At 44.1% G+C, this 461258-nt stretch overlaps 30 protein-coding genes, 2 long non-coding RNA genes and 1 other non-coding gene across 80 annotated transcripts; 19 read left to right on the top strand and 14 right to left on the bottom strand.

Annotated features, from left to right (window-relative positions):
* Positions 1-22783: 22783 nt before the first annotated feature.
* On the top strand, positions 22784-26426 carry LOC135488666 (placenta-specific gene 8 protein-like). The gene is made up of 4 exons (XM_064773322.1): positions 22784-22851; positions 24594-24688; positions 24974-25113; positions 25731-26426. The coding sequence occupies exons 2-4, from the start codon at positions 24595-24597 to the stop codon at positions 25821-25823; spliced, it is 327 nt and encodes a 108-aa protein (XP_064629392.1). The 5' UTR covers positions 22784-22851; position 24594; the 3' UTR covers positions 25824-26426.
* Positions 26427-28136: 1710 nt separating this feature from the next.
* Positions 28137-47491, top strand: LOC135488253 (biotin--protein ligase-like). The gene is made up of 12 exons (XM_064772784.1): positions 28137-28339; positions 29021-29117; positions 29347-29500; positions 39469-39639; positions 40091-40244; positions 41961-43000; positions 43372-43551; positions 43922-44190; positions 44420-44487; positions 45609-45884; positions 46161-46374; positions 46874-47491. The coding sequence occupies exons 2-12, from the start codon at positions 29038-29040 to the stop codon at positions 47040-47042; spliced, it is 2775 nt and encodes a 924-aa protein (XP_064628854.1). The 5' UTR covers positions 28137-28339; positions 29021-29037; the 3' UTR covers positions 47043-47491.
* A 380-nt stretch (positions 47492-47871) lies between these two features.
* LOC135487640 (putative ankyrin repeat protein RF_0381) lies at positions 47872-51816 on the bottom strand. Of its 3 annotated transcripts, none has more exons than XM_064771660.1 (2): positions 51677-51816; positions 47872-50232 (listed from the first exon to the last, which is right to left on the bottom strand). In XM_064771660.1, exon 2 carries the CDS (start codon positions 50143-50145, stop codon positions 49102-49104), a length of 1044 nt encoding a protein of 347 aa, XP_064627730.1. In that variant the 5' UTR covers positions 50146-50232; positions 51677-51816; the 3' UTR covers positions 47872-49101. The 3 variants fall into 3 exon arrangements, with proteins under 3 accessions (XP_064627730.1, XP_064627731.1, XP_064627733.1); XM_064771661.1 differs by lacking the exon at positions 51677-51816 and adding an exon at positions 50622-50694; XM_064771663.1 differs by lacking the exon at positions 51677-51816 and adding an exon at positions 50505-50606.
* Positions 51817-51886: 70 nt separating this feature from the next.
* LOC135487641 (8-oxo-dGDP phosphatase NUDT18-like) lies at positions 51887-60537 on the top strand. Of its 2 annotated transcripts, none has more exons than XM_064771665.1 (8): positions 51887-52014; positions 52599-52855; positions 53095-53258; positions 56534-56654; positions 56836-56935; positions 57439-57579; positions 59580-59691; positions 60051-60537. In XM_064771665.1, exons 2-8 carry the CDS (start codon positions 52714-52716, stop codon positions 60309-60311), a joined length of 1041 nt encoding a protein of 346 aa, XP_064627735.1. In that variant the 5' UTR covers positions 51887-52014; positions 52599-52713; the 3' UTR covers positions 60312-60537. The 2 variants fall into 2 exon arrangements, with proteins under 2 accessions (XP_064627735.1, XP_064627734.1); XM_064771664.1 differs by having other exon boundaries at positions 51887-52068.
* Positions 53508-55816, bottom strand: LOC135487637 (poly [ADP-ribose] polymerase tankyrase-2-like). Its single transcript, XM_064771654.1, has 2 exons — positions 55612-55816; positions 53508-55242 (listed from the first exon to the last, which is right to left on the bottom strand). Exons 1-2 carry the CDS (start codon positions 55663-55665, stop codon positions 54061-54063), a joined length of 1236 nt encoding a protein of 411 aa, XP_064627724.1. The 5' UTR covers positions 55666-55816; the 3' UTR covers positions 53508-54060.
* A 3144-nt stretch (positions 60538-63681) lies between the features above and the next one.
* Positions 63682-66593, top strand: LOC135487642 (uncharacterized). The gene is made up of 5 exons (XM_064771666.1): positions 63682-63754; positions 64413-64522; positions 64758-64988; positions 65307-65491; positions 65999-66593. The coding sequence occupies exons 1-5, from the start codon at positions 63728-63730 to the stop codon at positions 66235-66237; spliced, it is 792 nt and encodes a 263-aa protein (XP_064627736.1). The 5' UTR covers positions 63682-63727; the 3' UTR covers positions 66238-66593.
* A 1703-nt stretch (positions 66594-68296) lies between these two features.
* Positions 68297-77428, bottom strand: LOC135487632 (peptidyl-prolyl cis-trans isomerase-like 4). The gene is made up of 13 exons (XM_064771646.1): positions 77263-77428; positions 76010-76077; positions 75587-75651; positions 75160-75277; positions 74660-74805; positions 74411-74507; positions 74003-74119; positions 73697-73821; positions 73460-73526; positions 72071-72182; positions 71599-71680; positions 71126-71249; positions 68297-70606 (listed from the first exon to the last, which is right to left on the bottom strand). Exons 1-13 carry the CDS (start codon positions 77330-77332, stop codon positions 70217-70219), a joined length of 1581 nt encoding a protein of 526 aa, XP_064627716.1. The 5' UTR covers positions 77333-77428; the 3' UTR covers positions 68297-70216.
* A 2265-nt stretch (positions 77429-79693) lies between these two features.
* On the top strand, positions 79694-96612 carry LOC135487631 (X-linked retinitis pigmentosa GTPase regulator-like). 3 transcript variants are annotated; one of them, XM_064771643.1, is made up of 20 exons: positions 79694-79738; positions 81352-81477; positions 81913-82005; positions 82306-82368; positions 82660-82809; positions 83220-83372; positions 83739-83894; positions 84622-84780; positions 86027-86151; positions 86542-86739; positions 87026-87164; positions 87392-87459; positions 87981-88115; positions 88320-88430; positions 88573-88635; positions 88855-88966; positions 91472-91582; positions 92347-92447; positions 93605-93790; positions 94261-96612. In XM_064771643.1, the coding sequence occupies exons 1-20, from the start codon at positions 79705-79707 to the stop codon at positions 94282-94284; spliced, it is 2307 nt and encodes a 768-aa protein (XP_064627713.1). In that variant the 5' UTR covers positions 79694-79704; the 3' UTR covers positions 94285-96612. The 3 variants fall into 3 exon arrangements, with proteins under 3 accessions (XP_064627713.1, XP_064627712.1, XP_064627714.1); XM_064771642.1 differs by having other exon boundaries at positions 82657-82809; XM_064771644.1 differs by lacking the exons at positions 91472-91582; positions 92347-92447; positions 93605-93790; positions 94261-96612 and adding an exon at positions 89135-89234 and having other exon boundaries at positions 82657-82809.
* A 94-nt stretch (positions 96613-96706) lies between these two features.
* Positions 96707-102198, bottom strand: LOC135487635 (lanC-like protein 3). The gene is made up of 4 exons (XM_064771653.1): positions 101539-102198; positions 101018-101156; positions 100506-100724; positions 96707-97478 (listed from the first exon to the last, which is right to left on the bottom strand). Exons 1-4 carry the CDS (start codon positions 102082-102084, stop codon positions 97114-97116), a joined length of 1269 nt encoding a protein of 422 aa, XP_064627723.1. The 5' UTR covers positions 102085-102198; the 3' UTR covers positions 96707-97113.
* A 651-nt stretch (positions 102199-102849) lies between these two features.
* LOC135487634 (creatinase-like) lies at positions 102850-112358 on the bottom strand. 4 transcript variants are annotated; one of them, XM_064771649.1, is made up of 6 exons: positions 112278-112358; positions 107221-107385; positions 106011-106620; positions 105700-105814; positions 104850-105094; positions 102850-104307 (listed from the first exon to the last, which is right to left on the bottom strand). In XM_064771649.1, the coding sequence occupies exons 1-6, from the start codon at positions 112278-112280 to the stop codon at positions 104108-104110; spliced, it is 1338 nt and encodes a 445-aa protein (XP_064627719.1). In that variant the 5' UTR covers positions 112281-112358; the 3' UTR covers positions 102850-104107. The 4 variants fall into 4 exon arrangements, with proteins under 4 accessions (XP_064627719.1, XP_064627722.1, XP_064627720.1 ...); XM_064771652.1 differs by lacking the exon at positions 112278-112358 and adding an exon at positions 111512-111587; XM_064771650.1 differs by lacking the exon at positions 112278-112358 and adding an exon at positions 109874-109988.
* Positions 112359-116566: 4208 nt separating this feature from the next.
* Positions 116567-121137, top strand: LOC135487646 (novel acetylcholine receptor chaperone-like). The gene is made up of 3 exons (XM_064771674.1): positions 116567-116741; positions 118041-118176; positions 119309-121137. The coding sequence occupies exons 1-3, from the start codon at positions 116628-116630 to the stop codon at positions 119596-119598; spliced, it is 540 nt and encodes a 179-aa protein (XP_064627744.1). The 5' UTR covers positions 116567-116627; the 3' UTR covers positions 119599-121137.
* A 2104-nt stretch (positions 121138-123241) lies between these two features.
* Positions 123242-125917, bottom strand: LOC135487648 (mitochondrial import inner membrane translocase subunit Tim13-like). Its single transcript, XM_064771677.1, has 3 exons — positions 125710-125917; positions 124770-124838; positions 123242-124620 (listed from the first exon to the last, which is right to left on the bottom strand). Exons 1-3 carry the CDS (start codon positions 125821-125823, stop codon positions 124519-124521), a joined length of 285 nt encoding a protein of 94 aa, XP_064627747.1. The 5' UTR covers positions 125824-125917; the 3' UTR covers positions 123242-124518.
* A 483-nt stretch (positions 125918-126400) lies between these two features.
* Positions 126401-164965, top strand: LOC135487625 (protein dopey-1-like). 8 transcript variants are annotated; one of them, XM_064771608.1, is made up of 29 exons: positions 126401-126529; positions 126850-127020; positions 128133-128485; positions 132002-132191; positions 133069-133878; positions 134211-134829; positions 135033-135176; positions 136296-136322; positions 142406-142659; positions 142807-142959; positions 143141-143397; positions 143702-145531; positions 145775-146000; positions 146230-146412; positions 146634-146900; positions 147104-147264; positions 147707-147773; positions 150925-150954; positions 152520-152679; positions 152902-153115; positions 153412-153623; positions 153916-154068; positions 154228-154364; positions 154675-154730; positions 155529-155573; positions 158170-158196; positions 160947-161108; positions 161290-161401; positions 161632-164965. In XM_064771608.1, the coding sequence occupies exons 2-29, from the start codon at positions 126874-126876 to the stop codon at positions 161947-161949; spliced, it is 7314 nt and encodes a 2437-aa protein (XP_064627678.1). In that variant the 5' UTR covers positions 126401-126529; positions 126850-126873; the 3' UTR covers positions 161950-164965. The 8 variants fall into 8 exon arrangements, with proteins under 8 accessions (XP_064627678.1, XP_064627677.1, XP_064627679.1 ...); XM_064771607.1 differs by having other exon boundaries at positions 147707-147794; XM_064771609.1 differs by lacking the exon at positions 136296-136322 and having other exon boundaries at positions 147707-147794.
* A 2087-nt stretch (positions 164966-167052) lies between these two features.
* Positions 167053-170870, top strand: LOC135487645 (PEST proteolytic signal-containing nuclear protein-like). The gene is made up of 5 exons (XM_064771673.1): positions 167053-167107; positions 167749-168074; positions 168420-168500; positions 168758-168813; positions 169137-170870. The coding sequence occupies exons 1-5, from the start codon at positions 167059-167061 to the stop codon at positions 169243-169245; spliced, it is 621 nt and encodes a 206-aa protein (XP_064627743.1). The 5' UTR covers positions 167053-167058; the 3' UTR covers positions 169246-170870.
* A 1211-nt stretch (positions 170871-172081) lies between these two features.
* Positions 172082-179642, bottom strand: LOC135487638 (reticulon-4-interacting protein 1 homolog, mitochondrial-like). 4 transcript variants are annotated; one of them, XM_064771656.1, is made up of 9 exons: positions 179516-179642; positions 177487-177745; positions 176970-177121; positions 176518-176717; positions 175967-176152; positions 175207-175393; positions 174949-175041; positions 174470-174579; positions 172082-172816 (listed from the first exon to the last, which is right to left on the bottom strand). In XM_064771656.1, the coding sequence occupies exons 2-9, from the start codon at positions 177740-177742 to the stop codon at positions 172810-172812; spliced, it is 1191 nt and encodes a 396-aa protein (XP_064627726.1). In that variant the 5' UTR covers positions 177743-177745; positions 179516-179642; the 3' UTR covers positions 172082-172809. The 4 variants fall into 4 exon arrangements, with proteins under 4 accessions (XP_064627726.1, XP_064627727.1, XP_064627725.1 ...); XM_064771657.1 differs by lacking the exon at positions 179516-179642 and adding an exon at positions 179178-179227; XM_064771655.1 differs by lacking the exon at positions 179516-179642 and adding an exon at positions 178094-178170.
* A 1329-nt stretch (positions 179643-180971) lies between these two features.
* LOC135487639 (protein FAM76B-like) lies at positions 180972-191437 on the bottom strand. The gene is made up of 9 exons (XM_064771659.1): positions 191295-191437; positions 189596-189660; positions 187942-188002; positions 186831-186986; positions 184574-184833; positions 184197-184301; positions 183835-183970; positions 183429-183530; positions 180972-183252 (listed from the first exon to the last, which is right to left on the bottom strand). Exons 1-9 carry the CDS (start codon positions 191376-191378, stop codon positions 183166-183168), a joined length of 1056 nt encoding a protein of 351 aa, XP_064627729.1. The 5' UTR covers positions 191379-191437; the 3' UTR covers positions 180972-183165.
* Positions 191438-192583: 1146 nt separating this feature from the next.
* On the top strand, positions 192584-198243 carry LOC135487633 (centrosomal protein of 57 kDa-like). Of its 2 annotated transcripts, none has more exons than XM_064771648.1 (8): positions 192584-192870; positions 193560-193764; positions 194025-194204; positions 194413-194654; positions 194966-195214; positions 195474-195685; positions 195941-196085; positions 196654-198243. In XM_064771648.1, the coding sequence occupies exons 1-8, from the start codon at positions 192835-192837 to the stop codon at positions 196897-196899; spliced, it is 1515 nt and encodes a 504-aa protein (XP_064627718.1). In that variant the 5' UTR covers positions 192584-192834; the 3' UTR covers positions 196900-198243. The 2 variants fall into 2 exon arrangements, with proteins under 2 accessions (XP_064627718.1, XP_064627717.1); XM_064771647.1 differs by having other exon boundaries at positions 193560-193776.
* Positions 198244-201154: 2911 nt separating this feature from the next.
* LOC135487630 (sine oculis-binding protein homolog) lies at positions 201155-249993 on the top strand. Of its 2 annotated transcripts, none has more exons than XM_064771640.1 (4): positions 201155-201351; positions 219035-219326; positions 220581-220661; positions 243993-249993. In XM_064771640.1, exons 1-4 carry the CDS (start codon positions 201259-201261, stop codon positions 246239-246241), a joined length of 2715 nt encoding a protein of 904 aa, XP_064627710.1. In that variant the 5' UTR covers positions 201155-201258; the 3' UTR covers positions 246242-249993. The 2 variants fall into 2 exon arrangements, with proteins under 2 accessions (XP_064627710.1, XP_064627711.1); XM_064771641.1 differs by lacking the exon at positions 201155-201351 and adding an exon at positions 208609-208739.
* A 590-nt stretch (positions 249994-250583) lies between these two features.
* Positions 250584-254959, bottom strand: LOC135488637 (uncharacterized). Its single transcript, XM_064773281.1, has 5 exons — positions 254761-254959; positions 253606-253672; positions 253347-253469; positions 252952-253045; positions 250584-252283 (listed from the first exon to the last, which is right to left on the bottom strand). Exons 1-5 carry the CDS (start codon positions 254957-254959, stop codon positions 251948-251950), a joined length of 819 nt encoding a protein of 272 aa, XP_064629351.1. The 3' UTR covers positions 250584-251947.
* Positions 254960-258034: 3075 nt separating this feature from the next.
* Positions 258035-262115, top strand: LOC135488636 (uncharacterized protein K02A2.6-like). Its single transcript, XM_064773280.1, has 2 exons — positions 258035-258737; positions 258943-262115. Exons 1-2 carry the CDS (start codon positions 258035-258037, stop codon positions 262113-262115), a joined length of 3876 nt encoding a protein of 1291 aa, XP_064629350.1.
* A 2687-nt stretch (positions 262116-264802) lies between these two features.
* On the top strand, positions 264803-267248 carry LOC135487647 (uncharacterized). Its single transcript, XM_064771676.1, has 4 exons — positions 264803-265444; positions 265897-266078; positions 266330-266402; positions 266681-267248. Exons 1-4 carry the CDS (start codon positions 264803-264805, stop codon positions 266840-266842), a joined length of 1059 nt encoding a protein of 352 aa, XP_064627746.1. The 3' UTR covers positions 266843-267248.
* Positions 267249-271682: 4434 nt separating this feature from the next.
* LOC135487629 (glutamate receptor ionotropic, NMDA 1-like) lies at positions 271683-292106 on the top strand. 16 transcript variants are annotated; one of them, XM_064771626.1, is made up of 20 exons: positions 271683-271718; positions 272213-272619; positions 273199-273375; positions 273697-273741; positions 274009-274103; positions 274711-274823; positions 275177-275351; positions 275492-275639; positions 275996-276203; positions 278672-278799; positions 281552-281593; positions 283237-283398; positions 284600-284834; positions 285100-285248; positions 285519-285676; positions 286125-286297; positions 286592-286696; positions 287699-287844; positions 288629-288685; positions 290938-292106. In XM_064771626.1, the coding sequence occupies exons 2-20, from the start codon at positions 272227-272229 to the stop codon at positions 291157-291159; spliced, it is 2931 nt and encodes a 976-aa protein (XP_064627696.1). In that variant the 5' UTR covers positions 271683-271718; positions 272213-272226; the 3' UTR covers positions 291160-292106. The 16 variants fall into 16 exon arrangements, with proteins under 16 accessions (XP_064627696.1, XP_064627692.1, XP_064627698.1 ...); XM_064771622.1 differs by lacking the exon at positions 271683-271718 and adding an exon at positions 271721-271825; XM_064771628.1 differs by lacking the exons at positions 271683-271718; positions 278672-278799 and adding exons at positions 271721-271825; positions 277122-277246.
* Positions 292107-301048: 8942 nt separating this feature from the next.
* Positions 301049-314869, top strand: LOC135487627 (uncharacterized). 3 transcript variants are annotated; one of them, XM_064771619.1, is made up of 12 exons: positions 301049-301195; positions 301381-301576; positions 306122-306258; positions 306485-308038; positions 308420-308568; positions 308968-309055; positions 309615-309863; positions 310206-310320; positions 312275-312405; positions 312638-312712; positions 313117-313287; positions 313467-314869. In XM_064771619.1, exons 1-12 carry the CDS (start codon positions 301193-301195, stop codon positions 313830-313832), a joined length of 3234 nt encoding a protein of 1077 aa, XP_064627689.1. In that variant the 5' UTR covers positions 301049-301192; the 3' UTR covers positions 313833-314869. The 3 variants fall into 3 exon arrangements, with proteins under 3 accessions (XP_064627689.1, XP_064627691.1, XP_064627690.1); XM_064771620.1 differs by lacking the exons at positions 301049-301195; positions 301381-301576 and adding an exon at positions 305221-305771 and having other exon boundaries at positions 313467-314868; XM_064771621.1 differs by lacking the exons at positions 312638-312712; positions 313117-313287; positions 313467-314869 and adding an exon at positions 312519-312626.
* A 4303-nt stretch (positions 314870-319172) lies between these two features.
* LOC135487649 (ankyrin repeat domain-containing protein 29-like) lies at positions 319173-320208 on the bottom strand. Its single transcript, XM_064771678.1, has one exon. The coding sequence runs from the start codon at positions 320204-320206 to the stop codon at positions 319487-319489; it is 720 nt and encodes a 239-aa protein (XP_064627748.1). The 5' UTR covers positions 320207-320208; the 3' UTR covers positions 319173-319486.
* Positions 320209-320552: 344 nt separating this feature from the next.
* Positions 320553-329053, bottom strand: LOC135487626 (serine/threonine-protein phosphatase 6 regulatory ankyrin repeat subunit B-like). 3 transcript variants are annotated; one of them, XM_064771617.1, is made up of 11 exons: positions 328925-329053; positions 328455-328573; positions 328099-328347; positions 327166-327337; positions 326915-327030; positions 326376-326531; positions 325060-325595; positions 324699-324824; positions 324211-324399; positions 320931-323870; positions 320553-320732 (listed from the first exon to the last, which is right to left on the bottom strand). In XM_064771617.1, the coding sequence occupies exons 2-11, from the start codon at positions 328504-328506 to the stop codon at positions 320553-320555; spliced, it is 4716 nt and encodes a 1571-aa protein (XP_064627687.1). In that variant the 5' UTR covers positions 328507-328573; positions 328925-329053. The 3 variants fall into 3 exon arrangements, with proteins under 3 accessions (XP_064627687.1, XP_064627688.1, XP_064627686.1); XM_064771618.1 differs by having other exon boundaries at positions 320553-321029; positions 321525-323870; XM_064771616.1 differs by having other exon boundaries at positions 320553-323870.
* On the top strand, positions 328962-343500 carry LOC135487643 (uncharacterized). 6 transcript variants are annotated; one of them, XM_064771669.1, is made up of 4 exons: positions 329037-329080; positions 338739-338836; positions 339341-339585; positions 340920-343500. In XM_064771669.1, the coding sequence occupies exons 3-4, from the start codon at positions 339368-339370 to the stop codon at positions 341404-341406; spliced, it is 705 nt and encodes a 234-aa protein (XP_064627739.1). In that variant the 5' UTR covers positions 329037-329080; positions 338739-338836; positions 339341-339367; the 3' UTR covers positions 341407-343500. The 6 variants fall into 6 exon arrangements, with proteins under 6 accessions (XP_064627742.1, XP_064627739.1, XP_064627738.1 ...); XM_064771668.1 differs by lacking the exon at positions 329037-329080 and adding an exon at positions 330171-331925; XM_064771670.1 differs by lacking the exon at positions 329037-329080 and adding an exon at positions 335329-335346.
* A 13109-nt stretch (positions 343501-356609) lies between these two features.
* Positions 356610-359517, bottom strand: LOC135488742 (uncharacterized). Its single transcript, XR_010447033.1, has 4 exons — positions 359435-359517; positions 358751-358820; positions 357023-357047; positions 356610-356838 (listed from the first exon to the last, which is right to left on the bottom strand). It is a non-coding gene; the product is annotated as an uncharacterized LOC135488742 (long non-coding RNA).
* Positions 359518-395167: 35650 nt separating this feature from the next.
* On the top strand, positions 395168-397000 carry LOC135488740 (uncharacterized). 2 transcript variants are annotated; one of them, XR_010447029.1, is made up of 4 exons: positions 395168-395194; positions 395877-395946; positions 396579-396603; positions 396788-397000. It is a non-coding gene; the product is annotated as an uncharacterized LOC135488740 (long non-coding RNA). The 2 variants fall into 2 exon arrangements; XR_010447028.1 differs by having other exon boundaries at positions 395168-395224.
* A 5202-nt stretch (positions 397001-402202) lies between these two features.
* On the top strand, positions 402203-402274 carry Trnad-guc (transfer RNA aspartic acid (anticodon GUC)). The gene has a single exon. It is a non-coding gene; the product is annotated as a tRNA-Asp (tRNA).
* A 6026-nt stretch (positions 402275-408300) lies between these two features.
* On the top strand, positions 408301-414173 carry LOC135488635 (uncharacterized). The gene is made up of 12 exons (XM_064773278.1): positions 408301-408309; positions 408504-408672; positions 408778-408947; positions 409369-409474; positions 409728-409828; positions 410041-410202; positions 410837-410930; positions 411585-412138; positions 412333-412390; positions 412754-412968; positions 413143-413351; positions 413972-414173. The coding sequence occupies exons 1-12, from the start codon at positions 408301-408303 to the stop codon at positions 414171-414173; spliced, it is 2049 nt and encodes a 682-aa protein (XP_064629348.1).
* Positions 414174-425271: 11098 nt separating this feature from the next.
* Positions 425272-429263, bottom strand: LOC135488146 (uncharacterized). Its single transcript, XM_064772617.1, has 5 exons — positions 429190-429263; positions 427292-428744; positions 426802-427058; positions 426392-426535; positions 425272-426143 (listed from the first exon to the last, which is right to left on the bottom strand). Exons 2-5 carry the CDS (start codon positions 428679-428681, stop codon positions 425646-425648), a joined length of 2289 nt encoding a protein of 762 aa, XP_064628687.1. The 5' UTR covers positions 428682-428744; positions 429190-429263; the 3' UTR covers positions 425272-425645.
* A 2746-nt stretch (positions 429264-432009) lies between these two features.
* Positions 432010-437872, top strand: LOC135487739 (V-type proton ATPase subunit E-like). The gene is made up of 9 exons (XM_064771809.1): positions 432010-432141; positions 432718-432783; positions 433098-433207; positions 433456-433522; positions 433667-433756; positions 436181-436249; positions 436590-436684; positions 437107-437194; positions 437747-437872. Exons 1-9 carry the CDS (start codon positions 432109-432111, stop codon positions 437807-437809), a joined length of 681 nt encoding a protein of 226 aa, XP_064627879.1. The 5' UTR covers positions 432010-432108; the 3' UTR covers positions 437810-437872.
* A 1881-nt stretch (positions 437873-439753) lies between these two features.
* Positions 439754-457509, bottom strand: LOC135488846 (mitochondrial glutamate carrier 1-like). Of its 3 annotated transcripts, none has more exons than XM_064773773.1 (10): positions 457422-457509; positions 456469-456580; positions 456035-456169; positions 455676-455731; positions 450486-450576; positions 449092-449225; positions 444539-444771; positions 443976-444078; positions 443106-443181; positions 439754-442892 (listed from the first exon to the last, which is right to left on the bottom strand). In XM_064773773.1, the coding sequence occupies exons 2-10, from the start codon at positions 456483-456485 to the stop codon at positions 442748-442750; spliced, it is 990 nt and encodes a 329-aa protein (XP_064629843.1). In that variant the 5' UTR covers positions 456486-456580; positions 457422-457509; the 3' UTR covers positions 439754-442747. The 3 variants fall into 3 exon arrangements, with proteins under 3 accessions (XP_064629843.1, XP_064629844.1, XP_064629845.1); XM_064773774.1 differs by having other exon boundaries at positions 444539-444750; XM_064773775.1 differs by lacking the exons at positions 456469-456580; positions 457422-457509 and having other exon boundaries at positions 450486-453245; positions 456035-456096.
* Positions 457510-461258: the final 3749 nt, after the last annotated feature.

The raw sequence follows: 461258 nt of genomic DNA, 5'->3' as shown, positions 1-461258 counted from the left end.
TTTGGGACGGGATTGAGGGAGGGTTAGTAGTTTGGACCAATTTCCTGACACGGTATCTATTTGCGGAGCACTGGTGAACCTTTACCCATTCATATAACTTCAAAACCCAATCCCATTCAAATATTATCCTCGACCAAATCTTGTTCGTTCAAATCATTACCCGACATAATTTTAAACACAAGGTCACTCATTTTCGCCATTATTATTGTCCGCAACGCGAACGTCGTAGGTTTTTCTCTGCATCGCTTGTGAGTGCTTCATTAGTGATGCCAAATCCTGCTCGGTTCGTGCACCCAAGTTCATTTGCATGAGAAGCGACACGATAGACTTTCGCATCATGGTACAACTAGTACGAATATTTCGGCCACCGGCAATGATCAGTTCTCGTGTAATAACGTTGGCAATTTCAGATTGTGACATTTGCCGGCCATTCCATGTTGCGAAAACAGCCTCTTTATCCAAATTCGGTGCCGGTACACGTGAACGAATGTCTCAATATAGGCACGTAATAATTTATAATCGTCTACCGATAATGAAATTTGAGCCGTACCGTATTTCTGTTCCGTTTTGTGGACGAGAACATTAATGACACAACGACCGTTGTGAACATTATCTTTCGCATTCTCCACATCTTTGATCTTTAAGTTGATTATAGGACCTGCCCGAGTGGCGTTTGCTAAAATTAGGTAACAAGACAAGGAAGAAGAAAAAAAGAAGAAAAAAAATCGGCAGATTCACCGGGGGTCGAACCCGTGACCTGCCGATTCCACAGTCAAACACCTTCAGCGCTGAGGCTTTCATGTTGAAATGGAGATTTTATTCGCCTCTTATATGCGGTATGCAAACGAGCGCGCCACAATAGTGACAAGGTCGCGCAGGTGGCAAAGTGATTAGCCGAAATAGTTCCAAGTAATCGTATATTTCGATAGTTGTACAGATTTTTCTCAACATATCGTATGTATATACCTCAGTGATATAAAAGATTATCTTTGCAGTTGATTTAACGTTTGAATGACCTTTTTTTAAAAGTTTTTTGAAATCGAGGTCAGCAGGGTCAGACACAATCATTTATTGTTTTGAAAGACTCCGGCAGGGTCAAAAGAAACAGTTGTTGGCAACGATGATGTCAGCAATATGGCGAATTTCCGCCCCACCCGTGAGATTTGCTCTCGTCACGTCATGAGCACATTGAACTGCTAGTGAACCGTGCTCAATATGTACCGGCTACCGCTCTCTCCATCATCAACGACGATATATGTCGGTGCCGGCCGTGCGAGGTTGTTTCAATAAAAAAGACGCACGCCACTGCCGTACCCGTTCCTGAGAAAACTTGCCGTTTTAGGCAGATTTGCGATGATTGAAACAATACATCTACCTCCTAATTCATGTACTAGAACGCCCGGAATCAGTATGTGCTGGAGTTTGAAAAGTTTGGGTGCGGGCTATGATAATGATGATAATGAAAATGTTTACATCTGTACATGGACGATTAGATAACAAGACAAGGAAGAAGAAAAAAAGAAAAAACAATTCGGCAGATTCACCGGGGGTCGAACCCGTGACCTGCCGATCCACAGTCAAACACCTTCAGCGCTGAACCGTCAAGGCTTTCATGTTGAAATGGAGATTTTATTCGCCTCTTATATGCGGTATGCAAACGAGCGCGCCACAATAGTGACAAGGTCGCGCAGGTGGCAAAGTGATTAGCCGAAATAGTTCCAAGTAATCGTATATTTCGATAGTTGTACAGATTTTTCTCAACATATCGTATGTATATACCTCAGTGATATAAAAGATTATCTTTGCAGTTGATTTAACGTTTGAATGACCTTTTTTAAAAAGTTTTTCAAAATCGAGGTCAGCAGGGTCAGACACAATCATTTATTGTTTTGAAAGACTCCGGCAGGGTCAAAAGAAACAGTTGTTGGCAACGATGATGTCAGCAATATGGCGAATTTCCGCCCCACCCGTGAGATTTGCTCTCGTCACGTCATGAGCACATTGAACTGCTAGTGAACCGTGCTCAATATGTACCGGCTACCGCTCTCTCCATCAACGACGATATATGTCCCTGGAGTGCTCGACAACCTGGAATCAGTGTGTACTTCAGCTTGAAAAGTTCGCGGGTAAAGGGGTTTTCTTCATGATGATATTGATAATGATAATAATGATGATGGTTTAAGAGCGCTGGCGGATCCAGGAACTGAAAGAAGAGGGAGCGTGCACTGCATTTCTCATCAAAATTGCTGCACTACAGGTGTGTTCCAAAATTTCATGGTCAATTTCAAAGATTCTATAGCAATCAGGGGCGTGCCTCTGGCGCATCCCTTGGATACGCGCCTGATAAAACGTTCATCGATGAAAGTAGAAAGAAAGTTTTAAAAAAAACGATATAAGATTCGCCAGGGTTTGAATCTAATTCGAATCCGCGCCTGATAAACGTTCATGGATGAAAAATGGAAATATTGTTCTCTACAAAGGCTGACATGAACTGGATGTGGAGCTCCCTATTCAGGTTGTCTCAAAGAGAGAAGGTGTTTCTCTTCAAAGGATGAGATTAAATGGATGAGGAGCTAGCTATTCAGGTTGTTTCAAAGACAGTAGGTTGTTCTCTTCAAAGGGTGAGGTGTACTGGATCAGGAGCTAGCTATTCAAGATGTCACAAAGACAGTAGGTTGTTCTCTTCAAAGGGTGAGATGTACTGGATCAGGAGCTAGCTATTCAAGGTGTCGCAAAGACAGTAGGTTGTTCTCTTCAAAGGGTGAGGTGTACTGGATCAGGAGCTAGCTATTCAAGGTGTCACAAAGACAGTAGGTTGTTCTCTTCAAAGGGTGAGATGTACTGGATCAGGAGCTAGCTATTCAAGGTGTCGCAAAGACAGTAGGTTGTTCTCTTCAAAGGGTGAGGTGTACTGGATCAGGAGCTAGCTATTCAAGGTGTCACAAAGACAGTAGGTTGTTCTCTTCAAAGGGTGAGATGTACTGGATGAGGAGCTAGCTATTCAAGGTGTCACAAAGACAGTAGGTTGTTCTCTTCAAAGGGTGAGATGTACTGGATCAGGAGCTAGCTATTCAAGGTGTCACAAAGACAGTAGGTTGTTCTCTTCAAAGGGTGAGATGTACTGGATCAGGAGCTAGCTATTCAAGGTGTCACAAAGACAGTAGGTTGTTCTCTTCAAAGGGTGAGATGTACTGGATGAGGAGCTAGCTATTCAAGGTGTCTCAAAGACCGTAGGTTGTTCTCTTCAAAGGGTGAGATGTACTGGATCAGGAGCTTGCTATTCAAGGTGTCGCAAAGACAGTAGGTTGTTCTCTTCAAAGGGTGAGATGTACTGGATCAGGAGCTTGCTATTCAAGGTGACTCAAAGACCGTAGGATGTTCTCTTCAAAGGGTGAGATGTACTGGATGAGGAGCTAGCTATTCAAGGTGTCTCAAAGACCGTAGGTTGTTCTCTTCAAAGGGTGAGATGTACTGGATGTGGAGCTCTCTATTCAGGTTGTCTCAAAGACCGTAGGTTGTTCTCTTCAAAGGGTGAGATGTACTGGATGTGGAGCTAGCTATTCAAGGTGTTTCAATGGATGTTGTCTTCAAAGGCTGAGATGTACTCGATTAGGAGCTAGCTATTGAAGGCGTCTTAAAGACAATAGGTTGTTCTCTAGAAAGACTGAGATGTACTGGATGAGGAGCTAGCTATTGAAGGTGTCTCAAATAAGACAATAGGTTGTTCTCTTCAAAGGGTGAGATGCACTGGATGTGGAGCTCCCTATCCAGGTTGTCTCAATGACAATAGGTTGTCCTCTTCAAAGGGTAAGATGTACTGGATGAGGAGCTAGCTATTCATGGTGTCTCAAAGCAGTGGGTTGTTCTCTTCAAAGGCTGACATGCACTGGATGAGTGGCTCGCTAATTAAGGTGTTTCAAAGACAGAAGTTTGTTCTCTTCAAAGGCTCTGGATGTGGAGCTCCCTATTCAGGTTGTCTCAAAGACAGTAGGTTGTTCTCTCCAAAGGGTGGCATGCACTGGATGTGGAGCTAGCTATTCAGGTTGTGTCAAAGACAGTAGGAGGTTGTCTTGAAAGGCTGAGATGTACTCGTTAAAGACAATAGGTTGTTCTCTAGAAAGACTGAGGTGTACTGGATGAGGAGCTAGCTATTCAAGGTGTCTCAAAGATAGTAGGTTGTTCTCTTCAAAGGGTGAGATGTACTGGATGAGGAGCTAGCTATTCATGGTGTCTCAAAGGCAATAGATTGTTTTCTTCAGAGGTTGAGATGTACTGGATAAGGAGCTAGCTATTCATGGTGTCTCAAAGGCAATAGATTGTTTTCTTCAAAGGGTGAGATGTACTGGATCAGGAGCTAGCTATTCAATGGATCTCAAAGACAATAGGTTGTTCTCTTCAAAAGGTGAGATTTATAGGAAGAGCCTTTGAAGTATCAGACGAAAACTGTCAATTTACAGAATTTCTCGAATGCAAGGCCTTTCTTTGCTTTCGAGGAAGAAACGACATGCTTTCTTTCATTTATAGGAAGAAACGACTGCCTTTCTTTGCATTTCAGGAGGAAACGAGTGGTTTTCTCTCATTTCTCGAATGCAACGAAAGATTTTCTTTGCTTTCGAGGAAGAAACGACATGCTTTCTTTCATTTATAGGCAGAAACGACTGCCTTGTGTTTTAGGAAGAAACGTGAGGTTTCTCTCTCTTTTCCCGAAGGAAGCGACTGCCTTTCTTTGCTTTCGAGGAAGAAACGACATGCTATCTTTCATTTATAGGAAGAAACGACTCCCTTTCTTTGCATTTCAGGAAGAAACGAGAAGTTTTCTCTCAATTCTCGATTGAAACGACTGTCTTTTTTTGCTTTCGAGGAAGAAACGACATGCTTTCTTTCATATATAGGAAGAAACGACTGCCTTTCTTTGCAATTTAGGTAGAAACGTGAGGTTTCTCTCATATCCCGAAGGAAACGACTGCTTGGGAGAGTTCAATACAACTTTTCCGGGAGTTAAAGCAGGGTTTAGTGGTCGAGGGAGTTGATGAAGAAGCTGCCCCGTTAGCCAGAAAGAGAGGAAGACGGCCATCGACGTCAAGGTCTGATCACCGAATCTCTGGCCAACCGAGAGGCGGACTGGGAAGCGGCGGACTTTGACTTTTTTAAGCATTATAAGGAGCATTGATTTTATTCACATGTTTTTGACTGTCTGTCTTTTATTTACAATAAACATATATGAAATATCACATAGATTTCATTTAGATCTGGCACTGTCATAAATCTGAACACAAAAACTACTTCCTCTAAATACCCTTTATAACTAAAGGAAAGGCTGCAGGAAATCCCCTAATTCGTAGTTCCTCTAATTCGAGTACCAGAAATCTAAATTAAAGACGTTTAGCAACGAATTCCTAGCACGATCTAACTCGCCACCAAAGTGTGGTCAGCCATACCTTATCTTTATCCCGTTTGCTTCAAAAGCATGTGACGGTAGGTGAACAACTGAAAAAAAACCAAGTACGCTCTTTTTGTGACCCTAATGCAACGGCCTTTGATGTCAGAATCGTAGTCGGACTCATTACAATGCTAAACCTCTCTATTGCTCTGGTTACAACGCGTTTCCATGTTTCCATGACAATTTAATGTCAATGCGATATATACATAGGACGGAGTGGGACAAAAGCTTTCAATGAAGTATCCCGGCCAGTTGTGCCTTCCAAGTAAAGAAGGAGAAAGGATTCGTCACTCGTGGCACGATCATTTGTCCATTTGAAAGTGCAGTGGAGAGTTTTATCACTGCTCAAGCATAACACAGAGGTAGCGCATCATTGACTCCTACTCCAACTTCAACATTGAGGGGTGAATTACAGTCGCCTGAAAAACAGTCGTCTTCCAAGTGGCGGTGATGGCCTACGACTCGTTATATTCGTCTTGTGCAGAGGTCCAATTTGGAATTTCAATTTGTAAAGATGCAGGTGTATGGGCAGTTATTACCGCAAATAAAGACAAACCAAAGCAAAGACACTTGTGTAGCATATCAAGGACACGTAGATTGATACTTCTATGTGTGCCACATCAAAGACATCTGGGATGGACAGTTGTTTTCATGAGCCATACACAGCACAGATAAGACATGAAGGCAATACCTCTCTGGACCATGATACACCACGTCAAAGATAACGATGCGAAGTCAACAGACGGCGCCACCGTCTTGGGAAAAGTAAAACGTTGAAGGAGGTTGACACAGTTTTCTAACTTATCTCTATCCATGGTTATGATATACTAGTATGATTGATGATGTTGAAAAGAAAGGGGATCTCAAAATACGACAGTCTACTACGAATAGATGCAATAGTGACATAACAACACATGTGCATTTTCCCGCTAGTCGCTTATATCCCGCTAGTCGCTTATATCGATGTCGTTTTTACTTTTCCCAAGACGGTGGCGCCGTCTGTTGACTTCGCATCGTTAGATGTCTTTGATGTGGCACACACAGGAGTATCAATCTACGTGTCCTTGATATGCTACACAAGTGTCTTTGCTTTGGTTTGTCTTTATTTGCGGTAATAACCGCCCATACAGGTGGATGAAAACGTCCGTCAATTAAATCTAATTGAACATATCACTAGATTACTGTAGTTTAGCCTCAAGGATGAAGTCGAAGGTGGGTGGCGATAGGGGGCAAAATCTCTACATCTAATGACTGCACGAACACCGGAACACAAGAAATGCTCACATATCGGCTGTACAAGCAAACAGGTGGCATAATAACACGCAAGGACACACAACACCAGATTTTCATCCCCGAATGTCACTGCAATCGGCCAGTGGCATGGTAATACGCCAGGACACACAACACTAGGTTTGCATCCCGGAATGTCACTGCTATCGGCCAGTTCACGCTCGGTGGTTACTCTGGAACACCAAGATGATCCAACTCTCTCGATGTCTGGCACTCGAAGCACGCTCCACAGAACATCGCCACGCAGTAATCATGGCAAAGTGTTCCCTGCAAGTGAAAAACAAGAAACATAAAAAACGGTGGCTTTGGAAGAATGAATACACCAACTCATCAATAAGGATTTGGTTAATCTGCTGCAGATCAATGAGAAGATACAGAAACATTATGTGGTGATCATGCTCCTCAGCTTGAGGCCGAAGGCAACACTGCTCGCGCCGCAACAGCCAACACACGGATGCTCCCCGAGTCATACTTACCCTAATACCGTACATGGTCCTCAGCTTGAGACGGAGGGCAACACTGCTCGCGCCGCAACTGCCAACACACGGATGCTCCCCGAGTCATACTTACCCTAATATCGTACATGGTCCTCAGCTTGAGGCCGAAGGCAACACTGCTCGCGCCGCAACTGCCAACACACGGATGCTCCCCGAGTCATACTTACCCTAATACCGTACATGGTCCTCAGCTTGAGACGGAGGGCAACACTGCTCGCGCCGCAACAGCCAACACACGGATGCTCCCCGAGTCATACTTACCCTAATACCGTACATGGTCCTCAGCTTGAGACGAAGGGCAACACTGCTCGCGCCGCAGCAGCCAACTGACGGATGCTCCCCGAGTCATACTTACCCTAATACCGTACATGGTCCTCAGCTTGAGACGGAGGGCAACACTGCTCGCGCCGCAACAGCCAACACACGGATGCTCCCCGAGTCATACTTACCCTAATACCGTACATGGTCCTCAGCTTGAGACGGAAGGGCAACACTGCTCGCGCCGCAACAGCCAACAGACGGATGCTCCCCGAGTCATACTTACCCTAATACCGTACATGGTCCTCAGCTTGAGACGGAGAGCAACACTGCTCGCGCCGCAACAGCCAACACACGGATGCTCCCCGAGTCATACTCACCCTAATACCGTACATGGTCCTCAGCTTGAGACGGAGGGCAACACTGCTCGCGCCGCAACAGCCAGCACACGGATGCTCCCCGGGTCATACTTACCCTAATACCGTACATGGTCCTCAGCTTGAGACGGAGGGCAACACTGCTCGCGCCGCAACAGCCAACACACGGATGCTCCCCGAGTCATACTTACCCTAATACCGTACATGGTCCTCAGCTTGAGACGGAGGGCAACACTGCTCGCGCCGCAACACCCAACACACGGATGCTCCCCGAGTCATACTTACCCTAATACCGTACATGGTCCTCAACTTGAGACGGAGGGCAACACTGCTCGCGCCGCAACAGCCAACACACGGATGCTCCCCGAGTCATACTTACCCTAATACCGTACATGGTCCTCAGCTTGAGACGGAGGGCAACACTGCTCGCGCCGCAACACCCAACACACGGATGCTCCCCGAGTCATACTTACCCTAATACCGTACATGGTCCTCAGCTTGAGACGGAGGGCAACACTGCTCGCGCCGCAGCAGCAAACACACGGATGCTCCCCGAGTCATACTTACCCTAATACCGTACATGGTCCTCAGCTTGAGACGGAGGGCAACACTGCTCGCGCCGCAACAGCCAGCACACGGATGCTCCCCGAGTCATACTTACCCTAATACCGTACATGGTCCTCAGCTTGAGACGGAGGGCAACACTGCTCGCGCCGCAGCAGCAAACACACGGATGCTCATCGAGTCATACTTACCCTAATACCGTACATGGTCCTCAGCTTGAGACGGAGGGCAACACTGCTCGCGCCGCAACTGCCAACACACGGATGCTCCCCGAGTCATACTTACCCTAATACCGTACATGGTCCTCAGCTTGAGACGGAGGGCAACACTGCTCGCGCCGCAGCAGCAAACACACGGATGCTCATCGAGTCATACTTACCCTAATACCGTACATGGTCCTCAGCTTGAGACGGAGGGCAACACTGCTCGCGCCGCAACAGCCAACACACGGATGCTCCCCGAGTCATACTTACCCTAATACCGTACATGGTCCTCAGCTTGAGACGGAGGGCAACACTGCTCGCGCCGCAACAGCCAGCACACGGATGCTCCCCGAGTCATACTTACCCTAATACCGTACATGGTCCTCAGCTTGAGACGGAGGGCAACACTGCTCGCGCCGCAGCAGCAAACACACGGATGCTCATCGAGTCATACTTACCCTAATACCGTACATGGTCCTCAGCTTGAGACGGAGGGCAACACTGCTCGCGCCGCAACTGCCAACACACGGATGCTCCCCGAGTCATACTTACCCTAATACCGTACATGGTCCTCAGCTTGAGACGGAGGGCAACACTGCTCGCGCCGCAGCAGCAAACACACGGATGCTCATCGAGTCATACTTACCCTAATACCGTACATGGTCCTCAGCTTGAGACGGAGGGCAACACTGCTCGCGCCGCAACAGCCAACACACGGATGCTCCCCGAGTCATACTTACCCTAATACCGTACATGGTCCTCAGCTTGAGACGGAGGGCAACACTGCTCGCGCCGCAGCAGCAAACACACGGATGCTCCCCGAGACGCTTGGCGTTCTTCATCATGAGGCAGGGCAGACAAAAGTAGCCCAGACAGCCTGTAATCACACAAATACGCATCAGGTACAAGCTGCTTATTACTGCTTATTCAAGCTTTCTGTAATTAAGCTCGGGAATTCTCTTCCCCGTCCCTTATGTTTGAGCACGAGTATATATCGAAACAAATTACAAAAAAGTTCAGCATTAAGCTTCAATTGCAAGATAAGATAGAAGGCTTACAAGCTTTGACATCTGAACAACAGTTTAGGAGACCTGTTGACATTTCTTTCGTTGGTGGCGGTGTCAGCGCACCGGGTTGTTGAGTCACTGCAGCCATCCTGGAAAAACAAACGCAATAATGACTAAATTGGTTCGCCAAGGCTACAAGCATGCGCGCATTCGATCCGGGGCATAAAAGAAATGGGCTTAAGATTGGCTGCACGAGCTGGCAAAATCACACAGTTGATAAGACGCCTGGATGATGCTTCTGATGAGATTATGATGGTGGTGGTGGTGGTGGTGGTGGTGGTGATGATGATGATGATGATGATCGAATTTCATTCTGTCGCATTTAACGCTAGTCCCTTTATAACCCACCATGTCTAGCTAACCTGGGCCCATTTCTAGTTATCTCATGTCTAACTAAGTCTTGGCCATTTCTAATTATGTTTGTTTTCAGTGAAGGGGGCTAAAGGTGACTTGCCAACGATTTTGTTATCTCAGCAAACGTTTTCGCATAAACTGAGAGAAAAATTCCTGTAAAGTTGTGTTAAATCAATGTTGTTGATCCTTACAGCTAATTGTCAATATTTTTACAAACATAAAATCACATATGCCGGTAAACTGACCGTTATTTGGCTGTCATTGTGTAACATTTTATTACGACCGTGCCCGAGCGACCGTGCTGACAATCTTCGTCAAATTGGAATTTTGTCCTACAGACACCTCGTTAGCAGGACGTTAACCTTACAAGCTGTCGGCTCTTTCTTGTACATGTCATGCGTTCAAGCAACATGAATTAGCAATACAATTAAAATTAGCCGTGATTTGGCTGTAGACGTCACAACCAAGCAAACCATTTGAAAATAATAATGTAGCTGTAAGACTTTATCAGGCTCACAAAGAAGAACTCACTATCAACTCACAACTAATTCTGGCGTATATCATGCCTTAGCACCATTTAAGGTTACTGAAGTATTCAATAAAAACAGAATGCCAGAATGGACATAAAGGCTTGGAGAACCCTGTCACTGATCAGATTTGACGTCCCTGTCCCCTGTAACATAAAGAGTGTAATCCTGTTGGGCTTGCCCCTGTGTAATGGGCGAGTTGCCCGGTATGCGGTAAAAATTCGAACGGAAAAAAATCCCAACGGTAAAAATCCCAAATTTTAGCATTTTTCATTATTTTGAGGAGAGCAGAAACAGAAGAAACCCTTGGCTTGGAGCCTACTCGACATTTTATATCCATTCTTTCTAAATGCACATCTAATTTCTTCACATATTCATCAAAAATATTTGTTAAGAAGTTGAATTAAATTAATTCATGCACTCAAAATAATGTTTTAAACATTACAACAGAAATCAGATTTTATGCAAACTTGAAGAAAGAATTAACTCCCTTTTTGACAAGGGATGGAGATCTTGTGGTCATCTGCCTCCAGAAATTAACATCCTGTTGAAAACTCCACAAGGCCTACAAATCATTCATGATTTTTTTACCAAAGAAAATTTTTTTTTAAAATGTTGAACGAACACATTCAAAAATGAATAAAAAATGGCAAAAATATTTCAAAAAACAAAAAGATTCTGAAAAATTTATGAATTTTCGGATTTTTACCTACCTAAACATTTTTGGGATTTTTCCCGTTCGGATTTTTACAGTTAGGATTTTTTCCGGAATGTTTTTTTACCTACATTCGAGTTCCCCATTGGGTCGTTGTAACACAGTCTAATTCTGCCCCTGACTGGCGAGTTCCGCCGTTACACACATATTTTCCGAACGTCATGAAAGCTTAGATCATCAGCTGATGCATTATAAATGACCATGTCAACAAGGCCACAAGATATAGGGTCCCCAACTGAAAGCCACCACAAAAATGCATTAGTCTTTAAACTTTGCCACAGAACTTCGCTGCGATGGAAACTGCCGTTTTCCGTGCGTCACGTCAGCAAGACGTTTGGATATGAGCCTAGTTTAAAATGTTGAGTCTTCTGATATCGAAATAATAATATTCGTATTGAACCTGAGGTAATAATACCATGTTCCGAAGCCTGCCTCAGAAATTCAGTTCTCGAATTTAAATACGTTTTAGGTTGTAAACGTTCAGTTCAATACTACCACAAAGGGGGTTCACAGGTAAACGTTCAGTTCAATACTACCACAAAGGGGGTTCACAGGTAAACGTTCAGTGCAATACTACCACAAAGGGGGTTCACAGGTTGTAAATGTTCAGTGCAATACTACCACAAAGGGGGTTCACAGGTAAACGTTCAGTTCAATACTACCACAAAGGGGGTTCACAGGTAAACGTTCAGTGCAATACTACCACAAAGGGGGTTCACAGGTAAACGTTCAGTTCAATACTACCACAAAGGGGGTTCACAGGTAAACGTTCAGTTCAATACTACCACAAAGGGGGTTCACAGGTAAACGTTCAGTGCAATACTACCACAAAGGGGGTTCACAGGTAAACGTTCAGTTCAATACTACCACAAAGGGGGTTCACAGGTAAACGTTCAGTTCAATACTACCACAAAGGGGATTCACAGGTAAACGTTCAGTTCAATACTACCACAAAGGGGGTTCACAGGTTGTAAATGTTCAGTGCAGTACTACCACAAAGGGGGTTCACAGAGGTGATCGTAGATCAGAATTATGGGCGTAGATTCTAAAAAGATGACTCTTGAAGAATGTATATACCAGCAGTCACAGCTAAAACTCAGCCCTTCGAATAATATCTGCAAGGGTTATTTTTCTGTAACACCGATACCGAGAAAAGAAAGCTCAAAAATGCCAAACGTTTCTTCCACCTACCTGTTAATGTGTAACACTTCAGTCTTCGCCTACTAGACGCCTTCAACGCAACCTCAAAATGTGACTTGCGCAAACTCCAATTTCCTTTTATATTTTTGGCAAAAACCTTGACGTCACAGCGGTCGACATTTTCAATTGGTGAAAATCTTCCTTCAATGCAAAAAACAAACAAAATTTTGCATACTTGGTCACTTTGCAGGTGCCGTTTTCTTGGCCGAGGGTTTATTTTAATATTTTGTTGGTTTCTCAAACATCAACATAGTTTGAAAGGAAACACTGAACAGGTCATAGAAATTGCCTGAGGGTTTGGCCGTGTTGACTTTACAGTCAAGCAAACACGCATAGTGAAAACATACTTGGCGCAAGTCGACTCTGCTCGCAGAAATTGTCGCTTTAGATTTCGCCCTCTTTCCTCCTACAACCCTTGCGACTCTCAACGGCATGCGGGAGCTACACATATGCCCTTTTTATGATAAATTTGCCGTGGTTTACATGAAATTGTGTGGCCCTCAAATTCCACCACTCAATTCCTGAATGTTATGGCCACAATATTTTCGGCGCTGGAGCGCGAACTGGTGGTCAGATGTCTTGGAAGTTCGGTTTTTATTGATCCAGGGTTCAAAACCCAACAGATTTATAAAAGGTTTTGTGGCCATGGCAACGAAATAAGCTTTTTGCATGCGTTAGTGTATATGGCCTATCCAGTTGACCTCCAAAATGACCGTAAGGCTCCGCTAAAGAACCTATTTATTTCTGTCAGTTCTGACAATCCTGTACACCTAAAATCCTGTATGGTTTCGAGATCAATAAAAACAAAACTTTAAAGAAATCCTACAAGTTTGCGGTCCGGAGCCTCAAACGAAGCGGACATAACATGAACACACATGACTTTGAAAACAATAAAGGTCCCCAATCAGGTAAAGGCTAATGAAATGCGTGGGGAACCTGTTCCAGTCAAATCTCAACCCAGGCTCGAGCAAGATCATCATGACGACTTTGAATTGCGCTGATTTTCACGTATGTCTTATAAGTTCACGACGGCAGTTTTTATGGTGACCCCAGAATCTACCACTGGGCGTGTAGGGTTCACATCAGACCCCAGAATCGACCACTGGGTGGGTAGGGGTTCACATCAGACCCCAGAATCGACCACTGGGCGGGTAGGGGTTCACATTAGACCCCAGAATCGACCACTGGGTGGGTAGGGGTTCACATCAGACCTCAGAATCGACCACTGGGTGGGTAGGTGTTCACATCAGACCTCAGAATCGACCACTGGGCAGGTAAGGGTTCACATCAGACCTCTGAATCGACTGCTGGGAGGATAAGGGTTCACACGGCAGACCTCAGAATCGACCACAGGGTGGGTAAGGGTTCACAGCAGACTTCAGAATCGACTACTGGGTGGGTAGGGGTTCACATCAGACACCAGAATCGACCATTGGGCGGGTAAGGGTTCACAGCAGACCTCAGAATCGACCATTGGTTTGGTAGGGGTTCACATCAGACCCCAGAATCGACCACTGGGTGGGTAGGGGTTCACGTCAGACACCAGAATCGACCATTGGGCGGGTAAGGGTTCACAGCAGACCTCAGAATCGACCAGGTGGGTAGGGGTTCACAGCAGACCTCAGAATCGACCACTGGGTGGGTAGGGTTTCACAGCAGACCTCAGAATCGACCACTGGTTTGGTAGGGGTTTTCATCAGACCCCAGAATCGACCACTGGGCGGGTAAGGGTTCACATCAGACCTCTGAATCGACTGCTGGGAGGATAAGGGTTCACACGGCAGACCTCAGAATCGACCACAGGGTGGGTAAGGGTTCACAGCAGACTTCAGAATCGACTACTGGGTGGGTAGGGGTTCACATCAGACATCTGAATCGACCACTGGGCGGGTTAGGGTTCACATCAGACCTCTGAATCGACTACTGGGAGGGTAAGGGTTCACACGGCAGACCTCACAATCGACCACAGGGAGGGTAAGGGTTCACAGCAGATCTCGGAATCGACCACTTGTCGGGTAAGGGTCCACATCAGACCTCATAATCGACCACTAGGCGGGTAAGGGTTCACAGCAGACCTCAGAATCGACCGCAGGGAGGGTAAGGGTTCACAGCAGACCTCAATATCGACCGCTCGGTAGGTAAGGGTTCACAGCAGACCTAATCTAATTATGATATAACGCAGGCCTACAGATAGGTAAAACTCCCTACGAAAATCAAAGATTAAAAGATTATTGATATACATATGTAGTTTTGTAAAGGCCTACAAGGCGTAGATCTTGACTATTTCGTCACTATATCCCATGGTAGGGTCCATGTGTCAAATACTAAGAAGTATAAGTCATTGGATCCGGGGGGCAGTTGAGATTTCGCTTGATACACATTCAAACCAGCAGTTGAAGGAATCATCACAGACTCGGCCAGCATTGGACCAGGAAGAAAGGATAAGCCTACTCTTAAAGATGACTAAAGTAACCGCTGATGGCAACCCCAAACTCTTTCACAGGTATATACTTATTTTCCAAGCTGATCACTTCATTTTATAATAAGGCATCCATTGTTTTATGCTGCACGTTCCTATTTTAAAGCTTTTATGCCACTGTATTTCGTAGTATGAACTTCTGATTCGAGCCAGATAAAAAGAAAGCTGACTGTTTTTAAGACACCCTTTACTTTTATTTCAATGAAGGGTTTGGTTTGGTTTAACGCAGGAGAATATAGATCCTGGATGGCACCCTGGCCTTCCCCCATCCACGGTTACTTCGTCCTCCTCAGGGTTCGGCCCGAGATGTTACCCATGAGAAGCTGCGTGGTGATGCGACGACTTTCACAGGCGCCCTCACCCCATCTCCACTCCATGCCCTCCGCCATGAATTCCCTGTCTCTGAGTGCACGGAGGATCATCAATCCCCGTTGTGAGGCTACCGAAAGCTTCCACTCTTCCAGCCAGCCAGCCAGCCTGCGTTTCATTGTATCCGGGGATGTAGATCACTTCAGATTGGAGGACGGGGAAGCAAGTCTTCTTGATCTGGCCCATGTTCAGCTTGCTCACTAAGCCATTGAGTCGGTCAGTATGACGATGTGGTCCCTCTTGGAAGAATTGGCTTGGACCCACTCATGCATAATCTATGGCCTCCGAATCCACCCTGTTGGAGCTTGGACAAAATGATGCTGATGTTGCATAATCATTTCTGACTTAACCAGATAATGCGTAAGGATGTGATATACAGCATCTCAATACGGTTTATAAATTGGCAGGTCGCCCTGATAGCCCTCCAAGCTATTTGCCAGCATATTTTATGACAAACTGACATCACCAATTAGTATCAGGGTTTTTGTTTGATTAAATCATATTGATGTTCATGTAATTAAGTCAGCATTGATATCCTGCTGACACACGGATGTGGTATGAGTAACTTTCAATTCACAAAATCAAAACTCATCGTAACTGGTCATGGTAATTTTTCACAAATTATACATTAAATACAAAATTTGTTTAAAAATATAGTCCTACAAACCAAAAGCCAATAATTGTTTTCGTTTTTTTATTACGGTATATAACACACCAGCCAGGGCGTGTTAAACCTAGTGACTCGGTCCCTCTAAAAGAGGTGGCCCGATATTGTGATTAGAAAACAAACTAAGGGTTCCGCTGAGGGTCAAGCTAACGAGTTCTGGTCAGGACACACTGACCACTATACTTCAATTCGGGCATGTTTCATGTTCTGATATGTATTCAAACCCATTCAAACAATCATTGTTTACATACTGGAATAGCCGGCGGGCAGAAAATGCATGCTGCATACCGTCTGCAGACTGGGGGTTTTCTCATGAGTCAATAGAATCTAAGGTTTGGAATTAGGGGACCATATCAGTAGTTGCTTTGCGCCAACTTTTTTTCAAAGTTTGTTTTCTTATATTTGAATTACCTGTGAACCCGGGCCTGTGAATCATCTTGCAGGAAGATTTTTTTTGGGTGTGCATGACAGATAACGTACTTAATACAGAACATGTATATTGTATCGGCCTGTTGTGCCTCGTGCGCCTGGTTGATTGGCCGGCAAGGTTGGGTTCGTTTCAAAGGCAGCATTTCGTGATAAAAAGTGCTGAATGACATGGGTAAATATAATTAAAGATAACAGAATGAAGAAACCCAGGGAACAGAAAACCATTGTATATCAAACACCCACCTTGACAGTTTTCCTCTGTCTCTTGATGTTAAGTGAAAATACCGGCCTCTTTGACATTCTAAACAGGTGTTGTTAGGCCAAATAAAAAATGTTTTCAGGCAAATGTTTATTACTACAGTCCTGGTCACAAGATACATCCTAGCTGATTAGCATCATGTAGGCCCTACGTGCTAAATGCGTGCGAGTCACACATACATGTAGCGTGCCAGTGGATGCACTTGGTTCACAGTTAAAGGAATTTAGGCCTACACCCCAACTCGTGGTGTATCGCAAAGCCTGTTTGCACAACGGCCTAGATAATCTTTGTTCTACCGTTTGGCATATACCTGAAATGGCCTCTTATTTTTTAGTGTGAAAATCACATGGCAACTGTTGAGATGGTCCCCTAATTCCAGATCTTAATTTTAATACAGAAGTTGGCTGAAAGCAACTGCTGATATGGTCCCCTAATTCCAGACCTTAGATTCTATTGACTCATGAGAAAACCCCCAGTCTGCAGACGGTATGCAGCATGCATTTTCTGCCCGCCGCTGGATTAGCTGGATGTTGTTTACTTATTCTGTAGTATATATAGCCTTTTTACTACGTCACCCGGTCACCATACGATCGAATTATCATTCCATTACTTTTTCTCATTTGATAATGTCCGCCATCGAGATCTCTCCTTGGCAAAGGTCATCTCATACAACTTCTAATTAAAGAATAAACTAATATAATCGCAAGCGAGTGATGGTTTCCAACAATGATACTTGGTCCATTTCACAAAAGCTTATATTCAATCTGCCACTTCAAAGTCCGAAGTATCTGAAAATATTTACTTTACCAGAATTGGACAAAGCATTTCAAAGAACGAGCAATTTCAAGCAAACTGAAAACGTTTTCCAAGACATTTTAGACTTATTTTGCGTTCAGTCCATTACAGTTTTCGTGAAATAAAGTATATAATCTGTTCGAAGGCGGAGTCATTTATCCAATAACCCCATGACGGTGGTCTCACGCAATATACTCACAAAAGTGAACAGACAATCCACTCAAATCTATTTCAATATTTTCCAGCAAGACGATCACCCAGCAACCTATCACGCCACCCCAAGCCCGGCAGATGACGACAGGGGTCGGTGACTGCTGTGACGATTGTGGAGCATGTAAGCTATTGACTATTTGATAAAACCACTGAAGCTTTGGATGAACGCACTTTTTGGAATAATAAGTCCTGGTGGAATCACTCAGTAAACCAGAGATAATCGACGGACACATAGTTTTTCGTAAGACATACTTATCAAGCAAGAAAACAGCCACATAAGGGATGATATGTAGCTTAGTCCAAATCGGTGTCGATGTAAGTGATAGCTTCACGAGAGTTAAACCTGTCTGTCTCTGAATGCCAACAACCCCAAGCTAATTCAATTCCGCTATCGGGATAATATAAGTCCTGTCCGAGGCCAACAAACACTCAATCAGCGTCTACAAAGCTAACAACCCTTTCCTTTTTCAGGCTGCAAATCATGCTTTTGCCTCCCATGTCTAATGGCCAACAACGCACGCCGTCTTGGAGAGCGACCGAGTGCCTGTTGTTGCCCCTTTAGCAGTATCGCTCTCAGAGCCAAGTTACGGGCCCAGTACGGCATCACGGTAAGAATAAAATGTAAATGCATGACCATACTGCACGGCCGCTCGAGTGCCCGTTGTTGCCCCTTCAGCAGTATCGCTCTCAGAGCCAAGTAACAGGCCCAGTAGGCCTACGGCATCACGGTAAGAATAAAACGTAAATGCATGACCATACTGCACGGCCGCTTGAGTGCCCGTTGTTGCCCCTTCAGCAGTATCGCTCTCAGAGCCAAGTTACGGGCCCAGTACGGCATCACGGTAAGAATAAAACGTAAATGCATGACCATACTGCACGGCCGCTTGAGTGCCCGTTGGTGCCCCTTCAGCAGCATCGCTCTCATAGCCAAGTAACAGGCCCAGTAGGCCTACGGCATCACGGTAAGAATTAGTCTTCAGTAGGGAGTTTTCGCAAAACCCCCGAACCGCCAACGTGAACGCCTATGTTACATATTATTCGATATCCTGATAACAATGTTGAACAATGGGATAGACTTTCACGTTGGCATTTCGGGGGCTTTGCGAAAACTCCCTACCACCCCCGCAAAGTTGCTCGAGCTCCAGGCCTGTTGTTGTCCCTTCAGCAGTATCGCCATGCAACCGCTCAGGCATACAAAGGACTAATAGAGTACGTGTGCATGTAGTTGCTGTTGGCCAATCGGTCCCGGTGTAGAAGTTTAAAATGTGCTAGGATAAAATGTCCGGGAACAAAGGATTCTATTATGCGCTTCAATCTCAGAGCTATTGACGGTCAGGGTCTCTATAGAACCATATTGCAGAATACAATAGGGCCGGACACTTTTTCCAGGGGGGACACTTTTTACTTTTACACCGGGCCACAGAAAAAACTCCATGGAAACAAACTACGTTTTTGTACGGAAGCGCAATGGGATAAGTGCCCTCTTACGGGAAAGACATGCCTTTCTGACAGGCTTGCACGTTAGACCAATTGCCACTCCTTACCACCGGCCGCCTCTCCCCCGGAGAGAAGGTACATGCTCCGCCCGTAAAGGTTTCACCCGGAAGGTTTGATGATTATTTTCATGTCTATACCTTTCAGGGCTCACTGTGCCAAGACTTCTGTCACGCCTGCTGTTGCACTGCTTGCTTTGAGTGCCAGACGTCACGCGAGTTAGATATGGTTGGGCTATGACAAGATGTGACGTCAGGGAGAGGTTTTCGGTCAGGCCTGCTGTTGCACTGCTTGCTTTGAGTGCCAGACGTCACGCGAGTTAGATGGTTGGGCTATGACAAGATGTGACGTCAGGGAGAGGACTTCGGTAACTCCTGCTGTTGCACTGCTTGCTTTGAGTGCCAGACGTCACGCGAGTTAGATATGGTTGGGCTATGACAAGATGTGACGTCAGGGAGAGGTTTTCGGTCACGCCTGCTGTTGCACAGCTTGCTTTGAGTGCCAGACGTCACGCGAGTTAGATGGTTGGGCTATGACAAGATGTGACGTCAGGGAGAGGACTTCGGTAACTCCTGCTGTTGCACTGCTTGCTTTGAGTGCCAGACGTCACGCGAGTTAGATATGGTTGGGCTATGACAAGATGTGACGTCAGGGAGAGGTTTTCGGTCACGCCTGCTGTTGCACAGCTTGCTTTGAGTGCCAGACGTCACGCGAGTTAGATATGGTTGGGCTATGACAAGATGTGACGTCAGGGAGAGGTTTTCTGTCACGCCTGCTGTTGCACTGCTTGCTTTGAGTGCCAGACGTCACGCGAGTTAGATATGGTTGGGCTATGACAAGATGTGACGTCAGGGAGAGGTTTTCGGTCACGCCTGCTGTTGCACAGCTTGCTTTGAGTGCCAGACGTCACGTGAGTTAGATATGGTTGGGCTATGACAAGATGTGACGTCAGGGAGAGGACTTCGGTAACTCCTGCTGTTGCACTGCTTGCTTTGAGTGCCAGACGTCACGCGAGTTAGATATGGTTGGGCTATGCCAAGATGTGACGTCAGGGAGAGGACTTCGGTAACTCCTGCTGTTGCACTGCTTGCTTTGAGTGCCAGACGTCACGCGAGTTAGATATGGTTGGGCTATGACAAGATGTGACGTCAGGGAGAGGTTTTCGGTCACGCCTGCTGTTGCACAGCTTGCTTTGAGTGCCAGACGTCACGCGAGTTAGATATGGTTGGGCTATGACAAGATGTGACGTCAGGGAGAGGTTTTCGGTCACGCCTGCTGTTGCACTGCTTGCTTTGAGTGCCAGACGTCACGCGAGTTAGATATGGTTGGGCTATGACAGGATGTGACGTCAGGGAGAGGACTTCGGTAACTCCTGCTGTTGTACTGTTTGCTTTGAGTGCCAGACGTCACGCGAGTTAGATATGGTTGGGCTATGACAGGATGTGAGGTCAGGGAGAGGTTTTCGGTCACGCCTGCTGTTGCACTGTTTGCTTTGAGTGCCAGATGTCACGTGAGTTAGATGGTTGGGCTATGAAAGGATGTGACGTCAGGGAGAGGTCTTCTGTCACGCATCAGAAGATATGCACTGTTAGTATACACGGGAATAATGCGAGAATTCGAGAGTCCCCGTGTAGTCACTTCGGTTTACGGTGGTTTGTTCAAGGGTTGAATTTGGTTCACACGCCCTTTCAGTTACATGATAACTATATGTTACAATGCATAACTCAAGCGAGGTAAATTCGACTAACTTGTGCAAACAGTAACTTTTATATTGGAGATTATCAAACGTCCTAGGTCAAAGTATTCTCTGGTTATGTAACGTCTGTTTATACGTTTTTGCGGAGAACCATTAAAAATCTTTCGCGTGTTGACTTTCGCTATTTGCCTTCCTATTTAACGTGGACATGTTGACCGAGTATCATCGACTGGTATTAAAGGGACAACTTGATTATGATGTACATGTATGCTGGTTTTCAGCCAGAGTTGGCCTCAAGCCTCAAATCAATAAGCTGCAATGAACACTTTACTGGAACGGCAAGTAAGTGTAAGCCTACCTAAAATTGGCAAGCCATTTTCAAAACTGGGCTCGTAACACCATGTAGGTATTATTACTAACCCCATGGTAACACTTACGCAAATCATCATTAGAGAACTGCATCAGTGCGGGGCTACATGATTGTGGCGGCGCATGGCGGCGATTTTATAGGCACCTTATCTTCCCGGCAACATACATTGTACTTAGATCCCACACCCAAATTGTCCCTTTAATCATCATCATCGTCAAACTTGCAGCTAACATGAAGAGAGTCTGGCCAATGTGCTGTTAATTGCTAAAACCATGATGATTAGCTGAGACCCGGTGTAGAAGTTTGACATGTCCTAGGGATAGAATGTCCGGAGAAGAAAGGATTCATTTATGCACTTTAATCTGAGCTACTGACGGTCATGGCCTCTAGGCCTATAGTCCGTCAGAAAACAATAGTGCTAGACACTTTCCCAGGGGAACATTTTCAACTTCTTCCTGTCTTGCAACATCTTGATTGTCGAGCTTCATAAAATCGAGAGGAAGTTGAACAACTATGCGCTGACAAAACGAGTTGATCTTATAATGGCATCCTCATCGAAGACCTCCACCCAACTGGCTTCCTTCTTTGACGAAATGAAACTCGTCATGTCAGGGCCGTATTTAGAGGGGGGGGCAGGGGGGGCAGCTGCCCCCCTGTGCAATAAATGTTGAAAAAAAATTTTCAGACAGTAATAAAAAGACAAACTAATCTTAGCCATAGCTTTACCAGCATGATAGCAGCATATGGATAGCAGATGTTATCAACTCAGGTGCAACCCTTATAATCTGACCAGTCGAGTGCCCTGACCCTTGTCTTCTATGGTTATACACAATGATGCAACATTAGGTAAAGACTGGCTATGAAAAACTATGAAAATTAACATTTTCTGTCCAAATGTGGTATTTTCGTAAAATACTTCATAAAAGTGGTCCTTTTTTAGAGTAAAAATACTATTGATTCACACTTCCAAATGCCAGGAAAATGCCATTTCAGACCTTTTATTTTCAAATTTTTCTGGGGGAGGGCCCCCAGAGCCCCCCCGTTCGGATGCGCCTGTGGCGCATGCAGATCGCCTTCGGCGATCTATCCCACTGCCCCCCCTGGACAAAAAAGTTAAATACGGCCCTGCATGTGTGCACAGCTCTAAAACCACATATCGAGACAAGAGTTTTGGCTTCATATGTTTATATCAGTTTGACAATCAACATACGGGAACAGCATTCATAACGTAAAAACGCTAATTGTGTCAAACCTTATGCAATTGATGTTTCAGTTAGGTTGACTTACTTCATACGTACACGCCACGACCCCGACATGACTACAGATAATCTGTCCTTCGTGAGATGATCTAATCTTTCGATATCATCCATGCCGCTATCAGGTCCTTTATCAGCGTTTCATGAGGTAAAAGTCAACTTTGACCACCCATATTTGATATTATACCATGTCTAATATTGATCAGATATGTTTAGGTGTTACCATTGGTTACCTGATAACCAAATGACCGGATAAGATATTTGCGGCATTCCAGAGTTTTTACTGAGAAGAAGCGGAATCGTTTCCAGACTGAGGAGACAAAAAAACTCAAGTAAGTGGCATTGAGAAATTCACAGATAGGACTTTTTAAAAACGTTTTTAGGTTTTTCTTTGATTGACAACAAAACATTTTTGATCAAATACAACACACATTGGACCATCTGACACTTACATGAGGAGAGTGGTCCTTTCGGCTAACCCCGGTCCTGAGTAAACCAGGGTTAGTATAGTTCGTTTCTCCGGCCATGTGTGTGAATAAACCCCTGATTTACTCGGGGTGGGTGTATGGTTGCTTGTTTGCCATATTTCAGTGTTTCCATACAATAAATCGCTGTCGATAAACACGCTGATTTTCCAGCGGCGGAGATAAAATTGGAAAATGAGTCAAGCTGTCTTTCAGCAGGTTCAAAAACAATGAAAAGGACAATGAAACATTCTCCGGGATGAACAAAAACATACCGATAGACCATTTTGGGAGGGCCCGAAAGTTGCGGCAAGATTGGCCGAGTATCAGGAATCGGGATTTGGCCTTTTTAATAACGGGAAGTCGGCACAGGTCAACCCTCCCTTTCCCTCTCTATATCAAAGAAGCCCGGCGTGGGCAGCGAAGGAAACCGGGCAGATGGCACAGGTCACCCCTCCCTTCCCCTTTCTATATCAGATATGCCCGGCGTGGGCAGCGAAGGAAACTGGGAAGTCGGCACAGGCCCACCCTCCCTTCCCCTTTCTATATCAGAGATGCCCGGCGTGGGCAGTGAAGGAAACCGGGAAGTCGGCACAGGCCCTCTCCCTTCCCCTTTCTATATCAGAGATGCCCGGCGTGGGCAGCGAAGGAAACCGGGAAGTCGGCACAGGCCAACCCTCCCTTCCCCTCCTATATCAGAGATGCCCGGCGTGGGCAGAGAAGGAAACCGGGAAGACGGCACAGGCCAACCCTCCCTTCCCCAGCGAAGGAAACCGGGAAGTCGGCACAGGCCAACCCTCCCTTCCCCCTCCTATTTCAAAGAAGCCCGGCGTGGGCAGCGAAGGAAACCGGGAAGTCGGCACAGGCCAACCCTCCCTTCCCCTTTCTATATCAAAGAAGCCCGGCATGGGCAGCGAAGGAAACCGGGAAGACGGCACAGGCCAACCCTCCCTTCCCCCTCCTATATCAGAGATGCCCGGCGTGGGCAGCGAAGGAAACCGGGAAGTCAGCACAGGCCAACCCTCCCTTCCCCTCCTATATCAGAGATGCCCGGCGTGGGCAGCGAAGGAAACCGGGAAGTCAGCACAGGCCAGCCCTCCCTTCCCCCTCCTATATCAGAGATGCCCGGCGTGGGCAGCGAAGGAAACCGGGAAGTCAGCACAGGCCAACCTTCCCTTCCCCCTCCTATATCAAAGAAGCCCGGCGTGGGCAGCGACGGAAACCGGGAAGTCGGCACAGGCCAACCCTCCCTTCCCCTTTCTATATCAAAGAAACCCGACGTGGGCAGCGAAGGAAACCGGGCAGTTGGCACTGGTCACCCCTCCCTTCCCCTTCATATATCAAAGAAGCCCGGCGTGGGCAGTGAAAGAAACCAGGAAGTTGGCAAAGGTCACCCCTCTCTTCCCTTCCTATCAGAGATGCCGTGTGCAGCGAAGAAAACCCCTCCTATAAATTTGACCAGAAAGCAAGACCGTGTTTGACTCTACTGAGGTTCAGTCTTTCAAGCAATGTTCATGTACGAAGGCTGTAGGCCTACTTAACATTTGAGATATGTCTCCAATCCATATGTGAATCTCAACATGATGTGGTTATATCATATTTTCTATTAGGATGTCGGTCATCACTAGCCAACCAGGACATGTGCAGCAGGGCACACGGGAAATGTCCTCAGGACTGTTTGGATGTTTGGGAGATATCAAGTCATGTAAGTGATCACCCATTCTCGCAGCTTATTCATTAATGTCAGCAGAAAGCGTACTTTCTCGATGTAATGTTGGAGAAGATGCGCAGCCTTCCAACTTCTGACCAAACTTCAACTTGGAAAGAAACAGACAATGAAATGTCGATATGTTTGACCTAAACCAGTTGTACAACCTCTACAGGTGAACACTGCTTCCTCGAGCATCAGTAAGTGACGCTCAAACCATAAAGCCTCCATGAAAATTCACCTTTTTCCGTAGGCCTATATGAGAGTTTACTTTTCCTTCAGGTTGCTATGGTTATTTCTGTATGCCCTGTCTGATGTGCAGCAACGCCAGTCGTTTGGGTGAGCATCAGTGCGTTTCTATCTGCTGTCCGGGAGGACAAGTGGCCCTAAGGACCAAGCTGAGAACACAATACGGAATCCAGGTACGTTCTTTCAAGATGTGGTCGTCTTTTCCCGCTACAACAATATTCAGGAAACGTCTATTTTGGGCTTTGATAACAATCCCCCCTCCTCTTTATCAATAAAGTTCCTTTCCTGAGCCCATGAGCCCATGTTGGGATGAAACACGGTTATCAGTTATTTGATACTGATTTGAGAGCAGAACAACATGACTCAATTTCACGAAAAAATAGAAATCTGATTTTTGAAAATGAAACATTTATTTCATCTGAAACTTCAAAGTTCGGACAGAGCCTGACTAAGATCGAAGTGAAAGACTGACGGCCTTCACCATCCAAAATAGCATTGTTTTGCGTGCAGTATCAATGTTTCGTAAAATGGAGCATGGAACATTATTAGCTCTGTAAACAATTAGGCGATTTGTAATGTGAAGAAGGATGATACAGGAGAGCCAAGAGGAAACCTACGCAGTCGAAGAGAGTCGCCGTCTCTATCAAACGAGTACTGATTCAGTGATTTCTAATCATGTACAATCCTGTGAGAGCAGTATTGAATGAGTGTCCTGCTTGGACCGGTCCACTCAAATTGTTTCACTTATATTCATATATATATATATACTCGGTTCTGTTTTTTATTTCAGGGTTCCATCTGCAGCGATTCGTGCGCTGTTGCCTTCTGCGGAGCCTGTTTTGAATGCCAGACCGCCAGAGAGCTAGACCACGTCGGACTGTAAAACGCGCCACGAATTAGAGGTTTTGGAACAGTCACTGATGCAATAATGACAGCTCTCTCGTCAAACAGTGGAACCTCTCTTAGCGGAAACCCCGTGTCTGGAAGCAGGGCACACTCCCTTCGACCACACTGATTTGGTCGCAGATTGGACATATTCATTCACAATTTGACCTCTGTTTAAAGGACAGTTCTCTGTAAAGAACAGCAACTCCCAGTCCCAAGGGTGTCCCTGATAAAGAGGTTCTACTGTAGTTAACGTGGCTTTTTTACTGTCCAATAATTATATGCACACATGGTCTGCATCGAACAATATGAAGAGAGCTCTTTCCCAATACAATCGTTTAGAATGTTGTACAGCATTCAAGTACAAATTATGTGATATTTATTCCTCTACTGTCTCTCATTTAGTCATTGTTGCAAGGTCTCCTAAACAATTCACCTTTGCTATTCATTAATGAAGTAAGTTTTCAGTGTTGACTCTAAAGCGCTTCATTGTGTTTTGAGTATTAAGATGACTTTTACCTGGTTACAAACACCGAGTGGTCGTATAAATAAATGTATTATTTTTTTCATTTTCCTACTCATCGAATAAATAATCGTATTTGTCAAAGCCTTGTTTTCGCTCAAGCTTTCTAATGCTGCTCATCTCAGACGTCACTCAGTGGTTCATTTCATGGTCAGGCGTATAGGTGTAAAATTGTCTGAGGACATGCAACAATATATACCGGTGATCATGTTGAGACAACGTCTATAATTGGTTTGGGAAAATGGCTGATAAGAATAGAGTCTAGCAAATGCTTTTACTGCAATTTTGTACAGAAAGGCCTAGCGTAAAATATGAACATGGAGATTTTGGTAAAAGCATTTGCTAGTCTCTACCCATATCACCTAATGCAACAACGTCTCCAGCCAAGAGAACGTTACAACCATGTCGGGGCTGGTAACAGCAAGTACACTGTAGTTGCTTATGTGAGGACAATGCGACTGCGACAGCTACATTGGTTGGTGCCGTCAATGTAACGACAATGTCATCGGTTTTGTGCGAACATTGCGACACCCGCATGGGGGACAGGACAAATATCTATATCGTCACAACCATGGGGACAACATCCTTAAGAACTCTTCACCTGGCTCAGCAAGGTAGACTCCCGGGGCGGGCAGTCCATTGCGTCAGTCCTAATTGGATCTCTGGCGACAGAATAAGTCAAATAAAAGTTTCAGAGAAAGGAACGAAATTAGCGCCTCTAGAGTCAACAATATTGTACAACAAAGATAATTGCTATAGTCCAGTTCAGCTATGTCGCATGGTTTGGATCCCTGGAGGGCTTGGGTTTACTGATCCTTGTCTCAAAACCAAACAGGATTTTAGGGGTTCAGTATTCTCTGCGCAGAATTTTTTAAAAGGGTCCCTTGAATATAGGCCATATTTTCTTTCTGGATATTTTTCATTCATGAGGCCTATAGGCACATGAGTAGATGTACACAAAAAGTGGTACCCTTTACATTTTAACCAGATTGGTAGAGAAATAAACCGTACAGAGCGGAAAATGTCCTAATTCAATGCACTAAAAAATGCAATGAAAAAAATTATTTCGTAACCATAGTTATATTACTTAAATGAAAGAATCGGTTTGGTTTTTTAAGTGAACACCAATAAAAACCGAACTTCAAAGAAACCCGCCCGCCAGTTGTTCAAGTGACTTTCCCAAGATTATTTTCAACCACATGTCTATAAAGGGAGACGAAAAGGAAGGAGCTATCATGGGGGGGGGGGGGGGCTTATACCGGCAATGACCAAAGTCAAACTTCAGATGATTAATCATTTGATGACGAAGACAAAAAAACAATTAAGTGATCTCTCATGATCTTTATAGCGACCCAAGATGACCAATGAATAAACATACGCCTACATGTCTTGCTCAAAATCACACCCAAATTGGGAAAGAACAATTTACTTGGGTCACCTGATAAGTTACTAGCACAAGGTCTCATTGTAGTCTAAATGCGACCCCACAGACAGTTGATGTGTCAAAAGAAGGATGCTTGTGACTGATGTCAAAATAACTCCGGCCCAATATCTCATTGATAGACTTCGCCAAGGATACTCTTAATGACCGATGAATGATAACGAAAGACAAGTGGCCTGCCAAAGATCACATAGCAGATGACCAAACGATTCCTTCTTCCTGGAAAGCACATCTACTTTGACACTTGTAGTTTCCCGGGGTATCCCCATCAAGAAGTCCCAGGGAGCGAAACGACTTCGATTTGGAGCGAAGCGACTTCAACTTGAGGCGAAACGACTGGGGGCGAAAAGGTCAGGAAGCGAAACAACCGCAGTTTTCATGATTTTTGCTGCAAAATTCCCGATTGTCGATCTTTGGATGAATTAGGCTATTGATGAATCCGAAAGATATCCTAGCCAAGTGTAGGGAGAACATACGACCACGATTATGAATCTGGCAGGGTTAGAAATTGAAACGCGATTGAAATGGCCAGAGTTTATATAGCTACAGGGTGAGCCAAAAAAGAAGTGCATGATGAGATGAGTGATGATGACGGCCTAACCTCGCCGTCCCCAGCATGCAGCCCCTCTACATAGATTCATGAACTTGATTGGGAACAACGTTTACATAGTGTTGGCCGTCGTCACGTCACGATGCATTGTAACCCCGACGGTTTTACATTACTGTAACGTGACGTGACGTGACGTCTTCGTAAACATTGTTCCCTGCCAATCATAAGTGCATGAATCTATAGAATGGAACAGGCTGTGTCGTGGGGTCATCTTGACCCTCAAAACTCCGCCGACCCGAACTCTGTTAGTTACACCAATGGGAAGGGGGTATAGATGGACCAGCGTTGATGGTTCAGAATGTGGTGGGTTTTGGTAGGGATATATATTCAGTTGGACGGTATTGGAATCGGCATGCATCACCAAGCCCTAGGCCAAAGGAGCTAGTGCCCGATGTCTATATAGTATACGAGTTGGCTGAAATCTGTATTCATGGTGTTTGTATTACCAGATAGGCCTACTCCTGTACCACCTACGGTTAGAACACTAAGCCATCTTTAAAATAGGTTTTCACAGTCAAAGACGCCAAAACATGCCTCTCAAGCCATTGTCTCACTGGAACACACAGTAGGTTCTCCACAAAAAAAGATTCAAAGAAAGTTCCTGCTTTTTTTCTTTTCCAGTTGAATCGTCTGAAACCATGTTACTCACACTGACGTATGCTTTCCTGACCTACTTCTTGCAGCTGAAGGAGAAGTGGAGAATGAATCGCTGCTTCAGGTAAACAACCCTGGATGATGAAGTTTTTAAAAACCCCATCTCAAATCCTGGAGGACTGTTAGTGTTGACAGAAAAGGCAGAAGTGAAAATTAAGATGCCCACTGATAAAGGATAAAAACAATCACAAACATTGCATAAAGATCAATATTCTCTATAGATTTGCAACCCCCCCCCCCTCACGCATCCAAATTGCCATTTTTATTTTTGCTCAATGGATTTCTTTCTCCAGGTTCCTCACCAGCAATATAAAGACAAGCAGTATAATCTTCAGGAGAGATGGATTAAAGAACCCAAGGGGTCTGCTGGAGAATGTCACTGATCTTCCCCAAGAGGAGTTGATCACGAGGGGCAGAGATGTAGAGATGTTGGCCTCTAAACCAAAGGTAGTTGACCCCATAGAACGATAAGTCGTAATATTCTTGGACCGTTGGTTAGTTTTGCAGGCTCCAAGTCCCAGTTTTGATGATCGCACCATGAGACAATCAGATTGTGGGAGATAAGTGGGAGAATGTACAGTCCAGCTTATGCAGGAATGTCTATATGAACATTATTATTACAATGAAATGCATTATTGTGTTCATTATCTAATCTACCTTTTGAAAATGGTCGACTTAATGTTGGGTTTTTTTGTGAAGAATACCATATCATTCCTTTCAGCTCTCAATGGAAATGGCTGTGTGGGCTTGCTGCCTGGACAGCCAGTACCATATCATTCCTTTCAGCTCTCAATCGAAATGGCTGTGTGGGCTTGCTGCCTGGACAGCCAGTACCATATCATTCCTTTCAGCTCTCAATCGAAATGGCTGTGTGGACTTGCTGCCTGGACAGCCAGTACCATATCATTCCTTTCAGCTCTCAATCGAAATGGCTGTGTGGGCTTGCTGCCTGGACAGCCAGTACCATATCATTCCTTTCAGCTCTCAATCGAAATGGCTGTGTGGGCTTGCTGCCTGGACAGCCAGTACCATATCATTCCTTTCAGCTCTCAATCGAAATGGCTGTGTGGGCTTGCTGCCTGGACAGCCAGTACCATATCATTCCTTTCAGCTCTCAATCGAAATGGCTGTGTGGACTTGCTGCCTGGACAGCCAGTACCATATCATTCCTTTCAGCTCTCAATCGAAATGGCTGTGTGGGCTTGCTGCCTGGACAGCCAGTACCATATCATTCCTTTCAGCTCTCAATCGAAATGGCTGTGTGGACTTGCTGCCTGGACAGCCAGTACCATATCATTCCTTTCAGCTCTCAATCGAAATGGCTGTGTGGGCTTGCTGCCTGGACAGCCAGTACCATATCATTCCTTTCAGCTCTCAATCGAAATGGCTGGGTGGGCTTGCTGCCTGGACAGCCAGTACCATATCATTCCTTTCAGCTCTCAATCGAAATGGCTGTGTGGGCTTGCTGCCTGGACAGCCAGTACCATATCATTCCTTTCAGCTCTCAATCGAAATGGCTGGGTGGGCTTGCTGCCTGGACAGCCAGTACTGGATAGGAGTTAATAGTTTCCCAGTTGGATGTGACTGTCTTCGGCTCACATCCGGCTGGTGCGGACTTGGTCCGCGGGGGTCGAATGGCGCGCTGAAGGAGAAGGACGGAGATCGAATTTTGTAGCAAAGAATTCCTGAATAAAGCGGAAGAACTGTTATGTTTTATATCGTCTAAGAGTCTAATATCCAAGTGGTAGCAGAGCGTAGTTATCAATATAGTATAGAGACTTTAAAGCATAGAGTTCCGAAAAAATGAGTAAAGATCGAGCCGACCTCCCGCGCCCTGGCCGCTCGCAGGACGCGCCATCAGAACAAGACATGCAAGTTGCACGTGTTGATGTACACGATGCACGTGGCGATGTACACGATGTACGTAGCGAAGGCACGCATACAGAAGACGGTGAACAGGATGAGTATAACCTCAATGGATTGCATGCTGATGATGATGATGAGCGTGAGAAATGTTCTGAGAAAGAGGTGAGAGAATGGAAAGCACAGAAAGCTGTAGATAAAGCAGGTTTTACAAAGACAAGAAGAAAACTGGCGTCGTTGCTGGACGATGTGTTGGAAGAGTTAGGCCTAGACACCGATAGGGATACATCCTTGAGTGAAGATGCCCGTAATCAAATAGAAGCAGCTGCCAAGAAGGTTGATGATGCTCAAGAGAGGGCGATGAGAACCATGTCGAAGCTGACCTACGCGTATTTAGACAATGGAAAACTTGAAGATTTCGACAAAATCTCTGATGAGATGGAGAAGATTGCGCAAGAGTATGACGACATAAGCAAGAAACTCGAGGAGTTTTATGTATCAACGAAGAAAAAGCGTGTTGAGGAAACGCCAGTAGTAACCAGCAGTCCAAGAAGGCCGCCCCCTAGTGTTACCACTGCCAGTGGTACCAGTGACACTATCACCAGTCGTGGTACTACCACTACTAGCAGCAGTAGTACCAGCCCAAGCTCAAGACCAGTTGCTGCAGCGGTCACGACCAGCAGTTCCCGTAGAGTCTCATCCGGAAGTTCCAGTTCTCAGGCGGTTGAGTTTGATCCTATAAGGCATTTAACCCGCGTTACTATCCCCAAGTTTAGTGGTGATAAGAGAAACTACTCAGCATGGAAGGCTGCCTTCACTAGTTGCGTCGATGAAACCACTATCACTGCAGAGTACAAGCTGTTGAGACTTAGAGAATGCCTTACTGGTGAAGCTCTGAAAGTTGTTGATGGGTTGGGGTATTCAGCGTCTGCATATGAAGTTGCTAAGGATCGCCTGGAGAGAAAATACGGAGGCCAGAGGAGGCAGCTTATCCTGAGACTGGATGAGTTAGAGAAGTTCAAGCAAGTCCGTGATGGGAATGCAAAGGATTTAGAGAAATTGGCAGAACTATTAGATGTCATCACAGTTAATTTGAAGGATGCGCACCAGGAATCTGAATTGGGCAGTGGCAGTTTGTTTCTGTCAATACAGCGGAAACTGAGTGAGCTTCTCCTTGCACGCTACCACAGATGGGCCTATGATAAAGCAAAAGAGAAAACTGTGATGTCCCTTCGAGAATTTGTAAATGAAGAAACAGAGTTTCAAGTCAACGCTATGGAAGCCATCAATGGTGTGAGGGATTTTCCCAAGAAAGACCCAAGAAAAGATAGGAGCTTTGTCACGTCACAAAGTAGCACAGACCGTCAATCACAGTCACACTCCGGAGCCATGGGAAAATACACCAGATCATGCAATGTATGCGGTTCAGAGCATGGAGCATGGGAATGTGACAGCTTCAAGGCGATGTCAGTGGACCTGCGGTGGAAAACAGCCAAAGAAAAGAAACTTTGCTACAGATGTCTTAGCGGTAATGGTCACAGAGCAGAAAAGTGCCCAAGGACACGTCAATGCAAGATAGATGGCTGCAAACAGACACACCACCGGTTGCTGCATGGAAAAGCGAAGAGAGCTGAGAGTCGTCGACCCATGGAAGGGAGTGGTAACTACCAAGACTCAGATGAGAGCACAATGGCAACAGTGACACTGGCTGCAAAGAACTCGAGTGAAATCGCGCTGAGAACCGTTCCAGTCATAATAAAGCATGGTGGAAAAAGAATAAAGACTAACGCCTTGCTAGATGATGCGAGTACATCGACCTACATAGATGCAAACTTAGCTGCAGAACTCGGAGTGCAAGGGAAAATTGAACAAACCACAGTTAACGTCCTAAATGGAAAGCTGAAGACATTCACCACCATGCCAGTTGAAGTGGGAATAGAAAGTTTGAATCGACGAGTAGATATGAAGATTTGGGCAAAGACAGTGGATAAAGTCACGGGTGATTTAAAAGCAACAGATTGGTCTTTGAAGCAGGATCAATATAGCCATTTGAAAGATATCCAGTTTCCAAAGATTGGTAAGAGAACCTCAGTGGATCTCCTGATAGGTGCAGATTACAGTGAGCTACATCAAAGCATTCGAGACGTCATTGGTCGACCTGGTGAACCAACAGCGAGAGAGACAAGACTGGGATGGACGTGTATCGGTCCGGTAGGGACTCCCTCGGGCCAAAAGAGGGAGGCAACCAACATGGCTTACAGCTTCTTCACCAAGGAGTCGCCATTGCTGCATGAAATCAATGATAACCTGAGAGCATTTTGGGAGATAGAGAGCATCAGCAAAGTGAATGAAGGACAAACCCCCTTGAATGAGAGTGATCGGAAAGTGCTGCAGAATGCCAGATCGTCAGTCAAGATAGTAGAGGACAGATATCAAGTGGCCGTACCATGGAAGGGAAACCACCACCCAGCAATGCTAGATAGCCGGGAGATGGCTGAGAAACGGCTGATATCAACAGAGACCAAACTGCAGAAAAATCCAGAGCTTGGAAAAAGTTACTCCCGAGTCATTCAGCAATACCAAGAAAAGGGTTACATTAAGAAGATCAAGGATGATGAGAGAAATAGTCATCAGTGGTACCTACCACACTTCCCTGTGGTCCGTCCTGACAAGAGCACAACAAAAACAAGGATAGTTTTCGATGCCTCGGCGAAAGTTGAAAGTTTGAATGACAATATAAATACAGGACCGAAGATCCAAAACGAGCTGTTCGAGGTATTACTGCGCTTTAGGAGGTACCCAGTTGCTATTGTTTGCGACATAGCGGAGATGTACCTGCAGATATCCTTAGAAGAAGAAGATAAAAGGTATCACCGATTTCTGTGGCGGGACCTAGAAGACAGGACAAGAGATCCAGAGACGTTTGAGTTCCAGCGACTTGTTTTTGGAATCAACAGCTCACCGTTTTTGGCACAGTTGGTTTCTCAAGAGCATGCAAGAGCCCACCAGACACAGTGCCCTAGAGCAGCAGAGGCAATTTTGAAGTCAACTTACATGGACGACACTCTTGACTCAGTGAACGATGATGAACAGGGAAAAAAGCTGTACAGAGAGTTATCAGCATTGTGGAAAGGAGCTGGGATGCATGCCAGAAAATGGTTGTCCAACTCACCCGAAGTTTTAGCCATCATACCAGATGAAGATAGAGCTTCAGAGATTAATATGGAGGAGGGATATTTGCCATCAGTAAAGGCCCTTGGAGTGCTGTGGAAGGCGGAAGAAGACGCGTTCTGTTATCGGCTGACACCCCCTGCTGCTGATCTCAAGCTTACGAAGAGGAGCCTACTGCGAAGAATAGCAACCATTTTTGATCCCCTTGGGTTGATGTCGCCATATGTTATACAAGGAAAAATCATCATGCAGGATGTATGGATGTGTGGCGTGGAATGGGATGAAGAATTGCCAGAGGAGATTGAAAAGAAAGCTTGGGATTGGATAGTTGAAATCACAGGGTTGGCCCAAGCCAGGATCCCTAGATGCCTACAACTTGCTGAGGAGATGACAAGTTTCCAACTTCACACCTTTGGTGATGCCTCAAAAGATGCATATGGGACTGTGGTGTATGCAAGAAGCACCTATGCCAGTGGAATGGTAGCCACAAGGATTGTAGCGTCCAAGACCAAGGTTGCACCGTTAACCTCAGTGAGCATCCCGAGACTAGAGATGATGGCGGCGGTCCTAGGACTTCAACTCAGTCTGAGCATTGTAGCAGCATTGGCCACCAATGTCAAGGAGGTGGTGTTTTGGAGTGATAGTCAAAACGTTCTCTGGTGGATAAAGCGACCTAGCAGAAAACTGAAATCTTTCGTTGCCAACCGAGTAGGCCTGATACAGCAACATACAGACCCTCAACAGTGGAGATATGTGCCAACCAAAGAAAACCCAGCAGACCTGCCTTCAAGAGGTGTAAGAGCAAAAGACCTAGCAGAGTCCAGCCTATGGTGGGACGGCCCAGAGTTTTTACAAAGGGATTCTTCAGAGTGGCCAGAGAGAGTTGTTGGACAGGGAGATGAAGTCCAGGATGAAATGAAAAATGAGAGCAGTTACCTCAGCTTGGAAGAAAAGAACAGTCTAAAACAAGTGATGAACCTTGCAGATACAAGACTAGACCCTTCCCGATTCTCCAGCTGGCAGAGATTGACACGTGTTCATGCATGGGTGCAGCGGTTTATCGGAAATTGTCAGGCAGCCCCCACTGAGAGGAAACAAGGAGAACTAGAAGTTGAGGAAGTAAAAGCGACTGAGTTACTCTTGATTAGACAGTGCCAAAAAGAAGCCTTTGCAGAGGAGTATAGCGCGTTATGCCATGGAAGGGAGCTGCCCAAGTCCAGTCAAATAGCTGGCCTGACGCCAAAATTAGATGCCGACTTCTTACTTCGTAGCAACAGTCGTCTAGCTTATGCTGATAATCTGTCCTATGAAGCCAAGTGCCCGATAATACTACCGAGAAAACACCACGTGACCCAGTTACTGGTGAGATTCTACCATGAAAGAGAGAATCATGTAGCTGGGACAAACAAGATCTTGTCAGAGATGTCAGCCAAGTATTGGATTATTAGAGGTCGAGAGGAGATCCGGGATTGGGAGGCTAAGTGCGCAGCCTGTGAACGTAAGAAGGCAAGAGTAACGTCACAATTGATGGCCCCCCTGCCAAGAACAAGAGTGAGTCCACCAATGAGAGCCTTCTCAGTTTCTTCAGTCGACTATGCTGGACCGTTTCTTACTAAGCAAGGACGAGGGAGAGTACAAACTAAGAGATACCTGTGCCTATTTACTTGCCATGCCTCGAGGGCGGTACACTTGGAGATGGCATATGCTTTAGATACCAACTCGTTCCTGAATGCCTTCAACAGATTTACTCACCGTAGAGGCGTCCCAGTAGAAGTTACTTCAGATAATGGCACGAACTTCGTTGGGGCTAACCGAGAATTGATGGAATTGGTCACCCAGCTGGACCAAGTGAGAGTAACTAGAGATGGAGCAGCGCGAGGAATAAAATGGAGGTTTAATCCGCCACATGGACCTCACTTTGGTGGAATTCATGAAAGTCTGGTGAAGAGTGCAAAGAAGGCGATATATGCTGTACTTCAGAAAGCAGACATCACAGATGAAGAGCTGAGCACTGCATTCACTGGAGCTGAAGCCCTGCTCAATTCCAGGCCGTTGTCTTACCAGTCAGCAGATTCCAAGGATGCTCCCCCTATAACACCTAACCACTTTCTATTTGGTCAGTGCGGCGGACAGTTTGCCCCAGAAGAGATAGATAGCTCAGATTTCAACCCAAGACGACGATGGAGGAGAGTTCAGGAGCTACTGAAGGAATTTTGGTCCCGGTGGTTAAAGGAGTGGCTCCCTCTGTTGCGTCAGCGCCACAAGTGGAGAGATGTCAAGAAGGATTTAGAAGTAGGAGACGTTGTACTGGTGGCAGATCCTGGATCAGTGAGAGGAGATTGGCCAATGGGACGAGTAACAGAAGTGTTTACCGGCAGAGATGGTCATCGTCGAGTTGTCAAAGTCCAGGTTGGCGAGAAGACTATGATAAGGCCAATCGTCAGGTTGTGCCCCCTGCAGTGCTGACATGTTTGCTTGCTGTCATTTTATTGGTGCGTGGTGCCCAGGCCACGCTTGCTGTTGTTTATTGGTGCGTGGTGCCCAGGCCACGCTTGCTGTTGTTTATTGGTGCGTGGTGCCCAGGCCACGCTTGCTGTTGTTTATTGGTGCGTGGTGCCCAGGCCACGCTTGCTGTTGTTTATTGGTGCGTGGTGCCCAGGCCACGCTTGCTGTCGCTTATTGGTGCATGGTGCCCAGTCCATGCTTGCTGTCGTTATTGGTGCGTGGTGCCCAAGCCATGCTGGTCGCAGATCGTTCGTGGTGCATGGTGCCCAAGCCATGTTAACCATCATCGAGAAGTGCCTTGCTCGAGGACAGTGACATTTAATAGACTTATCATTATGGATATCCTTTTTGTGAAATGGACACTTGGATACGTGTAGGGACCTTTTTGAAATAGTGCTTATCAGTCACTATCCGGACAATGGTGAACTTAATGAAACAACAGAAATTCTGAATGCTAACAATCAGTTTGTTTAGACTTAATCAAAATGGGTTGATAATTAGAATTGGGAGCAAAAATTGCTTGGGGTTACTTGTTTTTCATTAAACCATATCAACCAACACGTTACAGTTTTTTGTGGATGACAGTATTCAGAGTTTCAACCGTTTCATTCTTTGTGCATAATTGTGGAAGTTGAGAATTCTGTGTTCCATAACAGATGGACAGACGGACAAAAATTGGCATGTTCAAAGAGTATAGATGGAATAGTGATTCACTATTGGATATATTCTATAGACAGTTGATCTGCATTAGTCAAGCTGAACCTACTGTAAAGTCAGTCAGGATACGTTACCGGAAATTATTATGGACTGTCATTTTATGAATATTCCGGGTTCAGCTGGTATTTGTTAACAAAACGTCATTTCACTTTAAACTCGGCATAAGCCTTTTAAGCATAGTTTTTGAACAACTGTGAGTCCAGTACTCAATAGGTTAAATTTGGGGTTCTATCAGTTGGGACATTGATTATCAATAGTATACACATGTACATAAGTTTAATAGATTTGATTACCGTTAAGGTTTTAACGGGGAAAGGAGGATGGATAGGAGTTAATAGTTTCCCAGTTGGATGTGACTGTCTTCGGCTCACATCCGGCTGGTGCGGACTTGGTCCGCGGGGGTCGAATGGCGCGCTGAAGGAGAAGGACGGAGATCGAATTTTGTAGCAAAGAATTCCTGAATAAAGCGGAAGAACTGTTATGTTTTATATCGTCTAAGAGTCTAATATCCAAGTACCATATCATTCCTTTCAGCTCTCAATCGAAATGGCTGTGTGGACTTGCTGCCTGGACAGCCAGTACCTTATCACTACTATCAGCTCTCAATCGAAATGGCTGGGTGGGCTTGCTGCCTGGACAGCCAGTACCATATCATTCCTTTCAGCTCTCAATCGAAATGGCTGTGTGGACTTGCTGCCTGGACAGCCAATACCATATCATTCCTTTCAGCTCTCAATCGAAATGGCTGGGTGGGCTTGCTGCCTGGACAGCCAGTACCATATCATTCCTTTCAGCTCTCAATCGAAATGGCTGTGTGGACTTGCTGCCTGGACAGCCAGTACCATATCATTCCTTTCAGCTCTCAATCGAAATGGCTGTGTGGACTTGCTGCCTGGACAGCCAGTACCATATCATTCCTTTCAGCTCTCAATCGAAATGGCTGTGTGGGCTTGCTGCCTGGACAGCCAATACCATATCATTCCTTTCAGCTCTCAATCGAAATGGCTGTGTGGACTTGCTGCCTGGACAGCCAGTACCATATCATTCCTTTCAGCTCTCAATCGAAATGGCTGGGTGGGCTTGCTGCCTGGACAGCCAATACCATATCATTCCTTTCAGCTCTCAATCGAAATGGCTGGGTGGGCTTGCTGCCTGGACAGCCAATACCATATCATTCCTTTCAGCTCTCAATCGAAATGGCTGGGTGGGCTTGCTGCCTGGACAGCCAGTACCATATCATTCCTTTCAGCTCTCAATCGAAATGGCTGGGTGGACTTGCTGCCTGGACAGCCAGTACCATATCATTCCTTTCAGCTCTCAATCGAAATGGCTGTGTGGGCTTGCTGCCTGGACAGCCAATACCATATCATTCCTTTCAGCTCTCAATCGAAATGGCTGTGTGGACTTGCTGCCTGGACAGCCAGTACCATATCATTCCTTTCAGCTCTCAATCGAAATGGCTGGGTGGGCTTGCTGCCTGGACAGCCAGTACCATATCATTCCTTTCAGCTCTCAATCGAAATGGCTGGGTGGGCTTGCTGCCTGGACAGCCAATACCATATCATTCCTTTCAGCTCTCAATCGAAATGGCTGGGTGGGCTTGCTGCCTGGACAGCCAGTACCTTATCATTACTATCAGCTCTCAATCGAAATGGCTGGGTGGGCTTGCTGCCTGGACAGCCAGTACCATATCATTCCTTTCAGCTCTCAATCGAAATGGCTGTGTGGGCTTGCTGCCTGGACAGCCAATACCATATCATTCCTTTCAGCTCTCAATCGAAATGGCTGGGTGGGCTTGCTGCCTGGACAGCCAGTACCATATCATTCCTTTCAGCTCTCAATCGAAATGGCTGGGTGGGCTTGCTGCCTGGACAGCCAATACCATATCATTCCTTTCAGCTCTCAATCGAAATGGCTGTGTGGACTTGCTGCCTGGACAGCCAGTACCATATCATTCCTTTCAGCTCTCAATCGAAATGGCTGTGTGGACTTGCTGCCTGGACAGCCAATACCATATCATTCCTTTCAGCTCTCAATCGAAATGGCTGTGTGGACTTGCTGCCTGGACAGCCAGTACCTTATCATTACTATCAGCTCTCAATCGAAATGGCTGTGTGGACTTGCTGCCTGGACAGCCAGTACCATATCATTCCTTTCAGCTCTCAATCGAAATGGCTGGGTGGGCTTGCTGCCTGGACAGCCAGTACCACACTCCACACTACATGACTGATGAAGACTATGTCTGTGTACTCCTCGAGGCCAAGTTACCGACCGACACCAACGACTATCTGGCCTGGTCCTTTTCTGTGCCGATGAATAAAAGAATCCAGGTAAGCCTTGATGGTTCATAGTTCTATTGGAGCGCTAGTTGTTACAGTGCATACTCATGAATGAGGCACGGTAGCTTTGATAGCCAACACTTATGCTTGTGACCTTAGACAAGTCACTTTCATATCCTGGGTTCCTTGTATGGCATGCCAAACATAGACTTAATATCAAACTGAGGTTGTGTTTAGAATCTTCTGAAATACAGTTTACGTTTTAGACACACTCTGGCATTTGTATAACTCCTTCAAGGGACAGATGTCCTGTTGCCAAAAAATGTTGGTGAAGAGAATGTCATACGATGTTAAATCAGACTGGGCACTGGGTTGACCCCAGTGCAGCAGGCATGAAGTAACAGACTATCTTCTGATGTCAAACAATGTAAACGATGGCCTTCAATCCACTAATCATACTCTTCAGGCCCGATATCAAGGTTAACATTACCTTTATTTGTAGGTTTCGAGCTTGTCTACTCCCCTGGCTTGGAAGTCTGGTGATCCATTTAGTATCCTGATGGAGTGTTCAGCTGAGAACTACATGGCCCTTGGTACAGCTTTCATGAACGGATATCTAGTAACTGATGAAGTTCTTGAGATAAAACAGCTCGTTTGTAAGTATTTGACTTCTCACCCAAGAAGTCCATGCCATCATTTGTAAATATCCTTGTTTTCATGTGGATGAAGAGCCACACTAACAGTTGTCTGCTAGAAAGATGCCCTCTCATGAAGGACAGCAAGTCTGGGTCATTGGCTTTTTAGCTCACCTCTTAGCAGAGGTGAGCTTATCCCATACCGTGGCGTCCGTCGTCCGTCGTCGTCGTCGTCGTCGTCGTCGTCGTCGTCGTCGTCCGTCGTCGTCCGTCGTCCGTTAGCAGGGCACGTTTCGTAACTGTTAGAGCTATTGAGTTGAAACTTGGTACACATGTACCCTTATGTAATGACACCTGGGAGACCAAGTTTCGGTCCGATTCGTTTCATGGTTTGGCCACCAGGGGGCCAAACGTTAAAAGTGAAAATATGCAATATCTCCCTTAATAGTAGTCGGGAAATTTTGAAAAAAATATGGTAGGTACTTCTGGCAAAGGTGCATCATATATCCTCCGGGTTTTTGATTTGACCTCCTTTTCAAGGTCACAGAGGTCAAATGGTGTAAATTGGCCGTTAGGATGTAACGATGGCACGTTTCTAAACTGCAATGACTATTGATACCAAATTTGGTACACATTTACCCCTTAGTCAGGTGATCTTAGGGACCGAAGTTTGGTCCAATATGATTCACCACTTGACCACCAGGGGGCAAAATCCAAAAACCTTAAAAATGTGATTATTCCTTAACTTCTTGCCCGATTGCCACCAATTTGATATCATGGGTACGTCTAACCACCATACAGTATATGTCACACAGGTTTTTAATTTGACCTTCTTGTCAAGGTCACAGAGGTCAAATGGCGTAAATTCGCCGTCAGGCCGTAACTATGGCACATTTCTTAACTGCAATGACTATTGATCACAAATTAAGTACACATGTACCCCTTGGTCAGGTGATCTTAGGTACCCAAGTTTGGTGCGATCTGATTTGCCGTTTGGCCTCCAGGGAGAGGGCCAAATCCTAAATTCTTCAAAATGCCATTATTCCTAGTAATGACTTGCCCGATTGGCACCAATTTTATATCATAGGTACATCTAATTCTAACAACCATTCAATGTGTCACCCGGGTCTTCTTTGATTTGACCTACTTTTCAAGGTCACAGAGGTCGAATGTACTGTAAATTGGCCATTTTGGGGAAATTGTTATTGCTTGGACCTACATCAAACCTAACACTACATGACACAATACCATGCTCTTTATCCATCTTTCCTCCACATGAGGTGAGCACAATGGCCCTGGCCATTTCATTTGTTCAGTTTGACCTCTAGTCAGGACACCTCCCTGTTATGGACATGCCCCGCATTAATCGGTCCCAAAGATATCCTAAATATAGAGCTTCTGCAGTAGGCCTACATTGTGTCAATAAATGTATGCAGTTGGCCAACTGTGGCGAGTGCGTTCAAGTGTCAATCTGAAGTGCTGTTTATGCAAGAACTGTGAATTATAGAACATGGCTGGCCCATCAGTGTATTGACGTATCAGGCCATTTCACCTAATACAGACTTGTGTGTCGGATGGAGTCATTTTGTTGTTCGTGTATGCAGGAGGATGGCCCACCAGTCGCTCCCACCTATCTTTTATAGAGAGAGTGGCTTCTGTCTCTTTAAAAAGTTCCATAGGTGACTTAACATTCTCACCCATGTCTTGCATCTTGAAAATTGATATTGCTATTTTCAGCGGTGGATGTTGTCGGGAAACCTATTGGCCTGCTAAGGACAGACAGTCAGTGCGAGGCGGTACCAGTTTTCATGTCACCGATGACATCAAAGTGTTCGTCATTAGAGAACATCAGTGAAATACAGATGCCTGATTTTCATGTACCAAGGCTGTCGATTCCAATGGAACACCTAGAGTTGGATATCGTAGATTCGAATGAGTCTACGGCATCAACATCTGATGCCGGAGATATTTGTGACAACATTCAACCTGATATCGATCATTTTGGATCGGGTGGTCAGGAAAGGATCGCAGAGTTTACAGACGTGAACCACACCCTGCTGAAAAGAATGGACGGCATTGCTGACGATTTGAAAGAAAATACAGAATTGTCAGGATTGGATGCACCGTCTGCCATGTATAAAATCACACCAGACAGCCATGACACTGGATTCTTATCTGAATCTGACATCTCCTCTCCAAGCCCTGACAAGGAGAACTTGGATAGTAATTTGAACAGATCTTCAGGTTTTTACCAACCTGAATCGAGAGGTGGAGAAATGTCTTGTAAACCACCAAACGTACTCATCTATTCGGGGAAGAAAGATTCGGTGAGAATTTTTGAGGATATCAAGTGTGTGGTAGGCAAGTGCATTAATGCCAACAGTTATACTCTCTACCATCTCAAGCATGACCAAGTGAACACCACACCCTGGAGCGACAATACGGCCCTTCTTATCATCTGTGTGGAAAATCTGTATGATCATGTGGACCAAACTTTTATATCCTATTTCAAAAATGGTGGAAAGGTTGTTAGCTTCTGTAGCTGTTTGGACCAGCATTTCGCTCAGCGTGAAAAAGGACAGACTCAAAGTTTAGGTATTGTGTCTCTGTCTTATAAATCTTGGAGAAAGGTTCATGTTATCTCGAGCAGATATGTTTACTCCGGCGAGGACTTAGCGGAGAATGTGCGAGTGCTGGCGTTGGATTCCGTGGCAAATAAACCTGTGATCATGTCGGTGAAAGATGAAGCGAGTGACGGTGCAATGTTGCTCACTCAGGTAGGGTAAGACAGGCTACATGACAATTACAGTGGAACCTTGTTAGGATGAACACTTCGTAATGAGGTTCAGGTGTTTGCACACAATGGACATTTCATCTCCCCAAGCCTGTGAGAAAATTGGCTAGGGACTGAGATAGTACTTTTCACCTGAAAGTGGCAGCATATTTCATGCCTTATGTTTTAATCATGACCCATTCAATTAAAAAGAAGATTTTCAGCTGAATGCTAGTATTTTTTCCAATGAATTAAAGGCCGCATTCCCAATTGGACACAATTGCCAGTGTTGTGACTATGCTAGTGTGCTATGCTAGTTTGCTATGCTGGTGTGCTGTGCTATGTTTATAAACCGCTTTCACTTTGATGTTTCAGGTATATCTTGAGAAGAACCCAAGTCAGATGGCGATCAGCACCGAGATATTTTCCCTCCTCAAACAATCAAATGAGAACAAGTTTGAAATCCTCCGTGACCTCTTTGCCGATCTTGGCATCAATTCGGTCAAGGAAGAGGTGCCTGGTGTCACTCCGATATTCCTTCACAGTTCAGACAAGGTGAGTTACCCAGGGAAGAGGTGCCTGGTGTCACTCCGATATTCCTTCACAGTTCAGACAAGGTGAGTTACCCAAGGAAGAGGTGCCTGGTGTCACTCCGATATTCCTTCACAGTTCAGACGAGGTGAGTTACCCAGGGAAGAGGTGCCTGGTGTCACTCCGATATTCCTTCACAGTTCAGACAAGGTGAGTTACCCAAGGAAGAGGTGCCTGGTGTCACTCCGATATTCCTTCACAGTTCAGACAAGGTGAGTTACCCAAGGAAGAGGTGCCTGGTGTCACTCCGATATTCCTTCACAGTTCAGACAACGTGAGTTACCCAAGAAAGATAACAAAACCCCTGACTGCTTCTATAAATGCCTCTTTTTAGGAAATGTTGTCTCAATTCTGGTCATCAATCGAGCCAAGACTTCAAAACAACAAACTGACAACCCGCAACGGCAGCCTGACATTCCTGAATGACCCACATGATCTTCCAGAGACGGTCTCGCCGTCAGATACCCCGGTGTTACACGGGGAAAACCTCGAAATCCTCAAGATAGACCTGAGGAAATATGAAGAGAATCTTGGGACTTCAACCCTTGGACGTGTCGTGTTCTATGCAGACGTTATGAAGAGTACGCAGGACGTTTTAGATGGGTACGTGCAATATCTCAATGACGTTACGCTTCAGGTGATTTTTCAGAGCAACCAGATCTCGAGGCTCCTTTGTTGATTGTTGCTATAGTGAGCCTTTGTACACCTGACATATTCATGCTCTGTTTCAAACAGTATGAAAATTAGCCAACAGTGTTGCCCACAAGAGCCATCAGCTAAGCAATAAACATAAAACAATGCAAACTATGAACTTAATGGGTCTTTTTTACAGGTTTATGCTGAACATTCCCAAGGAAGCTGGTGTCATTGCTATTGCTTGTAGGCAGACAGCTGGCAAAGGTGAGGTGTTCTAAACAGTGAGATCTGAATTTTTGATTTCTATGTACAGGATGAATAGCCGTGAAGGATGTGCCTTATTCTCTCTCAATGTCTTCTCTTCCTATAGGCCGGGGGGAAATGCCTGGCTGAGCCGTGAAGGATGTGCCTTATTCTCTCTCATTGTCTTCTCTTCCTATAGGCCGGGGGGAAATGCCTGGCTGAGCCCTGAAGGATGTGCCTTATTCTCTCTCATTGTCTTCTCTTCCTATAGGCCGGGGGGGAATGCCTGGCTGAGCCCTGAAGGATGTGCCTTATTCTCTCTCATTGTCTTCTCTTCCTATAGGCCGGGGGGGAAATGCCTGGCTGAGCCCTGAAGGATGTGCCTTATTCTCTCTCATTGTCTTCTCTTCCTATAGGCCAAGGGGGAAATGCCTGGCTGAGCCGTGAAGGATGTGCCTTATTCTCTCTCATTGTCTTCTCTTCCTATAGGCCGGGGGGGAATGCCTGGCTGAGCCCTGAAGGATGTGCCTTATTCTCTCTCATTGTCTTCTCTTCCTATAGGCCGGGGGGGAATGCCTGGCTGAGCCCTGAAGGATGTGCCTTATTCTCTCTCATTGTCTTCTCTTCCTATAGGCCGGGGGGGAAATGCCTGGCTGAGCCCTGAAGGATGTGCCTTATTCTCTCTCATTGTCTTCTCTTCCTATAGGCCGGGGGGGAATGCCTGGCTGAGCCCTGAAGGATGTGCCTTATTCTCTCTCATTGTCTTCTCTTCCTATAGGCCGGGGGGGAAATGCCTGGCTGAGCCCTGAAGGATGTGCCTTATTCTCTCTCAATGTCTTCTCTTCCTATAGGCCGGGGGGGAAATGCCTGGCTGAGCCCTGAAGGATGTGCCTTATTCTCTCTCAATGTCTTCTCTTCCTATAGGCCGGGGGGAAATGCCTGGCTGAGCCGTGAAGGATGTGCCTTATTCTCTCTCATTGTCTTCTCTTCCTATAGGCCGAGGGGGAAATGTCTGGCTGAGCCCTGAAGGATGTGCCTTATTCTCTCTCAATGTCTTCTCTTCCTATAGGCCGAGGGGGAAATGTCTGGCTGAGCCCTGAAGGATGTGCCTTATTCTCTCTCATTGTCTTCTCTTCCTATAGGCCGAGGGGGAAATGCCTGGCTGAGCCCTGAAGGATGTGCCTTATTCTCTCTCAATGTCCAGTTCTCTCTCAACTCGAACCTGGGCCACAGGCTCCCATTTCTCCAACACATTGCGTCCTTGGCCGTCGTCCTAGCTGTCCGCTCGCTGCCAGGATATGAAGAGCTAGCCGTCCGGTTGAAGTGGCCAAATGATATCTATTACGGTCGCACAGTGAAGATGGGTGGTGTCCTTGTCAGCTCGTCGATAATGAAGGACCAGGTTCATGCAATCATAGGTACAACCCTCTATTCTTTACCTCACTCAGTTAAAAGATATTCAAATCCAGCCTGTCTATTCCAAAGGCAGAGGAAGAAGAAGAAATCAAATGGAACAGAATTCACCAATTGAAAAGAAAGGTCTGCATGCCTGTATATTGTCAACTGTAGTCTTGATCAGCACTTCAGGAGATAAGTATTCTATTTCTTTCCAGTGATGACTGGCCAACAGAAGTTGATCACAGCCCCTCTAGTGCATCTAATCTATTCTGCTTATCAATGTTCTCATATTGCAGGCTGTGGATTCAACGTCAACAACAAGGATCCCACAATCTGTGTCAACGACATCATTGACCAATACAACCATGAACACGGAGCAGCATTGATGCCATTTTCCATCGAGCAGCTGATTGGACGAACTGTGACACAGATTGAATCGCTGATCGATGAGTTTCAGTCTCATGGACCCGACATATTCCTCAAGTTATATTATCAGCATTGGCTTCATGGGTAAGCAATCTCTCATTATCAGCACTGGCTTCATGGGTAAGCAATATCTCATTATCAGCATTGGCTTCATGGGTAAGCAATATTTCTGTATCAGCATTGGCTTCATGGGTAAGCAATACCTCAGTATCAGCATTTGGCTTCATGGGTAAGCAATATCTCATTATCAGCATTGGCTTCATGGGTAAGCAATATCTCAGTAACAGCATTGACTTCATGGGTAAGCAATATCTCAGTATCAACATTGGCTTCATGGGTAAGCAATACCTACAAGCAAAAAGCTCCTGAACCATTAACATTGATTTAGTCCTTAATCAATCTGTGAAGGAATATCCTTAAGTCATATCCGAGATATTTGCAGTCTGTCAAAGAAATCAATTTATAGGAAATACTTCCATATTTTATTTCAACTGAGGAATTGAACTGAAACATTTCCCCCAGCAGAAGGTTGCAGCTGATTTACACAAGTGGAAATTTGTGACTCCATTTTGTTTCCTTGCAGGGATGCCAAAGTATGCCTTGAGAGTGAGAGTGAGGGTGTTACAGTGCAAGGCCTCGATGAGAATGGATTCCTCCAAGTCAAGACGCCGAGCGGGTGCATGCTGAGTGTACAACCCGATGGCAACAGCTTCGATATGATGAAGAACTTGATCTGTATGAAGACGAGGTAAACCCGTACTGCAGTGTAAGAGAGAAACCGAGGTGCCAGAAGGGCACTGTTTGAGTGCGTTCATGCTCTATCACATGAGGAAGTAGTCTGACTGAGACTTGAACTTGACTTGTAGTAAACTGACTCTCTGTTGGTGTGACTAAGTGCAAAGCCTGCGCTAATAGTGCGGCATGAGGTAGGGGTCTGACCAAACTTTTCTTGAAGGAGACGGAACCACTGTTTGGCCTCTTGCGGCCCATAGAGTCTTCAGCCCATAGAGTCTTCAGCCCGAAGTCCTCAGATGGTCAGTTGTACTTGCATCTATTTGAACTGTGTTGTGGTTGTACTAAGAGTATAAATAACAATTTTCACACCAAGTCCGAGTTTGTTTATTTGCTACATGTATTGGTTGTACATGTATATTGTTTATTTCTTTATATGGTGAGTGGATCACCTAAATAAAAACCTGCTTGCAAATTGCTTGTTTCTCCATCTCTTAGAAAAGAAATGTTCATATACATGTAATACCAACCGAGTAAACTTACTTCAAGAGGATTTTGCTACATGTATGTCGAAGGTCGGACACATTGGTCTCAGAAGTGAGGTCTTTCACAGCCAGAGGATCAGAGCTAGAAGTCTGATCTGAACTATGACGCTCGTTCCCAATTTCCACAGATGTTCTCAGAACACCAAAACATCCTCAAAAGGCCACCTAGAACTTTAAAAAGTTTGAGCCCCACGCAGAAACCTGGTATGGCACAACCGAATTGCACTGTCCTGCCATGATGCTGATGATGTCCATTTCAGCCAGTAGTTGTGATGCGACATGACATCCCACAACCTGTTCCGATTCTCTTCAGAGGGATTTGGTTTACATGAACATGTGCATGTCTTGTATGTTGTTCTTTGGTTGTAGTACACCATTGCTTGTCTTCGGAATGTTCAAGAACTTGTCAGGCAGATGATTATTCAACAATCTTATCATTCAAAAGCACTGGTGACTTGGTGAGAGAGCAGAGCTAACCCGAACCCTCATCAAATGAATTGAGAGCTACAAAACACCGAGTCACCAGGCATCAACTCAATCCCACCCTGAAGCCAACAAAACAGACTAAAATATTTTAGGTCAGTGAGCAGTTTGTTTATTTTTCTTTGCAATTACCATAACACAAGGTACAAATACACACAAGACCACTAAAAGCAGGCCTCACGCTGAGCTAATAGTGTTGTATCACAGAAATGCCTAAGTACGTATGTAGGTTGGACCAAGTGCAGTGGTCACCTCTACCATTCTCAACACGGGGACAAGAAACATCACATTTAGAGAGCCTTGATGCAGAAATGGACGACTGCCCTTTCCTGGCTCCACCTGCTGATAGGCAGGTCACCTGCCTATCAGTTCCATGGTTACAAGACATCTCAAATGGTTAGATTGTCAAAACACGCAGTACATTTTGGAAGAGCACATTTGACAACAAAGCTACAGATTCCTGGGTAAACGATGGTGAATGTGGAGTGCACGATGATGAACCTAAAACAGAGGTCGAGTATTGCATTCTGCAATATGCACACTTCAACTTAGGCCATACTGCAGAGGTTAGCCATTCAGTGGTGGACCATTCAGTAGTTACCAGGGGATGCAATGAGATCACACAACATCACATAAAGATGCCAATAATCTCTCGCAACAGGGATAGTAACTTGGGATTGATGTACATGTGCATGCACATCACTATGTAAATACATTGTCAATGTGTTAGGTTGAGGTGTGTCTGTTACACATAGGCCTTTTGTACAGGTGCCACTCAACTGGCACAGCAAATGCATTGTTATATGGTATATCCTTGTTTGAGCAATCACATTGAGAACAAAACACAGGACTTCATCAGACCATGGAATCATGTCCTACATGTACTGATAGGAATAGTTTTAATGGCACCCTAGCACTTATACTGACAGTCTTCAGTCCTAATGAATTAGCTTTACACTGACTGACACTCATTTTTAAAGTGTGTATAAATTGTAGGTCCAGCAATGAACACACGCAGACAAACTTCACAACTTTTTCAAAATCCCTCTTTTCAAATATGATCTAAATGGACATAATGCTTCAACACATTTGGAAGGGGCAGCTGATTTGTTCTACATCTCACACCAAGTCCAACACCATTCGATGCAACTCTTAACACGTCTCGAATTTTCAAACAAGTCTGTAACTTGAGACTTTGAGGTGTTTTATGACAAGTCTTTAGCCATGCATGGAGATCTGGGTATTCCTGGAGAATCCTTGGGGTACTGGGTCCGTCTGCTAGAACTGCATTCGTCACTTGAGCACCTGCTTCAACTAGAGCTTCAATGATCTTGGGATCTCTGGCACGTTTCAGTGTCGTATAGATGGGTGTAACTGAGCCATGATCATTATAAGCTCGATGATTTGGGTCGGCACCATAACTTATGAGTGACTTGAGTGTCATGTAATCACTGGCAAAAAACAGAGGACTGCCTCCCTGGCACTGCTCCAGATCAACAACGGCCTTCTTTCTCAAAAGAAGAGTCACAATATCTGGCTTTGCATGGATTACAGCTATATGCAGTGGAGACAACCCATACAAGTCCTGTGCATTAATATCACATTTTTTCATGCGTGCAATACTGGTGATAATCTCAATGTTTTCAGTGTCGATCGCGTGAGATAGAGCACACATCTTATCTCTGCACTCCAAGTTCACATTTGCACCTGCCTCGGTCAGAATCTCAACGATCTCAACACTCTCTGTACAAATAGAATAAAACAAACAAGTCTGTGTCAAATCCTCCACACATTTATCAAGTCGATATGATGTCGAGTTTGGGGTAATGATCTTCTTGACGCCATAGTTCACGTCACATCCATGCTTGATGAGCAACTTCACCACATCTGCATTCTTCTCAGATGTGGCGACCTGGAGGAGCGTTTTACCAAGTGCATCAGCATTCTTCTCACTTGTAAAGACATGATTGGGGCTCAGTCCTGCCTTGAAGAAGCCCTCCAGTTTGGGTATATCTGGTTTCTTTACAGCCTGGTACAAATCGTCAGCAAGGAAATTATCCATGCCGCTCAGAGATTCTTGTAGAGGGAAACTCATACCATAGCTTGAAATCGGTGATTACGTTAATGGCATCATCATGTGACATCTGTGAAGACCTATCCGAACCCTCTCAATCGATTCAATCTGAAATGAGGAACAAATTGTTACAAAATGACTTCTCCAATAACGGGTAACTAAAATCCATTTCATCCAAAGTCAATTACATTATTTAATGTAAACATGCTATCTCCAACTGTCATAGACAACGAGTCAAATGACAAATCTGGCTTTCTGCCAAGGCCCAAGTCAAGTACCAGGCTGCATCCAGGGTCCAGGCCTCAGCCGTCCGGCTCAGTCATAAAAAATTATGATTTCATTTATTAACGGCATGGGCCGTGGCATGGCAAATGTCTCACCTCTCTCGCCACAACCTCCTTAATAAAGGGATACGATACCCAGGACACCCTTGTAGCTATTATGGCCCTATGCCATCCGATCATAAAGTTACATACATAAGGCCTACTAACACTTACAGTACAAGGTGCATTTGTACACGGTTTTTGACTCCGTTGTCAGTATGAGTTGAGCATGTTGACATCGACATTGGGTGATTTCAAAGTTGGTTTTGGTTTTAGAGTTGGGTGTTGGTGTCAGTTTTATTCTTAATTTCTACCCCTAAAAACCTATGTCTGGATAAGATCAATTCGAGGTTTTAGTTTAACACCAACACCTGGTTTTATCTAAACACCTAAAACCTGGGCTGAAACTAAGAAGAGGTTTTATTCTGCAGGTAAAACTAACACCAAGATGGACAGAGATAAAACCTTGGAAAAACCAAACACGCATGTGTTTCGGGTGTTTCCCTATTGAAACCGATTCCGATCTATATAAATTTGGTCTTCTTCTTTCACGTCCATCATCATTCCTATCAGCGTTCAAAATACCAGCAACTACTTCTTGAAATGGTACGAACAACATGATTTTTTTTTCTGAACACCAACACCAACTTTGAAATCCACTCGGTGTTAATGCCCAAGGTGTTAGTTTTATTGGTAATACAAAATGCACTACAAATCTTCCAAATATAACACCGAGCTGGGATTACGATCAGACCTTGGTGTTCCAATTGGTTTCAGTGTGAAACTAAAACCTAATTTGAAATAGGATAATGCTAAAACTGAGTGTCAAAACTAACACCAGAACTGATTTCATTTCTGGTGTTGTGGAGAGTTTTAGTTTTAGTCCCGGTGTTAGTTTTTGACACTAAAACCATCCCTTAGTTTTAAGCTTAAACCGGACATAATGCTAAAACCAACAAACACCGACTTTGAAAAAGGATGAAACTAAAACCCACTTCATTTCAATGCTGGTTTAATCAAGGGTTTTAGTGTTCCATTTAGTTTTAAAACTAAATCTAAAAACTGACTTTGAAATCACCCATTGTAATGTTGAGTCAGTGAGTGACATGGCCATTTTTTAACAGCTCTAAGAACCATCTTTGAATTAAGATACTGAACCAATCAGATGATCTGCATATTCTATATGACAAATATTTATGGAGAACTTTAAAGGTATTCAAGAAAATTACCAAAACATCTCAAAAAAGCACTTTTTAGACGGAAGGTCACAAGAGATAATGGTTTGTTGTCAAATCGTGGTACTTCTGCAAGTAGCATCTCATGAGAATTTGATAACGAATTTTCGTTGAAATAATCGAATTCTGCAATAGAAGACAATACTATTTTCATGTAACAAACAGTGTAAACAACCGTAGACATATCGTTGATACTTTTCTATATTTTTAAATGTTCATTGTGCCCCATAACATGAATTAGGCTCAGAAATACGAGCCAATTCGGCTAAAATTTACAATCCCCGATCGGAAATGACGTAGTTTGATCGCATTCAACTATGCAGTTTGATGAAGTATGCACGTTGTCACTTTCTTGTAACTTTTGATTGAATGGCACTCATACTATGGTAGGATGTAGATGCATGAATGGTTTTTCTGAGGCAGATACACTGCACTGATGTATAAAACGGGGGTGGATCCAGGGTTATTAGATAGAAAGGGGGCCAGGGGAGGGGGTTACTGAGTTGGGGCAGAGCATGAACACCGTCCTTAGAGCACCGTTTTTTCAGCAACTCTCTCACTAGAAAAACCTTTTTTTCAAGTCGGCAGAAGGGGGGGGGCCAGGGTCAGGTTGCCCCCCCCCCCCCCCCCCCCCCCACTGAAATCTGCCCCTCGCTAACCTGAGCATGAGATCAGCATGCAGCGGCAAAGTTCATAAATAAGTCCATTTTTAGCTCAGCTGCTCTGCGTGATTGATCTGATCATTATAACTTCCATAGTTCTGCCAGTCAGGATCACATGAGTTGATCACATGACATGCATGATGTGTCATCTTGCCGGCCCCCTTGGTGGCTTGGTGGAGCATGCATGGTACATCTCAACAGTTGCACCTCATTGACAGCGATACCAACCATACTAATCTGATCTGTTTTTTCAGAAAACATTTTAAAAGGGCATCTGATGAACTCGTGGCATTCTGAGATGAAAATTTGATTGAACCAATCAGAAAATTGACTCGAACAACAAAGGATGTCATGAAATAGAACGTGACCATGGCATCAAATACCCTCTCAGAACACTCATCAGACACTGTGGGAGATTTTACTGCCGTTGAGGCTGATCTTGGCTCTCTCCTGGCTGGAAGAATTCCACTGAAAACAGCTCATTGTCTGGTGGATGTCACATCTCAAAGTCGTAAGTCGAATAGAACATCAATTCTCTGTATACTATTACTAGCTCTGACTTAACAAGATAACTACTTTTGATTTGGGGAGATGAGTATGCTCTGTGGACCCGAAGCATTTGTATTTGGCTCGGCCATGTCCATGGATACAGATACGGATATGGATACGGTACCCCTTCTTCGGATTGTGAGTGTAAAATATGCTTGTGTACAATGTCCAATTCCCATTGTCCAATTCCCATTTTTCTAGAAGATGAGTTCCATCCTATCACCAAGCATTCTGTGTGTTACATCGTGGCAGGGATCGTCATCAATGATGCTGGGGATGTCCTCTTCATGCAGGAGGCCAAGGAATCGTGTCGGGGGAAGTGGTACCTACCTGCCGGCAGGATGGAACCCGATGAAACTATTATCGTAAGTGGGAATTTAGTGAAGTTAGTAGCATGACATACGCGCAGTGTTACTATATGGTGGGCACAACAAATAACATTTAAAACTCTATGTACTTATTTGGAAGAGTGTTCAGATGCACCTTTACTGAGGCATCCAATAAGTAATCCACTACACGGGAACTGGCCCACTTCATCTTCAAGTGTACTCGTCAAAATCTCAAGGAAGCAAGCAGACCCTGGAGTGATTGGAATGAAGCACTCAGATTAGATATTGAACAAATAAAGAGACATTTTATTCCTGAAAAAATTAAAATTCAGAGGTGACTGTATTTTTCAAAATGGGTCTTCTTCAACGACAAGTCCTGACAATGAAGGGATCCATCAAGAAATGTCCTCAAACATTCTACAAAATGTTGTCTACACTTATTGATGATTTTAACCGTATGTCAGTTTTTGCAGTGACAGTCTTCTCATTACTTTATTGTTCTGTCTTTGGGCAGCACCATATATATTAACTTCCTAACTGTACACAAGCACCAGTTTGCAGGAATAATCATGCTTCCAGGATCCATTCTGGCTTATTTCAGTTGATATACAATGACTAATGAAATCTGTCTTCCGGGACCAGCAGCAGCCTGTCACACTCAAAGAACAAAATCAACATGAAACATGCTAAGCCAGGAATGTTCCTCAGGACTTTCGTGCGATTCATGTGACACCTTCTGTAAGGTGGACCCATAGTGCCTGTATAAAGCCTGATTATGCCTCTGCTCTGGTAGCAACAGCACTGTCTTGTCCGTTTGAACCAAGGTTTGTTCTTATCATTATGACTTGATAAGATATTCACGCAGGTTCAGTGGCAATTCCAGTTCTTCTGTGAAGACATTCAGCATCAGCGGTGGGTGTAGGACCTGCCGGACTCTAGTTCCACACAATTCCTTCAGGCTACGACAGTTTCGCTGTCTGGACTTTAACCAAGCGACGATGACGCGTTTCTCGATCGATTCTCTTATCTCCATGATGAATCTCCTTACAAACACTTCTCGTGGCTTCCCCAGGGCTAAGTCAATGGCTTTCAAGACCTTTTTGAATTCCTGCAGACATGCTTTATTGGGTGAATCAGAATCTTGATGTTGTAGATAAGCATCCAGTAGAAACCCGTACAGATCCTCCTCTCCATTAGCAGGATTGGCGTAGATTTTCAAGTTGCTGCCAGCCTGGACCATGTTGTAGAAATTCCTGAAGTGTTTTTGCAATGTTTCTGTCACATTTTCGCTGAGAATTTTACAGTTTAGGATATGTTCAATTTCAGCTAGTGTACGATCCAATGGCGTCTGCCCAAACATGTTGTGAGCATTGACGTCTGCTCCATGTTGAAGTAAACAATGAAGAATTTCTGGTGCCGTTGGTAGGATGCGTTTGTTGTAGTGCTGATAAGACAACCAGGGTCGTGGACACGCCGTGATATGCAAGGGTGTTTCTTTAGCTTGGTTGGCCGCATGCAAGTTGGCGCCATGCAACAATAACTTTTGAACAATTTCAAAATGTTGTGCTCGGCATGCTTCAATAAGTACTGTGTTTTGTTCATAGGGGGCACTCATGCATTCTAATTGTGCCTGGTTCATCCTCTGACTGTTAAAAGGCCATTTGACAAACTCGTAATCAATTCTTTGGTCAACGTTTGCCTTCCAGGTAAGGAGTAAATCAAAGATTTCCATGTTGCCGCTCCGAGCTGCAAGCACAAGAGGTGGGACGCCAAAGTTGTCTTCGCCATCCACAGCAGCACCATGCTCCAACAATAATCTCACAATGTTCTTATTGCCCAGTTTACAAGCATTCATGAGGGGGGATGGTTTACATAAGTTCTTGCTCGTGCTGTTTGCTAGGACACCATTCTCGAGCAGAACACGTGTGATCTCTGTTAGACCAAGTCTGATGGCATCGTTGATGATCCATGAGAAGCCGGGGTCTCGCAGATCAGGGCAGTTGGTCATTACCTCAGACACCTGCAAGAGAGAAAATGGTTGCATTGGTTGTTGTTGACATTCAGTTACATGTATTGCTGTTTAGTGCTGAATGAACAGTGTGAATGAATGTGTGGAGTACATGTACTTCATTTGTTTGCGAAAGTGAAAGTCTTTTGTTTGCAAGTTCCCCAACTGTAAACCGGCTTTTTATTGGGTTTTAAAATTGGCAGAGTCATCCCTTACAGAATTTATGTTTGTCAAGTCTAGTAATGACTGATTGTGTCTGAACACAAAATGCACTGGTATTAGAACTGTAAAATCAAACATTTTCACTTCAGTTTTGTAGTAGTACAGCATTTGACCTGTGTGATCTGTCAGATGGACAGCTCTTGTGAGCCCAAGCCCTACCTTGCCTATATCATTGCTCCTGACAGCTCTTTCAAGTTCTTCAAACGCATCCATGTTCCTTTGAAGACAGAGTTTGTCCACCAGATGCCCAGATCAGTGCAATGAATGATTGCCAGTGGATCAGTTTAACATGCCATCCCTTGTCAAGGCTGACCTGGTGACCTATGGTGTCACACAACCAGCTGATACCAGGTCAACAACTGAGTTCATACTTGTGACATAATGTCACTGTAAGCACATAATCAAATATCCTAACTAAGCTTTGGTTTAAGATAACAACTTATTCAACATTCTCATGTCCTTTGTGGTGACCCTTCATTCTTTGCTCCAAATTTCAACCCAAATGAATTTGATTAGTTCTTACCTGAAGTGACTACAGCAAGGTCAAGTGGACGAACTGAATTTTAAGGCCAATTTAAAACTTTGTTATGAAGTTGAACTTTTGTTTAAACAATGTGTTGGTGATTGTGTCACTTAATCGGTTATTATATTATATCATATGAGATGATTTTATAATGTTACTAAACACAGACAACGCTTGTGACTAAATGTACGGTAATAGTGGTCTCTATCAGATGTGTCCAGATGTGGACATAGTAAGCTTTCTCAAAGAAAAGTTTCACCAGACTCATTACGGCTGGCCACATGGCTGTCTTCAACTTGAGTTCCAGTATAAGCTTGAATGTCTCTGAAGCAGAGGCATGAAGCCAGACAGGGTTACCCAGATGCATAGACATCTAGTTTCCATGTAGTTGGCCAATGCAGAGGCTTAAGCCAATGAATTGTTAAGCCGATGGTGAAAATTTCATGAGTCTTGATCTGATAGTAGAAAGTCTTTTGCACTGTGCTTTCATATTAAGGACCTTTTAGTTCGAGGCCCACAATGACATATGATAGCACCTGGTGTTCTTTCTGCTTGCAGGAAGGTGCAAAGAGGGAAGTTCTCGAGGAAACTGGACTAGAATTTGAACCCGATACATTACTCTGTGTGGAGATTGGTACCTGTACATGGTTCAGGTTCACATTTATAGGACATGTGACAGGTAAGACATGACTCTGTGTGGAGATTGGTACCTGGACATGGTTCAGATTCACATGTTGTGACAGGTAAGACTGGAGCCCAGTGGTAACACTGCCAAGCATCTGCTGAGAGTGCCAAAGGAAGCATCATGTGAATTGGTGACGGCTATAACAAATGTAAAGATGAGTGTTTCTCATTCACAGGTGGAAGGTTGAAAACATTAGCCGATAGTGATGGGGAATCTTTGCAGGCAAGATGGATGTCAAAGGTGGATTTGAGCAATTCAAAAGCATATCCTCTCCGGTAAGGTTAAAGGAAAACTACACAGGCAATTGTGCTCAACATAGATCTTATGTCGGCTAGCTCCAACATAACTTTCATATTCGAAAATTCATGTAAAAAATAACTTTTTTTCAAAAATTGATAAAAAACTGATAGATATGCATTTTGAACAAAAAAAAATTATTTCTTAATTTTTTCAGAATTTTTTTTTATTTCGGGGAAAAAAATCTTATCTCAAATTTTCATGACAAAGTCAAGAGATTGAGAAAATAATTTTTTTTTAATATTCTTTAGAAAATTTGGGGGGGGGGTAAAAAATTCGTATCTCAAGTTTTCAGGACCAACTCAAGAGATTCAGAAGAAATATTTTTGAAATCTTATATTTTCGAATTTTTGAGAGAAAAATTCCAACACAGAATCTGGGTTGCTTCATTGCAATCCAAAACTTCACATCCCCCAGACTTACCAAGTTTCAAGCCACTTGCTTGATGATCTATTATTCATCATGTTTATTCCCATCCTAGGGCACCCGATGTGATGAGACTGGTTATGCTTGCTCAGAATTATCGCTCGAGACATGCCAATGTTCGGCATCCGCCATTACTGCCAGTGATCAACGGACATCAACAGCTGCTGATGCGACTTGTTATTACAAACAAATCAGGGTAAGCTGGTAAATGTGACCAAGGATCTGATCGTCACAAACTTGAGATGTTTATCATCATGACATGCGATCATGATTGTGACGTCCAACCCTTGTTTACACATTCTGCCTGTGTGGAGGAGATTTAAAACTCGGCACATCTGTCTGGTGTTATTTCGATAACTGAGATATCAGTCGAATGTTAAACTTCATAATGATGCAACACATGGCAACTCTCTGAAGATTTCAATGGCTCAAATTAGAAAAATGTTATGTAATAAAGGTCCACCATGTGGACAAAGTGAACTACCATACTGCTAGAGCACAAAACAAGGCTGGAGCAGAGCCCCCATACTGCTAGAGCACAAAACAAGGCTGGAGCAGAGCCCCCATACTGCTAGAGCACAAAACAAGGCTGGAGCAGAGCCCCCATACTGCTAGAGCACAAAACAAGGCTGGAGCAGAGCCCCCATACTGCTAGAGCACAAAACAAGGCTGGAGCAGAGCCCTCATACTGCTAGAGCACAAAACAAGGCTGGAGCAGAGCCCTCATACTGCTAGAGCACAAAACAAGGCTGGAGCAGAGCCCCCATACTGCTAGAGCACAAAACCAGGCTGGAGCAGAGCCCCCATACTGCTAGAGCACAAAACAAGGCTGGAGCAGAGCCCCCATACTGCTAGAGCACAAAACAAGGCTGGAGCAGAGCCCTCATACTGCTAGAGCACAAAACAAGGCTGAAGCAGAGCCCCCATACTGCTAGAGCACAAAACAAGGCTGGAGCAGAGCCCCCATACTGCTAGAGCACAAAATAAGGCTGGAGCAGAGCCCCCATACTGCTAGAGCACAAAAACGATGCTGGAGCAGAGCCCCCATACTGCTAGAGCACAAAATAAGGCTGGAGCAGAGCCCATACTGCTACAGCACAAAACGATGCTGAAGCAGAGCCCCCATACTGCTAGAGCACAAAATAAGGCTGGAGCAGAGCCCCCATACTGCTAGAGCACAAAACAAGGCTGGAGCAGAGCCCCCATACTGCTAGAGCACAAAACAAGGCTGGAGCAGAGCCCTCATACTGCTAGAGCACAAAACAAGGCTGGAGCAGAGCCCTCGTACTGCTAGAGCACAAAACGATGCTGGAGCAGAGCCCTCGTACTGCTAGAGCACAAAACAAGGCTGGAGCAGAGCCCCCATACTGCTAGAGCACAAAACAAGGCTGGAGCAGAGCCCCCATACTGCTAGAGCACAAAACAAGGCTGGAGCAGAGCCCTCGTACTGCTAGAGCACAAGACGATGCTGGAGCAGAGCCCTCGTACTGCTAGAGCACAAAACGATGCTGGAGCAGAGCCCCCATACTGCTAGAGCACAAAACCAGGCTGGAGCAGAGCCCCCATACTGCTAGAGCACAAAACCAGGCTGGAGCAGAGCCCCCATACTGCTAGAGCACAAAACAAGGCTGGAGCAGAGCCCTCATACTGCTAGAGCACAAAACAAGGCTGGAGCAGAGCCCTCGTACTGCTAGAGCACAAAACAAGGCTGGAGCAGAGCCCTCATACTGCTAGAGCACAAAACAAGGCTGGAGCAGAGCCCTCGTACTGCTAGAGCACAAAACAAGGCTGGAGCAGAGCCCTCGTACTGCTAGAGCACAAAACAAGGCTGGAGCAGAGCCCCCATACTGCTAGAGCACAAAACAAGGCTGGAGCAGAGCCCTCGTACTGCTAGAGCACAAAACAAGGCTGGAGCAACACAACAAATCAACGTTGTACGGTTTAATCGAAAAATGTATGTAGTATCTGAAATGTATATACATGTAACAATATAACACAAGTGACTATAATGTACATGTAGTATCTCAAATGTACATATGATATATAACAATATACCACACAAGTGACTATATACATGTAGTATCTCAAATGTATATAACATATACATACCACAAGTGACTATATACATGTAGTATCTCAAATGTATATAACATATACATGACACAAGTGACTATAGTATCTGAAATGTATTTTCAGTGATGACGCGTTCGTGTTGATGAATACTCGAGATGTGCCTCACTTCCCCTCTATGGTGCTCAATCCATTTATTCACAGGAGTATGAAGGACTGTTTCATCGAAGTTTTAAAGGTACATGTAGCCATCCCTATAGTTCAGTACATGTTAGAGTCTGAAGCTAACGAGTCAGACTTAGGCCCAATCGAAGTGAACTGTCTGGTCCTGCCATATAACTGGGGGTATAGTACACTGGTCACAAGCGATTTGTCAGTGACAGGGTTCATGCCCATGATGTTTGAACCAGACAGTTCACTTCGATTGTTATATGCCTGTGATCTCCTGTATGTTGTGCTTTGCCAGTACAAACAACTGAAGCCTCGCTGATGTGAGAAACACAATGGATTCCACCACCCACCCTCAAGAGTCACAAATTTCACAGTTGACAGTAATATGTTGCAAGTTTTGTTATCAATCTTTCCCTCTTATTTAAGCAACCCTTTGGGACACCGACGGACAGTGACAATCTAGATGTTGTGGGTCTCTTATCAATAGAGCATCATGGGAAACCACAGGCAGTCAACGATGGTTTCGGCATAACGTTCCTGTTATCATTCCCGGACAATGGCATCTTGCCAAAGATTTGTCATAAAGCAGAGGAGACATACTCGTGGCATAAACTCGCAGAATCTGAACTGAAGAACAACCTCATGAAAAGACTTATCCCAGGCATGTGTGTACCTGCAATACTCTAAACCTTGACAAATCGTTGCAAACACAAATCATCTCATATAGAATCGGGGATGCTCAGGATCATTTGGATGCAACTGTGATCAGTAGATGAAGTTTCTAACTCAAATGTAATTGTCAAAAATAAAAAAGTGTACGTTAACGAACCTTTCTGTAAGGGCGAAAGTCCAGTTTTTGTGTGGAAATCGTTTATTATGAATGATGTTTTAATAAAATGTTATCATTATCGAACCAGACTTGATGTCTCATCTGACCAAGATGCCTCAAGGAAGTAAGATTCTGTTCACATCATCACAGACTTCATGGTCAGGGAATATGGGCAATGAAGACCAACAAGAGACAGTCACATATCTGGTGGTGTCTTCTCACGTTTATATGGGGAATATGGGCAATGAAGACCAACAAGAGACAGTCAGATATCTGGTGGTGTCTCCTCACGTTTATATGGGGAATATGGGCAATGAAGACCAACAAGAGACAGTCAGATGTCTGGTGGCGTCTCCTCACGTTTATATGGGGAATATGGGCAATGAAGACCAGCAAGAGACAGTCACATGTCTGGTGGCGTCTCCTCACGTTTATTTGGGGAATATGGGCAATGAAGACCAACAAGAGACAGTCAGATGTCTGGTGGTGTCTTCTCATGTTTATATGGGGAATATGGGCAATGAAGACCAACAAGAGACAGTCAGATGTCTGGTGGTGTCTCCTCATGTTTATATGGGGAATATGGGCAATGAAGACCAACAAGAGACAGTCACATGTCTGGTGGCGTCTCCTCATGTTTATATGGGGAATATGGGCAATGAAGACCAACAAGAGACAGTCAGATGTCTGGTGGTGTCTCCTCACGTTTATATGGGGAATATGGGCAATGAAGACCAGCAAGAGACAGTCAGATATCTGGTGGTGTCTCCTCACGTTTATATGGGGAATATGGGCAATGAAGACCAACAAGAGACAGTCACATGTCTGGTGGCGTCTCCTCACGTTTATATGGGGAATATGGGCAATGAAGACCAACAAGAGACAGTCACATGTCTGGTGGCGTCTCCTCATGTTTATATGGGGAATATGGGCAATGAAGACCAACAAGAGACAGTCAGATGTCTGGTGGTGTCTCCTCACGTTTATATGGGGAATATGGGCAATGAAGACCAACAAGAGACAGTCACATGTCTGGTGGCGTCTCCTCATGTTTATATGGGGAATATGGGCAATGAAGACCAACAAGAGACAGTCAGATGTCTGGTGGTGTCTCCTCACGTTTATATGGGGAATATGGGCAATGAAGACCAACAAGAGACAGTCAGATGTCTGGTGGTGTCTCCTCATGTTTATATGGGGAATATGGGCAATGAAGACCAACAAGAGACAGTCAGATGTCTGGTGGTGTCTCCTCATGTTTATATGGGGAATATGGGCAATGAAGACCAACAAGAGACAGTCACATGTCTGGTGGCGTCTCCTCACGTTTATATGGGGAATATGGGCAATGAAGACCAACAAGAGACAGTCACATGTCTGGTGGCGTCTCCTCACGTTTATATGGGCAATGAAGACCAGCAAGAGACAGTCACATGTCTGGTGGCGTCTCCTCACGTTTATATGGGGAATGAAGACCAGCAAGAGACGATCACGTCTGGTGGCGTCTCCTCATGTTTATATGGGGAATATGGGCAATGAAGACCAACAAGAGACAGTCACATGTCTGGTGGCGTCTCCTCATGTTTATATGGGGAATATGGGCAATGAAGACCAACAAGAGACAGTCACATGTCTGGTGGCGTCTCCTCACGTTTATATGGGCAATGAAGACCAGCAAGAGACAGTCACATGTCTGGTGGCGTCTCCTCACGTTTATATGGGGAATGAAGACCAGCAAGAGACGATCACGTCTGGTGGCGTCTCCTCACGTTCATATGGGGAATATGGGTGTTGAAGACCAAGAGATAGTCACATGTCTGGTGGTGTGCTCCTGGCCCGTTCACAAGTCCAGGTGTCTTGTCTGGGTCTGCTGGGATATCACCAGACTTGGAAATCTCATCAGGTAGAGCTTAACCCAGGTTCCCTGGCATTAAGCCCTTAACTGTCAATTTAATATGGGAGTCTTGTCAGCACCCTCTGTGAATCACTTGGGATTCAACCTCAACTGAGTGAGAGCACATACTTATCTGACGGAAGGATCAAATACCAGGGGCAGGCAGTGCCAATGTCAAATGAATCAGATAACGAAATCAATTTTGGTTCTTGTCATATTTAATTTTTTACAAGTTTTTGTACGAAGAGTTGCAGAAGAATTTTTGTCTTTGCATATACATACATCTGTAACTTTTTTTCAAGCTACAGTACAGTCATATATACTGCAGTACCTAATTAATGAAACGGCCAGGGGCCATTGTGCTCACCGTATAGATATTTGGTGCTTTGGAATTCATTCAGATTAAGAAACATTGTACATGTATAGTATATAGGTCAAACCAAAGTCGGTATGACATGTGATGTATCATTGCTTGGAGTAAGTACCATAAGAATATCATCAAAAACAAGTCCCTAATGCCGTGTTCACACTAGCGTTTTATTCCGCACTAAAGGCGTACTAAAGCCTTAATTCGGAATAAGAGGTCACCCTAGAAGCCAGTTAGTCCGGATTGAATGCGAATTAACAAGTACGGTTCTTAATCCGTGCTAGCTAGTGCGCACCAGCTTATTCCGCATTAACATTGGCAGTGTGAACAGTTTAATTCGGATCAGCGCAGTCGCTACCTGTTCACCCATGCGCAGTGGTTATTGGCCTACTTCCTTCCGTTTTATTCTGTCATGCACATGTGTTTATCACGCTGTCATTCCTGCATTTTTCCAAGTGATTTTCATTGTTGTTTTATTGTACGAAATGGCTGCCAATCTACAAAGAAGTCCTGCTTGGTCACGCGATGAGCGACTGGCCTTGTTAAGGATATGGAGAGATGAAGATATTGAGGGCCAATTGCAGGGGAATCACCGCAATTCCCATGTATACAGCCGGATCGCTGAGCTTCTGAAACTAGAAGGCTACGATCGTACGACTGACCAGTGTCGTAACAAACTAAAATCAATGAAGGGAGATTGGGTCAAGGCCCGTAACAACTTGGGTCGATCAGGTACCTCAGGACGGAACGGCTTTGGGGACGAAGAACTTGAAATTTTGGATGAAGTCCTCGGGACCCGACCGATCCACAATCCTCGCCACATCGTGGATACAATAGGGAACTTTCGCCACGCCGTCCGAGATCCAAATCTCCGAGAACGGGCCAAAAATGTGAATGACGTCATCAGTATTTGGGTATCAGATTGCGATCCCGAAACCGGATGCCGTGAATCAGGCGATATATCTCGAGTGGCTTTTCCGGGAACGGCTGCGCGGCTATCAAAAATTATTCAAATGGCAAACCTGTGGGATACTCTCGCGGTATGTACAAAATGAGGACGAATATGGGTGCAAAACATTCTTGAGTTGATAGTGAAGCCATCCTGCACGATTTTAATTTGTTTTTCATGCTGTAAACATGGTAAAACAGTGCCAATTCTAAGGCGCAGAAATGTAGGCCTACATCAGCAGTGTACATTAACATGTAAATGTACTGTGTGTCAGAACCGTAGGCCTAATAATGTATGTAGGGATGGCTCTCTCATCTCTTGTCTGATGAATGAATGATAGGCCTTTTCGTCAAGGGCTCCCGAAGGGCTTAATCCCATTGTTCCGTAGGCCAACAATGGGGCTCTGTCCGAGGCTCGAACAATGGGATGAAGCCCTCTGCCTGAGTCTGGGAGCCCCTTGTCGAAAAGGCCCTATACATTGACCGGCCTGATTGACTGAGTCAGTGATTGATTCTTCATTCAGGGCATGTAACATGGCTACTGACACCCCTGGCCAATGTTTGACTGGAGGCGGCCTTTACTAGTTAGAATCTTTGGAAGGCGACTTGTCAGACTCGCCTCTGAAGGCATTCGAAGGCCCCTAAGGTCAACGAATAAAAGAGTGGCCTCTTAGTCACCTGTCTTTGATACTGGTTGGTAGGCTAGCTACTGGTCCTAATTTTTTTTTCATTGTCACTTTCACGTTTCAGGAGATGAGGTTTGAACCTGGCAGTGGTGATGAGGAAACTGGTCCCGGACCCAATGATGGCGGCAGTGGGGATGCACCACCAAAAAACCCCAAAAGTACAGGCAAGGCAGGGTATGTATCCATGCTTTCTCCATGAAGGCCTGTGGGCCAGCCCTGTAGATGTTCGCCATAAACCCATAATTGTTGAAAATTCAGGGTGGGTATGCACAGATTCAGAAGACGTTTTTTGAAGGAACCCCCTCTTGATCCTCCCAGATCCCTCAAAATGGCAAACTATAATAATCATAGTACTTTGATCTGGTAACTAATCATCTGCTAATGTACAATTCTTTTCTGCTTTTTCTAGGGCCAAGACGATAAGGTATAACCCGTCCTTCGATGTTACACTTCTGCGAGAAATCAGAGCTCGAAACCCATACGAAGATGCAGATAGATGGGCAGTAATAACCCAGAACTTCAATTCTGCTATGTTGAAGATAAAGCCCGGAGCTGTTCCGGTTAATGACCGATCGGTGAAGGAGAGGGTAGACCGATTAATTAACGCATTCAAAACACAGCAGATGGCTGCACTAAGAAAGTAAGTTTTGTTGCATTGATGTCTCGGACAAAATTCAGTGTTAATTTAATAATTATAAATTTTGAGACAAGATAAAAAAATAGTTTCTAGCAACTTAGATGTAGGCTTAGGGTAATTTTTACCTTGCCTTTTGACTTCCCTATGACCTATGAATTTACAATAACCTGCATATTTTCAAATTCTTTTCTCTTTGCTTCAATCCATGGGTCGTTGGTAGAATATCCCATCATTTTTAAGGTTTTCTTCAGTCCTCTGTGAACAGTAATAAAGTACTTTGATTTCCAAGCAAAAATGTTCATGCCAATTATACTCTTTCAGATCTGGCACTGCTGAGGAATATGAAGAGCGGGAAATCCTCCTTCAAGAGATCCTCACCATGAAGTCTGATTCCCATGAAAGAAAGAAGACCGCATCAACCAGTTCAAACAAAAACGACAAGAGATTGATTGAAGCGGGGACTGAAATAAGGAAACGCGCGATGGAAACCCTGATTGGTGATAAAGGTAAGAATACGTACTGAAACAAATTTCTGATTTTTGTCCACTTGATCCCATAAATTTAGGTGGCAAAAATCTGATGTGGCCCTGGATAATTGCTACCCATTTCCCTCAAAAAGATATCACTGAGAAAAGACTGTCCTTCAGTTGGGGGGGGGGGGGGGGGGTGATGTCATTAGGGGGGCATAGAATGTCTAGGAGGGGCAAATGTCAGGGGTGAGGGAGGGAAACTCATGATTCCCATTCACATGCTTTGGTCCCATTTCTCTCCAAAGGGAGGGTTAATACACTAGCTAGGCCTAAGTCGAACCTGTTGGGATCAGAGATTTTTCTTCGACTTTTAAGACAAGGTTCAACTAAGGTGAGGATTATTAAAAAGAAAAGCATAAGTCAGAATTCGACTTATGCAAGACTGACTTGGGCAAGTTTGACTGTGATTCTGCAATTGAGGTTTCATTTGACTACTGCATGTTTTAGTAACCTCCATAGTTATACTTCTCTTTTACATTGCAGATGAAAACAAGGCTCCTTCCAACACCCCAAGAAAGAAAAAGAAAGAGGTGATGACTGACTACACTAAAATGAAACAGGAGGAAATTAACCTAAAAAATGAAGAACTGGCATTCAAACGGGAACAATTTGAACTTGAAAAAGAGGAGAGGCGCCATAGAATGGAATTAGAAAAGACAAAAGAACAACAGTTTTCAGCAATATTTCAACAATTTATTGAGAGTCAACAACTCAAGAAATAGACTTTGAAATTATCAGTACGTCTACTGTAGAATCCCCTCTGTCTCGACACTTCTGTGGTGACTTGAATAAATGAATGAATGGTTTTCCCCCGTGTTTTCCTAGCATATTTTTGGGGGGGGTATTCCCATTGTTTCTCTACGCACAAAATGAAATATATCGATGTTTAAAACCGGCTTCTGTGAGGTGTTTGAGAAACAAGGGTCAAGATTGGAAGTGTCGAGACAGAGAGGATTTTACAGTATGTTATTCATGTCAAAGTATTGTGTGCGAGTTAAGTTAGTATTTGATTGTTTTTTAAAAGATGTTGCAATGTTACAGAGTTTATTGATATAGAAATAAATGTTGGTTATTTTGATTTAATATCTTTGTATCAATTCAATTTTATGCCTTAGGCTACATCTGTGAAGAAAGAGCGTATACATCTGAGATCACAACCTATCACGATGCTCTGCAATGCTGGATTAAGCTTTTGTGTGAGAGAAGGCCATCCCCTGGAAGCCATTCAATTCACCCAGGCAATTATCAGGATTTCAAGAATGGACTTGTTAGCATGGTTAGCTTACAGGGATGAGTGCCAGTCAGATGTTACTCCCAGCTACCATGGCTTCATTATGGTAACCCCACTCCACCCCAACCCCCTGGGAATCGGCAAACATTGGCCTCGCATTCGATTTATTATGGTATATTGGAAAAGAATGCATACTAAAGTAAACCGTTTCATGGAGACACTGCTGCAAAGTACTGTAGAATCCCCTCTGTCTCAACACTTCTCGGTTTTGACTGGTCTGATCTTGAAGTAATTATATTGTCAATATAATTACTTCAAGGAAGATGAAAATAAAAATGTCGTTTCTCTTGATGGACTAAGACCATTCCCAACTTAACGTGGAAGAGAAACGAGTCATCTTCAGTTTTTTTTATATCTGGGGGGGGGGGGGGGTCAAGCAGCAGCAAGTTCGAGAAGGTCCCAAAAAATACACAATTCCAGTCATTTGGGAAATAGCGATCGCGCTGCCATCTTGTGTTGCAGTCAAGAACAGCAAAATCAATTGACCGCCCGCGCTAAATTTGAAATTCACTGAGACCGGAGGCGCGCTGCGGGGATGCGCGCACAGAACCAGAAAACCGTTACGTTCATTTACTAGTCCAAAATGCCAACATAATCCTCCAAAGTTGGTGGGTCAAGTTCGAAGTAACCGCCCGTCAAGGAACCTCTCAGACACGTGTGGATATTGGTCAGCAAGCCTGCAAGCAGGTAATACTTTGCCACAGGCTGCAAAAATACCTTCAGGTCTTTTTTGAAATCTACAAATGCCCAGTACTGTAAGATCTTGCCAAATGTCCATTCAACAGATGTTCTTGGGGCCGCCATCGCAGTATTGAATGCCTGTTGATGCTCGTTTAGCCCAAGCGCGCCTGCCCTAAATGGAGAAATCATCCACGGTCGAACAGGATAAGCAGGATCCCCATAAACGTAGTAACTTTCACCGTTTTCGGTCCGTGGCAGACGATCCAGCTGGTCGTGAAGGCCACTGTCCGCTAAGATGCCAGCGTCATGCCGTCTCCCTTCAACTGGTCCCCAGAGATTGGCGAGGATGCCATTTGGTAGGACCATGGACTGAAATTTTAGAGAGTGTACGCGCTTGTGTCCATTGAATACTGATCGTTGACCTCTTATTGGTCGACAAATTGGTCTTACCGTTCCATCGATGAAGCCAAAGCAGTTATCCAAGGGTGCGCCAGACTCATGTATAGCATCCGCGTAGACACGAAGATGTTCTTCATTTAGCCATGACTGATCTAACTGGTGTAGGAGGTGTCCATGAGTTTGGTAAATGTAATCGACGGTTTCATTGATTGCGAACGATATGACAGAAGTCGGCCTTCCGAAAACATCTTCACTTTGACTGAGCCTATTGGGATACGCCATCCGTCTCAGAGTCATGCAGAGGGCGTCAAGACCCTTAACCTCACAGCGATTCCGACACTGAACCACATTTGGAATGCGTAACACATTTGCAATCAATGATTTCATCTTTGTAGAATCTGAATTGTTCCTTGCTTTGTGCGTCAGTCAGTCGATTCAAGTCGAATCTTGGCCAGTTGGGATTAAACGTGCTCTCCTTATCTTGGGCGTCAGCAAAAAATAAATGTTCATGCATAACCTGCATCAATTCGTCATCTTCGAAAGCAAAATTTCCTAGCCGTCTGAGATCAGCCGCCATTTTGACAGAATCACCATAGCAACGAGCTGCAGGTGACGTAAAAAAATACCCGTCCTCGGAACGGCGTGGCGAATGCGCGCAACGTACTTTCCGGGAACGGGATCGAGAACGAGATCCGTTCTCGGCGGATCGGATCTCGGACGGCGTGGCGAAAGTTCTCTAATGTTTGATCGGCCCGGGGCTGAACAACATGATGGCGATGGCCGCGATCTAGTCCGGATTGTGTCTGAATGCAGTTAGTGCGGATTGAGATTCGAATTAACCCAGTGTGAACTCATCATTTTTATCCCGCACTAACTAGTCCGAATTCCGGAGTGCGCACTACGGAATTCGGTTTAAATACGCATTAGGTGTGAACGTAGCATAATAAACGAGATGTTGCACGTTTTACCTATTTTTGTTTTGGCCTCCTGGTGGCCGAGCCGAGTACCAGATCAGATCGAAATTCGGTGTCCGAGGTTACATGACGTAGGGAGTCATGTGTATCAAATTTCAAGTTCAAAGCTTTAGTGGTTAAGAAACGTGCCATAGTAACAATCAAACGACCAATTTACGCCATTTGACCTCTGTGACCTTGAAAAGCAGGTCAGATCAAAAACTCATATGATATGTGATGCTTCTTTGCTAGGAGAACCTACCATGAAAATGTTATTGAAAACGAATCACTAAAAATAAGCAAGATATTGCACTTCTTACTTTTTCCATTATGGACCCCTGGTGGCCGAATAAAGAATCAGATCGGGCCAAAATTCGGCATCAGAGGTTATCTGATGTAGGGGGTTATATGCACCAAGTTTCAAGTTCATAGCTTTACTGGTTAAGAAACATGCCATAGTTTACACTCTCACGGCCAATTTACGCCATATGACCTCTGTGACCTTGAAAAGTAGGTCAAATTGAAAACCCGTAAGATATGTGATGTATTCTTCCGAAGAGTACCTACCATAAAAATTTTATCGAAAACAAGTCACTTATAAGCGAGATATCACACTTTTTAGATTTCCACTTTTGGCCCCCTGGTGGCAAAGTTGAAAATCAGATCAAACTGAAATTCAGCACCAGAGGCTATGTGATATAGGGGGCTATCTGTACCAAGTTTCAAGTTCATAGCTTTAGTGGTTAAGAAACGTGCCATAGTTAACACTCTAACAGCCAATTTACGCCATATGACCTTTGTGACCTTGAAAAGTAGGTCAAATTAAAAACCCGTATGATATAAGATGTATATTTGCTATGAGTACCTACAACAAAAGTTTCATCGAAAACAAGTCACTAATAAGCGAGATATCACACTTTTTAGATATCGACATTTGGCCCCCTGGTGGCCAAGTTGAAAATCAGATCGGACCGAAATTCAGTGTCAGAGGTCACCTGACCTAGGGGGTGCTGTGTACAAAGTTTCAAGTTCATAGCTCTAGCGGTTAAGAAACGTGCCACTGTTTCTGAAACAGGATACGACGGACGACGACGACGACGACGACAACGAGGACGCCGCCGCCGACGGACACAGCGCTATCGTATAGACTCCCCTTACGGTGAGCCAAAAATGTGAAAATATAACAGGTAAAAAGTGATGAAAATGAATGCAAAATGTTTTCTTACATGTTCAGTATTGACATTAATAATGAGAAATTGACCCACCGTTCATGACCTATGGTGGTCACGCTATCGACACCACTACTACATAACCATGATATTTGGGGTGCTTCAGATGGAGAACTGTAGGAATAAAACTCGTTCTCTCCAACCCTAGTTATCTGCTGTCTCGTTCCCGCCTCTTATCTTTCACTTGAGGTCGATCAGAATCCCGCGATCTCTCATAATCCCACTCCCGCGATCTCTCATGATCTCGTGATTGCTCCCGCTTATCCCGATATTTATCTTTTTTCTCATAACTGTCCCTTTCTCGTGACCTGGAGCGATCGTGCCGCCAGTGCTTTTCCTTTCGCCTCTCTTTGCTGGATGGACTCGGCGACCTTTCCAACGGACTGCGAGAACGCACACGTTTAGATTTTTCAAGCCTCGTGGGACTTCTTGATATGGACCTCTTTAACCTCTTAGGACTAATTATACTTGACCTCTTTGATCCTTTAGGTGGACTGTTTGACCTTGAAGAAGACTTCTTGGAATGCTTGCTCTTTTTCTGAAATATAAAAAAATATATGTACATGTAAAATGTTTCTCATTGACCCATAACACAAACTTACGTCTTTCCGAAAATGGTCTTCTAATCTATGCACATGTAGGATAAGGGGAAATACATTCTTTGCAAAAGTGATCCGAGCCCTGCAATCTAGTTGATGAGGAAAATCAAACTTGATGGGCAAGGAATGACCATGAATCAATTCGGGTTTTATTGCATGCCAGTAAACAGTCTTCAAGGAACACTTGAGAAAACTGTCGTGGGCAGTCCTCTTCTCTATACAAACTCTTGACACAGACAAATTCAACTCAACAAAACAATGCTTCACACCTTAAGATCTGGAGCCAATTAGTCCCAGATCAATAGAACCCAACAGGCCTTAGGGTACAGAGACCAGGCTTTTCAATTTAACCAGAAATTGGTAGGCATATTCAAAACTTAAGGCCATCCAGTGTAAAGAACTATGAGAATATACATGCAAGTAGGAGTTGACCTTGACAGAACACCGGGATACTACACCTTATGTTTCTCTTTGCTGCTGCTACGACTTCGACTGCCTTTGTGCTTATGCTTCTTCTTCTTCTTCTTGTTTCCTTTCAACGAGTCACTTTCTTCCCGTGGTTCAAACACAAGGTCATAGTTTCTGATGAGATGTCAAGGACGACATACCTGCACATGCTCCACATACTTCTGACAAGAACGAACTTCTAATGATGCACGACAGAACGGATGGTCATAACATGTTTAGAATACCCTCAAAGTCGATTTTCCTTGAGGAGCCATGCTCCTGATCAATTTCTGAGTATACTGTTTTTTTCCTGATTAAGGCTATGTTAAGATAATGCTTCTTTTTACTTTAACCATACACAATCATCTCAAACCACTCAAACTGGTTTAAGATTGGATTTGCTTACAACTCCAGTATTGCCTTCACACTGAGCTCATTTGAAGAGACCTCATTGCTTGTTATTGAATATTCAAGTCAAGGATACTCTCCCCGGTGTGACTTGTCCTTAACAGCATACTCTGGACGCTTGTACTCTTTCTGCTCGTTGGGATGCTCCACACCTTTCCCTGAAGCAAAACAAGCATGGCTATAATTATAGAAATCTATATTGACAGAGGAATGGTTTGCACTGAAAGGCCTTTACAGGTATGATCACTGTACAAGCAGCGGAGGCCACACTGAGGAGCAGATTGTACACACTTTGATCCCTGAGGTCATCTTGTCTTGTACATGTAATGCATGCAGGTGTGCTAAGTCACTGCAGTGACAAAACATGCGAGCCTACCACCGATGACAAACGTGGAGTTTTGAGCTGAGAAATACAGTGCACGATCTGTCTATCTCTGATAGACGCACATACTTCTACATGCATGTCTATGCTGATGTTAACAGAAGCCCTTAATCTCAAACCAATAACAAAGAATTTCATATTCTGATAATCTAAGAACTGAAATGACCTTTCCCTTTCCATTTGACCTTGGCCACAGACTGACTGAAGTCAACATGAATACGCCGATCATCTATGAGCACATTATCCATCTTGAAGTAGGCATTCTCACACTCACTCGGCTGAAATGAGTAAACATGTGAGGTTGCATTCATCACAAAGACTCGTCTTGGTCAACACAAAAGGGGTAAGATGCTAAGATGACTAGAATAGAACTGAGAAATTGTCTATCGGCAAATTTGAGTCCAGCATCAGTGTAAGTAGTGCTTGGAGACTGTAGAATGGTGAAGAGAGCTCTAAAAGTGGTCAAACTACTAATTACAGTTGTTCTACAGCAGGAACACCAGTGAAACACGTCCGTTTACTCGAAACTGGTTGAAATGGTGCCCCGTATAGGCCTACGTTGATCTAGGCCTACCGCGGGGACCCTAATATGGCACAAAATCGCTAAAAGGTGCACTAATGACGGCAGGTACAACCATCTAAGCGCTTGATACAGCATCTCAAGGTCATGCATGCATGTTAGGGGGGGGTGCACTAAATTATTATTTTGGCGTAATTGTTGCATATTTGGGCTTTATTTGGGGGATGAATTTACCTTCCGGCCCTAGATAGACATGTGATAGACATGTAAACGAGCTGAGGAGTCACAGCATTTTATTGTTTTGTCAATCTCGTACACATTGAACATTGCTATGAAAATGGAATTTTGCCTTGCTTGTAAAATCAATACATCCAGCACCGTAATGATGATGATGATGATGTCATGCCATACACAATACATCCAGCACCGTAATGATGATGATGATGATGTCATGCCATACACAGGAGTTAGTTACAATACACTGATTATTATCAATTATATTACAAGCAGGGTACAATACATCCGTTATAGGGGGCACGACACATCCTTATTACATACAGGGTACAATATATCCGTCATAGGGGGCACGACACATCCTTATTACATACAGGGTACAATACATCCGTCATAGGGGGCACGACACATCCTTATTACATACAGGGTACAATATATCCGTCATAGGGGGCACGACACATCCTTATTACATACAGGGTACAATACATCCGTCATAGGGGGCACGACACATCCTTATTACATACAGGGTACAATACATCCGTCATAGGGGGCACGACACATCCTTATTACATACAGGGTACAATACATCCGTCATAGGGGGCACGACACATCCTTATTACATACAGGGTACAATATATCCGTCATAGGGGGCACGACACATCCTTATTACATACAGGGTACAATACATCCGTCATAGGGGGCACGACACATCCTTATTACAAGCAGGGTACAATACATCCGTCATAGGGGGCACGACACATCCTTATTACATACAGGGTACAATATATCCTTATCACAAACCTTCTCAAACTCTATAAATCCATATTGTAGAGATTCCCCCGACTTTTGATCCTTAATCACTTCACAACTGAAAAGATAAAGTGACACTGTGAGATCCTCTTCCAGGCACACAGTATCCAGATGAAAAGGAATGAAATGGTCTTCGTCCTCCTCTGACAGTACCATTTGAATGTGGATATCTTTTTCAAGCAAATGCATGTATCTTTGAAGAACAGCCCAAGAATTTGCTTCTTTTACCTGAGAATTTTGCCAAACCTTGAGAAAATGATTTCCAGATCTTCATCAGTGGTGACCGGGTTCAGTTTACACACGAATAATACTGTGTCTGGGGCTTGGACATCAACTGTTGGCAGATCACCAATCTGAAATCAACATTTGAGTGGAGAAGTGAGAGGGAAGGTTTCAGCTAAGCCGATGGAGATTATATACTTGGGCTTATTTCTAAACTTTACTGACAACAGAGGCACATTTACAGCCATCATTTGAAGAGGCATATTGCACCTTAATCAGGAGGATGAACGGAATGCACAGAGCTGCACTTACGATTTCCAAGAACTGTGCATTAGCCTTGGCCTCCTTCTCTTTTTCTGCCTCCTCAATTTCTTCCACTGTTTTTCCCTTTGTGTCGTCTATTTCTTCGTCTACTCCTATTCTACCACTCTGGAAGAAAAATGACACTAATGACGTCCACTTTTATACAATTATGTAACGACCAAAGCTCTTTACACCCAACAGTCAATACCACCATGCAGAGGCTCAACAGAAGTACCAAGGATTTTGTCAAAACATGAAAGGCTTGAAACAAATCACACGTCATTACAGAGTTTGAACTTTGTCGCCTCTGAGGTGATGGGTTTGATTTTTAGGAAGTAACACTTGATACCATAGGTTTTCCTCTGAGGGCTGAAGTTTCTTTTGGGCGTTGGAGGCAGAGAAGACTTGTTCGCTTACTTCCAGTTGCTCCTTGGTGAGTTGAGGAGACCTGTCTGGTACGATGAGATCATCTGGGTCATCAAACGGGTCGTCAAGAATAACAGTATGGTAGATCCTGTAGGAGAGACATGATCTACTGTCTTTATTTTGCACACGAGTACAAGATAGAGAAATCTATCTTTTCCTCTGTTGAAATTTTGAAATATCCCTCTTAAAAGCAAACTGATGCTTATTCTAACAGAAATTGGAGTAACTCTCTTCATTTACCTTATGTCTATATAGGGCTGATGGTTCTCCTTGTCCACAATGGCTTCATTGATTTGATCCAAGACATCAAAGCCCTCAGCAACCTCTCCAAACACAGTATGGACACCATCGAGGTAGTCAAGGTCGTCACCGAGGGTAACGAAGAACTGGGCGAAAAACTAAATATTTGATTACATTTGATTCCACTGTATTCTTCACAGATTATGAGAGCTGATAGAATGATGGGCAGGTCTTATAGTGCTAATAGGGGATACTCCAATGACATATTGCACAGCTCCACCAACTATAAACTACAGAATCGAGAATGATGGCATCGTTGAAGCTGTGGCCAATGACTGAAAGAATGCCCAACTTCTATTAATATTGACAAGATTTTAATAAGTATCAAATCTCTCCTGACCTGAGCGATTAAGTAAAAGGACCACATATTATGAATAATGCTATTCAAATGACATTGAAAAAAAGAGTAGGCAAGCCTGAAACAGACCAATGTCACTCACCTGTGATCCATGCATATCATGTCCGTTGTTCACCATGGAGATCAACCCTCGCTTCTTGTGCTTGATGCGGGGTTTTGTTTCCATTTCAAAGTAGCGTGCCTGGTCTCCATACAGCTTCCTGGTGAAAGAGAAATTAAGAGATTCTTCATCTTAGGAAGAAACTTGCACATTTATCTATCATTGAATACTGACTACCGATTTTGATTTCTTGCCCCTGGTGCCGATGAGAGGGCAAAAGAAAGATGCCATTCAAGAGGACAGAAGAATAAGCTTGTGATGGACCCATCCTCCTAAGCAAAACAGGTTACTACCATGCCCAAATGCAGTGGCACACATAAAACACTGATTCGACCCATAGGGGACCTTTCTCCCCAGCTTGAGTAGGTGGAGACGAAAGTGTTTCAAGCAGACGTCAGGCAGTACTTACTCAAACATTGAGGCACCACCACGACCAGTGCCTGTCGGGTCTCCTGTCTGGGCAACAAGATTATGCTGAAAGTAAAGAAAGCTTTACACAATAGCCAATGAGTATGGGTAGAAATGCTACACAATAGCCAAATAGCCAATGAGGTTTAGCCAATTAGCACGATACAATGTACAGTTTCTTAGCTGTCATCTTAAAACAAATCAGTCTGAATCGTATGATTTATAAACCAATTTCTTACAGCATAAGAGGATCACTTCAATGGAAAAAAGTCAATTATTGCTGGAATTGGCAAAAAACGTTTTTGACATTTTTCAACCTGTACTGTGGAGCAGTAAGGTGTATTGAAATTTCAACAAAAATCGGCCACATCTGCACTTTAGCAGATTACTGAAGTATATTCCAGTCGTTTCCTTGGTTACTCACCTGGACCGAGTGGAAGAGACAGAAATTGTAATACTTGATCTTACAAAGTTTCAAAAAATTGAGGCAACCTGAAAGAAGGTAAATGTTCTATGAAAATTCCTGGGGAAGAACAAAAAACGTGTTGGACATGATCGACACAGTTGTTTTTTGGCTGACATGGTCATATATCATGACATGTAAAGGCCTGCCTACCATACATCATGACATGTAAAGGCCTGCCTACCATACATCATGACATGTAAAGGCCTGCCTACCATACATCATGACATGTAAAGGCCTGCCTACCATACATCATGACATGTAAAGGCCTGCCTACCATACATCATGACATGTAAAGGCCTGCCTACCATACATCATGACATGTAAAGGCCTGCCTACCATACATCATGACATGTAAAGGCCTGCCTACCATACATCATGACATGTAAGGCCTGCCTACCATACATCATGACATGACATGTAAAGGCCTGCCTACCATACATCATGACATGTAAAGGCCTGCCTACCATACATCATGACATGTAAAGGCCTGCCTACCATACATCATGACATTTCAAGGCCTGCCTACCATACATCATGACATGTAAAGGCCTGTCTACCATACATCATGACATGTAAGGCCTGCCTACCACACAAAGTACTTCGAATGTTGTCAATATCATGCTTTGTACATGTAGCATAGCCTTCTGACGTGTTCCGAGTGTGCACATTTGATTAGTTTGGGCTCTGATTGTCTTTGTTGAATTGAAGGCCTATTGTAGCTTGAAGGAGTGTCCATTCCATAAAATTCTGTTGCAATCTTTAAAACAGCATTATGGTTATAAGGACTTGTATAAATTGCCTATTCATTCCAGAAGGTGATTTTTTTAAAGAAGTTTTCCATTTTTATTAAAGTGGAACTATACTATTTTTTCTCCATGTGATTGTGATGTGCGCGTGCATGATAAGTATACAATACAAGGAGTGAAGGACCCAATGCTATATGTTCGTGTTCCTCGCGGTTTACACCGTGACTGCCAAGACTGGTTTTGGCATCGCCACAAAAAGATTTTAACCCTATATTTTATAGGATGGCGCATGGACCGCCCAGGAAGTCTACCACCACATCATGACATGGCCACCATACATAATTGTATTTGAATTTGAATTTGTGATAGGCCTACATCACTCATGACGTCGCATACACCCATGCATGCACCGCTGCATGTATGATAAACAACAAACTGTCTGTGCAGTCAATCAAATCGGCTCACATCTTGGTCTTTCATCACTGTACATGTCGACAGTTATGTCACCTAGGGAAGTTTCTAAAATGACAGCCATGATGTTCTTTATATTCACAAGAAAACGAGGACTAATTTCGGTTATCTTCTCGACAAAAATTTCAGATTCAATTTCCACATGTTCACGCCAAGTCAGCTCTTTCGCTCCCTGACGTTTTCGCCCCAAGTCGTTTCGCTCCCCTGGACTTAGGACTGAGAAAGTACCCCGGGAAAGTACAAGTGGCAAAGTGCTTTCTCGGGTTGTCAGATCTACAAAGAAGGAATCTGCGCCACAGGATCATTTCTACTACTACACCACTCGGTATGACTATTCCAACTATTACACCGCTATACGGGATCGGCTCTACTGTTACACGGCTCTCCGCGTCCTCTATCGGTAGATTAATAAACTATCGCGGCAGCCAGTGTACGCTAGGGTAATTCACTGCATGACGTCGAGGTGTCTCACACTCAGGTTGTCATGATAGTCAACACAATAATGTCGGGAAGATGGGAGACAGAGCTGCCAATAAACACAAGAATCTTTCAATCATACAAGACTCATACTGAAGAAGACATACATTATAACTGTATTCTGTAGAAGGGTCGATCTCGTCCTACTATTTGCGCCGGTGTAGGTCGTGCCTGGTCGTTTCAATGAAAAAGACGCACGCCACTGCCGTACCGATACCTGAGAAAACGTGCCGTTTTAGGCAGATTTGCGATGATTGAAAAAATACATCTACCTCATAGTTTGTGTATTCTCATATGACAAGACCAGTGGACTCATAGCCTGAACTAACATGCTGCGATCGGGAAAACTTATACACGCACCACTAATTGTATACAGATTGCGCTCTAGTGTGTGATTGACTATTGGAGTCGATTGGCGTTAGAAGCCGCAACTCGATATAATTGGACCAACAGTAAATATACGTCCACGACCGGCGTACCCCTTTAACCATCCAGGCACCAGTGGTTTTCAATATCCTCCGCCTCTCGATATGACGAAGGTGTATAAAAAGCCTGAAGCTCAGGATACCCTTTGACTCCTTTCTGATTGGAAAACTCACGCTCCGACACTGATACTTTTTTGCCCCAATGTATCATCGAAAATCGCAGCTGCCGATTTGAACCATCCTCGGTAGTACTCGAACGCCCGGAATCAGTATTTGCTGCAGTTTGAAAAGTTTGGGTGCGGGGTATGATAATGATAATAATGAAAATTTTGACATCTGTGCATGGATGATCAGATAACGAGATAAGGGTGAAGAAAAAAAAGGAGAAAAATGCGGGGGATTCACCGGGAGTCGAACTCGTGACCAGCCGATCCACAGTCATGCACTCTTGGCGATGAACCGTCAAGGCTTTCATGCTGAAACGAAGGTTTTGTTTGCCTCTTATATGCGATATGCAAACGAGCGCGCCGCAATTGTGACAAGGTCGCGCAGGTGGCGAAGTGATTGTCCGAAATAGATCCAAGTAATCGTATATTTCGATAGTTGTACAGATTTTTCTCAACATATCGTATCTATATACCTCAGTGATATAAAAGATTATCTTTGCAGTTGATTTAACGTTTGAATGGCCTTTGTTAAAAGTTTTAAAAAATCGAGGTAGGCAGAGTCAGAGTCAATCAATGCATTGTTTTGAAAAAGACTCTGGCAGGGTCAAAAGAAATAGTTGTTGGCGCCGATGATGTCAGCAATATGGCGTATTTCCGCCCCACCCGTGAGATTTGCTCTCGTCACGTCATGAGCACATTGAACTGCAGGTGAACCGTTCTGAATTTGTACCAGCTAGCGCTCTCTCCCTCATCACCAACGATGTGTGCCGGTGTAAGTCGTGCGTGGTCATCGTGTGATGCAGTTTGTGTTCGTTGGATTCAGGTCTGGTTGTGACAGCATTATGCTGTATTATCAGGTCTGGTTATGGTATGGTTGTTGCAGTATCTGCTGTCTCTTCAGGTTTGGTGTTCTGATTTCATGCAATCCCTTTATGAAAATGATCAGGTATTCACCATGTGAAAATGAGACACATTTTTCCTAAGGGTGGAGACAAGGTCAACTTTGTAGAAACATGGTGCACATTACGTTGGGAGAGTACACATCTAGATCAGACAGAGTACACACAGTGAAGGGGCATGGCACACTCTATCTCTCGCTGGTACTCTCTGGCAAGGGAGGGCACATCCAGAAGAGATAGGCCTATGGTGCACTACTGTCTCATTGACCGATAAATCAAGCCCAAAATATCTACTTTAACTGTCATCTTGTCATCCACCTTGAGGCTTGCATGGGTACGACCATAATCAGGGGGCGAAACGACCGGATACCCAATACAAAGTGTAGACCACGTGCGTTTATTTACATCACATGACCTGCAATCGTGGATTGAAAATAACATTAATCGTAGGGTTGTTTTGGTGTAAACATGGCAGCCGACGACGACGATCAAGACATTCCAGGTGTGAAAAATCGCCAAAATTCGTCCTCATGCACCCTTTGGCTCATAGTGTTTGGCTTATATTGAAATAGGGCACACAATTGATTGTTATTACACGAGAAGTCATTTCGTTTGCTCACAAACAACAGTCGCTTTAATTACTGTAGGCTATGGTAATGGTTCTGGTAAAATACAGGGATTTCATGATAGTGTATACTATGTACAGTCTAAGAGTGTACATTTTTACATGTTCTTTGTATGGTAGAAACTTGCCCTCAATTGCCCCCCCCCCCGGCCCCAGCCTAGCCATGCCAGAGCATGCAGCATGCAGAAAGTTATTGTTTGTGTGGACAGTCATGCTCCACTTGAGTGGAGACGGAGTGCAGAGAGGAACTTTGTTGTTTCTGATAACTGTCAGTGTCATGTCCGTGTCAGTAGACCGTGCGTATGGCATATCCGTATGCGAAAATAAATTTCGGTCATCTTTTCACAGGCAGCGTAAGTTTACCATGACATAAAAATCACGTTTTTTATCAAATCTTAACCAAAAGCATTTAAAATATCATGAACATTGAATGGCATTGACAACTTGAAGTAACTTGCTTGAATAAGCTTTTATATTTTTACTTGCCACCTTGCCAGCCTGTGAAAAAGGTCATTTTGAAATTGCCAAAATTTATTTTCGCAGGGTGTCCATTGCAATATTAGCCCATGGATGACATTATACAAATAGTGGATGTTTGGGAGTCCGATATGGAATTTTGATGGACGAAGAAATGTCATGGCGGACGAGGCTTTGCGAGTCCGCCATGACATTTCTGAGTCCAGCAAAATTCCATATTGGACGACCTTAAACATCCACTATTTGCTATATTATGCAACCAAAGAAATCAATCCAAACGACCATCCAAGATCATTTGTAAACTTCATTTTGATTGGATTAAAACCTTTTAGGATCCGTTACGACATTTTTTTGGATCCGTTATTGCTTTTTTGGATCCGATACGATGTGATGACTTGAAATCACATGATGTGAATCGAGTTACGCTATTGGCCAAGAACATTTGGTAGCATAATATAGGCCTGTAGTCTGTCTGTAGCTGCTGATATTGTAGGGAACACGTTACTGGTGGTGGAGTGGTGTAGCGTAGGGCTAGGCAGTGGTGGCGGTCATCCTGAACAGTGTCAACCAGGTTTATAGTCAGGTATTAAATCTTCAAAATAAAATATAGTAACCATTAACGAAATAAGTACACCATAAAACACATTTCCTGCAAATTTCATGACATTTGGGTGTAAGATAAGGGAGATGTTGTCTAAAATCACAAGGCTCCTGTAGTATTGGGAAGCCCTATCATTTCCTCCAAGTCAGATCCAACAAGGCCGCCGACTGGGTGGTGGACGCTGGTACATCTTAGACAACAACTCGCTAATCTAGCACACAAATGTCATGAAACGTTCAGGAAATGGGGAAAATGTCCTGCTTATTTCATTTATGACCATTAGATTTTATTTTGATAACTTTAAATATGCTTTTAAACCTGGTGGACGCTGTTTAGTATGACCCGACAGCGGTGTAGGACACCATCAGTCTTTCTTTTTCACTTGTTCATCAACATCTTCTTGATCATTCAGAAACCGGAGGTGTGTTCACCTTTGGCAAGTCTAAGTTTGCTGAGAATGTACCAAGCAAGTTCTGGATACGAAATGATCACTTTCTGCAGGTGGCATGTGGAGATGAGCACACTGCCCTCATCGCTGGTAAGGAAATTCTTATTTTCAACTTCTTCAGTTTTGCTGGAAGGAATATTGGAGCAATCGAATGTAATGTGGTGTGACACTGGAATAGAGGGCCACAGTAATCTCATCTGAGACAGCTAACCGTTCACGTGGTCACATGTTTGAAGAAGAAAAATGCCCTTTCCTTATGGATGGCAATTGTTTATTGTCATATTGACGCAACAGAACCATACTTTAGTTGGACATCCTGACATAACCAGCGCCATCTTTCAAACCCCTGATGAAATCCATGCCCTTATGACTGATTGTAGCAGTAGAAAAAAAAACGTGCCGAATCAGAGCATTGCTCAGCCTCCTGTTTTAATAATATTTGTCGAGTTTACTGTTGATTCTCATTCAACTGTTTGCAATGAGCAGGATTAGAAATCATCATGTAGTTTTGTCTTGTTTTTCCAGACAGCGGCAGAGTTTTCTCATTTGGAACCAATGATTGGGGTCAGCTTGGGATTGGAACGAAACGAGCATCAACAAAACCAACATGTATCAAATGTAAGTATTGACAGCTGAGGCCTGATATGGAAACTAGAGAGGAGAGAAATCCCACCAGATGAACTGTCTGCTGCTGAGTCCAACAATTAAGGAAACCAATTTGAAAAAAGAGAGATTGCAGAATGTAATCTCTCCCATTTTAGACAAAGTCATTTGCCTTTCGTTTAGTGGGATCCCATCTTGGACAAGCACTCGCGATGACTCTGCCACTGATTAAGACCAGAGGCTGGAACCAGTGCACAAGCGTATGAGTGCAGGAACGGGGTCACTGTATTTACACCAACTTGTTGTTTGTTTCAGCATTAAAAGGTGAAAAGGGGACGTTTGTGGCATGCGGTAAAAACCATACATTAGTTGCCACAGGTAAGCTGGATTCATTGACACTTTTATATCTTGATTATAACGGGGCATGTCCTGACTCTTTAAATGATGTTACTGAAAGAGCATTTTGGGCTGGAGCAGTACAGGGGCTCACTTTGTCCGCACAGTGGACCCACATAACAATATAGTGCCAAACTACATACATGTATAGTTATTTTAACTAGAAGGTTGACCAGAATACAGTGTTAGAAATGTAGAGATAGTTTGTCTTGCATCACTGGTACCACAGGATTCATCACATTCCCCATGTATAATTGCTGTCTCTTCTAGCAGGAGGACGACTGTACGCATTCGGTGCCAACAATGAAGGACAACTGGGTGTGGAGACAGATGAAGTGTTAATACCCATAGTGATTGATACCCTCGATGACATGGAGTACAAAATGATCTCGGCAGGGTCGGAGCATTCAGCTGCAGTCACAGGTATGCAATTGAATACAATCAAAGCTCACTCCATATTCAGGGCTACCAGGAGAACATACTCATTTCATGGGGCAAGTTCTGTGTACTGTAAACGCTGCCTACCAAGCCTGCAATGAGAACAGTAGAAGACACGTATTTGATGAGGTAGGTTCTGTGTAAATGCTGCATACCAAGGACAGAGCAGTGCCCATGAAGTTGTAACATTAATAATGGGGTATTACTTATCAACAGTTGGTGCGGCAGTAGCGGAGTAGAAGAGTGCCAGCCTCATGAATGATAGATTGGATGGTTACTTGGTACGAGAGCAGGAAGTGTCTGAGGAGACCGGATTAGCACTTTGTCGCAAACAGGGACCAGCTGTGTAATCTCCTCCCAATGACTGCCAGTCAAAAAGTAGTTTTCTCTTCCAGTGGATGGTCGCCTGTTTATCTGGGGCGGAGGTAGTGAAGGCCAGTTAGGCCTTGGAGAAGACAAACAAGAGTGTCCAGAACCAACAGAAATCATATTTGATGAGAAAGTGACGTGCGTATCATGCGGGTATTATCATACAGCGGTGGTTACAGGTAAGATGCAAGCTAATGACTTACTATGTAGCTGTTGCTGACGAAGTGATTTGTTATTGTTAGCCGTTTTCTGACCTTGATTGAGTAATGGCCCCCATGTAGAAACGGATTCCTAAGCATGCTTGTGGTGAAATAAGAAGACTTCTTTTTGGATGCCTTAGAAAGGAGTCTCGTGGACAATGTGTGTTTTAGAGACAGTCTGGTGTGTGAATGTGCTTTGAAAGGGTCAAATCAGTTGCAAGCATCAATCAACTCTTGTAACCAGTTCTTTAAAAGAAATGACAAATAAAAGTGAGCTAAGTTATGTTTGCTTGTTCTTGCCTTGTCTGAGATCACTGATTTGCATGCTGTTTTTCTGTATTTCAGAGGATGGAAAGTTATATACATTTGGTGAAAAGGATTCTGGGAAGTTAGGCCTTGGTGATGATATCGAAGACAATTATACTCCTCAACATGTTGAATTAATTCGGGAAAAGGTCAAAAGTGTTTCATGTGGAGGCTCGCATACGGCAGTTGTGACAGGTGAGTTGAAATCAGAATATTCTCCATTGTCTTCTCCTGTTCTGGTGGCAAATGGTGGCTCTGGTGGCTCATTTCCATCTAAACCCGAGATAAATCTGACATAAAGTGGCAAGTTGCCATGTAGTGATATGGGTCGGAATGAGTGACAGCTTTTGGTGGCCCGGCTCCTTTCCAAGCTCTTACCACCGTTTGATTTCTCTCGAACTCATGTCTATGCAAGGCCAGGACCAGCTGTTAGGGGTTTGGTGATAAGAATCAAGATTTACTACAATGAAAGCGGAAACCCTCAATTTCAGTCCCTGGTGCTGTACTGACCCAGTGACAGAAGTCCTTGTGAACTATCCATAGTCCCTGGTGCTGTACTGACCCAGTGACAGAAGTCCTTGTGAACTATCCATAGTCCCTGGTGCTGTACTGACCCAGTGACAGAAGTCCTTGTGAACTATCCATAGTCCCTGGTGCTGTACTGACCCAGTGACAGAAGTCCTTGTGAACTATCCATAGTCCCTGGTGCTGTACTGACCCAGTGACAGAAGTCCTTGTGAACTATCCATAGTCCCTGGTGCTGTACTGACCCAGTGACAGAAGTCCTTGTGAACTATCCAAGTGGAAAGCAATATCTGATGTATATGAACAAGTATGGCGGCACACGTGTCAAAGTGAAAAGCCGAACCTATGTTTCCTTATATAAACTTATTACAGTATTTTCCACGTTGTCACATTTTAGAGGATGGTAAGGTGTATACGTTTGGTGACGGTAACAATGGGCAGCTTGGACACGGGACCACAGTCCTCCAGTCATCATCGCCTCAGGTGGTCAACACTCTCATCAAATCCAAGGTCAGGAATGTTTTATGTGGAGAGAACCATACTGCTGTCATCACAGGTAAGATATACAGCTGTATGTGATATTCAGCCCAAAATCAAGTCATGACATGAATCAGACCATCAGAAAGACCCAATGGTCATGTCTTACACTTTCAAGTTCAATGTTTCCCCTCTCCTGAATTCTGCTTGTCCGTTTGCCATCCCTTGGGCAGTTAGGTCACAAGAAGAAACTAGTCCAGTCAGCTATATTCACATATTCACATGCATTTGGATGTGGTTCCATTCCCAGCAATATCATTGCTCTTCTGACCAAAGTAGTTTTCTCGAAACATGACTGTTTACTTTATGGCTCAGTGCCTCAATGAATTAGTATGTTGTGGAAGGCCTTGGGGAGAATCCAATGCTTATCTTTGGTAGCATTGTGCCTCTGGTCATTGAGACTCGGTGTTATTGCAACTTCCTTGAGTGATCTTGTGGATTGGTTTAGAATATTTCGGCTGTATATATATATATGGTACTTCATTGCTATTCTAAGCTGGAGCCTGCTGGTGCACTGGTTAAGGTGTCTGGCTTACAGTCCTAGCGTGGCATCCTTGCAGTGTAAATGGCCTCCATAATATCCATATGTGATAACTTGTGGAGCCTGCTGGTGCACTGGTTAAGGTGTCTGGCATCCTTGCAGTGTAAATGGCCTCCATAATATCCATATGTGATAACTTGTGGAGCCTGCTGGTGCACTGGTTAAGGTGTCTGGCTTACAGTCCTAGCGTGGCATCCTTGCAGTGTGAATGGCCTCCATAATATCCATATGTGATAACTTGTGGAGCCTGCTGGTGCACTGGTTAAGGTGTCTGGCTCACAGTCCTAGCGTGGCATCCTTGCAGTGTGAATGGCCTCCATAATATCCATATGTGATAACTTGTGGAGCCTGCTGGTGCACTGGTTAAGGTGTCTGGCATCCTTGCAGTGTGAATGGCCTCCATAATATCCATATGTGATAACTTGTGGAGCCTGCTGGTGCACTGGTTAAGGTGTCTGGCTTACAGTCCTAGCTTGGCATCCTTGCAGTGTAAATGGCCTCCATAATATCCATATGTGATAACTTGTGGAGCCTGCTGGTGCACTGGTTAAGGTGTCTGGCTTACAGTCCTAGCGTCATTGATTTGAATCCAAGTTGCCACTTCTTCCTGTCAGGTGTGGAGATCCAGTGATTGAGATGGGCTGCTTCTTAATGATAAGAATGTGGCATGATGCTAGTACTGTACTTTTCTCACGTCTTATATAAAAAATCTGCATATTTTCAGAAAAAAATCAACTCTTTACCTTTGGTGATGGTCGACACGGAAAGTTAGGTCTCGGTGAAGAAAATTTTGCTAACCAATTCCGCCCATTTAAAGTTTCAAGATTTTCTAAGTTTGATGTTGACCAGGTAAGAAGTCTCAATGTCTCGCCTAGACTTCCTTCTTTGACGGCAAATCGTCTGCTGCTTTATGTCTTGTTGATGGAGGAATATCATTGGCTTAGAGCTTCATGTCAGGAATCACCGCTGCTCATCTCTGGGCCGTTGAGCGAGTGAGGGTTTGTTAAGCCTCCATTGCTTCTCTCATCCAGAACTATAAGTCTTGACAGCAGTCAGCCTGTGATGGACCCCTGGCCCATCCGGAGCGATACACCTTTGTCGCTTTATGCTCGGGATTCTGGGATGAGCTCTGGAATGAAGTGCTCTGGTAAAAGCCCAGTTGTCATTAACTTGATTAAGATAAAGCCTGATTGATTGAATAACCTGAATATGATTGAACAACTGATTTTACTTGTTCAGGTGGCATGCGGTGGTTGTCATATGGTGGCACTGGCCAAGAAGAGGGTGGGAATCGGCAACGGGGATCAGGCAAGTTCAGATGAGGAGGAAGAGGAGGTGAACCCCCTACGATTATCGACACCGCACTTCCTGACAACACGAGGGTCAAGCGAGGATGCTGAGTTAACCATAACGCCACGAGGGAGGCGCCATAAAGACGTAAGTCAAACATTCCATCAAAGCTTTTTCTGAGCTTTTTTGTGTGTTACGAAGGATTTACAAATATAGAGTTTACATGTATATATACCCTATGTGGTAAAATGATTATCTATGGTCTCAGTTGTTGAAACAAGGTGTGTGAAAAATGTGACTTTGACTTGGACTTTGGTGTAATCTCATTCAGTTGAGCTCAGTGTACAAACAGGCCCTGGACACCATGGCTTCAACAAATGATAAGATTCATGTACCAGCAATGCACCTTTATGTCACTTCTTTCTTGTTGCAGTCTGACAAATCTCCCATGTTAAATCGCACGCTTCCAGCCCTGAAGCCAACCATGAGATCACAAGCACTAGCCCCTCTCTCACAGACGATAGGACCAACACCTCTAGCCAGAAACAGACTGCCACTAACATCAAAACAAGGTACATTTGGTGGTTAGGAAATATCTTGAGCAGGGGAGGGCAGTTTGGTTCAGTAGCAGGAAACTTTGGAGCAGGTTTAGATGAATGTCTTTGTGGCAAACAACAGGGTCTAATAATCCCTGGCTTCTGAAGTGCTGTGCAACAAATGCTAATTTAAGAGCAAATGCAAACAATCAGAAAATAGTCTTTTATCATCATGGTGCTCCAACTTCTCATTTCTATTTCAGAACCTATTCCATCAAAACCTAAAATGGAGTCTGAGAGTGAAGAAGACTCTGAAGAAGACAATGAAAAAGTAGGTAAAGGTTTCACAATAATCGTATCACTTTTTGGTGCATTCATTGACGCTGGCTGATGAACTGGTTTTCCCTTGAGTTGTGAGTCATGGTGTCAGCAAACTCTTATTGTTGTGCAGGAGACATGTTACTGTGGTCAAGGCCACACTCGAGATGGATGACGTTAGCCAGGGAGATCGCACTACTCTACTTTGTTAATGATGCCAAGGACAGGTTTCCATGCATGGTTTGCACCAAAGACACGACACACACCACTCGGCAGTTGTGAGGCAGTTGAGGAGGATTGGTGATTGAATGTCATCTGGTGAGGAATCCAACTCAACAACATGACTGATTGATGTTTTGAGTGTCTCTTAACTTTGTTGGCTGTCTCCACTACCATGTATAAAGATTATATTCACCGCATTGTTTTGAATATTACAATGTGTTACTCTTCCAAGTGTTGTATTGTGCATTAAAGAGCAGCGTTGAAGAACATTGCCTCAATCACATTTGTTCACAGTCTGGTCATCCCTTGTAGGTAACCAAGAAACCTCAGCCACGACCACGCAGACAAATTGAGAACGATGACATGGTTGTAGAAGAGACGATAGCAGCTGTGGCAGCCGCCCCTGTGGCATCTGCCCCTCCGATGCTTGCTCCAATCCCTGCCAAGGTAAGGTAGATCAGGTGGGCTGGGGGCATTAATCGCTTTGATTTCTTCGGATGCACTTTGGTAGAGGTAGTTTCTGAGACATCACACCAAAAGACTTAGGTTACACTTGTAATTGATGTTGGCCATTCCTTTGTCCATTGAGCAGTCATCAGGAGTTAGAACAGAGGATTTAATCATCTTAATATTTGTTCCTTTTCTTTCTAGAAAGATGTAACGAAGGGTAAAGAGGAGTCAGAAGGGGAATCTGAGGAGGAGGAAGAGATTGATTCAGAGGAGGAGGCTGCACTCACCGCCAAGGAGAAGGCAAAGTTAAAAGTAAGATTTACCACCAGACATGGCTTGTTTCAAATGTTCCTCAAATGAGACCTAAAACCAGTCTTTCACAGCAAATTTTAAGAGCTACATTTAGTTATTTTATGTTAAAGTTGTTGATATGTTCTTACTGATTTGTTTGCAGAAAGAAAAAGAGAAAGCAGATAAAAAGAAGAAGGGAAAGGGAAAAGACAAGAAGAGGAAGAAGGTCAGCAATACCAGCATCGCTGGCTGTGTTTCCTCTGTTTCATAAGTCGCAGAAAGAGTGTCGTACACATGAGTGACTGGCTGTTCAAGTTGACATCTTGTGATATTCAACACTGGTACCTCGCTTGACATCTTGTTAGACTGATGTCGATCCAACTTCAGTAGTTTGATTGTCCCTATGTATGTCTTGTCAAAGTCTGCCCTTTATTCCCCTCATCAGGGTGAAGATACTGAAGATGAAGAAGAAGATGAGGAGGAGGATGAGGAGAGCGAAGGGGACACCAAGAAGAAAAAAGATAAAGACAAGAAAAAGGAGAAGAAGAAAGGAAAAGGTATGTTGACTTTGCCCTGTATGAGAGAACGTGCTTCACATTGTCACCCTTCATTAAAACACTCGGTTTCTCTGATTTATTTTCAGTCCCTTTCATTTTTGATTTGACAGCAAAATTTACTTCATTTAAACCTCCCCTTTCCATTGCACCATATATATCAAAATGAAGGGTCACAATGAAATGCAGTCTGCGTAGCAGCATGGGAGTGGTGTGGATGGCTGGCGTGGCAGCATGGGAGTGGTGTGGATGGCTGGCGTGGCAGCCTGGGAGTGGTGTGGATGGCTGGCGTGGCAGCCTGGGAGTGGTGTGGATGGCTGGCGTGGCAGCCTGGGAGTGGTGTGGATGGCTGGCGTGGCAGCCTGGGAGTGGTGTGGATGGCTGGCGTGGCAGCCTGGGAGTGGTGTGGATGGCTGGCGTGGCAGCCTGGGAGTGGTGTGGATGGCTGGCGTGGCAGCATGGGAGTGGTGTGGATGGCTGGCGTGGCAGCATGGGAGTGGTGTGGATGGCTGGCGTGGCAGCGTGGGAGTGGTGTGGATGGCTGGCGTGGCAGCGTGGGAGTGGTGTGGATGGCTGGCGTGGCAGCGTGGGAGTGGTGTGGATGGCTGGCGTGGTAGCGTGGGAGTGGTGTGGATGGCTGGCGTGGCAGCCTGGGAGTGGTGTGGATGGCTGGCGTGGCAGCCTGGGAGTGGTGTGGATGGCTGGCGTGGCAGCATGGGAGTGGTGTGGATGGCTGGCGTGGCAGCCTGGGAGTGGTGTGGATGGCTGGCGTGGCAGCCTGGGAGTGGTGTGGATGGCTGGCGTGGCAGCCTGGGAGTGGTGTGGATGGCTGGCGTGGCAGCCTGGGAGTGGTGTGGATGGCTGGCGTGGCAGCCTGGGAGTGGTGTGGATGGCTGGCGTGGCAGCATGGGAGTGGTGTGGATGGCTGGCGTGGCAGCCTGGGAGTGGTGTGGATGGCTGGCGTGGCAGCATGGGAGTGGTGTGGATGGCTGGCGTGGCAGCCTGGGAGTGGTGTGGATGGCTGGCGTGGCAGCATGGGAGTGGTGTGGATGGCTGGCGTGGCAGCCTGGGAGTGGTGTGGATGGCTGGCGTGGCAGCGTGGGAGTGGTGTGGATGGCTGGCGTGGCAGCGTGGGAGTGGTGTGGATGGCTGGCGTGGCAGCCTGGGAGTGGTGTGGATGGCTGGCGTGGCAGCATGGGAGTGGTGTGGATGGCTGGCGTGGCAGCCTGGGAGTGGTGTGGATGACTGGCGTGGCAGCGTGGGAGTGGTGTGGATGGCTGGCGTGGCAGCCTGGGAGTGGTGTGGATGGCTGGCGTGGCAGCATGGGAGTGGTGTGGATGGCTGGCGTGGCAGCCTGGGAGTGGTGTGGATGACTGGCGTGGCAGCGTGGGAGTGGTGTGGATGGCTGGCGTGGCAGCCTGGGAGTGGTGTGGATGGCTGGCGTGGCAGCATGGGAGTGGTGTGGATGGCTGGCGTGGCAGCCTGGGAGTGGTGTGGATGGCTGGCGTGGCAGCATGGGAGTGGTGTGGATGGCTGGCGTGGCAGCGTGGGAGTGGTGTGGATGGCTGGCGTGGCAGCGTGGGAGTGGTGTGGATGGCTGGCGTGGCAGCCTGGGAGTGGTGTGGATGGCTGGCGTGGCAGCATGGGAGTGGTGTGGATGGCTGGCGTGGCAGCCTGGGAGTGGTGTGGATGGCTGGCGTGGCAGCGTGGGAGTGGTGTGGATGGCTGGCGTGGCAGCCTGGGAGTGGTGTGGATGGCTGGCGTGGCAGCATGGGAGTGGTGTGGATGGCTGGCGTGGCAGCCTGGGAGTGGTGTGGATGACTGGCGTGGCAGCGTGGGAGTGGTGTGGATGGCTGGCGTGGCAGCCTGGGAGTGGTGTGGATGGCTGGCGTGGCAGCATGGGAGTGGTGTGGATGGCTGGCGTGGCAGCCTGGGAGTGGTGTGGATGGCTGGCGTGGCAGCATGGGAGTGGTGTGGATGGCTGGCGTGGCAGCGTGGGAGTGGTGTGGATTTTTATAAGCAGTGTTTGTGACCATTCAAGTCCAACCAATTATTGAAGCACTGGTAACACTTTCATACAGGTCTAGTTCAGCTTTAGTATGAATGAAGAGCTGAGAGTTAGTTTGGTTGTTCCAGCTCTCTGCTCTTCAAATATTTCTAACATTTAACTGGCAAAATAAGGTGTCGAAATTGTATGATTGTGATTTCTATTCTTGCAGTTGTCGTGTTATTTTTGGATGTGTACATGTAGAAATGAAGTGCAACTTGGATAGCTTGGTTTTGTGAATTGTGCGTGTTTGCCAATGTGAAAGGAAGTCAAGTCCCCTCAGGAGAAAAGTCATATCTCATTGTTCAATGATTATTACAGGATTTATGGCAAGAAATATCAAAAATTAGATCATGGTATGAGAGTTGAGTTGAATGCTTTTTATTCAGAATTCTTCACCGTTTCAACACAGCTCATGCTCACTGATTTCTGCTTATTTAGCCAATTCGTCCTGTTTTCAGACAAGAAGAAAAAGGGTGGTATTTTTGGGAAGAAGAAGAAGGGTGACGACTCTGAAGAAGATGATGAAGATGAGGATGAGGATGAAGACGAGGATACTGAAGAGGAAGCAAGTGAGTTACCATGGTTACCACAACACCAAAAGGAAGATAGTGACTGTTGTAAAACCTGACATAGACATGAAATTTATCAAATTTTAAAAACCGACCTGATTTGGCGAAAAAAATTGATAAAAATGTGTTTTTTTGCCCAAAATTTTTTTCTTGGAATGTTTTAAAATTTTCCTCCGAAAAAACTTTTTTTTCTCAAATTTCATGAACAAACAAGAAATAACAAAAAAAATTGGAATTCTTCATAATATTTCGGAAAAAGTACTTTTTTATCCAATAACGATGATTCTGAAATTTTCATGAAAAGACAAGAAATACAGTAGAAATTTTTTTGGAATTTTTCATTATTTGGTGATTTTTGAGAGGAAATCTCCAACACAGAAAACTCTTGTTGCTCCAAGATTCTAAGCTTAATGTCATTTATATTTGGCACATTTGCCTGTGTAGCGGCGCGCTGATTTGAACCGCTCATCTGAATGCTCCCGAAGGGTTTCAGGATAGATCAGGGTTGTGTATACAAACTTGTCTTTATCTCCCCTGTCAGACGCAAGTCATCCAGTGTTCAGTGCGGTATACACCTCTCACCCCAAGGCAAATGAGGAGCTCACAAGACTGGAGGTCCAGTGCTGGCAGATTCAGTCTAGGTTTGAGTTGGTCAAAGTTAGCGCGGTATCACTGATTCACCAGCTGTTGTTTCTGAACACCACCGATATTGAAATGATCTTGTGATTAAAGCACTTTTTGATATTTGTTTGTTTGTGTTGCAGGTAAGAAGAAGGGTAAGGCGGGTAAGAAGGAGGACAAGAAGAAGAAAGGAAAGGAGAAAGATAAGAAGAATGACAAGAAAGGCAAGAAGAAGAAAGAGGAGGTAAGACCATAGATGAGGGATATAAAAATACAATAGTTTGGGTTAAGTCTGACTGGTGGAAAGGTAGTCTTGGTGACTGGCAGTTGAACATGGTGAGGTGACCCACCCTGACCTGAACCCAATGAAGGTCAAACACAATGGCACATGGCCATCAGGCTCTACAACGTATCTCATGTCATGGTGAGGTGTCACACCCTGACCTGAACCCAATGAAGGTCAAACACAATGGCACATGGCCATCAGGCTCTACAACGTATCTCATGTCATGGTGAGGTGACCCACCCTGACCTGAACCCAATGAAGGTCAAACACAATGGCACATGGCCATCAGGCTCTACAACGTATCTCATGTCATGGTGAGGTGACCCACCCTGACCTGAACCCAATGAAGGTCAAACACAATGGCACATGGCCATCAGGCTCTACAACGTATCTCATGTCATGGTGAGGTGACACACCCTGACCTGAACCCAATGAAGGTCAAACACAATGGCACATGGCCATCAGGCTCTACAACGTATCTCATGTCATGGTGAGGTGACACACCCTGACCTGAACCCAATGAAGGTCAAACACAATGGCACATGGCCATCAGGCTCTACAACGTATCTCATGTCATGGTGAGGTGACACACCCTGACCTGAACCCAATGAAGGTCAAACACAATGGCACATGGCCATCAGGCTCTACAACGTATCTCATGTCATGGTGAGGTGACACACCCTGACCTGAACCCAATGAAGGTCAAACACAATGGCACATGGCCATCAGGCTCTACAACGTATCTCATGTCATGGTGAGGTGACACACCCTGACCTGAACCCAATGAAGGTCAAACACAATGGCACATGGCCATCAGGCTCTTCAACGTATCTCATGTCATGGTGAGGTGACACACCCTGACTTGAACCCAATGAAGGTCAAACACAATGGCACATGGCCATCAGGCTCTACAACGTATCTCATGTCATGGTGAGGTGACACACCCTGACTTGAACCCAATGAAGGTCAAACACAATGGCACATGGCCATCAGGCTCTTCAACGTATCTCATGTCATGAATGTATTTCTTCCAATTGAAACTGGTTGAGGACATCCGTAGCAGAACAAGTATTCAGGTGAACGGTGCATGTGAATTGTTGGTTATTTTGCTTCAGTCTGAGGAAGAAGATGAAGATTCTGAAGAAGAAGAAGAGAAACCCTCAAAGATCAAGGAGAAAGAGAAGGAGGAGGAGGAGAGAAAGAAGAAAGAAGAAGAGGACGCCAAGAAGAAGGAAGAGGAAGAAGCTGCCAAGAAGAAAGAGGAAGAAGCGAAGAAGTTGGCGGCTGAAAAACCCAAGAAGGTGAGTAAGATAAGTCTGACTTCTGTCGTGTTCAGGTCCGATAAATCGCCACACACATACTTCCTCATCTCATTTACAGCATAATTCCTCTTTTGCGGCTTCAGTAAAGTGAGTGACAATGCATCTTTGTCATACCCAATGGTACGTTTCCCGCTAGGTGACAACTAGAAGAAAGGAGAGACCAGCTGAATGCCAGCTACATGCCTTACTGCCTAAGAGTGGAAGAAGCTATGGGGTGATATGAATAAAGACTAGTAAATGATTTTACTTCAGTTTTGTACAGAAAGGCCTAGTGTAAATGTACATGGGGTTTTCAGTAAAAGCAATTGCTAGTCTTTATTCATATCACCCAATATTGTCAGAAAAGAAGCACTCATTATTTTGGGTGAACAATGAATTGCCTCGGCTGTCGAGACTTGGTTGTTCTACTTGCTCCCCGTATTGACTAAAGTATATCATTCGTTTTTCAGTCCAAACTCTGTGTGATATTATAAGGAACTTAAGTGAAGTAATGCGTGGAAATCTCATTCCCTACACCAGATGGCGGCAGATGTTTTGGTGCTTTGAGCAGAACTTTGTTTGCAAGGAGTGAGCTGATACACCTGGAACTCACCCTAGTTCTGTAAACAGTCAAATTTTAGCGCATATCTCTTTTGGGATTCCTGAAAATTTCAAAAAGAATTCAAAATTTCACGATTCTCATTTTAGTGGATTGCAAATTCCATAAAGATAAAATGCCCAAGAAAATTTGGTGGTTTCCAGTGGTGATATTGTAGTGACTTGTGTGGGTGGCGTGTAGGAGATTACACTTTGTCCGTTTTAAACCACATTTGCTCATAGTGGTCTACTTGTGTTGGCAGATACATGTACTGTTGTTCAAAAGAAGTTATGTCACTGAACTTGGCCTTAACTTAAACGTGGCACTATCTCCTTCAGTTGAGCTCATTAGACTTACAACCAAGGTCAAATATAATGTCAAGGTAATGGCCACATGTTTTGAACAAATCGGCTGAGTGTATTAGCATCTTATTGGTGTTAGTTGAAATCGGCTGAGTGTATTAGCATCTTATTGGTGTTAGTTGAAATCGGCTGAGTGTATTAGCATCTTATTGGTGTTAGTTGCAGCTACTGCAAAGACACCATGGTTGACACATACATGTAAGGGGGGGGACTTTTGAATGCTGTACATGCAGGTATGACATGATCAAGAATGATTTTTTTTGGTTGAAGACAACATGTCTCTGCCAGGTTCCACCCTTGGTTGGTGTTTTTAATCGTTGGTTTTAAGAGTAAGAATACATTGCAAGTTCCGTCCCAATATTTAGTTGATTGTGCAGTGTATATAATACATGTCTTATTTTCGTAGTCTCAGCTAACATGATTGTAGTTGATTTAGGTTGTTATTTTGAAATGTTTATGATTTAGGGGACAGAATTTGTAAGTACTTTGTCCACATGTTGTCACCCGGAAGAATGCTTAAATAAGTGTACTTTCACTGAATGTGCTTTATGGCAAATTTTACTCAGATGTTTCTTGTCAGGCTTCATCCATGTTGATATCACGATGCAAAACCGTCCCAGGAATCTAATCAGTAATGAGTAGTGCCTGGCCCCATGATGCTACAGTAATGAGTAGTGCCTGGCCCCATGATGCTACAGTAATGAGTAGTGCCTGGCCCCATGATGCTACAGTAATGAGTAGTGCCTGTCCCCATGATGCTACAGTAATGAGCAGTACCTGGCCCCATGATGCTACAGTAATGAGTAGTGCCTGGCCCCATGATGCTACAGTAATGAGCAGTGCCTGGCCCCATGATGCTACAGTAATGAGTAGTGCCTGGCCCCATGATGCTACAGTAATGAGCAGTGCCTGGCCCCATGATGCTACAGTAATGAGTAGTGCCTGTCCCCATGATGCTACAGTAATGAGTAGTGCCTGGCCCCATGATGCTACGAGTCATCATGATTTGAAGAGATTCTGTGTGCTGTTTTATTTCTTCATAAGAGTCATCCAAGAATGCAAACTGTTCTCTTATATGATTTGGAAAGACATACGCACCGTCCACTGCTTTGAGAACTTTGATTTTGCGTTAGCTCAGACTCGGGGTAGCTTCTGATGGTCCTCTTTCATTGCAAATGGTGGCTTGACCAAGTTGGTTTAAAGTACACACGTCTGACTTAACACTTCCATTTCTGATGGAGGTCATGTACGGAAATTGTAAGTTGAGATGTTGATGCTTTTTCAGATAGTAGAGTGTGGTAGAGTGTGTTTCCATAGCAACAAGTTGATGGAAACCTGTAAATTGTACATACATTGGTGTGTCATTGTATGCTAGATTCTGCTCAACTGTTTGGATCATGAAACAGACTGTAGATGGAACATAAAGCTACCCACTAATGATAATTATTGTTACCATGATAGTCATTTGTTACTGTATCTATTTATTTATTAAAATTCTTTGTGAAGATAACTTCATTGGCATCTTTATAAAAAACTAGTTCGGAGAAAATATATAAAAAATAAACTGACATCTTTTACATCTAATAAATAGTTCAACTTGGTTTATTCTTCAGTGTGAATTAGAATTTGAATTGACCCTACACAATGTTGACGAAAGACTGGACCAACCTTATCATTAAAACGGAATTGAATTAAAAAGGAAGATTTGCTACAGGTTTTGCTACATGGTCACTAACCGAGAAGTATTGTTATCAGCAGGATGGAAAGGAACGTATCAGGATGCAATACATCCCGTAGTCGAATAGAGCCTCTGCAGAAGACATCACAGAAAAAGCCACCAAATCGGATGGTCTAACTGATGTCAACTTGCAATCCGGACCTATGGTCGAAATGCTGGTCAAAAGGGATGTCAGTGCACAAGTTCAACAGTGTGAATGGTTAAGAGATAAGACTTCATTTCAAATTCATAGGATTTATTTGAAGCAAAAGTTTCATGGAATTAACACTTCTCTGCCTTGACCTTTGACCTCTGAATGAGAGACAAACATTAACAGCTCTTAAACAAACAAAAGCAGTCAGGAACGAAAAGGAAATTGAGCACATTACAATAATGGCAAACTAGCACCAGTCTAACATTTTTTCTCACTGGTGTTCAACATGAATAAAGATCTGCTTAATGTAAGTGAGCAGGGCACACTAAAAGCCTGGCTTGCAATACTTGAAACAATATACCATAACCTATAAAACTTACACTACCGGTATATTCAACACAATACATGTTATTTGAAACCAAATGAACACAGATCAATTTAAAGCTGTGATATTACAAAAGGCCCATAAAACATCAACTACCACACTGGGTCTTAGAAGACGTCAAAAAATGGAAAAGCTGCCTTGTGCGGCTCGAGCAAGTCCGTCAAGAAACACACTGTGCCAGCTAGACCTTCATAAAGACTGTATGGGGAATCTGGTGTCCGTGCACCACCTTTAAACTCATCCGTCATCATGAACTCAGCAAATCTGACCGCTCTGTGTAGGTATTTTGGATCATGTGTAAGACGGTAGAGGAGAAGAAAGACATATCCACTCCCGGCGACACCATGACAGATGCCAGGGCCCTTCTTGAGGAGACCTTTCCTCCATGTGACCTCAGCACACTGCTTGCAGGCATCCAGGTATTTCTCCTCATGCCAGACTAGGTAGGCTTTGGCAAACAGGTACACTACACCTGCAAATTAGAAAGGACTACTTAAAGAAATGTCATATATGGTGTGAAGATGACGGCAGAACCTGCCATATCATGGAACACCTATTGGGTGAAGATGACGGCAGAACCTGCCACATCATGGAGCACCTATTGGGTGAAGATGACGGCAGAACCTGCCACGTCATGGAACACCTATTGGGTGAAGATGACGGCAGAACCTGCCACGTCATGGAGCACCTATTGGGTGAAGATGACGGCAGAACCTGCCACGTCATGGAGCACCTATTGGGTGAAGATGACGGCAGAACCTGCCACATCATGGAGCACCTATTGGGTGAAGATGACGGCAGAACCTGCCACGTCATGGAGCACCTATTGGGTGAAGATGACGGCAGAACCTGCCATGTCATGGAACACCTATTGGGTGAAGATGACGGCAGAACCTGCCATGTCATGGAGCACCTATTGGGTGAAGATGACGGCAGAACCTGCCATGTCATGGAGCACCTATTGGGTGAAGATGACGGCAGAACCTGCCATGTCATGGAACACCTATTGGGTGAAGATGACGGCAGAACCTGCCATGTCATGGAGCACCTATTGGGTGAAGATGACGGCAGAACCTGCCATGTCATGGAACACCTATTGGGTGAAGATGACGGCAGAACCTGCCATATCATGGAACACCTATTGGGTGAAGATGACGGCAGAACCTGCCATGTCATGGAGCACCTATTGGGTGAAGATGACGGCAGAACCTGCCATGTCATGGAACACCTATTGGGTGAAGATGACGGCAGAACCTGCCATGTCATGGAGCACCTATTGGGTGAAGATGACGGCAGAACCTGCCATGTCATGGAGCACCTATTGGGTGAAGATGACGGCAGAACCTGCCATGTCATGGAACACCTATTGGGTGAAGATGACGGCAGAACCTGCCATGTCATGGAGCACCTATTGGGTGAAGATGACGGCAGAACCTGCCATGTCATGGAACACCTATTGGGTGAAGATGACGGCAGAACCTGCCATGTCATGGAGCACCTATTGGGTGAAGATGACGGCAGAACCTGCCATGTCATGGAGCACCTATTGGGTGAAGATGACGGCAGAACCTGCCATGTCATGGAACACCTATTGGGTGAAGATGACGGCAGAACCTGCCATGTCATGGAACACCTATTGGGTGAAGATGACGGCAGAACCTGCCATGTCATGGAACACCTATTGGGTGAAGATGACGGCAGAACCTGCCATGTCATGGAGCACCTATTGGGTGAAGATGACGGCAGAACCTGCCATGTCATGGAGCACCTATTGGGTGAAGATGACGGCAGAACCTGCCATATCATGGAACACCTATTGGGTGAAGATGACGGCAGAACCTGCCATATCATGGAACACCTATTGGGTGAAGATGACGGCAGAACCTGCCATGTCATGGAACACCTATTGGGTGAAGATGACGGCAGAACCTGCCATGTCATGGAGCACCTATTGGGTGAAGATGACGGCAGAACCTGCCATATCATGGAACACCTATTGGGTGAAGATGACGGCAGAACCTGCCATATCATGGAGCACCTATTGGGTGAAGATGACGGCAGAACCTGCCATGTCATGGAACACCTATTGGGTGAAGATGACGGCAGAACCTGCCATGTCATGGAGCACCTATTGGGTGAAGTTGACGGCAGAACCTGCCATGTCATGGAACACCTATTGGGTGAAGATGACGGCAGAACCTGCCATGTCATGGAACACCTATTGGGTGAAGATGACGGCAGAACCTGCCATGTCATGCAACACCTATTGGGTGAAGATGACGGCAGAACCTGCCATGTCATGGAGCACCTATTGGGTGAAGATGACGGCAGAACCTGCCATGTCATGGAACACCTATTGGGTGAAGATGACGGCAGAACCTGCCATGTCATGGAGCACCTATTGGGTGAAGATGACGGCAGAACCTGCCATATCATGGAGCACCTATTGGGTGAAGATGACGGCAGAACCTGCCATGTCATGGAGCACCTATTGGGTGAAGATGACGGCAGAACCTGCCATGTCATGGAACACCTATTGGGTGAAGATGACGGCAGAACCTGCCATGTCATGGAACACCTATTGGGTGAAGATGACGGCAGAACCTGCCATGTCATGGAACACCTATTGGGTGAAGATGACGGCAGAACCTGCCATGTCATGGAACACCTATTGGGTGAAGATGACGGCAGAACCTGCCATGTCATGGAGCACCTATTGGGTGAAGATGACGGCAGAACCTGCCATGTCATGGAGCACCTATTGGGTGAAGATGACGGCAGAACCTGCCATGTCATGGAGCACCTATTGGGTGAAGATGACGGCAGAACCTGCCATGTCATGGAACACCTATTGGGTGAAGATGACGGCAGAACCTGCCATGTCATGGAGCACCTATTGGGTGAAGACGACGACAGAACCTGCCATGTCATGGAGCACCTATTGGGTGAAGACGACGGCAGAACCTGCCATGTCATGGAACACCTATTGGGTGAAGACGACGGCAGAACCTGCCATGTCATGGAACACCTATTGGGTGAAGACGACGGCAGAACCTGCCATGTCATGGAGCACCTATTGGGTGAAGATGACGGCAGAACCTGCCATGTCATGGAACACCTATTGGGTGAAGATGACGGCAGAACCTGCCATGTCATGGAGCACCTATTGGGTGAAGATGACGGCAGAACCTGCCATGTCATGGAGCACCTATTGGGTGAAGATGACGGCAGAACCTGCCATGTCATGGAACACCTATTGGGTGAAGACGACGACAGAACCTGCCATATCATGGAACACCTATTGGGTGAAGATGACGGCAGAACCTGCCATGTCATGGAGCACCTATTGGGTGAAGATGACGGCAGAACCTGCCATGTCATGGAACACCTATTGGGTGAAGATGACGGCAGAACCTGCCATATCATGGAGCACCTATTGGGTGAAGATGACGGCAGAACCTGCCATATCATGGAGCACCTATTGGGTCAGTTGTCTTACCTGGAGCGCCATGACACCAATGGATGAGCGTTTCATCCTCATGACGTCTCATCACACCAACTTCGTCCATAGCAGGAGCGATATTGCCATCTTTTCCTCGGATTGCCATCATGAAGTCGACAGCTTGGTGGAGACACTCTTCAATGCTATAGTTTGATTTGTAATAGTCAGGGAAGTGTAGCAGCATCTGAAGGATGGCGGATAAACCATGGGCTGCACCTGGAAAACACATCAAATACAGGGACATCAGCAAGCGCATTTATCTTCAGATAGTAGAGACTGTCGCAAGATCAACTAGATTTTGACATCACACATGTCGTATATCGTGACCAACTATGAAGGAGCACTGACAGCAATGTTGAGAATGTCCGAAGTAAATCTGTGCTCCAGACACAAGCCACATGAAAGACTGCTAAACACTGTCTCTTGAGATTTTGGAGGCAACAATCAGGTGTTGTGACCTCACGACACTGTCAAATGTACTTGTTTTCTGGATGATAGGGAATTCTTACCCAAATATTCTGTATCATAGTATGCATACATCAACGGACACGGCAGATCTGGCGTAGAGTAACGATGGTGATCAGCCCCTGAACGACCAGATGTTACCATGGCTTCACAGATTTCATGAAGTGAAGTGCTGTCAATAACCTGAAATATCATCACAACAAAATATGATAAGTGGCAGATGCTGATGATGTTCCCAGCATCATTTTCACAACCCAAGTTTTCCTACAGAATGACAAGAACGTCACAAAAGCATTGTATTGGATGTCTCTGCTTCTACTTAAGACTCCAAGCTTGAATAAAATTCAATAATCACTTGAATCTTGAAGAACAGTAAATCAGTTAATGACAGAATCGCTGGTAACAATACATTAACAACAATGTTATATAAGGAATGAAAATAGTTTATAGAGCTGGTGTGTCTCGTGGTTGTGAGTCTTTGTCTTTGGAAGTCTTTGTGCAGTGGCACGAGGGATTAAGAACTAATACAGTAACTAACAGAGAATGTCACTTGACATCTGCATACCTGTGTTTGATGGGTTCTGGTCAGAGCTAAAGCACCACAGAGATAACCAGCTCTTCCGACAAATAGTTCATCCGAGCCACAGCGAAGGAAGTTCAATGGCACAACCTTCTTGGCCAGCCGTGCATAATCATTCACAAGTTTAGTCGCCACATCCTGTTGTCCCAATGCTTTGAATATAATGCTCCCCACAGCATAGGCTCCAGCTCCACCAAGTAGGAAGGAATGTTCATCATGCTTCTCTACTACAGCAGATTCTAAAGCAACTTCAATATAGTCACGAGCAGTGTTCAGATAATCATATCTTTCAGAGCTAAACACTTCACACTGAGCCACATAGTAGTACATGTAAGCGACCCCAGCTACACCCACATACAGGCCTCCATCACCACCACTCCCAGGCTTCCGTGGAGGCTGTCCTTTCAGGATCGTGTCAACAGTGGATTTGATGATCTTCTTCCAATATGACCTATCAATGTCTCCTTCAACTTCATGGGCTGACCTGCCACAAACAAAGTCACCCAGATTATTCTTAAAGTAACGCACCATTTCTAAATTTCACGCTCTGAATGTATTTTTGAAGGATTTATGAAGCAACAGGGAATGTTTCAGGTGTGCACTTGATTTAGAAATTGGAGAAATTGGGAAGGAAGCGCAGAATTGCGGTCCTTTCGCCCCATGACCTCTTCGCCCCAGTCTTTTCGCTCCTTGGGCCATTAATAGCGCGTTCGATTTCTAGCGCCGCGCTTCGGTAACAAAAAGGACGCACTGGCGCTTACTCGTGCTGGTAATCGAACACGCTAAGGTCTCATTGGGGACTTTTTTGTATTCATGCGCGGCCAAGCCCTAACCGTAGTTCCTAAAAACATTGATTTCTCGGTCCTCACAGTACGTCAGTGTTGATTCAGCAGTTGTTTTGGCAAAGACATGTTTTTTTGAGTTTCTAAAACCTAGAGCGCTACTCAATAGGCAACTAACAAGAAACTACGCATTTAATGTTGTTGCCGACGTATGTGTACATTGAACTTGGGATGTGCGTCGGCCCCGTGTTGAAATGCCGTCCAGTGCCAGTTGGTGCAATTTTCGCTGATTTGTGCAAAATTCAACATATCTCAAAAGTTCAATGCATGGTTGACCTTCGAACCATGTATTCTGGCATAGTTCTTATAACTGTATGAGGTAATCACCAATTTGATAATGTGAAGGAGAAGGACCGATTTCTAAATTACGAAACGAATATTGTCCTTGATTCCTTCCAATATCTTCCTTGGGACTGGTTAACTGTTCATGCGAAAGTCGAACTCGAAATCAATGTGAAATTCTGTATACTATATCGATATTTTATTCCGAAATTTATAAGATGACCGTCTTGGTCAATCGCTTGAACTAATCTCTCTAAATTCTAGTCTGACACGAGGTACGAAACAACCGATTCTAAGAATATTATGACTAATTGAATAAAAAACATACTAAGGTACGCTACTAACACTAACAGGAGGATGGTCATCTTTAAAGAGACAAACAATTCTCGGAAAGTTCAAAGGCATGTCCGGTCGTCACACTAAAGATGTTGGTACGTTGGTGATGACCCTAAAAACTAAACTTGAAAAAGTATTTTTCTCCTCAACATACCCCCTCACTGATGAAACCTAGGGGAGCATCAGCTGCACACCGTATAACTATCAAACATTTCGATGACGATAGTTGAAAAATTAAAAGATTGTATGTGTAAAATCATACAAGTTGACCTAAACTATAGGTAAATCAATCACATTCAAACAAACTGTATTTCAGATTAAACATCCGTTCCAATATACACTGTGGAATTTCGTAGCATCAAATATGGAGTAAACATGCACATGTCTGCATCCAAGAAAAGTGTCCTCGATAGTTTACCAATGAGCCGGTAAACAAGAAACATTCATAGTCCTGATTTCAATTTATATATTGTCTCTTTACTTAGTTATTTTTACTACGTTTAGCTGGTCTAAATAATGACTGGTGCCACGAATGGATCTCTTTAAATGATGCGCTTTCAATGGAAACCGGCCGATCAAAGGATTGACCAGGCGCTAGCAGGTGGGGTTGGCTGACATAATCGATTGATCATACACTGAAAACATGACTCCACTTGATAAGTTTATTGATACACACAAGTTACTTCCGGCGATGACGTTTTACATGTCAAAGGATAGAATGTCGGCCGGTAAACAAAGGATTCTGTTATGCGGTTATGCAGCAATGTACCATAATCCGCCAGAAAGGAATAACGCTGGACACTTTCCAGGGGGAAATGTTCGCCTACTACACATGACCTGTGTCATTTCTGGCAGTTGACACATGTCCTGTGTAGAGGTCAAACTGTCCGACCAGAGGGCAACACATACGGTTCCCAATGACCGTCAATAGCTCAGCGCATAATAGAATCCTTTGTTCCCGGACATTTTATCCTAGGACATTTTAAACTTCTACACCGGCCCTAGAAACCAGAATGACAGTTGCCATATTCAACATTGACGATAACTCGAATTCCAGCTCCTATTCGCAAAAGATACAAATGATTGCGACCCACTCATGCTTTGATGATAAGTTTCTCCGGTCCAAAGGGAAACTTTGTGATATTCTCCGCGCCGTCTTCCTTCACGATGAGAATGTCGTGTTCCCTGTACCCGCCGGCTCCCGGCTGACCCTCAGGGATCATCACCATCGGTACCATCGCCATCACCATGTTAGGTGCCAGCACGGTGTCGATGTGTTCCCTCAGCTCCAAACCTGTAAAAAACAAAATCGTATACAGCCTCCGCATTATGTCATCCTGTGCATGGGTCTTTATGTGAAGTGGCAATGCATTATGACAATGTAGTAAAACCTTCTAAGCCTAGATTCATTATGACATCAATTATAAGCATTACGTTAGTTTGCCCCATACCTTGCAGTTAAAAGAATTACGGCTCTGTTGTCTTTAAACAAAGCCCGCTCGCACCTAGGCCTAAGTTTCTATTGTTCTACTGTCTTATCAAAGAGTTATCAGGGCAATCCTAATAAGATCGACCCCCACGGAACAGCCATTCATGAGAGTCGATAGGTCTGAATCGGCAAGAGAGTAAACGTAATCATGACGTTTAGATATTCAACCGCGTGTTGGCATAGCTCGAACGAGCTCCATCGAACAGATTGATCAGGTTATACCGTGGCACCTCCTAGTAGCATGGTCGAATCGAGTGACTTCGACGTATGTCAGCCCCATTAGGCAACAACTCGCAAGACGGCTGACCTTGCCAAGACTGTCAAGGTCGAAAAGAATATAGCCTTACCACCCTCTCGCCCGTAGTAATGGGACAGCACGCCAAACGAGTGGCCATAGCCAAAGCTTCTGTACTTCAGGAGGCCGACCTGCCTGTAAATGTCGTTCAGTTCGTGGGCGATCTCGGAACACTTGGCTCCTGGGCGGATCAGCTCAAGGCCTCTTCGATGAACCTGGCAGTTTTTTTCCCAGATATCGATATTCTCGTCGGTGGCGTGGTTCAGGAATAGGGTGCGCTCAAGGGCGGTGTAGTACCTGGAAGAGGGCAAATGTGGTGAGACGTGCTTGAAGCGTTTGATTAAGTGAATCTCTCTGTTGGTTATGCCTTACGCTCTACAATGCCAATGATGTAACAACATGATTTCCACATCCCAAGTTCCAGGTGTAACGACTTTGGTTATTCCCCATATATGAGTGCTTCCATACAATAGACAAGACATTGGAGACAAGACATCTCGAGAGACAGTGACTTCTCAGTATGGGAAAACCTGGAGAACCATGCCAACCTGTGTTTTAGCGTTCCCCATTAACAATGAGGCCGGGAACAGCCAAAAGCGCTATACCGGCATTGTACGAAACGGCACAACCATGGACTATTCCAGGACATCGCAGAGAGATGATGGGGGGGGATACCTTTTCTGGTGGCAAAAAACGGGAGTTTGAAGAGAAAACATCGCAACAGCTGTCGACAGGACTTTGAGAGCGACATGAAAATCATGAGCTACTTTTGGCACGAACTCGAGATGATCACCAAAGACAGTGAAAGCCCTTGGTGTGTTGGGATAGAGGTGGTCACGCTCTCAGAAGAGCGGATGTGGGGTCAAGTGAAAAGTATGTGTTGTTGGTTATATTTCACTTACCCTTGAATCATCGGGAAGCAGCTAAGACTGAGGATGTCTCCCTTCTGGACCCTCCGTGATGTCACAGGGTTGTGGGCACCATCTGTGTTGATGCCAGACTGGAACCAGGTCCATGCTGAAAGTGATAACATGTATGTCAACGAGGTGTTAGTCCTTCAGCAGTATCACTTAACAGGTGGTGCAATGCATATCAACCAATGGAAATTTTCGATTTAGATCTTGGGAAGGAAGCCTGAGAAAACAACTCTTTAATTACAAAGACGTGCTGTTAGTTAATATTTGCAAAATGTGACATCAACAGGCCAACTTACTGTCGAGCAATTCGCTGTTAGGATACGTCTTGGCAATCTCTCTCACCATAGCCCTAGTGGAAGCAAGAGCAACCTCATGCTCTGGAACATCCTCCTTTAAAGCCTCAACTATTGCAGCGCCACCTATATCACAAATCCGCGCCCCCTGCCGGATGATATCAATCTCTTCTGCAGACTTGATCATGCGCATCTTCTGCGTTGGGAGGCCAACGTCAACTTTTGGGTTATCAGGCAGAGTATTGTCCAATCTCTTGTAGTTGTCAAGGTTCACGTGGTCGAACTCGATGCCGATTTTCCCCTTGACGCCTTCGAGAAGTTTCTTGACGCAGAAGTAGTAGTTATCATTCCGCCAATCAGTGTATGTGATGCAGTCGCCATATGAACGTCGCCACGGCTGACCGCCATCAATACCGGCTGAGACAGTCGTAACCTTATCGGGAGTGATCACTAACCCGTAGTCACGCCCAAAATAACAGAATTGAAATCCGCCGCTAAAGTAGTTGATGTTGGGATATGACGTCATCACGCATGCGCCGATCTCATTCTGCGCCATGTAGGCCCGGAGTTTCCCAAGGCGATTCTCGACTTCGGACTTCGAGAACAAACTCACCTGAAGACCACCAAGTGGTATATATTAGCCGTTGCCTCTTTTTGGGGTGCAGCAGTGAGTGAATAAATATGTTGTTATGCTAGAGGGAGACATGAGAGTATGGCTAATTGTTTAACTCATCACCATCATCATCATCAAAGAAGGTATCTTGGTCCAAAATTGGACCCTTGCCTTATAGAATATGCTGAGCGGCGCATGGGGTCAGCTATTTGGTGGAGATAAAGCTCCGTTGAGTTTTCCCAAGTAATAGTTATAGTGCAGTAACATATCGCAGTGGGTGCAGTGGTGCAGTCAAGAGAGGTGATGCTGTGTATTATAATGAACGTGTGTGTTGGTAGGGTTTCGCATGGGAGCCAGAACATTTACCACAAAAATTGGAGCGCATATTAGGATAGTACAGTGGTGGTTCGCTCTATTGAGCATGAACACCTTACCCAAAAACGTGATTTGTATTGTATACCGATTTCCTTGTTGGTCAGATGTCCGGCGTTTGGTTTGGTGTATCTTAGGTCTCTTGGAGTGTCCTTGAGCTATACGAAGTATTTGAGATTAAATGAGTAGTAGATGATAACTGTTTGATTGAAGCACAATGCTACTCACCTTTTCTCCTTGACACATGTTCTGGGTCCTTGGACGATCATCACTGGAAGCTGCAGCAGCCCTTAGAGGTGTGGTCCGCATTCCACGACGAGGTGCCAAGCCTCGAACTGTGGACGAGGCAAGCCTTCCGAATCTGATGAGGGCCATGGTTACCTGTAGCTGGACCTGCCGATGAAACAAACACTCTCGTATACTTTGTAAAGATTCTTGTACTTTGATAGTATGTGCCCGTGAAACACACCCGGAAACCTTTTTTCAAATAGACGAATTCGAAGAAGACGAATCAGTACCAAAAAAATCAAATGCGCACACTCAGAACTCGACAGAAGGCCTTAGTGGACTTCGGACAATGCCTAGAGACACGGCTGTAAAGTATACCTCCGGGATATAGCAAATATCGGCCCTTTAATTTCTGCATGCTGCGATATCGGACTATTGGACAGCAATCTTTGTACATTTTTAATTGGATAATAACTGAATTACATGTAGTTATTATGTTGTTAACGTGGTGTATCGAATGATTTAGTATCATTCAGCGGAAATAATTTTGTCGGGGATGCGCGATTTCGTGCCTAAGAGTGTCTATTGAGAAGCAGTCAATTTTGTTCCGTATAGTTTACTATAATTTTAATGGGGTTAGGGAAGATATTTGCTGTCCAAATTGTCCGATCATGAAAAATTGCTTATTCATACCATGCGAATAGTTTCATAATTTTGTAATTGCATGCAGTTAGGAAATTTGTATTTAATACTGATGCCTTTGCTTGATTAAACAGTTTTGAGAAAGATTTTGGAAATGTTTCGGCTTTGACTACGTCCTTGTAATCAAATCGTGGTAACCCCACGTAGCCTGGAAGAAGGCAGAAGTAATCGAGTTGTGGAAAAGGAACGAGAACTTTTCACGGCGACCCTTCGTTCATTGTGAAACGCAGTGGTCTGCAGTGCCAAAACAAACTTCTTCTAATTTGTCTGTAGTGTAAGCCTTTACAGAAGATCCAGAAGTATTAAGGTAGCAGGAAGGGGTGGGCGTTTGTGGTTTCTGAGTGTGAGGGGGTATTGTGGTGTCGTTATATGTATAATGTAAATAAACAGTTATGCCAGGATGGACAAAATATGTACAGTGGCCAGCGCTTGCTCTTTGTTTTATTCTTTACTGACTGATGTTGTCAGTTTGAATTGCGTTCTGCATCTCTCCATGCGCCTGGCTTTGGTCCGACAGTGGCATTGGGTACGGGAGTGGGTAGGTGATATGCCTAATATGTGAGGGCCTTATTTGGAACGGGACCTGCTGTCACTGGTCTCAATGCATTGTGCAAAATAGCGTACTCCAATCAATCTATTGGGGGTTGCATGTAGATAGCAGCAATAAGTCCCTAAATGCAGTTAATTTCGTGTTTAACCTTTAATAAAACTTCAGTAACGTTAGAAATTTAATGTAGCTCAATCATCGTGCCCATTTAACTAATGTATAATACATTTCAACTTTGCCCGCTCCATGGGTATATGCTTATGTATAATGTAAGCAATTTTCGTCAGGTCCGTCATTTGTAATGACCAAGTAGCTTCTAGAGTGACTCAACCACTCTCTTGATTGCAGCGGCCGCCTCAGCGCCACCACGCGGGGCCTAATGGTACTAGGCTAAGTAGCTTCGCGCGATATGCACCATTCTGGGAAAACTCAATGAGGAAGTATGCTCATTAGCATAATCTATTCTTAGCTCCAGTTCGAGGTAATCTTGCGCAGGGTTTCTGCGGCCCAGATACATTGTGGTGGAAAACGTCTAGTACAAAGAACACCTGGCTTGCGCCAGACTAATAAGTGAAGAAGGTCTGGCTGCGCGAGACTACGGTGGTAAAAATTACCCTTGCAGAGACTCTGTGACGCAGGCAATTAAAAATGCTCTCAAAACACGATAAAAAAAGATTATTTATTAACATTTCCTGAACTATATACCTTCTAATTATCACTTTACATAAATAGGTTGGCGTTAGGTCGCGTGCTTTTCTTTCCTACTAAGTATTACTTGTAATTTTGTTGTTGCTTGGAGTATACTCCAATGTTGTTGAGAAGTACAAAAGGAAACTAATCAAAGTAGACTCTATTTTTAAACACTGTGAGCTATTATTGCTCTTTCCATATACTACCCACCTACTGGATTGGCCTAATCTCTACCATGGCAACACTCATTACTTATTCATGTGGGTGTACCACTAGCGGCACAACACAACAGAACCATTGCCTCAAAATTGGTCTCAGTTGAAAAAACAGCCGTACATATAACGCAACATGGTGATGAATTGCTTAACTGAAAGACTAAGAAGTAAATGCCATTGGGTAGTAGAGAGCAAATGCAGCTCAGTGGTGTAAGAACCATCTAAATCGGTAGACTGGTGCCTGATCTGCAGCTGCCGAAATAAAGGCTATGTAACTGGTTTTTAAGTTAAAGGTTTTTTGGAACTAATCCGGCTTTGGTATTATGTAAGCTGTAACAAGTAAGGGAAGCCTATCAAATCGAAGTTTTTGAAAAAAAAATCAACTTTCAAAGTCAAACTGCCATCACATCGAACACTATATTATTTTGACCGGACCGGTTTTTGGACGTTTAAGCACCTTAACCAACTATTCCTAAATGACAACAAGCCTCGCTCTTACCATTCAAATGTACATTTAGGTTGTTTATGGGCGATGTTTGAAGGAAAGAAAAAGACTCATCTACTGAATCGTGGCTGCCGTGGAGCAAGATGACTACACCCCATGTTGATTATTGTTGCCAAGTCTCACTCTGTTCAGCCCATATATCATTATAGGCCTATTGTAGCCTCGATCCGCGACGGTCGGTGGCAGATTCAAGGGGGTCATTGCGCACGGGAATGCCATGAATGGACGCCGGTCTGTACGGATTGGGGATCATCTCATACAGCTTACTTGATTACATAGCAAATAGCATTCTGTTGATTATTGTTGCCAAGTCTCGCTCTGTTTAGCCCATTATATCATTATATTATAGCCTCGATTCGCGACGGTCAGTGTCAGATTCAAGGGGGTCATTGCGCACGGGTGATCACTTGATTACATAGCAAATAGTATTCTGTTGATTATTGTTGCCAAGACTCACTCTGTTTAGCCCATTATATCATTACCAGCATTGTACCCGTAGCCCAGGCAGGTTCAAATGGGCTATACCTAATTGAATAGATTGAATTGCAATGAAAATCTAATGTCGGCCTCCAAATGGCTCGAACCAATTGCACTATCAGTCACTACTATAACTTTAAAATGCGTGCTCCTCCTACATGTAGCAAGGTCTCGGACAAGGCACTTACTCGACAGGCAAGCTAGAAGTTCAGCACCGTGAGCAGCTCCTTGATAAGGCCATGCCAAGTTCAGAGTGCCTCTTCAGATACATCAAGTATTGAAAGCTGTGGTGAGCACATAAACAGACCATGGTAACCTTCATTTGAAAATCCCTTCATAATCAAGGGCTAGCTCTGGCTAACACAGCACCCATAGACAATAGACCACCAATTTGATCCCAGCTCCTTACTGCGGGAAAACCCAAGTCAAGCAACCAAAAGTACCAAAAATACATTTTTGTTGACATTTGAACTGGACACATACGTTTGTTTACAATTTCTTTCCCCGCGAAATCTCGAAGATCAGGTGACCTGCAATCGTGGATTGAAAATAACATTAACCTTGGTTCAGCAGGTCAACAGGTACAGGCTGTTCCAATCATCCCCCTACAGCCAGCTGTTCAACAGGTAGTGTTACTCACCCCACAGGGAGTGCAGGTAATTGATTAATCCCCTGCATAACTAAACAGCAATGGCTTGGCTTCTGTGAGTGGTAAGGAGAATTGACAGTGTCCGATTAAAAATCCCTCATTACTGCTCCGCTGAAGTAAATTTCCGAAAATAAACATAACGTTGCATCAGGATACACCTGCAAACGTGCAAATTTTCGAGACGAAACACTACCCCCAAATGGCACTTTATCGAGCCGCCTTATAGTATTATGATATTGATAATGTGATTTAGAATTTCTGTTCTTAGCATACAATGTTTTAATGGACTTACACCAAAATACCTTGACGACCTTTTGGTTGCCCACCAGCCAGCACGAACTTTACGTTCCTCGTCAATGGGGCTGATCGTTACTCCTCGTTACAAAACACAGTTCTACGGTGCTAGGGCATACTCAGTCGCCGCTCCCCTTCTGTGGAACGATCTCCCCTACACATCAGGGTGTGCTGGTTCGGTGAACAGCTTCAAGGTCGCGGTTAAAACCCACCTTTTTAAATCCTTTTAAATGTTGTTTTAAAAATGTTTTAAAATCAATAATGTTTTCTATTGTAAAGCGCACTGAGGTTTCATTGAAACTTAGTGCGCTATATCAGCACTTATTATTATTATTATTATCCTCTACGGTCAACCAATCATTTTCACATGTAATACTTGTAATCTCGTTGTTGAGAGTACAACAGGAAACTAATCAAAGTATATTCTATTTTTAAACACTGTGAGCTATTGTTGCTAATTTCCATATACTACCCACCTACTGGATTGGCCTAATCTCTACCATGGCAACACTCATTACTTATTCATGTGGGTGTACCACTAGCGGCACAACACAACAGAACCATTGCCTCAAAATTGGTCTCAGTTGAAAAAACAGCCGTACATATAACGCAACATGGTGATGAATTGCCTAACTGAAAGACTAAGAAGTAAATGCCATTGGGTAGTAGAGAGCAAATGCAGCTCAGTGGTGTAAGAACCATCTACATTGGTAGACTGGTGCCTGATCTACAGCTGCCGAAATAAAGGCTATGTAACTGGTTTTTAAGTTAAAGGTTTTTTGGAACTAATCCGGCTTTGGTATTATGTAAGCTGTAACAAGTAAGGGAAGCCTATCAAATCGAAGTTTTTGAAAAAAATCAACTTTCAATGTCAAACTGCCATCACGTCGAACACTACGATTATTTGACCGGACCGGTTTTTGGACGTTTAAGCACCTTAACCAACTATTCCTAAATGACTACAAGCATCGATCTTACCATTCAAATATACTTTTAGGTTGTTTCTGGGCGATGTTTGAAGGAAAGAAAAAGACTCATGTACTGAATCGTGGCTGCCGTGGAGCAGGTTCGGAGAGCGCGATCGCTGCTGGGAACCTTTTGGTTGCTCGTGGGACCCGCTTTGATGATCGCCGCCCAGACCCTCACGTGACCAATTCTCCATTTAAGATGCTGCTACTGCGCATGCGTTATCTATGTGTGGAGCATGGTCAGGCGGTGCATCTACATGACGGCAATCTTATTTGAATATTCTATTAATAGATAAATTTAACCCCTTCGTGGTATTTACGCGCTCAACTTGGCCAGGGTGAGATCGGGTGAGATGGATCGAGTTGCGCGACTGGGTCTTCGTCAGTGGCGCCGGGATCTGTGGTTTCTTGTGATCTTGAGCTGTTATTATTATGAACTAACATGTAGACTACTATCTTCACTGTACTGCTGACATCAGGTTACTAGTAAGACCCCCTTTAGGAGGGGCTCTTAAGATACACGTGTGTGCGGGAGTAGATAATGTAAATGAATGATGAGAAATAAAGAGAGTATTGTATATCCTACAAACAATTTTTTTTGGTATTTTTCTGAATTAACTCCGTTGAGTTTACCGATTTCTCCGCGATCTTCCGGTGGTGGTTGCTATCCCATTGGTTGAAATTAATTTAAATTAAATTTAAATTAATTAAAATCTTCATGGGAATTCGCTACATCATATGCCTAAGAAATTGGCCAATTATATTAATATTTTTATTAGAGAAATATCCGTCCTAAATAATGACAGAAAAGGGTGGTTTATTTCAATTTTGTGTCGACATGGTCGAGGTCACGTGACATAAAAACAAAACAATCGCACACACCCGTCCAAAAAAGGCACTTTAAGAAAAACAAATACGTTTTTCCAGCTTAAAACCACACTGACGACTAAGTTATATTGGTCTACTGCCCAAATCTGAAGTATCAAATTGAATCACAAACTAGAACTAGCTCTATTTAGCTATAGTTGCGTGAAAAATTCGGGTGAGCGACGTACATTCTGTACCCTAGCCAATAGAATAATTAAACTACTTTCAGCCGTCTGCTCCGGTCTCGTTAGGGAGTTTTTCCCAAATGTACGCGATGATGACGTGCCCCATTAACGGGACGTAACATCTATTTTAAAATGCGTTTCCAAAGTGAATGCATGAGGACATCCCATTTATTTGTGTCGTATATCACTGGAAACGCCCGATTCCCGTGAATAAGGACAATCACAATGTATTACATTACCAGAACAAAAATGCGTCGGAAGGAACTATATGGATGGTCCCATCGCAACCCCCCCCCTCCAGCAGTATGACACAGAAGGGCTAGTTGACTGTCCACCGGGGGGGTTTCCCCCCAACGCACTGGTAAAAACCTATGTCGACGGAGGGGGTTTGGGGGGTGTCCCCCCATTGTAACAGCTGTAGTTGTTAGAGCTTGCACTTAACACATGCTCGTAGGGGGGTTCGGGGGAGCTCCCCCGACCTAAAGGGGGCTCACTAAGTCCTTGACTTTACATATTATTATCGTGCTTGCCCTCTTGTAGTAGGCCTATGGACTTTTCATTTAAGCACTAAAATTATTGAATTTTTCTCTGCAATCTACTGTGGCTGGGAAAGGACATCGAAAAAAAAAATTCTCGGCGGGACGACTTATTAAGTCGGGGGGACGACTTATTATGTCGGGGGGGGGGACGACTTAATGGGTGATATGAATAAAGACCAGCAAATGCTTTTATCTAAATCTCCATGTACGTTTACACTAGGCCTTCCTCTACAAAACCGGAGTAAAAGCATTTGCTAGTCTTTATTCATATCACCCATTATCTCGGGGGACGACTTAGTAAGTCGGGGGGACGACTTAGTAAGTCGGGAGGACGACTTAGTAAGTCGGGGGGACGACTTATTATCTTGGGGGGACGACTTATTAAGTCGGGGGGACGACTTATTATGTCGGGGGGACGACTTATTATGTCGGGGGGACGACTTAGTAAGTCGGGGGGACGACTTAGTAAGTCGGGGGGACGACTTATTATCTCGGGGGGGGGGGACGACTTATTAAGTCGGGGGGACGACGAATTATGACAGCGAGGGCGATGCCTGGCTGTGACTCTCTCATCTCTCTCACCGTGTAGACAACTTGGCAGAGCAGCCAAGACTGATTTGGCCTGGCTGTGACTGTCTCATCTCTCTCGCCCTATCAATAACTAGGCAGTGCGGCGAAGACTGATGCGGCCTAGCTGTGACTGTCTCATCACTCTCATCATGTTGTCAACACGGTGGAGCAGCCAGGACTGATTCGGCCTAGCTGTGACTTCCTAATCTCTGTCATCATGTTGTCAACACGGTGGAGCAGCCAGGACTGATTCGGCCTGGCTGTGACTTCCTCATCTCTCTCACCATGTTGACAACTTGGCAGAGCAGCCAAGACTGATTTGGCCTGGCTGTGACTGTCTCATCTCTCTCAGTATAATTATTGTCAACTACGTTGTAAACATAATGCTCAAAATTAATTCATGAAAAAGGCAGTAGGGCAATATTATTATTAAGTTGTCAAATGGTGAGAGAGATGAGGAAGTCACAGCCAGGCCAAATCAGTCCTGGCTGCTCTGCCAAGTTGTCTACATGGTGAGAGAGATGAGACAGTCACAGCCATCTATTAACACGCGGGTCACGTGAGGGTCTGGGCGGCGATCATCAAAGTGGGTCCCACGAGCGACCAAAAGGTTCCCAGTAGCGATCGCGCTCTCCGAATGCATATGGATCATTGCGCACGGGTATGCTATAAATGGACGTCTGTACGGATGGGGGATCATCGCATACAGCTTACTTGATTACATAGCAAATAGTATTATGTTTTTAAAAATATATTTACTTTATTTCTTACCACCATCTGTCATACATGTATATTTTTGATAAATCTTATTTATCTTTGTGATGAACCCTATCTAATAGATGCTGGAGCATCCGAAAAGACTTCACCTTGACAACTGCTTTATTTCTTTGCACCAACCATCTAATAGATCCTCGACCAACAGACCAACTTCAAAGGCAAATTAAGATATTTTAAAAACAACAAAAAACATGGCCGCTGGAAGGAAATTTTGGCAAAAGGAACTTCGAAAGCAAGCAAAATTTTCTTCCAGCGGCCAATGTTTTTTGTTGTTGACGTTTTGAGAGGTGTTCAGAAAATTCGTGATATTTCTTTAATTATCGTAATTATCAATTGTTTGTTGACATATTCATAATCTTTGTATCACCCTTCATATAATAAACTTAATCTGTTATTTAAAAAAGGTTTTTAAAAATGTCTTTATTTGCCTTTGAAGTTGGTCTGTTTTTTCTTATTTAGAATTCTGAGAATTACAGACTTTTATTTCTTCAAAATCAAGGTACTAAAATTTTTTCCAAAAATTTTTTCTGAGCATATGCGGAAACAGTTGAAGCGGGTCCAATATCACTTTAGATTTTATGAAAATCTCCACTAATAAAAAAGTGAGAGCCAAAAAACGAGGTCTGTAAAGTCTTTGGTCTGCAGAATAGACCCTGCCCTAGGTCTCGTTAGGGAGTTTTTCCAAAATGTACGCGATGATGACGTGCCCCATTAATAAGACGTGACATCTATTTCAAAATGCGTTTCCAAAAAGAATGCATGAGGACAACCCATTTGTGTCGTATATCACTGGAAACGCCCGATTCCCCTGATTCCGCAGCATGTTAAATCGGGTCTGTTACTTCTTTAAATAAATCATAAGCGTCGCATTTGCTCCTAGCTCTGTTCACCATCCCAAATGGCAATATTGCCAATTGGGCCGGACAATCACAAAAAACCCAAATATTATACATTTCTTCCTGAATAATTCTTACAGTGACCATTCTCCCATGAAAGACAGTTGGTTACGCTACACTTAAACAAAATAAAAAACGAGGGTCAACCATTGAACTTTTGAGATATGTTGAATTTTGCACACAACTGGCACTGGACGGGATTTCAACACGGGGCCGACGCACATTCCAAGTTCAGTGTACACATACGTCGGCAACAACAGTAAATGCGTAGTTTCTTGTAAGTTGCCTATTGAGTAGCGTTCTAGGTTTCAGAAACTCCATAAAAACATGTCTTTGCCAAAACAACTGCTGAATCAACACTGACCTACTGTGAGGACCGAGAAATCAATGATTTTAGGAACTACGGTAAGGGCTTGGCCGCGCATGAATAAAAAAAACCTCCCTGATGAGACCTCAACGGGTGTATGTAATTTTCGTCATTACGGACCGAAGTCCGGGAGATTTCGTATAATTCTCTTAGGAAAAAATGTCTACCAAGACAGTTTTGACGATTTTGGGTCTCACTTTAGGCTTCTTTTTCATCTTTATGGGAACAATAAAACTGACCCCGATTTTCAATGAAGATATCTATAGACAAATGGTATGTTTTGTAACTATAGATGTGTTATTTGATGACCAAGTGAGGTTGCGTATTGTGTGTTCCTACATTTTAGCCTTGATTTGTGGGTTATTTGTGTACATCATGGAATGGATCATCTAGGCTACATCAATGTACAACGGGTGTACAACTACAAGGGGTGTAATCTAGACACAAGTGCAGCACTGGTCACAATAAACATACCCACATGTTTTCGCATTTGTTTTGTTTGGGCTCTGATCTGTCTCTGTCAAATTAAAGGTCGGGGGGGGGCCAAAAATCAACTATAGTCTTGTCCAAGATGTTGTTGAGAAATCTTGAAAATCGCTCTCATTTTCACAATTGCTCTCGTCTCGGATTTTCATCAAACCTACCTCAAACTGCACATTACAGCATGTCCCTGCGTTTTAATCCATTCAAAAGTTTATTCCGACCACAACCGCTTGAGAAAATGATGATTTTGTGCTGCATATGAGCCCCAGATGCGTACGTGTCAAACACGCGGGTCATCATGTCGCTACCTGCAACAGAGCGTCTGGAGCTTGTCGAACATCATTTTTCATTGCATTTCTTCAATGGCGCAAAACCCTGTGGCAAATTGTGTGTACTAAAATTTCCTATGCTGGAACATCAGGCCATTTTCTGGAGCGGTTGTGGTAGGATTCAAAGAAATAACTTTTGAATGGATAAAAATGCAGGAACATGCTGTAACAATCAATTTGAGGTAGCTTTGATGAAAATCCGAGGAACATTGTGAAAATAAGAGCGATTTTAGAGATTTCTGAACATCTTGATCCCAAATTATAGTCCCTAGCCCGGGACTATAGTTTTGTCCAAGATATATTCTGGCTTGTATATATTGTATATAGTGACTAGGAAAGCCTGGCTAGCCTACAGTCGGGCAAACTATAAGGATTTACTGAAAGTGCTGCCCAGACTTTGAGATTCACAGCTTGGGACTAGTCATCTTGAAAAAATTGTTTTCGACCCCTTAAGGTTGTCAATTACTATACACAGCTGGCATCCACACCACCTGACAGGACTTCACTTGGCAGTGCTTTCATAGTGACCCCACTGATCACAGAGTTTGATTACCATGTTTTGGATGTCTCCTGGGGCCAATGATGAAAGGGTTTTTTCCATCATTGACATTGTCAGCGAGACAGAAGCTTTGGCTACACAAGACCTGCGAGTATTGATGTTGACAGTCCTGACCAGTTTACACTTCACTGTACAGGTCACAATTGACATTCCCCTCACTCTCACGCTGGTCATCACTTACATGTTTCTTTATCCTTTCAGAGAAAAATGTTCATCAGGGAAACAAAGGTGTTTCCATTTTCTGGCATGACTGGCTGGAAACCAGATCCTCATGTCTACAGGAAGTGTGTTGGCTGTTTAGAGGTTGTCTGTGGAGTAACCATGGCATTCATACCAGGTGGGTAGTGGTCTGATTATTGGTGTTTCAAACAGAGGTTGTCTGTGGAGTAACCATGGCAGTCATACCAGGTGGGTAGTGGTCTGATTATTGGCTGTTCAAACAGAGGTTGTCTGTGGAGTAACCATGGCAGTCATACCAGGTGGGTAGTGGTCTGATTATTGGCTGTTCAAACAGAGGTTGTCTGTGGAGTAACCATGGCATTCATACCAGGTGGGTAGTGGTCTGATTATTGGCTGTTCAAACAGAGGTTGTCTGTGGAGTAACCATGGCATTCATACCAGGTGGGTAGTGGTCTGATTATTGGTGTTTCAAACAGAGGTTGTTTGTGGAGTAACCATGGCATTCATACCAGGTGGGAAGTGGTCTGATTATTGGCTGTTCAAACAGAGGTTGTCTGTGGAGTAACCATGGCATTCATACCAGGTGGGTAGTGGTCTGATTATTGGCTGTTCAAACAGAGGTTGTCTGTGGAGTAACCATGGCATTTATACCAGGTGGGTAGTGGTCTGATTATTGGCTGTTCAAACAGAGGTTGTCTGTGGAGTAACCATGGCATTTATACCAGGTAGGTAGTGGTCTGATTATTGGCTGTTCAAACAGAGGTTGTCTGTGGAGTAACCATGGCATTCATACCAGGTGGGTAGTGGTCTGATTATTGGCTGTTCAAACAGAGGTTGTCTGTGGAGTAACCATGGCATTTATACCAGGTAGGTAGTGGTCTGATTATTGGCTGTTCAAACAGAGGTTGTCTGTGGAGTAACCATGGCAGTCATACCAGGTAGGTAGTGGTCTGATTATTGGCTGTTCAAACAGAGGTTGTCTGTGGAGTAACCATGGCATTCATACCAGGTGGGTAGTGGTCTGATTATTGGCTGTTCAAACAGAGGTTGTCTGTGGAGTAACCATGGCATTTATAGTCATGTTTACACGGTGCAGGTTCAAGCTGGATCGAGACGAGTTCAGGTACCAGCTAGTTTATTTTCCCTCGTGTAAAAACGAAGCAACCGTCCTGAACCCTCCTGCTCCAAGGCGGGTTCCAATTGCCAGTCTTGGGTCGGTGCAGACCGGTTGTGATTCCACAGTCATATAGATTTATACAATTTTAAGTGTTACATATTTTTGTCTTCAGGAGTGGTGAAGAATATAGCGAACATTCTGCTGTTTATAGAAATGATTGGAGCAGCTTATACACACTGGGCACTTGAGGAACCCTTCGACAGACTCACACCATCCCTTATATTTGGTATGCTCCTCGCATGTCGATTCATCATGAATAAACAATACTTGGACCGGATGGAGAATGAGGAAAAAGAGATGGCTGGACTGCGATCAAAAAAAGCAGCGGCTGAGGACAGATATGAAGAACTAGTGAGAAAAATAGGTGAAGAGGAGGAAAATGAGGTGAAGAAGAAGAAGTAGTAAATATAATCCCAACTGTGTGTTTTTTGGCGTTGAAACATCGAGCGTAATGTATTGTTCGTTGCTATCTTCCTGTTTTGGTGTCTATCATGAAATAATAGCTGTTCTAGTGTCTATCATGAAATAATAGTTATCACTGATCAAACAGGGTTCCATCTTCCTGTTCTAGTGTCTATCATGAAATAATAGCTGTTCTAGTGTCTATCATGAAATAATAGTTATCATTGATCAAACAGGGTTCCATCTTCCTGTTCTGGTGTCTGTCATGAAATAATCATTGATCAAACAGGGTTCCATCTTCCTGTTCTGGTGTCTATCATGAAATAATAGCTGTTCTAGTGTCTATCATGAAATAATAGTTATCATTGATCAAACAGGGTTCCATCTTCCTGTTCTAGTGTCTATCATGAAATAATAGTTATCATTGATCAAACAGGGTTCCATCTTCCTGTTCTGGTGTCTATCATGAAATAATAGCTGTTCTAGTGTCTATCATGAAATAATAGTTATCATTGATCAAACAGGGTTCCATCTTCCTGTTCTAGTGTCTGTCATGAAATAATCATTGATCAAACAGGGTTCACAACAAAATGCTTGAAAGGGATTTTATCTCTTCCGTATGATCTGTACAAGTACATAAGCCTTATCTTTTTGGAATTAATGAAACTGGGCTCTCCCTATGTGTATCATGTTTATGGCAAACACAACATTTATGTTGGGCACATTGGCCTCTGTAGCAAAACCTGCAGATGAAGTGAATATTGATTCAGGCCATTTCAACACTCTTTATCTGCAACTAGTAATGTACATTGATCAGAGACCAAAAAAATCATTCTTGGATAGTGATCTACTGAAAGTAAGATTGAGATTATGCCTGCTTGTGATTCCCTGCAAAACTTCTGGGTGATTTTCAGTGGTGGTGGATCATGTTTCGGCCTCAAAAGACATGTTTTCGGTGAAGGAAATACTTCCCTGAAAAGGTACCAATGGATTGAAGGGGGAGATATGGCTGCAGAATCAAGGTGGGTTGGGTGGCTGTCTTGATGCCTTATTCATCACTGAATAGCTCGAAGAAAATAAGCATTCTACTAAGGAGATTTAATTTAAAACTGTTTCTTATACCAATGATAATGCATTTCATTGTTTGTAGAGCTTGTACATTTCTAGTCGGAGTCTTTATTTATTGGTCTATCGATATTTTCGCATTCTACTACAGCGTGTCGTTGATATCTGAATGAAATACATGTACAGGTCATTTTAGGGCGACTAGGTGAGTAGACCTTCGAGAGTATCTTCAGGTACTTGTCTCTGATCATCAAATGCAGTTGTTCTATACATTATGCTCTGGTAGATTGAAGTATTTGTACTTGTAGACAAATTTTGCTGATATACCAATGTCCATAGCATTTTACTGCCATATTCTTCACGTTGTACATTTTGTGTAAGATGTAAATGAGTCTCCTTATGGGGGGTGATATATTGACCTGTCTTTTTGTGCTTTATTTAAACTGTTTATATGAAAATAAAGTTTTAAAAACATTTTTAGTTTAGTCTTAGTTGAGGGAAATGAGCCAAAAGTGCTTGGCTCATCATCAGGAGGTCATGGGTTTGACTCTTGGAAGGATCACCTCGGTTTCGTCTCCCGAGACTTTGAGAAAGTATAACCCAACAAAGGAATATTGTCTATACCAGTTTTGACATCCCAAATGTGGTTGGTGTCGAGACAACTACGTACACTGTCTTTTGACTGAATGACATTGAAATCCCTGCAGTGTTAACCACACTTATAGCTCCTCCATGACGACCACACGTGACATGTCAGCCAGACAAGGGACAGTGTAGCTCCTCCAGGACAACCACACTTGACATGTCAGCCAGACAAGGGACAGTGTGCTCCTCCAGGACAACCACACTTGACATGTCAGCCAGACAAGGGACAGTGTAGCTCCTCCAGGACAACCACACTTGACATGTCAGCCAAGGGACAGTGTAGCTCCTCCAGGACAACCACACTTGACATGTCAGCCAAGGGACAGTGTAGCTCCTCCAGGACAACCACACTTGACATGTCAGCCAAGGGACAGTGTAGCTCCTCCAGGACAACCACACTTGACATGTCAGCCAGACAAGGGACAGTGTGCTCCTCCAGGACAACCACACTTGACATGTCAGCCAGACAAGGGACAGTGTAGCTCCTCCAGGACAACCACACTTGACATGTCAGCCAGACAAGGGACAGTGTGCTCCTCCAGGACAACCACACTTGACATGTCAGCCAGACAAGGGACAGTGTGCTCCTCCAGGACAACCACACTTGACATGTCAGCCAGACAAGGGACAGTGTAGCTCCTCCAGGACAACCACACTTGACATGTCAGCCAGACAAGGGGCAGTGTAGCTCCTCCAGGACAACCACACTTGACATGTCAGCCAGACAAGGGGCAGTGTGCTCCTCCAGGACAACCACACTTGACATGTCAGCCAGACAAGGGACAGTGTAGCTCCTCCAGGACAACCACACTTGACATGTCAGCCAGACAAGGGACAGTGTAGCTCCTCCAGGACAACCACACTTGACATGTCAGCCAGACAAGGGACAGTGTAGCTCCTCCAGGACAACCACACTTGACATGTCAGCCAGACAAGGGACAGTGTGCTCCTCCAGGACAACCACACTTGACATGTCAGCCAGACAAGGGACAGTGTAGCTCCTCCAGGACAACCACACTTGACATGTCAGCCAGACAAGGGACAGTGTAGCTCCTCCAGGACAACCACACTTGACATGTCAGCCAGACAAGGGACAGTGTAGCTCCTCCAGGACAACCACACTTGACATGTCAGCCAGACAAGGGACAGTGTAGCTCCTCCAGGACAACCACACTTGACATGTCAGCCAGACAAGGGACAGTGTAGCTCCTCCAGGACAACCACACTTGACATGTCAGCCAGACAAGGGACAGTGTAGCTCCTCCAGGACAACCACACTTGACATGTCAGCCAGACAAGGGACAGTGTAGCTCCTCCAGGACAACCACACTTGACATGTCAGCCAGACAAGGGACAGTGTAGCTCCTCCAGGACAACCACACTTGACATGTCAGCCAGACAAGGGACAGTGTAGCTCCTCCAGGACAACCACACTTGACATGTCAGCCAGACAAGGGACAGTGTAGCTCCTCCAGGACAACCACACTTGACATGTCAGCCAGACAAGGGACAGTGTGCTCCTCCAGGACAACCACACTTGACATGTCAGCCAGACAAGGGACAGTGTAGCTCCTCCAGGACAACCACACTTGACATGTCAGCCAGACAAGGGGCAGTGTAGCTCCTCCAGGACAACCACACTTGACATGTCAGCCAGACAAGGGACAGTGTAGCTCCTCCAGGACAACCACACTTGACATGTCAGCCAGACAAGGGGCAGTGTAGCTCTCCAAGACAACCACACTTGACATGACTTTGTCCCAAGTGTCTGTCGGCCAACACAAGACTGTGGCATGATAAGCCAATATAAAAACATCTTGAATTTCAAGGCTTTCACTTGGAACTTGCAACCCAAGGGGGTGGGGCATATGATGGAGAGGCTCCAGATTAGAGATTAGACACCCTGGGGGGTCATATATCGAGAACAATCTGCAAAACATCACATGTAAATCATATTTATTAACAAAAGCATATTACTATCATACAGACACGCATACTACAGTGTTATAACCCGATCATGTGTTCAAACTGAATTGAACAGACATCTAAATATTGGTCTCAGAGAATCCGAATGCCTTTTTTTAAAGAGAGCCAGTCATGGCACAAGTCTTTTCGACTAGCTGAATGTTCTGAAAATAACTGAACTAGTGATGACTTCTTCTGCAGCTCATCGGCTACATAATCAACTACATGAGAGGAACTAGAAACTGCTAACATTTATCAATGGAAGCTTAAGCAGTGTTCACACTAGAGCCTTATAACGATTTGAAAAAGTTCCAGCGAGTTATAACGATATATCTTTTCACACATGAGGCCTCTTATAAAGATTTGAAATCGTTGGGGCTAAATGGCCAAGTTTAGCATTGTCTGGCCCGCGTTCCAGTTCAATCGATACAGCTCCTAACGGTGTAGCATTATCCGGGCCGCGTTCCAGTTCAATCGATACAGCTCCTAACGGTGTAGCATTATCCGGCCCGTGTTCCAGTTCAATCGATACAGCTCCTAACGGTGTAGCATTATCCGGCCCGCGTTCCAGTTCAATCGATACAGCTCCTAACGGTGTAGCATTGTCCCGCGTTCCAGTTCAATCGATACAGCTCCTAACGGTGTAGCATTGTCCCGCGTTCCAGTTCAATCGATACAGCTCCTAACGGTGTAGCATTGTCCCGCGTTCCAGTTCAATCGATACAGCTCCTAACGGTGTAGCATTGCGTGTGAACGGCAAAAGCTACAGGTAGAACACTTAGGGTCACTCGTGTTCTGTATTTCACCTGTCAATGTGATGGAGTGTCCGAGTTTCTCTACGCTTTCCTGGATTTTGTACCCTTGGAGTTATGACTGGAACCAGGGCAGGGGGCCGACTTGGGGCCCGAACGAGACTCGCTCTCGCAGAAATTTGGAGGGACGAGGATGTTGAGGCCCAATTAGAAGGGGGAAGGAGGAACCTGCCCAATTCCTTCTCATTATTCTTCTTTCCAATATGTTCCATGGGCACAGCCATCTTGGAAGGGATGACCTTGAGCTTTATCTTTGATTGGTTAATGCAAGGCACACTCAAGTCAGGTGTCAGGTTTCGACAAAACCTCTATCTGATTTCCCAGTACCATTCCCTGTGATCTCTTTCTCCCCAAAGCCATGATCTCTTGTTTCTTCCTGGCCATTCCACTGCTGATCTTGTATCTTTGATTACCTAATTAAATGTTTTCAGAGTTAACTCATCCGTGATCTTTCCTTTGATAAACGTGTTTGGTATGTTGTTGAGACTAGATTCCATGCGTCCATATATCTATCCATACACATGGCTATACATTTCTGAAAAGAGTTGAGAGATTGTTATAAAACCTTGGAAGGGGAGAAAGAGACATTATTGGAAGCTGTACTTGAACTCAAAGGTTTACTGATTTCATACCAAGAGAGTCTAAAATGTCTAAAGCAGTAGGAGGGGAGTATTCGTAGCTTACCGTTTCACTATTGTCTAAAGATGAGCCTGGTTTATTAATACACTTCTTGAAGCATTTATCTGTCATTTTCTGAAATCAAACAAATAGACATTGGATAGTACCCATGTACGGCAGGCAGACAAGTGGCATAATGTTTTAGCGCGAGCTCCTAATTAGGAGGTTGTTGTTTCAACTCTCAGAAGGCATAGCACAGGGACGATTGATGATCTATTGTAAAGATGGTTTGTTAGTCTGACCTAGGTTGTACCAGCGTTTCTCGAAAATGCCCTATAGTATAGGGTGTTGAGTTAGGCGACTGGCGAAATTCAGTTCAACAAGGTCTTGAGCACATTTTGCTAAACATTCGCATTATTTGCCCTTTTGGGGGTCATTTCAGTTTGAGAAATGTTAGAATTCGGATATCTGATTCTGAATCAGATACCCATATCAGAATTCAGATACTAAGGTATCAGAATTCATAGGGCCAGATTTTCACAATTATGTCCATGGGGGGGGGGGGACATAAATAGGGCAGCAGTTTATGTTTGCATGATTTAGTAAAAAATGTGCACAATACTGTCACTGTACATTTCCCTGTGCATCATATGTGTACATTATTTGTACTGAAGAATTCGGTAGGCCTACTTCCTATAATCCTAAGAGTGCAAATAATAATGGGGCCCAAAATCTGGGGTCAGCTTCAGAAATGGAAGCAAGAATACCTCCAAGTCTAACATCTGTCTTCACAAACTTAAGGTGGTAGCCCTGGGTGGGTAGTGGGCGTATCCTTCAGTTAAGCCCTTTACTAATAAGTTAGGGGTAGGCCTATCCGAATTATGCATTGTATGGGGTAGCTGAATTCTGTATGCCAAGTGCATGTGTGTAGGTGTGTAGGTGTATCTGAATTCCGATACGTATCCGAATTCTAACATTTCGCGAATTGATTTGGCAAAAAACAAACCTGCAACAATTCTTGAGCATTTGCGACAGCTATTTGTTGTTTGACTTGACTCATCAATGCCTCTCGTTGTGAGGAATCTAATTTACCTCCAGCACCTGCTGTTGAAAAGTCCATTTTTGCTGCAGAGACGAATTTACAAAATCTTTGCACGTGCGACACTTGAAGTGTAGTGAATTTTCGGTTGTTTCGTTCCCTGACCTTTTCGCCCCCAGACGTTTCGCTCCCAGGGTGGCAATGTAGATGTGAGCTTTCTAGAGTCGTCAAGTCTACAACGAAGGAATCGTTTGGCCATCGGTAAACCGGATTAATCGTTCCCATGGCCTAAGCATTTCGTGATATCATGGAGGTAATACCTCCATGGTGATATGTTTCCCAGTAATTAAGTGCCTTGACGAAGCGAAGGTACTCCTCAATCAAGCCATATTGATAAGCAAAGATTTCAATATGCTTAAACATGAGCAACAGTTAAAGAAACGGAAATTGATACAAATAATCAATTCACAAGCCTGAGCCAAGCCTTCTAAACAATAAAAAAATCCAAAACGTAAACAACAACACGTGAGTATGACCTTAAAATAGATACTGACACGTTAATGAACGGAATTCCACGCTATGACGTCATTTGCACCAACGAAAGGCCATGTTTGATTTCCCAAAGAAATTGGTGGACATCGAAACTTCAGGGAAATTGCTTATGGCTGACGTGAATCGAGAAAATATTTTTGTCGCTTTCTTCTATTCATGGATGTTTTCAGTGTGTATTTCATCCTTGATGAGGAATCCGTGATCGGGATCCATTGAAAGGACTTATTTTCTATTGGTAAAGTATATTTGAATGATCGTTTACACTGCATGTAAACAGTCATATAGTGTCAAAGTCATGTTGTCATAATCATTTTGTTATTTGGAAAAGTCACTAGGCCTAGGCCCAGGGAGGGTTCACAGAGATTCTTCAGACAAACTCACACCAGGAACTAGGGGAACTGGCATCGACTCTTTTGTTGACAAGTGTTCCATGATCTTTAAACTTTGAGGGCACCTAATGCAAGCGGCGGGTAAGCCAGGTCGGACAGGTGCTGCCAAATGGTAGCTCTGCTCATACTCGCAACATTCAGGAACATAATATTTGACATTTTGCAGGTTTGTTGTGTGTAGAGAGAAGCCATGTCCACTCTGACAGTTGAGGAGTGTGAGCTGCTGAGTGACTCCAAGTACAGAGCGTACATCTCCCAGGTGGAGAAGGCATTGAGGAGTTTTGAGAATACGAGCGAGTGGGCTGATCTGATCTCTGCTTTGGGTAAACTCAATAAGGTAAGGATGATTACTGTTGATCAGTGACAGTTTGTCATTCATTCAATTTCAATGACCACAGTCGGTGAGTGAGTGAGTCAGTGACACCATTGACAGTCTGCTGTTGGTGCCAAGAAATCCTATCAAATACTTGGATGGAACAGACAGAATCACTGGTCTATTTGAAATGTTTGATGCCAACAAGAAGTATCGCTGTCAACAAAATAAGCCTTTTCAAATCTGTTGCTTACTCATTGCGATAAAAGACTTGGCAATCTGTGTATACATGTACTACAAGTACATACACAATGGAAGCCATTTTTAGCCACCAGTCAACTGAGTGAGGGCCATGATGTCACATTTCGGTGTTTCGATTTTGGAGTGACGATCAACACAATGTCATCAGGTTATTATATCACAGACATGTTAGCATAATATATTGACAGGTTTTGTACAAGATTCTTTTTATTGACCTCTGTTCGTCTGTAACTGGGGTTCCACCCAAAAATCAATACCACTTTGTTTGTGAGTGGGCTTGCACCTATGCAGACATGAACATAATGATCTGCTGTTTGTGGTTTCCAGGATATATCATTGCCTTTCATCCTTAGAAAAACATGACAAGCTATTCCTAAGGTGAAAATCAAACTTTAAAATCAGAGGATGTGGTCTTAATATAAGTGCCAAAAAACAATTGCTGAAATCAAGATTTTAAATGTGATAATGATATTGATAAAAGGTTAAATATTTGAAAGTGAATGTTCACTAAAGATTTTAGAGTTGTCATACAATGTTTTCCTTGACTCCTGTTACAGACACTATTTGTTTTGTTCAGGGTGACAGCCCAATGTATTAGCTCTTACTAAGCTCAAAAAGACATCCAGAACTCACCAACTTCTTTCTCTTTGTCTGTTGATCTCCATTCACCTGTGACCAGGCTCCATGAATACAAATCTGTAGACGATTGGATTAAAGACAATTGGCTCGGACAGAGAATTTCTTTGCAAATCGTAATCTCAAAAGTGATGTGGTCATGGGGGGGGGAGAGATTCAACTTTTGTCAGTGCCTTCAGGTGGCATTCACTTGTTGAGGAACATTTCCACACTATACAAGACACTGAATTCACTTCCAGGTTTTACTCAGTCATGTGAAATACCCAGTCGTCCCAAAGAAGGTAACGATTGGGAAACGGTTGGCACAATGCCTTCATCCAGCATTACCTAGTGGGGTCCATCTGAAGGCCTTAGAGACGTATGAGATCATCTTCAAGTGCATCGGTCCAAAACGACTCGGTCAGGATCTGTTCACATACAGCGCTGGCTTGTTCCCTCTCCTAGCGTACGCTGCCATGAATGTGAAACCAACGTTGCTGAAACTCTATGAGACTCACTTTGTGCCTTTGAGTAAAGCAGTTAAGCCTGGATTAACTGGATTACTGCTTGGATTATTGCCTGGATTAGAGGAGGGATCCGAATATTATGACAGGTAAGTTGTTCACTCATTTTTGGGTAATGGTTAACACCGCTTGCTACAGCGCAATAGGGCCCGGGGAGAACCCACGATTGTATTTCTGGATGAACCGGCGTGGGTCTGAAACTAAAATTCCTGGCTCTTCACAACACGTATCTACAACGACATGAAATACTCGTGGGTCTGTCGGATGAGACTAAAAGCTGTGGTCCTTTGTTCCTGAGTGTCTATGCCAGGGCAAGTAAAAGATCACACATTGGTAGACAGTAGCCTTTAGTGGACTCCATACCTCTGGCAAAAATCCAATAGGCTTATGACGCCGGTAGATGATATGATACTTGATAGTTCAGGCTACATTGGAGGTCCATCCTCACCGTAAGGGTCTTGCTAGGCAGAGGGTAACAGGAGGGCAACCCACTGCTGAGATTAAAATGTTTTCTTGTATGAAACAAAAGCAATATTGCAACATGATGCATTGTTGGTCAGCTTTGCTGAAAAAATAATGTGGATCCAATACTGGCAATAGATCAATTTCATGAATCATTTCATTTAGCAAGCACTATCGATCAAGTGGCAACAGCTGATACCAAGATCTAACTGATACACTGTCCTTACAGAAACATGATCCATTTGACCATCGTGCATGAGAACTGAGATCAAGAGAAACACAATAGGTGGCACAAAATCTATACCACAGCACCTGTGACAGCCAAACACAATAGAGGCTTGTTTTTAGATCCCTCATTCATCATCATTGAAGTACACTCGTGCAATCTTTGTGTGTGAGCATTGTACACTTGTACTGCCTACTGGGTTTAGACATTACTCTCACAGTAATGAGCTGATCTAGATCTACATGGAGAGATGGGAGCAATGGAAGTGTCCAGACAAATCCTTTATATAGTCTCCACAAGGGTTATGACCTCCTCCAAGATCGTACACTGATCAAACCAAACACGGTTAACTTACAGGAGGTGCCTGTTCACTGACTCTTCCCTATGAGCCAGTCTTGCCGATTTCACTACTGGTAGACTGGTATTGCCAGACCGACATGCGAAGACGCACGCTACGGTTGACTTGAAAATACCGGTCTGATGATGTCATGGTGCAATATGTACTATGATGCACTGTAAAATGCATGATGTTCCATCACAGCGAGTACAACTGCTTTTAGAAGCACCGAACAATGAGGTCTGTCATGAGGTTAAATCAATAACTAACAGGCCTAATCGATTTCTTCCATTGGTCTTCAGTCATTGTTGTCATCCATTTGATGAAAATTCTAGCTTGCACAAAGGAAAACACTGTTCAACCCTTGACTACTGGTCATGTCAAATGTCATCAAATATCTGTGAATTTCATTCAAACGATTGTGTTACATTCTGTTTTTACTGTAGTATAGTACATATTTTACACAGAATGTTTTGTTCAAAAATGAAAGTTGAGGTTGAAAAGAATAATTTGGTGACCCTTGTAGGATTCGTGGTAATGATGCCTTGTGTTCGCCTTTTTAAACTGACCTTGACAAACACACCATGCTGTACAACTACCGATGCACTGTGTTATAATCACTACCCAGTGTTATACCCTATCAATAGACAAACACACCATGCTGTACAACTACCGATGCACTGTGTTATAATCACTACCCAGTGTTATACCCTATCAATAGACAAACACACCATGCTGTACAACTACCGATGCACTGTGTTATAATCACTAACCCAATGTTATACCCTATCAATAGACAAACACACCATGCTGTACAACTACCGATGCACTGTGTTATAATCACTAACCCAGTGTTATACCCTATCAATAGACAAACACACCATGCTGTACAACTACCGATGCACTGTGTTATAATCACTACCCAATGTTATACCCTATCAATAGACAAACACACCATGCTGTACAACTACCGATGCACTGTGTTATAAGCTGCGCTTACACCACGAAATATTGGTGGACCAATTGCACTTACACCACCACATTGCCGCGACCAATTGGTTCGGCAATCCATTGCCGATACAAATTGCCGAGCGAATTTGTCCCACCAAGCTTGATGGTCCAAATTCGCCCGGCTTGTTAAAAGCTCGGCTTTGTCGTGGTGTACGCGCAAATGGATCGGCAATTAGCTAGTTAGATGGTTCGGCTCCAGGCGGCGCTTTCGAAATGGCGCTTTCTGCCAAGGCTTTCTGCGTTCTGCTTATTGTTTGCGCGCCATCTGTAGCCGGATTTTATAACTAGCTGCAGCGCTGGTGTAAGCGCTTGGTGGATTTTTGATGGTGCGGCATTGGTTCCCGAACCAAGATTGGTGGTCCATTTTCAGGTGGTGTAAGTGCGGCTATAATCACTACCCAATGTTATACCCTATCAATAGACAAACACACCATGCAGTACAACTACCGATGCACTGTGTTATAATCACTACCCAGTGTTATACCCTATCAATAGACAAACACACCATGCTGTACAACTACCGATGCACTGTGTTATAATCACTACCCAGTGTTATACCCTATCAATAGACAAACACACCATGCTGTACAACTACCGATGCACTGTGTTATAATCACTAACCCAATGTTATACCCTATCAATAGACAAACACACCATGCTGTACAACCATCGCAGCAGGCAACATGCGGACAAATTATCATATAATTTGTTGCTCTATGGCATGTCGATGTATGACATGAGTATGAAGCATTACTTCATAGAATTATTTAGATATCAGTTTGTATTAAATACAAGTACATTGTGTCCTCCCTACATGTACATGTATCAACTAGGACACCTTATGCCGGGAACGGTGTCCCAAGCACAAAAATGACAGAAGTCAGTTTGAAGGAAGATATGGCCTTGCCATGCCGGTTGTCCTACATGTAGAGGTGTTTTTTGACTAGCCCATGAGATTCCTCGGCATACACACTGTAACACATACATGTATTGTCATCCAGCTGCTAGTCTCCCCATACACTGACACCCTCACCGGGAACAGATGGTCACAACAAGTGGTCTGATGTGCAGGCATCAAGTCTTCTGCATAAATAATGTGACAGTTTTCATTGAAAATTATCTGTCTGTCCTGTATCGAGATAGAACATTTGAAATTGAGTCATTTAAATCATTAGGCGCAATCTTGGATTGAGCACATCTTGCTATGAGGTTTTGGTAGGGGGTTGCGGCTGATTGTTTGGGGGAGTTGTGTTATAGTTTATAATTAAAAAAAAGTTATATATATGAAATGAAGACTTTGATTTGTGAATTGAAAGTTTCAGTTGTTAACATTGAGGTGTTCTTTTCCTTCATTGAAAGTAGCTGGAGTGGTCTAGTGGCTTGGGTGTGAAGGCTAGTTGTCAAGACGTCTCTGGTTCAGACTTCACTGTGGCATGAGACTTGGGCAGGTCTCTTTGTCTTCACCTTTTCTGTGGAGTTCTCAGTATGTTTCAGTGCGAGGCTCTTCCGTGACTGTCTGTATATGACCAAGTATGTGTCAGGTTGTCTATGATTCTCTCTATCTTCCAGGACCAACACCTTACTTCAGGAGTTCTGTGTTTCCGCTCAGCCGACTTTCTTCTACGGCTGCCTGTGGGAGTGTGTGCTGATATCGCCAAGCGTCCGTCTGGCAGCAATCACGTTCACCCTCGCTCATTTCAACAGGAAACAATCGATGGAAGATCAGCTGCACTTCATCGGAACAAACATTGACACCATGGTAAGGAAGGAGCACTTGCAGAGATGTTTTCAAAACCTGCAGACTTACAGATTAGATTGATGGCGGCTAGAAAACCTGTTTCCCCGGCCAATGAACAAAGAAGCTATTGTAACTACATGCCTGAACATGTAGCATACCCATAATGCATGTGTGAAATGCCACACACGACCCGTCCGAGTGATCAGAGATGGGGTAGGCGCTGATCTTTTACCAGTGCTGGAAGCATTCCTCACTGAGTGATATGTAGTTACTGGCCTAAGTAGATTCCATGTTTATCATCCTCTACAGCATGTTATATGACTGGTGTCCATGGTGAGTGCTCGAGGGCCATGGCTGTAATTGGTGCAGTATTTGCGGACAATAACATAGTCAACAAATAGATTGTGCTATTGATTTCTGCTGAATTGGTTATTACACAGTACATGTGACTGCTTGTCTCCACATGATCGATGTACATGTACCTGATAGGTTAACCCTTGTTATTACACAGTACATGTGACTGCTTGTCTCCACATGATCGATGTACATGTACCTGATAGGTTAACCCTTGTTATTACACAGTACATGTGACTGCTTGTCTCCACATGATCGATGTACATGTACCTGATACGTTAACCCTTGTTATTACACAGTACATGTGACTGCTTGTCTCCACATGATCGATGTACATGTACCTGATAGGTTAACCCTTGTTATTACACAGTACATGTGACTGCTTGTCTCCACATGATCGATGTACATGTACCTGATAGGTTAACCCTTGTTATTACACAGTACATGTGACTGCTTGTCTCCACATGGATCGATGTACATGTACCTGATAGGTTAACCCTTGTTATTACACAGTACATGTGACTGCATTCATGTGTATTTGCAGGTGAATGCCTTGTGCAGCGCCGTCCAGGATACGAGCGTCCTCGTCCAGCGGAGTTTCCTCGACTTCTTACTCTTCGGTTTCCCCATGCACAACAGTCAGCTGACCAAAGATGATATGACCAAGATCGTCGTCTCCGCAGTCCATGTGGTGTTACGTCGTGACATGTCGCTAAATCGTAGACTATTTGCTTGGTTATTGGGAACAAGTGCAAACGGATTAGCGATGTCTGGAGTCGGTGGAGTGAGGGATGATGTGGCAGATAGTCCAGAACATAAATTCTCTGTTTATTTCAATAAATATTCCCGTGACCTTCTTATTCATGCTGTGCGACAATCATTGCGAGATATTCCGCTAATCGACGTGAAAACGTCGGCGAAACCATCCAATTTAAAACCGTTTAGAATGTTAATCAGCTTGTTAGACAAACCTGAAATCGGGCCTGTGATAATCGAGGATGTGTTAGTGGATGTGTTCCGGTGTTTGTACCGAGAGTGTATGCCATTCTTACAGAAAGGGGGCGACATGGAAGTAGAGCGTCGCAATTCCATCGGGAGTAAAAATGGTAAAAACGGAAAAGGGAAGGATGAGCGTAGCTATGAAGAAAAGACTGCCACAGAGCTTATCAAGACAGCTAATCTCTTATTCACCACGTTTGAGCCGTATTTTTTGTGGGATTTTGTGTCTCGGAAGTTTGAGGAGGTGTGTGCTGAGACACGGAGCCGGTCTCGACGCCGGCTCGGAGGGAGAAAACAACTGGTGGTGAAAGAATTATGTGAACTTGTCGACTTTCTCCTAGAGACCGTGTCAGTGGTAGGTATTACAGTTCACCGAGGGAAGATTACGACTCTGTGGTCATTTAGTGGCCTCCTTATATCATTTATACTATCCTCACAATATTAAAGAAAAACATTCTTTAAAAAAAATATTTGGAATTCGAATTGAAAGAAGTAATGAAAGCCTTTTTATTAAGGTCTGAATGACATTAAATGCCTTGCATAGGTCTGTTTTTAGAAAGTCTATGCCGTGGTAACTGCAGTGTCATAGATGTATGTACGGGGCCAAACTGTAGAAGTTTCAAAGACCTTGTCTTACTCTTGGGTTGAAAGTCTCCTTCAAAATGCAAGATTTGCTTGTTTTTCCAGGAAACCTACACAGAGACTCAGACAGAATACCTGCCCGATCTGCTGCGTAAGATCACGACCAGCCTCACTCTCAACTGTGACACGTTAGAATATGATGAGCTCACAGCGTGTTTAGAACTTTGCAATAAGATCCTGACCAAGGTGCAGCCGTCCATGACGATGGTCGACGACTCAGATGACGATTCTGTGAGGACGAGTTTGGAGGGGAAACAAGAACAAAAAGAGGCCAGGAAAACAGTTGAGAAAACATTAAACCCTAGTCGAGATGAACGGGAGGCGAGTCCTGACTTTGTTGATAGTGAAATCAGTGAGCCGTATGTTAGTGCTGAGAGTGATTTAGATTCAGAGTACTCAAAGTCTCCTTTGAAGAAAATTGGAACGCCAGGCCGACGCATGGCAGGAAGTGAAATGGCATCACCAACCACGTTGATTCAGGCGTGTGTGCAAAGTTTCCAGACATTTTATTATACGTTTGTAACGAAGCGTGTTTTTAGTAGTGAGGAGGTCGTGAAGACATCGATGGAACGTTTATTGATGTCTTCAGATGTTCTTCTGGAACGGCAGACGGAGGGATCAGAAGACTCAGCCGTTTATTCCGGCTCAGAGAATTATGACTCAGGTAAGATGAATCTGATAGTATCGTCACTAATCTGATTGAGATTGAAGAGAAAACAGTTTAGTCTCACTGCTGCCTGACTGGGCCCAGTAGCCTTGTCGATCTTGGTACCAAATGCCAACGCCCACCACCAACCAAGCTATTCTTGAATTCGTAGCTGTCACCATAGGCTAATCACCTCACCATCCCCCGTATCTTATCTTCAGATAAGCGTTACTTGGAGATGCTGTGTGTCAGTCGTGATTGTTGCGACGCCTACACCAAGGCCTCACAACTTCTCGTTGAGTTCTCTACTTTCCCGATGTACTGTACGGAACATTACCGTCTACTCGACCACACCCGCAGGAAGGGTAAGTAACAAAGATTTATCCTCATCTGATGTGTGATTTTACTAATTTAGCAAACCGTCTCTATAATTGTCTTACTTCTGTGTCTTAAGTGGATGACCTCCCTCTTGTGAACGAAAAGTTTGATTGCAGCGCATGCTTTGCTTTCGGTTTCATCCCTGCGGAACGAGGCTCTAATTACGTTACCATAAAAATTGAAATTTTTCAGAAACTATTTTCATTCAACTAAATTGCCATACTTTTGTGAGGGTGGGTTATTTACTCGCCACCACACAGAAAACTCAAAGTAACAACTGACATACAAATTCAAGTTCATTTCAAAAATTCTTATTTTCATTTTGGTGACGACTGATTATAAATGGTTCTTGAAGGGTTGAAATGTTGTTGTTGTTGTTAAAGATTATCTGTAGTTGTGAGGTTTGTTTGTGCCTTAATCGTGCTGTTGTAATGCACCGCTTTGTACTAACTGGAGATGGCGAGAGACCAGGCATCGCCATGCCAACAGTAAATAACACAGGCACCTTGAAGCAGTGGAGTAACACATGTAACAGAATAACTGTTAGGTGCATGTAGGATGCAGGACTTGAGGTCGAGCATTCAGTTAGACCTGTGGGACATACCCATGATGCAAGAGACGAATGATTGTTTTTGATGAATTAGTTAGCTGGCATGTAGTATGTTGTTTCTGGGTCAACCAGTCGCCCTCGGTCTAAAAATCGCTCAACTTTGGTCAGGCTGAATGTGCCAACCTCGTCTATATAAACAAAACTACCCAATCGACTGGTTGGTTGGATGCCTCTGATACCAGTGAGTATGACACAACAGTACCCGCGGTACCAGTGAGTATGACACAACAGTACCCGCGGTACCAGTGAGTATGACACAACAGTACCCGCGGTACCAGTGAGTATGACACAACAGTACCCGCGGTACCAGTGAGTATGACACAACAGTACCCGCGGTACCAGTGAGTATGACACAACAGTACCCGCGGTACCAGTGAGTATGACACAACAGTACCCGCGGTACCAGTGAGTATGACACAACAGTACCCGCGGTACCAGTGAGTATGACACACCAGTACCCGCGGGAAATGTTCTAACCATCTCTTGTCACTTTCAGGTTATTTTCATGTCAAACTTCCCAATGGTAAGACCTGTAATGTACAAATGAGCCTTAACCAGTTCCAGCACTATTATCTGTCACAAGACCTACGCTAGCATTGCCGCTTGGCTCTCGACCTAGAGTAACTAACCATTACAACCCCATGTGATGGAAGAGTCTAAACAGGGAAATAAGGGCCAACTAACCATTACAACCCCATGTGATGGAAGAGTCTAAACAGGGAAATAAGGGCCAACTAACCATTACAACCCCATGTGATAGAAGAGTCTAAACAGGGAAATAAGGGCCAACTAACCATTACACCCAATTTTCCTGAACAGATTCTTCCTATGATGGAAGATTCTGAACTTGGAAATGAAGGTGAAAGTCCAACCCACACCACATTCCATCCCAGTCAATTTGAACCAAAGGAAAAACAGTTAATATACCACACAGGAAAATAATCCCCCCTTGCAAAATTAGAACACCTGTTTGTGAGGAGTCAAATTGCTGTTGTGCCTAATTGAGGCAAGGTGGACAAAGGAGTTAGCAGAGACCATTGTATGCAACAGTGTGTACACTGTGGGTCTCCAAGAATGCCATAACTAAACAATGGAGCAAATCCCTCAAATATGTATTCACAGTTGGGTTGAAGTTGACTGGGACATGTAATTATATACTTGATGAAGTATACTGGCCACTTGTTATGTGGCCAATGATAAATGGGGCACTTGGCACTTTTAACTTCAAATGTGAATTGAAGGAACTGCAACTGCACAAATCAGACTTGTGAAGTTTTAAGTGGTCAGTGCTTCAGTTGTGGAGCACATGACACTTGGTCTTTTATAAAACCCTCAACCGAGGAACGTGTGAAATGTTAATTGAAGCACTGAGATTAACTGAAACTGCACAAGTCCTTCTGTAATCCCATGGATTGGTGCGGTTTAAGTTCTTAATAGTACATGTGTTCGGAGATCAATAGATGCTCTGGGGCTCATCATTTCCAATAATAACATAAATCATTCTAATTGAACAGATGGTGGTAACTAATGTTCTCTTGACATTATTTCCGTCTATTGGTTCATCTGACAAATGTCAAAAAGCCAACTGAGTCTGTTTGTAAGAAGAAGCCAGAATTTTAAATTGGACTTGAAAATCCATGATTCAATACGGCACTTTCGTACAAGGCCTGATTGCAGTGTCGAAAAATTGTATTTTGAAGTCGATAAACTTCTGATCAGTAGCAAATCTAGTATTGCATGTTGTCGTGGGTTACATCAGACACATCACCTCCAAAGTACAACGTGCCTGTCATCATGACATCTGAAGTAACCTTCCATCAATAACTTCTTGCTAATACTAACATCTCTCTGTAACTTCAAGTTGCATTCCAGCCATTCCCGGCCGTAACTATCACATGGGGGGGGCTCTTGGTCTGTCTATGAGTGCGGTTCACCTCTAATTAGTGTGTCTCTCCTTAGTTCAAGAATGGAGCTCACTACTTTTATGGTTAGAGTATCTGTGTGATTTACAAGCTCCAGTTTCTAGGTTGAACAATTGTCTAATCTATAATTGCTCCGCTCTACCTTGTTGAGCTGGTAGGGAGTCCTCATATCAAGGTGGTGCATACAGCATAGGGCTTCACCAATGGCCCCATTTCACATCTTGATGGTCAGGCCCTCATCTTTTTCTTGTGACCACAGAAGAAGAATTAATTAGCATTGATTACTTGTCTTCAATCAGATTAGTTGCTCTGTCATAGAGCTACAAGTGTTCTCAATTTAGCATCCTGTGTGGTCCTACTTTACCTCTTAGTTGTGATAGTTGTCAGCTTGTCATAAATACTCTCTGGGCTTATTTACATTTAGTCTGTATAGAGATATTCAGTAGGTGGTTGACATATTGAATGTTTATGGAATCTATCCCAGCCGCAGCTGGGTCAATAGTACTGTAATCCTCTACTTCATTCATAGCCTTTCAATCAAGCAGTCGAAGCTGCTGCATAACATGATCTAATAATTGCCACAGTATATGATTTGATAAATGAACGGTTCCAAATCTGCCGCACTCTGTACGAAGATAAGTACTGCTCGATCGATAGTGTTCATGCCATCAGAATATTGATAAAGAGTTCTTGTCGATCGATCGTCTTCTGCCATATGCATCTGGTAGCGACAATCTGCTTAATTGAATAACAATTTATCCTCACATGATATTTATGAATAATTTCGAGTCAGATTGAATCCACTTTTCATTGAATAAGCTTGTGTATCTTCCCTGTGGGAGATGGCAGAGTTTGTGGTCTGTTCCGTTCTGCAGGTAATCACTGCGAATGCATAGGTAGGGGGAGCCTTGTGCATGCTCTGTTCAGGGGAGCCTTGTGGCCCAGTGCGGGATAACTCTGCTGGGCTCCACCATATCAGAAGAGAATGCAAACTCACTCCAACTCCAACACCTCTGTAGTGGATACAGGTCTTACTATGACCAAATTCAGTTGAGACAATTGCTAACAGATAACACCCTTGTCAGTTAAGCTAATATCTGTCTTGGTGAGGAAAAGGTTTCAGTCACAACTTGCTGTAACAACCTTTAACCCTGGTTTGTTCATAACACATTCTGTGGTGAAGGCGCTCTAATAATCATGCCCGTTTCGATTTATTTCAGAAGCTTCACGACAGCAAAGATGTTTTCTCTATGACACTTTCCCAACCACACAAAGGTCATGCTTTTGACCTTGAGCTCGGTGGTCTGACCATGACCTTCAGCCCGGTGGATTCTGATCTGAGAGTTTCTGTTTCAGATATCAGAAATGTTACTCATCAGTCCAATTTCCATGTACGGTCTTGATGATATAAAGTAAAGAGCAAATACTCCAATAAAGGGGGGTTTCATCAGAAAGCAGAGTTCTCATGTCTGCTCAATGATTGTTTAAAATCACGAGTCTGCACCAATTGACCAACTTTCCGATGAAAGTGACAAATGTTTCACTCTGCTCGAAAACCTATATAGGTCAAGTTTCTACAGTATGATAGAGGTGGGTTACTTTGTGAAAAATAAGACAAATGTTGAACATGGAGAAAAATTGTCTGCTCTTAAGTTTTGATCAAGACTGTACATGAAGTGATTCTGTTTGTAATGGTAGTCCTCATTTTGTGCCCTTCAGATCTCACTGCCGATCATCGACCGCGGGTCATGCTAACTCGACCTGCAAGGTTGCCAGGTACACTCATAGATGGCGCTTAATCTGCTAATACTCGTGTTTTAATGGAAATGGGGCTTGTTTTGATTCAAGTCTTTACCAGAGCTTTTGGGTGAATAAGTTTGGGGTTGAAGGTTTAGTGAAGGAAAAGGCCTCTCATATCGTTTTGCAATCCAGTGACTTAATTTTTGTAAATTGCTGATAAAAAACAAACATGTTATTTGGTATGGCGAACTGACAAAAGTTTCTCATAAGCGTCGCACAAACAAGGGATTTTAGTGACCAGCGATCTTGCCATGACAACATGATGTTTGTGGTTGGAAACCGGCCGCACAATCATCATGGCTCTACCACAGGTTGCAGTGAATCCCTTTCTGTGCAACTCTTCACCTCTGGTAAGGACTTTGAGTGTTCGGCTTGCAGTTTGCCTACTCTGAAACAATAACACCAAATCAACAGTGTCCAAGTGTGCTTTGGCTTTCAGCTTCTTTAACAAGCAATCCATGGCATACAACAGGCCTCTCTATGACATAAGTTTACTGCATTTAATGTCATAATGAACACGCCCTGCACCCAAACAAGGGGTGAGTCCCCGAATGATCCCCTCTGAAGCGGTTTTTAGCAAGTCATAAAAATGAAAGAAGATAGCTGTTTTTGGTGTGATATCTTGAGAAGCCATATAATATTTCTCATGGTCTGTATGCCTTTTGGCATCAGAAAAACACAAAAAAACCATGCCAAACCCTGGTTGGAGATCAGTGTGAAGAAACATGGTGACCAGCTTGACACAGCTTTGCATTTTCAACTTGCTTTTGAACGAGGTAGAGCTTTTTCATTAACAGTTGCTGCACTTTTGCAATAACAACATTTAATGACATTTGCCCAGATTTGCAGATGATTTTAGCAGGATTTGGTGGTTCATCAATACTTTTCACTTTCATGTGACAATACACAATTTATATATCAGAGTTTGTTTATGGTCATTTCATTTGATTAACTTGTATTTTAGCTTCAAACAGATAAATCGCAATACAGATTCTAGTTCAATGCATGGGTGGTGGGGTCATGGAGTGTGATCTTTATGATGTGTGATTTCTCGACCAGTGATTTGCATGTCAGGTCATTTCAATTTAGGTTTGAAACATTTATTAATGACATAAAGAGCTTCACGTCAATAAGTATTTTACAGTAAGAGACATGTACAATATATTACAAAAAAAGATCCTCAGTCCTCCTCGGCTGAGAGAGGCAACTGCATGTTTGCGTGTCTTGCTCAAGGAGACTAAACCGTTGTGTTATGACATGGTGAGGCCAATGTGTCAACCTTTAATCCACTGATTACCTATAAAGCAGAACCTCCTTCTTGTCAAACTCTTACGTCACTTTACATGCAATAATGTTAGGGGCAGGCTTGCAGAAGCCCAAGATATGTACAAGGCCACGAACACAAGCTAACTTGTGTTCTGTCGATCAGATCGGAAGAGACCTCGATTACCTGTAGATTTTGTAGAGAAGTTTATGTGAAGACATGGAAAGACTGATGACCGACACCAACTTACAACCTTAACTGTGTGTTCATTGTTCTGTTTTCTCTGTCAGATATTCGCAGTATTGGTTATGATAAGCCAGGTCTGTGTTGTTTTACCAATATGCATTGCATGTGACACACAAGCTTCCTCTCTCATTTCAAGTTGGCTTGAATCTCTTATACATAGTGTGCCGTCTATAAGCAAGTATAGATCGATGATAATGTCAAAGTCATGTTGTGCCATGAGTGCATCTCTCTCTCACAACATGAGATGTATATTGCACGCTCGAGGATCATACAACTTTAAAGGCTGCGGATTGTATGAAAACTGCACAATAAGCATGTGAAATTCTTCAATCAAGGTAACTAAACAAACTGTACAGGATCGCTTTGCCTTTAATATTTCAGATTGAATCCTACACTACATGCAATCAGATTGCGTGATGAATCCTACACTACATGCAATCAGATTGCGTGATGAATCCTACACTACATGCAATCAGATTGCGTGATGAATCCTACACTACATGCAATCAGATTGCATGATGAATCCTACACTACATGCAATCAGATTGCGTGATGAATCCTACACTACATGCAATCAGATTGCATGATGGCATGTCTTTATGTTGTGTGGCGTATTTGCATGTGATCATTGGACCGTTGGGATGTCACAGTGATCTGTCTAATGATCCATTTTAATCAGTTCATTATTAGAAGCTGTGATGAAAGTGATTGGACACCAAAAAGTCAAAAGTTAGTTTCAATATAAAAGCTCTTTGTCAGAAGTTGACATAATCAAAAGTATGTTCAGGAACCATTTTTTCAATCAGAGTTTATTGCATGTCATATAAAACTGTCCACTCAGTCCAAATCCTCCCTCCACCTTCATTGATTTGCATTGAAGCATGGCAAACCCAAGGGTTTACATTGTATGTTCTTAATCTTATAAATAGTCACTGTACAGAACATTTTATTTCAGCAATTGTGGATTTTTTTGCAATCATACTGATTTCAGCAATAATCAGCCGTGTTTATACTCTCAACAAGGGAGTGCTGTAATAATGAATCTAATGTTGACATGTTGCCACTTTCCAATCCATATGTGACAATACATGTTGGTACCTTCACTGGCCACAGCTGTCCCCTATCATCCTCCCATCCATGGTGATCACACTGCTGAGCCTTTTCTTATTGTCATTCTAATCTTATCTCGCAGTGATCAATCACTTGCCCGACTGGTGACATACAATATGAATATCCATTGAGCAAGAATCGACTTGTAGTCGGACTTCTCTTTCATGGGGGGATTAAAAATGCAGATTGCATGTACATGTTATGTCACAAGAATCTAGCTCAGTTGCTATTGGTCTGTTTCTTCATGTTTCTGATCTGTTTTAGGTGAGGTGTTATCATTCCCGCCATGGCTCCAGGCTCTCCTCACCTGCTGCTCCTATGTCAATCACTTCGAGCTACAGACCTCATCTGTCTCAACGATGCTCGACCTCATCTGTCTCACGCAGTCGGTCATCGGCGAGGCAGATGAACAAGGCCGTCCTCGCAACACAGGCATGGGCACGATATCAGTGGTGATCATGCCGTCACTCTCTCCACAGATGTTAGGCTACCTCAATGACCAGACATATTTCTACAAGGTGAGTCGTTCCTGAACTTGATGAGGGGTTACAGACCTGTGTAGGGAGGGACACAAGTACAGCAGTAATGTAGGTTAGACGTCATTGGTCACATTAGCTTCATTGGCTTTATTGAATGTGCATGTCATTGCCTCTCTCCTGTTTCAGATTGTGGCGACCAGACTATGGAACTACCTGAGTGACCAGACTCCCCACTACCACCAGAAAGCTGTTGAGTTGTTATACCAGCTCCACCAGCTTGCCCCTAGCACATGGACCTGTGAGGATGTGATTGGTGCTGCCCTGGTTTTAGATGACTTGGTAAGGAATGAAACCAATTGTACATTCAGATCATAATTGTGTGAGAGACCAGTGCACTAATGGTCAAAAACTGCCAGAATTATCCAGTGTTTCATTTGGCCTGTGATGGGTGGAGCTTGCACAGAGGTAGTGGGCCAATTTTATGAAGCAACTACATCAGAGATTTCTCATTCATTTCCAGTCCAAACGTATAGAAGCGTACAAGAAGTTTGCAGTGCTGTGGCACCTGACGAGAAGTCAGAAGCCCAAGTCCGGCCTGGGCCTACCTGCCAGGACCTTCGACCGGTCCATGTTCGTGTTGTTAGACAGCCTGCAGGTGGACACAAGCGCCACCAAAGCATTGACGCATACGTGGATGACGCATGCCATCCAGCGGGGAGATATAGCTAGGATACTGGAGCCGGTACTGCTCATGCTGCTGCACCCTGATACAGCTAGGTAAGTCATGTGATTCTCTCGATGTCTTGGGCTCTTCCGAGAAAATTCCAGTAAATGTGTATTTTACCCCAACAGTGAATGAATTATCGTGCAGATGATGCTATCTGAAAGTGTTTGTTGAGAGCTATCCAAACTTGGCTCTTGTCGGTAGGTTTGACTCTTCTCAACTTTATGGCAATTTCTGTGTCGTAGATGTGCTCATTGGTCTTCAGATATTTGGCCAACAGATAGAACTATGCTGTGAACACACACATCTTTGCTGTTGATTGTCAGACCTCGAACAGTTTCTTACAATCTGTTCCAGAATTTCCATCCAACACGTGAACATTCACCAGCCACGGAAGGTGACGTTGCCGTCTGATGACCCACTGGATGAGACATCATCAGAGGCAAAGATCTATGCAATCAGCAGCGAGGGTGGCAACATCATTTACCATGTCAGCGGCGCTGAGGGTGGCAAGAATATAAACAAGAAAAACGCTGATGAACTTCGTGTGATCGCCATGACAAGTGTCTGTGATACAAAATCAGGGTCAAATAAAATAGCGTCCACTTCAACACAGCAACATCTTGAAACAGATTTACCTTTTGAGAAAGTTGATCCGTCGAATTTGAAATTGCGAGTGAATCCATTTGGATCAGAGTCTTCTCTGGATAAGATTATATTTGACGGGTATGAGTTGCCGAAAGGGGACTTGCCGAATGTGAGAAGTGCAACACGATTGGATAAGGAGACTTGCAAGAAAGAGGGGATCAGTTTTGATGACGAGGATAGTGGAGAGGATGCTGAGACTGAGGATATCGACGATGACGATGTGCTCGACCATGATTCACCAGAAGCCATCGTCCATAGTATCCTGGAGGACATCCTACAGGCAGCGTTCCAGCGAGCTGAGTCAAGGGAGCAGATTGAACTGCAGGTCTCAGAAAGCATGAATGAAATACGCGACAAACGGCGGTCATTTAGCACAACGTCCAAGGAGGATGTTGACGAGGATATCTTGGGGGCGATTGAGCAGCATATGAAAGCGTCAGAGATTGATTCACCAGATTGCAGTGACTCGGAAGGGAAAACTTCATCCCATAAAGAGAAAGAAATGACAGACATTCCGGGGATTCACCCCCTGCATACACACATCCTGCTGTACTTTCAGAAATATGACTGCCAGAGAACTTTATACGCCTTATCCACGCTCAAAGCTATTCTCACTGCCAACCCCCGCCTCGTGATTTGTGCCATGGCGACGACCACCATAAACAGCGTGCGCACACCGCACTTGCATCAGTTACAGGACTTGTTGTGTCGCCATCGTAAGTCCATCTTCGGCAAGAACTTCTACAGTGATTTAACGAATGAAGCCATGTCTACATACCGCAGCACCATGTATGCAGAGATCCTCATCTCGCTGTGTCTTTACTTCATCCGTAGCTACTACCCTAATCTCATGATGAGCAACCTATCAGAGGACCAGCTGAATGCCAATAAGGAAGTGCAGATCTTGAGTACAGAGATCCTCACCATGTTGCTCTCAGAGCTGGTCAGCCTAGCAAGAGACAGCGGCAAAGCCTTTGCAATATTTCTCAGTGACCTGTTGTCACGTTGCAAAGTCCAAAAGGCAACCCTGCATTGTATTCTAGCGAGTGTTTACAATTCACGCCAGAAGCATGTTGATCCGTTGTCGAATAACATCACAGAAGCAATAATCAGTTTCAACGAGGAAAACATGGATGCGAATACGAATGAGACGTTCCAGATGCGGATGCTGAATCTCATCAACGTCTTGATCATACTCGAAGATCAGATCAAGCAACAGAAAGGTGACGTGGAGCCTCTCCCAGCAGGAAACCCAGACTGGGATCGCCCTAAGGTCAACTTCACGCCCCAGTTGTCATCATTCAAGTACACGCATGCTCAACCTGTCGCCTACCAAGGCATGTTGTTGTCAGCTGTGCTGAGCGCTCTCCGCCAGCAGCATCTCTGCCACATGCATAGACACTGGATCAACATGATCATGTTAGTCATGCCCTACCTTAGCCGTAGCCTCGGTAACATTGTGATGGCCGTCGTCAACCAGATATGTCGGAACCTGGAGTTACTGGCAACGGAATATGAAGCTGGCACCATGACAAGGCAGTGAGTACCTGGCCAGTTCTAGAAAGTTTCAGAAGATACTTCATTGATTGAATAATATCAGTCGAGGATGATCGAGCATGGCAGTCAGCTTTCAAACAATTGAGTTTGACAGTAATGGTAACTTGGGGCTATTTCTGTTGTGTGGACTGGCAGTACTCGGTAACAGACCTTACTTTCAGACAAAGAGAGCTTAGCCATTTTTTCAGTAACCCATAAATACAATTGTGAATTTCATATTTGCAGGACGTTTCACCAGCCACACAGCGTGCCACCAGACCACATTGTGACCATGTTGGAGGGCATCACCACACTCTGTCACTATTGTCTCCTGGACAATGTCTCCCAAGTGTCTGTCGGACAGCCGGTGCCTCTCCACAGCAGTGTGGGAACCTACGATCATACCAACAGTGGCTCAGGACAGATATTCAGCAACCTTATCCATGTGTTCACTCCAAGTGCAGGCAGCAGGGTAAGTCGGTCATTTGTCCAAGTGCCATCAGTGACCAACCTGGAATCAAACCCGATACCTCAGAGGTGGCAGCCCGATCTGGTCCTGACTCAAGACTTTGCTGATATACAAAATGGCATCAGAACAAAAGCTGAACTTGATATAATATCTTTCATCCAATAATAGAGTTCTTGGAAAGTAACATCATCAACTGCGCAACATTTCCTATAGTCTTCTTGTGTGGTTTCAGGAACCGAGCCCCCAGAAAGACTTTGGTGACCCTCCCCCGGTGATCATGGCAAGACGAGGCCTGCTGAGTATACTGCCCCGCATCATTGCCAGCCTGAGCTCCATCTGGAAGGCCATCTACGTGTCAGAGCTCAAGCAGAAAGACAATCAAGAACAAGCCTCATGGACCATGGGATTCCCAAAGGTAAATGTCGCCACATTGGGATCAGTCAAGTAATGGTTACAGTATGAGTTTGAAACAGCTGGATTGGATCCCCCAACCTTCAGGATATAGGTACAGTTCAAGCGATTTCCGTACTGACTTCTTTAGTCCTTGTCATTCTGGCCAGACAACACAACCATTTCATGCACGTGATAGAGTTTATTCTTTTGCGTACCAATAATGTATTTCTTTGAATATTGCAGACTGTTCGACAGCATATCCTGGAGTTCCTCAGTCCCATATCTGTCCACCACAATGTCAACCTGTTGGCAGCTGTGGCCGTCGTCTGGAATGACCGCAGGAAACGAGAGTCGTATACGTATAAGCGAGTGATCCCCAGCATCTGTGAGGACCAGTTGCTGCTGGTCGATCTCGTTAGCTCAATCAAGGTTCTACCAACAGATACGCTCGTGCAGACTGTCAAACAAGTCATCAAACAACCGCCCCCTACCAGTCAGGATAGGAACAAGGTACAGTGAGGTCATCACTACATTTGGGTGCCAGTAGGTCAGGTCAGGGAGTCCATCACACGTTATTGTCCACTTGAATTGCATCTTCTACTTGGGGTAGACATCAAGGACAAGGAATCCCAGTTTCTTCCCTTTTTCAAGGGTCATTGTAAACAAAGTTGATGTCACTCATCTCAGTTCAACTCTCTTGATCTTGTTTGCAGAAACGCACACCCCTTGAGGTTAGCATGCTACAGTTCTTCTACGCATACGTGCAGCAGACCACCTCAATGCAGCTCCTCGACTCGTGGCCATCACTGCTCTCCCTGCTCAAGGAAGGATTACAGATCAACCTCAGCGCTCCAGGACAGTTTCTTCTTCTGGCGTAAGTTGAATGAAAAACCGATATTGTGATCTGTCTCTGTAGATGTCAGTACGGCCAGCTGGTATCATCTTCATATCAACAGGAACCAACAGCAATGAAGCCAGCAACACAAGATTATGGTTGATTATCAGACCTGATTGATTGGAGCTGTTGTACAGTTTGAGGCACCAGCTTGGTTTGTGGCTGGCTTCCCCTCACTCATGGCCCAAGAGGGAGACATCGGCACTGATGACCCGTGACTATGATCATAGCCGAAAATCAACAAATCCTGGAGGTCGGCATCCTCCTCCTCCATCAGTCTGTTTACTGCAGAAGTCCTCAGAGTAATGATGAAGTATTTCCAAGGTGAATTCTCTCTTGCCTTTGACAGGATAACCTTTGTTATCACCTCATTGATGAATCTTCTTGGCTATGACATTCACTTCCCGATTTCATGTTTCAGCATCCTGAATGAATTTGTTCAGAAGATGCCACCTTTTGAGGATAAGAAGGACCATAAGGACGTGCAGGTAATTCATGCTAGCCGACATGTAAGGAGATCTTTCATACTCTGCCCCCCCGCATGGAGGAGCATGTAGTGTTGTGCATTGTGACGTCTAATCATTGCTTTCAATGTGTCGGACAAGGCCATTCTGTTTTATAACTCTTTATATGAAAATAAAAGTTAAGAGCTGACGTTAACTAGGACATATTTGCTCAGTGAACAATATAGGCCTATTGTAATGTAGGAGGAAACCGGAGACCCAAGAGGAAAGTTATGCTCTTGATGGGAGTTACCCTCACCAGTAATTGAGGAAGTGGTCTGACCGGGGGTCTGAAGCGTGAGGAGGTGACAGGCTGTAGAGTTTGAACATTGGTCTTCCAATGTGTCACTCTGAAAGCCTTGTCTTGTTTGGCTGATCTTGATTTTACTCAGGTTCAGAACAGATGGTTTTGTCAATGAGAAGAGCAAATCTTTTGAGGTCTGTAAAGTTTTGCCTGAGAATCAAACCACATAAAAGAGAATGGTCTTGTCAGTAGATCTTTTGTTGTAAAGTGGTAAACTTCACCAAGTTTGTTATATAACTACACCCAAATCCCTATCCTATCCCACACACACGCATAGACTTCAACTATCCTATCCCACACACACGCATAGACTTCAACTATCCTATCCCACACACACGCATAGACTTCAACTATCCTATCCCACACACACGCATAGACTTCAACTATCCTATCCTATCCCACACACACGCATAGACTTCAACTATCCTATCCCACACACACGCATAGACTTCAAATCCCTATCCTATCCCACACACACGCATAGACTTCAACTATCCTATCCCACACACACGCATAGACTTCAAATCCCTATCCTATCCCACACACACGCATAGACTTCAAATCCCTATCCTATCCCACACACACGCATAGACTTCAACTATCCTATCCCACACACACGCATAGACTTCAACTATCCTATCCCACACACACGCATAGACTTCAACTATCCTATCCCACACACACGCATAGACTTCAACTATCCTATCCCACACACACGCATAGACTTCAACTATCCTATCCCACACACACGCATAGACTTCAACTATCCTATCCCACACACACGCATAGACTTCAAATCCCTATCCTATCCCACACACACGCATAGACTTCAACTATCCTATCCCACACACACACGCATAGACTTCAAATCCCTATCCTATCCCACACACACGCATAGACTTCAACTATCCTATCCCACACACACGCATAGACTTCAACTATCCTATCCCACACACACGCATAGACTTCAACTATCCTATCCCACACACACGCATAGACTTCAACTATCCTATCCCACACACACGCATAGACTTCAACTATCCTATCCCACACACACGCATAGACTTCAACTATCCTATCCCACACACACGCATAGACTTCAACTATCCTATCCCACACACACGCATAGACTTCAAATCCCTATCCTATCCCACACACACACGCATAGACTTCAAATCCCTATCCTATCCCACACACACGCATAGACTTCAAATCCCTATCCTATCCCACACACACGCATAGACTTCAAATCCCTATCCTATCCCACACACACGCATAGACTTCAACTATCCTATCCCACACACACGCATAGACTTCAACTATCCTATCCCACACACACGCATAGACTTCAACTATCCTATCCCACACACACGCATAGACTTCAACTATCCTATCCCACACACACGCATAGACTTCAACTATCCTATCCCACACACACGCATAGACTTCAACTATCCTATCCCACACACACGCATAGACTTCAACTATCCTATCCCACACACACGCATAGACTTCAACTATCCTATCCCACACACACGCATAGACTTCAACTATCCTATCCCACACACACGCATAGACTTCAACTATCCTATCCCACACACACGCATAGACTTCAAAGACCTAATTCAATTGTTGAGGACTGTACATTCATAATTGGTGAGTAAGTGTCAACCAGCTTCAAGTAATCTCTGCGAAACATGATTGAGCATGCTTCACTAACTATGACTAACATCCCGACAATGGCCTCTTGTCTTTGTCCAACAAAAAGCCGATGACCTCATCTCTTGTTTCAGTCGATTGTAGTGCAGATGTTGTGTGTTTTGATGTATTGCATTTGATGTGTTTAGTTCTCATGTAAGCGGTTGTGATCTTTGGAGTTCATAAGATGCCGGTGTATCTCTTACCAACATTTGTCTTGTCTAATAATTTGTATTTTTTTGTCTATAACGCATGATATTATTCAGTTTACTATCTCATGAGTTTTAAACTTCTGCACAAATACTTCAATTTGATTCATAAGGCTGTCATAACTTTTTCAGAGAGTTTTTAACATTCTTAATCACAAAGTAAGGGCCATAGAGAATTTTTTCCTTCCGCTGTCTGTCTGTGATGTATTTGAAACAACGTATTCTGGTGTCAGATGATTGTGTCATGACTGGAAATGATGCACACGCTCACCCATAGAGCACCTGTCTGCTACATCTGCATTGATATATTGCCTTGTCTTTATCTGCACATGGATTAACCTAATCCACACTCAGATCAGCTAATCTGCACACAGATCATCCACATCTGCATCTGGACTATCTGTACAGTACTGTGCACCGTGACATTGGCCACTTCAAAGCATGTGCAAGGTGAGACAAGAATCACACTCAAAACTATGGCACATAGCATTCATTATGATTTCCCAAGTCTGCCATCAATTCTTGGGTCTCAAACTTTGTTTATCATCATCATAAAAAATGCCACTCATCACTTGAAACACAATCTATCATACACCTCTATCTATCAAAATTCATCACAAATTGAAAAACTAGAATCACAGCTACTTTTCTCCATCTTTTATTGGGGCCACTGCCTTGACTCTGCTGCACTTCAGTCTCACCATAGCTTTGTGCCTGTTAAGTTGTGAGCAGTGAGTGTCTTACTCTGAGAAGATGGCTTCATGTGGGTTTGTTATTGGGAGCTAAATATCTCTTGCACTCTTAGCTAACGCTTGCGCTTGCAGTCAGTTTCAATTTCAGACTTGGGCCAAGTGATTTATGAACCCAGCACTCTGTCAAACCACTTTTTCCAAATGATCAATTTCATCAATGTTTTCCCCCCAAGGTTCACGTGATTCCAACAGAAAAGTTCAAGGTTTGCTCAAGCTTTTATACACAGTTATCAGCTGAGATAACAAGAAATCATAACCTCTGTTCTCCATGCATCATGTTTCTTTAGGCAGTGTTCACCCATGCTGAGACTACTGGTCATGATCATGTGGACAATGTTCAAGTTCTGGAAACTTGTGTGCATCCAGGCCTTCATTAGCCTTCCCAAGCTCCCATTCAAAACTTGTAGTGCAGTTACACAGTTGTGATTGTGTCACTTCAAGCTTTGGAAAGTTGGACATGCTCATTGTATTCCAATTGAAACATGGCAGCACACTTTTGTGGGTTTATGATTCTGATTTGAGGAAGCATGGTGCATGACTAATACTGTGGCCATGTCTTATTGACCGAATGTGCTGAGTGGATGTAAATATACTGTAACACTTGTATACAGGTTCACAGTCGAATACTAATATGCTTGTGTGAAAATGACTGACATACTCCTACTAGGTAATGAATGTATCTCATCAGACTGTGGGTTGAAGACATCTGAGTCCCAATCGCATTAAACTTCCCTCCGGAGGACTGCGAATTAAACTATCAGAACCAGAACATGTTGACTGTTCAACAAGTTCATGCCGTAGACTACTGATTGCCAACAGCTCAGAGTTGTGTTGGCTTGAATATTTGGAACGAATTTACAATCCCCCCCCCCGATTGCGGCCCAATAAAGTTCATCAATTGATGAAGTAAGTGCCACTGTTCAATGGATTCATCATTGAAGGCGATCTAACTACGTCATTGACCGGGGATAGTAAATTTTAACCAAACATTTCAGTATGCTTTGCTTTGTAATTCATCTCTTACATATGTCTTTCAATACCATAATGCATGCATTATATGATATGCTTTCAACACTCCACAGTGTGGCTGCAAATGTCAACAACTTTAACACATCCTTTTTCTCTTGTGTAAATAACGTGTCTGCGTCTGTAACTGTAATAATGACAGGTTTAGTTTTCAACTAATCCATTTCATGCAGTCTTTATCTTCATCAATTCATGTCTTTATTGTAGTAGATTTTGATCCAAAACAAAAGATAAGAATTAAGGTCAATTCTGAAAATTATTGAATTGGTGGACGTTCTGTTCATTGTCTCATTGTTACTTCAAACCTACGGAGTGTTTTGATGGTCAGCCATGTCGGAGGACAGAACACCTGAGTTAATTGAATCAAATGCTGTCATGGTCAGCTGGGCTTGCTTTCTTAGGTGGTCTGTCCCTCCAGCATGGCAGGTGATGACCTCACGTGAACCACTCTTATTGGTAAAAAAATACAAACCCAATATTGCATCATTAATCCTTTGATTAAAAAAGTCTTTGGTTCCGTCCACCCATGGAAAATAATGGTTGTATGACACAATTGACCTGATTCAGAAAAAAGGAGCAAATTCATCAAAGCCTTCAGCAGACACTCGTACCTTGGCTGAGGTCAAGTTGTGTATAGATCTATGACATAATATGATCTCGCTTGAGAGACTGGCTGCGAGATTGGGCCTCTTCAACAAAATATATACTGGTTATTTCATCTGATGGTATGTGTGATTTTCAGGAGATCACTCAGAAACTTCTGGAAGCGTGCAGTGTCATTGCTGGCTCCTCACTCGAGCAGACGACATGGTTCAGACGTAACCTGGCGGTCAAGTCCAGTCTGCAGACGGACCTCCATGAGCTTCATATGCACATGGATGACCATGAAGATGAAACAGAGTGTAAGTATTCAGGCGATGGTACTTAGCTCAATTAGATTGGTTTGAATTGGTTTTGTACAGACTGGTTTCAGATCCAAGATGGAACAAAGGAGGCCTCACCAGACCCTTGGTTTCACAATCTCTTCCAAAGTCTGCATTTCAGACTCCATTTCATAGGTTCTCCCGCCTGATGTTCCACGTGCTCCCCGCCTCAACGATTCTCATTTTTTCGTTGATTTTTAGTGGGAGAACAAGCCCCTGAGTCGAGCACCAAGATGTCTGATGCCAAGACGATAATGACCAACGCTCAATACAGCGTGCATGCCCTGGTCCTCCTGGCTGAGCTGACTGCTCCCCTGCTTGATGTCGTCTACGGCAGTGATGAGAAAGAGAAGGTGGTCCCATTCCTGACCACGGCCATCATGTATAATGTCTTCCCTTATCTCAAGCATCACACGTGAGTAGAAAAGTCATTACCTTTACCATCACCCTTCCGCCCGAGTCAGAACCAGCCTTGCCATACCCCATGTCTACAGCTGGAGACCTCACGACTCGATCGACCAGATATTCGGTAGCACAACTGCCTTTTTAGCAGTAATGATGCGATGCCATGCATTCTCGTGTTTCGCGTCATGACTTCATGAGACCGGCTTTTAATCAATCTATGCAATGACCCACCGGACGGAAATATTGGGCAAGTGTAGGGAAGCAGTTGAGAAAACAGTTTAAGAATTGTAAACTCCATATTTGCAGCACCAAGAACCTGCCTAGTTTCCGCGCGTGCTCCCAGATCCTTGCGAGCTTGAGTGGCTACCAGTACACGAGGAAGGCGTGGAAGAAGGAAGCGTTTGACCTGCTCATGGACGTGAGCTTCTTCCGCATGAATCTCACGTGTATCGGATTCTGGCGCACAATTATTGACAACTTAATGACTCATGATAAGACCACGTTCAAGGACCTCATGAGTAAGTCAGATGAAGTTTTGGTCATGACTTGGTCTTATTTGGAATTAGTTTTGGTGATTTCGTTGTCTATAAATAGTATTTGAGAGGATGATGAGTCGAGCATCAGAGCATTGTTTTAGCACTTAGTTACAAATACCTTATGGTTTGGAGCCATTATTCATTGAATCCACTCAAGTGGGGTGACATGCCAGTGCTGCTCCCTTGGCTGGGCCTTGCAAGGCTCTCACTGCATCGTTGTAAAAGTCGCGTGTAGAAATCTTCTATAATCTGACGGGACCTCTCTCTCCTCCAGCACGTGTGACGACGGCACAGAGCGGCTCCCTTCATCTCTTCAGCAACAGAGAGGCTGAGTTCGAGCAGCGGGCTCAGCTCCTCAAGAAGCTCTCGTTCGTGATATTCTGTAGTGAGACTGACCAGTATCAGCGATACATGCCCGAAATACAAGGTAAGAAAGCCACACTCTTGTATAGCTCAGGATTAGAGACTCTTGTATAGTTCACAATGCCAGCCCTTTGGACTCTTGTATAGTTCACAACTTAGGAGACTTGTATAATTCGTGAAAACAGGTTCATCTGTATCATGGTATCGTTTGTTCCTGTTACAGAGCGTCTCGCAGACAGCCTCAAGTTACCCCAGGTGCCTGGTATCCAAGCTCAGGTCTTCCTCTGCTTCCGGGTCCTCACTCTAAGGATCTCACCACAGCATCTCACATCACTCTGGCCAACAATCATCACTGAATTGGTAAGTTGTGTGTGATCTCATTGTGAGATATCTTAACTTTAAGATCCGGTGCATGAATCAACAGTCTGGACTTCTGGGTTTGTGTTGTAGCTAGCATCGAGAAGTGAATTGGTTATAAAAAGGTGATCCGCAGTGGAAGTCTTCTGTGTAGTATCCATTAGTTTGTGGGTGCTGAGCTCACTAATTATGACCAAAGTCTCCTTCCCCATGTTCAAGGTCATCCGAGCTTGTGAGTCCCTGAACAGTGCTTGTAAGTGGGTGGTTTTGTTGATTTGAATAAGTGACTTGATTGTGTTTGTCTTCTCAACAGGTGCATGTGTTCCTCCAGATCGAGCAAGAGATGTCCCCCGACGGAGAAGACTGCAAGTAAGTAGTCCTTTGGCCACTAGCTGGCATGCTAGTGATCGCCCTTCTGCTCACCATGCTTAACCTTAAACACGTGCAGGTCTGACAGATGGCAAACCTCAGTCACGGAAACATGTCTCAGGCGTTGACCATCCAAGATAATTGTTATATGTTTGGTTTTTGATGGTGCCATTGGGGAACTCCACCATCTGTTCACTGGCACCAACCAATCAAAACCAGCAAGAGTTTGTTGTGTCTCGCGATGGTTGTGCTTTATACAGAGTGTCGTTCGAGTGAGCAGTGACCTGTCTCATCTCTCCAAGGAGAGATGCACCACTGCTTTAAACAACTGCTTATAATAGTTCCCTAATAGGAAGAGAAAAACCCATTGCTGAGGTTTGCTGGGCTGTCTCCACTGCACTTTATATTAGACACCAAGTTTAGACTCACAAAGCATTTTAACAGTATATAGCCTGTGAATATATAGTGTTGTTTGTTGTGTCGAGATTTCACCGACTGACTGTCGGAACTTCCTGTTTTATCTCGCCGTAGTTATGGTCAACGTGTGGAACACATCGATGTACATACATTGTAAGTTTCTTCTATGGCGGGCTCTGTTCTGTCGCTAACTGTGACTAACCATAGGCCTATGACTGGGCTTAGTCCAACTGCAGAGACAGCTACAGGGGTCAGTAGAGGACAGCAAGATGCAGTACATGACTGATCAAGAAACGTGATCCCCTGTCACTAACAACACATTATGATAATCTAGTGTAGGCCTTGATGCTAATGCTGTGCTAATATCTCTTGTAATAATAGATCGTCATCTGGTTCGAGTGTGCTATATTCTGCTGAAGCTGAGAGGTAAGGAATAACACATTGTCCGATGGAGAGGCATAGTGCATTGTCTGGTGGAAGTGGGATTGATACTAGGCCCTATATATCACCCCCCCTCCCCATCTTGGTGGTGGTCTATTTAGTGCCATAGTAGGAACGACAATCCCTTCCTATGGTAACCTTGAGCAAAGTTTTGCATGGTACTCTCAGGCTGCTGACATAACTGAAACTCCTCTTCTGTCTTCCTGCCCCCATGAGCTCTTACTCAACAATAGATTGTGAGGATGGAAAGTTTGTGACTTGAACTAAAGTTACTGAGCAGGCACCCCTATTGTCTGTCAGAGTATGATCTACAGTGGACTGTGGACTTGAACCAAAGTTACTGAGCAGGCACCCCTATTGTCTGTCAGAGCATGATCTACAGTGGGCTGTGGACTTGAACTAAAGTTACTGAGCAGGCACCCCTATTGTCTGTCAGAGCATGATCTACAGTTGGCTGTGGACTTGAACCAAAGTTACTGAGCAGGCACCCCTATTGTCTGTCAGAGCATGATCTACAGTGGACTGTGGACTTGAACCAAAGTTACTGAGCAGGCACCCCTATTGTCTGTCAGAGCATGATCTACAGTTGGCTGTGGACTTGAACCAAAGTTACTGAGCAGGCACCCCTATTGTCTGTCAGAGTATGATCTACAGTTGGCTGTGGACTTGAACCAAAGTTACTGAGCAGGCACCCCTATTGTCTGTCAGAGCATGATCTACAGTGGACTGTGGACTTGAACCAAAGTTACTGAGCAGGCACCCCTATTGTCTGTCAGAGCATGATCTACAGTGGACTGTGGACTTGAACCAAAGTTACTGAGCAGGCACCCCTATTGTCTGTCAGAGTATGATCTACAGTGGACTGTGGACTTGAACCAAAGTTACTGAGCAGGCACCCCTATTGTCTGTCAGAGTATGATCTACAGTGGACTGTGGACTTGAACCAAAGTTACTGAGCAGGCACCCCTATTGTCTGTCAGAGTATGATCTACAGTGGACTGTGGACTTGAACCAAAGTTACTGAGCAGGCACCCCTATTGTCTGTCAGAGTATGATCTACAGTGGACTGTGGACTTGAACCAAAGTTACTGAGCAGGCACCCCTATTGTCTGTCAGAGTATGATCTACAGTTGGCTGTGGACTTGAACCAAAGTTACTGAGCAGGCACCCCTATTGTCTGTCAGAGTATGATCTACAGTGGACTGTGGACTTGAACCAAAGTTACTGAGCAGGCACCCCTATTGTCTGTCAGAGCATGATCTACAGTGGGCTGTGGACTTGAACTAAAGTTACTGAGCAGGCACCCCTATTGTCTGTCAGAGCATGATCTACAGTGGGCTGTGGACTTGAACCAAAGTTACTGAGCAGGCACCCCTATTGTCTGTCAGAGCATGATCTACAGTGGACTGTGGACTTGAACCAAAGTTACTGAGCAGGCACCCCTATTGTCTGTCAGAGCATGATCTACAGTTGGCTGTGGACTTGAACCAAAGTTACTGAGCAGGCACCCCTATTGTCTGTCAGAGCATGATCTACAGTTGGCTGTGGATGGTGGCTCTTATTGTGTCGCTTTAGCTGGAACTCTACCTGGTCACAACAGTTCACACCTATCTCTAAACAATACCTCACCTATCTTTGGACAATACCTGAAAACACTGTGGTCTAATCCCTTTAACACTGTGGTCTAATCCCTTTAGTGTAAAGGTGACAACATCATAGTATTAGTGCTACTTGTGGGTCTATTGTTGGTGGAGGAATAGATCAAATGCCTAATAGCTGTATTATGCTGGCTCATGTTGACAGTATGCCAGTGTTGTGATTGAATAGTAGTATTGCAGCCTTGCAAGCCCTTTAGTCCTGAGAATTCTTTGTTAGTGCCCGGTGACATGAGCACAAGGCATGTTTAAGAGCAACTGTTATTGTCTGTCAATGTTTGATAACTCATGATTTAGTCATCCGAGTGTGCTTTCACCCCTGCTTCCTTTGATAGACTCTTCTTGTCAGTGCAATAGAAAAGTCCATTCTGGAAAACGGGGGTAGAAAACATTAATGCTAGCTGTAAAATGTTCTCTTCAAGCTTGACCATCGGGAAGCAAAAAGGCCAAAGGTAGAAATGTGTAATCTGCCGCGTTGATTCACTGCTGTCATTGTATTTGAGAGATAAGATGTTTCCATTCAAACAAAGAGTTAAATCTGTTGGTGCAGAAGAGTCTCTTTGCCAGTTGAAGGCCTCCTTTAATATTCACTCAAATGGCCAACTTTTGGTGTTGACTCAAATGGCCACAACATCTTTTTCAGTGTCCACTCAAATGGCCAACACCATCTATCGGTGTCCACTCAAATGGCCAACACCATCTTTCGGTGTCCATTCAAATGGCCAACATCTTGAGCTCAGATTGTCAGCACCATTTCTCCGTCTCCGCTCAAATGGCCAACATTGATAAACCTAGTAAACGTTTTGGGAAGTGGTCCACTGATCTCTCTCCATACAATACAATACAGCTTCAGACTTCTCATTTACTTTATTTAGAAACAAATTTAACACACGTTACTAAATCTTTGATTTTTTTTACACATCTAGAGTCCCAGGACAGTGGAACTTAATCAGGTAGTGATTAGGCCTCCTTCCCAGACCACCCCCCCCTCCTTATTAGTTGGCGAGTGCTCAGGCTTCCTTGGCCCAGCCCTGCAAGCCCACCTTCTATCAGTGAAATGTCGGCCCGCCCTTGACACAACCCCTCCCCATTCGAACTTTGGTATAGCCAATCTATTGAACCTCTCCTACATAATCAGAGGAGCTTCCGGTTTAGGCCTCAACCCAGTGCAAGGACAGCTTAGGTGCCAATTCAACTAACCTTTCAGCTTGGAAGAGAATTCCCCGTACTACTAGAAACCCGATCATCTCTTGTCTGAAGGCATGCTGCTGACAGTTCTATTTTCTCAGGACACTATGCAAACCAAAAACTCTCAAGTTTCACATCTTTTTCATATGTGCGACTGTGTGCTTGAGGTTTTCTACTGCTTACAGAAATACCCAGGGTTTTGTTACTTTCAAACTCCAATCTATGCTTTTATTTCAAAAATGCAAATAATGCAATATTTCCTCGCCAAAATGATTTTTCGAATGAAATGAAATGTCCTATTATTGATTTAACTCCATGTTATAATTCCTCCACCCACTCCACCAGGACAAGGTAACATTTAAATGTCGTTATCAAATCCTCTTATTTCTCATTCAATCATTTGGTTATGGCATTTATTTTTCATTGTGCTGTTTTAAATTGAGTCCATTCAAGGAACATGTCAATATCATTTGTGTATGGGTAAAGATTGCTAGTAGGCCCAGATATTAAAACAAGCATACGTGTTGTTGAAGGTTTAAAACCATATTCCAGTGTCCTTGCTTGTGACTGAATCTGCAGAGCTGACAACACCAGGTACCATGCAGGAAACTGAGAAATCATTCAGTTCTGGAGCCAACTTCCCTCCCTTTGTTTCTCCATCTCTCTCCAGTTGTTAGCATATGGGAAGACGGCGACCAAAACATAACCTCTTATTGTCTGAAAGTTACTTTGAAATTCTTATCGAGTTGTGTGCACGACTTACATTTGAGCTGGCTGCAGACGCGTGATTTTGAATCAAGAAAAATTCGCTGGCGATGTCAGTAAATCAGCGTCCCCGGTGGCATTGGTCTTGTCCCCGGTGGCATTGGTCTTGTCCCCGGTGGCATTGGTCTTGTCCCCGGTGGCATTGGTCTTGTCCCCGGTGGCATTGGTCTTGTCCCCGGTGGCATTGGTCTTGTCCCCGGTGGCATTGGTCTTGTCCCCGGTGGCATTGGTCTTGTCCCCGGTGGCATTGGTCTTGTCCCCGGTGGCATTGGTCTTGTCCCCGGTGGCATTGGTCTTGTCCCCGGTGGCATTGGTCTTGTCCCCGGTGGCATTGGTCTTGTCCCCGGTGGCATTGGTCTTGTCCCCGGTGGCATTGGTCGTCCCCGGTGGCATTGGTCGTCCCCGGTGGCATTGCTCTTGTCCCCGGTGGCATTGGTCGTCCCCGGTGGCATTGGTCTTGTCCCCGGTGGCATTGGTCTTGTCCCCGGTGGCATTGGTCTTGTCCCCGGTGGCATTGGTCTTGTCCCCGGTGGCATTGGTCTTGTCCCCGGTGGCATTGGTCTTGTCCCCGGTGGCATTGGTCTTGTTCTGTATGTGACCTGTGAGCAGCAGTTCGTGAAGGCGTCATGCCTCTTGATCAGCGTGTCGACAGTAGGCTGTAGCGTCCATTCCTCGCTTCCAGCTTCCATCCCATAGATAGTTAGCCGACCGTCCTACAGGAGAATATTAGAAACCGGATAGTATGAAATTTTGGGAGGTCATTTGCAGTGGAATCAATGAATACCATTTCTCTTTTGATTTCAAGAATATTTGAGGTTCGATGGTTGCGTTGATTTTTACTGATATTTTTTCTCTATAAACATTTCTTTCTTCAGGTGTTGATTTATTTCATCTGTTTCAATTCATTTATCAACAATATGTGTATGTGTTATCATTCGCAGAGTTGGATGTTTCTATTTTCAAATTGTTTATTTCACATCATAAACATGTCATTCTTCGGTGGATTCTCCTAATTATATGATTATTTAACTCCTTACACTCATATGTGAATGTATTTCATTTGAATAGACAATATACATGTATGTGATCTCTATCTTCATATGATCATATTGATATGTATGAATATCAGAAATCTATCACCATTGATTGTTCAACTTGTTCTGTCCAGGTTTGACTGGCCAGCTGAGAATCCCCAAAGGTCAGTTTGAAACTGGGCTGCCTTTAGAGCTAATGTAGCACATTGTGACAACAAGCTTTGCAGGTGTTGGACATGGACATAATCACCAGAGAAAGAAGTTCTTTCAAACAATCTTGCTTACCTGGGTAGTACAGAGTGGTTATGTGACGTCATCACCTGCCATGCTGGAGGGATAGACAAAAGAAATCCAGCCCAAATGACCGTGACAGCATTTGATTCAGTTAAGTCAGGCTTGACAAATCATTGTTCTTCCCTCCAACATGGCTGACCGTGAAAACACTCTTTAGGTTTCTGATTGGGAAAGGGTAACAAAGTAGTGAAGTTAACAATAGGTAGTGTTATTGGAAGAATTAATTGACTCAAGGGCATTGCTGAGTTCAAGAGGGAGCATGGTCATGCCATTGTATTCAAAAGAAATTCCCCTGGTCCATCACATTGATTTACCTGTTGTTTAGTTCACTGCTATAAAGTTAGTATAGAAATGATTTGAGGTATGTGATGCCTCTGTCCATTTCACTTCACCCCAGCTGACCCTGACTTGTCATATTTCAGGATGCAGTTACAGCGTATCGCCGCCCTCGATGCAAGCTGGGCCTACAACAATGGTTTAAACGCCCACAACAACCCGGCCTGGTTGAAACTCTACCTCTCAGCCTGTAAACTCCTTGACCTAGCTCTAGTCATGCCAGCTGATGCACTGCCACAGTTTCAGTTGTAAGTACTCCTCTGCCTCTAGTTCGTCTCGTAGATTCGGCTTGCCTTTTGAGAGTGAAAGTCGACGTTCCGTATAACTCTTATTTCAAGCCACTGCTTTATTCAGATTTTAAAACCTGTTCCCTTTTCTCATGCGTTGATGGCCAATGTTTTCAATTTCCTTTGTGTCATTTTCGATTAGGTACCGTTGGGCTTTCATAGGTGACACTAGCGATGAGGGTAAGAGGAAGAAATCAGAGGAGCCGTCATTCATCCCTCACTGCATCAGGATCGCTCGCCTTCTCAATAAAAGGGTAAGTGATGTTCAGCCTGCCATGCTACATACCTCCTTCTCATTTCTGTTGGTCTTCTTTCTATCATGGATGGTTCATTCAGGTTCAGTTTAGAGGACGTTGTAGTTCTACTTGTCAAATTTGGCAAACAAGTGTTTGTGAGGTATCAAAGCTACCACTTAACATGTCATGGCTCGGGGGGGGGGGGGGGGTGTTTATATTTATGTCTTTATCGATATCTTCCTCTCCAGGTTGAACATGATCCTCCTGTCATTAACCGACCGACGGGATACCCCATGTTGACCGTCTCAAACATCAGGACGCTCGACGACCTTCACGGCTTCTTCAACACACTCTACCAGGCTGACCTATCAGAAAAGAGCATCCCTGCCAGCAGCCAATCAGATCTAAGACCAAGCATGTCGGCAATGCACAAGTCAAAGTCAGCACCAGAAATAACCGATTTGGCTTCGAATGACGCGTTATACGAAACTAAGGCAAAGACATGGAAAGACTATGTTGAGGAAATCATTGAGCGAGACTTTCTTGATCCTGTGCCAAAGAACTAAAGCATCGGCATTACTGATTCATCTAACCACTAGTATGCTCACGCTGTGCTTTCAGTTGTTAACAAATGAGAAATATTCCTCTCTTGTTTGATTGTTGGTGTTGTCTCTGTGGTGCCTATGCTCTATGAATCATATTAACACTAGTGAGCAGTTCTGTTAAGGAAGCTTTCTGCTTGGGCCTCAACATCTAGTCAAAGACTGCATTTCACATTGTTTGAGAGGAGCGCTTGAAGCCTCAGATCCTGTGATGTCACAGGATAGGTTACATGCTCAGGTAACTGAGCATTCTGTGATGGGGTGTGGGGGGGGCGGACATTATGAGTGCTGCCTTGAGGCTTTTAGCGATTTGGTTTGGGGTGAATTTTCTTATAAACATGTAATTGTCAAGTCGGGGTACATTTCCCAAAATACAAGCTGAGCTTGACCTTATCTTGAGTTGACAAGGACATTTGTAAATATATAGCGTGTAGTCAGGGAGAGAAGTCCTCTGTATGTCACAGACTCTCTATGCCTTATTTTTGTGTCTGGGAATGCGGTTCGTTAAGTTTCAAAGAAAACTCAGTAATAAATTACCCTCAAAACACCTTCACTTCTGTAAATAAACCGGTCATCTTGTATATTTATTTGATTTACATCTATTAACTTTCCTACAATCAAAATGTAAATAAACTTTTGGCTGCAGTCTTTTACTTGGAATGAGTTCCATATGACACTGTCAAATGGTGGTCAGGGCAGCAAATTGCTTGTCTCATCTATATTTTTTATTGTCGCTTATTTTTGGGTGCAAAATGTTTTGAAATTGGATTCTTTTGCTGTAAGAGATTGCAAATGGTTTTAGGTATTCAATAAACGTCATCTCGGCTCCCTGAAAATCATTCGAGTTGGAAAACCTGTAATGGCGTGCAAGTGTTTGGTTCTGTCATCAACATAAATGTGCTTTTGATCATAAGTTAGGCATCCAGTTTAGTTGGTAAAAGACAATTATTTATTGGAAAGAAGTCGATATATACTAGGGTGAAAAATAACAAATTCACCTATTTAAGGAAGGCTTGGGGCCAAAGCCATGAGTCAGTTTCCTATAATGGCTGTGTCATACGTGTACTTGTAATTGCACATTTGTTTTGTATTATAATCTTACGTATAAATTACATGTTCAAGAAAAGCATTTGAACATGTTTTGCATAAATCTGTTTTATCTCTGCATGAGGCTATTTATTTCTGTTAGATCTTATGAACCGTTAAACAATTGAAAATAATTTGGTTTGGTTGCAGCCTGGGGATCAGAATGCACAAATCCGAATGAAAGGAGCAGTAAAAGTTCTGTGCGCTGTGCACATTGATGTGCTGTGCACATTGATGCGCTGTGCACATTGATGCGCTGTGCACATTGATGCGCTGTGCACATTGATGCGCTGTGCACCTTGATGCGCTGTGCACCTTGATGCGCTGTGCACCTTGATGCGCTGTGCACCTTGATGCGCTGTGCACATTGATGCGCTGTGCACATTGATGCGCTGTGCACATTGGTGCGCTGTGCACATTGATACATTGAATTGTTTTTTATTTCAGTTCCTCGGTGGAAATAGTAGATTTTCATGGCAACAAGTTCTAGCCTTTTTTGTGTTAATCATGTCTTCTTCAGTATTTATTACTGTTTAAAAAGCAATAAATTCAATTAAAATCTGTGATTCTTTGACAAAAACAAACTGAAATAAGATTGGCAGTTTTATACAAAGAAAGGGCAAGATGATGTCAAAATCCAATATTTCATTTCATTCCAAGAAAACGCCTCAAAGTTGCCAAGGAACATTATAACCTACACAACGCATCTGTTGTTTGTACCAGAGCGACCTACACAACGCATCTGTACAGTTTGTACCAGAGCGACCTGCACAACGCATCTGTACAGTTTGTACCAGAGCGACCTACACAACGCATCTGTAGTTTGTACCAGAGCGACCTACACAACGCATCTGTACAGTTTGTACCAGAGCGACCTACACAACGCATCTGTACAGTTTGTACCAGAGCGACCTACACAACGCATCTGTACAGTTTGTACCAGAGCGACCTGCACAACCCATCTGTACAGTTTGTACCAGAGCGACCTGCACAACCCATCTGTACAGTTTGTACCAGAGCACACAAAGGTTCATTGGTTCCTACATAAAGTAGTCGTTACTAGTAAAGTAATCGTGGTGTTTTCTTCATTGTGTGGGAACAAGTTGTTCTCTTTTGTTACCTGTAATCAGTTTTAGTTGTGATTTTGATGTGTCAAACATGCCAAATATTCCTGTAAACATTAAGTAGTGTTAATAAGAGTGTTCCTGTGCCTGATTAGTAAGTAGTCCTGGTTTCTACAGCAATGTTTCTGGATCAAGTTGGGGAATAAATGTATTGAGCACTTTCAGAGTTGCTATATAAGAACTTCAGTTCATGTTTTCATTAGAGGTTGTTTGAAATGCTTGGTGTTAATGGCGTCTTGGTGATATAAACATTTCTTTCTAATGAGGTCTACATTCACTTGGTCGATGTTGTTATGAATGTCTGGGCTCCATGTGATTTAATCATTGCTTTTCAATGATCTTCTGTAGGAAAAAGTGATTATGTAAGGAATATGAAACCATATTACTGGCGAGTTTCAGCAAATCAAAAGTAGCTCGCATATGTGGAAATCATTATAACATGGTAGCAATTTTCAGCTTCACCGTAAGTCTGTACAACTGGTGACTTGCTTATCTATAGAGTGGACTGTAAATCCACCGATCACTAGCTTACTCTTGCACTGTGCAAGCAACTGCTATCTGGGAGCTTATCTATAGAGTGGACTGTAAATCCACCGATCACTGGCTTACTCTTGCACTGTGCAAGCAACTGCTATCTGGGAGCTTATTTATAGAGTGGACTGTAAATCCACCGATCACTGGCTTACTCTTGCACTGTGCAAGCAACTGCTATCTGGGAGTGGGTCAATCGTCTTTCAACGAGAAAATAAAATTCTATATTTTTCTCAAGATCACGTGTTCTCATCATTTCTTCTTCAGTGTTGATAATGTGTGTTGTGATGGTTTACTTGCGCATGTATTGACACTCGCTGGTGCACCTGGAGCTCTCTAACAGAACTCTCGCACAGCCGTCTTCGCCACTGGAAAACAGACAATCTGTCTGGAAGAAGAACTGGTGTAAGTCTTCTTGAGCATTGAGAATTTCAAGATGGATGCTCGTCAGTCCATGTTTGGTAATGTAGTTGGCTGCTCCCAAGGAGTTCTGCCATGGGGCCCTCAGTGGTGTCCTTTGGCCAGTATCAAGGTTGTGGCGAGTAAATTCTTAGGTCGCCATAGTCTGGTTACCCCATGTCACAATCACCCTGAAGACAGTCACAACCCTCGACGTGACACTGCAAATTGTATTTTGCTTAAGCATTGACTCATCCTGAGCGATTTGGCCAGATGTTCTACAGGACCAGCAACTGACCAATCTTGACCCGAGATCAAGACATCTTGACCTGGCCACAGAGAAGACAGGTCATCACCCTGTCTGTCACTGGGATAGATTGTGATGTGAGACACTGAGACGTACACCACGCACCATACCTCCAATCTGAGACATCAAGCACCCAAGTACTCGACAACGAGACCTGGTCATAGAAAAGACGGTGCACCAGCCTGGTTGTAACTAGGACAAAGTTATAGCCTGGCTCGAATGGAAGGAGGGTAAAACGGCCCAGCCCCAGGGCAAGGCCAAAAATGCAGAGAGAAGACAAGTCACCACCTAGGCTGTCACTAGGATTAGGTTTCAACCAAGCCTGATAACTCTAAGGCTGAACTGATCACAGCAGTACTATAGTAGCATCGAGGAAGGACAGAACTTAGTGTGACTGTCTCACAGTCATTGAACCACGCCACTGAATTGTGCCACGCCCACTATGTTTACATTTTAAGGTCTCATTAGGCACCTATTCCATAGAGCTATACCCTATACTATACTATACGCGAACAATAGTTTCATGGTCATGCACCCTTTGTGAAGCCATTGTTCGCGTATAGTGTAGTATACCGTATACCTCTATGGAATAGGTGTCTGCTCTATGGAATAGGTGCCTGCGGCACCTATTCCATAGAGCTATACCCTATACTATACTATACGCGAACAATAGTTTCATGGTCATGCACCCTTTGTGAAGCCATTGTTCGCGTATAGTGTAGTATACCGTATACCTCTATGGAATAGGTGCCTTAGGCACCTATTCCATAGAGCTATACCCTATACTATACTATACGCGAACAATAGTTTCATGGTCATGCACCCTTTGTGAAGCCATTGTTCGCGTATAGTGTAGTATACCGTATACCTCTATGGAATAGGTGCCTTAGGGACCGTAGTTCCTAAAAGATCATTGATTTCTTGGTCCTCACAGTACGCCAGTGTTGATTCAGCAGTTGTTTTGGCAAAGACACGGTTTTTTTTGAGTTTCTGAAACCTGGAGCGCTACTCAATAGGCGGCTAACAAGAAACTACGCAATTTACTATTGTTGCCGGCGTATGTGTACACTGAAGTTGGGATGTGCGTCGGCCCCGTGTTGATATGCCGTCCAGATCCAGTTGGTGCGTTTTTCGCCGATTTGTGCAAAATTCAACATAATCTCAAAAGTTCAATGGTTGACCCTCGATTTTTTTTTTATTTTTGTGTAGCATAAGCAACTGTCTTTCACGGGAGAATGGTCACTGTAAGAATTATTTGGAAGAAATGTATAATATTTGGGGTTTTTCGTGATTGTCCGGCCCAATTGGCAATATTGCCATTATGGGATGGTGAAGAGAGCTAGGAGAAAAATGTGACGCTTATGATTTATTTAAAAAAATAAAATGCCCGATTTAACATCCTGCAGAATCAGGGGAATTGGGCGTTTCCAGTGATATACGACACAAATGGGTTGTCCTCATGCAATCACTTTGGAAACGCATTTTAAAATATATGTTACGTCCTGTTAGCGGGACACGTCATCATCGCGTACATTTGGGAAAAACTCCATAACGAGACCTAAAGTAGCCACGTGGTTTTCACGACGGGTGTATAGCACACCTACTTTTCCTCAGAACGAGGTCAACATGGCGGATGATGGATCAGTTTTTCAGAATTCTTCTCATCAAAAACAAGGTTTCTAATCACATCAGAGTTTCAAATTATTGATCAGTCAGTCCATCACCTATATATTAAAATCTAAACTTCAATTTCATATGCGGAAATCATATGTTGTTTGCTTGGTCTGGGTAGAAAATTGCCACTTTCAACAAAAACTCTCCCACTAAAATTTTCTGAATGACAGAATGAATGAGAAAAATACATGCGGAATCAACATTACCCACATGCTCGCCCTCAGGTAGGTGGAAGCTAAATGAAATGTACATCACTTGGTATGGACTAATGGCCCCCAAGTCCTGGATCAAGGCCATATCTACCTATCATACCAACCAGTGTTCCATTTCATTCACCCTGCACCTGGCCTGAGTGAGGTGGCTGTGTGTGGCAAGTTTGGAGACAAATCAGTTATTATCTCAATGAGCTAAAATCTTAACTTCCTGGTAATGTTCTGCATTGACATGTTCAGATTGGATCGAGTGGTTGTTTCTTTTGATTTTTCACACATTTCCTTTCCCCCACAAAGTCCTTATTCTGTTCTTATTTTAAAAGGGCGCTGGTCAACCATTGAATTGACATTGGCGATAAGTCGAGTAAAGAAGGGGTGGTTTTCCATTTAGTACTAGTATTATGAAGGTTTTTGGATCTTCATTGAGCAGGCTACAACAAGAATGCAGACGACCAGTGGGGGGCAGTTTACAAGCAGCAGTCATCATGGAGCAAAGTGGACGAGACAGACAACACTCACGACCAGTTGACCTACACAGAGGCTGCTCTCACGGAGCGGGGAACAAAACGACGGTCAAAAGAGCATGAGGAGGATCAGCCAGAGAAGAAGAAAGCATCAGTCGGCTTTTCCATTGGGCAGAAGCCATCGAATTTGAATGTGTCATCTGGAGCAACCAGTGGGGGATCGTTGTCGTTAATGGTTAAAAAGTCACCAGTGACTCCAGTGTCCCCAATCAAAATGTCACTGGGAACTCAGGCAAGTCTTGCTTACACTTTTGATAGTTTGGAGTTAATGGTCAGATATGAACTAGGTTTGTATCATCTGACTTCACGGTTTAACCCGATCTATCCGGAAACTCAAGTAGACCTAGGATGAGCTGCTCAACCACCGCCGCAATTGGAGCATTTCAATAACCATTAGTACAACTGGATGGAGTAAGCCAACTCAGACAAAGCTACCTGCCTAGAGTCTCATGATGACTGGGGTTTGAACCAGGGACCTCTTGATAGCTTGTCTGGTCTGAGCCACCGGACGACAACAGGCTACTCTGAACTGTCATTTAATAGATCACCTATGTGAATCCATGACAACTTCTTTCAGAAACCAAAGAGTGAGCCAGTCCCTCTCAAGAAGAAGTCAAGTGCTGCGGTAGCTCAAGCCTTTGCTGAATCATCTGATGAAGTGAGTGAGGTGGTTTTACTTGTAGCTTTTACACAGGAGTTCTTTTTATGTCCCAGTTATTGGAACCTCTGACTGATGAAGGACTTCCATGGAAGCAACGGAGATCTTTACTCCACAAAATGTTGCCAAGGTCACTATCAAGCAGATCAGACCAGCTGTTTAATAACCCATGTAGATGGTGGTGGAGGGTAGCAAAAAGTTGTAGCTGGAAACTTCTTTAGTGTGTAGGTGGTGTCTTATTTTGTAACCTTTTTCAGAGTGACCCAGAAGAAATGCCACCAGAGGCCAAAATGAGGATGCGGAATATAGGAAGGTGAGGCAATGAATGCTTGCAGTTTGATCTTCCATGGAATCAGTAGATTCGTTGATCAGAAGTGATATAAAACATGAATTAATCAAAGCATCCCAATTATTGCCAGCTTCGTTGTCTGAGATGCTCCTGGAATGTGACCCAAGCAGGCTCTGTCCGCTGTGGCAGAATATTCACTGGTGTTTGCTATTCATCAGTTCTGTTATTCATTTGGCTCTCCATGGCAGCGTTATGAACCAGCCCACCAAGGATTCCCCCTGTTTTGTACGTCATGGAACCCAAGTTCACACATTGGTTGTGCTTTGAGAATACTGTCTATATTTCAGAGACACACCGACCGCGGCTGGACCGAACTCTTACGGCAAGGGCAGGCTTGGTTTCTGTGACAGACAGAAGATAATAGAACGACAACTGAAGAAGGTTGTCGACAAGTGATGTTTGAGTTTTTAGATTCTAACATTAGTTTAAATTATTCATTGAACATTTTACTGCCATTATATTGTAAATATAGTTCAGTCTGTTCTCATTGAATGAGATTTTGAATGGTTTCCTTAGCAATGGTGTGTGTGTTGCCTGGCAACAATACTCCCAACTTAGTTGTTGCTAAGCAACTATAAGTGTGCATTTTGGTGGTAATCTTGGTAACATGTAACTGGTGCTTGGCAACACACAGATTGTTGCTGCTGTCTGCAGTTCAGGCTGGCTTATGGTACAGGGTAACATTTGTCGGAGTTGAGAAGTCATTTCAAGACAGCATCTGGTTAGAATAATTGGATAATGCCCATCAATCAATCTTACCTATGGTAGGTCTCTCATAGGCCTATTTGGTAACCATTGAACCAAACATTTCTGTGCGGTTTTCTTGTGAATTAGAATGAAGTTTCATTTGTTGTGTTTTATATTATATTCCTATTAGAATGGATTGAGATCTTTTTATTGTGAATGTTTCCACGAACGGATAGACAGAAACCAAGTTGGCATACCTTGCGCACATCGTGGTTGGTATCGTACAAGCTTGGCCTTGACATCAAGCAGTGGTACTACAGTGCAACTTCTACATAACAAACCCCTCCGTTACATTTTGCTTGGATCTCTAGGAGTTTGTTATGGCGAGAGTGTACTGTGCATGCACCAGCTTCTTGGCGCTGTGACAATTCTTGATGATGCGACATAATAGCCTGAGATGCAGTATCTGTTTGTAAAACAGCCTGGATGCCACAGATCATGATAAAATCATGCAGCTTGGCTTTTGTTTTCATGCATGCAGTTCTTTTATGATTAGTTCAGAGGTTAAAATGTGCATAATTTCTTCATATGGGTAACAAAATACCAGAAGTTTACAGTTATATATGCTAGTATTATGATATTTAATGTTGGATATGTTATCTCCTCTGCTTTTCTCGCAGTGAAATCATTGATGTTATGTATTATGAAGGACTGCCAATATTGGGTGAATTGTGGCATAATGTAGAAAGACCAGGAGACTCCGGGGAAACCTACGTTGTCAAGAGGGAGCTGACCTCTGTTGATGTGGCTCATTCAATCGACTAGGTGGCGCGGCCCTCATGTAGCTTTTCAGGCCTCATGAGGAGATCAGTTTTAATACCAGAAAAACAAAGCAATGAAAATAACACTGGGAAAAACCAATCACGTCTTGCAAGATTCAATGTCTTTGCTGGCTCAGTACCACAAGGTCATCAGCCGTTGGAATTGTCAATGTAATATTCGCACTGGCCTTGAGAAGGTACATGCCTGACTGCGCCATCTGTAAAGATTAATCGAAAGTCTGCCACCCCATTGAGGAAATGCACCGAATCAGACCTGAACCCACGACCGGCACCGATATTACTTTTCAAAATCAGAGTTGTTGCTTTGCCACTCTTGACAGCCCATCTATGCAGGTTGTACATAACTATGTATACATTAGTGATCAACTGGATGCAGTCACAATCAAGACCCTTGAAATGAAAGTGTCACATACACTATTGTACTATTCAGTCATTTTATCTATTCTTCGTTCTGAATCTCATTGGAGTGCGACAAGATTGATTGTTGTAAATAAAATTGTCTATAAATATCCTGGTTGTTCTTCCTTCAGACTGGAGAGGGAACAATCCCATCATTAAAAGTGCCGTGTGCCACAGACACGACCAAACAGCGACACCGTCAAGATATGTAGGGCTACGCAAGCATCATCAGTACCCTCCAAATACAGGTACTGACCTTCCCCTTGTAATGGCTCTAGGACAGTCCTCGACTTTTGGCCTGAATTTAAAGTTGTTGAAGAAGACCACCTGAAGTTCACTCCAGATTGGCTTGAACATGGCATTAGCAAGTTCTGACTGATGTAAATGTATAGTTGCCTGCATAACCAGTTCCCAATTCACATATCCCAGTAATACACCAACGGAAATCCAATGTGTTATGCATGGAACTGGCGGATGCCTTGGAACTGCATGTCTAGTCAAAATATGCCGAGTGCATGCACTATTGCTACGTGTACTAATACACATGTATATGACTCGAGATAATCCATGGATTAAGTCACAACCACGTCACCTACAGGGGCATGTAATGTCCGTCGGTGAAGAACCCAAACATCAGTCAGATTGGCTACATCAAGGAGCACTGAAGAAGACAAAGCTAGCACAGGAGCTGTCAGAAGACAAGACTTTCTGGCCAGATTGAAGTGAACGTTTGAGTCAGGGACAATATCACAAGGAGTTTTTATTGAATGACTTTATCAAGGGCAGTTCAGGAGTGCAGACCCCATGTTACTGTCAGACTACCCAAGAGGTTCACATGGGGTGGAACAAAACAAAGAAGACGTTTTCTTATCTCATGGAGAGAGGTAGCAAACTGCCCCGGTGGAGACCCGGATAGTGCTGAAGCGCTCTGGTACAGACCACGGTCTATTAAAAGAGGTAGCAAACTGCCCCGGTGGAGACCCGGATAGTGCTGAAGCGCTCTGGTACAGACCACGGTCTATTAAAAGAGGTAGCAAACTGCCCCGGTGGAGACCCGGATAGTGCTGAAGCGCTTTGGTACAGACCACGGTCTATTAAGAGGTAGCAAACTGCCCCGGTGGAGACCCAGATAGTGCTGAAGCGCTCTGGTACAGACCACGGTCTATTAAAAGCGCTTTATAAAATCCACCTTAATTATCATTATTTGATCATCTTCTCTGCAACACCAAAACTTACCTCCTGGCAGTTGGAATCCATTTTCCTCTCAGTTGCCTGAACACATCAAGAAGGCCAACAACATCACAGTAGTTTCGATACATCACCATAGGTTTTATTTGCAGTGAGCATTTGATTTATACATTTACAAATTTGCCATTCTGATAAATAAGCAAGCATTTTCAGTCAAACTGAACATCTAATCATATACATTTATTGTATAACTGTGAAACATATCACAAGCTGTCCAGGGAGCACAACTGTTGTCCCGACACACACACTGCTGGCTCAGTCACAACAGCACAACTGTTGTCCCGACATACACACTGCTGGCTCAGTCACAACAGCACAACTGTTGTCCCGACATACACACTGCTGGCTCAGTCACAACAGCACAACTGTTGTCCCGACATACACACTGCTGGCTCAGTCACAACAGCACAACTGTTGTCCAGACACACACACTGCTGGCTCAGTCACAACAGCACAACTGTCCCGGCAGCAAAAAAGATTGCCAACAGGACTTCAACGAGTATGCCTAACAGTTCTTGCAGGCAGTGCAATTACAGCAAACATTGCTTCAGTCTGCCAAATCATCTAGAAGGCCTATGAGCAACAAAATGAATTCCATATATCAATTCTCTGCAAAAGCACCTAATAAGTTCTTGAATATCAATATGACTTCTTTGTCACTTTGAATTATACAATACAAACACGACATCCTGTATTCAAAGGACATAAATAGCACCTTCAACTCTTTTACCTGCCATACCTTCCTTTGCAGCAAATGGACACACAACACATAGTACTGGTTACGTTATTCACTGGAAAGAAGAAAAACACCATCAGCATCTACACACAAAATTAGTATCTACAGTTGAAATATTAAAAAAAGTTCCGGCCTCACACGTACCATCATCGTGTACGATGAAAATAGAATTTATGACAGTGGACTGCATGCCTTGGATGAATAGAGCCGCACTCTATGCCTGGCTGTCCCGATGACACCACTCCAAGCAAGGAGTGTTACGCACTGCAGCACATACAGGGCCGCTCTCTGTCTGTGCCATACTGTCCCGATGACACCACTCCAAGCAAGGAGTGTTACGCACTGCAGCACATACAGGGCCGCTCTCTGTCTGTGCCATACTGTCCCGATGACACCACTCCAAGCAAGGAGTGTTACGCACTGCAGCACATACAGGGCCGCTCTCTGTCTGTGCCATACTGTCCCGATGACACCACTCCAAGCAAGGAGTGTTACGCACTGCAGCACATACAGGGCCGCTCTCTGTCTGTGCCATACTGTCCCGATGACACCACTCCAAGCAAGGAGTGTTACGCACTGCAGCACATACAGGGCCGCTCTCTGTCTGTGCCATACTGTCCCGATGACACCACTCCAAGCAAGGAGTGTTACGCACTGCAGCACATACAGGGCCGCTCTCTGTCTGTGCCATACTGTCCCGATGACACCACTCCAAGCAAGGAGTGTTACGCACTGCAGCACATACAGGGCCGCTCTCTGTCTGTGCCATACTGTCCCGATGACACCACTCCAAGCAAGGAGTGTTACGCACTGCAGCACATACAGGGCCGCTCTCTGTCTGTGCCATACTGTCCCGATGACACCACTCCAAGCAAGGAGTGTTACGCACTGCAGCACATACAGGGCCGCTCTCTGTCTGTGCCATACTGTCCCGATGACACCACTCCAAGCAAGGAGTGTTACGCACTGCAGCACATACAGGGCCGCTCTCTGTCTGTGCCATACTGTCCCGATGACACCACTCCAAGCAAGGAGTGTTACGCACTGCAGCACATACAGGGCCGCTCTCTGTCTGTGCCATACTGTCCCGATGACACCACTCCAAGCAAGGAGTGTTACACACTGCAGCACATACATGTAGCATTCACACTGGAGACGAAGGCTGATCCAACGTTTCATTTCATTGGTGAAATTTCTGGCAGTCAAGTCATACCATGTACTGGTAGTTTGCTCCCCGAAGTGTTGTTTTTCTTCAACACTGACAATATATTGCACTTTTTACATTAGAAACCACTGAAGGGGGGATACAGCCATGCATGCAGAGAAGCATTGCAGATGAATTGAACAGCAATGCCACTTTAGCCAGTCCCATCAGAATTGTATGGCGACTGATCTTGTGGGCATGGCGAAGGTTGTTAATGATAGTGCAGCAGGTACACAGCAATAGGGATGGTGAATAAAACTTCAAGTCACTTACCTACAGTGATTACTAAAGATAACAATAACTAGAACTGGCAGATGATTTTTGTAGCACATGCTGGCAAAGAAGCCACCAACACACACACTGGTCCTATAGGTCGCCTGATGGGAAAATCAAGAAGTGACAAAAGTCAATCACACACACAATCACCATTACACCATTTCTTACTTATGACGCAAAAAAACGTCATTGGCTTTTTTGGGGGCAAAGTCAATGATGTAAGTTTACTTTGATTTCACATCGATCACCGTCTTCCCTCTTAAATGGCGTAGTTCTAGTTTCTTATAAGCGTCTTTGATGTGCTGGAACGGGAATACACCCTCCACAACTGGCTTTATCTGAAGGGAGAAAGTGAGAACTGCAATGAGCCTGCGTAGGCCATGCACAATCATCAATTGAGCTATTGAGTTATGAAGTCCACAAATGAATGAGGGGAAACTTCGACTGGTACATGTAACTGATAAACTTGTGAAGGTCCTTGTCGTGTAACAATTGATGCACAAGAGCTCTCGCCAGTGCCAAAGAATTTTGTGCTCAGCCCATCAAGAGTGACGCCCACAGAGTTAGAGTCCTTGTGTTGTCTTGAACTAGACACTGGTGCGGTTGCAGGAGAAGCTTGAGGTGATTGAGGGATTCAATACAAAAGTGGTGGATAGCGTTTCATTGGGTATTTGAGAATTACATAGATTTTAAACACTGTTACATACTTTCTGTTCATCGACCAGTTTGGTCAACTCCCTCAGCCTCCTCACGTTTGGAGTAAAGAACGACCACCGCACATGGACACCGGTCTTAAACCCCTGAAATGGCAAGATCAACATTTGATAACCAATACCGATGTATGTCCATGTGTTGTCTGATCCATACCATATCCAGATCTGATCGCACATTCTCAAATTGGCAGCACAGACCAGCAGGACATCTGATGTGTCGTCAAAGTGGATAAAGCAATAATGACCACTGACCTGCAGTATATTCTGGCTTAGATCAAGACCTGACGATGCTAAGCCCATCACTGGTCCATAGCTGTCGAAGTTTCGCACCAGGGGAGTCACTGTTGTCACAAATACTGAGTTCTGCCATGGTTTTAGCACGTCGATGGCTATGTCTCTTGAATGTTTGTCACCAGTTGTGTCAAGCGCAAGATCGAACCTGAAATATTCATTCATTGTGTTCGTTTGCTGAAGATCAGAAGATCAAGCCTGAAGGAAGGTTAAAAATGTATCTTCATAATGCGGGACTATCATCAATAATATAGATCGAGCTTGAATTTTCCATTTTTAAAATCAGCCGTGAAGCAACTTCCGGATTGAAACTGAAGCTAAGTAGGAAACAGATCGCTGAATTGAATGTGAAAATGGGGAGCAAAGTTAGTCAATTATCATTGATGTTGATGTCACTAAACCTGAACCAGTTGACTGAAAGTTTGTCAGTTAGTAGTACACCCAGAACAGGCATGACAGAACAGGATGATGTGTGAAGCTGGTGAAGACCTGCAGCGAACACCCAATGTTGGTCCGGCACATGACCTGAGGATATGAGATCATAATATAAGAGAATTTATGATATCAGAATGGTGACCGACTGTTGTGCACATCGCCAACTAAACCTGAAACTGTTCATTTGAAGTTTGTCAGGTTACTTTTTATGATACAGAAATCCTTGAGGAATGACGGCGTCTCTTCTACTAACTTGAAGACAAACAAGAACTTAATGTTAACTGACCCTCGTATGCCCTTAAGATCAACAATCATGTCCTGCGATCTATAATCAAAAACATGATCAGCACCGAGATCTTTCACCATATCGACGGCATCTGTGCTACACGTGGCCGTCACTTCCACACCCCATGACTTCAAGAGCTGGACCGCTATGGATCCAACACCGCCTGATCCGCCGAGAACAAGTGCCCTGAAAGAGATGAGATGGTGACATATTTTAGGAAACACCCATTATAAGTTTGAGGAATTGGTACTGAACTGGAGGGATTAGTTGCCTCTCTTTCTTGTGCCATGGTGCTATGTCACCAATGAAATTTGGAGAATTTGTTTTTTTAACCGAAGAACTTCAAGGAGACATACATTTGAGAGCAACTGGCCAATATGAAGAGAAATCCCATTCTTGGAATGTGAAGAAAATATGTCAGATTTATTTCAACTACAAATGTCATTTTTGGTCGTCTTATGGTCATTTTTACTCATTTTGTCCATGGCAAAAACTAGAATCGAAGTCCTACTTGCTGGTGTCCCTCTTAGCTATGTTTGCTTCCTACATACCTAATGTTTTTCGATTCAGCGATCTCCCTTGTCAATCCTCCGTTCCTCTGGATGGCATTCCAAGCAGTCAAGCCAACGTATGGCATACTGGCAGCATGCACGTGGTCTAATGACTTTGGTTTCAAGGCACATTCAGTAGCTACGGTGACGGCATACTCGGCATGGGTTCCCTGGCGGTAGAGGTCCAAAGCTCCCCACACCTAGAAACGAAGGACAGTAAATGTCAAGTACTTTAAATTTAAGAACTCAATATTAAGTTGCAAAGAACAACTGATCATCTGTCACACCAACGACTGCTAGACAATTCATGTTGACGACCAAGACCCAATTGCCATATCTGCTCGTAAACTTATTTACTATTATACATAATGGTACACTACAGAAATATTTGCTGGAATGCTCCCCTTACATACAAGCTACAGTCAGAGGACGCACGATCAACTTGAACCTACCTCATCTCCAGGTTTAAAATTTCCAACTTTTTTTCCTGTCTCAATGACAACACCAGAGAAATCTCGGCCAAGCGTCAATGGGAACTCTGAGCCACGTTGGAACGAGCCGCACTGCTTCCTTCGGATGTTGATAACTTTACTGCCATAACCACCTGTCGAGGATGAATTGGCAACTTAAAATTGCCATTCGGACCTAGGCCCTGCAAGTGCCCACACCGCAGTAATCGAAGACAACATTGCGACAGATACATTGTATGAAGTGTACAAAAAGATGGGGAGTATAGACCGACTGTGCACACTCGTGTTTTTCTCAATGAACTGTCATAGCTTACAAGGCCAGGGCAACCAGCAATTCTTATTGAAGTTCACAAAAGATGAAGCAATGAAATAAGCAGCCAGCTCAGGTTTGCTAGAGAGCATGGCAGTGCCAGGCATTGAGTGCTATCTACCGATTACCATAAGGCTGAGTCGGAGAACTCAAGACCATGCCACTGCTCTAGTGCCTACGTTATCTCACCTCTCATAGCGACATCCACAGGGTTCATTGACGCCGCATGAACCTCGACGAGGACCTCGTACGGATCACGGATCACCGGAATCTTGCTCGTCTCGGACAACCTCAACACCTCATTGTCACCATATTCGTTGATCTCCCATTTTGCCATTGTACCAACGGAACGTGAACCAGACAAACATTTCGTCCAAGTTGAACGCAGCTTTCCAGGTCCTGCCCGTTGGCCGAGACATTTCAAACAGTGAACTGGACGGGACATGATCTAAAATGGAGAGCCGATATAAATGCTTATTCTAGTGCCCTTTTTACCTTTGTATGAATGAACAAACTCCATAATTGACCTGGTACTGGTGGAGGGTGCCATGTAATTATACTTGTCAAGTATAATTCCTCCAAGGTGTATGTTAACACAAATTTGAAAAAATTCACCTTTACTGGTTTAGGCCCAGGCCCATACCTAATAATACTAGTCTAATGCTACTTTACTAGGGCCTATAACTTCAAGATCAAGTCAAGATTATACACATCTACTCATCACCTAGAGAAAGCCAACTGACAACTATTTCAATATTTTATACAAAAATAGGCTAACGTTGCGGCTTTTGTTTACCTTGTCCTTGATAACATGTGCAATGTCACAGGAACCAGACTTGGCCGATATCAAAATCCTGTTGAGCTAAAAATAGCGGGCCTAATGGTAATGCGGGTAGTTGTAAAACAAGAAACACAGAAACGAAACAGAAACACAGAAACGAAACGCAGAAACCAGTCTTGTGGCGAATTCTGGTCTGCAAACTCCATCTTGTTGCCATGGTTGTGGCCGCGAACGCGGGTGTAACTAAAACTGGTATTCAGTCGGAATGGAAGGAGGAATGCTCATTTCCCAATACCCCTTTTAGCCTCATCAACGTGCGCGCAGATTGGCAGCATCCGGCCTGATCGTGCCAATACACTACATGTATGTACTACACGGCGTAAATAGAAAATAGTCCTTCGAATAGCGAGTCCTGTTCTTTTGTACATTCCATGGCCTGTGCACGACACTTGGCTGAACTTCCCTACTGCAACCTCATTAACATAAACAGATATTTAAAGGGACTATTTAAAGGCAGCAGCTGGGCAGGCAAGATTGAGTTACTCCAAGTCCAAGTCTGGTGCCCGCCCCCCCCCCACTTTACTCTATTCTAGTCGCCAAAATTGGTCTCTCACGTCTCACATAACGTCGAAATGATTCACCCATGTACTGGTACCGTACCTTGCATTTAGTGCTGCATCAGACGGGATTTGTAGGATGATCCTGGTACTTCATGTAAATTGAACACTACAAGGCAAGATGTTGCACTGCACCTTCATTTAAAATAACATGCTGTAGGAATCGTATCGAACCTACCAAAGTACTACACCACCACCTCAAAAGACTTCAACCATATCGTGCCCCCCTCCCCCAAGTTGCTCCATGTATCCCCTCAACAACTCTATTGCATTCCGGCTGGCCGCAACCCACCAACCTCAGATTTTACTTTTAAACGACAATAACAACGGATTGGGCAAGGAAAGTATCGGCGTGCCGCTTGATTCCAACTTTTATGAAAACCCGTTTGATTTTCGTTTCTGCGTTTCGTTTCTGCGTTTCTGTGTTTCTGTTTCGTTTCTGTGTTTCTTGTTTTACAACTACCCTGCGGGGACTTGCTCACCACGGAAAGTGCACAGAAGTCTGAGAAGAGACTGGTATTTTCCTCTAATAATCGTCAGAGCGGTATCAGGCTCTGACGGTTTACTACCCCTTCACAAACATCACGAAATATCTACGACATTTAAAATTTGAACAAGTAGCAATAGGGATAGAGCAGGCCTATCTATATCCATGTTAATCACTCGAGATTGAAGAACTAGTTTTGTGGCAGGGTACAATCCGACCTGATCACCACTGGCTAACACCATTGTACATGTAATGCACTACGGCCCTTTCCCTTTGATGAAAAAGGGCACACAAGTTGAGAACTCAATCGAAACAATCGGCAGAAACACACACCTTAAATTATAATCTATTTCGCCCTCGTAATCTTTAACACCTCTTTTTCCTTTATTCATCAGATTACGCGAGGAAAACCCAAATTAAGCGATAACTTCCAAGTTTTCAAAGTTTGAAAAGGTATGCAGTGTACGCGATAATGAGCTCGTAATGATATGCAGTGACGTCATAGCGCAGAGAGAATTACGCGGAAATGGGGGCGCGGCCAACTGACTGCGAGAGAAGTCAAAAGTGAGATCGACGTGATCGCACGTGGTCACTCTTGTGCAGGCAAGTTCGTCCTTGATTGAATGACACGTGACAAGTGTGAATACATTCAAATAACTTTCAAACTAATTAATATTCATATTCATCAATACTGCGACCAGAAATAAATTGGTGAAATTATTTTCCTGGAAGCAATGGCGTTCTCTGCGGTTGAGAAGGTTGAGATCCACTTAAGTCTTTTCTTTTTACCTATGAAATAATCTCAATGTGTTTCAGTGTGTGTCAACAAGCAGAGCAATCAACCTTCAGCTTTCAGACAGAACATGATGTTGATATTGATTTCAAATATTGACTTGACTGAGTTGTGTCATGTCAGTGACGATCGGTTACTACAGAGAATATTCAACTGTTCAAACATACCTCAAAAGGATTGGAGACAACTCCTTGTTTGAAATGTTGGGCACACTGGAGATTGTAGTGGTGAAGTGGTCCATGTCCCCCTATCGGTAAAAGTGGCGTTAAAGGCTGGATGTAAAGTCTTTGGTCTGTAGAATAGACCCTGCCCTCGTTTCCAGGTGAGTGAAGCCTAGGTTCAGGTTGATGGCGCGAAATTAAACTGTGGGAAAATGTCCCCGAGTCTGATGGATGTGACTTTGCCCAATCTACATTAAACCTTTTAAAATTGGTTATGATAATGTGACAAGGGGGGGGGGGGGGGGCGGCAGAAGATCCTCGGGGGAGCAAACCCTTTTTTAGCTTCTTCTTGTCAGGGCTGGCAGGTATTGGCCTTCTACATACAGCAAAGAAATATTTGGGACACTTATTCTACAAGTTGAAAGCATCGATCCTGAGCCCTCAATCATTGTGATAATGTCTCTGCAATGTCAATGGGACAGGATAACACAGAAGCAAAATTTGAGCTGTCCCAGACTAAGAGCCTCCGATCGCCAAGGCAGCCAGTCTCTAAATACATGTATCATATCTGGGACAACAAAGAGTAAACCTGCATTTGTTTTTCATTAATACATGTATTTGAAGGATTGTCTCATTATTTTTTCAATATTCTGGGAAACAATCTCAGACAACAATGATTTTGAAATGACTCCAAGCAAGACTCCAAGCATAGTTGGCCCTGGCTGCTTTCGTAAACTGTAACTCCATGGTTTCTACCACTTTCACCCACACTCAAGGAAAAAGCTTGTCACTTGTTTGGAGAACCAAGAAGAAGAAAGACAAAAACACCATTTATTCATGAAGACATTTATCATTTATTACGCTTTACAGGTGGAGAGCTGAGAGCCACTGAAGATTAAAAACACACCACTTTCTTACGAAGAACCAGCAGAACCATGTGGTGGTGAACCTGTATATTACACTATGAACAAATTGGCCAAGAAAAATGCTGTTTCACTTTCAAACACTCATTAATCAAAACTGAATCTTTTTTCATCAGCATCATGCAATCTTCTTTACTCCAAATTATTTCCAAATATTACTTTTATCAATGAAAATAAGTTGAATCACCATGACAACGAATGAGGAACGAGAATCGTGTCGGCAATGTATTACTTTAAAACAAATTAACCACTTACCATTGCGTGTGGGAATATTGGCTAGTGTGGTCTTATACATGTAGTTAGGTCGTACTAAACTAACAAGTAAAATCACCACATCTCAGGTGTGCGACATTTTCCACAATGACCTTAATTACTACATTATGTATATGATAATTATTCCTATAAATAATTGAATATGATTACCTTAAACACACTAATTACTACAAAACTGTACACTTTTTCTTTATTTTTTTATTTTTTTACATAAAAATATGCTTTATTTTCAATTTTTGAGTGAAATTTTTATATACAGAGTTAAAAGTCATCCTGACATTTAAAATGCTAATATCCATTCATTTGAGTGCAAAGGAGCGGACCAAAAGTTTAAAATATTTCCAGTCCTTGGTAAAAATTGAACATATCAAGCCATCGTTCAGATTAAATATAATACAGATAAACTACAGAACTTACTCCAAGCACTTTAACAGCCCCCCCCCCCCCCCTGTATATAATGCTTGCACGGCCCCTAACGGAGTTGGAATTAACTGTACAATCTGGAGAATCAAAGAAAACTGGCAGTGAAAATGCGAACGATGGTATGTTATTTATAACTGGGTCTGGAGTTGTTTTAACACCTGGCCCTGGAAAAGACTGCCGAATTATCTTGAAAACCAGATATATACCTTTTTCACTAATTTCATGAATCTAACTCTACTACAGAACACACAGTATGACCCTGTTCTAACGAAACAGAGATCTACAAATATTTGAACCTTTGTACAAACTGCAATCATATATATAGCAGAGACAGAGTACACATACATGTATGGCTAACTTTAAAAGACTCCGAATCCCAACCTTCTCTATTTGATCAGACAGGCATTGAAATGAGGTAACACATACTTCATATTGATTGTATTCCAACATGAACTTGGAATCATAAAACATTACAAAAAGACCTAACACCTCCACTGAGATTTTGACCTGTATAATTCGAATATAACTTTTCTGGTTAATAAATTTCAAAGACAGTGCTGTTTTTGTCAGATCCATCAAGCTGCACAGTGAGAAAATGAACATGTACACAGTACATGTAAATACAGGTGGGTGAGTACATGGGAAGCTTATACTGTACATAATGTAGATCACACTGCTGTGTGGGGTTCCTCTATGCAGTGATATGTACATCATGTCCAGTGCAAGCTGCCTGTGGATGAGTGTGTACAGAAAGCAATGTGCAAGTGCTTTTCAAGGCATGAGAAGTAGAATCTGAGATTAGAACATAATTTTGGACATCACTTCTAAAAAACATCAAATCATGAAAAGTGATGTTCTTGTTGGTCAAGAATGATATGTTACACCAAAAACCTAAGTTGAACACCAAATACTGCACAATAGAAAACAAGACTATATTACAGTGAATTTGATGAAAAATGTTATTTCGTGTAGCTAAAATAAGTAGGAGGCCATACAATTCTTTTTCCATCAATATATTTATCAAAAAGGCTACGGATATCAAAATACGAAATGTGGGGCACTTTGTACAGAGGACATTATCAAGGTTTTACACAGGAATGAGTGTTATTGTGTTCAAGCCAAACGTAGGACCTCCAATCCAGATCAACCAATGCTACGTTGGTACTATTCACGCAGTCAACATCCAACTTGTCCCAAGAAGTGAAGGATCATCTTTCACGTTTAACCAGGAGTAGGAGTTTGAGTCAGGATGGTGTGCACTCTCTCCACCAACAACATGGAACGAAACAATCTAGAAGTAGTCAACTTTAGAACTAGTATTGCCGTATTGATAACTAAGTTTTTACATGATTGAGAAGAGTTAAAACATGAATACAATAATCTCTTGAACCCGACAGAAGAATGAGATGGTCAGGTTGGACTCTGACTGCTCGCTTGTTTCTTGTCTTTGCCCTTTGACAAACTTGCCACTTGTTTCTGTAATGCCCGATTCTTGGTCTGAAAAGAGCAAACACATGTTCATTGAATTATGCATATCACACATGAAGCAGAATCCAACTTCATTGGTTTTCAATATTCAATTTACAACAAGCATCTAGGATGTAGCCAGAGACTACAATAAGGTAAGTTTCTATGCCCCATATGTGTGCAATGCTCCAGTAGACACGACTCACCTGTAATTCATCTAACTGCCTTTTGTAATCCTTCTCTATTGCCTGTTTCTTATCTCTCATCTCCTTCTCAAGCTCATAATGCTTCGCTTTTAACTCTGTCAGCTGAAATTCAAAGTTTGGGAATATTTGACAAAAGACACAGGCTTCCTATGCTTCAACTTTGTAGGACATGTGCTCCGCTGTATATCAAAGTGAACCAGACTTCACCTAATCTTTGGTTTGTGTTTATTGTATAAGATGAGTGGTCACTTTCCAGTGCGGTGTTGAATGAAGTGAGTTACATGCCTCTTTTTTGTGGTCATCTTTTCAGCATTAAAACTTGGGTGGTAGTGTGTATCACTGCAGTTTTTGCAAAGCACCACTTTGGGGCGATGTTTGGGGTCATTCATTTCATTTCCAAAAGTACCTTCTTCTCCTTCTCAATGAGTCCCTGGTCTTTCTCTTTGAGTTGCTTCTTCAGCTTCTCAACCTCGTCCCGGAGCTGCGTGATCGCAATCACGTGATCGGTGCTGCTTGGGTCCACAAACGTCTGCTCAACAGATCTGGAATAAGATTAGGAAATGCAGTGACAATCTGTACTGTGACAGGTATGCACTGCCGCAGAGATATTAGTGGACGAGTGTCATATCTCCACAGTAAAGGTTGGGTTAGAACACATCTCCTACTTCTCTTCCAGACTCAAGTCTACAGAGTGACACCATCGCGGCTGACCAACAGGACCACTGCTACCAACTGCTTCATTCCCAGTGATGTCTAACTACCACGCACCTGGATGGTGTAAAACCGTTTGAGGTAGATTTGGATTCCATCTTTGGTCGCTTACAGCCGTCTTCGCCCTCCTTCCTGTGGTGCCGATTGTGATGATGATGTTTCCTGAAAATTATAGACATTCGGTCATTTCCATCGGAATTTTCGTTAGGTTACCATTGTGCTTTCTCTTTACTATGATTAGGGTAATTTACACTAACGAAGACACAATGGTATTTACGCAAAACCACAAAGATCAGCAGTTATTTCTGTTGCACTTCACAATCTATGACATTAGTAGGAAGTTGCGTTCCACCTTCTGAAGGAATATGGATCTGTGTAGTCATGCAGAATGGTGAACGAGGTGCTGTAGACAAGAAGAGATGGCACCAACTTACTTGTGTTCGCCATGCTCTGTCCTCTCCTCATCGCTGTGGTTCTCCGTGCGAGAATGCGCCCTCTTGTGGCCATGTTTCTCACCACTCTTACTGTTACGTTGATGGTTGTGATGTTTAGGTTTGTGTTGCTTCTGTTCATCACTGCTCACACTCGACTGGCCTGACTTCTCCGTCTTCTGACTGTCGTCTTTACGGCTTGTGCGAGCTAGGACACGACGGTAGGCCAGACTACATAACCAACACAACAGCTTGCCATCAACCTGGAACAAGTGAGCGACATTTGTCATGTTCCTGGATAAAATGATTCTGACATCAACTCAAGCTTAGATGTCAAGGAACAGAAGATGATGTGAACCTCAATTGCCAAGTCTTGGTCGTGAAGCCTGACAGGATGATGAAGATTCAACCAATCATAAACTGTAATCCGATGGAACGCAATGTCAGACACTTCACAATGAGCACGGAGCAAAGAACCAATAAGTCATGAATAACTAATTTTAAATTAATTTAAAATTTAATTTAGAATAAAAACAAACATGAAAAACATCAACCAATTTTGCTTAGCAAGACATCACAACAAATGCCAACAACTGAATGATTGGTTCCATACCAGTGAACTGTACCAAGCACCGAATTCCTCAAAGTCCTATGAGAAAGTAAAGCAAGGCCACATTTATACAATGTTTGAATGAAAGAAGTTCACATTCAATCATGTCTCACGAGATACACACCATCATCAATTGGATGTCTTGCGCATTTTACGCCATTTGTATTCTGGAACACACTATATCTTCTTTGTACATTTCCATGTTGTAGCATGTGACATCTCACCGCTACATCACAAAATGGTTGCCAAATGTGGCGGAGTCAATTGCTGGCCCCATGAGCTGTGATGGAGAGCTTCTCGAGTACTTCACAGAGACATCATCATGGCCACATAAACAGTATAACTTTTCATCATCACGACAAAAGCAACTTGTTGCTCGGAGTAAGATCTTTATCATGTTTGCTCTGAGCAACAACTTGCTGTAAACATTACAAAGGTATACATGTACATGTACAGCAGTACAAAGGTATACATGTACATGTACAGCAGCATAAAGGTATACATGTACATGTACAGCAGTACAAAGGTATACATGTACATGTACAGCAGCATAAAGGTATACATGTACATGTACAGCAGCATAAAGGTATACATGTACATGTACAGCAACATAAAGGTATACATGTACATGTACAGCAGCATAAAGGTATACATGTACATGTACAGCAGTACAAAGGTATACATGTACATGTACAGCAGCATAAAGCACACCTAGCACCTTAAAAACAAGGTCAACTTCGATCTGGCGAAAACCACACAATCAAAATAAGATACACGATGAAACCGTCTTGTCTGATCTCTCATATGAACATCATAAACCTAGCACCAGCAAAATGTCTCCTTGCTCATGTATATTACCTACCTTCCTAGCGCAAATGCACAGTACATGCAGGTCATCACCATGCATTGATATCAGCATAATACCAAGGCATGAGCAGATGAAGCTTGGGTACTTAGCCAAGGCTTCCCAATGCTGCACCTGATATTGGCCGGCAGCAAATATCAATAGTACATCTCATTAGCCCTTAGAATCATGTGTGCTGTCACCACAAGATTGAGTCTCATCCCAAATACACACTTGTCTTCATAAATGACTCAAATAATGTGCAATATTGCAAACTGTTCCTGCAATTTCTGTAAGTACTGATCATCAAAGACGACCATATACCTCTGTCTGGGCAGATGCAGGTCATGTGGATGCCCATAACTGACTTATGTCACGAGAACTGACCAATCGGTTGGGAGATTAGGAAGTGAACGCGTGACGTCACAACCTGACAACTGCCTTCTAAGGTTCAGGCAACTTGACACTCGATACCGGCTGACTGCTCAAGGGAAGCAGGTGACATCATGTGCTGGATGCTGCACATGCCACATCAGAGATAACTCGTTGTGTGTCATTTTGCAAGAGAACTAAATTCAACCAGAATGACTCCACAGGAGTAATCTGGTGGACTGTCTGATCTTTTATATGCTTGGTCCATCCAGCAAGGGGCTTCATCACCAACCACATCACACCTGTTGTCATTTGGAAGGACTCTTTATTACTTACCTTTATAACCAAACCTGAACGTTTAGGTCCTGCCAACAAGGGGACTCTCACCCCATGAAATCACCCCAATGTGTGATTTGGCAGACACAGATACTCACTTTCTTACGACTCTCCTCCGAGCGATCAAACGCACATTTCTGCTTGCACTGCTCACAAGTCTGCGGTGGGCCGTACTTCTTCTCAGAGTTGGTACACCGCTGACACTTGTTGCCGATGAAGGCAGCGATGATGTTGCAGTACTCACAAGCCGTCGGCTGGAAGGAAAGATGAGAAGAGATTAGATCATGACTTACGGGATGATTCCAGGTAGAGATTCACTGCACAGGACACCATTAAGACTCGTGCTGTCATCCATACCGTTTCATATTCTGCCTTTGTTCTTTGGTGGTTTAGTAACTTGTAACACTGCAGTTGTTAGCGAGCCACCATAGGGCCAGTCAGACTGACTCAACACTTTCCAGCATACATGTGCTTGCCTCAATTCAGTAACTAGACACTGATATGCCACATAAAATATGCTTTCAGTGTTCTCCTGTCTTTGCTGCATGTCTCATAGTGACAATTTTTTTTTTGGGGGGGGGGTATTTTTGTCGATTTTGCAAGAAACTATTACCCTAACAAAAAAATTTTTTTTATTTTCTTCCAAAGTAAAAATTGTAAAAATTTTCAGAAATGTTTTTACGCATCACAAAAGAAAGGACAAAATGTGGCCGTTTTCAATATGTAACACAATGAGGTTTATGGCTACGATTTGCCACATCCGATAGAGATAAGACAACAATGATCTCTAGCATGGAAACCGTATCATATCAAAGCTCCTTCAAGCTTGACATGTTTGTATGCACCCTCCAATCTGCTGCCCTTGAGTTCAAGACAAATTGTTGGTAACGGAGCTTGCATCGGAGGCCACCCAACAGACACATCATCTCTGATGCACTCGATGGCCGATAATCTGGCAGCCATTGCTCACTCCGAGGTCAAAGGAAGAGGACTGATCTGATGACCTTGCATGCACCAAACGCTATCACTGGCAGCGATTGCACTCTGACATGTATGAGTATAGCCAACAGGTGACTGGGCTGGTTTCAGACAGTATCTGATCTCATACAACCTCAGATTATGCCATTAGTAGTTTCTTGCAGTCAGCAGCAGTCAGCTGTCACATTGATGACTGTTTCTCTGATTTCCACCTCCTCCCTGTATACATACTTTTCCATAAACCTTGACGTTCTGAGCGCACTTCTTGCAGACCGAGTTGGTACTTCCTTTGCTGAAGAGAAGAAAAGACTCGATGAATACAGGAATGAAACAAGAGAGTACAGCAGCAAGATTTGAGTTCATCAGTAAAGTCAGTAGACATTGGTTCCCAATTGATGACATACATGTACTCATGCATGAGGTGACCTGTCACGCCAGCTATGCTGGTGATGTCCTGCTGACACTATCATGTCACCAGCATGCTTACCAGTCAAGAGGTTTTCCACCAAGTAATTCATCATGCTTCGGCCATTTACCATTCATAGGCACCTGGTCTCTCCAGCACACTTTGACTCGTCTTGCCCATCGGAAAACAATCTCCAGATACTTATTTCTCAAAGCCATTTTCCTCTTATTCTTAGGCTGCCCTTAACAAACGGTTTTTGATGTAACCCTGACGACTCAGGAAAAGAGTCAGGAAAGAAGAAAAATTGTCATGTTCGTTTTGTTGTTGAGGAAACTTTATCTACTACATGTATGTAAATGTACCTTTACAATTACGTATACCTCCTCCATCGTTTCTGGAGATGTATGTTACATCAAACACTTTGTGAGGACAACCTTAGTTAGCTTATAAATTACTTACAAGCTATCACCGCAGGTAAAGCGTACATTTGTAACAAGTGAACGTCAATTCAAGAGACAAGTAAAATCCCTGCTGGACAGACCACAAAGCCATAGAGAGAAGGAATATGTTTCTGCCCTGATTATAAACACTTTCAGCCAGGTCAGCCTGAAGACATGAGTACATATCCCTATTTCACGCCATCAATGATTTGCTAAAGTTTGGGAATGCATGAACATACATAATGAGATAAGTCGTAAGAGGAGCAATACAAGACAACTAATACATGTAGTAGGCCTAGTAATATTCATAGTTCATGTGAGAGATCAAACACAACTTTATCAGTAAAAATATATTATCAACCTTCAAAAATGATCACCATTAAACAGTGAAAACATTGGTAATGGTATTGCCAGATCGAAGTTAACCCAGTTTTTTTAATGCGGACCATTGGAACTTGACATAGGACATGGTTGTTATGTGCCTTTGAGATTTTATATTGAATCTGGATTGATAAAAAAGATGGTCAACTTCTTGTGACTTATGACAACCACACCTTCTGTCAGATTCCCATGATCAATATTCAATAAAACTTCGTGCTGAAATGCGAAAACATTCACATGAAGCCTGATGATGCAGATTCCTTCCATTTGTCATACAGTTGAATACATAAAGCAGAGTGGATGACTTGGAGGAGATGGAAATCTTGGTCTATGAACTGAATAATCGATGTATGTATGTAAAGTTCAAAAGAGAAACAAACAAACCCAAGATAATCTGTGAGGGTTTCCCTGGCAAGAGACCATTCAAATGGATCTTTCTTACCTGATATTGATATCGGCAAGGACAAATTCTCAATATACCCCGGACCCACAGCAAAATCAAGACTTTTCAATTCACCATGTTCGAATACTGCTAAGCAATTTGTCTTAAAGATGCCAGTTGCCAAGCATTAGTTGTGCAAACCCACATGATTATGGATTGATCACGCCTAGATTTCCTTCCTCCAAATGCAAAATGTGAATAGTAAATAGGACTTACTCTTCTTGCTGGAACTCGCCCCGGCAGTAGGTGCACTTCACGACCGGGAAGTTGTTCCGACATTCCTGAAACGAGCGAAGGGAATGGGACACAAAGTTAGAAGGTTAAAACACTGATGAGTTTAATGCTTGTCCTACAGGTTTATCTCACATCTTATCATGTTACAGGTAACAACAGGGCTTGCTCTACATCTGTATGCTTTGAAATTTCATAGTCAAATCCATCATCGATGATGTTTACCATTCTCTCCCTTCACAATTGTGCTTCCATCGCCCTCCCATTAACTTGCTAGGGATGCCCTGCATGTATCAAAGGAAGATGGACAGACTAAGCATAGTTCTTAGTGAACCATCCTCGTCGTGAGAGAATAGAATTGGGGCAGGAGGTGATGCTCCGGACCTCAAACCAAACTACCGACCATCATCAAGATTGAGAGGGCAGTCAGGACACCAAGGAACCACAAAGCTCCGTGACATGGTACCCTAGCTATCTCTGTTGACTTCCAAGACCACTTTCAACAGTTGACCTGACATATGTGCTATCCTTTCTGATAATTGGATTCCAGCCATTGCCAAGTCCGTACGTCTCATCCAGTGCGTGTACAAGAACAGCAAAGTTGCAGTACTTGCCGATGGTAAGAGCCTGACTGGTTTCAAGTAACAGAATATCAAGGATGTATCTGGTGCCCCCTACAGTTACCCCCCCCCCTACTCTTTGGTGTACTGATAGAAATCATGTGTACTCATCAATGGTCGGATGCCAACCAGAGATGAATTCTGTTGAAGAACTATGTACATGTGTACTCTTCAAGGCATTGAACCCGCCGAGTACATGGCCAACAGCGATTTGGCAGATGATGTGAATCTCCTTCACTCCATGACAATGGCTGGAGGGGAAGTTGAAATCCGTCTCTCTATCTCAAAATCAAGAACCATAGGAATAGGTATTGGCGATAGGCAGATATTCACCCAGTTCTAGATAGAGAACAAGTTGACTCGAGTCAACGAGTGTACACATCCTACCATTTATTTGCACTGCAAGCCTTAATTGAATGGACGATGATGGACCTTGCCATCTTCTGATCACATCAATTTCAGCCTGGATCCAGGCCTAACAATTACAAATACACGCCTATCGGTGTATGGCACATGCACACTGGCAGAAATATTTTGGTCGCGGCTATTATTATGACTCCTAACCCTAGGCCTAGGCCTAACGGTGACTCTGACCCTTACTCCTAGCACTAACACCAACCCTTCCCTTACACTTCACTAGCCTTATCTCCCTAATCCTCAGTTTAATCTCTGAAATCGCATAAATCCTAAGTTACAACTAGTCGTAAGAATAGGCTAGCCACTTTCAATATTTTTACAAGAAAAATTCCAATGTTCCATGTTGATTTTACCAGGACGTCCAGGTAGGCAGGGTATAAAACAAGTCAGACTCAGACAGAGGAAAAACAGCAGTCAGAAAATATTGTCTTGCTTTAAACGTTATGATTGTCTTCAACCTCTAACAATCACCAGTTTGTGCTGCAGCTGAATTGTTTAATCATTATTGAAAAGAAGCCAGTGTGTGCAGTGAACGGACAAAGCACTACAAAAAACTGCAGTCCATTTCACACACCGTGATTTCTACGAGAAAAAACTGAAGTTTACAATCAATCAATCAATGGTGAATACTCATTGGGATTACTCACTTTACACAATTGTTCGCTTTGAGATAATTCCTCAAATGGGTGTCTTTTATGACACCGAGTACATGAAAATAAAGCTGCCATCATTTGGCAGAAAGTTTGATATTTTGAAGACAAACTTTTGAAAATCCAAATGTTTGAGCGGAAGTTCTATTTTTATGCGACACATGCGCAGACGAATTGCGGTTCTTTCGCTTCCTGACCTCATCGCCCCCAGTTTTTCGCTCCAAATCGAAGTCGTTTCGCTCCCCTGGACTTATGTTGGGGATTGAGAAAGTATCCCGGGAAAGTACAATTAGTGACAAAGTAGATGTACTATATACCTGACAACTCTTTAAGTACAACTTAAGTACTACTTGGGACCACAGTCGTCTTAGAAGACTGGTGAATCCTCCCAAAGTCCTTTCTCTCATGCAGAACGTGCCACCAAAAATACATTAATAAAGCCAGGTCAGGACCAGGCTTGGGCCAGGGTGGCTAACTGACCTTGGGCAGCCAGGTGTGGGCCAAGTTCCTAAGGGTGGAGACAAGGTCCACCCTGTAGAATCACGGTGCACATCTAGATCAGACAGAGTACGCACAGTGAAGGGGTAGGCCCGTTTGGGTGGAAAACAGAAATGTCCTCGTATTCACTTTCGCTCTACATGTCTTTTCTTGTGTAGCTGGCAGGTTCTGCCATAAGAGAATGGAACCACGCGATTAACAGATTAACTAAAATAAAAAATTACCCGTCATAGGGTGGAAATGTTCCCCCTTTTTACCTGGTACCTCTAGATCAGACAGAGTACGCATAGTGAAGGGGCATATATTTTTTTAAAAGTTTAAAATTTCCCACGTGGTTTACATTTTGGACATTTTGATATTTTCTAGTAATGATACCTGTTACTTCCTCGAGTTGTCAAATATACAAAGAAGGAATCGTTTGGTCATCTGCTGTGTGATCTTTGGAAGGCCACTTGTCGTTCATTCTCTATCATTCGTCGGTCATCAAGAGTGTGATCCTGGATAAGTCCATCTTCTTTTGGCAGTCATATCATGAGTGAGATATATGACTTATTTTGGGAGTTATTTTGGCATCTAGACATCAGTCATAAGCATCCATCTTTTGAAAAAATTAAGACAACCCTGGAAAGCACATATTCTTTGACACTTGACTTCTATGAATTTTAACAAGTCTTAATTCATTGTACCGGGGTACTTTCTCGATCCCAATAAAAAGGCACTGGGAGCGAAACGACTTCGATTTGGAGCGAAACAACTGGGGGCGAAAAGTTTAGGGATCGAAACGACTGGATATCGCCCAGACTTTAGTGAATTCGGTTAAAAGCTGACAGGCCTAAATGCAATTATATTTAAAATAAAGCATTAAATTTAAGCCCCTTCCGTGTCTGTTAATATATATCAATAAAATCTTATTCAAGTTTGATTAGAAAATCCAAGCGGAAAAAATACCCGGATGTGTCAACAGTTTTGAAACTTTTCAACCTTCGAATATATTTGACCTCGATAAAAAGCCGTTTTACCCAATATTTCTTTGCTTTAAATGCTTTCATTAAAAACTAATCGTTTATTTGATTCGGTGAGTATATTTTGCAATTCCATCTTTTGTTGTGATTCGCTTAGATTTTGTAGTTAATTGGTCACAAATCGTGGTCGTGGTGCTGTGCCTGTATAGTGTATGAATATAATGGTATGTGCAGCATGCACTTGAAGTATGCAGCACGTCACTACGACACTAGGCCTACACTACATGCACTAATAGCTGTACATCCTACCTTGGAGGTATTTTAAAATGATACCTCCATGATCCATGATGTAGCTTGTATGCTAAGCATGGACTAATTATTGTGTTGTTGTGGATGTGCAATCCATCAAGCATCGATAGATTTGAGTTTGACAACATTGTAACTCTTGTCTTGAAATCTGACATTTTCTGAATCTGTTTCAAATCAATGTTTGTTGTTATCACTTCGGATCTTCGGTCCCGGATGTGACGATGTTACAACATTGTACGGTTTGAGAAGTCTCGCGTGTATGCATATTACCTTTAATGCCTATCTCCTTCAAAGAAAACACTGCATTGGGCTCAACTGCAAATGATGCATAAATATCACTGTTATATATTCTGGGCTAGTTTTTTTGGGAAATGTGAGAGTCGTAGGGAGTCTTAATTCGGACTCAGGAGTCGGAATAAAGACTCATCCAGAAGTGATATGAAATAATCAGGTGGACATGAGGTAGATTTGTAGTCACAATTATTCTTTTCAGTTTGGTATGTCTGGTGGAGCTACAGCACAAACCAGCACAACCAGTCCTCGGTTTGGACGCCTCGATCCCTCCCTTACAAAAGACATGGAGGAAGACAGTTTGTCCTCGCGTTATGTCTACCCAAGAACTACACCCTTCATCAATTCTGATTACCGGAAACATGACGATTCACCTTTGTCTTCATTCCCGGAGCATAACAGACGAGGTACTGGACCGGGTAAATGAGAAGAATATTATTGCTGGATCTAAGTGTACTTTGGTGGTGGCATGCCGGCGGGCAATAATTTGTTTCCATTGTCTAACATGTTCTATCTGTAGGGTTATGGTTGTTGTGTTGACCGCTGTTGACATCAAGGAATTAATCTGTTTTTATAATCTAACAGTTCATGCACTACTGTCTAAGGCAGGGTGTGTTTTCAAATAGTCTGCATTTTGATGTCCATTGCTTCTTGATAAATTTTCCAGCCGTTATGACAGCCCTGAAAAATCTCCAAGAGAAGATCCGCCGTCTAGAAGTGGATCGCTCTGCCGCAGAGGGGAATCTCCGCTCCCTCACAACTGAAACATCTAAATTCCGAGATATGTGGAGCCAGGAGTTAAACAAGAAAGAGACAAAGCAGTCCGAGATCTCCAAGGAAACGCAAGGTGAACAAAGTTGATTGTTGGAGTATTTTAGAGGTTGGTTATTGCAGCATAATGTTGTGGTGTCAAAAAGAACGAGAGACTGGGTGACATTACTGGTTAAGAGTATGTATTTAATTTGCATATTCTGGAATAGGGAGATATGAAAATGCGTTGATTGGATTGCAAATGGAACCTCACTAACCTCATCAAGTGCATTTTGTTTTTCCAGAGTTAGAATCTCAGCTGAATTCGTATGAAAGTCGTTGCAGCCTTCTCGAGAAGCAATTGGAGTACATGAGGAAACTGGTGACCAATGCGGAGAAAGATAAACAGGAGATCATGCAACGCCAGTACACCAAGAACCGTGAACATTCCGCTGCAACCGAGACAGAGATTAAAGATCACATGGATAAGATATCAGAACTTGAGCGGGAACAACTCAAGTTGACAGCGACGCAAACAGTTGCTCAGGTATGATCTGAACACTGGTACCTCACTCAGTAGACCTCTGTAATGAGGACACCTCTCTGTTCAGGACAGCTTTTGTTCATCTCTAGGGTCTTTTTATCAATCTTGATCTCATATTAATAAGTCATATTGTACTTTTCCAGGGAAAAAATGAATGAAAAACACTGTTGAGTGGAAATGAATTCCTTTGAAAGTGATGGAACGTTTACATGATTTCTTCTTCAAGCTGGGCTTTTTCTTTCGTTCTCAACTCTCTTTTTGTTGTGAACTGTTTATTTCTAAGTGATATTTCATCTTGAATATCTTTTCTTCAGAATAAGATCCGTGAACTAGAAGATAAACTCAGGAAGGAGAAACAACATCGGAAAGTAATGCAAGAAAAAACCGCCGAGATAGAAACAGCTGCTGCTGCTAATCGGATCTTACTCTCATCTGACGGTGGGAGGAAACCTACGACCAAAAAGAAGAAAACAGCTGAACGAGCCAAATCTGCACGATCAACTCGAGGACCTCATGATCATTATCATCTGAACTTAGCGGAAATACCATTTCTGCAATCCAAGGTAGGCAGGTTTCACTGATGAGATTTGGATACTGAGGATGAGTAGATGGTGCACATTATAACTGTGTCACCCAACTAGTGTCAAAAAAATATCATTGTCAGATGAGTAAGTGGCATTTTAAACAGTTCAGCAAAACGTTGGCTGTTTTGGAATGGTTGCAATAGTTAAGCCCTTATTGGCAGAAACTATACAACCATGTGTCTTGTGTAACTGGCATTGTTATTTTTCATGTCTCTGAATGTCTGCCTCCCGTTTCCAGTCAACGAGTCCGAGCCATCACGTCGGAGCGAATGTTCAAAAGGTGCTGCAGATGCTCAAGTCTCACAACACACAGATGTGTGGTGGCCCTCCCCAACCCACGAGGAAAACGGTGAAAACGTGCCGTTCGTCTATCTCATCTCAGGATAGTGAAGAAAGTGATCTGACTGACTTACTATTACAACTGCATGATGAGTTTGCATCCATGAGCTTGTGAGTAAATTGCTTGTTTGCTGCTAAAACTACTTTAAATCACTTATTTTTGCATTCCAATCCCATATTACATGTATTCTTTGCGAGGCCTAACATCCCATCAAGAAGCAGTCGGCTTTGGTGGAGAAATATCTCAAATTGACATGTATTCCAGTTATTTAGTAAACTATTAAATAAGGAGGAGGAAGAAAACCCTCTTTCTTGAATCCCTGAACTATGATCTGCAGTCAGATTTCAAGTTTTGTTCCTTTCCAGTGAACACCAAGAATTGACGAAACAAATCCATGAAGCTGGTGAGGATAACCTTCGAGACGATCTTGAGCGAGAACTGGAGGCGCTAGTGGGTCGTATGGAGGCCAAGGGTGAGCAGATCGGCAGGTTGAAACGCCATCAGCAAGGGGTAGGTAGTCAGGCCTTTCCCGAGGGAATAGAATCCTGGTTGGACTTTCCCTGGTGGTCTGCTTGCATACTATACTACTGATAATATCAGTTAGTCGTATGGAGACCAAGTAATCTATCAGTTTTCTGAATCTATTCAATACTTCCCACTGATGACCAACAAAATCTTGAATAAAGGAACCTACTGGTTCCAGGTGGTACACCTCCCTGCAAACATTTTTCCACACACTGACCCCATCCTACTCTCCACCTCATTCTATCATTTCACATTAAGACTTGCAACCTATGAAGCCAGCTTTTCCTTGTCTCGCTTCTGTTTCTCTCGTGCCCAGGGCAGCTTATTGTGGTTGCTCTCTTATAGATTATGAGATCTAAAGGCCATGGCAGAGAAAATGCAAGCATTGATAAACAGTTTGAAATTGTTATCCAGAGTCTCTCAACATTAATGGCTCTCCTTTGGTTGTTAATGGTGCATAGAATAATCATTGTTCAGTAGAAAACAGTCAATCAACTGTTGTATTTTTCGGTTTATTTTGAAATAATCTGCTTCCAATCATGACCTCTTTCAGTTACAAGACAAAAAGAAAAAGCGTAAGCCCAAGGCAAAGAAAGTGCGAGCGAAGACGGCAGTCCGACATTATTGTCCTAATAATGAAAATGGTGGAGAGGTTCAAGTGACAACAACGATAAAAACAAAGGGTCAGAGTGTCCAGCAGCTGAGGATGTCCTCTCGCGATTCCAACTTGAAGATGCTCAAGGACATGAAAAAGTTACAGACAACATTACGCATGGATGACTTGTCATGGGATTGTTGAAACAGAGAGACTTGTGATCTGGTGAAAACTGCCATGAAGATTTCCAGAATATCTTCTTGTACTGTAAATCAAGAATTCAATCTTCATTGAACAAAAAAATTCTTCTTTAATTGGTTGCCTTCTTCTACCAGTCATTGGCTGGTTCTACTCATCAACATTCAATAGGCAGAGGAAAACCCATCACCAGTCATTGGCTGGTTCTACTCATCAACATTCAATAGGCAGAGGAAAACCCATCACCAGTCATTGGCTGGTTCTACTCATCAACATTCAATAGGCAGAGGAAAACCCATCACCAGTCATTGGCTGGTTCTACTCATCAACATTCAATAGGCAGAGGAAAACCCATCACCTTTGAACATTTACTATTGACAACTCTGTAGTGTAATAACTGAAAGGAGTGGATTTTCATTCTGGAAAAGTATTTTCGTTGCTCGTGCCAGTGACATTTGTGATGAGCACTATTTCAGTGGCAATTTTACCATCTGAGCTCAGTAAATATCATTACTTTGACTTGTCGATTTTGGTTGTGCTGGCAGGAATTGACACCCAATCTTGCCTTTGCCTACATGAACGGGTTGGCTGCTGTTCCAATGAACTTGATATGTGATTCAGCCATAATGGATGATAATATTGTTGCTTTGAGGTGCTTCCACAAGATAAGCAAGTTGTATGTGACCTTTACAAACTGAGCCTTGCTGGAAGATCTCTACTAAGGATTTGGTGTCTGCGATATTCTTGAGAGAATGGTTTGATAGTGTGCTTTGTAAGAATTTAGTTGATGATAGTTGTACTTTACACTTACAGCTCAGTAGTTTATTTATTTTTCTCTCTATTATATCATAAGATTTGGTAATTAGATGTCAAGATGGAATTTTTTCAAAATTCATTTAACGAGACAGACTTTGTCAGAGGTGCAGATTCATGCTATGATGTGTGAAGCAAATGTTAGTAATGATTCAAATGGGATAAAAGTTTCCAGGTATTCTTGGAAATAAATCGGAGTATAAAACTTATTTCACTGTTTTTTGTTTGATAGGATCCACGATATTGAGTGTAAAGGTATGGTTTTAGGCAGCAGTACATCATTTAACAGACATCTGGTTTAGATAACTAAGATCACGAGGTGGGGTTGCTACATTTACATGACAGTGGATTTTCGTTATTGTTAAAACTTCTCGGCCAAAGTTGAATTTGAAGAGGTGAGTCTGCTGCAGTAAAGAACAGAGTGTTGTCCCGGACAGTAGCTGAGGGAAGATCACGCTAGTTATGGTACATACAGACATGTGTGTTTAGTATCTGTAGTCTTCCAGAACTAATTAAATATTTATAGTTTTATATCAATTTCTTGCTTTGACTTGGTTTCCATTTACTTTATTATGAACTGAAAAGAACCCGAGCCCCTGTCGAATGTTCTTCTTCAGAAGACCCGATGACATCTGTCGTCATGGAAGTTGGAGATCATGTATCCAGGCAACTTGCATGTTAAACCACCAACCTGGCCAGCAGCTCAACCACCAACACAAGGTGGGAGGAATTCTGCGGATGACTAAAGGAGGGAATGAGGCTCGTGCCAGAGTTTTAACACTCCAATATGACTACCATTGCTTTGGGGAAAGGCTGCAATGATTCAACCACTGTACGTTGAATCTGCTATAGATCCGATCCGAGCTGGGCCTGGCTGTGACTGTCTCATCTCTCTCATCATGTTGTCAACACGGTGGAGCAGCCAGGACTGATTTCGCCTGGCTGTGACTGCCTCATCTCTCTCACCATGTCAACACGGTGGAGCAGCCAGAACTGATTCGGCCTGGCTGTGACTGTCTCATCTCCCTCATCATGTTGTCAACACGGTGGAGCAGCCAGAACTGATTCGGCCTGGCTGTGACTGCCTCATCTCTCTCACCATGTTGACAACTTGGCAGAGCAGCCAAGACTGATTCGGCCTGGCTGTGACTGCCTCATCTCTCTCATGTTGTCAGCACGGTGGAGCTGCCAGGACTGATTCGGCCTGGCTGTGACTGCCTCATCTCTCTCACCATGTTGACAACTTGGCAGAGCAGCCAAGACTGATTCGGCCTGGTTGTGACTGCCCCATCTCTCTCATGTTGTCAACACGGTGGAGCTGCCAGGACTGATTCGGCCTGGCTGTGACTGCCTCATCTCTCTCACCATGTTGACAACTTGGCAGAGCAGCCAAGACTGATTCGGCCTGACTGTGACTGCCTCATCTCTCTCACCATGTTGACAACTTGGCAGAGCAGCCAAGACTGATTCGGCCTGGCTGTGACTGCCTCATCTCTCTCACCATGTTGACAACTTGGCAGAGCAGCCAAGACTGATTCGGCCTGGCTGTGACTGCCTCATCTCTCTCACCATGTTGACAACTTGGCAGAGCAGCAAAGACTGATTCGGCCTGGCTGTGACTGCCTCATCTCTCTCACCATGTTGACAACTTGGCAGAGCAGCCAAGACTGATTCGGCCTGGCTGTGACTGCCTCATCTCTCTCATCATGTTGTCAACACGGTGGAGCAGCCAAGACTGATTCGGCCTGGCTGTGACTGTCTCATCTCTCTCATCATGTTGTCAGCACGGTGGAGCAGCCAGGACTGATTTGGCCTGGCTGTGACTGTCTCATCTCTCTCACCATGTAGACAACTTGGCAGAGCAGCAAAGACTGATTCGGCCTGGCTGTGACTGCCTCATCTCTCTCACCATGTAGACAACTTGGCAGAGCAGCCAAGACTGATTCGGCCTGACTGTGACTTCCTCATCTCTCTCATCATGTTGTCAACACGGTGGAGCAGCCAGGACTGATTTGGCCTGGCTGTGACTGCCTCATCTCTCTCACCATGTTGTCAACACGGTGGAGCTGCCAGAACTGATTCGGCCTGGCTGTGACTGTCTCATCTCTCTCATCATGTTGTCAGCACAGTGGAGCAGCCAGGACTGATTTGGCCTGGCTGTGACTGTCTCATCTCTCTCACCATGTAGCAGCCAAGACTGATTCGGCCTGGCTGTGACTGCCTCATCTCTCTCATCATGTTGTCAGCACGGTGGAGCAGCCAGGACTGATTTGGCCTGGCTGTGACTGTCTCATCTCTCTCACCATGTTGACAACCCCCTGTCCTTCTGACATGTTTAGCCAGTGCATTGGGGGTTTGGGAAACATGTGTAAGGGGGAGTCATTTTGTGTCTCTGGGTCTTGAAACTCACAAAGTCAAAATCTTCGAAATCTGGATACATAATAATTGATTTATCGCTAACGAAACCGCCTTAGCTGATTTGTGATGCGAGTTGGGTCATAGAAATGTTGATGCTACAAGATGTATATTGTGGTCCTTTAAATCGTCTCAGAAGGACTTATTGTGGGGGGAGGGGGAGTTAAAAATGCTCCAGCATGATGCATGATGCATGATGCCTGAGCAGAAATCCCCCTTCAAGCAGCCTAACAGCAACTTCGGGGACCAGAGTTAGATGTGATATTCCTGATATTTGTGCTTTCAACCAACAGATGGCAACAGAAGACGTTGGAAGGTTCTAACGAAGGCTCCTGTTCTTATGATGTAATGTTGCAGAAATCACTTATAGGAGGGAGGTTCTAACGAAGGCTCCTGCTCTTATGATGTAATGTTGCAGAAATCACTTATAGGCCGATCCACCGTCGTTATGCGTATATGATGACTTTAGGACTGATATTCACCGCCGATAAGTCGGCATGCTTATAGCCCCCACTTGTCCGTACGGTATATAGAATCACTAAACTTGTGATAATCACGTTATCAGACCGCCCCCACCTAGAAACATCCGCCAGCTGGTAATCAGGGTTAAAGTCGGCTAGGGGACAGCGCCGGAGAAGCGAACATTTAACCCCTGATTTCCTCAGGATGGTTAGGGGAAAGAGTTAGGACACATTATCATAAAAATTATACAACCTCGTGTTGCCAAAGAGATTCTGTCGTGTTACATTACTGGCATGGTTCCATTCATCCTTAATATATATATAAGTCTTACAAGACAAAGTCACAAACCAGACAGCCGGGATAAGATCGCTTTAAACGCAAAAACGGACAACCAAGGGGCGTGATCTTTATCTCATTGAAATAAAACACAATCCGAAGTTGAATTGCGGCATAAAACCGCATCCTCATTCAAAACAGCATGACGTCTGCTCGCAAAGTGACAGGCAGGCCACGCCCCCTCGCGACAGGCTGGCGTGCCGACAAGTATGTTTCCTGTAGCCTATAACTCAATATGGCGTGTCGGGTTGCAAGCGAGCTCCGATTCCATGTCAATATACCCCGGTTTGCCGAGATATTATCCATTCACTTGAAACATCGGTTGGGTACGGAGGCAGGATGGAGTCGGAGCAGGTTAGCGAGGTGACGGATAGTAAAACAGAGGCGGAATCGGGAATAAAAGTGAAAACGGAGCCTCCGGATGAGATTAAGGTAGGACCACGTTGTCTTGGTAACTTTACTGGTCGCCTAGAGCTTCGTCACGGGCTAGTAGACGTTTGTAGTTTCAACGTTATATTTGGGTATTCGGGCCTGTCAATTCCTGGGTCCATGTATATGTATATATATATTAAGTCTTTAACACCTCATCTCCATCATGATCCTCCTCTTATCTTGCAAACAGGGCCTACAGCACGACTACTCCTTTAGGCCTACTCATAGGTATGTATCTAGTGAAACAGCCTGGCATTCAATTGTCAGGATGACCTCGATCATCTCGTGCTTTGCCGCCTGTGAGTGCTCCAGTAAAGTCATGATCATGTTTATCATAAAGAGTGGCCAATGAGGGTTTTCAGGTAAATCCAACAGTTCGAGTTGAAAACTACTTGCTAACCAATGATTTGTGTAATTCCTCATGATCAATGGGTAAAAGTTAAGTTTGATTTTCTGTCTTGAGTTCACACAATGATTTGTCACTGATTGTGACAAGCATATTGGTGTGACAACGATGTGTCCTAACTCTTACCCATGTGATTCCCCCTAACCCTGCACCATGCATCTGCACATGCTGTCTTACTCAAATTTAAAACTTTTTCCCAGCTCTTTCTCATGCGGAAGTGTCTGATTTTGGAACCACATGCATTTGAGTTAGACACATCCGACTATTGAGGGGGACTATAGTAGGAACAAGGTAGGCAAGATGAATCACTGAATCAAACATAACCAAGTTCCCAAACTGTGCACATGCTTGAGGGCCGCCAATTTGACCCCCTAGCTCCTGCCTATACTCCCCCTTTAAAGTGATCTTCTATTGGTATAATGATAAATTGTTGCAGTTCACATGCCTGCTGTGCTGTACCATATTCTGTCGATGATGACGTGATGGTGATCAGATTCTAGGCCTATTTATTCCTTTATACAACTGTTATGTTGGAACGTGACATTGAAGAAGTGACCAGGATACACAGACAATATTCCCTCATCAACCTATGGATGGCTGTGGTAGACTTCATGATGTTTATCATTGATCTCCCTTCATAGATTCTATGTTTGGAGCTAAGTTTATTTTGATAAGGTCATATCAGTAAAAGCATTGCACAAGTTATGCTTGATTCACAATGATGACTGTTTCAAATGAGCAACCAGTTAGTCTGAAGTTGTAAGCACATTTATATTAGCCAGCATACATAATATGTCACTTGGGAAACAAGTTCCATGTGTATTCTCCTCCCCTATTGCTCACGTGTTTCAACCTGCTAGGATTGACTTTGGATGGTCTCCTCATTTCGCAGGATTCAAGTGTGAAATTTGAAACATCTAATGGAGGCTGGGTGGATAAAAATATCCTTCCTTTGTTGTGTCCAATGTCAGCAGGACTTTAACCCCATCAGGGCCAACGTCAACTGTGGAAGAGTAATGGTGAAACAAAGCTTGAGAAAGATAGGTTGAGTGTCTTTTGAAGCTGGTGGATTTTTTGAATTCGAAGAAGGCAAAACCGAATAGAACCTCTCTAGAAAAGACACCCTGGGTACTGAGAATTATGTCCTTGATATAGAGGTGTTCTGATTACCGAGGTACCCGATTTACAGAATAGCCCCGAGTACTGGCCACCCCTTGTTTTTTTGGCTCCTCTGTGGATGCCCATGGGTTCTCTCTTTCCTAGCGTGGTAGTGCAGCATGTTTCAGACCAGACACTCTACTGTTGGTTTCACCCTAAGCATACTCGATTCCTCAGTACATTCATATAGAGCTGCCTTTGCATGAGCTTTAGTACAAATGACCAGGATGGCCTGATTGCAATAATGGTCTTGTGGTCTTTGTGGTTTTGATTTTCATCTTGATTGTAGGACTAGTTTGAACCTCATATCGAGTAGTCGTTTGTCAATATACACACACTATTCTTGCTATACTAAAGGTGCCCTTTATGACCCCTGAAATGAGGTTGTGCATTTATCTTCTGCTCTTGCAGTTGGCTTAAAAACTGCATTCAAGTGAGTCTCACCTCCAGGCCACATACACCCCTATACACAGGTGTATGCTTGCATTTGATGAAATTGTCCTTTATGACCCCTGGGACAAGGTTCCTTTATCATCTGCTTTTCCATTTGAGGAGTAAATCAATAGTTGGAATCGGACACTTATGTACACTATTCCATTAGGTAAACACCGAGTGAGTGCTTATCGCCACGGCACCAATTCCCATGGTGTCCGTTTTCTTGCACAAAAAACGACCATTTTTTCTTACTTTCAGTTTTGGATGTCAGGTTTTTGTCCGTTTGTAAATGATCATGCATCAGAATGATGTCTCTCTTCTCGAGTTACTCTCACTCATCCAAAATGTCATGCTTCATGAATGCCACTCAAATTGACCAACTGGCTTAGTTGAAAACATAAATATTAGATTCTTTTATAGTAAATAATATTGTGGATTCGGTTTGAGCAGCTTTTTGTGGGATTTACCTTTCTTTGTGTTTTCTCCGCTGAGTGATATCAGTTGACGCATCTCGGAGAAGATTTCGGCAGCTGCTTATCACATGAACTATTGGAAATCTTATATGTCTGATGTCTGAATTCAAGACCAATTTTGAATTTTCCTAAAACCTATACTGGTGTTTTTTAATCAGAGACAGGTCATGGATGACTGTATACTGACTTCAATAAAAGACAGAGTGGATGGCTGGATGTACAGAGAGTATGATGCAGCATCCCTCCTTACTGGATAGCACAAGCTCGTCTGCTGAGTGGGCCTCTCGTCTGTCACTATAATCCAAGCTATCATGATTAGGAGATGTCGCCTGATGTTATTTTTCCTGGACACCCATCCACTTCTCCACAGCTCTTAATGTCAATGCTTGGCCTGAGCATATCAGTCACAGCTCCAGAGGAAAGTCTTCAGAGTGGATCAGTGGACATCTCTTATACTTTTGGGGAAAATTGTTGAGCCTCACTCATGAGGAGAATGGTAACATTGCAGGTCCAATTTTCTTCAGTTCAAAGATGTGTAGCCCAAAAAGGTATCTGACTGTTAGATGTGTCAACTTACTTAGCAGGAGGTCAGTGGTAACTTAATAAGTGCCCCAGGGTCATAATCATGATTTGTCTATTGGACGGATCAGCTTGGTTGAGACGACCGCCAAGGCTAAGCAGCCAACTGAGTTCCACCACTGTGACAGTTTGTTGCCTGCGTTACAGCTGAGCTGTGGAGTGGCTGTAGACTGTCTGCGGCCACCTCTCCAAGCCTGCATTACAGCTGAGCTGTGGAGTGGCTGTAGACTGTCTGCGGACAACCTCCTCTCCAAGCCTGCGTTACAGCTGAGCTGTGGAGTGGCTGTAGACTGTCTGCGGCCTCCTCTCCAAGCCTGCGTTACAGCTGAGCTGTGGAGTGGCTGTAGACTGTCTGCGGCCTCCTCTCCAAGCCTGCATTACAGCTGAGCTGTGGAGTGGCTGTAGACTGTCTGCGGACAACCTCTTTTCCAAGCCTGCATTACAGCTGAGCTGTGGAGTGGCTGTAGACTGTCTGCGGCCTCCTCTCCAAGCCTGCGTTACAGCTGAGCTGTGGAGTGGCTGTAGACTGTCTGCGGCCTCCTCTCCAAGCCTGCATTACAGCTGAGCTGTGGAGTGGCTGTAGACTGTCTGCGGACAACCTCTTTTCCAAGCCTGCGTTACAGCTGAGCTGTGGAGTGGCTGTAGACTGTCTGCGGCCTCCTCTCCAAGCCTGCGTTACAGCTGAGCTGTGGAGTGGCTGTAGACTGTCTGCGGCCTCCTCTCCAAGCCTGCATTACAGCTGAGCTGTGGAGTGGCTGTAGACTGTCTGCGGACAACCTCCTCTCCAAGCCTGCGTTACAGCTGAGCTGTGGAGTGGCTGTAGACTGTCTGCGGCCTCCTCTCCAAGCCTGCGTTACAGCTGAGCTGTGGAGTGGCTGTAGACTGTCTGCGGACAACCTCCTCTCTAAGCTGTGATGAACAATCAGATCCCAATCAAGATAAATAGGTTGGAAGAAATAATTATTGCTGGGCAGCGGGAGTATAAAGTAGGGGGGCGCTGCCTTTGATGGACGTGTGTGTTGTATTTCAGTGTAATGTAATCTCAACGTCTTGTATTATAATCAAGTTACTATCAAAGGATGAACAGGGGTCCCCAGAAAGTACTGTTGCTGAACAAAATATTGAGTGGTATAAGGGCTGGGTGTCGCAAAAAACGTAAAGTACATAAATTTGCCAAATACAAGCTGATTAATTCATTTGTAGAGGGATTGTCGCAGGGTCAATAGAGCTGAAGTGTCAAGAAGAATCCTGTCCCGAAGTCTGGTTGGAGAAAATGGCATTGGTATCTTTCTTTGGCAAGGTTCTAAAGTGGCTTTATTGAACATTTGCTGCAGATATACGTCTTGAAGACAATAAAGCATTGGCTCGCCGTCATAAAGTGACATGACACGATGTCATTAGGGAACCGACTCTGACTGAATATCATTGAGTCTCTTTATTCACTAGCAGTGCTCAAATAAGAAACTAAGGTAGCGATGTATGAAACTATGGAAGGTTCAGACTGTCTTAGAATGAATTGGTCATCTGTACCTGAGGTGTAAATGTTGAGATAATTGAAGTAACTCGGATAGAGCAATTGGTTCAGCCTAAGTTTGGTTCAGCCTTTGTATATTTCAGGTGCTGAAGGTGAACAAATCAACTACCAACTTGCTTTAAAATGAAAATGAAACAAGCAGCTATATTTTGAAAGGTTTAACCTAAGTAGACTTTCATCTTGTGTATTCTCATTATGCTGGGTCACAGCAAACTCTCTCCAACTTGATTTGAAATAGAAAAGTAACAAGTTGCTGATATAGCGTTATACCTGAAATTCTGCTCACCAGACTGGCACCTCTTCTCGTTAACATTTCAGAGATCTGGGGCTAATTAGTCCTGGCATGTTGTGAGATATTCTGTCCTCGTTAATTAGCATTGTTGTTCATAATTGCTATTGAAACCAGTTCATGATTTTGAATGAAACTCCTCCATGCAGCGTGATATATTTGGTATGACCACTGCTAATCACATATATCACCTCTGACTATAGACCTGTCTATAGACCTCTGACTTCAGATGCATCATAACTTTGTTTTCTTCCCCGACTTCATGTGACATTGACTGCATCTTACACTCCTCACACTCACTTTAACCCTGACTGTGAATTTACGACCCTCAAACCCTCGACTGCCATTTGACACATCTCACCCTAACTCTTGCTGACCAGTTTACATTCCTTACCCTAGTTTGCATCTCTGATGGCCTTCATAAATAAAAAAATTCCCTGTGATGACTCGAACTCTTTGATTTCAAAATCATTTTAAATGTGACACCAAACAAGCATGGTTTCTATTGAGGTTTCCCCAATACCCTCCTCCGTGTGGTGCTAGGTACATGGAGCATCAAGCCCACTCTGATAGGCTTTTCAATTTTCGTATAGTATGGCAAGTTGAAATTCGATTAGTCTCATTGTTTGCCTTATAAAAAGGTTTCAGGTTCAACGGGTGGGGTTTTGAATCGTGATCATGTGGTTAGACAGTGAAATCAATTTCAAAATAGGTAGAACTTTATATTGTTCTCATGTTTTATTGTGAAACCAATTTAGATGAAGTGACTACATCGGTGGGGGTTGAGGTTGCAGAAAGTTTTATGTGTTTTTTAAATCGAATAAGTGTAAAATATAACTGACCTTTCAGACTGCCAGTTAGAATGTAGGAAGTTACCTAAGGATGCAGGGCTTTTCTTTGGGGTCTCTAGTTTCCCCCTACACTGACTGGTTCCTCGGCCGGCACGCTTGGCCTGGTCTGCAAAATCAGTAAAAATGATTGCTACAAACCTTTTTGCGGTTCCGGCAACTGAATGTTATTGAGCTTGAGGTGGGTATCAACCGGGCTCTGGGAGGCGACTTTACTCAGATCAGGTCCCGAATGGTTTCCTCTCTAATTACCATTACAAGGCCCCCTGTAACACGACCACCCTGGTACACAGACCACGACCACTGGACCAAATTCACCCCTCTAACCCGACCAAAGGGCCTAATTGCTGTAATCGGTCGCAACCGTGTCTCCAATTAACCCAGCAATTAACACGTCGGCACAAAGCTCTCTTCATTATTTTAACACCACGGACAGTGACTATCCTGAGAATCCATATGAAAACTTTTGTACAGGCAGTTACTATCAGTTTGTTTTTTTCTGCTCAAAATGAAGAATTATCATCAGTCCCAAAAAAATTTGGCTTTGAAAATTTTTCAGAATTTTGAACTTATGAAAAAATTCAACCCTGAAAGATGAAAAAATTTCTGAATCCAAATATTTTTTTCACTTGTTTTTTTCTGCTCAAATTAAAGAAACATCATCAGCCCCAAAAAATGTTTGGCTTTGAAATTTGTTCAAAATTTTGAGCTTAAGAAGAAAATATTCAACTCTGAAGGATGAAAAAATTTCTGAGCCAAATATTTTTTTCACTTGTTTTTTTTCTGCTCAAAATGAAGAAACATCATCACCCCCCCCAAAATTTTGGCATGAAATTTTTCAGAATTTTGAACTTACGAATAAGTTCAAAAATTTTTGTAGGAAAACCTAATTATTCATTTTGTCCCCGGATTTTCAACTTCACCGGTAACGCGACTATTCAACCTCGGTCCCATGAGTGGTCGCGATACCAGGGTTCCACTGTACTTTTACTTGGCTCATATCTTGCTTATGATCCTATAAATTGGAGGTTGTGAGTGTGTATATCTGTGCGTGTATGGCAAGTCATTCGTCCAATAACTAATACCCAGTTTTGAGGAAACCCTGTCTGTTTTCACAAACCCTGGCATGGTCGTTAGAGGTGCGGGGGGGGGGGGTTGGCGAAGACTTAATTTCCCTTGGCCTGATTCTCTAACCACTCTACCCAGACCAGCACTCAGGTTACAGCTATGCCTGGCATGGTCGTTAGAGGTGCGGGGGGGGGGGTTGGCGAAGACTTAATTTCCCTTGGCCTGATTCTCTAACCACTCTACCCAGACCAGCACTCAGGTTACAGCTATGCCTGGCATGGATTTATCTCTCAGAAAAGAAAATGGAACTCGCCTGAAGAATGCGAGAAAAAAGCTCTTGTGTAAAACTAGTAGTAACTTTGAGCGTAATGTGTGTTTGGAAGTTAACGTTGATAGCTGCGTAATACCTCGCTACCATCGGTATGCTAGTACGAACGTAAATAAGACTCAGGTGCAAGCACTAGCAAGCTAATATTGATACTTTCTTATCATGATCACTGGCGGACCCTCGCCTCATTCAGACGAAGAAAGTCGAGTGGAAGTGAGCGGATAGTATTCTTTCTGGATCTAGCGTCTTTCTTTCAAAGTCTCGATGCAGGTGAGAATTGCTTTGTTTTCATATTTTTCCCGCCGGGTTTTATTTTGTTTCACAATCTTGTATTCATTTCTTGGCAGGTAGTCAATTAACACTAATCTTCTCCTGAAGATTAATCACTACAACAAGTCAGAACTCTTCAATTCCAGGGATGGTCTCACGCGGGAATTAGCCCAGAGTTTCTCCTAAAACATTTACATACAGGCAGCATATATCAAGGCTAGTCTTTCTCCAAGGAGACAGTCCTTTAACTGAAATAGACAAAATGCAACCAACCATGCAACTCTTGGGATTAGCCATAAACTAATAACAATAGGTTAGGTCTCTGACTTGAGGGCTGAATAAGGAGGCCATAATGACCTCTTTATCAGGACAATATCAGTCTTCAGTCTATTGATTGAATTGAATTGAATCTAAATGTGTTATAGTATTGTTGTGTTGACTTCACTTCGTGTGTAATACAGGCTTGCCTCTTTCATCATGGCCCAACCAAAGTGGCACCAATAACTCTTTGCACAGGAAAAATGTATCATATGTCCAAAGTTTATTGATGGCATTGTTGTCCGGCGGGGGGGGGGGGGGGTTGTAGATGCCAATCTGACTGGGGCGTCTTTGGCCATGGAGGCAGTTTAGAATGGTAAAGTATTGCCCTGAATCCAGCCGATCACTGAACTATTTCGTATCATTGACTGGTGTTCAGGCCATGTATCGCAGACACTGCTATATGTGGAACGCATCGAGTGAAGTGTTCTATCAGCGAGGTTCGATTACCTTAGGAATGTGTGCAAACCTGATCTGGGCTCGCCAATACAAAACTTCACTCCACAACGTGACATTGGTACTTGGTATGTTCAGGCTGTGCTTCTTGTGCCGTTTTTCACAATCCAAGTATCATGGATTCGATATCTTGCACTGTGCTCACTGCTAGTTGCCTTGGAAAAGTCAGTTCACTTCATTTGCCTTATAAAAATGCAATGTGAATCAGTGATGTCCTTGTGTTGATGCCAGAGTGGATCGCCCTCAACCAAGTAAAGGAATAGCGGTAGTTTGCAGCATACTTCTTTGGTGGCAAACATGGTCATTTGGCCAATAACCCCAAAAGACAAATAGAGTACTGGCCAGACAGTGGAAGTGGCTATGCTAGTGGAGTGCTTGTCACTTCGGTGTTGTTGTGACAGTTTTCACAGAGTTTGGATGTCTTTTTCACTTGTGTAAGATAAAAAAGACTGTTGCCAGGACAGACAAATTCCTTTAAAAAAGGGTTAACCAGACCTGTCACTGCGGCACACAATTTTAAAATCCCGCAAATGAAAAAAGAAAATGAAAAAGGTGCCATGGCATGTCATTAGGGTTGCCTTTGTGAGGCGGAGGAATTGTGACGAAGAGCCACAGAACCTGACCCATTGTCAATTTATACAGGTGAAATTGGAGCCACAATGCCTGTTTTCCTACCAATTTTTCCCTAACACAAAAGCTAATTTGAGCCTGAATGTGCCAATCGAGGTAACGGGATCCTCCCAAACACCTCACCTATGGAGGGAAGAAAGAGAGGGGGCCGCACCAAATGTGGACCTGCCGCACTTGGTCAGGCTACGACAATGGCCACAGGACACCATCATGGTAGCCAACACTGCATGTGAATGCCAACCATATTGTGTTACAGAGTTTAATAAAGTGGTTAAATTTGACTCCACTGCTGCTGTAGTATTGCTAACTGATTATCGCAGAAATTGGAAAATTGATGCCTGTGTCGAAACCAGAAACCAGAGATTCTTTGGAGAGTTGAACCCACGACCTCCTGATTATGAGCCTGGCACTCTAACCGCTGTGCCACTTTGGCACTATATTGATTGCTGGGTAAATCAGGAGCAGATGAAGAAATGAACGCCATACAGAAGGAACACCATCTCTTTCATCTTCACCAAACAAGATAAAACCATCATTATAATTTAAACAGAAAAAACCCACCTCCAGTCTCTTTCTAAACTTTGAAAGGATATTTCGTTGCTCAAGTTGGGAGATCAAATCTCTGATACAAATCTGTCGAGCTTATCTAAATGGATTTCGGGTGTGTGAAACATAATCCATGGTTAACCGCGGTGAGAGACACTCGTGGACAGTGTGATATCACGTGCGTTATAATTCCTCATCTCAAAAGCAGCATTTCTAATCATACACAAGGGCATATTGGGTGAACGAAAGTTGCTATTTTTAAAAAATCCCTGAAATTTCTTTGTTGCCATTTCACCTCGGAGGCAAAATTAAGGATTTTATTTCTGTTTTTATGTGAGAATGAGAGATTGACATGAATGTTATCTTTTCTCTGATCTGGCCACTTCTTGTGTGGAGAATGTCTCGGCACTTTCTCTAGACATGGAGGCTCGTCGGTGTATCATTAGTCTGGGTAGGGTTACGGGGGCTGTATAGCTGCATCCCCCGGTGAAGGAGTCACCGGTAACCCAAGACCTTGGCGTGTCTCATACACAGATGGAGCCCCTCTGGCCAGTTGATGGTCACAAGGAGACACCAGGATATGGTCGGCTCTGGTGGGTCACAAGTATGATGCAGTCTGGTCGTTTTTCGAAATCAGAAGTATGCTATCTTTCTTATGTCACCTAGTATAAACAGAGAAACTCTGACACCATTAGATTCTTTGACAAAGTGTTGAAAGAAGCCTATAAAATCAAGGAAGGCCACCTATTTTAGCCCTTAAAGCCAAGATGTTTTCCTCTTGTTGTCTCAACTGTCCATTTACCAAGCTGGAATCATGTCGCCACACATACTGACTTCCTTTCCATTCCTTCAAGGTGTGACTCCTATAAGTGACTTAATCACTCACTGAAAGTGCTGCCGGCATCTTCGCGTTCACATAACACTTGAAACCTGGCACACATCGTCGGCTAGGAGGCATCAGATCCAGTTCCATACTGATAGACCGCATGACTATGGCAACATGAGACTTGGCTCGGCTGAAAAAGGAGTAAAATGGCCACAAAATGCATCCATTATTGTCTTAAGGGAAAGAAAAGAAGATATCTAGGCCAAGTGAAGATGTAGGTTAGGTTGACGGCCCAAATACTTATCAAAGATGACCTTTACATTCATTTTCAACAACATTGGGCAAAATGATCAAAATTTGACAAATTGAGTAAAAGTACTCCCACGCTCAGTGATTAACAATGAAGCCATGACAAAATTCAAGACCAAATTTCTGTAAAGGGTTAAAGATACTTCTGGCTTTTGTTCATAAACTAGTTATACATTTCTTTGCAGACAATGAATTTAAGTAATTATCTTTCATGACATGAAACTGAACAAAATTACCATTTCGTGTCACAATGCTGATATAAAACCAGGTCACTTATGTTAATACTTTCAAATATTGTTATCGATACTGGTTTCTTTCTCCAATCCTCACAAAGCCCAGCCTCCTTAGGTATTCTGATGCAGTTAAAGATATAAAGAGTTCATCTCATCTCATGTGGGTCCTGACTCTTGTACATTTACGTGCACTCTTCTTTACAATATCGGGTCGTCATCTCATGAAACCAACAACAGGCGAACATGACGCACAAGCTGGTGAAAAAACCCGAGAATTATCCTACGACAATCGTGTCCCCCTTGGGTAGAAGCGAATCTTCGCACATCAGTAATTAGCATGTTAACATGAGCCTTATTAGTACTGTGTTACTTGTTTCGTGTTACACTATATTCATGCCTTAGCTCCCTGATTCTGCATCAGGTTTTAAATTAATCAGCCACGCACAAAATACATTTTCATGTCGGTCGGCTCATCTTGCCCGAGTTGTTGATGGCAATGCGCTAAAGTTACAACCCTGTGAATCGTAAGGCGAGAATACCATTCCAATGAGAGTTTGTTTTTGTGCGTCCCTTCAGGGGAGGGAGACCACTTTACACCAACGGTATTCTGTCGCCTGGTGGTTGTAATATGCGACTCAACCGGTGCCGTTTTTCAGCAGTGTCGGATTCGTAACATGCATGTTATTTGTATGGAATGAAAGCGGCCATTTTGCTTTTACCTGTGGGTTAGTATAAAAAATGAGAGCTTAGTTCCAGGTAACATTAACCGATCATCTTATCACCTGATCATCCACCCGAATGTGCTTTTTTGAGACGCGGAGTCTGTTTCTCGAATCCAATATGGTTGATTTTATTCAAAAGATGACACGTTCTAATGTGTTGCACGATGAAAAAAAGTTGCAAATCTTTGAAAGTTTTGTTTTAAAAAGTTTAGGATGTGAAAGGGGAACTAGATCTGTGGGATGATCATTTTCATGTGGAGAAAAGTTGGTAGGAACGACATCATTTATGAGATCACTCAGATTCCCATCTCGCTCAAATATCGGGATGCGTTTTTGTGACATTTGCAGATATATGAAGAATATACAGGATGTCTCGAAAATGAAACGTGAACTAACTTTTATTATTTGCGACACTCTAAAGGTTTTTAACTCACTGGCAGAAGTAGTGAAGGTCAGCAATGTTTCTCGGTGCGCTGAGGTGGATATTATCATTAGCAACAGTATAGTTGGTGGTGAATTCTTGTCATCTCAGATGGTCAAGTTTGGCTCAGCAATATGAAGGTCATAGGTTCAATCTCCAGTCTTGTCATCACCTTATCCTCCCAAGGTTGAGCTCAAGTTAGGGTTGCATTCCCAGCATTTTCATGTATAGAACACGTATTTGTATATCAATATTGTTGTAAGTGCCATTGGAATTCATATTCAATGCATATTTTTCACAATAGGATATTTTAAACTCAAATTTTTTGAATGATCAGAGTAGGCCTTTTACAGTTGAGGGCATATTTCAGGATTGTTTGTAAATCGAACTTGGCTCTATTCTGTCTTAGAGAGTTATGCGTGAGTTATTGATATTCCATCGCTGAAGTTGAAGACTGCTCTGCATACATATGTTACCATTAACAAAGGTAACTCGATATACTGGTTTAAAGTCCTCATGGGAACAGAGAGTTTCAACGACTCAAAATTAGTTTTTCGATTTCGTGAAAACGTGCCATTTGCTGGCATAATGATCAACTGGGTTCCAGTGAAGTGAATTCCATTTAGGAATTCAATCTGGCTATCCGAGACAAATTCAATATGAATACAACTTGAGTACCCGGTGGTCTGTTCGTGATGCCAACGGGCATAGCATCTGAGACGTGTTTGCCTCGGTGGATGTTGTTTCACTGCTGTCAAATTTCAATCCATTAGGCCACGTTCAGATTAAATTCTTTGCCGCTGCATAATTATTGCGCTGAAATTCGCGCATATATAGATTGTGGGTGTCTCTTGTTGCTCACTCAGACGTTCCTCATTTGGATTCCGTTTCATTCCCTCTCGGTGATCATCTTTAATCTCTCTCAGTTTGGCAATATTCAATCACAGATCTGTCAGTTCTGTGATATATTATTTGTAGGTTTTGTTCAGATTTCAATCTGTAGAGAAACCACTTCAACCCAACTCCATGAAATTAGTTTTTATCACATTTGATTTTTAATCAAAACTAAATCATAAGTAGAACTTATTATAATGTAATTTATCCTGGGCAGTTGAAGTAAAATTAGACACGAAAATGATATGATATTTTTTCCCAATTATTTCCCAAGTGTAACCCAATCGGTTTCATATGATGATAGGCTATAATGATACTGCAATCATCAGTACGGAATCATCTAGAAATAAAATCAGTTTTTGTAACCACATTGATTTTTTGTGCAGTCTGTGGCTGTGGTAGTTGGCTAACATAGCATGTCTTGATGGCTTTCACGAAGATGTTAATGATTGGGTGGGAAGGGATTATTATGGTCACACCCTACTGCACTTTCAGGCAGTTCAGCTGTAAGGATTTTGTTATAAACCCGTTTAGATGTTTATGTTGGGTGACCTGATCCATTTAACTTTCTGACAAACAGCTCATCAGATTCTACCTGAAGCTATTGTAGCCTTGAAGGTGAAATGTTACAATAGGGCTAGACACCTGAGAGTGAAGTGATCCTCTTACTAGTCGTCTCCACTCAAGCATGTCATCCAATCAGAACAAGGACAAGAGGTGTCATCAGTGTGGACACTGTCTCTCAGGAGTCATTGTGCTGAGACAAGACCCACACACGCTAGGGACAGTTGGTGTTGCATTCTGGCAGTCGATGTTCATGTCTTCTACATAATGCAACACTTGGATGTTATTACTATTAACCAGTACTGTATGTTGCAGTTAGCTTGTCACAGTCTCCCCGGTGATCATGACTGCTCACCTTGTGAGATCAACGGGGATTCTCCGAACATTCAATTGTTTCAAAGTTCGAAATCTTCATTTTTCTGAATTTCTCAAAAATCGTCATTTGAATTTGCATCTTCATTCTGAAGTTCTTATTCCCAGTACTTAAAGGGTTAGAGACTTGATTATTTTTCCAGCCGACTACATACAAGCAGGTTGTAATGGATCTGAGCATTGAAGTTCAGGTGTGCGATGCCTCTCTTGTAAAATAAGCCCCCAAGGCATCATCTGTCAAAGATCTATTTCAAAATACATGTATCACAGTCTCGGGTTGCGTCATTCGAAACTCTGTTAGATTTCTTTCCATCGCGGAGAAGGTTAAAATAGAAGCAGCGCTGAAAAAAGAAATGTTACCCGCAGACACACCTTCCATCATTGGAGTGAGAAGGTGAAATACAGCTTGTCACGTAAAAATATCAGCAAGATCAATTCAATCATGAACGCTTTAAAAATGGGAAATTTTGAATGACCCTTTCGATGAGCAGAGGTAGGATGCGATTTCATTTAGTAAATCTTAGCAGTTTCAAGTGCCCCACATTTCACTAAGCTGTCATCTTGAACAGATTCGGAATGTTTAAGATTTACAATGTGACATGAATTGATGTGATCAGGTTTCCCCAATGAGAGCTCCAGGGATGGCCCTCATTCATCATTGGGTAGGCCTACAATGGGCAGCTGAATGCCGTATGTCAGTTAATGTACTTGGCCTTTAAGTGACGATTGGTCCCATTGACGCTGAGACCTTTCGAGAACGCCGCGTCCATTATTGGGTTAACTGAACCAATAGAAAATACTATTCCAGTTGAGCTAGGGTGTATTTAATCTTTCTCACATTACCCATTATTACAAGAGCTCGTGTTTCAAAGTGATCTCACCTTACCCAGAGAGAGGCTTGGTGTATTTTCCATGCGGTCCTTGTAATATCGGCTGTTCTTGCGATTGAGTGGATGTTAACCCATTCTCTGTCTTCATGTGGGTCAAGGTTTGGTGGAGCTTTGTGGGGGCCGTTCACAGATCGGTTAATGCTTGCAATAAACCGGCTATCTTAGGTGAGACTGTTTTTATTCCTTGGTTAGTGTGCCTGCTGCTAGAATTCATTTTGTCATGTGGCAAGCCCGCCACACCCAAAATTGCCGAAAAGTCGAGAAAAAAAATTAGTTTTGTCATGCAGCAAGCCCCGCCACACCCAAAATTGCCGAAAAGCCGGAATTTTCTTTTTTTGTCATTTAGCAAGCCCTGTGTGCCTGTCTAATGTTTTTCAACAGTTTTGTTGTTTTGCCTGTCTGGTCCCTGAGAGCATACTTTACCTTTGTGGAAAGATTTGAGGGAGACCACACTTAGACCTTCAGTAAACAAAGCTACCAGACGTCATGGGAGTGTTATTGTGCTGAGATTGTGCAGGTAGATTCTCTTTAGAAACAGGAGGCCAGTCGGTTCACCCTGTGGAATCAGCAACAATCTCTCTGAGGGTCTCCCACTCTCTTGAGTCAAAGCCCACCACCTGAGTTCACCTCTGACTAGGGCTCTTGTATGGACAGTACATTCAACTTCTCTCGCTGTGGTGAGGCTATGCCAGGAGACCCAAGGAGCCATGTCCAAGCTCTCTACAGAGGTTGGTGAGGCTATGCCAGGAGACCCAAGGAGCCATGTCCAAGCTCTCTACAGAGGTTGGTGAGGCTATGCCAGGAGACCCAAGGAGCCATGTCCAAGCTCTCTACAGAGGTTGGTGAGGCTATGCCAGGAGACCCAAGGAGCCATGTCCAAGCTCTCTACAGAGGTTGGTGCGGCTATGCCAGGAGACCCAAGGAGCCTTGTCCAAGCTCTCTACAGAGGTTGGTGCGGCTATGCCAGGAGACCCAAGGAGCCTTATCCAAGCTCTCTACAGAGGTTGGTGCGGCTATGCCGGGAGACCCAAGGGGCAATGTCCAAGCTCTCTACAGAGGTTGGTGTGGCTATGCCAGGAGACCCAAGGAGCCTTGGCCAAGCTCTCTACAGAGGTTGGTGGGGCTATGCCAGAAGACCCAAGGAGCCATGTCCAAGCTCTCTACAGAGGTTGTTGAAGCTATGCCAGGAGACCCAAGGAGCCTTGGCCAAGCTCTCTACAGAGGTTGTTGAGGCTATGCCAGGAGACCCAAGGAACCTTGGCCAAGCTCTCTACAGAGGTTGGTGGGGCTATGCCAGGAGACCCAAGGAGCCATGTCCAAGCTCTCTACAGAGGTTGTTGAGGCTATGCCAGGAGACCAAAGGAGCCTTGGCCAAGCTCTCTACAGAGGTTGGTGCGGCTATGCCAGGAGACCCAAGGAGACTGAAGGAGCCATGAATGAAAACATTTGGAATCAGATGTATGCTTGATTTCTCCTCTACGACGCCTGATAGTTGCTCATAAATAATGATGAGGAAAAACTCCTCAGCACTTCTCCCTTTCTTCCAAGTTTCGTAAGGCATGAAAATGAGGACTTGTTATTCTAAAATCCGGATCTATTTCACTGAAGCTTATTTCAAGTGAAATAGAAACGCCTAAAAGGTTTGCCTCAGGTTAAATAGCAGCGATGTTATTTCAAACTTCGCCAATGCATTCAATGGGTTACATGTAATTTTAGGCTGTGTATTTTTTGAGGCGGGCTTTTAAGTGCATTGTTTTTCTTCTAAGGAGAGAAATGAGTTGTTAAATGATGAAAGTGACACTTGCCAGCCATGAGTGTGATTTCTAAAACATGGATTCCTGCAGAACCCGTTAGGTGTTGTATGAAGCAATAGGTGGGTGGGGAGCTGGATTTACTGATGTCAAAGAAGTTCATTGATGACTTGATAGTTTGGGGGAGAGAATTATAGGCTAGGTCTGTAACAGTTGCACAAATTTGATTAGACACACAATATATCAACAAAAAAGTCAGATAAGTTTATTACATCTCGGGCAATTGTTGGGTGATTTGCTCTACTAATGCCTCTTAACAATCGTCGATGAGAGGGAGACGAAACTCTGTTAGATTTCTTGTAATTCATCAAGTTACTCGTACACAAGATCAATCGTGGAATATTGGTCGACGTTTGTTAATCTCCACCATCTCAAAGAGAGGCTCCGATGATCTAGAACACATGAACCAACGAGATGCCATCCGTCATTGTATACCGTTGACAAACAACAAAGAAACCGACAAAAAAAGTTGTTGAATCAAACGGCACCTTGAGAGAGTGTCCTGACAAGATAGCGTTCCATGATAATACACTGAAACCCATACCGCCATTTTTCCCCACGTTATCGGCCTGACAAAACTGAGAAGATATCGGAGTACACGATCCAAGAATCATTAGTTATAGAGCCAATTTCATCTCCGATGACATCATATGATACAGAATACCCAGGCCCTCCCAGATAATGCCTTGATCAAACCCAGCTACTCATCTTTTACAAGGCTCGCAACCGTTTTTTCACAAAGTATAAATGATGTATTGGTGTCATTGAAGCTGGTGATCGCGTTGTTAAGAGTATCTATAGTCTGGGGGATAGCGTAACATTTGAAATGGTAGCCAAGGTGTACCTACAGGAAGCCTTTTGAAGAGGAGACATCATGATATGGTCGTGTCTGATTCCATGTTAGATCCTGGCAAGCGTTGTGTTGCAATCGTAGGTCATTGCTTCATTCTGTCTTGACAGGAGACGATGGAATAGTATCATTTGTTGGAATTGGCTGTCAAGAACCCAATGAGAAAACATCCTCCCCTCTGCAGGCATTTGGACCACACCGAATATAAACTCAGAGTGAGTGTATTGTAGAAACTATGAAAAGGTCTGCTGTGCGAGGATGTGCCAAAGTGATGTTATGCTGACTGGTCAGTATTTTTGGTGAAAATATGTGGTCAACTCCAAAGATGTTCATGCTACACCTCTCTCTGGCTCCGCCACTGAACACAACCGAGAGAACCATTGACATTGTGAAATAATCCAGGATTAACTCAGCAGTCTCGATATAAATATGATCATATTTTGTTTTTTGCAGGATTACGCCGAAGATACGATGAATGAACTCCTCGGTTTATATGGGTATGGGAAACTTGATCATGAAGAAACCGAGCGGTTAAAACTACAGAAGTACACAGAATCCGAGAAGAAGAAACGCAATGCATCTGACGATGATGATGATGATGATGATGATGATGATGATGATGACTTTGATATTGAGGTTGACGGGAGTGATGATGATGATATGGATGATGATGACCTCGATTTACATGACGAACGGGAGGATGGTGATAGTGATGGACCGTACGTGAGGAAGACACGAAGTCCAGGTGAGCTTCTGGTAACCTTTTGGCGAGCATTGGAGAACATCATGGCTTAATAACAAGGCCAAGGCTGATCTCTCTACCCTTTGAACATATTGATCAGGCGCGGTTGTTCAAAACTGGTTTGTCACCAATGCTGGCATTTTCTGCTATCTTCTTAATAACCTGTAGGAGGAGACATGTTCGTTGAGAAGATGACACCGTCAATGACATCACGATTATCTCTCTAATATTAGGTTTAAGTGAATGGTCATTTCACAGAGCAGAAAGTTCATGATGTTACGTCAGGTTAATATGTTCATTATGTGTAGTATTATGTTATAACTTGTCAATCAAAGTGAGCATGCCTTTTTGCTGAGAAAGTTCTTCTTCGTGTTGTGTTGTGAATACCTTCTTTACAGGGCAAGAGACATATTGTTAGTCCTTTGGTTGAAATTAGAATGATTCATACAAGGACAAGTGAGAGATGAACTTAATAGAGACACCTCATGGGGTCCCCCTGTATCTGGCTGACCTGGCTCCTGCATAATAATTCCCTTTTAAAACACATCTTAAATCCATCAACACTTTCTAAAGTACAGCGATAGTCAGCTGTAAATGTCCTAGGAGAGCAAATTGAAACCCTGGCATCACATTACCACCATTTTTGCATGGACTAAAATGATTTTCTCTGGCCGCGTTTCTGACAAGATGGCCCGCTCACGTTTCCCTCAGGGTGCCTATTATAGCCGTGTTTGAAACAGTAGCCAGAACATTAAGTGTCTATTATCAGTTACATATATAGTCATGATCGTGCGGTCATATGATGTTTGTTTGTGCGATAGGATACGCCAGTCGACGCAGTACGCCATTGATCTCATGAGGTGGGAGCTGAATGGAGCTGATGATCCCTCCCATGATATGTGAGATGATGATAGAGTCAGGTGTCTCATCAAATGTTATGTTTGCTCATATAATGTCATAATATCAACCCCTCCCTGTGCCTGACCCTTAAAGGTACAGTGTGGTCACTTTGCTGATGTTGAGATCGCTGATATAAGCATCAGCATATCTCCTCCTTTTTCAGGGTGAGGGTAAGGGTTAGCAGAAAAAAGTCACAATTTTGAAAAATTTTCAAAGTCAAAAAAGTTTTGGGACTGATGATTTTGGGTCATTTTGAGCAGGAAAAAAAACCAGTGAAAATTTTGTTTTGATTTGGGATGTTACCTGGGTTCACTGTATATCAATATAAAGGCTAAGATTGTATCAATCTGTTTTTAGGCTCCGAGGTGAGTGAGACGTCGCTTGCCTCCCAGTATCAGACGATCGCCTCCGCACTCAAAGATGGAACTAAACCTTTAGGTAGGTTTGCCTTTGCTGTTTCTGTGCTGTTTGTTGCATCAAGGCAATATTTATGGTTGCCTTGCCATTTGCTCTCGAGGAAGAATCAGCACTATAGATGGCGCCAGGATGTGAGGTCATCCCATCACAGTGTTGTTCGCATATCAAGTCAATGATGTCATGGCCTCAGTCACAAGGAACTGACTTCACTGTATCTTTGGTCTGTGGACATTCTCCCTGTGTAAATCCAATGATTGACTCCCCTCTTCACACATCGAGCTCCAACGAATCCTCGTGCATGGGTATTAGATTCCAATCTGACTAAATAAGTTAGAAATGTGATGCGTGTTTGATGAGAGGGCTACATTGTTAATCACCTTCCTTCTTGATGAACAGAATATCAGTGGTAGTCAGCCTGATCAAGCAGGCAGGGGAGTAGTTGAGGGTGTGTGGCAGGTCCTCATTGATGAGTTGATCAGCATGCCCTTATGATGAGATGGATATGGCAGAGGCTATCATGAGAATCCATATGAAAACTTTCAACTCTGAAGGATGAAAACATTTCTAAGTACAAATATTTTTTTCACTTGTTTTTCTGCTCAAAATGAAGAAACATCATCAGCCCCAACCAATTTTTGGCTTTGAAAATTTTTCAGAATTTTAAACTTATGAATAAGTTCACTTATTTTGGCGGGAAAACCTAATCATGCATTTTGTCCCCGGATTTTCAACTTCACTAACGCGACCACCCCGGTAACACGACCACCCTGGTAACACGACCAACAGTATGTAATGCATTTTCAAGTTAATGTGATTTTGACTGCTTCTGTACTTTGCACCAACTTCATGCTTCACATTCTGTTTAGGTGCAGCAATGAAATTGTTGGGGAATCTAAAGACTTCTGAAAAGCAAACTATATTTTGCCCTGCAATAAAGTTCCTACCTAAAAACTGATGCAGCACCGCAAAAGTAGCGCCACTTTCCCAGACAGAAAGGCCGCATCTCGCGTTGCGGACAAGGTGTTCTGGAAGCAAACTGACGGTGAAGCGCTCATCCAAGAACAAACGTGGTGAATGTAAGAAAGCCATCACGGTGAGAGCATGGAGATTATGTGACTCTGATGTCCTTAATAGACACGTCTTTGTAGTATGACGCCACCAACCTAGATAGGGAAGTTGACGCGGAGCACTCGTGCCCACAAAGCATATGTTAGATGATCACACTTTCTCCCAAGAAAACTTTATGAATTTTGGTATTTACAGCGGAAGACAGCAGTGACCAGTCCCCGATTTTTCTCTGAAATCAGATGCGCTTAACGTCCAAAAGGCGTCTTATGGAAGAAGCTTTATGGGGGATTGTATATGAAAATGGAGCGGCGAGCTCTGGTTACTAATATGGATAATGGGAGTATGGATTATAAAAACACTTATGGCACAGTATCGTGTACACTAAAGTCGGGGTTCGTCTCTGGTTTATCTGATAGCCAAGAGCTATGCATCGCAGAGTCACATGAACAGCACCTTAAATCTGATTGGCGCAAGATAAAGTTACCCTTTACGCAGCTCGATACTTCCCATTTTATAAAAAACTAAGGTTAAGAAAACGTATTCTGTCCATTGGGGTAACTCTATATGTGAACATTCGCTTTCACAGCTGGTTCAACTCGAGGCTTTTTACGTTATAAACACCATTTCAAAGAGCCGGGGAATTTTTTCACTTCCGCAACTCGCACTTGGAATCCAAGAGAGAAATTCGACCAATTTTGTTGAATCTGTGTTCAAAAGTCTCAAATGTCGAAAGCAGCTAAGAATGGAGTGATTTACACTCCGAAACGTTGGGGTGTGCAGATCTGGTTACAGAATAATTTTCTGAAGTGAATCCTGGGTAATAAGACGTCTGCTACTCGATCCAAAAGATATCCTCAGCCTCAGTTGGGCGTAAAGAAACCAACAGCTTTCCATCGCGGATACCTGTACGTTTTGATTCGCAAACCACCAACGAAAACAGAGTCTCAATCAAGTGCTCTGAAGGTTTTTTGAATTCTTTATCAGTTTCACTGAAAGTTTATAGTGGTTTCTTCTACAGTACACATACTGTAAAGGATTTTGCCAGGTGGAGTGGTTATCTTGGACAGTATCAATGCCCCTTCCAAATTCATATTGAAGTCCTGACCAGAAAAGATAGAGGCTATTAAAGACCAATAAGATATGTGATGAAAACCATGATTCACAAACGGCCTCGATTCATTTGACAAGAACCGTTCACCTCATATGATGGCTAGGCCTCGATTCATTTGACAAGAACCGTTCACCTCATACGATGGCTAGGCCTCGATTCATTTGACAAGAACCATTCACCTCATACGATGGCTAGGCCTCGATTCATTTGACAAGAACCGTTCACCTCATACGATGGCTAGGCCTCGATTCATTTGACAAGAACCGTTCACCTCATACGATGGCTAGGCCTCGATTCATTTGACAAGAACCGTTCACCTCATACGATGGCTAGGCCTCGATTCATTTGACAAGAACCGTTCACCTCATACGATGGCTAGGCCTCGATTCATTTGACAAGAACCGTTCACCTCATACGATGGCTAGGCATCGATTCATTTGACAAGAACCGTTCACCTCATACGATGGCTAGGCCTCGATTCATTTGACAAGAACCGTTCACCTCATACGATGGCTAGGCCTCGATTCATTTGACAAGAACCGTTCACCTCATACGATGGCTAGGCCTCGATTCATTTGACAAGAACCGTTCACCTCATACGATGGCTAGGCCTCGATTCATTTGACAAGAACCGTTCACCTCATACGATGGCTAGGCCTCGATTCATTTGACAAGAACCGTTCACCTCATACGATGGCTAGGCCTCGATTCATTTGACAAGAACCGTTCACCTCATACGATGGCTAGGCATCGATTCATTTGACAAGAACCGTTCACCTCATACGATGGCTAGGCCTCGATTCATTTGACAAGAACCGTTCACCTCATACGATGGCTAGGCCTCGATTCATTTGACAAGAACCGTTCACCTCATACGATGGCTAGGCCTCGATTCATTTGACAAGAACCGTTCACCTCATACGATGGCTAGGCCTCGATTCATTTGACAAGAACCGTTCACCTCATACGATGGCTAGGCCTCGATTCATTTGACAAGAACCGTTCACCTCATACGATGGCTAGGCCTCGATTCATTTGACAAGAACCGTTCACCTCATACGATGGCTAGGCCTTGATTCATTTGACAAGAACCGTTCACCTCATACGATGGCTAATTGATAACTTGAAAATGAGGGCCGTATTATCAAACGGAAGGAAGTGTTCCTGTGGATGATGATGCTAAAAAGATATGAGATTCATTGAAATGGAATTTGATCGAGGGACAAAACCTGGCTCAGTTTGAGAAAGTAGCTGGCCTTAAAAGGTAATATGTTTGGTCAGTTGAGACAGGGGAATCTGCTCAGGTAAAGAAGTTGTCCTTAATGATCATTGTAGGGCTAATCACCACGACAAACACTCCAAATAAAGCATCATTTCTTTCAACTCTGGTGTCATCCTGCACGACTTCAAAGACTGGCTGAGAAAAAAAGGTGCAACACTTTGGTAAGCGGAGACGCACGCCTGAGAAAAAACACAATCCGCTCTTTGAAAAGCGAACCAAATAGGACAGAGGATCCCCTGGATGTAGCTTGAGTCGATTACTATACACTGGAGGCTCGAACAGGAGAGCTCGCTTTGTAGAAAAAAATTAAAAGTTTGTCGGATATCGAGTGGCGGATTTTGATCATGGTGATAAGGCAGACGAGAGGCCTTTGAAGGTGGTCTATATCTGCTTGCAGGCTGCGTCATCTGACTGACATGCGAGAACTTGATAAATATCATGGAATAACACAAGTTGGAGGCTTGGTGCTGATGAAATGACACCCGTCTCTAGGCACCACTGTGAAGCTGATGCACCACCAGGAGAGTTGTTCATGCCATTCTTCCGTTTCTAAGTCTTGTAAAAGTACTTCCTCATGAAAACCAAGTTCATCATGTTTGAGGTGCTGACGTTGCAAAGGGAGCACAAAGATGATCTTGTGTATGATCAGGTAGTCGAGCTGCACCAAGCTGGTTGAGCCATGACCTGACAGTGGGTATGGTTATAGTCGAGCTGCACCAAGCTGGTTGAGCCATGACCTGACAGTGGGTATGGTTGTAGTCGAGCTGCACCAAGCTGGTTGAGCCATGACCTGACAGTGGGTATGGTTGTAGTCGAGCTGCACCAAGCTGGTTGAGCCATGACCTGACAGTGGGTATGGTTTTAGTCGGGCTGCACCAAGCTGGTTGAGCCATGACCTGACAGTGGGTATGGTTGTAGTCGAGCTGCACCAAGCTGGTTGAGCCATGACCTGACAGTGGGTATGGTTGTAGACGAGCTGCACCAAGCTGGTTGAGCCATGACCTGACAGTGGGTATGGTTGTAGTCGGGCTGCACCAAGCTGGTTGAGCCATGACCTGACAGTGGGTATGGTTGTAGTCGAGCTGCACCAAGCTGGTTGAGCCATGACCTGACAGTGGGTATGGTTGTAGTCGAGCTGCACCAAGCTGGTTGAGCCATGACCTGACAGTGGGTATGGTTGTAGTCAGGTCAGCTTTAGTCCAAAACAAATTGGTATTGGTGTTCTGCTGTCCTACAGTGTCCATCCGCTGTTGTTGATCCTCGTCAGTCCATCCACTATCACATCATTCTTGTCAGAACATCTCCTTGTTTCTTTGGGACGTCCTGCTGTTCGCTTTCCATCTGCTTTCCAACGTCAAACATTACTGATGTCCTTGTAATCCTGTCGGGTTCACACTACAGACATGGCTGATCCTCATTCAACATCCTTAAACAGTTTAAGTGATATTTGTTCCTCATGTCATCCTTATATCATATTCTAAAATGCTTAATGAAACTTTGCAATAAAAACAGAACGAATAATTTGAGACTCAAAAGTTAATCTTGCTGTTGGTTCCTCCGGAGATTTGTAGGTTTACCAGAGGTATTCATTTACAGCAATCCTAGCTGGGGCCGCTAACAGATAGCATGTCAACCCATTCACTCGTTGATGAAATTATGAAATTCAACGCCACGTAGCGTGCAATGGTGGCATCAGATTTCAAATTATCATGTTAGATTGAATGTTTGAGTTTGGTTGGTGTCGACTTACGTTGTGCCAGGAAGACAGATGGGGATAGGAGGCAACTCTCTGATGAGGAGTTGGAAAGATGATATGTAATTGTGAAGAAGTCATTAGTATTGTGAATATAGATACATATGGTGGTTATTGTAGTCACACGCGCTGCAATAGAGCTTGGTGGTCTTGGGGAGAGGAGTTGGCCAATGTTTCTCTGCGAAGGCTGAGGTATTAAAAACATGGGCCAACTGGAGGAGCGACTGACTCTTGTTTCACAGGAATGTCAACTTTAAATCCAAGACCTATCAGCTGTCTTCTGATAGAGCGTGACTTGCCATATGTCTCCTGAGAGATCCCAGTCCAGAGCAATCAGGTTTACGGACCGCGAGGCCTCCTAGAGGCGTACAGACCACGAGGCCTCCTAGAGGCGTACAGACCACGAGGCCTCCTAGAGGCGTACAGACCACGAGGCCTCCTAGAGGCGTACAGACCACGAGGCTTCCTAGAGGCGTACTGACCGCGAGGCTTCCCAGAGGCGTACAGACCACGAGGCCTCCTAGAGGTGTACAGACCGCGAGGCCTCCTAGAGGCGTACAGACTGCGAGGCCTCCTAGAGGTGTACAGACCACAAGGCCTCCTAGAGGCGTACAGACCATGAGGCCTCCTAGAGGTGTACAGACCACGAGGCCTCCTAGAGGTGTACAGACCGCGAGGCCTCCTAGAGGCGTACAGACCGCGAGGCCTCCTAGAGGTGTACAGACCACGAGGCCTCCTAGAGGCGTAGACCATGAGGCCTCCTAGAGGTGTACAGACCACGAGGCCTCCTAGAGGCGTACAGACCATGAGGCCTCCTAGAGGTGTACAGACCACGAGGCCTCCTAGAGGTGTACAGACCACAAGGCCTCCTGGAGGTGTACAGACCACGAGGCCTCCTAGAGGCGTACAGACCATGAGGCCTCCTAGAGGTGTACAGACCACGAGGCCTCCTAGAGGTGTACAGACCACGAGGCTGAGATTCCATGAAACAACAGAGTCAGTTGGTACAATATTGTTAACTGGGTAAAGTTGAATTTGCTTACAGTTCAACTTTCACTTTCGTTGGTAAGATGTTTAGTTCTTACAGTGAAGTTATATGCCATGAGATAAATATCCCTCCATCTATCTCCCCTTTAACAATTACCAACGAAACTTCTCAAACAACTTTATTTAAAACTTATTAACGGTTTCTAACCTGAGCCGTCCATCAGTCCCGGCGAGAGGCTCACCTATCCTGAGCCGAGTCAACAATCGAGTGCTCGGAACAACTGTCTCCAGCGAATAATACGATGATACTTCCTTCATGAAACTGTTTGAAATCGGATCATGAAAATTCTGTCAGTTGCCAATCATGTTTGGGAAGTGATTCTGATTCCACTAGCGCTTACCAGGGCCTCCTCATGGATTACTGTACATTCATGAACACGATTCGTATAAGTGAGGTGAAACCAGCTCTGTTTTGCCCTGAAAGTTAGTTCATTAGTCTTCATTTTAAGTTCTATACTTTAACCACATGTTTTTTTCCTTAAAACTATAATTCTAGAGCAGCTTATTTACAATTTTCCTCATTCGATTTCATCTATCGACATTGTATGATTGTTTAGACAACCTTGGTATTTCATAGTAGATTCAGAACAGGAACACCATTCGTTGTCATATCTTTTATGGAATTTAGCTGGATATCCACACTAGTTCATTGTACATTGGCCGGAGCCTGTTGTACATTGAATGATGACAAACTTTGTGGCGAAATTCAGAATTGTCCTGAGATTAGGAAAATGGTGTAATTTTACAGCAATTAGGCCCTTTGGTCGGGTTAGAGGGGTAAATTTGGAAATTGGAACCACCCAATCCAGTGGTCGTGGTCTGGGTACCGGGGTGGTCGTGTTACCGGGGGCCTTGTAATGGTAATTAGAGAGGAAACTATTCGGGACCGGCGATTCTTGGTCGTCATAGCGGGGTGGTCGCCGACCGGGGTTCCACTGTTCTTATTATTAAAGGCGAATATAATGATGAACATTTGATGCGCCATTTTTATTGCATGGGAGAGTCGTTGTTGATTGATTAACCCAGTACCCTCGAAGCAGCGTACAGATAAGCTGAAGTGAGACGAGAAGTCCCCATTTATGATATCGCATACCACCAAAACTTCTTGAGAAGTCCCGGAATGTATCGCGTTGCAAATTTGATCACACATTGGAATGAAACTTGATCTAAAGTTACTCAAATCTGAGTTTGTTTTGTAAAATGTGTTCCTGGGTTGTTTATTTGGGGGTAAATTGAGCTCTTGCACTAAAATATAGTAATACAGTATTTGAGGAGTGTCAGGCAGCCGTGCATTCACGGATACTGAATACTGTCTAAACACTTGAGTAGATTAATGGATATGGTGATTATGGCGGTCCATTCAGGGGCAGAGTCTGGCGTGGGGGTCAAGAGTGACCATTCAAATGAGGTTTGAGTTGATATACTGGAGCTCAGAGAGGATTTAGTGGCTACACCCCTCCCCACTTCCCAAGGCAGAGAGTCTTAGATGTGATACCACTGGGATTGTTCACCAAATCAGCATCTGCACATTTTGAGGCAAGTCCAAGTAATGATCATGTGGTCTTCCTGAGTGTTGAGTCTCTGGGTTGCATGTCTCAGAGAAAATTCACCCATGATTCCTTCAATGCGGCTCACTTATTGGTTATATAATCACCTGCTTTGTCCACGAAGAGGTAATTAAAAGAAAAGTGTAACAAAACTCGAGGAACATGATATTCAATCAAATCCCAATTCAGGCATTTGTGAAAGCCTGGTCCAATAAAGGATGCAGGGAACATAATCGTAGTCATCGAGTGATACCGATATGATCGTATTGTAATATCAAAGAAGGTGGCGTCGGTGTTGATTACGTGATTGATGTCAGCGGTCTAATGAGGGACTGATGACATATAAAGGCAACACATCACAATCAAGATCAGAATTGATGTGATATGATGTGAGGTTCAAGTCAATTCAGCCAGCAGTCTCAGAATTCAAGTCTTTCAGGACAGGTGGCGTCATGATCGGTCATCTGCTGAGCGTGATCAGTGTTCACTTTGCTGCCTCTTAGGCCTGGTTGTCTCACTTGTCGTGTATTACAGCTGGTTGTCCTCCGATCTAGAGGATCCATTGTGGACTTGTGGTTTGGACTCAAAAAACGTTAGTAAACCGCAGTTTATTAGTTTTCAACTGTACAAAACTTTTCATATGGATTCTCATGATAGTCACTGTCCGTGGTGTTATAGTAATCAAGAGAGCTTTGTGCCGACGTGTTAATTGCCGAGTTAATTGGGACCGTCTGATCCAGTGGTCGTGGTCTGGGTACCGGGGTGGTCATGTTACCGAGGGCCTTGTAATGGTAATTAGAGAGGAAACCATTTGGGACCGGCGATTCTTGGTCGTCATAGCGGGGTGGTCGCTGACTGGGGTTCCACTGTACTATCACGCTGCCCCTACCACCACCAGCCTAGCCAGCCAACCCTCCTCTATTGGGAAAAAATCCCAGCCACATAGGGAGATTTTTCTCGTGTTTCCTATTCTAATTATATTGATGTTATTCATAGAATTTTGATGAAAGCTTTATTGGAAAGTTCTGAGGGCTTCTTTGGTTTCTTGCGGTTCAATATGGAGTTTGAAATTTCATCTACTGCCGTAAGAAAATATGCCAGTGCGGTTTGAAAAACGTTCCGTGTCAATCACTTGGAGTTATTTCAATAATTATTTTGTATGAAACGTTTTAAAGTTGAGTATGAGTGGTTTCCATGTGGCAGGAAACATTCTAGTCGATAAGGGTGTAGCGTAGTGGTTTTGTTCGTACTGGTGAGTCCTAGTCAGTCGATACCATTTTGAGATAGTTTGAAATCTTTACAACTGGTCGAAGGAATACCAAAAGGTGAATATATTTGAAACCAGATCTGTTACACTGCTAGCATGATGACCTTGAACTGTCCAGACCTTTGAGGAAACATTCTGATCTTTCTATGTCTGATCACAAGTTGTCTGGCTTAAATATCCACGCAGATGGATAGAACCTCTCTAGAAGTCTCTTCCTCTTCTTCTCCAGTGATCACTCTCCACTTGGAGTTCTCCAGGGAGTATTCCTCCTCTACATGAACCTCTCTAGAAGTCTCTTCCTCTTCTTCTCCAGTGATCACTCTCCACTTGGAGTTCTCCAGGGAGTATTCCTCCTCTACATGAACCTCTCTAGAAGTCTCTTCCTCTTCCTCTCCAGTGATCACTCTCCACTTGGAGTTCTCCAGGGAGTATTCCTCCTCTACATGAACCTCTCTAGAAGTCTCTTCCTCTTCCTCTCCAGTGTTCACTCTCCACTTGGAGACCTCCAGGGAGTATTCCTCCTCTACATGAACCTCTCTAGAAGTCTCTTCCTCTTCTTCTCCAGTGATCACTCTCCACTTGGAGTTCTCCAGGGAGTATTCCTCCTCTACATGAACCTCTCTAGAAGTCTCTTCCTCTTCCTCTCCAGTGTTCACTCTCCACTTGGAGTTCTCCAGGGAGTATTCCTCCTCTACATGAACCTCTCTAGAAGTCTCTTCCTCTTCTTCTCCAGTGATCACTCTCCACTTGGAGTTCTACAGGGAGTATTCCTCCTCTACATGAACCTCTCTAGAAGTCTCTTCCTCTTCCTCTCCAGTGTTCACTCTCCACTTGGAGTTCTCCAGGGAGTATTCCTCCTCTACATGAACCTCTCTAGAAGTCTCTTCCTCTTCCTCTCCAGTGTTCACTCTCCACTTGGAGTTCTCCAGGGAGTATTCCTCCTCTACATGAACCTCTCTAGAAGTCTCTTCCTCTTCCTCTCCAGTGTTCACTCTCCACTTGGGGTTCTCCAGGGAGTATTCCTCCTCTACATGAACCTCTCTAGAAGTCTCTTCCTCTTCCTCTCCAGTGTTCACTCTCCACTTGGGGTTCTCCAGGGAGTATTCCTCCTCTACATGAACCTCTCTAGAAGTCTCTTCCTCTTCCTCTCCAGTGTTCACTCTCCACTTGGAGATCTCCAGGGAGTATTCCTCCTCTACATGAACCTCTCTAGAAGTCTCTTTCTCTTCCTCTCCAGTGTTCACTCTCCACTTGGAGTTCTCCAGGGAGTATTCCTCCTCTACATGAACCTCTCTAGAAGTCTCTTCCTCTTCCTCTCCAGTGTTCACTCTCCACTTGGAGTTCTCCAGGGAGTATTCCTCCTCTGCATGAACCTCTCTAGAAGTCTCTTCCTCTTCCTCTCCAGTGTTCACTCTCCACTTGGAGATCTCCAGGGAGTATTCCTCCTCTACATGCCTCTATGGTCATGCACCAGTTGAGGTTATTGGCCGAGGTGATTCACACTTCAGCCTCTAGAAGTGTAGATTTGATAGACTTGAATTCAAAGGACCAAGTTGGCACCAAAACCAGACTGTTTTAAAAGAGAGTTGTTGTGTTATAACAGAGATATTATTAAAGATGTTCCAATCTCCTTAATGGAACATGTATCTTTTGGGAAAAAATCTTCTTGGATGACACCGACAATTAGTTCGTACAATATGCCTGGCATAATGTCATCATAAAACTTTTACCCGGTGAGTGCAACTTCAGATCCTTCGGCTGACCATATTAGATTACCCATCATGCAATTGGTTGGTCGACAATCAGGCGAACTAATGGCGTCTCACAAATGGTATCCAGGGTATACTGCGGCTTGTTTTTCCATGGGTGTTGTCTTACATGTTTTTGACAAACGTTGGCAACCCATCAACGCATCCGATATCATTTCTCGTCTAATTCTCGTTAGATCGTGCTCATAATGACTCCATATATAGATTTCAATCAACGAGAAGGAAACGCATCGCACTCACTGATGGTTACATTTAATGGCGTACATATCGTATTCTTTCCTGCTTTTACGCGACGAAATTATCTCGCCGGTTATGTTACCACTTGTTGGCGAGTTGTCTGGTTGGTTTTCTATTCTTTCTTACCTCGTTATATGAAGAGCTCCGACATTTGAATCCAATTGTGTTAGCGAGTTGGTTGAGGAATTCGTTGCACTTTAATTATATTGTTGATATTAAGTTGGAGGAGAGAGGGACTATGATATGATCATGATGTTGGCTTAATGGATTGGTCTCGATGACGTGTTCCATTAAGATCTCCTACGATACCCTTACCTCTCCATCCAGGGCATCAAGAAGCAGCTCATACAGCGCTATCTTGTGTTTAAACTGTGAGGTACAAAGTGACGGTCAGACCGGGGTTGAACCCATGAGAGTCAGTCTCCCTAACCAGTGCACCAACACGTGCTAGATCACTAGAGCTGCTCAATGTATTTCGTTCATCTCTTGAGAAGTCAAAACTATGAGGTAATGCCTGTTATCTGAAGTAGGCCATTCCATCAAAACTACCAACGGCAGGTTATAGTATCTAGATCAGTCCTTCTTTTCCACCGAAACCGAGGAAGGTCTTTCGCCTCTGGCATGATCCTGCAAACTTCCCTCTAATTCTGCATGTCTCCATCTCCAGTTTCGGGTGCTCAGGATGCTCATTTTCACATCCAATTTCAGGATCTCAAGAATGCACTCGATAACAGGACCCATTACCACATTTCAGGCTGAGAGTAGCCATCTCTCCGAGTCGAGGCTAACCATGCCGTCTCAGATCAAAGGCTATCTTTATAACTTGCTGCTTGAATGGACTGCATGTCCACTTTACAGTCTCCTTGTTGTGGTGTGGCTCGGCCAGGACATCCTGGGAGCTACAATGAGGTTTTCAAACTGATGTTGTATCTTGGTCTTCAATGTTTGAATGAAAACAGTTCTGATGTAAGCTTTGATTCCTCTCATGCAGCCCCAACCGCATCAGTCGATGATTGAAGTTGGCATACTTCAAGCTTTGATTCCTCTCATGCAGCCCCAACCGCATCAGTCGATGATTGAAGTTGGCATACTTCAAGCTTTGATTCCTCTCATGCAGCCCCAACCGCATCAGTCGATGATTGAAGTTGGCATACTTCAAGCTTTGATTCCTCTCATGCAGCCCCAACCGCATCAGTCGATGATTGAAGTTGGCATACTTCAAGCTTTGATTCCTCTCATGCAGCCCCAACCGCATCAGTCGATGATTGAAGTTGGCATACTTCAAGCTTTGATTCCTCTCATGCAGCCCCAACCGCATCAGTCGATGATTGAAGTTGGCATACTTCAAGCTTTGATTCCTCTCATGCAGCCCCAACCGCATCTGTCGATGATTGAAGTTGGCATACTTCAAGCTTTGATTCCTCTCATGCAGCCCCAACCGCATCAGTCGATGATTGAAGTTGGCATACTTCAAGCTTTGATTCCTCTCATGCAGCCCCAACCGCATCAGTCGATGATTGAAGTTGGCATACTTCAAGCTTTGATTCCTCTCATGCAGCCCCAACCGCATCAGTCGATGATTGAAGTTGGCATACTTCAAGCTTTGATTCCTCTCATGCAGCCCCAACCGCATCAGTCGATGATTGAAGTTGGCATACTTCAAGCTTTGATTCCTCTCATGCAGCCCCAACCGCATCAGTCGATGATTGAAGTTGGCATACTTCAAGCTTTGATTCCTCTCATGCAGCCCCAACCGCATCAGTCGATGATTGAAGTTGGCATACTTCAAGCTTTGATTCCTCTCATGCAGCCCCAACCGCATCAGTCGATGATTGAAGTTGGCATACTTCAAGCTTTGATTCCTCTCATGCAGCCCCAACCGCATCTGTCGATGATTGAAGTTGGCATACTTCAAGCTTTGATTCCTCTCATGCAGCCCCAACCGCATCAGTCGATGATTGAAGTTGGCATACTTCAAGCTTTGATTCCTCTCATGCAGCCCCAACCGCATCAGTCGATGATTGAAGTTGGCATACTTCAAGCTTTGATTCCTCTCATGCAGCCCCAACCGCATCTGTCGATGATTGAAGTTGGCATACTTGAAGCTTTGATTCCTCTCATGCAGCCCCAACCGCATCAGTCGATGATTGAAGTTGGCATACTTCAAGCTTTGATTCCTCTCATGCAGCCCCAACCGCATCTGTCGATGATGAAGTTGGCATACTTCAAGCATTGATTCCTCTCATGCAGCCCCAACCGCATCTGTGGATGATGAAGTTGGCATACTTGAAGCTTTGATTCCTCTCATGCAGCCCCAACCGCATCAGTCGATGATTGAAGTTGGCATACTTCAAGCATTGATTCCTCTCATGCAGCCCCAACCGCATCTGTGGATGATGAAGTTGGCATACTTGAAGCTTTGATTCCTCTCATGCAGCCCCAACCGCATCAGTCGATGACTGAAGTTGGCATACTTCAAGCTTTGATTCCTCTCATGCAGCCCCAACCGCATCAGTCGATGACTGAAGTTGGCATACTTCAAGCTTTGATTCCTCTCATGCAGCCCCAACCGCATCAGTCGATGATTGAAGTTGGCATACTTCAAGCTTTGATTCCTCTCATGCAGCCCCAACCGCATCAGTCGATGATTGAAGTTGGCATACTTCAAGCATTGATTCCTCTCATGCAGCCCCAACCGCATCTGTCGATGATGAAGTTGGCATACTTGAAGCATTGATTCCTCTCATGCAGCCCCAACCGCATCAGTCGATGATTGAAGTTGGCATACTTGAAGCTTTGATTCCTCTCATGCAGCCCCAACCGCATCTGTCGATGATGAAGTTGGCATACTTCAAGCTTTGATTCCTCTCATGCAGCCCCAACCGCATCTGTCGATGATTGAAGTTGGCATACTTCAAGCATTGATTCCTCTCATGCAGCCCAAACCGCATCTGTCGATGATGAAGTTGGCATACTTGAAGCTTTGATTCCTCTCATGCAGCCCCAACCGCATCAGTCGATGATTGAAGTTGGCATACTTCAAGCATTGATTCCTCTCATGCAGCCCCAACCGCATCTGTCGATGATGAAGTTGGCATACTTCAAGCTTTGATTCCTCTCATGCAGCCCCAACCGCATCTGTCGATGATGAAGTTGGCATACTTGAAGCTTTGATTCCTCTCATGCAGCCCCAACCGCATCAGTCGATGATTGAAGTTGGCATACTTCAAGCTTTGATTCCTCTCATGCAGCCCCAACCGCCTCAGTCGATGATTGAAGTTGGCATACTTCAAGCATTGATTCCTCTCATGCAGCCCCAACCGCATCTGTCGATGATGAAGTTGGCATACTTGAAGCTTTGATTCCTCTCATGCAGCCCCAACCGCCTCAGTCGATGATTGAAGTTGGCATACTTGAAGCTTTGATTCCTCTCATGCAGCCCCAACCGCATCAGTCGATGATTGAAGTTGGCATACTTCAAGCTTTGATTCCTCTCATGCAGCCCCAACCGCCTCAGTCGATGATTGAAGTTGGCATACTTCAAGCATTGATTCCTCTCATGCAGCCCAAACCGCATCAGTCGATGATTGAAGTTGGCATACTTCAAGCTTTGATTCCTCTCATGCAGCCCCAACCGCATCTGTCGATGATTGAAGTTGGCATACTTCAAGCATTGATTCCTCTCATGCAGCCCCAACCACCTCAGTCGATGATTGAAGTTGGCATACTTCAAGCTTTGATTCCTCTCATGCAGCCCCAACCGCATCAGTCGATGATTGAAGTTGGCATACTTCAAGCATTGATTCCTCTCATGCAGCCCCAACCACCTCAGTCGATGATTGAAGTTGGCATACTTCAAGCTTTGATTCCTCTCATGCAGCCCCAACCGCATCTGTCGATGATGAAGTTGGCATACTTCAAGCTTTGATTCCTCTCATGCAGCCCCAACCGCATCTGTCGATGATGAAGTTGGCATACTTCAAGCTTTGATTCCTCTCATGCAGCCCCAACCGCCTCAGTCGATAATTGAAGTTGGCATACTTCAATCATCTGCGGCTCCAAAATGCTGTGGTGGAACTGGCCTTGACATAGATGTCTCTAGTTTGGTCCAATTGTTCTTGACCCAAATAAAACCTCTCTAACTTGCAGGAAGCATCCATGAGTCGACGATACTATTGATATTGATACCAGTAACTAATTCTAAAGGCTTAGTCACGAATTCTTCCCAGTGTCACTGTAAAGATCATCTCACATTCCACATAAGCTTTCTTTGCCATTTGTAGATATGCTAGCTCACTTTGCGTTGGGTGTCGTCATTGACAAACACTTCTAGAAAAGCATTATCTAAAACGTGGGATCTTAGGCAATATCGTGAAATGTCACCCAGCCTTGTGCTTTGATACATAACATGAGTGGTGAGGTTGCTTTTGATGCCTCTCCATAATCTGATCACACGAGCTCCAAGTCCCGGGTTCTGATTAGAAAAAACGCATTGCCAAGAGAGGATCGGGTGAGCGAATGGTGATCGCTAACAGGCACGGAGGGAAAGATGAGATAGGAAAGAAAGCGATACAATGAAACTAATATGAATAGGTATATGCCGCGTTTCAGATTGCCGAGGAATCGGAGCCTGTCATGCCATTTTACCATGGATACTCGGTGTTTTCTTTAAAGCCTCTAGGTTGTTGCATATCAGGTTTGCTAGTGTTGTAAGGGACGTTGTAGGTTTTGGTGAGTTAGCTCCTCGAGGGAGATGCATCATGTGAGCAGACGTTATGAGGGTGTCTATACAATAACACAGTAGTGTGGAGGATTAGTCAGTAGAATCAGGAGACACAGTATGGGTCAGAAGTAACCTCTCTTCTCGCGCTAAACGTTTGTACTGCGCTTTACTGTCTCGTGATGTCATATCCAAAATGTTGGAGAAGCAGTGATTATGTACCTCTGATACAGGGTTGACGCTTTGTGCCAAGCAATATGGCGGAACTAACATCATCGCTAGCCAACCATGACAGGTAGGCTATCGTTGTAGATGTACCCCACATCTAATCGCATATCAAGTTTTTGAGCCAAGCAGGTACAACTCAAAAATATCGTAAAGAACTTCACAATCTCTCATTTGCGTAAACGGGCTAATTTCGGCGCAGGTAACTCACTATGAAGGTATTTGGAGCCAAGAGTGCGGTAGTTATTTTGCAACGATTCACATTCCTCTGTAGCTCGTTATGTGAATGAATCGCATCAGTGTCAATACCAATCGCCAAAGTCCGCACCTAAAACATCTGTAAGCCATCTTGTAACACGATCATTACTCATAATATACCTGAAATACTATATGGTGATTTGATCAGGCACAACATGAATCCAAGTTGAGACAGATCTCATTTCAGATTTGGTTTGATACCAGTAAACACTTCAAAACACCTCCAAGAATTCATCAATGGTGCTTCAGTTGGTCCTAAAAAAGAGAGAGCAAGGTCACTGAGACATGATTGGTTAAAGGAATGAACCAAAGAGAACGATAAAAGCCGGGGACACGCAATCATAATTTCAACCTATCATAATCAAACAGTTGGTTGAATGTCTGTGTACATTTTCTGATTGATCCAATATCTGCCCTCTATCATGTCTATAGAGAATCTACTAGTATCAGAACCTGATTAGTGATGGCCTGCTATTATCTCAGACACTTCTCCTTCAAGTTAAACAGCTGGTATTCTGGACAATCAATACTCTCATCTTAAGTCTAACCAAGGTCATCAGCATGCCCCTCCCCTTGCTCAAGCATAATACTGAGACAGAAATGGCCTTTTAGGACGCCCTGACCCTAAATATCCGATATTGCGAGAAAAAAGCTGCTATCGACCAGAAGTTGATCACTGTGAATGTTGAATGTGTATGGGAAGTCGTGTCCAGTCTGATCCCGGAGTGAAAAGACGTGGCAATAATTCCTGATATGTAAGAATGGCATTAAAAGAGAAAATTGATCACTCGCGATGAGAGATGACCTGCATATCTCTCAGACATCATTATGATCTGTATGATGTAGCCCGAGATGCCAGTTCATCATGGCAAGCTCATTAACCATGTAATTCTATAATCGGGGAAAAAAACCAGGCCGGGTATTATCACGGATACTTCCATATCGCGAGGACTCCGCTTGATGGGGGCAAAATGGCCGCCTCAAGAGAGTGACCGGCCGACTATCTTGTAGGTTGGGTTACCGAGATGTTTTCTTGTTCACGGAGGAAAGAATAGGCGTCGAAATGTCAGAGTTTCATGAGTAGCTTGATGTTCCAGAACGACTGAGTTTTGTGTCTGAGGTGCAGCTGTGGTCAGAAGGTGATCAGAGATGTTGCATGTGAAAACCTTTTTGACTCGAAATAAAGAGCATTTACTGTGCTATTGCTCGTCAGAAGGGAAGACATAGTCACTCTGTGAGGATTTGAACTCTTTGTATTATACGCGCCGGTCACCGATCCAAAGGTTGACCGCACTCAACGTTGCTTATCTTCCACTCTGGGGCCAACGCGCCAACCACTGGGCCATAAAGGAATTCCCTCATGGCCGGCGGGTTAAGCCGTGCCATATACCTGGGGTACTATACATCATTCCCCCCTTCGGACAGAGATGGATCGTCCGCGATCCTACTTAGCGCTTCATGCGTCTCAGTACCGAACTACAAATCCAGAGCTCGCATCGCGTGGGAAGGTCTGCCAGATGTATTATACGCGCCGGTCACCGATCCAAAGGTTGACCGCACTCAACGTTGCTTAACTTCCACTCTGGGGCCAACGCGCCAACCACTGGGCCATAAAGGAATTCCCTCATGGCCGGCGGGTTAAGCCGTGCCATATACCTGGGGTACTGTACCCTCTTTACCTCTTGGTTAGCACTCCGGTCTTTGGCGCTACCATGCAAACTATGGCTCTTCATTCCATGAAGAAGGTTTCATCAGATTTATCCAGATTTCTGGATGTTTTGTTCAGGTAAAAACATATCATATATTAGAACAGTTTTCCCACACATCCATTGCCACACATCACAAATCAGGAGAACAGCCCCTTTCAAGATTGTTTTCTTCCAGGTCACTCTCATCCCTTCATTCAAAACGGAACTAATGATCTCCAATCGACATTCACTTTTCACAGTCCATTTCAAATCTTCTCCAGAAACATTGCATAACCACCAGCATGATCAGAAGCATGACCTAACAAGTAACTTAATCTCGTCCAAGAAAAAAGTCAACTCCTCAAGGGACCGTACTTTTCAATCATTTGATAGCCCAGAAAATCTGAACTATGTATCAAATGTTGACCCAAGATAGGCCACGGAGACCATATTAGGCTAAGTGTCTGCAAGTGTGTAAACTATAGCATCATTGCGCTAAACTCGGGCAATCTGGTCATGCCATTGGATATCGGGAGGGACAACGTCTTATCAACATTCAATGCTGCCGGCAACACGAGACCTGCATCTAAAGTCGACCTGGGTCAAATTCTCTGGGTCGTATTTCGCAATATTGATCTGCTGGTCTCCCCTGACATGTGGTAATTACGAAATCCAATCGCGCTGAAGCGATTTGCCTTTTCGATCCAACCATCTAGGATTTCAGAGTCCGGATAGAGTTCTAATAAGAACTGTGTTTGTTTTTGACAATTAGTCATTACTACAGCACCAGGCCTTAATGAATTCACAGAATCAATTTTCATGTTGGACTTGAAGTTTATCTCTCATGGAGAGAAGTGATGGTGGGATATGGGAGTTGGAATTGGTTTGCTTGTGGATAACTATCGGTCCAACTTTGCCACATCTGTCAGAATGGTCCAAGCAGAGGACCATGGCAGGCACTCAGAGAGGTGTGGCCCGGGTTTTGGTTAGAGGTCTGTGATCAAAACCCCATCGCAGCTTGGTAGATGCCCAAGATGAAAGGGTTAATCCGTACAGGTGAATTTAATGCAAAAAGGCCAACTTGTCACTATGTTCTACACCAGCATCCTGATGTGGACATGGGCACTTGATGTGATGTTTACATGAGACTGGCTGATTGACAACAACTCCATGCGGGGAACACATCTGGAGAATCTGATAAAAGGGATTGAATTCTCAGTTTCAGTTGCAAGTGAAGCTTTCAGGGTAGCTACAATCTCAAGACAAGCTTTAAATGTCTGATTCTGTCGATACTGGCAAGTCTTTGTATCATTGGTGCAGTAGAGGTTGTGCAGTGTGCTAGTTTCATGGGAGAATGATTCTTAACTGGGATTGGTCCATTTGTATTGTCGGCCACATAGTCCCTTAAACATCATCTTTCTGTTCCAGTCTTCGGACAAACATCAGTAACGTAGACCCTTTAATATTCTCCTCTCTAATGTTGTTCGTTCCACAGACAGACAGCTGCGTCAGGCTCCGTCATTGTCAACTGTCGTTTCTTCACACAGACACGAGGTACATCGTCCCTCTAACTTATTCATCTTTCACCTTCGTGATCCTTCTCCAGCCACAAGAGTGAAAACGCACACTCTACTATAATCATACATATCAAGTTTTAAACGAACCAACTGTTTAAAAACTTCTTCAACATCCGCAGTAAACAAAACTAGATATCCTTCAAACGACCTCAGCTATTTGAACAGTAAAAAAATGCCGATATTCGATATGAGCGATTCTCATTTTGAGCATTTTAGGTGGCGGGTGTGCTATAGCCCCGGCTCTGGGAGTTCACCTGGATGCATTCGAGCTCATCTCAATCATTTGAATCAATAAAATCAAACTATTCAACCGGAGTTCTAAATAGGTGGGTTTTAGGGAATGTTTTTCAGCAGTGTTGAGGAGTACGTAGACATTTGTCAGAGACTAGAGAACCATTGGTGCCTGCAACAAGAATCACTGTGTAAGACCTGCGATAGATCTTAGAAATTCAACTGCAGATATCAAAGAGGTAAAATAAAGATGAATTTGGTTGGAATGGTTGAGGAAAGGCAAGACTGGCAGAGACTTGTTTATATGGGCCTACCAACAATGATATAACTGGAATGCCTGCAGATTCACTCGGAGTTAGACAAGGAGTTATAAACAATAAAATATCATGAATTGAATTCTTGGGGAAGTAGCAGGCCATCGGTTTACAAAGGTGAAGTCATGTGTTGAGTAATCAATAGGCCTAGGTTCAAACAAGAACTACAGTGTGTCGTAAAAAACAGTATTTATTATTGCTTTTAGGGTGGGATCATGCCATTTGAAATTAAATTCGATAAACTCCTTTGATATGGTATATCAGTATAGGTCAGAATTGGAAAAATATTTTTGAAGAAAACTGAAACCTATGATTATTCAAATATCACAATTTTATTTTCAATACTGTCTAATGTCATTGGCCTTTTGTACGAGTAATAGTACTGTAGTGTGATGCTCGGGTGATGTGATGTGATCGGCCATCACAGATCACACACAGAGATGAAACTCACGATGAATCCAACAGTGGGCTTTGTGCAGACTCTTCATTAAGAACATTGAAGATAAAAGTGAAACAGTCTTGATATTTTTGTACACCAAGATACGATTTCAATACAGATTCACCACCATACGATTATAATTCCCCAGGATAAAACAGTAGGAATCTTCAGAAGTTCGATACTAAGAATTTTTTCCCACAATCCTTTGAAATTGAATGTTCTTATTATTTACAAACGTCAATATCAAAGTGTATTATAAATATATGGGAAATATTCAACTAAAAATACATTTAGGACGACTAAGGTAAAGACCTTTCATATTCTTGCCATAGAAGACAGTTGTATATCAGAAGGTTTCATATATCGAGATGTGTCAAGAACAAGGGTCTCAGATGAACACACACACTTCCTTTGTAATTATCAAGCCATCGCAGTCAGCTGATGCGCACAAAACGATCTGCTCCTTTTGAAGTCGAGTTCCGACATGTCCCAGGTTCAGGTTATCAATATGATTACATTTGTATATAACATAGTTACGGAGATTATTTCATAATGATTGCCCGAACTCGAGTTGTGTACAAAGGTGAACGGTCAGTTATTTATTTTGGATCCAATATATCGGAGAGATTATGATATTCCTTTTCATAAAGTTGCAGGATTTGCGTAGGCTACTCTGTCATTATTAGGTGTTGAAAGGTCAAAGGTGACACCTTCGGTTTAGTAACGTAACCTTGGATCTCAGGTTTGTGATTGGCATCATATCATAAGGTTTGGGTTTTGGGCATAGTTAACCCAGTATCTTTATCATTTGTTGTCTCAGGCCTGGTCATAAATCCAAAATCTCCCTGTTCACAATTAAGATTGGTCAACTCGGAGGCTGTGAGATTTTAGCATGGTGACCCAATGAGGGCAATGATTCCAAGAACAGTTGCGGTGAATTCTATTCTGTAAATACTGTCGTTTTAATGCCATTTGGATCAATAAACAGCTTTCAAAACCGTGTGCACGCATCTCATTGACGTAAAAACAGTAAAAACATGACCATGATTACAGCTGAAGTAAGGTTAGAAAATTCTTCTGGTTCAAATTTGAAAATGAAACCGGCGCAACTGAGTCGACTGGTTCGTTTCCTAATCGCATCTCCAGGCTCGAGCGCAGAGCTACAGATCTGTTTACTTGCACTTTACTACTCTCTGTTCAAAACGAACATGCTTGGCAAGCATCTGTTGGCCCCCTAGTTGCTGGCCAATAACCGCATGGGAGATCAGGAGGGGCTGCCTTCTGAAGTGCAGTGATCACCAACGCTTGGATCCAATTTTGGTCTGAACCCAAGCATGTTTGGACCTTCCAGAAGTGGGGGCTCCTGCCAGCATAGCCCTTAGGGTGAGAGGGACACCCCGGCAAGGTCAGGACCTTCGAGGACTGGGGGCTCCTGCCAGCATAGCCCTTAGGGTGAGAGGGACACCCCGGCAAGGTCAGGACCTTCGAGGACTGGGGGCTCCTGCCAGCATAGCCCTTAGGGTCAGAGGGACACCCCGGCAAGGTCAGGACTCACAACATCTGTTTATAGTAGCCATACAACCTAAAACCCCTTAGAAGTTTCTGTGTCATTTCCTCTGTGACTACAGTAATGAAGTGTCGTAAAGTTCCAATCTGCCGACTCATCAAAGATCTCTGAAAGTCTTTTTCTTTTGAAGAAGAAGATTCGCATATCAAAATGAGTTGTTGTTGTGTGTCCACGTTGGGGGCCAATTTAGCGATTCCTTCTCTCAAGTGTTTTTCTGACTCAAGGATTTTTGAACACCCAGTAGTTTCACGTTACTCAGCTGGATAGTTACGGAAGCAAGGCTTCTATCATTTAAACCAAATTTCCACTTCCGTTTTAATGTCAGTAATTCAAGACGGCTTGTGAAAAAACTTGGATGATTTGAGTTCCTGGAGCAGATGGTTGGAAACTCAATCTGGTGGAAAAAGAGTTCTGATGTTTTGGTGAAAGGATTGAATTCACAGACTTATACTGCTGGTGGATTTGTAAAAAGATGAACAGTATACCCACAGAGCAAGTGGTTGGGTGGAGAAGTTTTTAGATCGTTTGCCGTTGGTCAGGATAGATGTGCCAATTGCTGCTAAAAACTGGTGAATGTTTTCCTTCTAAAGGTTGCCTCTGTAAAAAAAGCCTCAGAGCAAATAAGATGCAAAGATTTGTGTTGAGTATTGTAGGTGGTTGAGTAAAGATCTGTGAACTATGCCACCACACAGAGGACAAGCATACCTTCTCTTTGGCGAGCATCCCTTGTCTTTTCATTCTGACAGTGTCATCTTGATAACTTCTTTCCAAGTAAAAAAAATATGTGAAAGAGTACAAAAGATGTGAAAAAAGATAAAAGTGTCACCAGATAGGTTGAGAGACCTGAGACGTGGATTAGATATATGAATAGACGGTGCTTTGATGCCTCACTTTGAAATGTGATGATGAGACATGGTTCAGGTTACATTTGGTGGTGCAGGGAGCAGGATGGCGACTCTGGGTAATAAAGGAATGGTCCACTTGTAAGGAGTGTTCATTGGTTGTCGGGGCTGATGCATTGTGGTCAATCAACAAAGAGGCCACTGGATTTCTCTCAGATTAGCCAGTTTTTGTTTTGAGTCTACTGGTATGTCTGGTATTGGATGCTCAAGTTGGAAATAAGAGATCCTCAGGTCTGACTCTGAAATGTTGAATCATATTGGAATATCTTGGTCAGATGTCAGCTACAGTTGTGACATAAAATTCTTGTGTCAGTTGTATGCTATATGTATCATGTTTCATGTCTTTCCAGATAAACCCAACAGTTCAGGGAAAACCCCCGCCCAGTGCGCCTGGTGCCAAAAACCTGGGTCGAAACAGTACCAGTTGAAAACTCCGTCAGGCAACAAGACATTCTGTAGTGAAGTCTGCTTCACACAGTGCAGACGCGCTTCATTCAAACGGAATAAGATCTGTGACTGGTGCAAACATGTTCGGCACACGGTCAACTACGTCGATTTCCAAGATGGCGAACAACAATTGCAGTTCTGCAGCGACAAGTGCTTGAATCAGTACAAGATGAACATCTTCTGTAAAGAGACACAGGAGCACCTGCAACAGATCCGCGTTGATCCAAAGGGTCCGCCGAAGGGACCCAATAACCAAATTCTGATTACCCCTGAATTATGGATGCACCCTGATAGTAGCTCGAGTGATAAACCGCTGGACCTGCAGTCGAAAGGTGCTGAGAAACCTCCTGGTAGTCCAATAAGTGATTCTGGATCTGAAGATGGTGAGAAAGGTGATATTGAAAAAACGGAGCGTATCAGTATCCGTATCCCTGCTGATGATGTGAAGGTGTCTAGCGCTGATTCGAGTCATGGACGCAGTAACCAGCGGAAACCGTGCTACCCGAAACAGATTTCCATTTCACCAAACTCATCGTCCTCTCAGATGTCGGCAACGCCAAGTTTAGCCGGGTCTTTGTCACCAGTTGTTTCAAGGTCGACTGACTCGTTGAGCCTGTCACCCAGGCGGGACTCTTCTGGACCAACTCACAGCACCCACGTGGCTCATGGAATCATGCCAATCATATTGCCAAAGCATACGTCTGTGCCTGTGAAGAATATTCAAAGCAGCCGGAGCACAGAAACACGAGAGAGAGGGCACTCGCCTTCAGGGACCAGCCCAGGACAAGCAAGACCTAATTCACGTCCAGTCAGCTCTGCTGCACCTTCAGCACCCCCTGCTCATCCTCACCCACACTTTCAACCACCTCCAGGCCTGATGCCGCCTCTTCACCTTCTACCCCCTCACATGATGCCTCTCCTTCCTCCCCCTCCTCCTTACATCCCCGGTGCTGGACCCATCCCACCACTCACCCCTCCTGTTACTATCCTAGTCCCCATCCCCATACCCATACCCATACCTATACCGATACCCATACCAGTACCAGTGCCTCCAGGCTTCATGAAATTCTTTGAGAAAAAGGAGCCTGCTACCCCAGACCCTAAACCGTCGGCTGTTCCATCTCGCAGCAGCAGTAACTCATCAAACCATACCAACCATAACAGCCAACTAGAACTTAAACTTAAGACTGAAGGTCATCAGGATGAAGGTCAGGGTAATCAAGAAGGTCGAGGTCATCACCATGAAGGTCGTGGGCATCAGGATAAAGGTCAGGGTCCTCACCGAGAAGGACAAGGCCACTGTGAAGATCGGAGTCATCAAGACGAACGTCGAGGTAATCATCGTGAAAGTCAGGGTCGTCAGCATGAAGGTCAGCGAGAAGGTCGGGGTCATCTAGATGAAGGTCAGGGTCATCACCATGAGGGGCGTGTAAATCATCGTGAAGGTCAAGGACATCGTCGTGAAAGTCCTGGTAATCATCGTGGACGTGAAGGTCATCGTCATGACAATGGAAAAGAAGCTGTTACAAATAATCTGAGCCATTTGTGTAAAGAATCTGTGAAGGAGAACATTAAACGTGAGCGCCAGTCACCTGACAGAGATTGTATCTATTGTGCATCATGTCAGTCGGGTCAAAACCACGAACGGGTTCTTTGTACTGCTAATAAGAGGTCACCACGACCTTGGAGTTCACCGTCAAGTTATTCAATATCAGTGACGCCAACTCTAGCGATTTCACCACATGGTAATCTAATGACGTCAATGAGTATGGACGCTGATCTGGAAGGGGTCGCCATCGACCTGTCGACAGACAAATCTAAAAATAAACACACTGCCTTACGAAAGCTTACGCCACCACCATTGTCCTCACCGCATAGCAATGGTTCATCTGATGGAGCACTGCCACTGACACCAAAAATAAACATTGCAGTTGCCAAGCTTCCGCCACTAGCTAGTCAGGTGACCAGTTCAAACAATGTGCCACTCACCCCAGATTCAGGTAACCCATATTCATCGCGGAGAGGGCGGATCTTAGACTCACCGAATGCACCAATTGGAAAGAAGCGTAGTCCTTCACCAGAGACACATAGGTCACGTGGCCTCTTAGACTATAAACGCCGATGTTTGCGAACTAGGATTAAGACAAAGTAGTCGCAGATGATGTTGTGGATTATTTTAGATATGTTGGTGTTTCAGTTTGTGATCTTCTCGTCTTAATCAAGTTGTGAATCTGATGAGTTTGTAAATATTGTGATTCATTTGAAAATTGAAAGTCGCTAAACATTTATGATGAAGATAGATTTAAACCAGTGAATCTGAATAATCAGTATAGACTCTTTCTATAAAGGACACCCTTTTGATGCTGTCATTAAAAGAGAGGTGTCCTGATTACAGAGGTCAGACTGAAGGCAAATGACCAATTCTCCTCCTTCCCGATTAGCACACATGGCAGTGGAGCGACTGCAAACTCGGCCAGGGTCCGCCGCTGTTAACAATAGTGTCATGTTACAGTTTTAGTGGCCTGATGTGGCCCCAACTCACCAATGTTTAGCCACTCCACCACCAGGTGTGCTGATTTGAAAGAAGAAGGTTTCAGCGTTGTTACAGAGTGATTTAAGAGATGTTGTCGCGACGTTGTCCAGGATTGTTGGAGACAATGAGTAGTCGCTAGGAACAGTAGCTGCAGGAAGTAACTTTCCAGTTTGTGATGCTTGTAAAGTGTATATTTAGAACCTATTTGTGTTCACTGACGGATTAATTTAGTTATATCTGGTGAAGTGTGTTGTCACGGATATTTTTAACTTTTATATTCTACACATGCTGATTATGAATAAAAGTAACACAGAGTTGGGCCCTGATACTGGTCAATGAGAAATAGAAGGAGTAACACAGGGTTGGCCCCTGATGCTGGTCAATGAGAAATAGATGGAGTAACACAGGGTTGGCTTCTAAAAGACAAGAGAATGTTGACGCAGTGACCTACAGCTATTATTGCTGTGATTGGCAATAAAGAGATCTCTTGCGGTTAAAACAAGTTGGCCTAATCGCTTTGTTGGATATTAATTGCAAGTTAAAGCAATGACTGATCCTTGTTGCCGGCTCCTGCGATGACCCCCCCCCCACATGCAAACATGCAATAAACATCGCAGGATGCAGCAACAATCTCTTGTTTTTCGTTTGCCTCAATTTGATCTTCACTTTGATCTTATGTTGAGTCTTATCCAAGACTTGACAACTGCCTGGTTTCCCTCTGAGTGATATTTCAAACAAAATGGATGAAAACTATAAAACACTAACAGTCGTGCCCAACATAAAGGGACAGACTCCTGCTGAATCTTCTACTTCCATTGAGTTGAAGAGCTTTGGTAAAATACAATTCGTACAGCTGCTAAAACAAGTGACATTTGACACTGAAGTGCATTTGTAAATAGCTCACTTTAAATTCTATGAATTAATTAAATTTGTTTGACTGATAGTGCATCAAACTTTCTTTCTTTTTGCTGTTATTGTTGTTGATGTAAGTTGTTTACTTTGAGACCAGGAAAAGTGTTTTGTCTCATTAGGGATTCTAGACCGGGATTTTTATAAAACCACAGACGATTTGATAAGCTCCACAGAACTCTTTCTATCTCTAACTGTTTATCATTGTTCTATAATTGTTTATCCAGCGAAATACAACATTTAATTCATTGTTCAGTTTATTGAAGGTATTTTTGGAGAGCTAATACAATCACATTGAAGTTGTTCATGACGGTTTGGATAACTCAGATTCATTTGTATTGGAATTTCAAATGTATTTGAATGAATCTGATTTATTGAGATACAGCCCCTTACAAAAATGTCACACTTGTCAAATTACACTTATTTCATCGATGTAAGTCATCATTTTGCATGTGGGAAACACATCCATGTGTAAAATATTCACCAGTGTGAATGTATCTATCAAGCTTGCAAAATATTTTTTTACACCTTTAACAGGCAAATCTCACATGCCAAGACAAGTAGTGTGTAAAGTGATCAGAACTTCACACAATACGAATAAAAGATTTCAACGGGTGACATTTTTGTAAGGAATAGATGGTTGATGAAGTGCATATTGTCCTCTGGTTGGTACCTTAAATACTTCCATAGCCAGGCCTTCAACTGGGAAGTTTGACTTGACAACTAAAGTCTTTACACTTCTACTCCTAGGGTGCCAGATATAAAGTTTAAGAACTTTACTTCTGGCCATCACTGTATAGTAAACAATATTTCTGCACATAACTAGCTGGGACTGTGCTGATGAACACTAGATACTTCCACACCTATCGCTATTAAAAAAGATAATGTCGCTAGAAAGTGTGATGCAAGGGGATGAATTCTTGTAACCAGATAACGTTCTTTGAGAAATGTACCTTTAACCCTTTACTTCTGCCACTGCTGTTTATAAACATTTCAACAGAATTGGATTTATCAATGTTTCACACAAGTCGTTGGGAGTATCTCACTAACTCTCACCATAACAGTACCGATATCATGTTTATCTTTTTGTCTTGCTATGCTTGGAACATGGGTCCAAACTTTGTCCTACCTTAATGGCATTAAATATTCTGTCCTCAATGTCATAACCTAACTATCATCAGCTCAACTCGAGGGGGCGTATCTGATTTGTCCTCGTACCATCTGAAGTAAACAGTTGACTGGGTCCAGTCTCTGTAAACGTTAGTGGCAAGTGCCAGCCTCAGCTCAACTAGGCCCTATCTCCTTCAGTAAGTTTCGTCTACAATAGCAGCGTCAGCACACCAACATTGCTGCTGGCCACGCCCAGGTCTTAACACCCAAAAGAACCGGACCAATCAAACATGGTCCTTTTTACTCTCCTCATAAACTTCCTGCCAAATGCTTGTTATTCATCATTATATCAACTACATGTATTGTCTGATGACAGACAAAGCATCCTCTGTTTCTGTCACCACTGATTACATAAACCAACTAACGACAGCCTAGAATGTGATTCCCCTATAACCACTTTCATCGTAAAGGGTCACTATGGACATAGTCACTGTTGGACTGCAGCAGCCTGACTTTTGTCGTTCACTGAGGCTGGATGTCCAACATCTGAACACATGTTCTACATGAAACCACTTACTGGGAATAGACCTCCAGTAACAATTGACCCGCCCGATCTTTTGTGAGAAGTGACATAGAGGGGTTATAGTGCATAACACCGATCTATACTTTGTGTGAGAAAAGATCAGGTGTGTACGCTGTTGCTGGAAATCTATTCCCCACACAATACGGTTATGGGCACGTTGTGATGGCTGAGCGGTCTATAACATGAGTTGACCAAGTAACCTGGATGACAATACGGTTATGGGCACGTTGTGATGGCTGAGCGGTCTATAACACGAGTTGACCAAGTCACCTGCATGACAATACGGTTATGGGCACGTTGTGATGGCTGAGCGGTCTATAACACGAGTTGACCAAGTCACCTGCATGACAATACGGTTATGGGCACGTTGTGATGGCTGAGCGGTCTATAACACGAGTTGACCAACTCACCTGGATGATAGTTGGTCTGGGGAGGTTGCCTGTAGGAACAAAGGATGTGACACTTCCACCTCAGTCTAAACCACTTCCTGCCAATTTCACAGAAGTACACTTATACAGAAAAGTATATTTTGCTGAAGTTCTGTTCCATAGGCCAAGGATACTACTATGAATTGGCTGGTTGCTGTGAAGACTTGGTGACCTTGCCTTCATCTATGTGGTTGCTGGGAACCTTACAGTTTTGACGTAATGAAGATATCCTGTTATTGTTGACGAGTAACTTTATGTATAGATGGCATAGAACAAGATAACTATTGTAAAAAACAAAATGTATAAAATAGATATATTATTATATTTTTGTAATATATTTGCATGGAATTATTGAACTTTGTCTTCATGTTCTCCTTTATAACCTGGGCCATTAAAGAGCCCTTTGCCTCGCCATGGGTCACATGTCCTCCCACGCAGAGATAGGTTCATCAGTCACAACCTGGTTATGTTTTCAAGTCTGAAGATGCCTGGAGTGCTATATGGGAAATGCACCGACCAGCTGATTTGTGGTGTCTCCTCCAGACTGTGACAGACGGCTTGAACCGTCTCATGATGTGACTGTCTCTTGGTTGCATTCTTGCCTCGTGAGTAGACAAGAGTTCTCTTGATTGTGACTGTCCACTACAAGTTGTGACCCTCACCAGGAGACATCAAAACAGACCTGACATGAGACATGGAAGAGGCCCTGTTTTTGCACTATCCAAGAGACCAAGGTTGTCGAGCCAAATAGTCACTGAAGGTTTGTTGGAATGCCGATATGATAGGTTGCGACAGTATACTCCACTGGTCATTGAAAGTTGTTTACGTCCAAAACATGAGTTATACATCGTCACCCTCCTACGAGAATTGCCGAACTCATTTTAGCTACTTTTGAGAAAACAAGAAAAACCTAATTCAAATCTCACTGGGAACTTATTTATTTACTTTTTGTTGGAAAATGGTACATGATAATATGACAATTAAGATACAATGAACATAGAGAGTCAAGGCGGTTACATAAAAGGTGCACATGACTTAGGCAAAGATACAAATATCAGCAGGTGAGTTAGGCACTTTGATTCAACACATAACTGACTTGGGCAATTTTATCCGAGATCATTTTATGGCAGAGTAACACATCCCCTGGAATTTATAATTGCAAATAGCTTCGTTAGATAAGATTAGGAACCTTTTATAATGCTGTCCGCCATCTTGGTTTTTTGGTATAGAAATGCCCAACTCATAATATTTTCCGAGTTAGGCAATTTGACTTTGTGTGTTAATTAGCCTATAACCAATGGGAACGTCCAGTAAGCCAAGCAAAGGTTCATTTTGTATGTGGTGTGACGCAAGGTCACAGATAAGTATGGAAGTGGGAAAAACTGCACAAATAAACAGCCGGAGATATCGACAGTTGCACCAGTGTTCACTCCCTCAGGATCGCTGTGACATCGTATCACATCTACCAGGGGACTGCGCCATATCTAATAATTAGTAGTCAGCTGGCAGGTGGGATAGTTCAGTGCTGCCATCTGTGAGTGATATAAACTACCTTTTCAGTAGAGATTAGCGAGTTTCCCTTCACCGAAACAGCCTGGTCTACATTCTCCATCTAACATATAAATGGTTCACGAGTTTTGTATTGTTTTGATTATGTCCTCAACACTCATATACATAAGTGAATTGCATTTCACTTGTATGAATCCAGCCTTATTACCATCTATAGTTCTTCAAACAAAATAGTTTTTATATAAAAAATGCCACAGTATTGACGAGTCCTTAGAGGATCAGCCAAGACTAGCGCAGCCACTCTAGCTAGATACCACCAGTGCCAAGACTACCGCAGCCACCCTAGCAAGATACGACCAGTGCCAAGACTACCGCAGCCACTCTAGCTAGATACGACCAGTGTCAAGACTACCGCAGCCACTCTAGCTAGATACGACCAGTGCCAAGACTAGCGCAGCCACTCTAGCTAGATACGACCAGTGCCAAGACTAACGCAGCCACTCTAGCTAGATACGACCAGTGCCAAGACTACCACAGCCACTCCAGCTAGATACGACCAGTGCCAAGACTAGCGCAGCCACTCTAGCTAGATACGACCAGTGCCAAGACTACCACAGCCACTCTAGCTAGATACGACCAGTGCCAAGACTACCGCAGCCACTCTAGCGAGATACGACCAGTGCCAAGACTACCGCAGCCACTCTAGCTAGATACGACCAGTGCCAAGACTACCGCAGCCACTCTAGCTAGATACGACCAGTGCCAAGACTACCGCAGCCACTCTAGCTAGATACGACCAGGGCGACTCTTCTTATTCATCAGTTTCTTGATCTCAGAGTTACTGTGTTTCCTCTTCGAAGAGTTATTACCAACTTGTGGCATCACAACAGTGCCATCGTCTTTTGGTGAATTATTTTTTGGTTCAGATTTCGACAGATCCAACCGCCCGTGTTCGAATATTGGCATTTCTCTGCGCTCATGCTTCCCATTGCCCATGCGACTGCCTTCAGCGAGCTTGTTCATGTAGGATCCACTGTCTGACTGGTACTGACTAGTTGATATTCCTGCTGAGCCCTCCAGAACGCTGATCCGTTCATTCAGGGTGAGGACAACTGTTTGTGTCTGAAAGAAGAAATGAATCAGCTCACATAAGGCAGATTGTATTTGTGAGACAGCGTATGAGTAGCTCCTTGATGCGCCAGTGCCTCTTGTGAGACAGGGTATGAGTAGCTCCTTGATGCACCAGTGCCACTTGTGAGACAGCGTATGAGTAGCTCCTTGATGCACCAGTGCCTCTTGTGAGACAGGGTATGAGTAGCCCCTTGATGCACCAGTGCCTCTTGTGAGACAGCGTATGAGTAGCTCCTTGATGCACCAGTGCCTCTTGTGAGACAGCGTATGAGTAGCCCCTTGATGCACCAGTGCCTCTTGTGAGACAGGGTATGAGTAGCTCCTTGATGCACCAGTGCCTCTTGTGAGACAGGGTATGAGTAGCCCCTTGATGCACCAGTGCCTCTTGTGAGACAGGGTACGAGTAGCCCCTTGATGCACCAGTGCCTCTTGTGAGACAGCGTATGAGTAGCTCCTTGATGCACCAGTGCCTCTTGTGAGACAGCGTATGAGTAGCTACTGGATGCACCAGTGCCTCTTGTGAGACAGCGTATGAGTAGCTCCTTGATGCACCAGTGCCTCTTGTGAGACAGCGTATGAGTAGCTCCTTGATGCACCAGTGCCTCTTGTGAATTCAAATTACATCCAAACCATCAACATTCATCATGATGAAAACTCACCTTGTGTAACTTCTCCAGCAGGTCTCTGATCGAGGGAAACGTTGCCATCCAGCCATCAACGTCAGTCGGGCTTTCGCTGCTTCCAAGCTGGTAGCTAGGCGAAAAAAATTAGAAATTTGATGAACCCACCATTCTTTTCCTTTAAGAAGGGAATGCCCGGTGATGATCAGACTGCCCGTGGCACCGGAGATTTCATGAATTGTGTATTGCAGGAGTGTTCAGTCGGCTCTTCACTTGGCCCAGCAATTCATTTCTGTCATTTGTCAGCAGGGGTTGAGAGCAAAAATAAGTTATAGAAACAGTCATAGAAGCTTGGCATGTCATGATTCTGACATTACCAATAGACAAATGAGCCTTGAGAGGCTGGTCTGTCCAATGTTGGAAAGCTTTCTTACCTGGAGACAGTCTCTGCCAGTAAAGTGTAGAGATCCCTCAGCTGGTCGAGATGTCTCGGGGTGGTCGTGTACATCCGGCCAAGCTGCCGGCCACACTTCTTACATTTCAACTGGTAGTAGGTACTGGAACACAACGGATTAAAGTGAACCAAACTTGTAAGTGTTTGTAGCATGCCTATGGTCACTTCCATGACAAAGGTTTAGGTTTTTAGAATTAGTGACTCCATCTTTGAGTCCCAAGCTGTTACCCTGAACGTACCTTCCCAAGTCATATTCATCACAGGACGTCAGCATCTTCGGGGACTTCACCACTTCATCGGTAACACCTGAGGAAAACATAGACTAATTTTATGAGGGCTATCACTATCAGACCACATCACATCAATATGATTAAAACATTATTTGATGTCCTGTTTTTGCAGAGGAATCGATATACTACAATCAAGATGTACAGACCGGGGGAGCTGGCTGTACGTACCCATAAGTCTTTGCGGTAGTGTCGCGCGTACCGGATATAACCCATCAAGCTTTTCTCCTTCAGAGAAATACTGCGTTGCGCTCAAGTGCCTTATAAGGCTGTGAACAAAATACTACAATCAAGATGAACAGACCGGGGGAGCTGGCTGTACGTACCCATAAGTCTTTGCGGTAGTCTCGCGCGTACCGGATATAACCCATCAAGCTTTTCTCCTTCAGAGAAATACTGCGTTGCGCTCAAGTGCCTTATAAGGCTGTGAACAAAATTGACGTTCGACCAATGAGAAAGCCACATTACCCTGCATACGAGGTTGGACGCGTGATCACTAAATGACAAGTAAAAATAGAATCAGACCACATGTTTCTATATGTCAGAATGCTGCCGTTTGCGCTGTAGTACACGTGTGTTGTCCAAATTTTCGATTTCAAGCAAGTTTAAGGCCAACCTCGTGTCCACCAGACTAATGCATAATTGGCAGTTGAGCGCAACGCAGTATTTCTCTGAAGGAGAAAAGCTTGATAGGTTATATCCGGTACGCGCGAGACTACCGCAAAGACTTATGGGTACGTACAGCCAGCTCCCCCGGTCTGTACATCTTGATTGTCGTATTATTTCCAAAAAATATGTGTCAATAAGACAAGATGATATTGGCGACTATAGGATCTGTGACATTTGGCAGTCCAAGTCAGAACCGGTAGAGCAACACTGCCAACAGGCAACTGAGGTGTGGTATGGTATGCCGGGGGGGGTACCTGCGTATTTAGAATTCTACAGTGTCAGTTATGACCGTGATGACGGCAGGGCCGAAATGGCATCATACATCAACATTATTTTCCATTCTTCCATAGCTAGCCCATTTGTGAACAACACTTTTCCTGCTTTGCTCCTTTACAATTTTTGACAAAAGTTTTGTTGTGAATGGCGCTCCATACTTACTTTTCAAGGTGAAAGATCGCAAATCCCGGTCTACACAGACCCAGGAAAGCGAATCCCCAACAATGGCTTGACATTCTTTACACTGGAATACTAAAGGGATATCTTGATGTCCTTCTTCGTCTAGTGTGGACTGATCACTCACCACACTGGTCGATTTTTCAGTGGTTGTCAAACTTCGATTCTGATCATTTGCCGCCATATTGCAAAAATGAAAATAGTCCGCGATACAGCTAATATTTTTTTCAATACAAGTGTTAAACTACGGAAGCGTATTAGTGCCAACAAAAAAAAATTAAAAACTATCTCATACGTACGACTAATTAAGTCGTTCGTTCGAGTTAGTATCGCATTCGTTCGACTTTCTATCTCATTCGTTCGACTTTCTATCTCATTCGTTTGAGTTAGTATCTCATACATATGAGATAATAACTCATACGTACGACTTATCATCGCATACGTACGACTTATTATCTCATACGTATGAGATATTATCTCATACGTATGAGTTATTATCTCATACGTATGACTTATCATCTATGAGTTATTATCTCATACGTATGAGATAATATCTCATACGTACGACTTATCATCTCATACGTACGACTTATTATCTCATACGTATAAGATAGTATCTCATACGTATGAGTTATTATCTCAATATGTACGACTTATTATCTCATACGTACGACTTATTATCTCATACGTACGACTTATTATCTCATACGTATGAGTTATTATCTTATACGTATGAGTTATTATCTCATACGTACGACTTATTATCTCATACGAATGAGTTATTATCTCATACGTATGAGTTATTATCTCATACGTAGTTGAATACATGTGGACTCTCAGTCTCGCCACCAGAGGGCCTCCGCTACGCTACGCGTATAGCCGCCATTTTGATTCTCACCACGTGCGCACCGATTTTTGCTTGTCCTGTCGATCGGCTCTGATTAGCTCAGCATCTGTACAGTTTGGTAGGTATTGTCAGTCCAGATGGCCAGGTCAATATGAAGAGAACGCCCAATATTAATATTGTCTCTCAGATACCTGGGAAACGCACGAGATTGAGAGCATCTCAGTTTCAAATTTTTTGTGGAGGAGGTCCCCCATTAGGCCTAGACCCCCCGCCAAAGTTCGCGCCTGCGGTGCTCACATATTCGGGCTTCGCCCTCAATAGAGCCCCCCCCCCGTCCAGCTACGCTGGATCCGCCCCTGTAGTCTGTACAAACGATGTCTCTTATAGGCCTAGGCCGATCATATCTTGATGAGGATCATGGAATGAAGTGACACAACTGTGTAGTTATAAATCTCAAGCCTCAAGAACCGACACACTCTCGTCTTTTATTCAACATATATAGGGCCTATATTTATATTCAATATTCTGAGTTTGAAAATATATATATCGAAGTTGGCGGTGCGGGTTACTGATCAAGATTGTATAGGCCTACGTTTATTGTTTCAGGTGATGGCCGGAGAGGAGAAAAACAAACTGAGGTGTCGAGTGTGGCTACGTTCCGCCTACTCTCAAGTTTGCTCAGGTGAAGCCTCTGATAAAGAAACCATCTCTTGATAAAGACATCCTCAGCAATTATCGGCCAGTTTCCAATCGCACCTTTGTATCAAAGCTCGTTGAAAAGGTGGTGGCTTGTCGTTTGCATGAGCACATGTCGTCGAATGGTCTGTTTGATACCAATCAGTCTGCATACCGTAAGTGCCATAGCACCGAGACAGTTCTACTGAAGATTACGGATGACATTCTTACAGGCATGGACAATGGAAATGAGGCAATTCTTGTCCTTCTTGATCTCTCTGCCGCATTCGATACTGTCGACCACAGTATTCTCATTGACAGGTTGCAGCAGATGTAACAGAATACCTTATTATTATGTTATGCTACAACAGAGACATCTCGTGTTAAGTAATGTATCTAACCTAATGTATTCATCTGATTAGCATATCAACATGGATGCTATTACTTGATACATCATCAAGGAGGATACCGCGGTGACGTCACGGCTTTTCCAAGATGGCGCTGCATATTGTAAACAAACTCGATCCACGGCCAAGGGAAAATCAAGTCATCAAAAAAGTTAGATTTTTTGCATCAAATCAGAGTTATTAGTACTTTTCTGCTATGAAATAAGTCTTCAGACAATAAGCTATCATTTGAATAATGAAAAGTGCTGTTTTGATGGGGAAAAATAGGGTTTTTTAAACCAAATAGCCGGCACCGATCTTCCAAAATTAGCGATGGTTTCAAAACAGTCTCCCAGATATGGGGCAATCTCTTCATTATCATAATGGGATTTGGAGGCATGTTTACAGATTTTACAAGTTCGAGACCTGTAATACCTAAAACTCGCATAGATCCCCATAGATCCCCTCTATTTGTCGAGTTAGCGCCCCTGTAAGATCATGCATTTTCGGACACTAGAACGAAATCTTCCTGCGGATATCGCGGTTTCGGTGATGATTAAGGAGAAATTGACTGTTCTTAGAGTTGTATGGGACAGAAATGAGTTCATACTTCATGAATACATGAATATATTATGATATGGGCGGGCTTCTAAGTCAAAACAATAACAAACTCAACTGCATCTCTACCGTGTATCGCGTAGTGCATTGCCTAGTGTATTTCGTAGTGTATTTTAGCGGAGACATTATTTCCCATTATTTCCGCACTTTGGCCACGCGAAACGTCTTTTTTATTTGTGGAAGTTAATCTGCTCTGTAAATTTTATTCTACACAGGAAGAATCCATACTAGGTATTGCAATATTTCATGTCTATTGGTGTTTTTGTGTACAGGAGCGCACCAGACAGTGAGACGTGGAGATGTGTTCAGTGCTGGTGCTGTCAGTAGACTGAATCTGATTGGCCATAGCGATCACTAATATGGGTCGGGATCACGTGATGTGACGTCACCGCGGTATCCTCCTTGATACATCATACAGAACTTTGTACTATTTAGATTATCAATATATACTTTATAGGAACTTCTATTCTATTCCATTCTATTCTAACAACGAGACGACGTTGTTGACATGGTGTCAGAAGTGCAGAAAGAATCCAAGTCTGCAGGTAATCTAGGAACTTTTGTGCCACAAACTTTCGCTATCCTGAGAGGATTCTGCATCCCCAGCATCCCTGTATATAGTATGTACGAATGCACTAAGGGGCGGATCTGTGTACAAAATGCACTAAGGGGCGTATCGTGTACATTTTCCTGTGTATTTCTCTGTGCTTAACTAGTGTGGAGTGCATGAACAATGGCTGTTGCCTTAGCCAACCTCAATCAAGGTCCGACTATTGACTGGGATTGTGGGCCTGAACTTTATTCGAGGTATCGGAAATGGCGTCAAAAATGCCAAATGATCTTCGACGGTCCTTTACAAGACACTGCAGAAGCGGTTAAGTGCAAGTATCTTCTGATATGGGCAGGAGATAGAGGACTTGATTTGTTCAATTCATGGGGGTTAACCGCCGATGAACAGAAACTTTTAGAGAACTACTGGAAAAAGTTCGAAGAATTCGTTAACCCACATGCCAATTACCTAGTTCATAGATTCAAACTACGCCGAACTATTCAGAATGATCGTCCATTCGAGGAGTTTCTGACGGAACTCAGGCTGCTTGTTGCAGACTGTGGTTATACGGGAGACACAAAGGCAGAAATGCTAAGAGATTCCATCGTATTCGGTGTCCGTGAGGAAAAGGTTCGATCAAAATGCATCGAGAAAGGAAATACTCTCACATTGAATCTAGCCATCGAATATGCGCGTGTTGCAGAAGCAACCAAACTGAAATCTAAAGAAATGGACCCAACCAAGGAAGTCCATGCTTTTCGCAAAGGAGGACACAAATCTCATAGTCACGGCAAATTCTTCCAGAAGGACACGAAAAACCACGATTCAAGAAAATCTGAAGGATTCAGGAAACCAGCCGGACGGGGCCAGATGTGTTACTTTTGTGGTAATCAGCGCCATGAAAGTCGAAGTCAATGCCCAGCGCGTAACTCTCAATGTGCCAAATGTTCAAAAAATCGGACATTTTGCATCTGTGTGTCACTCAGCGTCAAACCCTCACAAATCGAAACAAAACCCAAGACGTCACCGCAATAAAGTTCATGAGTTAGATACGGATGAAACCACTGATTCTTTCAATGATCTTTTTGTAGGATCAATCGAAACCCAGTCCGATAAAAAACCAGTGGATAGTGTTCATGCAGCATCCGAGATAATCCGAAAATTCGCAGTCACTACAAAGCCATTCCACAAACAGTATGCATCCATTCAGTGTAAGCTCGATACTGGTGCTGCAACCAATGTGATACCAAAGTCAGAGTATCGCAGACTATTCCCGCCAAATCATAACCTGACTCCGCCAACCGCAAAACTTGTTGCTTATGGAGGCACAGAAATCGCAAATCATGGTTCATGTACGCTTTACCTGAGACACAATGGCAAGAAGGAACCTATCATCTTTGATGTAACTGATTCAGGTGGGACTATAATCGGTCTCAAGGCTTGCCAGACCCTTGACCTTATACGTGTCACTTGCGAAATCAAACCGAAACATCACAAACCACTCACAAAGGAATATGTTGTAACTGACTACAAAGATGTATTCACCGGGATCGGTTCATTTCCTGGTGAACCTTATCATATCGAACTAAAGGACAGTGCTACACCAACCATACACCCGCCACGCGCTGTTGGAATTCATCTTCAAGATGGATTCAAATCTGAGCTGGAGAGAATGGAATCTCTCGACGTACTAGCAAAGGTAGAGGAACCGACCGAATGGGTCAACTCATTTGTCATCGTCGACAAAGGTCACGGAAAAGGCCTACGAATCTGCCTTGATCCGCGCGATCTTAATGAAGCAATCAAGCGTGAACATTACTACACTCGTACGATAGACGACATAGCACCTAAACTTGCCGGTGCCACCCATTTCTCAGTCGTTGATGCCCGTTCAGGGTATTGGATGGTACGATTGGACGAGCAATCATCGCTGCTGACTACTTTCAGCACACCTTTTGGTCGCTATCGCTATAAACGCCTTCCTTTTGGCCTCATTGTAAGCCAAGACATTTTTCAGAGGAAAATGGATGAGCCCTTTGGTGACTTAGCGGGCGTAACAGGTATCGCCGACGATATCTTTGTGTTCGGAGCTGGTGAAAAGGGACATGATAACAACTTCATTGAACTGTTAGAATGTGCCAGAGAGAACAATGTCAAATTCAATCTGGATAAACTGCAATTCAAGATTCCAGAGACCAAATTCTTCGGTCACCAGTGGACAGCTACTGGTATGAAGCCTGATCCAGCGAAAGTCCGCGCAATCACCGAAATGTCGCCGCCAACATGCATACAAGACCTACAATCATACTTAGGTCTAGTAAACTACCTAAATCGTTTCAATGCTAGTATCGCAACCATTGCTGCTCCACTTCGCGATTTGACTAAGAAAGAAATCAGCTGGCAATGGAACCCTGAGCATCAAGCCGCCTTTGATAAACTCAAGGGCATCATCATTTCTGCTGATGCTTTAGCATACTTCGATCCGAAGAAGCCAAGTGTGCTGCAAACAGACGCATCACTCCGTGGGCTAGGTGCTGTGTTGATGCAGGATGAAAAGCCTGTATGTTATGCGTCCAGGACACTTTCAGAGACTGAACAAAATTACAGTAACATCGAACGAGAACTACTCGGGGTAGTGTGGTCTTTAGAAAGATTCAACCATTATGTGTACGGCAAACATGTAATCGTCCAAACGGACCATAAACCAATCGTTGCCGCTGCAAAGAAGCCGATATCGAAATGTAGTCCACGACTACAACGGTTACTTTTGCGCATGTCAAAGTATGACGTAGCAGTTGAATATCTTCCTGGAAAGAAAAACGTGATCGCTGACCCCCTATCAAGGGTTGATCCAAACCGTGAGTTGAATTCGCCAGATTTCAAGGAAATTCCCGATATACCGGTTAATCTCATTACGCGAAACCATAATGCGACAGACACTGACAATCTAGAAAAAATTCGCCACCATACTAAATCTGACAACAACCTTCAAATCCTGAAAGCCCTTGTTGTAGAAGGATGGCCTGAAACCAGAGATGGTTGCCCAGCAGAGGCAATTGACTATTTCAACTATCGTGAAGATGTTAGTGTTGAAGACGGACTTCTATTCAAATGCGATCGAATCATTATACCGAACTCTCTCCGAAAGGACATTCTGAAAGCAGTCCACCAAGGACATCAAGGCATTGAAAAATGCATTCTCCGCGCGAAACAATCAGTGTTTTGGCCCGGACTGACAAATGAAATCAAGCAACTAGTGTCACAGTGTAGCATTTGCCAAGCGCATCAGAACAAGCAACAACGTGAGCCATTGAAACCGCATAGTATCGCACAATATCCCTGGCAGAGGCTTGCTTCAGATTTGTTTGAGCACAATCAAGTGCATTACTTGCTATACGTGGACTACTATTCCAAGTTTCCAGTGGTAAGACGACTAGGAAAGTCACTTAGTTCAGAGACAGTAATCGCATTTACCAAGTCTGTAATTTGCGAATACGGAATACCAGAAGAACTTGTGTCTGACAATGGTCCACAATATGATAGCTACGCATTCAAATCATTCTGCGCTTCTTACGGAATAAAACACACAACAAGCAGTCCTCACTATGCCCAGAGCAACGGCATGGTAGAAAAGTGTGTACAGACTGTGAAAAAACTCATCCTTAAAGCACTAGATGCAGGTGAAGACGCTAATATCGCCTTACTGAACTATAGAACAACACCCGTCTCGAGTAACATCGCTAGTCCTGCGAAACTACTCATGAGCCGGGAGCCGAGAACGACATTGCCGATGAAGAGATCACTCCATCAGTGTAGACCTACTGATAATGACAGTACTAAGGAGGCTTTACAGCACCGACAGGATCTACAGAAACACTACTACGACCAAAGAGCCAGAGCAGAACCGTTTCCTGAGCTACAAACCGGACAAAATATTCGCGTCCAAGACCCCAAGTCAGGAGTCTGGAACCCTGGTTATGTAACTGAGAAACTGTCAGAACCACGTTCATATACTGTGAAAACTGATAAGGGTACATACCGCCGCAACAGAAAATATTTGCGTGCAACCAATGAGCGATTCACAGATGAACAATTAAGTGAACCTGAGAACTTTGACATTGAAACCAATGAGTATCCGGGTGATATCACACCTCCAACTCAGCCTAAGAACACTGCTGAAAGCACTGATACTGGTAGTGGTGATAAGGTCTATCAGACTAGATCTGGTCGTTCAATTCGCAAACCAAGCAGATATGATAATTAAATTGTAAGATCAAATTGAGAACAATCAGAGACATTCTCAATCAGAGATAATGTTTTAGACAATTTTAGACTTTAGTAATGAAACAATTATATATATAATCATTCATTCAATTAACGGTGTAAGATAGAATTAAACTGTTTTCTTATTTGCATAATATGTAATTCCATGCAATTTATACATGATGATGCCAAATGGCCACTTTATTTTGCTGGTATATTATCTTCTTCAGAGTTATGCCAGAATACTATTTCATATACTGTTATATACTATAATTGTTGTTACGACCAAGCATTCAGCAGATCTGGACTGATCACCCAACTGTGTGAAACTTTGCTTTTTATATTTTTATATTCATAATTGTACTTAGCTATAGGATAATCAACTTCAAGTCAATCATCCCATTTCCAAGGAGGGAGATGTAACAGAATACCTTATTATTATGTTATGCTACAACAGAGACATCTCGTGTTAAGTAATGTATCTAACCTAATGTATTCATCTGATTAGCATATCAACATGGATGCTATTACTTGATACATCATACAGAACTTTGTACTATTTAGATTATCAATATATACTTTATAGGAACTTCTATTCTATTCCATTCTATTCTAACAACGAGACGACGTTGTTGACAGCAGAGACTTGGTCTAAAAGACACTGTGTTGAGGTGGTTTTCATCCTATCTCCATGGCAGGACACTGTCGGTTGCTGTTGGTGGTTGTTGCTCTGAGCCGATCTCCCTTCACTTCGGTGTGCCTCAGGGCTCTGTGTTGGGACCCATTCTCTTCACCATCTACAACTTGCCACTTGGTGATGTCATGCGGAACTGGACCATTCCTTTTCAATTGTACGCTGACGACAACCAACTTATAAATTTCATGAGGTGTGGTGATGTTGGAGAGTGGTGTGGTTGTTTCCCGCACTGAGGATTGCATATCGGGGGTTGGGGATTGGCTTGTTGCAAACAAACTTGCTTTAAATGCTCCAAAGACGGATATGCTGAACATTGTATCGCTAAGAAGGACAGGTTCAGTTCAAGGTATCACTGTAAATGGAGTCTGGGTCCCTAAGTCAAGCATGTGAAGGATCTTGGTGTTTGGCTGGATGAGGGCATGAGCATGCAAGCTCAGATAAAAAATGTTTGCAAGGCCGCCAATTTTAGCTTATATAAGATAGGTAGGATCAGAAAGTATCTTAATCAGCCTTGTACTGAGCGGCTTGTTCATGCCCTTGTCACGTCAAAACTTGATTACAATAACGGGCTACTATACGGATTGCCTAAAAGATCCCTTGTTCCTCTCCAACTGTTACAGAATCGAGCTGCGAGGCTGGTCAGTAGAAAACGGAAGCGTGAGCATATCACACCCGTGCTAAAAGAACTGCACTGGCTTCCGATTGAGGCACGTGTTCAGTTCAAGGTGCTACTTCACTGTTTCAAGGTGCTCCACGGACTGGCCCCTGGTTATCTCCATCTACCTCTCGAAAAAACTGTTCGTCATACGAGGTCCTCATCTAGTGTCAGGTTGCTAGCAAAACGCACCAGGACCTCGTATGGCGACAGAGCCTTTTCTGCATGTGCCCCCTTCCTATGGAACCAGCTCCCCTCTGAAATCAAATCAATCCAAAGTACCAATATTTTCTCCTTCAAGCGTCAGCTGAAGGCATGGCTATTCCGTGGAGCTTTTTGAGGAGTAGCGCCTTGAACACGTTTTTTCACGGTGGTAAGGCGCTCTATATAAATTTTACATCACATTACAAGGCCGTTTTGTATGCACTTCAAGTGCATGAACTTGTAACCATGAAGTTTCCCTGCCGCCTCCAAATCTTTCATTATAAACAAAGCAACGTCAAGTATGTCAGCCTTATTCTTGCGTCTGCATAAGCCAGACTTGGAGAGGATCCGGTTCAAGGTCCGGAGACTGAGTATGATGCCGTCGACATGAGCTAGTGTTTTTATAATCTCTTTGTAATTGAGCCCCAGATAGAAATAGACGCGCACCTTGTCACCAACGGCGTCCGCCATTTTAGAATTCGACAGAACCAGATCCGTATGGCGTATAGTAACTGGTACGTATGAGATAACAAGTCGTACGTATGAGATAACAAGTAGTACGTGTGAGATAACAAGTCGTACGTATGAGATAACAAGTCGTACGTATGAGATAATAAGTCGTACGTATAAGATGATAAGTCGTACGTATAAGATAATAAGTCGTACGTCTGAGATAATAAGTCGTACGTATGAGATAACAAGTCGTACGTATGAGATAATAAGTCGTACGTATGAGATAACAAGTCGTACGTATGGGATGATAAGTCGTACGTATGAGATAAAAGTCGTACGTATAAGATAATAAGTCGTACGTATGAGATAACAAGTCGTACGTATGAGTCAATAAGTCAAACGAATGCGATAATAAGCCGTACGTATGAGTTAGTTTTTTATTTTTTTTGTTGGCACTAATACGCTTCCGTATTAAACAACTTAAGAGTTCTCTAAAAATAATTAAATATAGAAGAAATAAAGTCTCTGTTGGAAGAAAATTTGCTGATTTTGTCTTTAAAGGGTTGAATTTAAATATTTAAAAAAATACCAACTCGGGCTGAAGATCAAAGGACCTTTGGAGCGGAACGACTGGGGGCGAAAAGGTCAGGGAGCGAAACAACCGCAATTCGAATCTAACATGGTGGTCACGAAACAAACTTTCATATTTTGCAGCCAAAAACTGCCAATTTCCATCAAATATTCGTCATTTTTGCCTGTCAGACGCAGGTTATATAGCAGCATTATATCATACCATGTAACTAAACCGAAACAACTTGTATCCAAATATCAGGTGTTGAAAAAAAGTACATTTTGTACTGATGATGGCCTTCAACCCGCGTACAACAACAAATGTACACCAGGTCCAGGGACAGGGAGTTCGTGTAACGTTACATCCATCAGACAGCAGTGTGCTTTTTCCAGTGGCTGCTTATCTATTCACCATCCCAACGAGAAAAGTTACAAGTTTGTCAGTGCTGACCGAAATAGGTTTCCAGTTCCACTCAAATTTAATCAAAATACAGATGTGAATACTTCGAACCTCTTTTTAGACAAATCCAACTTAAAGTTCAAGGACATAAGAGAACACTGCTTGATTGTTTTGGGTCAGCATGTTCGCAGATACAGCACTGTCGTTCTGTGCAGTGCAAGCATATCTTGCGGTGGTGCTGCCTCGTCTCTTCTCCAAGGTGATGCTTCACTAAATCTGGATGTTCCAAGGAGGCACAAGGCAAGATCAAAACAAGGCAAAGTGAAGAAGGGAGAAAAAAATCAAGATGAGGTTATTATCTTTTGTATGGATCTCATTGGTCTTATCACATTCTCTATTGGTTACATTTTCTATGCTGAAAAGGACTGAACGGCTGACTGAGTGTGTCACATGCTTCATCTAAATCAAATCAATTTGGTGTGGCTCGTTTCGATTTATGCATAAATTGCTCTCAATAGCCATATTCACTATAAAATTGACACGTCGGAGTGAGAGAAAGAAACTCCAAGGTGAGTATTTTTCAGTGAACATGGCTATAGAGACTAGTGCCTGTTTGAATAGCTAGAGATCAATCAGAGCTCACTGTTTTCCGATTGCATAATCAAATTTCATTAAAAAAACTTTTGTTGGTTGGAAATTGGACATTTCCTGAGATATGATGACACAGAAAACTTCATCAGATTTGGCAAGATGAAGTCGAAGTTTAAAAAGCTAAGATTGAATATTTCCTGATACTTTTCCAGGAAGATGAAGACGAAGAGGAAGAAGAGGAAGAAGAAGGGGACGAAGATTCTGACACTGAAGCTGATGATGAATATCTACAAGAAGATAACAAGTTCAGCCCCAAATTCAAAGATGTCACTACACACATCAAGTCATTGAGAGTTGATGCCGTGGTTGGTGCAGGCTTGAACATATCAAGGAGGTATTTTGAAAGCACAATTGGTCCATTTATTCAGGCTTTCAGTACTTATTATTATTTTGTTCATGGATGGTTTCCTTTAAAGATTGGGTTTGGACCAACACACCTTTGGAGTTGGTGAGAGAGTAGGAGGCATTCTTTATTTCCAGTGCATAAGAAGACATTAGTCTTTATTAGGGAAAAAAAGAATCGAGATGCAAGCAAGGGTGTTGTCACTGCATTAGGATTGTAAATGGTCATATTTTTTATTTCAGTAAAGTTGAGGATCAATTCTTGGGGAGCAAACTTCGGCTGAATGGAGAAAAGTTGCTGAAAAAAGGTGTTAAGGTTGGTAAGAGTGTGGTCACCCTGTTGAACAGGCATAACGGTTGGTCTAGCAGCCGTCCTCTTGAGAAACCTGGAGAGCAATATGGCTTCTTGAATTCGAAGCATTTTTTCCTATTCTTTGAAATGGGGTTGTTTACATTAGAATGTAACATAACAGGGCCAAGAACTTTGGTTGACTGTTTGAAACCTGGAAAACGTCTGAAAAAGTGTTTAATCAAGTGAATATATGCAAGATAATGACACAACCAAAGCTGCATGGAATAATTTTTGTCTTTCAGATGGAATCTGGTGATATAGCTGACCTTGTGGTGAGTCATGTTGATGGGAATATGGATGTGAAACGAGTACGCTTGGTTTCAGTAGATGATGGCAAGACAAGAAAGGACCGGATTAAGGTGAAGATACGAGCGTGGAGAGGCACTGTCACCATTGAAGAGTAGGATTACACCTATCACATCGTCTCAAGTTGAAAACTAAAGTTGTTGTAGCACAAATCATTTTGGGCCAGCACCGATGCATGACCCTCAAAGGAGGTGGATAGGAGTGACTGCAGCCGGCAATGAGGAATATTGCACAAATGAAGGAGGATACTCAGCTTGGTGTTTTGAAACAAGGAGAGCTATTAATCTTTGTTGATTTTTGTCTTTGATACTCGAGATATCCGTGGAGTTAGTTTGCCAAGTCAATTGGTCTTTATGTGCCCTGTGGGCATAACATGTAACTGGACTGGAAACCACCTTAGCAACATCGGGCAAGTCCCTGCAAAATAAAGTGATTTATTCAATGTATGTGGAATGTTTTCAAAATAAAAGGTACACGAAAATAAAAAGTTTATAAATGATCTGAGTACCTGGATGTGACATGTTGTCTTGATTTCCCAGGACCAGTGTGGCTGCACAGGCCATTGTTTCACTGGCCCCAGTACTGGTTGTGACATGTTATCTTGATTTCCCAGGACCAGTGTGGCTGCACAGGCCGATGTTTCACTGGCCCCAGTACTGGATGTGACATGTTGTCTTGATTTCCCAGGACCAGTGTGGCAGCACAGGCCGATGTTTCACTGGCCCCAGTACCGGTTGTGACATGTTATCTTGATTTCCCAGGACCAGTGTGGCTGCACAGGCCGATGTTTCACTGGCCCCAGTACTGGATGTGACATGTTGTCTTGATTTCCCAGGACCAGTGTGGCTGCACAGGCCATTGTTTCACTGGCCCCAGTACTGGTTGTGACTTGTTGTCTTGATTTCCCAGGACCAGTGTGGCTGCACAGGCCGATGTTTCACTGGCCCCAGTACTGGATGTGACATGTTGTCTTGATTTCCCAGGACCAGTGTGGCTGCACAGGCCATTGTTTCACTGGCCCCAGTACTGGTTGTGACTTGTTGTCTTGATTTCCCAGGACCAGTGTGGCTGCACAGGCCGATGTTTCACTGGCCCCAGTACTGGATGTGACATGTTGTCTTGATTTCCCAGGACCAGTGTGGCTGCACAGGCCATTGTTTCACTGGCCCCAGTACTGGATGTGACATGTTGTCTTGATTTCCAAGGACCAGTGTGGCTGCACAGGCAGATGTTTCACTGGCCCCAGTACTGGTTGTGACATGCCCTGTGAAAAGCCTGAAGTTAAGGATACCCTATTGACTCCTTCCGATTGGAAAACTCACGCTCCGACACTGATACTTTTTTGCCCCAAAGTATCCTCGAAAATCCCAGCTGCCAATTCGAACCATCCTCGGTAGTACTCGAACAGCCGGAATCAGTATGTGCTGCAGTTTGAAAAGTTTGGGTGCGGGGTATGATAATGATAATAATGAAAATTTTGACATCTGTGCATGGATGATTAGATAACGAGATAAGGGTGAAGAAAAAAAAAGAGAAAAGTGCAGGGGATTCACCGGGAGTCGAACCCGTGACCAGCCGATCCACAGTCATACACTCTTAGCGCTGAACCGTCAAGGCTTTCATGCTGAAATGAAGGTTTTGTTTGCCTCTTATATGCAATAAACGAGCGCGCCGCAATTGTGACAAGGTCGCGCAGGTGGCGAAGTGATTGTCCGAAATAGATCCAAGTAATCGTATATTTCGATAGTTGTACAGATTTTTCTCAACATATCGTATCTATATATCTCAGTGATATAAAAGATTATCTTTGCAGTTGATTTAACGTTTGAATGGCCATTTTAAAAAGTTTTTAAAAGTCGAGGTCAGCAGGGTCAGAGTCAATCAATGCATTGTTTGGAAAAAGACACTGGCAGGGTCAAAAGAAATAGTTGTTGGCGCCGATGATGTCAGCAATATGTCGAATTTCCGCCCCACCCGTGAGATTTGCTCTCGTCACGTCATGAGCACATTGAACTGCAAGTGAACCGTGCTGAATTTGTACCGGCTACCGCTCTCTCCATCATCACCAACGATTTGTGCCGGTGTAGATCGTGCGTGGTCCTTTCAATAAAAAAGACGCACGCCACTGCCGTACCGGTACCTGAGAAAACGTGCCGTTTTAGGCAGATTTGCGATGACTAAAACAATACATCTACCTCATAGTTCGTGTATTCTCATATGACTAGCTCAGTGGACTCATAGCCTGAACTAACATGCTGGGATCGGGAAAACTCATACACGCACCAATTGTATACAGATTGTGCTCTAGTGTGTGACTGACTATTGGAGTCGATTGGCGTAGGAGTAGCAACTCGATATATCTGGACCAACAGTAAATATACGTCAACGACCGGCGTACCCCTTTAACCATCCAGTCACCAGTGGTTTTCAATATCCTCCGCCTCTCGATATGACGAAGGTGAAAGCCTGAAGCTCAGGATACCCTTTGACTCCTTCTGATTGGAAAACTCACGCTCCGCCCAGGCCGAATCAGTCCTGGCTGCTCCACCGTGTTGACAACATGATGAGAGTGATGAGACAGTCACAGCCAGGCCGCATCAATCTTCGCCGCACTGCCTAGTTGTTAATATGGCGAGAGAGATGAGACAATCACAGCCAGGCCAAATCAGTCTCGGCTGCTCTGCCAAGTTGTCTACATGGTGAGAGAGATGAGAGACAGTCACAGCCAGGCCAAATCAGTCTTGGCTGCTCTGCCAAGTTGTCTATATGGTGAGAGAGATGAGACAGTCACAGCCAGGCGGCATCAGTCTTCGCCGCACTGCCTAGTTGTTAATATGGTGAGAGAGATGAGACAGTCACAGCCAGGCCAAATTAGTCTTGGCTGCTCCACCGTGTTGACAACATGATGCATGTGATGAGACAGTCACAGCCAGGCCGCATCAATCTTCGCCGCACTGCGCCTAGTTGTTAATAAGGCGAGAGAGATGAGACAGTCAGAGCCAGGCCGAATCAGTTCTGCATGGCTGCTCCACCGTGTTGACAATAATTATGGTGAAAGAGATGAGACAGTCACAGCCAGGCCAAATCAGTCTTGGCTGCTCTGCCAAGTTGTCAACATGGTGAGAGAGATGAGGCAGTCACAGCCAGGCCGAATCAGTCCTGGCTGCTCCACCGTGTTGACAACATGATGAGAGAGATGAGGAAGTCACAGCCAGGCCGAATCAATCCTGGCTGCTCCACCGTACTGACAACATGATGCGAGTGATGAGACAGTCACAGCCAGGCCACATCAACCTTCGCCGCACTGTCTAGTTGTTAATATGGCGAGAGAGATGAGACAGTCACAGCCAGACGGAATCAGTTCTGGCTGCTCCACCGTGTTGACAATAATTATGGTGAGAGAGATGAGACAGTCACAGCCAGGCCAAATCAGTCTTGGCTGCTCTGCCAAGTTGTCAACATGGTGAGAGAGATGAGGAAGTCACAGCCAGGCCGAATCAGTCCTGGCTGCTCCACCGTGTTGACAACATGATGAGAGAGATGAGGAAGTCACCGGACACCCTTGATACTTTTTTGCCCCAAAGTATCCTCGAAAATCCCAGCTGCCGATTCGAACCATCCTCGGTAGTACTCGAACGCCCGGAATCAGTATGTGCTGCAGTTTGAAAAGTTTGGGTGCGGGGTATGATAATGATAATAATGAAAATTTTGATATCTGTGCATGGATGATTAGATAACGAGATAAGGGTGAAGAAAAAAAAAGAGGAAAGCGCGGGGATTCACCGGGAGTCGAACCCGTGACCAGCCGATCCACAGTCATGCACTCTTAGCGCTGAACCGTCAAGGCTTTCATGCTGAAATGAAGGTTTTGTTTGCCTCTTATATGCAATAAACGAGCGCGCCGCAATTGTGACAAGGTCGCGCAGGTGGCGAAGTGATTGTCCGAAATAGATCCAAGTAATCGTATATTTCGATAGTTGTACAGATTTTTCTCAACATATCGTATCTATATACCTCAGTGATATAAAATATTATCTTTGCAGTTGATTTTTACGTTTGAATGGCCATTTTAAAAAGGTTTTAAAAATCGAGGTCAGCAGGGTCGGAGTCAATCAATGCATTGTTTTGAAAGACACTGGCAGGGTCAGAAGAAATAGTTGTTGGCGCCGATGATGTCAGCAATATGTCGAATTTCCGCCCCACCCGTGAGATTTGCTCTCGTCACGTCACTAGCACATTGAACTTCTAGTACCAATAGTAATACTTTTTTGTCCCAAAGTGTCCTCGAAAATACCAGCTGCTGATTCGAACCATCCTCGGTGGTACTCGAACACCCGGAATCAGTATGTGCTGTAGTTTGAAAAGTTTGGGTGCGGGGTATGATAATGATAATAATGAAAATTTCGACATGTCTACATGGGTGATTAGATAACAAGATAAAGTAGAAAAAAAGAGAAAAATGCGTGGGATTCACCGGGAGTCGAACCCGTGACCAGCCGATCCGCAGTCATACACTCTTAGCGCTGAACCGTTGAGGCTTTCATGCTGTAATGGAGATTTTATTTGTCTCGTATATCTTGACCACCAGTTCTTGCATCTTCCTAAGATCTGGTCTTCATAGACCATGGACGGTTCTGCTGACACAGCCTGGTCTATAGCTCATTGGGCATCCTGAGAAAATATGGGGATTGCCTATTGGTAGCCCAAGACCCGGGCCGATCATTCTACATTGATGGCCTGGCAGCCCTACAATATGACAAGTGACCAGTCCAGAACTTTCCTTATATTTTCCCAATCTCCCAGGCGCAAAACCACCCCGAAGTCCCAGGGTGCGAAACGACAACGATTTGGAGCGAAACCACTGGGGGCGAAAAGGTCATGAAGGAAGACGACTCTGCCAACAGTGGCAGAGTCAGTAGGCCTGGCCGCAATGATCAACATTGTCGACGCTTGGAGAATGGCGAGGAAATAGAGGTGACTTCCGGTTGGATGCAAAAATGATGGAGATGAAAATGTTGATGAGAAAGTGACTGCAGCTGCGGAGATCCTGTCTTCACTTCTGCTTTTGAGGTGTTAAATAGGTAGAGGATATCAAAGTGAAAATGTACATGTGTATTTCATGTGCACTCAGTTCGTGTGGTGTGAGATTGCAGGCATACATTTTGGGTCGTAATTTTGCAAAATATGATAATCATTATGATCATTGATTATATTGAAGGGTTGACCATGTCCATGCATGGACATACAGTAGAACCTCTCTATTAAGGACACCCTCGGGACTGACAAGTGCTGTCCTTAATAGAGAGGTGTCCTGATTAGAGAGGTCAAATTAAATAGAAACTACCAATTTGGGACCAAAACTAGTGTCCTTTATAGAGAGGTTGTCCGTAATAGAGAGGTGTCCGCTAAGGGAGGTTCCACTGTATATAGCTGGTGCCTGGAAGGTCATGTATTTTCTGTATTTTCAGTGTCAACTAATATAATGGATAACAAGTTTGTCTTCCTATTCGCTCTGACATTCTGTGCTGAACTTGCACTCAGCAAAAATCCCACAACTATCACAATAGGTGGCGTCCTGAGCTCAAAACGTTATGTTGATGAGTTTCATGATGCGGTGAGGGCGTTGAATACCCAAGACGAAACACGGCTTACGAATGTCGTGTATAATTCAACAGGAATTGTTATGGAGGACAATCAGATCCGATCAGCAATGGCGATATGTAAAGATCTCATCCCGCAGAAGGTGTTTGCCGTCGTTGTCAGTCATCCGCCAAACTCATTTGACCAAGCGCCATTTTCTGTGTCGTACACGTGCGGCTTCTACAAGATCCCTGTGATTGGCATTACCGCTCGAGACAGCGTCTTCTCAGATATGGTAGGTTGGAGAGTACTGTTGTCTTCTTATAGGGGGACTATGGGTCGGAGCTAGAAGGGTCAGATTGGAAGCTTGCTGGACCGAGTTGCTCATTAGGCACTAAAAAGACATCTCAGGATCCTTAAGATATTATCTCTTTCACTTTAACCCATTCTATTCATTTAAAGCTATTAATACATGGTTTTGAATCGCCCAGTCCTTGGTGGTGTTTGAGACGAGTTAGTGAGACTCCTCATTGAGTGTGATTGGTGTTGATGTACTGTGAGATAAGATCTAGAGCTCTATTGGTGACTTCATATGATTGGATCAGACCCACCTGACACCTGTCTGTAGTCGCCCTAATCCTTTGATTTATGAGCGTGTTTGATGTGGCCACTACTTGTGGTGATAGGAGTCGGAACATAACATGTTTCTTAAGCCAGAGCAAAAAGAACATCCTGGTCTGTGGCACAGTGGTTTATCAGATCTGAGAATAACGTCCTGGACTGTAGCCCAGTGGTTTATCACAACTGACAATATGCTGTCCATTTGGTGGTTTTTTTAAAAACAGAAAGGAAATATAACATTTCTTGATTTCAGAATCTTCACGAGTCATATCTGCGGACAGTGCCGCCATATTCCGACCAAGCGTCAGTCTGGGTGGACTTGATTCGTCACTTCAAATGGAAGAGCGTTGTCATTATGCACAGTGCTGACCAGAATGGCCGGGCCTTGGTCGCCAGATTCCAGAATGAATTAGATATTCGGGAAGAAATGGTATGTGTTTACCCCCAGTTTCTGGAATGGACTCTTCTGTTGCATTGATCAGAAGAGTCCATACAGAGAAATGTGGGTGAAAAAGTTACCTACAGTTGAACCCTGGTTGGCTACTTCCTCAGTAACATAACCACCTGTCCTTGACAACAAAATATCTCTCCTCCTGAATGGTGTCCGCTATGACCACCCTGGTAACTAGACTGCAACAACTTGTGCGGTCGGTCCCTATCAGCAAATTGACCCCGCTAAGAAAAGGGAACCCCTGGGTCTAATCACCGTAATTGAGCGCAAGCAATTAGAATTCTGTCTTTTTCATTTCAGTACGGAAGTAAAAACACAGCCACAAGAGAAAAAGAAAAAATCACGGTGAGTAGATGCAGAGTGCAGCTTGCTCTCTTTAGAGTTGTCTGCAAGAGGATGAAAGTAAGATGTGGTGTTTCTGACATGGTGATCAGGGAACGATTGTGCTTATTCTTCAAGACTGTAAAGAGAGCGGTGACTACTCGGGTGGAAGTGGCTGACTTGATCAAAAACAAGACAAAGCCAGTCTGGATTTAGGCAGTAGTCAAGCTGGTAACATCGTGGAAGGGCGATGAGGCAGAGCTGATGATAATGATTGTCATGTTTTTGCAGATATCCAAACTGATTGATTTCAAACGAGGTGAGATGAACTTCTTTGAACAGCTGACCTTCAATACAGATACTAGAGTGATACTGCTCAGTTCTTCGTAAGTCTGTGTTTTACATCATTCCTCCTTCCACATTGCCTTGCAGCTGTTTCTAGGATACCTATCAGCCCTGTTTGTCACGTTCTCAGTGTACAGACATCGCACATTGCAGGTATACCAGTTCACCAAGTTTGCCATATTTTCCTCGGAGCCTGCTGTTAAAGAAACTACTCAAAATCGTTGAATTAAGATTTTAGAGTTTCATTATGTATCACAAGCAAGGGGAAATTGACCTTGAGTATTCTTCAAATAAACGGAATATTTCATGAGTGTAATTGCTGACTGAGGTCACCTTACAAAGTGTTAGATGAATTGTCCACATGGACAATTCACCTTAAAGGTGAACTTCCTCTGGAAGATAAAGAAACTCTAAAATCTTATCAAAAACCAGGCTGTTGTGGATCAATCCTGGGAATGACTGCTTTGCCATGAATGTTACTTCAATGAAACCAACATCAGTTCATTGAGGTAATACAAGTCTTGGTTCTCGGTAAATGCTAATAGGGGCACTCTCACAGCCAATCCATGCAACATTTTTTACCCTCCTAACTCCTACCTTGGATAGTTTTGAAAACACGCAAAATCATTAGCTTGGTTTGTGTTTCAGTGGTGAAGATGCGGAGAGTATATTCCGAGATGCAGCGACCATGAACATGACAGAGGGTGACTTTGTTTGGATTGTGACTGAGCAGGTGTTGGAGGCCAAGAATGTACCAGCAGGTGTGTAAACGGTTGACTGCTTGCTGAAGAATCATCAGATGTCCTTTGTCGAATACGGCAACAGTCTGAGCATAGATGGGTGGTCCCCGTACTTGTCCTTGCTTTGAACTTTATGTCTCGTTACCCATGCAATACCATACTTGTCCTTGCTTTGGACTCCATGTCACATCACTGATGCTTTACCGGATGAATAATCCACTCCAGGGAAACTGAAATGATGGATGTGACAGTTCGATACTGACACAGATCATTGCAATTGTATCATTAAAAGTTGTCTATGACATTGTTGTGGAAGCCCTTTGAAAAACGCGGCGTTTTGTTGTGAAGTGTTGATGTACGAGTTGATATTGCAGGTACGATTGGTGTCCAGTTGAAGAGTAGTCGCGAGGAGAGTTATCACATCAAGGATGCGGTGAGAATCATCGGCAATGCGTACAACAAGGCGTTCAAGGTTAACAACATTACAGATCCCCCTAGTGGCTGTGAAGATAAGCATAGTGTATGGCCGGAGGGATCAACTCTTTACCAGTAAGTCAAACAATCACACTGTATAATGAACATTTCTCTCGTGTCTATTTTTCAGTGAAGTATCATGAACTTTTTTGTGAATTTGTGGTGTACTTGAATCTTGAAAGTTTTGCGCCTTACACAGTCTTCTCTGTTTCTAGGTCATTGATTGATGAGAAGCTGGACGATGGTCTGACGGGCAAGGTACGCTTCAATGATCTCGGCGATCGCCTGATGCCCATTTATGAAATCATCAACGTTGAAGCTGGTAACAAGAAGGTGGTGGTCGGGACGTATGCGAACAACTCAGTGAGTAACCTTGGCTGAAATGATGACTGCAAAGTGGCTCATCATTGGTATCCAAACTCAACATTACTCGTACTTCAAACTGTTTTGGTTCAACAAGCACTGCTGTGGATAACAGCGATGGTTAAGATTTAAAACCTCAGCTGTTGTCATCCGTCAGGTTGACAGTTCCTGGTGAGACAGACGATTTGATGAACAGGACAACTCATCCTGTCCGCTTCGGTCACATTCAAAATAAGACCTATGAATTTGGGTGCTGTAAACTCATGCTCTTGAAAGTTTGATCAAGAATTGTATGAGTAATCCATGGAATACGAACCAATTTCTGACTGTTCGTTTACTTTGCACATTATTATCAGGATCGGAAAGTGCTCCAAATGAACGCAGACACTCCAGTAGTTTGGCCGGATGGCAGCACTGTCGTACCGAAGGGGATCAAGATCACCACCCATCTGCGAGTTGTCACCATCGAGAGTGTTCCATTTGTGTTCAATCGGTCTGTCAATAGTAAGGAAGACTGTCAGCCTAATGAGATCTTCTGCCCCCGACCTAATGGAACGGATCCAGGTAAGCCTACTCAAGTTCCATAGAAAACGTATTTGAAAACTTGACAGAGGTCTTAGCATTTGGGCCAGAAACCAGCCAACCACCTAAAAGGAGAACTGGTCTTCAGTAACATTGCAAATAGCAACGGCCTTGGGTCACATGAAAAAAAATCTCAAAACAATTTAGATAACGTCCCATTTCTTTTCCAAATACGCGATGCAGGATGATGTCTTCATGATTTCATGGCTCTAGAGTTCTAGTGCTTATTGTTGTTGTTGTTGTCACTTGTCAACCTTTAAACCAATTGCAGCTGAACTTAAGACGTTGTGTCATGGAAATGACAATTTATTGATTGAATGATTAATTATTATTGTAAGAGCTGTCAGATCTTACCCAGGCCCTTATACCTTGTACATGGCTCACAAATACACATGAATGATTACTCAATCACACAAAGTTGTATGAATGTGCACTCTATTCAACCTTTATACAGAGAGACTATCAAGTCTACAACTTTGAATGTTGAGTTAAAAAGGATGGCCGAATACCCTGAGTCCATTGTACAGAGCTGAAGACACCCAACCCAGTTACATCATGGGATTAACCAAATATATACACATAGACAAAGGTGACAAGCACAACGAGCTTCACTGCCCATATATTTGTGGGCAGTGGGCAATGGGCATATATTATAATACATGGTCAGTTTCACAACAGCCATAGACAATGGTGACATGGGGTTAATACAGGGCCTACTGATGGTATATGTTTCTATAACAACTCCATTGTTGTGAATTAAAAAACGGAATCATTCCCAGTTCAAACTTTACAAATGCATATTATGAAATGGCCAACTCTTTGATGTTGATGTTCAAAGGGGGCATGGGGGTCATTATTTGGGGTCTATCCTAAATTCATTTTCCCTTCTCTCTCCTCCAGAGTCTGAAGTTCCATTTTGCTGTCAGGGCTATTGTATCGATATGCTCAGGAAGCTGAGCAGTGCGGTCAACTTTACTTATGAAGTCCAACTTGTCGAGGATGGCCAGTTTGGTTTCTTTGAGAAGGTAGCAGCCGCATTCTTGACAACCTGCATCCACCCAGTGTAGTGGTGCAATCACTCCTTCTCCTCATCCAGCCAGGCAGCTTCAGAAGCTGGCTAAATGTTTGGTCCTAGATAATGAGGCAGTGGTTGATCCAATCACTAGGTGGTGCTGCCACTCATGTACTTCATCAGGGTCATGAGGAAGGCGATTTTTGAATTGCTTCAAAACAAACAAGGTGAAACGACGAATGGCGATACCGATGAAATCCAATAAAAAATGCATCGCTGTTCAACATTTGCTGGCCCTGTTAGCTGACTCAGTGACGTCATACAGCATGATGTCGTATGACGTCAATAATGTCATCAGCAGCTGACGGTGCATTGTGATGTTGGCACCAGTGGGTACAATCACAGATTCTGAAGCTGCCTGAGAATGACTCCACCTCAGTGGATTATAGTCCTTGGTTTCTAGTCTCCTGTTAATTATTCATAGCATTAGATTCTTAGCTTGATTTCAGCTGCGGTTCCTGTTTATTTCTTATCCAGACAGCATTTTACATTTGCATTTTCTTTATATTTATTGATTCAGTACATGACTGTGACTGCAAACTGGGAAAGTTTGTGACACCAGAACTTGGTGAACTTGATCTTTCTCAACTGTGAGTTGACACAATTTTGTGTGTTTGCTCTCAATGTTTAATGGTTGATGCATCGGAGTAGAAATTGTCTCCCATCTTTTATGTTAACGTTTGTCTCGAAAACCATGAAAATGAAAGAGATGGAAGCAACCTTTCCCTGTCTGCAGTATGTCACTTGTACTGAATGGGCAAGTGTTAGTTATTGATGAAATGAGCGAATGCTTTAGGAATCTAATGATTTAGTTTATCAAGTGAGGATTCCAGCACAGTTGCCCCGCACTACTAACAGCTTGTTTTCTTGATTTCTAGTAGGCATGGCTCTCCTGCTGCTTGTACATCATAATGCAGGTGATCGACTGGCTTCTTGATGCATCCCCATCATATTACATCTAAATTTGTCAAGATCAACCTTGTCAAGGATCGGAGGACCACCCTGTAACTTGCGAAAAAGTGCAGGTGATGCACCCTGTGACCTTGTTTATGCCAAGAAGTTGCAGACGATTGATTGCTGACACATACTTTCAGCCATGTTCTCGACTCATTTTAATCCCAGTTCAAACACGTCACATGTTTGTTGGGAACAAGGTTTGGTCATGGCGCATTGTGTCCTTTGAACTCATTCCCAATATCTCCCAGTGGATCACTGCAACACAAAAGACAGCAAGCAAGCAAGCAGCCGAGCAAACAGATGGATTCTTTGCATTATTTCACCTTCTGTTTCTTTCCTTAGGTTTAGGCAGTCATGACAGTGGGAAAATGGAGAAGCCAGCTGTCGTATTTTGATTTGTTTTGTCCTGTTTTTCTTCTAGCCGTAGAGGATGCGATCTGTTGTTCAGGCTACTGCATAGATATGCTTAGAAAAATAGCAGAAAAGGTCAACTTTACTTATGATGTGCACCTTGTCTCCGATGGCCAGTTCGGCTCTCCGTTGGATAAGGCAAGTTGGATGTGTTTTGTTAAATGTGGTACAATTTGAACTATTGGTGTTGAGGCTGTTTTCGTGTATCTTGAATCAAATGTGATGATATCCACTCTCTGTGAAGACTGACTCATTGTGAACCTGTCTACTGAACCAGTTCTTGGTGCCATCTACAGACTGATGTACTCCTCCTCAGTTGGTAGACGTGATGACCAGCTGCCTGAGGGGATCAGGTCAGGTGAATCACGTTCGCCAGCTGCCTGAGGGGATCAGGTCAGGTGAATCACGTTCGCCAGCTGCATGGGGGAAAAGAGTTAAACTATGCGAAAGATTCGTATATCGCCAGAGTTTTGACCTGATTATGATACTGTTTTGTGGAAAAAGACAAATTGAAACTTTGCTTGAAAATGTGTGATTCTGAAGAATGTTTCTCTTTTCATGTCCCTCAACTATTTTTAACCTTTTCACCCTCATTCCCCTGAATAGACACTTCCAGTTATTGCATGAGAAGAGTCCATTGAGGAAACTGGGGGTGTGCATGAAAAAGCAGCCTGCCTATTATTTTAGCCTTTTCACCCTCTTTCCCTGGGTAGACTCTTCCAGTTATTGCATGAGAAGAGTCCATTGAGGAAACTGGGGGTGTGCATGAAGAAGCAACCTGCCTATCATTTTAGCCTTTTCACCCTCTTTCCCTGGGTAGACTCTTCCAGTTATTGCATGAGAAGAGTCCATTGAGGAAACTGGGGGTGTGCATGAAGAAGCAACCTGCCTATCATTTTAGCCTTTTCACCCTCTTTCCCTGGGTAGACTCTTCCAGTTATTGCATGAGAAGAGTCCATTGAGGAAACTGGGGGTGTGCATGAAGAAGCAACCTGCCTATCATTTTAGCCTTTTCACCCTCTTTCCCTGGGTAGACTCTTCCAGTTATTGCATGAGAAGAGTCCATTGAGGAAACTGGGGGTGTGCATGAAGAAGCAACCTGCCTATCATTTTAGCCTTTTCACCCTCTTTCCCTGGGTAGACTCTTCCAGTTATTGCATGAGAAGAGTCCATTGAGGAAACTGGGGGTGTGCATGAAGAAGCAACCTGCCTATCATTTTAGCCTTTTCACCCTCTTTCCCTGGGTAGACTCTTCCAGTTATTGCATGAGAAGAGTCCATTAAGGAAACTGGGGGTGTGCATGAAAAAGCAGCCTGCCTATCATTTTAGCCTTTTCACCCTCTTTCCCTGGGTAGACTCTTCCAGTTAATGCATGAGAAGAGTCCATTTAGGAAAGTTGGGGGTGTGGAGGTTAACAAACTTGTAGCTTCTCTTGGCCTTTAACTGTCACTTGAACTGTTACTGTAGCAGCATTTGAGGTCTTTACTTATTATTGATCTGTGATAGAATCGACATGGCAACAAAATGGCCACAGCATGACATCACATGAAGAACCTTTGACTGCTTTAGACTCCTCACCAACTATGACATCACATGAAGAACCTTTGACTGCTTTAGACTCCTCACCAACTATGACATCACGTGAAGAACCTTTGACTGCTTTAGACTCCTCACCAACTATGACATCACGTGAAGAACCTTTGACTGCTTTAGACTCCTCACCAACTATCCTATGTGCTACTTACCACCTCTGATTGTCTTCTCCAACGCCTCCCTTTCTGCTTGTAACTTCTTGTTATTCATTCTTTTTATACTTGCAACTTCTTCATTTCTGCTTGTAACTTTCCTCAGTAACTCTTCCTGAACTGCTATCTGAGTGGACCTTCCCTGGCTATTGTTGTCAAGGATGATAAGTTCACTTTCAAAAAAGTCTATTTTGATGCCACGCTATTAAGGTTGAAACAGCTACAGACGTTGAGTTTTTGGTGGCAGAGGCAGAATGGAGGTGACATGTACCACCAAATAGTGCAGAACTTGAATCCCTGATCATTCATAGCCAGCAGGTACTAACCGCTTGTAACTTCTCCCTAAGTACTTGTTAACTTCTGTAATAAGAACTGGAGTCAAGAACGTTAGATTGTCTCATATTACCAGGCCACTGATCTTATCTGGAGCTACACATGCAATGGGAGGAGCTTGAGAATGACCTGTTATAAAGGATACGTGTCATCAGCAGTGAGGTAACTCATTCAAATAGATGAAGTTCTGAAGTATTAAGGCTGTCATGTGCCATTGGTAGTCATTGCTCCTCCATCCTCACTGCCACCCCGGATGCCTCCAATACTGAGGTTCAAAACCCTCTTCTTTGGCTGTACCAGATCAGTAGATTTCTCTGAGCTGTTGTATAAAAGCTTGTGTTAGGTGCTTTACACCAATATCAATGAGGGACCAACACATGAATAGTGTTCACAGATGACATCTTCACTCGTTATGTTTGGTGGTGTAGATGATGATCCCAAGAACAGATCACATGACAGTTTGTGATTCATAACTAACTGCTGATTACTGGCCACTAATACTGGCATTGTTTGAGCCAAGAACAGTGTTTGGAATTCATCTTCATTATTCAATTCCGTATGTACGTAATGAATATGATGTGTGTGAGATAAGTGTGGTGATTCTGATTAGTATTGGCTATGAGCTCACTGGAAATAGTCATTAGACTTCACAGAATCCTATGTCAGATGGCCTTAAAGAAGGGTTGACAGAGGTCCTCCTGTCTGTTTCTTCTGACCCTTGGTTTCAACTCTCGTGGCCCGTATCCGCTACAATTTGAATCGCCACACCTGAGTGAGCTGCCTCCCCTAACACATCAATTTGTCTTTTAAAGGACTCGTACATTACCGGTAGTTCTTCTGCTAAATCAAGCCGTGTATGTATAACCACTTGTCTCAGTCTGTGTGTCTAATTATTAATTGGTCAATAGCTGCTTGCTTACAGAATACATCCTGGAGAATAAGTTTCCTAGCTTGCCAAGAATCATATGGGTTTCTCAGCCTAATACCAAGGTGGGGTACCCTAGGAAAGTGGTAACAAATAGGTTGCTGGAGTTTTTGAAGTGATATGTAATCGTGTGGTATTTGGTTTATGAACATAATTTGTGTCGATGATTGCCAAATCTTTGGCAGTTTAGGAAACTGATTCTCCAGGTTTGATGCCGATGGTGAATAAATGGAGGTTTGACTGCTGGTGTTATGAACATGACCTGATGAGCTCACAGCTTGGCCAATGTCTGCCATTGCCTGTGTGTCTGTGGTGGCATGCTTACTCACCATCAAGCTGAGAAACCTCAAACTTGGTGTGAAGTTGTTTGAAAACCTTCTCAGCGGTATTGCTACTTGTACAGGTCAAGTTGAGATAGAGTTGTGCAGCCATGTTTTGGCTTGACACACTTGGGTCCACCAGACTTGAGAAGTAGTCAGACCTGCATAAGATTCATATTCCAGCAGCTATGAATGTGCTGATATTGTCATGTCCTTCAATTTAACTGCTTCAGAACTATGCATGGATGGGTTCTGGTTCAGTTAGGCAGCAGACTTATCATAAATAAGTGCCTTTACATGGCGCGGCAAGTCGCATACCGCTAGCTATCACAATGTGGTACAGGTCAATGAATGAATGTCACTCTTGGTAGCATTGCAGGGACAAGGCTAATGCTTCCTGCAGCTTTCTGTCTGATAACAACTCCACCTCTTTCATCGGCTACGACAAGGATAATGATATTTCATGAACGATGTTGTAAGATCTGGTCCACGTGATGGTCTGTTGATGTATTGGTGCATGTACAAATACAGAATCAGCTGAACAATCTTCTCCTTGGCTGTAGTCCACAGCCTATTACGCATATTGGATTAAAGGATTGGGAAAAAGTCCACAATCAGAACTGATATTGGATTCTAACAATGACTTGTTTCTTCTTCGCATGTCTATGTAGTCTTGTCTTGCGGTGCAAGTTGTCTGGTGATGGTGCTACATTTTACTTGTCATTGATTGTCTCATCTTTAGATATATTGGTGTTAGAAGTCAATCATTTTTCAACCGTTTTTGAGTTAATGGTTTCCAGTTGGTGGGATACAACTTTTGTTTGCATGGATACCATGAATGCATGCTTTATAACGATCCCACTTTCGGCACTTGGCTACAACAGTCCTACAGGAAAGTCATCTATTGTCTTGGTTGATGTGCTTGCCACAGTTGCAATCCAATTGCTTTTACCCCAAACTCCACCACGGACATGAACCATGAAGTTACTAGGACTGTCTTTGTGTAGACACAATTCAAAGCTGAGTTCTTGACAAATAAGTGTTGAAAGTGAGGGGTGTTCTATTTCTTTCCATTTCAGTGCCCGTTGCCCAAGGCATCACACACTTTTGCATTGTAAACATCCTTGCAAATTTCTTCCTAGTTTTAACAGAAGTACTGCGAACCAAAAGCCATGTTACTTCAACATTCCCATTCCTTCCCTTTTTGCCCCAAGATGTTTTGGATATATATATGATCGTTCCTTCCTGACAGCACAACAACAACAAGAAGGCCTGGAATGGTATGATGGGAGAAGTCCTCACGAATATGGCTGACCTGATCGTCGCCCCTATGACAATCACGCCAGAACGCGCGAGAGATATCGACTTCACCAAGCCGTTCAAGTACCAGGGTTTGACCATCTTGGTCAGAAAGGTGAGATATGATTTTGAGATACAATTGGTGCCTTACTATGGATTTTCTGATGCGGAGGTGACCTGGGAACGTTTGCATACTTGTGACACGTGTCACAAGGTAAATGACCGAGCTGGTCCACATTCAACATGTTCAAAGCATACACAGCCTAAAGCCACTAAAGGATAATGTGACTAATCCCATCATATGCTCATTCAAGCCTACATGAGATCAAGTGGCCACTGGGCTCCTCCTGAGAGTCATTCAATATGCTCCTTCAAGCCTACATGAGATCAAGTGGCCACTGGGCTCCTCCTGAGAGTCATTCAATATGCTCCTTCAAGCCTACATGAGATCAAGTGGCCACTGGGCTCCTCCTGAGAGTCATTCAATATGCTCATTCAAGCCTACATGAGATCAAGTGGTCACTGGGCTCCTCCTGAGAGTCATTCAATATGCTCCTTCAAGCCTACATGAGATCAAGTGGCCACTGGGCTCCTCCTGAGAGTCATTCAATATGCTCCTTCAAGCCTACATGAGATCAAGTGGCCACTGGGCTCCTCCTGAGAGTCATTCAATATGCTCCTTCAAGCCTACATGAGATCAAGTGGCCACTGGGCTCCTCCTGAGAGTCTTCAAGCCTACATGAGATCAAGTGACCACTGGGCTCCTCCTGAGAGTCATTCAATATGCTCCTACAAGCCTACATGAGATCAAGTGGCCACTGGGCTCCTCCTGAGAGTCTTCAAGCCTACATGAGATCAAGTGGCCACTGGGCTCCTCCTGAGAGTCTTCAAGCCTACATGAGATCAAGTGGCCACTGGGCTCCTCCTGAGAGTCTTCAAGCCTACATGAGATCAAGTGGTCACTGGGCTCCTCCTGAGAGTCATTCAATATGCTCCTTCAAGCCTACATGAGATCAAGTGGCCACTGGGCTCCTCCTGAGAGTCATTCAATATGCTCCTTCAAGCCTACATGAGATCAAGTGACCCTCCTGAGAGTCATTCAATATGCTCCTTCAAGCCTACATGAGATCAAGTGGCCACTGGGCTCCTCCTGAGAGTCATTCAATATGCTCCTTCAAGCCTACATGAGATCAAGTGGCCACTGGGCTCCTCCTGAGAGTCATTCAATATGCTCCTTCAAGCCTACATGAGATCAAGTGGCCACTGGGCTCCAAGAGTCATTCAATACATAATGTTTTCATGTTTTGTCTCTGTAGGAAGAGAAGAACTCGAACCTGGCCTCATTCCTGCAGCCGTTTCAAGATACGCTCTGGATCCTCGTCGGTCTCTCCGTGCACGTGGTTGCCCTCGTGCTCTACCTGTTGGACAGGTTCAGCCCGTTCGGGCGATTCAAGCTCGCACGCAGCAGTGACACAGAGGAGGATGCGCTTAACCTGTCAAGTGCGATGTGGTTTGCGTGGGGAGTGCTCCTCAACAGTGGCATTGGCGAGGGTGAGTCATTGGCTTCTTTTCTTACACCCGCGCCCGGGGTGAAGGTATGAATAGAACTTCTCGTGACAGTCAGAAACATGATTGGCAAGTTCGTGCCTTCAGACATGTAAGTACTTATGACATTGAGATGTCATTGCAGCCATTCTGTGATACTACAAGAAGACTTCACCAACTGGTTGAAAGATATCCTTCAGTTGGGGGAGCTTTGGGACACACATAATGAGGTGAGTGTGGAACCTGTAAGACTTTGTGCCTTCTCTTTCAGGTACCCCTCGCAGTTTCAGTGCGCGTGTGTTGGGCATGGTGTGGGCAGGTTTTGCCATGATCATCGTCGCATCCTATACGGCCAACTTGGCTGCCTTCCTTGTGTTGGATCGGCCGGAAGCTTCCATCAGCGGCATTGATGATGCCAGGGTAAGGTTGTGGTGGTGTCGTGCTAATTCCTTCAACCCATGTGTTAATAGTCTACTCTGATGAGAGTATTGAATGGGCAAGTGCAGCAATCACAGTCAGTCAAGGACCTTTTTAAGGCCTAAACGATCTGAGGACAACGTCTAGAGCTGGTGATGGTGTTTAGTCTGATGATGTCGGAGAGGAGGTTTCATTATGATCAGCTAACAGAGCAAGCAATCGTTACAACAATGGTAGTGATCTGTTATATCACGTCACTGTCTTTCTTTCCAGCTGAGAAACCCGCAGGATGAATTCCGTTATGCCACGATCAAGAACAGTGCAGTTGAGTTGTATTTCAAACGCCAGGTGGAGCTGTCAACCATGTATCGTACCATGGAGGAGTTTGAGTATAAACGGCCGGAGGACGCTATCAAGGATGTGAAGGATAAGTAAGTCACGTCAACATGACTTCTGTTACGAGCAGCGCAGTATGGTACGATTACGTCAAGAACATTTTCTTGTCGGCCGAGAAAATCATACCCTTTATGTGCTGATATTCAAATAAGTGCCTCTCTGTGAGCCCAACGTTGCGCTCTGTTGAAATTGGAACGCAAACAAAATCATCCATACTATGACTGTGTCACAAGGAGAGTCTGAGAGATGGTGTTATGTCCTCTGGTTATGATTTCCATTGATCATATTCAATTTGGCCATGGTGGCACTAGCATCATGTGGAGAATTACTAATTTCTTTATCTCGGCTAGCCATGTCACTTGTTTGCTGTTTTGACCTTAAACATGAACTTTGGACATTCATCAAGATGAGTAAATGCAGATGAAACCAGGCAGTATTCCCGACTCATGGTCTTGAATAAAGTTTGACTCTCCTTATCTCCAGGAAGCTGCAGGCGTTCATATGGGATTCCTCACGTCTTGAGTACGAGGCAGCCAGGGACTGTGACCTGGTGACGGCTGGCGAGATGTTCGGCAGATCAGGCTTCGGTATCGGCATGAGGAAAGAGAGCCCATGGCTCAATGAGATATCACTAGAAATCCTTAGCTTACATGAGAGTAAGTGGAGAGAGTTTGTTTATTATTGTGTCACTGATGAAAGGGCCAGCTATGCAGCTTATGAGGCTCTCCTCACTTCCAAACCTCTACTGCCAGGCGTCTATGTCTCATGCTAAATATAATGGCACGCAACAAATGCAAAGAGCAAATGCAACAGTAGAGTTATGGGTGCCAGCGGTGAACTCATTTCAAATATTGCCCTTGTTTGCACCAGAACAGCAGATGTATCATTTTCCTGATTTCAGCATCTTTTGCATTTTCTTTATGTGTAAAGTCTTCACGTTGTTTCTTCAGCTGGGTTCATGGAGAAGCTGGACACCAAGTGGATCTTAGTGCCTGCACCAGACTGCCCTCAGAATGACCAGTCGCCAGCCACACTGGGTTTGACCAACATGGCTGGTAAGTCATAGTATGTTGTAGGCCAAACACCTGTCCCCAATCTGTTGCCCGCCAAGTAATGAATAGAAAAGGTTTCATTTGCCTCTTGAAGGAACGGAACTGATTCAGGATGTGTGTCCGAGGCAGAGGCCTGTGGTGTGTCGTTGTTCAGTGTCGCTGGCGTCACTGGCGTCACTGGCATCACTGGCATCACTGGTGTCACTGGTGTCTGGTGTCACTGGTGTCACTGGTGCATCTTCAAAGGCCTTTGTTTCAAACTCTGTCATGATTAGTGATGGTGGTGATCCCATGGGTGAAGCTAATGGGAGATAACTTACCAACTGAACCACCATAACAAGGGTATCAGTTGAACTGCTCAAGCCCTCCCTGAAAAGAGACAATGGCCTTTTCATACCAAGAGCTTATGATCATATAATTAACTGTGAGCATTGAGCTGTTCTGTGTGTGATGTAACACCTGTTTGTACTGTATGTGCTTGGGACAATGGATTATTCAGGCACTTGCCAATGCACAGTGTAGACTGACTGAAACATGGTGAACCAAAGGATAGAGTATTGAATAGTGATATGAACTGCAGTGGAACCTTCCTTATGGCAGCCCCCTCTCTATTAAGGACAACCTCTCTATAGAGATTAAACACCAGGACACTAGTTTCGGTCTGAAAGTGGTTGTTTACATTCAATTTGAGCTGTCCAATCTCTATTAGGGACAGCACCTGCCAGTCTCGAGGGTGTCCTTGATAGAGAGGTTCTACAAATGTGCCGGTCACCGATCCAAAGGTTGACCGCGCTCAACGTTGCTTAACTTCCACTCTGGGGCCAACGCGCCAACCACTGGGCCATAAAGGAATTCCCTTATGGCGGGCGGGTTAAGCCGTGCCATATACCTGGGGGTACTATACAGTATGGCTGACCCTAACCAAGATGTCTCCTTGGAACATCAGTGAGGGCTTCTGCAATGAAGCCGCTCTGTGCCTCGTCCTGAAAGAAGCTCTTATTGCAGGTGTGTTCATGTTGGTGGCTGGTGGCATCTTGACCGGTGTCTTCCTCATCTTCGTGGAGATTCTCTACAAGCGACACCGCGGCCTCAAGGAGAAGGAGCTGGAGCTAGCTAGGAATGCTGCTGATAGGTGGCGCGGCAATATTGAGGTAAGCGTACAAGTAACAACTGCAATTTTGAAGATTTGAATTTTGAATTCCAATCTTCTGATTTTGCTGCGAACAGTCAATATGTCAGTTCATACAAGTTTATCTCATCATGGGCCCAAAAATGGATTTCCGATCGGGTATTGTATATTCTAACCTATCAGTTAGTTGGTTTCAAAAGTTGTTGTAAATTATGGATGTTTATTTCTTCATCCATTTTCTACTTCCTCTTGGAGTGAGATATTCCTTGCCCATGTGCCATGGGTAGAGTGGCACTTGAAAAGATTGTGAAGATACAGTATACACATCATAAGTGAAAACCATGTTATGAAATCATATGACAACATTGTACCTCTGTGCTAATCATGCTAAGCCTCCATAAAGAGGTAAGTCTCTTTAAACACTTGTTTGCCTCAGATGTTTAGGCAGGGCTTTCTAAAGCCACGGAGCACATACATGGAATGCTTTGTCACTTTTGGCATTCTGAGGCCACGGAGCACATGGAAATATCACCAACTGTAACGTCAACTGTGTCACTGTCTGTCTTGTTGTCCTGTCACAACATGGACAAATGCTTGTAACTGTATGAATTGTTCGGACATACCTCACTCAGGAGGCACTGATTTCACCAAACCAGTGTTTTTTATGGTGACATGTTTGTGAAACTGGCGAGTGTATGTCACATTGTCATTTCACTGGCGTAGTCTGCAATATTTTCACATCCATGCTCACAGTCATTTTCTTCACTTTCTATTTTACTAATCAGTATTTGATTTCCTCTATGTAGATCAGAAGAGCGCGTCGTGCCATGTGGTCCAAGTTCTGTAAGGAGGGTCATGCCCAGGCAAGCCAAGTCTTCCCCAAGTTGCCTCCTAAAACACCTCATGCACCTCTTAAGGGCCTACCCAATGCTAAAAAAGCCAAGGTGAAGGTCCCTAAGACTTCACGTTCTGCCAAGGCCCTCCCTCCTGCTCTCTCGAGGGACGCGGAAGTAGTCGGTGGTGGTGTGCTGCCACCTATCAACAATGATATATGGGTGCGACAGGATGGCTTATATTGTACGTCAAGCGATGAGATTTGCATGACAGAGTTGCAGTTGGAATGCTTGAAACTAACCTGGCCAAATATACTTTTGAACTGTTTATCATAACACCTTCAATGAGAAGAAACAAAAGACACTGCCTTTTTTGCGCTTATAAACAATCAAACAAACAAACCACCGTATGAATGGACTGTGTGACTCATATTAGAACTCTTGGTGACCACAGCTTCAGTTACTCATCTAAGACGTCTTGGTTTCAGTGTGAGAGTACGTCAGCCTCACAGCAAGCTGCCATCACTACACCCTCTATGAAGTAGTGTATCAGTATCCCGATAGGTAGCACTGACCGATTTGAGGACACTTCTCAGTCACAACAGTGTCGTACCCTAGTTGAGTGACAGTCAGTATCACGTCCTGGCGGCTGTAGTGTTGCTGGGGACCTTATTCCCTTGACCATCTTGAATAGTTGCCCTTCCTTCATCTTGCGGTGCTTAGAATATTGGGAAACCTCCTGTTTTCATTCAATACTAATCTCGGCCTGCCTTCAACTCCTGCCTGTTGGTACCTTTGATCTCCCTGTCCCTGTTAGCTTACGTTTGGAGTGTTTCAGCTATTGAACTATTGACCTGCCTTAACCTGGAATGGTATTTCTTTGGCAGTTCAGGCCTTTGCTGTTTGTGTACATTTTGTTTTCGTTACCATACATTATGTGAACCAGCCAGCGTCCAAGGAACTTATTTCCTGGTTCTTTACATCATGAAATATTGGTGAGCACAACGGCAATGTTAAGTGCACTTTTAAACAAGTGAAAAAATCTCGAATTAAATTTTGCGACTCCATATTTTGAACTGAGAGCGGAGGTCTTCAAGATGATATAACTAACTATTACTTTCATTTTCAGAAATAGTTTTCACTTCACGTAGTGTGTATTTGGAATGTCTTTAACTAACAAGCATTTCATGCCTTGTACACATTATACCATTTCTGGCATATCCCCAGCCCTCGCACTCTGTCTATCAGTCCAGTAATTGATGAGAAAGACCATCACTCACTGGGCGATTCATGCATTTCACTAGATCTTGTATAAGTTGAATCAACCCCTGTTTATCTCACTAATTGCTAGTCATTCAAGAAGAGATGCTATTGCCCAGCTGAATGCCTCTGTCCACCTATGGACTGTAAATGCCGTGAGGAGGCGAGGCAGAGATTGAATCCTCAAGAACCGATGTAAAACATGTAAGGCTTGTAATCTATGCCTGGGCCGTGGTTTAAAGGCTTCCTGGGGTCCAGGGCTCCAAAAGTGAAGGAGATGCATCTGGTTGTGAGGATGTTAGGGTGATGGTAGGTACAGCATCGTAAAGGTTAGAGCGGGTACCTTGACGGAAGTGAGAGAGACGGTTATTGGGATATGTCCGTTTGGAATGCTCAGCTATCTCTCAAAGCTGATAATGACTGGCAGGGACTAGGTCTAAATCAAGGGTGCAAATATTACACACGAAGTGAGTGCCATATATCTTGTTTTGAGGTATATTTGGTCTGATGGTGTTTATGAGTGAGCTACGTTAGCTCTCGTTGGGAAAGCTTCATGATGCTAATCGGTTGCAATGATGTATTTCAGAAATCTAGGGCAGTTCTGACTTCCATGAAGTATTTGTGTGGATCATTTGGGACCATCTGGTCTCTGTCCACTGTAAGAGGTGAACCATTCCTCAACTGTGGGTTGTACACTCCGTCTGAGAAACTGGTCCACTGGTTAGGTGTGAGAGCATGCACTGGTAAAGGTGCTGATTACATCAGAATCGAGGTTTTCCTTTGGAACTAATTGTATGCAGAGCATGTTATAACAAGACTGCATGGTGTGCAACCTCATCCTGTTGGTTCTATTGAATAATAAGCATTTTCTTTCCAGACACTGTGTACTGTTTTAAAACCTCACCCATAGTTGATACCAGACTTAAACCTAAACTTTGACGTAACTTTTGATGTCCAGTTCATAGCGATTTTCGGTGACATTTTTATCTGATTGGTAATTTCTACACTTGGACTTTCTTCAGAAGCGTAAGACGTTACGTCGCACACTGCTGGAGAACAATCCGACGTACCAACCGAACGGACGCACAGACAGAACATCAACAAGTCAGAAGAGTGCCGATCGTAAAGAGCTCATGGGGATACAGACGTCGATTGGTGGCGGGCCGTCGGCATACCATCGCACATCACCAACAGTTCGACATAATCCAGCGTATGATCCGGATCACATTAACGAAACTGTTTAAAAACATTTTAAAATGTCATCTTTGTGGACTTAGACTTTTAGCAGATGCACATTTGAACATTAGTCAACTTTGAACAACCTGGTCGAGGACAAGTCCGCCTCATAAGCTTGAGGAGGCGTGAGCACCAGGTACTCGATCATACTGGCATTTATGAGTTTATGTTACGGTGGAGCATGATATGTTCACATAAAATGTACTCTCACGGTATAAATTAGTGTGTAGTTGCCTTTAGGTTGGAAGGTTTAGCATGTTTAAACATTGTCTCATATTGTTCCTCCATATTTATTGTTATGTATTCATTGGGAGCTGGAACACTGGAGGATAGATGTAGTGCCATAAATCTCTCATCACCTCTAGTCATTTTCTTTAGAGTCTCTTATCATATTGTACACGGCTTGCATACCTGACATGTGATGTCAGATGACAACATCGGAGATCACATGATCAAAATGAGTCGGTTGGATGGCATGATGTGGGTACTCCTTAGTTGGGTGGTCTGATCTGGCAGTTCACTCTAAAAGGACAAGGTTTCCTTGAATGAGGTAAAGTTGAACAGTCATTGTAGATGTACATTACCAATGTCCCACAGAGTGAAGACTGTGGTGTATGAATTGTTATCTCACTTTTAGAACCACGAGAAGATCTATGTATAACATCGGAGTAGTTTGCTGATGTTGGTGGGGGTGTGATATCTCATCAGTTCTTGAAAGTGTTAATTATGCTGTATTTGGTAATTGTATTTTAGTTCCGCAACCCTTGACTGGGCAATCTCTTGTCTGTAACCATGGTTACTAGGCCTACACTTGCTATATTTCACTGTTTTACAACTCTTCTGTTTTCCAAAGAGCTTTATTTCTTCCTTGCATTTGACCATTTTTGTTATATTCAAATATTATAAATACTTTGTTATAAAAGTTGAAAGGTTATCATGAATAAAATTGTATTCATCAAAATCTGTTGTTGTGGTCTTTGGGTTGTGACTGTCTCCAGGCGACCACACCTTTCTCCAGGTTGTGACTGTCTCCAGGCGACCACACCTTCCTCCAGGTTGTGACTGTCTCCAGGCGACCACACCTTCCTCCAGGTTGTGACTGTCTCCAGGCGACCACACCTTTCTCCAGGTTGTGACTGTCTCCAGGCGACCACACCTTCCTCCAGGTCGTGACTGTCTCCAGGCGACCACACCTTCCTCCAGGTTGTGACTGTCTCCAGGCGACCACTCCTTTCTCCAGGTTGTGACTGTCTCCAGGCGACCACACCTTCCTCCAGGTTGTGACTGTCTCCAGGCGACCACACCTTTCTCCAGGTCGTGACTGTCTCCAGGCGACCACACCTTTCTCCAGGTCGTGACTGTCTCCAGGCATCTATGTCTCCTCCAGGTCATGACTGTGTCTAGGCATCCATGCCTTCCTCCAGGTTGTGACTGTCTCCAGGCATCCATGCCTTTCTCCAGGTTGTGACTGTCTCCAGGCGACCACACCTTCCTCCAGGTTGTGACTGTCTCCAGGCGACCACACCTTTCTCCAGGTCGTGACTGTCTCCAGGCGACCACACCTTTCTCCAGGTCGTGACTGTCTCCAGGCATCTATGTCTCCTCCAGGTCATGACTGTGTCTAGGCATCCATGCCTTCCTCCAGGTTGTGACTGTCTCCAGGCATCCATGCCTTCCTCCAGGTTGTGACTGTCTCCAGGCGACCACACCTTTCTCCAGGTTGTGACTGTCTCCAGGCGACCACACCTTTCTCCAGGTTGTGACTGTCTCCAGGCATCTATGTCTCCTCCAGGTCGTGACTGTCTCCAGGCATCCATGCCTTCCTCCGGGTTGTGACTGTCTCTACCGCCGGCATCCATGCCTTCCTCCAGGTTGTGACTGTCTCTACCTACTTGATGACTCAACCGGAAACTGACCTCACTGAGAGGAGATAGGTCACCACCCTGGCTGACACTGGGACAGAGTTACAACCAGGCCTGTCTGAGGGCAAGATACCTCATCTAAACCTGACTACACAGAAGACAGGATACCACCCTGGTTGCGGATAAGACATCTCAACCTGACCATAGAGAAGACAGGTCACCACCCTGGCTCTCACTGGGATAGAGTAACAACCTGGCCTGACTGAGGGCAAGACATCCTTATCATAAACTTATATATACTGCCCTGTCTTATTACTTGACATCAATACACATCTAAAAAAAGTCTTCATGCCTGATTGTGTTCACCATATTCACCTCTAAACTAAGCATGATCCTGCCTACTAAAAGATGTATACGGTGAGCACAATGGCCCCTGGCCGTTTCATTTTGTTGAAAAATAGTTTTTTTTCTCCAGTGTGAATATCAGCATCGCACCACATGGCTTGCACGGACATGGTCAGTGGCAAGTATACATGGGATCACATGTGAAGTTGGCCTAGTGTTTTCACACCCTGTTTATACCATAAAATAATATCAGGTCCTCTGAGTGGGATGATATTCTGTCACATAATATCATTCTGTGTTGATTGAAATCAAAATCTTATGAAATTATATCATGGATAACCTGGAAGAGGAGATTGGAAAGACTTTGTTTTTTTCAAGTTATTGTTGATTTGACTGAAATCCCTCTACCTGTCCCTCCAGCATCACAGGTCCTTCTGTTCCAAAATGCTCAGTCTTTCATCACTGAAATCCAAGATTGTGACTTTGTCCCACACAGAGCTCTGTTGATCATAACCTGAATGTGACTTGGTCCGAATGCTCCCCAAGGTTGTGACTTTGTCCAACACAGAGCTCTGTTGGTCATAACCTGAATGACCTTGTGCAAATGCTCCCCAAGGTTGTGACTTTGTCCCACACAGAGCTCTGTTGGTCATAACCTGAATGACCTTGTGCAAATGCTCCCCAAGGTTGTGACTTTGTCCCACACAGAGCTCTGTTGGTCATAACCTGAATGACCTTGTGCAAATGCTCCCCAAGGTTGTGACTTTGTCCCACACAGAGCTCTGTTGGTCATAACCTGAATGACCTTGTGCAAATGCTCCCCAAGGTTGTGACTTTGTCCCACACAGAGCTCAGTTGGTCATAACCTGAATGTGACTTTGTCCAAATGCAATCCGACTCCAAGGTTGTGACTTTGTCCCACACAGAGCTCTGTTGGTCATAACCTGAATGTGACTTTGTCCAAATGCAATCCGACTCCAAGGTTGTGACTTTGTCCCACACAGAGCTCAGTTGGTCATAACCTGAATGTGACTTTGTCCAAATGCAATCCGACTCCAAGGTTGTGACTTTGTCCCACACAGAGCTCAGTTGGTCATAACCTGAATGTGACTTTGTCCAAATGCAATCCGACTCCAAGGTTGTGACTTTGTCCCACACAGAGCTCAGTTGGTCATAACCTGAATGTGACTTTGTCCAAATGCAATCCGACTCCAAGGTTGTGACTTTGTCCCACACAGAGCTGTGTTGGTCACAACGGGAATGTGACTTTGTCCGACTGCTTGTTTGGAGATGGTTGTGTCTTGGAACTAGAAAGGTTCACCCTTGGAGGACACTGCCTTCAACTCAGTCGTGTCAACTTGAAGGTCAACTGTCTCGAAAAGGACATTCTCTTTTTTAGATTCCATCTTTAATGTATTATTATTATTTTCAGGTCGAGTATGGGCTACATATTGGAAACGTTGGTTGGTGAGGTGAATACGCATGGCCGGCTTGGAGTATTGGTTTTCTTTACAACTGGTTCATAGTGTACAAGTAGGTAAAAGGCCACCTGATATACCAAGCTTCTTCTTCTTACGCGTTTATCAAAACAGTTCAGTTTTTGAATATTTGATGTATTTTGCATTGCAATGGAGTATGTTATCTAAAAGCTGAAATGTTGGCTGCTTGCTGAGAAACACAAAGTAATCTATAGTTGACTGATATGTGGAGGTGATGCACCATTTGAGGGAATGAGTAAACTCACCCTAGCTGTGCATGTTTGAACAAATCGCTCTCAAATCGCTCTCAAAACTAGTTTTTTATGTGGCCGATGATGCAGAGCCCGCTGAACGTTACTGTAGCTGCTATACATGAACGGGTTCTATTGCGTCATCTACACGCCAGTTGTACGGATTTCTAAAAATATATTTCAAAGTCGGCCGAGAAGAGATCGGGCAAAATCCTCACTGAAGTCTAAATGGAGTTGATCAAGGTAGAGTGAAAGATGTGTTTTATTGGGGCAGTTCATCATTGTTGTCAGTATTATATGTTCTATACTCTCTAAGTTTCAGAGGATGAACTGTCTCTTTTGCTGTGTTATGTGAAGCAACCTCCCATAGCAGGACTTGGTATCATTTCAAAGGATGCAAAGACATGCTACTGGAGGATGGTCAATATGGGCAATGAAAATCAATATTTCACCCAAAATTTGAAGAATATTGTTGAAGACATTTTTAATGGGGCTTTTAGAGCTTGAAAGATAGTCAAGACTAGCTCAGTGGCAACCCATAGAAAACAAAAAACTTGCCAAATTCAAAATAATTGAGATTGGGTCTGAGCAGATTTTCATTATCCCAACCATCAAACATGCTAACTTTGCCATCCTATCAGGAGGAAATTCCTTTATGAAAACACCCCTTGGTATTAATGTTCCTTATTTGTCTTTTTGGATATTTTGGCCAAGTTGGTGTGTTTCTGCTACTTCTCTCCCAACCCATATTCACCTAGGCTTACTTTGAAGGGAGAGCATATGTTGCACCTTTGACTATGTCTTGTCTTGTTTCTATTGTATTCCTCTTTGTGCGTTGTATTGTAATATATTACCCTGCATAACTTGCCATCAGAAATGGATAATGACAATGCCCTTGTTTCATTATCATGGGGATGCTCTTCCCTTTACCACACCCACTTCACGCGCGCTGGGCTGTGGATACGGATTACGAGATGGGGGGTAGGCCTATTTTTTTCTCACCTCCCAGCACTTGCCCTGAACTCCTGAGGCTGAATAAAATCATGATATGAAAACTATAGATGAACCTCCCATTGAAGGAAGGACTGAAGGAAGGACGGATCATCGATCAAACCCCTGCCAAATATGGTGGTCTGGTTCATCAACCAGTGTCATGTGAGAAGCAGAATCCAGTCCTGAGATGTCAGTTTATCGAATTGACATCACAGAGTTTGGTTTTGCTTTGAATGTTTTTCAGGTATGGTATCGACACCAATGAATTTTCAGAGATGTATTTTCATCTCGCTGTTTGCGTCGGGAATTTTCAGAGATGTATTTTTCACCTCGCTGTTTGCGTCGGTAATTTTCGGAGAGGTACTTTTCATCTCGCTGTTTGCGCCGGGAATTTTTCGAGATGTATTTTCATCTCGCTGTTTGCATCGGGAATTTTCAGAGATGTATTTTTTACCTAGCTGTTTGCGTCAGGAATTTTCAGAGATGTATTTTTCACCTCGCTGTTTGCGTCGGAAATTTTCAGAGATGTATTTTTCATCTCGCTGTTTGCGTCGGAAATTTTCAGAGATGTATTTTTCTGAAACCAGCAAATTGCAGTTCAGTTCAACAACAGGGTAGAAAGGTTTTCATAAAGCAGTGTTTGTGAGTTCAAAGGGCCATGTCCTTAAGAGTGGTTTCACTATCTATGCCACCTTTCATGGTCCGTAGCACACTACCATTTCTTCATCACTATTTTTTGAAAATTTGTCAAACGGATGTTTTAATTTTGAGGAGCTAAAAGATTGGTGTTGAAAGAAAAGCGAGTGGTTTATTATCACTATTCAATTATCACTATTCACTATTTCTGGAGTCAAATGTCCCACCAAAAATAAGCATTTTATACAAATATGGTGGCATGTATAAGAATATAGAACTGTTTAATCGTCTTGTTTCGTTGTTTCAGATGGCGTCATTGATAGGAGACCTCCTCGTGGTGGCGCCGGGGGAAAGTTTTGAGAACTGCAGTGCTCTTCATAGCGGTTGTGAGGCAAAATTCACATTTGTATGGCACTTTCCACATTTGGCTTTGGGGATTATTCTTAATACATATTTGATTGGAGGGGTTGAGATTGTAAATATGCACTGTATAATGTCTCGAAACTTTCTGCAGACATCCTATCTTTATAGAACTAAGCAATTCCAATAAGTGCCTGTGAACAAGCGTCGGCTTGAAGTGGGTGCTATAGAAATGTGGTATGTATATATTGTAGTGCTGATTTTCCCTTTACAGTTTCAGATGCTCCTTGGAGCTTGGGCTAGTGATGCTGTGCTATACGACGCGATGCTCCTGGCTGGCTCACTGCGAGAGAAAGCCAAACCTTTGTTTCAACAGATTTGCTTGCCATTTTACATTTAAAGATGGCATTCAGTTTTGTTGTCACACAGGACTTGGACTAAACCGACTACCTGAGCATGGATCAACTTACACTCCGGAGGCAGTGGACCGGCCTTGTTCTGTCCCCATCAGGAGATCCAATTAGGATGATGCAATGGACTGCCCTGGGATGGCCACTTGACAAACAGAGATAGGACTATTAGTAACCGATCTAAGACCGGTTCATTAACTTGAGACATGACTGCTCCCAGTAAGATATTCATTGAACAGGCCACTACTACTTCTGTCAGTGGTTATGGTATGGTGAATCAGTTTCCCTGTCTGTATCCTAGGTCAATTTGTCAACGATCTTCAATAAAAGAAATCGCATTGATAGTTAAGTGAAATACGAAATACCCAAAAAAGAACCTCTCTATTAAGGACACCCTCGAGACTGACAAGTACAGTCCTTTATAGAGTGCTGTGGTCTGGTTGTGACGAGTCCCGCGGTGGGAAAAGATTCCATTGTCTTTGAATATACAGTCGTGGGACCTCCCTTGGCAGACACCTCTTTATCATGGTGACTGCCTCCCTGATCGAGGCGCACTGTGGGGCAGGCATGTCCCCTCCTGTGGTCTGGTTGTGACGAGTCCCGCGGTGGGAATAGATTCCATTGTTTTTGAATATACAGTCATGGGACCTCCCTTGGCGGACACCTCTTTATCATGGTGACTGCCTCCCTGATCGAGGCGCACTGTGGGGCAGGCATGTCCCCTCCTGTGGTCTGGTTGTGACGAGTCCCGCGGTGGGAATAGATTCCATGTCTTTGAATATACAGTCATGGGACCTCCCTTGGCGGACACCTCTTTATCATGGTGACTGCCTCCCTGATCGAGTCGCACTGTGGGGCAGGCATGTCCCCTCCTGTGGTCTGGTTGTGACGAGTCCCGCGGTGGGAATAGATTCCATTGTCTTTGAATATACAGTCATGGGACCTCCCTTGGCAGACACCTCTTTATCATGGTGACTGCCTCCCTGATCGAGTCGCACTGTGGGGCAGGCATGTCCCCTCCTGTGGTCTGGTTGTGACGAGTCCCGCGGTGGGAATAGATTCCATTGTCTTTGAATATACAGTCGTGGGACCTCCCTTGGCGGACACCTCTTTATCATGGTGACTGCCTCCCTGATCGAGGCACACTGTGGGGCAGGCATGTCCCCTCCTGTGGTCTGGTTGTGACGAGTCCCGCGGTGGGAATAGATTCCATTGTCTTTGAATATACAGTCGTGGGACCTCCCTTGGCGGACACCTCTTTATCATGGTGACTGCCTCCCTGATCGAGGCGCACTGTGGGGCAGGCATGTCCCCTCCTGTGGTCTGGTTGTGACGAGTCCCGCGGTGGGAATAGATTCCATTGTCTTTGAATATACAGTCGTGGGACCTCCCTCGGCAGACACCTCTTTATCATGGTGACTGCCTCCCTGATCGAGGCGCACTGTGGGGCAGGCATGTCCCCTCCTGTGGTCTGGTTGTGACGAGTCCCGCGGTGGGAATAGATTCCATTGTCTTTGAATATACAGTCGTGGGACCTCCCTTGGCAGACACCTCTTTATCATGGTGACTGCCTCCCTGATCGAGTCGCACTGTGGGGCAGGCATGTCCCCTCCTGTGGTCTGGTTGTGACGAGTCCCGCGGTGGGAATAGATTCCATTGTCTTTGAATATACAGTCATGGGACCTCCCTTGGCAGACACCTCTTTATCATGGTGACTGCCTCCCTGATCGAGGCGCACTGTGGGGCAGGCATGTCCCCTCCTGTGGTCTGGTTGTGACGAGTCCCGCGGTGGGAATAGATTCCATTGTCTTTGAATATACAGTCATGGGACCTCCCTTGGCGGACACCTCTTTATCATGGTGACTTCCTCCCTGATCGAGGCGCACTGTGGGGCAGGCATGTCCCCTCCTGTGGTCTGGTTGTGACGAGTCCCGCGGTGGGAATAGATTCCATTGTCTTTGAATATACAGTCATGGGACCTCCCTTGGCAGACACCTCTTTATCATGGTGACTGCCTCCCTGATCGAGGCGCACTGTGGGGCAGGCATGTCCCCTCCTGTGGTCTGGTTGTGACGAGTCCCGCGGTGGGAATAGATTCTATTGTCTTTGAAAAGTCGTGGACACTCCTTGCGTTTTCTCTCGATTCTCGAATGAAACGACTGTCTTTTTTTTTCTTTCGAGAAAGAAACGAATGCCTTTCTTTCATTTATAGGAAGAAACAACTCCCTTTCTTTGCATTTCGTGAAGAAACGAGGTTTTCTCTCATTTCTCGAATGAAACGGCAGCCTTTCTTTGTTTTCGAGGAAGGAACGACATGCTTTCTTTCGTTTATAGGAAGAAACGACTGCTTTTCTTTGCATTTTAGGAAGAAATGAGAGGTTTTGTTTGTGTCACACGTTTGCAGAGCCATACATGTATCTGTTTTACTCAAGTTGTAATAGCTTTACCGAGGCGCATGGTCAGCAGCCATGTCGCTTTGGCTTCATTGTGACAGTCTTTGTATGTCGGACGGCGGAACGGAAATATCTGCTTCTTGAGTCATTTTGTGGCTATCTCATTGTGTCACACGGAGGAGCAGTTATGTCCCTTTTGCTCTGGTTGTGACAGTTTCACCGCGGCGTAACCGGCATGTCCCTCTTACTTTGGTTGGCCGGGACAGTCTCATCGCGGTGCAGCCGGCATGCATGTCTCGTTTGGTCTGGTTGTGACTGTCTCGCCTTGTCTCGGGATGTAACATCTTGAGGCAGGTGTGTTCCTTTTTAATATTGCTCATGTTGTGACAGTCGCACCGTGTCACAAGGTGACGGAACCAGTACAACCACTGGTTGTAACAGGTCGTGACGCAGTGGACCAACCATGCGCCCGTCGTCTGTCTGCCAATAGCGCCGATACTGCCACTCCCGGACCTAAGGAAGCAAGGTTGCTCCATCGGGACACGTTGAGACTCTGTCTTAACCAGACCATAGGGGGATACTACACAGCCAGACTGGATGGGACAGGCGCTGCAGATATACATGTACATCGGAATAGGGGCACAACCACATGTCAACAATTCCTGATTGCAGAGCCTCCCCCCCGAGCTTCTTTATTGCCGGGGCGACATTGCCACACGATATCATCTAAAGGCTGTCTCCTCGTTCAGTGTTGACACTGATCGAATATTTCACTTACACTAAAATATAGCCTCGTTTAAAATTAGTCTGCGGACAAATTTCCCCACACACCTGGTTGTTATTTGGAGACGAGGCCTTTCACGGTCTAAAGGATTCGTTGAATGTAGGCATGAATCATATCATGTTATACATGAAATTATGAAGAGGTCTTTCTCTCGACAGTTGTTCGGACTGCGATAGCCACATGTATAGAAACTTCACACAATGAGAAAACTAGGTTAACTTTTATAAGACTTTCTCATAGTCGCCGAAGAACCGTTGTCGCCAGTTCCAAGCGGGACTATTAATGACAATAAACAAGATTTATCAAGTCGCTTTTACACAAGACGTGTTCGATAAGTCCAGTTTATATCGCATGTACGATATCGACAACAAAAAGAATAAGTACTAAGCGATAATGTGCCCTGCCGGCATGTTGATTGTTGCAACGCAAACCGACTTATTTGAATTAATTTTCATCTTGCTTTCGATAGTTGGTATTGATCCTCTGCAGAAGCGGAGACAATCTCTTTTCAAGACTTTCTGAGTACAGAATGGTAAGCATTATCCTTTCCCGGTATTCTGGTTGTGACTGTCCTAAACTTGGCAATGAGAAGGATGACTGCGGCTTTCTGTCATAGCTGAGGTCGCAATGGGTCCATCTTATATTAAATATCTAAATTATAGAAACCGTTAAAAAGTCTGAGAAAGCCTCCTGCTAATGTATCCATCACATCTTCAGGAGGTAGTAATGGAAGGAGGCCGCCATCCAGGTTCTGATAGCGATGATCAACTCATTGAGTTGGAGGGTGGGAGCAGGGATGATGACCACCTCCTCCTCGAGGAGCCTCCCCACGAACAGCCCAGCAGAACCTGCCCAAAAGAACGCCACATGCTCTGGATTCGCTGGATGTGCAGGCGGCCAAAGACTATGTTTGGTGAGGAACACTTTTCAACCTTACTTTAGCAAAAAAAGGTGCACATCGGTCTGGTTGCATTACATCCGCGGTGTTGTAGATGACTCAGTCTGGTTGCATTACATCCGTGGTGTTGTAGATGACTCAGTCTGGTTGCATTACATCCGCGGTGTTGTAGATGACTCAGTCTGGTTGCATTACATCCGCGGTGTTGTAGATGACTCAGTCTGGTGGCATTACATCCGTGGTGTGGTAGATGACTCAGTCTGGTTGCATTACATCCACGGTGTTGTAGATGACTCAGTCTGGTTGCATTACATCCGTTGTGTGGTAGATGACTCAGTCTGGTTGCATTACATCCGTTGTGTGGTAGATGACTCAGTCTGGTTGCATTACATCCGTTGTGTGGTAGATGACTCAGTCTGGTTGCATTACATCCGTGGTGTGGTAGATGACTCAGTCTGGTTGCATTACATCTGTGGTGTGGTAGATGACTCAGTCTGGTTGCATTACATCCGTTGTGTGGTAGATGACTCAGTCTGGTTGCATTACATCCGTGGTGTAGTAGATGACTCAGTCTGGTTGCATTACATCCGTTGTGTTGTAGATGACTCAGTCTGGTTGCATTACATCCGTGGTGTGGTAGATGACTCAGTCTGGTTGCATCACATCCGTTGTGTGGTAGATGACTCAGTCTGGTTGCATTACATCCGTTGTGTAATAGATGACTCAGTCTGGTTGCATTACATCCGTGGCGTGGTAGATGACTCAGTCTGGTTGCATTACATCCGTGGTGTGGTAGATGACTCAGTCTGGTTGCATTACATCCGTTGTGTTGTAGATGACTCAGTCTGGTTGCATTACATCCGTTGTGTTGTAGATGACTCAGTCTGGTTGCATTACATCCGTGGTGTGGTAGATGACTCAGTCTGGTTGCATCACATCCGTTGTGTGGTAGATGACTCAGTCTGGTTGCATTACATCCGTTGTTAAATAGATGACTCAGTCTGGTTGCATTACATCCGTGGCGTGGTAGATGACTCAGTCTGGTTGCATTACATCCGTGGTGTGGTAGATGACTCAGTCTGGTTGCATTACATCCGTGGTGTGGTAGATGACTCAGTCCGTAACGTACGTTCTTGGAGATCCGGTCCAGTTCTATGTAATCGTTTCTGTAACAACCGGTTGTGAATAGAAACGATGAGTAAAGATTCAGTAGACCTGAACCGGATCGATTAGAACTTAAGTTACGCCTATTGTCCAGACATTGGAGATAGATGATATGATGTACCATGCAAACGCATAACTTACACTGGTCCTCCGGATAGACTCTAGAAAATCATAGCACGCCACAGTGAGATAATTGGTTAACATCCTATTATCTCCCTGTACATTCACATTCATCATTCACAGTAAACATGAGAAAAATGATTTACACTATTTGGGTTAAGATTGTCCTACGGTAACCCTTTCGCTGCCGGCAGAATGCAAAACTTGCTTGTTGTTGGGATAGTTGCGACACAAGTATGCAAAAAAGTGGCATATATTTACGTATTGCCTTGTTGAGGTCTCGATCGGCAATCAACACGACGCCGCCATCTCTGCCAGCTTTTTAAACAGTATCTCATCAGTCTCGCATCTGTTATGGTGTCTCATGCAAGGTGTTCCTCGGCCTTCCTCTGTTTCTTTTCCCTTGTGGATACCAAGTCTTGCCTGGTGATGTTTGAAGTGGGCTTCCTCAAGGTGTTGCCGATACGTCTCCACTTGCCTGTGAGGATCTCCTCCCGGATTGTGGCTTGGTGTGGCTGATACGTCTCCACTTGCCTGTGAGGATCTCCTCCCGGATTGTGGCTTGGTGTGGCCAATACGTCTCCACTTGCCTGTGAGGATCTCCTCCCGGGTTGTGGCTTGGTGTGGCCAATACGTCTCCACTTTCCTGTGAGGATCTCCTCCCAGATTGGGGCTTGGTGTGGCCGATACGTCTCCACTTGCCTGTGAAGATCTCCTCCCGGATTGTGGCTTGGTGTGGCCAATACGTCTCCACTTGCCTGTGAGGATCTCCTCCCGGATTGTGGCTTGGTGTGGCTGATACGTCTCCACTTGCCTGTGAGGATCTCCTCGCGGATTGTGGCTTGGTGTGGCTGATACGTCTCCACTTTCCTGTGAGGATCTCCTCCCAGATTGTGGCTTGGTGTGGCCAATACGTCTCCACTTGCCTGTGAGGATCTCCTCCCGGATTGTGGCTTGGTGTGGCCAATACGTCTCCACTTTCCTGTGAGGATCTCCTCCCGGATTGTGGCTTGGTGTGGCCAATACGTCTCCACTTGCCTGTGAGGATCTCCTCCCAGATTGTGGCTTGGTGTGGCCGATACGTCTCCACTTTCCTGTGAGGATCTCCTCCCGGATTGTGGCTTGGTGTGGCCGATACGTCTCCACTTGCCTGTGAGGATCTCCTCCCGGATTGTGGCTTGGTGTGGCCAATACGTCTCCACTTTCCTGTGAGGATCTCCTCCCGGATTGTGGCTTGGTGTGGCCGATACGTCTCCACTTGCCTGTGAGGATCTCCTCCCGGATTGTGGCTTGGTGTGGCCAATACGTCTCCACTTGCCTGTGAGGATCTCCTCCCGGATTGTGGCTTGGTGTGGCCGATACGTCTCCACTTTCCTGTGAGGATCTCCTCCCGGATTGTGGCTTGGTGTGGCCGATACGTCTCCACTTGCCTGTGAGGATCTCCTCCCGGATTGTGGCTTGGTGTGGCTGATACGTCTCCACTTGCCTGTGAGGATCTCCTCCCGGATTGTGGCTTGGTGTGGCCGATACGTCTCCACTTGCCTGTGAGGATCTCCTCCCGGATTGTGGCTTGGTGTGGCCGATACGTCTCCACTTTCCTGTGAGGATCTCCTCCCGGATTGTGGCTTGGTGTGGCCGATACGTCTCCACTTTCCTGTGAGGATCTCCTCCCGGATTGTGGCTTGGTGTGGCCGATACGTCTCCACTTGCCTGTGAGGATCTCCTCCCGGATTGTGGCTTGGTGTGGCCGATACGTCTCCACTTTCCTGTGAGGATCTCCTCCCGGATTGTGGCTTGGTGTGGCCAATACGTCTCCACTTGCCTGTGAGGATCTCCTCCCGGATTGTGGCTTGGTGTGGCCAATACGTCTCCACTTTCCTGTGAGGATCTCCTCCCGGATTGTGGCTTGGTGTGGCCGATACGTCTCCACTTTCCAGTGAGGATCTCCTCCCGGATTGTGGCTTGGTGTGGCCAATACGTCTCCACTTGCCTGTGAGGATCTCCTCCCGGATTGTGGCTTGGTGTGGCTGATACGTCTCCACTTGCCTGTGAGGATCTCCTCCCGGATTGTGGCTTGGTGTGGCCGATACGTCTCCACTTTCCTGTGAGGATCTCCTCCCGGATTGTGGCTTGGTGTGGCCGATACGTCTCCACTTTCCTGTGAGGATCTCCTCCCGGATTGTGGCTTGGTGTGGCCGATACGTCTCCACTTTCCTGTGAGGATCTCCTCCCGGATTGGGGCTTGTTAAGCTCTCGTTGTCCGAGGTTTGACACATGTTGCTGCCAGTATATGTGGGGATTCTTCGACGACAGTAGTTGACAAAATGTTACGATCTTCTTCATCATCTTTTTTGTCACTTGCCATGTTTCTCAGCCATAGAGTAGGACTGACTTGACCTTTGAAATGAAGATTCAGGTCTCTGTGCGAGTAGAATACAACCTACTCCTTTCATTGTCCTTGCCGATTCTTGCCTGAACCACACTCCTTGTTGATGATGATACTGCCTCAGTAGATGAAGGAGTGAACTTCTTCCAGAGCTCTACCGCCAAGACTATATAATATCAGTGTTTGCAGTAGCCTGCACTGTCTGCAGTGTGGTCTTGCCGCTACCATGTTGGTGGTGATTCCAGGCAGGGTGCTGGCCTGAAAGGAGAAAGGGGGCGAGGTCATCTGCCAAGTCACGGTAGTCTAGCTGTACTCAGAGTGTCCATTTATCCGATTTCTTCTTCCTTATGTGGCACGCTTAATGCTCAAGTTGAGCTCCTGTCTTCACTTCTAAACTCAAAAGTAAGCTGTATGACAAGTATGACGACTCTCAACTTTCTCTCACAAGAAGAATCCCTTAGCAGTCATGGAGCTTCCGTAGTCCGTCTCGATCAACACTATCAAAGGCTTTCTTGTCGTCGACGAAGGTGATGAACAAAGGCGAGTTCTATTCCATGTCTGTTCCACTAAGATGCGGAGGGTGTGCACACGAACAATCCTTAAGCCTGCCTGCTCATCTGGGAGCTACTCATCCGCGGCTTCCTTAAGTCTCTCTGGGGTGATCCCGTCGAGTATCCGTGGCAGTGCAAGGAGCACGATCCCCGATGGTTCTTGCAGTCTCGTAGGTTTCAAACCAAGCATCTTCTTCCAGTCCTTTGTAGCCCATCAGTCTCCCAGATATTCCATGGTACCCCGAACATCATTACTGTTGATGTGTCCAAGTCGGGTTTGAGGGCCACATCCGGGATCTCGGCACATCATGACCACTACCACTATTTTCCTGTTTGCAGCAATAACAGCTTCTCTCCACATGATCGTAGTTATTGTCAGCCTCGTTCTGTACCTGAGCGGATATGACGTCATCCACCTCGTGGTCAAGAGCTTTCCAATTTACGACCTGAATGATGTCATGTACACGAGATTCCTGGTAGGTTCATAATCTGCCAAGATGAAATTCTTTTCAGTCAAGATTTCTCTGTATTTATGTGATCCTGAAACTATTCTCTTTTAAACACACTAATCAATGCTACATTATGTCTTAAATTCAAGATGGTCACCGAAATCCTAAATGGCCGTTTAACTTAATCAGTGTGCCAAGCAGTTGCCCAGAAAGATCATGACGTTGTTCAATAAGGTGCTTGTTCTTTCTACAGGCCTGGACCCAAAAAGATCCAAAGGGAGCGTTCTACATCCGAGTCCAAGATTTGTATCCGAAAAAACGGAGGAGGCGAAGCGTTCATGACAACAACCACCCCGACCATGATATGGATTTCGTCGCACCTTATCATGACAGCAATGTTTACTTCAAAGCTCGACAGTTTTCTCCAGCTCACATGGGAGAATCTCTTGGTCGCTATCACGATTTGATGTTTAGTGACGTTATACATCGACCATATTCACCAGATTCACCATTTGCATTTGATTTATTCGAACCTGATGCCGCCAACTCGTTTGCTGCGCAACATCCGTTTGTCGTAAACCAATCAAATTTAAGATCACGCTCAGCGCATGCTCGGATGAAGCGTTCCGATGTAAACAAATGTGGTAAATGGTGGTGGTTCAGTCAATCGTCTGATCTGATTTACGACACGGATGCTGAAGTTAAAAACATCCTCATTCCCACATATTTAAAAACAATTCAGAAATTTGAGACAGAATTATTGAAAGAGTTTAACGACAAAATGGAGGGGAATAACCGCGTTTGCATTTACCAAAATCCGAGAAAAGCGTCGGTTTTGGATGTCTTTGAGAACGACCTAATCCACATTCGCAAAAATGTGACATCGGATTTCTTCCTGGCGAAATCGGGTAGTATAAACCCTGTGACGATGCTTCCAACGTCTCATATCACAAGATCATACTTTAGAGTGCATACTAATGCGACAACATTCCTTCCACTCGTGTCATGGGGACGCGAATTCTTAAAGCGAGCAGATCAACTAAGCGACAAAATCCTCAAACCAAAAGGAATAACTCTTTCATATTTCAACTTTAATCTCTACACGGATACGATCTTTAAAACAATCTTAGGAAGTGATCTCTACCTCTTCTGTGGCAGTGTTCTGTTTATTTTCGCTTTCATGTGGCTTCAAACCGGTTCGTTCTGGATAACATTCTTTGGCATCTCCAGCATCCTGACCAGCATCCTCGCCGCCAACCTCGTCTACAACTGCGTCATCGGCTTCAAATACCTCGGCATCTTCAACCTGCTGTCATTGTTTGTTGTCCTTGGAATTGGAGCAGACGACATCTTCATCTTTGTTGACACTTGGAAATGGCTTGATGGAAAATGCGACCAACAGGAAGAAAGAATCTCAATGTGCTTCAAGAAAGCAGGCGTGGCAATGTTTAGTACGTCACTCACAACAATGGTGGCGTTCTTCGTGAGTTCCTTCTCCTCGTTACTCACTCTTTGCTCATTCGGGACATTATCTGGTCTAGTTGTACTCATTAATTACATATCTGTGATGACCTTCTTCCCAACTGTGATTCTAGCCCATGAAAACATATTCGGCAAATCGAGATTGGCTTTAAGAAGAGACTGCACGAAAGGGATTCATAAATACATTTTGAAGTTTTTTGGCGGGATGTATTTTGACGTGATTACGCACAGATATGGGAGGTTCGTGATTATAGCAGCGTTTGTGATCTTCACAGGAGGGATGAGCCTGTCTTTGGCTGATTTGAGAGTTGAAGACTCTGCAACGGTAAGCATCCATGAAAGGATAGTCGATGGGCTGACCAACCATTTCGCCCATATCCTTGTCCTTCGGCCTGCGTCATTTCGAGTTTAAGCTGCGGTTGACAGAGTGCTGCAAGCGATGGACCTGCGATATGGATGAAATCCAATGAAAAAGTCAGATCGGCAGATGATCGGCCATCGGACCATCGAGGATTTTAGTCTTACTGGTGAAGGATGAATTACTCTTACCATATTTGATGACGAATCGCTACACAACGATTAAAATATTTGAAAACCTTTATCAATGACTAGGACCTTGCCGTCTAAGATCGCTTCACACCAGCACGAATACTATATACTCCTCCGATCACATCACATTAATATGTCAATCGTTGACATTTTCCAGAGTCAGATTTTACGATCCAACAGCCCGTTTGAACAGGGACGACTGAAGGCGTCGAAGGAGTTCAAACAGAACGCGTACGACCTCAAGATGAAGGTGTTCCTTGTTTGGGGTTTCAAACCTCGCGACATGTCCTCATGCAACAAGTTAAGGTAGGCTGATAATCGCAAACGAGCTACAAAATCCTGGGCTACTCCTGGCGACAATAGCTAAACAATTGCGCTACTAACTGTTGACATCTCTCGCTGGTTAGTGCATTTCCTTTAGGCAGTCGCCAATAATCCTTTTATCGTCGCTCGTATGCGGCAGCAGGAAAAGAAGAGGATCCTTTCGGTCACACAATGTCGAAGGAAGTTGTAGCAACTGTTATTATCAAAGTACGAACTTCACATGTTGGAGGAGATTTTCTATACGATTTTGGATGTAAGAACTTTAGCGTCGATGTCCTATGACAGGCGTTCGAGGTTCGTTTGTTCCTGTGTCGCGTTTGACATCAGTTCAGTAAGAGAGGGTTGGTATTTTATGAAATCTTGCAATTCCTTGTCGTTTAGATATGACTACCTAAAGCCTTGTCCCGGGGAGGAGGCGATGGACGACCAATTCTTGCTCGAGTCTCCTCGAAACCAGATGGCTCTTCTCGTAAGTGGATTCCATGTGACATTTCTAGGACGACTTTGGGATCAATTATTGGTAGAGTTGTTGTCTATCCTCTTGCAACTCTCTCAGTTAGGAGAGTCCTATTACATGCCACATGACAGAGTCCTAGGACTGTTCAATGACCATGGCAGTCTAGTCACAACCGTTTCAGTCATGATGCGTATTGTTCCTGCGCCTTTTCAATGATTGAGACAGTTGGACTAGTAGACGTAATCCAGATACTTTTAGAACTGAGGCCAATGATATGTAGTTATCGAGGGTCGTCTGCATGCAGGGGTCACTTTCCTTGCCGAACATGAGTACAATCCAACTGTGGTGATGTGATTATGGCACTTGTGGCAAAAGCATGTTTCCTCGTCGTATTGATTTGGGAAAACATTGGGAAATGCTGTTGTCTTTTCAGAGTTTAACCTTGCATCTTTTCATTAACTAGGTGGAATTCACTCCATCAACACGTGTCTGCTGCTAAACATCATCGTTGTTCCTCAGTCCCACTGGCTAACAGAACTCGACAAGTCCTACGTAATGTTTTATTTTCCAGGACGTGTGCCGATCGTTGAGCAATGCCAATTCCTCCATGATCGACGAACTTGGTTTGAGTGAAAATCGTTCGACGAGGGTTTATTGTATGATGGAGGCCTTCGACATGTATCTGCGCGGTCTGTCGAATAAATTCATGATCAACCTCACCCTGCCTCTAACGAAGGAGAGGTTACAGTCCTTCCTGCCATTGGTGAAGTTGGCTGGAGGGCTGGATATTGACATTGACAAGGTCACAACACCATTTCAGGTAAGGCCAGTATGCCAAAGGTGGCTGCGAATAAGATGATATAATAGGATCATTTATTTTTTGAAAGCTCAGATTTGATCTCAATGAGATGTTCATCTGTTGCTCGTTTTCAGCGAGTAGGACCATTCATCTCAGGCCGTGCGCCCTCAATACTGATCCGATGATGATGTAGTTAGTTGTGCCGTCTGAACACAGCAACCTTAATCAAATTGCAAAGGTTCAATCTGTGCCAGGTAAACGTGCTGTGCCAGGTAAACGTACGCACTTTCCAGGGCGGCGACGGTGTTCATGTATATATCTTCGCCTCGATGAAGCTGAAGCTCTTATCACTTGCTTTTTCAGACAATGCTCTGGATTTTTGTGGAGAAGACTGCTTACGGTAGGAAGCTGAAGCAACTTGCGGGCTTCAAGAATCTTACAGACAAGGAGTTGAATGAGACCATCGGCTCATACAACGGTGCGTCATTCAAGTCACGGTTGACATTATTACTCAATGCCTTGTCGATACCTAGCAGCATAATAGGCCATCAACAAATAAAGCTCCGCCAACTTTTCGATTCCTCTCCAACTGTATACCATCAGTTTCGCATCTGCTTTGCTGTCTCACTGCCAGGTGTTCCTCGACCAGCCTTCCTCTGTTTCTTTTCCAGGTCCTAGTCTTGCCTGGTGATGCTTCCTCAAGGTGTGGTCGATACATCTCCCCTCGCGTGTGAGGATCTTCTCCGTTGGGCTTGCTGAGCTCTCTCCCACTGTCATTGGTTCGACACATGCTGCAGCCAGGATGGAGGATTCTTCGCAGACAGTTGTTGACAACTGTTTGGATCTTCTTTATCATCTTCTTTGTCACTTGCCATGATTCTGATCGAGATTCGGTTCTTGGGGTGAGTGGAATACTCCCTTGAGGTCTAAACCTTCGCCAGCATTTGGAACATTGGTCATGAGTGTCGATTCTTGCAATGACGTTGTAATCGGAATCTCTACTCGCCCTTCTTGTCGATGACTCTGCCCAAGTAGATGAAGAAGTTGACTTCCTCCAGCTCTTCTACCAATTGTGGCAGTGTGTCAAGTAGCATTTCATTGTGGCAGTGTGTCTGGTAGTATTTCCCTGTCAACAGTTTGACCTGGCCGTCATCCATGAATCTTTAGCCCTGTTGGAGATGATTCCTGTTCTAGAATGTTGGTCCTGTCCTGCATCTGTCTCTGCCTGTGAGAACGGAGGGCGAGGTCATCTGCCTAGTCATGGTCGTCTAGCTGTACCCTTGCAGGTGTCCATTGCATCCCTGTTATTCCTCTTTCTGTGGTACACTCCATCCAGTCGATCACAATTAGAAAAAAGAATGGGGACAGTAAGCCGCCTTGGCGGACACCTGTTTTGACTTCGAAGCCCTCAGTAAGCTGTCCGTCATGTATGACTCTGCATAAATTTCTCTCGTAGGTTTTCTTGATGAGGTTGATCCATGGTGGTTTAGGCGCTTTCATAGCACGTCTCGGTCAACACTATCAAAGGCCTTCTCTTCGTCGATGAAGGCGATGAAAAAGGCAAGTTCCATTCGATGGACTGTTCCACTATGATGCGGATCTGCTCTGCAGCGATCTGGTTCACAACAAGATCTGTTCGGAAGGCTAACTGCTCGCCTCGGAGCTTCTAATCGACGGCCTTCTTGAGTCTCTCTTGGATGATCCGTTTAGTATCTTCCCTAGCAGTGAAAGGAGTTTGATCTCCCAACCCTTACTCTTACTGCCTCCCACTCTGCTTCTGACAGGTCCACTCTGCTTCTGACAGGTCATCTTGAACGTGTCTCTCAATGCTGGTCTCGGAGTCCATGTATTGCGTGTTTTGAGGCTTCTGATCTTAACCGATCTTCCAATTTTCAATTCAATTTAACTTTTGCTGCAGATTGGTCCGAGGCTACGTCGGCTCCTCTCCTCACTCTTACACCCAGAAGTGACCTTCGGAATCTCTTTCTAATGCAGATATGCTCAATATGGTTCTCTTTCCTCTGGTCTCTGGTTACCCCCAAGTTGCCTTGTCTATTCTTGTGGGACTATCGTACCGACGATTATCAGGTTGTTCATTTGGCATAAATCGACATTATATTTAAGGATATTTGCTACACTAAGTTAGAATGTGGGACGAGTGACATGTCTCAGAATCTTCACTATTATTTTCCAACTTCTGTCCACCCGGGACTATGACAGAGCGGGCAGAGATGGTCACAGAATGATGTTGAAGTTTAACTTGAACACGATCGTGCCTGCTTCTGGGATTGATGATACTCAACGAGAGTGGAGCCTGAGTCATTTATGTAAAGGGAATAGGTAGGGATGGGAAGCGGTTTGAGGGTTGCAGCCAAGTGCAACAGGCTTTGGCACTATGGAAATCTCATCATTTGTATGTCTTCCTTTTTCAGGGGAACCATTGTATAACCGTCACCTCCGCTATATGGGCATGGTGGTACCGACCTCCAAATCCATCATGGCCATTGGTATAGATGAGGGAATCAAGCTCATGAACAACTGGGAAACCTACATGGACAATAAGGTAAATAGAAATAACTTCTCAGATTGATACTATCCGGCTGACTTATTGTGAATCATTTCTTTCACATGACCCTTTTGTCATAATGCTAATGGTATCAGTGTGTGTGTTTTCAGCGCAACCAGAGACTGGTTCTGAACAAGAGGCAGACAGCAAAGTGTCAGTTCAGCTTTAAGGCAGGCTCTTAATCTCAGATCAAGATGATCTGCTATGGATACAACTGATCTCGTTTCAGGTGTCCACCTTGCCCGAGGGCCTGAAAGGAGGCTTCCAAGTGGCCGAGAATTGGTTCTTATTAAACCTGAAAAGGGTAAGCGTATACGACCAAGGCCTCGGTACCCGTGATGAAAGTCGGCCTCCTCAAGGGCTGATGTGAATATGTATCCGAATGCCCAGTCAGCCAGTGAGAAGAATCGGACGTATCTGTCCGAATGCAATTTTCATCCTCCTCGCTGAGCTTTTTTCATTCCCTAAAATTGAAAGAAAACGGCACTTGAGCATATTTTTTGTAGTTGCACTGTCAGATGATAAGTAATGCTGGGTCTGGGTGAAAAACATACATATGGATGAAGTAGAGCCGCCACTTTCACTTTCCCTCGGTAGGCCTTCTCCTTGACATCACCAAGAAGGCTCAGGCCTGCGGCTTCTTTAGACTTCTAATGTTGTTCACGCTGGTGTTATGGAGACTTTACTTGTGATTCCTGTAAATTGCAGCGACTAGTGCTGAATGCAGTGACGGGTGTTGGCGTATCGCTGGCCCTGGCGTTCACCCTCCTGCTGGTGACCACCAGAAACATCATCCTGGCTGTGATATCTCTCATCACGCTGAGTGGCAATGTGGTGTGTGTGATCGGTCTCATGCCGCTGATGGACTGGGAGCTCGGGGTGAGTATGACTAGAGTCGCCCTCTGACTATGAACCCGATTCTCACTAGGTTTTTGACACAAATACATAAGGTTCTCTTTCTTCAACGCAGTTCTATGAACAAGTAAGTGATGAGCTCTTAGTTATTTAGCCGAAGTGTAACGAGCGTTACATGTTCATTCGCCTCATCTTTATTTCAGCCCCTAGTCGCCCTCAACATGTGTTTCGTGGCCGGGCTAGCCGTCGACTACATCGTACACGTGATCGAAGGCTTCCAGCTCTCCGACTACCATACCCGCCATGATCGGATACAAGAGTGTTTACGTCATGTGGGAATCTCCGTCATTTCCGGTGCCATCACTACCCTGGGCTCCTCATTCTTCATGCTGTTTGCGCAGATCAACTTCTTCATGCAGTTTGGAACGTTTATCTTTTGCACTATCGGCATCGCATTGTTATTTTCGTTATTTTTCTTGCCGGCGTTGCTGAGTGTGATAGGTCCCTCTGGAAATCAGGGGTCACTCATGGCCTGGTGCAGGCGGAGAAGGGAAGTACTGGCGAGATAATACATTAGTTTATAGCATAAAGTCCGGGAACCCGTTGTGACAGTTTTAAAAGTCATATGATAGAATGTCCCAGGGACAAAGGATTGTACTATGTTCTTTGATTCTTTGAAATGCATGCCAGCAGGACAGGTGGCCGTCTCATAGCACTGAACGCAGGAACAAATCTGAAACTTCCGCCCCACCCGTGGGTTTTGCTTGCGACACATCATGAGCACATTGAACTGCTGAACCGTGCTGAATATGTACCGGCTACCGCTCTCTCGATTCCAATTGTACTTCGGTAGCTCAGTGGTCTTGGGCGATGAACCAATTGTTTTTTCTTCTTGCGCTGGTTCGAATGCCACCGAATCCGTGATAAATAAAATTTATCACGCTGTGATAAATATAGTTCTTTCCGCATCCGCTAGAGGGCTGAGATAACTAATAACTGTTTAGTGGCATCGTGGGAGAAATAAAATAAATAAATTAAAACGCCCTGTCATGCCAAAATACTGCCTTGAATGGTCTGACGTGAAGATTCACTGCCACCACAAAATAGTACCAACCCCAAACCAATAAAGGAGTAAGTCACTAGGGCATGGGCCGTATCACCAGTCGGCAACCAAAACGCTGACCGTCAGCATCGGCATCGGCACTGGCAGCCGAAACATACAACGTCATCCAGCCAAGAGGAATCGTAGATTGCCCGAGCGTTTCCGATACATACCGAATGAAACCTGTCTGGTGTCGATGCCGGTGATGCCGATGCTGTTCATATGTCGTCATCCGTCAAGGGGGTTGCCTGATTGTTTCCGATCATTACCGAATTGAATCATCTCCGATGTGATACGTGGCGGTACCGGTGATGCCGACGCTGTTTCATGCCGTCCATCCCCAAAGAGAATCGGATATTTCCCGAACTTAATGCAGGGCCGTGTTTACTACCTGTGAGATATTTCTGACCCCGTAAAATCTAGAAAAGGAGTTCCCGAGCTAGCAAGAACATGTCGGCCACGACCACGTGCCGATACTGGCAGCCGATATCGGCCCAATGTCGTTCGGTTCATCGGCGCGATATTGGACCGATATTGGCCAAGTTGTGCCAAGAATAGGATGGGCCTGGAGAATATAGGGCCGCTCTGGAATTTGGTCTAACATTCTTTCATTTAGATGATCTGATTAGGTTACCCTTTCTTTCTTCTCCGCAAGTCTCTCAGTGAGACCCAGGGAGATGGTGGGAGATGGTTGGGCATGGTGAAGGGTAACCCTCCCCAGGGTAGTCAAAAAGCCCACAGTCGTCTACACTGCCTATGTGAAGTGGCTTGAAGTCTTCAAAGAGCTCAGTGAGACCATGGGAGATGGTGGGAGATGGTGGGGCATGGTGAAGGGTAACCCTCCCCAGGGTAGTCAAAAAGCCCACAGTCGTCTACACTGCCTATGTGAAGTGGCTTGTAGTCTTCCAACAGTCCTCCATGGATGACTATCGCCAGTCGCCATAACCTAATCTCTATGTCAGCTGGTCGCAGTCGAATTTATCTTTTATAGGGCCGTCAAGATGATAGACATTCCACTTTTTTGTCGCATCAACCGTCCTGGTCTTAGCCAATTGATCAGCACATAAGAAACGTTAAAAACGTAGGGATGGGTTGTTCAAAACGGACGTTAGTTTAACAAAGTCGTCCAGTCTTAACGTGAAACATTTTGTTTGGATTAACTGAAAGAACTAACTTCTTTGAAAATACATGGATTTTTCATGGATATTTATTTATATGCGTATACATATATACATAACGTCCTGATTCATCATTTCAAACACTCATGTATGCACAGTTTACAATCTGTCGTCTACAACAACAAGGTCCCCAATCATACGACTATTTTGTTAGATGAGTCCAGCGCTATGACTTACACTTTCAAAGAGGGATAGATGAGTACAGCGCTATGACTTACACTTTCAAAGGGGGATAGATGAGTACAGCGCTATGACTTACACTTTCAAAGGGGGATAGATGAGTACAGCGCTATGACTTACACTTTCAAAGGGGGATAGATGAGTACAGCGCTATGACTTACACTTTCAAAGGGGGATAGATGAGTACAGCGCTATGACTTACACTTTCAAAGGGGGATAGTTGAGTACAGCGCTATGACTTACACTTTCAAAGGGGGATAGCTGAGTACAGCGCTATGACTTACACTTTCAAAGTGGGATAGATGAGTACAGCGCTATGACTTACACTTTCAAAGGGGGATAGATGAGTACAGCGCTATGACTTACACTTTCAAAGGGGGATAGATGAGTACAGCGCTATGACTTACACTTTCAAAGGGGGATAGATGAGTACAGCGCTATGACTTACACTTTCAAAGGGGGATAGATGAGTACAGCGCTATGACTTACACTTTCAAAGGGGGATAGATGAGTACAGCGCTATGACTTACACTTTCAAAGGGGGATAGATGAGTACAGCGCTATGACTTACACTTTCAAAGGGGGATAGATGAGTACAGCGCTATGACTTACACTTTCAAAGGGGGATAGATGAGTACAGCGCTATGACTTACACTTTCAAAGGGGGATAGATGAGTACAGCGCTATGACTTATACTCGGAAGAGAGGTTGTATGCACAGCTCGGGGCTTGCCACACTTAAGAATCTCACTTTGTTGTTAAAGTATTTATTTCACCCTTTTTATCAAAATGACATTTTCAGGTGTGAGCAAGTTACATTACAAACAGGTAATTCAACATTCGTTGTTTGTATGGTATGAACAAAAATGTTATATTATTATTTGATTTTTTTTGAATAAGGAACAAAAACACTATGTACACTTGATAGCACATGAAGAATATAAATATATACAACGATTGACAGCTCTGTGACGTATTTACTAGATTTAAGATGATTTGATTACATGTTTGTACAGTTAAAAAGCCTGAATGGATTAAATAGTACATTACCAAGCAACTGAAAATACTACTAAGACTTTAGAATTGGTGCCTCAAATGAACTCTAGACTCTTATAAAATGAGCAGGTAACTACTTGGATCTCAACAGTTCTCACCGGTTCTCAAATGCTAAGAAGAATCTTACTTAACCAACAAGAATCTTACCAAAAACCCAGTTTATATACATTCCCAACAGTGTAAGAACACAATAATTTCAATAGAAAAGGAGGTGAACATCCCAACTAGTCCTAGCCCAAAATATAGTTCTGTTACATTAATTCAGATTACTACACAGTCACATCAAAACAAGACCCAGGCACCGAATCTAGGAAATAAAGGTACAGGAAAAAAAGGTACAGGAAATAAAAGTACCGGAAATATTAGTAGAGGAAATAAAAGTAACGGAAATAAAGGTAACGGAAAAGTAGGTACTGGAAAAATAGGTACACAAAATGGCATAAATAGGTAAAAAAGGCACACAATTTTTTTGGGGAATATTGTTTGAATTCTCTCTTTTTCTATTCATAACTTTAACTTTATTTGTTGCATAGGCATTGCATAGGCCTTAGAAATAGGTATATCAAATTTCGAGTATACCGTTATGGTTTTCAATAGTGAAAACACGGCTATCAAGATCATGATGATTGTAAAGATTCTAGGACAATTCCCTCGGCAAAAGGGTTAACTGATAACTTCAAATTCAAATTCACTCCGTAACAAAATTGTCCGCAATGTATTAAACTATTTAAAGGCACCACCTTAGTCACAGATGAAGAAAAATGGGCAAGACATAGGCCGAGTCTAAACCAGTTGAAGAGAATAATATTCTAAGAAAAATGTGTAACTTTTTTTACCTATATATGCCATTTTGTGTACCTTTATTTGCAGTACTTTTATTTCCTGTACCTTTTTTCCTGTACCTTTTTTACCGTACCTTTTTCCATACCTTTTTTCCTGTACCTTTATTACCTAGATTCATTGTACCCAATGAAACAGTAATCTGCCCCCTGATCCGGCAACTACTAGCTGACCAGGCCAACAGCGCTAGTGTTCCCTTTGTTCTAAAAATAGCCACCCATTACCTGTAGCTGAACCAGCCTTCATATACATTTGCCCTGTATATTACAATATATCATTACATTTAGGCCTTATCAAAATAATTTCCACCTCAAAAGAAGAGACAGTATATACAGTATATATGCCTCTTTAATTAGATGAATAACTTTCAGTGGAGATTTTAAATTCAAAGCGGGTGATTTCCTGCTTTTAGTAACCAAAATGCCATAATGTCACAATTGCCATTTTTCAGACCCCCATGTTACTATAAAAGTTTTAACCAACCCATCAAAAAATATATCAGTATAAAGGGTAGCACACAGCGTCATCCAAACTATACTGTTTTCATGAAAACGCCAAATTTGATCGTACGAGAGGCGAAAATGGCTCCCAAATTTCACTAATACCACGTAACCATAAAAGTTTTATCAAAATCGCTCAAAATTTAGCACGAATGTAGCTAGGTACACAGGGTATCGAACCTGATATTCGTAAAATGCGTCACTGCACAACTCCACCTGACATTAACATTAATGCTTTGCCAGCAGTAGCCAGCAATACATTTTCTATTAGCTTGTTTGGGGCAGCTAATCTCTGATATTACGCATGCGCATTGGACTCAGGTCGGGATTTCTGGTGTTGGAACGGTAGGCATTTTTTTCTGCACCTTAGAGGCATAGTCACGTGACATAGTTATAAAAATAGATACACACGTGGCACTGTTTATCTGTCACATTTTTCGCGGGAGTTCAAAATGGCGGAAGAGCCTGTCATTCAGCCTCAGTGGCAGGTTGTCTAAGTAGAAAATATGAAATAAATCAGTCTCAAGTTGGTAAATTACCTGGCAATTCCTTTCAATATGATCTCTGTAATCATCGAAGTCACCTCTGTATTTATTACAGCATTTATCAGTTATAAGGGTTAGTTCTAAGGTCCAATTGTTGGCCTCTAAGTCTTAGGATTTTTCTTTGCAAAATCAAAGGCACTTGAACCAGAACTTATTGTAGTAAACAATATGTTTTTTGAATCTCTGTTAAAATATCTGTTGGGATTGTTCATTAATAAATGTTAAATAGAGAGAGGAATATTTTTTATTGTTTGTTCTATATTTGTTCTTCGCCTTGGAACAAAGGGCCCAAAGAATATTGGTGAACAACATACATGTATATGAACTGAGTGCTCCCCATCATGGGACCTTACACTTTCACCAAGGACTATCATGTTATAAACAGGAACTTTACTTTTGAATTGCCCCCCCCCCGCGTATTATACTCGAAGGGCTGTACAAAGCCCTGTAATAATAGTGTGGACTGAGAACTGCCCCCCCCCCCCCTCCTCCCTGAGACCTCATGTTTTCCATGTAGATTTGGGAAAAGAGGGGTGTGGCTCTCCCCCCCCCCCTCATCATGGCCCTGGACCAATGGACCATGATATACGGACCATAATATACAATCCAAAACATTCATTTTGTTACATTCATTATGGTTTACCCTGTACTAAATGTTTCTGAACTGTTATTGCGCTAAGCACGTGTTTTTGTTGCCGGAAGACTTATCATCGATGCTCATTCGTCGAGCCTTATTTGGAAGAACCAATGAAAATTGAGAATGACGTCATGAATATAAATTAGTATGAATATTAATCGACTATGCCTCTAAGGTGCAGCCTTCTCATGTCCATTTTGAGATGCTGGTTACGGAGGGAGGAAGCTTCTCAATATCTGCACCACTGTCCAACAATAGTTGGACAACCTTCTCATGGCCCTCTTGAGATGCTACGTAGAGAGGAGAAGAAGAATGGTTCCTTCTCTCAATTTTTATACCTCTATCCAACAATAGTTGGACAACCTTCTCATGGCCATTTTGAGATGCTACGTAGAGAGGAGAAGCCCGCTCGTCTGTCTCACTTTCAATATATGCACCTCTATCCAACAATAGTTGGACAACCTTCTCATGGCCATTTTGAGATGCTGCGTAGAGAGGAGTAGCCGACTTGTCTGTCTTACTTCCAATATCTGCACCACTATCCAACAATAGCTGGACAACCTTCTCATGGCCCCCTTGAGATGCTACGTAGAGAGGAGAAGAAAAATGGTTCCTTCTCTCAATTTTTGCACCTCCACCCAACAATAGTTGGAGAACCTTCTCATGGCCATTTTGAGATGCTGCGTAGAGATGAGAAGCGAATGGGTTCGTCGATTTCTCAATTTTTGCACCTCTATCCAACAATAGTTGGACAACCTTCTCATGGCAATTTTTAGATGCTACGTAGAGAGGAGTAGCCCACTTGTCTGTCCCAAATGCAAGATATGCACCTCTTACCAACCTTCGTTGGACAACCTTCTCTTGGCTATTTTTAGATGCTTCGTAGAAGTGAGAAGCTCCCAACATCGCCTTACTCTCAATACATGCACCTCCATCCAACAACAGCTGGACAACCTTCTCATGGCCATTTTGAGATGCAACGTAGAGAGGAGAAGCCCACTTGTCTCTCTTACTTTCAATATATGCATGTTTATCCAACAATAGCTGGACAACCTTCTCATGTCCATTTTGAGATGCAACGTAGAGAGGAGGAGCCCACTTGTCTCTCTTACTTTCAATATATGCATGTTTATCCAACAATAGCTGGACAACCTTCTCATGTCCATTTTGAGATGCTGGTTACAGAGGGAGGAAGCTTCTCAATATCTGCACCACTGTCCAACAATAGTTGGACAACCTTCTCATGGCCCTCTTAAGATGCTACGTAGAGAGGAGAAGAAGAATGGTTCCTTCTCTCACTTTTTATACCTCTATCCAACAATAGTTGGACAACCTTCTTATGGCCATTTTGAGATGCTACGTAGAGAGGAGAAGCCCGCTCGTCTGTCTCACTTTCAATATATGCACCTCTATCCAACAATAGTTGGACAACCTTCTCATGGCCATTTTGAGCTGCTGCGTAGAGAGGAGAAGCCCACTTGTTTGTCTTACTTCCAATATATGCACCTCTATCCAACAACAGCTGGACAACCTTCTTATGGCCATTTTGAGATGCTGCGTAGAGAGGAGTAGCCAACTTGTCTGTCCTACTTTCAATATCTGCACCTCTATCCAACAATAGCTGGACAACCTTCTCATGGCCATTTTGAGATGCTGCGTAGAGAGGAGAAGCCCGCTCGTCTGTCTCACTTTCAATATCTGCACCTCTATCCAACAATAGCTGGACAACCTTCTCATGGCCATTTTGAGATGCTACGTAGAGAGGAGTAGCCAACTTGTCTGTCTTACTTTCAATATCTGCACCTCTATCCAACAATAGCTGGACAACCTTCTCATGGCCATTTTGAGATGCTACGTAGAGAGGAGAAGCCCACTCGTCTGTCTTACTTCCAATATCTGCACCTCTATCCAACAATAGTTGGACAACCTTCTCATGGCCATTTTGAGATGCTACGTAGAGAGGAGTAGCCAACTTGTCTGTCTTACTTTCAATATCTGCACCTCTATCCAACAATAGTTGGACAACCTTCTCATGGCCATTTTGAGATGCTACGTAGAGAGGAGAAAACCACTCGTCTGTCTTACTTTCAATATATGCACCTCTATCCAACAATAGTTGGACAACCTTCTCATGGCCATTTTGAGATGCTACGTAGAGAGGAGAAGCCCACTTGTATGTCTTACTTTCAATATATGCACCTCTATCCAACAATAGCTGGACAACCTTCTCATGGCCATTTTGAGATGCTGCGTAGAGAGGAGAAGCCCGCTCGTCTGTCTCACTTTCAATATCTGCACCTCTATCCAACAATAGCTGGACAACCTTCTCATGGCCATTTTGAGATGCTGCGTAGAGAGGAGAAGCCCGCTCGTCTGTCTCACTTTCAATATCTGCACCTCTATCCAACAATAGTTGGACAACCTTCTCATGGCCATTTTGAGATGCTACGTAGAGAGGAGAAGCCCGCTCGTCTGTCTCACTTTCAATATCTGCACCTCTATCCAACAATAGCTGGACAACCTTCTCATGGCCATTTTGAGATGCTACGTAGAGAGGAGAAGCCCGCTCGTCTGTCTCACTTTCAATATCTGCACCTCTAGCCAACAATAGCTGGACAACCTTCTCATGGCCATTTTGAGATGCTGCGTAGAGAGGAGAAGCCCCCTTGTATGTCTTACTTTCAATATATGCACCTCTATCCAACAACAGCTGGACAACCTTCTCATGGCCATTTTGAGATGCTACGTAGAGAGGAGTAGCCCACTTGTATGTCTCACTTTCAATATCTGCACCTCTATCCAACAACAGCTGGACAACCTTCTCATGGCCATTTTGAGATGCTACGTAGAGAGGAGTAGCCCGCTTGTCTGTCTTACTTTCAATATCTGCACCTCTATCCAACAACAGCTGGACAACCTTCTCATGGCCATTTTGAGATGCTACGTAGAGAGGAGTAGCCCGCTTGTCTGTCTTACTTCCAATATATGCACCTCTATCCAACAACAGCTGGACAACCTTCTCATGGCCATTTTGAGATGCTACGTAGAGAGGAGTAGCCCACTTGTATGTCTCACTTTCAATATCTGCACCTCTATCCAACAACAGCTGGACAACCTTCTCATGGCCATTTTGAGATGCTACGTAGAGAGGAGAAGCCCGCTCGTCTGTCTCACTTTCAATATATGCACCTCTATCCAACAATAGCTGGACAACCTTCTCATGGCCATTTTGAGATGCTACGTAGAGAGGAGAAGCCCGCTCGTCTGTCTCACTTTCAATATATGCACCTCTATCCAACAATAGCTGGACAACCTTCTCATGGCCATTTTGAGATGCTACGTAGAGAGGAGAAGCCCGCTCGTCTGTCTCACTTTCAATATCTGCACCTCTATCCAACAATAGCTGGACAACCTTCTCATGGCCATTTTGAGATGCTACGTAGAGAGGAGAAGCCCCCTTGCATGTCTTACTTCCAATATCTGCACCTCTATCCAACAATAGCTGGACAACCTTCTCATGGCCATTTTGAGATGCTACGTAGAGAGGAGAAAACCACTCGTCTGTCTTACTTCCAATATATGCACCTCTATCCAACAATAGCTGGACAACCTTCTTATGGCCATTTTGAGATGCTACGTAGAGAGGAGAAGCCCACTTGTTTGTCTTACTTCCAATATATGCACCTCTATCCAACAATAGTTGGACAACCTTCTCTTGGCCATTTTGAGATGCTACGTAGAGAGGAGAAGCCCACTTGTTTGTCTTACTTCCAATATATGCACCTCTATCCAACAATAGTTGGACAACCTTCTCATGGCCATTTTGAGATGCTACGTAGAGAGGAGAAGCCCACTTGTTTGTCTCACTCTCGATACATGCACCTCTTTCCAACAACAGCCGGACAACCTTCTCATGGCCATTTTCAGATGCTACGTAGAGAGGAGAAGCCCACTCGTCTGTCTTACTTTCAATATATGCATCTTTATCCAACAACGGTTGGACAACCTTCTCATGGCCATTTTGAGATGCTACGTAGAGAGGAGAAGCCCACCTGTCTGTCTTACTTTCAATATATGCACCTCTATCCAACAACAGCTGGACAACCTTCTCATGGCCATTTTGAGATGCTACGTAGAGAGGAGTAGCCCACTTGTCTGTCTTACTTTCAATATATGCATCTTTATCCAACAATAGCTGGACAACCTTCTCATGGCCATTTTGGGATGCTATGTAGACAGCGGTTGTGCCTGTTTGGGTCTGGCTCTCAACATTTGCACCTCTGTTCAACAACAGTGTTACAATATCCTCGTGCCCTTCTTCACATGCAATGTGAATAGTATACCACCCATCACTGTTCATTGTTTCAGCACTTGCCTTGCACTCTAACAATAGCTGGACAATACCTAAATGTCCTCTATGACTTGCTAAGCTCAGTAGAGTGTTACCGTCTTGGTCCCTTGTCTCAATGTTGGCACCTTCACTCAACAATCTCTCTACTTTGTTCTTGCTGCCGTCCAATGTTGCGTTGATCAAGCGTTCTGTCACTTGGTGGGACTCTTCTGGGCTGCCCTGCAGATGAAATCAGGAAAATAAATTTCTGGGCTGTCGGGAATTATAAATAATGAATTTCTGTTTTGGTTTTTGTGGACTACTAACCCTGGGACTGCTATCCCTGCCACATCAGTACACTCAAGCATAGTACAGCTCTCAAATCAAGATAACAAAATGAACCAATTTAATTTTTCGATAGCAACTAAAGTTACGATAATGTCTGAAACATGGAACCTGTCTTTATTTACCTTGAGAATGAAAAATTGCCATGACACTATTTGTCTTCCGCCATGTTTGCTCTCACAGTTTATATTAATATACCGAAACACGACAAATTGTCCTACAACTACATACATACCGTTGGCACTGCACATTCAGTCAAAGGAAGTTCAACCACTACGCTGCCGTTTTGTTCTAAAATTAGAATATCTTCAAACATCGAATCAGCTTGAGCCATGTGGGCCGAACCTGAACCGTCTGCAACAGCTATTTGAAGATATACTGGCATCTCGGCAAGATTTTGGATGTGTTCCTGCTGGAGAACCTCCTAAAACGAAAGCAATTATCTTTCAGCTGCAAATGACACCATACAAATTTGATAGCATATATTGCTGTCGTGTACGACACCGAGGTTTATCGCAAACCTAACACCAACTTTGACATATCAACTACCGGTTTGCAATAGCCATTCTCTCGTATCTTGGAGTTGCAACTGATGCACTGATGCTCAGGTTGGTGGGGGTTGGTCGCCATGTCTCGAAGCTGCGTAGACAGGGAGGGATCGGACAGTACTTAACATAATGTGACACTGCCAGGCAAAATTATATTCCTTTATTATATTCGTACCGTTTTAGTATGTTGTACCGATTTCTCGATGGAACGTCTCACCCAGATCACGCTGACATCGCTGCTCGGATCAAGATACAAACATGTCGCGCTTTCAACGTTGATCGATTTGTGAAGGACAAGTTCCTGCAAATGAACGGGCAAACGTTACCGGGTTCTCGAAATTTGCAAATTGTTGATCAGAGAAGTTAACTAAATAATATAAGTACATATATTCTTTATTCATGTAAATAAGTGATATTTACATTGTTTATTAGTGGATGGTGCGAAAGTGAGAAGGCGTTTAAATTTTACAGGTCATAAGTTTGTCATAAGATGAATAAACATATATATTTAGCTCTGGCAGTAATATTCCACTCACCTGACTAAAGCTGTAGTCGTTAATCGTGAAGAATATCTGAACTTCATTCCCAACACTTTCTACACGGCCTGCATTCACTGGACGACTCTGAGCCATGACACGAACGTTCAGTGGAAGTAAGTCAGACGAAACTGGCATCCCGAGAACGTAGCTTGAAAAGTGGTTCAATGGAACACTTGTGGTGAAGTTGTTCTTTGAGTCTGCATCATAGAAGCATGAACCAGCCGGTTTCCATTCAGCATTTCCATCAGCCTTGCTGTAGACACCCATGGATTTTGTTGAGTTAAATGGCTTGCTTAAATCCTTCACCGTGAGCCTCACCGGGATTTTGAAATCGACATCCGAAGGACCTAGACGAACTGGGATTGAATACTTTGCAATTTCATCCAAACCTGGGACCAGTCCATTTTCCGACTTCACTGAGAACTGGGGGCCGTCATATAGTCCAACTAACATCCAGAACAAACTCTGTTTGTTAACAGCTTCTGCTGGCACCTCTAGTTTGACTGAGCCATTGTCAAGGCGGAGCTCACCACCTGAAATACAAACAAGATTTACCAATTGACATTTCAGTGATTTGTGCTTTTCTTTGTTCTTCCATGGTACATCGCGCGAAACGCTGTTGATAAAATTAAAAGGTCTGGACAGAATGTTGAAGTGAAGAAATTTTTACCGAACTGGAGGTATTGGTTATTTCACTAACCGCCGTGGGGGTGTGGAGCTCAAATAAAGGCCAACACCGAGATGGCAGCTGAGATTTGAAGATTGCAACAACGAGCATATCACCGGCCCTTCCGTATGACGCGTTAGATTTTCATTCAAAAAATTCATCAAAATAAAAGATTCATCCAGAAATAAGCAGTGCAGAAGATGATAATAAAGAAATATTTCGTAGCCATGGTCTCTAACGTGAAAATCCTCTTGGGTCCCAAAATCAGATTTAAGAAAGAAGGAACTCGGAAGAAATCGTCGGCCCAGTTATTTTCGCACCAACATCACAGCAGTTTCACCACGCAGCAGCGTTCTGAACTCACCAAATGACACCTTTACCAAAATTGCAATGTCCCATGTCAAACTGCGTAACCTTGGCACCCTAACATTATATTTGGTTCGTTATCAAGAGTTTATTCAGAAATGAAATATTAGACGGGACTAAGTATAATAATAACAACTGGATTTCCCTCGATCAGTCATTTCTTACTAACATCTTTCAACTTCTTTCCTCCCTTTAATTTAATCTAAAACCAGCAAACTGGTTTGGATTATCACTAATTTTGAGAAGATTGAGTATATCCAATAGAATTGCACCGGCCTACCTTCCTCTCCAATGTTGCCTATCACTGCATTCCTAAATACTACCCCAGGACAACCATCATCGAGAGCGTTCCGGAAAACGACATCCTTTTGTCTTGTCAACTCTTCAATGGATTTTACAAGAATGTCATATCGTATCCATCCATCATATCTACCATCTGAAAGAATAAGTCATACGACTTTGACAGAAACTACTTCCTTGGGCAATTCTGTGTTGTTTTCTGCCTTAGTGTAGTTGCTATGGGATTTTGGTCATTCAGTTCAGCTGTAATATCGAGGATGCAAAGCATTGAAATCACAAGGCCCTCTGGCTCATTTTCAGGTATTTCTGAAGGAAAAAAAAGTGGGATCAGTTCTGGTGGAGTGAGAGAACTCTGCATCCTGGACCAAATCAGAAAGGCTCTGTTTTTCTCTCGGAAATGGGTGAATATATATATACATACCCGGAGTGCTCATGGAACAATTCCACCCTCCCAAGGCTATTTAGAACATGGACATATACTGAGTGATCATATCAAAAATTCTCACTAATAATTTATACCTTCACTGTTCATTTTCTCCTTAAACTCTTTGATAACCTGCAGATGGCTTATCGCTTGGATGGACCGCAAAGCTTTTTCCAGTATACCATATCTGCCTGGGCTGATCTCTCCTCTCCTGAAAAAAATAGGGTGTATCCGTTATCGTAAAAGAACGCTGAACGGATTCGGCTCGACCATTAACATGAAATGGCTCTGACTTTTTGCTCGAATCTGAACAGGGAAAAAGGAGAGCATTCCTATATAAACATACCGTTTTAACTCCCTCCACATGTCGTGGAAGCTGTTGATTTCATCCATTTCTCCTTCCTCGAATATTTCTTCAAAGAACAGTTTCAAGGACCCTAACTGCTTTTTGGTGATAATGCGTTCCAATTCAACCGCCAGGTCAGCGTGTAGCGGTCTGATCTTGCTGTTGTATTCTTCTGAAAAGTACACAGTTGTCTACCAATGAACACAATGATGAATGACATGTATCTGATTTGACCAAGTACCATCTTGCAATCACACTGGACCTACATACTGCCACAGACTCTGCCAAAATTCTAACTGCTTTTTGGTGATAATGCGTTCCAATTCAACCGCCAGGTCAGCGTGTAGCGGTCTGATCTTGCTGTTGTATTCTTCTGAAAAGTACACAGTTGTCTACAAATGAACACAATGATGAATGACATGTATCTGATTTGACCAAGTACCATCTTGCAATCACACTGGACCTACATACTGCCACAGACTCTGCCAAAATTCTTTCAATGGCCTGTGGTCAAACTTCCTTTACAGGGGGAGAAGAGCACCTTGGCTTCCATTCAGATTTGTTCGAGGAAAGAACTTTGACCGAGGCCAGTGTTCGTAGGCCCTGTATGACAATGCAAAACCGAGAGGGTTGTGGAACTTCTCGAATTGAACTCGGGGTCGTTCCCTCGCTTCACGGACCTCACCGTAGGCAATTCGATGTTTAACCTAACATCCACGTGTCACATCAGGTCATAAGGAACCGGCTCCAGAACACTCAAAAAGATAATTGTTCACTTTCGGCATAATATTTTGTTAGATACAACTCACTTCCGAGAGTTATTAGATAAAGTGCCTTATGGGAGCCTGCGACGATCTAGCCGCCCGATTAAAACAACGACTTACAAAGCTTGATTCTACACCAGTGGAATTCACTTATTAATCATTGAGTTACCTTGTTCGGAGTCATCGGCATCAGTAATAGCAGACGTGGCCGGTCCACTGGATCCACTGGCTTGATTGGGCAGAGGCCCGTTAACTTGCCCGGGAATGTTGTAGTTGATGGTTCTATGAACCTGGGTGATATTAAGTTGTCCCCCATTGGCCATGTTGACATTTTGGATGTGTCCTGTGCCTTCGGCACTCCCCTCAAAATTGAACCGAGGCCTGGGTCCGTGGCTGTTGTCGTTCATTGTCACAGCCCCTGTCAAAATCGAAAGTAAATATTAGTGATACATAAACTTGACTATTGCCAATAGGAATTAATACGCCCCTCGTTGGTGGCAATAGCAATGTAATGTGCAAACTCACCGTCTCTCTGGGCCACGGCGATTTCCGTCGACGGTTCAAGTGCTCCCTCCATTTTCTCCTTCGATCGCTTGACCCTCGACTAACTAGGTACAATCAAACCCATCGTCGCACTCTTACACCTGAAAGACGAAAAAAGCAAGTGTCAATGATGCTCTGGCCTTTCTGCTTCAGCTGGTCAATCCTCCTTCATGTTTCCATCAATTTTGGCAAATTCTTCGATCGTAGTTGAGCGTAGATCTTGGATTTGGATAGTTAAATATTAATTCATTCCTCAGTACTACCATAACGATGTCCTTGAACCCTCGTTCATGTAGCTTAATACATAATTCGCAGTGTTCAGTGCTTGCGTTGTCCGCGACCATCTCGGATGGGTTCCATGACCTACTTTTCCACTATCATTTCGGATAATATTTTCGTGGGTTTGTCTTACCCTGTAATAGAAGCTACCTACTGGATTCACTTTTACTTACAAGAACTTCATGAAGCCTGTTTCTACACTGTGTTCATCGGCAATAAACTCCTTTCTCAGTCACTCGAACACAGAAAGCGAAACTGACTCTATGGCGCATTGGTGCTCCCTTCCACCTTTACTATTCGTGATGATAGCGAGGAATGACGTATTTTAGGTATGTTTTTATTTATGTTCATTCAGATCATTGATCGCAACGTCACTAATGACCTAGTTTAAGTTGAATGTCTCCAATTCAAGACATTATCATATATCCGAATACGGCACGAGTATGTGTCATAGCATGTATTGTCGGTTCACTTTACAGGCACATACCATCACCTATAACATGATATCTCCTAAACTATTTAAACCAATTTCAATACGGTTTGCACAGGGTTGTAATAAATGTTCCTGTCTCTGTCAGATGCCAATAATTGAAGTATTGAAGTCTGATAAATTATAAGACCCCTTGCAAATGAAACCATCTTTTCATCGTCTACGACAGTTCACAGTCCCCAGCAATTCGTTTCTCATTATGTTTATTTCCGTTTGCCGGGTAAGGCCTATCGACCTCCATAAAAGCTGTTTCGTGGGGGTCGATGTTATCACAATTTGCACTGGTAACTCTTTGACAAGACTGTAGAACAATGGGAATTAAGGCTTTAGTGCGAGCGGGCTTTGTTTAAAGACAACAAGTCGTGTATAAAGGGCCAGGCCTGAATTCCTTTAGTTGCGAGGTGGGCAAAATGACAAAGTGCTGGCCATACACCTATTGGTGTCTCTTGTAATGCCATGTTCAATGACAACCCTGCACGGTACGATTGACAATTTCACTATTCCCCAACACGCACACTGAAATAAAGAACAAACAGTTATATTTATCGCATCTCTCCAGCAATCTATTATTTCATCTTTAATTTGATCGGAAACTTCTATATTTGTGTATGAAACCTACCGTCTGCGTCCGCGGGCGTCGCGATCGATAATTACTCCGTGCTGAGAGGGAGTTTGAGCATTAATGTACCAGATTAAATATTGAAATCTGCAAGCTGTTTTCATTAAGGAGGTTAATGCGGCTCTGGCGACGGGAGTACCATCACCAAACTCGTCGCTCTTTTCGTCGAACTGTGGCAACATTATTCAGTTTGGGGATAAATAGTAAGTTCAGGGTTATTGACTGCAGTTGCGTTGGAAGGAAAAAGGTGGACAAGCCACTACTTAATTACAAGAAGAGAGTACGTTGACTCATGCGACAGGAGCACATCATTCGCCATCAGTGGTCGGACGCTTCTCAGGCTCTTTGCCAACTTAAAGTAGACTCCACAGAATTCAATGTAAGGATTAGATAGTTAGTTCAGGGGAGCTGTACAGTCGCCTCGGACAAATGAGCGGGCTCGTTCTTTCATTAATTTACCAGTATACCAGTATTTACCAGTATCAACAGGCCGTTGAACCAGTGTATTATATGTTGGGACACCAGGACAGCCAGGGAAGATCACAAAACCAGTCGAAGCACACACACAGGGTTTGGGGAAATACTCTTGAATGTTGATTGATACAACCAATAATAAAGGAATACGGTATATAGTTACATTGGGATAGCTACATTACCAAGAGGACCAGGGAGCCTGAACTAACGGTGTTCATCTTTTTATTCCAGAGGCGCTGGATTGGTAACAGGAATATCGAAGTTTGTGTGATCTTTGATGGAATGATGACATCATAAAGGATACAGTTACGTCTGTCACTATGCTAATGATATTCGTGTGTTTAGACAACAACGAACCCTGGATGATGTACTAGAGAGTGGAGAAGCAAATACATGGAATTGATGATAATTGTTCGCATCTGAACACGGCCAACATTCATCACTTAGTTTACTCGTTAAACTTCGCAACATACGTGATCATTATTAATTTAGGGAAGCAATGAGATATATTCCTACTCGGCATCGATCCCGCTGCATTATAAATCTGTTCGGATATTTACCATTGCCATGGTCAAGTCAATCCTTCAAAAGGGTTACAGTAATATCTAGCAGAACTTCACCGTCAGTTACAATCGCAGTTGGCCACTTTTTTCTTCGACACGGAATATTTTCTTTGACATTATGTATTTATTGAAAATAATCAATAACAAAAAAGGGAAAATAGTTATAATAGGTCAGCTCTTATCCCTGATCGACAAATATCACTGGACTCCCGAGGTCGTTGTCTTCCTTCGAAGCCGACTATTACTGACATCATCGATCTAAAAAGAGAAACATTTGTGTCGGATAACATCGCAGTTGCTACCAATCCCAGTTGGACAAACAGCATCGAGCCCCAAAGCGGTCTACTCCATTCGTAACGTAGTATTGTCTTTGGCATAAGTTGCCAAGTATGAAAAGGTTCTGTTGCACTGTGGGGAGCTGGTTTCCGGAGCAAATGGGTTTGTATTGGTCTTGATTCACGTTGACAACGGACTAATATCAATGTTGGATTGCTTCTCAGTGATATCAATCCTAGCTGGACATCAGACGCCAGAAGTCACGTTCTTCCTTCGAAACGGAGTACATGTAATTCCTTGGCATTATAGCGATTGGATTATTGGACCCGGACCCCAGGCTTGACTTAAATTTGAACGGACGCACAGTTTGGCCATCAAGGTGGCATCTCGGAGTAGCTTTCACTCATCTTGAGCGGATTTTCGGTCCTTTTGACGAAAATACAACTCCCGCGAGTGAAACAAATGGATTTATCGCGGTCATCATATGGAATTGGTTGATGCAGTGATCGCTCTTCTGACTGATCGCTATTCTTACTTGGTCCCTTGTAATGATTCTGCTGGGGTTTTATTGAGCAGATGGTATTTCTGACAACGGACGCAGCGGTAATCATGATGAATAAGCAAAGGAAACATATGTTTCCTTAAGGTATACATCTGGTGGAAGAAGCAACTTTATGAAGAGACTCGTGACTGACTGCAACAGGTGGACATTGATTATGATCCTTGTGTCAAACAGTGGACTCAAGCCAAAGGTAAGAAAGACCCTCCATACCATCCAAATAAAACACATCCCTGTCACCTTATTTCCTTATCTGAGTTTCTTGTGAATCATCTGTATCAACAAATCGGGTACCCCCCCCGTCATAATTTTTGCCTCGTGTTATTTGAATGCCAAATTATCTGATAATCCCCAAGAACAAATACAGAGTATCTTTAACCCTGAAGAACTCAATGCAATACTTGAATTCTCAATAAATATCCTATTCATGCTTGGTTCTCGCTGCAAGTACTGTAGCAGATGCTTTGCGGTATTATCATGGCATTAGCAACAAATGCTAGTAGGTTCGAAACTGTGGCCATAGGGTATAAAATTTCTGCTCAGCATGACCCTATTACTGGCTAGTATTAATGCTCGATTCTAATTATATACTGTTGGTCATGTTGTTTTCGACCTATACATCTTTCATCTGTGGTGTTTTAGGCTCCATAATGCTCGTATCCAAAGCACTATGATTAGTTTGGGAGAAGAATTGACTATGTTACGTCATAGGTCTGGTCGTTTTCATGGAAACGATGATATTGGCCTGTCACGCAGAGGACAGGGCACCAAATATTGTGTAAACAAGCGTTGTCGGCATGTGTAGTATGGCTACTGTTAAACAAATGTTATATTTTATAATAATGAGTTGAACAAACTGGAAAAAAGACAACTTTTCGTAAAAGATGCTAATCATTTAACTTCACTAAATTGAACAATAGTCTAATGGTGCGAGTTCTTTTCCAAAATAAGTCTTAAGTCTATTAGTGAAATTAATGATATACAATGTATACCTTTACTTTTGCAATGTCATACACACAACACAAGGGTAACAAAAAGAAAGCACTTTATGAATTGATATTCTTTTTTTTCTGAACAGAATTGGCCATTAGCTTATCTCTCCCTTGATCACAAGCTGATCGCCATATTCTACATGTCTTCTATTACGTCAAGATATTATTTCTAAAATTCTCGAAAGCAATTAGTAACCATGGTTACCGGCGACCTCGCGTGCGCGGTAACGCGGTGCAGGGGGTCTATGCATCCCTTGCATCAAGTTGTATTTACTGATTTCTGTTGTACATGTTGTTACCAATTGGGGCATTTTCGTCGCAACAAATAAGCCTCAGCAACAAATGGTCGAGTATCTTTTTAAAAAAATTTGGTAATTTTCTAATTTTCTGTCCTGAAACCAAATCTGTGTAAGGTGAAATATTTTTTGACGAATACACGTTTTCTGAATCCATGGCATATTAAATTTGTTACCATGGTGAAATTGAAATAATGATCCATCTCACTGGATAATAAAATAATATATTTTGACAACTATTGGGAAGGCAACATATGCTACTGGCCCCAGTAATCACTGGCTCATTACCAATTTATTGCCGAAGCACATGGGTTCCTAAATCAAATTTATTTAGTTCACTAATAATGTGATTGTAATAATCACCGATTTGGTATCATTTCATTGCAAACGCAAGCCATTTGGTTCTGTTTAATGCTGAAGCACATTCAGACAGTCATGATAATCAAGTATTTCGTGCCATTTTATTGCCGACACACCTGGCTTAGGAAACCATAGTTGTGTTTTTGCAATACTCAAGTCTCCATTCGTCAGAACCATTCGTAATTTCCTCTGAGCGAATTAATCGCGGTGAATTTAATAAGGGGAGGCCCGATGTATTATTCTGTCTGGGTTATTGCATCTCTTTCATAGGTTTATTAATCAAATAGTCATAGAGTCCGCAGTTGCGTTTAATGTCTTTATTCGAGTTTATTAAACTATTCTGTGTTTGCCAACCTGGATCGCTAAAGGGGGGGGGGGGGGGGGGGTATCCACTTAACGACTTAACGTCCAAGCATGCCTGCAGATTATCAATTTTTATCTGATAGATCTGTGTGAAAATTTAATTTTTCGTTTCAAATCGACTTTTAGAAAATAGTCTTTTTCTTGTCTAACTTGACGCCATTGAATGGTTTTGCGTCCAAACACATTTCTTATTGTTGGATTGGCTCATATATCGATATTTAGCTCTTGAATGGGGCATTCGTTTTCCTGTCCGTATAAAGTGACCACGTCTTGGGCAAGATAATGGATTCCATCTGAAGTTTCTGTCAGTTTCCTGAAGCATTTCCTCACACGTCGATCAGATCAGTCACAACCTTGCATGCCGATTATTCCTACATATTTTTCATCACGAATGACATTATTGAATGACATAAATCGCTCAGTGCCGATTCTGAACCTGTTTATTATTGTGCCGGATTAGTAGAATCGATATCACTTTCCTCTGACAGCACCTCACACGCACGTCCTCCTCTGGCTTATTGAAGGTAGCATCTTGATCGGTTCAATAACAGAGTCTCCCGCTCTCCATATTCCAGTAGATTTAGGCGAGACCAACCTAGCCTATATAAAGCTCTGTACACACTGACAACATTTTGGGAAACATGTTGGCCAACATGTTGTCCAGGTGCGATGTTATCGAAAATGTTGGCAGTGTGTACAGTTCGGAAACATTCGGTAACATGTTGGCCAAATGTTGCAAACGTCTTCTTCGCCGTCTTTCAATCAGGATACTAAAATTATGGCAGAGCCACCGACAATACATCTTCTTCTCTTGAAATCTTCCATTGTTTATGAATTTCCCTCCAAAATATTCCCTCCAAAATCCTCATTTCTCGGAAACATTCGACAACAAGTTGCCCAACATGTTGTCGAATGTTGTCATGTGTATACAGGGCCAAATTTTCGATAACATCGCACCTGGACAACATGTTGGCCAACATGTTTCCCAAAATGTTGTCAGTGTGTACAGAGCTTAACTCTCTCTAGACTCCCTGCGCATTTGCGTAACTACGTCGTTATGTGACTGCCAATACAGGCCACTCCTCAAAAAGCAACGTTTTCAACAGTTTCTTGAATTTGTCAAGGTTTGTCTCGTCTGCTCGAATTAGGACTTGGGCCGCAGCTCGAAAACTGCGGACGTCATACATGCTTTTAGTTCTTCGAGATGTTAGTACGTTGACACTAGCTAGACAGGATGTCCTAGTGACCTTGGTTTGTGCCCCGGGAGTCTCTCGTACAAGAGTTCGCGGGGCCCAGTCCAAAGATTTGCTCCGATGATCCTTTGATAAGACTGAAGAACAATGGGAATTTAGGACGAGGTGCGACCGGTCGTAGAGGATGTCCCAGTGACCCTGGTTTGTGCCCCGGGAGTCTCTCGTACAAGTGTTCTTTGAGATATGCGGGACCGAGTCCAAAGGTTTGCTCTGATGACCCTTTGATAAGACTGAAGAACAATGGGAATTTAGTCCGAGGTGCGACCGGTCATTGTTTAAAGACAATAGAACGTGTATTGGGCTCGGCCTGAATTCTTTTAACTGCGAGGTTAAGGGCAAAGTGACGTAATGTATGAATGCTTCGAAATTTCAGCCCCATTTCCATGATTTTATATAGGCCGGGTCTATTTGGCAAGCCGCTCGCCGAACAGGCATCTTTTTGTGTCCTGTTTGGAGAGCCGCTTGCCAAACAGCACTAAAAAGCCACCCTGTTCGGCCAGCCGGGCTTGCCAAACAGGTAAAAAATCTACCCTGTTTGGCGAGCTGGAGACTTTACTTTAATATTAATGAGTTCGGCTCTCCATTCAGGACAAGAAAAAGTCGCTGTTTGGTAAGCCGGGCTTGCCAAATACACTTCCTTTTATATTTACATTCAAAGAAGGGTGTGATCGAGAGCATTCATCGCATCATAGGCCGTTCATGTTTTCTATCATGTCGTTGTTACGTCGTTTCAATGTAAACACGATCATTTGATTCGGCAATGCTTCGCTGCATCCTAGCTTTAATTTGTAGGAGTTTACCTTGTTTTATTTTCATATGCTGAGTGCATTTTCCAGTCGCACGGCAACCAGTTGAGAGCAGACAATGATGTATGGCTGTTTCTTCAATGTGATAAGTTGCAGTTTGTGTTCGAAACATTCTATCAATGGTGCTTGCGAATTAATTGACTTTGTTATTCTATTTTGGTAAACAAAGCCAAGAGTTGTGTCAGACATGACGTGCTCCTGGGTGAATCAGAATGATAATACAATAGAAATCAATTATTATTTTGCGGTTGACATATATACCTATATACATACTAATGGGGTATGTCAAAGTGTTGTTTTATTGACTACATGCCCACAACTCCTACTCAGAAGTCCATGCAAAACAAAAAAAACATCTGCACTGCTTTTTTCAAAGTCAGGCGATTGGAGATAAACCAGCGGCTGAAATAGCCGGCTCAGCATGTGTATGGAAGACTTCATTGATTAGTTGGTTAAGAGCTGCCTGATGTGTTTATTTTGCGCTGATGAGACTCTCCACGGGTCGTAATTGACCGCGGAGAAGACACAAATAGATCCGGAGACGACTTCGATTCAATCAGCATCGATTTTTTTAAAGGAAAATGACTGTGAAGGTAAAGCTAGCTACGATTAACTGTCTCCTCCCACAGCCTACCCACTCGTGGGTTCTCGCCATCAATGGGGCCGAAATGTGCCACGCCTTGACCATCAACTATATTTCACTCTCTGACAACATTTATGTCTCTGGACTATTTATAAGCAATGGCAATGTCTCACTCATGTTCCAGTGCTTCCATACAATAGACAGCAATGGCAATGTCTCACTCATGTTCCAGTGCTTCCATACAATAGACAGCAATGGCAATGTCTCCCTCATGTTCCAGTGCTTCCATACAATAGACAGCAATGGCAATGTCTCACTCATGTTCCAGTGCTTCCATACAATAGACAGCAACGACAATGTCTCACTCATGTTCCAGTGCTTCCATACAATAGACAGCAATGGCAATGTCTCACTCATGTTCCAGTGCTTCCATACAATAGACAGCAATGGCAATGTCTCCCTCATGTTCCAGTGCTTCCATACAATAGACAGCAATGGCAATGTCTCACTCATGTTCCAGTGCTTCCATACAATAGACAGCAATGGCAATGTCTCCCTCATGTTCCAGTGCTTCCATACAATAGACAGCAATGGCAATGTCTCACTCATGTTCCAGTGCTTCCATACAATAGACAGCAACGACAATGTCTCACTCATGTTCCAGTGCTTCCATACAATAGACAGCAATGGCAATGTCTCACTCATGTTCCAGTGCTTCCATACAATAGACAGCAATGGCAATGTCTCACTCATGTTCCAGTGCTTCCATACAATAGACAGCAATGGCAATGTCTCACTCATGTTCCAGTGCTTCCATACAATAGACAGCAATGGCAATGTCTCCCTCATGTTCCAGTGCTTCCATACAATAGACAGCAATGGCAATGTCTCACTCATGTTCCAGTGTTTCCATACAATAGACAGCAACGACAATGTCTCACTCATGTTCCAGTGCTTCCATACAATAGACAGCAATGGCAATGTCTCACTCATGTTCCAGTGCTTCCATACAATAGACAGCAATGGCAATGTCTCCCTCATGTTCCAGTGCTTCCATACAATAGACAGCAATGGCAATGTCTCACTCATGTTCCAGTGCTTCCATACAATAGACAGCAATGGCAATGTCTCCCTCATGTTCCAGTGCTTCCATACAATAGACAGCAATGGCAATGTCTCACTCATGTTCCAGTGCTTCCATACAATAGACAGCAATGGCAATGTCTCACTCATGTTCCAGTGCTTCCATACAATAGACAGCAATGGCAATGTCTCACTCATGTTCCAGTGCTTCCATACAATAGACAGCAATGGCAATGTCTCACTCATGTTCCAGTGCTTCCATACAATAGACAGCAACGACAATGTCTCACTCATGTTCCAGTGCTTCCAAACAATAGACAGAGACTACGACTTGTCAAAAGGGATTTGGAACCAATTCGGAATCCCCAGAGCTGAGTCCGAACACTTTCGTCTTTGTATCTGTCCAGTTTATTTTGTTACAACACGACGGTGACACCACAGCCCAACTGGCCGGACACACATAAGAACATACGTGCCCAGCGGGCTAACTACTAAAATACAACACGCTATTCAAACCAATGTAATCCATGTACTGAATACAATAGAACTATAGTCGGTCTTGGAGAAAGGATGAAACAAAGACAAACGTGTTAATCTAACACACCAGTTGCCCCTCTGAGATGGCCTGCATTATAGTTCCACCCTCACGACGTTTGGTGAGACAATCAATACTTCCAGTTCAGTCTCAATTCCTTAAACATTTGGGCGCGATGACATTCAGGAATGCTTTCTTCACAGCAATATCATATCTCTTGTTGCGTACCCCAGTTCGGCTGGTCGGGAAAGACACCGGCAAATGGTCCTCAAATACACCCATGTTCACACAAGAAATCTGTGAATATGGATCCCGCCAACGGACGTGTCTTCATCAGGAATATCTTTTAAAACGAATATTTACTTAAACAAAGCTCCCATTGATCTCTCAGGGAATATTTCTCTGCTGACTTTTTCAGGGTATCTTGTACTCAAAAAGCAACCGATATGACCATTGGGCTTCCTGTCTGCGCATATTTTCATACATTGTATGAAAATGGAGCTTTCCACTGGACGTAACCCCATCAGTAATATTGTTTAAATTGAATGTTTACCTGAGTTAATAAAGCGCCTAATGGTCTCCCAGGGAACCATTCACTCCTAGTTTCCTTCTCATCATGACTGTGTCAACCTTTGCTTTGGTTCAGCCTATTATTAAAGCAAACAGCGACCGAGCCTGCCGCTTTCATGGCTAATTATGCCAGGATTAAAGCCACTAATACCTTTCTGACTTCAGAATGTGGTTTAAGTGATAGTATTCTGCGGATAGAACGTTATCAGGTGCCCCACTGCGTCCGTTGATGATCGAATCGGAGCGTTGATATACTAGACAAGGTACAAGATCCATTCCATGATCAGTTGTAATGTCCCAAAGGTTAAATCATCATTCTGTTATTGTGCCGAAACCTTGCAAGACGGGAAATGAAATCAACTCCGAAGCCGTTGGTGACACATCATCTGACTCTTCAAACCAAGATATTCATAGATACCAAAAACCAGCCACCGCCCATCCTCGGCACCCAGTGGTTTTCCATATGCTCCAGCTCTCCTGAAGCTCAGGATGGCCACCGCCGTGCTCCTGTGACTGGTGCTATCTCCCTCTTGCCTCTCATGTACACAGGCGAAGTACACCTTGGCATACACCAGACAACCCCGGCGACCGACATAAAAACCACCTGGTTGATGAATTCGATGAATTAACGGACATCCCCCGTTCCACACTGTGTGTTGGTCATTCTACATTGCAATCGAGTTGTGTTACAATTGGTGACTACACTGGCCCCAATACACTTAATTCATTTCATTCCTTACCTAGGCATATCACGATTATATTTCCAGAGTAAAAGATGAGGTCACGCCCTGAACATGGGATGCAAATCCAGTAAGAGCACGAGGGTGGAAAGCATGCACGGGAAGCAGCAGCAGACGCAAGAGGAACCCTGTCCCAAGTTGACAGACTTTCAGCTGGATATCGTCAGCTGCACGTGGCCTCTCCTGTCACGCGACTTGATGAGGAGTGGATCTAAAATACTCATCTACGTCTTCGAGGCGGCGCCTCATATGAAACAGCTGTTTTCGTTTAGGTAGGTTCTGCGTAGCGTATAGAGTTCCCGTTTTCACATGTAACGTGGCACTTTCCATGCGTTACATGAAGAACGAACAAATCATTTCCAAAGAGCGGCCTACATACGATTCACGAGGTCACTTTTCACCCTTACGTCGTGTTTTCAAGCCTAATTCAGTGAACTCGTGACAAATGAATCATGACAAATGACAACGTGAACCCTATATAACTCCTGCCGAATGCACACAAGCAACGGATATAGGTCACTATCCGCGCGGACCTGATAATAGTTGACAGATGATTACATCATGTTCCTTGCCTTGGTATTCTTAGGGTAAGACCATCGCATTATGACCATTTTATACCTGATTCGTACGAGGTCGCAAGAGTTGTGTCGAAGTGAACCCTCAATAGAACGCTGCCCTTCAGAAGGTCTAGGCAGCCTGAGTGCATTAGTCCACATTATCACCGGTTACTAGTAACCCTTTCTAAAATGTGACCCGCTCTACCAAAACTAGGCGCTTGTCGCATCTGAACTTGACAGGTTGATACGGACTTGTTGTTCATTTCCCTATTGTAGACCTTTTGTGAAATCTATTACAAACTGATTTGGTTACATTTCACCAAAGGTCTACAATAGGGAAATGAACAACAAGTCCGTATCAACCTGTCAAGTTCAGATGCGACAAGCGCCTAGTTTTGGTAGAGCGAGTCACAAATGAGAAGCTTGAGAAAGATGGTACTTTGGTAGTTGACTGAACTATTGATGTGTTAGGATATTCTCTCTCAGATGAATGGCCTCATCCAGGTAGCACATCGTGTCAGTGACACACGTCGTTCAGGAAATCTTCGCCATTAAATTAATTTTTATAGGTGATGAATCATTGAATTTTAGACCACCTGCTGTGACAATTATCTCCGATTACGGGCCTTGGTCGGCATTAGCAGCCAACTTGATACCAGAGGAGGCGAATGTCGTCCTTAATTCTCATTGGCTCATATGTCGCCAAGCATGGTTCTACCCTGGCGCATGCGTTGCTCGGTCAAAGATGGTGGTCGTTGCCGACGCTTCTTCCTTCTCTCTTAACGGGTCTGCTATGCAGTCTTCAGAATCAACTGGATTCTGATTTGCATCAGGTTGTTGGCATTTTCTGGCGGGAATTGAAAACCTCATCTATTTCGACATTGTTTTGTTTTAGATTACGAGGGTTGTGAAGAAGTTAGAGAAAGTGAGGAATTTCGACATTGCTTTGTTTTAAAAAGCTATAGAAAATGTTGATGTTTTTTATATCGCAGGACTGAAATACCGTCTTTAAAATGTTGCTTATTTACAATTCTTGCCCTTTCTTTCAGGGATGTGAGAAACGAGCGCTTATCCGAGAACGAGATCTTCCAAAGACACGCCATGAACTTCATCAGCATAATAGAGGAGGTGGTGGATAATCTGGAGAGCCTGGAGTCGGGCCCTATCGGTCAGAAACTCATGATACTGGGTGCGAAACATGCCATGATCCCAGGCTTCGACAACGCCTACTTCGCCATATTCAAGAAGAGCGTACTTTATACCTGGGAGATGATTCTGAGTGAAGAATTCACGCAGGAAGTGAATGACGTCTGGGAATGGGTCATGGATTTTATTATTGACAAAATGGGCGAGGGTTATACCTATTCTGTGATGGACGCGCTCAGGAGGCAGAACGCGAGCCGAGCAAGCGAGACGTGCTATAGTGAAAGTGTCAGTGATATTAATTTAAGCGGCCCGTCGCTTACGCAAATAAATTCCGATACAGCCAATGGGAAGCCTGCAAATGGCCATGCAAATCAGGAGAATCAAACTTAATCTGATTGGCTGATACATTAACGACTTCCTGATGTAAATATTTTCACTTTGTCCTTATACTTTCTCATTCATCATCATTAATAAATGCATTTAAGACATCCATTTAGGAATTGGGAGTATCATTTGGACGATTCAGATTCTTATTGGCCCGTGTTTTCGCTCCGTGTTTGTCATTTTCACATTTGGCGCAATCTTGGTTTGTGATTAACCTGAGCAGAAGTGCTGAGTCGGATGAACACAGCGATTTTGCGCATCGGGTAAACCATGATGACGACCAGCACAAACGAGTGAATAAGTGCAGCAGGTGCATGTATGCATGTACATGTATCATAAACAGGTATAATTGCGCATTTTTCTTGGGCGTTTTCCTTTTAATGCTTTTCATTGGAGAGACATTTACCTAGAACCCAAACTGAATAAAAGATACTGTAGTTCAAATTACATGACTGTGTGTGTGCCTCATCAGGGAACTTTTAATACAAAATGCAGGTTTTAACTGTATGTCTAAACCAAAAGCATGTATTTCCTCCACGACCGGGTCACTTTTGACTTCCTTGTTTAGAGAAAATGTGGAGATATGTGAGGAGTGATCATTCTGCACCACCACTGATAGCGAAGACCAATCACCAATGGTGGTTTGTCATACCGCTGACTACCTACTGCCAGGTTATGCTGGAGACACCTTCATTTCAGATTGCTCCTTCTAGACGAGTCATAATGCACCGCCATTGATGACCAAGAACCAGTCGATTCGAATGACGGCAGTTTATTAGCTAACTGTAGTATACTATAGCGGCTTCTAATATAAGTCCTAATGGATACCGTTGACAGATCAATACAAACCTCGATCACCTTGGTGACCAACCTCAGATAAGAATGCGAACAGGACCGATTTCAACTGGTCAATATTGCTACTTCTAGCAACTAGTATTGATATTCTAACACTGATGACATGAGACGGTAAGACTGAAAGCTGGGTAAGCTGGTTTTTGATCTCGACTGGTTACTGGTCATTGTTTAAAGCGCTGCTGGGTGTGGCGGAGAAATGGGTAATACGGGGCCTTCAAACTCACCGTTACAAGTAATACATAACTACAATATTCGTCACGTGAATCCACCAGCCGTCCGCCTTGTTCGTTGCCTGGTAGAAAATGTACATTGCCATGTTCATCTCTCGGGACATTTACACGAAATTTCAACAAAGCGCAGTTAATCAAAACTAAGATGGATGGCGGCCGGCTAATTTGATGAACATGTCATCATCGTTTAACCACTACCGCTCAACATGGAGAAAGGTTCTTAGTCATCCAGCCTCGTACCCAACCATTTCAGATCCTCGTCAATTCCTGACACAAGGTTTGGTTGTTGTTTTGTGTGCGATCGACCACCCAAATATCACGAGATCTCGCAGGGAGGTGGATCAACTCGACCAACGAGGACCCTGTCGCGTTCCGCCAAGAACCAGTAGGAAAAGTGAAGAAGTCTCCCTATCTAGAAAGCCTAGGACAACACCACCAGGCATGATGCACTCTGGGAGAATCCGCAGAAGGCAGACGACGTCCAGGCAGGCCAAGGAAGACATGATGGCGACGATCGACAGAACATGGGGATGAACTGGACCCAAGTTGAGTGAGCTGGCGACCTATGCTCCACTACTTGCAGGCGCAGCATTGGGCGTGTCTGAGGTGTATAAGTGGCTAAGACTGTGTCATCGTTAAAGTAGCATCACGAACATGTCATGTTATGGTTAGCTGACACTTATTTAACAGTGAAACTGTATATACGTGTTTAACAGATTGTGGCGATGGGTAACTGGTGATAAGATTGTTTCATCACCGCTGTGGCAAGTGAATAGGGATCGGCATACTAATAGAGGTTCTTCACGTGACGTCACGACGTGACGTCATTGAAGAACCTCTACATAGGTGGCGCTGATTATTACTAGGGTATGAATCAAAATTACGTCAAAACGACAAAATTGACCACAGGTCTCAATCTCCAAGCCTACTGTTCCAGCGATGTTGATTGTCTTTCACGAGGCAACTTTAATGTCGCATTATGATTTGAAAAAGGTATCGAATATCCATGCAATACTTGTCGCTACATTTTTAATAAAGTTTACTGTTAACTCTTTTCTCTTGAAAAGGCTTTTTAAGTGTTTTACGTTTGTAACGTCGCATGTGTGTTTCCTATTCTGAGTGTTTTCTCTTATTATTTAGACAGGCTGAACGGCAGAATGACACGTTTTTCTCTGTATTCCCATATCCATGGTCTCTCTAGCTATTTATACAGAAACAGTGAAATATGGTGAACAAAACCGTTACACCGATTTTATCATATCACACTATAGTACTCTATGAATCGTACGTCTCATCACATCATTCAATTTATTATCACGCAATATATACCCGGAAAAGTAACATTAAAACACAATTAAATTTTGAAAAAAGTAATCATTACAGCGTCGATCATTGTCGCTGATAGTCAGTCTTTATTTGACACCGGTGTAGAAGTTTGAATTGTCCTTCATGGACAGGATGTCCAAGAAACAAAGGAATTTACTGTCCTTTAACTTCATAGCTATAGACGGTAATTGACTATAGACCCAGATACCATAATCCGTCAGAATACAATAGGGCCGGATACCATAATCCGGCAGAATACGATAGGGCCGGATACTTTCTCCCGGGACAATACTTTGAAATAAACTCTGACCAGTTGTGATCAGACAGTAACAGGGAAATGAAAGTCCGAGACATCCTAACTGAGTCGTGCTGACTAGTTGGCGGGCAGGACATCCTAACTGAGTCGTGCTGACTAGTTGGCGGGCAGTGCGTAGTTCATCGGTAGGAAGGTAAGTGAAGCTGGCGTATAGAACACCGATTATTGTACTCGGCGACCATTGATTGAAAGAGTTTGAATGTCTTGGTGGATCTTACACAACGGACCGATATGAGGCGGGTGGAAAAGCAGAAGAGAACGCGTATGGAGATGGTGGTACCATTGAGGCCTGATCATCCACGACAATAATGTTGGAATGGTTGTGTCTGCGAAAGGGATGCGACAACACACTTTGTCCTGATTGTTCTTACAGGAACCGCTTGTTACAGACAAAGTCAAGACACGTACTTGGCGTTACTTCCTGAGGCTAACGCCCGAGTTAACAGACATCATCAACGAGCTGTTGCAATTTGAACAATCGGGCACATGAAGGACGTGTCAAATATTTTCCTGGATTATGAACGGACACCAATGATGAAATGTACAAACAACCACTAAGATTGTGAAACTGTTCATTCTTTATTTGATAAGTTTAGGACAAATTCAAATGTTCGACTACAACTGTTATCTTCATCTGTCGATATGTAAAAATCACTAATGGGTTTTACAAAAAGATATCACTAACACAAATCTATGAAGGCACCACATGTGGGAACAGGTGGCGCTCCAGTTTGGTAGGATTCGGATCCACTGTAACAGCATGGAGTGACCACTGGAAACAGTGACCGTCCCTATTGGTTGGTGACTATACTGAGACTTGGCCCAGAGTTTTTTTCCTGTCGTCTTCATGGAGGTCTTGTCACGGAGGGATGAGTTGTTCTATGACCCTGAAAATGAAAAGGTACATCCATATCATATGGAGCGTCTTAGAAGCTCAATTGTAATGCTATAAGGACCGGTCGCGATCTAGTTTTGTGCGTTTCTTGCGTGCTACTACGATTCTGCATAAATTGCAGTTATAACCCTGGGATGTCGATCCGAAGAGTCCGTACTGAACTTTCAGCGCTATTGCCACCGTAGCCTCCGCCCTTAAGCGCGTCGTCTCGAAGCTGAGCGATGTCAATACATTGAGGGTCAAGATGGAAGAGACCATCACTTCATGTTTCTCATGTTGAAGGTTTTGTCAGCCTGCACTGGATATACGATCATATGCATCAGGTGCAATTGGCTCTGAGTCGTATTTTTCATAAATGAAGTGGTCATAGAAGCATTCTCTGAAAGCTTGGTTACACAAGTTCTGCATCCTACCTGCTTTAGAGGGGGCAAAATGGTACTGTTTAGGCAAGGAGTCTCTCCAACAGCCTCAAAGAATATTGGATAGAACGTCACTGTACTGGGTCCCAGTAATAAATATTGCCATAAAGACATATGATATTGTTTTTGGACTTATGTAAGATTAGTTCTCTCCGCCAAACCCAAGACTGAAAAGTTAACAGCTTGTGTTTAACCTGCTTTCCTTTCGGATTCAATTCATTAGTTACCACTGTATGCCTTAGAGGGGGCAGAATGGTACTGTTTGGACAAGAAGCCTCTCCAACAGCCCCAGGAATATTGGATAGAACGTCACTGTACTGGATCCCAGTAATAAATATTGCCATAAAGACATATGATATTGTTTTTGGACTTATGTAAGATTAGTTCTCTCCGCCAAACCCAAGACTGAAGAGTTAACAGCTTGTGTTTAACCTGCTTTCCTTTCGGATTCAATTCATTAGTTACCACTGTATGCCTTAGAGGGGGCAGAATGGTACTGTTTGGACAAGAAGCCTCTCCAACAGCCCCAGGAATATTGGATAGAACGTCACTGTACTGGGTCCCAATAATAAATATTGCAACAAGGACATATGATATTGTTTTGGGACTTATGTAAGATTAGTTCTCTCCGCCAAACCCAAGACTGAAGAATTAACACATTGTGTTTAACCTGCTTTCATTTCGCAGTCAATTCATTAGTTACCAACATATGCCTTAGAGGGGCAGAATGGCACTGTTTAGACAAGAAGCCTCTCCAACAGCCCCAGGAATATTGGATAGGACGGCACTGTACTGGGTCCCAATAATAAATATTGCCATAAAGACATATGATATTGTTTTGGGACTTATGTAAGATTAGTTCTCCCGCCAAACCCAAGACTGAAGGATTGAAATCTTGTGTTTATAGGCTAACAAATGCAAACACTTCCAAGTGAACCCCCTACAAGAGACGAGTGGCTCTTCGTCTCTCCGACTTTGACACCCTATTACGAACATATCAATAGATCAGCCAGCGGTCCTCGGTGTCGCCGCGTGGGTTACGTCCAGTGAAATTGTTTGCAAAGGTCAGGGAACCACGATCTGACATCCATAACCAGCGTATTCCCTTTTCATGCCAGTTATAGTCGGGTGCTACACCACAGTCGGGATAGTGGCCGCCAAATAAATGGTTGTTGAATTTAAAACTGTTAACTGTTTCCATCTTTCAAATGATATGACGACACACAAAGTCACAACGCCCTCCAGAGTGCACATACACAAGTCCTGCCGTACGAAACATAATGACTTTATTATTATAATTTTTTTAATGTCTGGGATCTTGTTTTTTTAACCCTCAACATATTTCATGAGTATCAAGCATGTTTTCAAACCTTGATATATGGCCTTTAAAGGGAAAGTCTCACTGATTTGACTTCAGTGAAAGCTACCCTCCATGAATATGTCCAATTAGACAAAACTTCATGAATTCAGGTTTCCACATAACAGGATAGAACAAAAGTGATGGCATCACGCAGATATCGGCCGTGTGAACTAACTTTGATCACTTCTAGGCCATCTTCACCATCATGACTTGGACGTGCGCCTTTAGTTGGTTTTGACGAATGGTATTTGATAAGAGATAGCAATTGGTATCGCCGTTGAACATGTACATAAAGTACAATGATGTACATAATTCGTAACGCCTCGTCTGGCTTGAAATTTAAACTGCGCAGTTCATTCCCTCCTCGATTGTATGAGTATTTCTACAATAAAAAGCCATTGAAACCAATCCATACCATCATCAGGAATAGCTAATTGGCCCTACCTTCTGCTGCAGCTGTTTTGACTTGATTTGGGAAATAATGAAGGCATTTTAACGTTTGAAATCGGAGAAAGTGTTCCCGCGATGTTCTACGCAGTTCACCCACCAATAGACTGGCGTTCAAATCAACCGCGACCGATCTTGACCAAAGACAATAGCATCCGGGCACTTCTCCTCTACCCCTCAAGTAAGGCCGGCTTAGCAGTTATATCAGCCGAAAAGAGTCTTTTGTTCTGTCAATGGATCAATTGACAGGCATTGTCAAAATGTGGGATTGGTTTTAGCATACATAGGCTACTTGTGATGAGCTGTGGAAAAACATTAGGGAGGTTTCGCAAGCTTTACAAAGAGCTACAAAGGACGATATAAATGCATTTTATCGACGATTTTTCAAGTCTCCTGATTTCTCCCACAACCAAGCATATTCTTTATTGCACTCTGCAAGCTTTTCTACGATGGGGAATCTGTAAGCACCAGTGGCAAAAAATCTGACGGCAAAATCATACATATTGGGAGGCATTATGGTTTGACAGAAATTCTTCTTCTCACCGTTGGTTATACTTAGTAGAAACAAACGGGAAATAAATGACTAATTCCTTCCTTTGTTGTCGTATACTATGGTCCTTAAGGAAACCCATCACGAAACAATTATAAAAATGGGGAGTTTCGAACGGCCTTGTTTAAACCTAAGGCGGGAATTAGCTTCCATTGATAAATCTTAGCAGTTTCGAGTTCCCCTCAGGTAGTTAGTTTTCCACAACAGGTGTCTGCAAAGTGTTCTGGCCAAGAATAATCTCCAACGAAGATCCCGGTGGGAAGACGCAGACAGAGGACCTCGTCGACGTTATCAGACGCCGCAGACTAAGATGGCTTGTACATCTCCCGCTCCGGATGAACCCAAGCACCATACCAAAGACTGCCCTGCATTGGACCCCCCCCCCGGAAAGAGAAAACGAGGCCGACCCAAAGTCACCCGGAGGAGGACTCTGTCGTCATGGGGCTAACATGGGACGAGGCACAACGGGAAGCAAGAGACCGAAAATGCTGGAGGTTGTGTTGTAGTCTTCTGCCACTAGGGACGAAGAGCCCTAAGTAGGTCAGGTACCTAAGTAGGTCAGGTAGTTGATAATGTGAGCTGGGCATATGGGTAACATTACATAACGTTGCATAACATTACTGACTACGTTCAGCTAGTCTAAATACAAAATGTTGTGCCACGACTGGATCTCTTTCATCATAACCACCTCTTGGCAAAATTCTCACCACAGGCATTGCATCCAGCGAGGTGATTAATTAGAGACCGCGTATACCCTTGCAATTAGCACGTATATAATTACACCTAACAAACACGAATTCCACACCACTTCAATGTCTTTTGCCTAGATTAATTCTCATCTTTTGTCCTATCGGCTTATTTACTCTATACATGTACATTGAGACCTGTTGACAGTGGATTGAATATACTGTAGACACGTACACTTCAGTACCTATTCACTGGTAGTAGCTCTTGGTAAAAAAAGAAGATATATGAAAAAAATTCTTGACTCGCGAAAATATTATGCCGCGATTATGTCCGTCTCCGGTATATGACTCTCTTCCACATCCTGAAGAAATCTGGCGTTAGTGTTCGCTTAATGTTCGTTAAAGCGGGCCATTCCAAGGCCCCAGCAACACACAGATGCCTCTTGCAATACCAACAACCGTTGTACCATTTCATACAAGATTTCATCAGATGCATTCTAGCGAGGATTTGATTTTAGCAAGTGAAGCAAGAAATACGTGCCAAACAGTAAAGATCATCTGGAGCTTATTTCTGGTGATCTATAGTTTAACAGGTCCATGGCAACCACAGTCTAGCCTCGGGCACCGACGAGGTGTCCGCAAAGGGCCACTCAGGCTGACCACTCCCGCATGACCGGACCCGCGACAGGAGGTGACCAGCAAGGCTCAGATATCACTGCTTGACCAGCGGAGGTTTACAGTTTGGGGAAGTGACCAGAAGGCGGTGATTTCACGGCTTGATTACAGACACAGTATCTGGTGCCGGGATACATTCCTATGGCCGCGTGCACCTGCAGCATTGAGTGGGTAAGATATTTTGGGGGAGCCACAGGGTAAATCTGTCCTTCCATCTTTATTTAGGCACTTGTTGGTCAAAAATAGATCAGTCTAGTTATGGTTATTTTCTCGCTAATGAAGGGCAGTGAAAAGCTGACAACCTGTGTAACTCACTAGATACACCATAAATTATGTAGCAAGATACAATACATAAAGGAAGCTTATATGTATGATGTATTCCCATTAATGGAGCTCTTCGCTATTCGAAGGGAATAAATCTTTTATTTCTTTTGTTTCCGTGAGCAGACGACAGAAAATGCGTCGCTTTGACAGAAACTGCCTCGTTTTCGTGGGATGTATGGTCCCAGCCCCTAACCCGTGTACTAGTTGTTAGATAGGCTCACATACAGACAATGACAGAGCCTCGCTATGTAGCCATCATATGTACACGATACGTGCATGGAAAGCTTTAGAATATTCGTAGGCATGCCAAGTGCCCTCAACCTTCCATCTGCATTGCGCAACCATCACAGGTACACCCAAGTTGATGTGCGGATGTACATGTATCGGATCGATCCAAACTGACAATGTACATGAATGCGAGTGCACTGTTATAGCATGGCCGGGCCCGTAAAGGACAACTCAGACTGACCAGCTCGCACGGTCGGACCTGCAAAGGACAACTCAGACTTACCATCCCAGCACGACCGGACCTGCAAAGGACCACCCAGACCGACCACCCCGCACTGCCGGGCCTGCAAAGGGCCACCCAGACCGACTACCCCGCACTGCCGGGCCTGCAAAGGGCCACCCAGACCGACTACCCCGCACTGCCGGGCCTGCAAAGGGCCACTCAGACCGACTACCCCGCACTGCCGGGCCTGCAAAGGGCCACTCAGACCGACTACCCCGCACTGCCGGGCCTGCAAAGGGCCACCCAGACCGACTACCCCCACTGCCGGTGTGACAGCGGATATAGTCCCCCTGGAGTCATAGTCCGGTAGCATTGTATTTGACCAATTAAGCAGCATGATCTATTGTACCGCTAACCCTAACCAAAACATTTAGCAATGCGGGCTATTGTTACACGGACTATCAGCCCTAGGACTACTATCCCCGCCACACCGGGCCTGCAAAGGGCCACTCAGACCGACCACCCCGCACTGCCGGGCCTGCAAAGGGCCACTCAGACCGACTACCCCGCACTGCCGGGCCCGCAAAGGGCCACTCAGACTGACCACTCTATCATCATGGCTGGTGACCCTCAAAGGGACCTTCCTGGCCCTCAGTTGGCTAATCCACTGATAGCCCTGTGCAGTGGAGCTCATACACAATTTGAGATGGCTTTCTGTTTTTTTAAGATCTAGAACAAATCTCTTGATTTCCTCCGGTGTACTACATTCAAATTACAAGATACGCAGTGCAGCCAGTACATTAGTAGTGTTTATGATGAGGAGATACGCAGTGCAGCCAGTACATTAGTAGTGTTTATGATGAGGAGATACGCAGTGCAGCCAGTACATTAGTAGTGTTTATGATGAGGAGATACGCAGTGCAGCCAGTACATTAGTAGCGTTTATGATGAGGAGATACGCAGTGCAGCCAGTACATTAGTAGTGTTTATGATGAGGAGATACGCAGTGCAGCCAGTACATTAGTAGTGTTTATGATGAGGAGATACGCAGTGCAGCCAGTACATTAGTAGTGTTTATGATGAGGAGATACGCAGTGCAGCCAGTACATTAGTAGTGTTTATGATGAGGAGATACGCAGTGCAGCCAGTACATTAGTAGTGTTTATGATGAGGAGATACGCAGTGCAGCCAGTACATTAGTAGTGTTTATGATGAGGAGATACGCAGTGCAGCCAGTACATGAGTAATGTTTATGATGAGGAGATGACTGGTGCAAACTGTGGACAGACAACTTTACAAGTAAATGCCTTCAAAGTCTCGACATCCTTAGATTCGGCACCAATGGGCATCGGTCAGATCCGCTTCTCTTCGTATATACCACTAAGAAATACGTGTCATTTTTCTGTATATTGAGTGTGTCATGGTTCACGTGCACCTCACCGAAATTTGAGTTGATTCTGCCGCAAGCAATCTACACTATCTCTATGCGGTAAATAAAGCAGCATGGTGAACCTGTTTTTCATAGACCTCATAGACCTCATTTTCCATGGCTACTGCGCTGTTAGTATGAGTTGGATTTTAAAATATCTTCATAGGGTTTGCCCTGAGTCCATGTTGTGTTCAGAGGACCAGGCTTCATTCGGGAAATTCGCGGACTTGAAAGCAGTCCTGAAAATGTACGCATCACATCATCGTGGTCCGGGTGGGAGAATCATGATCCACTCAAATCAGCTGTGCGGTTTCCATTGCCGGGGACAGTTCATGTTACCGTCTGGCCCTGCACGTGCAACTGCCACGGGTTGTTTCGGCAACAAGGGAGTTGCGAGAGATAGCATAAATGAGTTTTCATGTTCCGAGGCACTAAAAGTTAAAGGCACTTGCTCCATCAAAATCAGTGACCGCAACTAGCGGCACCATCATCACTTCTAGTTCTCGCGGGATCTGTCACCTGGTGGCGAGATTTGCGTCAACAGAAGAAAATTTTCCCAGTTGTAATAATTAATCCATTTCGTCAAATCATCGACAGCTAAATTCCGCCCATGGGGCCCCTCGATCTATAAAACAGGCCTCTCATAAACTTCTTAGATGTTTCCGCCGAGTGACCTGGCGTGCCAGTGTTATTCTAACCATAGCTAATAGGCTCCAGCTTTAAATCATGTTTGTAGACGCCAAAGAGCAACTGATAACCTGCCTCAGGGCGCGGTCTGAAAGATGAGACCCCCACAACAAACACAATTACCATAAATGGATAGCAGATTATCTCTAACAAAGATTGTGGATGGTTTGTTCGTACCAAGATCAAGAAATCAGGGGTCGGGTTCCGTATCAATTTCAGTAAAGATATCATAACCAGGTGATGGTTGGGGATGGGTTGTGATGGCCCTTCTTCAGGCTTGGCGGGGCTGCGGGGTCCTGTCAAACTCGACCCTTCTTTGACGTCTCCTGTGCATATCATCAGTTTCACGAAAGATTTTCTAACCAAACCGCAATGTTTGCCAACGTGCCACTCGGGTGACAAATCGGGCGGATCTATGGCACTGACACGCTGTGCAAAGTGACATTGTGATTGTGATGACTGCCCAAAAAATGGTCATCCCTTGTTAACATCGTGGTTTGCTGGATATCTGACGTAACTTGTTCACATTATGTAACTATTGGCGCGTTGACCACTTGTCTGTCGAAGCTCTTCTTTTCGAGGCGCCGTCTTTCCCTCTTCTCATGCCACTACTACACGTAGTTTGGTATTCTAAAAACACCCGAGTGAGAATATTTCATTTTCATAATGGATAGTGTATATAGCCTCGTTTTCACCACAGAGGTTTGGGTGAGACAGCGACAACCGCTTGGGTTGGTGCAAAATGTGGAAGCATTTCAAAATCATTTAAACCACATTATTCGATATTTTAAGTTGAGATGTTTTAGAATAGAAATTGATAGCTCACTGTTGGTATTGATTGTCTCACCCAAACCGCTTGGGCGGAGCTAAAATATTGGCCACATTTTAGCTCCGCCCAAGCGGTTTGGGTGAGACAATCAATACCGACAGCGAGGTATCAACTCCATAAGTTGTAATCGAATGGTTGACGTCTTATCATTTGGACTTGTTATTGCTGACCACGCCAACAGGCTTCAATCTGATCGTAAATGTCTTCAGGTCTATATCACAATCGGACAAAGGGAAATGCGCACAATGTTGTTTTTTCTTCTCTTTGTGGCAGACCACTACTTTCCACTGTTGCTGTGCTTGGTAAACCATACATAGCAAGAACTACTGATTTGGCAAATAAAAGTACCAATTGGTCTGGTAGACCGATTTGGGTCAGTCCATGACTATACCTCATCCTGCAACTCGTCGACATATCATTTTCATTTTTTCATGCTCCTTCCTTCTTCTCTCTTTCTTGTCTTGCTGCCACCATATCAACCCCAACAAAGGTTCATCCATGCCGACACTTATCGGTATTTGCCGGCCCTCCTTTCAGCCGCCACCACTGGCCATTTGAGCGCCAATTCCGACAATGGTATCAACAGCACAACGGATCATTAAGAGATCAAAATACCATTAAGAATAGTTTCACTTTGAGGTGTGGCGATCATCAGAAAGCCTTAATTAGAGACAGGATGTTCATATTGCCCACAAGTCATCCTCATCCAATAATAATGCATGCACAATGGGAGTAAACCTTTCCAAATCGGCCGCGCTGCGATATCAAGATAAATTAAACGGAATTTAATTGAAAGGTAGGAAGTTCTCTCTGTGGAGGTATTCCGGATAGTTTTGTATTAATCCATCCTAATCTTCTAAATGGTGATATGGTGGGGTTGAAATGTGATGGTAATCCTCAATGAAGATGTTAACATCTCGGACAATCTAGCAGCTAGAATATAAAATCTCCAAATGATGAAATAATGATATGTTGGTGACTAGTTGACATCTCCTTCTCGTTGTGGATAGCGTTTAATCCGTACTGGATTGTTCTGTGTTTATTTCTATCCGATGGCATTTAGTTGGAACACAAAATGAGAGAGTAAACTGTCATACGGTCACACTATCTGTGGTGTCCTCAGTGAAGGCAACTCTTGCATAGAGTTCGCTCCTGCGGTTTTTTGGCGCCGATTCGGGCTATGTGGTTTCTCTCTCTGTTTCGTCATCGTTATATCTAGTTTGGCGCCGTTTGCGGTTATTAGCCAAGAGACACCGTCCAAAGAAGATGGGTCACCTGTCATCAGTCGCATATGCTTATGATTTGTAGTCGGTCGTTTGGCTGCACAATGCACATAGGAACAAGGTACAATCAATCACCATCTAAGCACAGTTTTACCTGATAATATATGATGAAAGGTAAAGTTTTCGTTTTCACGACATACGACATGACTTTTCCTATAATGTGCACACGAGATTTATAGGTTAACAGAGACAACGTGACATAAAAACATTCCTCCGGTGTCGGTTGTATGGGGAACTATTGTGACCCTGGATTGACACGCGCTCATCCCACGATCGCCTGGCCGCCAAACAATGAACGCCTTGCTGCTTCCGCGTCCTGGTCCATTCCTTTATCGTCTAGCTCGGTTGTGGAGGCATCCCGGCAGCTATGGAATACGTCACGGTCGGCTTGTTTTCATGCAGGGAGCAGATGAGATCGGCACTAATTACACAGCGGCGGAATTCACAGGAAATCAGCCGAGTTTATGTGTCATGGCTGAGGTTTTGACAATCATATTTCATGGGGGACGATACGAAGCTCTCAACGCGAGAAAGTGCTTTATGATTTATTGATGTTTGATTGTTTGGCTTTGAGAATCTGGAAAGAGGATTGGGTTGAAACAGTACGCATTTCGAAGTTTGATTATATCAATGGCTTTTTCTGACAGAACTGGTCTTGATGGGAAACTCTTCGAATGTTCGACGGGTGATCTCATTTACCGCACTGAAAGTTGGGGAAGTGGTTGTCAGGCTACCTGGCACCTTTCTGCCAGTCGAATGCTTCGTGTAGAACATTCAGCGACGACTTGCACCTCCTACTCTCCAGAACATTAGGATGCCAGCATTTTAGTAGGAGACTCTTCACAACTTTTAATCGCATCTTGAGCAAAATCACACCGCCCAAGGGACCATGACCCCCCCCCCCCATGCTCCCAAGATCGACTCGTCCGTACACCTCGTGGCCCAAGAGGATTTGAATTCATTCGGGTGTTTTATGACTGCATCCGCCCCTTTAATTGTTCAAATGTCTTCCCATCCAATTTTCAAGAGATATAAAACATGCAGTTGGTTCATTCCCCGGCTCTGTTCCCTTCCATCTCCACCCTTTCCCTACTTCCCTTCATCAGGCCTTTTGCAAGTAACTCTATTGTTCTTCCACATCTGGTAATTTCCAATGTTATAATTAAAAGGAACTACAGCCTCGCTGATCACATTCATTCTAATCTTTTTACAATTACCGAACAGGCTCAGGGCGTGCGCCACGCGAATTGAACATTTTCTCCTTAAAATATCACTGATTGGACCTCATTTGAACTGAAAGCTCATCGGAATGGGGGCATAAAATGTGACTGTGAGAAAATAGCAAAGTTCAAAAGACGTTCCCTGGCGTATTGTTCCAGTAAAAGATTGTGAACGCGCGACGAATACGGGCAAGACAATCTCAGAATCGACACCATGGTGAGGCACGTGCGTTGTGAAGTCATGATAAGGACTGGAGTGACGACTTGTAAAGACTTCACTGTTGTGTTGACCAAAAATGGTGAGACCTGTGGGAATGCGTGGTGGACCAGCGCCGTGGGAATGAGGCTATGGTCAGAATGATGCTGGATGGAGCCGCTCAGCTGACGCGTGCCAAACATCTCTCAAAACTTCCCGGGGCAGGGGACCAGAGAGGCTAATCCGAGGAGGCTGGGCTCCACCTGCTTATGAGCAAACACCCCGGCATCGGCCTGCAGCATCCCTGATATCCATCCGTCTGCTCATGAGACGCTGGATACACAGAGGGACGGCACACGAGCTCACAACATCAACACACCTACCATACCCAGCGGAGAAGACGTACTTTACACAGCCGACACGAACAAACTGCAAAAAGTGAGCGATGACAATCACTGCGGCAACAATGAGATGTATCATCTTCATTTTCCCGCCAAATTGTTAGGTCGTCTGGTGTGAGCGCGCGTGTCACCTGCTCGCTTTCATTGTCTGGAGAGACTTGTCATCATTCCGATGAACCGTCGAAACCTTCTTCCATTCCGTTCACTGTAACAAGTATATTCTGGCATGTCTGGCCCACTCCAACTCCGGACGGCTCAGTATACGTATCCACAAGAAAAAAGGAGCCCGGGATCGACGAATGCTATTTGACCGTTGAAGCGGGCATGGGCCATTGGTTGATTGTGGCTTCCAAGACAGTGCGAATGGCAGTTGACCGTTGAAGCGGGCTTGGGCCATTGGTTGATTGTGGCTTCCAAGACAATGCGAATGGCAGTTGACCGTTGAAGCGGGCATGGGCCATGGGGTTGATTTTGGCTTCCAAGACAATGCGAATGGCAGTTGACCGTTGATGCGGGCTTGGGCCATGGGTTGATTTTGGCTTCCAAGACAATGCGAATGGCAGTTGACCGGTGAAGCGGGCATTGGCCACCCTACTCTTTGCAAAGAAAGAAATAACACCAAAAGATGGATTGCCTAGTGACAACGTTTTCTTTCAATTTCACAGTCGATAGAACGGGCAGACGGTCTGCTGCATCGAAAATGATATGCCAGGGCTCCAGATGCAGCTAATCTCCCTACTTGAGTTCGTCGCAAACTGTGTTTTTTGGTTCGCATAGCTGACCGGCCCAAGGCCAGTCACAACACTTATATCCTCCATTGCAAGCAGAAGAGGATTTGCAAAATGTATTTCTTATTTGCCTGAAAAAGAGACAATAATTAAGTAGCCGTCCTGGCCCTCACTTACATCCTTCACCTGTATGTTCAAGTCTTTGATAAAAATAATCAACCAATGAAAGCATCTTTCGATGGAAGAAAAGGTGACGGTGAACGAACCCTTTTGAAAACACCCAAATCCTGGAACTCCCAGACAAGAAATTCTTACCTCTCTAACTTGAAGTTCTTCGAATCTGAAAGAGAAGTTTTAATTATTTCAAGTTATTGGGAAAATTGATCACCAAGATATACAACATATGTTTTTCAGTTTGGCTTTTTTTCATGGGAGGCTAATCCGAGCACCAACCATCAAAAAACGGGTTCGCCATATAATGAGCGCCAAAGACACACATTCATTTGACCTCTCGCGCCAGCTAGGTATTCAGTAAAACGACTTTCTCAAGGCCGCAAGCGACACAATGACGGGCAACGTAATAGCGATGTGGTGGTATTGACCGCCCCGTCATAAATGGTGCGTTTGTCACCACCTGTCTTCCGGCCGATACCACGGTCACCATGGAATTATTATTGGTGAATCATGGATCGACCAGCTCATCCCTCTTAAGATTTTCACACAAACTTCAGATCGCGTACGAAATGGTGTCTAATTATCATCAACGATGTGTGTACGTATGGAAACTTAGGTGGGTCAGACAAGTATTCAGAAAAACATTGGCTAAGAATGGTTTGATATATAGATCTACTTTTTAGCAAGGCGGCACATCAGAGCACATTATCAATATAAATACAGTGGAACCCCGGTAACACGACCACTCATGGGACCGTGGTCGGAGTGGTCGTGTTACCGGGGTGGTCGTGTTAGCGAGGTTGGGAATCCCCAGACGAAATACATGATTATTTTTCCCGCCAAAATTGCCGACTGCATGGTGTGTATATGCTGTACTACCATAGCAACGCTGCCTGATTGAGATGATGCACGCTCCAAAGTTTTGTTATCATGCCTCGCAAGAACAGTTCGTCGATAAAATTACATGTTACATTCTCAGAATGAGTTAGAAAAGGTAATTTTGTAACTCATTTTATCCACAAAGTTTCATTATCTGCCCGACGTGACGCATTTGCGGGCAATTTGGTGAATCATCATCCATGTACCCGACTGTTTGTGACGATTGAAGTAAACTTGTCGTATGATTCCACGTGAATGATGAGTTGAGTAATGCTACAGTTTTAATCAAATCTATTTTCAGTCAAAATATTTAAAGAGATATAAAATGATACTGTAGTAAATCAACCAAGTTCTCCGTATCATAAAACATTCAAACGTCTCGCAAGCTTGTTATTGTCATAAGTGTGGTCTTCAAACTACTCGCCGTTTATTATAAGTTCATATGCAAATCACGCAAATCACATGATTTTGCTGCTGCTGAGTGCGCATGTCTGGTACTGAACTGGCTCAGTAATGAAAACAAACCATGAAAACGTTAGAAAAGGAAAGTTTATTTATTCATTTACACTTATACAATTGATCATACCTGCAAAATCACATTGTATTTTTTGTTTTCATATGTATTCCTAGGCCATTGTCCCCGTCTCAACAAAGCTTGGCAGCGAGGTGCTAATTACTATGCCGCGGTCGCGACCGATTACGGCAATTAGGCCTGGTAGTCGGGTTAGCGGGGTTGATTTTCAGTTTGGGACCGGCCAAGCCAGTGGTCGCGGTCGGGGTACCAAGGTGGTCGTCTTAGCGGGGGTCTCTTAATGGTAATTAGAGAGGAAACCATTCGGGACCGGAGAATCGTGGTCGCGTTAGCGGGGTGGTCGCGTTACCGGGTTGGTCGCCAACCGGGGTTCCACTGTATCACGATATTCAGGCTAATCCATCGTCCTGAACGCGACGTGTGAAAACCTTGGAGAAGACAATATATAATATGCTTACCTGCAGCTGGGAAGCCAACTGCTATCACAACGACAAGTAGGATCAGGATGGCTTGCTTCATTTTAGAACGCTGAAACAGAGAGTTACAATCAATACGCATCACCAAGTTCATGATGAAGGGGCCACAAAGATATGAATACCACTTTAACGGAATACAAGCCTAACGGCGTCAGGTTCACAATGGGATTTGTTAGGCAACAGGCCACTGGAACTTAGGTAATATCTGATATATCGAGGGCCGCAGACCTGAGTGAGGTCAAAAGGACAGCGCAGCAGAGCAACTCCCTTCTTAAATTCCCCCTCAGAATGACCCGGTGAGTGCCCCGAAAACTTAGAATATTTCTGTGTAGGAAAAAATTAAATTTAATGATTCTGAGGCGGAGCAGAACTGGGGTCTACCGTGTGACTGGCAGAGAGTGTGGCCATGTCACTAGGCCACCGACGCAGCTTGCCGACTAGCAACAAACTAGTATACATACACGTATATACGAAGACAACAGCTAGTATTCACCCGAACGTTTACTTCCGCTTGCTTCGCGATTGAAAGTTTGGCAGAACATTATTCGAGAAAAACAAACATGTTAAAGAACCTTTGCTTACCAACTGGAAATTTTTGACGACAAATTAAAAGAAAAAAGAGTCACAGTGTCAGTGTCAAAAAAGTCAAGTAAAGCATTTACCAACCTGCAAATATTCTCTGGATAAAGTGAATACCTTCTCCTAAGCTCGCTCTGAACAAAGAGTGAATGATAAGAAGCGTGTAGAACATGGGACTGATATATACCATTCAGTAAATCTCAGCAAGCAATTCGTCACTGGCAGCTGTCGTTTCGAGACCACTTGGCGGCTTCAAGCCGAAAGAGAAGTCACGCGTTTATCGTATCACCCAAACACCACAACAAGCTTTTGTGAATTACACTCCGAACGCAGTGGACCGGCCTCTCCCCCCGCCAGTAAAAATATGATGACGAAAAAGACTGCCCCGGGACTGTGAATAATGATGCTCGATCCTCGATTTGCGAGTTGTCTCGTATTCAGAGGGACTTTCGCCCTTCAAACGACATATATGCCCGTAGAATCCATGCAATGCGCCTCTCATGCCAAAATCGTATCCGCCGACGGTTTATATACGAGTGTATATTTTTAGCCCACCTCTTAGCAGAGGTGAGCTTATCCCATACCGTGGCGTCCGTCGTCCGTCGTCGTCGTCGTCGTCGTCGTCGTCGTCGTCGTCGTCGTCGTCGTCGTCGTCGTCGTCGTCGTCCGTCGTCCGTTAGCAGGGCACGTTTCGTAACTGTTAGAGCTATTGAGTTGAAACTTGGTACACATGTACCCTTATGTAATGACACCTTGGAGACCAAGTTTCGGTCCGATTCGTTTCATGGTTTGGCCACCAGGGGGCCAAACGTTAAAAGTGAAAATATGCAATATCTCCCTTGATAGTAGTCGGGAAATTTTGAAAAAAATATGGTAGGTACTTCTAGCAAAGGTGCATCATATATCCTCCGGGTTTTTGATTTGATCTCCTTTTCAAGGTCACAGAGGTCAAATGGTGTAAATTGGCCGTTAGGATGTAACGATGGCACGTTTCTAAACTGCAATGACTATTGATACCAAATTTGGTACTCATTTACCCCTTAGTCAGGTGATCTCAGGGACCGAAGTTTGGTCCAATATGATTCACCACTTGACCACCAGGGGGCAAAATCCAAAAACCTTAAAAATGTGATTATTCCTTAACTTCTTGCCCGATTGCCACCAATTTGATATCATGGGTACATCTAACCACCATACAGTATATGTCACACAGGTTTTTAATTTGACCTTCTTGTCAAGGTCACAGAGGTCAAATGGCGTAAATTCGCCGTCAGGCCGTAACTATGGCACGTTTCTTAACCGCAATGACTATTGATCACAAATTAAGTACACATGTACCCCTTGGTCAGGTGATCTTAGGTACCGAAGTTTGGTGCGATCTGATTTGCCGTTTGGCCTCCAGGGAGGGGGCCAAATCCTAAATTCTTCAAAATGCCATTATTTCTAGTAATGACTTGCCCGATTGGCACCAATTTTATATCATAGGTACATCTAATTCTAACAACCATTCAATGTGTCACCCGGGTCTTCTTTGATTTGACCTACTTTTCAAGGTCACAGAGGTCGAATGTACTGTAAATTTGCCATTTTGGGGAAATTGTAATTGCTTGGACCTACATCAAACCTAACACTACATGACACAATACCATGCTCTTTATCCATCTTTCCTCCACATGAGGTGAGCACAATGGCCCTGGCCATTTCATCTAAAAATCTGCGCAAGTCTTTGTTGATTTCATTGATGAACTCCCAATTTTCTCTATCAATTGCTTGAACACTCGACAGTTGGGGAGATTTAGCGATGGCACATTTCTGCAAAATGTTATACATTTGACCACGTGCGGACGCCGTCTAGTATCTCCATGGCATAGTATAGTTGAATGAGAGAGTTTCGATGGCGACAACTCGCAAAACGGGCATCCTTTCCCTGATCGTGCACGTATTACCGTTCGATCGTAAAATCGATGACGATTATCAGATGCAAATCTTTGATTCGACTTGGCTGTGCAGTGACTATTCTAAGATTTAAGAAGCTATGTCTCTCTATGCATGTTGGTCATCATTATACTACTGGGGTGATGATCAGTGAGCACACAGAGGCACTGACATGTACGAATATCCTTGGCTTGACGGCGCACCTATACCGTTCGATCGTAAAATCGATGACGATTATCATGACCTTCATTGTTCAAAGGGCCAGCTGCAAATCTTTGATTCGACATGGCTGTGCAGTGACTATTCTAAAATTTAAAAAGCTATATGTCTCTCTATGCATGTTGGTCATCATTATACTACTGGGGTGATGATCAGTGAGCACACAGAGGCACTGACATGTACGAATATCCTTGGCTTGACGGCGCACCTATACCGTTCGATCGTAAAATCGATGACGATTATCATGACCTTCATTGTTCAAAGGGCCAGCTGCAAATCTTTGATTCGACATGGCTGTGCAGTAACTATTCTAAAATTTAAGAAGCTATGTCTCTCTATGCATGTTCGTCATCATTATACTACTGGGGTGATGATCAGTGAGCACACAGAGGCACTGTCTGGACAAATTGTTGACATCATGAGTAAAGGGACTCCGCCCATTGGACCACGCTCCCTTCCAAGAGCGACTCGTCTGTTCAACCTTGATGGCTTGAGAGGATTCGAAGTCATTTGACAGGTTTTTTATTACCTTTTTCTGCAGTTTCAACTTTCAAATGATATACAACGTACAGCTGGTTCATTTCCTTCAATTTCCATCTCAAACTTCCCTTCATCTTCCGGTCCCCGACAAGTGTCGAAGGTACTCGAAAAAGTAGTGGCTGCTAGGGTAAATGCATACATGGACTTACATGACCTCCATGATGTAATGCAGTCTGCTTACAAACCAAGGCACAGCACGGACACTGCACTGCTCCGCGTTCAGAACGACATTCGCTGCATGTTAGACAAAGGAGGTGCTGCTATTCTTGTGCTTCTCGACCTGAGTGCGGCATTCGACAACATCATTCTCCTGGATCGAATGAAGTGCATATAGGTATCGACGGCTCAGCTCTAGAGTGGTTTAAATCGTACCTCTCGGGCAGGATTCAGTACGTGACCATACAAGGAAACCGATCAACTCCTCGTCCACTCAAGTGCGGCGTTCCGCAAGGTTCTGTGCTTGGACCTCTCTTGTTTCTGATTTACGTGCTCCCACTCGGCCGCTTGATACAATCACATGACCTAGACAGACATGGGTTAGCTGATGACAACCAGTTGTATACAGCAATACAAAGAATACACGACGCCATCGCGGTACGGTCTGAGTGTCGAAGGATCGAGGTCTGCCTTGTTTCCATACGGGCCTGGCTGACAAGGAACTTTCTGAAGGGTAACCCAACCAAAACGGAGATCCAACTGTTCGGTACACCACAGCGCTTGATTGCACTATGCACCGAATTCCTGTCGATTGACGGAGTCGAGGTTAAGGTGGCAAACGGCCCGGTGCGGAATCTTGGAGTCATGTTCGACTCTGTGTTGTCTATGACCTCACACGTGAATAGCATTGTGAGCTCAGGTAATTTCCATCTCAGAAACATCGCGCAGGCTCGAAACATGTTAACACGAGACGCGACAAGAACTCTCGTTCAGGCTCTTGTGTTGTCCAGGCTGGATTACTGCAACAGCCTATTGTTCAATATATCCAGTGAACTCTTATCAAAACTACAAATGGTGCAAAACAACGCCGCACGTCTGGTGACTCGCACTCGCAAACGGGACCATATCACACCAGCACTTCGAGACCTGCACTGGTTACCCATACGAGCGCGGATTGAGTTTAAAATCCTAACAGTTGTCTACAAATGTTATCGCCAACTGGCCCCGAAATATCTGGAGGAACTGTTAGTGCCGTACGCACCAAAGCGTGCACTTAGATCTGCGGACAAGAACCTTCTCGTCACCCCACGGTTCCAAAGCTCGAGTTTTGGCGGGAGAGCTTTCAGCTCAGCGGCCGCATTGGCTTGGAACTCTCTCGGCCAAGGCCTACGCCAGAAGGACACTCTGAACAAGTTCAGGAAGGCTCTAAAAAGTGAGCTTTTCAGAAAACATTTCTCACGCAACTAATGACTGTCAACTATAGTGGGGAGCGCTTTTGAACATTTTCAAATGGAAACAGCACTTTATAAATTTAACTTTATTATTATTATAAGTGACATATTCAACAAACGTACCATTTATGACCGAGTTTATCATAAAAAGAACTACGAACTCGCTTCCCCACTGATCACATTCATTCTTTTCTAATCTGTTTACAATTACCGAACAGCCTCGGGGCGTGTGCCACGCGAGTTGAACATTTTCTCCTAAACGTATCACTGATTGGACCTCATTCGAATAGAAAGCTCATCGGAATGGCGGCATAAAACGCAACTGTGAGAAAATCTCGAATTTCAAAAGACGTTTCCTGGAGTATTGTTCCAGTAAAAGATTGTGAACGCGCGACGAATACGGGCAAGACAATCTCAGAATCGACACTTGTGAAGTCATGATAAGGACTGGAGTGACGACTTGTAAAGACTTCACTGTTGTGTTGACCAAAAACGGTGAGTCCTGTGGGAATGCGTGGTGGACCAGCGCCGTGGGAATGAGGCTATGGTCAGAATGATGCTGGATGGAGCCGCTCAGCTGACGCGTGCCAAACATCTCTCAAAGCTTCCCGGGGCAGGGGACCAGAGAGGCTAATCCGAGGAGGCTGGGCTCCACCTGCTTATGAGCAAACACCCCGGCATCGGCCTGCAGCATCCCTGATATCCATCCGTCTGCTCATGAGATGCTGGATACACAGAGGGACGGCACACGAGCTCACAACATCAACACACCTACCATACCCAGCGGGAGAGACGTACTTTACACAGCCGACTCGAACAAACTGCAAAAAGTGAGCGAAGTCAATCACTGCAGCAACAATGGGATGAATCATCTTCATTTTCCCGCCAAATTGTTAGGTCGTCTGGTGTGAGCGCGCGTGTCACCTGCTCGCTTTCATTGTCTGGAGAGACTTGTCATCATTCCGATGAACAATTGAAACCTTCTGTTATTCCGTTCACTGTGGCAAGTATATTCTGGCCCCCGTCACCAGGACAATCCAACATGTTTTATATATATGATTCAACAGGACAATCCAAATGTTCAATGTTGGCCTGATGACAGACGGGTGACAATGGATGAGGTTGACATTGCATGATTTGGCGGATTAGATGGCTCAAGGAGATGCGGCGGTAAGCCTCGGGAGGATTGTCTCTCGAGACCACTTGCCAGTCTGTTACGGAATGTGCCTGGTTGACACATATGTCGAGAGACGGGCCGCTAAAGTCGGTATCCCAAGGAAGGAAGGACGGACATAGCGCGATCCTGGATTGATGGTTAAACCATTTTGGATCAGTTTGAATATTATTTACTAGTTAGAGTACATTTACCCAGGCAACGTTGCTGTTTCGACGGTTAAAACAGTGTTATTATGCTTAAACGATGCTCCACAATATTATCGTTGTCTTCTGCGCCCTTTGAATCGTGTCGTCTGCTCGCCTCACACATCAACAGATGATGCCATTCAAGCCCCCACATGTCAATTACGCCAACTGTGCGAACATGACCGCGCGCCCTCCATTTCAAATCAGGGAATACCTCTTTAAGGATGATGTCATCTATACCACCAGCTTCCTGATTGGCTGATGGTCAACAAGATATTAACTGCTGAGCAGTGCCGCAGAATCGATGAAATTGACACCTCATTGGTTTGTGTTATTTTGATTGGGGCTTTATAGGAATTAGGTGGTGACATGTCCGTTGGACTGTGAGGTGGTCATTTTCTAATTAGCACTTCTTTGAGGGGTTGATTAGCACCCAGTCTCGGGAGGGGTCGGCGGGGGGCGGTTATACATCCAGGTCAAGGTTGACGAGGAGCCATCCTCGGCGACGTGTTACACTGCCACTGTCACTGCATCCTGTTTGTGTTTTTCATCTGTTGTATCACGAAATGTGTATATCGCAGTTTAGCTTTAAACCTTGGTTTCCACCAAGTAAACAGCTTTTACTCGACTCTCACTTATTGTCTAAATAAGCATTATCTCCTTATTTCCCATCTCCACTTCCGCTTTAGCCGTCTGTCGAGATGAGTTTGAATGGTCTGACCAGCGGCCATGATGGTTATCGTCCACTTGTAAACACTAGACACAGATAATCCCTTCATAATCTCCTCATTCCAAGTCATCAGTGGATCATCCAGTTGGACCTTGCACAAGGTGGACAGGAAGTCCCGGAGGCCGGGCCGGGTCACCTCTCGCCATGACCTCTGCGAGACTTGACCTCCTCGACAGGTGACAGGTGAAAGATGACCAAAAAAGGGGGACCAAGTTGTAAGATCGTATGTATAATGCTAGCTTTATTTCTTTGGTGAATAAAGCATCTTTTGTCTTGTTTCGGCAAATTGTGATTTAAGTGAAGCAAACATGTTTTTATAAACTTGTGATGGGAGGAAATTGAATGCTTGACATCATAATGAAATGTTGATTAACCAAGGCCCGTGTACTTGGACCCATATTTTATGGTCCTACCTTGGGCTCCAGGGGCAGGCACCCCTGACAAGCATTCCCATGGTGAGGGCTTGGGGAGGAGACCGCTGGGTCAGGTTGGCGGTGCTCTCACGGCGGCTTTAGCAAGCCGGGTATTGTAGACCACGGGAAGATCCCCGGGCAGTCCACACAACTCGAGGCTTCCTCGGACAATCTGAAGGGAGCACGGGTCACCCCGGGCATCTTGCCTCACCCGTCAGCGATATGGCCCCGGGCTGTTTCACAACTGAAAATCGTCATGTTTGCTTCTAAACGTGTTGATTGTGAATCAGAATGTCGACTGTGTGATCACAATAACCTCATCAAAGACGGTTTTTAAAACCAATGCAGGGTCCTCGTGGGTTAGGTCTTGCTCCGGGCATCGTCGGTTAAACAAACCCTCAAACACCCGAGACACAAGGAATGTCAGTTTGGCCCTTTTCATGGAGAATATTGCAATTTTCCGGTTTCCTTATGCGACATAATTACTTTGATAATAATTTTTTTTCAAAAATTTGAAAATCATTTTCAACAACTCGTGAGAAGATGTGGCGGCCATGCTACACGTGAGGTTAACTGGATTAGGCTCTGCGGGTTCAACATCACGTGACATCACAGTCGCCTTCTCATTCTTTGTCGTGGGTAAATAATAAGCAAGTTTAAAAACGTAACGATCACTTTGGATTAGCTCAGAGTCTTAGAGATGGGAATCAAAAATTAAAAGCCGTTTATCGATTGTCGACAATTTCGGGTAGTACATCATGTTTTTTAAAACATGTTTTTTCTTGCCCTGTTATATTGCACGTAGCTTGCATCACGCTTTCATCACCCAGCGGTATTTAAAAATGTGTTTGTAAAAAGATGCCTGCTTCACCCGAGTAAAGGTCAGACTGACTCCCGCGGGCCCTGCTCAAGCTCCCCACGTAACTATTGACACATCAAAGGATTACGCCACAATTGTCCACGGTCATAATAGGAAGAATGGCGTTACGCAGTTCTCGCTAATTAACTCATTTAGTAATAATTAACTAAAATTACCAGCGAAAACACGCCTTTTAGTGACCCCTAATAATAAAGAGGTGGACTTTCGCAAGAACGATTCACAATGCACCATAATCTGTAAAGATTTGGAGCTCAGATTTGCTGGGACTATAATCATGATTATGGACCCGGTTATATGGGTCAGGATCATTTCCAAGTTTAAATCATATCTGTACGTAAATACACAACTCCTCGCTCTAGCTGCTATGTAGGTTTCAGAGGAATATCGAGATGCATTGCTCTCTGGGAATGTGAAAAGGCGCTTCACCCGACTGAGCCCGAAGAAAGGATGAACTCTCGGAATCTCGCCCGAGTCTGATTCGTATGCAAATGAGCTCCAGGGCCGCGTGCGGTGATGGACCAGTTCCGCGTCAAGTCTGTGTCTCACTACCTCTTCCTCATCACTGTATCATTCCACAGGGTCGGACATTTGGTTGCCGTTTTGGTGTCCCGGTTTTGGTTGGAGAATGACTTTGATACTTCGGTTCGAAAAATGATATAATGAGCACCGACTCTCATCGCACGCGCGTTTGAAAAGGAAATCAGTGACCTTTTTAATCCCTCATCTCTCACTTCACTTTCAAGGTCACACTGAGTCGATTTCATCATTGTCTGTGTGTCAGTTTGACCTTGACCTTGAATAGTTGATCTGTTGGCGTTGTGTCGTCTGCTTGCTCAACTTCTGACAATAATTTGTACGAATCAGAGAATAACTTTATGAAAGGGAAATCACCTCGAACATGTTTGATGTAATTATAAAACTTAGGTGCTATCTTCGCCATCAACATGTTCCAATTTCAATGGCAAACATCTGAGAACAATCGAGTTTTTCCAAGAGACGCCCCAGCTCGCGCAGTCTTTGTTGAAATGTCAGAAAATTTAGCCAGAGATTCGGCAACCATCATCAAATTCGGATTTCTGTTTCGACGTGTCAAAATAGAGCTTTTTTCAAAATCAACGTCTTCTTGACAATATTTTCAAACTTTGGAATGTTTTCCCCAAAGTTAAACTCATTACAGACGCTCGAATTGTGGTTTTGTCAATGCGATTCTGATAATCAACATGACTGTTCACGACAAAAAGTGGTCCACTCAACGATGCATGCAGGCCTAGGGCGTGAGATGAGTAAAAGGAAGGCCTAGGGCATATGTATGGGGGTGGAGGAGGAGTCATTTGATTGACTTGGTTTCCGAATGTATCAGAAGAAGATGGTTAAATCTTTCATCCTTGAGGTGTGACAGTCTCATCCACCTTTACCTAACTTCGTGTAAACATGTCAATTGGACTCGTCTGCAGACTAGTAAAACGCTGCTCGTTGATTATAATGTCCTCCATGAGTTAACTATGGTCTAACACCCTTTTATGTTTCGCTCTCTAGTCGAGACTGACGATGACAGAGTTGCTTTTAAAGACGTTTTCCATTCTGGCTCGATTTTACTTCAGGATGATCGACGACGTTGTGCTAATCTCAGCCAAACGACGGAACTGCTACGCCAGTGACTGAGTCACATTATGAAGTGGGTATAGTATGGACTTTGTTCGACATCTTGGATTATCAAGTCCTGCTTGGGCTAATCCTACATATTCTGTCAACTCATTCAGCATAACCTAAATCCACTAGTCAAAAGGGTTTAACCCTCAAGCTAACTGTGGGGTCATCCCTGACCCCTTGCAATCAGTAGGGGGTCGCTTTTGGAGCTTTTAGTGGGTTATACCTGCAAGAATAAAGATGAGGCGAACACAAATAATTAGCCAACCTATAAAATTGTTTCATTTAAAAACCTCTTCATATTCCTCGGACACTTTTGACTGGAAAAATTATAGTCACCGAGATTTGAATTAGGGTAAGGAAAGTGGTTTATTGTGGAAACAGTCTGATTGTAACGTGAGATAATCTCAGTAAAGCGTTCCGTCCCACCCACACAACGAATGTGTCCTGAGTCATCTACAATGTAAGACGCTGGATCGGATCAAATGATTAACTGAACGTAAACAGGTTCTTAGGTTGGATCTGACACAGGTTTATCTGGGGATAGGGTTCTATCTTTCTACTTATTGTCATCTGATCTCATAGGGATGACCCGTAGAAAGTCACAGCCAGCCTATTGATTTCTTACACTCATAATGGTCAACTTTACGCTCCGCATACTTGACATCATATGGCTGTCTCCCAACGGCTCTCTCTTTCCCGTCCATCAAGTAACCAAGGAAGAAGTCTGCAAGGGGAAGACATCGAGATTATGTTTTCCCAGGAATTGGGACCTTGAATTAGCATAGAATTCCACATAACTGCTGTTCCAGGGCGATCAATGTTCGAAGGATGGCCGTAGGTTTCTAAATAGATAGAGTCCGATTATGGAAGCTTAAAAATCACACTAATGCAATGCACCTCGGATCCGTCGTCGTTCGTTTAAGCAAAATCTACATGGTGCATGATGATGGCTTTTGTGATCGCCGCTTTGATTATGTTACACCAAATTGCAGTCGAGATTCCTATAGTACTTCTGATGATGCCCGTGGCCGAATCGGCTGGGTAAATGAATAATCTCCTATCACATTTTCCACCATCCCAGTTAGTTCATTTGCACATCGATAGCTGGCAGACGACCACTGTTCAGGCATGTTGATCGCACGTGTCACGTGGACGCGTGGACGCGTGTGGGAGGGAGAAACACATGAAGCATCTGTCGACTCGCTTTGGTTGCAGCCTGCATAATTTATACTTTTTGATGCATGTATTCTGATCGTAGCTAAAAGATTTTTTGTCCCCGGAAGATCCTGACGTCTGGCCTCTGATGAAAATTTCGCATGGAAAATTATCTTTTTTGCAATGACTGAGAGTCATCGTTACTATAATTATTCTTGATACTGTCGTCTTGGGTAATGTCTCAACTACACCTCAAACAGTCGTAACTTGAGTCTCAGTTCAGCTTTAAGGGATCATCATCCTTCAGCTTTAAATGTGTTATCGACTTCTGGTTTCCCACGAAAGTGCGACCCTGGCGGATTGATCTGTTCTAGGAGTGATGTGGCTGCAGTAGGTAATTGTTGCCGCACAAAGATTGAAATGATCCAGCTACGTTCACGTCACTGGTGTGAAGTCATTGGACGTTTTCTCTGTCGTTAAATATCGGGGCGTCCAGATTGCGACGTGTGCGCGTTGCTAGTAAATGCTTTACCGCGGTTTAAGGTCGAATAAGCGCGGATCGCAGAAATAACAAAGAAGGAAGAGGAATGATGAAGATATGGTCATAGAAATGCAGCCTTTGCGAAGAGTAAAGAATGCACTTATTCAATGATAGACTCTGTTTTATTCTTACGTCTATCTCATACGTTACACAGCTATGGTTAAATGCTCCAATCGATGTCCTTCATCTTAACCATTAGGCAAAAAGGGAAAAAATAACACTTTCTCATAATCGCTTTGCTATACATCGTCGTCATTTTGATTAGTTCCCAATCGGATCATAGACCATGCTGTATAGTGTTAACATGTTTTCTCCTCTATGACATTCCCCGACTTCCTTGTTGCCGGGAATCTCTCCATGTGGATTGTTGACGGGGAGAACAAAACAAGTCAAGAATACACCTCTGCTCGAGTGAGGAGAGCAGCTGTTTTAGGCTGTCACCTGCGGCTCGTATCACTGATTCAAGCTGTGGGTGGAATAAAAAGGCTCGTGCCAGTTTAGGACCCTGGACGTAAGACACCAATTGATGAATTCAGAGGGAATTCCTTTAGTCATTTTAGTCAGTAATATACAGGTTGGAAAAATAGGTGACCTCGATGTTAGCATCTGCCGTCTCGCGTGAGTGGCAACTGTTCCGTGGGTGGAAGCCCTTGTTTGTGATGATGGGGTGTGTACAGTTGGCGGTGAGCAGATTTTCGCTAGTTGAAATGTATCGAGTTGACCAAGCTGCAAGAAACAGTTTTACAAGAATATTTTATCTGGTCCAATGTTGAATTTTACCGCCACAGAAAGTGACTGACTGACATTACTGCCTCAGCGGTGGATGAAATCTACCGTGGATGGAGAACCCGAAGGGTTTTAAATTGAAGTGTTGTTTAAGTGAACTTACGGTCTTCATTGTTATTGAGTCTTTCACGAGCAAATCCACTGAGCGCTTATAGTTTTCTTCGTCAGAAGTATTTGTAAATTTTGATGGCTGACTAAACTGTTCATGGTCAAGGGCTAAGATGTCAAACCGATGTCCAAACCTAGGCGCACACGTGTGCTTGGTCCAACACTTGGTCACCAAGGAAAAAATCCACCTGAGCACTTTTATGGAAATCTCTCCGACTAGGAGCTAGTTAAATTCTCTGCTTTACTTAAGTTTTATTTATCATTGTTAGTGTGACACCAGAAAGTAAGCCTACTAGTATTTGGATTTTTTGTAAACAAGTACACGCACTGATCACGTGCCCGACAACGCGTGCTTCACTTGGAAACGGATTGCGCGGAAACTAAGTGCCATGGCCGCATCTCCGCCAGAACAGTAATGGCAGCCACGAAATGTCGTCCATGCCCCCCAAGTGTTTGCATTGAGACACGTGGGCGCTGACAACAGTTGGATCATTAAGAGACGCGTGTCATCTCTAGATATTCTTTTAACTCATCATTTAGTTCCCAGGGCGAGAAACGCTTGATTAATCTGGCAAGCAATGGAATTCACTAAATCCGTGGGCAGGCGACAAAGGCTAGGTCAGAGGTCGCGCGTGGAGGTTGAGGAGCGCCTAGCCCCGGGTTCGTCTTGTATTTGAAGCTTCGTTTTTTGTTGACATACAGTTTCTTTCTCGACTGATGCCGATATGGCCGCGGGATTCGATTATGATAAGGGGAATGAAAACGTCTAATTATTACAGATTCATATCTGCAGCTGCTGTTTTGTATTTAGTTACTCTGGAAGTGTCTACTGAGTGGCTCGCGGCTATTCTCAGATTTATGATATCAAATTAAAAGGAAATTCTTGCAACATTATGTCTTTGAGCAATTGCTGAGTAATTCTGGCATATTGTTAACGTAGAGGGATTGCCTTTTTGTGTAACGACCACCAGAGGAAGACTGGTATCAGGTTACTGAAGACCGACCACGAAAAACCTTCTCCTCGCTGCGGAGGTTTCATTTTCACAGGAGGATCTCTCTGATTCAGCTTTTGGTATCATTAAGTCGCGGACACAACCACCTGAAGAAGATAAATCCTGTGTCCATAACCAAATGTGTTAGGCCTGATAGTCTATTCTTGTGCGGCTCAGAAACAGCGAGTAGGGTGTTGAATCCAGCCCCCGCAAAACCTCCGCTAAGCAAGCCTACTTACAGCGGCCCGTGAAGAGGTAACGCAGCTCAATGAACAGGACACTGAACAAGTGGGCACTATAAAGGGGCCTCTCACGTCTCACAACCATCATTGCGACTCCCGATCGACATCAACTACTAGTATTCTGGCGACATAACTGGTAGGTCTTTCATCGCCAGGCCGTTCTGACGACTTGACTGGTAAGTCTTTCATCGCCAGGCCGTTCTGACGACTTGACTGGTAAGTCTTTCATCGCCAGGCCGTTCTGACGACTTGACTGGTAAGTCTTTCATCGCCAGGCCATTCTGGCGACATAACTGGTAGGTCTTTCATCGCCAGGCCATTCTGGCGACTTGACTGGTAAGTCTTTCTTCTTCAGGCCGTTCTGGCGACATAACTGGTAGGTCTTTCATCGCCAGGCCATTCTGGCGACTTGACTGGTAGGTCTTTCATCGCCAGGCCATTCTGGCGACTTGACTGGTAAGTCTTTCATCGCCAGGCCGTTCTGGTGACTTGACTGGTAAGTATTTCATCGCCAGGCCATTCTGACGACTTGACTGGTAGGTCTTTCATCGCCAGGCCGTTCTGGCGACTTGACTGGTAAGTCTTTCATCGCCAGGCCATTCTGACGACTTGACTGGTAGGTCTTTCATCGCCAGGCCGTTCTGGCGACTTGACTGGTAAGTCTTTCTTCTTCAGGCCTTTCTGGCGACATAACTGGTAGGTCTTTCATCGCCAGGCCATTCTGGCGACTTGACTTGTAGGTCTTTCATCGCCAGGCCGTTCTGGCGACATGACTGGTAAGTCTTTCTTCTTCAGGCCGTTCTGGCGACATGACTGGTAGGTCTTTCATCGCCAGGCCGTTCTGGTGACTTGACTGGTAAGTCTTTCATCGCCAGGCCAACCTGACGACTTGACTGGTAAGTCTTTCATCGCCAGGCCGTTCTGGCGACTTGACTGGTAGGTCTTTCTTCTTCAGGCCGTTCTGGCGACATAACTGGTAGGTCTTTCATCGCCAGGCCATTCTGGCGACTTGACTGGTAAGTCTTTCTTCTTCAGGCCGTTCTGGCGACATGACTGGTAGGTCTTTCATCGCCAGGCCATTCTGGTGACTTGACTGGTAAGTCTTTCATCGCCAGGCCATTCTGGCGACATAACTGGTAGGTCTTTCATCGCCAGGCCATTCTGGCGACATAACTGGTAGGTCTTTCATCGCCAGGCCGTTCTGGCGACATAACTGGTAGGTCTTTCATCGCCAGGCCATTCTGGTGACTTGACTGGTAAGTCTTTCATCGCCAGGCCATTCTGGCGACATAACTGGTAGGTCTTTCATCGCCAGGCCATTCTGACGACTTGACTGGTAAGTCTTTCATCGCCAGGCCGTTCTGGCGACATAACTGGTAGGTCTTTCATCGCCAGGCCATTCTGACGACTTGACTGGTAGGTCTTTCATCGCCAGGCCGTTCTGGCGACTTGACTGGTAAGTCTTTCATCGCCAGGCCATTCTGGCGACATAACTGGTAGGTCTTTCATCGCCAGGCCATTTTGACGACTTGACTGGTAAGTCTTTCATCGCCAGGCCATTCTGGCGACTTGACTGGTAAGTCTTTCTTCTTCAGGCTGTTCTGGCGACATGACTGGTAGGTCTTTCATCGCCAGGCCATTCTGACGACTTGACTGGTAAGTCTTTCATCGCCAGGCCATTCTGACGACTTGACTGGTAAGTCTTTCATCGCCAGGCCATTCTGACGACTTGACTGGTAAGTCTTTCATCGCCAGGCCATTCTGGCGACTTGACTGGTAAGTCTTTCTTCTTCAGGCCGTTCTGGCGACATGACTGGTAGGTCTTTCATCGCCAGGCCATTCTGACGACTTGACTGGTAAGTCTTTCATCGCCAGGCCGTTCTGACGACTTGACTGGTAAGTCTTTCATCGCCAGGCCATTCCGGCGACTTGACTGGTAAGTCTTTCTTCTTCAGGCCGTTCTGGCGACATGACTGGTAGGTCTTTCATCGCCAGGCCGTTCTGGCGACATGACTGGTAAGTCTTTCATCGCCAGGCCATTCTGACGACTTGACTGGTAGGTTTTTCATCGCCAGGCCATTCTGGCGACATGACTGGTAGGTATTTCTTCTTCAGGCCGTTCTGGCGAATTTCTTCATCAGGCGATTCTGGCGACTTCCAATCGACGCCGAGATAAGCAACTCCTTACATCTCCATGCGAGTATAACGGTATAAGGTACATGGGTACATGGTGTGACCTATGCCTGTAAAACAACAACAACATTGGACAAACGCAGTCAAAATGTTGACTAAGTAATTAAGCTTGCAGCGTTCATTGAATTACCTAATAATAAGCTTCATTTCAAACAGTGGCGTCTTCAGGCGGTCGTCGTCGTATTTATGTTTTCTATTAACAATGACTCTGCACGTGTACAATATATAAAGGATAATGACTGAAACAAGAAAAAGGAGATGATGGCCAGGGTTTATCAAAATATTATGAAACGGAAGAGTGATTCTAGGGCGTCGTCTGCCCGAGGTGCCACTTTAGAAACAGGTAACTTGACCTTTGAGACCACAAACCTTGCCCTAGGAAACCGGGAAGGTCATCAGGGAAGGCACAGACATGACAGATCTGCCATATGGCTGGATAAGCTAATTTACATGGAATATCTTGTCATCGATGTGCAGTTTCGTGTTGGTGATACTGAGGGTAATGGCTACTCTCTACACCATCGGCATCCCCATAGGGGGCGCTGATTTTCAGTAGGTATGCCTCAACATGACGTCATGACTCTGAGAAATTGACGTCACGACTCGATCATAACAGTGTTATGCTCTGTGTAGTTTTGCTTCTCTATTGACGCTTAGTTTATGTAGAAATAGGTCTTTAGGATCCTTCAGACTGGGTAGAGTCCGACCAGTCTTTGGCTCAAGTGACGCTTTGTAGGGAGGTATCTGGGGTACGAGGACCGGGGCTGGATCATTCGTCATTGAGTGACATTTGATCTCTCTGCGTGGCTGTGATAAACACGATAATATCACTAAGAATATCGTAAATCCCAAAAAGCAGACAACAACAGATGTACTATTATAAAATTTATTTACAAATTATATCTTTCTGTTCAATAATTTTTAAAATGTACAAAAATAAATGCACATATGGCGAGAACTAAAATGGTGGTTGAAATATTATTCATATTTACAGTTCGTATTCACATTTTAAATGCATAGACTGGCAGTGTCTTTCTATTTACATTTTAAATGCATAGACTGGCAGTGTCTTTCTATTTACAGTGTTAAATGCATAGACTGGCAGTGTCTTTCTATTTACAGTGTTAAATGCATAGACTGGCAGTGTCTTTCTATTTACAGTGTTAAATGCATTATTACTAGTACATGCCTATAAAATATTATATTAACATAACAGATGCATAGTTGAGGGCAATTAAAAACAATGCCCAAAATGGAGTATGTCTTCATACAGTGTGTCCCAAGAAAGAATTAATCACAAACGAATTTTCATGTCACTTTGACTGAAGCATAAAGGAACTAAAATTAGGCACTGCTGTTTCCGTGGGACACCCCGTATGAGCTTAGCCTATTGGCTGGGAGCACAAGATGAGAGCACTTACCAACACACTGGGCAGATAGCCTAAACCAATGTTAGCTATGGTTCCAAACTGCCACCCCAGTGCGTTTTCTTCTTTAGAATATGGAAGGAAATCGTCAAATATGTCAATTATTAACCCTTGGGAAGACATGAAACATATCAGATAGGCCAATCTTTGGACAAATCGTTATGATAAATAGTTAGTGTTTATAGTGGAATCACTAGACACCGTTAGTGACGGACGCCAGAAGACGTATGGTAGCGAGGTCCATCTAGGCCTTGAACAAAGCACAGGAAGTGAACGTCTGTCACTTCTCACAAGTGTTATGAGACGCGACCGAAGTGGGCGGAACGCGATCTGGAGTGGTGTCCAAAACGTGAGGAGAATAACATAATGAACAGTTCAGCAATACTGGAGAGTCTTGGTGATAAGACAGAGACATAGTTTACCATTAAATACGGGGCACATAACGTGAGCGTATAAGGTCAGTGAGTGTCTACTGACTTCACGGACATGACCGACACGGACCTTTTTTCACCGCCGACCGTCGCCCCAGATGTGGAGTCGCCCGTGTGCGGTGGACTTCAAAGAAGAATATGATAATGGAAGCAGGAAGAAGACAAAGCCATCATGATCAGTCGGGTGATTCCCGGTCGTGGTTCATAAGTAGAAAAATGCGTGTTTTCTTTATGTTGGGTTATAATCATGACGAAATCTTTGCTTCTGATCACTAAGGTTACAGTTTTTAAACTTCACATCTTATTCTACAAAACTGGTATATTGATGCACTATACGTTCTGTACTGTTTTTATAGTATTAACCCTGCCATAATGCCTCGGGTCATACACATCACGCGCGGGGGATTTTTACCAACTTCACGTAATGTTCAGAGTGCTCTCGACATGGGCCACTGAAATGCGAGCCTCTTGCTCCCGAGCAGCGCACACTTCACCTACTTAGAGACGAACGCCAACATACTTATTGCCACTACATCACTTTCGGGACACTTCAGAGTCGAGATTTGATGGTAGAACGCCAGCGCTTGAATAGGTAGATTTGGTGTCCTTACTAATCAGGGAACGATATGCTTGACCCACTACTGCAAACTCGGCCATGTTTCGTCCCCCGGCGCGTCCCTGTATCTCAATGTGGTGGTTGTGTTATACCACACGAGGGGCACCCCGCCGACAAGCTGTTCACGTCAAATCTATTCTAAGACTACGTGTATCATTTAGTTATTGCAGCTACATGATATTGACCTGAACCGAAGTAAACCCTCACTCTGTATTTTGCACCCTGTTGTGAATTTATAAAGTTCAAAATCAAACTCTCAGCACTGTTTGTTAAACACTATGGCATGTATGGGCGGCGCCCGACGTTGATTTACGAAAAGTCAACAAGGAGGTAGAGGAGAGTGTGTATTAATACCTTGAAACAAGCACAGTGACCACGACATTCAGGGAACCTTCAGAAATACAGAGGTTTGGCAACTTCCCGAGGAAACAATGATTTAAAGTGCTTGAGATGTGAGGCGGGCGGAGATCGCAACCTCCATATGACATCAATGACATGATTACAAGAAACAATATTATTGTTTCTTATATATTGATCGCTCCTAAATTCCAGCACTTTATACTATTCGTTTGAAAATTGTAGAAGACGAATTTGTGTCTGGGAGCGTTATTTAACTTGTCTATCATTTTTCAACCAATAGTCCTGGCAACAGCGGCCTTGAAGCTTTGAGCACGAGGAGTAGAAGGGATTTCTCAAAGTTTTTGAAATCATGCAAATTGTTTTCTGGTGCTCCGTGATTGACGCCATTTCAAAATTGTCAATATCCGTCGAAGTACCAAAATTCGTCACGCATGGGTATCATTAATGAGTTCCAAAGGTTTCAGTCATTTTAATAATCCTAGTCACAATGCGTGGGTTGAACCCTGTAGAGCAGCAAGGGGTCGTCCAGCCCTTTTCCGGTCGAGGCAGCTAGAGTACCCTTCCAGGTCCTTTCACGCGGCCCGAGGTTTCCGCGGACTGCGATGTGGTTCAGCTCTTGGTGATCTGATAAGCCACGAGGATTCTGGGGATGTGAGGGGGCATCATACAGCAAATGCGGCACCCAAATGGTTAAATCAGCACATCGTATAACCCTGAAAAATATAAGAAGACTTAGGTGAGACTAAAGTCGAATGGATTTACAACATATGTATGATGACGGAGAAAAACCTTCACAAGCTTGAAGATTTGTTGAACCTTTTTGGAAAAAAGGTAGCTGCCAGTGCACCTAGAAAAAAATTCAGAATTGACTTACTGAAATAAAAAGATAGCTTAAAATGAATACCATCGGCAGCCAGCACAATTAGTATTGGTGATGAACCGATGATGAAATCTATTGGCCAGGAATGACTCAGCTGATGGCAGGAAAGGGGGGTTACCACATGGTTGTGATCAAGACTGTAGGAACGAGAGCCTGTAATGAAGCTCTTGTGAGTTTTCAAACTGCTCTATCAAATTCCAACCCGTTAAACTGGTCTTGGATGACATGAAAGGGGAGCTAGAATCTCTCAAAGGGTATGAGGTCCGTTATAAAACGATGAGCCCACGCAAACAAACCAGAGCCGGAAACACTTCAAACTTAATTGAACGTAAAATATGAAATTCAGAACTTTTTGTGTGGCTTTGATAATCAGGGGGAAATTTGAGAAACTCCACTATCAAGATTATTGCCAAATATGGTCAGAGGTTGAACCCCTTTCATCAGTATCCCATGGTGCTCTTGCTGTTCCGAAAGCCGCGTATTCAAACTGGGGTGTCGAAGACCCTTCCCCTGACCCCTGAATATTAGACCCTTTAAACAACAATAGAAAAATGGATCCCTTTCTTGAAGCTTTGACAGAAATTATGAATAATCCATAAGGGGTCTATCGTCCCTGATTTCCTCCCCTAAGGGTTCTTGCTAGCTTGGGACATCAGATGGTTTATGGACAATAGTCATCGTTGACCTCATGGACGCTTAGAAGTCAACGTGATAAAACGCAAAGCCTCATAAGCTAACGACACATTTCCGCGCTCGGGGTGATTGACATTAATTTGTTGTCCTGGAATGTCAGGATCAGCACTGATTCCATACGTGATAGTAATCTCGTTAGGATGGCCAGCTCTCTTCACTTGGATAGCAACTAAGGCTTCCCTTGTGTTTTGACATGTTGACCGTCTCTACTGGTAAGACTGATGACAAGTTTTGCCACGATCGCCAACTGATACGGGGTTGATTAAATGCTCCCTGTCACTACCGTGGACCAAACTATTAACTTTATAAAGAGTGTGTCCCCTAACTTTTGTTACAACGGCTCACATCGTCGCCATATGCCACGTCCAAGTTTCTAACCAATCTCTATTATAGAAACGGCCATGTGCTTCTTGCTTCGGTGATAGTCAAAATACCGAGTATGTCACTTTATAGATGAGATGGTAAACTTTTGTCCTGAAATGACTGAGAGAACATTACTAACGGTTCAAGGGACCTTGACCCTATTTCTCCATCAATTGACTTTAAGGTTGCAAGAATCAACATTTTGAATTTGAAACTTGACCAGGTGACCTCCGTGAACCAACCAAGGTTACTGCCGAGCGGATATGTTGGAGGCAGACGTGTATTTACTGCTTTGATATTTTTGCTGTCGGAACTTTCGAAAAGTCACATTTTGGCGGCTTCTCTCTGACACATCATGAAACTATGAAAACGTTGGTAGCGAAACAGCCTCTAATTGTTGGAAGTGTTCTAGATATAAATATGGTTAAACCTATAAAACACTGCACCCAACTACTGGATGGCATCAAACCTCCGCCAAGTGATTCATGTGGCATATCGAGAAAGGAGGAAGCAGCATAGCCGCATCCCCGCCCCCGAATCCTGCTCGCATTGATGATGACCCCATCACCACAGCCCAGCCCACCGGTGACACCGACAACACAACAGGCTCGACCGCCCATCAAAAGAGATGAGGTTTCCTCTTCAAATATACCCCAAGGTGTCTAAATATAACTCTGCGATGACCATGTATGGCTTTTTCTTTGAGGACCCAAGACATACCATTGCATGCACGGAGACCAAGTCTCCTCTTCTCATGTCGTGAATAATGCATCTTGCCTGTGTAAAGTGCACAGAAGGTTCAGGATAATACCAAACAAAAACACGTACGTTCTGTCATAATTTGGTTGTAAAAACTTAGTGGCGATGAATCTCAGTGAAAATATGTGATTGGGTCAATAGATTCCCTCCACAGAGATGTCCCGTCGTTGCGTGCATCTCTGTGGCATTTTATCGTTGTGATCTTTTGTAATATTGATCTTTTACGTCATTAATCCGTTCCGACAGGATGCCCCGCTCATGGCTGTCGATTTTAGGATGACCCTGGGTTCCATCTTCTGTCCCTTACGACGCGATCCTCAAAGTTTATTTTTGGTACCGGCAGCTGTGTCTACATGTAATTACCTGCAGGGACCAGTAAGTAACTAATGTCAACTATTGCCAACAAACCATCAATAACGAAAACAGCACATGATCAGGTATTTGAAAATGTTTGCACAAGGCCGACGAGATGTAGAAACACACGACTGCAAAGAAAATATAAAAACCCATGCAACCGTGCAAGACAGTCATAAAGATAAACATCTGATGCGTGAAGAATATTCAAAATCATAATAAATAATTTCTTTTGCACACAAGTTTCGCGTGACCGACCCTCGGTACAAACGGTTGCCAGGTTCAACCAATATTGTTCCCCTCTATGACAAATAAAAATCCTATTTTGCTTATTTTCAATTTTGCCATTCAAAGTTTGGATTGGCAGCGCAATCTCAGCATCTAACCCAGTTTCTGAAAAGACTTGTTGCACAAAGACTCAGCTTGTGTGCTTGGTGGGTGAAGTTACATGTTGTTGACACCACTCTAACGAGATCCGACTTACATGTCCACAGTACAGCAGACACTGCATGTAGTATTGTTATACGCTGTTTCTGTACAATGGTGGAATTACTGCTGATGATGGTGTGCGCATCAAGTCGTATCAGAGAATAGTTCCAACTCGTCAAACCACTATTTCTCTGCGGTACATACACAAAAATCTTAAGTCCGATAAAGGCGGATTTAGCGACATTTGAACAGTTATTTAGGTTAAGCATTATTTATTGATGATAAAGAAGTATGTCTTTATATAAACAGGGTTTGTAACTGTCGTATGACAAGAAAGATCTGTCGCTCTCTTCAGCGACGTGCATGCCAAGGGAGTGAAATTATTCGGTACAAACAGATGACACCCACATGGAACTCTGGACCATATTTACAAACTGGTGGTACTTGGTGGTATGAAATTGCTAAGATATTTTAGTACAGATTTAGACAAAGGACTGCTGTGCAAGTTATTGTTCTTTTAGGTATGCTGATTGCATGTCCACCGTGCGGCTGGATTCCTGATGTGGTCATACTTATTGCCAAACTCACGTGCTTTCTTACAAAAGCGATAAGTGTATACACACATGTGTGTCATCACTTTTCGAAATCAACTTGAGAGAGAAAATGCTTCGGAGCCCCGAGCCCTCCTTTCGGGGTAGTTGACCTACATGGGCTAAAGTATTGTCACCTCTCGGCAAACATGTCAAAAAAGAGGACCAGGGTACCTCCTCAAACCCAAGATGGCGTGTTTGGCGAGTGAGATGCAAATTTTAATACGTCCATTTCTTCCTGATTGGCCTGCAGAACTAGTGCATCGATGCTGAGCTTCTTGTGGTCGGTGCTCAGTGTTTCAGGTCAGTGTCGGATGGCATGAAATTCATAATGGCGCCGCCAAGATTCTTGTGACGAAAACATATTTTTGTAGCCTGTTTCGCCGCCCCCGCGCGGAAATGATCCAAGTGTTGTTCCTTGATATAATTCAATCAGAGTGCTTGCATGAGACAAAGTGGTAAGGAATACTAAATTTCGTAGGCCTTGCTTGAATGATATATACGATCATTGAGTTTTTCAACTCTCTGATATGATACACTATTAAGTGTGACCGAGACGAGCTTTCCTTGAAAGTGGTAAAAACAGAAATGAGTAGACCTTGCGGTTGTACTCAATGGGTGATATGAATAAAGACTAGCAAATGCGTGTACTTCGTACAGAAAGGCCCGAGATGAAGGTGTAAATGTAGATGGAGTTTTAGATAAAAGCGACTGCTAGTCTTTATTCATATCACCGAATGTCTCGTGGCCTCATATCTGTTACTTTTAATCTTCAAGGAAGAGTAAGGTCCATTTCGAAGATATCATCTACCCTTGTCTTTATGTTAGCGTCATGGTGTGACTTACTCCATTACTGGAGATCGGGCACTGTTGTTGTTTTTCAAAAAAGGGCAGACCAACAAAGCTACAAGTGAAGACGTGATTATTTGGTCCAGCAGAGAGAATCACTGGGGAAATTTATAGACCGAGCGCTTCCAAAACATTTATTTTACACAACTACCGGTTGATTACCAATTGTATTGCCGAAACGTGACGACAATATGGACCAATCTCCTTCACTGTGAAAAGTGATCGTTTTACCAGCTTACTATCACTTTAACTAGGTAACCAGGAGACAAAGCGGTTATGTTTGGGTGACCGGTTGCAGTGTTTGTGGCAACAGACTGTGGCGGAAAAACGATTTGTAAAAGGGATTACAATAAAAAAGAGGTTTACCAACAGAAAACATACTAATCATAGAAAAGGAACCTTTTTGTTGTTAATTTAGATCCCTCGTTATCGTCACTGGTGTTAATGAGCGAAACAATAGGTTCGGAAGAGGAGCTTCCGGACAGGACTCCGACAGGGGATGTCAGTCAAGGGTGATGGGCAGGCTAATGAAGGGTGTAAGGACCGCTCTCCATGACTCCAGTGAACCGTCAGGGGTCCAGAGAACAAGGGAAGTGACCAAATCACGGCCGGGTTTTGAAAAAAGGGGTCATAAGGGCATGGTGTGATTATAGCTTATGATGCAGGAAAAACATACCGTGCCTTCCTAAATATCACCACATGTAATATGATTATAGGAAAGGGGTTGTCGTAATAAGGGACCCCACGCAGTCCATAAATAATAACCGGCCATTGAAACATGAAGAATTGTCAAATTCTTTTGAAATTATTTCGTCATGTTGTTGATGAAACGTGAGAAGGGAGTGCGGAAGCAGTTTCTTGGATGCGTTGGGAGCTCGAGGTACCCGGGCGTTGGAAGCTCGAGGTACCCGGGCGTTGGAAGCTCGAGGTACCCGGGCGTTGGGAGCTCGAGGTACCCGGGCGTTGGGAGCTCGAGGTACCCGGGCGTTGGAAGCTTGAGATACCCGGGCGTTGGGAGCTCGAGGTACCCGGGCGTTGGGAGCTCGAGGTACCCGGGCGTTGGGAGCTCGAGATACCCGGGCGTTGGGAGCTCGAGGTACCCGGGCGTTGGGAGCTCGAGATACCCGGGCGTTGGGAGCTCGAGATACCCGGGCGTTGGGAGCTCGAGATACCCGGGCGTTGGGAGCTCGAGATACCCGGGCGTTGGGAGCTCGAGATACCCGGGCGTTGGGAGCTCGAGGTACCCGGATGTTGGCAGTAGAGCCTGTCTGGGAACATCAACAGAAAACATAGGGAGAATTTAGCCACGGTTGTTAGAATGATGAACCATCAAGTTCTTTTTGGCTTTGATGAAGTAGTGTAGATCGACATTGCGATGAAGACTGGTTGAGCGTTGAAGGTAACGAGGAAATGTGCAGTGACTTCTGCATCTGCCTGCTATAAAGAGTAAAAAATGTCAGTGCCATGGGCTTGGGCTTGGTGAGCGGTCATCGACTTCATAGAAGAGGAAGCACTTGATGAAAGCAGAGTCTTTCAAATAAACTCTGGTGAAAGCTGGGAGATTTTAACACAGTGTAAGCCTCCCTGGTAAAAGGATATTATAGGCATAGCGAAAGGGTCATAACACTCACGAAAGAGGACTACAACCAAAAACAGATCAAGAAAGATGGTCAACATACCTATTTTTATCACCATCCTCCTAGCTCCGTAATCTCCAGTATAGCTTGTCTCGTGAAGTCCACCAGGTCGTCAGCTTCCTCTGGCGCTAACGCCTCCCATGAGGAGTCTGAGCTGTACGAAGGCGAGGCAGCGCTGAACACGGATGAGGTCGGCGAGACGGGGGACTGGGACGAGTAGACGGACGAGACGCTCTGTCCTCGTGTCCTCGTATCCAACTTCGTCACTGGCGACGGCGGTGTGGTCACTGAGCTTACAGCAGAGAGAGGGTCCATGATATTGTAGATTTGTTGTTGTGGATGCATCTGCAACTGCGGGACTATGTGATGCATATAAGGATGCTGCACGTGCTGGGGTATCCGATGCCGCGGTAAGACATTCGTGAAGGTGGGTTGATTTTGTACCATGTAAGCTTGTTCCAAGTTATAATGTGTCTGCGCCATGGTGTCATGTTCATCGATCATGGTCTGTAGTTGTTTGATATAAGTCACAGCCGATCGCAACGTGTCTACCTTACTCAGTTTCTTATTCGCCTTCTTGGCTGGCAGGTGTTGCCGGAGAATCGTGAAAGTCCGGTTGATATGCTTCACGCGATTTCGCTCGCGTTCGTTCCGCCGGGCCACTGATTGTACTTTGCCTCCTTTGCCGATCTTCCTGGGTTCATTCTCATCACACAAGCTATCACTGTCACTGTCATTTTCCTTCTGCTCGTAATCCCTCTCAGGAAATATACTGTCCAATGTCGAATCCGCGTCGTTCACTACTAAAACAGGTGATTTGTCTAACTGAGATTTTTTCGGCGTACTCGTGGCGGGTTTTGAATCCCCCGGTAAACTTTGTAGCATATCCATCTTGAATGATCCAAGGCGCCAACGCCAATGTACAAAATCAGAGCTTATTCACTGAAGATCCTCACCACAAGATTGCTGGTCTTACTCTGAACAATAATCGTCCAGGACTAAGCTTTATAGACACACCTTGCCATGGAAGGAGCGGGCCACATCTCCTAAGCCCCGCCCCCATTGAGGTCCTCATTGTCCCCATGCCCCCGGGAAGAAGCGGGATTCGCGCGCGGGGCACGTGCCACTGTTGAGGCCATTCCGACACAACGGCTTTGAATGCCGATGCACGACGCGTTTACTTTCCCGGACACAATAGCAAATTTAATGGCCGCGTATGAAAATTTGGGGCGTAAGAAAGACTTTTTGTATTAGCCTCTAAAATAATGAAAGGGCGTCGCACGATATTTCGCGTTCCCATGACTTTTTCTTCATCGTCGTATTTCCTTTTCTGAAATCTTTAGCATCGTCGGGTGCTTTCTAAGGAAGCGAAACAAGGCCGATTCATCGCCCCGAATAGTGACAAACCACCATGATTAGGGACAATGGCGGCATGTCCTTGTTCCCAGCCAGCTTGCATCATGAAGACAAGTGAAATTAGCAACCTGAATGTCCGGGGAGCGTGGGAGACAAAGCATCTGCTCGACCGGCAGCTGGCGCTGGGCAGGTTTGCCAAATTTCCTCATGTCGTTAATAATTATTGTGTGTTTTTTTGCCTAGGAAAGAATTGTTCACATGTTGAGTTTTGTATTTTTCAGATGCTATTTGATCGTTCTTATGACGTGCCAAGCCGGATTCTTTGGAATTTGATATTTAGATGAACATCCATAGCTTGCATGCCGCGATCCACCGTCGTTGTGTGAAAGGATGAGACCTTAGGACTGATATTCACCGCCGATAAGTTGGCATGATAGCTTGCAGAGAGCGCCGCCGATAAGTCGGTATGATAGCTTGCAGAGAGCGCCGCCGATAAGTCGGTATGATAGCTTGCAGAGAGCGCCGCCGATAAGTCGGTATGATAGCTTGCAGAGAGCGCCAGTTCATTGTGGTTGTTGTCATAATCACTGACAATACAACGTCCGGGGTTGCCGGATCAGGAACAAAAACTGGGCCTCGCTAATTTCATAGAAGAGTTCAAAAGATAGGCACCTACCGGTTGGGTGCCAACACAGAAAAAAAATGCAAAGAACATTATTCGATGTCGGACTTGCCAAAAACTGACGGCGAAGACACTCAAAAACGGTAATGATTATTATGATGGTTTTAGATGTCGAACCATTAGAATTTGTTGACCATATATGGCCTTCGAACGGAACATTCAAATATCGGCAATTAAATAATGACAATAGTCGTTAGTTTGATATGCCGACGGCTTGAAATACATGTGTCAAGAAATCAAAAATGGAAATCAGAATTTGGTGATGATCGCTGAATCCCTGGCTAAACTTCAACAAAGACTGCGCGAGCTGGGGCGTCTCTTGGACAAACTCGATTGTTCTCAGATGAGATTGAAGATAAGATTGAAACATGTTGATGGCGAAAATGGCATTGAAGTTTTATCATTACATCAAACATGTTCCAGGTGATTTCCCTTTTATAAAGTTATCGTCTGATTCGTACAAATTGACGTCAGAAGTTGAGCAAGCAGACGACACAACGCCAATAGATCAACTATTCAAGGTCAAGGTCAAACTGACACACAGACAATGATGAAATCGACTGAGTGTGACCTTGAAAGTGAAGTGAGAGATGAGGGATTAAAAAGGTCACTGATTTCCTTTTCAAACGCGCGTGCGATGAGAGTCGGTGCTCATTATATCATTTTTCGAACCGAAGTATCAAAGTCATTCTCCAACCAAAACCGGGACACCAAAACGGCAACCAAATGTCCGACCCTGTGGAATGATACAGTGATGAGGAAGAGGTAGTGAGACACAGACTTGACGCGGAACTGGTCCATCACCGCACGCGGCCCTGGAGCTCATTTGCATACGAATCAGACTCGGGCGAGATTCCGAGAGTTCATCCTTTCTTCGGGCTCAGTCGGGTGAAGCGCCTTTTCACATTCCCAGAGAGCAATGCATCTCGATATTCCTCTGAAACCTACATAGCAGCTAGAGCGAGGAGTTGTGTATTTACGTACAGATATGATTTAAACTTGGAAATGATCCTGACCCATATAACCGGGTCCATAATCATGATTATAGTCCCAGCAAATCTGAGCTCCAAATCTTTACAGATTATGGTGCATTGTGAATCGTTCTTGCGAAAGTCCACCTCTTTATTATTAGGGGTCACTAAAAGGCGTGTTTTCGCTGGTAATTTTAGTTAATTATTACTAAATGAGTTAATTAGCTAGAACTGCGTAACGCCATTCTTCCTATTATGACCGTGGACAATTGTGGTGTAATCCTTTGATGTGTCAATATAGTTACGTGGGGAGCTTGAGCAGGGCCCGCGGGAGTCAGTCTGACCTTTACTCGGGTGAAGCAGAGATCTTTTAAAATATCCCTGGGTAAGGCAAGCGTGACAGTGCGCAGCTACGTGCGATACCAAGGTAAGAAAATAAATGTTATGAAAAACATGATAGATATACTACCCTTTTTTGCGCCAAATAACGTGTTGTAATTTCAACAAAGTCGTATAAAGAATGAAGTCATTACGTTTGCCTTCATTGCCTAGCATTGGCATTTTGCAATCGTCATAACAGTCTTTTTATTGAAAGACCCTGGTTTTAATCAGCATTATGAGTTTTTCAATGAAAGAAGTGTAAGTTTAGCTGGGCCGGCCAGATATCAACCCGGCCCACTATGGCGGTCTTGAACCCAGGACAGAGACCGGTGCATGAAATATGTAGTACATTTCCCACGACAAAGATCAGAATGAGGAGGCGACTAGTTGAAACCACAGAGCCTAATCCAGTCAACCTCACGTGCAGCATGGCCGCTGCATTTTCTCACGAGTTCTTGAAAATGATTTTCAAATTTTTGACAAAATTATTATCAAAGTAATTATGTCGCATAAGGAAGCCGGAAAATTGCAATATTCTCCATGAAAAGGGTCAAACTGACATCCCTTGTGTCTCGGGTGTTTGAGGGTTTGTTTAACCGACGATGCCCGGAGCAAGACCTAACCCACGAGGACCCTGCATTGGTTTTAAAAACCGTCTTTGATGAGGTTATTGTGATCACACAGTTGACATTCTGATTCACAATCAACACGTTTAGAAGCAAACATGACGATTTTCAGTTGTGAAACAGCCCGGGGCCACATCGCTGACGGGTGAGGCAAGATGCCCGGGGTGACCCGTGCTCCCTTCAGATTGTCCGAGGAAGCCTCGAGTTGTGTGGACTGCCCGGGGATCTTCCCGTGGTCTACAATACCCGGCTTGCTAAAGCCGCCTTGAGAGCACCGCCAACCTGACCCAGCGGTCTCCTCCCTAAGCCCTCACCATGGGAATGCTTGTCAGGGGTGCCTGCCCCTGGAGCCCAAGGTAAGACCATAAAATATGGGTCCAAGTACACGGGCCTTGGTTAATCAACATTTCATAATGATGTCAAGCATTCAATTTCCTTCCATCACAAGTTTATAAAAACATGTTTTCTTCACTCAAATCACAATTTGCCGAAACAAGACAAAAGATGCTTTATTCACCAAAGAAATAAAGCTAGCATAATACATACGATCTTACAGCTTGGTCCACTTTTTTTTGGTCATCTTTCACCTGTCACCTGTCGAGGAGGTCAAGTCTCGCAGAGGTCATGGCGAGAGGTGACCCGGCCCGGCCTCCGGGACTTCCTGTCCACCTTGTGCAAGGTCCAACTGGATGATCCGCTGATGACTTGGAATGAGGAGATAATGAAGGGATTATCTGTGTCTAGTGTTTACAAGTGGACGATAACCATCATGGCCGCTGGTCAGACCATTGAAACTCATCTCGACAGACGGCTAAAGCGGAAGTGGAGATGGGAAATAAGGAGATAATGCTTATTTAGACAATAAGTGAGAGTCGAGTAAAAGCTGTTTACTTGGTGGAAACCAAGGTTTAAAGCTAAACTGCGATATACACATTTCGTGATACAACAGATGAAAAACACAAACAGGATGCAGTGACAGTGGCAGTGTAACACGTCGCCGAGGATGGCTCCTCGTCAACCTTGACCTGGATGTATAACCGCCCCCCGCCGACCCCTCCCGAGACTGGGTGCTAATCAACCCCTCAAAGAAGTGCTAATTAGAAAATGACCACCTCACAGTCCAACGGACATGTCACCACCTAATTCCTATAAAGCCCCAATCAAAATAACACAAACCAATGAGGTGTTAATTTCATCGATTCTGCGGCACTGCTCAGCAGTTAATATCTTGTTGACCATCAGCCAATCAGGAAGCTGGTGGTATAGATGACATCATCCTTAAAGAGGTAATCCCTGATTTGAAGTGGAGGGAGCGCGGTCATGTTCGCACATTTGGCGTCATTGACATGTGGCGGCTTGAATTGAATCACCTGTTGATGTGAGAGGCGAACAGACGACACGATTCAAAGGCCGGGCGCAGACTACAACGAGAATATTGTGGAACATCGTTTAAGCGCATTAACACTGTTTTAACCGTCGAAACAGCAACGTTGCCTGGGTAAATGCTGCAATTATAGAACAGAAATTAGTGTACGATTCGATTAGGTTTTGGAATGTTGTGATGATCTTTGGCCGAGTCAAGGGAATAATTCTGTTGTCTGCAGTTTGTAGCCTGATGTAGCAATCTTGCAGTTTTTATCATGCACACCGGCTATTCAGGAGCTTCATTATTCTAATAAATCCAAAATGCTTGAACCTTCTAACCGGGATCGCGCTATGTCCTTTCTTCCTTGGGAGACCGACTGGCGGCTCGTCCCTTCAATCCAGGATCGTGCTATGTCCTTCCTTCCTGGGGAGACCGACTGGCGGCTCGTCCCTTCAATCCAGGATCGCGCTATGTCCTTCCTTCCTGGGGAGACCGATTGGCGGCTCGTCCCTTCAATCCAGGATCGTGCTATGTCCTTCCTTCCTGGGGAGACCGACTGGCGGCTCGTCCCTTCAATCCAGGATCGCGCTATGTCCTTCCTTCCTGGGGAGACCGATTGGCGGCTCGTCCCTTCAATCCAGGATCGTGCTATGTCCTTCCTTCCTGGGGAGACCGACTGGCGGCTCGTCCCTTCAATCCAGGATCGCGCTATGTCCTTCCTTCCTGGGGAGACCGATTGGCGGCTCGTCCCTTCAATCCAGGATCGTGCTATGTCCTTCCTTCCTGGGGAGACCGACTGGCGGCTCGTCCCTTCAATCCAGGATCGCGCTATGTCCTTCCTTCCTGGGGAGACCGACTGGCGGCTCGTCCCTTCAATCCAGGATCGCGCTATGTCCTTCCTTCCTGGGGAGACCGACTGGCGGCTCGTCCCTTCAATCCAGGATCGTGCTATGTCCTTCCTTCCTGGGGAGACCGAAGAGCAGCCCGTCTCTCGACATATGTGTCAACCAGGCACATTCCGTAACAGACTGGCAAGTGGTCTCGAGAGACAATCTTCCCGAGGCTTACCGCCGCATCTCCTTGAGCCATCTAATCCGCCAAATCATGCTATGTCAACCTCATCCATTGTCACCCGTCTGTCATCAGGCCAACATCCACATCTGGGAAACTCGAGAATGATACTTATGATTAAGCCGTTATTGTTAGGCTGCTCTTGATGGACCGAGCTGATGTGAATCTATACAGGGATTTCAACACGAGGTTGGATCGTCTTGACCAGTTAACACGTAATTGACCCAGGAGTTGTAGTCATGCTCATATTGTATTTCTAATACCTGGTTTTCCTCAAGTAATTAACACTGCACTGGTTTGTTTCTCTACTGAAATATGGATTGGGAGGGTGATGCTAAAATGTTGGTTTGAACCTGAGCCGCGTAGCGGAAGGTTGGTGGGCGGAATTAAAGCTCGATTCATTCTCCAGAATCATAAAAACTTCCCTCAAGTTACGATGTGACATTATACGGGTCCACGAGCGGAAGGGGATGTAGAAGGGATGACCGCGAACCACCAAACCTATTATGCCAAAATCATTGTAGGGTGTTCCAATTTAATTATGTAATCATCGGAACATGTCTGTCCATTCAAGTCAAAAATCCACTATGAATCTGATGGCGGAGGCTCGAGGAGGTTTGACTGAGGGTTATCCAGAAGCGACAGACCCTTCAAAAAGCCTGAAAAGATATCATTTTGACCCCTAAGATTGCCCTGCGAGGACCGAGCCCTTTTCATATGCGGATGTTGCCATCATACAGACCAGTTATTACCTCATTGTGGCCTTTGTAATGAAGTTCAATATGATTATTAGCTAGATAGTTAATGAGAGGTGATTCGCTGGAAGGGTTGAGAAGGGCAACCTTACAAAGTGGCATCCTTCTTTAGTTTAATCTTTTTGTACCGCTCGGTGAATTCAGCCGCTCAAAATAATCGACACCTTTGCCAGTGTTTGCTTTCATTCATATTTGCCAAGCTCGTCGAGCGCTGCGTGGAGATTAGAGAGCTGGACTCGTAATCCACACACATAAAGTGATGATGTAACGTAACGACGCCCGTAATGTACATAAAGTCTGTTTTAGAAGACAAGGTGAACACAGGTTTCTTTGTTCGCTCCTATGCATAAATGGTAGGCCTTCAGTGTACATGAAGATCAGAGGTATTTTGTTCATATCTTCCTGTACATACAGGGTATTACCTGATCTATGATCACTGTGATTCATTTTTAAAGCATGTTCAATTGCTTCGTATCTTGGCGATATTGAACATGTTCGATTGTTCTCGTGAATCTTAGTGATATTTTGAACAATTGGATTGTCCTGGTGACAGGGGCCAGAATATACTTGCCACAGTGAACGGAATAACAGAAGGTTTCAATTGTTCATCGGAATGATGACAAGTCTCTCCAGACAATGAAAGCGAGCAGGTCACACGCGCGCTCACACCAGACAACCTAACAATTTGGCGGGAAAAGGAAGATGATTCATCCCATTGTTGCTGCAGTGATTGACTTCGCTCACTTTTTGCAGTTTGTTCGAGTTTGCTGTAACGTCTCTCCCGCTGAGTATGGTAGGTGTGTTGATGTTGTGAGCTCGTGTGCCGTCCCTCTGTGTATCCAGCGTCTCATGAGCAGACGGATGGATATCAGGGATGCTGCAGGCCGATGCCGGGGTGTTTGCTCATAAGCAGGTGGAGCCCAGCCTCCTCGGATTAGCCTCTCTGGTCCCCTGCCCCGGGAAGCTTTGAGAGATGTTTGGCACGCGTCAGCTGAGCGGCTCCATCCAGCATCATTCTGACCATAGCCTCATTCCCACGGCGCTGGTCCACCACGCATTCCCACAGGACTCGCCATTTTTGGTCAACACAACAGTGAAGTCTTTACAAGTCGTCACTCCAGTCCTTATCATGACTTCACAACGCACGTGCCTCACCATGGTGTCGATTCTGAGATTGTCTTGCCCGTATTCATCGCGCGTTCACAATCTTTTACTGGAACAATACTCCAGGAAACGTCTTTTGAACTTTGATATTTTCTCACAGTTGCGTTTTATGCCCCCATTCCGATGAGCTTTCTATTCGAATGAGGTCCAATCAGTGATACGTTTAGGAGAAAATGTTCAACTCGCGTGGCACACGCCCCGAGGCTGTTCGGTAATTGTGAACAGATTAGAAAAGAATGAATGTGATCAGTGGGGAAGCGAGTTTGTAGTTCTTTTTATGATAAGCTCGGTCATAAATGGTACGTTTGTTGATATGTCACTTGTCGGGGATCGGAAGATGAAGGGAAGTTTGAGTTGGAAATTGAAGGAAATGAACCAGCTGTACGTTGTATATCATTTGAAAGTTGAAACTGCAGAAAAAGGTAATAAAAAACCTGTCAAATGACTTCGAATTCTCTCAAGCCATCAAGGTTAAACAGACGAGTCGCTATTGGAAGGGCGCGTGGTCCAATGGGCGGAGTCCCTTTACTCATGATGTCAACAATTTGTCCAGACAGTGCCTCTGTGTGCTCACTGATCATCACCCCAGTAGTATAATGATGACCAACATGCATAGAGAGACATATAGCTTCTTAAATTTTAGAATAGTCACTGCACAGCCATGTCGAATCAAAGATTTGCATCTGGCACTTTGAACAATGAAGATCATGATAATCGTCATCGATTTAACGCTCGAGCGGTATAGGTGCGCCGTCAAGTCAAAGATATTCGTACATGTCAGTGCCTCTGTGTGCTCACTGATCATCACCCCAGTAGTATAATGATGACGAACATGCATAGAGAGGCATATAGCTTTTTAAATTTTAGAATAGTCACTGCACAGCCATGTCGAATCAAAGATTTGCATCTGGCACTTTGAACAATGAAGATCATGATAATCGTCATCGATTTAACGCTCGAGCGGTATAGGTGCGCCGTCAAGCCAAAGATATTCGTACATGTCAGTGCCTCTGTGTGCTCACTGATCATCACCCCAGTAGTATAATGATGACGAACATGCATAGAGAGGCATATAGCTTTTTAAATTTTAGAATAGTCACTGCACAGCCAAGTCGAATCAAAGATTTGCATCTGATAATCGTCATCGATTTTACGATCGAACTGTAATACGTGCATAAAGGATGCCCGTTTTGCGAGTTGTCGCCATCGAAACTCTCTCATTCAACTATACTATGCCATGGAGATACTAGACGGCGTCCGCACGTGGTCAAATGTATAACATTTTGCAGAAATGTGCCATCGCTAAATCTCCCCAACTGTCGAGTGTTCAAGCAATTGATAGAAAAAATTGTGAGTTCATCAATGAAATCAACAAAGACTTGCGCAGATTTTTAGATGAAATGGCCAGGGCCATTGTGCTCACCTCATGTTGAGGAAAGATGGATAAAGAGCATGGTATTGTGTCATGTAGTGTTAGGTTTGATGTAGGTCCAAGCAATTACAATTTCCCCAAAATGGCAAATTTACAGTACATTCGACCTCTGTGACCTTGAAAAGTAGGTCAAATCAAAGAAGACCCGGGTGACACATTAAATGGTTGTTAGAATTAGATGTACCTATGATATAAAATTGGTGCCAATCGGGCAAGTCATTACTAGGAATAATGGCATTTTGAAGAATTTAGGATTTGGCCCCCTCCCTGGAGGCCAAACGGCAAATCAGATCGCACCAATCTTCGGTACCTAAGATCACCTGACCAAGGGGTACATGTGTACTTAATTTGTGATCAATAGTCATTGCAGTTAAGAAACGTGCCATAGTTACGGCCTGACGGCGAATTTACGCCATTTGACCTCTGTGACCTTGACAAGAAGGTCAAATTAAAAACCTGTGTGACATATACTGTATGGTGGTTAGATGTACCCATGATATCAAATTGGTGGCAATCGGACAAGAAGTTAAGGAATAATCACATTTTTAAGGTTTTTGGATTTTGCCCCCTGGTGGTCAAGTGGTGAATCATATTGGACCAAACTTCGGTCCCTGAGATCACCTGAATAAGGGGTAAATGTGTACCAAATTTGGTATCAATAGTCATTGCAGTTTAGAAACGTGCCATCGTTACATCCTAACGGCCAATTTACACCATTTGACCTCTGTGACCTTGAAAAGGAGGTCAAATCAAAAACCCGGAGGATATATGATGCACCTTTGCTAGAAGTACCTACCATATTTTTTTCAAAATTTCCCGACTACTATTAAGGGAGATATTGCATATTTTCACTTTTAACGTTTGGCCCCCTGGTGGCCAAACCATGAAACGAATCGGACCGAAACTTGGTCTCCAAGGTGTCATTACATAAGGGTACATGTGTACCAAGTTTCAACTCAATAGCTTTAACAGTTACGAAACGTGCCCTGCTAACGGACGACGGACGACGACGACGACGACGACGACGACGACGACGACGGACGACGGACGCCACGGTATGGGATAAGCTCACCTCTGCTAAGAGGTGGGCTAAAAATATACACTCGTATATAAACCGTCGGCGGATACGATTTTGGCATGAGAGGCGCATTGCATGGATTCTACGGGCATATATGTCGTTTGAAGGGCGAAAGTCCCTCTGAATACTAGACAACTCGCAAAACGAGGATCGAGCATCATTATTCACAGTCCCGGGGCAGTCTTTTTCGTCATCTATTTTTACTGGTGAGGGGAGAGGCCGGTCCACTGCGTTCGGAGTGTAATTCACAAAAGCTTGGTGTGGTGTTTGGGTGGTACGATAAACGCGTGACTTCTTTTTCGGCTTGAAGCCGCCAAGTGGTCTCGAAACGACAGCTGCCAGTGACGAATTGGTTGCTGAGATTTACTGAATGGTATATATCAGTCCCATGTTCTACACGCTTCTTATCATTCACTATTTGTTCAGAGCGAGCTTAGGAGAAGGTAGGCACTTTATCCAGAGAATATTTGCAGGTTGGTAAATACTTTACTTGACTTTTTGACACTGGCAGGTTGATAAATGCTTTACTTGACTTTTTTGACACTGACACTGTGACTCTTTTTTCTTTTAATTTGTCGTCAGAAATTTCCAGTTGGTAATCAAAGGTTCTTCAGCATGTTTGTTTTTCTCGAATAACGTTCTGCCAAACTTTCAATCGCGAAGCAAGCGGAAGTAAACGTTCGGGTGAATACTAGCTGTTGTCTTCGTATATACGTGTATGTATACTAGTTTGTTGCTAGTCGGCAAGCTGCGTCGGTGGCCTAGTGACATGGCCACACTCTCTGCCAGTCACACGGTAGACCCCAGTTCTGCTCCGCCTCAGAATCATTAAATTTAATATTTTCCTACACAGAAATATTCTAAGTTTTCGGGGCACTCACCGGGTCATTCTGAGGGGGAATTTAAGAAGGGAGTTGCTCTGCTGCGCTGTCCTTTTGACCTCACTCAGGTCTGCGGCCCTCGATATATCAGATATTACCTAAGTTCCAGTGGCCTGTTGCCTAACAAATCCAATTGTGAACCTGACGCCGTTAGGCTTGTATTCCGTTAAAGTGGTATTCATATCTTTGTGGCCCCTTCATCATGAACTTGGTGATGCGTATTGATTGTAACTCTCTGTTTCAGCGTTCTAAAATGAAGCAAGCCATCCTGATCCTACTTGTCGTTGTGATAGCAGTTGGCTTCCCAGCTGCAGGTAAGCATATTATATATTGTCTTCTCCAAGGTTTTCACACGTCGCGTTCAGGACGATGGATTAGCCTGAATGTCGTGATATTTATATTGATAATGTGCTCTGATGTGCCGCCTTGCTAAAAAGTAGATCTATATATCAAACCATTCTTAGCCAATGTTTTTCTGAATACTTGTCTGACCCACCTAAGTTTCCATACGTACACACATCGTTGATGATAATTAGACACCATTTCGTACGCGATCTGAAGTTTGTGTGAAAATCTTAAGAGGGATGAGCTGGTCGATCCATGATTCACCAATAATAATTCCATGGTGACCGTGGTATCGGCCGGAAGACAGGTGGTGACAAACGCACCATTTATGACGGGGCGGTCAATACCACCACATCGCTATTACGTTGCCCGTCATTGTGTCGCTTGCGGCCTTGAGAAAGTCGTTTTACTGAATACCAAGCTGGCGCGAGAGGTCAAATGAATGTGTGTCTTTGGCGCTCATTATATGGCGAACCCGTTTTTTGATGGTTGGTGCTCGGATTAGCCTCCCATGAAAAAAAGCCAAACTGAAAAACATATGTTGTATATCTTGGTGATCAATTTTCGCAATAACTTGAAATAATTAAAACTTCTCTTTCAGATTCGAAGAACTACAAGTTAGGGAGGTAAGAATTTCTTGTCTGGGAGTTCCAGGATTTGGGTGTTTTCAAAAGGGTTCGTTCACCGTCACCTTTTCTTCCATCGAAAGATGCTTTCATTGGTTGATTATTTTTATCAAAGACTTGAACATACAGGTGAAGGATGTAAGTGAGGGCCAGGACGGCTACTTAATTATTGTCTCTTTTTCAGGCAAATAAGAGGTGCATTTTGCAATTCCTCTTCTGCTTGCAATGGAGGATATAAGTGTTGTGACTGGCCTTGGGCCGGTCGGCTATGCGAACCAAAAAACACAGTTTGCGACGAAGTCAAGTAGGGAGATTAGCTGCATCTGGAGCCCTGGCATATCATTTTCGATGCAGCAGACCGTCTGCCCGTTCTATCGACTGTGAAATTGAAAGAAAACGTTGTCACTAGGCAATCCATCTTTTGGTGTTATTTCTTTCTTTGCAAAGAGTAGGGTGGCCCATGCCCGCTTCACCGGTCAACTGCCATTCGCATTGTCTTGGAAGCCAAAATCAACCCATGGCCCATGCCCGCTTCAACGGTCAACTGCCATTCGCATTGTCTTGGAAGCCAAAATCAACCCATGGCCCATGCCTGCTTCAACGGTCAACTGCCATTCGCATTGTCTTGGAAGCCAAAATCAACCCCATGGCCCATGCCCGCTTCAACAGTCAACTGCCATTTGCATTGTCTTGGAAGCCAAAATCAACCCATGGCCCATGCCCGCTTCAACGGTCAACTGCCATTCGCATTGTCTTTGAAGCCAAAATCAACCCCATGGCCCATGCCCGCTTCAACGGTCAACTGCCATTCGCATTGTCTTGGAAGCCAAAATCAACCCATGGCCCATGCCTGCTTCAACGGTCAACTGCCATTCGCATTGTCTTGGAAGCCAAAATCAACCCCATGGCCCATGCCCGCTTCAACGGTCAACTGCCATTCGCATTGTCTTTGAAGCCAAAATCAACCCCATGGCCCATGCCCGCTTCAACGGTCAACTGCCATTTGCATTGTCTTGGAAGCCAAAATCAACCCATGGCCCATGCCTGCTTCAACGGTCAACTGCCATTCGCATTGTCTTTGAAGCCACAATCAACCCATGGTCCATGCCCGCTTCAACGGTCAACTGCCAATCGCATTGTCTTGGAAGCCAAAATCAACCCATGGCCCATGCCCGCTTCAACGGTCAACTGCCATTCGCATTGTCTTGGAAGCCAAAATCAACCCATGGCCCATGCCCGCTTCAACGGTCAACTGCCATTCGCATAGTCTTGGAAGCCAAAATCAACCCCATGGCCAATGCCCGCTTCAACGGTCAACTGCCATTCGCATAGTCTTGGAAGCAAAAATCAACCCATGGCCCATGCCCGCTTCAACGGTCAACTGCCAGTCGCATTGTCTTGGAAGCAAAAATCAACCCATGGCCCATGCCCGCTTCAACGGTCAACTGCCATTCGCATTGTCTTGGAAGCCAAAATCAACCCATGGCCCATGCCCGCTTCAACGGTCAACTGCCATTTGCATTGTCTTGGAAGCCACAATCAACCCCATGGCCCAAGCCCGCATCACCAGTCAACTGCCATTCGCATTTTTGGTCAACACAACAATGAAGTCTTTACAAGTCGTCACTCCAGTCCTTATCATGACTTCACAACGCACGTGCCTCACCATGGTGTCGATTCTGAGATTGTCTTGCCCGTATTCGTCGCGCGTTCAAAATCTTTTACTTGAACAATACGCCAGGGAACGTCTTTTGAAATTCGAGATTTTCTCACAGTTGCGTTTTATGCCCCCATTCCGATTAGCTTTCTATTCGAATGAGGTCCAATCAGTGATATTTTTAGGAGAAAATGTTCAACTCGCGTGGCACACGCCCCGAGGCTGTTCGGTAATTGTAAACAGATTAGAAAAGAATGAATGTGATCAGTGGGGAAGCGAGTTTGTAGTTCTTTTTATGATAAACTCGGTCATAAATGGTACGTTTGTTGAATATGTCACTTGTCGGGGATCGGAAGATGAAGGGAAGTTTGAGATGGAAATTGAAGGAAATGAACCAGCTGTACGTTGTATATCATTTGAAAGTTGAAACTGCAGAAAAAGGTAATAAAAAACCTGTCAAATGACTTCGAATTCTCTCAAGCCATCAAGGTTGAACAGACGAGTCGCTCTTGGAAGGGAGCGTGGTCCAATGGGCGGAGTCCCTTTACTCATGATGTCAACAATTTGTCCAGAGTCTCCTCGAATGCTGGCATTCCTATGTTTTGGAGATTCATACTCTATCAGAGGTGATTCACTGCAGCAGCACCGAGCCATGAGGCGTCATCACTAGACCTTAGCTAACAAGTCGTCGCTGATTGTATTACAGCATAAAGAATCCCATTGGCAGGTGTGAAGGTGGCCTGACAACTACTTTCTCGACTTTCGGTTTGGTAAATGAGAGGACGCTTCGATCATTCTGGGACTTTTCCATCAAGACCAATTCTATCAGAGAAAGCCATTGATATCATCAAACTTTGAAATGCGTATACTTTCTCAACCCAATCCTCTTTCCAGATTCTCAAAGCAAAACAATCGACCATCAATAAATCATAAAGCACTTTCTCGCGTTGAGAGCTTCGTATCGTCCCCCATGAAATATGATTGTCAAAACCTCAGCCATGACACATAAACTCGGCTGATTTCCTGTGAATTCCGCCGCTGTGTAATTAGTGCCGATCTCATCTGCTCCCTGCATGAAAACAAGCCGACCGTGACGTATTCCATAGCTGCCGGGATGCCTCCACAACCGAGCTAGACGATAAAGGAATGGACCAGGACGCGGAAGCAGCAAGGCGTTCATTGTTTGGCGGCCAGGCGATCGTGGGATGAGCGCGTGTCAATCCAGGGTCACAATAGTTCCCCATACAACCGACACCGGAGGAATGTTTTTATGTCACGTTGTCTCTGTTAACCCCCCAAAGTTCATTCTAAGTTCATTCTGAACTTTGTCAAAAAGTCGTTAGACTGAAGTAAACATGGAACCAATCACGGATGGGTGATTAAACGAGATTTGATTTCATCAACAAATCATTATTTCATCATTTGGATATTTTATATTCTAGCTGCTAGATTGTCCGAGATGTTAACATCTTCATTGAGGATTACCATCACATTTCAACCCCACCATATCACCATTTAGAAGATTAGGATGGATTAATACAATACTATCCGGAATACCTCCACAGAGAGAACTTCCTACCTTTCAATTAAATTCCGTTTAATTTTAGGCCGGGTCTATTTGGCAAGCCGCTCGCCGAACAGGCATCTTTTTTTGTCCTGTTTGGAGAGCCGCTTGCCAAACAGCACTAAAAAGCCACCCTGTTCGGCCAGCCGGGCTTGCCAAACAGGGCAAAAATACTACCCTCTTTGGCGAGCCGGAAAGGTTACAACATGTTGGCCAATCAGAGAGCAGTGACGTCATTATTCGAATTTATATGCGCATATTTAACAATGGCCGACTTCCCGCTCTCGATTCAATTTCTGTTACTAAACTCGGGTTTTGGTCAATAATCCATGGAGAAGCATGTACATGTACATGACTGTATGGATTTACAAAAAAAAGTCATAAACGTGATTTAACTGATAAGCATGTTAAATGCATTAGTGTGCATTTCTAAAGGCGTTTCACTGTAACTACAGTGTTGCTGACCGTGTTGCCACGAATGATAATGAGCTCCTGGATGGTTGAATATGCATGAGTTCGGCTCTCCATCTAGGGCAGAAAAAAGGCGCTGTTTGGTGAGCCGGGCTTGCCAAATAGTCACTTCCTTAATTTTATCTTGATATCGCAGCGCGGCCGATTTGGAAAGGTTTACTCCCATTGTGCGGGTATTATTATTGGATGAGGATGACTTGTGGGCAATATGAACATCCTGTCTCTAATTAAGGCTTTCTGATGATCGTATCAAAGCATCAAGAATTGTGGACTCCATTGTCCAGTTCAGACTGATGTCGGTGGTCGACCCCGCATGACCTGTGGTCGGACACATCACGGATATGGACTCACGGAATAAACGGAGGGTAGCTTCAAAGAATGACAAATCCGGCAGAGATTTGACAGGGATCCCTTTGACTACCGAAGTGACTCGCAGTGAGTGCACCGATGATTACATAATGCAGACTGGTTACGCCAGCACTGCGGTAAATAACCCGATGTATTAACAAGGGGATGGCCATTTGGTTAGTCATCTCATATCGCAACGTCACTTTGCACATCGTGTCAGTGTCATAGATCCGGCCGATTTGTCACCCGAGTGACAGACAGGTGGCAAGCATCGCGGTAAATGGTCAGTGAATCGCCAGGTCATGTTTGGACCAGGCTCTTTGACCATCAGGAGCATGTGTAATGCAGCCTTGCAACCTTTTTTGTAGTCATCGTACGAATAGGTCGGAGACATTGTACGGCCCGCAGCTTTCGACCTTCTGACTTCTGACAGAACCACATCCATCCAATGATAACTGCACTACCTGTTGGCAAGCCCCTCCCCCCCCCCCCCCCCCCCCCCACACACGCACGGGCAGTAGCGGGCAGATGAATGACGTGCTCGGTTAATATGAGGCCATGCATGGCTCGCCAACAAACAATCCGCAGTCCATTAATGGTAATGGTGTTTGTTGTGGAGATCTCATCTTTCAAACCGCGCCCTGAGGCATCAGTTGGTCTTTGGCGTATAAAAACATGATGTAAAGCTGAAGCCTGTTAGTTGAGGCTAGACAGGACCGCTGAAACCTCAGTTGGTCCACACGGCGAAAACATCTAAGAAGATTATGAGAGGCACATGTCATCTTGATCAAAATATCCCATGGATTGACTGACATGATTGAGATACAATGAGCGGAATATCAATTTAGCAGATAATCTGGCGAAATTATTATGGCCTAGGAATGCTTTCTTCTGTTGACGTCAATATTGCCGCCAGGCGGCAGGTCATGTGACCGACATAGCGGAAGCAGCAATGGTGGTGCCGCAATTTCACACGACTTTTCACTGACTTTGTGGTATATGTCCTTGTTCAGTCCCTCCGAACATGTAGCCTCATTTCCGCAATCTCTGCCTTTGCATCTCCCTTGTTGCCGAAATAACCCGCGGCAGCCGGACGCGGCCACCTGCACGCGCAGGGTCAGACGGTAACATGAACTGCTCCGCAGACAATGGAAACCTCACAGCTGATTGGTTCTGATCTCGGCCACCATATTGCTTTTCCAATCTGAATATCAACACAGTGGGTATCTTGCGGCCGAAATGTTTTGAAAGGCCTGACAGCGGCCGGCAAGACACCACACAGAGTAGCGGAATTCGCCGATAAACAAGCTGATATAGTGCGAGATTTATGGATGAATGAAAATCAAAACCAGCAGTTAGATATCCCGGTCTGAATATCAATAGATCTTCAAAATTGAAATAATGCTTCTCTGGCCGGAAATCGAACCCGGATATCACGCGTCCCTAGACTACCGAAGATTGCTGGATCTAAATTATTTGCCCATGTAATGACGTCACATCTTCAAACCAGGCTTTTTTAATGCAAGCTAGATGTAATGCTATTTTCAATCCTTCAGCAATCTTCGGTAGTATAGTGGTAAGTATCCCCGCCTGTCACGCGGGAGACCCGGGTTCGATTCCCGGCCGGAGAGGCACTTTTTGTCATTGATGACAACCGAATATTTTGGTCTTCAATACACAGCTATGATTTCCAATCTATTGCACATTCTCGCCTGATTATATCTTTTAAACGACAATTATGAACTGTAAAAACCATAATATAAAAGGACATTCCTGCAGACCGTGAAATTATTGGTGAGCAGATGTGAAAACCAGACGGACCATTTGTGATGACCGCGGAATAGGAGCATCTGGAATAGCGGACCTGCCGCATTCACTTGTTTTTAATGATTAACAGATCATAGGGCTTTTCTTAGAGTAACTAGACAGTCTATGTACTCGAAGGCCTCTTTGGCCAGGGCGCAGACGACAGAAGACCTATGTTGACTTTTTGGTGAAGTAGAAGTGTTGATCGATATTCCGCCTGCACACATGACAATGATACTGTGAGCGTAAGTCAAGCAGCCTGTAGTGTGCAAATCCGTCATCAGGGGACCAGCTAAGAAGCTCGAATCCAGGATGCCTTATTCCATGACAGATACACTAACAGGACGGGTAGAACATATAATGTGGCAAGGTATAACATATACACTTCTCCTGTTCCACGATGAAGTATACGACTTATCCATTATTGAACGCTCTCGAGATTTCTGGGAGCCAACAGGGTGCTGTCCTCCAATCGTTATAAAGTAAATCTATGCATTTGGGATATAAGCAACTGATGTCTTCATCTATGAGAAATGGAGAGTGGTGACAGGGAAGTGTAGAGCAAGTTTCACATGTAGGGGTTGCAAAAATATTGTGCTACTGAAAAGTGTTCTAGACTTCTTTTGATCAACGGTAGGCAGCCTTGATCGCCGAGGAAAAAGCCAATTGTCACTTTGCACACGGCAGTCAAGCTATCTTCTTTGGAATGTTGAACCGACGCCACGCAGGTTGTAATGGCGCGCGCGCGCCATTCGCCAGCGTCCAAAGATCAGCGGAAAAGCGTCCGACGCGAATCTCTGAAAAATATTTATTTTTCTGCAAAAATATGGCATTGAGCACCACGCGTTGCCACTTTAACTTTCTTGGTACCTGGCAGGTGTAGCGATAAGATTATCGGATGAGGGGATGTTTCGTTTCGCGATGACTTAAAGTCGATCGAGAAAGGACGAACAAATTATAATGTGTGGGGAGGATTATGAGGTGAGCTGCCGCTACAATAGCTTTATCGGATCGTATATAATTAGATTACAACTTATCTCCAAGATTTAAACACAACATGTAAGTAAATGCTAAGTGATTGACTTTTTAATATCCTTAAACCGCGAGGTCTTTTGCTCCAGTGTCAACAACCAATAAACGCGTCATTGTAGTTCGGGATGCATGGTTGATCACGTGCCCAGATGGAAACAAGATGGCCGCAACGTGGGAATCAAAAGATTCTGTTGAAGGAAAATACGCGAGCTGTTTTGTGAATCTCCCGATAGAAATAGAGAGAATGTGACCTGGTCTGTTTTTCTTTACCTGAACCAAAGACGATTGGGAAATGACAATTTTGATTTGATTTCCCATATTATCATCCAATCAGAATGACCCAGTGGAGCTTGTTCTTTCTTTTTGTTATGTTCAGAGTTTTTGATGAGGATTGGGTTGGTACGATCTGAAGAGAGACTCGACAGTTATTTCATGAGCGGGGTCTTTCATCTATGCGACAGGCACTCAAGAATAAAAATAACAAACTGGATCAGTTTGGGTTCTCTCCGCGTGATTGCGATCCTCTCACCAACAGCTTCATGCAGGCCTACTGCACTGAGCAGAGCGCTTGGAAGCAAACATGCAACAGGCACTCATGATCCGCGTACGTTTTGTCCCGACAAAGAATAAAAAAGACTTAACCACAACTTGCACAGCACAAAACCTACAGTAAAATGATAACTAGCTCTTGGGCCGCCAGAATGCTGGAACAAGCCACTTCGAGACCACGGCGAAACATGTAAAAGGTCATGAAAAACCATATAGCGCACGCATACAAAAAACAAACCCTCTATGAAATAACCGGAGTTAAGAGTTAAGAAGGGGTGGTACTAGAGTATGGCTGTAACGAGGATGAGACGGGGACCCTTCATTGAGATAAGAAGGGGTGGTACTAGAGTATGGCTGTAACGAGGATGAGACGGGGACCCTTCATTGAGTTAAGAAGGGGTGGTACTAGAGTATGGCTGTAACGAGGATGAGACGGGGACCCTTCATTGAGTTAAGAAGGGGTGGTACTAGAGTATGTCTGTAACGAGGATGAGACGGGGACCCTTCATTGAGTTAAGAAGGGGTGGTACTAGAGTATGGCTGTAACGAGGATGAGACGGGGACCCTTCATTGAGTTAAGAAGGGGTGGTACTAGAGTATGGCTGTAACGAGGATGAGACGGGGACCCTTCATTGAGATAAGAAGGGGTGGGACTATAGAGTATGTCTGTAACGAGGATGAGACGGGGACCCTTCATTGAGTTAAGAAGGGGTGGGACTATAGAGTATGTCTGTAACGAGGATGAGACGGGGACCCTTCATTGAGATAAGAAGGGGTGGGACTATAGAGTATGTCTGTAACGAGGATGAGACGGGGACCCTTCATTGAGTTAAGAAGGGGTGGGACTATAGAGTATGTCTGTAACGAGGATGAGACGGGGACCCTTCATTGAGTTAAGAAGGGGTGGGACTATAGAGTATGTCTGTAACGAGGATGAGACGGGGACCCTTCATTGAGATAAGAAGGGGTGGTACTAGAGTATGTCTGTAACGAGGATGAGACGGGGACCCTTCATTGAGTTAAGAAGGGGTGGTACTAGAGTATGGCTGTAACGAGGATGAGACGGGGACCCTTCATTGAGTTAAGAAGGGGTGGGACTAGAGTATGTCTGTAACGAGGATGAGACGGGGACCCTTCATTGAGTTAAGAAGGGGTGGTACTATAGAGTATGGCTGTAACGAGGATGAGACGGGGACCCTTCATTGAGTTAAGAAGGGGTGGGACTAGAGTATGTCTGTAACGAGGATGAGACGGGGACCCTTCATTGAGTTAAGAAGGGGTGGGACTAGAGTATGGCTGTAACGAGGATGAGACGGGGACCCTTCATTGAGTTGAGAAGGGGTGGTACTAGAGTATGGCTGTAACGAGGATGAGACGGGGACCCTTCATTGAGTTAAGAAGGGGTGGTACTAGAGTATGGCTGTAACGAGGATGAGACGGGGACCCTTCATTGAGTTAAGAAGGGGTGGTACTAGAGTATGGCTGTAACGAGGATGAGACGGGGACCCTTCATTGAGTTAAGAAGGGGTGGGACTATAGAGTATGGCTGTAACGAGGATGAGACGGGGACCCTTCATTGAGTTAAGAAGGGGTGGGACTATAGAGTATGTCTGTAACGAGGATGAGACGGGGACCCTTCATTGAGATAAGAAGGGGTGGGACTATAGAGTATGGCTGTAACGAGGATGAGACGGGGACCCTTCATTGAGTTAAGAAGGGGTGGTACTAGAGTATGGCTGTAACGAGGATGAGACGGGGACCCTTCATTGAGTTAAGAAGGGGTGGGACTAGAGTATGTCTGTAACGAGGATGAGACGGGGACCCTTCATTGAGTTAAGAAGGGGTGGGACTAGAGTATGGCTGTAACGAGGATGAGACGGGGACCCTTCATTGAGATAAGAAGGGGTGGTACTAGAGTATGGCTGTAACGAGGATGAGACGGGGACCCTTCATTGAGTTAAGAAGGGGTGGTACTAGAGTATGGCTGTAACGAGGATGAGACGGGGACCCTTCATTGAGATAAGAAGGGGTGGGACTAGAGTATGGCTGTAACGAGGATGAGACGGGGACCCTTCATTGAGATAAGAAGGGGTGGTACTAGAGTATGTCTGTAACGAGGATGAGACGGGGACCCTTCATTGAGTTAAGAAGGGGTGGAACTAGAGTATGTCTGTAACGAGGATGAGACGGGGACCCTTCATTGAGTTAAGAAGAGGTGGGACTAGAGTATGTCTGTAACGAGGATGAGACGGGGACCCTTCATTGAGTTAAGAAGGGGTGGGACTAGAGTATGTCTGTAACGAGGATGAGACGGGGACCCTTCATTGAGATAAGAAGGGGTGGTACTAGAGTATGGCTGTAACGAGGATGAGACGGGGACCCTTCATTGAGATAAGAAGGGGTGGTACTAGAGTATGGCTGTAACGAGGATGAGACGGGGACCCTTCATTGAGTTAAGAAGGGGTGGGACTATAGAGTATGTCTGTAACGAGGATGAGACAGGGACCCTTCATTGAGTTAAGAAGGGGTGGTACTAGAGTATGGCTGTAACGAGGATGAGACGGGGCTGACAGTCATCATAGATACGTAACGAAGACGAAAAAGACCAAACATAAAGAAAGAACGCATTTCTTGGCACCTTTTGTAATCAGAATAACTTGCACCACAAGCGAATATCCAGTTTCTTTCGTGAATTGATGAAAGGTAATATAATTGTAATGGTTTCACATCAGAATATAATGAGACAAGGGTTAGCAAAGAACACTTTCGTGGCTTTTATTTGTTAAAGTTGTAGACGCATCTTCCTTGGAGCGTGTGAAGGCTAATTTTCCCAAACTCAGTGGCATTCACAAAATGATAACTACAGACTCATCGCATTATTCAAGACAGTCGCACTCGCCCCTTTGTCAAAGTAAAAATTCCAACAATTTTCCCATAAGAATTTCACAGGTTTTGTTAGCCAAAGTGTGATTGATATGTTGACAAGGCTATGGTATCCGTGTTACATTGTGAAGGGTCAGCGTCATGGCAAAGATCACTGCTACAACTGACCACGGCAGACCTATCATAATGATAATGGTCTTTTCAATATTGCCTGACTCTCATGGCTGATGAGAGAATGAATGGGTTTGTCCAGACCGGAAGTCTGTGTCTCCCACAATATGGCTGTCCACCCCTGAGAATGGTTGCTTAAGTCTTTTAGCACCTTCCGTGTCAATCTTATTGTATGGAACTGACCTCTTTTCTCTGGGTCCGGTGTCCAGAAACGTTATCTCATTGCCGCCATTCGATATGGGGGTTGGTCAAACTGCGGGGTCAAAGGTTGCCACATGGTCAGTTTAGACGATTTTCTTCATTTTTCATCTGGGAACTTGCAAATGAAACACGGGGTTGGAAGTTTTATTCAGTTATTGCAATTAAGAGGCAGACTCCAGGGTTTGCACAGATTGCTCTGAGGCAAAAACCGCCAGGGCTTTTGAATGCAAACTCGACCCTGGCCGAAAACCCTTGAATGATTTTTTTCGCCAATGGAATTTGGCTCATTTTTAAGAGACATCCTGTCGATAGTGGTCGGTCTAGGTCACAAAGGCAGACGACAAAGCGAGCATACACGGTCAGGTGGAAATTTGATGACCAGAATCGTAATCTGTCGAAAATTTGGGGATTGTGATCATAAAACTCCATGATACCTAATCGCATTTGTCTGGCAATAAGGGTAACAAGGGTTATTTGAGGAAATTGAGCCACTCATATCAATACGTCATGGCGATTTAAAATGATGGGAAATGCTGTGTTCCACCTCGTTTCCCAAGCCGACAGCCAGAAAATAATTGGTTCCATTTGGTTGCCCAAGTTAGGCAGCCTGATAATGATTGGTGTCATTTGGTTGCCCAAGTTAGACAGCCAGAAAATGACTGGTTCCATTTGGTTGCCCAAGCCAGACGACAGGAACATAACTGATTCAAAATATCAATGACCTTCGAGTATTACTCGATATTGATTCAGCTATGTCCTTCCTTTGAAATATTATTTTAAAGGAAGGACATAACCTTTTGTGCGACCAAGTCTTTCACATCGCGAGACTGCTTTTTAAACTGGAATATTATCTTCACTAAAAAAAACGTAACAAAACAATCTACATATTTCAAATGTTCGTGCACTTGGCCTTTACGAGGCCAATGTGACAGTTATCATGAAATATTCATACATGGAGCGCATGATAGAGAATGATAGCGGCCCGTGATACCAAACCTTATTCGACAAGCAGACCATGGACACCGTGAGTACATCTAGGAAGAGTTCATGGCTAGCATGAGAACTCTACTTTACAGGCCAGTGTTCGAGTTGTTGTTTTATTCTCGGTTTTAGTTAACGAGAAGATGCTCAGTTTCTTTACTACAGTCAGTAATAACATCCAGAACATCTACCAAGTGAAGAGAACTATCACACACCTCTTTCTATTCATACTTTTAGCAATGTCCAAACGATTCGAACCCGAAACAACTATGTTCTGCCCGTAATATCTCCGGAATCGATCTGCTCTTCCAAGGATTGAACCTCTCGGTTAAAAGAAAGAAAATCTTACATGATGTGTTTGGTGCTGTTGGTGAGGGAGACATGCTGGCAATCATGGGACCCAGTGGTAAGTTTGTTCATTTCAAATGCCCCCCCCCCCCCTATACTGTATACCGGGCCGGGTTCTTCTGGACTCGAGCGAGATCTTTGCCATGTCTGATCCCTCTTTCAGGTTCAGGCAAGACATCCCTAATGAACTGTATTGCGGGCCGAGTTCTTCCGGACTCGGGGGAAATCCTCGCCAATGGGGTCAAGTTCAATAAGTCCATGAGACGACAGATGTGCTACGTTGAACAGGAAGATCTGTTTTTCCCCACCATCACTCTCATGGAGACGCTCACGGTAAGTATCGGGCATATTTGGCAAAGGCCTAACCGCTGAGCAACATGGATGACGTCACATCTAGGCAGCATAGTTTGCTCTGGAGACTGCCATAACTGCGGCGGTTGCCAATTTCCGTTATTTTGTTTTGTTTCTTGAGCGTATTGACAGTGAAAGTCGTCACTCGGCAGTCGCGGAGCAGAGATTTGGGTCCGATTGTTTAAAACATGTAAGTCACGAATTTGGCGCTAATGGATAAGATGAAGCTTAAAACAACTGGGCACCAGGTCTGGACAGACTTCAGATGCATTCAGGGTAGGCATCGCGAAATTCAGTTTCAAACGGGTTTTTCTAATCACTGCGTATCTTCAGTTTGTCTTGGAGATGATGTTTACAGATTTTTAGAATCCACTTAATATCTTCTTGTCCTCGCCCCATCCAGTACAGCGCTTTGCTCCGACTCCCGGACAAGATGCCTTGGAAGAGGAAGAAAGCTCGCATTGAGGAAGTCATCCAAGCTCTCGATCTCACGAAATGTCAACACACAAGTAAGGAGCGTTACATATGTTAGGCATCCATCTTTGTCATCTTTGTCATCATTCATCATCATTATCTTAAGCGTCCTCGTAATGAAACAGATATTCGAAACATCTTGTAGACATTGGCATCAGTCAGTCGCACATATCAATGAAGTATCGTCGCCTCCGTTCATTTGGGGGAATATTGCTAGTATACGGTATTCTACGCGGAACTCGGAAATTGAGTAAGATGATTTATTACAAGTTGTGTGTTGTTTTTCAGTTATTGGTGATGCGACGATGAAAGGCCTATCTGGGGGAGAGAGGAAGAGGGCCAATATAGGATGCGAACTGTTGACCAACCCGGCATTGATGCTTCTGGATGTTAGTCTATGATCACTGCCTCGGCTACACAGTTTTCAAAGAACTCAGTGGAACAGATTCGTCACAGTTTTTCATTGAAAATAAAACAGTCGAACTGCATTCGCCCATAAGCAGATGTCTCACTGATATACCAGGCTGAGCTCATCAAAGCATCCATGAGCAAGCGGCAACACATGTGCCATTCTCAGCTCTAACTGGGTTTTTTCTTTCAGGAACCTACCTCTGGCCTTGACTCGAGTACTGCCCACATGCTGATGAAGACGATAAAGCGGTACACTCGGGACCACAACAAAACTGTGATCATAGCCATCCACCAACCATCAAGTCAGATATTTTATATGTTTGATAAGCTTCTCCTTCTCTGTGATGGAAAGGTAAGCTTCCGTCCACCCCAAAATATCATGCCGACTTTATTTATACCGGCAGTGAATGTCAATCCTAAAGTCTCTTCCTTTCACACAACGACGGTAGATCGACATGTAAAAAAGGAGGAGGCTCATGACCTATTGGTTAACACTGCTGGCTACCACGCCATAGAGACCGGGGTGAACCCAGCATTTCATTTCTGGATGAACCAGTGTGGCTTTCAAGAAATTAAAATAATTGGCTCTTCACAGTCTTTCGAATGAGACGTCACCGAGGTTCCTTGAATCTGGTGTCTATGTCAGGGCAAGTAAAGCTTCTCACCAAGTGAGAAACATGAGTAGCTTACGTGGACTCTACCTCTGGCCAAAGACGGAGTCACTAGGTCAATAAAACAATTGGCGCCTAACTAGAGTGGCACGCAAAAACGCTCATCGCGCCTTGGAGGAGGAATACTCCCTGGAGAATACATAACACCTACAAATACAGAAAAACTTTATGAAGAAGAAGAAGAATCCACCAAACGTCTGGTCGATCAGATCGTGTGTAAGCTTCTCCGACGCTCTGTAAGTATAACAGTGAGAGCCGCGACAAGTTGATAATTTCCATAATATCTCAATGAGTTTGTCGAATTTGCGATTCCAGGTTGCTTATTTCGGAAAGACCAGCAAGATCGTAGACTTTTTCGACAACATTGGTCTCCGCTGTGCGCCTCATTTCAATCCAGCTGATTTCATAAGTGAGTATAAAGGCTCATAGCCCATGCTAATCCACTCGACTCCTGATTTCAGCGAGTAGCGGTACGGAGTGGTTCAACTTACCCAATACTACAGTGCCCGATCAAAGATGAAATGATTTTATTCGCACGCGATATCACTCATGCAGAACTACTTTTCGTTGTCGTATTCGCAGTTAATCTGGCAAATGGAAGGGGTGACGGGTGATTACATAATACGCCGGTACCCCTCAGTGCTGCCTGCCTGTGAAACTGCAAAAGTAATCACCACGATTAGCCATGCATGAGCGAAATGGCGTCCAAAAAGGATAATTTTGTCTTTGATTGGAGACCGTGAATACCTCACGTCGATGTCAAGTAGGCCTCACTCTTCATCGAGTCCACTGGCGGCCGCTTGCATCTTATTTCGTAGAAAAGGAAAGTGTGTGCATTGCATGCTGGGTACATCTGTATCAAATTTCTACCGGATCTCTGTTCATCAGAACCATGGTAGCCAAGATGGCGCACGGCCGATTGGTTCGAGAAACTAGAGACAGTCACATGCCTTTAAGCCGTCTCCAATCAAGCATATTTTGCCAAGAGGACGCTGAATCATTTCGATTCTGACAAATATCACCCACACACTAAAACATTTAACTCTCAAATCGTACATTTCAGTGGATAAAGTAAAATCAGAAGATTCCATCAAAGATATGATCACCTCTGCAGGCAGGGCTATCAGCCAAACGTCTTTCTGGTTAGAGGAGCTCCAGGCCCTGGGCCATCGCTGCCAGGAAAGGTTGGCTGTGGCCATCTCAAGCAAGCAGACGGTAGCCAAGCGAGATACCCGGATGGACCCTGGAATCGGTGTAGTAAATGAAGGATTTTCCCTTGAAAATACTTTGAATGGTGAACCAGAGGGACACTTCAATGGCGATGTAGTTGGCAAGGTTTATGCTAACAATATTCAAAAAGGAAGTGTTTTCCTAAATTCCGTCCGAGTAGAGTTTCCGATTTCTGACACTGATGTTTACTATGATGGAAGACGCAAGTACCAGTCGTCCTTCTGGACTCAGTTTGGCGTCCTTTTCGTGCGGAACATGAAAGAGTCACGACACCGCGTGCTGACGGTCCTTAACGCTACTCAGGCTCTCCTCATTAGCTTTGTGACAGGACTGCTCTTTTTCCAGTTAGATAGGACGGAGGAGACGCTCATAGACTGGGAGAACGTGGTAGGTATGAGGTCAAGATCCTACCGATAGGGGGATAGCCGACACCACTGTGGTTGCTGTTAATTAGATTGACAAATTGGAGTCACTATAATAGTTTCACCTTAAATAACAGCCCAGTGGACTGATCTAACGTTGTAATTGTATGTTTCCATCCACCTGGCTGACTGAAAGTCTACGAAGTATTTCTATTTCAGGTATTCATTGTTTGTATCCATTGGAGTTTCATTGGAATGAGTGATGGCATCGGCGGATGTGAGTTTGTCTTCACCTTTGTTGACTTTGAATCATAAGAATGCCAACTAATCAGCACGTGTACCAACTTTCCGATCAACTGATTAAGGTGAAAGTTTGAAGTCCACAATCCTACTTCACTGATCCAGTCATCAGAAATGATCCAATCAGAAGCTCACGATCCTGCTTCACCGGTGCAGCCTATATACTGATTCGCTGTTGTTTTTAGAATTGGTCCAATAAAAAGCCCACAAATCTGCTTCACCGCTGCATTCCTAAGAATTGAACCAATCAATGAGGTAGACTTCCAGTTAACTTGTTCGTCGAGGAAAGGCGTAAAGGTCACTTTCTTCTAGTTATGTTTTGTGTTTTTCTCTGTTTTAGACCACAAGGAGCACACGCTGATCTTGAGGGAGCGAGGCTGTGGCTCGTACAGGCTCTCCGCGTACTTCCTCTCCGACTGGCTGAGCCAGTTTCTACTGATATCAATCATGCCAATGGCCTCCCTCATCGTCGTCTATGCGACAGTCGGCATGAAGGGTGTCGGCGGATTCTTCGGCTTTTATGGAATTCTGTGTCTTGGGGTTAATGTGGCTCAGGTAAGTTACGTGTCTATAGCTTAATGACGCTCAGGTAAGTAATACCGGGTTAATGTAGGTACAGTAAGTTATGTGTCGATAGCTTATGTGGCTTGGGTAATCCAGAGAATCCAAACCCCAGTTTCCGACGGAAATTTGACTAATTCTTAGTATTGAGAACTGTTGCCTTTTCAGAACTTTGGTTTGATGTCGATCGTGGCCACGGGGGAGGTTCTCTCAGGGGATACGGTGTCCAAGGTGGCCATGTTCGCCACGCTTTTGTCCAGTGGCTACTTTGCTCGCAACATCCCGCACTGGCTCGAGTGGATGAAATACATCTCGTTCATCAAGTATGCGTTAGATGGTGTGATGCAGATTGAATTCACAAATTCACGAGCGATTCGGTAAGTCATTGTTTGGGGAAATAACAGACCTAAGCCTTGAGCTTTGATGACTGCGAGAGATTTACAGACTTTCTGTGGTTTCTATTAGAAACAGTTGATAGGACTCGTCATCACGGGACTTGTATATTCTACTTTTTGTTCCTTGGGGACGGGAAAATAGGCTCTCTGGGGTAGGGAGAACTTCATCACACTCACCCACATCTGCATAAAACAAGTTTTGGAGACGTCCTGGGGCCGCGCCTCGCCTAAGTGCGACTCCCGTGAATCCCTCTCGTGCGCCGACCCCCCCCCCCCCTGCTTAATACGGCCCTGCGTCAAGTGTTCTCTGTTGTTGTCAAGGCTGTGTCGCGCATCATTTCTGTGGAAACGATAACCAAAATAAGGGAACGGTGTCAATCATGTCAGGCCAGACTACTGTTTTCATGCAGGAGTAGCTTCATGGACGGCGCTACAGGTGGCATCGGAGTTTCCCTACGAACCCTTCGAATTTTAGAGCTCATTGGCTGATGATCCCCGCGGTCCCCAGTGTGACCTAAAGGCAGCATTACACTGTCTCTGGCGACGTTCTCTTCAATACCATACCATACCATACAGTATAATATCATTTCTTTTCATTTCAGATGCGTGAACAACGCTTCATCCGTAATCTCATCATGCCGTGAAGACAACGTGACGTCAGTTCCGTCGGAAGCGTATTTTGGAACGAGGTTGGATCTCTTTCCTCTCTGGGCGAACGTTTTGTGTCTGGTTACATTTAGCCTTGTTTTCCGGTCGGTTATATACCTTCTACTCCGGTTCGTCAGGTGTCCGAAGAGCCACTAAGTTTATGAACCGACGACTGCAACAACGGAATGTGAAGTGCAATTTTAGTGACTAAAAAATTGGCAGCAATACTATCGTCTCCAGTGAGAGGAGACAAGACCACAATTGATTTTTTAAGCCTTTTAGCAGTTAAATTGTCAATGTTTGACCGCGACGCATCAAAGAATGCGTCAAGTAGTGAAACTGAAATTCGGATATGATATACGGGTTAGTCTTGCGAGTAACTGGTGCGATGGAAATTGGTGATTGACCACGGAAATTTTTTTTTAATCGACAAATTAGACAGACTTTGATATTTCCACTCTTTTCAGCCAACTGGCAGAAAAAACTCAAAACACGCCCCCTATTACCCAATTAGCAAAATTCGAAATTAATTTTTTCATCAAATAATTTCTTTATATCTGTAGACTTGCCACAGCAAATATTTTTTCAATACCTCTCCAAATATGTACTTGAGAGTAAAAAACATGCACTCGTCTAATTGATAGGCCTCGACCCTCCAACCTGTGAATATTCATTAGTGGTCTTGTCTCAGAGATTGATTGGGCTACGGAGGTGTCCATGGAGGATCTAGCTCATAAACTATACCTTCACTATCTATATATGTTATTACTAAAACCGATCCTTTTGCTCCCAATATAGATGGAGATGAACACATCCCAGACGCGCCACTACACTCCTACAGCAGTGCCGGCGTTCAGACGCAGGCCCCTCTCCTCCCGATCGCAAAATACAATAATTAGTTTTTAGATAAATCTTGCAAGTGCTGCTCACAGTGAATAACGCACCATGCTTTCTTTCTTTGACTGACATGCTTTAATGTTATCTCTCCAATGGCGGTAAAAATCAAACGACGGAGGAATTTCCCGCAAACACAACACATGCTGCAACAAGTCGTAGGGAGGACAAAGACAAGTTGTCCCAAGTGGATGTGACTTTGTCCGATCAGGTCGCTTTAATTCCTGACATGGCGTCGAGTCGAGTCTGAATGACTCTTGTGCCCCTCTCAAGCCGGGGGATACCTTGCTGACAATACTGATGCCAAGTAACAACCAGACAGATACTTCAGTTAAAATACTTTCCACCAATGAGTTTCTCTTTGTGCTCGATGTCATGATTCCGCGTAAGAAACGCTGAAATCATATTGTCCGCCACATCAGAAGGTCGCTTTCAAAGAAAGTGTCTTCCTCTCCCCGGGTAGCTGGTCCCCAAACAGGTACTTGTAGCAAAGTGCATAATTGCGTTTATCTACATTTTTCATGTATATCCTGGACAAATAAAAAGGTGAAGAGAAATATGTTTCCTTGCGTCATATTTGTGTCTTCCCTTCTTTGTATCAAGGGAATTCTATGTCCAAGCGTTAAATTAGTACACGCGCTATCAGCAAGGAGTCTTCCCATGCCCCTCGCTGGCTATAGGGGGCCATCTTTGACCCATTGCTAACAGTCGGGGGTCAAACTAAATAAACTCAAGAGGCTGCATCGCCATTTCATTGTCGTGTCTAATTGTTGTTTTTGGGGCCTTTCTTCAGTAATTAGGCGTGGCGCCGCGACAAAAAGCCCTTCAAATACCTCAGGCTTTCTTAAGTGGAAAAATAAACTTGTTAGATTTCGAGGTGTTTTGATCTGGAGAAAGATGCCCACTAATAGCTGTCGTAAGCTGGTTGTCTTCAAAGTCCCAGTGAAAGTGAAGAAGAGATTTATGTCTTCTTGGAAGAGATTTAGATCGGAATCTGCGAAGTATATCTCCTCTCTGAGACCTTCTAAACATGTTTAATGTCAGTCTTTGGTGAGGTTTAAAATGTTCAAGTGACAACTGCTTGCACGGCGGAAATCGTAATCGTCTGATCTCCCAGGGAGACATAGGAGACTTAGTTACTCCTAGATGGTGACAGTCCGCGCATCCAATGCCTAAAGGAACAATATGGCCTTCCGAGATGATGACCGTCTTTGTCCTTTCCGCCGTGGGGGAATACTAAGAGACACGGTTACTCCAAGACGATGACAGACCGTGTTTTCAATTCCTTACTCTGCAATGAAGACAGATCCTTACTGCGGACAGCATTCGTCAGTCCTGGAGGTGTCCTTGATAGATGGGTTCTACTGTACGCATTATTGGGCCCGGCACCACCACCATCTTGCACTCACAGCAAGAGATGTGAGACTGTCACAACCAGACCCAGACTTCATCGGGTCTGGCAGCCCCTTGTCTTCCCTACTCGGTGAGGAAGAGAGTCGCAGCCAGACCGAATCAGACCTGTCTTGCAAAGACAGTGAGAGAAAAGAGACGGGCACAGCCAGACCGAATCAGACCTGCTTGCTCCACCGTCTTGCAAAGACAGTGAGAGAAAAGAGACGGGCACAGCCAGACCGAATCAGACCTGCCTGCTCCACCGTCTTGCAAAGACAGTGAGAGAAAAGAGACGGGCACAGCCAGACCGAATAGGACTTGCCTGCTCCACCGTCTTGCAAAGACAGTGAGAGAAAAGAGACGGGCACAGCCAGACCGAATCAGACCTGCCTGCTCCACCGTCTTGCAAAGACAGTGAGAGAAAAAAGAGAGGCACAACCAGACCGAATAGGACTTGCCTGCTCCACCGTCTTGCAAAGACAGTGAGAGAAAAAAGAGAGGCACAACCAGACCGAATAGGACTTGCCTGCTCCACCGTCTTGCAAAGACAGTGAGAGAAAAAAGAGAGGCACAACCACGACCGAATAGGACTTGCAAAAGCAGTGAGAGAAAAAAGGCAATCACAAACAGACTGAATCGTACCGGCCAGATCCACAGTGGTGCCAACACTGGGAGTGAGTATAGATACATTGTAGTCAAAACCAGACCGAAACTACCGTGGCAGCTCCATCTTGTTACTGCACGTTAAGCGAGATAAGAGAGCCACGACCAGACCGAATCGGGCGGACAGCTCTATCCCGTTCCCGAGACAGTGAGAGAGACGAGACAGCCACAACCAGACCGAATCTGACGAAATGAGAGATGATCACAACCGGACGGAATCGGATCTGCCCGCTCTGCCATCTCGCGGACACAATGAGAGAGATGCGCTAGTCACGACAGGCCAAATCAGGCTTACAGCGCCATATTGTGCTGCCAACTCAGAGAGAGATAAAACGTCAAAGCCAGATCGAATCAAGGCTGTTGCCGACATGGTTGGAGATGGAAGTGTTACAACCTGACCGATTTGAACCTGGCTGCTCTACCATTTTGCCGACACAGTGAGAGAGATGAAAAATGAATCGGGCCAGAGAGCTGCACCATTGGGTCAAACAGTAGGAGAGATGATACAGTCACAACCAGCACGAATGGGTCCTGGAGCTCCATCGTGCTGCCGACGTGGGAGATGAAGCATTCGCCACCGCCTACTTCACCGCCAAGCCGACACATCTGATCTGTCTGTAACATCTTGCATAACGGTGAGAAAGATGAAAGAGTCAGAAACAGACACATCCATACGGAATCGGGACTGGCAGCACTACTGTCTTGTAGACATGGTTTGACAGTTCTTCACTAACTGTGTCAGCAACACAGCGGAGAAGGCAGCCCCGATTCGGCCTGGTTGTGACTGTCTCATCTCTCCCACTGTGTCGACGAGATGGTGGAGCAGGCAGCCCCGATTCGGCCTGGTTGTGACTGTCTCATCTCTCCCACTGTGTCGACGAGATGGTGGAGCAGGCAGCCCCGATTCGGCCTGGTTGTGACTGTCTCATCTCTCCCACTGTGTCGACGAGATGGTGGAGCAGGCAGCCCCGATTCGGCCTGGTTGTGACTGTCTCATCTCTCCCACTGTGTCGACGAGATGGCTGAGCAGGCAGCCCCGATTCGGCCTGGTTGTGACTGTCTCATCTCTCCCACTGTGTCGACGAGATGGTGGAGCAGGCAGCCCCGATTCGGCCTTGTTGTGACTGTCTCATCTCTCCCACTGTGTCGACGAGATGGTGGAGCAGGCAGCCCCGATTCGGCCTGATTGTGACTGTCTCATCTCTCCCACTGTGTCGACGAGATGGTGGAGCAGGCAGCCCCGATTCGGCCTGGTTGTGACTGTCTCATCTCTCCCACTGTGTCGACGAGATGGTGGAGCAGGCAGCCCCGATTCGGCCTGGTTGTGACTGTCTCATCTCTCCCACTGTGTCGACGAGATGGTGGAGCAGGCAGCCCCGATTCGGCCTGGTTGTGACTGTCTCATCTCTCCCATTGTGTCGACGAGATGGTGGAGCAGGCAGCCCCGATTCGGCCTGGTTGTGACTGTCTCATCTCTCCCATTGTGTCGACGAGATGGTGGAGCAGGCAGCCCCGATTCGTCCTGATTGTGACTGTCTCATCTCTCCCACTGTTTCGACGAGATGGTGAAGCAGGCAGCCCCGATTCGGCCTGATTGTGACTGTCTCATCTCTCCCACTGTCTCGACGAGATGGTGGAGCAGGCAGCCCCGATTCGGCCTGGTTGTGGTCGTCTGATCCTTCTCATAACAAGGCCTGTAAGCATATTGGAGGAGCATGGTCTCTAGGCTGAATGTCTTCTCATGAAGAGACAGCATTCTCTCAGCCCCACAAAAATGGTTGGGCTTAGTGTATATTGACCAGCAGGTGGGTGGGGGCTAGACTGGTCAGTAATCAGACCGTCTGACCACAGCGTACCATTCACCAATCAACAAGGTGTCACATCATGTGTCTATCTCCTCTCAGGTTAATTATAAAACACTCGTTATCACATTCACAGCTCATTAACCAAGCAGTTAATGGACAACAGGGAAATTACTTCATTTATTATCATCAGTCGTGTCATCATGGAAACAAAAGATGAAGTGACGGCACAAGGGGTGTCTAGTCAAATCGAGTCACTGCAGGATAATAAACACACCATCGATTTTCACGGACATTAAGCCAAGCCATAAAAATGGCCAGGGCCATTGTGCTCACCCCATGTGGAGGAAAGATGGATAAAGAGCATGGTATTGTGTCATGTAGTGTTAGGTTTGATGTAGGTCCAAGCAATTACAATTTCCCCAAAATGGCCAATTTACAGTACATTCGACCTCTGTGACCTTGAAAAGTAGGTCAAATCAAAGAAGACCCGGGTGACACATTGAATGGTTGTTAGAATTAGATGTACCTATGATATAAAATTGGTGCCAATTGGGCAAGTCATTACTAGGAATAATGGCATTTTTAAGAATTTAGGATTTGGCCCCCTCCCTGGAGGCCAAACGGCAAATCAGATCGCACCAAACTTCGGTACCTGAGATCACCTGACCAAGGGGTACATGTGTACTTAATTTGTGATCAATAGTCATTGCAGTTAAGAAACGTGCCATAGTTACGGCCTGACGGTCAATTTACGCCATTTGACCTCTGTGACCTTGACAAGAAGGTCAAATTAAAAACCTGTATGACATATACTGTATGGTGGTTAGATGTACCCATGATATCAAATTGGTGGCAATCGGGCAAGAAGTTAAGGAATAATCACATTTTTAAGGTTTTTGGATTTTGCCCCCTGGTGGTCAAGTGGTGAATCATATTGGACCAAACTTCAGTCCCTGAGATCACCTGACTAAGGGGTAAATGTGTACCAAATTTGGTATCAATAGTCATTGCAGTTTAGAAACGTGCCATCGTTACATCCTATCGGCCAATTTACACCATTTGACCTCTGTGACCTTGAAAAGGAGGTCAAATCAAAAACCCGGAGGATATATGATGCACCTTTGCTAGAAGTACCTACCATATTTTTTTCAAAATTTCCCGACTACTATTAAGGGAGATATTGCATATTTTCACTTTTAACGTTTGGCCCCCTGGTGGCCAAACCATGAAACGAATCAGACCGAAACTTGCTCTCCAAGGTGTCATTACATAAGGGTACATGTGTACCAAGTTTCAACTCAATAGCTCTAACAGTTACGAAACGTGCCCTGCTAACGGACGACGGACGACGACACGACGACGACGACGACGACGACGACGACGACGGACGACGGACGCCACGGTATGGGATAAGCTCACCTCTGCTAAGAGGTGAGCTAAAAACTGGCACAAAAAGAAGTCAGGTCGCAAATTCTTGAATACAAAATATTTTATTCATTCAAAAATATGAACAACTTTCATAGGCTTGGTCTTTTAAAGACCCATAACCTTTATTGTAATTGGAATCATAAAAATATACAGGTTCATTTCTCGACCAGTTTTAGGGTTAATCGCAACTTATTGAAGCAATGTTGAGAACCTACATGTGCACTACACAGCGATATCACTACACAGCGATATCACTACACAGCGATATCACTACACAGCGATATCACTACACAGCGATATCACTACACAGCGATATCACTACACAGCGATATCACTACACAGCGATATCACTACACAGCGATATCACTACACAGCGATATATCACTACACAGCGATATCACTACACAGCGATATCACTACACAGCGATATCACTACACAGCGATATCACTACACAGCGATATCACTACACAGCGATATCACTACACAGCGATATCACTACACAGCGATATATCACTACACAGCGATATCACTACACAGCGATATCACTACACAGCAATATATCACTACACAGCGATATCACTACACAGCGATATCACTACACAGCGATATCACTACACAGCGATATCACTACACAGCGATATATCACTACACAGCGATATCACTACACAGCGATATCACTACACAGCGATATCACTACACAGCAATATATCACTACACAGCGATATCACTACACAGCGATATCACTACACAGCGATATCATTACCCACTGCTTGTGCTAACCATAACATTTTTGCAATTCTTGAAAATTTCGTAAAATACAAAAATCTCTATTTTCATTTTTGGGGAATTGCAAAATTTCTTTAGGTTGGAGAGTTTCCAAGAAAATATTTGTTCACAGAAGCACACCAAGTCCCAAGGTTATTATATCAAAATTGTAGCAAACCTCAGGGTTCATCTTTTTATGCATCATGTCAATCTGAGATTGTCCCTTCCATCAAAAACATTCGCATTTTCTTACTAACAACTCATCATGCACATGCACAAAACACTTTCTAACATGGCAACATAAAACTACAAAAACAGATACAACTGGACACATAATGCTTAACCCAACACTAAGCTAAAATGAAGAACACTAGATCCTCTCTATTACGAACACTCTCTGGACTGACAAGTGAAGTCCATAATAGAGAAGTGTCCTGATTAGAGAGGTCAAATTGAAGGCAAACAACCAATTTGGAGCCAAAACTAGTCTCCTTAATAGAGAGGTGTCCACAAAGGGAGGTTCCACTGTAGTGGCCAATTGAATCCGCTTGGAGGCCAGTTTATTAGAAAAACAACCAACAAAAGATTGTGTGACGTCAGGAATTAAACAACAGATGACATGATGTAATCAGCTGTTAGTGATATCATTAAAATGTTCATTCTGACCTAGAAACAGGTACAGGACTTGCTGCGCCATCTGCAGGTTGCTTCCACATTGTTTTCCACTAGTCTATACAATATCCGACCGAATGCCGATGATATTTTGGCAATATACACGTATGTTGGTTTTTTGGCAGTGAGATGCTCAGAAACACCCTCAAATTATGTTAGTACTCTCTTACTAAAAACACCTATGAATGATTTCTGACCTATAAAATTATCCTGGTTATAAGTTCTCTCAAACTTTGGCCTGATAAATATTCTGACTAACAAAGATATGGCAAAATAAAGCATAAACAAGTGTTCCTCTACAAATAAATAAGTATATCTTACAAAAAAATAAGCTTGAACTTTATCAAAATAATGCATTCTCTATTAGCACAACAATCACAATAAGCTTGAGTATAGACATTTGTCAAGACCAGTTCCATTCATAACCAGCATTTCATGCAAACAATAAAGTCTTAACGAAACTAACCCTCGATTTGGTTTTCTCAACATTCACCAGAAAATCCCTGCTGCACACATTGCAGATATGATTTTTTTACGTCGAACACAAAATCTAGTTTAAATACCAACATGAAATGGCTGTTTCATTCCATTGCATAGCTAACACCATCACCACCCACTACGTATCAGGTATCAGTTCTCAAAGAACTGTGAAGGTTCTTCATCTGCCATCCATGTCACATCTGTACCTATCACACGTCACTATCGACACTGTTATAGAATTATACTTTAAACAACACAAGGCACTTTGCTGGTGAACACATCACCAACAATCGAAAGGAGGCTAAAACAATGGCCACACTGCCAATGCCTAATTTGTGAAAGACAAAACACGTGAATTTCTGTTGAGTATGCTTTCCAAGCCTTTTCTCCTCTTCACCGACAAGGGTGTTCAATAGGCAGAGATTGATAGCGTTTCAGCAGGTGATGTCACCCATAACCTCCCTAACACGTCGTCAATGGAATGTGGGACTTGCCCTTAATTCAGGACCAAGATGATTGGGAACACCACATTTAGGTAAAAGGATTTATGATGGCAGTAACAAAGGACAAGGCTACTTGGAAGGCCACATTTCACACTTCAAAAATTCAAGAGATCTGGCAACAAAACAGGACACACCAGACTAAAACGAGCACGAGTTCCCAATGATACAAAACACTGCTGTTCACTGTGGGGAAACATTACAAAATCCTTTATAAAATGTTTCAGATTCATTCTCAGCAAAGCACAAGCATAACTGGCAAGCAAGGTATCAACTGATGTCAGAAGTTGAAAAATAAGTGTAAACACAAAATGTGATTTGGGAGGGAATCAAGATATAACAGCTCACTTCAACAATTCACAAGACCTTATGACACTGTAGGCATTTCCAATTCAAAAGGCATTACAAACCAATAGTTCAACTGGTTAGGGCTTCCCAACTTTACTATTGAGAGCAGCCTTTCTGGATGCCAAGCTCAACCAGGGGGACCAGCCTGTCTGGATGCAGAGCTCAAGCAGGGGGACCAGCCTGTTTGGATGCAGAGCTCAACCAGGGGGCACCAGCCTGTTTGGATGCAGAGCTCAACCAGGGGGACCAGCCTGTTTGGATGCAGAGCTCAACCAGGGGGCACCAGCCTGTTTGGATGCAGAGCTCAACCAGGGGGCACCAGCCTGTTTGGATGCAGAGCTCAACCAGGGGCACCAGCCTGTTTGGATGCAGAGCTCAACCAGGGGGCACCAGCCTGTCTGGATGCAGAGCTCAACCAGGGGGACCAGCCTGTCTGGATGCAGAGCTCAACCAGGGGGACCAGCCTGTTTGGATGCAGAGCTCAACCAGGGGGACCAGCCTGTTTGGATGCAGAGCTCAACCAGGGGGCACCAGCCTGTTTGGATGCAGAGCTCAACCAGGGGGCACCAGCCTGTTTGGATGCAGAGCTCAACCAGGGGGCACCAGCCTGTTTGGATGCAGAGCTCAACCAGGGGGACCAGCCTGTTTGGATGCAGAGCTCAACCAGGGGGCACCAGCCTGTCTGGATGCAGAGCTCAAGCAGGGGGACCAGCCTGTCTGGATGCAGAGCTCAACCAGGGGGCACCAGCCTGTCTGGATGCCAAGCTTAACCAGGGGGACCAGCCTGTCTGGATGCAGAGCTCAAGCAGGGGGACCAGCCTGTCTGGATGCAGAGCTCAACCAGGGGGCACCAGCCTGTCTGGATGCCAAGCTCAACCAGGGGGACCAGCCTGTCTGGATGCAGAGCTCAAGCAGGGGGACCAGCCTGTCTGGATGCAGAGCTCAACCAGGGGGACCAGCCTGTCTGGATGCCAAGCTCAACCAGAGGGACCAGCCTGTCTGGATGCAGAGCTCAACCAGGGGGCACCAGCCTGTCTGGATGCAGAGCTCAACCAGGGGGACCAGCCTGTTTGGATGCAGAGCTCAACCAGGGGGCACCAGCCTGTTTGGATGCAGAGCTCAACCAGGGGGCACCAGCCTGTTTGGATGCCAAGCTCAACCAGGGGACCAGCCTGTTTGGATGCAGAGCTCAACCAGGGGGCACCAGCCTGTTTGGATGCAGAGCTCAACCAGGGGGACCAGCCTGTCTGGATGCCAAGCTCAACCAGGGGGACCAGCCTGTTTGGATGCCAAGCTCAACCAGGGGGACCAGCCTGTTTGGATGCAGAGCTCAACCAGGGGGACCAGCCTGTTTGGATGCAGAGCTCAACCAGGGGGACCAGCCTGTTTGGATGCAGAGCTCAACCAGGGGGACCAGCCTGTTTGGATGCCAAGCTCAACCAGGGGGACCAGCCTGTTTGGATGCAGAGCTCAACCAGGGGGACCAGCCTGTTTGGATGCAGAGCTCAACCAGGGGGCACCAGCCTGTTTGGATGCAGAGCTCAACCAGGGGCACCAGCCTGTTTGGATGCCAAGCTCAACCAGGGGGACCAGCCTGTTTGGATGCAGAGCTCAACCAGGGGGACCAGCCTGTTTGGATGCAGAGCTCAACCAGGGGCACCAGCCTGTTTGGATGCCAAGCTCAACCAGGGGGACCAGCCTGTTTGGATGCAGAGCTCAACCAGGGGGACCAGCCTGTTTGGATGCAGAGCTCAACCAGGGGGCACCAGCCTGTTTGGATGCAGAGCTCAACCAGGGGGCACCAGCCTGTTTGGATGCAGAGCTCAACCAGGGGGCACCAGCCTGTTTGGATGCAGAGCTCAACCAGGGGGACCAGCCTGTTTGGATGCAGAGCTCAACCAGGGGGCACCAGCCTGTTTGGATGCAGAGCTCAACCAGGGGGCACCAGCCTGTTTGGATGCAGAGCTCAACCAGGGGGCACCAGCCTGTTTGGATGCAGAGCTCAACCAGGGGGCACCAGCCTGTTTGGATGCAGAGCTCAACCAGGGGGCACCAGCCTGTTTGGATGCAGAGCTCAACCAGGGGGCACCAGCCTGTTTGGATGCAGAGCTCAACCAGGGGGCACCAGCCTGTTTGGATGCAGAGCTCAACCAGGGGGCACCAGCCTGTTTGGATGCAGAGCTCAACCAGGGGGCACCAGCCTGTTTGGATGCAGAGCTCAACCAGGGGGACCAGCCTGTTTGGATGCAGAGCTCAACCAGGGGGCACCAGCCTGTTTGGATGCAGAGCTCAACCAGGGGGCACCAGCCTGTTTGGATGCAGAGCTCAACCAGGGGGCACCAGCCTGTTTGGATGCAGAGCTCAACCAGGGGGCACCAAAAAACAAGCAGGCTCCCGTCCCCAGCCACTTCGCACAAAAATTCATTTTCAAAATGTTTTGTTTTGAACTTCCCAATCACATTTAATGCCCAAACACATGGCAAATGAAAAGAAAATCTCTTTGAGCTTCAGAGACTTTCAGTAAAAGGCCGAGTTGAGGAGAAGTTGAAAAGCCTTGACTGTGTAGTAAGTGTTATCTCAACAACAAATGGAGATAGGCTTGACAGCAATGGTGGTTGACAATGACAGGAATAGGCAGGAACCACTCACCAAACACTGCACTGACTAATCACACACTCACTCATTGTCTGTTGACAATTGAAATGGCCACACTAGCAGAAAGAGCCACCATGGTCATACCCGCCTGCACGTAACCAAGATACCTGTTCACACGACTTTGTTCCGCGTCGGCTGCTGTATCATTGTTGACATCCTCTTCCACATCTGCTGCGTCACCCTCCCTGACGTTGAGTATCTCAAACCTGTCTCCCTGTGAACCATCATCGTCAGACATCGCTGCTCCTTGGAATATTGCTGTATTCGACCTTGACCTTTCTGCGACGATTTCTGCATTGTCAACAGGCGTATCGCAGTCAACTTCATCACAACCAACCTCATCACCTTGAACAACCTGGGCATCAGGTTCAGCTTCTTTGTTACAGTCTGGGTCACTCTTCGCCGACAATTGTCGGGTGAAAAATGGATTTGATTCAGAGGAAGGTGAGGGAGTGTGGGTGCTCAGAGACAGGCTTGAGTTCAGCGGCGATGATGTCATTAAGTTAAGTTCGCCCACAGAGTTCTGAAAAGAAATCATACCAAGAATTGGTCGAGTATATTCTCATTTAGTCACTCCCATTACTAAAACAAGGTTTAGAGTCTTGGCAGTCCACAGCCCCGTGTCACTCTGACTCCTCTTATCAGGTATAATTCAACCATGCAGACACACCAAAGCACTGCTAAAGTGCTATGTCAGCAGGCATGGGTGCAGTTCTATCAAGTACATTCAATATAGGGTAACATTCATGAGTGCAAGCTAGGAACACCTACCCAGCCCCCTGCATTGATGATATAGTTAGCCAATGTGTCCTCGATCGCTCTTGTTGTGTATTCAGCCAGCCGGCCGAGGCCCCGTTCTCCACCTTGGATCATGCCCATCGCTACCCTCTTACTGAAGCACAGCAGCAGACCTGCCTGAAAGGAAGTTAGACATATAAATTTCCTGACCAACTGAACACATGTCAGTATATTATCGCCAGAGTTGACAGCAGAATTTGCTGGAGCATTTGTTGTGACAGATACAACATCCATTTTGTCGGTTTTCACATCATTTGACGGAGACATTTTATACCCTTGTGAAAATCAGTGCACCCTATTAAAGCAGCTAAACAATAACATGACCCTTGTCATAAAATGAACCAGAAGATAACCTTTGAGACAACAAAGTCAGTGCACCTCACCTGATACCAATGCCGCACACTGGGCTCCAAGGTTTGGGACGTTGTTTCAACAATCTGCTGAGCTGCCTCTCGAAAATCATCGTAGCCAACTAACTCTTGTCGGGGTAGGACATGGTTCGAGGCCTGCTCCAAGATGTGCGCATACTCTTGGTTGACCTGGTCCCCTATCACACCAAGGACATGGGCAACGTTGGTGCAAGGGCTCTGGGGTGAGAATGGGCTCTCTGAAGTCAGCGGGATATGTTGGGAATGGCTCGCTACAAAGAGAATTGGATAAAGTCAACATCAATGTCAATACTACAATACAGAGATTCCCAAATTAAACCATTACGTGTAGGTCCCCTGAACATAACGTGCTCTGGTAAGGGCCCCATGGATGAACATCCATCATTTCTACTTTGAATCTGGCCATCCATATTATTGATGGTTTTAACATACTGATGTAAACCAAAATAGCTCATCTTAAAAGATGCTCGCATTTTCTACCCACCTTCATTGAGCTCCACTTGCAAGTCGGCCAAGGCCTCGGAGACGTCATCCTGCAAGTAGTTCACCATCGTATTGAATGAGTAGCGTCTTCGCATGGGAGTCTCTTCGACTGTCAGTGTGTTAGGCTGTAGCATCGCCAAACCCTCCAAGTTGAGTCCAGAACGATCACCAGCACCGTGTTTGATAGACTGATTGAAGGCTCCACTCTCATATCTCCCCTTTAGTGAATCAGGAGGTTGAATCGGCCCAGGAAGCAGATCCATGTAGGCAGGTTTTTGGCTCTCTTGTCCTCCCACAGCCTGCAGTCCAGGCCCGTCTGTCATGTCCTCTGCACGTTCACTTTTGTCTGACTCCTCCCCAGGAACATTCCCCAACTCCCAATTCAGCCCACTCCCTGTTTGTGCCTCACTGTCCTGGTCATCAAAAACATCAGCCGAATCTGCTTCAACATTCTGATACTCCTCACCTAATAATGTATCAACACTTTCATAGCTGTCACTTGTGAATACATCTTGTCGAGAATGGCGGCCTTCCCATTCTGACCTGTCTTCTGGCGTCCCTTCTAGAGTTTTAACACTGTCTCGTTTAGTACTAGGACCATCAGCCTGACTAGTTATCGCAGGGGAATCAGCCCCACTTTGTGAGACCAAGTTCAAATTGTCCACCGATTGTGGCCGCAATTGGCAATCGCCTAGGATTGGAGATTCTAAATCAGGATCACCAGGTACACCAAATCTATCGCCCAAAGTTAATGGCTTTGGTTTTATAATCTTGTGCTTCTTCTGACGCAAGACTAACTGTGACGGAGAGCCACAGGAGTGGTCATTCTCGGTCACACCTTTCACAGCTGGCCCAGATACGTTCAAACTCGACTCTGATGAGAAACAACTATTCGGAGTCAATTGGGTGGATTTGGATGCTTTTTTAACACGCAGTGGAAACTCACCACGGTCTGAGTATGACTGCGGTTGAGATGAGGAACGAAATTCCTTTGTGTCCTTCAATGCAGTAACTCCTGGAAACTCGCCGCGATCAGAGTATGACTGTGGTTGAGACACGGAGCGAAAGTCTTTCAGATCTTTTAAACCGGCACTTCCCAGAGACAAGTTCAACTTCCCGATTGATGCCGATGAGGAATGACTTCCACTTTTCCATGACCAGTTATCTTCCGAGGTATGCGAGATACTCCGCGATGACTGGTAATTTACCAAGATACTACTATTGGGTGACAAGTCATCCGAGTCATTATGCGAGCCTGATCCCGAGCTCCCGAACGATGAGCCCGATTGAGAAAGGCCTAGAAACTTGAGGACTAGATATTTTGTTTCGTAACGGAATGGTTCTGGAGTTGAAACCTCACAAGGGTCAGCTAAGTTTGAGGTGTCCTTCATTGTGTCATCGTAGATTGGTATCTACCTGATTCATCTAGCTCTCTATATCAACAAACCAAAGACCTGTAAAGATAAACCAATTAGAGTGGAATTTCGTTACGACCTGACGACTGACAGCGTCACTGGCACTGGCACTTTTCTGACGAATAAAGTCAAATACAATACAAAGGTTTCTTTTGTCAATCAAAACGTCAAACGATGCGGTGCCGACTTGATTGAAGTGTTTAGAGAAACGTAACGGCTGCACTCTGCAAGCTGCAGGCGTGGTAGTGAGTTGGTTGTCAAGTCACTCAATGCTATTTCATTTGTCACCCTCCAGCGCAGGCTGCTCTGTAGTGCTCATATGAGCGATGCATGCGAGGAACAGCACTCGATCGTAGGCCTACATCAATCAAAAGAATAACATCAACAACATGGAAAACTACATATTTCATTTGCCAAAGCCGGTCTTTAATTCTGCTAAAGATCTTACTGCACACGCTGAACTAAATTTTGTTTGGAAACTTACGCTGTCTGAGTCTGAAAAGAGGAAATATTTCTTTAAAATGAAACTCCTTTGCCTTGCAATACATGCAATACAATAGGCCTACATGCATTCGTGATCTCCATTGGGTCTATAGAAAATATGGACCACGGTTCCGGAGTATTTATTGGAACGAAGAAATCCCTATGTTGTGGTAGTTCTAGTACATATGCGTATTTCATCATAATCCTGCAATGTTTCCGTCTTCGGCTGTTCTTAAAAGGATTGTTTGAGCGGTAATGGGGACGGCTGTCCATACGAAAAAAATCTCGGATTCACCATAGAAAAATCTTAATTTACCATGGGTGAAATATTTCACCGTCCTAATTCACCATGATGGAATGGTGAAAATAAGACACATTTCCCTTAGGGTACACTTTCTCATCATTGACGGCATCAATCTCTGCAAGCCTTGGTGAGACGGAGGAGCTGTCTCGCCCGATTATGCCTGGTTGTGACTGTCTCATCTCTCTAACCGTGATGACACGACACGATATCCTGATTGTGACTGCATCTGGGTATACGACACTTCAGAACTTCGGTCCCTGATATGACGATGGTCCGATTTGCGCACAGCTGAAATGACCTAACACGAGTTGTGCGACAATATGGAGCAGCCAGGCCCGGTCTGGTTGTGATCGTCCCTCATCTCTAGCTCCTTGAATTGTTTAAAGGTACGAGTCGTCGCATCGCACTGAACCTTTACAATCAGTAGGTTAGAGATGTGCCGTTTTTGTTCACAAGGATCCCTGTTTTGCGAGTTCGCCAGTTCGGAGAGTTTCACATTTCATACCTGCAGAATCAACTGCGCACCACTTGTCCAAGTCATTAGCTAGCACTAGTATGTCTTCAAGATTGGTTGTTCCTCCAATTCAGCACTCTGTCAGATGGATTGTTCCCCTGTTCACCATCACCTGGAGCTCACACTAATGTCTTCAAGACGAATCGTTTCCCCAATTCATCATTGTCTATCATGCCAGAGAAATATTGGCTATCACTAATCTGATCTTTCACCACTTTTGGCAAGACGGTGGGGTTATCAGGTCCTGTTCCCACTCTGAATCAATCTTTTAGAACAGTTATACCAGGTTCTGGTCAATTCAAACGACAGTCGTTGCTCCCTCGCTCCCCTGCCGTGGAACAGCAGTACTACATGAAAAGTATACAAGACGTCCCCATGGGAGCAATGTCGCAAGGAACAGACGGGTATATAAACAACTTGATATGTATAGTGCAGTTAAGATAAACCGTGTTATGTATACCAATAAACAGATCTTCAAGGTATAATCACGTGGTTTATTTCACCATACGAAAGTTACAAACTGGCTCATCGCGCCAGGCTCACAGAAGACAACGATATTCCACAGAACATATTATTATGCGACTATTACGACAGTATAACGGGTGTGTCTACAAACACCACAAACCGCATGATTAAACCAGGTTCATACTTGCTTTGACTTGATGGATGACGGATCTGCAGGAGCTGGTTCAGGGGTTCCAGCTGTAAATCGTCCCCCGCCCTGAAAACGGGCGATATTTTTAATTTTACGCAAATGCTTAGTTCAAATTTCTTAGCTTAGATGGCAGTACCTGACAGTGACGAAGACTTGTAAAGATGTGACAAATATCATATGGATTTACCGTCAGCTCTATGTTGTATATCTGCTGGGGAGGACCATGTTCCTTAGAAATGACTTTTGCCAAAGAGACAATAGACCGGCCTGGTCCTTCCCTCTAATGGATGTTCCTTTTCGCTACGTGCGCCTTGTCCCCAATTGTGTGCCATTGCTCTGATCTGCAGGGTGTGTCAGGTTCTACATGGTACCCTATGCCTCTTCTGGATGTGCCCTCCCCCTTCATAGCGCACCATCGCAGTGTTGCTATACATAGTGTACCAAGTCCATGCCCCTTTACTAGGCGTACTCTGTCTGACCGCATGGATGTCGCTCTTCCAGCAAAGTGAACATGTTTCTACAGGGTGTACCATGTCTCTACTGAATGTATCAATTCTCTACAGGGTGTGCCGTGTTTCTAATAATATACTATTGCTGAGTGTGCCATATGCTACAGGGTGTGCCATGTGGTACACAATTTGTGCATGGTACATGAGCTGTTTCAGGTAACCCGGGGGAGTGCATGAACTTAATGGCTAGTAGGGTCCCGGTTCAGACAGCACCAGGTGCATGTGAGGTTGTCTCTTTGGCCAGGGGGTGACTGTCTTCAAGAGTGCCTTGAGACATCCTCGCTATATACATTACAGGCGCTGGTGTTCCCCAGTGCATATTAGGTTGTCTCTATTGCAAGGTGGATAACAGCATGGACAGAGTCAGCATCACCGGCATCGACACCAAAAGTGATTTCATTCGGCATTTAACGGAAACGTTCGGGAAATCTCCGATTCCCTTTGTGGATGACGGCCGAAACAGCGTCGACATCACCGGCATCGACACCAGAATGATTTCATTCGGCATTTTACGGAAACGTTCGGGAAATCTCCGATTCCCTTTGGGGACGACGGCATGAAATAGCGTCGACATCACCGGCACACCGGTACATATCGCATCCTTGGGCATGCACTTGGGCATGCACTAGCTTCTCTCCACCCAGGCTTGCTTGTGGAGTTTATCTATGAATGTCAACAAATCTAAATTTTAATTCATTGTACTTGGGTGGGTAATTTCTCAATCCCAACAGAAAGACCCAAGGAGCGAAACGCCTTCGATATGGAGCGAAACGACTGGGGGCGAAACCGAAACGACCGGATTCCGTCCCCATCAAGGGAATTCCCATTTCTCAGATCACATGACTTCGTACGAGGAAGCCATTTTCACTTCGAAGAAGACAAATTTCCAAATTTTCAACTTGATTTTATAGAATAACAGCCTTTCCAAAAGTTCAAAAATGCCGCTGAGTGATGCCGACGTTCAGAAGCAGGTAACTGACACACTTCCATGCAATTTCCTCATAATCAACGGCCAAGATCTGTAAATATTTGATTGTTGAAAATTTGTTGCAAATGTCCAGAGGCCTCCAGTGCATTTTCACATGTATTTTTGTGTGTGAAAAATCACTCAATCAAAATATAAAATTTTTAGAAAGTTCAGTCTATTCCATCATCATTTGCGGCTTTCATGATCCTTTTGGGTGTTTGTGCTGCGTTAGAATTCACTGGAAATTGTCTGTAGTTTTTTCGTTCAGCCTACCGTCCGGGCAGATGAGATATCCTACCTGGTCCGGCCAGATATCCTACCTGGGCCTGGGCCTGGGCTGGGCTGGAAGCTGGATCCCCAGCATACTAGTATTTTGTACATGATACATATATGACGCGATGTTGGCTTTCCGTTCCAAATCGCAACTTCCCGTGAAAAAACTGAGTAAGCCTGGCATTCCTCGAAGCCCAGTCCAGCTTGTGCAACATGTTAAAATTAATGCAAGCCACGATAAACAATTACTTTTTCTTATATACCGGTATATATGATGTTTTACTAATACTTCGCCCTTATTTTCCAGATCAAGCACATGATGGCCTTCATTGACCAGGAGGCCAATGAAAAAGCTGAAGAAATTGATGCCAAGGTAATTTAATTTCTGAGTGAAAGACAAAACATCGTCCTTATCCAAGGCTTGAAGTAATTGTTTCTTGAAGCTTGTAAAGCTTGGAACATTTGAACTATATAAGTGTAATGGAACATATATGAATTTAATGTAGGTCATTGTTTTTGTCATTTAGTTTAGGTGTAGTTTTGAGGAGCAAATTTTGTATGGCGGTTCATGAAGTTTGAGAGTAACAAATTGTGATGCCTGGAAGAGTCTCCTAGTATACGATTATGAAGCATTGTTGTTGATTTTTCTTGTATCAGAGATGTTTTCATCATGTTTGATTCTTTCAGGCAGAAGAAGAGTTTAACATTGAGAAAGGTCGTTTAGTGCAACAGCAGCGTGTCAAAATCATGGAAATCTATGAAAGGAAGGAGAAGCAAGTGGAACTACAGAAGAAAATGTAAGTTTTGATGTGAGCCACATAAAATGGAAAAAACTGTTAGTGTTGGTATCTTGGCGAAAAGAGGGGTTGGACTGTGTTGTCTTGAATTGTGAGATTTTATACTGTCCAATAATTCAAAATATTGGCATTTACAATCAGACAAAACCAGACCATCTGATGAAGACAAGAGTGTGGGCTGAGCATGTTCTCTCCCAATGTCTATTTCATAAAGATGAACGATACTCAGTATTGTTAGTCTTTTTCAGCCAAAACTCGAACCTTCTAAATCAAGCTCGTTTAAAGATTTTGAAAGCCAGGGAAGACCATTTAAAGGTAAGACTAATCTAAGACTAACTCGGGGTGAAATTTGTGAATAAATTACCAATCATGACATAAATATGGAGAAATAATATAACCTCTCAGTGCTCTACACTTTGAAAATTAAACATTAGTTTTTGAACTGTATCTTTTCTTCAGAATCTTCACGATGAAGCGCGCAGTCGGCTGGTACAAATCACAACAAACCAAGCTAAATATAAAGAACTCTTGCAAGGTCTCATAGCTCAGGTATGTCCAGTTAGACATTGCAAGACTTTACAAGACTGAATTGATATTGCTTTACTTGACCCTGCAGTAACCTATCTAATTGTGAGACATGGCCGATGGCTTAAGAAACTATTTTGAAATTGATAAGGACACTGCAACCCCTGAAATTCAGAGACATCACACAAAGGCAACACACCTCTTATCTGTGAGGATGCCTGTATCACACAAAGGCAACACACCTCTTATCTGTAAGGATGCCTGTATCACACAAAGGCAACACACCTCTTATCTGTAAGGATGCCTGTATCACACAAAGGCAACACACCTCTTATCAGTGAGGATGCCTGTATCACACAAAGGCAACACACCTCTTATCAGTGAGGAGGCCTGTATCACACAAAGGCAACACACCTCTTATCTGTAAGGATGCCTGTATCACACAAAGGCAACACACCTCTTATCTGTAAGGATGCCTGTATCACACAAAGGCAACACACCTCTTATCTGTGAGGAGGCCTGTATCACACAAAGGAAACACACCTCTTATCTGTGAGGAGGCCTGTATCACACAAATGCAACACACCTCTTATCTGTAAGGATGCCTGTATCACACAAAGGCAACACACCTCTTATCTGTGAGGATGCCTGTATCACACAAAGGCAACACACCTCTTATCTGTAAGGATGCCTGTATCACACAAAGGCAACACACCTCTTATCTGTAAGGATGCCTGTATCACACAAAGGCAACACACCTCTTATCAGTGAGGAGGCCTGTATCACACAAAGGCAACACACCTCTTATCTGTAAGGATGCCTGTATCACACAAAGGCAACACACCTCTTATCAGTGAGGAGGCCTGTATCACACAAAGGCAACACACCTCTTATCTGTAAGGATGCCTGTATCACACAAAGGCAACACACCTCTTATCTGTAAGGATGCCTGTATCACACAAAGGCAACACACCTCTTATCTGTGAGGAGGCCTGTATCACACAAAGGCAACACACCTCTTATCTGTGAGGAGGCCTGTATCACACAAAGGCAACACACCTCTTATCTGTAAGGATGCCTGTATCACACAAAGGCAACACACCTCTTATCTGTGAGGAGGCCTGTATCACACAAAGGCAACACACCTCTTATCTGTGAGGAGGCCTGTATCACACAAAGGCAACACACCTCTTATCTGTAAGGATGCCTGTATCACACAAAGGCAACACACCTCTTATCAGTGAGGAGGCCTGTATCACACAAAGGCAACACACCTCTTATCTGTAAGGATGCCTGTATCACACAAAGGCAACACACCTCTTATCTGTAAGGATGCCTGTATCACACAAAGGCAACACACCTCTTATCAGTGAGGAGGCCTGTATCACACAAAGGCAACACACCTCTTATCTGTGAGGAGGCCTATATCACACCGAGGCAACACACCTCTTATCTGTGAGGAGGCCTATATCACACCGAGGCAACACACCTCTTATCTGTGAGGAGGCCTGTATCACACAAAGGCAACACACCTCTTATCTGTGAGGAGGCCTGTATCACACAAAGGCAACACACCTCTTATCTGTAAGGATGCCTGTATCACACAAAGGCAACACACCTCTTATCTGTGAGGATGCCTGTATCACACAAAGGCAACACACCTCTTATCAGTGAGGAGGCCTGTATCACACAAAGGCAACACACCTCTTATCTGTGAGGAGGCCTATATCACACCGAGGCAACACACCTCTTATCTGTGAGGAGGCCTATATCACACCGAGGCAACACACCTCTTATCTGTGAGGAGGCCTGTATCACACAAAGGCAACACACCTCTTATCTGTGAGGATGCCTGTATCACACAAAGGCAACACACCTCTTATCTGTAAGGATGCCTGTATCACACAAAGGCAACACACCTCTTATCTGTAAGGATGCCTATATCACACAAAGGCAACACACCTCTTATCTGTGAGGAGGCCTGTATCACACAAAGGCAACACACCTCTTATCTGTAAGGAGGCCTGTATCACACAAAGGCAACACACCTCTTATCTGTGAGGAGGCCTGTATCACACAAAGGCAACACACCTCTTATCTGTGAGGAGGCCTGTATCACACAAAGGCAACACACCTCTTATCTGTAAGGATGCCTGTATCACACAAAGGCAACACACCTCTTATCTGTAAGGATGCCTGTATCACACAAAGGCAACACACCTCTTATCAGTGAGGAGGCCTGTATCACACAAAGGCAACACACCTCTTAATGGGTATGACCTCACCTGTGTTAAGAACACTGCTGATGCTAGAGATGATTTCAGGTAAAAAGGCTGCAGTCTCGCCCAGTGGTCTTATTCTGGTGTTTTAAAGGCATTGAAAGTTGATGTTTGACTTAAAAACAAACAAGATATAAATGTATGCAAGGTTCTTTGTTGTTTCTTTCAGGCTCTGTTCCAATTAGTAGAAACTGAAGTGGTGATTATATGTCGGCAACAAGATGTCAACTTAGTCAAGGTTAGCAGGCTTTCATCATATGACATAACTGCAGGGTAGACTTGCTCTCTGAACATTGGCTACTGTTAACGAGACAAACCCCGACATTAATATACGTACCGGTAGTTCAAAGTTCAAAACAATTGTGATGTGATGTGTAAGTAATTGATGGAAATGGGTTGTTGCTGTGACATCATCGTAGCCAGCATTTATGGTGAGATATTATCTCCGTCCAAAGTAGTAAAACAGAATGAGTGTTGACCAACTTCCAAGTCATGATGACTGCATCTGTTTGACACATTATTACTGTTGCAGCCAAATGTGATGGTCCTAACATTTCTAGATCATCTCTACATTTTAGGAGGTCAGCCAGTATGCTCTTAGTCAATACCGTGATGTGGTCAAGAAAGACGTCAAGATTACTGTTGAGAGTGAGAATTTCTTACCTTCTGATTGGTAAGTTGGCACGATGTCATGACAGAGCCTGATATCATGACAAAGCCTCGGGAGAGATTGCATCCCGGCGGGGCGACATTCGGCATGTTACCGTCTGTGGTGGGTAAGATTTATATAATGTTGGCAGTTTGAGAATAGTGCTCTTTCTTGCGGTGGATCACAATTACTGTATTGATAATATGTGTTGGTAGTGACTTGATATAATATGTGTTGGTGGTGACTTGATATAATATGTGTTGGTGGTGACTTGATATAATATGTGTTGGTAGTGACTTGATATAATATGTGTTGGTAGTGACTTGATATAATATGTGTTGGTGGTGACTTGATATAATATGTGTTGGTAGTGACTTGATATAATATGTGTTGGTAGTGACTTGATATAATGACGTCTGTTCTGATATGTCTCCTCTCTGTTACAGTGCTGGTGGTGTAATTGTTACAACTAATAAGGGAAAAATCAAGGTGGTGAATTCACTTGAAGAACGATTAGAATTGGTCAAAGGCCAGGTAAGTCTTCAGTGATCTGATCTGCCAGTGTTTTCATGAACATCAAATTGTATGAATGACAAGCAAGAATAGAGAGGCTGTGTGGTGATGTCATTTAGACATTGTCATCAGTCGATAGCTTGGACCGTGCTGACGTCACCGACCATTAAGTGTTAGCATTGCCACACTTTATTCCTGCCATTGCTGTGCTGCCTAGATAGGGCCTCACATAGGGTAGTGGTGCAAGTTGGACATCGGCATGTTCCCGTAATGAGGTCACTGCCGATCTTCTCCCTGGTTAATATGGCTTACATGTATCGAAGCAGCTTCAAGTGACAAGTCAGGACCTACACTGTGAGAATCTTTTGGTGTCGAAGAACTTACGTCACCACATTAAGCCAACGGATGCGAATTCTGTCAGTAGTTTGTAAAAGGTGGTGGACTTTGGTTAATGTGTGCACCTTTGTACAAGGTCTTGGATGTTGAGTGAAGAGAGCTCAGTTGAACAAGTTTCAAATTCGATATGCTTAACTTGCTATTCTTTCAATATTCCTATCAATTATTCTTTGGCAGATGTTACCTGAACTAAGAGAGATGATGTTTGGACACAACCCCAACCGAAAGTTCTTCGATTAGAATCCTCCTGGTGTACCTACCTAAAGAACAAATCATTCCTTTGTCATAGAACCTGCAGCTGCTGTGGTCTGGCATAGAGTTTGAATGTCTTTCTGGATATGTACCGTCAACATGTGTATGCCTAAGACTTGGATGAACTGTGTCACAGTACATGTACATGTAAGACCTGAATATAAGCTATATGATTCCCAACTGAAACATTCTTATTATTACAAGTAAATGTGCTGTTATTTTGTGGTCATAATAATAATAATAATAATAATACGAGTCTTATATAGCGCAGTATCCAACCATTAACTGGCCGCTCAAAGCGCTTGATAGGCCTCTTTAAAAAGCAAATGTTTGAGTTGTCCCTTGAAAGATAACAGAGAGCTGCAGTTCCTAACAGTTGAAGGAAGTTTGTGGTGGAATACAATTGAGTTGAAAGTCCAATGTGACTGAGAAGAAGCAAGGCTGCTGTCTGCACTGCAGGGCTGACATCAAATGATCATTATTGGTTTCGTTCCTGGATGTTAATTATAAATTATTGATGTGTATATTTTGTCTATATGAGTAGAGTGTAGAAATGTAGAAATCCGGCCTGTCTCTTGAGAGAGGGGTGGGAATTGTGTCATCTTTTGACCTATTGGTCATATCTAGGTATGTAACGAATTGATGCCGCTTTCCCAGAATCTGGAGGCTTTGGATGGCTGTGGCTAGGATTATCTAGACTGTCTGGTGTTCAGGCAGATTTGATCAGTGTGTGTTCTAAGTCATGTTAGCATGTTGGTTGGGGGAGCATGCAGGGGAAGAGGGTTTACTTGATGGGGCATTGGGGAAGTGGAGATCTCTTTCCCCACAAAAAACTCAATGAGGTAAATAGGTTTAAAATGCATGCAAAATTATTCCACCATCTTTCAGTAGGAATAGTTGAAAATCCAAACTTCTATCAGGGCAAGGATTTGTACATCCACCTTTGCGTCTAGTTCTGGTCGTAGATGAGAATATTACACCTCCCAACCTGTCAAACTGTCGCTGTACGAATAAAATTCTGTTTAAATCTACATCATTGTTTTGTGGTTGTTCTTCATCAGGACGTCCTCGTTTGTGGAGATTTAGATTACTGGATGGTGTAATCTTGCTTCTTTTAGTTTTACTTACAGTGCTGTACCACTGTATTGGAGCTGCATGTATTCGCCCGTTGTGAAATGTTGGGGAGATCATATCCTCGGTCCACATTGGCAGACAAAACGTCCTTGCTTCGTATTGTTGTCTCCAGAGTACAGGAGAATCAGTCTTAACAATTCCCTTGTTTGGATGTCCTGGTTACCAATTACCAGATTGTTCACATCTGTAGACAATTCTAAGACAACTTTGGTCACAATGAGCGTGGATCGGAGGAACCTTGGCACACGTACATCTTTGGCACCATGCAGGTAGTTACTCCTTGGCAACTCTGGTTCCATCAAGACAGAGATCTCTCTAAACATTGCCAAAAGGTCGATAAAGGGTACCCTCAAGACAGGAAGAACCCGCAAGGCAGATGGTGACCAGACAGGAGGCAAGGATGATTTGGATCAACTTGACCAAAGTTGAGAGATTTGCCCAGGGCGGGAGGAAGTGCAAGTCTTGTTGTTGACCTATGCTCCACTTGGAGTAACGGGTTCAAGTACGTAAAGTATGTCGCCCTCAAGACAGGAGCCAACTATTTTCGAATTTTGAAATCTCAGACAACTTCATGGTCAAATCAAGGCAAAATCTCCGCCATTTTGGTATTTGAATCAAAGATTCAGATTACGCGGTATTTTTTCATCAGTCACAATGTGCGCCCAAGAACTTCATAGCAAGGACAATAACGTCCAAGTCAGATGAACTGGGCCCAGCAAGGGATAAGGCTGTGAGCAAAGAGAGATCATTCTCCACCTTCAATTACAAGTCACAAAACAAACAAATTGTTTACTTTTAAATTCTTTATTTACTATGTACGTTGCATCACGTCTGCAACACATGACTGCCGAATAAAACCAGAGTGGTGACTCAAAATGATATACAGGTTACGGGCCACGACTGCCGAATAAAACCAGAGTGGTGACCCAAAATGATATACAGGTTACGGGCCATGACTGCTGAATGAAACCAGAGTGGTGACTCAAATGATATACAGGTTACGGGCCATGACTGCTGAATGAAACCAGAGTGGTGACTCAAATGATATACAGGTTACGGGCCGTGACTGCTGTATGAAACCAGAGTGGTGACTCAAATGATATACAGGTTACGGGCCGCGACTGCTGTATGAAACCAGAGTGGTGACTCAAATGATATACAGGTTACGGGCCGTGACTGCTGTATGAAACCAGAGTGGTGACTCAAATGATATACAGGTTACGGGCCGTGACTGCTGTATGAAACCAGAGTGGTGACTCAAATGATATACAGGTTACGGGCCGTGACTGCTGTATGAAACCAGAGTGGTGACTCAAATGATATACAGGTTACGGGCCGTGACTGCTGTATGAAACCAGAGTGGTGACTCAAATGATATACAGGTTACGGGCCATGACTGCTGTATGAAACCAGAGTGGTGACTCAAATGATATACAGGTTACGGGCCACAATAGACTAGCATACTTGAACACTTTGTGGCTGGAGATAATCGGTATATCAATTTGAATCACCACCGTGAAAACATCAACCAACGAGACCGAGGTAACACAGAGTCATTGTTATGGTCTCACCAATATAGTTTCACTGAGTACACAATGAAATCTACAACACAAACTGCAACTAACATGTATATTTCCTATCTTTCACAACCAATATTATAGTCTCCTACCATGAGAGGCTTAGACCTTGTCATGTCAAACTTTCAATCTTTGGAGACAAGGCATGAGACATCTCCCTTTGAGCACTTACATAGTGACCTGGTCATGTCAAAATTTCTAAACAACGCTCGGTGCCCGGGATGTACATTGCATCTATCCGCAAAAGAAAGATGAGTCTGATGATATAAGTACACTTAGAACACTCCAACAACCAACATCCACGTCTGCCTTCTATTTACATGAATAAATTAATGGCACGCCTCAAAACCTCAACTCTATCAAACAGCAAATATGATTGTAGATTGAAATCACAAAAAAGTTTGATCTCTTAACAGCCGTCTGATTGACAACACTTGCTTTAAATACAAATTGAAAACTGTCTAACCACTTCACTATGATATGTTCCACTGTTATATTACACACCTCCCTGGGCCACCTTGCAGCAACCAAGTAATCAATGTTTAGCAATTTAAAGCCACGTCATTTGACATGAGATGAGCTGACATGAGTGTTTTTCTAGCAATAGCTGACTTTATACAGAGTAGCTTAAAGTGTTCCAAAGTAGGCCCGAGGAAATGTCAACATCCTTCCCATACACAGTGTAGCAATACTAGCATCTAAAACCTATCATCATAGCACTAATTTCAAAACTAAATATCATCTAAACAAATCTAAACAATAATGAATCAGCCGACCGTAGAAATTAGATTGCCCTCTCATAACACAACGGGGAGAATCGAACATGACCCGGTCTTCTAAATGTGTAATTACTCATTAATCTCCCAATTAGACTCCGTAGCTCTTGCCTAAAGGCCCCCTTCAACAAAAAGCTTTTTTCTGGCATCTTAAAAAGTTACCATCAGTTTCAATATACACGTATATATAGATTATCTTTTTGGGTATGATAAATTACGGGATGAGTTCTTCATGAACAAAGAAATGTTCTAGTCGTTGTTGAAATGAGAAAGCAATCTTTCCTGACAGCCTTTGATATCGTCCTACACACCTCAATAACAACATTTACAATAATGATTGCAATAAGCAACAAGGAGCACATATTCATTCCCCCAACTAGCGGAACCTCATTTTTTTCCATAGGAAATGTCTAGGCGAGGTCGAAATACACCATTTATGAAGGTTCTGAATCCAAACTGATCTCAGCCTCGCTGTGACTATATAAACCATTAGGAGACAGATTGGTGATGGAGATTGTACAGTAACGAAATCTCCAAGATCTTCAGGAAGCAAATAGTAATAATAGACTAGCTATTATGGATTGGTGATGAACTAAATGGTTTAATAAATGAGACAAATAAAGCACCTTCAAACAATTCATCAAAACCAAAATAAGTAGCACTCATAACATTTGCTGGTGATCCACAGACACCTGTCATGTTCCTCTTGAAATCCCGGCATCTTTTGATAACTGATGTCGTGACAAGCCTCCGTCTCTCAGAACCTTTCTCTTCACAGGAACAGGACAGGCGATGTTGGATCACATAAGAACACATGCATCTCTCCATACTCTCTCAAAGAAGTACTATTTCTGTGCCCCTTTGAGAAATTCCACATTGAAATATTGTTTCAGTTTTTATCAAAACACAAGAATATCATTCTGGCTACGAAGATGGTCAGTGACCCATATTGCTTGAAACCATGAGCGAATCATTAAAAGATGAAGCCCACAGTTAGATTCACAACCACACCTTGCATTCTGAAAAATGCGAGAAAATGATTCTAGCAAAAATGAAAGTAATAAACAGTGTTTGATTGAGATAAGCCAATACACAAAGATATGGCACAATATTGATATTTCAAAGTTGATGGAATAATCAACCTGGACAAAGCTAAACTGGGAAAAAATGAATGTTGTCGATTTTTGGCATTTTTGAAATGTTATCCCATGTTGAAAAAAAATAGCAAGTAATCCAAACTCAAAAATCATCTAAATCTAAAAATGGTGTCTCAAACATAATATCAATATGCATCCTAGCCATTTGCACACATTGATTGCTGTGACTTAGTTGGCAAGAACAATAGCTTTATCCAGGTTTCTTTACAATATTATTAGGTTAATAAATGCAACTACTGAGTCTAAACTCGTGCCCAATCACAGGTTTGCTGTCCACAATGTTCAGGGCTTCTCCATGCCCAGGAGGAACTCTGCCACCCCTAAGTAATAGACAGTTTGTGCGATGCCAAAGAGAGGGGCAATCACCATGATTCGACACGCAGCACCTTTGAAGAAAGCGGAGATTCCTTCCAAATTGTATGTTTTGCTGCAAAGAAAGAAGCAGAAAGTTAGAAATCGATGACCAGATTCTTGCCACACGGATTGTGCGAAGTCACGTGATCCAAGAGGTCTTTGTTTGTCTAATCAATTCCACTCTACAGTCAGCCGGCCACAGAGTCAACGGCGGATGGCTGGCTGACTCTCGAGGTATTAGTTCCAAAAAAAATGTTTTGATTAGAGCACAAGTGTTGCTTATTACCTGAAACAGTCGAGAATGCCTGTGTAGTTGATCTCACCCGCGGCGACATTCAGCACCTGAAGTCTCGTCTTCACAACTGCAATGCAAATCAATTAGGGATTTTTAAAGTCATACTTTCTATTGAGCTTGTTGTTACAGTTGAACATTTGAACAACTTTGCTTGTGACATTTTTTTACAACATTTGGGCTATTGTAAAGGTAGATTACATTTTCAAATCTTGCAGAAAGAAATAGCTTTGATAGGGTTGTTTGATGCAGTGGAAACATGGAGGCCAGTCACCTCAGAGTGGAGGCCAGTCACCTCAGAGTGGAGGCCAGTCATCTCAGAGTGGAGGCCAGTCACCTCAGAGTGGAGGCCAGTCACCTCAGAGTGGAGGCCAGTCATCTCAGAGTGGAGGCCAGTCACCTCAGAGTGGAGGCCAGTCATCTCAGAGTGGAGGCCAGTCACCTCAGAGTGGAGGCCAGTCACCTCAGAGTGGAGGCCAGTCACCTCAGAGTGGAGGCCAGTCACCTCAGAGTGGAGGCCAGTCACCTCAGAGTGGAGGCCAGTCATCTCAGAGTGGAGGCCAGTCACCTCAGAGTGGAGGCCAGTCACCTCAGAGTGGAGGCCAGTCATCTCAGAGTGGAGGCCAGTCATCTCAGAGTGGAGGCCAGTCACCTCAGAGTGGAGGCCAGTCACCTCAGAGTGGAGGCCAGTCACCTCAGAGTGGAGGCTTGATTCCTGGTACACTCATGTGAACGAGATGGTGAATCTCTTCAACAGCACTGGTTTCCTCCTACAGGACAAATTGTCCAATACGGTCTATAGAGCTAGTAATATCGTGATTGAGGAGACAGACTTCAGTAGATGATGAGTATTCATGAACTCACCATCGAATGGATTGACTGAGAACGAGGCCACACAACCAGCGAAACAACCGGAGAAGAAGGAATGATAGAACACCGCCTGATCACTGCCTTTACGTCTCTTGCCCTGAAAGTATAAAGAGGGATGTGCATTACTCATGGAGCGACTGCCAAGATTCTGAATGAAGAAGTTATCACACAGTGTGATTGATACACATCATTGGGTGATGAATATAACTTATGAACTGCCTTAGCAGACAGCTCTGTTCGAACAGGTGAGGGAATGAGGACGCTCTGGAGATTCATACTTCAGAACTTTGAAATGAATGCAGATTACAAACTCATGGACTTGTTTGTTTGACAAGCATGAAGAACCAGCAGGATCAGATACCCTGGACCTATCCATTTCTTCTCTCAGAAACACAGGTTTGGGTTTTTAATTTGACGGTCTGAGCAGCAGCTCCTACTACAGACTCGCCTATCAAACCAAAAGATATTCAACCAAGTTTTAAGAACCACAGCACATGGCGTCAAAAAAAGCCATTACATGTAGCGATTGCGGAGAAAACATTTCAGACCCGACTTACCATAGCATTCAGATTGGCAAAGAGTGGAAAGTATATGGCTGAGAATGTGACATCCCTCAAGAAAGTCGCACCACAACCTTTATACAGGCCAAATATGCCCTTCTCCTTGATCAAGGTGAGGGCAATCTGTGTTGCCGAGAGTCGCTTTGGTCCCACGCTGATGACTGCAGATGCTGTATAGCTCCTCGTGTTGGCTGGCCCGGCCACTTTGGCTGTAGTGACAACAACAGGACCTGCAACATACAACACAGCTTCGTTAACTTACAGTCAATTACTTCTGAGGACATTCTCAGGCAGCACAAAAACTTCACTGCTTAAAAATAGATATATAAAGATGAAAGTTATTTACAATTTAATTGTGTGAAGTAATCTGACCTATCTATGCTCCTGCCCGTCTGACTATGAGAAGTCTCTCTTTCAGAATAACCTAAGACTACATTTGGTAGAACTGGAATCACGTCAAACGGACGAACACAACTAGCACACAGTCTGCTACATTGACTACGTCTAGTACAAACATGCTACTGAAGGTGGCGCAGCAATCAAAGTGCAACAGGCCATGAGCGCAATACAGCAAACTTGGACATGTTTAATTTGCTGCAATTTTGTGATTTTCTTTTACGCTTTTTTTTCGATGTTTCTGTGAATGCGAAAGACGTGAAAATGAAAGGCACGCAAATATTTTCAGGTTGACATTAATCAAAATTTGGTTTCTTTCTCTTAAAATGTTAAGGACATACATTGATACAGGGTGTTCATTTAAAGGATGTTGACTTTCCAAACAATGTGCGAAAATACACCCAACTGAAACAGATGTAGGGAAACACGAACACTGACGTCACCCTGAGTGTGCAGAAGGAAGAATTCAAAATGAAGCTATACAAGTTATTGGAAGCCGTAATAAACAATGAAAACTCAATGGATAAAACATCACCATTCACTATTGTTGAGTGTGGTGATTCTAAGGCTATGGGCTGACGTAATATCTGCCCACCCATAACCAAGTGTTTTTAGTTAGAAACACGACAACTCACTGCTATTGCCATTGAATCAGAAGAAGAATTTAACTTGAAGAAATAAGTTAATCTCACAGATCTTATCTTCAGAAATTTACATTGTTCCAGGGAAAAGATCATCCTTCGTGTGTTATAGAACATAAGAGTATGGGGTATGAATGACCTCGCTAACACAGCATAATGCCACTCAATTCCTCAAAACTAAGGATCTCATCCCAAACCTTTTTTTCGTTTTCTGCCCAAGATTTTCATGGAGCAGAAACAGTTGACATGGTCAAGTGATTTGGCACAGGGGTTAACTGTGTGTTAGAATCTAAACAATGTACAAGATCAATTCTGAACTTGATGTTTACTTTTTTATAGATCTATGTGCATTCTGGTTCAAAGCTAAAGCCACAACTCAAACAGCAATAAACAACTCAACTGAATATAAAAAACAGTATGAAATGTAACAGCTGCTAACATGAGATTGAAAAAGGGAGTGGTAGAACGTGGCATCAAAACTATCGGTTACAAATGCACATGTGGCAAGTGTACGATCGATCAGAGACACATTCAGATAATGCATAATTCAAGTTAAACACAGATTGTCAAGTGATCACAATGTATTGTTCAATTTCCATGATGCATGTTGTTACATCAACCCTGAGCTCATTACAACTTTACATGAGTTGCTTTCTCCATACAGCCTCAGGCTATATTACTATTTGATTACAAGCTACACTTCCCACTGTCCTTTTACAATCTGTTTCATCAGGGTTTGAATAGATGAGGAGAGCAGGCAATCACTCAGCATCAGCATTGTAAGGCCGACTTACGACATACAGACATGTATGTACTTCAGTGAGCACTCACAAAAAGGCAAATTGCAAATTGTGAGTAAACTGACCAAATATCTGACACAGTCAGATTTTAAATTTACTCAATCTCGTCTTATTTGTCTTTTTCAAACACTAGTAAGTATACAGGGTACTACTGCCTGTGAACTCCTTATTTCAAGCCATGGAAGCGCCACTTTTTATTGCAAACTGTACAAAGTCAAAGGAACCATGCTAGATTGACCACTGGAACGGCTGCCTACCTTATGTACATAATCCATCCCGTGGCCATTATGACCATTATGCCAGGTTTTTTTGAGTTAAAGTTAAAAGCAAAGTTATTTAAATCAATTTTAGAGAGGTTTTACATCACAATGGTGAGACACTACAGGTAGTATGCCAGTAAGAATAGGAATAGAGAATCAACCCCCCCCCCCCCCCCACCCCATTCTTCAAGTGCCTTGTGCCTGTTTACACCATCCCTTGGTTACTTCACCAATGTCAAGACCTCGTCTACCCCCCCCCCCCCACCCCATTCTTCAAGTGCTGTGTGCCTGTCTACACCATCCCTTGGTTACTTCACCAACATCAAGACCTCGTCTACCCCCCCCCCACCCCATTCTTCAAGTGCCTTGTGCCTGTTTACACCATCCCTTGGTTACTTCACCAACATCAAGACCTCGTCTACCCCCCCCCCCCCACCCCATTCTTCAAGTGCCTTGTGCCTGTTTACACCATCCCTTGGTTACTTCACCAATGTCAAGACCTCGTCTACCCCCCCCCCCACCCCATTCTTCAAGTGCTGTGTGCCTGTCTACACCATCCCTTGGTTACTTCACCAACATCAAGACCTCGTCTACCCCCCCCCCCCCCACCCCATTCTTCAAGTGCCTTGTGCCTGTTTACACCATCCCTTGGTTACTTCACCAACATCAAGACCTCGTCTACCCCCCCCCCCCACCCCATTCTTCAAGTGCCTTGTGCCTGTTTACACCATCCCTTGGTTACTTCACCAACATCAAGACCTCGTCTACCCCCCCCCCCCCCACCCCATTCTTCAAGTGCCTTGTGCCTGTTTACACCATCCCTTGGTTACTTCACCAACATCAAGACCTCGTCTACCCCCCCCCCCCCCCCAACCCATTCTTCAAGTGCCTTGTGCCTGTTTACACCATCCCTTGGTTACTTCACCAACATCAAGACCGCGTCTACCTCCACTAAGTATTTTTACTCATATCACGCACAAGGCCTTTGTGGGTTCTGTGGTGTAAAATATAAAACTTGCCCTCGTGTTTGTGTGACATGTAACATTGCAGCATGAAATGCTAATGTGGAGATGGGTCTTTACCCCCAGTAAACAAAATTTCATATCAGTCCATAAAATTTCCACCAAACTTGCAGCTGCCGTGTCTGCTGTATAAGAACGACAGAGTTTATTCAAATACTACACCATCTTTTTCAAATCAGCTGTTGATTACCAAACTCAACTGTAGCCTATTTCATGTTTATTCATGAAACCAATAAATTGGGGAAATGACTCGGAATAATATAGTCTCCACAGGAACGGAATCAACAACAGGTGTATATACTATATTAGTATATATTACAAGAAATCAATGACATTATTGCTTTTATCATTGTGATTTCCCAAGAGTCCAAAACTCCATGTTCCAGACAGCAATGTAATATTGTAAATGCAATACTGGTATGTTAAACCTGGTCATAATCACCCACAGTACATGTAGGTGTGTATGAACAGAGGATAGACCATAATCATTATTCATCAGCTTGTACAGGTGATTGATTGAACAGTTTATTTGATTTCCCTCCGGTGATTAGCAGAAGGCAACGTCACCAACAATGCACAATATCGTATTAAACAGACAAATTGTCACAACTTTTTATTTTTTGCACTCTTCAAAAATTTCTAAAAAAATGAAATCTTTATGACTTTTAGTTCACTTTTGTGGATAATGATAACAAAATCACCTCTTTTATTTAAAAAAAACAAATTTTTTCATGATTATTATTTTCGTGAATCTTGGATACTTGCAAAATCTGCGAAAACAAACTGCTCCCACTAAATCTGTGGCAGACAGGAAGAGTGGTTCACCTGCAATATGATCTTAACCACTGTACATGGAGAGTGCTGTTAGTATCTTCTCAAATGCAAATGCAGGAAAGATGTATTTACTCTGTAACAAACACCATGTTACCAGTAGAATGCTCTCTAAATGCACCCAAAGCAAGCCAAGTTTCCAATTTCTGACAGAATATGTCAAACATCTCACGTTCAACACATTGAGAATGCAATTAGTGACAGAAGACTCCAACCTTCTTCCCGACGTACCCGACAAACCTGGAACTTCTGACGTTTTTGAATCACTTTCTTAGTGCTACACTTTCAAAGTTAGGCAGTCTACTCAGCATTACTTCAACATTCTATGGTGTCCAAGAACTGATCTATGTGACCCACCACACTGTTATAGGTATGGCAGTAAGTTGTATTTTAAATGACATGGAGGCAACACGTTCTTATAGCACAGGTTACAAGCGACCATACTGCTCCCACAATCATATCTGTCGTTGTGCCTAATGTGATGGGTCACACATACTACATGCAGGTCCTGTAGAATACAGGGAGAAGGCTGGCAAGAGAAAAGCACCACAATGTGTCAAGTTAGAGTTAAATAACTTGGGAAACCAGCATTCAACTCACCTTCCTGGACAATCTTTGTTCGTCCCGCATCTTGCAGTTGTATCTTTAACAGTTCCATCGGCGTGGTGACGCTGATCTGGCACAGACCAGCACCACCACCAGCGAGCATCTCACGGAATAACGACAACTTCCCACTGGAAAGGAAATAATGTTATCTCATTTGAGAGCTTAGCATCAACTAGGATATCATTGTAAACAATACTGGATGGAATATTACATGTATGTAGGAGGAAACCAGCGATCCTGGAGAAAAGAGAGTCGCCCTCTCTATCACAGAGACATGCTCTGACTAGGAGTTGAACCCACTACCGCAGAGGTGTTAGGCACTGTTAATTGATTGGTCTTTTACCGCGCCACCCTGACTGCCCAAGAAACAAACCGATTACTGTGACGGCTACAGAATCTATTCAGTCCATTTCTGACAAGTCTGGTGCATGGACAGGGTTAATTTCTCATGTTAGTCTTATCTGCTCCCCACAGGTTTGAAGACCACTAATGCAAGTATCAATTCGTGTCTTGTACCCCCCCCCCCCCCCCTCCTCAAGGGTACGACACCTTATCACCCTATAACGACATCTTAAGGCTCAAGCATCACCCTTTTTTCACCAATACTACTTTTCTTTCGTCAAGACATCCCCATCAACAATATATCAGTTATCACCATTATATAAAGTAACCAAACTAATTTTACTGGGTAAGGCTGTATGTTCGACAAGACATCGACACATTAGCATCCTTATTCTTTCCAGCTTCGCCAAATTTTCACTAAAGGAAAAATAAATACTACTCAAGCATCGGCAAAGATTAGTGGTGATAGCTTAACTACCCTTGAGGAGGGGGGGTACAAGAAACGAATTGATACTTGCATAAGGTGTCCTGAGATCCTTTGATGACCGTAATCACGTCAATATTGCCATGATTCTATTGATCTGTTTTGATGAAGCTGGCAGCAAATCTCTTTAGGGAGATGGACTTTGATTGATGGCTAGTTCAAGCTCTCATTTATTCATTACTCATCCATTTATTGTGATTAGTGTCCAAACATTACCCGAGGCTGTCCTTGTGGTAAACCCTGTGGCTGGAGTGATTGTTAGGCAACTGCTACATGGCTCTCCATCAGCCAAATATAAAACACTCCAGATGGACTTTGATTGATGGCTTCTTGAAGCTCTCATTTATTCACTACTTGTTCATAACTGAGTGTGCGATATCACAACATGCAGAAGGCTCTGGTATTTTTTTATTTTGCTGTATCCTCTGGTGATTGTTTTTCAGCTAAAGGTCAGAGAAACTCCCAGGTTTTACCATCGCAAAGCTGAGAACCTCCTCGTCCTAGTCTGACACAGTCACCTTCACAATTCAGACGAGCTTGACTTTTTCGATGAGATACATACCGTTTATCTTTGAGGAGATGTCTGAAGAAGTCATTTCCCACCAACTTGATGGCTTTCTCAGGGGTGATCAACAACAGGTTGACACCAGATCCTAGAAACGGAAGAAAACACTCAGTTACAAAACTGGCCATAGATGGCAAAGTGTGCAGCAAGGGGGAGAAGGTGCAAGATAGGTGTTGAAAGGAAAGGGGCACTCTTATAGATTATCTCTCAACTTTGGCACAGACCAAACCACACTTGGCAGAACTTAGCCAACTGACAAAGAGCTGATAGGGAAGGCCACAACATGCATCTGCAGGGAAGCTTTGGACATGTCTAAAATGGATGTGCGCTTTGCTTCAATGTCCCACCAGCAGCGCCTGATGGGAGCAACCGATGCCAACTCTTGTTCCTCATCCCATGAGCTGAATCAGTCATCTGTGCTTTTGGTTGGAAATAATCTATAGTAGTTTGCAGCCCTTCATGCGATCCAGGACTTTTATTGGTAAACTACACAAAATAGAAGGTCTGGTCCTGTCTGTCAAGGATCAAATGACAGTATACAAGTTGTATGTTGATGAAAATGATCATTACATGAATGAATGACAATGTGAATGATGAGCAATTTGTCCACAAATAGTGACAACACTTAGAGTGAGTTTTTCGCGTAGTGTTTTATAGATTCATGTAATTTGACAATGAGAAAGCTGCAAGCTCAAGTGGTCTAGAGTTTCACCACTGAGCAGTTCTTGCTGTCACACTGAACTGCTCAGTAAAACTTGTAAATCAAGCTATATCCAACATGATACATTGCACAGGATTCGTTTTGTCAAAACCACTGCCTGATACTTTTAATACCAATGTGCTATCTTCATTTTCCACTATTCAATAATGTTATTCACAACTCCCATCAGCATTCCATAAAATTTCATGAACACGTCGTTTCTCTCACTCAACCAAAATGCGTACTAAAGGTATGTGATCATTTCACTCATAAAGCCCAGCCACAAGATGCTGCACCCAGAATTCAAAACACATTAATAGTTCATTAACGTGGGAATGGTGATTTCATGTCACCATAAACCACCCACTCACTAATTAAGGAACAGTGCCGAGATCAGTTTGCCGTTATTGATTACTCTTCCTACACAGCAGGGAGACTGGTTCCAACGGAAACTGACTAATTATACTAAACATTGCATCCTGTGCTTCAGGTTTATACTTAGTGACCAGCTCCATGGAGAAAGCACATGATCAGAGGAACAAATTAGACTGTTTATCATAGCTCAACCTTTAGCTGACTAGAGTTCAAAACGGATTTTGATGTTTTGATTGTTCTGAGTTTGAAATTGGGCCTACTGTTTCTAAACGTTCGATGACGAGCATCTGAACTGAATCTTACAGGGTGTGTCTTCTACTTTTATATATAAAATGTTCTCCATCAACTGAAGATGACTGTAGCTCTTTCAAGCCCAAGCCTTAATGTCAGTATTAAAGCATACCTGTAGCAAGAATAACTACTACATGGACTACAGGTGAAAATCATCTTTTCATTTTCCATTTTCAACCTTGCCTCTCCCCAACTTCTGGAAGCTGAAGGGTTAAAATATCCTATTTCTCTTCATGCCACTAATATCCATCCAATATCGTAAGTAAGGGATAAGTAAAATTGATGAGACAACATCACAAAACTCGTTGCTATGGTAACATCCCCAAGCAAGCTTAACTGACAAAGTACCTCAGACAGCTGAGAATGTCAGGGGAATGTCTTGGAAAGTTATAATAGCTCAGTCACCTAAATGTCAGCATTCTCATGGATAAGCCGCAGACACACAATAATTTCAGAGCTGGTCCCTGATTAATTCAAGCCAGAAAGCTTTTGTTTCTCACCTTATGGAGAAACAGAAATTGATGTTTTTCACAGCATTTGAGCTTTGAGAGATTTTGTCACAAAAAGAGAAAAAAATTGTCTCCCTGATTCTTTCACTCAGTAAAATCACTGTTATGGACATGAGTGCCAATTGCTTAACTTTTCTCCAGTTCCAACAAGGTGAAATAAATCACAGCCAAATGGTTCTTTTCTTGTGTAAGCTTGTTTTCAATGGCAATTCTACAATGTCAATGGGAAGGAGCCATGCCCATGCAGGAGTGCAGGTCCAGGGGGTCAGGACATTCGCAAAGTCAAGAGCATCATGATCATTTACAACTTTTATGGGGAAATAATGGACTGCTGCCTTTATAATAATACATGTATGCTTCGCGAACAGGCCATGCAAAAATACTCCATACAAATGCTTATAATGGTTAAATATTGGGACATGTGGGATGAATCTATTTCATGGAAATGTCCGTGCACATTTCCTATATTCGACAGGACTGATGAAACAAAAATCTAACTGGATCCCAGCAGGTAGAACTCATGGCATGATGGATGAAAGGTCGCTGACAATCGATAACCATTTAACTGTCTGTGTTGGTCAATCTCTGAATTGAAGAGGAAATTCGAACATCGAACATTCGAACATTGTGATAATATTTTATGGACACTGCTTGGTGTTTGCTGAAGAGACGGCAAAGTTTCTTTCAGCTATACTCTGGGCCTATTTTCTTGTATAATGACTGACATATTGACTGATGTGAATGATACATGAACCAGATGAAAATAACAATATCATTATAAACATGATCAAATAAAACATTACAAAATGTCCACCTGATTGGAACCAATACCGTGAGTGAGACGCATCCACCGTTAAGTTCGGGCTCGCCCACCTTTAGCGTCTGCAATGTTAGAAAAATTAAGGTAGCAAAGAATGGCAAGGTGATCACCCAAACGGATGATCAACAACATCAACAATGAAAGAGAAGTCCAGGACTGGCAACGTGGCTCATCAGGGGCAGATCCATGAGCCGCAAAGGGAGGGCTGTGCACTGCATTTCTCAGCCAAGTTTCAGGTGAGTTCCAAAATTTCAGAAGCATTTGCACAATCGAAAAAAGCTTTCCAGTTCCACGGCATTGGAATGTAGCCATAGGCATAAAAAGGATTGGAATGTGACATATTCTGTCAGGTTGAGTCTGCAATCACGCCTCCACTCAGGAAAAAGATACCAAACCACTCTGGAGTCAATCTCTATCAGTACAAGATAAAACAGCCTTTGCCTGCACTAAGGTAGTGATGTGAAAATGAATACTGGGGAAGAGTGAACATCAATGTAAGACTTGGATTCGGCATAATCATAGCAATATTAACAAGTACACTAAGAAGGAGGGTTTTGTTCTTGGCATTTTCTCTTGCCTATGACGTATGTGAGTTGACATGGTCACACTTCATGTACAATAAGTTCAGGTGAGATCATCATAATAGACTCTACTCATGATCTCTGTCTTTTTCTTTCACCATTTCAAAATTGACTATACCAAAATGTGATGTAATGATTACACCGGTTATGCTGGGATCAAAGTCTGACTCAGACTTAGAGTCCAGATATGAGACGTGACAACAAGGCCACATCACGGATCACAACATGATGATTATCAAAGAAAAGTTGACTTTGACATTTCCAGGTGGCATGAATTATAGCCAGGGTCAGGGATGGGGGAACCAGGGTATTAAAGATTATTTTTCAACTTTAGCATTGACAAAAACAAGTCGCGCTGCAAGGACAATGACATTTTAAAACTTGAAAGAGGAATCTCTGCACATTTTTTTGATCGTTCAGTTTTTTTATGGTGTTGTCAGTCAGTTAATAAAGAGAGTTTGAGTAATACGGAATGCCAGTGGTCAAAGTACACCTCTAACACGTCCGATCGATTTATCAACACACCACTCAGCCAGTCCTGGACTAATAATTTTTCACCAAAAAATTGTCATGCTGGTATAAAAGAGAAAGTGTAGGCCTGACCATCGTTGATAACATCCATCAGGAGGGAAGATCAGAACATAGAGAAACTGACTATTAGCTTAGATTAGAAAAATCAACTGGATTTTTATGATAAATGAGTTAGTTTACTCCAAGATTTTGAAATTGAGTATTCTGAACCAAACTCTTCAAAATCACAATCTATATCTCTAAATCAGAGAGCTAGGCATGACAATAAAATCAGCACACTCAAACAAAGAACCAAATAAATCATGTGAATTTAGAGTAGGGGGCCAACGTCAAGAAAAAATACTTCACGGCCCAATAACAACAGGCACACCTCTACAAATCCTTTTGAAAAAATACTTTTTTAGACCTAATTTGCCACCGACACTTTCGTGCTGGGACAGAATCCTGTCACGAAATCATGAAACACCTTTTATCAAATCAATACAAGACATTCAAGATATTCTACCAAGAAAAGGTTCTGGTGACATCTGGTACTGGTAACTCTCTCAGGATTAGGACACTTTGTGCAAGAAACAGGCCACAGCCTTCACTGCTTTGTTCATGTGCAATCACTGACATAACCAACTCAAAAGAAACATTGATTCATAAAGATATCCATCACCTGGATTTTCTGAAGTATAACCGATCATGAGGCCAACTCCAAGTCCATCTGTAGATGAGTACGATAGCTTATTGAGAAGTGCCACGTGGCAAAGTAGGGGCACCTGCCATGAGTTTGGTACAAGAGAATCAGTTAAATCAATCATACCAGTTGAAACTGCGATATTGAACACCTACAGGTAAATGTAGTCTAGCCTAGTTCTTCAATAGGCTCCGGCTGGCTTGACGAGCCTTCACAACAGACAGCCAGTATCCATTCCAAGCTAGACATGGTACTAGAGCAATCACGTGTCCTCCTCAGGTCAAGTTCTAGAGTTTCTACCAGCCTGGGCTCAGGCATATCAGGGGTGCTATCCCCTCCTAGGTTGGAGAAGGGACCCCTTCTGTCTGCCTGCTCCTTCAGAAATGGTCATCTTAGTCACAATTCGAGGGTGAGTACCAAGTGATCTCATCATGAATACTGACTCCAAAACTACAAGTGACCTAATGTTACTAACATAAAACCACCAAAACTTAGACCTAAGCATAGCCCTACAACCTTTTGAATGTGATCTGAAAAAAACCAAAACTTTTTTCGAGGTGGAACATCCCTTCTTATCAAGTAAAGACATTTTTAGATGATCCCTCCAGATGGATGTGAATTTTATACACCAACAACAGCTAACTGAACTGGGCCTGTCATGAGATAAAGAACATGAAACAATGTGAACAATGACTTACCTCGGTACATGCCAAAGAAGCCCTCCTTGCGAAAGGTTTTGAAAGCACAATCAACTCTGCAGGGCAAAAGAAAGTTACAATTTACATCAGTGATGGCATTGTTCATTTTACTCGCAGCAACAGCATGTCTTTTTTATCAAAGCTTTTAGAAAAAGTGGTCAGCTCCACTGACGGTACAATATTTTCATTTTGGTTGGAACAAGATCAAGAGAATGTCATCTATTCCAAAAAACCTGGTGACTCTAAGTCTAACCATCAAAAGGAGATTCCCATCGCCTTTACATGCCAGCCATTCCTATACATCGTAGAAGTCCCTAGACTTGCCATTGTTACATGCAAGAGCTTGACCTTATACTTACAGGTTATTGTAGAGCTTTTGCCCGCCTGCCCCATGCTGCTGGTTCTGCAGGCGGGTTTTAACTAAGTCTATAGGAAACACACAAGTAACTCCAACGATGCCGGCAATGCCGCCATTGATTATTCTTGGAATAGGTCTGCAAGGAAAGGCAAAAATTTTAAGACGACGAGAGAAATTGTATAAATGAAAGGCCCAATGGCATATTTCAATTGATGCCATAGAACATTGAAGTGTCATTTGAACCTAGAAATGACCTGCCTTCCCACTCGGGCCACAAGTAATAACTTTTGTACCAGGATTGTAGATTACTTTTTTTGACGAAAAAGTACAGACTGTTCATCGTCATTGGGTCTCTATTAGCAAGGATTACACGCGACCAACTGAAAAATACCTAAATTTGTGGTTAAAAAGTTGTAGTTATGGGGCAAAACTTACAAAAAGTTTGAATCCATTCAATTCAATGAAGTTACAATCTTCTGCAAGAGCGTTTGTTTGGAGGAAATGAGGAGGATAAAACTGAACTGATCCTGTTTACTAGAGACTCAATCTGAAATTGAAACAAAAGATTCAATATTCCGCGTTATTTCCTTGACAAGCGTCGGAAGAAATAAATGCTGTGTATTATTGTCATTTACATCATGCCATAGCGATGATACGCACAATGGTCCGACAACATGGAGTCTACTGTCTATGATCACTGACACTGACAGCGACACAGGGGATGGGGGCCGGGGTCAGGTACACCGGGAGAGGGTACGGTATTTACAATAGCCAGAGGGCTGCAATCAGGAGTGGGCTTTTAGTTTTATATTTTGACTGCATCTCCGGTCAAGGCCCAGCCCAGATCAAGGAACCATATCTAAGCAACTATCACTTTATATCTTCATGTTATCACTATCACTATAATGAGGTCTTAAGAGTAACCAGTGTCTGAGTGTGGTAATCGTGCCTACAGCCTACTAAGTACTAGTGCCATTACACAGTCGCTTCACACAGTCGACAGTGGCCAGTGGCAGTGATGTGAAAACCCTCCAAAAAACAGCTAAAGTTCAGAGTTTATGGCATATGAACCCAGCCATAACATCACATAATCACTCTTTCAAGGGAGCTGAACATTAGACATTGCCCCCCCCCCCCTAACTGTACAAGCTGTAGGGGCCTAGCCTTGTGCATTGTAAGTTGTAGTGTAGGAGACGACAATCACAATCAATTCTGAGATTTGCAAATGACTTGCCAACATTCGGTGGCATATTAGTCATTATACACATCATTCACACGCATACAATTTAGATCACTATGTGCTAACACAATTTAACTTTGACATCAACCCAACAGAATCAGGATACTCCATGAAATTACGGAGAAATCGATAAATTCGTGACACTTGCCAACACCGAAGACGATCAAAGCTCGAATAACTATGGGGTAGGCAATTTTTACCCCCCAACATCGGTATAATGACTAATTATACCATTGGCCGTTAGAGGCGCCACTAGCACCCATAAAAGTCATCATGACATCTTTGGCGCGGGTAAATTGGTATCCTCCTTAGATTTTAAAAGAACGACATTTTATAATTGTATTTTGGACTAGTGTTTGCAGGGGCAAACATGTATTTAGCTTTTTTTTGGTCTGGTGCCGAGTGTCAAGGTCCTTGGTGGTGGTGGTGAGGGGGGGGGGGGGGGGAGTATGCAGTCATAACTGGCACGAAAACTGCGTTTTTTTAGCCCCAAAAGGCACCATATCTAAGCAATGATGATAGAGTAGCTATAGATGGCCCCGATTGCTACGGCCCTGCATGGTTTGATAAAGAATTTCCAGCTTTCAAAAGTCTAAAGAAAAACAGTATTTCAGAAACTTGTCCTCCTATCCTCATTGAGTTGACAGCTATGATCAACCGCATCCCCCAGCCGCCCCCCCCCCCCCCCCCCCCAACACCAGTGCACCAATGGTTTTCAATATCCTCCGCCTCTCGATATGACGAAGGTCTATTAAAAGCCTGAAGCTCAGGATACCCTTTGACTCCTTCTGATTGGAAAAGCCACGGTCCGACACTAATACTTTTTGCCCCAAAGTATCCTCGAAAATACCAGCTGCCTATTCGAACCAACCTCGGTAGTACTCGAACGCCCGGAATCAGTATGTGCTGCAGTTTGAAAAGTTTGGGTACGGGGTATGATAATGATAATAACGAAAATTTTCACATCTGTAAATGGATGATTAGATAAATAGATAAGAAAGAAGAAAAAAAAGAAGAAATTGCGGCAGATTCATCGGGAGTCGAACCCGTGACCAGCATAACCACAGTCATACACTCTTAGCGCTGAACCGTCAAGGCTTTCATTTTGAAATGAAGGTTTTGTTTGCCTCTTATATGCGATTAAATGCAAACGAGCGCGCCGCAATTGTGACAAGGTCGCGCAGGTGGCAGAGTGATTGTCCGAAATAGATCCAAGTAATCGTATATTTCGATAGTTGTACAGATTTTTCTCAACATATCGTATCTATATACCTCAGTGATATAAAAGATTATCTTTGAAGTTGATTTAACCTTTGAATGGCCTTTTTTTACAAGTATTTAAAAATCGAGGTCAGCAGGGTCAGAGTCAATCAATGCATTGTTTTGAAAGGCTCTGGCAGGGTCAAAACAAATAATTGTTGGCGCCGATGATGTCAGCAATATGGCGTATTTCCGCCCCACCCGTGAGATTTGCTCTCGTCACGTCATGAACACATTGAACTGCAAGTGAACCGTGCTGAATTTGTACCGGCTACCGCTCTCTCCATCATCACCAACGATTTGTGCCGGTGTAGGTCGTGCGTGGTCGTTTCAATGAAAAAGACGCACGCCACTGCCGTACCGGTACCTGAGAAAACGTGCCGTTTTAGGCAGATTTGCGATGACTGAAATTAAAAGCCTGAAACTCAGGATACCCTTTGACTCCTTCTGATTGGAAAACTCACGCTCCGACACTGATATTTTTTTGCCCCAAGGTATCCTCGAAAATCCCAGCTGCCGATTCGAACCATCCTCGGTATAGTACTCAAACGCCCCGAATCAGTATGTGCTGCTGTTTGAAAAGTTTGGGTGCGGGGTATGATAATGATAATAATGAACATTTTTACATCTGTGGATGATAAGATAACGAGATAAGGGTGAAGAAAAAAAAAGAGAAAACTACGAGGTATTCACCGGGAGTCGAACCCGTGACCAGCCGATCCACAGTCATACACTCTTAGCGCTGAACCGTCAAGGCTTTCATGTTGAAATGAAGGTTTTGTTTGCCTCTTATATGCGATTAAATGCAAACGAGCGCGCCGCAATTGTGACAAGGTCGCGCAGGTGGCAGAGTGATTGTCCGAAATAGATCCAAGTAATCGTATATTTCGATAGTTGTACAGATTTTTCTCAACATATCGTATCTATATACCTCAGTGATATAAAAGATTATCTTTGAAGTTGATTTAACCTTTGAATGGCCTTTTTTTACAAGTATTTAAAAATCGAGGTCAGCAGGGTCAGAGTCAATCAATGCATTGTTTTGAAAGGCTCTGGCAGGGTCAAAACAAATAATTGTTGGCGCCGATGATGTCAGCAATATGGCGTATTTCCGCCCCACCCGTGAGATTTGCTCTCGTCACGTCATGAGCACATTGAACTGCAAGTGAACCGTGCTGAATTTGTACCGGCTACCGCTCTCTCCATCATCACCAACGATTTGTGCCGGTGTAGGTCGTGCGTGGTCGTTTCAATGAAAAAGACGCACGCCACTGCCGTACCGGTACCTGAGAAAACGTGCCGTTTTAGGCAGATTTGCGATGACTGAAACAATACATCTACCTCATAGTTCGTGTATTCTCATATGACAAGCCCAGTGGACTCATAGCCTGAACTAACATGATGCAATCGGGAAAACTTATACACGCACCAATTGTATACAGATTGCGCTCTAGTGTGTGACTGACTATTGGAGTCGATTGGCGTAAGAAGTAGCAACTCGATATAATTGGACCAACAGTAAATATACGTCAACGACCGGCGTACCCCTTTAACCATCCAGGCACCAGTGGTTTTCAATATCCTCCGCCTCTCGATATGACGAAGGTCTATTAAAAGCCTGAAACTCAGGATACCCTTTGACTCCTTCTGATTGGAAAACTCACGCTCCGACACTGATATTTTTTTGCCCCAAGGTATCCTCGAAAATCCCAGCTGCCGATTCGAACCATCCTCGGTATAGTACTCGAACGCCCCGAATCAGTATGTGCTGCAGTTTGAAAAGTTTGGGTGCGGGGTAAGATAATGATAATAATGAACATTTTTACATCTGTGGATGATAAGATAACGAGATAAGGGTGAAGAAAAAAAAAGAGAAAACTACGAGGTATTCACCGTGAGTCGAACCCGTGACCAGCCGATCCACAGTCATACACTCTTAGCGCTGAACCGTCAAGGCTTTCATGTTGAAATGAAGGTTTTGTTTGCCTCTTATATGCGATTAAATGCAAACGAGCGCGCCGCAACTGTGACAAGGTCGCGCAGGTGGCAGAGTGATTGTCCGAAATAGATCCAAGTAATCGTATATTTCGATAGTTGTACAGATTTTTCTCAACATATCGTATCTATATACCTCAGTGATATAAAAGATTATCTTTGAAGTTGATTTAACCTTTGAATGGCCTTTTTTACAAGTATTTAAAAATCGAGGTCAGCAGGGTCAGAGTCAATCAATGCATTGTTTTGAAAGGCTCTGGCAGGGTCAAAACAAATAATTGTTGGCGCCGATGATGTCAGCAATATGGCGTATTTCCGCCCCACCCGTGAGATTTGCTCTCGTCACGTCATGAGCACATTGAACTGCAAGTGAACCGTGCTGAATTTGTACCGGCTACCGCTCTCTCCATCATCACCAACGATTTGTGCCGGTGTAGGTCGTGCGTGGTCGTTTCAATGAAAAAGACGCACGCCACTGCCGTACCGGTACCTGAGAAAACGTGCCGTTTTAGGCAGATTTGCGATGACTGAAACAATACATCTACCTCATAGTTCGTGTATTCTCATATGACAAGCCCAGTGGACTCATAGCCTGAACTAACATGCTGCGATCGGGAAAACTTATACACGCACCAATTGTATACAGATTGCGCTCTAGTGTGTGACTGACTATTGGAGTCGATTGGCGTTAGAAGTAGCAACTCGATATAATTGGACCAACAGTAAATAT

Source organism: Lineus longissimus, chromosome 5, assembly GCF_910592395.1.
Source record: "Lineus longissimus chromosome 5, tnLinLong1.2, whole genome shotgun sequence".
NCBI classification, from domain to species: Eukaryota; Metazoa; Nemertea; class Pilidiophora; order Heteronemertea; family Lineidae; genus Lineus; species Lineus longissimus.
This window is presented reverse-complemented; position numbering and strand designations above follow the sequence as displayed.

Excerpts from the sequence above, each read along its gene's own strand:
- LOC135488666 (XM_064773322.1), top strand. The coding sequence starts at position 24,595 with ATGTCGGTCATCACTAGCCAACCAGGACATGTGCAGCAGGGCACACGG. Across the intron at positions 24,689-24,973 it reads TTTGGGAGATATCAAGTCAT|GTTGCTATGGTTATTTCTGT; the intron begins GTAAGTGATCAC and ends CTTTTCCTTCAG. Across the intron at positions 25,114-25,730 it reads GAACACAATACGGAATCCAG|GGTTCCATCTGCAGCGATTC; the intron begins GTACGTTCTTTC and ends TTTTTATTTCAG.
- LOC135488253 (XM_064772784.1), top strand. The coding sequence starts at position 29,038 with ATGTTACTCACACTGACGTATGCTTTCCTGACCTACTTCTTGCAGCTG. Across the intron at positions 29,118-29,346 it reads AGAATGAATCGCTGCTTCAG|GTTCCTCACCAGCAATATAA; the intron begins GTAAACAACCCT and ends TTCTTTCTCCAG. Across the intron at positions 46,375-46,873 it reads TATCAGCATTGGCTTCATGG|GGATGCCAAAGTATGCCTTG; the intron begins GTAAGCAATCTC and ends GTTTCCTTGCAG.
- LOC135487640 (XM_064771660.1), bottom strand. The coding sequence starts at position 50,145 with ATGAGTTTCCCTCTACAAGAATCTCTGAGCGGCATGGATAATTTCCTT.
- LOC135487641 (XM_064771665.1), top strand. The coding sequence starts at position 52,714 with ATGGCATCAAATACCCTCTCAGAACACTCATCAGACACTGTGGGAGAT. Across the intron at positions 52,856-53,094 it reads GGATGTCACATCTCAAAGTC|AAGATGAGTTCCATCCTATC; the intron begins GTAAGTCGAATA and ends CCATTTTTCTAG. Across the intron at positions 53,259-56,533 it reads AACCCGATGAAACTATTATC|GAAGGTGCAAAGAGGGAAGT; the intron begins GTAAGTGGGAAT and ends TTCTGCTTGCAG.
- LOC135487637 (XM_064771654.1), bottom strand. The coding sequence starts at position 55,665 with ATGGATGCGTTTGAAGAACTTGAAAGAGCTGTCAGGAGCAATGATATA. Across the intron at positions 55,243-55,611 it reads GGAGCAATGATATAGGCAAG|GTGTCTGAGGTAATGACCAA; the intron begins GTAGGGCTTGGG and ends TCTCTCTTGCAG.
- LOC135487642 (XM_064771666.1), top strand. The coding sequence starts at position 63,728 with ATGGCAAACCTGTGGGATACTCTCGCG. Across the intron at positions 63,755-64,412 it reads ACCTGTGGGATACTCTCGCG|GAGATGAGGTTTGAACCTGG; the intron begins GTATGTACAAAA and ends TTCACGTTTCAG. Across the intron at positions 65,492-65,998 it reads AACCCTGATTGGTGATAAAG|ATGAAAACAAGGCTCCTTCC; the intron begins GTAAGAATACGT and ends TTTACATTGCAG.
- LOC135487632 (XM_064771646.1), bottom strand. The coding sequence starts at position 77,332 with ATGGCTGTCATTTTAGAAACTTCCCTAGGTGACATAACTGTCGACATG. Across the intron at positions 74,508-74,659 it reads CAGCCCTATATAGACATAAG|GATCTACCATACTGTTATTC; the intron begins GTAAATGAAGAG and ends TCTCTCCTACAG. Across the intron at positions 74,120-74,410 it reads TCACCAAGGAGCAACTGGAA|AGTGGTAGAATAGGAGTAGA; the intron begins GTAAGCGAACAA and ends TTTTTCTTCCAG.
- LOC135487631 (XM_064771642.1), top strand. The coding sequence starts at position 79,705 with ATGGCAGCCGACGACGACGATCAAGACATTCCAG. Across the intron at positions 82,006-82,305 it reads AAAACCAACATGTATCAAAT|CATTAAAAGGTGAAAAGGGG; the intron begins GTAAGTATTGAC and ends TGTTTGTTTCAG. Across the intron at positions 88,636-88,854 it reads AAGACAAGAAGAGGAAGAAG|GGTGAAGATACTGAAGATGA; the intron begins GTCAGCAATACC and ends TCCCCTCATCAG.
- LOC135487635 (XM_064771653.1), bottom strand. The coding sequence starts at position 102,084 with ATGGTGCGTTACTTTAAGAATAATCTGGGTGACTTTGTTTGTGGCAGG. Across the intron at positions 100,725-101,017 it reads CTATGATACAGAATATTTGG|GTGCAGCCCATGGTTTATCC; the intron begins GTAAGAATTCCC and ends TGTGTTTTCCAG. Across the intron at positions 97,479-100,505 it reads TTGGTGTCATGGCGCTCCAG|GTGTAGTGTACCTGTTTGCC; the intron begins GTAAGACAACTG and ends TCTAATTTGCAG.
- LOC135487634 (XM_064771649.1), bottom strand. Across the intron at positions 106,621-107,220 it reads ACATGTGTCAAGGAGAAAAG|GTGAGTTTGTTCTCGAAGTC; the intron begins GTGAGTAGCATT and ends GGTGGTCTTCAG. Across the intron at positions 104,308-104,849 it reads TTACTACGGGCGAGAGGGTG|GTTTGGAGCTGAGGGAACAC; the intron begins GTAAGGCTATAT and ends TGTTTTTTACAG.
- LOC135487646 (XM_064771674.1), top strand. The coding sequence starts at position 116,628 with ATGTCTACCAAGACAGTTTTGACGATTTTGGGTCTCACTTTAGGCTTC. Across the intron at positions 116,742-118,040 it reads AAGATATCTATAGACAAATG|AGAAAAATGTTCATCAGGGA; the intron begins GTATGTTTTGTA and ends TTATCCTTTCAG. Across the intron at positions 118,177-119,308 it reads AACCATGGCATTCATACCAG|GAGTGGTGAAGAATATAGCG; the intron begins GTGGGTAGTGGT and ends TTTTGTCTTCAG.
- LOC135487648 (XM_064771677.1), bottom strand. The coding sequence starts at position 125,823 with ATGGACTTTTCAACAGCAGGTGCTGGAGGTAAATTAGATTCCTCACAA. Across the intron at positions 124,839-125,709 it reads ATGCTCAAGAATTGTTGCAG|AAAATGACAGATAAATGCTT; the intron begins GTTTGTTTTTTG and ends GTTTGATTTCAG. Across the intron at positions 124,621-124,769 it reads CTTTAGACAATAGTGAAACG|AAATGTATAGCCATGTGTAT; the intron begins GTAAGCTACGAA and ends AACTCTTTTCAG.
- LOC135487625 (XM_064771607.1), top strand. The coding sequence starts at position 126,874 with ATGTCCACTCTGACAGTTGAGGAGTGTGAGCTGCTGAGTGACTCCAAG. Across the intron at positions 154,731-155,528 it reads CCCGACGGAGAAGACTGCAA|ATCGTCATCTGGTTCGAGTG; the intron begins GTAAGTAGTCCT and ends TTGTAATAATAG. Across the intron at positions 158,197-160,946 it reads GGACAGTGGAACTTAATCAG|GATGCAGTTACAGCGTATCG; the intron begins GTAGTGATTAGG and ends GTCATATTTCAG.
- LOC135487645 (XM_064771673.1), top strand. The coding sequence starts at position 167,059 with ATGGCGGATGATGGATCAGTTTTTCAGAATTCTTCTCATCAAAAACAA. Across the intron at positions 167,108-167,748 it reads TTCTTCTCATCAAAAACAAG|GCTACAACAAGAATGCAGAC; the intron begins GTTTCTAATCAC and ends TTCATTGAGCAG. Across the intron at positions 168,814-169,136 it reads AGGATGCGGAATATAGGAAG|AGACACACCGACCGCGGCTG; the intron begins GTGAGGCAATGA and ends TCTATATTTCAG.
- LOC135487638 (XM_064771656.1), bottom strand. The coding sequence starts at position 177,742 with ATGTCCCGTCCAGTTCACTGTTTGAAATGTCTCGGCCAACGGGCAGGA. Across the intron at positions 175,042-175,206 it reads TAAGCCAGAATATACTGCAG|GGGTTTAAGACCGGTGTCCA; the intron begins GTCAGTGGTCAT and ends TTGCCATTTCAG. Across the intron at positions 174,580-174,948 it reads AACTGGTCGATGAACAGAAA|ATAAAGCCAGTTGTGGAGGG; the intron begins GTATGTAACAGT and ends TTCTCCCTTCAG.
- LOC135487639 (XM_064771659.1), bottom strand. The coding sequence starts at position 191,378 with ATGATGGCAGCTTTATTTTCATGTACTCGGTGTCATAAAAGACACCCA. Across the intron at positions 188,003-189,595 it reads GGCGAGTTCCAGCAAGAAGA|CAAAGGAAGTACCAACTCGG; the intron begins GTAAGTCCTATT and ends TCTTCTCTTCAG. Across the intron at positions 183,253-183,428 it reads GGCAGTTAGATGAATTACAG|ACCAAGAATCGGGCATTACA; the intron begins GTGAGTCGTGTC and ends TGCTCTTTTCAG.
- LOC135487633 (XM_064771647.1), top strand. The coding sequence starts at position 192,835 with ATGCTTTCATTAAAAACTAATCGTTTATTTGATTCG. Across the intron at positions 194,655-194,965 it reads CGACGCAAACAGTTGCTCAG|AATAAGATCCGTGAACTAGA; the intron begins GTATGATCTGAA and ends TCTTTTCTTCAG. Across the intron at positions 195,215-195,473 it reads TACCATTTCTGCAATCCAAG|TCAACGAGTCCGAGCCATCA; the intron begins GTAGGCAGGTTT and ends TCCCGTTTCCAG.
- LOC135487630 (XM_064771640.1), top strand. The coding sequence starts at position 201,259 with ATGGAGTCGGAGCAGGTTAGCGAGGTGACGGATAGTAAAACAGAGGCG. Across the intron at positions 201,352-219,034 it reads AGCCTCCGGATGAGATTAAG|GATTACGCCGAAGATACGAT; the intron begins GTAGGACCACGT and ends TGTTTTTTGCAG. Across the intron at positions 219,327-220,580 it reads GAGGAAGACACGAAGTCCAG|GCTCCGAGGTGAGTGAGACG; the intron begins GTGAGCTTCTGG and ends ATCTGTTTTTAG.
- LOC135488637 (XM_064773281.1), bottom strand. The coding sequence starts at position 254,959 with ATGGCGGCAAATGATCAGAATCGAAGTTTGACAACCACTGAAAAATCG. Across the intron at positions 253,470-253,605 it reads GATGAATATGACTTGGGAAG|TACCTACTACCAGTTGAAAT; the intron begins GTACGTTCAGGG and ends GTTGTGTTCCAG. Across the intron at positions 252,284-252,951 it reads TGCTGGAGAAGTTACACAAG|ACACAAACAGTTGTCCTCAC; the intron begins GTGAGTTTTCAT and ends TTCTTCTTTCAG.
- LOC135488636 (XM_064773280.1), top strand. The coding sequence starts at position 258,035 with ATGGCTGTTGCCTTAGCCAACCTCAATCAAGGTCCGACTATTGACTGG. Across the intron at positions 258,738-258,942 it reads CCAGATGTGTTACTTTTGTG|GATCAATCGAAACCCAGTCC; the intron begins GTAATCAGCGCC and ends ATCTTTTTGTAG.
- LOC135487647 (XM_064771676.1), top strand. The coding sequence starts at position 264,803 with ATGGTGGTCACGAAACAAACTTTCATATTTTGCAGCCAAAAACTGCCA. Across the intron at positions 265,445-265,896 it reads GAGAAAAAAATCAAGATGAG|GAAGATGAAGACGAAGAGGA; the intron begins GTTATTATCTTT and ends ATACTTTTCCAG. Across the intron at positions 266,079-266,329 it reads GGCTTGAACATATCAAGGAG|TAAAGTTGAGGATCAATTCT; the intron begins GTATTTTGAAAG and ends TTTTTATTTCAG.
- LOC135487629 (XM_064771626.1), top strand. The coding sequence starts at position 272,227 with ATGGATAACAAGTTTGTCTTCCTATTCGCTCTGACATTCTGTGCTGAA. Across the intron at positions 273,742-274,008 it reads GAGAAAAAGAAAAAATCACG|ATATCCAAACTGATTGATTT; the intron begins GTGAGTAGATGC and ends ATGTTTTTGCAG. Across the intron at positions 286,298-286,591 it reads AATCCTTAGCTTACATGAGA|CTGGGTTCATGGAGAAGCTG; the intron begins GTAAGTGGAGAG and ends TTGTTTCTTCAG.
- LOC135487627 (XM_064771619.1), top strand. Across the intron at positions 309,864-310,205 it reads AGGTCACAACACCATTTCAG|ACAATGCTCTGGATTTTTGT; the intron begins GTAAGGCCAGTA and ends TTGCTTTTTCAG. Across the intron at positions 313,288-313,466 it reads TGATGGACTGGGAGCTCGGG|CCCCTAGTCGCCCTCAACAT; the intron begins GTGAGTATGACT and ends TCTTTATTTCAG.
- LOC135487649 (XM_064771678.1), bottom strand. The coding sequence starts at position 320,206 with ATGTTGGGAGCTTCTCACTTCTACGAAGCATCTAAAAATAGCCAAGAG.
- LOC135487626 (XM_064771616.1), bottom strand. The coding sequence starts at position 328,506 with ATGGAGGGAGCACTTGAACCGTCGACGGAAATCGCCGTGGCCCAGAGA. Across the intron at positions 327,338-328,098 it reads TGCCGATGACTCCGAACAAG|AAGAATACAACAGCAAGATC; the intron begins GTAACTCAATGA and ends TGTACTTTTCAG. Across the intron at positions 327,031-327,165 it reads ATGTGGAGGGAGTTAAAACG|GAGAGGAGAGATCAGCCCAG; the intron begins GTATGTTTATAT and ends TATTTTTTTCAG.
- LOC135487643 (XM_064771672.1), top strand. The coding sequence starts at position 339,368 with ATGGGATGCAAATCCAGTAAGAGCACGAGGGTGGAAAGCATGCACGGG. Across the intron at positions 339,586-340,919 it reads AAACAGCTGTTTTCGTTTAG|GGATGTGAGAAACGAGCGCT; the intron begins GTAGGTTCTGCG and ends CCTTTCTTTCAG.
- LOC135488635 (XM_064773278.1), top strand. Across the intron at positions 410,931-411,584 it reads CAATCCAGCTGATTTCATAA|TGGATAAAGTAAAATCAGAA; the intron begins GTGAGTATAAAG and ends CGTACATTTCAG. Across the intron at positions 412,969-413,142 it reads TTGGGGTTAATGTGGCTCAG|AACTTTGGTTTGATGTCGAT; the intron begins GTAAGTTACGTG and ends TTGCCTTTTCAG.
- LOC135488146 (XM_064772617.1), bottom strand. The coding sequence starts at position 428,681 with ATGAAGGACACCTCAAACTTAGCTGACCCTTGTGAGGTTTCAACTCCA. Across the intron at positions 427,059-427,291 it reads GCAAGTGGAGCTCAATGAAG|CGAGCCATTCCCAACATATC; the intron begins GTGGGTAGAAAA and ends TTCTCTTTGTAG. Across the intron at positions 426,536-426,801 it reads GTGTGCGGCATTGGTATCAG|GCAGGTCTGCTGCTGTGCTT; the intron begins GTGAGGTGCACT and ends ACTTCCTTTCAG.
- LOC135487739 (XM_064771809.1), top strand. The coding sequence starts at position 432,109 with ATGCCGCTGAGTGATGCCGACGTTCAGAAGCAG. Across the intron at positions 433,208-433,455 it reads GTGGAACTACAGAAGAAAAT|CCAAAACTCGAACCTTCTAA; the intron begins GTAAGTTTTGAT and ends AGTCTTTTTCAG. Across the intron at positions 433,523-433,666 it reads CCAGGGAAGACCATTTAAAG|AATCTTCACGATGAAGCGCG; the intron begins GTAAGACTAATC and ends TCTTTTCTTCAG.
- LOC135488846 (XM_064773773.1), bottom strand. Across the intron at positions 455,732-456,034 it reads CAAAAGCTCTACAATAACCT|AGTTGATTGTGCTTTCAAAA; the intron begins GTAAGTATAAGG and ends TTTGCCCTGCAG. Across the intron at positions 444,772-449,091 it reads AACAAAGATTGTCCAGGAAG|GTCCTGTTGTTGTCACTACA; the intron begins GTGAGTTGAATG and ends TGTATGTTGCAG.